This window comes from Hesperophylax consimilis, chromosome 16 (genome assembly GCF_061612785.1).
Source record: "Hesperophylax consimilis isolate HC1 chromosome 16, BYU_Hcon_1.0, whole genome shotgun sequence".
Lineage (NCBI taxonomy): Eukaryota > Metazoa > Arthropoda > Insecta > Trichoptera > Limnephilidae > Hesperophylax > Hesperophylax consimilis.
Genome location: NC_142851.1, coordinates 5,968,751 through 6,455,767, shown reverse-complemented (window position 1 = coordinate 6,455,767; position 487,017 = coordinate 5,968,751). Strand labels below are relative to the sequence as shown.

Genomic DNA, 487,017 nt, shown 5'->3' with positions numbered 1-487,017 from the left:
CATTTCGTATGCGGAAGCATCCAAAATGTTCAATAAGGCTGTCATTTCTTATTCTGAAACTGCATCCAAAAATATTTCCTCCCCTCATCAATCTTCTTCTTCATCAACGAAGAAAACAGTTTTAAAGTTCAGTAAACCCCGAGTTCTCCCAAAAAAGAATGCCACTAGTCACGAATCCTTGTTATGGTTCCCCAATGGACAACTCCCTCCCAACTCTGATAGAACAATACCCAAGTCACCTGTCAACGCAGACCCACATAACATTAACGATCTTAATTCTACACTTATCACGTCATTTTTACACATCCTTCAGACTTTAAATAAAAACAATATACAAATACCGTCCCACGTTGCCAAACAGATTGTACAGATTATAAATACCTCTAGAAATGGCCCCTCTGACGAGGATTCTTCAGTGGAATTGCCATAGTCTCCGAAACAAATCAGTAGACATCTTACACACATTAAACTCACTCTCCATTGCAGTAGCTGCCGTCTCTGAGACGTGGCTTGAACCGGATTCTCATTTCAGAGTTCGAGGATTCCACTGTCTTCGTGACGACCGCCAAGATGGGAAGGGTGGCTCCGCTCTTCTCATTAAAACATCCTTACCCTTTTCCCCAGTAGATGTTAAGCCAGCCGGTTGCCCTTTTCAGGTGACGGCCGCTAAGGTTTTTGGCACTACAATCCTTTCCCTGTATATATCCCCTTCTAATAAACCCTCTAAATCATTTCTTCAAGCAATGCTTTCTAAGATAGAACCACCTTTCCTTGTTCTGGGTGACTTTAATGCTCACCACGGATTATGGGGCTCTGTGTCTTGCGACAGATTGGGCAGAGACATTGTTGACCTTCTTGACGATCTTGATCTTTGCATTATGAATGACGGTTCCCCTACCCGTGTTCAGGTACCAGGTCAACGACCCAGCGTGGTCGACCTTACCATTTGCAACTCAAACATAGCCGGATCCTTGTTCTGGAAAGTTCTGGAGGACCCGCACGGGAGTGATCACTATCCAATCCTCATAGAATCCTCCAACATGCTCCATACCAACAAGGCTTTCACGTTTCGTAATCGTAAACCGAGATTTGTAACCTCGAAGGCCAACTGGACTGATTTTTCAAAGCTCATAAAGCTCTCCATGCTTAGTCTGCCCTCTCCGACTAAAGATAATGTCACGGAATGTTACGAGTTGCTAGTTTCATCAATCATCGCGGCTGCAGAGACATGCATTCCTATCAAATTACCTGGCAATAAAGGAAAACCTCCCCCAGCCCCGTGGTGGGATAATGAATGTGCAGACGCAATAGATTCCAGGAAGAGGTATGCTAAAATATATTCTTTGAACATGACCCTTGATAATTTCCTGAACTTCAAAAAGATTGAAGCTAAGACCAAGCGATTGCTCAAAAATAAAAAAAGGCAAGGATGGAAAAACTTTTGTTCTTCCTTATCTCCCGATACCCCACTCTCAGCTGTTTGGAATTCAATCCGCCGATTCAGAGGTTCTTACGTCCCACCCGTTCCTCATCCACTCTCTTCAGAATGGGTGAAGGAATTTGCCGATAAATTAGCTCCTCCCACTGCGAGTAACTGGAATGAAACGGAATTCACATACTCGTTTCGTACGCAAGGGTGGATAGACTCACACTTCAATATATTTGAACTTAGAGAGGTTTTAAACGACCTTAGAGACTCAGCTCCCGGCGAAGACGGTATTCCGTATAGCCTCATTAAAAACTGTGATGTTGCCCTACATAATTATTTTCTTACACTTTTAAATTTGATGTTTGACACAGGTAAAATTCCAACCTCCTGGAAAACCCAATTAATTATCCCTATTCTGAAACCCCAAAAGGACCCCAGTTCTGGTCTTTCGTACAGACCCATTGCTCTTTCTTCTACTTTAGTTAAAATTGCAGAACATTTGATAAAAAGACGACTAGACTGGTATGTTGAAAGTGAGAAAATTCTTCCCAGCTCACAGTTTGGATTTCGAAAATCAAAAAGTACAACTGAAAGCATTTCAATTCTCACTTCTGATATACAGATGGTCCTAGCTGAAAAAAATATTCTTGTCGGTGTCTGCGTAGATATTACCGGAGCTTTTGACAATGTTTTATTAAACGTTCTACAGAGAAAATTATTACAAATCGGCATCCCCCGTAAGCTTGCCAGTTTCATAATCAACCTTCTTCTTACCAGAAAAATTCAAATCCAGGTTCTGAACTCCCCTTCTCTGTTGAGAACGGTAAACAAGGGTTTGCCTCAGGGTTCCGTCCTTAGTCCTATCCTTTTTAATATTTACACCTCTGACCTGCATCAGAGTATACTCCCATCATGTAAAATTCTTCAGTATGCAGATGATTTTTTTATCTATATATCGGGACGAATTATTGCTTTTCTGGAGGAAATGATCAACCTTAGCATGAAAAATCTTTGCATTTTTCTAAGAAATCACGGCCTGGAAATTTCTCCAACCAAAAGCAATGTCATCGTTTTCTCTAGGAAACGTGTTGCCCCGTGCATTTCAATCCGAATCGATAACATAATCCTCCCCGTCCAGGTTCAGATAAAATTTCTGGGGGTCATTCTAGACTCTAAGCTAACGTGGAACTCTTACGTAAATCTCATTATTAACAAAAGTCAAGCTGGCCTTAACGCCCTGCGCGCCGTGTCAAGGGTCTGGTGGGGAAGCCATCCATGCTCGCAAAAATTGTTTTATAATGCTTATGTTAGAAGCCATTTGGATTACGCGTCATTCCTTATTGAGCCCACTTCTAAAAAAAACCTTTCAAGGTTAGACCGTATCCAATCTCAAAGCCTAAGATTAATTATCGGAGCCATGCGATCTTCCCCAATTAACGCTTTGCAGGTGGAGGCTGTTGACCCTCCTCTCCATTTCAGAAGACAGTTCTTGGCAGACAAGTTCTTATTCAAATGTTTCAGACTGTCTAATCACCCACTGATGGACAAAATTGCTTCTCTCTCTGCTCAAGTTAGATCACTTTCATATTGGAGGAACAAAACAATCCCACTTCTCGTCAAAAGCCTCCATACTTACAATGCTTATAAACCTATTTTAAATCCCCATGACAGACTTCCATTATATTTAAATTCCTTTCAAATTCATTCGCGCAAACCTAATATTATTTTTTCACTTGGCTTTCCTGGCAACCACGAAGCCCCAAGTAAATTTATCCATATTTTAAACTCGAAATGGACCGGCTGGAAAACTATTTATACAGATGGTTCTAAATCTTCCTTATCTAACCATGTGGGAGCGGCGTTCCACTGCCCAAGAGACCAAATTAGTAAAAAAATAAAACTTCATAAAGAAGCCTCAATTTTCACAGCTGAATGCATAGCAATTTTAGAATCCTTAAAATACATTGAAAGTATTCAAATTGAAAATTTTTTAATTCTCTCCGATTCCCTGAGTGCTCTTCAAAAACTAAACTCCTCCCCTTTCCACTACCCGGAAGATGATTTGTGTATTGGAATCCGCTCCTTATTACATACGTTAGCTATCTCTGGCAGAGAGATCGCGTTGGCTTGGATTCCTAGCCACTGCGGTATCCCTGGTAATGAAAAGGCAGATTTATTGGCGAAAGATGCCATCGACACCGGAGAGTTTTTGTATAATTTCTTAAACCCCGACGACCTTCTAGTCAAACTGAAAGAAAACATGATCTCCACATGGCAGAATCATTGGAATGAGTCGAGTAAAACAAAGGGTAATCATTTTTACAAATTACAGCCTACGATTCCTTCAAAACCGTGGTTTTCTGGGCTCTCTTTGAACAAATTTTCAACTTCTTCCATTTGCCGTATGCGAATAGGACATTGCTGCCACAATGTTCACCTGACAAGAATTCAGGTTAAGAATTCTGCCATGTGTGAGTGTCGTCTTGAAGAGGAGGACCTCAACCATATTTTTTTCAGTTGCCCTTTAAATAATAATTATAAAAATTTCATACCTGATCTGATCAATACAGGTATATTGCCCCCCTACGACATTGCATTTTTGTTATCTTCCATTGACAAACGAGTATATAAAATCATTTCTTATTTTATTAAAGTTAATGGCATCAACTTGTAAATTTACTTACCGAATTATTCATACGTGTATATATATATATGTATATGTATGTATGTGTGTATGTATGTGCGTATATTTGTATGAATATATGTGTGTATATATAATGTATGTATATATACACACATATATTCATTATATGTGTGTATATATGATATATATATATATATCTTTTTATTATTATTATTTATTTATATTTAGTGTGTTTAGTGAACTGTATATTATATATTTATGTTGTGTATTTGTAATTCTTTGGTAAATAAATATTAACCTACACATACACAAATACAAATACTCCGCACACTCTCTACTTGACACTGGCCAGAACACTCCACTGGGGTGAAAAGCCATTTAAAAAAAAGAAGAAGAAGAACAGTTTTGAATTTGAACTGACCATGTACTCAGGTTAGGAAACTTTACGAACAGAGTCTTTATGCTAACTTTACACCATCATTTTTTTAAATACCAATCCCGTATCTGGACCATATGCAAAATCTTCGCGTTACACGATCATTATTTTAATACCTACGATGTCATACAGATAGTTGCCATTATAGTAGAAATAATATTTTGGGACATTACTGAATTGTCAAAAAAACACTTTGATCACACTGTCATTTTTCGAGCTGTGTAACGTGCTTGATAGTTATCTAATCGATGTTTTTGTTTACCCGTTCGTCATTTGTACCTTTATCACAATGATTTTTGTAGGTACCTACGCCTTAGTTAAATTGCCTGCCTGATCACCGTATCTTGATCGATACGATAATCGTAATATATATGAGGTGAAACACCAAAACACGGCAGCGCAGATGCCAACGCGATAGCTGTCACAACACTGTATCTATTCAATAATTAATAAAAGCACTTTACATTAAGTTAACACACACAGATATTATTTTTTTCTAGGAGTTAACAGTACGTACGTAGAGTTCTGGTATATTATTTTCTAAAAATAAAACATACACGTGAAATTCATAAAACCTAACAGTAATTCACATTCACAATCAGTAATAAATTCATATTGAAGTCTTTAACTATTGTTTAAAATATAAAGCTGAATGAAGATGTAATATTTTCACGTAATATAGTTACGTAAAACAATGACATATGTCAAATAATGTCGGCCATCTTAAACCGTACGAAAATCGGTACCAACATAGGTCAACATACCACTCACGGTAACTACCAAAATAGAACACTAGAGTCTTTTTTTTCATCCCGATTCGATACGAAAAAAATAATGGTGTATAGCAGTTTTTACTTTGAACGGCGAACTTGTTAACGATTGTCTAAGGCCGTGGTGATAAATTATCCATCTATGCATCATCTATGCACCATATGTCAAAAGTTTACAGTACTGTCAAAAACTTTTATTTGACGGTTAGATTATGTTGAAAAATAGTACGATATGGAATTTTCTGCTCGGGGGTTCACTTTATAATGTCTGAAAATACTGTGTGTCCTCTCCCACCTCCTTTACCGACTTTTAATCCTGTTATCGCAGGATCTGGCGAGCGGGAAAACATCGGTACTACCAAAAAAATATTTCCTGTTATAAATAGCCATAATTTAGCTTGCCCGTGGTCCTCAAAGCAGGGGCATTTAACTAAGCTTTGGCCTCGAAACTCATTTGAAACCGCCACGCCCACCTCAAAATTCTTATAGAAAACGAATAATATGGCTAAAAGCTCAGATCTCATTGGTGAGAACAGAAGGATTGGTTTGATCTCTCGCTCTCTACCATAATGACTCGTGTAACAGAAAGAGATGACGGAATTTTGACAGTTTCAAATCATTCAAACAAAATGACAGTGGTTTATTTATACACGCGGGTTGTCATTTTCTGCCGAAATACTATCATTTCCGTCGAAAATATTGCGTGTTAAAGTTGTTCGTGATAAAAATACAATATAAGCCAGTGTAGTGTTAGCGAGTTACAAACATATTATATTCAACCTACCTACGTAAGTTCAAGTTTAAAGTGAATTAACAGTTTTAGGTTATTCGTTCGGTTTTTTGAACAATGCTTCATACTTGACATTATGTCTTCCTCCACAACGTATAAATGTTATTTATTATATCGATAAACTTATTCATGTTATTGATTAGTGTTATCCTGTATTATCTTATTGTTTTGGTGAAATTAAAGATTTTTAAACATATGTAACCATGAGTTCATGAGGCTGAAAAATGTCGGAATTCTTCGTCATACTGTCGGACAATCATGTTTTGGAAATTTTCTTCGGTGTTTTTGCAAATTTCTTGTCATTTTGGGTTTCTTCTTCTCAGATTTACAAGTTTCATCTCAAGGAAATGCACTGTAAAAGTTTATTTTCTTAGTCAGATGAACCTTGCCCCTTGGAAAACATTTCGACATTTTTCTGCTTCAAGGACATTTTTATTTTTAAAATATTTTTTTTGGGCTAGTGAATGAATGGAGTAGGCCGAGAGCAATTATATTGTCTATGGTTGCATCTTACTTTTAGATGACCTTGAGTTTTTTCTATCTTGTCTACTGCTCTTTTCCGCACGGTAGGTACTGCTTGTATATCTGTGGTTAAGTACTGTATAATTCTGTTGTATACAAAAAGCCCGAAGATATCGATCTAGAGAGTGGTATATTTATGCCTCAAAGTATCCCGAGCTACAGAAAACTTGCCAAAGATATGCATTTTGTGCCAAAAATCAACCCTTTAATTATACCTACAAACATTTTGAGTCACAGTTGCAAGTGGGGCCGACTTGCGGACTTGTTGCCATTTCAATGTTGCTCCAGAAAAAGATTTCGGCTTTAGAATTACTGGAAAGAGCCAGAGAACAAAAGTACTCAAATAATGGAGAGCTTTTTAGTGTGAAGTCTGCGCACTCTTTATTAAAATCTACTTTGACTGATTTAGGAGGTTTGAGTATACAGACAGAGATCGTCCAAGCAAATCTTTTCTCACCAGATGTGATATCATCCCTATTGGCTGGCTGCGTAGCTCTGGTGCCGTATCCTTTAAAATGATCTCATCTTATAGAATCAAGTCATCAAGCCATAGGATAGCTGGATCTCACAGACAAGGGCTATCTACCTATTTGCTATATTGTTAAATATGTGTACAAATTATTGTAAAAATTCAAAAGAATGAGGAATGTGATTTCTGGTGCACCATCCAGTAAATATTATGGTACGGTGGACATCCAATAACCACACATTATTTTAACCCTTCAGGCCTCTGGCATATTGACTGTTACATTTCTTAAATATGCTGTCAGTGAATTTGTGTGTATTTCTGCTTCTCAATAAAATCCAAATAAATGGGATATTTCTGAATGTATCCGAAAATTAATAACAGTTTTTCAAAGGTGATGAAATATATCTTCAAATTTTATTATTAGTAATAAACATAATTTTTTACATATTAAAATTTTGAAATAAAACATAAAAAGATTTTAAAATGGCTCACCTTACGTTTTTTCATCTAAACACTAATCTAAAATTACTGAAACAAAATACAAATTTTACTAGACAAATGTATTATAAACACTAGTTGTACCCCGCCACTCGTTGCTGTGGCTTAGTCTGTGCAGATAGAGAAACAATAGCACGTGTTTCTTTTATATCTGTTGGTGCTGTTTTTCAAAAAAGCATGTGTCTACATAAAGATAATAGAATGTTTACCTGCCACAGGTGACATCTATATAATACAGGCATATAAAAACACGACCCGCATATTCCAATGCAACATTGTGTCAAAATTTCAAAGCAATCAGTGAAGAATTTTCCGAGATTTAAGATTTTGAACAAACAAACATTTAAATTTTACCATTTTTAAAAAAATTACCATTTTTGCAAATTAGCAATAAGATATTTTTCCCATAAAAAACAAATAGTAGGTACTGATAGATAAAAAATATTGAAGAATATTCAATTGAAAATCAAAATAATTTATTAACCGCTTCTGTGCCAAGAGCGAGTTAACTCGCATTCTTGGCCTGCTGTGCACAGCTACACTTCTACCTACTGGCATTTAAAAGGTTAATATCTATGTAACAGAAACCATTAATTTTACATACATTTTCATAGGCATCACATTACACAAAAATGCGAAAAATCACAGGATAGCTTAACATTTTTTCTCAAGGAAATTCCTTTTATTCATAGTTCCGGAAGTAGATTTGATTTGACAGCCTCCATGGTCGAGGGGTAAGGCTCTCGACTATCAATCAGTAGGTTGCGGTTTCCAATCCCACAATTTATTAATTAATAATATTTAGTATCTATATTTGAAACCCAGCTACAAAAGTTTTTTTGAACCCTTTTGTTGAAATGCTTAGAACGAAAATAAAAAGTTTTTTTGAGTTCTGAATGAAAATGAAAGAATTTGATGTAGATTCTCGCTTGTACGAGTTTCCGAACACAGCGTGTATATAGACAACAACAATCCATATCTGAGGGAGGCAAATACAAAAATGTTTCAGTTATTTTAAATCCATTTGCTTTCTTAACAATTTCGACTCAGCTATGACTCTGACCGCAACCATTCTCCGTGCCTGAAAAGCGGGCACAAGGCTCATTGGGCTCTCGTCACTGGCATCATCTTGGTGGACCAACCTGACAGTGAAAACAAGTACCACCCCGACAGCGTCTACGTGACGGTCAAACACGGCAAGTCTCTGCACGTGGCCCTGTGGAGGCTCCAGGATTTGCAAGATAGCAACAAGAATCTAACGGAGTTCTCTCCAGATAGAGAGTGTGACGCTCATCTGGAGTATATTGTGCCTGAAGGAGGTCTTGGAGGAGAACAAGGACTTAAAGGACAGTTTATATTGATACATCCGTTTGAATAATAAAATTAACAAGACTCCTTTTGTGAATGCCCCACTTTGATTTTGCCCTCCTGAAAAGTTTGGTGCATGCCGCGTAATGTGTAATTTAAAGATATATATTATCAAACAACTAACTTAAAAATAAATAATATTTTTTTTAATTTTTTTATTATTTTAATATACATCATATGGGTTACATTAATACATACATATTTTGCAAAATATAATATTAAGGTTCATATTATATGGTCATGTATACCTTATCAGAAAAGAGGAGCTCTTGTGCCTGATAAGGGAACATCATTATTTATTGTATTGTCAAATTCTAGTCACAAAATAAAATAAATTTGTATGTTATGTGTTTATTGAGAGAATAAAGATTTGTATTAACTATTTTATTTGTACATAAAGATTAATTGTTGTTATTAGTACCTTCTCATTAAATCCATTTGGCTAATTTCACTAGCACTACATTAGCAGAACGACTAACCAGTGACTTGGTAATTCCCGGACTCCCAGGAAAAGATTTAAGACCATTATTTTTTTCATAAATACTTACTTTTGTCTTTGAAATATTTTATTAATGGTAGTTCTGTGAACATCAGATTGTTGATTACTCCAACAGTGACATCTTGACAGGATTGACCAGGAACACATAAACAAATTTACAGAAAGACTAAAAAGCAAAGTGATGGAGTCAATACGGGACTTTGCTACCCTCAGTCAATTACTTATTGAACTATGAGTCTGTTTATTTGTTATTTATTTATCAACTAAATAAATATGTAGTTTTGTATGTATTGCTGTTGTGGGAGAATGAATTCAATAATGACATATTGTGATTTAATACATTTATTCACATTTTAAATATTTGGATAAAGATATAATATTATTATCCTATAGTCTAGTACGCCAAGCTATTACTCCATAATTGGGGTTGTATTGTTTTCTTCAGAATAGCTATCAATCAGTCTATAAATGCAATAATTATGAAAAGAAATGGCCTACAAGGAGAGAGGGTACATTTTTGTTTCTTTAACTTGACTGGGTTCTAATGGAATAAAGTTAACTTTATATCTATTTAAAATGGATTCTAGAAATACATATAAAATATTGGACACTTAAAAAATTTTCTACTTACAAGCTCTAACGTCGGAAACTCTGCTATTAATGATAATTTGTGCTTTTTTTTATTAGCTGTCTGATGATATTGAATACTCAAGATTCCAAGGGTTCTTTTATAATTCCCACGGCAACGGCAGTTCATTTCTTTAAGTGTGAGGGAGATGTAAAAGAATGATTACATGTTTCATGTGGGGGGAACAAACATAGGTACATCGTTTCTCATTTTCAACAGCTCCTTCTCATACACTATTATGTAGTTGGTAAAAAGAGCTGAAGCGTTATTGTGATAACGAACCTAAATTTTTGTTTTATTTATGTTGTTGCTGTACTGTAACCGTAGGAGTTATAAAAGCCGCCTATGTGATGGTTCTGGTAAACTGCAAGTTAATTAAAAGTCCACCTTATTATATAAATGCCTAGACACTGACTGTGATTCCAGGAACAGATTGCATAGACATTTTATTCATAATACATATATTTGAATTTCTTTTTGCATTTTTACCATTCATTTTCTCTTGGGAACTTGGGTAAATAAATAAACCTCCGCCGTGTATTAAATTATGATTGAACAAGATGGACAGTCATCTTGGCTGTCTGTTTCTGGGCCTTTATGAAGAAAGGTGTTGATTAAATGCAGATGTTTCCAACTGTTTACTGGTGAAGTCAATAGTACATACTGCTTTGGTAGAATTAAATTCAGACTGGTTAAGTCCTACGTAAACATTATGCATGAAATCGCCACCTATTCCAGAGGCGCTCAATATGTAATCTCTGCATTACTTGCTAATTTATTATTCAATTGACAGTTAAAATCATCCAAGTGGTCAGTTAAAAATGTTTAAAACATTGATTTTAAAAAGTAATTTAACAAACGGTTTTTGTCTTGTAAGTTTTTAGATTCTCACGGCCAAAAGCATTTTTGTTGTTTGTTTTTGGGGTGTTATGCCGTGTTGCGCTAACTCCTTCTTTAGCCGACGTTTCGGACAGCGTTGCAGTGTCCATCATCAGGGCAGATCCGGTAGATCCGAAGATGTGGCACATCAACAATGCAACACGGCATAACACCCCAAAAACAAACAACAAAAAAGGTTTTTGTCTTTTCCGAAAGTCTTCAAATGCGATATTGTAGAGATGGATTCGCATTGTAGAATCTTTTAAGTTTAGTTATAGAGTGGAGACACATTACGCAATAAGCATCAAGTTGTTTTATGTAACACCATATCGCTCGCCACACAATCCCATACAGACCTGTCACACCTGACAGATGATATCAATTTACGGAGCGTCGTATTCCGCGGGAGTTCCTAAATTGATCCGACTACCTCTCCTGAGGAAGATTATAGCGTAGTGTGACACCTCATCATATAATCTGCATAAGCCACTCCCTAATAAGCGTTGATGCGTATAACGTAATGTGCCTTAGGCTTTAATTGATACCATTAATCGACGTCAAAATGAACAAGAAAAATGTATTCCTTTTTATGTATACATATAAACACAGTCGGATGATGAATCTCAATTTGATACACATTACACAATATATTTTTCCTCCATATTAAAGTACGTAAACAGTAACCTACGATATTTATATTGCATTTTCCATTTATTGAAATGTTTATGATTTCACTAACACCAAGATCAAACTTATAGTAGATATAGCACTTGCCCAAAATTCAACATTTAAAAAATGAAGTCCAAACATTTTCTTAAATTTGAAACCATCACACTTATAACTTCAAGTGTGCTAATATTAATACATAATACAGGCTGAGTATTGAGTTTTTACATATTGAAATTTGTTCTGAAATATTTAGTTTTTTATGACAATTTAGAAATAAATGTACCAATAATATAATGTTTGGTTTGGATTATTGAGAAGATTGATTTATCTTTGTTGGCTTATTTCCAGTGTCAGTTTTAAAGTGATAAAGACATATTTAGAGAAGAAAATGCAAATAAAGCATAGTCCATTGTAATCAGACAGATTTAACGGCAGCGTCTAAAATACATTATTATTATTTGTCCTAAAATTCTCTGCCATATTATGAAACAATTAAAACCCTTACAATATTTTACCTTCAATAAATTGATTACAGCGATGCTTTCTATAGAAATTTATAAAAATTATTTTATTTTTAAGTTGACCTGAAGAAATGTGTTAGGAAGACATTTCAGTTATGAATATTATTCAGTAATTATAATAACAACCATGGCTTATAACTAATTATTATTATTGAATATATATTGTATTATAGGAGACGTTAAATGTTTTGGAATTTTTAGCAGACTACAATCATTAACCAACAAACTTTACATTTATTTACCAAAGTATTATTGAATTTCAATCCATTTAAACATTTGTAACACATTGTATATTATTCTTGAAGAATTATTTTATTTTTATTATTTTATTTAAAATAAACACATATCATTTTTTTACGTAAAAAAAACAGAATATTCGCAAATGACGCATAACTACATATTTGGCAATTTTATTGCGAAAAAAGACTAAACATTTATTATTTTCATAATACATCTGTTGAATGTGTGGCTTTATTTCCTTCTAAGCTTTTAATTAGAAAACTTACTTTTATTTTCATAAAAAACATTTAATTTATACTTTCTGGCTTTTTGGGAACTTATCAAATACTATTGTTACACACAAAGGGAAGATATACAAATGAACCTAAATGAAGGAAAATAAACATTATGACGTAGACGCAGAAATCTGGTGATTATATTATAACAAAACACAAAATGTCTATTTTTTCTCGGAAGATAGCTAGAAATAATCACATAATGTTAATTAATAAGTTTTGCAAGTATTTTTTATTATTGTGACAGCTGTTTCGGTTGGGTTTTTTGTGGTTAGGCTCATAGAAACGATTGAGATGATTTAATTTTATGATTCTATTTAACCCCACCCAATTTCAATTTTTATGATGTCTATGTAATTGGGCGGGGAAAAATAGAATCATCCAAATAAGTCGTCTCAACGTGGCTTACCTACAGTTTGAAAATGGCCTTGATGCCGAAACAGCTGTCACAATATTAAAATACTTGCAGAACTTAATAATAACATTATTAAATTTGATTTACATTAAATTAAACAAATAAAATAAATGAGTTCTACGAATTAAAAACGAAAAGAATTAAATCACATTTGACAGTTTTCTGTTTATCGATAAGAATTCAAAGATTATGCATTTAAGTATCTTCTTGCAGGTCAGTACTATAAAGAATTGGTCCATAGATAGAAGAACAACGTGTCGATGATTGTAATCTAAGTGCCAACCTTTATAGTAATCAACCAACGGGCAATGTATCTTACATTGTATTTTAATACTAACAAAGTGAGACTGCAACTACTATCAGTCAAATACAATATTCAAAAAATGATAATATACTATGTAAATAATGTTTTGACTGTTGGAAGATTGACCCATACAATATTGCCAACTGAAGCTTGCATAGAGACAGACCTATTTTTGGATGAATTCATCTAAATATTCACTTCAGACCACGAGTCAGAGATCATTTTATGTTCCTTTGGTATATAAACAAAAAAATGTAATTATTAGACATTTTAAATTCAAAGAAAGATTTTTTAATTCTTTTTTTCAACCCCTCAGGCTAATAATTTGTTCGCTTTTGGAAACAGCTCATTTGTATTCTCTTCCAAAGAGGAAATACTTCGACCTTCTGACAGAATATGCCAGAGGCCTGAGGGGTCAAGTTTGTAAAAAATATTTGTTACCAATTAATTGGTCAGTGGGGTTTGAATGTTTTTAATCACTATGCATCGCAGATACATAATACAATTAAATACATCGATGTCAATTTCTTGATTTCAACATGTAGAATTATGCTATGTAAAGCATATAATATGTATTGTGAAATCTTCTATTTTAATAATTTATTTCAAAAGTCAGTTGGGCTCTATTCTGAGCAGTAAAATGGTACTAGAAGTATCGTATAAGTATTCTGTATTGGAAATTAAATAATGTTATGATCGAAGACAGAACGAACATAGATAATTTTTATATAAATACGATAAAAACTATTTTTGGCAGCGAGAGCACTACCGTTAACAGCTATTATTATTGAAAGTAAAATAGTGCAGTTATAATAAAATAGTACTTTAACGCATAAGAAATTACTTATTTAACTCTAGGATATTGATTTAACATGCTAATAAATACTTCACGGATTATATCACATCAGATCCAATTAGGTATGATATTGCCATCCTATAACATTCCTCGTCTGCACTCTCCGCTCTCCGCTCTCCGCTCTCCGCTCTCCACTCTCCACTCTCCACACCATCTCCCAACTTCTACAAACAATCTCAGCCAATCTGACTTATAACAACACACTATGCCGAAATTAAGTAAAATTATCTATAAAATTAAAATTACATTCCGCGCAATCGTCAATAGTTTAATTTACAAAAAGGAATAAAATTTTGGATATGATGCATAGTGGCATAATAAATAAAGACCCATAACTGCGATGGGCGCACTGAGATTCCAATGCTCTTTTAGTAAAGATAAATATATATATTTTTAAATAATATATTAATATATGGGAAAATAAAATTTCATTTAATTATATAAATTTACACATCGAATTCATGCTTTACAATAAAAAATTATTACACATAGCTCTATTAAGAAACCGAATATGATACAACGCTCCGTCTTTTAAAATTAAATAACGCACATTCACACTGCTAAATCTACAACACGGCTATAATATAAACGAAACGATAATAAATACAAGTTTTTAGTATGTTGATTAATATTATTCTAGAATCTTCTCGGCTAGCAGACGCAGAGGTTCGACGAGATCGGACAAACCACCGAGATACGATATGACTGGAATTGCCGTTTACCTTCTAATCTCACAGCACGATGGCACTAATAGTAATGGTGAGCGGGTGGCCGCCTACTGAAGTGGGGTAATCCTGTGGTCTGTGCGGGGCCTTAGGTCAGCTCCTGAGGGGCGAGGGGTGCCCCCAGGAGGGCGATGGGGAAGTTCTTGACGTGAGTCTGCCACTGGATGGACAGCTGGAAGAACTTCACGCTGCTCCATTCGGCGCCATCAATGTACACTGGAATTTCAAATGCGTACAGATTTAATAAGTGCAAATTAAAAATATACATAATCTGATTACGAGCTGCAGCATTCAGGTGAACATTGCCTTGATGATAGCCGACCTTTGATTGGAGAGGGCAGCAGATGAAGAAGATATATTGTGATACCTCATGAGGTCCAACTGTATGGAGCCAGTGAAACAATGGCATCCCAATTTGGAGATTTGATAAAATTTCCATACTTCGATTATTTCTTAATTTATACAAATTATTTCAATAACTTAATCACTGACGTAAATAGTTGTTTCTTGTATAATTAAGTTGAAACAAAATGTCATTTCAATCATTTGGGCGTATTTACAAGCGGAGTGTAGATATTTTACCGGAAATTTTGTGAGGCTGAAAGAAGTGGGAAAGGGGAAGGAGAAAAAGAGGAAGGTCGTGAAGTACCTGGATATCCAGATCTAGTCACTGAACAAATTATAATAAATTCAATGAAAGCAATGTTTTGAACCCACATTATTTAAGGTGTCTTACTTAATCCTACTGGCTTCCGGTAGTTTTTTTTTCGGTCGTGATTTTTATGCATTTTTACATTAAAACATTTCATTCTGTGTTACTTTATGCATAAATAACACTATTAATAATACGGTTCCATGATATTTCATCACAATGAAAATTCAACACACCTCCAAAAGTGATATAGAGTCAAAAAAATGAAAAGTGATGAAACAAAAACTAGGTTAAATAGGTGACTATTACCTAGTTTTTGTTTCATCACTTTTAATGACTCTATATCACTTTTTGGAGGTGTGTTGAATTGTCATTTTGATGACATACCTGGTCACCTTTTAAAAGTCATAGTACTATAAGTATTTATTTAAGGGAAAACCTCATATGACTTATTTTTATTGTGAAGAACGCTTACTTAGCTGGAAAATATAATAAAACTCAAAGAATATTTTCGTATTTTTTTGTTATATATATTTTTAACAGCATAGGGAGAAAAACATTTCTCTGAACATAAATACAGGGTTTTCCAATAAGAGGTGTTATTTTGATATTCAATCGTAAAAGATCAATGGTTTCGTTGCTTGTGTGGCACGTAGCGCCGTCTTGTTGAAAGTAAATGTTGTCCAGATCAATACTATCCAATTCCGGCCACAAAAAATCATTAATCATCTCTCGATAGCGCAATCCATTCACTGTAACTGTTGCTCCAGCATCATTTTCGAAAAAGTAAGGTCCAATGACTCCGTTGGACCATAAACCGCACCAAACACTCATACGTTGAGGATTGAGAGGCTTTTCAACAATAACTCTTGTGTTTTCCGAGCCCTAGATGCAACAATTTTGCTTGTTGACGAAGACACCGAGGTGGAAATGGGCCTCATCACTCAAGATGATTTGCATTTGATTCACTCAAGTGAATTTTAATAATTTCAATGCGTTGTTGAAGCCTGTGTCGTTCCATTTTTATTAAAAGCGTAGTTTCTACTTGTCAAATGTCAAAAAATGACAGCTTCAAAAGTAACACATACCGAAATAACGGGCTATTCAAAATAACACCTCTTATTGGAAAACCCTGTAGTTTTCATGGGAAACTGTATAGGATAGATATATATACGATTTTTATAAATATACTGGAGGCCCAGGCAGACGTTGTCCTGCACAGAAGGAAGTTCTATGTAGGGAAAAAATTTGGTGTTGTAAATATATTTTTTTTAGATCGGGTCGAAAACTATCCTATCCGTCAAACTGAAACCAACCATACAAATTCATAAAATTTCATTGCAATCGGTTGGGCGGTTTCGGAGATTATTAGCATGTATGAACACAGTGACAAGTGATTTCTATATATTAAGGGTAAGTTGGTAAAATTTATAAGAACATTTAGCAAAAAAAAAACAAGTAAGTTATTATGAAAATGGTGACATTCGGCACTTGGCGGGCTGCTCACTAAGAATATTAAGGTACTTAAAAAAAAAATCATACAAGGAGACTAAAATCTTACCCTTCAATGGCACATTGTGTGAAGACTTGGCGGAGCAGATGAGCCGCGAGACATTGTCTAAAGTCTGACTTCTGCCGGTCTCCGTATCCTTGTCCTTCTCCTTCTTCTTGCCCAGACGCATAACTGGAACAAACAGATTATTAATAATATTAGTAACGGCAGTTTAACTCGTCTATAATATGGAATAATTCAGCATATAAATAAGAAAAGAAATCTTTTTGGCTCAGCATTCTTTCATTGATCTTATATCATTCTGATCCTCGAAATGTGGTGCTGGAGAAGAAAGCTCAGGATATCATGAACAGCCAGAAGCACAAAGAATCAAAAATAGGTGATTAATTATCATAGTGTCTGAAGCTCTCTAAGGACGGGTTGTTTCGGAGAATTTGAACAATTCATCAAATTTCAATGTTGATTTCCGGGTTATGTGAAAGCCTATTCAAGTTCTGTTATTATATCAGCATAGGCTATTTGCTTGACAGAACTGAAATAAAAACAGAACTTGAAAAAATCTTTCACAGAACTTGAAAATTAACTTTGAAATTTGAAGAATTGTTCAAATTCTCCGAAACAACCCGTCCTAAGACTCATTTGTTTCGCAGAAATTCACTTGTGACAAAATCATCAAATGGCCATTCAGCAACATTTTGTTTTTTTTGACAGTTTTTGAAAGGTTCCCGTTAAATACGTCCGTTTCAGTTTTTGAACAAATTATGATCAGTAGAAGAGGACAACTATAGCTTGTCAGTTTATTACGATTTGATAGAAAGCTGATACGCACCTAGAATAGGCGTTTAAAATGGACCTTCCAGATGTCAATAAACAAAAAAAATGGTGCTGAATGGCCATTTGATGACAATGTTACATTTTAATTTCTGCAAAACAACTGGACCTCAGTAGCCTATAATGCATGAGGAGTGGAGAAGCTTGGTTCATCAGGGCAGTTAGAGTGGGAGGTCATGGTCATGATCCCCAGCAACGAGGCAACGACACAGCATAAATTCTGATAACCAAAATTTCAAATTAGTTTGTTAGTTAGGTACGTCAACTTACTTTTCTGCTTCTTCTCCTTAGTAGCGTAGGTTATATGGAACCCTGGCGCGGCGTGGGGGTCCACCCCCGGAGTGAGACGGGCGGCCTGCAGGCAGCGGAAGGTGGACTTGAGGGAGGAGCGCGAGGAGGGGGGTGCGGGGCCTGAGGGGGTTGGGGGGGGACCACCAGTGCCTGCGGTGCCCCCCACCGCCCCCTTCAGGTGCGTTTCCAGCCGGCGGCGTGCGGAGCTCTCCTCGTTCTTGGAAGACGACTCTTGTTTGATGATCTGAAAGAATTAAAAATATTTAAAAGATCAACCAACTGTCAACTGAGCGTAATCAGCATCATAATCGTAATAGGCATAATGTTAGCGGTGTCCCTCAAAGATCACTTCTGGGTCTAGTTATGTTTATTTCATACATTACAGATGATACAAAATTCTTTGCGGCTTTTGTATGGCTTAAATTAAATATATTAGTGGACAAAGAATTGGCTTCTAAAATCCAATGTTGAAAAAAGCACTGTCCTACATATTGGAATAAATAACCTTAAGCTTGCATACAAACTTAGTGGAATACTTCTACAAGCAGTGACGTTACAACAAGGCCCAGGAGGGTAAAAAAATTTGACAAAATGCCTTTCGCACTACTAGGAAACGCTTTCTTGCAAGCAGAGTAGTGGAAGCATGGAAAGAACTTTCGCAACAAGTCATCGATGCTACAAATACAAATCAATTTAAAGCTCAATTGGATTCTCAATTGTGAAGGAGAAAGAATTAACTTATTGTGCAATTATATATGAGCGCGTCAGCAGAATGCTGCCTGCTTATTAACAAATAATAATAATATAAGTATCTTTCCCTCGTTACTGTTAGATTTGTGGAGGGCTGGTATACCTGACGATGTCTGAATGTACTAACCTGCCAATAGTCCAGCTGCAGCTCCATGGGCTCCCAGTTGGGTTGTGGGGTGAGAGGGGTTAGGGGGACCGAGTCCCCTAGCAGGCTGCCCGAGCTAGGCGTGTTGTGGAGGGGCGGCGCGGGGGTAGCAGGCGGGGAGGGGCGTGGGGCGGCCGGGGGGGAGCCCCCCTCCTCTAGATCAACCGAGTGCTGCGAGTTCTCCGCTGAGGCTATCCTCACATCCTGGAAATATAACATTTCATCGTAAGAAACAAAAACAGGGCTAACTAGATAAGATCAAAAATACTATCTAATATCTCGAGAATCATCATCATCATCACTTTTGGCTCTACAACCCCTGGTGGGTCTTGGTCTCCTCAAGAGTCTTCCTCCACTCATCTCGGTCCCGCGCCAGCTCTCTCCAGTTTCGAAGCTCCAAGGCAGACAAATCTTTGAGGACGTTGTCGCTCCATCTTAACCTTGGCCTTCCCAGGCTCCTTCTCCCTATCGGTCTTGAGCTCAGCAGGGACTTTGGTTCTTGATGCTCGGTCATTCTCTCCACATGACCTAGCCACCTTCTCGAGAATATATGTATTTAATAATAACTTTAGATTAGGAAGTGCCACAACGAGAAGAAGGCTTGTATTCCTTGGTAGCTACCTATTAGAAATAGAAAATATTGCTAAACACTCAAAGACAACACTGATGAACTTTATTTAAGAGATTGGGCACTACTATCAAAAGAATAAGTTGAAATTAAGAGGCAGAACAATGGGCACAAATATAGATTAAGATAAGTTACTCACATTAACAAATGGCACAAATATCTGACTAGAATCTTCATCGCAGGAGCGCTCCCGGTAAGCCACCATGGCCTCGGCGATGGGCAGCTGGATGGTGGGGCCGGAACCGTTGACATAGCGGTTGATGCGGCTGGACATCTCTGACGCGTCGCCGATGGACCCGTCGGCCACGCGCTCGCACAGCGTCTGCCAGCCATCGCCCCCGAACAGGAGGGAATACCCTGCGTCCACCGATGATAGGTAGCGCGATATGTTGTTGACGCCTGGAAGAATTATGAATATGTAAGTATGTAGTTAGAAAATGGGAAAGAAGAATATTGAAACTGAAAGAAGTGTACCTATTTAAATGAACCAATAATCAATCTCTGTCCCCAAAAGGTATCAATATTTTTTTATAAAACTGTTAATAACAAGATTGGGGAGGACATATAGCAAGGATGGAAGATTAAAGAAGAAGCCGACTACTAAAGAGGCTACTCTTTCACAATCCTGCACGCCAAAGGCATGTTGGGAGGCCTAAACACAAGTGGCTAGACGTTGTGGATATCAACTCCACATAATATATTATAATAAAACAAATAAAAAACTTTATTCCACTTAATTTTATTTTGACCGTAACCGGTTTCAGCTCGTCAGAGCCATCTTCAGACTGGTCAGGTGACCAGACTGACAGATCACCAGTCTGAAGACGGCTCTGACGAGCTTAAACCGGTTTCAGCTCGTCAGAGCCATCTTCAGACTGGTCAGGTGACCAGACTGACAGATCACCAGTCTGAAGATGGCTCTGATGAGCTGAAACCGGTTACGGTCAAAATAAAATTAAGTGGAATAAAGTTTTTTATTTGTTTTATTATAATATATTATAATGGAATTCCACCACGAATTATCGGTCTCAAAAATAGAAATATTCAACTCCACATCTTTAGGGACCAGGAACTGGAAGGAGACACTCTCAGAGGAAATATATTATAGGAGACAAGACTCCAATGGAAGACAAGATTAAACACAAGTGGCTGGACGATGTGGATATCAACTCCACATCTTTAGGCAACAGGAACTGGAAGGAGACAGCCTCGGAAGAAATATACAATAGGAGACAAGACTCCAATGGAAGACAAGACTAAACACAAGTGGCTGGACGATATGGATATCAACTCCACAGCTTTAGGCACTAGGAACTGGAAGGAGTAGCCTCGGAGGAAATATATTATAGGAGACAAGACTCCAATGGAAGACAAGATTAAACACAAGTGGCTGGACGATGTGGATATCAACTCCACATCTTTAGGCAACAGGAACTGGAAGGAGACAGCCTCGGAAGAAATATACAATAGGAGACAAGACTCCAATGGAAGACAAGACTAAACACAAGTGGCTGGACGATATGGATATCAACTCCACAGCTTTAGGCACTAGGAACTGGAAGGAGTAGCCTCGGAGGAAATATATTATAGGAGACAAGACTCCAATGGAAGACAAGATTAAACACAAGTGGCTGGACGATGTGGATATCAACTCCACATCTTTAGGCAACAGGAACTGGAAGGAGACAGCCTCGGAAGAAATATACAATAGGAGACAAGACTCCAATGGAAGACAAGACTAAACACAAGTGGCTGGACGATATGGATATCAACTCCACAGCTTTAGGCACTAGGAACTGGAAGGAGTAGCCTCGGAGGAAATATATTATAGGAGACAAGACTCCAATGAAAATGATTGTGAGTTTCTTCACACTCAATATTATCCCCATTTTTTTAACATTGTCTCCACACAGGAGGTCGGGATGGAAATAATTTCCCTAAGGCCTGTCATCTTTTGGGATGCTGTGTGGAGGGTATTCTGCGCCGCAGTAACGCAGTAACTGGCTGGAGAGATCAGAGGGTCTCCCTCAACCGGCCGCTACCGATCCGGCCCGCCACTTAGCTGGTGGACAAATGCATCTGCCACCGAGACCTCAATAAACTCTGCTAATTCACCAAACTAGCTTGCTACTTGAGGTGACTTATGGCAGAGGTGTTGCTTATCCAATAAGTGGTTCCCCATGCGGCGGTACCCATACCCACTTCCCGAATTGTAAAACATACAAATACAAAAGGATCTAACACAGAATTAATAATATCTGTTGCGTGAAAAGAAACAGTACAATAGAAAGTACTGCAGAGCACGGACAAATAATGCAGCAAATAATACATTGAGCGTATAACCAGATACGAAATGGAATAATCTTAATATATGTATCTTGTCGTGCCCTCTCCTATCGGAGTTTGGCTTTCATCAGTAAAAACTTCATCATGCAGGCTGCAACCCGGAACAACCCTGCACTCGGTCAACAGACCTTTCATTAATAAAATTAAAGAATACTAACCGAGCGGTATGATGTAGAAGCGAACATGCGCCCCCCAATCCGGGGGCCTCAGTGCCCAGAGGTCTACGTAGGAGCGCAGGGCTCCACTGACCAGCGCATCTGGTCCCACGAGCACCAGGCGAACTGCCTGCATGGGTTTGGCTGACGTGTTGCAACTGAAAGAATGATTTTCTGAATTAAAGACAGGGTAAGAAAAAAATATACATTTTTTAATTTGGATACCGGTAATATCAGGTATGACACGTCCCAGTAAACGACAAAATCAAAAATTTAGATACATTGAACTCAATCCCATTCCTTTTACTCCAGTCAACAATTCTATCTATATCTGACTGGAGTCGATTTTAGTCGTCAATAAATGATATTTCTAAGAATAGTTTTTGGTTATCAGCAAAGAGAAGAAACCTAGAGTACAGAATAGCATCTGAAATATCATTAATAAATAAGAAGTGGGCCAAAATTAGAGCCTTGGGTTACTCCTGATCATACAAAAAATGGGAAAGATTGGAATAGTCCATAAGAAAAAAACTGTTTCCTGTCTGCAAGATGGCTAGCAAAAAAGGTGAGTAGTCTTATAGAGAATTGTATTACAGCCAGTTTATCAAGTTAAGACGATTATTAACAGTATCAAAGGACTTTGAAAAGTCATTATATGAACAGTCTACTTGATGGCCTTAATCCAACGATTTTGATACTTAATCAGTAAAAACCAATAGGTTGGTTTCTGTTGATAGATCTTTTCTAATCCATGTTGTTACGAAATTAAGAATTGCTCCACTTGTGGTAGGGTAATGTGCATATATGAAGAATCGGATCAAAAAATTTTGCAGGTGCAGACAGTATTGCTGCTGGTCTAAAATTTTCCATCTCTCGTGAATATAATAATTTTTGTTTCCCAAATACACAAACTCCAGTATTCATTGTCCATAATTAATGTATTGCAGGGTATCTTACTCACTCTTTACAAATATTTTCAATTATGTCTTTGCTTCTATTCACTAGATTGATTTGAATAACACTCACTGCTTGCATATTTTGTTGAGCAGCGCCTGCATGATGGCGCGCACCTCGGGCGCATTATGAGGGATCAGGGGGGCAATGGGCGCAGGCAGATGGGGCGCCAGGCGGGCAGCCAGCGCAGCGGCTGTGGGGCCCTCGCGTGGCGGCAGCACTAGCCACAGGCAGTCGGGCGGAGGCCCGGAGCCCTCCTCGCCGCCCAGCACGCGCCACGTCATCTCCAGGAGGCTACGGCGCGGCTGGTATGGATAATAACGTTAGAAGATGGTGGACGAATGATGCATGTTAGGAGACAATAAAGTTGTCGCTTTGACTTCTGCAGTGTTGGGGTGAGATGGCAACAGACAAAGGTTTATATAGGGAGTGGTAGTATATTGCATATTAGTCTAGTCTATATAAGAGCACCTACTCGTCACACTAGGCATATGAACCTATTTCAATGTCCCCGTTCACAAACAAATTCACCAATTCCTCGCCTACATAGTTCAACAAACGAATATGTAAAAAATATCGACATTTTTAATATAACAAATTAATTGTTTAAAGCATACCATTTTTTGATGTCAAAATATTATTTCTGAAAATTTTAGAGCATAATTTTTATTTTTTTATTTTAAGCTTTATGCAATTGTAATAATATACAACCATTGTTTATTACCAACTCTTGTGTTAAAATTATATCCATTTCATTTACCCAATGTAAAAGTCGCACATTATAAAAGAGTAAATAAATTATAGTAAATCTGTTGAGTACAGCAGACTTTTAATAATTCCTACTAAATACAAAGACAGTAAGTTGTTGGTGATAATAATCTTAATCAAGGGTCCATGTAAAACAGATGACTTTTTATATTAATGCTGCACAAGATTTTTACTGTCCGAAGGAAGTCAGTGTGAACGTAGCATCCTTATTTGAGGCTGACTGGTCAGTGGCCGAGTTGGCATCGCGTTTCAAGTCCTCGGCTGGCTAAGTCCTCCATCACAACATAGGCAACATTTTCCGCTTATTGAGGTGGTAGTAGTGTATGTAATGTGTCTTTTTTATTAAAAAAAAATAGTAAGACTGAAGGGAGTGGGGAGGAGAAGGAGATGTAGAGGGGAAGGTTGGTAAGTACCTGGCTATTTAGATCTGAACATCAAACAGAGCTAAAGCCATTTCAAGAATTTTTTCGATTCTGAATGGTTTTCTTCTTTGATTTTATGGTAAATAATGCAATTAAATCAAATTTAATTTCTCATGTCACAGAGTATTTTAACCGGTTGGTCACAGAGGTCATCATATAATGAGGTCAAATAAAAACAAAACAAGAATTCTCAGACAATAACACTTCGGAGTTCAATCAGATTCCAGATATTTCAGATCACTCGGTCTCACACTCACCTCAGTGTTGGTGGGACTCTGCGCCGAATGGTCTGCTCCCTGCGGCCGAGGCCCCTGCTCGGCGGGGATGGACAGCGAGTGTTGCTTCTTGCGCCCGCCGCCCCCGCTACTCCCCCCACCGGGCCCCGCCGAGCTCACCGCCGAGCGGAACAGCAGACGGGAACGCTTCTCATCCTAAAGAGAAAATGTTTGCATGATAGATAAATTTAAAAGAAGCTTAACCTTTACAAAGCTGACCTTTTTATCCATCGATCCTATCACGTGGGACAATTTAACACAATGTATGCGACAACTGAGTTGATTAAGTTAAACGTCACATCATAGAAGTAAGTACATTAGGAATCAGATAAAATTCTTAAAAAACACTCCATCGGAAAACCATTTAACACATTTCTGGTGGGTATTTTTTACGCTGGCGCTATGCTGTCTCCGGGCGAAAATAAAGGTCCTGCGCGAATCCTACCTATCGGTATTTACCCATACCTACTTTCTTTAAATATGCCTGACATCTCTCGCTCGCTTGCACATAGTAGTTGAGTGGGCGGAACAGAGATAGAGATTCGAATGGAGATTGCAGGAATTGAATTATTACAATAAAAAGTAATATACTATCCTTTTGTTGAAATACCGATGTAAACGAAAGGCACAAAGATAAATATAAAAAGAAGACTTGCATTACGATTCGATAACTATGCACATAAAGTTTTGCGGCACCTTTACAAAGAGATTGGTATGTGTAATTATTAACCTTTTCTCTGGGCGGTGACCCAGAAAGTTGATCATTGTTCATGTGTTCCCTTTGTGGATCCAGGTTATCATCTTGGTCCAGGTAGGGGAGCATGGAGCCGTCAGGCCCCCCTGTTCCCCGATCCCCCGCCCTGCCACGCCAGATGTCACTCTCTGTTTAAAATAACAACAATACACTTATTAATACCATTTCGTGGAATCCTTCAACTCTTGTTCCTCTTCCATTATGCGCCACCAACACTACAAAAAGAAGGGTGGAGATGGACGAATCGTCGATGACTTTCGTTGATTTATGCATTCAATGGTAATGCCGTTGTTTATAAATCACGGATTACATTTATACATTCAAAGGTGGACCAGAGCTGGTCTTAAGAGCTCCTTATTAGGTGTTACATATTGGCACCTTGAAACCTTGGCTCCTTGGCAAGTCGGCACCTGGAGCGGACTGCTCCAATTACGCCTGCACAGGGCCGGCACTGACCATCACCAAAGAGAAAGGCTGGAAATTTAATATCTCTAATAAATTTGATGGATACGTTTCATTTGCTTGCACTAAAAGTGTGACCCCTACCTATAAATTTATTTGTAGAATACATGTTATAGTACGCGCCCTTGAGGTGATTTTGCACAAAAACGGTGCTATACAAATCATTAAAATATTAGTATTATTGAATGCTTCCGAAATTGATTTGTTTAAATAACAGATTTTTTTTTAAATGACTTTTATTTATTTTTTATTTCATTTTACGCCCAGCTGGATTTTGGAAGATGCAGTGTAAAGGTCAATAGAATTACAGGCTAGTCAAATTATATGAAACACAGTAAAATTATTAGATGCTAACAGTTATAACATGTAGTTTTTATACTTCTAAAGTTTAATTTCAAGATGTTTTCATGTTTCAACTATACAAACACATACAACATATCAGAACGAAAGTAAAGTGCAATAAAAAGCCAAACAAACAGAAAGCATTACTTTACAAAGCAAGACAGATAAAGCTTAGAGAAAGATGCCCCTGAAACAGTCAAATATTAATTAAGGAAAGAAGAATGATTAGGATGACATACATTATAAGATATAAGAAACATAATAAAGAAGTGTGGAAAGTTATTCAGATAGCGAAGAGACAACAGTTATTGTTATTAGTTACTATCTAAAGTCTAAAATTCTTAAGACCGAGTCCTGCACATTACCTTTTGCTTTCTATAATAATTGTGTACACTACATAGTGCATTATTATCTTTAAGTATTAAAACATTGTACGAGGATGTCACACCAGTTGGGTTGCGAGTGTTCGTGGCCGGTAACACTTGTCTTGTGAACATGTATCAATGAATGAATGCCACATGCAAGTGCAACTCTCATCGAAACGTTGCGTGTTTAAAGAGTTAATAAGCTATATACGGAGTCAAGCCCACCCGACAAGGTCAGATGTTTTATGGAGTACATTGTACGAACTATCCTTTCCAAACATAACATTTTCAATACACAAATACTGTGAGACAAGTGTTATGCAAAGGCAACAAAGCCCTATGTGTAGTGGTCAATATGTAGGCCCCTCTAGGGCCTTTTATAAATGTAATGGTACGTATGCATCTGCGAAGCGAAATGCGAACCGAGCCACGAATTACGAGAAAGGAACGAAGCAACTGCAAGTGGCGTTTCGCGCCATTTGTTCCTTTCCCATAAGTTGAGGTTCAGTTCGTCAGTTCAGCTCGCGTATGTATACGTAGCATAATATTAGACTTATGTTTAACAAACTCTAGCGTACAGCATAGTAACCGTGATGCAAGTGAATTCCCTTCAATTGATGGAATTAAATACCATCACTTCTAAGGGATCGCCTTCACTGGCTTCGATGCCCTGAAAGAATAGAGTTTAAGATCTGCTTAATGACCCTCAAAGCATTGCAAGGAATGGCGTCAGCCTATATATCGGAACTATGTGTCCGACAAAACTAAAGCGATAGAGCACTCTAAGGTCAGCAGATCTAGATGTTAGTAATCGTCTAATCGAACTTTCTAGGTCAAATCGAGCCGTTTACTACGATCACTCTTTTAGTGTAACAGGCCCGCTCATTTGGAATAAACTTCCCTCAGCTCTTACTAATGGGCTTTAAAAACAAAATTATTTAAAAAATCGAATCTTAACTTCTTTTCCATATTTTCAAACTTCCGGTAATTGTTTGGTTTCGGTTGCCTCCTTATTGTACCTTTTTTGAATGTCTGCTCAGAAGATTCTCATTTCTGAGCACAAGCTGCCTCCTGTTTTATGTTTTATATTCTCGTTTTGTCCTGTCCTGCTGTTATTGTTGTTCTTTGTTTTGTCATTGCTTGGTATAAACTGTATATTTAGTGTTATAATATTAGATCTGTATTGGGTAAGGCACACCATAGGAATAATTTTAAGAACATGACCACTAATACTAAATTACCGTTTTAAGTTTGTTATAGTAAAGCGCACTTGAAGTGAAATGACACTGAACTGCGTATATAAATGCTGTGTTATTATTATTATTATCATTTGACAATGCACCCAGAGGTCAATACTGCAATTGCAGTGTTTCGTATAGTGCTTGGGCACATTTCTTCAAGACTGCTATTGCAGAGGTCTGGCCCCTGGGGGTTAAAAAGTTAGAGTACCAAGCCTATTCGAAAAATATTGAAGAATCCACAAGTAAAATAATTTGCAAAATGGTAATTTAAAATTATAAATATGAAATTTTTAATAGAAAGGAAAAGACAGAAGAAAGATATTGGTGCAATAATTAAAAGAGTGCTTGATTTTTAAATAAACTAGATTGAAGACCATTAACTGACATCAAAAAAGACTGCACGAATTTATAAATTTGGCAGATTTGTTTTCTTGATTTAACAAATTTAATAAATAGACTTTATGATGAATAACTTATTTTTACAATTATGCTGGGAATTTTTTGTTCAATGAGACACTCTGTAAAATCCTGCAGAATTCAAGCAACAAAAGGTTTACGCTTAAGTTACACACAGATTATTAATAAGACTTTATTTTAACAGTTACTACAAGAAACAACAATTTACGTCAGGGAGTTGAAAAAATATGCATTTAAATTCTATGTAACTTGATACAATAAATGTATCCATATTACAATTTGGGAATGATTGACACCCACAACATAACATACTGTAATTAAGTGGGTATAAAATGTGCTAGAACCCCCATCAATCATTTATAATAATTAATTTATCTTTCAGGATTATTACCGAATGCTTCATTCGATACATTATCATCTACACTGACCTCCCGATCCTACGGCAGCCGCCCTGAGTTTGTCCTTTGTCTGCAATACTGTATCCTGGGGTGGGGGAGCTGCGGCCGACAAGATCCTGTCCTGCGTCACCTGTCCCGTGACGGCAGCAACGGCGGGAGTGGCCGGGACCGCTGGACGTGCGGCTAATGTTCGGAGCGTAAAGTAAGCACACAGATACAGACACAAGCGGCACACGCACACACACATATACACACACACCCGCACGCACGCAAAGCAAATGATAATAATTTATAATATTTCACCGTCGTATTATTGTTGCTACATTAAAACCGCTCATGTGAAAAATAATCCAATGCTTTTGAGTTCGCTAAAATGCGTGAGAAAAGAATCTATTTCATTCTCTCTCAATCTATCTATACACTCGGTATCACAAAAGTTAAAAAAATATTGGGCATATACTCTTTACAGGTGCAACAACTTTTGTCATCTTCCTGGGCTATAAAGAAGCAGTTTCAGTCATATGTAGGTTCACTATCCGAACGTTGAAGAGGACACACGTCAATAATTAGCGCTAGAAAACAACTCCTTAAAATGGACACTGTTGACGAAGCCGCTCAGGTGGTGGCGCTACTACAATCAGGGATACGACAGTGTGATTTTGCTCGGCAACTAAACCGTTTTACCGTTCAACGGGTTTTCCAACAGTTTCAAGAGCCTGGTGGCTTAATCCAGAGGTGTGGATCAGGGCGACGACGCCGGACATCTGAAGAGACAATCGCTTTATTGTCTCATAACATTTTGCAATGGGTGCGATTTTTGTGACGCCGAGTGTATAAAGAAAAGTGTCTGTGGCAAGCAGGCGTTGTGCATTCGATTTTTATACAAATCTACAGTTTTATTCTGAGATTGATGAAATTTTGCACACTTGACACTCAAAATAAGATGAAAATTACTGTCTACATCTGATTTCGAAAAACCCTGTGTATGGCCCGGGCAATGGCGGGAACTTCAGTTAGTTAAGGATAAATTCGACTACCCTTTTCGAGAGCTATAGTAATCACATCCTATCGAGAGATTTTATAGTAGCAATAAAGATACGTAGGTGAAGCAAATGATAAAACTAAATTTCTATAGTTAAATGATGTTTTTAAATGTGAATGAAGTGACAGCATTTTGGACAGGCATTGAATGGAACCATTTATAATGCAGTGTTTTATTCCAATACAAACATATTTCAATCAACAAGCTTTTATGTCCCGGAGATGCAAAATATTGTGATTTTAATCAAGAAATTCAAGAGTTAGTACAGGTTTTTTCACAGAATTTGAACAATTCATCTAATTTCGAAGTTAATTTTCAAATTCTGTAAAGGTTCTTTTCAAGATCTGTTATTATACATATCATAATTGGCCAGTTGTTTCAAATAACTGATATAATAATAGAACATGAATAGGACTTTCACAGAACATGAAAATTAATGAATTGTTCAAATTCTTTGAAACAACTCATCCATAGAATTCAATGCGCTTTATTTTTTTGTCATCATAAAAAAACTAAATCATTATTTTAACATATTCTCAAATAATGTAATTTACACTAATTCTAATATAAAAAAATTAAATTGTATTTTATATATAGCTATTCCTTACTGGCCTTTACAAAAAATTAAAAATCTATTGCTTTTTTCATAGTATATAACATCACTTTGCTAAAAGTGTTTAAATTATCTCATGCACCAATTTCCTCAATTCAAAATACTGCAAAAAGCCCAAAAATTTGAGCAAAATATAATCCAGAAATTAAATATGTACGCTAATAAAATAATATAAAAATTTAAATTCACTGGTCACTAAAGCTGTAAAACGATACAATCAATGTCAATTGTTAATATTATCATCAATACTTTGTCCAGGTGCGATGAACGACCTGGACAAGTGAAAAAAGTATCAAGCAATTGTTGCACACTAATAAAAATATCCGAACACATTATTAATAGTCACAAATGATTTCATACGATTTACTTTGACCTTTTAACGGCTTAATTATTTATTTGCTAGTTGGGAATTGCGTTTTTGGACGATCTGGATGAAAGATCAGTTCGATCAGCTCGTGGACACAAGCTATGTACATATTTGATTACAAATTACCAATTTCTTGCCTTACATTTTATTTTTTTTAATCGCAAAAGGTTGGTTCCAGACTATTTTAAAATATTTCTGAATCTCTCTTCTCCATGCAACCAAGCAAAGGCGGCCAGTGCAGGGACCAGTTTGTGCAAAGACAATCATTGATAAAAAAGTGGTTCTAATAATTGGTCTATCAATAATATTTCGAAGTTCATCACGATCGCTATGCTTGACAGCGTTCAGAGAATCAGCATTTGACGAGAATGTTTAAATGTCAAAAAATTTATATGGCGCTGATCGTCTAGTCACCAAATGTAATGGAGTTTTGAATATTCCAATCAAAAAGAAGATTAAAGTATTAACAGCATTCGAAACGTTAATTTATTAATCTGTGATATCATAAGAATCACCAGTCATCCCGGTTCCATGAAATAACAGAACAGTGACAGAACAAAGCGATGAAATACTAACGAAAGTGATGAAAATGAATTAAAAAAAAACCAATTTGACCTAGCCCTCTATTTTATTATGTTCTGTTTGTCCAGTTACATTTTCCTCCGCATAGTCTAGTTGCGTGCAAGATGCGTACCTGCAGGCGGCGTGTGTGAGTTCTCGTGGTGGGCTAGGCTCCGGGAACTGGCGAAGAAGGGACGCAAGGACGGCTTCGGGGTAGAGCTGATGCTGATGGTGTCCAGCTCGGGGCCCGAGTCTTCGCCGCAAGACAGGGAATCCAACTCCTGAGGAGTTACATTATTTATTTTATTTATTTATTTATTTTGTAGAGAGACAAACAGCTTTAACAGAGCAAATATAAATATATATATATGTTAATTATAGTCAAGCCAAAAAAAGTCTCCTATATTAGAATTGATTGGAGATGGAGTTTTATTGCATAAAAAAAAAATATATATTATAAGTGAGGAGGGGAGGAATAGGAATTAAGGATGAGGATAGGAGATGCTCTGGATACATTCCATACTATTGTATTAATTTTCGATCGTACGAGTTACTTCTAATCGATATTTGTGAAGTGTATTGCTAAAAATGTCTATGTTTTGAAATTTAGTATTATATTGGGCACATATACGTGGAATGGGTGAATTTTTTCTAAAGTTAGTTCTATATGTAGGTAAATGAAACAAATGGGATTGCCGTGTTGATCTTGTTGGAATATGAATATTTGTTAAATTGGTTAGCTCTGGTGAGTCGAGACCATTATTATGATATTATTGAATGATATTAAAGTACGGGTAAAAAGATTATATCCTCATTTATGCCCCTTTAGCCACAGTTGACAGGAAGAGGAAAAAACAATCTTCTCTGGCATTATTACAATACGATTTAGAATGTTGTAGAAGGTTATTTTGAGATTCAATAATTTTTCAAGACCAGGCTAAGTAATTTTTTTTATTCCAAATAAAAAAAAATTAAGCTGTACCAAATGATTTCTTTTTACTATAATACATCTATTTTTATAATAAATAAATTTAAATTTTTTTGTTTTTTTTGCTTTGACTGAGGATTGAATTTTACTCCTCAGGGACTAGAGTCAACCGCGCTAACAACTGAGACAAATGCCGATTGGGTAGGATTGACATTTATTTCGTACATTAACTGATGAATATCATCCGATTTTAGAGATTGCCACCAAAAGTTGATGGAATGTATTGTCATCGACAACAAGTATATTTGCTGAGTTTCAGCTAGATCGGATGTTGGAAAGTGGGTTAATTTCTGCTTCAAAGATTTGCATAAATTCATTACCGAAACAAAAGTGAAATTCAAATAGATGTATTTAATAGATTTATTGTACAAATGATTGCTTCATATTAATTATATACAACGGGGAAGTCATGGAGATGCAAAGAAAATTAAGCCAAAAATTACCTGGAAGAGCTCGTCAATTTCCCTATCTCCCTCTAGTGTGTTGGAGTTCCGATTGCCCCCTGGCTCCAACTCTTCAGGCACCCTGAACCTCTTCAGTAGAGCCACAAACTTCTGCTTCAAATTCCTTTGCTGTTTACAAAAATAAACAAAATATTAGACAGAGAAGATGGTGCAACAAAAAAAAACACATAGGGTGGAAAAACAACCAATTTTGGAAAAAGTATGAAATGCTAAAAATTAATCAAAGTGTTTTTGTATTGACTATGTACACACACTACAGACAAAAAAATATTAGGCTGATCATAAAAAATAATTGGTTATAACAAGCCAAACTAATAAAAAAGCAAATTAAAATTATTAGCCCATTTATGGAACACTTGTAAAATCACTACGTGCATTTTGAATTTTTAATATTTAAATCAGTTCATAAATTGTAAGCGAAAACGGAACATACATGAGTTCATAGATGGCGCTAATTTAATTATTTTACAAAAAACCACTTGGTGCAAGTTTTGCTTGAAAATATTCATATGAATTATTTGTTTAAAATGTTGAGATGACTTATTTGCTTAAAATATTAAGATGAATTATTTGTTTAAAATATTGAGATGAATTATTTGTTTAAAATATTAAGATGAATTATTTGTTTAAAATATTAAGATGAATTATTTGTTTAAAATATTGAGATGAATTAGGCCCCTTAGAGTCAAAAAAACGTAACTCAATTTTTATCGATTTTGAGTTACGGATGGTAAAATGAATTACTATTTTATATTTAAAAGATGGTTCAGAAGCACAAAATACCATCCTTTAACTAAATGAGAAGAAATTATTAATATGTTTCGTTTGTTTAAAAGTATACAACACTGATTAATTGAGAACTATGTTTTCTTGCTCTCCTGTAAAGTAGAGAAAAAATGAGATACGTTTTTTTGACCCTAAGGGGCCGAATTATCTGTTTGTATGTACACTGCACATACAAATCATTCATCTTAATATTTTAAAGCAAGGCTGCCCAACCTTTTTAACAGTTGGGCGAAATTGACGATTTAAAAATCACTGGCGGGCTACTGAATACTGACGGTTCCTATTTCCATGGGGGGGGGGGGGGTTGTTAGAGAATTTCTATAAAACATAATTCCCCACAAAAAAAATTCAAAATGAGTGCTCCCCACAACAATTTTTCGAATTCCATGGGGGGGGGGGGGGGTGGCTACAAGATGCCTGGGGTTGGGCAGCCTTGTTTTAAAGCATAACTTGCAAAAAGTGTTTTTTTTGTAAAATAATTAAATTAGCGCCATCTATGAATGTGTAGATTACAATGTATGTTGCGTTTAACCTTAAGCAAAGTTCTTTCAGATATAAAATTATCGTTAAAATATTTTTTTTGATAAGCCCGAAAAAATTATTTTTTGTCAATCAAAATTATTACACTTAGTGAGTTTTAACCTTAATTTATTTTTTAGTACAAAGTGAAAGAAACAATAAAATGTAGGTAGATATTGTAAAGGGGTGTTGGGTTGTTTGCTTTCTGTTTGCTGGCAGGATCTAAACATGAAGTAGTACGACCTGGTGTAAATACAAAGGGGTGCAACGGGGTATGAAAAAACAAAAAAAATTGCAAAGGATTAATTCGAAAGCAACTATGCGTCATATCTTTCAATTGGTGAAATAAGCTATGCATTTTCAATATGAGCTGTGCAGACTTATTTCATTGTGTCATAAAATATGTAATTTTTTCAAATTATTATATATGGTACTTAATAAAATATATTGAAAGATGTCATAGAAGAGAATTTCAATGGCAAAAAAATAAATCATGTGAAGATAGTATCTGAACATCGGCCTCCGTGGTAGAGGGGTAAGGCTCTCGACTAGCAAGCTGGAGGTGGCGGGTTCAAATCCCGGCGTGTGCAAGTAAATTTGTAATTATTCACAAATTACTCATTTAAAATAATATATAGTATATTTGCGGCACGTTCCAGAGTGGAACTCAGTATCCCCCTAGTGGAAGACAACCATTCAGAATTGAAATGTTGCTTGAAATGGCTTTAGCCATGTTTGGTGATCAGATCTGATAAGCCAGATTCTTCTCCACCTTCCTCTTACTCATCTTTTCCCCCTCGCCACAACCTTCGGCCTCACAACATACCCCAATTGGGGATGCCATAGTCTCACTGGCTCCAGATGGTTAGGAGCAATGAAGGGGAAAAATAAAAACATACTCCAAATATGTCTGAATCATGTAATATGCTATCAATTTTGGTAATATTCTATTAATTTTTGGTAGGATTCCATCAATTTTGGTAGAATTCTATCAATTTTGATAAAATTCTGGCAATTGTGGATAAATGGTGCCAATTTTGGTACAAACTGCAATGAAAGAAGATAGATGGCTTGGTGGTTGAAAACCCCTGCTGCTTTACTTGCCATCTCTCAATAGTTCACTTATTGATTAATTACCATTTTCAAGTCTCCCCCGTAAGGGCATTTTAAACAATAAAAAAACTGTTGAGAATATATACTATGTTCACATAAACGTATTTTATTTGCTTGTAAATGTCACCTGTATTACATCCTTTATAATTTTTAATGAAGTACCAGTCAACTTGTGTAGTTTAATAATTGGTTAAGTTAGGTGCTCTAGGTTTAGTTGGTGACTTTTGGCACATAGTTGCTTTTGGGATGAGCGCTCTGCAATTAGCAAAATGTATCTACATACAGCCATCTTCCCCCTGCTTCCCCCCTTCCTCTTGCTGAGCCTGTTTTCAAATTCACTATCGCTGTCTCTCTCCGCACCCTTAGTCCCTATATAACCGTCCCTCTCCATATTCGAGTAGCCCATATCTCTGTCATGGTCCAGCTGAAAAGAAACATCTCAATATAGACCCCTGTTTGTCCATACAGTCCCGAACATTGGGCCTCCTCACCTGACGACAGATCAACAGACGACCAATCTTTCCAAAATTCCTTCCTCAGAGGCTTAAATATTACACAAATCGGCAGATGGTCAATTCTAAAAATCCTATTTATTCATTAGAAATTCATGATATGCCCTAATTTGCAAAATACTGGTGTGCTAAATGGTTATTTTACAGGAGCGATAACATACTTAATTTTTTTCCATCGATTTTTCTTAGATTATCCTACTAATTTATGATCAAACCACGATTATTTTTCCATTAAGTTTGCTCTTGTAAAGTGACAGATTTGCACATAGTGAATTATACCTAGAGCACATAGAAATATTCTTAATTACGATTTTTACGGGAATATTAGTATGTCGAATTCATGCAAATAAAATTTCAACTAAAGGCAGCAGTATAACATCACCTCTACAAATGATTATTCTGATAGCTTGCTGAAAATTTTCTAATAAGTAATTCACTACAAGCTAACAATGAAAAGGATTTTATTAGATTGCTTGGTAAGTACAGCTAAGATTTGTGGCAAAATTTATTACATATTTACATTATTTTATTGGTCGGTAAATTTTGTATGTTATAATAGAATGTAGAATGGCGGGCGGCATACCTTTGTATAAGAGAGATCTCTTTTATTGTAGGCCATGGCTCTGTTATGCCGGTTGGAGGTGTAAGAGCTCATGATGCCCTCGTCTCCGTCTTCCACTGAACTGAATTCAGCTTCCTCTTCTTCATCTGAGTAGCCCCGATCTAAATTAATAAAAATTTATTTAAAAGAAATAATCATGCGTTTGTCCAGTTCATTAGTCAGACAAATCCAAAAATACCATAGTAAATATCCAGTTGTATATAAAAGTGTACCCTATATCTTGTTCTTTATACTCATAAACGTCTCCAAACAATTTATAATGCCGATAAATTATAAAATAATTTTCGGGTTAGTTTGACAATTATAATTAGTATTTGGTACAGTTTTAGATTCAAGATGGTCAGTTTTCAGTTCTTACTCAATTATACATGTCTTATTTTGAAGTTATTAAAACAACCCCAACTTTCACAGTGTGGATTAGGATTGCATTATACTACAGAATGACTGGTTTCCGTGATCTGCAGTCCTAAATGCATTTTTTTTCTTAAATACTGATAAAATAAACATACAAATATTTTTAGACACATAAGTAGAATGTTTTTTAATTACTTGTAACCTCTCTCTATAGCCATACATTTAGGTGAACAAAATCAGAAAAAATCCTTTCCTGGACAATTTACAATTTGTCGTTTTGGACAGATTTATTTACTAGCTCGAAGTAAGTGAAGCAAGTATTGTGTGGCAGTCTATCCTCTCTCTATCCCTGCGGAGAAACAGTGTGATGGTTATTAATTATTATGAAATGTTAGTTTTAACTGACCTGCGATCAGAAGAGTATTATTATTCTTGGTGTCATGATCCACTGGCGTGGAGCTCAGCTGGTGAACGGCCAGTCGGGCGATGGGCACCGTGCCCGCGCCTCCCCCGCCACCCCCACTGCCCCCACGCTCGCCACCCTTGTCCCCCTTGTCCCCCTTGCCGCCCCCGCTGCTCTCGGAACACAGCTCCAGCTCCATGTCCATGGAGCGCTGCAGCACCTGATGGATATAACAAATTAGATGGTAAGTTACGATGGGAACTACTGCATTGAATCAGAGATGTTGTGAAGTTGGTGGAGATAGAACAGTTATGATGGGAGCTATTGCATTGAATCAGGGGTGTTGTTGGTGGATATGTAACAATTATGATGGGAGCTACTGCATTGAATCAGGGAAGTTGTGAAGTTGGTGGAGACAACATAGTTATGATGGGAGCTATTGCAATGAATCAGGGGTGTTGTTGGTGGAGATTTAACAGTTATGATGGGAGCTACTGCGTTGAATCAGGGATGTTGTGAAGTTGGTGGAGACAACATAGTTATGATGGGAGCTATTGCAATGAATCAGGGGTGTTGTTGGTGGAGATTTAACAGTTATGATGGGAGCTACTGCATTGAATCAGGGAAGTTGTGAAGTTGGTGGAAATAACATAGTTATGATGGGAGCTACTGCATTGAATCAGGGATGTTGTGAAGTTGGTGGAGACAACATAGTTATGATGGGAGCTATTGCAATGAATCAGGGGTGTTGTTGGTGGAGATTTAACAGTTATGATGGGAGCTACTGCATTGAATCAGGGAAGTTGTGAAGTTGGTGGAAATAACATAGTTATGATGGGAGCTACTGCATTGAATCAGGGATGTTGTGAAGTTGGTGGAGACAACATAGTTATGATGGGAGCTATTGCAATGAATCAGGGGTGTTGTTGGTGGAGATTTAACAGTTATGATGGGAGCTACTGCATTGAATCAGGGAAGTTGTGAAGTTGGTGGAGACAACATAGTTATGATGGGAGCTATTGCAATGAATCAGGGGTGTTGTTGGTGGAGATTTAACAGTTATGATGGGAGCTACTGCGTTGAATCAGGGATGTTGTGAAGTTGGTGGAGACAACATAGTTATGATGGGAGCTATTGCAATGAATCAGGGGTGTTGTTGGTGGAGATTTAACAGTTATGATGGGAGCTACTGCATTGAATCAGGGAAGTTGTGAAGTTGGTGGAAATAACATAGTTATGATGGGAGCTACTGCATTGAATCAGGGATGTTGTGAAGTTGGTGGAGACAACATAGTTATGATGGGAGCTATTGCAATGAATCAGGGGTGTTGTTGGTGGAGATTTAACAGTTATGATGGGAGCTACTGCATTGAATCAGGGAAGTTGTGAAGTTGGTGGAGATAACATAGTTATGATGGGAGCTACTGCATTGAATCAGGGAAGTTGTGAAGTTGGTGGAGACAACATAGTTATGATGGGAGCTATTGCAATGAATCAGGGGTGTTGTTGGTGGAGATTTAACAGTTATGATGGGAGCTACTGCGTTGAATCAGGGATGTTGTGAAGTTGGTGGAGATAGAACAGTTATGATGGGAGCTATTGCATTGAATAAGGGGTGTTGTTGGCGGAGATGTAACAGTTATGATGGGAGCTACTGCATTGAATCAGGGAAGTTGTGAAGTTGGTGGAAATAACATAGTTATGATGGGAGCTACTGCATTGATTCGGGGAATTTATGAAGTTGGTGAAGATATAACAGCTATGGTGGTTGTTACTGTATTGAAACAGGGATGTCGTAGAAGAAGTCAGAAGAGTTTCACTAAGGTTAAACGCGACTCGTTATATTCTATGTTCTCATAGATGGCTTTAATTAATTTATTTTATTAAAATACGTTTTTGCAAGGTATTGCTTTACAATATTAAAACAAATTATTTGTAATTAAGTACTTATATACGTAAGGAATTAATTATAAACCATGTAATATTTTGCGTAACATTTTTAAAATTTTAAATAAGCAATTACACAATTTGTCTAAAGATACTTGTCTAAGAAAATTGAATGAAATGTTCTAAAGAAAAGAAAAAAGTCACTATCTCAATGACAATTATTTTTTTAAACTTTCTTCAGGCAGGTATGTACTATAATGCATATTGAAAAGCTTAGGACGGGTTGTTTCGGAGAATTTGAACAATTCTTCAAATTTCAAAGTTAATTTTCAAGTTCTGTGAAAGATTTTTCCAAGTTCTGTTATTATTTCAGTTCTGTCAAGCAACCAGTCTACAATGATATAGTAACAGAACTTAAGTAGGACTTTCACAAAGCCGGAAAATGAACGTTGAAATTTGATGAATTGTTCAAATTCTCCGAAACAACCCGTCCTTAGTCAAAGTAAGGCTTGCTTGAATAAAAAAAAACGGGTGCAGCAGATTTTCCAAACTGGAAACGGAACATACAAACAAATTTACAGACAGATGAAATGCAAAATGATCAAGTTAAAACAGAACTTCAACTCATTAAATAAAATGGCAATTTTAATAAATTACGGAAAAAAATAGGTTTATGAAAAAGGGCTCCAAACAGTTGGAAGGAACTGATTAAAAAATGACGCGTACTAAAATTAGAAATGCTTACCCGTAATATTATTATAAATAATTTAAATCAATAATAGTTGGCGTCAAATTATTTATCAAATAATATGCCATATTTGGACTTGTTTAGAAAGTCATTCATTCTGAAACAAGTTCCTGTCTATGCACCTAAAATGTCTTCACAGGAAAGGAATCATTTACATATCCAAACGAGTAAAATAGGAACAGATTGCGTTGCTGAATAATAAAATTTTTGGATCATTTTTAAAACCACATTATTATGATCTGAAAAGAATGCAAGGCGAAAGTTTACGGTTAAGGCGATGCACTACGTCGTCTAATATTTTAAATTGAGCCGCTATCAATAACAACCCTTACGTAAATGGCGACAAGGTTTAAATACCCGCTTAACACCATCCGCCTGTTTTGATTTATGCGAGAAAAAAACATGGCCAAAACTGCCTTTTATTTTATGTTGTGGATGTTCAGGCATAAATATTTAATTTTTTTTCAATCATTTTATAAATAACTTAATTTGCCACATTATACAATAAAATTATAACCGAAAATGGGTTCGTAAGTAGGAGATTTTGAACATTAAAGCAGTTTTCATAGGCTTTTACGTAATTTTTTTCTGGGCTTATAAAAAGACTTCTAAAAAATACTCGATTATTTCAAAGGCCAAGATGTATTCTACTCGCAGTATTTAATTAAAGCATGTGAAACATTTCTAGGCGACCAAATTTTCAAACCAAAAACACATGATTTTGCATTACCACGTATGGCATCGCCTTAATGCTTTGAACAGAAATGAGAGTTGATAGAAGAAAGAGTTGGGGTTGTCATGGCATGATTAAGTGAATTGAATCAGTGGTACAAAGCATCATACCTAGGAATGGCGGGTTCAATCCTCTACAAGCCAAATCCTTCATCATCGCATTAACGCCCCCGCATACCCAATTTCTACCGAAACAAGTTTCTCGTTAACTCTCTTAAGTTTTTATGTTGTTTATGCCGAAACGTTAATTATATGAAATTACCTCGATAGAAAAAAGTCGTAAAGTAAGCTCTGAAAATTATTAAAAACATGTTTTGTTCCGTTACATGTAATAAGCATGAAAAAATTCACAGTGTATCTTTAAATGCAACTAAAGCATTTGTTCAGAGATTTTTGCTCTATTTCAAATGAGTTGTGTTTATTAAATATTTTCACCATTTTCGCTTAATTATTATCGTTTTTTTAATATGAGCACGCTCCCTCTAACATTCGTATTTACGGTGACCGGGTAAATCATCAAAATGATAATTCATCACATCTTTAAAAAGTTATATAAAGTCATCGAAAGTGATGAAACAAAAACTTTATTAACTGGGTTAAGTAGGTTAGGTTAGGTTAGGTTAGGTTTAAATTTTTTTTTCATTGTTTTTAATGACTTTATATGAGTGTTGAGTTATCATGGAACCGTATTTACATATCTCCATTTCAAACCATCTTTGAAAACTTACTACAGGGTCTTTAAATGACAGTAGTAAATCAAATATTTTTAGATCATCTGTAATCAGGGAATGTTTGTTGAAAAAAAAAAAATTGTCTAATCGGATTTCAATAGTCAGAAAAACATGAGACAAAGAATGTATGTATGTGAGTAAAGCAAAGAATATATGACAGGACAAAATAAAGCTAAAGCAAAAGGGACGATGTTCATTATCCTTGTATATATTAGCATGTGTAGTGTATTTACCTGGTCCATTCGAATAATGCCTTCGGCGATGGTTTTGTAGCCAAGAATGGTGCGGTTCTTGTATTTTTTCCTTCTCTGCAGCAAGATTTGAAGTCTGAAAATAAACAAATAATAACAATTATTATAACCATTTACCATAATGTTCTAATAAAGTAGATTAATTTAAAGCCCCATTCAGCAAATATTATGGGTACGGCCGCCCGGGAACCATTCATTGGATGACCAACACATCTGCCAAAGAGTTTATGTATACTATTAGGTATATATCGACCGTTCCCAGCCAGAAGGGAGTAAATGACAAAACGTCATTTTTCAGGAGTTCGAACCCCACTGATGCTTGGGTTCATGGGGTGAGGTTTGTTGAAGTCTTGGAGGGTGGACCTGATCGTGAGAGGCCGGTTGAAGGAGACTCCTTCACCTCTCCAGACTCTCACGATCTATTGTCTTATCTGTCACTCCCGAACACACTGACCCCCAAATTCATACCCACCCCTCATAGCCTTTTCCTTTCCAGAAACTAATTTCCTTCATTTCCTTAAAAGCCCTCCCCACAGCATCCCCAAAGATGACATAGGCCCTGAGGGAAACTATTTGCCTCTGGGCTTCATATGTGGAGCTAATGTAAAAAAATAATGCTTCACACTGAAGAAGGAAACAGAATTGGTGCAGAGAGGAAGAAGAGTAAAAAGTCAAAAGAATAAAAAATCGTAAAGCCCAGCTACACTACTCGCGAAGTTGATCGAAGTTGACCGAATACGATAGTGTGGGCACGAAGTTCACTTCGCTTCGGGCAACTTCGCTTCGCTTCGCACGACTTCCGATTGTTGTCGGTAAATGCGCCCGAGTCAAAGGACTGGACTAAGTTACTCGCGAAGTTGCACGAGTGTGGGCACGCACTTCGAACTTCGGCTAACTTCGTCGAGGACTTCGTCGAAGCGTCGAAGCGAGTAGTGTAGCTGACGCTGTACAAAATGACGGTGGCAACATAGACTAAAATACATCAATGGGTGGCAAGGATTGCGTGGCATTAAAATATTAATTTTGTGAAAAGATTCAAAATCATTTATTTACCACTCAATAATTAACCACGGTTTTTTGTTAACAATGATCAATTATTTATTTTGCATTGAATAAAGCATCATAAAAATCTAATCTTCATTAGGTGGAAAGATAAAAAATGTCACACAATAAATAAAAAATTATATTTATTCACAACAATATTATTGTATATTGAAATTGATTGAAACATAAAGAAGGTATTACAAACCAGTGTCATTTAAATAAAGTTACGAATTACAAATACAATTCTATAGACAAAATAACAATATCATATTCCTCCCTCATATCCATGATCGTGATCACAAATGCTTCATTTCAAACACCTCATGGTACGTATACATTTGCGAACCGAACCACGAATTACCGGAAAGGAACGAAGCAACTGCAAGCGGCCGTTAGCGTTGTTTGTTCCTTTCCCATAAGTTGAGGTTCAGTTCAGCAGTTTGGCTCGCGTATGTATACGGAGAATTAGGGTGCGCATAAACAGCGGCGTTTTGCGCCGTTTGCAGTTGCTTCGTTCCTTTCCAATAATTCGCGGCTCGGCTCATGGAATAATTTTTTTTTTTTTAAGACACAATCATTCCCGGGTTACGAATAAATTGACAATATATTTAAATCTCCTACTACCACCACAGTAAGCGGAAAATGTTGCTTGTGTTGTGATGGAGGACTTAGCCAGCCGAGGAATTGAACACACCACGCCTGGGTGGGACCCAAACGCGATGCCAACTCGGCCACTGACCGGTCATTTTGTCCTGTTTATACGTAGCAAATGAAGCCTGCCGAAAATATATTTAGGTAGACATTTTTAAAGTTAATCTCTGGAACTATACTTAATCCACCTATGTTGAAAAAATTAACTTATATGCGCCTAATATTACGTATACACACGCGAACCGAACTACCGAGCTGAACCTCAACTGGTGAGAAAGGAACAAAGCAACTGCAAAGTGCGCGAAACGTCGCTTGCAGTTGCTTCGTTTGTTTCTCGTAATTCGTGGCTCCGTTCGCAAATGTATACGTACCATAACAAGTATACTTTTTTATGATCCGAAAGCGAGTAATTCTGCCTATCAGAACTCGCCAATCAACAGAGTTTAACGATTCTGCATTGACTATCGACAATGTCACTTAAAGACAGTTCAGAAACTATCCTTTCACTAAACAGTAAAACTGCCCCAATGACCTTTTTATACTTGTACCTTCAATTTGCAATCTTTTCCGTAATACATTGGTGCATAACCGTTTTATGGAGAACTGGGTTAAATCTCTAAATATTATAAAACAAAGCCGCTATCCGCGTCTGTCTGTTTGTGCATTTAGTTCTTCTAAGGGTTTTGATAGGGTTTTCAATATCATTGAGAGAATTTCTTCCGGGGGGTTTATATATGTAATACATGCATATTATATTTATAGAAAGTAGAGAAAAGGCTCCGAACACGCAATAATTAATTAACTAATAGTATTAAGCTGGTAGTGTAACAGACCTTGAGTCGGGAGATTGCGGATTCGATTCCCGAAACGAATTAGGCTGAATTGTTACAAACTCCTTCAAAATCGTTATGCTTCACAGCTAATCATTGATCAAAAGCTAAAACGGGTCGAGAATCGGCGTTTAGCGGGGACCGGTCAAATTTTAAAAAGTCATTAATCGTCGAAATGATCGTCATTCAAAAGTGACGCATTTGAAATACCCCAACCTACAATATAGACTGTATCCGGAAACTACTGGGTACAGACAAAAAAAAAATCACAAATAAAATTCCAGCTTCGGACTTGAATTACCCGAAAATGAAACTTCATATCAAAAAAAACTTATACCACAAAATCGACTAAAAATATGATGTAGATTAACCAGTTTTCCGCTTATTCCACTAGTTTCTGGACACCGTTTATAAAGGTTAGAAAATTCTGACAATAATAAAAAAGTCACTGTTACGAGAGTCGCAAATGTTTCTTCGTTAAAAATGAATAGAATAGTTTTGCTTTAAATTCTACAGGATTGACTTCAGCAATAATTTGAAGAAATATGTTTAGAAACGCAACCATTTGGGTTACTACATAAAAGGTCAACATTAATATTCGAATGTGATTCATTGATAATGGCTGTATAAAACGATTCTAAATTTAAAATATGTCAATTTATTCGGCGGGAAAATGTTTATATTCAGAACGCGCGCATTATTCGTCAAAGACGCAAAGTCGATTCCATTTTCAAACGGAATATTTTGAGGTAATTCATGCAAAATCGAAATAACTTTTCTGTCTCGTAGACGGAAATCTAGAAACGAATGCAAAACTATCTTTCGAAGTTGGTTTTTCGTACAACCAACCCTCAAAGTACGCGATATACAATTACGCCGTTAAAATAAATTTAATAACTATTGCTCGATACACGGAAAAACGGACCGAAAATCAGGTAAAATTATATGTATTCCTGTTAAAAAAGGGACTGCAGACCAAAAAATGACAAATTTCCTAAGAAACTATCAGTAAAACACGAATATGAATGTGAATAAATAGTTTTGTTCCGTATAAAATCTCAATTCTTTCATGAAAGGCATACACACATACAATATTGTATCGGTGATTCAATCCAATCTTGTATTTGCATGACATTCTTGAAACAATTGGGTTTATACACGGAAAAAATACTATTTATTCATATAAATATTACGTTAATTCATTATTATTAAGGTTAAAAAATAATTATAAGCAATAATTAGTCGCCTGAAATATCCATAGAAATCGAAAATATCTCCCGAGTAAAAATAAATGCCGCCGACGGGAATTGAACACGCACCTTCTGATGTCCGGTCAGATGCACTGGACCACTGAGCTTCATCGGCTTATTTCCGACACGCCAAATAATTCAATATGTACTAATACTTCAATCAACAATTACTGCTTATTATATGTTTTCCTCCTACCAATAAGGTTTGTAAGATATCTCAGTTATCTTCGTTAAGGTGTTTTTATCTTTTTTTCTGTATGCAGACTATAACGTACTTTACATTTACCCTTATCATTTGACTGGAAATATTTCGATTAAATCAATCCGACCGACAAAAGATATTTCCGCTGTCATCAGAAAAGGCGGTGCACCTAATGCGGCGTCCACCCGACATGGAAAGATGGGACGGATCCAATTTGGAGTCAATATAATAATAATAATAATATATTCCCCAAAAGGCAGCAAATTTAAAATTCTAATCCGCCAACATTCCAGCCGATCGCGGCGCATTTGTTACACCGCGGGCCTTATACAGGGTCCTTCAAAACGTATCGAAGCATCTAAATATTACAAAAATGATACGAGAAATGAAATTACAATCCAAGATGATACAGAAAGTCAATGATCTGACAATCTTAAGATCACTGGTTCCAAACACGGAGTGGGCAACTTTTTTTTTAAAGAAAGACCAACATTCCCGGGTTACGAATAACCTAACAATATTATTTTTTAATGATAAACTAATGTTTATAAGACGAGGTTTTTATGCATAGCACAAAGGATAATAAATAAACAATAATTAGTCGCAGTTTAATTAAAAAATATAATAAGCAGTAATTGTTGATTGAAGTATTAGTACATATTGAAATATTTGACGGGTTGGAAATAAGCCGACGTGGCTCAGAGCGTCTGACCGGACATCAGAAGGCGCGCGGGTTCAATTCCCGTTAGCGAGAGATATTTTCAATTTGTATTGATATTACAGGCGACTAATTATTGCTTATAATAATTTATTAACCTAACAATAATTTGAAAATCTCCTGCTACCACGTATTGCTTGTGTAGGGATTGAGGACTTAGCCAGCCGAGGAATTGAACTCACGAAGCCTGGGTGGGACCATCATCACTCAATTGAGAAGGCAGGCTGATGTTTGCTGGGTCCACGGTGTCAAGCACAGTGAAATCGATGAATTTACGATAACAGTTCGATAGGCGTAACTATCGATGATTTTATAGCGATTTACCGAGCCTGGTCGCGCCGTTGATAGCCAGACCGATATTCAGGTGGCTCTGGGCGCCGAATTGCCAAGGAGCCAAATCACACATAACACTTAACAGTCCAACACATAACTCTTGAAATTATTTTTCATAAAAACAACGCTACCCAAAATTCCAAATCATCGGAATATTATTGATTACAGCGATTACCTACCTAGGCGGCTACTGGTTTTGACAAGGGGCGCCAAGATTTTAATCGCGCCAGACGCCGTTTGGCTCTGGGCCGGCCCTGCCGATAATGATAAAGAAATAAATCGGACATCGATACACGCTGGCAACACTGGCGCATCTCTCTATGCATTGACATTTCTAGACGTCAGACGGCTAAGTAAAAGTTAAAAATACTAATAAATTGATAATGTCGAATTGAAGTAATAACTTTAATATACGTTGACAGTCCGCATGTACTTTTTGACACTAAAAAGCGATTTAATTAGTTCATGAGGTCTTAAGTAATTCATAACTAACAACTTTTGTTTCTTCGAGTTTGAACGGAATCAATTCATCGCGTCTTACACGAATTAATTAAGTCTATGGATCGTGTATACGATTTCTTTCAATACTGAGAACTTAGCTAGTTCACCTTCATTCATTAATAAGCCAGTTATTTTGCATAAGGAACGACATTATCCAAAACATTGTGCATATTGCCAGCTTGTGACACCTTGAAAGCAGCGGCTTTTGTCTACCGACTGTTGGAATCATATTCTGACCGTGCTCGCAAATATCGCTCACTGACCAAAGATGACGGATTTCGTTAATTTCATGTTGATAAAGGGTTTCATCGATCTACCGATGCTAGATACCCCAGTCGGTGTCGAGCGCGCCATGCGGGGGCAGGGTGAACTCGTTGCTGCGCAGCGTGCGGCGCTACGAGTGGATGCGCGCAGAAGGAACCAAAGGTGCGTTATCTTCAGCTGGTTAGTTAGTTAGTTGTTTGGTTACCTGTTCCCGTCCCGCTTGACGAAGTGCGGATACTGCAGGCTGAAGTTGAGGTCCAGGTCGGTGTCGAGCGCGCCGTTCGGGGGCAGGGTGATCTCGTTGCTGCGCAGCGTGCGGCGCTACGAGTGGATGCGCGCAGAAGGAACCAAAGGTGCGTTATCTTCAGCTGGTTAGTTAGTTAGTTGTTTGGTTACCTGTTCCCGTCCCGCTTGACGAAGTGCGGATACTGCAGGCTGAAGTTGAGGTCCAGGTCGGTGTCGAGCGCGCCATGCGGGGGCAGGGTGAACTCGTTGCTGCGCAGCGTGCGGCGCTACGAGTGGATGCGCGCAGAAGGAACCAAAGGTGCGTTATCTTCAGCTGGTTAGTTAGTTAGTTGTTTGGTTACCTGTTCCCGTCCCGCTTGACGAAGTGCGGATACTGCAGGCTGAAGTTGAGGTCCAGGTCGGTGTCGAGCGCGCCATGCGGGGGCAGGGTGAACTCGTTGCTGCGCAGCGTGCGGCGCTACGAGTGGATGCGCGCAGAAGGAACCAAAGGTGCGTTATCTTCAGCTGGTTAGTTAGTTAGTTGTTTGGTTACCTGTTCCCGTCCCGCTTGACGAAGTGCGGATACTGCAGGCTGAAGTTGAGGTCCAGGTCGGTGTCGAGCGCGCCGTTCGGGGGCAGGGTGATCTCGTTGCTGCGCAGCGTGCGGCGCTACGAGTGGATGCGCGCAGAAGGAACCAAAGGTGCGTTATCTTCAGCTGGTTAGTTAGTTAGTTGTTTGGTTACCTGTTCCCGTCCCGCTTGACGAAGTGCGGGTACTGCAGGCTGAAGTTGAGGTCCAGGTCGGTGTCGAGCGCGCCGTTCGGGGGCAGGGTGATCTCGTTGCTGCGCAGCGTGCGGCGCTACGAGTGGATGCGCGCAGAAGGAACCAAAGGTGCGTTATCTTCAGCTGGTTAGTTAGTTAGTTGTTTGGTTACCTGTTCCCGTCCCGCTTGACGAAGTGCGGATACTGCAGGCTGAAGTTGAGGTCCAGGTCGGTGTCGAGCGCGCCATGCGGGGGCAGGGTGAACTCGTTGCTGCGCAGCGTGCGGCGCTACGAGTGGATGCGCGCAGAAGGAACCAAAGGTGCGTTATCTTCAGCTGGTTAGTTAGTTAGTTGTTTGGTTACCTGTTCCCGTCCCGCTTGACGAAGTGCGGATACTGCAGGCTGAAGTTGAGGTCCAGGTCGGTGTCGAGCGCGCCGTTCGGGGGCAGGGTGATCTCGTTGCTGCGCAGCGTGCGGCGCGACGAGTGCATGCGCGCTGCCAGCGACACGGAGGACAGCCCGGCAGGCAGCGGCGCGCACACCGTCAGGTGCGTTATCGTCAGCGTGCATAGCCTGGACACACAAAACAAAGGGGAGAGTTAGCTTTGCAGTCAAGCCAAGAACATGGTTTTGTTAATACAGTTGAGGGGAAAATGGACGTAAGTAATGAGGAGTAATTTTTTCAATTCAGTGCCGGCAACCCGGGCGTTTATTTATTTATTTTATTAATTGGAATGCTATGCGTGAATCTTAAATTATTAAGGTGAAGCTTAGTGCTAAATCAATATTTTGATTAATCTTTATGACGAATTGGTGTACACTATGAATACCAAAAATGCTTTAGATAAACTGAAGGTTTTCCTGTCGTTTCGCTTTAGTACAATACAAATAAAATAATAAATTACTCAATAAAAAATATAAATACTACTATTTTTTTTAATAGAAATGTATGAACGCGTAAAGGAAACAACTTTAAAATAATACAGTATTATAGCTAAGGTTATCTGTGACAGTTTCACTTGATTAACTTTTTTGCTTTTTTATAAAATTATTTACAAAATAAATAAAAAACAGTTTTGTGCTTGAAATCGAACGTTTCTGGACTCCGTTTGTCAAGCGATTTTATTGCATATTACCTACAATATAAGGTATACCAAGAATATACACATTTTTGGCTGGTAGCTTCCTCTAAATTTCAACATCAGCCCGCTCCATTCATTCCCCGGCGAGTTGGTGAGGACCACAGGGGGACTCCTGAGGCTCTAGAGTCTAAACTGACTCGCAGACCTAGACATCCCATCTGACCCCCTCAAACGAAAGAAGGATAAGATATCAACATCTAAAGCCATTGCCATCAGCATCTTAACTATTTTCGTGCTTTTTAATACATGGTAAATCAATAGCAGAAGAGTATTTTTGTGTTATTTACGGCACAAACTGAGACGGTCGTTTCTCCTTTTGTATTACTGTGAGATATATGATTTAAGCAGTGTTAGAAAGTAGCAACACCACGCTTTTTATTTTGTATTTAAAAGTTTACCATAAACATTTCCAAATAATTGCAACATATTACCAAAAGTCGTCAATCTCCATTGCTTGCAAGGTTGCGAAAAATTTGTCAAAGTGAGTGAATTATTAATTAATTTCTTCAATAGTTTTAAAATTACCTTATGGCGTAATTTTGATTTCAGATAAATGTTATATTAAACTAATTATTTTTATGTGAAACGAAAAAAATAAGACAATAACCTTTACATTATGTTTGCGTAATTACATATGTTTTTTCGATTCGTATAAAGTGGTATTTTTACAGTTTACAAGAAAAGAAAAACAATCGTAAAGCGATAAAACCATCGTAAAAAGTTCAGATAGGTATAATTTTTTTTTTATATTTTCAATTACCTGTGTCCGTTTGTACGTTTGTTTGTTTGTTATTTAAATCTGAAAGAGTATTTCATCTGCTTTCAAAAACAGTATTTCCTTTTTGGACACGTTCAAAAAGAGCGAATGTATTGGAAAATTAAAGTCAACCGGGAATATTTATAAATAAAATCATTTAAAATATTGACGACTAAATCTCAGAATAGCCCAGGGGTCAAGTGATTGATATCAACGTCACTACTTTATGCGTCACATTCATGTTAGCATCTTAAATTACAGAAATCAGTTTATCAAACAACTGACATCAGGTTGATTCTTACCTTAAACTATTGATTCAACTATTCAGTTTGCAAGTACCAAATAATACCAGGTGAAAATAATTAGCAAGCCATAGAGAAGGGGCGGAAAGTAACGTGGGTGGTGGGGATTGAGAGTGGGTAGGGGGGGTTCCTAATCCCCTCTTGCCCCGCATCCACAATACGGAATATTCCGTCATCTAGCCTAGCTCGAATATATCGTAAATGTTTATAAATATTTTTCCGTAGGGTGTCAATAATTATTTATTTCTAAGAAACAAACAGCTTTTACAAAATATACAAGTGAACTGAAGTCAAGCCACAGAAGTTTCTTATGCTAAATTTCATTGGAAATGAAGTTTTATTATCTTAAAATTAATTTTGGGTTATAGGAAGGTGAGAGAAAGAGGAATATAGGAAGAGAATAAGAGATGCTCCCGATACATTCCGTACTCTAATATAAATAATCGATCGTACAAATTACTTCATATCGATATTTCTTTAGGTTATTACTAAAAATGTCAATGCTGTGAAATTTTGTATTATGCACTAACACGAGGAATTGGGGATTTTTTTTAATATTTGTTCTACACGAGGGTAAATAAAATAAATCAGATTATCGGGTTGATCTTGACGGAATATAAAAATTTATTAACGTTTATTTATTTTAGTCCAGACCATTATTTAGGATTTTAAACAATAGGATTTGATCTAAAGACGTAATAATGGCATAGAACAAGATAAAATATGATAGTATTTTATAATTATTCTGGTGCACGTTTTTCTATTACAGCATTTGTTAATTGTTTCTATGCACCGTAACACTAAAGGGAATGTTAGCACCCCTACTAAATTTTCGATTTGGTATTTTAGTTTAAAGTCTTGCATAATAAAATTGACAGCCCTGATTTACTCCAGCTCATAAACTTCCATATACCGGCCAGAAATACAAGACTATCATTAAAGTAGTATTGTAACATTGTAACAATACTTCGACGGCCGCACAATTTACAAATTGAACTCAAAACATGGGTAATATGTATGCACACATTGCAGATGTATGGAATATATCGCCGATACAATACAGACAAGAACTCGTAACTCATTTATCTACGGTATATCTGAGGAAGTTCTTCTGTCAATTAAACTACATAAATATTTATTGTTATTAAGTTTAATTTGTAGAACTCCATTTTAATTTTAATTTTTTATATATTCAATAATATTGTTATTGGGTTTATAAAAACAGTTTATTTTTAAACAAGTTCTGCTGTGTAATTATTATTATGCTTGCATATTTTTTTAGGCTTACTAACATACCACTCGACAAGAAAGCATATGAGAAGGGAAAAAATACAATCTAACTATTGCTAAAAATAACGGCTTCAAGGGTAGAGACATTGAAAAATTAATTAATAATAACAAACACAAAAATAACCTTAAATTAATTAACCCAGCGACTAATAATAAGACGAAAAATGAATTCGGGTGTTTAGAATTCATCGGACCGACATCTAATAAAATTGCCAAAGTCCTCAAAAAGTGTGGCTTAGATATTGCCTTCCGCACAAATAACAACTTAGGATCATCTCATAAAAACTCGAAAGTAAAGTACTCAAATTACAAAATAGCGGCATTTATAAACTCCAGTGTGACGAATGCAACGCTGTTTATGTTGGACAAACTGGCCGGTCCTTTAATACTAGGTTCAAAGAACATATAAGATCTTTTAAAAATAATAATAAAATACAATCACAATTTGCCAAACATCTCCTAGATGAAAATCACTCACTTAGTGATAATAATAAACCAACTCCGTTACACGTACAAAATAGAGGCCGTAAACTGAATCTTTTAGAGCAGTTAGAAATTAACAAAAACTCTAGTAATCCGAAAGCTATTCTAATTAATGAACAAACAAATATAATTCGTTCACCCCTACTAGATATCTTCAAACCTAGTGCAAATATGAGTGCACTATGAAGTACTTAATTATGCTATTAAAATTACCCTATGAGTCATCGTTTGGGAATAACTAACGTAAAGACATTCAGTCAAATTTAAACATTACAGTAATTGGGGAAACTTTATTGGGGTAATAACCATTAATAATTTCTAACATTTTACTCAGAAATCAATTGAAAAATCAGTAAATGAAATTAAAATACCGATCTACAAATAATATAAATGTATCGTCTGTAAGTGGGCTACCCACAGTTTGATAATGCCTTCAGAGGGCGAAACAGCTGTCACGCATAATAATAATTACACAGGAGAGCTTGTTTTAAAAAAAAACTGTTTTTATACTAACTATTGTAATAATGTATTTAGTAATTAAATGTATGCGTGAATAAATAAATTGTATAATGATATAATGACAGAACTTGAATAGGACTTTCACAGAACCCGAAAATTAACGTTAAAATTTGATGAATTGTTCAAATTCTATGAAACAACCCGTCCTTAGTATAGTACGAACGTATTATCACGATGTCGGAACACGTGTTCATAAAAATAATAAGATTTCCGCATTTCGTCATTGTATATCATCAATGCAAGTAATTATGTTAGGAATTAACTAAAAGTTTATCAGGAAACGGCCTGAAATCCCGTTCGAATTGGTGTACATTATGAATACCAAAAAATATGCTTTAGATACATTGAAGGTTTTCCTATCTTTTCGCTTGAGTAGAATAAAAATAAAAAATAAATTACTCAATCAAAAATATAAATGTAAACTTCTAAAAAAAATATTTTTTCAATAGAAATGTATGAATGCGTAAAGGAAACAACTTTAAAAAATACAGTATTATAGCTAAGATGATCTGTGACAGTTTCACTAGATTAACTTTTTTGCTTTCATATAAAATTATTTAGAAAATAAATAAAAACCAGTTTTGTGCTTGAAATCGAACGTTTCTAGACTCCGTTTGTGAAGCGATTTTAATGTCTATTACCTACAGTATAAGGTATATCAAGAATATACACATTTTTGGCTTGTAGCTTCCTCTTAATAAATCCTTGCGACTTTACACATTTGATAAAACGATTCCATTGTTCCGAGTTTTATTATTTTAAATGTGCGACCTCCATGCATCTAACATCTGTCGGGATTAGATCTCACTGGTCCTTGATCTTGCATAAGCAATAATCCTCCTTGTGTCATACTATACTAGGTACTATAGCGTTGGACAACAGCCAAGCACCGGGGACCATCGGAGTTTAGGTCGAGGACAGAGAGATTAGGGCGGCATGGCACGACACTGCGCCAGATGCTAACCTCGCCATATATGCGGGATGAGAACTGAATGGAGATATTTCACGTTTTCACGGTCGCCGTTTTTTTAATTTATTTTTCGAATTGGAATAATTAATAAAAAGGACACTTTAAAGCAGTGGCGGCAAATGACTCTTTTCAATTATTTTTGAATGATAAACTAACGTTTATAAGACAAGGTTTTATGCATAGCATAAAGGATAACAAATAATTATAAGCAATAATTAGTCATACGAAATAGTAATTAGTAATTAGTAATTAAATAAATAATTAATAATAACAAACACAAAAATAACCTTAAATTAATTTACCCAGCGACTAATAATAAGACGAATAATAAATTCGGGTGTTTAGAATTCATCGAACCGACATCTAATAAAATTGCCAAAGTCCTCAAAAAGTGTGGCTTAGATATTGCCTTCCGCACAAATAACAACTTAGGATCATCTCTTAAAAACTCAGAAAGTAAAGTACGTGTGTGTAAGTCAGTGTGACGAATGCAACGCTGTTTATGTTGGACAAACTGGCCGGTCCTTTAATACTAGGTTCAAAGAACATATAAGATCTTTTAAAAATAATAATAAAATACAATCACAATTTGCAAAACATCTCCTAGATGAAAATCACTCACTTAGTGATAATAATAAACCAACTCCGTTACACGTACAAAATAAAGGCCGTAAACTGAATCTTTTAGAGCAGTTAGAAATTAACAAAAACTCTAATAATCCGAAAGCTATTCTAATTAATGAACAAACAAATATAATAAGTCATACGAAATACTAATTAGTATTTCTGATGACTAATTATCTTATAAACGTTAGTTTATCATTAAAAAATAATAATATTTGACAAGTCAAAATTATTTCACCAATAAATTAAGATATCATAATATATGTCTCGACGCCATCTAGTGAGAAATTTAGCACTAACAAAGCCTTTCCTACAAAAATAAAGTTGGTTGTTTACAGGTGAAAAAATAGAATAAGCAGTAATTGTTGATTGAGGTACTATTACATATTGAATCATTTGGCGAGTTGAAAATAAGCCGACATAGCTCAGTGGATACAAAGCACCTGACCGGACATCAGAAGGCACGGGTTCAATTCCCGTTGGCGGCATTTATTTTTACTCGGGAGATATTTTCAATTTGTATTAGTATTTCGGATGACTAATTATTGCTTATAATTTTTTGTTGGACTCTTTTCAAGTTTTTTTACCTAATAGTTCTGTGAACATTAGATCTGTTAGGACGGGTTGTTTCGGAGAATTTGAACAATTCATTAAATTTCAACGTTCATTTACGGGTTCTGTGAAAGTCCTATTCAAATTCTGTTATTAAATCATTATAGGCTAGTTGCTTGACAGAACTGAAATAAAAACAGAACTTATCTTTATCAGAAAAATATCTTTCACAGAACTTGAAAATTAACTTTGAAATTTGAAGAATTGTTCAAGTTCTCCGAAACAACCCGTCCTTAGTAAGTGGGTACTTAATTAAAAACCGTTAGATATGGGTATATCGATATATTTTCATTTAACATTTTTTTTTTTAAATAAGGAATTCAACAATTTGTCCAAAGAAACCTTATTATCTTAGTGGCAATTCTTTTTTCAAACATTCTTCAGGCAGGTAGGTAGGTAGGTACTATCATATTGAAAAGCTCAGTCAAAGTTAGCCATCCTGTCAATATAAGGATTGCTTGATTAATAATTTGGATGCAGCAGATTTTCGGAAACGGAACGCAAAAACAAATTTACAGACATATGAAATGCCAAATGGTCGAGTTAAATAATAAATTCACTACGCTTAGTAAAAATTGACATAATAATGATTAAGTTGGCATAAAATATTTGTGAAAATATTAATAGAAAATATCAAAATAACGACTTCTTTCGGATAAACTATAAATTTCTATTTCAGCCGAAAAATCAGTGCGAGATGAAAGTTCTCCGAAAGTAGAGTGGTTAGTGTTTTTTCGAAATTCCAGATCGAATTTTTCGGAATATCTTTACCAATTTTTATTTCAGTGTGTGTAGAAAAATAGAATGCTGATTCCGTTGATTCCAAACAACAAACGGCTTTAACATGAAATGTTGGTGTCGGTTTCGAAAAATCACAAAAATGAGAAAAAAAAACCGCTGCACGCCTCTGTACTAGTCTGCCACGTTAATTTCAGTCGCACAAATTACAATATTACACGTATCAGCAAATTGCAACAGTCGACATTGAACAATAATAACTCTGTAAAAAATAAGTCATTGTTGTGATAATTACCACTAACTACTATATTGGAAGTCATGTGCATCAAATTGTACGCCATTGAAACAAATTGACACAGATTTGTATCAAAATATGTGCATAATAAAACGAAAAGCCGTGTATTGTGACTAAACTGGTTTGGGATTTACCGACATATTGTTAAAACAGCGGATTCTTGTAACGGAAGGCGGATAAATGGTGAATAATTAGAGAGGTAGGATGCGACGGGGCTGCTTAAATTAGCATTTATACTATATATGTTTATATAAAGTTATCACTGATTTTAAGTCCATAGATTGTATGAGAACCCTCTATATTTCATTAGTCAGAAGTCAATTGGAGTATAATTCACCTATTTGGTCCCCTTTATATAAAGTTCACTTCAATAATATAGAAAGTGTTCAGCACAAATTTCTTAAGTGCGTAAATTATAAGCTCAGAATTCCTATTGATTGCATTAATTAGTCAGTTTGATGAATCAATTGCTTCTAATAACACTGTCTGACAGGATAATTATTTCAGACCTGGTTGTGTTACACAGAGTCATTAAGAACTTAATTGATAGTCCTGCCATCTTTGCCACTATTAAATTCCACGTGCCGACTAGGAATACAAGACAAAATATAACATTCTTCTGCAATACATACACGACCAACTATCAGACACACTCACTGACCAATAGGATGCATGATCTGGGCAACAAGTATGGGGATGCTATTGATTTATTTATTGACTCCATTTATAGAATTAAGCATAATCTATACCAACATTTTTTGTCGAATCCTACAAATTAGAGTAGCGTTGGTAAATTAGTTTTAATGATTTGTCTTATATGTAGTGTTGTTGTAATTTCTTTTTAACTTTATGTTACTCTTACGTTTTGCTAATATTGCTTCACATTTAGTTTTTTTTTAGTTTTTATTATTTCTTAATATTTTCTCATTATACTTGTAATCGCAATTTTACAATTGTGTATTTTGCACCTACTTTACAATGGATTACATCTATTTACTGTCAGTATCTCCTGTATAATACAGATATTCTCCTATGTACACTGCATCATGTATCACTTTTATATAAAAGCCATTTTAGGCATATATAAATAAATAAATATCACTAATACGGGCAATAACCATTCCGTTTAATTGGAACAAATTCCGAACTGAAGTCGATGTAAAACGTGTGTCCGTGAAGGGCGGGCGTGCGCCGCACAACGAGAGTTCAGAGTTCATTCTGCAGTAATTATATTATTCTCCATTCTATTTTCAATATTAAGGACGGGTTGTTTCGGAGAATTTGAACAAGTTCTGTAAATATATCATTATAAGCTAGTTGCTTGAGTTGCTAGTTGTTAAATTAAGTTTAAAATTTGAACTATTCTTTAAATTTCAAAGTTCTGTGAAAGGTCTTTTTAAGTTCTGTTATTATTTCGGTTGTGTCAAGTAACTGGCCTATAATTTTATAATAACAGAACTTGAATAGGACTTTCACAGAACCCGAAAATGAACGTTGAAAGTTGAAGAAATGTTCAAATTCTCAGAAACAACCCGTCCTTAATCATGTACTCGTGTCTCTTATGGTTTGGAATTTTTTAATGAAGGACGGGTTGTTTCAGAGAATTTGAACAATTCTTCGAATTTCAAAGATATTTTTAAGTTCAGTTAAATATTTTTTCAAGTTTTGTTATTATTTCAGTTCTGCCAATCAACTAGCCTTTAATGATATATAATAACAGAATTTTAAAAGGACTTTCACAGAGCCCGGAAGTGAATGTTTAAATTTGATGAATTATTAAAATTTTGTGAAACCCAAGAATTTAAAAAAATATTTTTGATGTGATAATTTTTTTAACTCACTAATATTCTTGACTTCCAACTGTCAACCATTAACAGTTGTAAGTCACTATTTATAACTCCCATTAGTTAGTTGCTAGCTATGAGTGTTAGTTGTAAGTCACTAGTTATAAGTACCATTAATTAGTTGCTAGCTATAAATCTTAGTTGTAAGCCATTATATATTTATTTGTAAGTACTGAGTCCTTTATCACAAAAACAGTGCTATAAAAAGCATAAAAAAATATTATTATAATTATGTCGTTGACTTCAAGTGAAAACCTCCTAAACTAATGCCATCAACAAAAAACAGGTTTTCTCGTATGTTTATAGATAGCATTTTTTGGCGATTAAACTGTGGTTTTTGATGGGATGGTATGAAAACTGTTTTACTGATCTTACGCATTAAATAAATTAACATTTTAAAATAAATTTTGTAAATGGAGTTTGTCAGTTTAACTTCGTTACCCTAACGCAAATCTAAAAATAATTAATAATTTTTAAAGTTTCATTTCGTAAGCAAGATGAACAAGTTGAGTAGTGTCATCCATTATATTCTGACATCTGTATAAAGGATAATATATTTAAGTAGCTGGTCGCAACAATCGATACTCGTCACTGAAGAAAATTGAAAACTCGCGACGAAAACATGTTTTTGAGAGTAAATTTTAATGACTTTTGGCAACATGCTATATTGCCTGGACTAAATTACATTTTTGAGAAACTAAAGACATACGTAACCTAAATCTGTCAACTAAGTGAAATTATTAAACCTAATTAGCATCTCAGTATCGCCCTGATGAAAGGTCACCATTCAGAATGAAATGTTGCGTGAAATGACTTTAACCGAGTTTAGTTGCCAGATCTCAATACGCAGGTATTTTCTAACCATCCCCCCATCTCCTTACCCTCCCCACTCCCTTAGACCTCACAACATACCGCAATCGGAGATGCCATAGTACCACCGGCTTTGGGCAATCGGGACTCTTATGCCGTATTGGCATTAAAAAAATTGGTTGACATTTTTGACATGCAATAAATCTAGAAATATTCGGTTCACACTGGGAGTAAAAAAAAAACACGTGAATAACAACTGTCGTAGCAACTATGGCAACAACTGGTGAAACTTTTATGAAGATGTCATTGGGCGCTTTTAAAATTCTTACGGCGACGGCACAAAAAAGCATAAAACGTACGTTCTTTGTAATGCTCATTTCACAATAATGCTGCAGCTCTTTTTTACACACTAAATAATAGTGAGATAAACGATGTAAGTATGTCTGCTTCCCCAGAACTAAAAATGTAATCATTATCATACACTCTCCCTCACACGTATTAAAAAATGAAACACCGTTGCCGTCGCCGTGTCGTTGCTGTGGAAATTTTATAAGCGTCCATTGGCCAGAAAAAGACGCCAGAAGCTTAAGAATTCCGTTTTGGTCTATTTCAAATCAAAATGACTAGGAACACAAGACAAAATGTAACATTCTTCTGCAATACTTACACAACCAACTATCTTCTGCAATACATACACACTCACTAACCAATACAGTTGCTGTTGAAATTTTAAAAGCGTCCATTGGCCAGAGAAAGACGCCAGAAGCTTATGAATTCTGTTTTGGACTATTTCAAATCAAAATGACTAGGAACACAAGACAAAATGTAACATTATTCTGCAATACATACACACTCACTAACCAATACAACGCACGATCTGGGCAACAGATTTGGGGGTAGGTACTATTGATATATTTATAGAATTAAGCATAATCTATACCAGCACTTTGTTGAATCATACAAATTACAGTAGCGTTGGTAATGTACTTTTAGTGATTTGTCTTATATGCTGTAGTTTCGATTTTATTTTAATGTTATTTCACATTTTGTGTATAATTTTGAATCTTCTAGAAGCCCAGCTGGGCGTAACACCAAAAATAAAATATGTTTATTAGTTCTTACTATGTCAAATCCCTACGAATACGTGTGAATAATCAACAGTTGTACGGAAATGGGCCATAATGCTATTTTCGCCGCATTAGCTACCGACAGCTTCTCATTTCCTGATAATCAATGATTCAAGTTTTTCAAGGAAATCCACGCCAAACAATCCGTGCTGACTAACCGAAGTACTGTTTTCAGTTAGTCGTGGATCTAATCTTATACAAATCGTGACAAATAATGTTTGTATTTCTACACAAATGAAGAGAAGTTTGAGTTTGGTGTAGGAAGTAAAAAGTAATATCATAGAGTGTATAATAACAGTGGTTACATAACTAACGAACTAACCATCACACCGTTTCGCCGCAGGGGTAGGCAGAGAGGACGGACCGCCAAACAACTCGGTCTTGGCACACACTTCTTGCCTCATTCACATTCATACATACTCTTCTATTCTGACTCTTGACATGGCCCGAATCAAGTACCTGATTCACTTGATCGTGCCATGTCTTCCTCGGGGGTCTCCGACTTCTACGACCATTCGCATTACACTTCTTTCTTTGCGCATTCGCTCTACATGCCCAAACCATCTAAGCGTCCCTTTCTGAATCTTACTCATCACGCTTACATCAGCCTTGCATTCTTTGCAGATCTCCACACTTCACACAGATCATACATTGTTTTATCACACACACGCCTCAGAGATCTCATTTCAACAGTATTCAGTCTAATTTCATTCTTTCTTTGCCAGTTGCATGCCTCACTTCCGTACATCAGGGTAGGTACCAGCACACCATTGTGGACTGCTAACTTCGCTTCTTTGGACATTTTTTTGCTAGCGCCTACTGCGTTCAGTCCTCCATTAATGGAGTTACCTACATTTACTCTTCTTTCAATATCTCTGTCAGCCTTCCCATCTCTCGTAAACATACTTCCTAAATACACAAACTCATCCACCTGCTTCAAGTATTTATTCCTCATTCACAACTATATAGCACGATGTTGTCTCATTCAAACAACATTACTTTAGACTTACTTACATTCATCATTAACTCATTCTTCATACATACTTCGTTCATCCTAGACACGAGAGACTGTATATCTTCCACACTATTAGCAATCAGCACCGCATCATCAGCATACAATAAATATGTTTCGAAATGAAGTCACTGCATTTTGTTAATGTTTTCAGTTATTGATTGGGAGATACTTCAATACCTACCTACTTAATAATAAACCATATAATTTTTTTTATTTCAAATAAGGAATTATATAATTTATCCAAAGAAACGTCATTATTATGATGAAAATTCTTTTTTCAAACGTTCTTTAGGCAGGTATTATGTACCATAATATTGAAACGCGACGAATTCACATTTAACAAAAAAATCTTTACTGTAGCATTAAGAAGGCCACCATCTTGAACCGGAAACGAGACGTACAAACGTACGGACACAAGACGAAATGCAAAACGGTCGGTTCGCTACGCCCAGTCAATTATGTCAAACTTTTTTATTGTCATACCTTAGCCGATTGAATTACGCAAATATTTTGGATTACTTTAGGTAGGGTAGAGGTAATAAGAAATTAGAACATTGAAATTGAATTTAGAGTAAGAAGCCTTTTAGTTTATTTTTCTATTATACAGGGTTTTCCAATAAGAGGTGTTATTTTGAATAGCCCGCTATTTCGGTAGATGTTACTTTTGAAGCTGTCATTTTTTGACATTTGACAAGTAGAAACTACGCCATTAATAAAAATGGAACGATGAACGCTTCAACAACGCATTGAAATTATTAAAATTCACTTGAGTGAATCAAATGCAAATCATCTTGAGTGATCAGGCCCATTTCCACCTCGGTGGCTTCGTCAACAAGCAAAATTGTCGCATCTGGGGCTCGGAAAACCCAAGAGTTATTGTTGAAAAGCCTCTCTATCCTCAACGTGTGACTGTTTGGTGCGGTTTATGGTCCGGCGGCGTCATTGGACCTTACTTTTTCGAAAATGAGGCTGGAGCAACAGTTACGGTGAATGGATTGCGCTATCGAGAGATGATTAATGATTTTTTATGGCCGGAATTGGACGGCGCTACGTTGCACACAAGCAACGAAACCATTGATCTTTTACGATTGAATATCAAAATAACACCTCTTATTGGAAAACCCTGTATTTGTTGCAAGTATGAAGGGCGTTAAGATTTTTCCCTTCACGGTGTAGCAGGATTATAAGACGAGAAAGTCTTGGGCTATGCAACAAAAATGTAACTTTCAGTAATAAGTGCGCATATTGCGAAGTTGTTTTTTCAGGGAAATTCAGACAACTGTGCACTGGATATAATTATCTAACAATTATTCACACACATTACGAGATGATAATAATATTATGAACGGAAGCGGATGGTACCGAATAATAATAAACGTGTCAACCAACTTGGCACCTTTTAGCGATAAGTGATAATTTCAAAACAAACAACAATACAGCAACTGTTCGTTCGCTGCCGCAAAGATTAAAATAATAATGAGCAAGTGTTTTTTTTTGCGCCATGCGGACATTGAGACAATTACAAAACAATATATTTATTCAGATTTAAGACAGTTGACAGTTGAACAGCTGGCGATAAAAAAATGGTATTTCGATATTAAAATCAGAAGCAAGTCCATAGCCCGTGTAATATATTTAAGAGGCTACGTAGGCCTAGTGATTTCCCCGACCTAATATTATAAATTCCCCAAAGTCGGGAATTTATTTATTTATTAAGAACTAGCTGACGTGTACCCGGCGTTGCTCAGGGTTATCCTTAGGACATATACAACCGTGGACTTTTCTGTTTACATTTTCAAGATATACATTCCGTAGTACATTGTTTTAAGGTATCTCATAAGGTTTAGCCAGCGTTAGCAATTTAAGCGTCCGAAAATATTTTTTTTACGACTTGATTACAAAACATCGATTTTATCTACTTTCTATTAATATAATATGCATGACTTATATATACAAACCTTCCGGAAGAAATTCTCTAAATGATAGTGAAAACCCTATCAATATCGGGTAAGTTTTTAGATTCTCACGGCCAAAAGCATTTTTGTTGTTTGTTTTTGGGGTGTTATGCCATGTTGCGCTAACTCCTTCTTTAGCCGACGTTTCGGACAGCGTTGCAGTGTCCATCATCAGGGCAGATCCGGTTTCGCACTTGGACGGGCCCCAGGCTAACATAAATACTGTGCTTTCAGAATTCGCCACAAGATGTCGCCACTTCCGTTGGAATTTCGCACTTGGACGGGCCCAGGCCACAAACAAATAAGCACAAACTCGACAACCAAAATTTACACATCTTCGGATCTACCGGATCTGCCCTGATGATGGACACTGCAACGCTGTCCGAAACTTCGGCTAAAGAAGGAGTTAGCGCAACACGGCCTATCAATATCGGTTGCGTAGTTTCGATAAACTAAGCGCACAAACAGACAGACAGACACGGAGAGCGAATCTATTTTATACTATTTAGAGAAGTTATTCTCGATGGGGTTCTCCTGTTGTATTTTGATGCAAACTGAGTTGGCTGTGTAAAAAACCTCCTTTGAAAAATCAATAAAATATACTTTTTCATTTAACATTCGCAAAGTGAATGTTTATGTTTGCCATTGGAAGAGAGTATTATATACACCCGTCGTAAACCAACCCATTTTCCCGATGGCGACGTTTTATCGTCACCAAATTTCACCCTGTGGCGTTTTAATTTACCATCATCACATTCAGAGAAATGGATGCTCTGTCTAGATATCCAGAGTCATCCAATTAAGACATCAATTCCAATTCATCCCGAGCCCAGTTCGCCCTCCCCCCCCCCCCGTGACCTCAAGACGCCCCTCCCCCCACCACGTTTAGCCACCCTCCACCGCCCCCTCTCTCGCCGCCCCGCCCGACAAGCTGACAGGTACCACAAATCAAAGCACTTACTTTTTAAGGGTAGTGACAGATACAGATTAAACTAGAGGCCAATCTAGCTAGCAATAAAATATTGATAGTGGTTTCGTGACTAATTAACCCCTCAGGTTAATTTGTTCACATTTGTGAACAAACAGCCATTATCCTTTAAGTCAATTTTTTCGCTTTTGTGAACAGCTCACACAGTCTAATAGAAATCGTTGTGTCTCCCTTACTTTCATGATGAGAATTATGATTTAAACGGTGTCACAAACAGAAAACACCACGCTTTATATTCAAATCTAGAAGCTAACCACAAAATGATAAAAATGTACAAATGCACACCTCTTTTTTAATTAATTGTTTTTATATGAAACGACAAAAAATGAGATAAGATTCAACGGATTACGTTGGTACTAATTATCCACCTGGCAAAGTCAAATACGCCGTATTTGTACACGTGAGCAGTATTAAATAAAATTCTATGCCTTCGGGACGGCATTTTGCTATGACAAACAACGCGCTGCTTCAACCCGTCGGGTCTCGTCTGGATTGCTCTGCGGTTCCCCGTTCAGCATCATCCCCCCGATGGAAGTTCTGTCGGACCGGCTCGATTTCTTGAGGAAGAAGTCGCTCTCCATCCATCAAATTCTGGGAACCACACATACCCCGACGTTCAGTATTTAACCCGTTTAGATAGATTAGTTATGCAATTTACGATCCCTGGGGGTGAGTCTTCTCGATAATCTTGTTCTTATGATCTACTTTAAAATATAATTAATCATTAACTTCACAATTAAACTACTCTTCTATTTACACCCATCATAAGTAAAACATGTACATCTGAGTATGCCCTCGCCCATGAAAAGAGTTCATGCTCTACCCCATCACGGACATAACTCGAGGTGATCTTGAGTTTTGGCACGCAGTTCTACTGCAAAGTTCGTGGTGGAAATCAAGAGGTAATCTAGCAATCCTTAATGTTATAATACATTTGTCTAATAAAATATGTGTTTTTTTGTTGTTGTTATCAGTAACTAGCTGTACCCCGCCACGCGTTGCACTGGCTCAGTCTGTCTGTGCATACAGTTTCATGAACTTGCAACTTGAACAATAACTTTGAAGTTTGATGAATTTTTCAAATTCTGTGAAACTACCCGTCCTAACTATTTGAAAATATGATTAATTATCTGGAATTACAATTATAATTAATAAAAAAAAATTCTCGCAATAGCCAATCTAGTAATTCCCATGTACATGCATGAGCGTTGGTTGTATTCCGCTATGGGGGGGAGGGAGGACGGTGATTTACCGCCCGACTTTATCAAAACACTACGACACGTCCAGAACACTTTGAATTATGCGGACATATACAATACGAAACTGGTGCGTATTTCCGCCACCCTTTGTCGCACATTTTTCAATGAAATGTTACAGTTTTTAGCAATACCTACATACATGTTTGTAAATGGCAGAAGATTTATTACGCCCGATTTTTTAAATGACTTTTTTTGAATGGAGAATCTGTACTACTGCCCGGGCTCCCGCGGAATTGTACCGTTTCGCCGACATACCAAAATATCTACAACTTGTATTCTATTTTTTTAATGTTCATCCCAGTCACATCGCACAAGAGTATTTCTTAGGATTTTTGACAATTCATCAAATTTCGATTGATTTTGAAGTTCTGTGAAAGTCTTGTTCAAGTTCTGTGAAGCACCTAGCCCATAATAATAAATGAAATGTTCAAATTCTGTGAAACTTATTAAAGTAATTCAGTGATTGACGATCCGTTGTTAACAGACCAATTGCCATCTCTAATGCGTAGAAGCAAAGTAGAGAATGTCGTAAAAAAAATTCGGAACCGGGTCTACGCTTTAACACATTTAAAAATAAATGTATGAGCTGATATTAATCTTTAAAAGTTTTATTCGTTTTCCTGTTAAAAAAGCGAAACTGGAGGCCTATAACGAATGATTAGACAAATTTCATAACAAACTATCTATAGGGTTTTCCAATAAGAGGTGTTATTTTGATATTCAAAGAAAAATGTCATTTTTTAATATAAATAATCGAATGTTTATTTCATTATAAAGAGGAAGGTATGCCGTTAATAGTGAAACATAACATCAGTCAAATGACCACCAAGACCACGCCACAGGACCATATCCTTTTCATGAAATTTTCCATAACCAAATCGCAAAGTGGCTGCCTTATGTCCTCGATAGCCTCACGAATTCCATCTTTGAGGTCTTGAATCGACGCTGGGCTGTTGGCGTAGACCTTGTCTTTCACGTGGCCCCAAAGGAAGAAGTCGCAACGTGTTAAATCACATGATCTCGGTGGCCAATTGTGATCACCTCTTCGAGAGATAACACGGTCCGGAAACTTTTCCCGTAAAAGATCAATGGTTTCGTTGCTAGTGTGGCACGTAGCGCCGTCTTGTTGAAAGTAAACGTTGTCCATAAAATTCCGGCCATAAAAAATCATTTTATGGCCGGAATTAAATACACATAACACCTCTTATTGGAAAACCCTATACTATGAATATGTTATGAGGAAGTCAGAACACGTGTTCTTCAAAATAATAATAATATCTTATCTCGTCCAGTAAGTTTTTTTCGATAAGGCCACCTGCCTGAACACACTTTTTATATACATTCTGAATGACTAATATTTTATTAGGAAATGGTCATGCAGTCATATTTTTAACAGTATCCTGGCACCACGAGTTTCCGGACACCGTGTACATCGCACGTGCCGTTGTTCACAACATCACAATGCTCAAAAATAAATTACTGTCCGTTTCAACCAATGAGGTATATAGATAGAATCAGCTTTGGCGTTCGAAGTATGGGCCACGCATATCGGTTCATTGTCCACTGTGAGATATCACGGACGACAGTCACGTTACAAGGGCTCGCGGGGCGCAGGTCTCCAGCGATAACTTCAAAATGCCCACACGCTCATTAAGATATTGTACTAGTCGTACTGGAAAATATAGGGAAAGCAATGGTATAATCTTTCACCGATAAGTAGGGTTTTACCATAATCAGTATAGCGCCGTTTTTCTGCATATCACCTCAAGGGCGCTGTACAAATTTATAATACATTTCTACAGTGATCTATGTTATTACTAACTATTTATGGAGATAATATACAGTACAATACTTACCTGGTAGGTCACTTGAGATTAACACTTAATTAAAATTATCTAATTGTTTATTAGCGAAATTTAGATACAGGATTTTTTTTTTTTTTTTTTTTTATTAAGGAGAAAAAACAGATACAGATATCAATTGACAAAAATATTTACGAAACATCAACTAGAGAATTCACCTGCATCCAAACTATTTCTCACGAATTAACTAAATTTAGATTTAGATTTAGGATATAATTAGAAAATTGGATATAACTGAACTTTCTCCCAGGAGTGGTATATTTAATTTAAGGGTATGACAGCTAAAAAAGGTAAGTTTTTAGTTTAGACCTGAATTCTGTTGGACTTGTTATGGATCTTAGTTCCGGAGGGAGTTTATTCCAAGCCTTCGGCCCAGATACTCCGAAAGCGCGATCACCAAACTTAGTATTTGGCTTGCGCATAGGTTCTATCAGTCTGCCTACAGCTGATGATGTTGCTGATCTAAGAGTTGACTGCCTCAGACCAGTGTTTTTCGGGACGCATAGTTCAGAGATATAGGGTGGGGCCATGTAGACGGTACCTACCAGCGACCTACCAGCGAACAGCACAAAATAATTATTAAGTTAATTTCCGTATTATGGCAACATTCTGTGTCCAAGACAACGGTCTGTCAGTCCACCGACCGAATGATTCTTGATTTCCCTTTTGTCTCGACTGGTTGTGCCCTTTTAGAAGACCGTCTACATTCTAGAATCGTCCATGTAAAATTTATTGTCGCGTATAACAATGTGTTCAAATAAACTCAGTGAATTTCAATATTCTTTCATTAAAAACAACCTTCTGATGTTGAGAGTCCTTTAGGATCTGTTTTACCCAAAACACATAAGTAATCCTAAAGCCATTTCATTGATGGATACACCATCCACCACAGTTTGTACTGGATTCTTTCAGGGCACTTGAGCCAGTGAAGGTTACGAAGGTGTTCTGAAATGTGCCAATATTTTGAAACCCCGTTTATGTGTGCTGCTGCATTAAACACTGATTGAAGATTGTCAATTTGATATTTTGGAAGGCTGGCATAAATGCCGTTGCAGTAATCGAGACGTGAGACTATGTAAGAGTTGATAAGTAGTTTTGTTGCTTCTGTAGGAAGGATTCGGGCGACATCGACAGTCGCCACACCCCCCTTCGTACTTTCCGCACGGGAACAATATTTCACACTGATATTACAAGGAACGTAGACTATATTTATATATAACTCAATGGTTTCAACTCAATATTGTTATAATAATATGGCTGGTGCGACTACTTAGACCGTCTGGCAAGGAGTATTACATCTATTTTTAAATTCGATTCTTTTTTCTCGTGACACGAAGGTTCAACAACACCGACATTACCTGTTGAAATGGCCTTATTATATATATTATCAAGCATAACCTTTAGACGTCATAAGTGGTAATATTCGTAGCGAAACAACCGAAATAACTCTCACAGAAAAAATAGGTTTTAACATAAATTTGACGTCAAAAAAACTAGAGTTTATTATTTATTTTACTAGGTTAAGCCCATCCTAGGACATGTCAAAACTAGAATGTTTCGCATTAATTTATTTCAAGATTCATATGAAATTAGCAAATAATAACTTACGTACTAACCTAACTTACTTCTATTTATATAAAGGAGAGTGAGTGTCTGTAAGTTTGTGGCGAGGCTTAGGATGGTCCTGCCACAGCCGCTATGCCCATATGATGCACAAGTTAAAGAGTCGGCAACGTGTGAATGCGGTGCGGTGCAGACCACCTAACATGTGGTCTAATAATGCAAGCTGCATTCACTCCCCGGCGGGATTTAAGAGGCCCACAGGGCGACGCCTGGGGCCCTAGACTGGCTTACTACGAAAGAAGAAGTTTGTGGCGGGCAGCATGGATTTAATTTATAAACAAATCCACAGTTTTATTCCCAAATTGATAAAATTTTGCACGCTTGACCTTCAAAACATTAAATATAAATTATAAAGATAAATTATTTTAAAAATTTCTTACGAAAACCGCAATTCGTTAATTTCTCTTACACTTTTCAGTGGAAGGACACAAACACTAGCTTTGAATTATATTAGGAAAAAATATGATATTGAATTATTGTAATAATGCATTTTAAGAATATCTCCTGATCATGAAAATGCCGAAGATAATATCCGTGACCTAGAATACAGAAATCCGGATATGTTGCAAATATTCAAATCGGCGAAACAAATTCCTTGCATTTTATATTTTAGTGTGATTTTTATGTGGTTTTTATGTTCGAAATTCGAACCGAATGAACTGAGTGATTCAGAAGCGAAGTATTTTCAATAAGTGAATCGAAGTGACGAATCGGTGTTATTTTAAACTCCAATTTTATGTACTCATTGGAAAAGCGAACGAAACAATTAAAAGTTTTCTATAGAAATGTCGGCAGCGCAATCAATTACCTAATAATATCATCGATAGCTTAGAGAACAGATATTGAATCTCCCTTATTTTTAAAGAGTTGACTTTTAAAGTTTACATCTCAGAAACTCTATAACTCTCTTCCAGATTAATCCAAAAATTCAAAGAATATTTTATAAAAACATATATAAAAGCAAATACGTGATTCTTGTCGTGTTGTACTTTGATTTGTTTCTTTCTATCTCCTTTTCTATCCCCTGTATTTTTAATTGAGCATCTATTTTTAGTGGGTAAGTACCTTCTTCTAAATTCCTACCTTGGCTCTGTGCTTATGTGTATATTGTCTGTCTGTTTGTATTTTTTCTTTCCCTGTCTGTTTCCTTTTAAGCTTCTTCTACTCAACTTCCCTTTTTTCTATTTGTGTACTGTTTTGTATGTGACACTTATAATTGTCATATTTTTCTATTTTTGTACTGTTTCGAATGTGAAACTTATAATTTTCATATCAAAATACCAATGTAAAATTGTACCTATTAACTCCCGCTTATGTATTGTAAGTTCCTCTCGTCCTACAATGAGTTTTGTAACTCCGTATTGCTCTAGCAAGAAATAAAAATAATAAAAAATATATATATGTATTAACATTATTAAAACAAAATGTATGGAAATGGGCAACAAAACGCATAACACAGACGTAAAATTGACAATTAATGATGAAAAAATTGAAAAGTAAATGAAATTAAGTACCAAGGTGTAATACTCGATTCAAAACTCTCTTTCACAGCAAATTTTGAATATGTGCTAAAGAAGGTATCAAAAAAGTCTTAGAAGATTAAAAAAATTTCGTAGAAGATTAAAAAAATAACTAAAACTGGAAACACTACAGAACTCATTTATAAAACTATAGTTGCTCCACATTTAGATTATTGCTCTACTATGTTATATTTGAATGAAGGAAATTTGAACAAACTAGATGTTATACAGAATAGAGGTATGAGATGTATACTGGGAAAAGGCAAATACGCAAGCATTAATCAAATGAGAGAGCAGCTAAATTGGAATAAAAAAAATACAGTGTGTGTCAAGCCTACGCACGACGGAAGTGAAACTTTTAGTATTCTTCTCTCTCTATTTTTATTTCATATTATTATTATTCAGAATGCTGTACATTATAGTTTTAAAAAGCATTAATTTATTTATAGGCGTGTTGTTAACAAATGAACGTTTAACTAGATTCATAATATTGACATATTTATAAGTAGCATGTGAAAAAAAAAATTAAAAGTTATAAAAATATGGGATTCGAACCCGGGTCCTGCATAACGAGTGTCGAACGCTCTGCCTCTAGACCGCGAGGAGAGGTATCTCGCGCGACGAGAACCGCGTATACAACGTGTACTCCTCTTTTTCGTTTTCGTTTTCAAACACGGCAAGTGAATAATATCACATAACGTCTCGTTAACGCTTTATATAGGGTCGAATCGAAGATATATCGGCAGTGTGAAGTCATATCTGTCGTTTTTCAAAATATTTCCGTATATTTGTCCGTTTTGGAAAAGATCTATCGTGTTTTAACAGTCTCATACCCGTATGGAGTCTGAATTTGAAAAACATTTCTAAATTTTGAAAAACTCACTTACGGCTATGTTTTCTACTAAAAAAAACTTGTCACGCACGTCTGCGAGGGTAATTAGTCGCGTTATCGGCCTTGATTAGTAATTTTAATGATGCAAAATAAAAATAATTAGTCAAAATACCGAGCGACTCTACCGGCTCGATTTGTAAGCTATATTTCGACCAAAATATCTAAAAGTCGCAGCACGAGAGCATTTTATCACTTTTCCTCGTATTAAAAAAATCACAAAAAGAAAAAAAAATTGGTTAAAGCGGGGATCGAACCTCGGTTCTTCACGACCACAGTCGGGCGCTCTGCCTTTAGACCGCGAAGCTGAGTTTGGAGAGTGACCTAAACTAGGTATATAATATTAGCTAGGCTCCTATAGCGAAATGATCACGGTTTTTCGTGACGGTCGTGAGTCGGTTTTACTCCGGTCCCCGAAATTGCATGACGCGCGTAAAGAAGTTTCACTTCAAAAGAGACTGCTATTTAATGTGTTAATTTTTGTGCATAAAGTTATGAACAACCAAATGCCAAAATGTTTTAAGGATGAAATTGTTTTTAATAGAGAGATGTTCATAATTATGAAACCAGAAATGTAAATAGAATTAGATTGCCACATATGAAGAAATCAAAATCACAGAGCTTCCTAATGTACAAAGGACTAAAGATGTATGATGAAACGCCTGAAAGTCTGAAGAATGAATATATTTAAAAAGAAATTTTATGTTTATTGTAAAAATATTTGAAGTTACAAAATGAAATATTACCTTGTTTATATTTAAATGTTGTATAAACTAACTCAATAAATAATAAAAAATAAATCAGATAATAAGTAGGTTCCTTTCAAATTTCATTTTCTCCAAAAAGCGGAGATATTTATAATGTTTCATTTATTGTTATTTTACTAACGGAAATAAATAAACAATTCAAACATTTTCAGTAATTGCGAATTCACTTTGCGGTTTAATTTTAATTAAATGAAAATAATAAATGATTGTTTTAACCATCATTTAATAGAGGAGAAGTACCGAATATGGGATAGCTTAGCTAAAAAATATCCCATTAATTATAATTAAATCGTTTATTGAGTATTACACATTGAATTTTTTGGAAATATAGTTATGTAACTTAAAATGTTTACGAAATATTAAAATAAACTCAAAAAGGTCTTCATTTTGGACGAAAAGTAAAACAATAGAAAAAACAGGTTTCGAAAAAAGTGCTCCTATTATGGGATGCACGGATTTTGTTAATTTTGCAAGCAATAATCACAAATAAAATCAATATTTTCGGCTCCCGAACACTCAATGTGGCACCAATGGCGGCAGGCTATACATTGTATCCACTCTTCGCCTCTGATATCATGGCTGTATAGTCCTGAACAATAAGCACAAACCGCATCGGACTCAACATCACGAGGTTGGATTGCTGTCGAAATGTCTTCAGAAGAATGGGATGACAGCGACATATGTGACATCTCAGAAGAAGACGTAGAGTCGTATCGTAGCCTTCTGATGGGTTTCTTCAAGACTTCTTTTTTCACTTGGACCCCACTAGTGGAGGGCTGATCGCATATTTCCGTGCCTTTTTTCACAATGCCCCTTTTCTTCTGCATGCCTTCCAGCTCAATTTTATAAGGAGACGACGAAATTATGCAAGTTTTTCCTGCTTTTCTTCCTCTAGTGGAAACTGTCTTTTTCTTATTTGGGTAGGGTGCAATTATATTTGGGCTTACGAGGACAGGCTTGGGATCAGCAGATGGAAGAGACGTGCTAGTTGAAATACTGATTGAGTTGGGACAATCATTTTCTTGATCCTCATTTTCTAGGAAGTCCTGCTCGCTGAAGATATTCCGGTTGATGGGGTAAATTCCAGTAGCTTTGAAACCGTTCACGGCTAAAGCTGCACATTGTATTTTCAGGTATGCTTTTCCAAAAAGTTCCACGATATCAAAGACTGACAAAGGCCTCTGATTCATCAGAAGCCATTGCCGAATTTCTTCACTGTAATACGTCTTTAAAGCTCCCATCACTGTCTTGTCGAGGGGCTGCAATTTGTGGGTAGAATGTGGAGGTATGCACAGAATGGTGACATGATTCTCTCGAGCTTTATCTATAAGATCAATGTTGCGTGTGTGACTATAATGTCCATCAAGGATTAACAGAATCGGATTTTCCTCAGTTGGTTTCGTATGTTCGATGAAGTGCTGGAACCAGTCCGTAAATAGTTCTGTTTGGATCCACCCTGATGGATGACATCCTCCGATGGATCCTGCCGGTGCTCCTTTCATAAGTAAAGCGTTCATTTTTTTCCGGGGAAAGATTATCATTGGCGGAACGAAATCTCCGGCGGCATTCATGCTGAGACAAATCGTTATAAGTGATCCTCTTTCCGCAGAGGTGATGGCACCGACTTGTTTTTTCCCCCTCATAACTACAACTTTTGGAAGTTTGGACTGCACCACCGATAGGCCTGATTCGTCGACGTTATAAATTCGGTATGGGGGAAAGGATTTCTTCTCATATTCCTTCTCTAAAAGGTCGAAAAATGAACGAACATTATTTTCAGTAAATCCCTTAACGCGAGCAAACGATGTGCCTGTTGGCTTACGAAGAGAAATAATTTCCTTGTGGCGATTTAAATATCCTTTTAACCATTTTCTCCCAGCTGTTTCGTTTTTAAATGGGTGCTGTAGATTATTGCGAACTGCTAGTTGATATGCAAGTCTTTTGATATCTTTCCTTGTCAGTCCGTAATACCGCTTTTCCATTTCTAATAGGTAATTCCGCAACTGTCCCTCTAAAACTGGTCCCAAGACTGACTTTCGTCCCAGCGCAGCTTCAACAGCATCTTCTTCAGCGCTCGGCTTGCATAATCTGAATAAAGTGCTTCGAGAAACCTCGTAAAGAATAGCGGCTTTCTGATAACCCATGGTCTTCGTCTTTACAGCTTCCATAGCCTTAACCATTTTTTCTTTATCCCACGTCTTCCGCTGTTTTGTCTTCGACATTTTGAGGTTAGTGTATGCCAAAATAGATAAACCTGGAATATCAAAAAAGAAATTTAGTTCTACTAGAATTCCATATTGGAAACACTGTTCCTAATATGAGATTGTATTCCATATTAGGGACATCAAAAATACCATATTTGGAACAAGATCAATTCAAACAAATATATTTATAGAACAAAATCTACTTGAATTTAACTTCAAAACATTTTTAAAACATAAAATTTAAATAATAATTTGGTCGATCAGTGAAAGATTGTCAATTTTGTGGAGAAAATCTTTTGAGAAAGAATAAAGTGAAACTTACATAAATATTATACCGGTGTGGCACAAAAACTTGATCACTCTGTCAGGCGCGTGTGTTGTGGCCGGCGTCCGAACGAGTACTGACATGTTCAAGATCGTTCGGTGGGGAATAGGGAACGCTGGGTTATAGAAGCTGTTCTCGCATACATTTTGAGAAACATGACCATCTCATATTAGGGACGTATGCCATATTCGGTACATCTCCTCTAATCAATCAGGTTTCTTCATCAAAGTGCAATTCCGATTGTACTTAAGGATAAGGAATTGTCATAAACTTAAAATTAACGACTTTTTCGATAACTAGGGGCGTATCCGGTTCTACATAAGGATACGTAATTTTTCTTAAGGCGATGCACTACGTAGTAATGCAAAATCATGTGTTTTTGGTTTGAAAATTTGGTCGCCTAGAAATGGTTCAGATGCTTTAAATAAATACCGCGAGTATAATACATCTTGGCCTTTGAAATATTCGAGTATTTTTTACATAAGTCTTTTTATAAGCCCAGAAAAAAATCATTTATAAGGCCTCTGAAAACTGCTTAAAAATTCAAAATTTCCTACTTACGAACCCATTTTCGGTTATGGTTTTATTGTATAATGTGGCAAATTAAGTTATTTATAAAATGATCGGAAAACATTTAAATATTTATGCCTGAACATCCACAAAATAAAATAAAAGGCACTTTTTGGCCATGTTTTTTTCTTGCCAAAATCAAAACAGCTGGATGGTGTTAAGCGAAAATTTAAGCCTTATCGCCATCTACGTAAGGAGTGTTATTGATGGCGGCTCGATTCAAAATATTACACGACGTAGTGCATCGTCTTAACCTTAAAATTAACACATATACACTATTATCAAGGATACTACAGATTTAGAGATAATTTATAGCTTAGTCTTCTTATATTAAATCCTAGATTTCGCAACGCTTTTACAAGAATTTGGTCCCTACATCGCTAGTTTTAGGGGCCCTTAATGTTTTCTTTATTTAAAAAGAAAAATTACGAATTATAACCTCAAAATCTTTGAAAAACACCCACTACTGTAATTACAGTAGGACTTAGCCGGCATAGGAACTGAACTTATTGAACCTATAGATTGATAACTTCGGGTTTTGTGTATGAAACAAATTGGACCTAAAAAGTATAGCTATGCAAATACATAGACAGTAAAATTGTCATTCGGAGCCTACTTATTATACTATACACCAATGAAAAACTTTGATAGTTTATTCCATAGATATTCAGAGTTTTTCATTGGTGGATATAATTAGGCAAACAAATGACGTCACAATATTTCGGTTCAAATTTTCGATCGGAGTTATACCCCCTGCGTCTGGATGGCAACTACTTACCGGTATAATATCTTCTGAAATTCACGTCACAATTCAAAAAAAGACAGCATAGCAACCGTTGTTAATAACAGAAAAAATGATATTCGTGCGCGTGCGGTCGGTCTCAAAATGATCCAAAGAATCAAAATTGATGCTTTAAAAGCAAATTATCAAATCATTGGCGACGTTACAGAAGTGGACGTTAACAATTAGCGTCAATTCAGCATCATTGCATCACTTTCGTCAAAAATCATCCATCAAACTGAATGTGGCGTTTTGACGTTTTTACGCGCTGTGTTTGGACTGTCAAGTAGTGTTGATGCATGCCACTGAATTGATGAACCGATAGAAATGTATTTTGCCGAAATCTGAAGAAAGCTCATTTGTTTTTCCTTACTTCTGGTGAAATTGATTTTTCAAATATCGAAATTCTTTCTTGAACAGATAGGTATTGGAATGGCAATCAGAGTTCACCAGAACAGCACGCTTCAAATTTATTATTTGACTTCACAAAAAAATAATATCAAACATACTGGGTACGAATTTCGGTTGTCCCAGTGAAAATCTGGTTCAAGAACTCAAATTTGGTGTAACAGTGTCATTTTCAAAATTGTAATTAGTTGTTATAAGAATTCAGACAAGCGAAAAAGTACCTACCGTCCAATTTTCCGATTTTATGTCCGGGTTAAATCTTCCCCATAGGAAAAACTAAACCCTTCCACACACTTTTCCACAAATGATCATCTAGTCAATCAACATTATGCAAAAGCATTATATAAGCAAAATAAATACAAAACAATACAAGAACAACACGTCAACTCACCAGAGATCAAATGGGAAAATAATTCACCGACTCCAGTTATTTTCATATCAGAGGGTTCGGCTCGGTAGAACTCCTAACAGAGCCTATAAATCCTACTGATCCCTCAACATAAATATTTAAAAAATCTTTCGTAATCCTACATGTATTTAAAATGACTGATTTTTGCATTTTTACATATAAATTTTTTGATAGATATAATACGCCTAAATTTTTAATGAGAGGCTAGGTATAATGCCAGTACCCGAAATAACAAATGGTTATATTTTTATAGTCTGAGAATGTCAAATTCTTTTTATCTCATTTCCTAAATCAAATATAATATTTAGAAAGATATATAAATTGCTTATCCCGCCAAAGAGGGTTGTTTATGTATTGTATAAACTTGAAATAATAATTTATCATCGAATTACAGGATATTTTGAAGGTATATTAAATGGGACTTATATTTTTTCTTTTCAAAAAAATTAAAAATACAAAGACAAAATTATCGTTCAGATTTTAGTATTTGAAATATACTTTAATAATTATAAATTGGAATATTTTAATTTTAAATACGAAAAAGGTTGAAAACACATAATTTTACTCCAAACGTCGAAAAATTGTAGAAAATACGAAATTTTAAAAACACATTCCTTTTATTTAGGGAATCTGGAAGAAAAATGTGTCATAGTTTTTTTTTTAAATTTAAACAATAAAAAAATTATTCAAAAATATTACTGTAATTCCCGAAATTCAAAAAAAATACATTTTGGATTCATTGTTAGCGCAATAAAAACGTTGTTTTCTTGTAGATTTCTCAATAATACATAGAAACCTAAGTTTGTTGGGTCAACTCTAAATGCGCAATCTAAAAATCCGTTTTCAACCGGATTATCAAAAATTTGAAGAGTTTCTTGATACATTATAAATACTAATTTTTCTTCGCGCCGGAGTCGAAAGGTCTTATGTAAATTGGCGACTTAAGTTTTCTTTTAAATCGGTCAAGATTAATAACACTTCCATGGATTGTTTGTTCAGTGTTGTGCAGTGTTGGTAGGTTATGTTGACGCTTCAGAAATAATTAAAACGGTTCCGTTTGATAACATGACTAGCTGCCGGCACTAATTGAACAATTAAAATTCATTGTTTGGCTGTGGTTCGAAACATGTTAAGCATTAAAAAAATCAGTTTGAACAAAATGCTGTTTGAAAATTCAAAAATTGGGTTTTAATTTAAAATATCCAATCAGCAATTTTGAATGGGATATTTTTCCTTTTATCTGAATGCAACTTAAATGCAAACACTCATTCGCAGCCTGTTGTCACACGGAGAAAAATGACTATTGCCAATTTATTAAGAATCTCTTTAAATTATAGGTAATACGAATGAATAGTAAATTACGAATATATCATCATGGAGTATCACGGAACACGTGTAAAAAACCGAATATGTTTGCCGAATATGAACATTATTTGTATCGTCAAGGAAAATCGATAAAACAATCAATTGATGTTTTATTAACAAGGCCTGTTAATTTATCGGTAGGGCATCGATTTCTTTCCGACTTCCAGTGCTAGATAGAGCACGTTGTTTTAACGAAATTGCTAACAAATCTTTAATTGTTTTATCATGAAACGTAATTTTACAGTTGACTGAAAGCAGACTCTGTTAAAAAAAATGTTTGTTTAAACGGCTAAGGACGGGTTGTTTCACAGAATTCATGAAATTTCTAAGTTGATTATCGAGTTCTATTTTTGTGCTGTTTTTATATCGCAAAATTAATTTTGATATAAAATTATTCGAGAAACAAAATTCGTGAAAAGCAAGTTGAAGACCATTTTCAATTATAGTTCGGGCTCTTTTCGCGGGAGATTCCATAATTCAGGGCACGCCTCGGTGCGGCGGTGTGCGGTCTTCTTGCAATTCCGACCCTAATTTGAAAGCAATCAACATTTAAAGTGAGAAAACACCCGAGCCCCAAAATAATACGTACGAGGGAATTTGCGCCGTGGGCGCTATTTTATAAAAAGGCGATAAAATATATAACACCGGTGATAAAATGTAAGGTGTTTTTTTGGTTGAAGTTAAATACTTATTTATAAATCGGATACATTTATATTACTGCGTGTTAATAGTTATACAAGGATATTTTACCCGGTAATAATACATTTATATTACTGCGTGTTAATAGTTATACAAGGATATTTTATCCGGTAATAATACATTTATAATATTACTGCGTGTTAATAGTTTTACAAGGTATTAAAATAGAAAATAAAACATTTATAAACATTTATAAAGTTTTACAAGGATATTTTATCCGGTAATAATACATTTATATTACTGCGTGTTAATAGTTATATAAGGATATTTTATCCGGTAATAATACATTTATATTACTGCGTGTTAATACTTATACAAGGATATTTTATCCGGTAATAATACTTTTATATTACTGCGTGGTAATAGTTATACAAGGATATTTTGATTGAAATAATAATTCCAATGCTCTTCCTCTTTTTTGTTATCCTCAAATATTTTTATATGAAATCTACGATTTATTCGTATCCAGTTGAGACGTGCATAAAATATAATCCGTAATATTACAACTTATGAATAATCTGTTTTATATTAAACCAACTAAAGTCCCTATAGTTGCCCGGACTTTATGTAAGGAATTTCGATACTTCTTGATGAAATTTTGCCCACTTGATGTTAAAAAATAACGGGAAAATTACCACCAAAATTACCAGTCAATACCTGCTTTCGAAAAAATTCTGCTTAAAAAAAGCCCGGGCAACATCGGCGACTTCAGCTAGGAAAAAAGATTATTTATAGAAGATTCGGATAGATTGTTTAATTTATTTCATTAGCTACAAATTTAATTTAAATGATTGTGGGCACAGTAAGAAGATCATTATTAGGTAGGTACTGTAAGGAATGTTGATTCATAATTAACTTGTTGAGACGCTCAGAGTTCAGATATGATTTACGGACAACAAATTAATTAAACATCACACATTCTTTAGAATCGTTGGATCAAGCAAGTCACAGAATATTATGTTGTCCCTTCTGCGCAATAGATTTGAAACCTGAAATTCCGCTAACGGAATCACTCGTTTCAATCTTGTGCCCCCTAACAAATGGACGGAAATAGATTTTCCGGCGAAACGGAACGGTTTTCACAGTTTCCCCGCTTTTCCAATTTTACATCTGCCATCCTATCCTTCCCTACCCTTACCCAGCTTACCCTTATACAACAATACCTACTAGATATTGCTTTACAAGTTTCACGCTGCGGAGCTACGTGGCAGGACCTTGGAGAATATATTACCGTGGAAGAATTGCGCGAGGGAAACAGTTTTGTGTTTCAAACAAGTTTCTGAAATATGAATACTTAAATACCGCGAAAAACGCGAATACAAGGTATTTTGAAATTTCAGAAGAATGTTTAATAACAACATTTGAAAAATAAGAATATCATCGAATGCGAAAAACATCCCGCTATCTATCGCCACTTTTTATCACGAACTAATACTGTTTCTACGACAAGCTTGTTGTCTGTCACTGTAATGCTGAAATTTACACTTACGCTAACGATTTTTTATCAAGGGATTTTTAAACATACGAAGAATTATAGTGCCACGTTGATATATAAGGAAAGTATAAAACTTCTCCCATTTGTATTCAAGTCGTGCCGCTTTGCGCCACCTGCAAACTTTGTCTAAAAAAACCAACTTGCCAACTCGCTCCGCCAATACGTAGTAAAAATGCCAAAACTTTTCCCAATTCGGTTAGATCATTATGGATTCAACATTTGCCTCAAGGTACAACAACAGTCCTCAACAAAAATATATAAACATTGATAAAGCAAAAGATCGACCAACCTATCCTTGCCGATGTTTGTACAGCTCAATGTACTAATGTAGGCACATCCTCCGCAATGATGAAATAAGTATTTACATTAAAATACGTATACACTCCAAAATAGCAGCATTTCGAGTTGAAACATTTCTAAGCTAAACACGTACGAGTATTGCCGTTTTCTGCTAAATTCTCTCATTTCGCCCCCATTCTAGAGTGAAAACATGTAAATTTCAGTATAATAACCAAAAGCATGAGTTGGTACTACATTTTAATATTAATTCCAAATTTGTAGGGGTGGGCTATAATGGTATTACGGGGAAGGGGAAAAATTCAATTTAAAGTATTTAAAAAATTTATCTCTAATTAATGTTAAAAAGTACAAATGTACTGTACTAACAACCTCCATTGACATCAGTGGTAGATATGTAAGCTCCATAAATATTTGACACAAAAATGGAGGCTGCACATCCCAGTTTATAACAAAACAAAAAAATGCCTAGAGACAAGCTAACCAACCATCACGCCGTTCCATTTATCAAGTAGGAAGAGAGAACGGACCGTCAAACAACCAAATATTGGCACACCCTCTTCGCTTCATTTACATTCGTGCATCGTCTCATAATACCCTTTTGTTATTCTGACTCTTGACATGGCCTGGCTCAAGTATTTGGTTCACTCGATCGTACCATGTTACCTTGCATTCTTTCAGAATCTCCACATTTTTCACACGGTCATAGATGGTTTTATCGCACGTACGCCTTAGTATCTCATTTCTACAGCATGCAGTATACTTTCATCTTTCCTCTAACAATTCCATGTCTCAATGTCATACACCAAGGTTGATCTCATTTCTACAGCGTACATTATACTTTCATCCTTCCTCTGCCAGTTTTATGTCTCACTGCCATACACCAAGGTTGATCTCATTTCTGCAGCATACAGTATACTTTCATCCTTCCTCTGCCAGCTCCATGTCTCACTTCCATACACCAAGGTTGATCTCATTTCTACAGCATACAGTATACTTTCATCCTTCCTCTGCCAGTTCCCAGTCTCACTGCCATACACCAAGGTTGATCTCATTTATGCAGCATACAGTATACTTTCATCCTTCCTCTGCCAGCTCCATGTCTCACTTCCATACACCAAGGTTGATCTCATTTCTGCAGCATACAGTATACTTTCATCCTTCCTCTGCCAGTTCCCAGTCTCACTGCCATACACCAAGGTTGATATCACCCCTAATCTCATTTAGAGTAATTATTTTTATTCGTGTTTATATGTATCTAGACCAAATAAATTATAGAATAATAATAACTGCTTACCGTTTTATGAATGCTTTAAAGATATAACAACAATGTTGGTTAAGACATAACACCTGTGCCAATTTCCTTCAGAAACGAAGATGAAGCTCACCTGAAAACAAAGAAAAAGAAACATTTAAGTAACAGACGTGGAAATACAAAAAGCAGAATACAGAAAACTGAAAACAAAGAAAAAGAAACATTTAAGTAACAGACGTGGAAATACAAAAAGCAGAATACAGAAAACAGTCAAATAATCTAAATATATTAATCGATATAGATTTCATTGTATCAAGAATTTTCAACAATGTGTACAACTTGAATAATATCGGGAGTGCTGGGTATATGCAGTCTTAGTTCCAGGAGGAATGTCGCATTACTGCTGATAGCTGAAAAGCTTCTGAACGGTTTATTCTGATATTCCGGCTAAAAAGGATTCTATATTCCCGATGATTTCAAGCGAGGCCGCTAACACACGCTTCTGATACTTATATGCATAGTTCAGGTGCAGAACTAACTGGGCAATTTTGGTGCCCCTGGGAAGACTTATTAGGTTAATTAAGGCGACACAATACCCTGATAACGGGGATTTGCCCCGACGCTCACATTTTATTTATTTCTGATGAGCTTATTACTAAAATCTTAAATGTTTCTAGAGGGATTCGAAGGGATGCAAGTTATTTATATTTAAGATTAATAAAAACAGGACCTTACAATTAAATATATTATGTAAAACGATAAGTACATTTAATTAAATGTAAAATGTTGTAAGATAAGCGGCAAGTACCAGATTTTATTTTTCTAGACGATGAATTAGTAACTTCCCGACGACTCCCTCACAAAAGATTAGAGATTTTATTAATGTATTCATAAGAATTAAGTAAAATAAAAACACTCGCGAAAATCCAATTTCTGGCCAGATACACGAAAAACGACCGCCAGTACTTCAAAACTCTCTATTGTGCGTAGTATATTTGTGTGCGGGTTGACAAGGAGTTACTACGTATTGATTCAGACGCCGCGAAAGTTCCGGCCTGTAAGGTTGTGTCACCCGGCCCGTCGCTTCGGTCATTTCTTTTACGTATTTTTTTATTTAATCAAACGATTACTTTGAAATCTATTAGTGAAATTTTCTGTTTTTTATAATTTAACTTCTTCCTCAAGTGAGTAAAGGTTTTTTATATAAATAATAAATATAAATATAAATAATAACCAATACAAAAGAATACATTGTTAAATGCGTAAATGTGTAGGCACTTGAGAAAAAAGATGACACTAAAGTATTGTCGTTATGTTATTATATATCATTTCTAGCCCAAGTAGACTTTTTTACTATTAATCTTTTTTTCACGCGACGCGGCTGTCTGTCCGGTTGTCACAACCAGCGGCACAGAATGTTATAGAGTGCCCCTTCACTAGAATCGTTTTCCTAGTTTTATTTATTTACGCCCTACTGGGCTTTTACATTAATTTCTAATTATACAGTCATGTTAGTTGTTACAATGGAATATCTAATAAATTATGGTAAAATAAAAGGAGTTTTTTTACTAAGGAGTGGTATTCTCTTATATTTCAATAAAGTGTTTGTGAAGAGTTCGTTTCATTACTAATACTCCAGGGCAATTACCGATTCGCGATCGTAATTATTCCGGTAGTCCCAATTTTTTTATATGTTTTATAAACTGGTCCCCTGATGTAAAATCTGAGTTTCCGACCTTGGCACACCTGTGCTCGCGCCGCCATTTTGAAAAAAACCGGCCGAAATCGCTCCAAAATCTAGTTTTTCCAAAATATCTCATTCCCAATGCAAATTTCGGCTAAATTAGCTAAACAATTAAAGTAGAACATACAATTACTTACTACTTTTGTGTAAACAATTTTCTTCAATCTCTAATAGGTACCGAGGTAGAAAGTCGTAAAGGTGCGTATATTTTTGAAAAAAACTAGTTTTTTGCGCGACTAGCTTTTGTTTTTTGTAAATATCTCGTTTCCAGTACAATTTTGTGAAAAAATTATTGATACTAATTTTGTAGAAAATAAAATTTCATAAAATAAATAGGTATTTAATTTATGTGTTTTAACTCTAATATGTATCCAAGCTCTTATCCACCAAAACCAGTTAAATTACCCAACAACAAATTTTTGAAATTCGAAAGTTTTTTTCCATAAAACAAAAACTCTACATCGAAATTTTTTCTCCATACAGACAATTAGACATATGTCACCTATAAAGTACCTAAAGTCATTCGAATATTAAAAAGAGTCATTAATCTTTTAAGTTTAGATTGTTAGATCATTTGTTGTAGATAGAATTGTGCAATTATCGACCGTCGACCTGTCAGTGGTTGAGTGGGCATAGCGCTTGGGTCTCACCCGAGCGTCGCGTGTTCGATTCCTCGGCTGGCTAAGTCCTCCATCACAACACAAGCAACATTTTCGGCTTTCTGTGGTGGTAGTAGGAGATTTTCAAACATTGTTGGGTTATTCGTAACCTGGGAATGTTTGTCTTTCTTTAAAAAAAAAAAAAAATAATAAAAAATCTCCCTAAGTTACTGCACTTACTTACGTTGAAATGATTTTAAAATTTAAGGTAAAATTGAACCAATTTATAATAAATCTCTTGGCTAATATATACTTACGTTTCAGTTAAATATGGGAAAACAGAAGACAAAAGGAGTTTTATCCCGAACAAAATTACGGCACCAAGGAAAATGTTTAACGGAATGGAGAAGGTACTACTTAAATACACACATAAAAATAGATCTTTGAGATACGTTTTTTACAGAACATAATTGTACAATGTCAGCTTAAATAATTTTATATATGTAGATATATACATATATACGCAGTCGATAAACTTCTGAGCATATTGAATTTGGAATATAAGAAGTAAATTAATTTTGATTTCCGGTGACATATTTTTATTTTTACCGAAATGCATTTTTTACACCAAATAAGCTCAGGAATTGTTGGTGAAAGTTTGTCGGGCATGTCTTAATACATCTCTAAATAATTAGGGAATAGAGACAGTATAAATAATTAACAATATTTCTCATTTTAGGAAAAATTCCGCAAGACTTCATCCAGATAATATTGCAAATAATAAAGAAAATACGAGTATTGTGTTAAACACTATACCGACACTCAACATGGTAATTTTTTCACAATTTCTGTAAATATAAAGTAAATAATATTAATTTTATATGATTAAATAAGCGCTCTAAAAAAATTAACAAAAACTGACATTATTTTTCAGCACGGACCAGAGATGAATGAACCTGAAAAGTTTTCACTATTTGCTGGCTCTAGTTCTTATGACACTAACGTGCATGCCGTTTCCAGCCCCTTATAGCTAGGTCTGACGCAGGCATGACGATTGTTGTCAACTGATATGTTCTTACAACAATAATTGTTGAAGAAAAATAAAATTAAGGAATGAAATTTAAAACACTTTACCTCTGTTTCAATTTTTGGCCTGGTTTTGGTGGATTAGAGCTTGGATACGTATTAGAATTAAAACACATAAATTATATACCTATTTATTTTATGAAATTTTATTTTCTACAAAATTAGTATCAATAATTTTTACACAAAATTGTACTGGAAACGAGATATTTACAAAAAATCAAAGCTAGTCGCGCAAAAAACTTGTTTTTTTCAAAAATATACGCACCTTTACGACTTTCTACCTCGGTACCTATTAGAGATTGAAGAAAATTGTTTTCACAAAAGTTGTAGGTAATTTTATGTTTTACTTTAATTATCTAGCCAATTTAGCCAAAATTTGCATTGAGAATGAGATATTTTGGAAAAACTAGATTTTGGCGCGATTACAGCCGGTTTTTTTTTAAATGGTGGCGCGAGCACAGGTGCGCCATGGTCGGAAATTCAGATTATACATCATGGGATCAGTTTATAAAACATATAAAAAAATTGGGACTACCGGAATAATTACGATCGCAACCCCCTTTTTGGCGCTATGTGTACTGGCCTATAATACGGAATCCCCAAATATATCGACCATTCTCACATTTATAACCCAGATAACATGTAGGTACGTTTATAATCAACAAATCAATACAAAAACCGACCAATATCATATAACAACAAAGGCAAAGGCATATGGCAACAAAGAAAAAAAGAACAGGTATCCGCTAGTAAGCAGGGTGAAAAAAATCAAAGGCAGAATAAAGAACACAGAAAAAATGTGCAATTAATGCTTGCTTCTAGACTCTATCTATATTACAGCAGGCAATTTATACACTTGTATATACCCGTCTATACGTACTTATACGCTCGTGTGTATAATTCCAAAATTTGATTGAAAAGTGAATTAACATAATGTTTCTAATATTGTTTTTATTTAATCACGAAAATACTTAATATATCAATAATCCGATGCCGAAAGGACCGATTTCACCGGAGAAAAATTCTGATTTAAACATATAATTTTATTATGAACGTATTGAAGACGTAAAAAATTTTCAAATACATATTTCCCATACATATTGTTTTCAATTATATATCCGTAATAGAAATTTTAAACCGTTAAATATTTATGTTATAAACAGAAAGCCTACCTCAAACATTAACGAATTCTTAATGTATCATGAATCTATTTTAAATAACTGTATAGATGATACCCTTATCTTTGGTGATTTCAACATTGACATTCTTCAAAAAAATAATACATCTCTTAAATACATCAACACGCTAGACTCATACAACTGTTTCATATGTAACACATCCTATCCTACACGAGTAACAGATACCTCTACTTCTCTAATAGACCATATCATCTCAAACAGACAAAATATTTCCTCAACTACTGCAAATATAGATGCCTACCTAAGTGATCATAACATTTTGATATTAGATTACCAAAACAGCTTGAAACATCACACTAATAATAGAATACATTCTTTTTCAAACAACACCAAAACCGATAAAAACATGTTAAAAACATATGTAGAATCCCACAACTTTCCACACGAAACCACCAGTAATGCCAATGAAATCTATAATAATTTTAATGAATACATCAAAACAGCAATAAAATCATCCCAACATAAATCTGAGTTACGCATAGGAGACCAACGGAGGGGTAATACTCCATGGTTTGATGCAAAATTAAATGCACTTATCAAACAGCGCAACAATGCGTTTAAAATCTGGAAAAAAAATCAGCAAAGTGATATATTCACAGCACTGAGAAATAAAACAAGAAATCAAGTTACCAACTATAGAAGATATGCTAAAACCAAATACTACACGACTATATTTAAAGAAAACCTGCGTAATCCGCGACAGACATGGAAAATAATAAATGCAATTCTAACAAATAGCTCGACACCCCAGAAAGATGAAATTGAATGTCTTCTCATTAAGAATGAAGAAATAACATGCCCAACACAGATAGCTTCAACTTTTCACAACTTCTTTATATCAGTTGGGGAAAACTTAGCAGCTACAATTGCATCATATCCAGATGATTCTATCACTATAAACACGGATCAAAAAGCAATCCAGTCCTTATACATGGCCAAAACAAATAAAACAGAAGTTCTCAGTATCATCTCTCAACTAAAGTCTAATGCATCTCCAGGTTTAGATGGAATTACACCAGTGTACCTGAACTTTTGCAAAGATATATTAGCTGACCACCTTGTTTTTCTTATTAATCAATCCTTGAATAGTGGAATCTTCCCAGATCAACTAAAGATAGCAAAAATAATTCCGATTTACAAAGATGATTGCAAAAAAAATCCTTCTAATTACCGTCCTATATCCATCCTCTTTGTCGTCTCTAAAGTTTTTGAAAAGGTTATTAAGCTTAGGCTCACTAAATATCTCCTATCAAACAATTTACTCGCATCCCAACAGTATGGATTCAGAAACCAATCTAACACAAAATGTGCTGCCTTCGATTTTGTATACGCCCTCCAAAAGCATATAGACCAGGGTAAGCATGCTGCAGGCTTATTTATAGATTTAAAAAAGGCTTTCGATACGGTTGACCATGGGATACTACTAAAGAAGCTAGAACACCTAGGCATAGTAGGCACTCCCCTGAAGTTACTGTGTAGCTACCTCTCTAACCGACACTCTCAGACCTTTGTTGGAAAGGGGACAAGCAGCATGGGAACGATAAAATGTGGCGTGCCTCAGGGCTCCGTACTTGGACCATTACTATTTTTAATATATATAAATGATATTGCTAAATGGGGACTTAAGGGTACAATACAACTCTATGCAGATGATACAGTGATTCTTTATCACAATAATGATTTAAACGAACTTGAAAAGGAAATGGAAAGTGATGTAGCTTGCCTGGCAAACTGGCTGCGATTAAACAAACTTAGCCTAAACATAAAAAAAACACATTACATACTGTTTGAAAATAAAAAAATGTATGTCTTAATATAAGTCTTGATAATAACCGCCTTGAAAGGGCTGATGTTACAAAATATCTTGGCCTTTTCATTGATTCACAACTCACATGGAATCACCAATTTAAACATGTTCTATCCAAAATTACTCATATAACTGGTGTTTTATATAGACTTCGCGGGTTACTTCCTCCCTCTCTATTAAAATCGATTTACCATGCTATGATTCACTCACATCTAATATATCTCGCCGGAATCTGGGGATTTGCTACAAAAAAAATGATTTCAGAAGTCCAAGTCGTCCAAAATAGAGCCCTGCGAAATATTTTCAGTTTACCTTGGGACACACATGTCAAAGACATCTACAGAAACACCCAAATACTTCATTTTAATACCATTCCCACTTTTGAAATAACGAAAACTATATTAAAAGTAATTCAACACTCGGCACATTCCAACACTACACTCTATTACAATTACGACGTACACCAACACAACACAAGAAATCACAACAAACTACATATACCAAAAATCAAATCAACAAAATATGGACTAAGATCCCTGGAATACATAGCTCACACAAAATATAATCAACTACCCAACGAGATCAAATGTGCAAGTCAATGTAAAAAGACCCAAACTAACATGCTCAAACTTCATCTTATTAATGACTATCTGAAATAATAATGTTGTGTATGTCCCATCATATGTCCATTTAATACATACAGCTATATGTTTCATGTAATGCGTATCATTCCCGCAATGAGTTTATTAACTCCTGGGAGTACAATGCTTTATATAATATACTATATTCTGTATTGTATACTTTTAATAAAAAAAATTAAAAAAATAAAAAAAATTGACGTAAATAAAGTAAAAGTTTTGTTTACACAGGAAGAGAAGAAACCCGTTATTCTGGAAGGAAGGAGAATAGAAGACATATTTTTTCTTTAACTGTATTAAATAGAATTTCGCAGCACGACTCTTTTTATGATTGTAATTATCTAACTTAGAGATAGTTGAGCGTATACTTCGAGATGACAAGTTCTGGGAAGAAAAAATGCTTATTAAATTAACTAATTTTTAAATGGATTGCATTCTTGTCGAGCTTATCGATCCTGGAGTCACAAGGTCTATGAATGTTCGTGATCCTCCACATATCTTAGATATTGTATGTAAAGAACGTCAATTTGGAAATCGTCGTTTAGATTTCGACGAAATGCTATTTATTGAATAATTATTTTCGTTTTTTATATAAAATTATTTTTACTATTTCTAACTTATATTATAATAAATGATGGCCTTTATACAAAAAAAGTTGCATCTTATGCTTTTTACATTACATAATTATTTGTTTCATGTAACTTTTTGTAAACGATAATAATAAATATTGAAAATGACTGATATTTTATTTATCTTGTCAATATATTCAGATATAATTATGATCAGATATTATGAAAATGATTCGTGATTGAATACCGTATTGCTTTGACATCTGTCAATGAAGAACACGTCGGTTACGAGTCATAAGTTACTGCCTACCGTCTAGCAGTATGGTTACAGAAATCTGATAAGAATCATAAAATCATGAGCTCCTTCTGCAATAGGTAACGTTTCTATCGAAATTTGCCTAAAACATGCACATTCAACTTAATATTACTATTCACATAGTTTGAAAGACGCCCATTATTAAGCATTTCATGTTCAAACCTTACTCATGGGTACCATCTAGTGCAACGATACTCAACCTGCGGCCCGCGGGCCGCATGCGGCCCGCCGAGCTATTTTGTGCGGCCCTCCATACATTTAATATCAGGAACATGATTTACAAAATCTGGCATTCTATATCACGTTAATTTGAGATTAATTGCGACTTTGACGTACAGACGTTGAAACTCGAAGAGGATAGTATAAGTATAATATACTATCTATATAATATAATATTCTATAAGAGTGTTGCTACTACACACCATAACTGCACACGCTAGATCTATCTCTAAAAAACAAAAAATTGACAGACAAATATGCGCGCAAATAATTTTGCCCGTGGCAACACATAAAATTTTGACAGTTCTAAAGTTAAATGGTTACCAGTGTTACTACCAACGAAGAATATAATATGATATAATATTTTTCGCGGCCGGAAATTTTCGAAAATGGAATTCCGTAGCTACCCCCCCCCCCCCCATGGATTTCGAAAAATTGTTGTTGGGAATTACATATGATGTTTTTGGGGAATTATTATGTTTTACAGAAATTCTCTAACAACCCCCCCCCCCCCATGGATTTCGAATAGTAAAAGGGGGAATCAAGCTCACACCGTTGGCAACACTGACCAGTATAGTGTTGCGGCCCGCGTAGCTTTACAAACATATGAATGTGGCCCGCAGAAGAAAAAGGTTGAGTATCACTGATCTAGTGGATTTCATCGCTGCTCTGACTTCGAACTGTTCGTGGTGTCGGGTGTTCCCCATTGCAACGTACTTCATTCATCTGCACCCCGAAATATTATAATATTTAATTCGAGCGGAGCGCGTGTGAAACTAATTTGCTTCGCCCACTTAAATCGCGTTCACGCCCATAACTGATATTTTTTTAGGATCTTATTTCGTCTTAACTGCCTCGCAGGAATGTGGATATTTCCACGTATCCTTCAACAAATTTAAGCACGAAGTACTCTCGAACTTTTAATCAATGTACCTACATGTAAACTTTTAATTTCTCCTACATTATCTATACTGACTACACTTTTTTGTACTGTATTTTGCAAATTTAAAAAAAAAAATACTAGTGGACCCCGCAATACTTCGCTATTGATAATGCCTTTCTCGTCCACCTCTGACTTCTTTCACTATTTTCTACTGTATACCACAATATTACTGTTAAAAAAACTACAGTACGTCGACTTTAATTCCACTCCGTATCTCATTCCGGTGCAGAGATATTGCATTAAGTATTCCTCGGGCGTCCCCGACTTCTTATACCATTCTAACTACTCTATAAACACTCCTGGCACTAATAAGAACAACAAACTTTGATTTTCAGATTTTCAGCGATATCGGTCGACTACTTTTCGAGTTTTGCGAGCACAAACACATACACAGGCTGAATTTTTATATAATAAGATATTCTCAATTTGTTTAGAAAGTTCTTTCATTTACAGGAATACCAACCTTCGAGTATGTTACTGTTTACAGGAATACCAACTTTCGAGTATGTTACTGTTGCATATTACTGTTTACAGGAATACCAACTTTCGAGTATGTTACTGTTGCATATTACTGTTTACAGGAATACCAACTTTCGAGTACTTTACTGTTGCATATTACTGTTTACAGGAATACCAACTTTCGAGTACTTTACTGTTGCATATTACTGTTTACAGGAATACCAACTTTCGAGTATATTACTGTTGCATATTACTGTTTACAGGAATACCAACTTTCGAGTACTTTACTGTTGCATATTACTGTTTACAGGAATACCAACTTTCGAGTACTTTACTGTTGCATATTACTGTTTACAGGAATACCAACTTTCGAGTATGTTACTGTTGCATATTACTGTTTACAGGAATACCAACTTTCGAGTACTTTACTGTTGCATATTACTGTTTACAGGAATACCAACTTTCGAGTATGTTACTGTTGCATATTACTGTTTACAGGAATACCAACTTTCGAGTATGTTACTGTTGCATATTACTGTTTACAGGAATTCCAACTTTCGAGTACTTTACTGTTGCATATTACTGTTTACAGGAATACCAACTTTCGAGTACTTTACTGTTGCATATTACTGTTTACAGGAATACCAACTTTCGAGTATGTTACTGTTGCATATTACTGTTTACAGGAATACCAACTTTCGAGTATGTTACTGTTTACAGGAATACCAACTTTCGAGTATGTTACTGTTGCATATATTTTGTGTACCGACAAAATAAATACATTTCGTGACATGTCGCGGCAAAGTAAATATCAAACATCAATCAAATCTCTGCGCAGTAACGGAGGGGCTCCAATTCAATAATACCCCGGAAACACGAACGTGAAAATATGATACAACCATTGAAGTAGAATATACGAGGGACGTATTTTGCCTTTAAAGTATTATCAGTATTACCAATAAATAAAACGATACCATCAAGCCTCGGTTATTATGGATCGAAACGATTATTTTTAAATATCAAATTATTTTATTGAAGAAGATAATACTAATAAATCTAACCGAAACATGAAACAGAACAAGACACAGAAAAATGCAAAAAGGGAATCGAACTCAGGGTCATTTTTGTCGATCTCATATTTGAGGGAGGTGGGCATGGTTACCGTCCTCCCGGGAACCATTTTTTAGATAACCATCACCCCTGTCATAGATCACCCCAAGTAGTTCAATACGTTTGGTGACTTGGCAGGGGTGCCCGGGTTCACGGGGTGAGTTTTGTTTATGTATTGGCGGCCGAACCTACTGCGTGGCGGATAAAATCGAGAGAATAGTTGAGGGAGATCTTTTGACCTCTCCAACCGGACTCTCTCGTCCCATCGCCTTGCACCACAGTGGGAGGGATGAATTAATACGTCCGTCACTCTTGGATCACATTGAGCCCTAGATTCCTACACACACCTTTCCTTTTTCACACCATTTTCCTTCCCAGAACTTCCTCTTCTTCCTTTCCATAAAAAGACCGTCCACACAGCATCCCCAAAGATGACAGGCTCTGAGGAAATATTTTTCCTCAAGGCCTCCTGTGTGGAGCTAATGTATGAAAAATATATTTCAAATTTAGAATTAACAATATTATCAACAATATAAGTAATTTATCCCATATTTCATAAATTAAATTATTTGTTTATTTCTTCAATAATTGCAAAATTACACTGAACTTTGTTCATTAAAGCAAAAGTTTCTTCTTCAAGATATGTGTAACCTGACGAGGAATACTTTGGTTTAAACATATTTTTATTTAAATGCAAATGCAGGTGCACGAACACGTGTTCCGATATATTTATAATTTGTTAAAAAATTATCGTGAAACTTCCTGCAATCCCTTTTTTAACCGGATTATCAATAACTTTTTTAAAATTTTTTGATTAATTAGAAATACTCATATTTCTCCATGTAGGTGGAAGTACCTGATGCGAACTTTATCACTGGACGAAATGGAATATTCGAAGCCAGGAATACGCCTTTGTCATCATCAGACCGCGTGCCGTGGCTTCGCATGAATAAGTAAATGTCGTTCGGAATTTTCCGAAAGCCTTCGAAAGACGAGCGAGGCAAGTCTTGGGACAAGGAATCCCTAAGAAAACCGAACAAACTATACCCAACACATATTGAACATATGTTACCCGTGAAAGCGCCGTAAAAGAAACACCGGAAGAAAAACAAAAAAATGTATTAACGTTTCTTTTTGTCTGAAACGGAATATTTTTGACAAAAAAGATTTCTACGAAAATAATAATATATTATTGTAAATATTGGGCATCAAAACATTCTTGCAGCGAAATAACTGAAAGTTTCTGTCTATCGGAACCAAGATTCAAGATCGGAACAGTACTTAATCAAGCACTGAATAAGAAGTCCCAGAAAAAGGTCGTACGTTATCGTAAGAGGACGATCGTCGATGACGTCCGTACGATCTCTCTCTGGGACTACTTATAAAATTTAATCATTTTAAATAAATTCATGCTACGTTGTGGTTTACTGTATCGTAAGACTACTGCAGGGTAAGAGGATTTCTATAATTGAAAAAATATGTATATATATTTCAAAACACGATGCCAAAAAAAATAAAAATTACAACCAATTCCAACCGGTTTCGGCACACCCGTGGCTTTATCAAGGAAGACAGGAAGTTAATTTTTATATTTAACATGTATCAGTTCTGGCGAGGCCATAGTTGCTCAGAAACCGGTTGGCACGTTGTTATAAAATAAAGTGATGCACACAAAGCCATATTTCATATTTATTTAACAATACATAATATATAATTAATTTACTCTCACTTTCGTTTTCGAGAGTTCATTTTTAAATATTGCTTTGAGACTGTAAAGTTTAGCTACAAAAGAAAAACTACACGGAGAAAACTTACCGATATAAAATATCGTTAATTTATTAAAAATCTGGTTAAATTATTCGTTTTCCTTTTAAAAACGGGATTGCAGGTCTTTAACGAATCAATTGACAGATTTCATGATAAACTATCAGTAAAGCACGAATACGTTATGAGGAAGTCGGAACACGTGTTCTTAAAAATTATAGTGTTTTTGCATTTCATCCATTATATATATTGGGACAAGGCCACCTGCGTGAACTCGTGTTCAGATATATTTTGGAAGACTAATATTTTATTAGGAAAAAAACCTGTACCCTTCCATGCGTTGCTTGTGCAGATAGAGAAACGATAGCGCGTGTTGCTTTTACGTCTAACAGATGGCTCTGTTTTAAAAAAACATGTTTTTACAGGTGACATCTTTACAATATGGGTATATAAAACACACGCGTATTCGAGTGTGTTTTATATACAATATGGGTATATAAAACACACGCGTATTCGAGTGCAACGTTATGACAAAATTTCAAAGCAATTTATGACGAACTTTCGGAGATTTAAGATTTTGATCAAACGAACATTGATATTTTTATTTACATAGATAGATATTTTTATTTACATAGATAGATATTTTTATTTACATAGATGGGCATGCAGTCACATTTTTAACAGTATTTTTTTAAACCATCCGTAATCATTTTTCTCCGTGTAACGTTCATTCATTTTATTTCAGATACCCATTTCGGAAATATATCCGAAGAGTAAAGGATTTATGAGTGAAGTTTACGTGTTCCTTAGCATTAGGAGCTCGGTGGTAATCTTAACATTGGAATGGAGGATTTAGGGGGACTTAAGATAAGCGGATGATCCGAAAGTAATTGGACGTCGTTCCGTACAAAAAAATCGGTTTATAATGCTACAAAAACATGACCTAAGATATCGAATGCATCACCAAACCATAGTTTATCGGGACTCTTTGCCTTATATTTGTAAAGTGTATAAAAATAACTTTAAAGTTTCTGATTCATCACTTTTCATGACTTTATAACACTTTTTAAATGTGTGTTGAATTGTCATTTTGTAATCCGGTCACCCTATAAACGTAAGAGTACTTCATTCTAGGCATCACAAAGCCATTCAATAAACCTTTTACACTATATACTATACAGGATGTCCGGAGTTAAAGGGCGCTAACTTCGGGGGGTGATTATACATGTTAACAAAGGAAAAAAAGTAAAATAACCTTTTTCGAAATTCCAACGTTTGAAGGTAGTTTTCAGGTAAACGAGTTGAATTATTTGTATGGGAAAATAAACGTTGAAATTTCACAAGGTTAATTATCCCTTTTACTTCTACCATCATCTAGAATCACTTCCCGAAGTTAGCGCACTTTACCCCCGGACACCCTGTGTAATAAAATAATAATAATATTTGTACGATTCGTACATCGCCATTTTTGTGAAAATCACCTCAAGGGCGCTGTGGCATATGTGATATCTCATCTCGTACTCCAGGGTCTAGATATTATTACATTCGATCAAGAATCTAATAGAAAATGAAAATATACCTATAAAGCAATAACCGAAATCCTTCAGATTCATTCATTCATTCATTCCTTTTCATAAGGTGATGTTTCCATTTCGTCATTTTATTACTGAACCGCACGTGATAGGTTTTCACCCCTTTAGGTTGAGATCGCGTGATGAAAAATACATATTCGCCAATTCACATGTTTAAAAATTCCTGAAAACCATTCGTATATGTTTGGGCATTCATCAGCGATACGGAGAAAGGTAAGAAATTATTACGGAATGGAATTTCAAAGGGAGAAAATAAAGGGTCCTGGGTTCATATCCTAGATGAGAGCGTGCGTATCTCTTTCTGATTTTTCTGTTTCAAAATTTCGTTTAGGAATCGTAAATATTGTCTTCGATAATTAAATATTACAATTTAAGGTTTTACTCATTAAGCTATTAAAAATTTCTCACAGAAAAAGTCAATAGATGTCGAACATTAAAATAAGATATATTTATCTAAGACACTGTCTAAATTGCAATTAGTTCGGGTTGAATCTTACGATCATACATAAAGATAGGAGCCAATAAAAAATTGCGGTTAGAAAATGAACACAATGTTGGTAGTTCTTATTCGAAGTATGATACAGTTAAATATGATTGAAGGAGATAGGGTCCCATTAGCTCAGTTGGTAGAGCGTGCCGCGGAAAGGAAAGGGTCCTGGGTTTTGACCTAGATGAGACCGTATCTCTTTCTGATTTTTCTGTTCCAAATTTTCGTTTAGGAACTAATATTGTGTCTTCAATAAATAACACTTAAGAAACACTATCAAATTATTTGTGGAACTTTACAAAAGTTGTTATGTATTTGACATATTAGATATACATAATATTACGTGAAAACACGGTTCACAGATTATTTTTGGGTTACAAATATATATTTTTAAACTCTTTCCCATTTATTTTTAACGCCTCTGGTCTGGGCCATATTTTGACAGAAGGTTGGAGTATTTCTGCTTATAATAAAATCCAAATTAATTATTTATAAACGTATCCGAAAACTATTAAAAACTGTTTTTGAAAATTAATGCAAAATTAATGTCTTTCAAATATTATTATTAGGAATAAAAAAAATCTTTTACCTATTCAATAATATTTAATTAATTTATATATATTTTTTTTAAATATATTTCTATAATATAATTACTTGCAATGAAAATCAAATAACATAAATTGATCGTCTGTAAGTGGCCTCACAACAGTTTGATAATGCCTTCAGAAGGCGAAACAGCTGTCACACGCAATAGTAATTACACAGCAGTTTGTTTATAATGATAATATTGTTGAACCTATAAAAAAATGTTGAAATTAAAACGGAGTTCCAGAAATTAAACTTGATAACTATATATAAATTGTAAATACTTAATTAGGACAAAGAAAATTGGACCGATGAAACTTAGAAAAAGAAATGTAGAGAATTTTGTTTAGTAAAAAATATTTATAGTTTCTTTTTAAAACATCTAATGAGAAGTTAAACTGCTGCTAAACAAATCGAATTTGCTAATTCTAGTTTGGTTTTATTCATGTCTTTGGCCTCCAACAAGCAACATTTTTTTTTTGTGTAACAAATAGATATAATGATATCCTCACTGGGATCTCCCGTGCTGAGGATTTCATTTACTTATGTATAATTTAATTATAAGAAAATTAATATTACATCAAAGTTACAAATAAATTTAATTATGAACAAATATCATGAAATATATACCTATATATATTTTTTTTATAATTTTAAAATAAGTAAGATGTTTTTTTATATATATTAATATATGAAGTGTTTTTTGGTATAGTTATATATATGAAATGTTTTTTGGTATAGTTCAGTTGATTCTGTTTTAGTCTGTGTTTGATTTCAGTAAATTTTCTATTTCAGATCTTCCTATGTTAAGTATCCAGCTTTTTATTTCAGATTTAAATGTTAAAATGTTAAAGTGGTTTTTGAGTGTGAGTGGTATTTTGTTGTAGAGTTTAATACTATGATATAAGAAGCTTGTTTGCCCAAAAGTTGTATTAGTAATTATTTGTTGGATTAGTTTTTGATCATAAGATCTAGTGTTTCTATTGTACGTGTTTGTTGTTATTTCTTGTGTTTTGTGCTTATGAATGTAAATGAGTATAGTTTTAGAATATATTTGTTTAAGTGACATCATGTTAAGATTGGTGAAGATTTCGTTAGTGCTAGTTCTTACAGGAACTTTCAGTATAATTTTCATTATGGCTTTTTGAGATTTAATAAGTGGATTTAGTATGTTTTTATTTGCACTGCCCCATCCGAACAAATCCAAAAATCAAAACATCCCCATTACAGCGAAGCAATATGAAGTAATGCAAAATCATGAGTTTTTGAAAATTCGATTGATTACAAACATTTTAGATGCTTTTATTAAATACTATTAGTAGAACACATCTTGGCCTTTGAAATAATCAGGCCTATAAAAACTGCTTTAAAGTTCAAAATCTCCTACTTACGAACCCCTTTTCGGATATGGTTTCACTAGCTATACCCCGCCACGCGTTAATGTGTCTCAAACAATAGTGTTGCTTATACGTCCAACAGATGGCGCTGTTTTTAAAAATAAGCATGTTTTTGCCTGTCACAGGTAACATATATATAATATAGGTATATAAAATCACATGCGAAAGCAACGTTGTGTCAAAGTTTCAAAGCAATCGGTGAAGAATTTTCAGAGATTTAAGATTTTTTATTTATACAGGGTGTATCGGCACTAACCCGACAAACTTTAACCAGCTATTCCTTAGCACATTTGGAGTAAAAAATGTTATGGGCACTTTGCTGTCCGGTAGCATTTTTTTTTCAATTAAAAACCAAAAAAATTAAAATTTCCACACTACATCACTGTCATCGGCATTGCGTTTCGTGTTCAACAGCTGTTATAAGCAAGTATGTCAAAAAGCGTCTTCGTTTTTTCGCACACACTAAATAATAATAGTTAAAAATGAGACGAATGGTGCCGTGCCATTTCGTTGTGATTGTAAAAGTGCGCCAATATAGGTACACACGTGCATTATTCAATGGAATTCGAATAAAATATTTGCCAGATGGGTTTTCAAACTTTGACAAAGGATAAAACAGTGGTGACATGTGGTGAAAATATGAATAATAATTTTTTTATTAAAAAAAAACGTTACCGGACAGCAAAGTGCACATAAGATTTTTTACTCCAAATATGCTAAGGAATAGCTGGTTAAAGTTTGTCGGGTACGTGCCGATACACCCTGTATAGATAGAAGATAGATTGTATACTGTGGCAAATTAAGTTCTTTAGAATATAATCGTAAAACATTTATATATTTGTGCACGAACTTTAGCTAAATAAAAAATGATTTTTTCTTGCACATATCAAAACATTCAGCTGTTGTTTAGCGGGAATTTAAACCTTATCGCTATCTACATAAGGAGTGTTATTGTTTGCGGCCCGATTCCAAATGTTACACCACGTGGTGCGTCATCTTAATTAATTATCATAAAAACATATTAATGATATAATTATTATTTAAAGCACACCAAAAATACGAATGGATATTTTACTAGAAGGAACAGAAACGTTAACTAGGCAAGGATTAAACTCGGGTTTTAAAGAACAATTTCACACCGATTCGAGAAAATAAAGGAAAAACTTATAACCTTGAAACTTTTTGATTTGGCATCAGAGCCACTGAAAACACGTGCGATTCACTTGGCACTCCGCAACCTACTGACTAATTCAAGCGGTACCTACCCAAAGAGGAAAATATATTTGAGAGGTAATCGGTCCATCTTTTGGCAGATATTCAGAATAAAAAAATAATAATATGTGCCTTGTACCAGATGACGTAGGAACGCTGTGCTTATTCGGCAGGCTTTATCGAGGAGAAAGGAAAAAGGATGGTCGACTGATTAATAGTCTGAATTTTGGTTTGGTCATAATACATCTACCCACAACGCAGTTACTCAGCGAAGGTATATGAACGCGGGGGGTAAGCTTTGTTATACAGATTGGAAGAGGAATTTAGCTTTAGACGTTAACCTTGAAGTTGTGAGATGGTTTTTTCGCCTGTCACGTCAGTAACTCGGTGTTGGTTAAGCACTTCAAATTTGCTAGAGGAACTGAATCTAAATACAAGGACTGTTAAGTAACCACCGTTTAACTTTAAATTAAAAAAAAACCGCATAAATATTAATATTACATTACTCAAAATTACAGTTTTCCACTATTTATCAACATAGTCGCACGGAGAAAATCACTGAAATAAAATATTGCTAATTTATTAGGACTCTCTTCAAATTATGCGTAAAACGGTTAAAACGGGATTGCAGGCCTTTAACAGATGAATTGACTGGTTTCCTGGTAAACTTTCAGTAACACACGAACGTGTTCATTTAACATTTTCGCATTATATCATATCAGGACAATCGCAGGTGCATGAACACATTTTCCGTTTTATTATGAATTTACTAAAAGTTGATTAGAAAACGGTCTCTTCCCGTTTTTAACAGGATTTGAAAAAAACATCAATACTGATTTTTAAATTCGAGCATTTGTCATAGCGTTTCACCAATTTCCAAATTCCTTCTGTATGTAATAACTCGGCCGCGTGGGAATTTAGCTAACTTCTTTTAAAATCATGAACTATTACATTGACAGCCCATACATACCTCCTGGAATGCTATAAATTGTTTGTACCAAACAACTACCGTCAGGGTCGACGCCACGACTTGCTCTGTATTCCACAGTGAAGAACGGACGTTATGGCCCAGCTTATAGCATTACAAGAGGTATGGTGCTGCTAAATGATACCTCTAGGTCTCTTGACATTTTCAACATTGGCCTTGAAGATTTCAAAAGTTATTTTAGGCAAGAACTCTAAAATATCGGTTATTGTAAAATATTTCATTTAAAGCTTTGTATATTTTTGTTATATTTTGTATATTATTCATCAATTTGGAATGCACAAAAAAAAACTTGATAAAGCATTTTGAAGATTTTCATCATCATTAAAGTGATCAGTCTCAAGCTATGTGAGTGAACTGTTGGAAATCACCCCCGTCCCCGGCACAGCCTGAACTTGGCTCCACCTGATTGAAGTGTTGAATTTAAAAGGCGACTATGTTGAAAAATAATGGAAGCAGTTGTATGAGGCACGTAATTAAATATTTGTATAGATGCGGTTTTTTTATTTACAGTCAAATGGTGGTTACTTTTCGAACAGCCCTCGCATAACATAATATATTTCAATTAAATAAACCAACCGTTAGGTTTCTTCTGGCCCATATCTAGGCTAGACTGTTGTGGGGTGGGATGAAAACTTAGATTTAATATTATCGAATGAATCGCAGAGAAGAAAATCTAATCGATGACGAGATACATTCAAAGAAATAGGTTACATTATAAAAAAATAGGTCACATTAAAATAAATAACTTTTACAGTACGGTGGAAAGCAAGGAGAATGTAGAATAATCTGAATTCCAGATTTATTTATTTTATGTGAATACCGCACTCCGGTATGTTTATTTTTATAGTATATTTTATTTAGTTATAAAATTTAAAAATTTATATATAGTGTACATCATAGTCGCACGGACTCTAAAACTACTATAAAATATTATAGTACCTACGTACTAGTATTTAGACTTCACAAAATTCTGACATAACCCACGAAAAGCTGCAAGACTTTTGGCTTCCATAACATTTAAAGGGAGTTCGTTGAACATTTTGAAACCTTTATAATAAACATTGTTTTGTGTTGCCGATAAATTTGTCTTAGGAAGCCTAAAATCGTTACAGCTTTTCGTAGGATAGACATGGACTACTATTAATAAACTTTTTAACATATAATCTGGTAACATGTTTTTATTTTTTGACATGCATATAAATACTAGGGTATTATAGACCAAACGTTGCCACACACTTTGGATTTATTTAAATGAATCATTACAAACCATTTTCATTGCCGTTGAATTGGGACTGGCAGACGAAGCAGGAAAATAGACTGAATGCTATAGAAATTAGATTCCTGAGACGCATTTGTGACGATACCACGTATAACCGAACAACGAATAAGAAAATAATAAGCAAAGACAAATAAGAGCGCAACGAAATAGGTTATCATAGTATTATGAATCATTATCATCATAGCAAGAATCGGTATAATCAAAGTAAGAATTGGTACCATCAAAGTAAGAATTGGTATCATCAAAGTAAGAATCGGCACCAAAAAAGTAAGAATTGGTTTCATCAAAGTAAGAATCGGCATCATCAAAGTAAGAATCGGCACCATAAAAGTAAGAATTGGTATCATCAAAGTAAGAATCGGCATCATCAAGGTAAGAATCGATATCATCAAAGTAAGAATTGGTATCATCAAAGTACGAATTGGTATTATCAAAGTAAGAATCGGCACCATAAAAGTAAGAATTGGTATCATCAAAGTAAGAATCGACATCATCAACGTAAGAATCGGTATCATCAAAGTAAGAATTTTTATCATCAAAGTAAGAATCGGTATCATAAAATGAAGAATATGTATCAACAGTAAGAATCGTTAGATGTAAGCGTAGTTAAAAAGATTAGAAAATTGTCTACTTCTGGGGCCTCTTATCGGAGGTTGGCTATCATCAGGGCAATCTTCACCCTGCCGGCTGCAGTCCGAAACTGCACTCGTACAACTCACCTCGATTACGAAACCGTGAAGTGAGGCGTCTTTCGAATAAATCCGGGTTAATTTCGAATAATTAATTTAACGAAGACGTTGCATTCTTCTCCTTTTCATAGCTAAGATCGTGTGTATTGGCTCTCTAAGAATCATCCGCTTAATAGTTAGCCTTCATTTTTGTTTTCGTTCCACAAATATCAGATTCGCCGACGAACGCTGCATTTCCAGAGTTCCTATAGTTCCTAGACCAGGAGTCGGAAGGCTTTCAAGTGTGAAGAGCCAAGTTGCCAAAGAAACAGGATAACAAATGTATCAAAGAGCCATATAATAGAGCCTCAGGACAAAGATTTCAACACAGAAATAACCGGTTACTGAGAGAATTTCTTTTGAATTGACATTTTACGTGAATGCGGTCTGTTTATAATAATAATAATAATATTTTTTATTCCAGGATGTGGGGAGGTTTGTGCAATCCCACACGTCCCATATAGATATACATTTTTTTTTTGTACAATAGATATAATAAATTATCAAATAAGGAAAACTATGCAGGGTGTGGTCTTGAGTGCGCTTGGGCCCAGCGCTCACTCAGGAGTGGCGCTTGGTGCTGGTAGGCTGCGGTCACCAACGTGTTGGCGGAGGCCATTAGCCGCATCCTGGCTCCAGTGACCCGGTGTCTCATCAGGCCGGCAAATCCATTCAGTCCTAGTTCCGTGAACATTGTCGATGCGCTGCTGTATCTTCGGTATCCAAATATTATTCTACAGGCGTCATTATATTGAATTCGGAGTCGTTCCATCGAGCAAGTTCGGTAGTGACACCATGTCTCACAAGTATACAGGCCAGTACAGAATGCGTTGAACAGTATTTTTTTAACGGTAAATATCTTTAAAACTCTAGCCTCGTTCGGCGGCTCCATCTCACAAGGCTGGTTGGTGGGGGGTGAAATTGGACTTGATGTCCGAAGAGCCGCAAACACATATGCAAAGAGCCGCAGTCTACCGACCCCAGGCCCTGCCCTAGACTGACTGAAGACTGAATCCCTGGCTGACTGAATAACTGACTGAATGCCCGACCATCGGCAAACATAAACAATCCAACATGATAATGCTTCCTCGAGGCAAACACCAACCTCAGTGGTTACATCCGACGGTTCAGCGCATTTCCCGTTAAGGAAGTTGAGTCCATTTTTTAAAATTTTTTTTATCAATGTTCGCATTCAAACTTAAATACGAGTATTTTTTTTTTTTTTTTTAAAGTTTGTTTTCATAGTTAAATTAATTCTCAAAGTTTGAATTTTATTAAGCCCGCCAAAACGAGCGGAATCCGAGCGGTAATAGGCGGGGTGTGGTGTGACGTCATTCAAACTGTAAGAACCACGTCGCTAAAAAATTTTGTATGGAAAAAAATTTAATTCTTCAACAAGGAATTCCAGTAATTTTTTTAACAATGTTAACTGTCTATTAGAATTGATGTTATTTAAAAAAAAAAGAAAATTGATTAAGATTTCATAGTTAAATTAATATTTTAAGTTAGAATATTTGCTTTTCCCGCCCGGTACGGTATTTGTTGACGTGCCCCGCGCGAATTCAGGACCACCGCGCAGAAAAGTAAAGACCAAAAGTAAAATAACGGTTTACAGCCCAGTTCACTGTGAAACTTTTCTGGGCGGCCGGCGGCCTGAAGTGTATCACATGTTATGTGACATGTATAATAATAAAAACTTCTAAGTTATGCAATAAACAACATATTATTATAAAGCACTATACGAATATGTATCTTTAGAAATCCATTTCATATAATAATAACAACAAATACGTACATATATTTGACAACCCCAAATAAACGTTTGGCCTATACACCTCTCTCATCTAAACCGACCATCTCTCATGTAATAGAAAGAGATGCACCATAGGTGATCCGTTGTACGTACGAGTCACGACACATGTGACGTCAGAATTCTTTCGACCAATCGTGGAGCGTATATATTCTATTGCTATTGAATGCTTTTTCAAGAACGTTTAACTAATTCTAAGAATAATAATATAGAAATATATTTATATATTTAGAATCGATATTTTTTGATCTAAATGAACATATTTTTTATAAGTCAAAATATTTTTCACTCAACTTCCTTATTGCGGACGAGTCAGATTTGTTTACACTGTGCAACTATTTGCCAAGTAAACATCCTATTGCGGTTTCATGCTAATGCATATAAATTTACCTAATGAAATTGCGGGTTTATCTAACGAAAAAGCAGGAATAATAACCAATGTACAATCGATGTAATGTTAATTCAATGCATGCCACACTTCAACCGGTCGGTGTCTTGACTTGACGAATTCGTGGGTTCAATTATTTTACTGGCTAAGTCCACCATCATTACACAATAAACATCTTCCGTTTATAAGATACCCCCCCACTCGACTCCTCATAGAGTATAAGGTCTTAAACATACGACAACTCCACCTAAAATTTCCGCTAATACATTTCCTGTTCAAATATTAAAAAAAACTCTCTTACAACACAACTACACCACCAGAACAATAACCAACGTTCACTACATACCACGTCAGCTCAAAGACAATTTTTCTTCCTAGCTCCTTAACCTTATCCTTAACCCCATTCCTTTACAAAACAAATTACGAAATGGATCCTTACACACGGAAAACATTACAACTACAATACCCATTCATTCTACACTCTATCAATTTAATCACCTTTCAGACAAAACATAACATATCCTTATTCCCTAACTTAGCGGTATAGTATGAGAATAATTAATTAGTGTGATCTATTTACTAATAATTTCTCTTTATCTTCTTATAATTCTCTAACTTCTCCATCCACTTCTTGCAACCCAAACTAGCTGTACATCATTTTTCTTATTTCTCTATTTTATATTATAGTAATTTATAGATTCTATGTCCACAAACTGTAAAATTCACCCGCCATAACACAGGGTCATCCCTATCATGGACGGTGAAATATCACAAAAAACCTTATGTAATCTAATCATGTATCAATAAAATAAAATAAATAAAAATAATAATGGTAGGTAATAGGAGTTTTAAAAATATTATGAGATTATTTATAACCGGGTATGTTTTGAATTATTTTAAAAATATTAAAAACAGAGCTCTGTACTTAAATTTTGCATAATTATAGATTTTATAAGAGCTCCAAACCAAAAAAGATTTATGGAAGTGAAGGCCCTTTCCATAAGCATAACTCGTGTTGAATTGAAATGTACCTTGCTAGCTAAGCGTTGTAAGTTAGCTAATTAGTCATAAAAATACGTTTTAAGCATGATTCAAAATTTCATTATTAATTTATTACAAGTTGTTTGTACTCATATAATAAAGAGTAACTCTAGAAGTGCCTTCCATACAAATAAGAATGGAAAAAATGTTCCTTTTAAAACAATGGCCCAGGGCTCCGTATCACTTAAGCTCGTCTGACATCGTAGATCTCCATCCCATTTCAATGTCGTTAAAAACAGTTTTAACTGTATTGGAAACACAATATGCCTTTAAAATTGGGAAAAGATTTGGACACGAAACACGCTCACAAGGCACTTCTTGTGCTATTCTTTATTCTATGTCTGTACTCGTTTAATTTGTACACCCTAGATTATTGCAACGGAATATATGCAAGTCTCCCTAAATGTCGAATCAACAAATTACAATCCGTTTTCAACGCCGCGGCAAGGCTTATCACCGGAGTATCTAAATACTCCCACATTTCAGAGCATCTCAAAAATCTGCACTGGCTCCAATGTCCTGAAAGAATCCAGTTCAAGGTATGCTGGATGGTATTTAAGTCACTTAACGGAATGGCTCCGGCTTATTTATCAGAATTGTGTATTCCAGAAGATTCCAATTCCCGACTGTCAACCCTTAGGTTAGCAACGTCATCAGCTATCGGAAGGTTGAAGGAACCAAAGCGCACACCAGATACTAAGTTCGGTGAGCGTGCTTTCGCCGTGTCAGGACCTAAAGCCTGTAATGGACTGCCACATGATTTGAGAATGATCGCAGACTCGACAGAATTTAAGTCTAAACTTAAAACGCACCTTTTCAGACAGTCGTATCCATAATTTCAGAAACCCCCACTTTCACAGTTGACGGCAATTTAAATTAACAAAATGTAAAAAATGCTAAAAATAAAATAAAATAAATAAAAATAATAATTAAAAATAAATAAATAAAAATGATAACAACTAACAATTTGTAGGCTTTTAAGACAGTTAAAATACATTTAAATTAAAATAAAAACTATAGCAGACTTAAGATCATGCGACGACCAGTGTTTTTTGATATAGTGTCCTCTGCGTGCAGTTCTATCTTTTATAAGCATAAACTTTTTAATATAAGTGTGTCGGAAGTGACTTGCCAGGTAAGTATGTTTTGGTATCTTTTCTAAATAACAAATGTAGATCCTAGGAAATAAATTGTACAGCGCCCTTGAGGTGATTTTTCACAAAAACGGCGCTCTACAAATTATCCAATTATTATTATTATTATTATTATTAGTTAAACGATGTACGAAAAAATATTAAAAATAAATAACTCGTAGTTATAGTATCTTATCCACTTGAGCGATTTTTGGCAAATTATGCCAAGTTTGCAAAAAGTTTTGAGCGAACGTTTGCCATAATGTGTCAAATTTATAGCACCTAAAAACAGTTAAATCTAGGGATTCATGAACTTTTACTGCAGTAAGTAGTTTTATACGTGTCCATATTAATATTTTGAGAGATGGTTTGATTAAATCATATGGTAAATGTAAATATAAAACACCAATCCCTCGAGTGTGCTGATTATTGCAGTTTACATTCCACAAATATAACATATTAGTAGATCCCACAATGCATCGCTATTGCTAATTCAGCGATATCAGGCGACTACTTTTCGAGTTTTGCGAGCACAAGCATACGCAGTATTAAGATTTATTAATAAACTAAGGTAGAATAACGAGGCAATGGGTTGAGATTTTGAGAAATGAGTTTCCTCATAAACCTATGACATTTCAATTGAAATCTACTGAATAAGCTTGTGCAGTAGAACCAATGGCTTTATAGGAAATAATGCTTTCAGGCGTGGGGAAGTTGAAAATAGACGTACGACATTTACAGCCAGTCACGCCATAACATATTATCAACAAATCGGGTCAATGGGGAAAGAAAAGTGAAACAAATTCAACAAAGAAAGATGCCTTAATTCTACCGTAGCAATAAGCACTAAAAATAGATAACAAGAAGGTGGTAAAAAATACTGAAAATAACTAACAAGGAAGTGAAAATAAAACCGATCAGTCTTGTTGTAACCTTTATTGAAACAACGGTAATACATCGTGTAAGCTAAAAATAATCCAGATTACTTGGCAAGTGAAACACGAAATGCCAGTATGCTATTTTTCGGTTACCTGTTGTTGTTGGTCGGCGAGGGTTCAACGATAAAGTAAAACAACCCCCAGCCCCTAGCCCCAAGGGGTGGCCACATGAAGACATGCCATTTGATCAATAATTGGACTGATGAAATCAGATACCAGGTTTATAGTGCCCATTCTGGGTGTGTCCTAAAAGCTTTCTTTGTCGATATTTTACTTGATAAGACTCGTAAATGCCAAATATACTGACGTACCCAAGTGAATTATTTGAAAAAAAATAATCTAGGTACGAGAAAACGTATTTCCAAGTAAAAACAGTGTGCTCTCACAAACAATTCGCACTTATTATTATTTATTAATTTATTAACGCTTTGTTAGATTTTACACAAAATATTAAAAGAAACAGTTGTAAGAAGTAGAATGAATTTTCGTTACTTTCAAATATTTTGGATTTTTTTCTCAAAATTTGAAACAACGAAAGGTTTTCATTGTAAGCCCGATTTAAAAAAACATGTGTTTTTAGCACTGAAAGAACTGCCGCACTTCTAAAAAAATTCCTACAATGAATTCTAGCTTTGATGGTTTCAGGAATACGTGCACTAGGTAGATGACGTTTACCACCTTATCAGAAATTCTGCAGAATGTAATTTAAGAGGAAAAACAACAAAACAAAAGAGTTTCCCGTACAGAAAAATATGAAAGCCGTTTTACCTACTCTTTGTATGAAATAATGAAAAACACGAGTCTCGTTTTTTCGCCCTGTAGCGCGAAAGCCTTTGTTCCAGAAGTCGAGCTCCTTTCAACGTAGCTCTGGAAGCGACGCCGACGCCTTTCGGCGCGATAATTCTATCTGTTCAAGGGGGAGGCCGTAAAAGGTCCAATATCCAGGGACATTATATTTACAAACCCTTCGGACCCGCCCTAGGGAGCTTATTTGGTATCGATTCGAATGATTTCCAGGTCGACCAGGTTCTTGAGCCCTTCGTAGTTTTGTTAAGTAATAATAATAATACGCGTGTTGTACACTAAACCTACAAAATAGATACTATATATTTAATTGACATAGGGCCGAAATTTTAGATGCTTTTTTCAGAAATCTTGCTCGGCTAGAGAGATATTTAAATTTGAGAAGATGCTCGCTGGCACACGCAGAAAAATTACTATTGGCAAATTATTGAAAATCTTTCAAATTATTGATTATCCTGATAAACTTTTAGTAAAAAAATTCCTAATATATCGGAACACTTTTTAATGCACCTGCATTTGCCTCGACAGTATACAATGACGAAATGCGAAAATATTACATTTTTTATGAACAGGTGTTGCGACATCGTGATAATACATTAGTATTTTACCAAAAGACACAAAGTACTTTCAACTTTAAGGAAATACACCAACATTGCGATAACAAACACTTCCCTCTTCCGTAATTATAAAGGAGAGTGTTTCATCAATATCAATTAATTTGAAGAGCCCGTGGAAGCCACAATATTCTGGAAACCCAAACAAAGGACTCTCTTCCAAGGACGATTTATAATAACTTTCAGCCTTTGACGTCACGAATCGGAAATGTCAGAGATGAATTCTCAAAAATATAAACGACGTAATAGAGCTGTCAGCTTTATTCCGTACTGTTGATGGTAACAGCAAGGGCAGGAAAATCAGTGGCGTGCCACGACTTCCCTTACGTGTTTCCAAAAAATAATATTTTTGTTATTTTATTACGGCAGAAAAATATTGTTTTTGTTCAATAAATCAAACTTTACACATGCAAAATTGTCAAGAAATAACTTAATTAGAAATTCATGCATTGTCGGCGCCACAACCCTTGGAATCTCCCGATCTGGTGGTATTTACCGAAGTCCATTTTGGAAACTTTCCGGGAGAAAAACAGAACAGTATATTTTTTAATTACATTGTTTGCTTTAAAAAAATTGATATACATCTAGGAACTGCACAGTATATCTTTTACCCATGTAGTAAAAGTTCTGTTTTGTTGATGAAAAAAGTAAAATATTTAAATATAAATCTCTAATGATATCTCAACTGTTTTTATTTAAAGTATGAACAATTCTAAGATTCAATGGAAGTTAAGTTAAAATCGCAAATAAATGGAAAGCGAAGCAATTTCTTCGTAACAAAACTATTTTTTCAAAAGGATGACTTTTTTAAATTTCTTACTTTATTTATTACTACCAGACCCCGCAATGCTTCGCTCTTGCTAATGTCTTTGTCGGGCGTCTCCGAGCTCTCCCACTATTCATCACTGTATACCACAATGTTAATATTAAAAAAACTACATTACATCGATTCCGTATCTCAGTCTGGTGCAGAGATATTGCGTTAAGTATTCCTCGGGCGTCCCCGACTTCTTCTACCATTCTAACTACTCTATAAACACTCCTGGCACTAATAAGAATAAACTTCATTTTGTAAGTTTTTAGATTCTCACGGCCAAAAGCGTTTTTGTTGTTTGTTTTTGGGGTGTTATGCCGTGTTGCGCTAACTCCTTCTTTAGCCGACGTTTCGGACAGCGTTGCAGTGTCCATCATCAGGGCAGATCCGGTAGATCAGAAGATGTGTAAATTTTGGCTGTCGAGTTTGTGCTTATTTGTTTGTGGCCTGGGCCTGTCCAAGTGCGAAATGCCAACGGAAGTGGCGACATCTTGTGGCGAATTCTGAAAGCACAGTATTTATGTTAGCCTGGGGCCCGTCCTTTCATGAAGAACATTCGGAGATTTAATATTTTTATTTATATGGTTTGATGTTTGATTTAACTTGATTTCTTTCTAACTTAAAATTGTCAGAAATTTCACGTGGTTTTCGAAGTAATATGCATGTAAATAAAAAGCGAAAATGTAGCATTCAAATCTCGATTTGTGAAAAAAAGGAATTACGTAAATTACTATGGTAATCATATCGGTGTTCATTTTTAATTGTCGATAAAAAATAGACTTACGTAAAATATTTGTTAATTTATTTTATCTATTATAAAAAAAAAGTATATCTATATGGGACGTGTGGGATTGCACTAACCTACCAGCATTCTGGATAAAAAAAATAAAAAAATAACTATGGTAACGATATCTGTATTCATTTTTAATTCTTATGCTACATGTCGATAAAAAATTGACTTACGTAAATTACTATGGTAATGATATCCGTATTCATTTTTTATTCTTACATGTCGATAAAAAAAATTGATTAAAACTTTTTGTTTTGCATACCCAATGTAATGAGACTAATGAGTAATATCTAAGACAAAAACAGACATGGCACGCCTCTGGTAGGATTTACCCTTCTGTCCGTAAGACCCTATTGAAACGTTTACCGCTCGATGTAAAAGAAGGATTTTTAATTGAATGAGAAAATAATATTACGTGACAGAAGTAAAAAGGAGGGCGTGGAGATGTTTTTATTCCCCGAGAGAAAAATGCACGGAAATGCCTTTACAATTCTATATAATGATGGTAAAAATAAAAATATATATGGCATAATTAAGACGTAATAAGGTAACATAATTATTGATACATACACGGAGTTACAATATTAAGCGTGTGTAACCACAAAAATGAACTATTTTTAAGGTACCTAAATTGTCCCTCTTTTAGATCAGACGTTTTGTTTTAAGGAGAAAACACAGATGCAGATAGTAATTATTAACAAGACAATTTAAAACATTGACCGGAGAATTCGCCTGCATCCTAACTATTTCTAACAGATTAGCAATGAAGACTGCCAAGATAATCATTTAACTTGCTCAAGAATATAGCGGGATAATTGCTGTTACAACGGAGAAAATTTACTAAGAAATAGTGTTAATAATTTATTAAAAGGCTGTTCGAGTTATTCTTCCTGTTAAAAACGGGACTGCAGGTCTAAAACGAATGAATTTACAGCAATAAGTCACGAATATGTTATGAGGAAGTGTGAACACGCGATCAGATATATTCTGAATGACTAATATTTTATTACGAAATGGTCATGCAGTCACAACTTTAACAGTATCTAGATAAAAAAGCCGTACTAATTTTTCTCCGTGTACATAAAATTACCTTAACGACTTAGTTCTGATCTTCAACGCGTATCATTCCACAATTCAAATCGTAACTAGTAATTCTTTTATTAATTCTTGTTAAAACAGTCGCTTAATTTTAATCTCCCTGATTGCATGACCAACCCTGTCAGATGTTTCACAGAACTTGAACAATTCATCAAATTTCAGAGGTAAATATTCAAGTTTTTAAAAAGTTATATTCAAATTCTGTTATTATTCATATTCTGTGAAACAACTGACCCAAAATGGAATAATAACAGAATTGTTTGATTGTTGATAGCATGGAGAAAAAATAACAGGCCTTATTAATAAAACATGTTTTATCGATTTGCCTAGACAGTATATCAGACAAAGATTTTTCGTTGAAATGAACATATATATTTGGATGTTAATGAACACGTGTTCCGACATCGTGATAATATATCCGTAATTAACTAAAAGTTTATCAAGAAATCCGTTAATTCATTCGTAAATTCTGCAATTCCGTTTTTAACCGGAATTATCAATAATTTTAAGAAATTCTTAATAAATTAGTAATGGTCATTTTTCTCCGTGTAAGCACAGAGAAAACTGTTAGAGATGTCTTTGAATATAAACCACATAAACATCTCCGATGTTTAAACCTATAGTACGGTATTTAGGTTAAATTCGACAGAAATTCACGATAATTAGAAGACTCGGTGATTTAATATATAACTAACGATGAAAATATTCAAATAATCCCCTTACCACCCGACATGCTCGGGGGACCTAATAAGTAACCTCGTCCTGGCAAGTCTTGTTTACGTGCCTGCTACGAATGTGAGCTACGGTGCTACGGACTACGGGCTACGGTGGGAGGCTGAAGCTACGAACCAAGACTAAGGCCTCGAGCCACTGAACAAATTAATAATCTCTACAAATGTGATCTATACCGATTTGGAAGAAAACTGGTGTAACCAAAAGAACATGACAATTAAATCGACTTTACTCGTGTGTCGGTTATCAAATAACCGACTAAAATTATTTGATAACCGACACACGAGTGAAGAGATATAGTCCGTCCAAATCAAGAATGGCGAATGCAATTGCAAACAATTAATAGTAAGGTTATGTCTGTGGCTAGCAATCCGTTGAAGAATTTCTATATTTTGCAGATATTCTTCAATTTCAAGTACAACAATGAGCTAAAGACAATTCTATCGGTTTATCTCTTCAGTGTCTGTAGCAGTATTCAGGGGTAGTGGGTGGAAGCACCGACGCGGAAGAAAGGCACTTACTCCTTGTTGTAAAACGACGCCTCTGATTTATGGAAATGGCGAAGGAAATTGGCGAAAATGGGACTGAAAGGGGATATGGAGACGACTCGACTCGCCTTGAGTTTTTGAGTCGCGAATTCGAAAAATCGCATTAAATGAAAAAAATCGCTGCGAACCGGGAACGCGTAGGACTAATAATATGTATTTCCCGTTGACTTTACGGTCGCAGAAGATTTTCCGAGAAAAATTATTCGTGATTCATTGATTTTTTGGTACAAGTTTGTATGGCAAATTCAAAATGATTTCATTATTTTTACGAGGGAAATAAGTAATACGTGATTACAAATTAAATTATGTAAAAAAAAACTAAGGGCACAAAGTGGTAAATACTCTCAGTATCGCCCAGGTGAAAGAGCATTCTGAATTGAAAGCTTGAAATGGTTTAGTTGTCTTTAGTGTCATGATATGATTTTTTTAACATTAACTCCACACAGTAGGCCCTGCCATCTCTGTATCGCCCAGGTGAAAGAGCATTCTGAATTGAAAGCTTGAAATGGTTTAGTTGTCTTTAGTGTCATGATATGATTTTTTTAACATTAACTCCACACAGTAGGCCCTGCCATCTCTGGGAATGCTGTGTGGGGGGTCTTTTTGAGGAGAGAAGGAGTGAACATGGACCTTGAAGAGACTCATGTTGTAGGAGGGAGGAAACACATAGGCCAACAAATCGTTCCACATTCTAGCTGTTGAACTCGAGAACGGGTCGCCTCTGCGACAATATGACAAATGTCAACGGTATATATATATATACATAATATAGCCAGGCACTTCCCAAACTTCCTCTTCCACAAATTCTTTACCCTTCCCGCTCCCTCCATCCACACAATATACCAAAATCAGTGATGCCGTAGACCCACTGCTTCCGAGCAGTGTGGACTACTGTTATTTATTTACATAAATACATTACACAACTTACCAAATACAAGAGGTCCATAAAATAATATTTCTCTGATGGTTTGTGAATAATGTTTATGTCTCTATTGTTTATATCTCTATTATGATTTGATTTATACCTTCAACCTCTCTCCATGGCTATTAATGTTTTGTTTTGTAGATTTTTCGTTTTATATAATCTTTTGTTTCGTATAAATGTTTTAATTCATATTCCTTTCTCACAAATTTAAATAACTTATTCCATATTATGCTGTCTCAGTTGAAGTCACAAGAAGGAAATCCATAATTGGTTTTATTTTACTATGTAATACTTATGTTCAAACTGATTAAATGTAAACTGTCGATTTCCCGAAAATGAATAAATTAATAAAAATAATGACTAATCATAATATAACTATAATAAATTATTATTAAAAATATATTTTTTTTAAATACCACTATATATTAATAAAATAATAACTTTTAAAGCCGGATTTGAACCCGCGATCTTCGAATTTGTAGAGAGACGTAACCACTCAACAAAGGAGGCTGTCAAAATGATAAATGTCAACATAAAAACACAAATTAAAGCTGGTTTGACCCACTTCATAGAAATAACTGGCGTTCCCTGAAATTATTTCAACTTTCTCCGCATAAATCTCGGAAGAAAATAATAAAATCCGTTCCATAAATAGATTTCGATTTGATAGTCTATTATTTGTGGAGCAGAGTGACAGATAGAGGACTAATACGAGTGAGAAACGTGTCTGAAAGCTAAGGAAATAAATAGCAGGATCATCGAGAGGGATAGAAAAAGAAAAGGGAGCAAGGCCAAATAAGTGAAAAACCAGCAATTCATCACTAGACTTGGCGTCACCCACATCAATAATCACATTGGCAACAAACAACTCATGGATTTTAGAAAGAAAATGGCAGCTTTCCTACAAATTTGCATCTTTATTTTTGACTAACAGTGTTCATCTAATCTAATCCAGTAAATAATAAACAGTGTTAATCTAATAAAATCTAATCCAGTAAATAATAAACAGTGTTAATCTAATATAACCTAATCCGGTATATAATAAATAGTGTTAATCTAATATAATCAAATCCAGTAAATAATAAACGGTGTTAATCTCAAGTAGCTTACCAGGTAAGTATGGTGCTGTATATTATCTGCCTGTATAAAATGTAAATAAGTAATAATAATAACATATGTACATTCTAGCATCACGTTTATCAATCAAATGCATTGTACATATAGCTTTGTATTAGTGATCGACAAACCGGTGGATGCAATCTGTAAGCCATAAATTGATAATATTTTGACTCGTCTGTAGTTAGTAATAAGATAGATAATTAGTAATAAGTTAATTAGTAAAAACGTAGAAATGTGTCATATATGTGTACAGCGCCCTTGAGGTGATTTTACACAAAAACGGCGCTATAAAAATCATCCAAACATTATTAATATTATTATTTAACAGTTTGGAATGCCTTTTCACAACTTATAAATAAGCAGAGATAGAATCTTCCCTCTTGCTCTTGATCAAAATCAATACATATTTTTAATAAGAAATCCCGTCAATTCTGTTCCATGAAAATCAATGTCTACTAAGATATCTCGAAACTTTTCATATTGCTTTATAAAAAACCAACTTAACCTTTTCACAATCTCTTGTGCGAACGTCGACTATTATAACATCCACTGTAGTAGCAAGTTTCTCGACAATTTTAGCGATAGCTATCAGAACTTTACAAAACTTCTCGTTTTCACTTGACTTAACTTGACCCAAACTTTATTGAATCTTGTTTTTGTTGTTTTACATACTTATTGCTTTATCCGTATAACCGTTATTGTACGGTTGGTATTTATTATTTCTTTGTATTTATTTATGTTAACCCTGTCTGTTGTGTAGTAACATTATAATAATAATAAACTGTAAAATATTGTAGAGTGTTGTCCGCGTAGTGCGAACACAATATGCATACATAAGTTCACAAACACCGACATTTAACAGATATTGCAATTCGTAAAGAAAATTTGATTGTCATTTTTTTCCTCTATGAATATCGCAAAACGCACGAGAGCCCCAACTGCCCACAGCCAGTGGAACTATGGAATCCCCATTAGGGTTAATTTGTTTTTTTTTTTCACAATAATTAGGTAATATTAAACAAAATTATTAAATAAGAAATAGTTACCTATAGATTTCTAAGCAACAGACTTAGAAATAAGATATCAGATATAAGATACATGGATACCTATTCAAGGTATTCAAGACATTCTATAAAAGCAAACCCACCATAACCCCACTGATTTATGTTACTAATCTAATTTCGATATTATTTCAATTCGGCGTAATAATCCACCATCAAAAACTTTCAACACTTCTATCAATAGATTCATTATTTGGATCATCTATCTCCTTGCTGGTGGATTTACTTATCGGAATTATTATTTTAAGGAGATCAAGAAGAAAAAAAATCAGCCAAAATACAAAACCCTTCCCAACAGCAAACATTTTTATATTTGTTAAAATTGTTTTATTCGGCAGATGTATTAGAATATCTTTAAAACTTCACACAGTTTGACAGCTCCTCAAAGCGTCAATAGTCAGTCATCTTTATCGAAATACAATTTACGCTGACTTGTAGTTTGTTTTAACCCTTTAAATGCGGAAAAAAAAGAAAAAATACTCTGGTTCTCTCTGTGATGTAGATTCACACATTTCCCGCATGTACCGTTAAGTTTCCGGACACCGCGTATAACAATATTTATTTATTTTAAAGCCTTTTTTTTAATAAAATTATAATTTTTCAAATTAACTTACTAACAATCAAGTTGTTTCTCCGAAAGGATGGGCAGAAAGGAAGGACCACAAGACAAGACTGTTATGGTACACGCCCTTTTATTCACACAAAGGTCACTTCCGTTGCTTTTTAAAATTTCTTCTTGTTTGAAATGCAAAGAATGGTCAGACTTTTGGATCACAAAACTACATGGCATTTCTTTATTCTACGGTGGCACAGTTTTATTTTGCAACAACTCTCATTCTGAAATCTTTGTTTTATGTATTCGCTGTTCGTGCACGACAATTGATTGAATTACTGAACCGTTCTGCCGATATTATTGTACCGTGGCGTCCACTGAACAGGTAATCTCTAGAAGTGTTTTATGGGCGTACCCGTGTGCCAAGAGTAAACTCAATTTTTCCTCACAAAAAAACTTTTCAAATATAAGAACTTCATCTTGAACAAATAAGGAATTTCAATGAATTGTTTGAGGGCAAGGAGTCGAAAAAAGTCTGATGTGTAAATTGACGACATAAATTAATTTAAAAATAAAAAGTCTTTATTCTGGTATGTGGGGAGGTTAGTGCAGTCCCACACATTCCATTTTGAGATACAAAAAAATATATGATCAAAAACAAAAAGATAGAACAGAACAAAAACAGAATAAATTGAAAATAAAATAGAATAAAATGATAAAATAAATAGAATAATAGAAAGTTGAAGCCTTTAGGGAGCCGTGACTATATTATGCTCTATTTATTTATTTAATATTAACGGTATGCTTACACCATAAACAATGATTGCATGTCACAGTATACGAGCATCATCAAATATTAGATTTTCTTAAAAAAATACAATTAACTGTGGAATTTGATCATAATATGAAGACAGAAAATATATAATTAATAAAAGCTTTAGAAGGATATAAAAGTAAGAGATACATATATATAAACAAAATATAATATGCAAGTAAAAGTAGACTTAGGTCAAATTAATATTGATGGTATAGCCTTCTTGTACCTACCTTCCGTACAGTTCAATAGATCCGCCCATCTGCGTATCTAACTTTATGTAATCTAGGTACAAGCGAGTGTTTGGAATACTCAGTCTTGGTATTTTTTACATTTAAACAGGATTTTGGAACGAGTAACTCTCTTCGGTACCTATATGAAATTCAATGAGTTTAAGTTAATCCTGGCTGTAATATTCCCATTTTCAATTTTGAGCATAAAAATTAAGTAAACATGAAATAATTTTACATGAATATTAAATAATTTTCTTTAAGATTGGTATAGATCACATGGTTTCTATGGTTTATCGGTTCGGTGGTCGCGTCGCTATGTTCGGCAGTAGGTACTAGCGTATAAGTAACGGCAATGAAATCTTTATAGGTGGAATTCTAAAATGTTTTCTTCGCATTCTTGATTGGCTGATGTTTAAAAATAGCTAAATATTATTGGTCCCGAGCAATGGGTTCGTTAACATTCAACGAAATACGTTCAAGGTTATGATAATGAAAATTTTATTGTCCCCAAATGAATATCACATGGTATCGACGAGAAAAGATTGTACTTGCCTTCTGATTAGTTTGCCGGTCTCCAGATCGTATAATTTACTACGAGTCGGGAGTATACGAGTTCGATGTACGACGCAGCGTGCAGTAAGAAACCATCATTCTTAGTCGTACCTGAAATGGCTTCAACCATGTACGGCTTGTTTGATGAAACATTCTGATTTTTTTATTTCAATATCGCACGAGTCCCGATTGGGGATACGGTATCCCAAATTGGGGCATGTTGTGATATTGGAAGGATTGGGAAGCGGAAGGAGATGGGGAGAGAAAATAAAGTTACTTGCTATTCAGCTCTGTTCACTTAACACGGCTAAAGTAATTTCAAGCAACGTTTTGATTCTGAATGGTGGTCTTTCACAACGGCGATACTAACGGTAACTACCACTATTTGTATCGCGAACATAAGTGGACCAAGAATAGATCCCTGAGGAATGATAAATTTTTAAGAATAGTCAGATATTTCCAATCATTCTCTTACCAGCCAACCGTCCAATTAACTCGGGGCGGTTGGATCTAATAAAAAATGACCGATATGACATTAAAAGAATTAAGACTTTACCTTGGACCCCAGGCGGCTGCTTAGGCGGTAGCTACGCCACTGATAATATTAATAATGTATCCCTAAATTTTAATTGCTTTCTTCCACGAAAAACCTCGCCTTTAACAAAGAGGACACAATATTAACCCGCCATGACGCATGGCTTCGGTTGAGTCATAGGATATCCACCTAAATTAAGGTAGACAATAAAATGTAATGGCTTGCAGACAAGAGCTTTAGGAAGCTTACATTGTTGATATTTTATTGCCACTGTGTAAAATGATCAATCCTCAAAGATCTGGCAGCTATTCCGACGCAGGGTAGTAATTTGTCGGAAAAACCAGTAAATTATTACAACTGGGTAACAAAATGTGTAAACACAGAAATAGAATGGAAAACATTGCAAGATTGCATCAAATACCGCAGTAGTATTATTTAATTCAATTTCGAATAATATTATTCTCCGTTCTATCTCCATCCACGCGGCATTTACTTTATGAAACAATTGCAATAAGATGATTCTAAATACACATCACAATGTAAATAAATCAAAATTTGTTACAAGGTTGGAATTAAAAACTTTTTTTCGGGATTAAAACTGTTGCCAGAGGTTCGATTCAACAAATGAAACAGGAATATCACGGCGTAATAATTTAATGCAAAAAATTCTAGTTTGATAGACTAGAGGATTTCATGTATCTTCAGTTCACAGCACAAATAAAACAACCGATATGTTCGCGAGCAATACACACTTCATCAGGGTTTATTTAAACCTAAATTATAAATAAAGACAAATATGTAATGGGATGAAGGAAAAGGGGAGAGGGGGATTACAGTGGAAACAAATTTAGCAGAGGAACATTAAAAAATGTTTTCTGATTATTGATAATCCTTATTATTTGAAGTGTTCACTATTTTTAAAATGGTGTCATGTAATAAGTTTGCTGTGTTTTAAGAAATAATTATATATGATTTGTAAGTGGAATAAGTCAGGGATGCCCCAGGAAGGCAAGGCGCGATCTAATGTTGGCCATGTCGAGAAACGATGTGTGAAAGCAGATGAAGCAAGGACTGTGTATGGGACAGATTTAATATGCCTTCCTTCTCTTCGCCACAGCCTTGCAGGGAAATTGCGTGATGGTTAGCTTCATATTATCGAGTTCGATTACCTTCAAAACACGAAGATTTTTTAAAATTCCTTCTACTTTCATCATAATAACAAGAAAACGTTGTTTGCGTAACGATTGAAGAAATAGTTAGAAGACGAACGCTTTGGACCACTTAGCTACAAACCGGAATTTTATTTTACTTTAGCACTTACGTATAGCACTATGTATATACATATTGGTTCCATGATAACTCAACACAGTGACTATTCAACACGCTTTTAAAAAGTCATTAAAAACCTAACCTAACCTAACCTACTTAACCCAGTTAATAAAGTTTTTGTTTCATCACTTTCCATGACTTTATATAACTTTATAAAGATGTGATGATTTATCCGGTCACCATATACAGGGTGTATCGGCACGTACCCGACAAACTTTAACCAGCTATTCCTTAGCATATTTGGAGTAAAAAATCTTATGTGCACTTTGCTGTCCGGTAACGTTTTTTTTTAATAAAAAATTAACTATTCATATTTTCACCACATGTCACCACTGTTTTATCCTTTGTCAAAGTTTGAAAACCCATCTGGCAAATATTTTATTCGAATTCCGTTGAATAATGCACGTGTGTACCTATATTTGCGCACTTTTACAATCACAACGAAATGGCACGGCACCATTCGTCTCATTTTTAACTATTATTATTTAGTGTATGCGAAAGAGCGAAGACGCTTTTTGACATACTTGCTTATAACAGCTGTTGAACACGAAACGTGAATGCCAATGACAGTGATGTAGTGTGGAAATTTTTTTTTTTTTTGTTTTTAATTGAAAAAAAAATGCTACCGGACAGCAAAGTGCCCATAACATTTTTTACTCCAAATGTGCTAAGGAATAGCTGGTTAAAGTTTGTCGGGTTAGTGCCGATACACCCTGTATATTCTATCAGAAAACATTTCAAAAGAGTCTACAGAAAAATGTCAAAAATAACATATTTAGGTATTCCTCTACCCGAAAGCTTTTAATTTGATTAACACATGGAAGTTCTTGTCCTCAAAGCATCACACGAAATTTCTGTATTTCAAACATTCTCGTACATCTGGTATTTTGGGTATTTTCTACATTCTGGCATAGCAACAGAGCCTACGTCTTGTTCAGAAGATTATGTGACCCATAAACCCGGGACGCAGACAGCTGTAGAGGTAAGGGTGTACGATCCGCCCCTCAATCAACTAAGTATACATTCCACTGAAGCACACTCCACGTACATTGGCTACAAGGAGACACTTCCTCGTTTTTATTTCCGTACGAGAGCAACTAGGCACTAGGTAATACTCCAGTATTCTTCTGCAAACTTTATTTTCAAGAGTGCTGAAAAAAGAGAACCTGTTAGTAAAGGAATTTTATGGTATTTTAATTGCTTGGTTTATACAATTTCACCGACTGTAATGTTTAGTTCTTATTTATTTATTTACAATCTTGTGGGCTTTTACATGATATAAATGTAAATATCTTATACAGTTGTTTAGTTCTTATTTATTTACACTCTTGTGGGCTTTTACATGATGTAAATGTAAATATGTTATACAGTTGTTGTGTTAACTAGGTATTTGTTGTACATTGGAACAATGGTAAAGCAAGTACATGGGATCTTTTTATAAAATAAGTAAAGTTACAAAACATAACGCATGAGTTAAGTACATTTGATTTAATTTAGAAAACTCACTGCTTAAAAATAAGATCAAAAAATTAAATTAAATAGTGGAAAGTATAAAAAATTAAATATATTTAAAGAAAAAAAAAACATGAATAAACATAGAACATAATGTATATTCAATACGGCGCACAGTGGACGGAATGAAGAAAAAACACGAATTAATTGTTTGCTGGCTAAATATTAGTGCAATATTTTTTTTTTTAATCTTATTAATGAATTATAACTATTTTTAAGTAAAAATATTAATATACTCTTATGTAGAAATTTCTTCATTAATTGTAGTGAAAAATTCTTAATGTTTTTGTAAAATGTAGGGCTCAAAATGTTAGAACCTGCCGCTATGTGGTATTTTTGTGTTACGTAATTAATTAAAAACTCTTTTGATTTCACAGAAGTGGCATTTAATATACCCCGTTCTTTTAATGCTTCGAATAATTCTCTTCGGAGAATGAATATAGGCCTTCCTGAAAATAACAAAATTGTTCAAGGAAGGACAAAAGATGATCACAATTTATATATGACATTAAAGGTGAGACTTTAGTCTACAATACTTAAATATTCATAAATGGGAACAAACGATGTTTTGTTTCTAAATGCTAATTGAAATATGCATTTTAACAGCAAAAAAATTCAAAAATAGTGTAAAATTAGATGTTAGTTCAAATCTCACACACATGATATATTGATATATAGTTTAGTAAATTAAATTAAAAATACCTTGAGAAATGTCAGCCATAACAAACTTTTGTAAATATATCCAAACGTCACTTATTACACAACCGTCTCTGCTCACGCGTAGGAGTGAACTGAAAAACGCGATGCCGAACATCCAACTTACGACACACTTTGCAGCGTTGCCAAACTTCCATCAAGCCTTATTGACATATTTAAATTAACACATAAAATGCAGAAACTATTGTTCTACACTAAAAAAAATATAAATATTAAAAAAATTAACATTTGCAAAAACCACTTAATTCGCGTTTTTTTTCAATTCCGTCCAAAGTGCGGCGTGTGTAAACTAGTACCTACATTTCAGAAGAGTATTTATGAAGTTTTTGTTTCATCACTAATACGGAATCTTTAAACATGTCCACAGCATTTCTAAATCTATTAACAAAATTATAGGAATGTGATCGTGATAATTTGTTTTAAAATTGTCACAGAAAAGATAGCATTTTGTCTCAAATTTCTGGCCGTTCGTATAATTTTATTTAGCGATAATTTTAGCGCTGTCAATATGATCATTAATAAATGATATTATTAGTAATAAAATTTAGTTGTTTTAATAGAAGGATATCATATATAAAAAAATAGCCTGTGTATGTTTGCGATCGCAAAACTCCAAAAGCAGTCAACCGATATCGCTTAAAATTTCAAAGTTTGTTGTTATTAGTGCCAGGAATGTTTAGAGAGTTTAAATGGCAGAAGAAGTCGGAGTCACCCGAGGAATACTTAACGCAATATCTGTCTTTCCACGAAAGTATACAACCGGCTTAGTATGGAGTGAGGAGAATTTGTAAAACACTTATGATTCCCTTAGATTAATACGCCGCCGCTGCAGCGCTGGTGAAGAGGCCCGTATACATACATATTTTTTTTAGACTGGCACCATATTGTTTCAAACCTCAAAAACACGGTCATTTCTCGCATTTCGCGTTTAGTTGTTAACTTCACGTTTTTTCAGATGACATTTGCGTTGTTATTGACCTGGTCAATATGGAGATATTTCCGTGGTTTTAAAGCATCTTCAATATAAACTTACTTCTAATTTTATTATGCATATTCCCGCAGATACGATTGTACCACCCAAGCCAAGAGAACTCCTGTCCCGGTGCGACCATTATCCAGGGGGCACTGTTTTGTTAGGACTTGGAACACGTGCTCTCAGGATTGGAAGGAGGTTGGAGTTCAATTGACCGGTATACATGGAAACTTAATAAGCCAATATTTGAATTAAGGAAGAGTAGGAATAAAGGAATTGATTGAGCATTGGTTTTTGTTTCTCGCTCTTGTTTCTCGTTGCTTCGAGTTTCTAATATATTCTTGCCATTTTCTTGCCTCTTCTGGTTTCTTCTTGCGTATTATATTTCTTAAACTTTCTTGCTTCTTCTTAGTTCTTCTTGCTTCTTTTTGGCTGGTGATCTTGCCTCATCATGGCTTGTCTTGCGTATTCAAGGCTGTTCTAGTCTCCTCTAGCAACTTATTGGCCCTTGTTGCCTATTCTAGTATCTTCTTTTATTTTGTTGTTATTTTTTTCCCTTATTGTCTCTTTTTGCTTCTCCTCCCTCTTCTTGTATGCATATGCGTATTCCCGCAGTAGAAGATAAAGTTTAATTGACGTGATGTCGTTTGATCTCTGACATTCATTATTGTCCACGGAAACTAAGGTAGGTATGGCAAGCCTCGAATGCCTTGAGCGCGAATACAACAGCGAAACTCTCCTTATCGGGAATTCGGAATTAATTAAGACACTCGAACGTCGCATTGTTTATGTTTCAAGATATCCTACTGCGACGCATTTACTTGTACGCCGACCTTTAATCAAAAGCTTATTTGTAAGCATCAGAAGGAACAATACAAAGAAATCCTTGAAACCTTCATTTATACTTATGTGTTGTTTATAAGAAGAAGCAACGGGGTTCCAACACCAAACCTGGTTTATTGAAGCTTTGCACGGAACTGACAGAGGAAGATCTTAAGTGCAGTAGTAATGAGATCCTTTGCCATATGTGGTTAACAACTGAACATAAAATCCAAAGAAGTAAAATCGATTTGAAATAAAACTATTGTAGCCAAATTACATTAGCCCTTTCGATTTCCAGGTCTCAGATAGTCGATGCATATGATAATCAGTTCAGTAAATAAATTTATAAATCAATTCGAAAGTTTGATCGAATTCATCCGAAGATTAATTATTGACCTCCGGCACATCAGACATGCCTGGAATGTCGCTTTATATCTTCAGCGGGTTAAATCGAATTACGAATGAGAAAGAGATTGTAAGACCGATGTAATGAACAAATTTCGGAAAAAAAATGTTAAGATTTATTGAAAAAAGAATGGATGAACGGAGAAAGGAGTATCAGGAGAATATTATAAATGGAAGAAGAATAAAATTTTATTATCAAATGTGAAAAATGTTGTCAAAAACGTTAACCACATTTTTATTTAATTTTTTAGTACAATCGTAGAAAAATTGTGAGAACTCGGAATTACGAAAACATAACCGTTTGTGAAATTTGTAAGTAAACTGTAACTTCACTTTTTTCTCGTTAAATTAAATTTTAAAATTAAACAGATTTTTACGATAGCGGCGCGTAATACGAATTATTAATTTTGGCTATTTTTAGGATTTTATTAATGGCATCCAGGATAAATATTTGAGGTAAACTGGAAAGAATTATTATTTCTCTTTTTAATGTCAAAACAGTTGCGAAAAACAGCATGATAGAAAAATATATAAAAATACTTGACCTAAATATACTAAAATATGGACGCCTGGTCATATATGACCCTAAAATGCTGGAGGGGTTGGTTAAGCCATCATAAAATCAAACATCTCAGGTATTTCCCCCTTCTTTATTCTACATCGTTCAAACTTTCTTCAGTCTGAACACAGCATTCACCAAAACTTGGGCATGATATTTCACCGAATAAGAAACAAGAAAAAGAAACTTAAAAACTACGTCTATAAATAACTAGCTAAATTGAAAGGGTGCGTGCACCCACAATACATTATATTCCTATTTCTATCTAGCCTGAACTTTTCAGTCCTCGGCGTTTGAATCTGCGCATGTTTATTTCCAATAACATAACGTGTGGGAGAGAGTTAGGCGTGTGGCGCCGAGATGTCTGCGATACCGAAATAGAGGAACCGGGTAGGTTGCCGCTACCCCCTACCCCTGCTGGCCCTACCCTTCTACCCCTAATACCTGCCTGCCAGGATAAGACACGCAGGATAAAGAAAACGAAAGCGACATGCGACAGTGCCACTAGGGGTGGACTTTCAAAACTAGTTATATCGGTATTTGACAGGCGGCATGAAAGCCTAACTTAGTTTTATTTCCTTACTAATGTTAATATTATTGCATCTCAATATAGCTTTGCTAATAATACGCATGTCGGAATTTCTGAGAAAACGGCTGCGACAAATAAAAAAGAATAGGCATGCAACAGTGCCTGAAGGGGGTGGTTTCTAAAATAAGCAATGGATTACTTCAAATATGATTTACGATTTTCACGGCCAAAAATATTTTTGTTATTTGTTTTTGGGGTGTTATGCCGTGTTGCGCTAACTCCTTCTTTAGTCAACGTTTCGAACAACGTTACAGCGTCCATCATCAGGGCACATCTGCCTTCGCTTTGATTTGACGACCTTCGTGTTCGAGCGGTTAAACTACTTGCATTTGAGAGGTCGCAGATTCGAAACTCGGCGTGCACCAAAAATTATACTTAACAGGTATATTCGCGTTTTTTTTCTCGAATTTCTTACCCATGTCATGTTCCAGTGTGCTATACTGGAAAAGACAACCATTTGGGAACAAAACGTGGCTTGAAATGGCATTTATCATGTATTGTGTTGTCACTGTTCTGTTATGTCTGGTTACCGTATAAAATTACTGTAACTGCTATCAAATTAAAAAAGAAGGAATTTGTTTTGAAAATGATTCCTTCTGCGTGAATAAAGTAAAGGAGCTCACTCTTTATTATAAATCATTTCAATACATAGTATCACGTGAACTACTTTAGAATCAGTAATTAATCAATAATCAATAAAACCCCGATAAGCTCTGCCTAAGATGTTTATTCAGTAAACAAACACTGAGCTCATTCTAAAATAATCCAAATCAGTGCTTCCCAAAATGTGATACCTATATAGTTTTTGAACGTTTTATTAAGACGAACATACCCTAAAAAAAGTCGGAATCATAACGACGTAAGTGAAGAAGGCGTCTTCAAAAATAAGCGACACGCCGCAACCTTGTATTGGACGGACCTACAGTCGAATTTGCACTAACAGGTCTAGAAAATTGATCTTTCCGCGGGGTTTATTTGAATTATTTCAGATAAACGTAATACCAATATTTCAGATGTTTCTAAATGAATAATACCTTGGGAAGTTACTAATGGTCTAGAAAAATAAAATCTGTTACTTACTAATTTTATATTTGATAAAACGTAACATAAAATTTTCGAACCGTTTTAGGTAAAATATTTTGAAAGTTAAGTACTCTTATTTTTAATCTTAAATATAAATAACTTAAATCCGTAGGGATCCCTCTACAAACATTTGAGATGTTAGTACCTACGCGATGGTCGACCGACACCCGACATATCACCCGATGGTCTGAAAAAAGGTATTATAGTTTAGAATATATATTTATTATAGAATTCGTCGGAATTAATTGAAATGTGAGCCTCGAGCAAAACCTCTTTATTAGAATCTTGGGTCGCTTTAACGTTTTTTTTTAAAGATAATTATTTATATTTTTGTTGTTTATCCTCACTTTGAGCTCCTGTGCTGAGGCGGACTACGTTATATTTCAATACTGTTTGTTTCAGATCGGATCACGTTTTTTTCTCAAAAAGTTGTGTCTTTGATTTCTAGGAAAAGCCAGGTTTTAATTTGCTTTTAGAAATCATTTGCATTATCCGTTTTCATCATTGTTGTTGAAAGTTGATTACAAAGTTTAGTAGAGAGTTATTTGTAGTTCCTTTGTCCAAAAGCAAGTTTAAATTTGGGTATACATATTCATAATGTCATTCAGGTTAGCTCTTGTATAATGGAAGTGCTTTCTTCGTGTTTTTTCTATTGATTTTTTGAAATGATAGGTTAAAATATTCTTAGCTTATATATTTGGAATGTTTGGGACTGCAAAAGACTTGGAAGTTTATTTTGTCGGCGTCCTTGTGGGAACTTTTAGGATGATCTTATCCCTTTCATATAATGCTTTTGTATCGTAATCTATTTTGTAGGAAGTATAAGAAAATTGACTAGTAAAATTCCACATAAAAAATTAAGCCAATTTCATTATACCAGAGCTCACCATTCTCGAATGAGCTCTTGAGCTTTTGTGGCTTCAGACAGATGTATTAAATCACTAAAAATAATGTAATAATATTTGGTATAAGTACGATAGTAAACATGTGTCTCAAAAGATCTAAGACTGTGTATCTAAGTTTGGAAAACGCTGATCTAAAGAATACGCATATGTTTGAATATATATAAACGTGGATAGTGTTTAACGTACAGCGACACAGTAGTGCCAGAGTGGTGAGGAAAGTAAACATCCCGTGCCTGTGACCAGACAATGTACACAACACACTGTAGGTACTAACTCAGTGCTCGCTAAGTCGTCGCCTAGTCTTGTACAGTAGGCTGCCGAACATACATGGACACAAATTTCTATCTAGTGGTCGACAGCCTCAGTTATCACCCGCATTGTTATATGAAAAAAAGGTATTGTGTTGTAGTAAAAAGTGTACCCAAAACACACATTATTATTTAAGCTTCGACAATTCTCAACTCAGAAAACTGGAAACATCGTAACCTGACCAGTGAAACGGAGTTTGGGAGATAAATAATTGAAAACGTCGTTTACATGAAAATCTATTATTTGATTTAATCAATTAAATGTGGTGTAAACAATATGCTTTAATTACTTAACTGATGACGATATATTAAGAAACCCAAAAGACCGAATTTCACTGATAATACTAACTGCGGTTCCAGAGGTAAGATGTCCAGTGGTCCGTCCCAAACACTGATATCTGAAAAACCAACTGCAAAAGGGAAAACTATTAACTCGTAGAAAATATTCGGTTTATTTAGTAAAACGTTTTCACGCGATCTGGGATTTTGAATTACGGTAAAGTGCGGCGAGGAATTCGCCCACAATTGTAAAAAGGGGCGGCTGTTCGTAAGCAGATTTCATTATCTCTAACTGCAATACGAGTTGCCTGCAGACTGTCGGATTCATTTTGTCGCAAATAATTGAGGGGCAGACGCCCACGACCACGCAATGCTCTGCTCATGTTCGCTGGAACGCGCAAGTATCCTGGTGTGGTGATGACAAACATGATCTTGCCAGTGTCTAAAATTAACATTTCCTACAGGCTACTGTTTCTTTGATTGTAGTCCCAAGTAAAGTTAGGCGAAATAACGCCAGTGTGAGGAGATGCTGCCCGGCCAGAATAGGACAAGGGGATGATGCTGAGATAAGAACTTATAAAATAAGTATAGATTGGATAAAGTATGACGTCGACGACTTAAAACTTTATATTTTTCAACGAGCAGAAAGTATTGCAGCTGAATGTTGTAGATACACCGGTGTCCAGACCGATGAGTTCATTATTCGAGTGGTGTGCTCAAAGCTCCAGTTAAGAAAACAAACCGCCATCGAGATTGATCGGCGTACGGCGGACCAACCAACGGTCGTTAACGGGGTGGGATGGAAAAATGGCCATCGGCGATTTGTGTTAGAAAAACATTCATTTAATTTTGTTGATAAATTGATAAACAGAACAGGGCCATCAGGTCACATGCAAAATGGTGAATGATGATTATAGGTTTTTGAATTTAGAAATGAATGCTAAAGAAACAGATTTTAAAGAGTTTTTTCCACAGCTTTTTTGACGAAATCGTTGAAAAAATTGACGCCACTGTGCCATAAATTTTAGATGTGCGTTAACCCTTTCAGGCAAAAAACAATAAAATTTTCGAAAAATTGAAAATTAGGAAGCAAGTAATGGTATTATAAGAATTCTCCGACATATCCAGTCTGTGGCCATCCACATATTATGACTAAAGGAGAAATTGACAGTAATTAGTAAATAAGTGCGGTTATAAGAGTAAATGCAATTAAATATGAATTAAAAATATAAAAAAATGCGTTTTTTGGGTCGGAATTTATAATTTATTTACGACAAATTTGTTTTCCAACGTAAATCAATAGTTTAAATTAAATTTAAAACCATCAAAATAGTTTTTTAATAATTAATATTTTATTATATTTGAATAGAGAAATGCAAGATTATTTAGTTTAATAATTACCATTAAATTACAAATAATTTGCAACTTGCCTCTAAAACTGTGAAAAATGGATTTCCACAGTCGACTATATTTTATAACTTGAAACACAAAAAAAAATTAAGTAGCGCATATCCGTACTAGATTTTTGCTACACCATTTCATTAAATTTTTTTTTAAAATTATTTTCGTTGAATTCAAATTTAAGTTTTGGATGAAAAAGACCGCGCAGTCGTTCCCTTTAATGCCCGAGATCTAAAACTCGCTGCAGACTAAACAGTAAACACTCTATATTGGCTATAAGCGTTAAAAATTCGACAACAGACAAGCAGCTGAATGTCAAATAAAATATTATTAATTTGATTATAACACAATATATAAAATGTTTATGTTATTTTCTTCTAAATCTTTCACCCGTCTCCACTGTTTGAAAATAAATTTAAGCAGGATTAGGTTGACAGTTTTAATTACAAACACGGTCGTATCTCCTTTGTTTATAAAATATTCGCAAAAGCAATGAAGCAAAATGCGGCAGAAAGGACCTATTAAAAACCAAAACACCGAAGCTTTAAGCTTGTACTTCGCCCACTAGTGTCAATAATAAAAGTCCAGAAGTTAATATTGACCATTAAACCAGGATTTATGACATGATGGAGGACGCCAATCTAGACTAGACCATCAATTTATACATTAAACTCCCACAACTATACCGCAATAAGTCAATTTATACATTAAACTCCCACAACTATACCGCAATAAGTCAATTTATACATTAAACTCCCACAACTCTACCGCAATAAGTCAATTTACACATTAAACTCCCACAACTATACCGCAATAAGTCAATTTATACATTAAACTCCCACAACTATACCGCAATAAGTCAATTTATACATTAAACTCCCACAACTATACCGCAATAAGTCAATTTATACATTAAACTCCCACAACTATACCGCAATAAGCTATTTCTTCTAATTTCCGTTTTTTAGTTAAAGAACACCCAGCTAAAATGTCGATGAATTGTCATCGTTTCCAACGACTAATTAGTGGTCCACGTCTACTAAATTGTTACGCTTGTTAGCTGATCACACTTTGATCAAAAGCTAAAACAATATTATTGATTATTAAATATAAATAAAAATGTTAATTTTCGTTTGTTAAAAATCTTAAATCTCCGAAAGTTCTTCAGCGATTGCTTTGCAAATTTTGACACAACGTTGCATACGAAAACGCACGTGTTTTTATATACCTATATTTTATAAATGTCTCCTGTAACAGGTGAAAGCATGCTTTTTTAAAAACAGCGCCACCTGTTAATCGTAAAAGCAACACCCGCTATTCTTTCTCTATCTGCACAGACAGACTGTTGTACAGCTAGTTATTAAATAAATGGACAATTTTAGCGGTGAACACAAACGGACAGGTTACATCTGCATCATTCGTCCCAAAGGAACGTAGTATGTTCCCTTCCCTTTGTTCTATAAAAAAGATTTCAGCAATATTTTCTCACTCTGGCTTGGCTGATCTCCGAAGCAGACGATTAACAAAGCATCTCTTTGATCTTGTATCAGACCTGCCAGAGGTTGCTGAAGTTAGGTATAAACTGAACTTAACTTTATCGGTCATCACATCAGTGTCAGCAGAGCGACGGATGAAAAACTACCCAATAGCATCCCTCGGCCTAATTAGTAAGAGACGAAGCGATGCGGGAATGAGAAAGTATTAGAGATCGAAGAACTAATCAATATGCGCTCGAAATTAGCATAATAGATGGTTTGTTGTAGTATATGTTTTTTTATGAAAAAAATATATATCATCGGACAGCAAAATGAAATCCTTAATCCTAACTCTAAAACATTGCTCAGGAATCGCTGGCTAAAATCCTTCGGGTAAGTTTTGATTCAACCTATAAACATGAGTCAAGATTTGTTTACTTGTATGTTGATGTTTATATAAATATAATACAAAAGACGTATCTCAGTTTGACATAGTATTATTTTGGCAATGTGAGCGTGAAAGGAACATTCATTATAAATAAATACTCGTATCCAATATATCACGTGTATAAGCCAATGATATTGTATCTATTGATTTTCCTAAAATAAAATAAATAAATTATCAATGGCTCTATTGCCGCAGACTAGTTCCGTATTGCTTCAATGTTTCACCCACAGCCGATGAACGGCGAAACCAAATAATATAATCATATCGACGATTTGGCTTCGGTATCAAAATAATCCAGAATCAAGAGGAAAGAGAATTAAAAGAGGATTCGTAATGCAAACGCAACTACACGAATGAGAGAAGAATAGAACGAATCGAGAGAATAGTTTGGAAATAAAAGTATAAACGTTTTAATAAAACGTACAAATATCTCTTTAGAATGAGGTTGAATCCTACACGGGACTTACGTATTTTACAACACAACGCGGCATTGGTCGTGTCCCATCAAACCCTCAGGCTAATTTGTTTGCTTTTGGGAACAGCTATAAGGACTTATAGCAATTGTTGTCTCCCTTACTTTCATGGTGATAAATATGATCTAAACGGTGTCAGAAAGAGAAAACACCACGCTTTATATTCAAATCTAGAAGTTAACCTCATAAGAATTATAATGTACACCTATATGAAACCAAAGATTCCTAACGCAATTTGAAAAAAAAATTAAATGATTTTTTTTAATACGAAAAGACAAAAATAAGGTAAAAATAAAATTTGTAAACATTTCTAATAAAATACGTCGTTTTTTTTCATTATCAGTAATTTCAATTACAAAAACCGTAATGTGAGCAATTTTTAAAACTATTTCATGTTTAATAATAATAATAATAACGTTTGGCTAATTTATATAGCGCCGTTTTCGTGAGAAATCACCTCAAGGGCGCTGTACAAATATATTCCTTAAATAGTTAACACTAGAACTACTGACTTAAAACTAGTGACTTACGTCCGAGACTTATATCTAGAGACTTACGACTAAGGCCTATAACTACTATCTTAATAAAATATATATTTACATATGTAGAAACTTATAACTAAAATTAACATTAACAATCTAATTTTACAAGCGCCAGAAGAAGGAGAAAGTTCTATTATATTAAGGTGTTTATAAAATTAGTTTTAATTATTAGCTGGAGATATATCTTAGATTGATGAATGAAATTAATCGTCGATAACGCATTTAAATGATTCATCTGCCGATTAAACCGATTGACTTGTTATGTTCCCGCTGATATTGTCCATTGTCCATTGGTAGGCAATTCAATAGCATTTTTACTTTATAATAAGTAGTTTGAATTCAAAATTTTAATATTTGAAAAATCATACATCATCGTTTATTTCCAATAATAAAATTAAAATGCGTATTTCATCACCTTTCTAAAACAGTTTTTAGTTTTCGGATACGTTCAGAAATGTTCCGTCTGACAGAATAAGCCAGAGACTTGAGGAGATCCAATTTGGAACAATAGAATACAGTATTCGTTTTTTAAATATTCCACGAGCATAATCACTATGATAAAATTAGTGAATGTTTTAGATTACCCACTGTACCAGATATATCATCATTATGGATTGGCGTGTTTCAGAGGCACAGCGACGTTATCATTATGAAAGGAAGTACATAAATATGTAGTCCCGTGGATGCCCGGCAGACCCATAAATCGCCTGTATTATTGCACGCGTCAAAACACGAACGCACGCGAACAGAGTTCAGTAGAGCACTGTCCCCGCTAAACTGTCCAACCAACCATCCGTAGTCTTCATTCATCTGGCCGCATGAACTGGTGCCGTAATCAATGGACATCCATAGACAAACTTGGCATCAAATAATATTTACGGTAGACCGCACATTGTTGCCTTGCATCGGCTTAAAATGAAAAGGGGCAATTACAATGTCGTTATAATTCATCTAAACTTGCTTTGCCTCAGAAACTCGAGTTAAAATGTGGCAAGTAAGAAACACTGTTGTTTCCAGTAAATTCTTAATTCAAACGCTGTTATGTATGACAAAGATATAAAGAATATGTATGAAAGAAATAAACGATAGCGGGCGGCGTTTTAGTATTTTTGTGGAATACTACAATGCTCATGTTCTATGTTAATCAAAAAAAAATTATAATTATAAGCAATAATTAGTCGCCTGAAATATCAATACAAATTGAAAATATCTCCCGAGTAAAAATAAAAAAAAATAAAGTTGGTTGTTTACAGGTGAAAAAATATAGTAAGCAGTAATTGTTGATTGAGGTAATGGTACATATTCAATTATTTGGCGGGTTGGAAGAAAGCCGACATAACTCAGTGGTTCAGAGCACCTGACCGAACATCAGAAGGTACGGGTTCAAGTCCCGTTGGCGGCATTTATTTTTACTCGGGAGATATTTTCAATTTGTATTGATATTTCAGGCGAATAATTATTGCTTATAATTATCTGTTATCCTTTATGCTATGCATAAATTATTGTATTATAAACATCAGTTTATCATTAAAAATGAAAAAAATTTACTTGCGCACGCTAGGATTTAAACACTTGACCTTCGGATTGTTAGTCGACAGTATTACCCCCGACCACGGGTCTGCGCTAATACACACATAAAAGTTTGTGAACTTTTGATGTGGTACATTTTGAAAAAGTTTGTGAACTTTTGATGTGGTACATTTTGAAAAAGTTTGTGAACTTTTGAAGTGGTACATTTTGAAAAAGTTTGTGAACATTTGATGTGGTACATTTTGAAAAATTTGTGAACTTTCGATGTGATACATTTTGAAAAAGTTTGTGAACGTTTGATGTGGTACATTTTGAAAAAGTTTGTGAACATTTGATGTGGTACATTTTGAAAAAGTTTGTGAACTTTTGATGTGGTACATTTTGAAAAAGTTTGTGAACTTTCGATGTGATACATTTTGAAAAATTTTGTGAACGGTTGATGTGGTACATTTTGAAAAAGTTTGTGAACATTTGATGTGGTACATTTTGAAAAAAGTTTGTGAACTTTTGATGTGGTACATTTTGAAAAAGTTTGTGAACATTTGATGTGGTACATTTTGAAAAAGTTTGTGAACTTTTGATGTGGTACATTTTGAAAAAGTTTGTGAACTTTCGATGTGGTACATTTTGAAAAAGTTTTGCAGACTCTGGACTGCCGCATGGAGGCAGGATGAGGTCCGTTATCCAATAGAGACACACAACAGCCGGTCTGCACTCGAACCACTGCAAAGCTTCCTCGTGAAATGTGAATGGAGCTAAATGAACGGGGAATGACAACATGCTCTCATGTTGGCTCTGATTACTGTCGCGATGTTGTAAAGGTTACGAAATTAATAGGCTAGTATCTACCGCCAGCGTGCTTCCGTCTGTTAACGCATGAGGTACAATCCATATTGGCATAGTATAGAATAAAAAGATGGAAATATATCAACATTATACAACAAATAAAATTAAAAAAGGTATCCCTCAAAAAATGTAATCTTAATTTATAAAACAAATTATTATAAGCAATAAATATTCACAGTGTGAGAAATGTGGAGATTCGCAAAGATTGCAATGCTGATGTAAGCGTAAAATTTCACAAATTGTATACTTTATACCAAAAATATAACTATTTTTTGTAACTTAAATCCATAAAATAAACAGCGCGCAAAGCCAGTTAGTTACACCAGCAATTAAAAAACTAAAACTGTCAACATTAATTCGCTCTAGTGAGGAAGTAAGCAAGGAAAAATCTGGAAACAACGTTTTTATAATATACACAGTTCTGAAAGAGTTAATTCATTTGAAAGGGCAGAGAGATCATAATAAAATAACAATAAATCATAATTAATGATGATAACTTTTCAGCATAATAAAACGAATGTAGAACAAGGCGATTAATGCTCATCCATGGATAAACCAGACCAAGGTTAATGATAGGTATAATGATAATAATAACTGCTTACCGCTTTATTACTGTTTTATAGCCATTACAAACAATTTTGGTTAGGACATAATATCTCTGCCAGTTTCCTTCAGAGGAGTTAGTAGCTGAAGCTTACCTGAAAACAAAGAAAAAAGTATTAAAGTAAAAGAATTATTATAGAAGTCATTTATGTATCGAGCGGGTTCAGACTCTTCAATTTTAGTTGATCAACTTGACACTTGAAAGCATATTGACAAGTGTGAATATTCTTTCAACAAAGTTCATCGAGTTTTTAGTTAGAAATCTTGTCGTTCAATAAAAGTTGATCAACTAAAATAGAAACGTCTGAAACCGGGATAAATCACAATCGTTAATTTTTGTTGTTTGTTTTTGGGGTGTTATGCCGTGTTAAAACTTACCTCACAATCGTTAAGGTTATAGAGGGGCGATTCCGGCTCTACGAATATGGTATTTTCAATTTTTTTTTTGTTTAATTGTCGAAAAACATACGATAATGAAGGTATTTTTATGTTGACGAATTAATTTATCTATTACGATTTGAAATGTGTCATTTTCGGTTTTTTATTCGTGAATTCTGTGGCGGCTTCACGCTGGGCGACATTGGTGACATTCGTTTTACCAGACATTGGCGTTTTCCATGTTATAATGATGTTGTAGCCAGTTGGAACCATTTCGGAGTGTGCGGTTTGAAATATTGTTAAAAATTACACGTTTTTAGTACAACGATCAGAAACAAAAAAAAATAACTTTAAATCTTCCACACATTTTTAATGGTATTCATAGTTTGCGAAATACCCCACTGTCCTTAACCTTGAAATGAACCACTTATAACATTGAGAACTAAATAAAATAGCACATTTATTGTGATTAATTTTTGGGTTATTATGCCGTGTCGAGCTTCCTCCCTTAGTCAACGTTTCTGAAAGCGTTACAGTGTCCGTCATCACGGCAGATTTGCAGAATGTGGTACTTTTTAAGGCCGGTATTACAGTATGATAATTAGTTAAATTAATGCCGTTTTCGGCGTTTAGTTTTGGTGTAGCCGTCAAATACATGATTCTAAGAAATCGTATATCTTAGCCCCGTCGTCTCAATTAATATCAATGATGTTTTTGTGGGTTTCAATTAGGCGTGCTCGATGCGTTTTGAGTATTCCCAGGGCTTCAGGAACAAATTCGAATGGCCGGTTTCAGTTAATTGCTCGGGCATTGCCGATTTGTCCGGATGGCCGAGATTTTGGAGATGGTGTCTGGCCTACATAGCACGGCGTGATAATCTAAAAATTAATCACGATAGTATATTCTAGAAATATACTAGATTATCCTGGCTTTTCTATGAAGAGCTTCCACATGACTCGGACAGTATAAGGTTAGTGCGGAGTTAAAGAGACGTTGCGTTGTTTACTTTTGACGGTAAAGTAATGCGACTGTACATAACAATGTTATGACGCATTAAACGATAAGGCTTGACATTATATTGTCTAGTGGAAAATGGTCCGGACTTCTTTATGCATCGTAAATACTTAATAATAGTTACTTAGTCGTGATTACTTTACTTCTTGTACGACTCATCAAACTAATATCGAATGGACGGGTCGTTATGTGGCGAGTATATTAGGAAGTCACGAATTATGTTATGATTATTATTACCACGTTCCAGATTATTGTTTTGTGGGCTGAATATAAGAAAAAAGTGCAAATCGTGGAAGCGGAAATTAACAGACTTGCCGACATCCGATCGAACTGAAACTCGGCAGATAGAGTCGTTGTCGACGACAATGCAGTCTATTTACTTTTGGTGGCAATCGTGTATACGCATCAAACCAAAAAAAATAATCTTTGAAATTGGCTACTAGCCGGCAACTAAGTCGAAAATTGAAAATAGATGTTTTGTATATTTTTTTTAATGTTTTTTTTTCGGTTTCATTTTTCGTGTTAACATAAATAAATCATTTTTTAGACGATTTTTTAAGAACTCTAAAAACCGTTTGAAAAAAACTTTTGACAGATTCGTGAATAAAATGTGATAGTTGTATCAATTATGATTAAAATAAGGAGCCGTTGGAAGATCAATTTCAATATAGCATATTATTAATTATTATTAATTTATATATAATATGAAATTATTATTAATTTCATATTATTTCAATAATTCGACGGCCGGCATAGTCCAGTGGTAACGCATTGGACTGCCATTCCGAAGGTCGCGGGTTCGAACCCGGCGTGCGCAAATAAATTTTATTTGATTAATTTGTGTTATTTCACAATTAATTAATTAAAATAATATATAATATATAGTATATTTGCGGCACGTTCCAGAGTGGAAGATACTACCAGTATCGCCCTGGTGTAAGACCACCATTCAGAATTGAAACGTTGCTCCAAATGGCTTTAGCCGTGTTTAGTGACTAGATCTGAATAGCCAGGTACTTCCCCACCTTCCTCTTTCCCTTCCCCACTTACCTTCAGCCTCACAACATCCCCCAATTGGAGATGCCATAGTCTCACTGGCTCCAGACGGGAGCAGTTGGGACTCTTGTGAGGTATTCACTATAAAAATAAAAAATTTAAAAAAATAGCATGGCGTCTTTGGTTGGCTAAGAGACAGAGCACTAAATATAAGTAGTTTTAACTATTTTCCCCATTGTCTGGAGCCTGTGGGACTACAGCATCCATAATTGAGGATGAAGGGAATGGGGAGGAGAAGGAGATAGGAAAAATGAAGATTGGGAATATAGGCCCATACATAAAACTGTATAATTTCAATGATTAGATCTTATAGAACACTGAATCGAATTTAATTTTAAACGAATGCTAAAATCAGAGATAGAAAAAAATATGGCTGGTTGAATTTCGTTTTTCGTTCAATAGGGAAGGAAGAAAATACTTAACCAGTTCATGCAAAGCATTAAATAATGATTCATTATAAAACTCATTTATTCAAGATCGAGACAAAAGCATTCTTAGCATATCAAAACAATAACACAACTCGTAAACAATCGATGATAGTGCACTGCATTCCAGGAGGCACGTGAGTGTATTCCAGTCATGAAAATAAACATTGCAAAAAGAATCATTAACCTTACATCATTTGCTAACTTTAAAAAAAAGTTTGTGGGGTCGTTTTGTACCATGTGTGGGTGTATTCCAGTCATGAAAATAAACATTGCAAAAAGAATCATTAACCTTACATCATTTGCTAACTTAAAAAAAAGTTTGTGGGGTCGTTTTGTACCATGTAGTATTTTAGATTCTTAGCTAGGAGTCCAATATCTTGGTCATACTCATATGTACAAGTTCAAGATTACCCAATAATTGATAATAAAGCTAACAAAAATATATGACAGACTTAGTAGAAGAAGACGCTGAACTTAATGGTTTCGAAAGCAATGTGTGTAGTACGACTGCTGTTTCAGTTCTTGTGGACTGCATCATGCAGGGTAAAGATTTCCCTGGCAAATTCAAGCAGGTATTCAAAGTAGTGTCTGTTTGTACATGTTTTAGGATGGGTTACACTAAAAAACCTGATGATTGTTCAAATAAAAAATGCGCTTAGTCTAAACCAGCGGTTTCCGAATTTTGTCAGGCACAGAACCCAGAAAAATTGACGGAATCCGAGTTCATACAATTTTTTTTGTGGATGTCTCCCTCCAATCCAATAATTTGGCAGGAGATTAGTTATATATTTTTTAGTTCAAATTTCTCGAAGTCAGTGGGACCATGGCATGCAAAACGGGTATGCTTTGAGGCTGAATAGGGGGCATGAATTATAATCTCCACAAAGACACGTAAGAAAGCGCCGCAGGCAAATGTTTTGCTTGGATTAAGATGGATCCAACAAAAATATTACCGATTTTTATCAATCTCAAAATATTTTAGGAATTTTTAAAATATGTCAAACAACGAATTCAACAGTATGCCCCGCAGGCGAACACATTTATACGTTTAGAAAATATTAACGTGTGCCCTGCGTTAATAAACACTGAATTAAGCAAAGGCATGAGTGCTGCACTCGAGCATCTTAGGAACTACAATACCATTTATCCTCCGTGGGTACACATCTACCCCACTTGTAACATTTAGGGTTAATTAAATACGGACGTGTGACGAGAATTAATCATTTGAGAGAGAAAATAAAAACTGTCACTACACATTTTAATTCTTGGAAATTCATTCAATTAGATGAATTATTCATGTGAACGTATTTTAATTATATAGGGCAGTATGAGTAAAATTGTAGTAGCCGTGGGTGAATAATAGATTCCTCAGAACTGTGGATAACATAATCTATTTTGAACTGTACTGTTGTGTGTGTAACCACAACAAGACTGCCCACGTCCAGGATTGAAAAAAATATGTTCTACTTTTATATCTATGAATTCTAAAACATAAAAATCGCATTATTATTATGGAATTATATCGAAAAAGGTGACTGTGTTCGATGAATTGTTTACTGATAAGAAGCAACATCAACAGCTTATTTTCTTACTATTTATTTATTTCACGCCTATTAAGGCTTTTACATATATATATATAAAAAATATTAACGATTTTATATATGAAAATAGCGCAGGCGACTATTTAAAACAATTTCAGAAAAATAACTATAAAGTCAAAATATCACTGAACTTGATCACACAGCATGCAGTCACAAAACATAAAAAATCCAAAATATTTTTTTCTGTTTCAGTTTACAAAATTATTATGTGTTAGTCAAATCAAATAAAATACCTTTATTAAAATATTTCACTACTCGATGAAAAAAACTTCAATAGGGTATGCTTATATATTGAAATTGATGTACTAAATATATCAACAACATCGTAGTATTTGTTTCCTTACTGTTGAATCCGTCGCATAGGAGTGTGATATTGGGACGTTGAAATAGAATTGCTACAATAATATGGTAGGTACTGTCTTGTAACCGACGTGCTTGGAGTATGAAAAGAGATTACATATTTACAAGGCCTCTTAAGATGTAATAAAACTACATAATAATTTCGTTACTATATATACTAGTATCAGTGCTGTGATTTTACCTGAACATGTTGTCGTTCGGAAATAGTTTGAAACATAACACTAATTTTGGTTCTTGGTGTGTCCTGCAAACTCTAGTTTAATAAACTCAAAATTACTTTGAATTTAAGTGTCATTTTTTTTACATTAGAACTGATTTTGTGAAGAATTCAGAGTAGGTAGGTACCTACGTACCGATTCATAACTGAAAATTATTTTATCTGTTATTTTCAAAAATGGGACTGATTTTTCAAGAAATCAGTCTACCCGTGATTTCCACGGGTTAGCTTACCACTAATTTTAGAACATTTTCAGTGGAAGATGATTAAAATTAAAAATTTCACCAAAATTACGCTGAGAAATACTTCTTCTTTTCTCTAACCCTCTCACAAAACAGATCCCCTTATAATCGCGGTGTAAATATAACGCGGTGCATAAGGTTGGAACAGGGAAAAACTTCACTTATTCCCACCGGCCAGCTTTACCATATGAACTTTGAACCGGCGTACAAGAATCGAGACGGTCCACAGCGGGATGAAATTATGTAAATTAGGAACTGTTGTAAAGATATGAAAGGGAAATGTGATTCCAAAAAAAATGAAACATTCAACTTCAAAAATTCTATGAGCACCCCAAGAATAATTCTTGAGTTAGATATGAACACCTCAAATGCAATGTCATGCCATGTTCTCAACAATAACAACCAAATGGAAGCTAGTAACTTGAAACATCCGTGCTAATTATGCGTGGCACGTGTAATTACTGTCTTATTCGGGTAACGAATAACCAACAACGGTGATCAAAATGATTTTTTTCAGACTGAATCTAGAGATATTTATGTAAAGATATTTTGAAGAAGAACACAAGGAAGATAGAATATTAAGCCAACATTCATCTCCCACTGTGTCGAGAATCGAATGTCGAGAAGTGACCACAACATCACTGAGCATAGACAGATCCACATCTCCACATTTCGTCAAAAATGTGACCTAGCCGACATGCACCCCAACGTGATGCATACAACAATACAACTGTCTACGTAATAAACACACTGATATATACATTTTTTCATTGTCCTACGGTTACCTACAAAAGGATGGATGATGTCAAGGAGTAAACTAACATCCAATTGACTGGCTGAATATCTCTGAGCGTTACCAAGAATGTAACCGAAAGTGCACCATTTCAACTGAAATCGAACAGTCAAAGAGCCAAAGCTGTCAGTCACAAGACTCGGGGTGGGCGTAATTATTTCATAAGCTGCAGTTTGATAAATATGTTGCAAGGACACCACAACAGAGCTCTGCGACTTGGTGCAGTTAAATCAATTAACGGTATGAATTAAATCAATACCGAGGAGAACCAACAAAACATGTCGTTGGGACGGGGGAGCAGGCAACGTAAAACCATCGAATTGGGACACCTAGATGGGATGAATGCACTAAAACTACGTTAGTGAAGTCAGGAACATTATTAGACCCTAAAGTAAATTTCTTCACTTCTGGTAACATATAATGGTCTCATAGAAATAGTTGTGTCTCACTTACTATCATGATGAGTAATATGATCTAAGTGGTATTAGAAAGAGAAAATAGCACGCTTTATATTAAAATCTAGAAGTTAACCACAGAAGAATTGAAATGTACAGCTCTATGAAACTAAATGTTCCGACAAGATATTTTTTTATATGAAACAAAAAGTGATTTTTTGGTTTTTGTTATTGCTACAGCTGTTTCAGCTTTCAAGGTCATTTTCAAACTGTGGTTTTAACCACGTTTAGACGACTTTTTTAATATACTTATTAAATTTCAATGTAATTAAATTTAAAAAAAAATGGAGTTCTACGAATTAAACACAAAAAAAAAATAACAAAAAGTGAGGTGACAATGAATGACGTTTATAATACATTCAGTTAAAACGTAAAGTGAGCCATTTTTCTTAACTTATTAATGTTTGCATTAAAAAAAAAAAATTATAAAATATACGTTTTCGGACACGTACAGAAATATTCAATTTATTATGATTTTATTTCAAAGCGGAAACACTCCGACCTCCTGACAGAATATGCCGGTGGTCCGTGGGGTTAAGTATTAAGGGGTCACAACGTCTAACGCCGTTCTAACTAGTCAAACGCCGACTTCTAAGAATGTGCATGTGGTAATTTAAAAGTATAGGTATATTGCTTAATATAGATTTAAATACCCGTCCATAATAAAAAATACCTTAAGCAAGCCAAAACTTTATTTAACCAAGCTTACCTGATCTAAATTGTATCCGAAAGAAATATGTGGACCAGATCTATAGATCAAATTAGCGTGTTTTATGTAATGCAAGTTTTGCAAAAATTGAATAATATAGGATAACGTTAATTTCCATGTATTATACCGATATTCAAAATTCTCCAGGGCGACCACAAGAAAGATATATTAAAATTCCTCGCAAGTTAAAGATGTATACAGTGAGGATGCACTTATGATTTTAATATCAATGGCATAGAAAAAAACAAACTGCATCAGTAGGTCTTCCGTGCAGGGAAAACATTTAATGATACCTGTGGATAATTTACCCATTACTCATTATGTGACACGAATCAATTAGGGGAGAAATTTTCAGAGAAACAATCGTTATCAAGTAATTATCGAAATCCCCCGTCGCCAAGTAAGAAAAAACCTTCAGAGACATCAGTAAAACTATTAAGCAATTTGAGAGACTTCAGTAAAACAATCAGTAAGATATCGAATGAAATTAGGCGTAGGAACTGATCTATTTACCAATTTAAGAGACTTCAGTAAAACAATCAAAGATGAAGAATTTAGTCAATATCAAGGCTTTATCAATCGTCCGTGCTGGTCCTCCTGAAGGCAGAGTTTTGGGGGCTAACACCTACTTTGAGGATGATATAAGATGCAAGAATTCAACTTATAACCATTACAGGAATTTAGGATAGAAGGAGATCAAGGGATGGATTAAGCATTTAACGATTTTCCGTTTTACACTTCTCCTCTTTATTTCGATTCTTCAAATAATTGATGAATTCGAAATTGAACTCGGTACTGTGTAACTCTACGTAGCATTAATTATTCATCATCCAACGACATTAATTTATTGTGGCAACAACGATTTGCTAAACTCATTTGGTTGTGTCTAGAATAGCCATAAATCATGACGGAGAAGAAATAGGTACACAGGTTGATTAACAAATAAATTAAACTCAGGGACAATCATATTATGTGACGTGGTTACAGGCAACCTAATTTAATCATGATTTGAATCTAAATGTGTAATTAATATTTGTGCTGGCTCATCCACAGGATGTTTGTTCATTAATTAATATACAAGAAAACAAACAATGTGGTTGTTTTTATTAACTATTGTGTAGATAAAAAAAACATGCAAACTGATGCGGTAAGTTCTTATCAAGTGCTTTGGATAAATCAATATTCACATTGTAGGATTTTTAGAGCATTGCTAAATAGACAACTAAAGAGCTTTCATTTCACTCAGCTTCAAGATTTATTTAATTCGTTTGGAGCCTTTTCGAAATTCACACGCAAAACAATGCATCACGTCGTGTAAGTTTTGGAATCAGGTCACTAACAATAATACTCCTAATGTAGATAAGTTTAAAATTCCCGCTTTTGAATTACGCAAGAAAAAATTACCGCCACAAAGTTTGTTTTATTTTATTTTGTAAAGTTCAAACACAAATTGTAAAATGTTTTCAGATCATTATTTAAAGAACTAAATTTGTCACATTATAAAATTAAATCATATCCGAAAAGGGAATCGTAAGCAGTGGAGGCTAGCGTTAAGAAGCGACGGAGCAACTCAGTCTCTAAATTTTTAATAATTAATAATTATCAACCAATACCACCAAAAATCAAATAAATGCAATACTACAAAAGTATTAAGTTAAATTCAACCGATTCGAATTTTCGTTCTTTGTGTTACGTGTCACAAGTCACGTGGTGCGAACGGATTACATTTCGGTCATTGAGAAATGTCACATGAGAAGATCAATATATATCTATCTATACGCGCAGAGCGGGGATGTTGAACACGACATTGAAATTTTTTCGAAACAGGAACGGCGCTCCGAACTCTTCGGCGAGGCGGAAATACCCGAAGATAATACATTTATTTGTCGCGCCGAGATGGCACCACTTTAATTCACAGTTCGCATACCGATAATTCAAGCAGATCGGTATAAGCTTCAAAATTGCTAATATTCTTTACATAACCTCGCGTCAGGCGTAGCGGATAGAATGACAATATTTTTAGCGCACCACCCATTTTAGGGAGTGCTAGCCACCAATGTTCGTAAGTAGGAGATTTTACACTTGAAATCAGTTTTTATAGGCCTGATATATACATTTTTAGGGCCAAGGCCAAGATGTGTTTTACTTGCAGTATTTAATTAAAGCACCTATAATATTTCTAAGCGATCAAATTTTCAAACTAAAAACACATGATTTTGCATTACTTCGCACCGCCTTAATGAGTAAACAGCCTTGGAAGCCGTAGGTCGAAGCTTCACCTTTCGTTCCTGATAGAATCACACTGTATAACACAAGTACGTGTGATGCGGGCACATAATGACTGTCCAGTACCATTACGGAGGGAACTTTGCACGAACGCTCGAACATGGCGAGTAATCAGGAAATTATTGTTTTTGCGCTGGTTATATCCATGAAATTGGGATGCTATTGTTTAACCAGAGTATTCAAGGCGCTAAATGAGACGTGGACATGCCTGTTTTTGACAGCTTCCGTGGTTGAGTGGTTACTATCCTCGACTACGGATCCGCGCGTTCAAATCCCGGCGTATGCAAGTAAATTTAGTGTTAATCCACAATTTATTCATTCAAAATAATATATTTTATATTTGCGGCACGTTTCAGGGTGGTTGGACAAAGATATGGACCTGGTAACCCATATCATTTGGTCAGATCTGCGGAGCCAGGTGTTTCGCAACCTTTCTCTTTGTCTCACCACTACTTTCAGCCACACAACATACCCCAATCGTAAATTTTCTACTACGAACTGTCAAATTGGAATAATCAATATTATAGTACCTACCGGCAGGAAGAATATTTGAAAGAATTGTCATTAAAATGGTAACATTTCTTTGGACTAACTAACTAACCATTTCGCCGTTTCCCCGCAGGGGTGGGCAGAGAGAACAGACCGCCAAACAACTCGGTCTTGGCACACACTCCTTGCCTCATTAACATTCATACATCGTCTCATACATACTCTTCTATTATTCTGACTCTTGTATCTGATTCACTTGATCGAGCCATGTCTTCCTCGGGCGTCCCCGACTACTGCTACCGTTCAGATTTGCGTCATACAATCTCCTTACACTCCTTTCTTCGCTCATTCGCTCCACATGCCCAAACGCTGTCCAAGAATGCTGTCCCTTAGGGTCACGATACTTCATATATATACCACATGTAGGTTTAAAGCCTAAATATTATATTTTATTTTTTACCGCATCCCCGATAAACAGTTTTATTCAATTTAAAACAGGTGAACAGTGAACAGGTGTGAACGAGAAAGGTCGGGTACGAGTGAGCACCCATCAAGAGCCACGATTTCTTCTCCGCAATCTGAGAGGCCGGGGTGTGAGAGGGGGATAGAGTGATAACGAGTGGCGGTGAGTGGTTAGGGGCGTGGTAGCTCACGTGGGCGACGTGAAAATGGAAAATACTTCCCTCAACTCTATAAGAGGATCGATTTTCATATCGGTTCAATAAATTCTACAGGCTACGAGTTCATATCGGAATGAAATGCCACCTTTCTCTGAATAGTTCTTCTTATAATAATTTAATACATTCCTTCTTCGATTCTTTTGCCGATTTGGGTTTGCCCCTCCCCCTATCCTCTGTCCCTTTCCTAATCTAAATTTAACTTTAGGATACAACTCATCCTGACGAAGAGACGGTTTTTCTCAAAACATGGAACAAATATGCCAAGTAGTAAACAAAATTAGAAAATTAATATATATATTTTTAAGAATTATAAACTTTCTGTCGATAAAAAATCTATATTTAATTTACTATGCCTTAGTTCAATCCACTTTACAATACGCTATTATTAGTTGGGGATCCGCGTATAAATGTAACCTTCTTCCAATTGAAATTATACAAAGAACAATTATTAAAATTATATTTAAAAAATCCTTTGACTACCCAACAGAACGCCTGTTTGAAGAATTTCAAGTACCTACATTTAAAGACCTATATATTAAAAACTCATTAATCCAAATTATAAAAGAAAAAGATAAATATCAATTTTTAAATGAAAACAGAACGCGACTTAGACATGTTTTTCTATGCCCAAAACTAAATACGTCTTTTGCACAACATCATTATACTTACCAAGGAAGAACTTTTTTCAATCGTCTACCAGAAGAAATCAGAAGCATTAATGATAAAACCCGAATACTGCTCTCTGTCAAGAGACACTTTAAAAATATTCTGAAAAAAAAACTACTGTCACTTAATTAATCTCACAAATATCCTTAGTTTTCCATAACTTCCTTTCTTTTTTAAATTTATTGTATTAATATATTATCCTTCACTACTATCAAAAAAAAAATACTACAGCAAACATACATTTATGTACAATGAATTATTTTAAGTACCTACTAACTAACAACAACATTTATGTACACTCCCCTTCCATACACAAGCAAATGCTTTCAATGGAAGAGTAGTAAAAAGACCCAAGATGTAAAATGAATTATGTACCATGTAAACATATTATTAAAAATAGAAAATAATTTATAAAAAAAAAAAAAAATGTATCATAAATAGATTAAAAAAACTCATTTACATTTTTATTAGTCTAAGAAATGTATTTAACTTGGAAATTCTTAAATATATTCACTATGCCCATTCAATAATACAGTATGGTATCGTTGCATGGGAGGAGCTTACAAATCATCAGTATCATCACTTTTACCACTGGAAATCACTCAAAGGCTAATAATAAAATTTTTAATAAATAAAACCATCAGGCTACCCAACCTCACGACTTTTCGAAGTATACAAAACGTACGCTGCTTCAAATCCACAAAGATCTGTATAAGAAGTCACACCATGCCACGGTTCGTGTTGAGTCCACTAATGCACACCAGTTTTGCACAACACAACTACACTTACAGTGGAGTGGTGTGGTTTAATCAATTAAGGCGATGCCATACGTGGTAATGCAAAATTATGTGTTTTTGGTTTGAAAATTTGGTCGCCTAGAAATGTTTCCGATGCTTTAGAATACATCTTGGCCTTTGAAATAATCGAGTATTTTTTAGATAAGTCTTTTTATAAGCCCAGAAAAAAATAATGTATAAGGCCTATGAAAACTGCTTTAAAGTTCAAAATCTCCTACTTACGAACCCATTTTCGGTTATGATTTTATTGTATAATGTGGCAAATTAAGTTATTTATAAAATGATCGAAAAAAAATTAAATATTTATGCCTGAACATCCACAAAATAAAATAAAAGGCACTTTTTGGCCATATTTTTTTCTCGCACAAATCAAAACAGGCGGATGGTGTTAAGCGGGAATTTAAACCTTATCGCCATCTACGTAAGGGTTGTTATTGATAGCGGCTCAATTTAAAATATTAGACGACGTAGTGCATCGCCTTAACGACAGAGATGAGGTTGGAACCGGACTATAATAAATTTAAAAATAAAAATTTACTTCCTTTAATAATTTGGCTAATTAGAATCACGATGACGTCTCATTATATTATTTTATTATATTGTTATATGAAAAAAAAATCTCTTGACTTTATATGTTTTTATGATTTTTTTTTCTTATATATACATCTGTATGTCAAGTTTTAATATTTATTTTTTTCCCTTTACAAACGTGTGTAAGACTCTCGTAAAGGTAAACTTGTTTAATTATTATTTGAAATATGTTCTTATTATGTAAATAATTATATTGTATTTTATAAAATAAATAAATTTAAAAAAATGTAGGCCCACATTATCATAATATAATGGTTGAAAATACATAATATAAATAAATAAATATAAAGTTAAAGATTTCGTATCCAATAGAGTGGTATAAAAAAAATATATAATTTCATAATACACGTGTGCCAAAAATATTCTAGTGAAACTATTAAAATACGGTATCCTCTACTAGACGGCGTATCCATTACAATTTACATCGAATCAAAATGACATAAAAAACATTCCAAGTTATAAAACCGCATTCGGACAAAGAAACTACATTTATTTTCCAACAAAACTCCACAACATCCTTCCCCCAGATATAAAACATTAGAAAGTAGAAAAAGATTTTTTTTTTTTTTCTTGCTAGAGCAATCTCGATGAGTTACAAAACATAGGTGGGAGTTAATGGGTACAATTTTACATTGGTATTTTGATATCAAAATTATATGTTTCACATACAAAACAGTACACAAATAGAAAAAAACAGACAGGGATATACACATAAGGACAGAGCCAAGGTAGGAATGTTGAAGAAATTACTTACCCACTAAATACATGGGTAAAAATAGATAATGCTCGATTAAAAATATAGGTGATAGAAAATGAGAGAGAGAGAGAGAGTAACAAAACAAAGTACAAAACGACAAGAAGTATTGTCGTTTTCATATGTTTTCTTTTTCTATTTCCCCCAAACAGAAAGGTTTAATGAGTTTCATCAAGAAAGAGGTCATTGAAAAAACAACAAAAACTACAACTAAAAATACCATTACTAAACTGTGTATGTACAAGGTTTTATCAGTCGCTAAAAAATAATAAATAAATAAATGATGTTGACAATTTACATAAGACATATCTCGATTCCCAGGTTCCCCAGACAGGCTAATGAAATTATTCCCAGTTTCTTCCGTCAAATTTAGCAATACCAAAGTAAGCGAAAATAAACAAAGACTTTTAAAAATATAATGCCAAAGTTCTAGTTTTCCGCCTTGTCTTATAATTTCCAGACAGCGTGTATTAAGTTAAACTTGAAAGCTCCCTTGAAACTTTCAATTATTTGTTCGTATCGAACAATAAAGAAAGATGGAAGACAAACTGAAGATAAAAAAAGTTTCCAACTTTTAATTATCAACAGCCCGATCTTCGCTCGAGATATAACATAATTAAAAGCTCAACAAACTTGTAGCAGCTTTAATCAGCTCGTAAAAAAGCGGCCGACAGCTTCCTCGGGACTTTGATTAAAAATATAAAACAAAAAACTTAATGATGCCTCGGAGAAAAAAGGCTCACTTAAGTTTTCACAACAGGACGCGAAAATAATACATAGTGAAGAAAGTCCACCGAGATAATGGAGAATCCCATTGGAATAGAATTCGCAAGATTATTCATGATGTCAAAAATATGACATAATATCATCAAGATGGCAAATACTATACTCCAACCATCGCCGTGGTGGAAGACAGCAATTCATAATCGAAAAGTGGCTCGAAATGGCTTTATCGTTGTTTGGTGACCAGATCCGAATAGACAGGTAGTTCCTAATCTTCGTCTCTTCCTTTCCCATTCCGCCTAACTAAGTAACCATCTCACCGTTTCACTGCAGCTGTATGCAGAGAGGACATACCGTCAAACAACTCGGTTTAGGCACACACCCCTTTCCTCATTCACATTCATACATCGTTTAATATACGTATGTTATTCTGACTCTTTACATGACCCGATTCGAGTATTTGGTTCACTTGATCGTGCCATCTCTTTCTCGGGCGTCCCCGACTTCTTCTAGCATTCACATTTGGGTTATATATTCCCCTTACACTCCTTTCATCGTCAATTCGCTCTACATGCCCAAACCATCTAAGCGTCCCTATCTTAAACTTGCTCATTTTTTGCGAATTCCTGCATTTTTAAAAGATCATAAATGGTTTTACCACACATACGCCCCAGGGATATCATTTCCACAGCATTCAGTCTACTTTCATCCTTATTCTGCCAATTCCATGCCTCACTGCATCAGGGTAGGTACCATCACTCCATTGAAGACTGCTAGCTTCCTTTGGGCAATTTTCGCTAGCGCCAAACGTGTTCCGTCTTCCATTCGAATTACCTGCATTTACCCTTCTTTCAATTTCAGCCTTTCCATCTCTCGTGAACATACTTCCCAAACACATAAACTCATTCGCCTGCTCCAAGAATGAATTATTCACGTGTATATTGAACACTTTTTGCTTACAGCATATACCATAATTATTGGAGATGCCGTAGTCCCACTGATTACGGACAGTTGGGAGCATTTGTAAACAGAAAATTCTTTACTGTGATTTGTAATGTCAATGACAATAAATTTTAGTTAAGTTATAGGTTACATACTTTTAAGGTCCTGCTTAGTGAACCCAAATCGGAAGTGAGAATTTCAGGCCGATTTCTCACTGACAAGTTTTCTATAGTTGCCTTTATCAGAAGGTGAAAGAAAATTAATGCTTTCTCTATACCTACACACGGAGAAACCTTAATAGCATACCAAATATGGCGGAGATTTTAAACTTTAAAGCAGATTTTATAGGCAGGATATTTTTTTTGGCTTTTTAAAAATACTTTTAAAAATGCTCTATTATTCTAAAAAACATTTTTCACTTTTTTGTTATTGTGGCATTCACTATGTATTTTTGTAGCAATATTATAAATTGCAATGTTTTATTTGTTATGTATTTTAAAATAATAAATTATGAAAATACTTTTACGAAATAAAAAAAAAAATAAAAATTCAAAGGCCAACATATGATCTACTCGCGGTATTTAATGAAACAATCTAAATATTTCTACGCAATAAAATTTTAAACCAAAAACATGTGATTTTGCGTTACTTCGTAGTGCTTCGCCTTGTCCTATTTAATAGGGCTGATCTTTGGTTCTCCATATCAATGGAGTTGGCAAAATAGGAACTCGTTAATTCTGTGATGACTTTTTCTAATGAGAAATTGTTCCTTTCACAATATGAAAACGCCTGGTGAATTTAGAAAAGAAAACTGAAATAAAGAGGAAGACACAATATAATTAATATATTTAGCAATGTTATTTTGTTTCAAGAACACAGAAATAAGTTTGAATTGTCTGAGACTTGTTTTAATAACGCCTCGACAAAGGAACTCCAAGTAAGATTGACAACAGACACAACACAAAAATATTGTTATAAAAACGTCATCGCAGATAAAAAAGCTACATTTGGTTAATTATTTTGGCCTCAAATCTGAATTTAAGTTTTGTGTGAAAAAGACCACGCAGCCGTTCTTGTCAGACAGTGTTTTATTATTATTATTATTTATTGGATGATTTGTATAGCGCCGCTTTTGTGAGATATCACCTCAGGGGCGCTTTATATTGTCATTATGATAAGCCCCAAAGTAAAAATACTTTTGACTACGATATGATGTTTTTATACGGAAAATAAAACAAACCCTAATTTTAATAACGTGTACCGTTCCTGCGTTTTCATGTAAACGGTAATTTTTATTATAGTTGCCTAGCGAGCCTTAAAACGATAATAAAATGTCACTGTAAAATAAGGTAGTTTTCTGTTTTATTTGAAAGCGAAATTTTTTTTAAATCTCAATTATTTTTATACAGTTTATACACAGAGATGATTGTCAAAAGCTGTTTCTTTAGTTAAGCTCAAAATATAATAACTAAATTATGTATTACAAATGTTTGATACGAACCTTCGCTGTTTCACCGTAGGCGAGAAAAAATACACGTTCATGTTCACCACTTAACAACACGGAACAAAGATAAAGGAACACACAACATTGAATTTCAAAGTATCACGTATTAAGGATTTGCAAACCCATTGACTTTCACAACACAGAACTGAAAGGAACCACGTACAAACAAGATGGAAAAAACCACAACCCACTAAAAGGGACAAACAACGCAGAACTAATAACACAAATAAAACTGAAGTTTAAAATAACCACTTTCAACTTTTTTTAACACAGTAAAGAGACTCTTCACAACACAGAGAATGAACCACGTATAATCAACACGGAAATAAAAACGATCACGTAAGATAATGTATATTTTAAAACTTTGATACCATAACGTTGAACTAGCAAAAATATTGTTTTCCGGTTCGAATAATGCAATGCTAAATAAAGTGAAACAAATTCAAACTAAGAACACAGCGAAACATTAATGGAATTTAAAATACGAACACAGCGAAATTGTAATGAAATTTAAATTATTACGAACAAAGTGAAACATTAATGAAATTTAAAATAAGAACACAACGAAACATTAATGAAATTTAAACTATTTTCTAATACAAAAAAAAACACTAATAAAATTTAAACTACCCACGATGACAATGACTACCATTGACAAGTCCCGGCATCGACTACCGACTTAAGCTTTGGCTTCGATCTGTCAACCGATGAAACAATGTTTTCTGATAATTAAATGTTTTGAATATATAAATACGAAATTAATACGCACAAGCATCCTTCATCACGCCACGAATTTGTAATTTGAAAAATCGAATTGCGATGTGAATTATTTTAATTAAAACAGTATTTATATGGTTTGCTTTGGATGTGAGGAAAATATTGATATTATGGAACACATAATATACATACGTAAATAAATTAGATTTGATTTGGCACGTTTAAGGACTAGGTATAACTTTTAAGGAGGATGTCAAAAGCACCGGAGTCCAATACGGAAGTATGTATGTGCATCGTGTCAAGAATATTTAACGAGATAATGACAATCATTCGTTGTGACAAGATGCTGAAATTACCATGTGAAATGCATGCATTTACAAAGAAATTTTATGATCAGAGAAAAACAAACCATTAAAAGAAATAACGAATTGGTAAGTTATTTTTTATGTCACCTATATCCTCCTTGGACACACAGATATTGTGTGGAACGTCAATAAGCTATACCGGCAATACTCTGTTCTGAATCTTGACAGGATCTGATCCAAGTATTAGAATCACTTGACAGTGCCATGTCATTCTGGGGCGTCCCCGACAACAGGCAAAGGACACACTGGGCCCATGTACGCAACATGTGCGTTACTACGTTCCCAGGCAAACGTGAACACTTACCCTACACGCGTAACGCTAATTTGAATAGCAGTATCGCGATATTCAATGGATTTTACAATATAACTGCGTAACGACTTACTAAACTATTTGTTGTTCAGCTTCCATTTTAAGAACAAAACCACCAACAAACGTCAGTAAATGCCAAACAAAGAAAACTTTAACCGTCAAATCAACTCGTTGGAAGACCTAAAGGCGATGCACTACGTCGTGTAATATTTTAAATTGAGCCGCAATCAATAACAACCCTTACGTAGATGACGATAAGGTTTAAATTCCCGCTTAACACCATCCGCCTGTTTTGATTTATGCAAGAAAAAAACATGGCCAAAAAGTGCCTTTTATTTTATTTTGTGGATGTTCAGACATAAATATTTTTATTTCGATATCTTTATAAATAACTTAATTTTCAACATTATACAATAAAATCATAACCGGAAATGGGTTCGTAAGAAGGAGATTTTGAACTTTAAAGCAGTTTTCATATGCATTATACATTATTTTTTTCTGGGCTTATAAAAAGACTTATCTAAAAAAAATACTTGATTATTTCAAAGGCCGAGATGTATTCTACTCGCAGTATTTAATTAAAGCATCTGAAACATTTCTAGGCGACCAAATTTTCAAACCAAAAACACGTGATTTTGCATTACTACGTATGGCATCGCCTTAACGCCATTTTTCTTTCACACGTCCTACATCGATCTGGAAAGCGCAAATCAGTTGCGTGGGGAATGTAAGATTACGTTGCGTGTGGCAAGTGTGTTTCTGAATAATTTCATAGAAAATGTAAGCTGTCCAGCTATCTTAATGCGTTGCGTGCATTGCGTACGTGGGTCTAGTGTGCACTTACCTCACTTCTTCCATACGCTTGCGCGTCACATATCTTCCTGACATGTAATCTTTGAATTATGATAATAATATAACATCCTTTCTGCATGCATGTACGCCATCGTGACGCACGAGAGTTATAATTCATCCAGGGGTGATCCGGGATTATCACTCCATCGCAGTGCTGACAGCAGATCAGCATAGTTAATTCCACGCCAGCAAATACGGAAACAGGGGGAGCATTAAGTCCATTAATCGTGAGCATAACGACTCATGGTCTGAAATTCAAGATGATCTAGTGGTTGAAGTAGATCTACATTTTACAGCTATTAGCACTACACTTGTTTCAAGCCCTCAGCCTAAATTGTTCGCTTTTGGGAACAGCTCATATGGTCTCATAGACGTTGTGTCTCCCTCAGTGTCATGGTGAGAAATATGATCTAAACGGTGTTGGAAAGAGAAAACACCACACTTTATATTTAAATCTAGAACTCTATAAAACCAAGGGTTCCGACTGCAATTTGAGATAAATTTATGAAATCGTTTATTAATTATTTTTATATGAAACGACAAAAAAGGGAAGTGACAATAATGTTTATAATACACTTGTCTAATAAAATATGTGTAAGATTTTTTTTTGTAATCGGTAATTTCAGCACAGTGTTCCGACGAAAAAAGCTAAGGTGAGTCATTTAAAAAAAATTATGTTTACATTCAAAATTAGAATTTTACAAAAATTAAAAGTTTATTTCTAGTAATAAAAATTGAAAGTGTATTTCATAATCTTTCGAAAACAGTTTTTGGTTTACGGATACGTTCAGAAATATTCCATTTATTTGGATCTTATTGCAAAGCAACACTTTTACCTTAACTAAGAAAATTGTTAATGCGTGGGTGCCTCAGTGGAAGCGACCCAGAGGCAGACCGAGAAAGAGGCTGATGGTCTGTGTGAAAGAGGACTGGAGCAGACCGGGAAGGATGGGGGACTCGAGGCGAATGACGAGGGACTTCAGTCAGTTGAGGGGGACAAAACCCACCCTGGGATGAATCGCCATAATTATAACCAAAACACGTGGGAAATAAGTAATACGATAACATGACACGTTTCAAATAATTGTGAATTCGATAATCTCACAATTTGGCAACCCAATCAGATATCGAAGCCATCATTGCTCTCGGTGGTGAGCCAAATGGGTGAACTATGCTATAATCCTCTGAAATATCTGGCAAAATTTCAGAAACATACATATTTTGTATTACAATATAGATACATGTGTGGTAGAGAGGAGAAACGCATTGAAATCGTATTAAAAGTTTAACTTCAAAGAAAGACAACCGTCTGAATAATTATATTCTTACACGCTTGTTCACCGTTAGTGTGGAAAAGCCGACCTTAAGCCTGGTTTAGGGACGGTTTAGCTATACAAATGCCGTGGTGATTAGTCAAGTTTTTCACCGTCCCGACCTTACGCGCGGCGTTATTGATTGAGCGTACCAAAGTACTGTTTTAAATCTATCACTTTGTATTTCGTCTATCTGTAAATTTGTTAGTGTGTTCCGTGTACGGTCAATCCTGTCAAGATGGTAGCAGTGTTTGATAGTACCTTTTAATTCCGACAGAGCGCATGAGCGTTGCGACTGTTGCGGGCTGTCAAGTCGGGATAATCAAGATTACGCTACATTACGTCCACTGTTCACTGAACTACATGGAGAAAAATTATCAATATATAAATTATTCGTATTCCTGTTAAAATCGGGACTGCAGGCCCTTAGCGAATGAATTGAATGGTTTTCTGACAAACTGTCCCTAAACACGATATGGGGATGTCGGAACCCGTGTTTATAAAAAATCTGATTTACTTCTTGATATTTATTAGGATAAGCGCAGCTGCTTGAACACGTGTTCATATGTACTCTCAATGTACTGATAGTTTGTTAGGAAATGGCGTGCCATCACGTTTTTAACAGGAATTTAATAAATCAGCTATACTCATTTATTTCCGTGTACTATTATTTACACTGCGTTTATAAATAAGAAGACAAAGTTTCATAAAAGCGTGCAATATTCAGGGGTAGAAAAGAAATAAAAAATAATATTGGGCAATAAATAAAAGGTTTTTGTTGCATCTAGGTACATTGCAAAAATTTAATGACAATCATTTTCTGGCCAACAAGCCGCGTGGATACAAAAATAAAAAAGCACTGGCGCCTGTGAGACTATCTTTACTTCAAGTGATTGGCAAAAAAATCTCACTTCAATCACTAAACTCAGCCAAAAATTTGACCTTCTATAGATTTAGTTCGTTCAAAGTTTACATTTTAAAAAGCTCATATCCAAATCCGTAACTTTAGCATTTCGCATTAAGAAAGTCTTTATTTAAGTAATAATATATTACAAAATAATAACAATAATATTTATAATCCATTATTCGGAATGAATTTAGCAAATACAGGAATTTCACGAAAGACAAAATTCTGCAATTACAAGGAAATTATTTTTACATAAGAATACGAATTTAAAGGGGAATGATTTTAAAGTAGACCAGTCAGACTTTATACAGTTAATTTAAAAATATTTCATAAATACACTAAGAAAGATATACAGAAGTTAGGAGAGAGTTCCAAAAAAAGATTAAGTCACTTAATAAAGTTGCTGAAAATATATACTTTACGAGCTTTTGCCAATGTTTTTTTGGTTGTTATTGGAAGTTTTAGTTTACTAGGTGGCAACGCGTTGTATTGCGTTATTAGGAGTTAATTCAACATTTTGTCTCGTAAGTAGATGACAAAGTGTATTTCATTTTGTGCTCGTGTTTTAATTATATTTTATATTTATCTAAGTTATCCCTAGACAAGTTGTTTCAAAGAATTTGAACAATTAATCAAATTTCAAAGTTGATTTTCAAGTTCTGTGAAGGTTCTATTCAAGTTCTGTTACTAAATCATTAATGTCCAGATGTTTCACAAAACTAAAATAATGACAGATTTGGAATAAGACTTTTCTTGAACTGTTTAAAGAAATTTTCTTTAAATAAAATCGGCAAAAAAGAATGTACATATGCATTTCGATTTGTGCGCAATAAAATACGTTATTCATTACGGTATGAAGCAATTCGACATGGGCTCGATAAATAATAAAATAAAATAAAACAATATTAAATATCAAATTCCAAGATAACATTTGCTCAGAATTTTTCTTATCTCTGTATTGTTAAGTACGACATGCAAATTTGCACTTGTACACAGAGATTGAGTTCATTGTTTGATTCCACAAAGACCAGAAATATAGCAACAAATAGTTCAAGCGGCACTATTATTTTAACGTTTGTGTTAAATTACTACATCTAGGGGGTGATCCTTAGGAGACATATGCCATTGAGGACTTTTCTGTAGGCCTTTTTAAGAAATACAATTCCGTAGTACTTGATAGATATTATTAGTTGATTTATCTCATAAGGTTTAGCCAGCGTTAGCAATATAAAAAAAAAAATTACGACTTTATTACAAAATATGTATCAGCGTTTCTCTACTTTCCATTAATACAATATGCATGTACCTATTATGTGAATAAACCTTCTGGAAGAAATTAATAAATAACAGTGAAAACCCTATCAAAATCCGTTTCATATTTTAGAAGAACTAAGCGCACAAACAGATAGACGCAGATAGCGACGTTATTTTATACTATATAGAGATTATACAGGGTGTATCGGCAAGTACCCGACAAACTTTAACCAGCTATTCCTCAGCACGCCTACGAGAGCGGACGTGTTTTAACCGCTCCAGTTTGTTTAATCCTTTCAGAAGGTTTCCCTTGTTAAGAGATCGCTGAAAAATGTTCAGCATCCGTGTTTTATATAGTGCTTACCTTCTTATTTCACGAAATGCGCGTAACTTCTACCGTTTTTGCCGGAATTTGCAATTATTATAGCATTTTAAACCGATTAAATTTTGAATGTGAACCTAGAACAAAGATTCTCAGTGCAGTCGAAGATTTTATACCTGACTCAAGTGTCAAGTGGTGTCGGGATTTACGGGACCTTTTCAACCGAGGATGTCTGCTTGGAGGACAGATAAGCCATATTTTGTTTAAAGTTTTTGTTTTTATTTTCTGTTTTTGTTTATGTATTTTGTTACAGATGACACACATAAACTTCACTTTGACTTTGGTTCAAGATTTTGTTTATGATAGCCTGCGATAAGCGAGCCTTAAGGGTCTGAGACAGAGGTGTGAAATCGTCGGATCACGACAATAGAAAGAATTTTATTTTTTTATTTTTTTTGCTGGATTTTATTTAGTTATTGGAGCCAGGAAGGAGTCTGAAAGGGTCGAGAGGATGCACTAGGTGGCATGAAAGGCTGTGAGGTGACTGGAGAGACTAGGGTAGACTAGGATGAGGTGATTTTGCACAGCGGTGCTGCCAAGGTCTTTTATCTATGTGAGGATGTTGTGTCGGCGCTCTTTATTGGCAGCAGACACATGTCAGCGCTATATTAGCGGCGGACACATGCCTGAGCGGATGACGAGCCTCGTGCTGGCACAGTTGGTGGACGGGGTAGTCTCTCTCCCTGCAGCAGCTGGTACAGTTCCTTCGCTACCTAGGACTCTTGCAGCAGAGTCTCCATCTTCTGTCTTTGTCGAGCGTCACAGCGGTGCTGCCAAGGTTTGTCGTCTATGTGAGAATGTTGTGTCGGCGCTCTTTATTGGCAGCAGACACATGTCAGCGCTATATTGGCGGCAGACACATACCTGAACGGATGACGAACCTCGTGCTGGCACAGTTGGTCTAAATAACAAATGTAGATCCTAGGAAATAAACTGTACAGCGCCCTTGAGGTGATTTTTCACAAAAACGGCGCTCTACAAATTATCCAATTATTATTATTATTATTATTATTATTTGGAGTAAAAAATGTTATGGGCGCTTTGTTGTCCGGTAACATTTTTTTTCCATTAAAAACAATAAATAAATAAAAAATCCACACTCCGTCACTGTCATTTGCATTGTTTCTCGTGTTCAACAGCTGTTATTAGCAAGTGTGTCAAAAAGTGTCCTCGCTCTTTCGTACACACTAAATAATAATAGCTAAAAATGAGACGAATGGTGCAGTGCCATTTCGTTGTGATTGTAAAAGCGCGCCAACGGTAGGTACGTACGTACATTATTCAACGAAACTCGAACAAAATATTGCCAGATGGGTTTTCAAACTTTGACTAAGGATAAAACATTGGTGACATGTGGTGAAAATATGAATAGTAAATTATTTATTAAAAAAAATGTTACCGGACAGCAAAGTGCCCATAACATTTTTTACTCCAAATGTGCTAAGGAATAGCCATTGTTTCTCTATCTGCATAGACAGACTGAGTCACAAAAACGCGTAATTCCGTAACAACGGTAACTACGTAATTAGTTTTATATGTTTTTATATAACTCTGATGAAGGTTTATATTTAATTTTATACCGAAAGCGGTTGGTTTTATACATTAGAGATATTTACTATAAAAGTGGTATTCAAACTAAGTTATCTTATTAATTATTTATACCTACCCAAAAAATCTACATGTGAAAAATTAATAATATTTTCATCAATATTTTAATATTTAAACAACAAATTTTTTCACATAACAAAGTTACCTATGTAAAACAATGACCACAAATTTCAAATAACGTCCGCCATCTTAAACTGTAAGAAAATCGGTACCAAAATAGAAAACTTTTTTTTTTAAATCGCGAATCCATATGAAAAGTGAACCCATATGGAAATATGACTATAAAAGCTTCGTGTATAACGACCATAAAACTTAACTTAATCAGCCAATACTAAATATTGAAAATTAAAGTAGCTATGACAATGAAATTCACATTTTGTTGTTTAGTACACAGCTTATTTTACATAGTTATGATAATATTAAACTTACCCGCTCTTAACTGTATTCCTTTCAAAATAATTGTGTATAAAAGAGTAGACTTAATTAATAAAGTTGATATAAATCTAGCTACATCATTACCCGCCCTACTTTGGAAGGTTTGACCTAAAACCTTTTCCATTATCTAAAAATCTCCATGTAACAAATTGCGAAAACTTTCAAGACCCTAATTGCTAATAACCGGATGCTCCAGTTTTGGTTTACTCACAAATACCACCCCAACCCTCTGCTTGAATTAAATAGGCCGGAACCAAAGGGAAAAAAATTATAGGACGTAATTTCTTCAATCTTTTATATGCTTTCATTTAATTTTAATGATCGTCTCGTTCGTCCTTTCATGTAAGAGAAGAAAATAATGCGTAAGTATTATGAAAACGAAGTTCTAATGACGCATCTAAACTATAAACCTATGTATATAAGCTTTAAACCTACGCGTCTAAACCTAAGCTATATACCTATTAATCTAAGCAGTAAACCTACACATCTTATCTACATACCTTTGAATCTAAGATATAATCTTACACATCGAAGTTATAAAAATACGCATCTAAGCATAAAACCTATGAAACTAAGCTACAAACCTATAAACCTAAGCGTCTGAACTATAAACCCAAGCATCTAAGCTATAAACCTATGCATTAAGATATAAACATACGAATCTAAGCTATTTACCAATGAATCTAAGCTATATACCTACGCACTTAAGCTATAAACCTAAGCATCTGAACTATAAGACCACGCGCATCTAAGCTATAAACCTAAGCGTTTAAGCTATATACCTATGAATCTGAGCTATAAACCTAGGCATCTAAGCTATAAACCTACACATCTAAGTTGTAAACCTTCGCATCTAAGTTGTTAACCTACGCATCTAAGTTGTTAACCAACGCATCTAAACTAAAATTATATGATCTAAATGTATTACCAAGTTATCTAGGTATACTTATTGTGTGGCAGCTGTTTCGCCTTTTGCATGAAAACAAATCAAAGTAAATTTCTTTAGTATAACATAACGTTTAAAAATTACAGTGAAATTTTATTATATTAACATTTAAAAACAACAGCAAAAAGTAGACTAAAATGTACAGATTTTTTTTTTTAAATCTGGAAAGAATACAAATTACATCTGTAAGTAATGCGAGCAGTAATCCGGCGCAAATAAATTGGGCCCTACATCCTTGAGGGGCTGAAATTCGGCAGAGTAACTTTTAATGGTGTAACTTTCAAAGAATTTGCCCCAATTTGAAACAAATGTCCGCAGCAAACATTACTCTTCAACCAACATTTTGGTTATATTTCAAAATTAACATTGTTGGAGAAAAGAAACCTCATTAATTTGAATCATGAAAACAAAGTTGTAGACATCATTTTTATATATAATGCACCTACATACCTTTATATATTACTTTTTTAAAGAAAGACTAACTTTCCAAGGTTACGAATAACTGACAGGGTAACTCATTAAAATGACAAATCAACACCCCTTAAAAGTGATGAAACAAAAATCAAGTAAAATAGGTTAGTTTTTTTCATCGCTTTTAGTGCCATCACTGTTTAAAGGTGTGATGAATTGTAACTGTGTTGAGTTGTCATGGAACATAGGGGAACTGAAACCACGACGCCTGGGTTGTAACCAGACGCATTTTTCAACTTAGCCACTAACCGGTAATTCATTACAAAACGTTTTTTTACACAGCAAACTAACTAACTCACCATCACGCTGTTTAACCGCAGGGGTAGGCAGAGAGGAAAGATCGCCAAACAACTCGGTCTTGGCACACACTTCTTGCCGCATTCACATTCAGACATACTCATCTGTTATTCTGATTATTTACATGGCCCGAATCATGTATCATGTCTTCCTCGGGCGTCCCCGACTTACTATACTACCATTCAAATTCTCGTCATATACTCTCCATTCTTCGTTCATTCGCTCTACACGCCCAAACCATCAAAGCGTCCCTTTTCAAAAAATTGAATAACATTTAAAAAAAATCATTATTCCTTCACCAATGTGAATATTAACTAAAATAAATAAACTGCGACATCGTTCCACATTATTATAGTTTTTTCAATGTTTTTTAAAAATGTGATAAATATGTCGTTAAAGCTGACCTTCAAGAGCATTTAAGATTAAAGTCTGCCGGCAAAAAGTTGGTGTGTTTTTCGTGTACACAGTATTATTTGTCGAGTAAATAAATATAATTCTAACTAAAAAAAATCAATACGTCTAATATAAAATGTCTTTAAAACATAAAAAAAAACTTTCCTTCCCACACAGGAACTAGAGTCGACAGTTCTACCAACTTAGAGATAAATGCCGATCGGGTAGGACCGACATTTATTTCGTATTTTAACTGCTGTAATGTCATACGATTTCATAGAAACGCGTATTTGTCTGCGAGCGTGTTGTGATTTACACCAAAAATGCGTTGTCATCGACAACGAGTCAATCTGCCGAGTTTCAGCTCGATCGGATGTCGGGAAGTGGGTTAAATTCCACATCCCAGACTTGCATTAATTCGCGACAGCAAAATTCAAATATTTAAATATAAGCAAACCGGCAGTGTTTAAAGCAACATTGTAACAACACGACGGCCTGCGTGGGTGAGTGGTAACGATACTCGGCTAAGAACCCGGAGGTCGCGCATTCATAAACCGGCGTGCGCATGCGAAGTTTATTTGATAAATTTGTGTTATTTCACAATTTATTATTACAAAATAAAATCTCTATAATTATCCTCTATGGATCGCACGCCACTGCTATTAATCACCCTTTCAAACAATGAAAATAAGGGTGTAATAGACGCAATGGCTCTGGGCTATTGACGGCTAACAACAAAAATTGCTTAGGACCATATTACTATATTACATTAATAAAAATGGAACGATACACGCTTCAACAACGCATTGTTAAAATTCACTCATTCAATTATTAAAATTCACTTGAGTGAATCAAATGCAAATCATCTTGAGTGATGAGGCCCATTTCCACCTCGGTGGCTTCGTCAACAAGCAAAATTGTCGCATCTGGGGCTCGGAAAACCCAAGAGTTATTGTTGAAAAGCCTCTCTATCCTCAATGTGTGACTGTTTGGTGCGGTTTATGGTCCGGCGGAGTCATTGGACCTTTTTTTTCGAAAATGAGGCTGGAGCAACAGTTACGGTGAATGGATCGCTATCGAGAGATGATTAATGATTTTGTATGGCCGGAATTGGATGGTATTGACCTGGACAACGTTTATTTTCAACAAGATGGCGCTACGTGCCACACAAGCAACGGAACCATTGATCTTTTACGATTGAATATCAAAATAACACCTCTTGTTGGAAAACCCCTATATCCAAGAACACAACGCGAATTCTTTGGACGGAACATTACATTTTCGTATTGCCGGCCAAACGACGAATTCGCGTTGCATTGCATGATGCATTGTATGTTGCGTTGCGTCTGTTTGCGGCTAATACGTATCGAAAACATACAATAGTCTCGTTGAATCCAGTTTCAAAAACACAAAAAATCTACCAATTTCGCGTGAAAATACGTGTCAAATAATAATAATTCAAGACATGGAAATAAAATTATTAGCATTTGAATGTGAACAAATCATGATAGTTTGTTGACATTTGGATGCTAATTTTAATCGTCATCATATAATACATTGTAAACATTAATACGGAATCGCAAGAACCTGCTTTCGACTAGGTCAGCGAACTAGAAATGACTGGTTTCCTGATGTTTCTGCCAATTCCGCGAAAAGTTCGCCAAAATGGTGTCACAGCCTTGCTCTTGACAGCTGTCAGTTATTCTTTAAACCAGTAGAAATAATACAGGGTGTATCGGCACGAATCGTACAGACTTTTTCACCAGGAATTTAAATTTTATTAATATTTTTTACATTAACTGCACACACAGAGAGATAGATAACTTGATGCTAAAAAATATTGCTAATTTATTAAAAATCTCTTCAAATTATTCGTTATCCGGATAAAAACGGGACGGCAGGCGCTTAAAGAATGAATTGAAATCCTGCTAAACTATTAGTAAAATACCAACAAATTTTCCGATGTCGGAAAACGCGTTCATAAAAATACTAACATTTTCAAATTTCGTCATTATATTTTAAGAAAAACGCAGGTGCATGAACAAGCGTTCCGATATTATTACGAATTTACTAAAGGTTTATCAGGAAGCGGCCTGCAGTCCCGTTTTTAACAGAATTTACAATAATTCAGAGACAATTTAAAAACTTGGATCAAAACACTTGGCTGTCGAAAGTACATACATTGGTCAAAATTCTTATTCTCGAGTCTCACCAAAAGTACATACTTATGTACGCCAAACGTCAAAAGTAATTCCACTCAAACAACGAGTGGGTCGTACCACAAGTTGTTCGAGACTCAAGATTAAGAATGTCGACCAATTAAAGTACTTTTGACGGCGATTGCGAGCGGCCTGGCCTGCGATTCTGGAGACGATCAATCGTTTTCGTATGCGCCGTCTTCGAGTGAAAAACTACTAGTCGTCGCGACTAACTTTTTCGAATGTTTCAATTTTACGTATTCTTGAGCGTCGAACGGTCGAAGTTGGTAGAAGAGATGATTATATTGGCACCCCTGTGAATATTGTCTATGTTCCTGATGTTTTTGGGATTTCTATGGTGTGACAAAACAGAAATGGCTGCGGGACATATTACAAATTGCCAAAAGCAACTCTTAGTTGAGCTTGTAAGCTCCGATAAAGACTTAGTAAGTGGGAAATTTTCACCCACTTTTACATTTGCGGAATCCGCGCGGTAAAACAAAAATTGACAGCTAGAGTAGATTTTGACAGCCAATTCCATAGAAACGCCAACAACCTACCACTCGCTGCCCTGTTTCTACTGGTTATACCCAGTAGATGTTGTGTGGAATGACTTTTGACGTTTGGCGTCGAAGTATGTACCTTCGACCAATTTCGGGAAAAGCAACGACGACCAACTTACGTACTTTCGACGGCGATTACGAGCGCCCTCGATTCAGGAATAGAGCCCCTGGATTGGAGAATCGATATCTTAGCCCTCACTGTGGAGTGTCTCCGTAAACCTAATTTTTAACTCCAAATAAGCCGAGGAATCGTTGATTAAAATTTGTCGAGTACTTCCTAGTACACCCTGTATATTATTTATGTTCAAAATTCCACTTCATCAAATGTTTAAAATTCAGACGACATCATTAAAAATAACTGACGGTATAATATTATTTATTTTATGTCTACCGTGAGTGTTTTTGGCTGTTTCCGATGAAATTATTATTTAAATAAATACAGTTGGTCACAGCTGGTATTGTGATTTTATGTTTCGATTCACGGTAGATATGATTTTCACGGTCATTCATTGACAGTGATCGCTTAAGCCTAAGCTTAAGTCACGAACATCGAGAGATTGGCGTTAATCTAGTAATTATAATTAGATTATTAACCGATTATTTACCTGGTACTAAACCCGTTAAAAAACCGCAATTTAATTTTTTATTTACATGCCATAAAGGCTTTTACATAAAAGTGAAATTACAAGTAGGTATACATTCCTATAAAACAATGTCAAGTGATACAATTGTATTACAAGTACAATGAGAATACAATGAAAAATAATAAAATATAATTAAAATACGATAGAAATACGTACTCATTTAATAGTAAAATAATTATCATGGAACCACAGACATAGGAATTAATAGACGAGAAGATAATGGCGAGGGGTAAAATCAACTGTTGAAGAACGAAGGGAGTGAAGCTGACTGTGATTCGTCAATAAATCAATCTGACAGTAAATAGGCATCTCGCATTATAATATCACCATTTACTTCTTAAAAGTAAAATCTGCTTTTGAATGAATAGACATTTTTACATGGGAGCGCAAATTACTCGCCACGTTATGAACAAATTTGCGAAGTCCAAATTCGGCAAAAAAATTCGGTTCTATTTTCAGAGTCGAATATTTCGTTTAAGTATTTAGTTAAGACACTTTTATAAATGTTCATAATTTACTTCCCAAGCTTTGTGTTTCGCGTCCAGACGTTTCTCGATGTGATAGTAACAACTGATTCATATTATACGATGTGAATATGCTTAAAATAAAGTAAAATAATGCTTATATATGGAATGTAATACGACAATTGGGTTTATTCTCTTTTTCACATCTATTTTTACAAGTTTTCATAGTACAAGTCAACATTTTGCCGTGTTATTTCGTAAAATGAACCGATGATGCCTCGACCATAGTTCGCACAAGAATGATGACGTCACGTTTTCAAATTTCACTTGAGGCCATACGCGAGCACAGCCGGCTCAAATGGAACCGGTATGGGGAGTGGGGATAATACGCTTTTAATCACTTAGGGCAGGTCTACTAATATTCATATGTCTATGATTATTACCAATGATATCTTTTCATCGTTTCCGCAAGGGTAGGCAGTGAGGATGGACTGCCGCACATTTCTGCCTTTGCAAACACTTTCTTATTTTACATTCATACATTATTACTCTTTTGTTAATCCGACTCTTGACAATACATATAATAATCACTTGATCGCGTCATGTCTTCCTAGGGCGTCCCGACTTCATCTACTTCGTTGTTATCGTCGTAGTGATACTCGATACTTTCTGGGTATATTCGCTCTACATATCCAAACAATGTAAGAATCCATAATTAAAATTAAATTTCATGTACATTGGTCGCTGTAAGCTCCTATATTAGTTAAACTTACGAACAACGAAGCGAGTATTCATTATCATAAGTTGGACGATTTTATAAACATATTTGAAAGTAACTTCTCAGAGTTGTAAATTCAACTTACGAGTGTGAGTAAAGCTAGCCTACAAGTAGCAAATACATTAAAGCATTGCCTCATTACCGTAAGCAAACTAATGCTGATTGTAGCTATGCGATGCCGTGGTGACAGCCGTCTTCCCAGACATTGGCGTTTTCTATGTCATAATCACGTTGTGGCCAATTGGAACCAGTCGGTTTTAAAATCAATGATTATGAATCAAAATATTAAAATTACATATTTTTAGTACGATAATCATAATCAAAAAAATAAACTTTAAAATGTGAAAATAACCCATTCGATAATTTATGCATTTTTAATAAATGTTCACTAAATTGAAATAAATTAACTCATTGCTTGTTACTTATTGCTCATATTCTCACCCATTTGTTGATTTATGCATGTATAATGAAAACTCACAGAATAGAAATAAATTAATTCATCTTCTCATTGCGTTGATGTTATGACAAGGAACGACCAAATTTGTTTTATCCCAGCAAAGGAAACTATGAGATAATAAACGACATGCGATAATACTAAATCATGAATATTATGACCAACGCACACCATCATAATATTATTTAACATGTGTTGGTATGAGCATAAAACGAATATGAAAGTATTACATTTGGCGCCAGTATAATGCTATGATCCAATAATAATTATTGTCGCGTGACATTTGACATGACTGTATATAATGTCCAAGCGCTCTCTCAACTTCCATGTTCATTATCGTAGAACACTTTAGTAGAACGCTTACCATTAAACTCGAATTGTACATTAAATTTATTCATGTTTTATGGTTTGTTTGGGAAGCAGACATAGTTGACTGAACGTAGTGAAGTCCTGTTAATTCGACTCGATTTTTTCTGTCCGTAGTTTGTTTGTACGTTCCGTTACCTCTTCAAGATGGTGGCCGTTTTAATGGTTCGATAAAGATTACTATCAAATGTAAAATCGTCGTGTTAATTTGAACTTTTTCATTACGGTAACTTTCAATATTACGGTATGTGCCCCGCCTGAAGGAAATTTTAATAATGAATTGTCATTGAGATAGTGATGTTTCTTTGAACAAACTGTTACTTATTTGAAAAAAAAGTTACAAAAATTCATGGTTTTTAATTAAGTACGTAGGTAAGTACCTACTTACAAAATCTTACGATTTCAAAAGAAATTTTGATTTATTTTTATTAAAAAAAATTACGATGGCCTGGCGCACACATGTGTTAAGCGCAATTTGAATATTCAATTAATAAGAATATTCTAGTTTAATCATAAGATGTAAAGCAACACAATTAATATGAATATCCGCAATTTATTCATTCTAAATGAAATAAGTAATGTAAATTTCCCACGGAACGTCTGTTTACAAAGTGATTAATCTTGATAAATGCTTTACAAAACACGTAATTGTTTTTACTGAAAACTGCACTTAACACATGTGGGCGCTAGGCTATAGATTAGAAATATACATTTTGCACACGAAGTCTTCGGTTCAGAGAACTACAAGTATAAGTTTCTAACTAGATAATTTTAGCTAGAGTTCATAGTATAATTCATATTACAATCACTCGATACAAAAATGAGGGAAACAAAAAAACATTTCAGATACAAAATTAAAATATGGCTTAAAGAACAAAAAAGGATATATTTAGAAAAAATTATGACAAATAATAAAACATGTATACATACCATTACAATACGGTGACCGGATAAATCATCACAATGATAATAAGGAAGTTGAGTGAAAAATATTTTGACTTATAAAAAATATGTTCATGTAGATCAAAAAATATCGATTCTAAATATATAAATATATTTCTATATTATTATTCTTACAATTAGTTAAACGTTCTTGAAAAAGCATTCAATAGCAATATACTGTATACGCTCCACGATTGGTCGAAAGAATTCTGTCGTCACATGTGTCGTGACTTGTACGTACAACGGAACACCTATGGTGCATCTCTTTCTATTACATGAGAGATGGTCGATTTAGATGAGAGAGGTGTATAGGCCAAAGGTTTATTTGGGTTTGTCAAATATATGTACGTATTTGTTATTATTATTATATGAAATGGATTTCTAAAGATACATATTCGTATAGTGCTTTATAATAATATGTTGTTTATTGCATAACTTAGATGTTTTTATTATTATACATGTCACAAAGCATGTGATACACTTCAGGCCGCCGGCCGCTCAGAAAAGTCTCACAGTGAACTGGGCTGTAAACCGTTATTTTACTTTTGGTCTTTACTTTTCTGCGCGGTGGTCCTGAATTCGCGCGGGGAACGTCAACAAGTAGCGACGGCGATACCGTACAAGTACCGTATCGGGCGTGAAAAGCAAATATTCTAACTTAAAATATTAATTTAACTATGAAATCTTAATCAATTTTCTTTTTTTTTAATAACATCAATTATAATAGACGGTTAACATTGGTAAAAAAATTACTGGAATTCCTTGTTGAAGAATTAATTTTTTTTCCATACATAATGCTTAAGCGACGTGGTTTTCACAGTTCTAATGACGTCACACTACACCCCGCCTGTTACCGCTCGGATTCCGCTCGTTTTGGCGGGCTTAATAAAATTTAAACTTTGAGAATTAATTTAACTATGAAAACAAACTTTAAAAAAAAAAAAAAAATACCAGTATTTAAGTTTGAATGCGAACATTGATAAAAAAAAATTAAAAAAATGGACTCAACTTCCTTATTCATCACATCACATCAGCAGGCGTAAATGGGTTAAAAAAAATTATATAAAGTCACGGAAAGTGATGAAAAAAAACTTTATTAACTGGGTTAAGTAGGTTACGTTAGGTTAGGTTAGGTTAAAAACAATTTTTTTTCATCGTTTCTTTTGACTTTATATCACTTTTTAAAAGTGTGTTAAATTGTCACTGTGTTGAGTTATCATGGAACCTACAATACACACATATATATATATATATGCTCACTAAATACCTAACTATCACGCATTATCCCACAGGGGTAGGCAGGGAGGACGGACCGCCAAACAACTCGGTCTTGGCACACACTCCTTGCCTCATTCAGATTCGTACATCGTCTCATACATACTTTTCTTTTATGCTGATTCTTGACATGGCCCGACTCAAGTATATGATTCAAATGATCGTGCCATGTCTTCCTCGGGCGTCCCCAACTTCTGCTATCATTCGCATTTGCGTCATATATTCTCCTTACACTCCTTTCTTCGTTCATTTGCATGCCAAAACCATCTAATCCTTTTCTTAATCTTACTCATTACGCATCAGCCTTGCATTCTTTGCGGAACTTCACAATTCTCACACGATCATACGTGGTTTTACCACACATCTTATGCTACGTATACATGCTCGAGCCGAACCGCCGAGCTGAACCTGAACTCATAAGTTAAGGTTCAGCTCGGCAGTTTCAGCATTACTCCATTCTTTCCCATAGGAAAAGAATGGAGTAACTGCAAATGGCGCAAAACGCCGCTTGCAGTAGCTTCGTTCCTTTCCTGTAATTCGTGGCTCAGTTCGCGTTTCGGTTCGCAAATGTATACGTATCATTAGATATAGTAATGTAAATCTAATTAGTAATAATTTTAACAAGAATTTGGTCGCTAGGGCCGAGGGCTGTTAATACTAAAAAAATGTAACTAATTAAAATTAATGATGGTTTCCAGTGCGCAAACGGAATGTTGTATTTACCTGTGTTTTATCAGTTGTGTTATCGTTTATTTCATTATGCGACAACTTTACTTACTCACTTTAAATATCTCCGATAATAATTCTACCTGCCTATTTTGCGGAAGTGTCCATCAGTAAACATAAAATATTAACAAATTATTATAAGCAATAATAATTCTCCTGAATACACACACAAATGGAAAATATCTCCCGAGTAAAAATAATAAATAAATGTAATAAGCAATAATTGTAGAATGAAAAACTAGTAGGTACGTACTGAATTATTTGGCGGGTTGGGAATAAGCCCACGTAGCTTAGTGGTCTAGAGCATCTGAACGGCAATCGGAAGGGTGCGGGTTCAATTCCCGTCGACGGCATTTATTTTCACTCGGGAGATATTTTCAATTTATATATACAGGGTGTATCGGCACGTACCCGACAAACTTAACCTAGCTATTCCTTAGCACATTTGGAGTAAAAAATGTTATGGGCACTTTGCTGTCCGGTAGCATTTTTTTTCAATTAAAAACACTGTCATTGGCATTGCTTTTCGTGTTCAACAGCTGTTATAAGCAAGTATGTCGAAAAGCGTCTTCGCTCTTTCGCACACACTAAATAATAATAGTTAAAAATGAAACGAATGGTGCCGTGCCATTTCGTTGTGATTGTAAAAGCGCGCCAATATAGGTACACACGTACATTATTCAACGGAATTCGAATAAAATATTGCCAAATGGGTTTTCAAACTTTGCAAAGGATAAAACAGTGGTGACATGTGGTGAAAATATGAATAATAATTTTTTTATTAAAAAAAAAAACGTTACCGGACAGCAAAGTGCAAATAAGATTTTTTTTACTACAAATATGCTAAGGAATAGCTGGTTAAAGTTTGTCGGGTACGTGCCGATACACCCTGTATACTTTGTGCTATGCATAAAAAACTAGTCTTACAAACATTAGTTATCCTGTTAAAGAGGTGATAGCAGGCCATTTCTTGATAAACTATTAATTCTTTCATAATATATCGAATATCGATCGTCCTGTTATTTCATAATGACGAAATGCGAAAATATTACATTTTTTAAGAACACGAACTGATAGTTTATTAGGGCATCTGTGAATTCATTCGTTAGAGGCAGTCGTATTTTTAACAGGAATAAGAATAATTTGAACAGATTTTACATAAATTAGCAATATTTTATATCATACAATAAAATCTAACTAATTATAATTCATCATGGTTTCCAGTGCGCAAAAGGAATGTTGCATTTAGCTGTGTGTTACCGTTGTTTTATCGTTTATTTCCGAAGCACACTATGCGACAATTTTCTTATCTACTATAAAAATCTCCGATAATAATTCTACCTGCCTATTTTGCGGAAGCGTCCGTCAGTAAACAAATAAAATACTGTAAGTGTTATCAGTTTTTTCATTGTAAAATGTCAGTGTTTTTTTTTTCAAAATATTCGTTTTACTCTCTTTCAATATTTATATTGTGTCTGACACAGACCTCGTCTTTATTTACTTGTCGGTGTGAATTCTCCGAACTAGAAGATAAGATTGTGTCTGACACTTAAATCTAGTTTAATTCTTCTTAGGAATGCGTTGCAAAATATTTCGGAAGATTTACGATAGGCATATACAATATTATCGTAAATCCGCATAGATGTTTCTCTTGAACATTAAATCGACGTGTATCATAATAATTTATGAATGTCATCTAATCTGGCCGTGAATTGGTGAAATTGTTCAATTTTGGCAGAAACTTTTGGCTCGCTTTGAAATAGCATTCTCTTCCTCCCGGGGCGGAGATCCTATTGTTCGCGTTACGTAAAGAGGGTAACACAGGTATATCTGTTTGCAGCGAGATTAAAGATACATTGTTACTACGACTAAAAAAAACAGCACAGTTCATGGAAGACTAAATGCGACATGACATACTGGAAATGCGAGTTACAAATTGTGACAACTTCAATAAATTGACATCTGTCCAAAGACGAGAATTATGTACGAAAATAGTAATAAGACTTGGACATAAGCTGCCTCACTAGGTGAACTTGTATTGAGGCAGAAATTTTAGCAAATTATGGAATGCAACTTTGTCTATGTTTAATCTCTAAATACAGCACATACATAAAAATTAACAATACATTATTTTAGTTTACCAACATTGTTTGCAAGCATACAATACCATATAACCACAACACAAGATTTTACTGTGTTTTACACAATACCAATACTGTCTATGACAGAGCGTTTAGGTGATAGCGTATACTTTAATGGCTAGTTGCAAATTTGCGAAACTTCATAAGATGCAAGTGTATGCTGTATTAAACTTAACCGCGCGAACATAATATGGCGTGAAATTGAAACGCTAGTTATAAATTTGTGGCTACTCCAATAATGATAGCTGTCTATGTGACATAAGTCATTAATATAAATTAAGAACAGGAATGGACCCAGAATACTTCCTTGAGGAACTGCGAATTTGACATCAATAAAATTAAAATATAAAAAAATTTCGTATAGTGTGTTGATTTAGAGAACACTAATATAAGTTTTTATATAATTTTATCGAAGCTAACACTGAAAACAACTGGGCGCTCTTATTAACACGAGAAAAACAAGACACATTCAATATTTCTGCAATAAGCGCGCACGGAATCCATACATTTCATGTTCTCTGTGTAAACAAAATATCTGAATGTGAAATGATTGATTAGTTGATAGATTGCGCGTTACTTCAAAGTTGCTATTGTATGACGGGCGCTAGTTATAGAATAGAAGGATTGACGTGAAATAATAACACGTAGGTAATGATACAAAAATGCGAATCATTCATGTTATTGTTGTACTAGATGAGATACGCCATGATAAGAATAGATAATGTATTATTATTAGCATTAGAGGGCTTACCCAATAGATGTGATTTATCATTAGGGTAATCTATAGAAATGATTTATTAGTTTTTTTTAATCAAAAGGGAGATTTACTTTTCTTGGTTAGTGGTATTCTGTTTATTTATTTTTTATTGCAGCAGCTATGAGGGTACGATGATCTTTGGTTTTTCGCTTTGAATTTTCAATAGGTGGTATGTCATGACTTTTTTCTATATTTCTTTTAAAAAAATTATTGGTTGGTATTTTTAAGGTTCCAAAGTTTTTTTTATTTAACAGCAACGTTTTTAAAGGGTTCGAAAATAGTTAAAAAGATCACGCCGTTCGAAATATTAAAAAAACCTGTATTTAATTTTTTATTTTTAAATATATCAGGGAGATTTGTATTACCATCGTATGTCATAAGAGTTAGGTGGCACGGGTAGAACACATTATGTATTTTAATGACCAGATCTTTATTTGTATAAATAATAATGTAAATGTTCGTTTGTTCAAAATCCTTAATCTCCGAAAGTTCTTTACTGATTGCATTGAAATTTTGACACAGGGTTGCATTTGAATACGCGTGTATTTTGTATATTTCATAGATGTCACCTGTGACAGGTAAAATCATGTTTTTTTTAAAGAACAGCGCCATCTGTTGGACGTAAAAGCAACACGCCCTATTGTTTCTCTATCTACGCAGACACACTGAGCCACAGCAACGCGTGGAGGGATACAGCTGGTATATAATATAATGATGATGGAAACATTTTTTTATTTTTTTTTATTAACAAAATTTTTGATACATATACAATTCAGGTACATACATAGTAATATAGAATGAATAAGTAACAAAAAAATCCCACAAAGGCGAAGCCTGAGCGTGGGTATTATAGTGTAAGGATAAAACAGTGGTGTTTAAAATATATTTTTTTTAAACTTGTTAAATTTATCTATAGAGATCAATGTGATTGGTTTTTTTTTTTTTTTTAGAGAAGTTTTTATTTTTTCTTCTTTTTTTTAAATTTACAAACATATACACACACACACACAGACACACACACAGACACACGCACGCACACACACTCACGCACACACACACACACACACCCACACACACACATAAGACATAGATGCATGTATATATTTCTTTGATTTAAAGAAATTAATCTTTAATTTACAGAAAGACATGTGGTTGTTTAGTTATTTAGAAACAGATGGCTTAAATTATAGAAAAAAGTTACTCGCTTCGAAATTATTTCTTATCCAACTTTTAACATTTTTCTTATATAAGTTCAGGTTTTGACACATGTTGATGGAATTGGGTAAAGAATTGAACAATTTTGGGGCAATATAGTTGATGTGCCTTTGGCCCAGCCTAGTTTTGCAGTGAGGGACTGTGAACACGCATGTAGTATGTCTCTGGCTCGAGCGATTTGTGTTTTTGGTGAAATTGATAGGACGCGTAAATATAAATTTGAGACATTGAATACAATAGATCCGTCTTAGTTCCATGATTTCTGTTTCTTGAAATAACTGGTTGGTGGGATATGTCTTGGTCCTTTGGTACATTATTTTAATGATAGATTTCTGAGCGATTTCTAAGGGTTTTATGTGATTATTGTAAGTTCCTCCCCAGGCAATTATTCCATAGGAAATAGATGAAAGCACTAACGCGTCATAAACAAGTTTCATGGTTCTTATATTGACAATGTTGCTCATTCGTTTGAAAATGTAACTTAGGTATCTCAGTTTATTGACCGTCTTTTCTATATGGTAAGTCCATTTGTGTTGGCAGTCTATAGTAACTCCTAAATACTTGATATATTGTCCGACACAATGTAACATATTTCAGCATTTGAAATTCAAGCAAATGGTTGTCAGACTTTTGCATCACAAAACACGCCCACATCGCATTTCTTGTGTTCTTCTTTATTCTAAGTAAAAATGCACTATATTAAGGATTTTCATAATTAGGTAATATTAAATGTATTAATAATGAAAAAATATGTGGGGCCGAAGTTTGAAAAATCCGGTCTACCTCTTGTGACGATGGTAATATATATGATAGCGATTCAAGCGCGTGCTAAACGGTACTACTGTGAAAAATCTCAGCAAACTCTGTGTAACCACCATAAACTTCCAACCACAAATAAGAAGATATAAAAGTTTTCGTAATTTCATTTAATTCTCGACGTTAAATTACGCAGTTAAAAAAGCCCAAATAAGAAAATTCACACAATCCAACATTCTAGAAAGGATTTAAAAAAACTCGTTCCAATTACGAAATTTCTCACCCGCTGTCATTTACGAAAATGAAATTGGCCCGGACACTCCTCGGCAGAAGGCAATTTGGTCCTGCCAGTTGGTTCAGTGCGGTTCGCAATTCCCCGCTCGGCTTCTGCGGTAATTCTTCATTTGGCACACGTACCGCAGCCTCCCCGCAAGTAATAATAGCCCGCAATTTAGATTTGGATTTATACCTCCTGCCGCTTCGTGCGACCCTGGTATTTTTAATGCAATTAATGCCTGTTCATAATAATTAATAATGATATAAATTATATATGAAATAAGCCCTAATCAATGACACCACTATGACCGTCTCACCCATACCTCTGGCCTCATCGTGCAACTCTGATATTTTTAATGGTCATATTTTTCTATATATACATAGCCACATATCTATGAAATTCTATCATCGCGCCCTTTTAGTTTTAATTTTGATATTGATTTCTGCTGGACCACCGATTATACTTATATACAAAGGCATAGAAGAGAGGCATTTAATATCATGCCTGGTTTTACTTTTAATATGTAAGGTTACAAAAAAACGGAAGACCTAAGTAAGCAATATTTATGTGCACTCGCCATTTTCGTTCTACAAAAAAGCATCCATTTTTTACTCCCAGGTGACACCCCTCGCTTTGGAAAACCCAGATCTAAAATAACGTACTTACATAATATACGACGAAGGCATCATATTAAATTTTACGTGGAAATAATAGCTTCGTGAGGTGTAAGGTTTGCGTAGATGACAGTGCGCGTCATCATCTGCAGGAACGCGAATAATAATTATTGTCGTATTTCTGCAGCTATAATAATTCGTTACAGGTAATTTAATCACTAGAATTGTATTGCATACTACGTTGACACGACTGTTGCTATTGAGACTTTGTATGAAAAGTCTTGCTGAAGGTTACAGGTGAAGCTGACACTTAAACATCGGGGATTTAAAAAAATAATTTAACAATAATTATGAACATAAAATAAAACGACTGATGATAATTTATAAAAATAATACGAAGTTCGGTAATATTGTACATTTCTTAAGAAGTTGTCTAAGTGCTAATAGCTTGTGGCATAGACGCGTACCCCAGGGATCATATTTAGGTCCAATTTTAATTCCTTACGATAGCTATTGGAGGGAACCCACCCTTTCCCAACGGCTGTGTGAGGAAACTGATTGTTTAACCTTCTTAGCCGCACACGTCAGGATGTAATTTTTGTGTAAAAAGAAGCTACATTTATTTTAAAAACGATTCTATACCCTCATATGTTCCTGCATGCATGATTTTTAATACGAAACAATGTATGCATACTTCATAGTAACTAAAAATAAGGACATATCAGAGATGTGCGCCTGATGGTTTAGCATCTACAGTGAAATAATAAAGAAAGAAAACAATATTTACAGTGTAAGTATGATTAAAACAAGAAAATATACAAGCCGCGTATCAAGGGCAGCTTACCCCACTATCACGGGGCAGTCCCTTGCGATAGTTGTAGAATCAGGTTTTTGTAAGGCCCAAACTTAGCAGGGTCCTTTTGTTGAATCTCACTACACAGCATTACCAAAGATGACATGGGCCTTCATTCAGGGCTCCTGAATGCAGTTAATACTTTTATTAAATTATGAGAAATTCATGTTTGCGCGGTGCAGAACCTGCACCATTTTGATATTTAAAATCTCTAATACATATGATATGGTAGTCAAACATATATGTTTGTGATTATTAAGACATTTTACAAATATTTAACAACTCGGTGGTTTGAAATATCAAAATAAAATAGTAGCAGTGCAGCATTATAATGATAAGTATGAATATCTCCGTTAAAGGGCATTCCAAATGAACACCGGTACTAGGCACTTAATGGGCTGACGTTGGAATGTAAAACGGAACATAATTGCTAACTAGTATCACAAATGCTGACAATGATGGAAGAATAAATAGAAGAGTGTGTTACATTTATCTTAAATAAGTAAATATTATAACTCAAGAGCGTGTTTTGCATGAAAACAAAAAAGACAAAATACCCAAATGTCGAATGTTTCTTATCAAATACGAGTAGAAAGCCAAAAGTCTTGCAGTTTTTCGTGGGTTATGTCTCAATGTTGTGAAGTCCAAATAGTAATACGTAGATAATAGAATATTTTTAAAGTAGTTTTAGAATAGATGTACTATAAAATACACTTAAATTTTTTTTTAAGAACTTACGTTATTTCTGAATAGTACACTTATAGTAACTTACGAACGATCACAGTACTCAAATCACTCGAGAGAATTCAGAGCTAAACTTACGAGTAAACCTAACCTTTTAGACAGTTTATATACTCGTATAAAAAGTGAGAAACCTTTCACAGTCCGCGACATTGTAAATAACTAAATATGTAAAAAATGTTAACAACTAAGAATTTGTAAGCTTTTTAAGGTCATTTCATAAAAAAATCAGTCCTAAATTCTCCAGTCTTTTACAGTAAATATCAACTTTACTTTTGCCGCTAATCTTCTAATAAATGTAATATTTCACATACAGTAATGGAGGGTAAAATAGAAAACGTTAAATCATGTCCAGTGTTTTTACTATAGTGTCCTCTGTGTGCAAACTTACCTGCCAGGTAAGTATGTTTTTCTGTATCTGTTTGTAAATAATAAAATTAGATAGAGCCTAGGAACATATACTAAATTGTACAGCGCTCTTGAGGTGATTGGTCACAAAAACGGCGCTATGTAAATTAACCAATTATTATTTTCATTACACTCATCCTGTAGAACAAAACAGTTCGATTAAGCTGCGACATACGATACGCACATGGAACTTACGACCGATATATCACGAGTTCTATTAAGTACTAAGTGGTTCATAAGCGTACAGCTATTGATGCAATAATTACAATCACATTGAAACTATCCGATTATTGGTAATCGTTATTTATTTATTCATAAATCGATATCATCAAAGAAAGAATCGTTGCACCACCAATCAAGATATAAATGTAGTGGTTATCTAATTTCATTGCATATCTGCGCCCCGTTGTCACACTGACATAGACAGTCTCCGAGTGCTGCACGCCATAATGCCATTAGCAAACGGTTAGTGACCCCTGATACGATTACGTGACGAGATGATTCAACAATCAATATTGACGACTTCACAAGAGGCAAGGCTGCGAACGGAGGCACAATCAACGCTGATTTCAATAGCAAATATTTATATATGTGAATTAGAACAGTGTTCACTTTGAACTTATTTACATAGGAATAAAGATTTCATACTAATAATGGTTTATGGCACATTTCTTTTGTTATACTGGGTGTCCGGGGGTAAAGTGCATCAAATTCGGGAGGTGATTCTGCATAGCAAGTAAAGTAAAGTAAAAAAAAGATTAATGACTTTTTTCGAAACTCCAACTTATAGTGGTAATTTTGAGGTGAAATTGGTTCGCCGTGTGCGGCAGGCATTATTATTTTGCTTTGTTGCCAAATCTACCGTCGCGCTTCAAGCAGTGTTGAATTCGAATACAACGTCACTTGCCGTGCGTCGTGTCAATAACTTTTTTTTTTGTATTAGGCATTTCACCCTAATCAATAACTTTTATATCATTCGTAAAGTAAGATCTGATAAATTAATGGATTTGATTTAAGCAGTGTTTGACTTTAAAAACTAGATTGTTATAATCAAAACATGCTGGGTGTCTTTATCTAGTGTGTATTTATTAAGGTTTACTTAAAAGAATCTCTATTAAATGCGTGTTTTCTCCAAAGACTTACTTTGTTATTTTAGAGCAGTTTTGTTTAAAACATACAATTATCTAGCACATGTAAAACTTTCGGATTTATGTTATTGTTTACATGCGGTTTCCGTGGATGCGGGCCAATCACAAATACGCAACGTTGCCATACCCTTTTTCAGCAAGATCACAGAATACTGGGGTATGTTTGTACCTCACAGTAACGATTTTTAATAGTTGTGTTTTTTGTATGGGATAATTCGGAATTTGGAACAAAACTAATTAAATACATCTTTTAACTCCTACAAATACTAAATCATGTAGAATCCCCCCCCGAAGTTATTGAACTATACCCCCGGACATCCTGTATTATATTTGCTTGGGCCACTGAGCGGTTTCGTGACTGGGTTTGCCACTGGTGAAATAGGATTGTTTTTAGATATTGAAGGTAAACAAAAGACTTACCGAACCGTAGATACCGTTTCTTGTCTACGGTTTCCTACAATAATTTATTATTATTTTTAGTTTACGTCGCAGTAACCGCACAAATCAATCGTGTTGTTTTCTGGAACTTACCTGGAAAAGAAAAAAAAAAGTTAGGCACTGATTATAATTTCTAAGGAAAAAAGGACATCGTTATTTATGAAAGGATCAAGAAATAATAATACAATAATTGTTATCGATGTTTTTTTAATGGTCACTGTAATATCCTAAATATTTGTGTAAGAGCTCACCCATGGATGCAGTTTAGCTGTCGAGTATTGTACTGAGAGACCGAGGGTATAATAAATTAGGTGGTAACTTCAAGGTCGGGGTCCAGATTATTCCAACCGCCTGCTAAATAATATATCAGAGCCCACTGTCAATCTATCACATTAAAAGTGCAATTGTTTTGTTAAGCGGAGTTTTATTTTAAAAGAAAGATTGTGAGAAAACCCAGAGAAGAAACCCACAAACTGGCGCAGCCGGTAGGATACGAACCTACGCTCCCATACCTACTGAATGGAACACTGAATAGAAGGTATGTTGGTTTTCGATGGAAAACTGTGTAAAATCAATAATTAACAACAAAACAAATTAATGCGATCAGCAATAATGAAACATCAACAAAAACAAGATATGTTGTTTTGACTGTTATATCTAAATTGAGAATTTTGTAAATATTATGAACGGTCAGTGGCTGAGTTGGCAACGGGTCGGGTTCCCACCAAGACTTCGTACAATTCTCCGGCAGGCGAAGTCTTCCATAACGATACAAGCAACATTTCCGCTTAGTATAATGGTAGACGGAGAAGGGATAATGAATGGAGGGACAATAATGAATAATGACTAATGCCAAATAGGTCAAAGTATTTTCAGAGGCTGATGTTTGACAAATTGTGTTTTTCTTCAATTTAATGCTATCCAAGCGACAAATCTCTCAACCGTTACGATGAATTTCAACAAACTGTTTTTCTTGGGGTAAAAAAACTTCGTCTAAAACAACAGGCTTCAATAACGGCTTAGCACTAACAGAAATGCATTAAGAGCGGTAAATTAAACGCAAGCCTTAATTATGAAACAATATGAATGTCATTAATACTGTTTCAATAATAAGACTTTAAGTTATTTGGATACGAATGGAAACTGCACATAAGATCTCTTCTCGATAGTCGTAGAGGAGTAAAGGATATGAAGGGAGGGAATTCAATCTTTAAAAAATGAGATTTGACGCTCGGCAATAAACGAAGCTGATCAACGAAGATTTCTTTTGTCAAAAAGCAAATTACTGCTATTAATTAACCCTTGGAATGCCATCTTCTAGCGAACTACTTAGTTCTTAGTGTGCCATGGGGCATGCTCCGCATACACAATTTCTACCGATTTATAACAAGTTTCTCGTTAACTTTTAAGTTTTTAAGTTCCAAATTACTTTTGAAGATAATATTTGTTATGCCGAAACGTTAATTATATTAAATTCCCTCGATAGAAAAAAAGTTGAAATTATTAAAAACATATTTGATTCTGTTATTTAATATGTTATAGGCATAAAAGAATTTCCGAGAATGCAGAGTTTCTTTAAATGCAACTAAAGCATTTGTCGAGAGATTTTTTGTATTAAATATTTTCAAGATTTTCGCTTAAATGTTATCCTTTTTAATACTAGCGCGCTCCCTCTAACATTCGTATTTACATATCTTCCTTTCAAACAATGTTTGAACGCTTACTATGGGGCCTTAAATGCCAATCGCCCACCGTGCGGAGGCCGACAATATTTTTGTATTAACTAGTTTTTTTGCAAAATTATGTTTTTGTCAATAGTACCGTCTTACCATATAATGTGTTTATATATTTATAAAAATTGTATACATCTATCCAATGTAGTTTCCCAGGGATAGCTGCTTATATTGAGAGAAATGTTTTATTCTCTCTAATGTCATAAAAATATATAATATAATGAAGACAAATGAAAAAGGTTTTGAGTTTTATTATATTTTCCCGCTAAAAAGACGTTATTCACAATAAAAAATAAGATATGAGGGTTTCCTGCAAATAAATAGATTACTATGACTGTTTACGCAAGTATGAATATTCCACTAACAAATTTACGTTCCTGCATTACCTTACCCAATTACCTGTTCCTGTCTTGACAGTTGGATTACTTACCTGAACGACAATTTTCAACATTTTATCGATACCTCATCATGGTAGTAAGAAAGCCTGTGCAGTGTACACGTTAAGTGACCCTCAGAGTGTATATAATATCGAGACTGCTAAGAGAACCAGAAAATTTTACATGTGCTTTCACAAGACAGTTCCCAATTCTAACTAAATGTTAACCAGCTTCCCCAGTAGTTGTGTCAATTTGAAAGGTTAAGAAAACATTCATTAAGTCCACCATAAAAAATGATTCGCATGTAATGTGCGACCAATGACTTTCGAAAAACGAAATTATTACATATGACATGGAATTTTGCGACAAGCTTTTTCACAGATAAAATAAACATATTTGCAAGTGACGAAAACACAAGGTAGAATAGTATTTCCTTGCTAACCGAATAAAATATATTTGAGTATGCTAGGAGCATTTTTTGAGGTTCCAAATACCATAAAATCAAGTGCAGTGGGCTACTGGCAAATCCACGGTGGATTTCTTGGCACACTAGAGGTTAATGGCGACAGAATATGCGGTCTAGCGATTTCGAGAATACCTAAGAAATGGGGTCAGGATGGTATAAACATTCAAATAAACAAAATACCCTTTACAAGAATCTTTTTCTAGTCTAGGAGGATACATTTTATCACGCTACAAAAAACAAATATATTATCATGTGACGAAGGTTTTGACAGGCGGACTAAAACGTGTTTTGAATCATTTTAACTTTGTATTTGGGCTACGTTTTAAGGAACGGTTAATGGTTAAGAATGGTAAATGAGTAAAAAAGTAGAATAAAATAATAACATATAATACTAGTTGAAGTCTCTCCGGCGTTGCCCGGGCTTCATGCCGAGTTTTTTGCAATTGCATATACATAAACCAACTACAATTGATTTCTCTAATAATAATAAATAATAGAAATCAGATGAAGACAGAGAAAGAAAGTGTGCGAAATTTCATCAGGAAGCATCAAAATACTGTTAAGGGGTGGGAAAAGGGGAGAGGAGTAATCTCATGTAGACAGTGGTCGAAGGGTAAGGCACTCGACAGGCAATCCGAAGGTCGTGGGTTCAAATCCCGGCGTGCGCAAATAATATTTTTTGATAAATTTGTTATTTCACAAATTTATTCATTAAAAATAATATATATAGTATTACACGTTCCAGAGTGAAAGATACTCTCAGTATCGCTCGGGTGTAAGACAACCATTCAGAATTGAAACGTTGCTTAAAATTGCTTTTAACCTGATTTGAACAGCTAGGTACTCCCCATCTTCCTCTTCCTCATCTCTTCCTACCCCCCCTACATCTAACCTCACAACATTCGCCAGTTGGGGATGCCATAACCTCACTGGCTCCAGATGGTTGGGAGTAGTTGGAACCTTTGTGTGGTATTCACATGAAAAAAATCCTCTTGTTTTGAAGGTCAAGTCTGCAAAATGTTATCAACCTACAAATAAAACTGTAGATAAATTTGTAAAAAAAATCAAATCCACGCAGACCGCCACACACACTATTCTTTACATAAATAGACTATTATTTAATTTATTTGAATGTTATTTTGTTATTCTTTGAAGGTTATTCCCATCAATGTATATTTAATCTCGGTTCAACTTAAAAACTCGTTAAGTTGTGGACCAACAGCAATAATTACTCGAGCGTGAACCCAATCCCATTCCCAGGGTCGGTCGATGTTACCAGGAGAGCAGAACGAAGAGGGGTGAGTTATTTTGTTTGTATCCCAGTCAGTACAAAGGGCTCTATTCAATTTGTGTGTAGGATTCCTTGTATCAAGCGGAGCATGCGTCAAAGGAATTACGAATGGATTTGTGGAAGGGTGATCCAATATGTGGGCAAATGTAGAACAAGTACGAGAATTATTATTATTATTCGTGAAATGTCTTCGTGAGATCGTTCAAACGCGAAATTTGAAAGACGAATAGGGTTCCATGATACTTCATGAAAATGAAAATTCAGCACACCTTTAAAAAGTGATATCTTACATAGATACCTATTTATTTATTATTTTTTATAATATAATATTGATTAAATTTTATGATTTTGACTGTCCAACTAGGAAGGATTCCCGTTTCAGGACAGTCAAATTTACAGGTTTCAAGTTATCCTAGACAGGATTTAAGACTAGCTAAAATAAGTATGTTAAAACGAAGATACATAAATAAAAAAGATACATAGAGGCGTTCGTGATTTCAAATTACATTTTTAGTATCATTTCGGAATCAGTCCTGCCTAGATCCAACAAACATTTTGTCACTCTTGGACCGAAGGATGACAATTCACACAGTTTCAGCTAAGAGGGGATTTTATTATATATTTTAGGACCGATATATGAGAATATTTTTTGATAAGCCGCTCTGTTGCTTGTTGGAACGGAAAGTTACTATGTAACCTATTTAAACTAGTTTTTGTTTCATCACTTTTCATGACTTAATTTTTTTCATCACTTTTTGGAGGTGTATTGAATTGTCATTTTGATGACATACCGGGTCACCATTAAGATGATTTCACCCAGCAAAATAGATCTCCATATATTCTTATTTATCAAGGTTTTTTTTAGTAAGATGGAGTGGTTAACTTTTGCAAAAGCTTTTTGGAAATCATTATAAAATTCATCTACTTGTAAACATTCATTAAAAGAATTACACACATAATTACAAAATATTTGAATTGATAGATCTACGATGAACAAACCCTCGTTGCCTGGCGCAGAGAAAGGGTTCAAATTGTGAAAATATATTTTTATATATCAGAGATTCAAAAACCTCGGCAAGATATATCCCTTATCAGGCACAAAAACTCCTCTTTTCTAATAAGGTATACATAACCAATGATGATCTAAAATATAATATTGTTAAATATATTTACGTATCTATATTCCTTATATTATAATAAAATAAAAATTTAAAAAAATATGATAGTATACTAATTGGTCTGTAATATTTTTTATTTATTAAAGATTGGTCACCTGATTTAAAAACTGGTTCCACATGTCCAAGAGTCAAGGAACTGAGGTATTTTATCAGTCCCAGGACCTCTACCGATCTCTATTTTACTGAAAAAACATTTTATTTCATCTGCACTAATATGTATTTTACCCAGATTGCTTTGGTTGTGTTCAGTTATGTTTGGAATTGAATCATTAGTAGGTGATTCCGACATGACCGGTGAAAAATATTTAGAGAATATCTTTAGCGGAAATATCATCATAAATAGAAATATAATCGCTGAAATATAAAATTATCTAAACACCTGTGGACCCCACAATGCTTCGCTATTGTTAATGTCTTTCTCAGGCGTCTCCAACTTTTTCCACCATTCACTACTGTATACCACAGTGTTACTATCAAATACATAAATTACATCGATTTTAATTCGACTCGATACGCGTTAAGTATTCCTCGGGCGTCCCCGACTTCTTCTACAACTCAAACCACTCTATAAGCACTCCTGGCACTATTAAGAACAAACTTTGAAATTTTCAGAGATATCGGTCGATTACTTTCGAGGTATCAGATGCACAAACATACGGTGGCTGAATTTTTATATATCAAGATTGTAACCAATTATTGTAACTAATTAACCTTTGTTAGAGGCCCTAAAAAGTCTGTATGAGTAGGTAACTCGCGGAAGTTCTAATGAAAGCGATAAAGACACTAACTTATCGGCAGTGATTTATGTAGTGGGCCATTTAGCGAAACAATAAGCCGATGTAAACAGTCATTACCCCTATATATACACACAAGGCAATAAAGGCAATCTCTAACGGTGTCTTCTTATTCCTCTCTCCTGGTTTGTAGGCGATAAAACGGTCTTACAGGCATACGATAAGACATGATACTAGACTGTAGGTACAGGTACTAGGTTAGTCCACAATCAGAATCCGCTGAAAGCTCCGGTGCTACTCCTGTGTCTGATAAACAATGATTGCAAAAATAATATCTTTCATTACATCGGTTTACAATTAGATAAAATAAAATAATAATTTCACTATTAATTGTAAACCGAAATCATCAGAAATAATATCTTGACATAAAAAAGGCGTAGCACTAAGTAGTAATTGAAAATTACGTGTTTTTGGTTTGAAAATTTTATCACTCAACTATATTTTAGATGTTGTAATTAAATACTGCGCGAGTAGAACACATCTTGGTCTTTGAAATAATCGAGCATTTTTTTGTTAAGTCTTTTCATGGGCCCACAAAACATGAAGTATCAGGTATATAAAAACTGCTTTAATGTTCAAAATCTCCAACTTACGACCCATTTTCGGTTATGGTTTTAATGTATAAAGTGGCAAATTAAGTTCTTTACAAAATTATCGTTAAAAATTGAAATGTTTGTGTCTGATGGCGATGTTTTTTCTTGCGTAAATCAAAACAGGCGGCTGATGTTAAGAGGAAGCTACAAGCCAAAAATATGTATGTTCCTCCTCTGGCTAAGTCCTCCATCTTTAGACAAGCTAAATCGCCTGCTTATAATGATGGTTGCAAGAGATTTAAAAATATTGTCAGGTTATTCGTAACCCGCATTCTCATTTCTGATGCATATTTATGAGAAAGAGGGAGATATTACTTCAAATGTACGAAATCTAAAATTAGTTGACCTCGTCTCTACTCGTAATAAATATTTAAATTTAAATTTGAGCCAATGCACGATGATTAAAAATAATCATTTCCGTATACCTTTGAAGATTAAAGGTTTTAAAATAGGCTATTAATAAGTTGAAGGAATGTTATTATTATAAAACAGGAATTCCATTAAAACTAACCCATTTGTTTGGGAAGTATATTTTAGTATAAACAATAAGGCGCATGGAAATAAACACCGCCATATTTACATCAACAATGGTCGCTTTCTAAAGCTTGTGAGCTAGGAGCCTAGCCCAGCCAGGAGTACTCTTGTCCCGGTACGACCGTGCACCGATTATAAGGACTTATAACACTTGCTCTGACGATAGGAAGGAGGTTAAGTGTAATCAGCCGGTGTACAGGCAATCTACAGCTTGATAGAAAAGCCTTAGATGGTAGAAATTCTCAATATATAGCCCTGGTGCAAGACCACCATACAGAATCGAAACGTTGTTTGAAATGGATTAAGCCGTGTTCAGTGTCCAGATCTGATCAGCCAGGAGCAACCAAGCAATTCTCTTCCACATCTCCTTCCGAATCCACCCCAAAATATATTTGAAAATTCTTGTCATTTGAAATCTTATGTTTTAAAAAGTGTTAACTAATAGTCAACAATTGTTAAATACCGGGTTTTCCAATAAGAGGTGTTATTTTGATATTCAAAATAAAAAATCAATGGTTTCGTTGCTTTCGTTGCACGTAGCGCCGTCTTGTTGAAAGTAAACGTTGTCCAGATCAATACCATCCAATTCCGGCCATAAAAAATCATTAATCATTTCTCGATAGCGCAATCCATTCACCGTGACTGTTGCTCCAGCCTCATTTTAGAAAAAGTAAGGTCCAATGACTCCGCCGGACCATAAACCGCACCAAACAGTCACACGTTGAGGATAGAGAGGGTTTTCAACAATAACTCTTGGGTTTTCCAAGCCCCAGATGCGACAATTTTGCTTGTTGACGAAGCCACTGAGGCGGAAATGGGCCTCATCACTCAAGATGATTTGCATTTGATTCACTCAAGTAAATTTTAATAATTTCAATGGGTTGTTGAAGCGTGTATCGTTCCATTTTTATTAATGGCGTAGTTTCTACTTGTCAAATGTCAAAAAATGAATGACAGCTTCAAAAGTAACATCTACCGAAATAGCGGGCTATTCAAAATAACACCTCTTATTGGCAAACCCTGTATTATGATAAGTAATGTGATGTAATTAAAGAGTTTTAATGAAGTAGGTATAACTTATCAGATTTATAAAGCACTCAAGGAAGAGAACTCTCATGTAAACGACCAAAGGGAGCAATAACAACGAACAATCCGACTATCAAACCATATTTTGATTTAGCGAGCTGATAGAAAAACAAGATAACACAATATTACATAATAAAAAGTACAATTGATCTGGCGTCAGCTATGGACATAAGAATTATCCGATAATATAATGATAGTAGTTCTGCGCGAGCAGATAGACCTAGCGACCAAAAAAATATGCATCTAATTTTAAATATATTTAATGAATAAAACAAAAATTCTTTGAAATCATAAGATTTGGAAGTAAATAGGTATTTAAATACCTACCCACTTAATTATAATCCGAATATTTGTTGAAATTTTTTTTTTCAAATAAAGAATTATACAATTTATCCGAAGAAACGTCACTCAATCACAATGAAAATTCTTTTTTTCAAAACTTTCTTCAGATAGGTAAACACAATCGTTTATTTTTTTTAAATTGTTCATCAAATCAAGTTTAATTTGCGAACTCCATAAGTTTGTTTGTTATATATTCAATAATATTTTTAATCAATTTAAAAAAAAAACAGTTTATTTATAAACAAGTTCTGCTGTTTAATTATTGCGATTGACAGCTGTTTCGCCTTCTGAAGGCATTACAGTTTGATAATTCTATAATTTCTCATTTAAAAATAAACTTTACTAAACCATAGTCAAAGATAGCTTGCTTGAATAATAAAGTGGATGCAGCAGATTTTCGAAAACGGAGACGGAACACACAAACAAATATACATACAGATGAAACGCCAAACGGTCGATTTAAAAACAGGACTTTGCTACGCGCTTAGTATAAAATAACAAAATCTAATTTTTCGTAATAATAGCTTGAACTCTAAGGGACGTACAACTATAACAACCATGGACGTATCGTAAACGGTTGTTTAACAGTTGTGTAACATGAACAATTTAAAACATGTTTATTAGTAAAGGGGCCAGAAAATAAACAGAAAGAAGATGATTACAAACACGATAATTAAGTGTCTATCTCTAGTCTCTGTCCAATATAATGAATTTTTAAAATGGATTCTTTAATTTATTATTTATTAGTTTTATTACGGATCATCGATCATTAATGAATATTCAGATCTGGTAACTAAACACGGCTAAAGTCATTTTATGCTTCGGTTCTGAATGGTGGTCATTCATCGGGGGGATGAGAGTAACACACTGGTATAATTTGATTAAAAAACATTTCATGACTATACAACTCGTTCACGATATGATCTACTAGGTCGGCATCATCTTACAAAGCACACTACTCATTAAAAATAATGAAAAAAATCGTGTGCATTCAACCACACATTTCTCCAACGCAATTCCAGTTCCCATTTCAAATCCCCACGTTACGAGTCACACTGCATTTAACATACTGCAAAGCAAATGGTTTTAAACACGTTATCGAATCTTAACCCTTGGAACGCCAGGGGTAATGACAATCGTCCGCCGTACCAATCGCCGGCTGACACTATTTTTGTAACAACTTACTTTTTTTTTTCAAATGATGTTTTTGTAAATATAACCGTCTTGCCAGATAGTGTGTTCATGTATTTAAAAAAATATATATCTATCAGGTTTATTTTTCTTTCTCGTAATGTTATTTAGTTACATTATATTTTGTTAGTTACATTATATTTTACAAGTTGTTTGTAATACTGAACTATTGCTAAACCTTAATTAAAACATTTTAAGAAACTTTTAATCTTTATGTTTAAATCTATTTTAATTCTATCTCTACTTTATATGTATATTTATTTAAATTGTTCTAAAATGGGAATTTCTCCTAGTTGGACTGACAAAACACTATTTCAAATGTATATAATAAAACAGCGAAAAAGTAAACAACAAAAACATAAAATGAAATGTGAACAGGAACAAAGAATGAAAAAAAACCTAATAGATCACGCCAACGTATATTACCCATCGCATAAACAGTACCAAATTTGATTTAATCCGGTTCTGATATTCAATTTAACAAAAATAGTAGAAGATATATAGTAGATAGGTCTATTTGTGTCTGGAAATAACAAAGTAATAGAATAAACAACATCTATATTGAAATCTATAGTGAAATATATCTCCCAGGTCAGAATATTTCTTTCCGAGACAGTGACGTAAAACGTACAAAAATATTCCCGAGTTTTATTACATTTACCCGATAAATAAGCGTTTTTCACCATAAAAGTAAGTCACAGGAGGCTTTCCAGTACATACATACAGAACTATGACTTTTGACACTGCGAACTTTTACGACGAGCTTTTTAAAAGATAAAAAATCAATGCGTGCAAGGGAGGAAATAACAAGATAGAATAATATTAAGATTCATTGTTTCATTGCCAGGCGAATAAAATATATTTTAGTATGCTAGGAGCATTTTTATAGTTCAAAATACCATAAAATCGAGGATAATGCGGGGAGCTACTAGCAAAAAAATCCATCGAAGATTTCTTGCCACTCTAGGGGTTAATGCATATTCCGCTGAAAGGTCTACTCAATGAAAGAAGTCCGTTGTAACTAGTAAGTACTGAATCAACTTTTCCCACACGAAAATAGAACTTGAGGCGGACCACTCAAGAATTATTTTGGGGGTAAATGAATCGTATGCTGCGTGAAAGAGAACATCTTATCACAGTCATAATCATTGTCGGTTTTCTCTAAAGTGCGTTTGTGCAGTGCACTCCCATAAAGTTATAAGGAAATAAGACAAACTTGTATTATAATTTTACTAAACTTTAAACTGCCCGCCATTCAAATTCAGTGCTAAAATATCCACCGAGTGATACTCGTACTGCCTAAGAACGAGTCCTAAATGAATACCATATCCCAGGTGCGTTATGAATATCAGCACCCATGGGACCTTCCGTCATATTTCTTAGGTTCATACAAAACATACTAGTGGCGCCAGAGCGGTAGACATGAAAACTTTGGAAATCTACTAGCTGCCTTAGTACGCAGCACCTATGAAATTTGTCAACACCAAATTAGTACGGAATTGTTTTTATTTCTGTGATTATTATGTTTTAAGTTGTAATTAAATAGTTAAGATGTTTATATATAAAAAATATCATCAGTTTATTGTGTAAATTGTTGTCATTGTCGTATTTAAAATTATTTGTTTGTAAACCACGACATTATATTATTTAGCTACAGACAATTTTCATGAATCGCCGAATTGTATAAAATTTTTAAAAAGCCTTGTCACTAACCTCCACTACGACTTGTAAAACAAGCGGGAAAATAATTTTTACCTAAATTTATTGTGTTTTAAAATTAAATTAAATTTCTGTGAATATGTATTTTCTCTCTCCACACATGTGGAGATATCTGCACTATGTCTGTAACAAGCAATGCAAACTGCAAAACGTTATTATTCTCGGATCTGCGAATTTAAACATTTTAGCCGATTAGTATTCCAGTCATGTCAACATAACGTGCACAGCGCGGTGTACCGTAACCGGACGTTGTTTTGTATCCTACAGAAGATCGTTAGTAGCATTCACAATACGTCATTCTGCAGAGATTTAGCCAGCCAGCGTCAGTTTAGGAACGTGTAAGTGATTCGTCATATTTATAGATACTTGTAAGGTTTAATATCTACAACCTGATGTTTGCATTCTTCGAAGATATTTACATTTAGTAAAAGAGTAGCTTGTGCAAAGCGCTGTAAACTTTCCCTGAAAAGTTAAGAATAAAATAAATTTTAATAACAAGATTTGACATATATTAATTCGGATTCCTCCCTGATTAGATAGTCCAGATTCATAAGCTTTCGTATTCCACAACGTAATACTAGAAGTCGGGATTTATTTCAGTGCAGAAATTCTGGTACTAACTACCATATGTATTCATCATTTCAATTTTGTAAATTTAACTTAAATTTAAACGTAAATTCGAGTTGTAGAGTGCTTTGAACCAGAGTTACAGAATGAAAAAACGATTTTTTTGTTTGTATGTGAAGAATTATAATATTTTTTAACACTGTCGCTAGGGCAAAAGACACGCCGCGATGTCCTTTTACCTCACAATATATTAAAGTTTTACTGTCGTATTGCACGCCGCAAGAATTCCTATGATAGAAGAGAGCCACTTTTTTTTTTTTTTAACCTTCAAGTTATGTATTCAAATAATTGAAGCACAAAATCAAGAAAGTGAAGTCGTGTTGGTGTAAGTAGGCAAGGTAGGATATCCTACAAGCAAACGAAAAGGAAATCTGTCTCACCGACTGACCTAGAACACCATATTAGTTTAACTTGCTTCACACTGCAGTTTTCCCATTGACAGAGGAGGCATAATATATTCTAATACTTTTCTTGGGATATCCACCCCATTATCATTACCAAGAAAATTTCGGTATTTTAAAACTTATAACCACTAAATGTTGTCCAAAACGGATTCTTAAAGTAATGTCCTACACAGTTACTTTATAAGAAATTTAATGCCATGAATTTAAAAAAAACCATTTATCACACAAACGCTTTGCAGATTTTTTAACAATATTAGTATTGCGAAAAGAACACAGCAATTTCGTACTACAAGAATTGGCTCTTATAATGTTAAATTATTTGCTCTTATATGTTTTAATCCTTGTCCTTTTATAATATAATTATTTTTTTTCTTCTCCTTGGTATTTAAAAAAACAATAATAGTTTTTTTTTTACAGTAAAATAATAATGTATATCATGGTCACCCTACATTTTTACTACATTGTACTGTAATGAATTGGCTGGAATTAGCTTAATAGGTACCATGTAAGTACCCAATTTGTAGAAACATTAATGTAACAATATTGTTCTTTCAATATATAATCTTTGTGTTATTTTTATTATGTTGTAAAATTATTACCTTCAACACAGGTCCTAGTGTGGTTAAAAATTCTGAAGAAAAAAGATACAATGTAAAAAAAAAGCAATAAACAATTTCTAAAAATAGGGGAAAATCGTGCTTACTCTAGGCAAATGGACAAGTCGTTGACTCAATTCAGTGAAAAAGATGCATAAAATAAAGCCGCACTAGAAGTGGTAGTCATTAAAACAATATTTACAAGAACGTTAATTATTTGTCAAAGTTATTGGTATTATAGATTTCCAGTGCCTCATTAACTAAATAATTAACCAAACAGCTATTAACAATAAAAATAATTATATTTTGAATATTGTATCGCCTGGTCAGTTCGAAGCCCGGCTAATCCGATAATCTCGGATAATGCGCACCCAAATAATCGTTATTTCAGTATTATTTTAATCGTACTGGGGTGTTAAATTCACAATATATATCCAAATTACAATTAAATTTTCAACAAATTTAAAAAGTCGTTACTAATTAATCGTTGGTAGTTGTTTTTTTGTCATTGCTATTTTCTTTAAATTGTTTCATAATGGTTTTAACAAGTTCTAATACCACCATCATTACCACATAACCTTTTTTTAATCAAATGGAAAACAAGCAAAATAAAACGGGGTCAGGATGGAAAATTCCTTTAGTACTATTTCAGTAGGTAACTCGTTCCCTTGGGACAACAAGGTTCTATCTGACGTTTGGGAGAATTACATACATTAGAATACATTTTTTTCTCTTTAAAACCTTATCTAAAATATGTCCAACTTTTATGTAAGCAACAATGTCTAATTTTCAAATAATTTACATTTATTTTTTGAACAAAAAGGTTCCATTTGAAATTTTGGAGCAACATAGTTACAACATAGCAACAAAAAAATATATTATTGGAGCAAGGTTCCATTTGAATTTTTTTGAGGACAACTTATTTTTGGAGCAACATGCTTACACTTTTATCATGTTTGAGTTTATTCGCTTGGGACAATAAGGTTCTATCTGGCAATTGCGTGTAACTGAGAAAATAATTGAATAATGATATTTATGAAAAAAAAATTATTGCAATTGAATTATCTTTTGGTTTAAGAATATTCTGAGCAAAAAACATAGTATTTGGTAAAAAAAAAAAAACTATTAAAAATAATCAGATAGAATCCTGTTGCTCTGAGTTTAGCTCATTTTCAAGCAACTTTTTCATAAAATCAAGTGATACTATTATATTCGGAATTCAAATTTTGAACCTCAATATCTCAGTTTTATACCAATGGCAGGTAGAACCTTGTTGTTCTAAGAGAACGAGTTGTCGATAACAATGAAGTGGGTAGTCAGTCCACTAGCAACACGAGCCCAATAAAGCCAATGTCGTCTGTTCGTCCATTGGTAGTGATTTGTTCTACAGAAAGCCCTCCCGGAGTTAATTGACGGAATTGCCCCCCGAGATTATAGTGCTCTAGTAGATCTACTCTAATCATGGACGTCGGAAGGAGGGTGGTTGCCCTTTATGGTATATCGTGGAGAAAGCAGAATATTCTGGATAATGTGATTCCTGTCAAAATAATAAAAAAATCTACAACTAAAACAAATACAAACGTACAATTCGTACATTAAATATATTTATGAAAAAAAATACATGTGTATCGATGAGTGTATAATATTATGAAAAATGTGCATTACTAAGTACAGTTGGAATAAAACCAAACCAAATTTTATTTCAAACGACAGTAAGACCTACGTAAAAAAAACAACTGAATAAAAATATTTAAAAAAATAATGGAGAGTTTGAATGGAATAAAGTTATATTCTACATAAGAACAAAAAAAGCAGTTTTAAATTGAATTTTCCCGACCTACGTACGCTAGAATTAAAAAGAAACACAGTATCATAGCAAGATTTATAAATGTACTAAAAGTGTATCAGGACACAGCATGCTATCCCGTTTTTAACAGGATTTTAATATAATAAATCGGCAATACTCATTTTTATCCTAACAGTCTTAGATACTGGCTTGTACGTAGATCGAATGCAGTTGGCAATACTTTCGCAGAAATTGTAGATGTGTTCTGTGACTGCACGGAATATAGTTACAAGAAGGCTATGATAACATACCTCAGTAATAATACTAATAAAAAATCTGTTAATGAAAAAATAAGAAAATACACAGATCAAGGAAATGAGATAAAAATAATTTGGCATTCTCAAACTATAAAAATATTACCATTTGTTATTTCGGCTACTGGCATTATACCTAGCTCTCTCATTAAAAGTTTAGGCGTATTAGATCTACCAAAAAAATAATATATAAAAATGCAAAAATCAGTCATTTTAAATACATGTAGGATAACGAAAGATTTTTTAAATATTTATGTTGAGGGATCAGTAGGATTTATAGGTCCTATTAGGAGTCAGTGAATTATTTTCCAATTTGATCTCTGGTGAGTTGACGTGTTATTCTTGTATTATTTTGTATTTATTTTGCTTATACACGGTGTCCGGAAACTCGTAGTACAAGCGGGAAACTGGAGAATCTACACCACATGGGGAACCCAAAAAAACATAAAGTTTTTTGATTTGAGCATTTTCAAAAAAAAAAAAAAACCAAAAAAAAATATTTTTCGGCTATTTTAGGGTTAAAGTTTTTTCTGGTGTTTAGGGTTGAATAACAGATGTTTTAACCCTGCAGAGCAGAAATATTTTATGATTACACCGGGTTAAATGAAGGCTGATTTCAAAATAATGCTTCAAATCCGAGTTTCTTCATTTGTTTTACTTTCAAATAGTTTTAATTAGTTGGGTACTTTGATCTTCAGTAATAATTTATAAGAATTTGATTAAAAAAAAAAAAAAAAATCAACTTCAAACTCGATTTACTCGATAACGAAAGCTCAAATAAAAAAAAAATATAATACAAAATCGACTCCAAATGTGATGTAGATTCACCAGTTTCCCGCTTGTACTACGAGTTTCCGGACACCCTGTATAATGCACTTGCATAATGTTGATTAACTAGATGATCATTTGTGGAAAAGTGTGTGGAAGGGTTTAGTTTTTCCTATGGGGAAGATTTAACCGGGACATAAAATCGGAAAAATAGATTATCGTAAATCTACTGTGCAGCATATAGTTAAAACTAGCACCATCCGCGGCGACACAACACCAGGTCATATTCTGAATTGAAAGCATCTGGGAATACTCCACATTCTTCTTCACTGAGTGAACAACAGATTCGTCACTCTCACTACAACAAAGTTTACGAACCGTTTGACTTACAACACAAAACTAAACATATCTACAGATTCGGCATTTAAAGTATCTACATTAACCCCATTCCAAATTCCTCTACTTATCCAAACACACTTTACGTGTTGGATATCCGGACTAAATTACAACGTACAAAAAATCCAGACAATTTGTTTAGTGTGTGAAACATGCTATGCTATTATTGATGGCATGTTTCACATTAAAATATCGCCGTGGGATATTTTAGAGGACATTTCAACAGCGTGACGATAAATACCAATTATGTAAATCTATTTGATTGGATAATCCACGGATAATATAGGACGATCCCAAATGAATTAATCACATAATATTAAAGAAAGCAAATCTACGACAGGCTATCATCATAAATATTTTATTTTAACGTACCGAGTACCAAATCGTAACACGAGACTTCCCGAGTTGTTCTTTGTTCATTCGTCTAAAACATACTATTTTATTCATTCCCCAGTCCAAAGGTTACGTAGGCTTAGAAATAAATTCAGTTCCGTTGATATTTTCATTTATTTTTTATTAAAATCAGAAATTTCTAACATTATTATATATCTGTAACTTACCTTTTTATGTAAATATTTACCATACACCTTAATGTGGATTTTTGCTAATTACTCTACACCTTTTTTCTCTCCTCTCTTCTTATATTTGTTGTACTTACTGCCACTGTCAATATGGATATATTGAGTTGCTATACTGCCAATATGGATATATTGAGTTGCTATACTGCCAATATGGATATATTGAGTTGCTATACTGCCAATATGCGTATAATGAGTTGCTATACTGCCAATATGGATATATTGAGTTGATATACTGCTAATGTGGATATATTGAATTGCTATACTGCCAATATGGATATATTGAATTGCTATACTGCCAATATGCGCATAATGAGTTGCTATACTGCCAATACGGATATATTGAATTGCAAATCCCATTCATTCAGCACGAAATAAAAGCATTATTATTTATTTTATTATTATGTTAATTTGAATGCACTATGTAATGTAATTAATTAATACATGTTTTATGCAAAAGCCCGAAAGGAGCAAATAAATTATTATTGAAGAAGATGATACTCATAAATCTGAACGAAACATGAAAAAGAACAAGACACAGAAAAATAAAAAGATAACGGTCTCAACTGGGAATCGAACCCAGGATATCTGTCTTACCGAGACAACGTCTCTAACCACTAGACCGTTGGGATATAATTATTATACAGAGATCCAGGGTTCGATTCCCGGTTGAGACCGTTACCATTATTATTTAAATCCACTATCAACAATTTGTCACGGCGAGACTGCTCCTCAAAGCAACAAACACGGAAGAAACACATGTGTCCATTGTGGCGGTGAATCACCACAGTGAGGTCGGGCGTACACGCAGTACACCTGCGCATTATTTAACGTGATCACGTTTTCATCTCAAGATTGAATTATGTGCTGGGAACAAGATGATCAGATTAAAAGTTTGTGCTCTGAGTTTAGCTCATTTTCAAGCAACTTTTTCATAAAATCAAGTGATACTATTATATTCGGAATTCAAATTTTGAACCTCAATATCTCAGTTTTATACCAATGGCAGGTAGAACCTTGTTGTTCTAAGAGAACGAGTTGTCGATAACAATGAAGTGGGTAGTCAGTCCACTAGCAACACGAGCCCAATAAAGCCAATGTCGTCTGTTCGTCCATTGGTAGTGATTTGTTCTACAGAAAGCCCTCCCGGAGTTAATTGACGGAATTGCCCCCCGAGATTATAGTGCTCTAGTAGATCTACTCTAATCATGGACGTCGGAAGGAGGGTGGTTGCCCTTTATGGTATATCGTGGAGAAAGCAGAATATTCTGGATAATGTGATTCCTGTCGAAATAATAAAAAAATCTACAACTAAAACAAATACAAACGTACAATTCGTACATTAAATATATTTATGAAAAAAAATACATGTGTATCGATGAGTGTATAATATTATGAAAAATGTGCATTACTAAGTACAGTTGGAATAAAACCAAACCAAATTTTATTTCAAACGACAGTAAGACCTACGTAAAAAAAACAACTGAATAAAAATATTTAAAAAAATAATGGAGAGTTTGAATGGAATAAAGTTATATTCTACATAAGAACAAAAAAAGCAGTTTTAAATTGAATTTTCCCGACCTACGTACGCTAGAATTAAAAAGAAACACAGTATCATAGCAAGATTTATAAATGTACTAAAAGTGTATCAGGACACAGCATGCTATCCCGTTTTTAACAGGATTTTAATATAATAAATCGGCAATACTCATTTTTATCCTAACAGTCTTAGATACTGGCTTGTACGTAGATCGAATGCAGTTGGCAATACTTTCGCAGAAATTGTAGATGTGTTCTGTGACTGCACGGAATATAGTTACAAGAAGGCTATGATAACATACCTCAGTAATAATACTAATAAAAAATCTGTTAATGAAAAAATAAGAAAATACACAGATCAAGGAAATGAGATAAAAATAATTTGGCATTCTCAAACTATAAAAATATTACCATTTGTTATTTCGGCTACTGGCATTATACCTAGCTCTCTCATTAAAAGTTTAGGCGTATTAGATCTACCAAAAAAATAATATATAAAAATGCAAAAATCAGTCATTTTAAATACATGTAGGATAACGAAAGATTTTTTAAATATTTATGTTGAGGGATCAGTAGGATTTATAGGTCCTATTAGGAGTCAGTGAATTATTTTCCAATTTGATCTCTGGTGAGTTGACGTGTTATTCTTGTATTATTTTGTATTTATTTTGCTTATACACGGTGTCCGGAAACTCGTAGTACAAGCGGGAAACTGGAGAATCTACACCACATGGGGAACCCAAAAAAACATAAAGTTTTTTGATTTGAGCATTTTCAAAAAAAAAAAAAACCAAAAAAAAATATTTTTCGGCTATTTTAGGGTTAAAGTTTTTTCTGGTGTTTAGGGTTGAATAACAGATGTTTTAACCCTGCAGAGCAGAAATATTTTATGATTACACCGGGTTAAATGAAGGCTGATTTCAAAATAATGCTTCAAATCCGAGTTTCTTCATTTGTTTTACTTTCAAATAGTTTTAATTAGTTGGGTACTTTGATCTTCAGTAATAATTTATAAGAATTTGATTAAAAAAAAAAAAAAAAATCAACTTCAAACTCGATTTACTCGATAACGAAAGCTCAAATAAAAAAAAAATATAATACAAAATCGACTCCAAATGTGATGTAGATTCACCAGTTTCCCGCTTGTACTACGAGTTTCCGGACACCCTGTATAATGCACTTGCATAATGTTGATTAACTAGATGATCATTTGTGGAAAAGTGTGTGGAAGGGTTTAGTTTTTCCTATGGGGAAGATTTAACCGGGACATAAAATCGGAAAAATAGATTAGCGTAAATCTACTGTGCAGCATATAGTTAAAACTAGCACCATCCGCGGCGACACAACACCAGGTCATATTCTGAATTGAAAGCATCTGGGAATACTCCACATTCTTCTTCACTGAGTGAACAACAGATTCGTCACTCTCACTACAACAAAGTTTACGAACCGTTTGACTTACAACACAAAACTAAACATATCTACAGATTCGGCATTTAAAGTATCTACATTAACCCCATTCCAAATTCCTCTACTTATCCAAACACACTTTACGTGTTGGATATCCGGACTAAATTACAACGTACAAAAAATCCAGACAATTTGTTTAGTGTGTGAAACATGCTATGCTATTATTGATGGCATGTTTCACATTAAAATATCGCCGTGGGATATTTTAGAGGACATTTCAACAGCGTGACGATAAATACCAATTATGTAAATCTATTTGATTGGATAATCCACGGATAATATAGGACGATCCCAAATGAATTAATCACATAATATTAAAGAAAGCAAATCTACGACAGGCTATCATCATAAATATTTTATTTTAACGTACCGAGTACCAAATCGTAACACGAGACTTCCCGAGTTGTTCTTTGTTCATTCGTCTAAAACATACTATTTTATTCATTCCCCAGTCCAAAGGTTACGTAGGCTTAGAAATAAATTCAGTTCCGTTGATATTTTCATTTATTTTTTATTAAAATCAGAAATTTCTAACATTATTATATATCTGTAACTTACCTTTTTATGTAAATATTTACCATACACCTTAATGTGGATTTTTGCTAATTACTCTACACCTTTTTTCTCTCCTCTCTTCTTATATTTGTTGTACTTACTGCCACTGTCAATATGGATATATTGAGTTGCTATACTGCCAATATGGATATATTGAGTTGCTATACTGCCAATATGGATATATTGAGTTGCTATACTGCCAATATGCGTATAATGAGTTGCTATACTGCCAATATGGATATATTGAGTTGATATACTGCTAATGTGGATATATTGAATTGCTATACTGCCAATATGGATATATTGAATTGCTATACTGCCAATATGCGCATAATGAGTTGCTATACTGCCAATACGGATATATTGAATTGCAAATCCCATTCATTCAGCACGAAATAAAAGCATTATTATTTATTTTATTATTATGTTAATTTGAATGCACTATGTAATGTAATTAATTAATACATGTTTTATGCAAAAGCCCGAAAGGAGCAAATAAATTATTATTGAAGAAGATGATACTCATAAATCTGAACGAAACATGAAAAAGAACAAGACACAGAAAAATAAAAAGATAACGGTCTCAACTGGGAATCGAACCCAGGATATCTGTCTTACCGAGACAACGTCTCTAACCACTAGACCGTTGGGATATAATTATTATACAGAGATCCAGGGTTCGATTCCCGGTTGAGACCGTTACCATTATTATTTAAATCCACTATCAACAATTTGTCACGGCGAGACTGCTCCTCAAAGCAACAAACACGGAAGAAACACATGTGTCCATTGTGGCGGTGAATCACCACAGTGAGGTCGGGCGTACACGCAGTACACCTGCGCATTATTTAACGTGATCACGTTTTCATCTCAAGATTGAATTATGTGCTGGGAACAAGATGATCAGATTAAAATATATATATATATATATATATATATATATATATATATATATATATATATATATATATTAGACGTACGCCCGTGGGATGATGTGTATAAATTATATAAATAACATGGCGTCAAGAAAATCAAAAGTGAATCCTCTGCACACAAACTGTTAACTGCCAAAAAATGTTTTGATAGGAGGCCGAAATAATAATCTCCGGAAAATGTTTATTTCCACGGAATCTCAAAGTGGATATTACAAAGCAACCATAAATCACCTGTCGCCATTGACATGCAATACAATAGATAGAGGATGGGCGAAAATCCAATGCGAGATTGTTGGAAGCAGCGCGAATATTCAGTAAAAAATCAACCTGTAAATTTAAAAAAAACTTTTTTTTTGGCTGAGGATTGTATTTTTCTTCGAAGGACTGGAGTAATTTATTTCGTATATTAACTGCTGTAATGTCATCCGATTTCAGAGAATTGCGTAAATGTAAGCGCGTGTGTACGTGGTTGACAGTATTGACACCAAGAGTTGATAGAATGCAATGTCATCGACAACGAGCCAATCTGCCAAGTTTCAGATCGATCGGATGTCGGGAACCGGGTTTATTTCGGCTTCCAAGAATTCCATTAATTCATTACCGAAAACAAAATCAAAATTCAAATAGATGTATAAAAAACGTATTCATAATGGGAAAGAGATGTAATTTTAAAAAAAAACTACGCTTAGCTTTTATAGCAGCGTTTCGCGCCATTTGCGGTTGCTTCGTTACTTTCCCATAGTTCGAGGCTTGGCTCGCGAAAATATGTCCTGTTTATACGCACCCTAAGATGTTCGTTATAAGGAATTTATCGCACTATGAACATAAAACAAAGAAATCATTCAAGATTGAAGTTCAGAAAATGTAATATTCCATAAAATAATTAGTTACTATTGACAACTTTATCCGTAGAAAATGTTGGAATTTATAGAAAAAAAATATTATTTGGTTATAATAAATAAAAAAAACTACCCTAATAGCAGTAAAAAGAGTTTGGAAAACTAAACGCGGATTGTTGTTAAAAGAACTTCATACCAGGACGTGCCAGACATTTTCACAATAAAAAGACTGATCAACATAGGGTCATTTTAGATTCGGAAACAACAACCTAATCAAGTGTACTTCAATGACGACCGCAAAACGTATTATTTTCTTTCCAACAAGACTCGGCCAGATTAGAGAAACTCCCACGGTCATGATTGCCATTGAGTCATACTTTCGACAATATCGGCACAAACAAGGAGATATTCACGCGTGTGGAAGCATATACAGAAGACAATCACATACAAGACGGAGGATATAATATAAACACTGGGAAGAATTAAATATTTACTAACTAACCAACACATCACGCCGTTTACTGCAGGGGTGGGCAGAGATGACAAACAACAAACAACTCAAAGGTCCGATATATTGAAATGAAAAAATCTCACTATTTCCTTGTACAAAGTCACTCTATAATGAGTAGAAACCATAGATAAGGAAGAGAGATATGGCGTGGAAGGTTTCCGACTATCGCTGACCTACGATTAAACTGCACGGACTATCAAGGCGGCTATACAATGAAAGTTGTGTTTGGTGTAAAAGGATAAGAAAAAAGTCGGGATTTTCAGTAGTAGGGAGAATTGGCGACATGGCGACACTGCGCGTGGTTTTCTATTATCTATGGTAGCAATTAGCAACCGTGTAATGTTAAAAAAGGGCATGCAGGTGCGACGACCTACGACCAAACTGCACGCACTATCAAAGCTGCTATGCAACGAAAGTTGTGTGTTTGGTGTAAAAGGATTTTCAGTAGTAAGGGAAAAGTACGCTGGCGACATTGCACGTGGTTTTGTATTATCTATGGTAGCAACTAGCAACCATGTAATATCTCACCCATTAGGATTTATTACTCTGGTAGTTAGTGTGAAAAGTTGTAGCTGCGCACATTTTTAACTGAATCCATCCAGCGTGCACGCATTATAATTGTTATCCAGAACGCGGCCCGAATACTTCCAGGGTTCCAGGAGATGAAAGGGACTGTGCGAGTCGGGTGCGGCGAATCTGTCGGCACTCTTCCGAACGTAAACCGCAAATCGCCTCGAATACCTCCGCCCGCCATTCTCAACAATCTCATCACGCGCCGCGATAACTGCGGTAACGGGTGCTGCTTTATTGTTTTAATCATTCCACATTCTCAACTATTCTCATACTGGGTGGCCGCAGAAAACAAAAGATATTTAAATTTTATTTTATTTTATTCTGACCTATTTAGGTTCTTTCTTTGTGGCGTCATGTTTCTATTTTAGTCGAATAAAGAAAATGTTTACAATTTGTCCATGATTTTCCGTTCCAGAAATTGTAGATAGCAGTGGCGTTCTGCAATTTCTGTAGTGCGTGCATTGCTCTATAGTCAAAGATAGGCTGTGAGTAGATTTTATATTAGATCTGTGTACCAATTGTGCACTGAATATTTGAAGATAGTAATTATTTTGGTATCATCTTCTCCGCTGATTGTTATGGTCAACTGAATAAATAATGAGCGTAAAAAAATATTTATGAAAAAAAAAATTTCATCAGATATTTGACGCTTTTTAAAATTTTATCCCAGCCTTTTTGACTACACCCCTATTGGTACCAGTCATAGAGCTACAATTAGAGTCGATATTACATACTTAATAGCCCAGTCAATGAAGGTTTTGTGTCGGAACTAATTCCCCGGAAGCTGAATTTTTCACAGATGTTAGAAGACCTTTAAACATGTATTTTTACAAAAGTCCCCGACTTTCCCCCTTGTGCTTCCTTCCCCACCCCCTCTTGAATATATTTTTCAAAGCCTTTCGGAATACGCTAATATCTCCTTAATGGTTTTATTAAATCAGATGATTTTTTTTTTGTTTAGTTTTTAATTAGTTGTTCTATAAAATTGTATTCTTTCATTTTTGCGAGAAAAGCTATACAATCTCTACAATTTATTAGTAAAGGAAAAATATCAGTTTTTAAAATAGTATTTCAGAATATATTTGCACATAACTTTTTTCTGAGCCTGTTAACGAAAAAAAATAAATCAACAAAACTTGTAGACAATATTTTTAGCTATAAAATAATGTATATAATGATGGGTTTTAATTTATAATAGGGCACGTAGGCTGAATAAGGAGCACGGCGCGCGGCAGCGGCTCGAACGCGCAGCGGTTCGCGGCGCAGCGAGAAATTACAAAAACCTAAGTAAAGTAATGATTAATTCATGTGTTTGCTTTATTTTTATAACAAATTCATCTAACGTTGAAGAGTTTTATTGTTATTTACCAGTTTTAGTTCGGAGGGGGGGGGGAATATAAATATTTTCCCCTACCCAATGAAGCGCTTTCATTATCCACCAACCGCCGTGCCCCGGTCTGGATAAACAGTCGTATTATGTTGTATGATTGTAACTTATTATTTAAATAAAGTTATGTGAAAGAAGCCAAAAATACCTAAGACAGCGTGGGATTACCCTTTCATCACACTAAAATATTGCAGACTTATGTTATGGCGAAGTTCTAAAAAATCTTTTGTGGAAATTCTCACTTGTTTTATTATGTGCACTTATCAACAATAAAATACCGAAACAACAAATCACTTAAAATAGTGCATAGATCTAAAATGGTTTACTTTCAAACAAGCTTCATAAAATATTATAATGACAAAACGGTTTGTAAATTATATACTTATCAATATTATCTATGACAAAATTAGGCAAATATTCAAATAATTTTCTAGTCAAGGGAGTCTTCCATTTCTTCGTCATACTGGGGTGTGTTCAGACATGATAATCCGTTACAGTTGTCGCACATGGCAGAGTAGGTAAATCCAGATTTTCTGCAGCCACAGTAATTTCCACATCCAGACTTGCAGGAACAGGACACCAAAGAAAGAAGGTCATCAGGAGCAAATGGTTTCATAAATTTCTTCTTTCCACCATTTTCATTTACATTTTCATACCTCCATCCCCAGTTTATAGGGTTTAGTTTGTTTCCTAACCAAAACTGTACTTGCAAATAAACTCTCAACAAATTTTGATGACACTATTCTGAAGTCGGTGGTAGTTTTGCCAAGTCAAATTTAGATTTAAAAGCTGATTTTGTCGTTAGTCTGGTAAACTTATAGTATCGAGCTTCGTTTAAATTAGAGAAGCTACCAAGACCATACATGGCGAGAGCGAATTTTTCTCCATTTTGCAACAAGTTCTCTTCAGTTGCATCTTTTTTCCAGAAATGCCTCAGCTGCGCGTTTTGCTTCGGGATTGTTTTTCATCATGTCAATAGCTTTTAGCTTTCCTAACCCATATAAAGGTGAGGTCGTATCACAGCCCGTAATAGTGCGTAAATAGCATGTGATTTAGAATATATTCATGCATCATTAAAGGTTTCTTTATGATGTAGAAAGTTCTTGAAGGGGCCTTTCCACCAACATCTTTACAGAAAAAAATAGATTTTCCTTCAGGAGCAAGACTTAAAAATAATACCAAAAGATCACTATCCGTGCCAACAACAATCACTTTTGAGAAGATGTTGAGTTTTTTGATGCCGGTTAGTACAGTGTCAATATCGGCATCACCTGCGGCCGTGACTGTTTTCAAAACAGATTCACTAAATTCATGACACAGTACTTCAATCATTATTTTTGTTGTTATTAGATAAGAAAGCTTCCTTCTTAGTCAAACAACGTGTAGTGAAGTTTAATCCAATATCGCACGATGAGTTGTTAGCCGACCTTCGTCTTTGCTCTTCATATTTTACAGTTGGTTCTTCAGGGTATCCATCGAAAACGACAATAGAATATTTGCCAAATATAGTATGGACGAAACGTGAGTATGATTTAATGATGTCTCCGTAAGAAGTTTCAGTTTCCCAAACAACAGAGTGTAGGAGGTATCCCCCATCGATGACTATTGCAGTATTTTCCAAATTAACTTCGTCATGAATACTTTCGCCATACATGATTTTGTTCCTTTACGAAGGAAGACTTCATCAAAAATAGACGGGGGTCTTGAAGCCAATTCATATCCTAAGTAGGTCTAAAGCTTGCTAGGACTATCACTAATGCACAGTATTCTGTTAAATAACTGCTGGGGGTTTACTGCAACTCTTCTCGTCCTAACACTTGCGGATTTGAATCTTGCTAGGTAGTCACCATGTCTTTCCTTTTCAGTCTTATATATCCAAAATTACATCCTTTCATTTTTTGAACAGCTGCCAGGCCCACCTCATAAGCATTATCACAATTGACACTATTATCTGAAATAAACCCTAAAGATAAAGACATCAACTCCCCTGAGAGCTTGGCGAACGGGCTGTGCTGTCTTAGCCATGATGTATATTTTCCTATATCTAGCTCACCCCTTTTCTTCCGTGATTCGCGCAGCTCAACATGCTGTTCACTAAAATCAAATTCTATACCTATGAATTCTTCAATGCTCTCTTGCACTTTCACGCAGTAAGTGATTCCAAGTTTCCACTTTGAAAAAGCGCTGTCAGTGATTCCGCGCCCATGTGTCAAACCGCCAACTGACTTCATTGGTCGCATGATACACTGCTCGATGATGATGTCCGTCCACGTACCGGACCAATATCTGTCGCTTCTTCTTATTATAAAGTACCCATTTTTAGTGAATAGTTTATATTATTCTTTGGTTATTCTTGATTCGAGTTGCAACATACTTTGAACGTACATATGTGCTGATTTTGCGTATGGTAAATGTCCTGCCGAGTTGAAAAATGGAAGCATATCAACAATAGTATTTAGGTGCATTTTCCGATTCCCGGACTTCTCTGCAAATATAAATCTAAGCATGAGGTCGATGCAATGTAGAAGGTAAAGCCACAACTTGGCAGTCCTACTCGATGATTCCTTAATCCTGTCTTCACTTGCTTCAGTATATGGAATCGTCTCTTTTAGATTGTCATCATTATTAAACTCCTCCATATCTTTTTTCCGCGTAACTAAATCTTGATACATATTTCTATTTGTCTTAATTTACCATCAATATCTTGCTATTCTTCTCTCATTACGTGGAAAAGAGACGCTGCTGTTTAAGTGTAGGCTCTGTTTGCCCGAGAATATTCATGACCCTGGAGCATGTACCCACATGCTCCAGGGACTTGTGAGGACGCGTAAACTGATTCTCAAAAATTTCCCACATACTTTTATTTAAATAATAAGTTACAAACAATCATACAACATAATATGACTGTTTAGCCAGACCAGGGCACGGCGGTTGGTGGATAATGAAAGCGCTTCATTGGGTAGGGGAAAATATTTATATTCCCCCCCCCCTCCGAACTAAAACTGGTAAATAACAATAAAACTCTTCAACGTTAGATGAATTTGTTATAAAAATAAAGCAAACACATGAATTAATCATTACTTTACTTAGGTTTTTGTAATTTCTCGCTGCGCCGCGAACCGCTGCGCGTTCGAGCCGCTGCCGCGCGCCGTGCTCCTTATTCAGCCTACGTGCCTTATTATAAATTAAAACCCATCATTATATACATTATTTTATAGCTAAAAATATTGTCTACAAGTTTTGTTGATTTATTTTTTTTCGTTAACAGGCTCAGAAAAAAGTTATGTGCAAATATATTCTGAAATACTATTTTAAAAACTGATATTTTTCCTTTACTAATAAATTGTAGAGATTGTATAGCTTTTCTCGCAAAAATGAAAGAATACAATTTTATAGAACAACTAATTAAGAACTAAAAAAAAAAAAAAATAATCTGATTTAATAAAACCATTAAGGAGATATTAGCGTATTCCGAAAGGCTTTGAAAAATATATTCAAGAGGGGGTGGGGAAGGAAGCACAAGGGGGAAAGTCGGGGACTTTTGTAAAAATACATGTTTAAAGGTCTTCTAACATCTGTGAGAAATTCAGCTTCCGGGGAATTAGTTCCGACATTGGGTCTTTTTTTCCCTTCATTGACTGGGCTATAATATCTCGTCGAAACTTGTTCAACTATTAGAACGCGATAAGCAGTGCGCATAGACCTCGGATTCGGTAGTTTTAGTTAGAGCGTTGAGATAGTTGGAGGTCAGGTAAAAAAGTGGAACCTATTTTTTCGCTTCATGTCTCATCTACATATAATAAATACATCAATGGTACAAGTAAAATCTGCACAATTTGAATATTATAATCATATTGAATATTGTGAAGCCTACTAAAAAAAAATTAAAAAATGGATCATTAATCTACCTAAAATAATTGAAATAAATAAATAAAAAAACATGTTGCAAATCAAAAGGTCAATAGTGGGAAGCTAGATTCCTGGGCCAAGTGGTTGGTTACAAGCAGGGTTATATTATATGTACACAGAATATGATTATCAACACGCGCAGTTACTTACCAATCCATTTTCAATCAGATCAAGTATGCAAGTACAGCAAAACAATGCATGATCCAAATTAATGAGCGTGCGTAGAAATTCGTGTGGCTTACCTGAAACAAGAAAAAAACAACGTAAGTACCAAAAAAAAAACAGCAAGATAATAATAATCAATATACATAGTAACAATAATTTTATGAGCGTAGCGAAATTGTGTTTTAATCGACCACTTTGCATTTCGTCTATAAATTGTAATTGTTCTGGGTCCGGACATTTCTGTCAAGATGGTAGCCGTGTTTGAAAGTACATTTGTATTCCACCAGAGCGCGCTCGTGCGGTCTCAAATGTAAAATTGAAATAATCAACATTACACTAAGTCAAATGTTCACAGAACTACTAGTAATAATAAAGTTAGTTGATGCACAAAACCCAACGTAATTTTACAATTTAGGAGGTGGGTATGGGTACAGGTATGGGTTCATATTCATACCCTTTTCCTTCCCAGGACTTCCTCTCTCTCATTTCCATAAAAAAACCCTAAACACAGCATTTCCCAAAGATGTTAAAAAGCTAATGTAAAAAAAAACATGAAGTTAGTATTGATAGTTTAGGTATATTTTCCAGATGTTGCGCGTCGTAGTCTTCATACTTTGTTCTCAGTGAACAGTATAATATTGGGTTCACAGCTGTCGTGGAAGACATTGATAAAGATCCATTAGCATTTCGTCCACGAAGGGGGCATTGAAATGAAATACCCAAGGGGGGTTTAAATGAGGCCACCCATAGAATGAATGTCGATTAACAAACACCCTGTGACGAAATATTGAAAGTAAAATTTGAGATTGTTTCCGAATCAAAAAAATACATCAAACAGATTAATAAATAAATCCCGTTTTTAGGGTCTTGTCGCGTTGTAACAAAGGAAAGCGTCGAGATACAGAAATATCGTTTTCAGAAAGCCAAACATCGAAGATCGAAACGACTTTCATGCAACTTTCAACTGTAAAAATATTTCATATTAAATTATTTTACTTCTCAGGTCTCGGCCATTTTCTATCAGGCGGTCGGAGTAATCCGCTTTGCAGAAAAATCCAAATAAATTGAATATTTCTAAACGTATTAAAAAACTGTTTTTGAAAGGTGGTAAAATACACTCCAATTTTATTATTAGAAAGAAACATATATTTTTTTTAAATTTTCAAATTTTTAGAGCTAACAAAAAATAACTGACAAAGAAAAAATATATAAAAACACACTTATTTTATTAGACGAATGTAGAACTTAGACCTCACTTTTTTGTCGTTTTTTATAAATATATTTAATAAAAAAAGTCTAGTAAGTTTTTTTTTTAAAGTACACCTTTGATTTCATAAAAGTGCCCATTTAATACTTCTGTGGTTAAATCCTAGATTGTAATGTTCTCTTTCTAACACCGTTTAGATCACATTTCTCACCACAGCAGTAAGGAAGACACTACGATTTCTGTGAGACATATGAGTAGTTTTGAAAAACGAAAAAATTTGCCTGAAGGGTTAAAAAAACTACATGATTTTAACTAATCAGAGATATCATCAATAAATCGTTATCGTGTGATTTACATTCGTATTCAATTCAGGCCATCCAACGTATCGATATAAAACGTGTTCCCGGCATCGATCAATGAACGGAAGCACATCTGGCTAGATTTCTAAGCACATTAATCAGCCGCAGCATTCGCTTCTCAGATGGAATAATGGTGCATCATACAAGTCATATTGATCGGTCTCCGGGAAACGCCAAGATACACGACACATGAAGATACGCCCCACCGGATTCGTCTCTCGTGCCTAGAGCAGAGAGAGAGAGCCAGACGTCCGTAAACTTTTCTTGTAATTAATCTGTTAGAAAAAAAATGTCTCCATGACAAAGAAAGATGAAGAAAAAGAACAAATCTAAACTAACCTTACATATTTTATTTTGTAACTGCTACCAAAAGAGAAAACAAAGATTTGCGTTCCTGCTATTAAAAAAATGTGTCCCATATATTAATAAACTTAAATAGTGTTTTCATCGAATGAGCTTTCGAAAATCCTTTAGTACGAATAAAAAAGATTCGTAAACCTGTCCTTCCTATAAAATCATTTCGAAAATATTGTACAGGACGTAACAACACGTACAAAAATGAGTATTGCTTATTTACTATGAATCCTTTAAGAAGAAGATGATAATGTGATATATGATAATAAGTTGAATATTTAAGCGATTGATGGCGCTAGTCATAAAGTTTACTCTAAAGTGTAACAATTACTTGTGAGATGAGATTGACAGAGAACAAGCCTCTCAAACCAGAGAATTACCAACCCTCGGGTAATTAACAGTGTAGCTAAATCCAGACCTATTTATTGTAACGTAAATAAACACAATTATATGTAGAACCTTTTACTTTTTAACAAAGAGTTCCCAACGCTTAAATCTGCAAAGTAAGACAGATATAAAACTTATAAATCTAAACAAAACATGAAACAGAACAAGACGCAGAAAAATAAAAAAGATAACGGTCATAACTAGGAATCGAACACAGTATCTCTTGTCTTACCGATACAGGCGTCTTAAACCATTCGACCACTGGGACCTATTTATTAAGCATCGTATTTGAAATTCAGAATTAACAATATCATATTGCAACTAATTTTTCCCATATTTTTGGCATCTACCTTTTTAAATGGAGACAAAGTTCCTAATTAAATTGGTTTGTAGCCTAGCTAGTATCTCGGATAAACATAAACTCGATTTATATGGGATACCTTGAATTTTTAAAAGTTTAAATGAATATTCAGGAAAAACTTTTCTTTTTAACTTATTTTGAAGGTTATCATCCATCAATGTAATATATAATTGAAGAAGAAGAAGATAATACCAATAAATCTAAAAAAAAGAAAGATCCTGGGTTTGATTCCTAGTTGTGAACTTATTTGTTTATTGTTCTGTGTCTTGTACTGTTTCATGTTGATTCTCTGTTTCAGTTTCTGTATCATTGTTGAAAAAGTTGTTCCTCAAAATTCATCAAATTTCAACGTTCAACGGGTTCTGTGAAAGTCCTATTCAAGTTCTGTTATTATTTCAGTTCTGTAAAGCAGCTAGCGGCTAGCTGCTTGACAGAACTGAAATAATAACAGAACTTGAAAAAATCTTTCACATAACTTGAAAATGAACTGAACTGTTCAAATTCTCGGCAACAACCCGTCTTAATAAAATACTAATGTATTGACACGAACACGTGTTCACAAAAATCCTAATATTTTCGCATTTCGCCATTATATATTATGCGGGTGCATGAACACGTGTTTCGATATAATAGGAATATACTAAAATTTTATCAGGAAATGGCCAGCAATCAAGTTTTTAACCGAAGAGATTCTTAATAACCCACTTTTCTGCGTGCAGAAATTACTTTTTTCGGCCAAGCAATAAAGTATCGGTCGCCACAGATGATCAATCCCTGACACAGGCTCATGTATGGCGGTTTCATTACTGAAATGACAGACCCAGTATTGAGATATATCACCGCTCCGAGTATTTATTTTCTCAGAATTGGCACACGGCCGACGGGACGCCAAGGAATATTTTTAGGACCACTTGATGTAATTTCAAGAATATTTCAAAGTTTAGAAAATACTTATTATCAGGCATAGAGACATAATTAAATTCCTGCACGTGAATTTATAAATAGTTCTCCGTGACACAACTGTGTACCAAAAAAGTAGTTACTAATTTTTTTTATTATTTAAAACATGAAAACTAAAATTTCCTTTGAAATCATGAGATTTGTAGGTAGGTACTTAAATACCTACCTACTTAATAAACCGTAAATAACCGGGTAACCGGGCAACACAGGAGAGTGGCAATTCAACGCACTCTTGAAAAGTGATATAAAGTCATGAAAAGTGAAAAAATAAATTAAATAGGTTAGATATGATTTAAGATTTTCACGGCCAAAAGTATTTTTGTTATTTGTTTTTGGGGTGTTATGCCGTGTTGCGCTAACTCCTTATTTAGCCAACGTTTCGTACAGCATTGCAGTGTCCATTATCAGATGGGCAGATATGTTGATGTGGCAGTGTCCCCGATGATGGACACTGCAATGCTGTCCGAAACGTTGGCTAAAGAAGGAGTTAGCGCAACACGGCATAACACCCCAAAAACAAATAACAAAAATTAAATAGGTTAGGTGTATAGGACAGTTTTTTTCCATCACTTTTAATGACTTTACATCACTGTTCAAAGTGTGTTGAATTGCCACTGTCCTGAATCTATGTACATATTTCCATGGAATCCATTTTAAATAACATTTAAAAAATATATATATTTCTAACTAGCTGTACCCCGCTACGCGTTGCTGTGGCTTAGTCTGTCTGTGCAAAGAGAAAAACAATAGCGCGTGTTGCTTTTACGTCCAACAGATAGCGCTGTTTAAAAAAAAAAGCACGTTTATCCAACAGATTACGATGCTTTTCACAAAAAGCATGTTTTTACCTGTCACAGGTGACAAAAAAGCATGTTTTTACCTGTCATAGGTGAAATTTATAATATAGGTATATAAAAACACACGCGTATTCGAATGCGACGTTTTGTAAAAATTTCAAAGCAATCTGTGAAGAACTTTGGGAGATTTAAGATTTTGAACAAACGAACATTTACATTTTTATTTATATAGAAGACAGAAGTAATAAATTACACAATTTGTCCAAAGAAACATCACTATCTCATTGAACATTATTTTTTCGGGAAGGTAGGTAGGTAGGTAGATCTAAGTCAAAATAAACATCATTTATTTATTCAAATTTTTAATCCAGCAGTACTAGGAGGGTAGTGCAATCCCAGTCTGCCATATTACATGATATATAAAATATATATATAAATATTTTTATATACTATATATATAAAGTATACCATTAAAATAGCCGCTATCTTTAAAAGCAGACGGAACCTACAAAGAAATTTACACACAGACGAAATGCAAAACGATCAAGTTAAAGCAGGGCGTCGCACAGTGGGCTGAAAATCGACTTTCATAGATATAGAGACTTGAATTTTCAAGAGTATTTTTTTGGCTAGAAATGGATTCTGCTGATCATTACTATGCTATAAAATTTCGTACGAAGCAATTGCGTGTACAAATGAAGGAGTTATCATTTTTTTAAGAAAAATTTGTATGGCACTGACATTAAAAATGAGGCTATCTCTGGAATCATAAGGTTGGCCATTCTATCCTTACACACAGATATACTACTATTTATTTGTATTTTTTGACATACCTACTTCGTATTGTGGCGCAACTTGCGATTTTTTTTAAATCGTTTAAGTTGAAAAAAACACCTTTTAATGTTGATCATTAATCAGCAGAATCCATTTCTAGCCAAAAAAAATACCCTTGAAAATTCAAGTCTCTATGTCTATGAAAGGCGATTTTCAGCCCACTGTGCGTCGCTAAACTCAGTCGATAATATACTATTATAGCGACCTTGCAACTATACTTGACAGGCGATCGCGAAGGTTAAGTAACATTGGTAGAAATGGGTGAAAAATGTGTAAAAAAAAAGTGAAAATGAGTCTATCGACATCAGTTGACTGTGTCGCATTGCCGTTATCAAATTCAACACACCCTTAAAAAGCGATATAGAGTCATTAATTGTGTTCGGTGACCGGGTATATCATCAAAATGACATTTCAACACACCTACAAAAAGGGGTATAAAGTCATGAAAAGTGATGAAACAAAAACTAAGTTCAATAGTTACCTGTGTAACTTATTTAACCTATTACTAAGGGAAAAGGAACATATCTAAAATGTGACTGTAAGATAATATTTTTTGTTATTTGATAATGGACTCACTATTATTACGGGATTTTTTTCATTTCTAAGTTATCTAATTATTATTAATGAGACACTTTAAAGTTCTTTGATTCTAATATCGAAATTGCGAGTTGTTTTCCGGATGTAAAATGAGGATTAATAAAATTTATTGTCTACCATAATACAATGTTCCAGAACTTGTATTAATTGAAATAATAAACACATAACACTTCAAGTAAACAACGAGCGTCTAAAAGTAGATTTTCATGCATATAAGTATACAAAAATTGGAAAATGCCTGTTATCGCTAGCAAATAATAATAAAGCGAATTGGTACAATTCATTTTTATCAGATGATTCGTAATTCCTGATAATCTTTTTTACAGCACTGATTGTCGCATGAATAAAGTCATTCCTAGCGTTTGTTCGATATCAACAAACTCCCGATCAAACACAGAAAATCCTTGGGACTACTCTTATTTATGATGTTATTCGACTTTTTGGGTTTTGAGTCATGTTGCGCATTCTTCTCTACGGTGGATCAACATTTCAGCCTCGAAGTGTCCATGGTCAGACCAGGCAGGTGGTTTTGATCTTATCTATTCTTGCTTGAATGAACAATTAACATGCATCGCATTTGGAATGAACTGCCACTAATGTAAGGGTTACTCTCTCAAATGTCACAGTCGTGGCTAAATACGATGTTAATTCTATTCTCACCAGAATAGTTATTTATTTCCACGTACTTTCCTTCCTTACAATGTTAGGGTTACTCTCTCAAATGTCACAGTCAAGGCTAAATACGAGGTTATTTATATTCTCACCAGAATAATGCATTCTTTCCGCGTACTCTCCTTCCTTACAATGGTAGGGTTACTCTCTCAAATGTCACAGTCAAGGCTAAATACGAGGTTATTTATATTCTCACCAGAATAATGCTTTATTTCCACGTACTTTCCTTCCTAACTATGTTAGGGTTACTCTCTCAAATGTCACAGTCAAGGCTAAATACGAGATTATTTCTATTCCAACCAGAATAGTGTTACTTTATTTCCACATAATTTCCATTCTTACTCCGCATTAAAATGAATTACTGTTCTTCATTACATTCACACCATGCGGGAACTGCGCACTTAGAATCTGGGTTAGTATAAATAAATTAGTAACTGGCAATTAGCCCACCTTTATATTACTTTTTGTTAAAATAATATAAAGTGTTAATAAAAAAACCGACTGTCCCAACGAACAATGTTGGATGTGTAAATTGGTAAGTTTGCATTACAGCTGTTGCTGTAATGCTTGGTCCACACCGAAGCCAACCTTCCAACTTCAAACGTTTGGACGATCGTGTGGAGGGGTAGTTCGTGCGTTGGAAGTTCGGGTTGGAAGGTTGGTGTTTGAGTTGGCCTGGGATCGCCTTCGAGGCGATCGCTACGGCCAACTCTATGGCCAACTAAGGCCAACCCGCACGAACCGGCCGTCCGAGCTGTCCACACATCTCTGCGAACGCCAGGCAATCATAACAAAAGTGACATTTGCGTTTAAGTGACGTTTACGTATTATCTTTTTCGCGCCAATCCGTTAACACATAATGGCAGAGTGGAGTAACGATTTAATATTGTCGGACTCGGATTCGTTCAAACGTTCGGAGTTGGAGGGTTGGCAGCAGTTTCTCTAGGTGGCCACCACACGATCGGCCAACCTTCCAACTCCGAACTAAGTTGGGAGTTGGAAGGTTGGCGTTGGTGTGGAAGAGCCATAATAGATTTTTCAAATGAAATAAATAGGTGTTTATGCAAAATATCAAAACAACACAATTCTTTATCTTATAAACAATAGGAATGTAGGCAGGGAAACACGTGCTACATTAAACACTTAGAAAATAAAACATTTCAATGCAAACTTAGCAATTTGCACAACCTAAATTGTTCGTTGGGAGTTGGTACAGTCGAAATATACAGGAATTTTTGGCATGCAAATCAGGGCAGATGAAGACCATTAAAATGCTATCCGAAACGTTGTTATGTAAAAGAAGATGAAGGGAAATTCACCACGGCTCGATAGCCCAACTCAAAGAACATAATACTATTGGCCCTGGGAATCTTGAATCATGTACGCTTTATTTTTTTGTAACTGTTGCATGCTGACACAAACAATTAGATTGGAAGTAGATTTAGTATTGAAGTGGCGATTTTTCCGCGATACGACATGACCTTTATACCACCTTACCATTTCGAGACATTCAACAAGATACTCTACAAGGACTATCGATTGCCAAATCGAGAAGGCGCGGCCATCATAGTTTTTCTGTCAGGTCTGCGGAAATTCGTATGAAATATTTAAAAAAAATGTACAACGCAAGATCTGGAGAAGCTAAAAGGTTCCGTAAGCAAAATTTCTCAAGCAGAACTTCGAATTTGTCCTTTAGTAATCCGAAAGTAATGGAGATAGCGTAATAAATAAAGTCTGCCTCTGAATATGATCAAGGAATAATTAATGTAGTCTTAATTATAAATACACAGCTTTTCTGTCACGAATTTCTACACGGAGAAAAATGAGTATTGCTTATTTATTAAAATCCTGTTAAAATGCTGTTTCATAGTAAACTTTTAGTACATTCATAACATATCGGAAGACGTGTTCCGGCATCGCTAAAACACATTCGTGTTTTACTGATAGTTTATTAGGACACCTGTCAATTCATTTGTTAAATGCCTGCAGTCCCGCTTTTAGCCGGAATATGAATAATTTGAAGAGATTCTTGATAAATGAGCAGTATTTTATATCAGTAAGATTTTTCCGATTACAGATATACATATTTTAGCTTACTTACAGAAATATTGACTGATTGAAAAAAGAGAATAGTTACGCCAAGCCGTTGGTTTCGTGTTTTGCAATAAGAAAAAAGAGAGTAAACCGTGGGAGAAGTCGGGAAGTACCAACTAGTAATATCATATTGATATTGAAAGAAAATGGGTACCTAAATAAAGAAACTGATTGAGAAATGATTTGGATTTTTTTTCGTCTGGGTTCATCTCATTCAAAGCAAGTCCAGAAGGGAATCCGCTGTAGGATTATTGGAACGAAAAGGGCGTAGGGGAGACCGGGCAAAGTGAGTAAGTTAAGGTTTGATGGATGAAAAGACATACGAAGCAATGAAAAACATGTTATTTTGTTAAATTATACTTTTTCTGACTTAGGTATACATGTGTGAATTGATAGAAGCCTGGAGAAAATTTTACGAGAACAGTTTACGTGTTTCTGCCCTCGGATAAAGTGAGCCAAGTAACTTTACTAATCATCTAATTTCATTGCCGGCAATCCAAGCGCTAATTAACTAACTAACTAAAAAATTAACTAACTAACTAAGAGATAATTTTTTTTAACTAACTAACAAAAATTACGCCGTTTCTCTGCATGAGTAGGCAGAGAGGACGGACCGCCAAACAACTCGGTCTTAGCACACACTCCTTGCCTCATTCACATTCATACATCGTCTCATACATACTCTTCTATTATTTTAACTCTTGACATGGCCCGACTCAAGTATATGATTCACTTGATCATATCATGTCTTCCTCGGGCGTCCCCGACTGCTACTATTCACATTTGCGTCATATATTCTCTTTATATTAATTAGGGGCTAATTATTTTATTGCAAACAGAAATAATTATCATAAAATGACCCATGATATCAGGTGCACAATTCAAAGCTCCACTGTTGGCACTCTTAATGAATTGGCAAAGCGGGTAGGCTATCCCGACTAGATATTACATTAAATTAAAGGCATCTTCGCGTCTACCACGTATCACGTCCTTTTTTTTGTTATCAAAACCTTGAATGTTTTTTTCTTCTTTAAATAAAATAAAAATACGTAAAAGCCCACCAGGGCGTTGAAAAGAAATGTATTACAATATTCAATTGGGGCAAACAATGTGTTCGTCTAGGATGTCTTAAAATAAAAAGTAAAAGTCACTGTCCGGGGTACTACATTTGCCCGGCTATCCCTAATTCTCCGGGTGGGTAGGTGTAGGTCAACGGTTGGGAGAGGGGAGGGGAGGACAGAGGGATATAAAGAATCAAGGGGGAAGTGGGTGCAAAGGTCTGCTGAATGACTGGACGTAAAATATAAACGCAAACACGGACCGAAAAGGGAGCAGAATCGCTCGTAAATCTCAAAGGCGCTGAAGAAATCGATTTGGTCGTGACAGGAACAAAGACGATGGGAGTCATGGTCTGCGAAGTTTCTCAGATTAATTCAATATCGATCGATGAGGGCCGGGAACAATGTGATTCTCGCAATAGCACTTGTCGTTTCTTGTTCATATTATTTATTCAACAACCTTTGTTGACTTAAAAAATATATTAAACAGAAATCAGATTGATTGAAACAGCAAAAATTCTCAGTGAGATCTGTCAGTGTGAAATTTACACAGCTTTTCTGTTAGGATTTTTTAGGCACACGTTAACAGCGTATTTTAAAACACGAACTACGGAGCTTTGAAAATATATTAATTTACGTGTCAAAAAATAAGATATTTATTCAAGTTATATTGGAAGAACTTTTCTTTAACTTTTGAAAGTTATAACCATCAATGTATATTGAAAAAGAAGATAATAATAACATATCGAAACAAAACATGAAACAGAACAAGACACAGAAAAAAAGATAACGGTCTCAACTGGGAATTGAATGATCGAGTGGATAGAGACGTTGTACCGGTAATACAAAGATCCTGGGTTCGATTCCCCGTTGAGACAGTTACATTTTTATTTTCTGTGTTTTCATGTTTCGTTTACATTTTGTAGTATTATTTTTGTATTCAATAATTTATAACTGTTCAATCAGAAAAATGATCGCGAAAGAAAAGTGTTCAATTCAAATCTCGGGCGATGCCGGAGAGTAACTAATAGATAATGCATTTTTTTGCACATTTTGTGTAGTGCCGATGAACCTTCGATACAATTTTAAACATACACTTATGAATAATAACCGTATTTTTCAAAACATTATAACTTATTCTACGATTTTAGGTTCAGACCTGTTTTACGCTCAGCTATGAGTATTAAGCAACAGTGTAACTAAACCTGTTGTTATTGTAAGCACAGCAGAAAATCTAATAAATGAAAATCGATATTATTGTGCAAGTAAGATCTGGCAATATTTCTACGCCAGGTGAGAACGGAAATTACCGATGAAACTAGGTTAGATTAGGATAATATAGGTAAGAGAGAATTATAGAAGTTATGTTCACAGAATTCGTTTCGTAATTTTTATGTGTAAACTTCTACGAATATTACTTAATTTTCTCGGTCGCTAAAATAAAGTTACTGCATGACGCTGTGCTCACCATAAAAAAATATTTATGACATTTCGTCGTGATACGTAATATAATACTGGTCCGGTTTTTTGTTTTCACTAAAGTTTTGGTAAATTATCATCTAAATAATCTTTTTATTTGTGTTAACAATCGTTATCTCTGTAGTCTGTTCGCTAACACCAACAAGTACTTCTGAAGAGTAAAAAATATGCCAAGAAGATAAGAAATGTCAACAAATATAAGACGAACGCACTAAGAATATCAGACGAATTTATTTAGAATATAAAACAAATGCCCTACAAACAAAAGAAATTTAAATTCTATGCTACGAAATCATACTATGCTCTACCAAATCAAACAAAAAATAACGGAAATTTATATATAAAAAAAATTAAAAACATGGCTGAGAGAACAAAGCGATATTCAACTTATAAACATTATGAAGACGATGTTTTTTTTTTATTATTTTGTTTTTATTATCAATATTTTTAGTTAGTTAGTTTTTTTACAGGTTTTTTTTCGATGTCTGTCTCACTAGGATAAACCTGTGTCGAGACAGACGTATTTAATACATAAATTAATGTTTACATATTGTTTGATACACATATTATTTCATTACATTAAATGACATTGTGAAAATGATAAAAAATAATGAATAATAATAATAAATTGGTTAATCAGCATCTAGTTAGAGTACATACTTATCATGTAAAGACAACTTGAAATTAAATACAAAAGTTTAAAAACTACAGGCCACCTCAGAACAGGAAACAGAACAGTGAGGCGTATACTTTATGCCTACATCATGTACAAATTTTACAATTGAAACTAATATATATATATAGTATATATATATATATATATATATTTTTAAACATCTAAGTATGTTAGTCAAATGCTCTAGCACTACGACTAAAAGATGAATTCACTATTAATATACGATAAATGTCCAATGAATATAATACAAACGTAAGATAAATGCCACATTAATAGACGAATGCCCTAAGAATGTATAATGCTGGGTATACATACGCGAGCCGAACTGCCGAGCTGAACATCAACTTATGGGAAAGGATCGAAGCAACCGTAAATGGCGCGAAACGCAGCTTGCAGTAGCTTCGTCTCTTTCCCATAATTCGTGGCTCGGTTCGCAAATGTATACGTACAATAAGACGAATGTTCTAATAATGTAAGTCGAATGTTCTAAGATTGTTAGTTGATTTTTTTAGCATTACCTTCACACAGGAGACTCTGAGGAAAATAGTTTTCCCTCAGGGTACATGTCATCTCTGGGCATGCTGTGTGGAAGGTCGCTTTGAGGAGAGGATGGAGTGAACATGGGCTTTAAAGAGAGCCATGTTGTACGAGGGAGGAAACATAGAGGCCGGAAAATAATTCCACAGCTGAGCTGTTGAACTCAAAACCGAGTCGCAGAAGAGCAACCCGTGCTCAAGTGAAAAATATCAACCGTGTACATATGTTGGGCACGCGTTTGGGCGTGTTTCCCGATGAGATGAATGTTCTTATAATATAAGTGGAATGTTCTAATAATGTAGGTCGAATGTTCTAATAATATAAGTGAAATGTTCTAATAATGTAAGTCGAATGTTCTAATAATACAAGTGGAATGTTCTAATAATTTAAGTCGAATGTTCTAATAATTTAAGTCGAATGTTCTAATAATGTAAGTCGAATGTTCTATGAACATAAGTTGAATGCTCTACGAATATAGGACGAGTGCATAAAGGCACGACAAAATTTGAGCATTTTACGATATCGGTATTTTCTTACGAATCAAAAATAAATGCATGAAAAAATAATCATGTTTGTGTCTACCATTCCAACCCATAATAATTAGGTTCCCGCTATCACAATGAAAACCATAACAATTACGGCAATAAGGTATTATGAATTTCTTAAAAAAGTTGTTAGGTATGTGATCGATATTGGTCGGACAAGAATAACCTGGTCATTCATTTCACACTCGGGAAAGTATGACATGAAAATATGATTCACGAATAAATAACAATGATATTCATGAAAAACTACGAAGTACAAAGAACCAATAAGCATCAAAAAAAATAATCAAAGCAATCGGAACCAAATTATATAACGCCGTAGATTAGTGACGCCACTTCAAGAGCGCCATTATTGTTTTATTCGATTTCGTGTATAATTTGCAGAAGCTTATATTTTACGATTCAATATAAAATTAAATAAATATCGTCATAAATATTACAATCACTTGTTGATATAATTACAGAGAGTCCATTTCCGGAAAATACCTTAGATAACACAATTTATATCATAGACACGTATTATGTACGCATCGAAAAGGCATTAGGTATCAAAGGCCTTTGAACAGCTATCACTTTAATATAAACCAAAGTAATTTCAGATAAATTTGGTAAAAAGTATTGTAATTTAAATGGGTTTTCACCATAAGAGGTATGTGTTAATTTTTGATTTATTTAATCATTGAAGAATAAGATACATGAAATAGAACAAGACACAGAAACTAAAAAGGTGACGGTCCCAACTGGGAACACGGTCCATGAAATACTTATCAAAAACTATGCACCCTGGAATGGAATAAGCTTCCTTATAAAGTTCAGGGGGAGTTAAAGCTGTTTCAAGTTTGTTTTTAGAAGTATATAGGCACCGAAGATGTCTAAACTCTAAATTATACCTTGAAATAGGATTCTAGGGGTAAGAGTTTCATAGAACAACGTCTAAACTGTAAGGTTTAGAGCAAGGCTGCCCAACCCCAGGCCCGCGGGCCACAATGTGGCCCGAATTATAAGTGGCCCGCGTGAACCATTTTCTTAAAACCCGCCAATCCGCCAATTTGAAAAAGTGTCGCGGGCCCGCGGTAAAACAAACAATGCAGGCGATTTATCGCTATTTAGGCTACTCAGAACGTTTTACTCAGAACGAACAGAAATATTTTTTGCGTCCGAAATGGAATCTTGTAGCCACCCCCCATGGAATTCGAAAAATTGTTGTGGGAATCACATATGATGTTTTCGGGTGCGCGGAATTTTTTCTCAGCGAATTTCCGTAACAACCCCCCCCCCCGATGGATTTCAAATATTTTGTGGGGAGCACTCATTTTGATTTTTTTTTTGTGGGGATTTATGTTTTATAGAAATTCTCTAACAACCCCCTCCCCCCCCCATGGAAATAGGAACCGTCAGGTATTCAGTGGCCCGCCAGTGATTCAAAATCGTCAATTTCGCCCAACTGTTAAAAAGGTTGGGCAGCCTTGGTTTAGAGTCTAAACTTTAGAGCGTCAAACTTTGTACAGTCATGAAACTAAGCCTAAGTTACATCAAACTATGTGCAGAACAAGAACGTCGACAAACCCTTTATTAAATGTAAAGCAATGGAGAAATGGGTCAAAAACATGATGACTTGGAGAAGAATACTAAACAACAATAAAAAAATCGTTATTAAAGAAATAATACTACAAAAAAGAACACTAACTAGTAATGATATGAAAAAATAGGTTTACAAAATAATTTAATAAGAAATCCTAATTATAGTATTAAATTCAATGAAAAATAGACCAATAAAATAAAGATGTATTGAAACATGAACATGTAGAAAACCAGTATAATGAACTAGCTAACGTGTACCCGACGTTAATCTACTTTCTATAAGTATCATATGCATGTATTATATATATAAACCTTCCGGAAGAAATTCTATAAACGAAAGAGAGAAAAAACCCTATCAAAATCCGTTGCGTAGTTTAGAAAAACTAAGCGCACGAACAGATAACGCGGATAGCGACTTTGTTTTATACTATTTAGAGATGCATTGGAAACGGAGTTTCAAAAAAAAAAAAAACTTAATAAGAAAGAAAACCAGGAAACCCCATTCGAGTTTATGAAATTACTAAAAGAGATCATGAAGAAACTCTACAATTAGCTAGTAATGCAATAAGAAAACAGCTCAATAAAATAACAATCCTAATAAGAACATAATCAGCAACTGGGTCATTCCGCCGTTTCGTTCAAATCGCATGTTCTTGCAAAAAAGTCATATGAAAAATAATGTTTTTCAAGAAAGTTTTATTGGAAAATGTAGTTATTTAAAAAAGGAAAAAGTAGTATTTACCGGATTAGGCATTTGTTACTTAATAACTTTATGGTATACAAAAAACATGCTAAAATCTCATTACCTTCCCCGTGTAAATGAGGGACCGGTAAATTGATCAATAAATAAGAACATTTTACACTAGTAAAATCACTACATTCATTAATCGACCTGAATGTACAACTAATTTTGCATATTTATTGGTGTTTAATTTATTTTTAAAGTTACTGTATCATATAAAGAATTGAGATTTTGTTTTTGTCCAGAAAAAATCGCTGTCGTCTTCCGCCAAAGCGGTAATTAAAATTGTGACCGTGTTTGTCACTGTTCGTCAGCTGTACCCCACCCCGCGCCTCCGTTACTAATCAGTGTACCGCTATATCTGGACGGGGGAGGACGTGCGTCGCTGAATAAAGAAATATCTGCGATCTCCGTGCTCGAAAACGACTTTGTCACCGACCAGGCAAAATTACCTTCCAGCATTTTTTAAAGTAAGTACATGTTTTAAAAATTCGAATCATGAACCTATAAACTATAATTAGTCGGACTATTTTTTATTGAAACATAAAGATATGTAATGTCATTATTAAGCGAGTTATTAAGGAAAGATTGTCAAAACCTCATTACCCTCCGTCTCATTACCTTCCGTATCGTAAAATTTTTTGCCGGATGGTAATTTAGAGGTGTGGAGGGTAATGATAAATTTGTAAGGGTTATTTTTACGTGCATCTGGGACCATGTTTGGGGGTTCATAAAAGTTAATATTATCAATAAAAGCAGTTTCTTGCGTTCTAGCGTCGGACAATTTCAGTTTTGGTGAAATACATATTTTAGTTTTATCTATTTACTGATATGGAAAAACAATCTGTTAAAATTTACCCTGCGAATTTTTATTTGAAAATCGATTTTTTTATTCAATGATATAATTATAATTATTCAAATTTAAACGAATAATATATTAAACAAATGGTTTAACTATTCCCCTACAGTCACAATTATTTTCATTACTTATCTTCATTACTTCAGTTGTCTATTAAAACAGATGAATTTTTACAAAATTTCAAGTTTCTAAACAAATCCAGATTTGAACAAAAATCTATATAAAGGGCATTATTAAGAGTCCAACGCAAATTTCTTGATTAAAAAACCATATCATTACTGTTAGATTTTAAATCATTTAGGGAAAAAAATATTAAACAAAGATATAAAAGTAGTGTAACAATTTTTGGGCTCTCCTGTAAAAGTAACGAAATTGAAATTATCCATATTTGTTATTAAACTTCTCACTTGATCCGATACTTATGATAATTTTTCTTTATTATTTGTTACAGGCTAAACACCATAATCCACAATGGCAAAGTTAAATAAAAAACTGAAAAAAGAAGAAAAGTTATCCAAGGACAGGCTGCGTAAGCAACAAAAATATGCTGAGATTAAAAACAATCCGGAACTGTACAGTCTTCAGAAAGCGAAAGAAAAAAAAAGATACTTAATGCGAAAAGCGCAAAAAAAGATTTGCAGCATTGAAGATATGAGTGAAAGAGCCCAGAGAGAGCAAAGACGAAGATGGCGAAAGAACTCTGTAAATTATTGGAAGAAAAAAGAGGAGCAGCGTAAAATAGAAACGATTACAGTAGAAAATATGCCTCCAATTCATGAAAATGTCAAGGAAGTACCCAATAATGTGCAAAATACTCTAGATCCTGACCCTCTCGCAGTCGAGAATGAACAACAAATCATTAAAAAAAATGTGCGTGGTCTAACGAATGTTAGAAAATTGAGGTATAGATCATTGAAAATCATTAAGACGTTACAGGACCAGATAAGCAAACTCAGGAACGAGAAAAGAAACGAACAAAAGAAATTGAAGGCGTTGCAGCTACAAAACGTAAATAGACCAATCGAAGATACAGTAGAGAAAAAAGTAAACGACATAGTTAAATACATCCCAATGAATAAAGTCGAAGATGTAAAAAAGAAATTGTTGTTCAGTGAATCGCTGTCTCGAGGATTAAATGAAAAATACAAGGCTTTAAAAAAAACAGAGAAAAGACAGTTTGCGAATGAAATACTGAGAGACAAGAACAAGCTAAAGAAATATAAAGTACTCAGTAAAGTTCCCTTTCAAATCAGAAAGACTTAAGCTGAAAACAAGAATAACAAAACAAATGAAATAAAACGGAAGATACAAGATTTTTTTGAAGAAGATGTAAATAGCCGGGTAGCTCCCGGAAAAAAAGAATTTGTGAAACGCAAAGGTTTAAAAAAACAGAAAAGATATATTACAGATAACTTCAAAAACCTCCACGACAAATTCTGCAAAGAACAACAAAAAATCAGCTATTCAACTTTTTGTAAATATAGACCCTACTGGACTGTTTTCCCCAAAAAAGAACGAGACACTTGCCAATGCAAACTTCACTGTAACGTTGATCTTCTCATTAAAGCTCTGAAGAAAGCAAAGATAATTGTAGAAGGATCAGCGACAGAAGTATTGAAAAGCCTGTGTTGCGATACTAATAATAAAGAATGTCTAGAAAGATCATGTAGTTCATGCAAAAATAAAACATTGAATTACGGAGAATTTAATAACAGCACAAACATTAACTACTATGAGTGGACAATAGAAAAACAAACCTACAGGGGAAAGGATGGAATCCAGAAAATGAAAACCATAACAACTAAAAAGAAGCTCGAGGACAACCCTCGTAAAATAATCGAAAAGTTAGATGCCACCATGGATGTTTTCTTAAAACACACACGAAACATCGTAATGCAGTACTCCGCTATCAGAGAATTGAAAGATAATCTGACAGACACGGAGGTTCTCATACATGTTGATTTTAGCGAGAACTATTGGTTGAAATACCATGAAGAAATTCAGTCCTTTCATTTTGGTGGCAGCCGAGGACAAGTCTCTCTTCATACAGGAGTACTTTACTATGTAGACAGCCAGACGGGTCTTCCTTCAACCAAATCATTTTGCACGATGAGTCGGTGCCTCAATCATGATGCTTCAGCTATATGGGCACATCTAGTACCTGTTCTGAATATGGCGCAGGATTTGGTTCCATCGCTTGCAACGATTCACTTCTTATCTGATTCGCCATCTAGTCAATATAGGAACCGCTACATTTTCTATATGATAACGAAGTTAATAGATCAAGTTCCTAATATCGAGAGGGTCACATGGAACTACCAAGAGGCGGGACATGGTAAGGGGGCCCCAGATGGCATCGGAGCGGTTGTGAAGAGATCTGCAGACAACTACGTGAAATTTGGCGGAGACATCGGTTCCTTTGAAGAGTTTGCTGAAGTTGTCCGTCAAAATGTTCAAAACGTCGAATTGACTGTCATTGCAGAAGACGAAATATATCGGAATAAATTTCCAGAAAAACTTCCCGGATTTAAAGGAACAATCAAAGTACATCAGGTGATTTGGTCTTCGTCGTTGCCATACAGTGTTGTTTTAAGAAGCCTCAGCTGTTTCAGTTGCCAACACAGCAATCTGTTATGTAAGCACAGCAAACATCTGGGAGTACTGAATGTAGAAAATGACGAAGCCTGTATAGATGTCACAGTTGACATGAATATTGAAAACTTAAGCCTACAAATTGACTCGCCTACTATTTTCAATAATATTGATGACAATATGCTATTGAGCGAATTCGACGGCTCCATGTTTTTGGACGATACTATTGTTTCAACGCCAGAGCCTGCTAAAACTATAGAAAAGAAATGTAAAGTGAAAATACTCTCAAACGTCCCGTTCGACTATCAGCATTATTCCCTTTATAAAAATAGTACGCAAGAATTCAATCCTTTCGATCAATGTGAGTTCGAGAAGTTCATCCGATCCCTAAGAGTAGAATATCCTGATTTCGATGAATCAAAACAGCAGTCCCCCAAAACTGTGGAACTCCCACACATGGACATTGACGAGGAAACCAACAAAGAGGATAAGGAGGCGCCATTCAAATACTACTTAGATGACTGGATAATGGTTCAATATAAAATAACTAACACGACACATCATTTCATTGGGAAAATTATTGGAAAACATGAGTACACACTAGAGTACAAAGTAATTTTTTTGAAAAAAGCTCAAGGGAATTCCAAAAAATTTGTCTGGCCAACAATTAGTGACGACGATTTCATTTTGGAATCACAAATTCTTCAGCGCTTGCAAGATCCAGATGAGAATGAAAGAGGACAATTCACTTTCAAAAATTTGCCGAACTTTGATTTGAAATAGTTTTCCAGCAAAAACTTTCACAAGAATGATCTCAAGTTCCTTAAATATTATGTTCCTATTTAGATGTAAGACCTTTATCTTGTACTTATTAGTTACATATGTTGTGTTTGTTTTAAGTATCTCTGATTTTATTTTAAACTGCATTTCAATTGACTTCTGATTTTTTCTTATTTTTAATTATTATTTCTATTTTTCAAATATTACAATGTTTGCTTAGGAATGTGAAAATTTTGTATTTCTTGTGTACAAACCTACTTATAAAACGTAATTATAAAGAATTTGACTATTCCTTATAATTTCTGGGTAAGTAGTATAATAGGAAAATTTTAGTTGTGTTGGGTTTGATGTTCCAGCTGCCTTTTCTTAATTTGTATTTTGATATTTTTTTCCATTATTTTTTAACAATTCATACAGATATTGCAAAAGCATAAGTAAGCAGAACTGATTACGTATGAAAAAATGTATTTCTTGTCTCCAATGTTCAAAAGTCTGAATAAAGCATTTAGTTTTTCACTATAATAGGTTTTTCTTCTTTTTCCTAATCCGCTCACCACGTCAAATGATACTTAGCATGATTTGAAATCTATTTTATTATTCAATTTCTATTCAAATTTTATTATTCACAGACATTTTAAGAACCTTAAACATGTTCACTACCATCTATTAATATTTCATTACCAAACTTCATTACCATCCAAATTTTTAAATTACCATCCAACAGTTTTTCATTACCATCCACACCTTCATTACCTTCCATCAATTTTCTTCGAATCCAAGTGTCGCACAAAGGTGCCCTTTTCACTTTTATACATCTGATAGGTACGGGAACCCATTTCTATAAAAATATATAGTAAAAAGGCAAAAAAAAAAAAAATCCGCGGAAACAGGCAAATTTGAACGAAACGGCGGAATGACCCAACTACTCACCTAGAATCTCCGACATCCGAAGACCTTCTTCTCTCCAACATAACCAGAAATAACTTATGAACACTCGGTATGAACTAATAACAAGCAATCACCACATATAACTTACAATATCTCAGAATAAGATCAAACAAGTTGAAAAAGATAAGAACTTGGTACCGGAACTTCTCACTACTGCTCGATTCGAATCGAAGACAGGTAAAAAATATAATAGGAACACTTCAAAATAATCGATTGTATTCGCTTTTATGACAGTTCTTCACGGAGTCCAACAGCGAAGTGGTTATCGTGTATCGTGTTGGCCGCTGTGAAGATGGAAGGTACTGATAAGTAGGTACTTGGTGATAAGACGGTGATATAAGCTAAGCACTGACATAAAATGACAAAGATTGCGAGGTTTGCTTTTGCAGGGTTGGCACTCAACGAAAACTTTATAATATTATAAAAGCCTGGATACGAACAACTAAAATGGTAACCGATATTGCTGAATAAAATTTTAGGAAGTTCATTAGTTCAGGAGGTCATTAGTCATAACTAAACTTTTGTTTATCGAAGCTGGAACGGAATCAAATGGTCGCGTCTTGATGAATTAATCAAGTCTATGGATCGTGTATGTGATTTCTTTCAGTTTAGTTAGTTTACCCCCATTTATTATAAAACCAGATATTTTGCGTTAAGAATGACACTATCCAAAAAAAAGCGTGTATACTGACAGCTTATCCAACACCTTGGAGACTGTCATAATCATATTCTAACCGTGCCCGCAAATATCGCTTGTTGGTTGCTAATTGACCATAGGTGGCAGATTTCGTCAATATCGTATCGATATAGGGTTTTATCGATCGTCCGTGCAAGACTACTAATTTTCCACGATAAAGATCTTACAGCATATGACATATTAATACTTAATATTAACTAGGTATACGATATATTATTTGTACGTAATCATAATAAAAATATGAGAATTTGTGAATACGGATAATATTTTCATGAGTTGTTGTAACAAATTTATTCACATCGTGGTTCGATATATTATTTTTAACTTGATTGTGCAAGTCCACAACTCTGTATGACATGCAATAATAAATAATTCGCGATCTATGTTTTCGCTTCAATTTGGTCACCGATGGTAAAGAACTGAAGAATGTAAAACCGTAAAAAAACATTTTTTTCAGCGTGGGATCTACGAACATTTGACATTTCCTGCTTTATAACAGATAATTTTGCGAAGGTTAAAAACGTAACATACGTTGTAATCTACGGCATCTATGAAGATGGCGTAAATATAATTACTATATGAAAAAAAAAACTTTTTGCAAGTTATGCATTAAAATATTAAGACGAATTATTTGTTTGCGCCCGTACATACGTAATGTGAAAATGAATAAATAGTTTGGTTCGCATAAAAACCTAATTTTTTCAAGAAAAATCGGTGATATAATGTACGCTTTTCTTGGAAGAATTAGGTTTTTATACTAATTAGAAACTATTTTTTCATATTAAGTAGCGCCAACAAATAATTATTACTTTCCGGCACATAAATAGATAGTGAAGCATCTTCACGTTACGGTGATTTTATGTCCATACAAAAACCCCGTATCTGCATACCTAATCTTCAAAGCCAACCCATAGAAAGATTCCTAAAATTCTCAGGTTGTTTCATAATCATATTGGCATTGTTTGTTTATGTAATGAATGCTGACATAAAATGCGGTGCTACATCCTTTCGGTGGTTTTTTTCTTATAGTCAGGGCAACGTTCACCTTGTAGACTGCAGCCCGGAACTACTCTGCGAAACTGCATTCGGACACGTAGACAGTCGTCTCACCAGCTCGGTAACGGTAAGGAATGGACAAAAATCGTGCGCAGAAAAGTCCCACAATTGAGGCGCTGCAAACCATAGCAAACTTTGCTTTTCTTACCATTACCGAGCCAGTGGGAGGAACAACGGGCGTAGGTTTCAAAGCAAAAAGTACGACGTGTTTCTGCGTTAAATCTTTTATCAATCTTTCTCTGGATTATCAATTGGGTTATGTCATCCAAATTGATAAACTAGCCCATCATAGAAAGGGGAACAAACCAAGTAGCGCATTGCGTAGAGAGGGCGTGACCGTATCCCTTTCTATAATTTTTCAATAAATTTATCTGAACGTATACAGGCAAATCACACTGTAAATACCACCAAGTAGACCTCGGAAATTAAATTTATTATTATTTTCGTTTCACACATTTATTTATTTATTGCATCTTGCTATACATAAATCATGTTTTTTCTCATAAAAATAAACATCACTAGGACTAAGCCTGTAAGCTATTATTACAAATATATAGATAAACTTAAAAAACAACAATATTTTTTTGGAACTAAAAAACTTTAAGTGTTCAAATAAATATGTTATAAATTGGTAGAAATTTGGAATTATACCAAACCCTCTTATCTGAAAATGATCCATTTACTCATTAAATATTCTGATAATTTTTTTCACCCCCCAAAACTGTACACCTACCTTATAATCAATCAATCATCTTGTTCGATATATTATAATCAATCACCGATCAATCCACTGTCAGATTTTCATCATAAAAAGCTACTAGACTAAAGCATAGATAAAATACGATAAAAATTAGTTATTTTTTATACAATCTAATTAGTTTTATAGAAGTACTGTAAGCACACAATCTATGGTAATCAGTGTGCTGTTGACAGCATTGTGTAAACCATATTTTCATTATAAAAATAAAGACATACATTCCCTGCTTGTAAATACTGAAAATTTCACTTGAACAATGATGACGGCCTCCGTGGTAGAGGGTAAGGCCAGCGCCACACTTGACGGAAATTCCGTCACGGATCTTTCGCGACGGAACGCCAATACATGTGATTGCATATAAATAACAAATAGCGGGGACACTACGCGGAACATCGGTCGTTCCGTCGCGGACGATCGGTCACTCCGTGGCGGACCGCCGACTCTCGCGTCTGCTCCGTCCTCCGCGCACCGATCATCCGTCGGCGGAAGATCGGCAACGTCGCATTCCAAGTATTTGTATGCATCGCGCCACATTCGGCGGATAACACGCGGCGACGACGAACGCACAGGATGTTCGACACTGAAAGATTTATTATCGAAGTTCAAAATAGAGTTTGCCTTTGGGAGAGATATAGCCGTTCTAAGTTTTGTATTTTGATTGGTAATATAGTCCTTCGTTAAATTCAGCAATACATCAAATGATTGTATGGAGATTCGATAATATTCGAATACTTTATCTGGATAATTTCTTAGTTGCATATACAAGGTATGAAATTGCCCAATTTCTAGTCGAAGAGTATTTATGGGATGAACCCAATATTTACGCTTTCTTTTTCTTCCTTCTTCTAATGCCTCATAAATAGCTATCACTTCTATCGGATCCATTACGACCACGCTGTATAAGCGTTGGCAGTCGACTGATAATCCGCCACTGAATATTCAGTGTGGCTGCAACGTATGGTAACGGATTGACTCCAGCGGAAGATACGCGACGGAATTTCCGTCAAGTGTGGCGCTAGCCTAAGTGCACTTTGTTCTTCTAAATTACGCAACAGATTTTGATAGGGTTTTCACTATAATTTAGAGAATTTATTCCGGAAGGTTTGTAAATATAATATATTATATACATATTATATTCATAGAAAGTAGAGAAAAGTCGATGATTTTCCTAGAATTCACAACCTCAAAAGTTTACTCCAAATCATTCACAAACCCCGAGGATCGCCGGATATACAATACAAACTAGAAGTTCTATGGGTTATGTAGGTTAGGTTAAAAAAATTTTTTTTTCATCGTTTCTAATGACTTTATATCACTTTTTAAAAGTGTGCTGAATTGTCACTGTGTTGAGTTATCATTGAACCCGAGTATGCTCTATCGCAATAAAAATGTACTATGACTGGATTGACCGGACTCGGAACACACAAACAAATTTACAGAGAGACGAAATGTAAAGTGGTCGAGTTGAAAAAAGGAATTCGCTGCGCTCAGTCAATAAACATTTAAATCAAAAAGAGACTATAGTTCCGCTTCCCATCGATCGGAAATAAGCTGTAATATAAATAATAAACATAATTATGGTCGGAAAATGCAGTTATTGCATTGCAGGCTACAAGGGAAATGATTGATTGCAATTCGCTTGCCTGTGCAGCGTCGCCCTCTCTAATTATTTATTAACCTTTGCGTTCTACTCTTCAATTGTTTATGAAACGTTTCGTGCTTTTGATTTACGACAGTCGAATCAATCAGAATTACTGAATGAGCTTCGCAATGTAGCACTTTGCATTAATATTGATTTATAATTAAATTACGCAAGAATAAATTAAAATAGATGAACTCCGTGGTCGAGGAGTAAGGTCCTCCAACTGCAATCCGGTGGTCGCGGGTTCCAATCCAGTAAATTTGATTGAATTACATTGTGTTATTACATTATTAATTTTTATTAAATAATATGCAGTTTACTTGTGGCACATTCCTGAGTGTTAGATACTCTCAGTATCGCCCTGGTGAATAACCACCATTCAGAATCGAAACGTACTGCTAACATAGTATCAATTATGAATTACTAGTACACGTGTACCCGGCGTTGCTGTGGGTTATCCAGGAGATAGACATATACCATCGCAGACTTTTCTGTAGGCCTTTTTGAGTTATGCAATTCCGTGGTACATTATTTTGATGTATCGCGCACGGTTTAGACCACAGACATAGGAATTAATAGACGAGAAGATAATGGCGAGGGGTAAAATCAACTGTTGAAGAACGAAGGGGGTAAAGCTGACTGTGATTCGTCAATAAATCAATCTGACAGTAAATAGGCATCTCGCATTATAATATCACCATTTAGTTCTTAAAAGTAAAATCTGCTTTTGAATGAATAGACATTTTTACATGGGAGCGCAAATTACTCGCCACGTTATGAACTAATTTGCGAAGTCCAAATTCAGCAAAAAAATTTCTTCTATTTTCAGAGTCGAATATTTCGTTTAAGAATTTAGTTAAGACACTTTTATAAATGTTCATAATTTACTTCCCAGCAACCAACCAACTTTGTGTTTCGCGTCCAGACGTTTCTCGATGTGATAGTATATGTTTCTACAACTGATTCATATTATACGATGTGAATATGCTTAAAATAAAGTAAAATAATGCTTATATATGGAATGTAATACGACAATTGGGTTTATTCTCTTTTTCACATCTATTTTTACAAGTTTTCATATCACAAGTCAACATTTTGCCGTGTTATTTCGTAAAATGAACCGATGATGCCTCGACCATAGTTCGCAAAAGAATGATGACGTCACGTTTTCAAATTTCACTTGAGGCCATACGCGAGTACAGCCGGCTCCAATGGAACCGGTATGGGGAGTGGGGATAATACGCTTTTAATCACTTAGGGCAGGTCTACTAATATTCATATGTCTATGGTTTAGACAGAGTTAGCAATGTAAGCGGAGTTAGCAATGTAAGCGCCCAAAAATTTTTTTTTCGACATGATTACAAAACATAGAATTTTCTCTACTTTCTAAAATAAAATACGCATGTAAGATATATTTAATCTCTAAGAAAGAAATTCTCTAAATGACAGTGAAAACCCTATCAAAATTAGTTCGGTAGTTTAGAAGAACTAAGCGCACAGACAGACACGGATAGCGACTTTATTTCATACTGTTTAGAGATTATGGTTCCGGGCAGAAATATTGGCGAGAATATATAATGGTTTTGTAGGAATTTGAAAATCTATGCAAAATTCACATTTTCACAAGCTCAGCAAAAAAAGTTTTTTTTTGCATTTCCACCGTCGAGATTACGCCAAGAAAATTCCCAAAATTAAAACATCGGAATAAAAACTGGGTTCCTGGGTTAAAAGATGGTTTATTTACGTGGTATTTTCTGTTCTAACGATGTGACACTGAGTAGCAGTATTAATACTGGAAAAACACAGCTTTATAATTCCACTCCGTTATCTTTATTATTCTTTTCAATGCCTCCGGAAAAACACCGTAGATTTTTTTTATGGAAAAATTTTCTCGGCATATATGACTGTGTTGAACGTAACCGAAGAGGAACGGCTACGCGGCCTTTTTTGTACCAACCTTAAATTTGGATTTATTTATTTATTAACGGACATCGTCCAAATTACAAGATAATAACACGAATACAATAAAATGAAAAATACAGGATTAGACAAAGGTACATGAAAGCAAAGACATAAGGCAGATATAATATAAGAAAATAAAGTGACAAGTCAAGTCAAGACTACGCCGTGGGTCAGGACCACGGGACACTTATAATATTCCGTCACTTGTTTAGCGACCGGCAAAAATCATTCAGACTTATTCAAAAGAAGTTAAGGTTTTGACTTGAGTTGACCAGTCTACACATTCTGGACAATGGTGAATAATATCCAAAATTTGTCGAATGATGGTTGAGGAAGAGCAGTTCATTATTTCTGAGTCTGTGCGAGGGGATATTGAAGGGAATGAGTTGAAGTAGAGTAGGTGAATCAATAATACCATTTATAATTTTGAAGAAGCAAATGAGGTGATTTCTTTCCCGACGGACTTCCAAAGGAGAGAGGTTTAGAGTTAGTTCAATTTCATCATATGAGTATTTGCCTTTTTCTAATCCTAGCCTCTTGGATTTGAGGCTAAAATACAATAAACTAAATAATATATGTTTTAATCAAAAGCATATGTCTAGTACGGGTATGTGATATTTATTTATGCTTCAAATTATAAAATACAGTCCATCAAACAATTTAATTTTTGGTGAATTTAAAAGCAACTTTGGCTCATTATTTGTGAGTTAACACCTTAGGCTTCAGGCCTATTTTGTTAGAAGCTCGGAGTTTTACGCTTTGCAATAAAATCCAATAAATGAAATGTTTTAAAACGTACCCGAAAACTAAAAAATAGGCTTTTTTTACGTTTTTGGAACAAAAATTACTCATAAGGAAAAACAACATAAAAACTTACTTTTTGTTGTTTCATATAAAAATATGTTAAATTTTTAAATTGTGGTCGGAACCTTTGGTTTCATTGAGGTGCACATTTTAGTTGTACTGTGGTTGTACTTCTAGATTTGTGGTTGTACTGTGGTTGTACTTCTAGATTTGTGGTTGTACTGTGGTTGTACTTCTAGATTTGTGGTTGTACTTCTAGATTTGAAAGCATTGTATTTTCTGTTTCTAACCATAACAGTAAGTGAGACACAACGATTTATGTGAGACCATTTGAGTTGTTTCGAAAAGGGAACAAATTAGCCTCGATAATTATTTACTAATTAACTAGAGTCAGAAGATTTCGGGTTGAATCTCAGTCGCGTCGCAAAAATATTAGTAGGTTTCCTGAAAGGCTGTGGTCATAAATATAAATGTTTACTTGGTTATCTGAATAACTTTACTTAAGGATCAAAAGCATTGCAGTTTGAGGTTTTTTTGTCCACAAATTTCATGAAATAATATAAATGAAATTGGACTACCAGAGGTGACTTCTAGTCATACTTCAGAGGGAAACTTAGTATACATAGAATTCTTTGTTATTATTATTATTTATTGGTCAATAGGTAAGCACTTCCGATGTTAATACTACAAACTTGTATACATTCATAATGCAAAGTACAAAACAAACAAATTACTTAGAAGTAGCAAGCGACCGAAGCATAGTTAATTATTCACAAGTGGTAATTTGGAAGAGTCAACACAGAAACAGCGGGTTATCGCAATAAAAATCTATGTAAGAATGTTTAGATTTCTAAAATAAACGTTATTGATTCGATCACATACATGACTTTGCGCAATAGGCGAACAAAAATAACTGGGCTGGGAATAAAAGGTCTTTGATTAGATTTTTATATGAAATAAACTCGAAAATATCGTAACAGGCTTAAAATTAAAATTTTTAGAAAAAAATATATTTTTCAGAATTTATTCAATGTTATCCCACAGTTAAATTACTTTTCGTTTTAAAATTTCTATTAATTGTAAACACTAAACATGATGAAATGGCGTTACTTTCTTTATTTAAATATGTTTATAAAAAAATATGCTTACATCATCTACATACAAAATATGTTACAATGTATATGGTAATCATTTCACATAATGTTATACAGGGTGTTCGGGGGTAAAGTGCGCTAACTTCAGGAGGTGGTTCTACGTGATGCTGTAAATAAAAAGGGTAAATAATTTTTTTCGAAATACAACCTCTTCTTCCCGTACCAATATATTTTTTTTTCCGTAGAAGAATATTTATTTTCCAATAAAAACAATTTAACTTTTTTACCTAAAAACTACCCTAAAACGTTGGAATTTCGAAAAGAATTTTTAAATCATCCCCCGAAGTTAGCGTACTTTACCCATGGACACCCTGTCTATAAGATGTAACACCATGGGGGATATGTCATTATGTTAAATTATTCAGAGTAGAAGATACTGTCAGTATCGCCCTGGTGTAAAACCGCCATTCAGAATTGAAACGTTGCTTGAAATGGCTTCAGCTGTGTTTGTTGACCAGATCTGAATAGCCAAGTACTCCCCCAGATTCCTCTTCCCAATCTCCTTCCCCTTCCCGCGACCTTTAGCATTATAATATACCCCAATTGGGGATGCCATAGTCTCACTGGCTCCACACAGTTGGGAGCAGTTTTATTTAGAATATTATATTTGTAAATTTGTAATGTTGTAAGGTAAAACTATAATGAATTTAGTTTTCTGACTTTAAATTCTTTATACAGAAGTTTTGATGAATATGCCGATGGTTTAAGGCCCCGTAGTAAGCGTTCGAAGATGGTTTGATAGGTGGATATATAAATACGAATGTTAGAGGGAGGGCGCTAATATTAAAAAACCACAATAATTAAGCGAAAATGGTGAATATATTTTAAATAACATGACTCGTTTTAAATATATCAAAAATCTCTCAACAAATACTTTAGTTGCATTACACTGTGAATTTTTTCATGCCGTTTTTAATGCCTGTAGAATCATATTTGCATACCGAAGATACAGCAGCGCATCGACAATGTTCACGGAATTAGGACTAAATGGATTTGCCGGCCTGATGAGACACCGGGTCACTGGAGCCAGGGTACGTTTAATGGCCTCCGCCAACACTTTGGTGACCGCAGCCTACCAGCACCAAACGCCACTACTGAGTGAGCGCTGGGCCAAAGCTCACTCAAGACCACGCCCTGCATAGTTGTATTCTGTTGTTAATTTATTTTCTTCATATATTTTTTTTATTTTTCACATACCTATTATACAAAAAATATGTATGTATACATGGGATTGCACTAACCTCCCCACATCCTGGAATATAAATTATTATTATTATTATTTAACATATTAAATAACAGAACAAAACGTGTTTTTTTATCATTTTCGGAGCTTACTTACTTATCGATTTTTTTCTATCGAGGGTATTTCATATAGTTAACATTTCGGCATAACAAATGTATAGATATTATCTTAAAAAATAACATTTTTTTGGAACTTAACAACTGAAAGAAGTAACGAGAACTTGTTATAAATCGGTAGAAATTGGGTATGGCAGTGCTTAAATTCAAATGATTTTAATATTAATTTTTGTGCTATGTAAATTGGTTGTCTGTGTTTTTTTATTAGCTCTACCCTATCTTATAATCCCATGTTGTATTATTGATTGGCAGAAGGCAAATTGCGTCATTCTCAGTAAATCGTTTTTTAGGATATGATGTATGTTGGTTTCCTCACTCTGTCTTTGAATATAATTTATGTATGTGGACCACTTTAGGCATTGGTCTACTGTAATGTCTAGGTATTTTATTTCGGTTAAACACGAGATGTGTATTTGTCCTAGAGTGGATTACAATTTATATTGCTTTAGGTGTTTCTTGTTTTTTATGCTACATGGCATATTATAAATTTTTTAAATCTTGTGTTAGTAAGTTTATGTACCTAGTTAACCTTTGAGATTTTAGAAAGAAAAAGCTGTACGAATTTCATCATTATTCGAGGGTTCCTTCGCTTCATAAAATAGATATTCGTTTCATAATGTAACACGAACAAAAGATGAAGATGGATGGTATCTCATAATATTACCAACTTATAATATTATCACGAATACCCGGCGTTGCTAGGAGACTTATATTTTTATTTCGAAGAATATTTCTACTGAAAGCTTTTCACTTTGTGATGGGATTATTTATTTTATTAAAACACATATAACTTTGTTTAGATCGTTTTATTGTATTCAACCACTACAATGAAATCCCCTAAAATGAGTTCTGTAACTCATCGGGATTGCTCTAGCAAGAAATAAACACAATAAAAAAAAAAAAAAGCCGGTACCATAAATGAGTACATTTCAGGGGAAATTCACATGTTTCGTGAACCCAGTTCACCTCATCAGGAGTAAGTATACACTATAATATAAGTATACACTATACTTTAGTGTATACTTACTCCTGATGAGGTGAACTTCGTTCACGAAACATGTAGAGAAAAGTAAAAAAAGTGATGTAAACAAACAATAGTGTATACTTACACTATAGTATATACTTATACTAAACATGTAGAGGTTGTATATTTAAAAAAAGTGATGTAAACAAACAAATAATAGTGTATACTTACACTGTAGTGTATACTTATACTAAGCATGTAGAGGTTGTATATAATAAAGTGATGTATATAATAAATATACATGGTTGTAAATAATAAATATACATTAAACAAATACAAGATACACACAAATTCAAATCGTTACTAAACACTTTCCTTGTTAATAAATGTCACTACACGTTGAGTGAATACCTCACGAAAATGAAACGCCTATTTTTATTGGTATATATATGTATTTGTATTTTATTTTATTTTTTTCATTGGTATATTGTTATTTTATCTGTATAAACTTTGTAATTATTATAATAAAACAAATAATATTATATAAACATTGTAATTAAATAAATGTGGTTAGCTGGAAGAAATGGGGTCTAACCATAAGCTACACCTTTTGTAATTTTTATTTTACAATAAATAATTTTTGATTTGATTTGATTTGATGTAAACAAAGTTATTTGTGTTTTAATAAGACTTATAAATGGTTTGGGTAAAGTTGTGAGGTTGTGAGGCATTAATATATACAATTCCGTAGTACATTACTTTTAAGTATCTCATAAGGTTTAGCCACCGTTAGCAATGGAATCACCCGAATATATATTTTTACGGTTTGATTACAAAACATCGACTAGTCTCTACTCTCTCTATATATAATGTGCATGTATTGTATATATATATAAACCTTCCGGGAGAAGTTTTCTAAAATATAGTGAAACCCCTATTAAAATCCGATGCGTAGTTTAGAAGATCTAAGCGCACAGACTGTTTGTTTGTTTGGTTGAAAGATTTTTTTTATACTATTTACAGATTACATTGTACATATGTACGTATTTATATTATTGTGAATCATATTATGATGTATTATTTTCTCCAAATAGCTAGCACAACTTCAAATACATCTATTTGAATTTCACATTGGTTTTTGGTAATGAGTTAATGTATATCTTGGAAGCGGAAATTAACCAACTTCCCGACATACAATCGAGCTGAAACTCTGCAGATAGACTCGTTGTTAGACCATTGTTTCAGAGCCTGTCCGTTGTAATATTAAAAAAAAACATTGGAATACGACAAATATATGTTTATAAATGTTTGGTAGGATAATTTGAATTTTTTCATGGTCCCAGAAAGATCGCATGTTGAAACAGGGTTATATGATGTCTGTATTTGTGAATTGACGTTTTTGATTGTCGATTTTGAAAGTAAAATGATAAATAACATTGTAGTGAAGTGTCAATTCCGTCAGAAATAAGAATTAGGCCGACGCATATTATTTGTGATCTCTGATTCTAATTGAAAACCGCAAAACAACTAACCGGAATTGAAACTTTGCTTGAAATGGCTTCAGCTATGTTTGGTGAGCAGTATCTGAATAGAACCCCATCTCCATCTCGTCAGCCTCACAACACAACCCAATTTAACTGCACGGAATATAGTTACAAGAAGGCTATAATAAAATATCTCAGACATAAATACAATTATGTTTAGTATAATATTTTTCTTCTGCATGGGTTCAATATACCTACTTAAAAAAAACTTGATTTCTGTTCCACTGAATTATTTTGTAAGCCATAGTCTTTGGGCAGTTGGGCTCTGGGGAGGTAAGACGGCCACCACAACACTAGCAATCCGAAGATCGTAGGTTCAAATCCCGGTACGCGCAAGTAAATTTTATTTGACGAATTTGTGTTATTTCACAATTTTATTAATTAAAAATAATATACAAAATACCTGTGGCACGTTCCAGAGTTGGAGATACTCTCAGTGTCGTCCTTGTGTAAGACAAGCATTCAGAATTGAAACATTGCCTGAAATGGCTTTGAACGTGCTTGGTGACCAGATCACAATAGCCAGGTACGTCTACACATTTCACTTCCACCTCTCCTTCTTCTCCCCACTTTCAGCCTCATAACCTACCCCAATTGGGGATGCCATAGTCTGACCAGCTCCAGACCGTTGGGAGCAGTTGGTAGTCTGTCAGGGAACTAGTAGTCTAACTAACTAACCATCACGCCGTAGGTAGAGAGGACGGACCGCCAAACAAGTCGGTCTTGGCACACACTTCTTGCCTCATTCACATTTTACATCGTCTCATACATACTCTTCGAAAGGTTTAAATACTTCTAGTTATGTTCTCTGATCGGCAGCACGTTTGGCTTTAGTTATATTACGATGACCCACATACCAAATAAAGGATGTTAATCATGATCCGAGAGGCCACCGGCACCGGCCACCAGATGATGTCCTCACTCGTTAATAATAATACGGACCCTAATTCACGGTCCATATGAGGACACAGCCTGCCGCTGACCGACCGTGAAAATCACCATTTTAGATAGCACGCGAAGTTTCACATTACATCCGTAGATGGTAGATTAATTGAAGAGATAAATAATAATTACGATAGACTTTGTTACAAATTCAGTGAATTAATAGGACGACCCTTCAGAAAATAGAAACAAGGGAGTTAGACAATGAACAATTCTTATCAATATGGAACCGGGCGCACTAAAGTTTTGCCTACATCGTCCACCCACAACACGGAGAAAAATTACTAATATTGATAATTTACTAAGAATCTCTTCAAATTATTCGTAATCGAGTTAAAAACTTAATTGCAGGCCCTTGATGGATGAATTGATAGGTTTACTAATAAACCTTTAGTAAAATACGAATGTGTCATCACGAACACGTGTTCATAAAAATCCTAATATTTCCGAATTTTGGTTATTGCAAAATTATCAAGGCAAATGCAGGTACATGAACACATGAAATCCTGTTTTTAACCGGATTACCATTCATTTGAAGAGATGTTCAATAAATTATCAATAACATTTTTCTCCGTGTGTGTGTGGTCTAACTTTCAGAATTTCTCTAGATTTTGTGCTTTTCCACATTCCCTAAAAGTTTTCTCCCCTAGATGTAGGGAAATTTCTCTAGATATCACATATCACTGTCGTCTTAATGGTTTTTTTTTTACAGTGACTATAGGTATCGCGGTACAAAATGCGCAAACACGAGATAGAAAATTAATTTAAATTAAATACAAAATTTATGTTTTTATCATAATTACTTGTAGTTTTTCAATAATGTGTAAGGAAAATGGGAGTTTAAAAATTTTTTAGTCCGTAAATAAATAGACAAATATAAAGATTTTCGCCACAAAACACGTGCTACGATTTTTTAAATGATTTTATCTTCTATATAAATAAAAATGTAATTGTTCAAAATCTTAAATCTCCTAAAGTTCTTCACCGATTGCTTTCAAACTTTGACACAATATTGCATTCGAATACGCGTGTGTCTTTGTATACCTATATTATACAGGGTGTATCGGCACGTACCCGACAAACTTTAACCAGCTTTTCCTTAGCACATTTGGAGTAAAAAATGTTATGGGCACTTTGCTGTCCGGTAACATTTTTTTTCAATTAAAAACAAAAAATGATAAAAAAAAATCCACACTCCGTCACTGTCATTGGCATTGTTTCTCGTGTTCAACAGCTGTTATTAGCAAGTGTGTCAAAAAGCGTGTTCGCTCTTTCATACACACTAAATAATAATAGCTAAAAATGAGACGAATGGTGCCGTGCCATTTCGTTGTGATCGTAAAAGCGCGCTAATGTAGGTACGTACGTATATTATTAAACGAAACTCGAATAAAATATTGCCAGGTGGGTTTTCAAACTTTGAAAAAGGATAAAACAGTGGTGACATGTGGTGAAAATATGAATAGTAATTTTTTTATTAAAAAAAATGTTACCGGACAGCAAAGTGCCAATGACATTTTTTATTCCAAATGTGCTAAGGAATAGCTGGTTAAAGTTTGTCGGGTACGTGCCGATACACCCTGTATATATATGTCACCTGGGACAAACATGATTTTTTTGGACATAAAAGAAACACGCGTTATTGTTTCTCTATCTGCACAGACAGTTTGAGCCATAGCAACGCGTGGCGGGGTAAGGCTAGTTTGAAATAAATTTTAATTTCTGAAAAGTAGGTTTATTAGATAATTTATTGATTTTGTAATAGTGTTTGATTATATTAATTAAAATATGGGTTGTATAATACAACATTTCGTTTATAATACAATATTGTTACAAAGTCTGTGAATTTAGTGGAAAGGCCACACTGAAAATAGAAACAAGGGGGATGAGCCATAAAGCATTATCAACATAGAACCGAGCGCTGAAAATTTTGGCCAACATCGTTCAACCATCCCACTGCGAATCGGATCTACACACCAAACGCATAACCTTTATTGGCTCCGCCGCTTTAATAGTAAGTGCAGTTTGGTCGTAGTTCAGCTATTTTTAAGGGAAATTTTCCATTTTTACAAAGTAAAGCGAATTTCGCAACTTTGATCAAATAACGCGAATTATTGTATTTTTCACGCGATATGCACGTACGTTAAAATAAAAAAAATATTTACACATTTTATATATTTCTATGTCTATGGTTTTAGCCAGCTTAAATAGCCATAAAATACAGCTAATTACCGTCGAAACCACCGCGTACTTTTCATTTTTCCCAAAATTATAACGAGAATTTAGCCAAAAATAACGCGTAATATTTAGGTCCTTGGTAATGTGCAGTGACTACTTACAAAAATGTGCCAGTTTCATTCAGAGTAGACGATGAAGCTTACCTGAAAACAAAGAAAAAAACATTTAAGAATAATAATAAAAGTTTGCGTAGAACTGCAAACAACAGAACATAGACAAATATGTGTGCTAAAGCAGCAACAACTATCGAACGGTGAGCTCTGGCGTCAATAAATTAACATATTTAATGTCTTGAATTACAAGGCCAAAATGACGCCATGTTGTTTCTGTACGTTTTCATCTGTTCAGTTGAAACCGGTTAACAAAGTAAAAAAATCTATTAATATAATTAGATATCTACTGATTTTGTCACAATTACAAATGCACATAAGAAAAAACGAGTTCTAACACCGTTTTGTTTACAGTACATGATATTGAAAATATGATCTACTTTTAAAAACACGGTGATTAATTGGACACATTAAATCACGAGCAGGTGTTAATATTGTACATCTCCGCAGTAGTGAATTAGACGCCGCTGCCGTGTGATTTGCAATGGATATATATGATTATTTTTAACTATTTATTTACGCGGGATTTGGCATTGATAATATCAATATTATCTCAAATGATACACATTATTATCTATCTATCATACCGAAGAAGTCGTAAAAATATTAGCATAGTGTAAACTTGTAAACTATGTGTACAAGTAAACAAACAGTGCAACAAGTAGACTAATCGGTTTTTTTAAGTCATGGATAAATACATGTTTTTCGTGTTTTATAACAACAAATTAACATTATAATCAGTCTGTATAAATGTATAACGTCTTTCCAGACACAAGATCTCTCCCCAGTGATGCAGACATAGCAGAAACCAAAGTAGTAAATAAAGAAGATTGATTTAAATACATTACGAAGATATAATTTATTTATTTGCGCCCTTGGGATTCTTACGCCGAAACCGGTCACGGTCAAAAAATGAAATAATTGAATTTTTTTAAGAATATATCATAATGACGGAATTCGATAAGGTCGAATTAGCTCAATGGTGAGAGCGATACCCCGGCAAGGCAGAATTCTGGCTTCAATTCCAATTTTCAAACGGATTAATTTTCTGTTTTTTCTGATAGACATTTTTTTTTGTTTTGAGAGGGGTTTATATAGTCTTCAATGGTTAAATATAAAAATAAATTTGTTTCATAGATTCCTATTGTTCAAAAAAACAACATGTTAAAAACCGCTATCGAACAGCATTTACTGAAATAAAATAAATTCTAAGACGAAACCGAGTAGTAAAACAAGGACACAATTTAAAATACAAATACATTAATTAGTAAATGCATATAGATACGCGCTTGGCAGAATATATACGTGGGGGAAACAATATACACCTAACCGTGGTAGATATTACAGGGCAAGTTGCCGTGCAAACTAAAATAGAGTTTAAAATTCCATAGAATTATTCCAAGAACTGACCAACTTAAACAAATTATAGAATTAGGTAATAATTATGATAAATGAGTTTTAAGTAAAATCCTTGGAAATTTTCCAACCGAGGAGTTGTGATATCGTGGATGTAGCTGAATTAAAAATTAATTTTCGTTTTATTTTGATTATATTTATATGTCGGGAAATGGACCTGCGAAATCTGCGTCTATATCAGGGATCTTTCCGCTCTGATCGTAGCAGGTATAATATAGGCCCTGTATATCAGTCAGTACGTATTCTCGCTATGTGCGACATTCCTCGATCAAATTTAAGCGGGCTAAATCGGTCGCTTAACTAGGCATTATGGCTTAAGAGGAAGCTACAAGCCAAAAATGTGTATATTCTTGGTATACTTATATTGCAGGTAATAGGCATTAAAATCGCTTGACAAACGGAGTCTAGAAAGTTCGATTTCAAGCAGAAAACTGGTTTTTATTTATTTTGTAATTAATTTTAGAAGAAAACAAAAAAGTTAATCAAGTGAAACTGTCACAGACAAAAAAAGTTTAGTTTTTTAAAAGTTGTTTCCTTTACGCGTTCATACATTTGTATTGAAAAAAAATAATTTGGTAGTTTACATTTATATTTTTATTGAGTTATTTTTTTAAAATTTGTATTCTACTCAAGCGAAACGATAGGAAAACCTTCAATTTATCTAAAGCATATTTTTTGGTATTCATAATGTACACCAATTCGTTATAAAGATTAATCAAAATGGTGATTTAGCATTAAGCTTCGCCTTAACGGCTTTACACAAGTCGCAGAATAGTTCCCTTTTGACGTTTACGTGAATAATTACATACTTCAACCTCATCGAAATATACGTTAATTGCATACTTTTATCAATATGGACTGTTAAAATCAACTGATATATCGGGCCATAATAACACACCAAACAAGAGTGTATGTTAGGTGTCATTTTATTTCGACATTAATTATATGTTGACATCAAATGAAACAATGACGCTTTCGCTTTGGCGCTATGATAGTAAAAGTTAAAATAAAAGTAAAAAGTAAACATTTAACGACATTTCGTTTGCCACATGAATACAAAATTGAACAACGAAATTAACGTCGTGTTACTAGATGTACCTAGAGTGTAAAACAATGGACGTGTGACAATGTACACGTATACAATGCACGAATAATAATTCAAAGTTCACCGCTTTCATAAATAAAGATTAACGAAAATTGGAATTGAAAAAATGTCAAAAAAAGTATTATTAAAGTCATTTGTAATCATTTCAGATATCCTCCCAAGCAACGTACACTTTTTTTCTTATTGAACTTGTAGTCTTAGTTTTTACAAAACGTTTTCTTTTGGTATTCGAAAGACAACTCCGTGGCTACAAAACGGGGGGTCGCGGGTTCGAATATCAGCGTACGCAAGTAAATTTTATTGATTCATTAAAAATGCCATACGGTCAGTATCGCCTAGGTGAAAGACAACCATTCATAATTCGAAATGTCTTTAGTCATGTTTGGTGACCAAATCCGAATAGCCAGGTACTTGCACATCTTCCTCTTACCCATGGAATTCCCTTCCCCACTACCCTCACAATATACCCCAATTAGGGATGACATAGTCTCACCGGCTCAAGAAGGTTGGGAGCACTTGCGGCAGGAGCAGTCTTCTGCGGTACTCGCATAAAACAAGAAAGAAACATTCCCAGGTTACCAATATTTTTTTTATTATTTATATTTACTCCACACAGGAGGCCCTGAAGAAAATAATTTCCCTCAGGGCCTATGTCATCTTTGGGGATGCTGTGTGGAGGGTCTTTTTGTGGAGAGGAAGGAGTGAACATGGGTCTTGAAGAGTCCCATGTTGTAGGAGGGAGGAAACACAGAGGCCGGCAGTTCGTTCCACAGCCGAGCTGTTGAACTTAAGAACGAATCATAGAAGCGACCCGTTCTCATGTGACAAGTGTCAACTGTGTACAAATGTTGGGCGCGCGTTTGGCGTGTATCCCGACTACGCACCGGTGCCGAAGGGATCAATGACGCTAGTTCCTCAGAGCATCTTCCATTGTAATACCGATAGAACAAGGACAGCATACCTACCTGACGCCTGTGCTCTAAAGATTGCAGTCCGTTTGTTAAGATTGGGGAATCTATCAAACGGACCGCCCGTTTCTGCACAGAGTCAAGGGTTTTTTTCAGGTATTTTGGGGCTCCAGACCAGAGATGGCTGCCAAATTCGACAGTAGGGCGCACTTGCGATTTGTACAGGGTGAGCAGTTGTGTACTATTAAAGTATCTGCGGGCCCTGTACAGTACGCCCAGCTTCTGAGAGGCCAACTTTACTCTAGCTTCGATGGAGCCCCCGTACCTGAGCTGGTCACTTATAGTTACACCAAGCATATCAATGGAAGGCCTGTTCGGAAGATTGCTTCCGTTGAAGGAGACTAGATTATCATTTGGATCCCTTTTAGACGTAATCAGACAGGATTGGGTCTTTGAAACATTAAATTCGACGAGATTATTTTTACCCCAGGAGGAAATACTCTCGAGATAACCGTCCATTCTCTGCTTCAAAGCCCTCCGAGCCGTTGGAGTTTGTGTGCCCTTTGGGGGCTTGTCAAACAAAAAGCTATCATGAACTGTACTGTCATCCGCGTAACAATGAATCGGTGCACATGTCAAAAGGTCATTGATGTGCAACAAAAACAAAGTCGGAGACAGAACCGATCCCTGTGGGACGCCAGCATTTATGGAGTGCGAGGAAGAGGTGAAACCGTCAGCAACCGCCTGAATCGACCTATCCCTTAAAAAGTCAGCAATCCACGTACACAGGGATGCGGGAAGTCCGTAAGAATGCAATTTGTTGACAAGTCCTCGGTGCCAGACCCGGTCAAAGGCCTTGGATATGTCTAGTGCGACCGTTTGGGTCTCACCGTGACGTTCCAGGCACCGCCCCCAAACATGCGTCACATACGCGAGAAGATCTGATAACCTGACAATATTGGAAATTCTCATCCAACCACTATAATAAGCAGCAAATGTTGGCTTTGCAATGAAGAAGATGATAAGCTAGCAGAGTATTTCATATTATTTCAATCGATTTAAGAGAAGTAAAATTAAAGAAGGGTTTCCTATTTAATCAATGAATGATTCGATGCACAATATTAACATTAGCGACGCGCGACGGCCCCGAATGCATACATACTTCATTCAATGTTGAAAGAGGTTAACTACAAGCCAAAATGTGTACATTCTTGGTATACCTTATATTGTAGGTAATAGGCATTAAAATTGCTTGACAAACGGAGTCTAGAAACCTTCAATTTCAAGCAAAAAAACTGGTTTTTATATATTTTGTAAATAATTTTAAAAGAAAGCAAAAAAATTAATCAAGTTAAAATGTCACTGACAATCTTAGCTATAATACTGTATTTTTTAAAGTTGTTTCCTTTACGCGTTTATACATTTGAATTGAAAAAATTTTTTTTTAGTAGTTTGAATTTATATTTTTTATTGAGTAATTTATTTTTTTATTTGTATTCTACTCAAGCGAAGCGACAGGAAAACCTTCAATTTATCTAAAGCATATTTTTTGGTATTCATAATGTACACAAATTCGTTATAAAGATTAATCAAAATAGTGATTTGGCATTAAGCTTCGCCTTAACTTATATATTGTGCCTACTGGTATACTCGTGGAAGAATCCGTGCACCCTTTTATGCTCCGAAAACGAAGATTTCTGCCTATCAGAACGCGCCAATCTACAGAGCGACCCAACGGCCTAACGATTCTGCATTGACCATCGACATTTTCACCGTCACTTACGCATGTCACGATATAGTAAAATTGCCCCCATGACATTTTTATTATTACAGGTACCTCGAATTTATAACCTTCTCCGTGATATATTGCTGATAACCGTTTTACGTACAAGATTAAAAATAAATAAATATAATTTTGCGGATCGAATATAAAAAAATACTACTTCAATAATTTGCAAACACTTCATCAAGTAGGTACCTATGTTTATGAATTTATCTCGATGAAGTAAACTTTGGTTTTGGAACACTATGCTTTAACCCTTCAGTACTTTCAACACATTTTTCAGTTTGAAATGTTTTCTATGTATTTCAAATGCTCTATATACATCTTATTTTTTAATTTTCCGTAAAACAAATGCTGTTTTAGAAACAAGATAAAATTATCTCTCAGGTGTACGCATTTAAAATCAACATTACTATTTCTAAATAATAAAATTTTAATATCAAATGTGAAAAATGTCGCCAAAAACGCTAACCATATTTTTACTTATTTTTTCACTCAAATCGTAGAAGAATTGAGAGAACTAGATATTTCAAAAACACGTTCGTTTTGTTTGAAGAATTTTGTAAGACAATTAACTTCACTTTTATCTCGTTCATATCATAAAAAAATAAGAAATATTTTTAAAACCGATTTTTACGATAGCGGCGATAGATGCGAAATATGAATTATAATTGACCATAATAATCCAGTATAAATATTTGAGGCAAACTGGAAAGAATTATTATTTCTCTTTATAAAGTCCAAAATATTACTCATTTCAGCATGACAGAAAAAAAAGATGAAAATACTTTTTTTTAAATATGGCCGCCCGGTCATATATGACCGTAAAACGCTGGAGGGGTTAAACAATGTGAATTATTTTCATTTAAAAAATAAATAAAAATCAGGAACTCGGTGCTCAGCTACATATAAATATTTTTATCAGATGATTGAAATATTTTCAATCATGCATTAAATGGAAGTAATAAATCACAGTACTATATCGATTCACGCCTTCGTTGACGCCATTTCCTACACTACAATACAACACTGAGCATTATGAAATCAAAACCTGCCTTGTAAGTTCATGTTACGCATTTCCACGTATTTAATTCCCACGTTTTCAGAGCAACAATGGTCGATATATCTAACTATATTTTATATTCATTACAGTGATTGCTTCGAATTGATATATGACTCAAATTTTTCCGGGAGAGGATGACGAATTATTGTTCATTCGATTTATTGAAATGCAAATCCAAAAAAACATGTTCTAATAAGTTATCGAAACAGTGATTCATTTTTTTAGTTTATGTAGTTTTAAGATATCTTTTAAGAGAGGATGACTAATTATTATTTGATTCGATTTATTGACATGTAAATCCAAAAAATATGTTCTAATAAGCTATCGAAACAGTGATTAATTTTATTGATTATTGTAGTGTTGATAAATAGTTGTAGTTTCAACACCGCTCTAGATTTATCGTTTAGAGTGTGTTAATGTAGTTTTAAGATATCTCCTCCATAGGTGGCAGTTGTAACGCCACATGACAGAGACAACATGTCGGTCATACCCGATCTTCAGGCCTGCAGTTCAGTACGTCAGTATTCAGTTCCTTCCCGCCACAGAATAACTTAGAGCCTACTATAGGACGGATGTAGGTCCTGTTAGATATTCATGGTAAATATTTCACAATAATAAAACATACCCGTAATCTTAGACAAACAGAATTAATTATTTAAAGTCTCCCGATCATCAAGTATATTGCTAATTAAGAAAAGAATTAACAGTACACCACAGTTTTATTTAGTTTTTTTTTACTTTGTTTATTCTCATTTCTTCTTTACACGTATAATACATAATAAAAAATAGTATAAACAAGAAATGAAAACCCACTAAGGCACTGCCTGAGTGTGGGTAATATAAAAATGCATACTATATTTCCATGTACCTAAAGTATTAAATTAGTAGAATAAGTGAAAAAGTTTTTGTTTTTGTTTTTAGTTATTATAAAAAGTAAAGAGAAAACATAACGTACTACGGTTTAGAAAGTTACAGCAAGTGAGTTGTAGAAGGATAGATAAATTTATAGAAAAAGCGTTATCCCTCTTTCTTTAGTCACGGACAACAAAACCTACAGACGTAGATCATTTTCTTCTAATACAGTTGGTGAAAAAAAATCTCAAAAATTGGTTCGATTTTGGAGAAGAAAACCTAGGAACACAAAACCTTGATTTCGACGATTTTATTTAGGTATAATCAGCCTGAGGTGCATTCGCTCAGTATTCGGGGGACAAGGGAGACGGCAACAGTTTTGTAATATACATATTCTTCAAATCTATTGGCGCAAGCGTTACTGCTCAACATCAAGAAAAAATCGTTTCCCATGGTCCATTTAAGCCCCCGCATTCCGAATTTCCACCGATTTATAACATTACTCTTGAACACCAAGTTTTTAAGTTCCTAAAAATTTACGTTATTTTTTAAGATAATATCTTTACATTTGTAGAGCCTAAACGGTAATTATATGAAATCATCTCGATAGAAAAAAATCGCATTTTCGCAAAAATCACAAATCTATATTTTAAACGAGTAGTGTTTTATTAAATATTTTCACAATTTTTTTAATATTAGCGCGCTCCCTCTAACATTCTTATTCACATATCTCCCTTTCAGACCATCTTCTGCTTCTATTTGAACGCTTACTACGGAGTCTTATTGTCGCATCGTGATATCACTAGGTGTCTTTGTTTCGGACAGCGTTACAGTTCAGGGCAGATGTAAATCAAGTAGTCACCAATCAAGTAGTCTATAATTTTCAACGAGTTCTCATCGAAATTGTAGAAAAAGTATTTGCTTCGCCAAACTTGACTTGTCGATTTTCACGGTTCGATCGACATAAAATGAATAACCGTTGTAGAAAAACAAAACAAAGTGTTGTGGACGTTGTGGTCATTGTCATTTTGAGGTGTGGTTAAAGTCTTCTAAGTTGTTTATTATTCAGGTTAAAAACCCGTTACGATTTATCTGTTTGCAAACTCGTTTGAAATTATTACGTAATCCTGAAAAAAAGACTTATTTCTTGGCTATCGAATGATCCAGCTCCATAATGGATTATTATTAGGACTTATTAACTCTACGCCTACCACTTTTAGTCTGGCAATTACGGAGAATTTTGTGCAAGTGCTGAATTATTCATCTCCCAATACTGCTAGGCAAATTGATGCAGTTTTGTGGTTATGACTGTTGATAATTACTACGTTTGGTGCGTCATGCACGTACATAATGCAGCAGTACACTGACTGTTTTCTTCTTATGTTATAATACTACACGGAGAACTAAAACAACAACAACTAACTGATAGAAAATATTGCTAATTTATTAAAAATCTAGTCAAATTATTCGTATTCCGGATGAAAACGGGACTGCAGGCCTTTGACGAATGAATTGACAGGCTTCTTAACAAACTACCAGTAAAACACGAATGTGTTATGGGGATGACAAAACACGTGTTCATAAAATTTCTATTATTTTCGCATTTCGTCGTTACATTTATTACGATAAACGCAGCTACATAAACAAGTGTTCCGATATATTATGAATGCACTAATAGTTTGTTAGGAAATGGCCTGGATCACGTTTTTAACAGGATTTTAATAAATCAGCAATATTCATTTTTCTCCGTGTAGAGGAGCAGACCCGTGAAAAATCATTAGTAGAGGTATCGCTTGTGTGAATTCTCTACACGAACACTTTCAATTTTAATAATGAAACTTATATTCAAAGCAAATCCAAGTTCTAGAGTTCATTAAACCGGAGATACAAAACCGAGACACATTGGGAATAATCATCAAAAATAATTATTTCGGTTGTTTGATGCGTTAATTCTGAGTGTAATCTGGTTCAATGAACTCAAATTTGCGATGAATTTAAGTGTCATTTTAAAAATTGGAACTGATGTGCGAAGAATCCAGACAATGCAAATGCAATTAATTTTGACATAATAATACATTACGTGAGACAAATTGCATTGAAATCAAAGCTAGATTCATTGAGAGAGTCCGATATAACATTATTATAAAATCATATTGGATGACTGCCGCATTATGCAAAAACACAAATGCATCATAATAAATTGCAGTAATTTCATAAAGATAGTTAAATTATGCATCAGCGGGTCTCCTCCGGGTAGTGAATCATATTAAATGTCCATTGAGAATTGTGATGACGATCATGATTCATTAGTAGAAGTCTTATTGTCTTCATTGACAGACCTTTGAGTTACAATACATGAGACTCGCATTGTTAAAAAAACGAATATATTAAAATATCTTTTAAAACTAAAAATAAATATGTAAACAATTTTTTTTTGTTTGGATGTGGATTTAATTTTCCTTCCCAGGGACAGAAGTCAACCGCGCTACTGACCTTGCCAGATGCTGATGATCTAGGACTGACATTTCTTTCGGATATTAACTGCCGTAATATCGTCAAATTTCAGAGAAATGCGTATATATCCACGGGTTAATTGACAACGAATCTATCTGCCGGGTTTCAGCACGATTGGATGTCGGTAAGTTTCCATTCATTCTCTATCGAAAACAAAAGTGAAATTCAAATGATATAGGTACTTAAATATTTGCTGAAGCAGAAATAACTCTCGAGCGGTGAGCTGAGAGGATAAGGAATTGTCCTTAACATTAAAACTAACGACTTCTTCGTTAAATAGGAGCGATTCCGGTTCAACTTAACCTCAAAATTAAATAATTTTCTTTAAATAGGGGCGATTCCGGTTCTATTTTGGGGATAATAAATTGTCCTTAACCTTAAAATATTTAATAAAAAGGTTTTAAAATATTTAATTAACTTCCTTTAAATGTGAAGGCAACTAAAAGTTTTGAAGGTTTTCGTGGGTTATGTCTCAATGTTATTTAAGTCCAAATTTCAGTATGCAGGTAATATAAAATTATTATATTAGTTTAAGAATATTAGCTAAATTAAATATAATTCAAATAAATGCGATGCCACTTATTTTCGTTAACAGCGAAAAAGTCGTTAATTTTAAGGTTAAGGACAATTTATTCCTTATCCTTAAGTAAAAACCGGAATCTTTCCTTTCATGAATTTTGAATATTAAATATATGGGACAAGTATCTTTAGCTTGAAACATAATTTTAATCTATAGAGCTTTGAAATGTGAAAATAAATTTCAGAAGATGACAAGACAATACCATTTATTTAAATTGTTTGATTATAAAATAAAGTGCTCGAAGTTGGAACTAGGTGAAGACCGGCAAAATATATTTTAAAATGCAATGCAATGATTTTATATTACAAAATTATATCATTTTAGAGCTCTGGATACATAGGATCATATATATACGTAAAGTCGTATGAAACAAATTCGGAGATATTAACAAATACGTAAAAAAAATTAAACATATAAAAAAGTGTTTCCGACAGCAAAATTAACATAAACCGAGATCTATCAGCAATACAACGTGATTAATAATAAAACAAGGCATTGTTCTTCGCCACAAGAAGCTTCTAATTAGGGAAGTATAAACCGGGTAAAAAAAAAACAAATACCTGCCCAAAATAATTTTCGTGTGAACGTCAAAGTCGACTGAGCAAACCTTAGAACGGATTTTTTCACAGAATTTGAAAGATTAATCAAATTTCAAAGTTGATTGTTAAGTTCTTTTAAGGTTCTATTCAAATTAAGTTATTATTAGTAATTCAAATTAATCTAAGTCAATAATGATATAATAACAAAAGTTGAATAGAACCTTCACAGAAGTTGAATATCAACTTTGAAATTTGATGAGTTGTTTAAATTCTGTGAAATAACCCGTCCTTAATATTTATTATAGAAATGAAGAAGCAGAACTAGCGAACAGGTCATGCAACTGAACACAGCTCTCGCAAGACAAATAGAAAATAATTAAAGGTAAGTTATAATCTACGTGTTCATAGATGGCGGTAATTTAATTATTTTAAAATACACTTTTTGCAAATTATGCGTTACGAAATTTATTATATAAGACGAATTATTTATTATGAATAAATAGTTTAGTCCGTGTAAAAGCTCAATTCTTTCAAGAAAGGCAAACAAATAAAATATTGTATCGGTGATTCAATCCAATATTGTAGTTATATGCCTTTCTTGAATGAATTGAGTTTTATCCGGACAAATCTATTTATTCACATTAAATATCATTAAAGGCAATTAACAATTAATATTATGGTACCTAGCCGCCTGAAGAAAGTTACAAAGAGAAATTTAATTGAGATGGTGAAATTTCTTTGGGAAGTTGGACTTGAAATTTCAAAAAAAAAGTAAAATATGAAAGGTTTATAATTTATTAAAAACGATACGATTGCACCACCCCAGCAAGGAGCAATGAACGGTACAGCAGGGGGCACTCTTTTATATAGGGGAATACATGGAATAAGCCATGCGTTTAGGATGGACAGGAATGAAGGAATTGATTGAGCCTTATTTTTCTTCTTTATATATTCCTTCTTCTTGCATCTTCTTAAATTTCGATTATAAAGAGAAAATTATAGACGTACATATTGGACGCGAGGTCTACTCTCTCCACAGAAGCACTAGTTCCTCGTGAGTTACTCAGCAGTTCTGAATCCTACGCCAAAAAGCTCGGCGTGTCGCATGGGATTTTTTTAACTCCCTATCTGAACGAGGCCACGGCGTGGGATCTTCCTTGCAATGGCAAGGTGTCAGACCTTGGCATTAGATGTAAGGTAATCACGAAGACGTCATAAAAACAATAAAAAATCAACACTAAAAAATCTAATTACGCATTTCATTATCAATTATTTGCGCACGCAACAGTGGCATTTTCATGATGTATCTCAATCACAAATTAACAGTAGTTGGGTGCATAGTAAATAGACAAACAAGAACACTAAAAACAATTTTGCTTAATATTTTAAGTTTTTTTTATGTCTGCATCTACAGAAGAATTAATTGCGTGTAACAAAATAACTATGTTTTTAAAATTATTCGCTAAAAAACAATAGACACGCGACGACGGTAATAATGCCTGTTTTAGACCGCTTTCCATACAAATTTTGTCAAAACCTAATCTGTATGGTCCCGTGTATCTAAATTTATTATAATAGCAAATAATCTATTTTGAAAACAGTTTACTAGCAAATAATCTATTTGAAAATAGTTTATTAGCAAATAATCCATTTTGAAAATAGTTTACTAGCAAATAATCTATTTGAAAATAGTTCATTAGCAAATAATCGATTTTGAAAATAGTTTACTAGCAAATAATCTATTTTGAAAATAGTAAAAATAAATTACTGTTAAATCTTTAAACACCAATGGCGTGCATGCACGCCAGCACTTGATGAACGTGAGATACCAAGACGTGCATGCACGCCATCACTTGATAAACCTCAGATACCAAGACGTGCATGCACGCCACCAATTGATAATCGTCAGATACCAAGAAGTGCATCCCCGCAAATAATTATATTTTTAGAATAAGTAAATGAGTAACATTGAAAAATTTATGGGGTCCTGGGTTCAATTCCTAGACGCGACCAAATATTTGTCTGTTTCACATTTTTCGTTGGAGAGTCGTTAATATTGTTTTCGTGATTAATTATAAGATATAATAAAAACACATAAATTTGTTTTTGACCACGATAGTTTTATTTTCACTCTACCGGTTTCGGAAGATCCCTTCCTTCGTCAGGAGAATATTTAAAACTAATCTACTACACAAAATATTGACACATAAATACAAAAATGTTAAGTGTTTGAGAGAGATGTCGACAAAGTGGAAGGGGTAATTACGGGAATTCCAGGATTTTTGTATTTATGTGTCAATATTTTGTGTAGTAGATTAGTTTTAAATATTCTCCTGACGAAGGAAGGGATCTTCCGAAACCGGTAGAGTGAAAATAAAACTATCGTGGTCAAAAACAAATTTATGTGTTTTTATTATAAATTATGATGAGCCACAAAGTGAATGCTTTTTACAATTACGTAATTATAAGATAGTTTAAATAAAAATAAAGTACTTTGTAGGCACCACTATTTTACCAAAATAATCGACGTATATTAAAACCAATGGTTTCTTCGTCAGGAAGCCTGTGACAGACCACGCTATATTTTCGCGGCTTGGCCTATTTCAGCAAATCGCGCGCCATACATTCCCTTTGGTAGTGTATGGCGAGCGATATGCTAAAATAGCCTAAACCACTATGCGTATCGCGTAATGTGTCGCCTACCTAATGAAAATTAACAAATTTAAGAATAGACAAACAAGTATAGACAAATAAGTACCTAAAGACAAAAATATTACAGTGAGCTTTTTTTTATTTTTATATTTACTCCACACAGGAGGCCCTGAAGAAAATAATTTCCCTCAGGGCCTATGTCATCTCTGGGGATGCTGTGTGGAGGGTCTTTTTGTGGAGAGGAAGGAGTGAACATGGGTCTTGAAGAGTCCCATGTTGTAGGAGGGAGGAAACACAGAGGCCGGCAGTTCGTTCCACAGCCGAGCTGTTGAACTTAAGAACGAATCGTAGAAGCGACCCGTTCTCATGTGACAAGTGTCAACTGTGTACAAATGTTGGGCGCGCGTTTGGCGTGTATCCCGACTACGCACCGGTGCCGAAGGGATCAATGACGCTAGTTCTTCAGAGCATCTTCCATTGTAATACCGATAGAACAAGGACAGCATACCTACCTGACGCCTGTGCTCTAAAGATTGCAGTCCGTTTGTTAAGATTGGGGAATCTATCAAACGGACCGCCCGTTTCTGCACAGAGTCAAGGGTTTTTTCAGGTATTTTGGGGCTCCAGACCAGAGATGGCTGCCAAATTCGACAGTAGGGCGCACTTGCGATTTGTACAGGGTGAGCAGTTGTGTACTATTAAAGTATCTGCGGGCCCTGTACAGTACGCCCAGCTTCTGAGAGGCCAACTTTACTCTAGCTTCGATGGAGCCCCCGTACCTGAGCTGGTCACTTATAGTTACACCAAGCGTATCAATGGAAGGCCTGTTCGGAAGATTGCTTCCGTTGAAGGAGACTAGATTATCATTTGGATCCCTTTTAGACGTAATCAGACAGGATTGGGTCTTTGAAACATTAAATTCGACGAGATTATTTTTACCCCAGGAGGAAATACTCTCGAGATAACCGTCAATTCTCTGCTTCAAAGCCCTCCGAGCCGTTGGAGTTTGTGTGCCCTTTGGGGGCTTGTCAAACAAAAAGCTATCATGAACTGTACTGTCATCCGCGTAACAATGAATCGGTGCACATGTCAAAAGGTCATTGATGTGCAACAAAAACAAAGTTGGAGACAGAACCGATCCCTGTGGGACGCCAGCATTTATGGAGTGCGAGGAAGAGGTGAAACCGTCAGCAACCGCCTGAATCGACCTATCCCTTAAAAAGTCAGCAATCCACGTACACAGGGATGCGGGAAGTCCGTAAGAATGCAATTTGTTGACAAGTCCTCGGTGCCAGACCCGGTCAAAGGCCTTGGATATGTCTAGTGCGACCGTTTGGGTCTCACCGTGACGTTCCAGGCACCGCCCCCAAACATGCGTCACATACGCGAGAAGATCACCGCACGAGCGGTTCCGCCGGAATCCGTATTGACGGTCGTTGATAATTTTGTTCTTCTCGAGGTATGTGAGCAGTTTGTCGTTGATCACACGTTCCATCACTTTGGACAGAACTGATGTGATCGCTATGGGGCGGTAGTTGGCCGGGTTGGAGCGGTCACCTTTCTTGGGAATAGGGTGAATTACCGCTTTTTTCCAACCAGAGGGCACAGTGCCACACTTCAGGGACATTTTGAAGAGCTTTGTCAAAACTGGAACTATTTCCGCAGCACACCTCTGCAATACCAGGGCAGGTATTCCATCAGGTCCACTAGCTTTGTTAACATCGAGCCCCCGTATGACGTGGAGTACATCCCGATGCCGGATCCTCAGCTTTTTCATATAGAAGCCGCAGTGAGGAACCGACGGCGGAACAGCACCCCCGTCGTCGAGGGTCGAGTTTTCCGCAAACATTTTCCCTAAAAGGTTTGCCTTTTCGGTGGCGGTGTTTGCTAGTGAGCCGTCAGGTCTGGTAAGAGGTGGCAAACTGGGTTTGCAAAAATTTCGACCTATTGAGCCCGCAAGCGACCAGAATGCTCTGCTGCCATGCGGGCAGGCAGCCAGCTTTTTGCTGATCTGCAGGTCGTGTTCGCTGGGCACATCTTGAAGGGTCCGAAGTCCGAAAACAAACAGCTGACCACGGAAAAGCATTGAAATGGGCCCGCATACCGAACCAATCTGCTGACCTATAGTGCCACACTTTTCTCCTCAGCCTCTCATTGGTTGGTCTGAGGCTAACGGGGATTGATGTCGTCACTAGGCAGTGGTCAGATGATCCCAGAGGCGCTGTGACGTCAATCTTATAACCGTGTGGCACAGTAGTTAAGAATAGGTCTAACAGATTGGAGCGGTGAGTCTGGACATCAGGAACCCTTGTAGGCTCCTGAACCAATTGCTCTAATCCGTAGCAAATGGCAAAGGATTCCGCCTGTCGGCCAGCCGAGTCCGTTGGGCCTGAGAACTTCAACCATGGTTCGTTATGAACGTTGAAGTCCCCCAGAACAACAAACTCGGCCGAAGGGTAGCGGGGCAAGAGATCATCAATAGTATCGCTCAAATGTTTGAAGAGCTCGGAAGTGTCTGATTCGCTATGGTTCGGTGAGCGGTATAGACATGCGTAGAATCTTGCCGTACTGGCAAGATTGACGCGCACCCACATTACGTCGAATCTGGAGTTTTCCAGACTCAATAGTCGCACACAGTTGACGTCAGCTCGACTATAGAGGCAGACTCCTCCTTTCAGTCGGAATTTGCTTGCGAGGGTAAAGCCCGGGCAGCCCAGATAGGAGGAGTCTGGCGGCTCGGCTATCTGAGTTTCGGATAGGAAAAGAAGGTTGGGACGTTGGGACAAAAGATGGTGATGGACGGAATTTAAATTTGTGTGCAGGCCGCGAATGTTGGCAAAATTTACCAACAGTTTTGGCCCGCACCGGGGACGCCTGCTACTCGCCGCTGTAAAGATGTTAAGTTTGTTTTTATGTATATTCATGATTTTAATTTTTTTTTTTTTTTTTTTGTTTTTTGTTTTTGTTTTTAAGGGTATGAAGTGAAAGGAAGGTCTGGAATGGAAAGGTATGAGGGGTGGGTAGGAATATGGGGTTCAGGCTGTCCAGGAGTGATGAGCGTTTGGTTCCAGCCCACCCACTGCGGTGCTAGGCGATAGGCTGGGAGAGTCCGGCTGGAGAGGGCATCCAATGCGCCCCAAACGCTGCTGCTGGGTCCCCTCCGGTCACGAACCGGCACAACAGCAGTGGCGGGGTTTTTTCACTCGCTGATGGGGCAGCCCACCCTTAGTCGTGAGCCTGAGGGTCGGGCCCCTGTACTATCGAGCGGCCCGGACAGCGGTAACCGGTTGTAAAGGGTCTCCCTCAACCAGCATCTCCCAACCGGCCCGCCACGCAGAAGGTGGGCCGACGCACCCGCCACCAAGACCTGGGCAAACCTTAACCCATGAACCCGGGCACCCCTGCTAAGTCACCAAACGTAGCGAACCACTTGGGGTGACCTGTGGCAGAGGTGTTGGTCATCCAATAAATGGTTCCCAGGGCGGCGGTACCCATTCCCGCCTACCAAATTGAAGTAATATTTAATAATTTTATTTTTGTAATTTACCGCATATTGTGATATTTTTTTCTATAGGTACCTACTTATTTGTCTATAATATCCTGACGAAAAAACCACTGGTTTTGAAACATGTCGATTATTTTTATTAAATTAAAATGACGCAAAAAAAATAATTTGGAATTATTGAAGTATTATGTAGTAACCAACTAATGCGTGAATCAGTGGTTGTATGATATTTCATCAAAATGACAATTAAACACACCTTTTAGGTAAATTTTAGGTTAAATAGGTTTCATAGTTACCGATATAACCTAGTTTTTGTTTCATAACTTTCCATGACTTTATATCACTTTTTGTATGTGTGTTAAACTGTCATTTTGATGAGATATCCGATCACCGTGAACCAATACATGACTAGTAGGCTAATAAAACAGACTAATTATTATAAACTGGGCAAAGATTCTGAACAATGCAAGAAGATACTGTCCTGTATAATTTGGGATTTAGGTAATGTTTTCTACATTAACTCGTAAAGTTATTGAAGGTCACCAACATTATGCAATGATGCGTCGATGTACTGGGTTACGTGTTGAAGGTAACCTCTGCCTGAAAACATTCAAATATGTGATTTTCACAAAAACGGCGATATAAAAATTATCCAATTATTATTATATTTATCCGGTCTCCTTCCGTTACATAAGCAACTTAAATTAAAACAATTAAAATTAAAATCATTAAAAAAATGTAAACAATCATCTTTGGAATATTTTCTCACCATAATATAATTAACTTCCCCCACTCCACTCCTTTGTTACTTCTTTTGTCGATTTGAGTGTACCCTCACCCACTCACTCCTGGTTAGGATAGCAGCGCTGTATTTTCAGTGTTTTTTTTGCTACGTATCCTTATCTAGTTATCTAGGTATAGCTTGGATTCATAGATCTTCCATTAGGCATTAGTGCAAAGGCTCGTAAAGAGCAATCTCATTTCCCCTTGCACTAATTTCAATTTGCAAGCCAAGCGATGCAGTCATGCAAATCAAATCCAATCAGAAAATTAAACTGCGTTGATACAAATTGCTTGTGTAAATTGGAGTATTACCAAAATTACAAATGACACTTCACCTAACTTGTATCTCTAAAGCGTCAGCTACACTACTCGCTTCGACGAAGTCCTCGACGAAGTTAGCCGAAGTTCGAAGTGCGTGCCCACACTCGTGCAACTTCGCGAGTAACTCTCAGTCCAGTCCTTTGACTCGGGCGCATTTACCGACAACAATCGGAAGTCGGGCGAAGCGAAGCGAAGTTGCCCGAAGCGAAGTGAACTTCGTGCCCACACTATCGTATTCGGTCAACTTCGATCAACTTCGCGAGTAGTGTAGCTGGGCTTCAACGCAATATGGCAAGAACTCAACAGAGCCAAAGATGACTTAGGCCCGGAGGAAAATGATTTTCAAAGGTATTTTAATATTTGTTTGTCAGCAGACACGTAGTTCTCACAAATCTTTTTTTCTTTTATGATGAACTACTTATGTAGTTTGATTGTCGTATTAACTCTTGGAATGCCAATCGCCGGGTGCCGGATTGCCGGCTGACACTATTTTCTTAACCTGTCTTTCGCAAAATTATATTTTCGTAAATTGTACAGTCTTACCATATAACGTGTTTATACATTATATATCATTTATAATTTTCCCAGGAGAGCTACTTAAATTCAGAGAAATATTTTTCTCCCTAGGCCCTAGGGTAAATAATATTGAAAAATATAATACGCTGAAGACGTACGAAATATATTCTTCATTTTTATTATTTTTTCCAGCTAAAGCGTTCTTTACACTAAAAAATAAGGATTTCCTGCAAATAAATACAGTACTATTACTCTTGAAAATCGGAATTATGACATTTGACGTGGAAATTTGCGTTGCGCTTTTTCATAGACAAAATAAACTTATTTGCAAGTAAAGAAACGACAAGCTAGAATGATATCAAGATACATTGTTTCCTTGCCAAGCGAATAAAATATATTTCAGAATGCTAGGAGCTTTTTTTAAGATTCAAAATACCATAAAATCGAAGTGCGGTGAGTTACTATCAAATCCACGGTGGATTTTTTGGCACTCTAGGGGTTAATGGCGGCTTCGGAAGCAAGCTGTTGCCAAACGTATCGTTTTTCTTCTGTATTGTGACTAAGTATGTCAATAGCTCCGTCCTGACACTGCGAAGCGTGCGATGCATGACCTAAACAAGAGCAAGCTACATAGTGTCAAGCAAAAGTTGAACATTAATACAAAGGCCCGAAATATTATTACGACCACAATGGATTTCGTATGCCCTTTTGACTGCTATTTTTTTTTGTTGGTTGAGAACTGTCTCAAATAATTTAGGTTGCATAATGCTCATTGCTCGAGCAGCTAATCATCAATAATAATTATTAAGAGGAAACCCGGGCGCTGAGAAATTTGAACAATAGGTATTTTAAAAATCACTTGCTATTTCACTCTGCTCAGCGAGCGCGCTATCGATGTGTAGGTAAGAGTGTGTGCATGTTACGCTCGCCCTCCCGCCCCGCATCTCCCGTATTCCGTCCTTTGTCATGTAGGTATATCTAGTGTTTGTGGTTATTTTTCCGACTTATTTCTCCGTTACTGTTTTTGTCTCGGCATATAATGTTTTTGTTTACTGGGCACTTACTGGGTCTTAATAAAATCTCTAAATAGTATCGAACAAAGTATCAGCGTCTGTCTGTTTGTGTGCTTAGTTTTTGTTTTCTTCTAAACTACGAAATGGATTTTGATAGTATTTTCACTATCATTTAAAGATTTTCTTCCGAAAGGTTTACACACGTAATTTATAAATATGTATTATATTTATAAAAAGTAGAGGAAAGTCATTGTGTAATCAAGTGATTTAAAATATATTTTCGGGCGCTTAAATTGCTAACGCTGGCTAAACCTTGTGAGATACATCAACATAATGTACTACTAATTAATTGTATTGCTCTTACTTACTTGACCGGTCAGTGGCTGAGTGGGCATCGCGTTTGGGTCCCACCCGGGCGTCCCATGTTCGATTCCTCGGCTGGCTAAGTTCTCCATCACAACACAAGCAATACCTTCCGCTTAGTGTGATGGTAGTAGGAGTTTTTCAAATGTTAGGTTATTCGTAACCAGGGAATGTTTGTCTTTCTTTTAAAAATTAAAAAAAATCTTACTACCCATATAGGTACACCTACTAAAATATGTAGGTGCGTACATTTGAACTGCCTCCGTGGTTGAAGGGTAAGGCTCTTGGCTACGAATCCACAGGTCGCGGCGTGCGCAAGTAAATTTTATTAAATTAATTTGTGTCGTTTTGCTAAATTAATCAATTAAATATAATATAAAAAACTTGTTTGGACAGATAGTTATCTTTTTTGTTTATCAAAACTTAACTAAACCATTAAAGTTGTTTGAGACAGGGAAAAGTATTAAAATAAAATATTTATTTTTTATTTTAGTAAAATTCCTGAAATCAACAGGTTTTAATTCCCTTGCGATGTTTATTTGGCCAAAATGACCAATTTTTACCACATAAACATCGCAAGTGACCAATTTTCGATATAATATTGCAATTTTTTGTTCACCATTTTGTTTTACGAATCTTATTATTGTGTTTTGTTAATAGAGCCAATGCCATTCGTTGAAAATTTGAAAATGACATGAAAGCCATAACACCCTTGCCAATCACCACACTGCAAATCGGATGGCGTGGAGGAAACCTCCATTTTTTTCCACTCTACCTCCAGACATATCGGGGTTCTGAAAATCGGATCATGAGTAAAAATGAACTAGTATTTAAATATCCATGTAACTCGAAAATAATAGAAAATGTCATGACTAAACGGCGCAACTTTTCCTTCTGTGTTTTGTTATAACAGATCACCACGCAAATGGCATCTTTTTAAAAATATATATTTAAAAAAAAATCTTTATTCATTGTAAGTTGAGGATTTTTTGACTTTCATGCTAGCTACATGTCCGTGTTACGACCAAATTCTGTATCGGGTTGCTACAGGGTTTTGTTATAATACTCGTCCAAATAAGTCGCGTCTCAACTTGAGCGCGCACATACAATAGTCAGGTGGCTTCCCGATCCGGCCTGCCACGCAACTAGCGGACCGATGCATATATCGCCAAGACCCGGACAATCCTCACCCCCATGAACCCGGGCACCCTTGCTCAAGTCACCAAACGTAGCGAACCATTTGGGGTGACATATGACAGAGATTATCCAATAAATGGTTCCCGGGGCGGCGGTACCCATAACCACCTCCCAAATTGAAAATTATTATAGTACTTGACGTATACAAATTGAATTTGGTCCAATTTTAGTAAGATCGGCAAGTATGGTATACTCGAAATAAGACACTAAACCAAAAAAAAAACTAATAAAATATATCAATAACTCGGGAAAAGACAACACTAGTGCACCGACACAATTCGATATACTACGCTACATTACTTTGCTGTATATTTATTTGTCGAAATATAAGTTAAATAAATAAAATAACAATATACATTATAGGTTATTGAAGAATTATAATATTATGCTAGTTACCCAAAAGTTATTTTAAAAAAAAATATCCATTTGAGTGTTTTGTATCCATATTGGCAATACGGAACGAAATCACCTCGGAGTCGGTCTCGCCGTAACGGATGTTTTTTTTACAGATATTATTTTACGTAAACATATGAAATAAAAGTAAGAATATCGGAATACTTTACCAAACAAACACAAAAGTGACCAAACGGAAAAAAATAATAAAAAAACATCGATTACTCGGGACAACACAACACTAGAATATGGAATATCGATTTATGACTACGTGACATCACTTCGCACAAATACATACGTATTTATCTAAACCCTGTCCCCCCGACCCTTACCTCCCGAATACTGAGCGAAAGGGACACATGCAGCTCGCTCTACTAATACCTAAATGAAATCTTCAAAATCGAGGTTTTGTATTCCCCATTTTTCTCCTCCAAAAGTTTTTACCAACTACAAAAGAAGAAACTATTCTATGTCGAACCGTTTTGCTTTTTTTCAAAATATATTGTCTAGTTTGTAGACTGAACGTCTTTTGACTGCGTTTAAATCAGGCAATTTTATTGATTTTTGGAAGGTCATAACTTCTATAAGAAGCAATTTATCAAAAAAAACAAAACGTACCGACACGCAAGTCGCCGATATATATTTTATGTTAAAAAAATATTTGCTCTAGGGTTAAAATCCAGAAAGATAAATGGGGACTACGTTTGTATGGAAAAATCAACGCCCGGTTACGTCTTAAGATGTGAAAAATTCAAACATCCGACTCGAAGTAATGATAATATTTGATAGATAACGACGTATTTGGTATGAATGTCAAAGGTTATGACTGAGTCTGTTTAAAATCATATTTTTTATGAATTGGTTGTACAACTGATAACCCGAGTACAGTACCTATAATGAATCTTACAAATTAACTAACTATCACGCGGGTTCTCCGTACGGGTAAGCAGAGAGCGTTTCTCTTGTCTTCATTTTTATAATACATCATAATTAGTAATAATTAACAATACTTCACTTGAACTTATCAACCAACAAACAGTCTGGAATTTAATTAAATACATCTGCAAAATTGCCTCGTACCAGTCACAAACCACTGTTTGAAACGTCAAGAAACCGCATCGAAAACCAAGATAATATATGTTTAAATTGAAACAGTAAAATTATGGCCAATTTCGACACAACTTGCGCTTTTAGCTCTCGCGCGCTCATAATTAGCTGCTCTGGCGAATACCAGGTGCCCGGAGCGCAGAAGTACCGAGGAGGTAACATACATTATGTATGTAAACAGGTTCGTAGTTGGTAGGGTTAGGTGATTATTCCGAACACGAATATTGTGCACTGATTATCCCGCACATGGAATATTCCACACATATTATTTCGCACACTCCGGACCCAGATTATTGCTTACACTGAAACTCTGAACACGGATAACTCCACAAAATTTCTTTATACTGTTTTTAATATTAAAAATTGGATTGTTGAATTATCATTGGCCGAGAGCAATAACATGAAAGTAATTGTTTAAAATTATTCAAAAGTCGATCTCAATACAAAAAAAAAGTAAAAATTGAATTTATATTTTGAATGTTGAAAATTTACCAATCTAAATTTTAACACGTAAAAAAATAAAATTATAATTACCTATTTTTGTGTGGAATAATCTGTGTCCGGAGTTTTCAATATGAACAAAAATGTGTGTTCCAAAGTTTTGCCATGTGCGGAATAGTCTGTGTTCGGTGTTTTCAATGTGTGCAAAAACGTGTGTTCGGAATTTATCATGCGCGGAATAATCGGTGCGCAATATTATTTTTTCGGAATATTCATATAATATCGCAATAATCCTCGCACCGTTGGAAGTAGGCACTGCTGACTTGTTCTCGCTAGTTTCTCGTGACGGTGAGCGAGTTTCCCGAATGACGGAATGATGAAAGCGTCACCGGAGCGCGGATAGACTGAACACTCAACTGGCACAGGGAGAAAGTGATCTCACATTTATCTCGAATGACTGCAGTCTAACATAAATTATACTCAAATTGTGGCTCAAGGTAAACGGTGTGGGGGGCAGATGGTGAGACGAGCGCATTGTAAATAGTAATGTATCCGTTGTAAAACTTCCAACATAACCGGAGCATACCATGACCGTGTTATGACCGAGCTATGAATTACGGGAGAGGAACAAATCAAACGAATTTCGCGCCGTTTGCGGTTGCTTCGTACCTTTCCTATAATTCGCGGCTCGGTCATAGCACGGTCATGGTATGCTCCGGTTATGTGGGCAGACTTCTTAATCATGAAATTGTCTGCAGACTTCTTGCTAATGATTCAATCCGAATCAAAGCATTACTAACTAAAGGCGTTTTGATAGAATATGTAGATCTCCCTCCAACCAGTTCACATGGACCACGGGGGTATGCAGTGTTATGATGTTAGGCTCTCCTAATCTTCTAGCAGGTGGCGATATGAGTTTTAAGAAATAAATATGTTTCGTTATTAATTGATTTTAAAAAATCACCTTAACAACCTCTCGAGCGATGGGGGTTATCGATTTGGCCATCCGATTTCATGAATCATTTTTCAAAATATTAATATGGAAACATATGAATTGCTCATGGTAGTTTAAGGCCAATTAATACAATCATATTTTTAATAATAATTTCTATTCTAATGACCAATTCACTATTTTATTAATATAATTCAATGCATTTACTATTATTTGTGTCAGTTTTAATCCATTAATAATGTCATATTGTGAATAATATCGTTTCATCTTATCGGAAATAGCGAGATTATTTCCTACTTATTATTTTTTAATTGAATTTTACGCGTGAATTTATTTAAACTTCCATCTACGTGATGTTGCATGATAAACTTTTTTGAACCTTTTCTTTATCATTTGAGTATAGGACATCTTCAGTTTCCCATATTATAGCAAACGTTCGCGCAAGACGTTTTGCAAACACGCCATAAATGCCAAAAATCGTTCTAGTGGTTAACTCTACATAAACTAAGGAATTGCTGGTTAGTTTGTCGGATACGTCCTGCATTGTATTTTTTGGTGTCAAAAAAAAACTCATCTGATAAAAAGTAGTATGCTTTTCAGAGACAACTTTACACAAAATAAACTAAGTATGCCCTTTCATTCACAAATTGATATATAATATATAACTATAATTAACAGTCAATAAAAAGTCAGTAATGTAATGGCTCCAGAAAGGACCACGGTGGGTCCACATTAGCGCCAATAAAAAATGTACTCACATTAAATTGGGCCCTTGCAACAACAATTGATTGACCGATGGTGTCACGTTTATACTAGTGGAACCAAAGATTTTTTGGGTGTGACCTATACAGGTTTATTTATATATTTAAGGAGAAAACACAGATACAGACAGTAATTAAAACATAATTTTGTAAAACAATAACTTGAGAATTTGCCTGCATCCTAACTATTTCTCACAGATTGACTGGTAGATAATAATTTTAAATATTTTTTTACATGTAAATAAGGAAAAAGTGTCACTCAGTGTCAAATAAAAGTGTACAAATATTTTATAGGTTATATCGAGTAGTCACATTACGCTATAATCTTCTTCTCCCTACGGCAGGAGAGGCGGTAAGATCAATTGGGGAGCTGCCGCGGAATATCATTTCTTTGTTCGGGATATGTTACCTTGACAGCTGACAGCTGCGGAATCACGGCAGCTTCCTAAATTGAACATTTTCAAATATCGCCTGGCTAGCAGATCACGGCATATCATCATCGCTATGCCCACACTTATAGCACATCATCTGTCAGGTGTGATAGGTCTGTATGAGATTGTATGACGAGCGATATGGTGATATAGGCCATGCCCAAAAACGCTCTGTTGCGTTTACTGTAATGTGTGTCAGCACCATTAAATTCGTAATAAATCGACGGTTAGCGCAATTTTAAATAGGATTGACAGTTGAAGTGTTTAAGGGAACGGGAAGGGTTTAGTTTTGGATTTGAGGCTAAAATACATGACCAAACTGAATTTTTTAATCAAAAGGTGACCGACTGAAACACCACTATTCAGAATCGAAACGTGTTCGTTCAAATGGCATTGGTCGTTTTGTCACCAGATCTTCATTAGGTACTTCCAAACCTTCCTCTTCACTGTCTCCTTCCCCTCTACAATCCATTCAGCCTAACAACATATCTCAAATGAGGATGATAGTTACTTGAGATGGCTTTAGCCGTGTTTAAAGTCAGATACTTCCCAACCTCTTTTCTCAACTTCATTCGATCTAACATACCCCAATTAGTGTTTCTACAGGTGTTTGAAATCGGTTTAGTCGTGTTTAGTGATCAGATCTGAATAACCAGGTACATGCCATTTCCCTATTTCCCCACTCCTTACATCCCCACAATATACCCCAATAATTGGTTACCCCGTAGTTCGCCTTTTCAGTGGTTTCGTCTAGAATATTCTTCAAAGTACCACTGTAGATGAAATTACTCAATCCTCGAATTTATCATATTTATAAATAGAAATGAAATATTTACATCAAAATGATGAAAAAGAAATAGTCACTTTTTATCGTCTCCTGAAAAAAAATGGTTTTGTGGCTTGAAGGTTTTTACCAAACCATAGTCGATATGTATGTTTTACCAAGTATAAAATCTATCCGGAACTAAGATGCATAACAAGCCCAACAGAATTCAGGTCCAAACTAAAAACTTTTTAGGCTCTCATACCTCATATACTAAATATACCTGCCCATACTTTTCTTATTGGATTTACATTACTTGAAGCCTATTTATACTTCTCAATCTGTATCATACAAAGAGACGAATCACATTTGGGAAGATAAATTCTAATCAAATCTTTGAACTTTTGTACCGCCCAACATAAGATTTCCTTTCCTAAACCAAAACCTACTATATCACAAGGCCGACACTGAATCAAATCAGCCTTCTAACTTGTATGAAGTTGTATGGGAACCTCCAAAAATGTATTTTTATTATTTTTTTTTTAAATAACTAAAACACTTTAAAACGTTCTAATAAATAAGATAAATTGAATAAAAAAAATTAAAACTTTTTTTTAGCAAAATCTCATACAAGTTAGGAGGCTGCTTTGAATAAGTGTCCCGGCCTTGTGGTCTAGGAGGTTTTGCCTAAACACGCTCATTAAATAATATAAATTAATAAAATTAATACCAGAATTAATAATGGCATTTACAATTACACGAGTTCCAATTATGTCCTATGCGTGCGAACTCTATATAAATTTCTGTAAAAAACAATGAACAGTGATAATCTCAAGTGATAACGCAGGTAAGTAGGGGAGACCGGGGCTAGTTGTCCCACTTTTCACTTCGTGATTTAAAAAAAAAAATGAAGGCATGGACTGTTAATCCAATAATGTAACATATACATTTGACTATGTGATCAGTTGATAAAACAAGTTAAAACATCCACCTACAGGTCAGCAATTATGTTTACAAAAAAACCCTCCCACTGAGTCAACAAACCCCGGGTGTGGGGCTATTCGACTCATAGTAGTGGGTTAGTTGACTCAAATGAGTCAATATCGACTTGAAAAAGAATACAGTCAAAATTTACACATGAAAATTTATTACACATTATAAACATTACATATCGTCATCTGAATTACAGTTGATGCATTGGTAGTAGGTAGCGTTGCCAGATAAACATTTTTTGTGAGTCCATAATTGGCAGATCATACACTTCACCCATTCTTCCCCCGGAACATTACATGTGTAGGGCTCATCGTAAATCAGGCATGAAGTTTCATCTTCAGAATCCTCGTCGTCACCAGTAAAGAAAGTTTTGGTAACCATTGTTAATTTAGTAGTGTTGGATTTCTTTTTTTGTTAGTTTTTCCAGATTGCTTCTCTTTTTTTACTTGTATCGCAAGTTTTCCCCTTATCGGTTTTTCTTTTGTATTTTCTCATTGCGAATATCTATCGAAATGAAAAGTTCTCTGTTAAAATTATACGTATACTAGCGACTTACAATTGGATTACTATGGATTACATAAATAAAATATTAAGTAAATATGCAAATAAATTCAACGCGTTGGGGTTAGTCGACTCAGCGAGTCGACTAACCCCAACGCCACTGAGTCGACTAGCCCAAGTAGCCATTTTTAATTTTAAAGCATTATTTCCAGTAAACGACCAGTCCCACAAAAAACACAACTCTCGCTATTCACTCACAAAAGAAGCACAATTAGCACCCAGTTTATGTTTATATGATCTTGATTAATTAGGGCACAGCATAATAACATAAATTGCAATAAAAAAGTTACTCACCAAAGCAAAATATCGAAAATCAGAACTATATAAACCGACACGTGCGTAGGGATCCAAAGGAACACAAATACTAATCCGCACCGGCTATTTAAATGATGGAAAGGACTTACAGTGCCCTCTCTTGAGAACCGTTCAAGTTATCACCGCTGAGTCTACTAAGGCCTATAGTCAACTAACCCCGGTCTCCCCCACGGTCCAGTATCTAATATTATCTGCCTGTATGGAATTTAAATAAATTGGAATATATGTCCATTAGCAGCATCACGTTCGTTGGTCAAATGCATTATATATATAGTTGGGTATTAGTGATCGACGAATTGGTGGATGCAATCTGTTAGCCATAAGTTAATAATAGTCTAGTCTATGGTTAGTGGTGAGATCATTGTAAAAATATATTATATTGGTACAGCGCCCTTGACGTGATTTTTCACAAAAACGGCGCTATACAAATCATCTAAATATTATTATTATACAGATGGTATCTTTATTGTGTGTTGGTTTCTACGAGGCAGATACAGAGATGGCGATAACAGTTTCATTCGTTGCCAAAATGTCCGATCTGTCCATTTTCTAGTTAAGGAAATGTATTGTTACTGGTAATGGTTAATGCTCGCAGCGGTGGCCACAGACTTGAAGGGCCTTGGCATTTTCCCGGGTATATTGGAGCACCGGTCGACCAAGCCTCCGCTGAACAAACAATTCGTAGAAGGTAAAAAAGCATAAAAACAAACACCATATTAACAGCAGTTCTAAATGTATGTATTATATACAAATGTAAATATTTGGTAGACACTGTAATGTATAGAAATAATATATAATAATAATAAGGGTGATCTACACCGAATGGAAATAAAAAGATTGTCGCCAATTTAGATGAGAAATATCGATCATTAGGACTCCAATGAAATTGATCATTTGTTCAAGAAAGTGTGTCAAAATTTTAATATGTTATCAATTTTGCCAGAAATACGATTGCACCATCTGTCACGAGTACTCCTGTCCCGGTGCGATCGGTATTTCAGAGGGCGTACTGTTTCATTAGGGATAGTAACACGTGCTCTGAGGATGGAACTTAATCAGCCAGTAAACAGGAAATTGCGTTAATATAGGGATGTAGAATGGGTAGTGATTAGGGGTTGAATTAAGCACGATTTGAATTACCAACTTCTCAAAATTTTCTCCTTATCCATTCTGCTTCTAGCTTCTTCCTTCTGTCCTCGTCGTATTTATTATAACTAGGCCTGGGTTAAGCTGTTCTTTGCGATATCGCCTAATACTGATATATTTGTCTATGTCTATGATATATTTGTCTATGCATATCGAATTGTATAGGAACACTAATATCTATGGATCCCGTATCGATATATCTGATATCTGGCGGTATCATAATATTTTAACTGTTACGAATATATTAGACCCGGGCCTAGTAACGATTCACTCTTTTGGAATTTGTTTCATTCATGCAACATATTTTGTTTTTGTTTTAAGAGTTTTTCTTTGTCTTAAGATTAATTCCTTCCATTGGAAAAATTGAAGCACTATTTCCAAGAAAAAATGAGCTTACTTCGAGCAGACGGACACGCCCATAACACACCTCTATGTGTTTATCTGAGTGCAAAACTACTATTACAGCAGCACGACTATCTGCCAGCGGCCAGCGGCTAGCGTGAGGAGGCTTGAGAGGTGTTTGTAGTGCGGGTAACGGCGGAGCCTTTTCAGTTCAACGCGACCAATACAACTAAAGGTTAAGGAAATGTACTATCCGATAACTTATAGCTTATAGAAACAACGAGAGTGTATTTTATAACACTTATAGATAAGTTTGAAAGTGCAACACTAACCTTTAACATTTCAATTTCGAAATGTTGCACAAGGCTCTCTCGCTGGTAAGCGAACAACTTTTTACGACAATTTCTTGTCGGCAAGGTATTTCCGTATTGTCGGTAGAGATTGCGCAAGATTGTCGTGTATTGCCTATTCATGTTGACGTATTGTCCAGTCTTTGCGGTGAGTTCGTTCGGTTACCGATATTACGACTATATTCATTTGCATTATCAGGGTTCACTACTTGTGACAATTATACTACGGTTTCAGGCCAAAATTATGTTATAAATAGATTACACACCATTGGTATCTCTTATGCTATGTTAGCTTATGTTTTTAATATGCTTCTATTAATGTATAAAGCTGTGCTAATTAAAAAAAATCGCAGTGCATATTTTAACGAGGTCACTGCATAATTATTTTTGTTTCTTCTCCATTTCTTTCATGACCTTTATACTAATGTAATTTTCTATTTTTTTTTTTTATTCTTTCTATATTATATTATACTATATTGTATAAAAGCTATCATGTATGCAAATCGCACTTGGGCCGTTAATTCTAAATAAACAAAAATATATTGCTGGGCCAAATCTATTTCCTTCTCGTTTACATATTATGTGCGTCTCTGTTCGCCACATACCTGCTACCAAAACTGTCATAATTTCAAACGCGATTTGATATGTATTAATTAGTAAATAATTTTGCGATATTTTTAATTCATCTATGTTTTGTGGAGTTATTGCAGGAGGTAGTTTTTATGTGTGTAAAATTGTCTTTTAATATACGTTAGGACAATCTCGATGGGACCCGACAATATTGATGGCCAACAAACAGCTTGCCCGACAAGACTGTTGACAGTTGAAAAGTGATAAGGCTGAGGCCAAACGAGCGTAATTTTGAGAGCTGCGTTTTTGGGTCGGCATACAACTCATTTTGCGTCGCCGCACAGTGGGCTGAAAATCGCTTTTCATAGACATAGAGACTTGAATTTTCAAGAGTATTTTTTTTGGCTAGAACTTTTTTATGTTGATTTTTTAAAACTTTTTCAAAAACTTTTTTATGTTGATGATTCATTTTAATGCTTTACATATGAGTATGCTTTGTCTAGTTTAAGCCAAAACAGTTTAAAAAACAGACCCTTGAAAATTCAAGTCTCTATGTCTATGGAAGGAGATTTTCAGCCCACTGTGCGCCGTGTGGCACAAACCGCACTTTTATATGAAACCGAAAGCAGCGTAAATTACGCTACTCGCAACATTACGCATGTTTGGCTTTAACCTAATTTCGTGATTTTTTTAAAGTTTAAGGGCCCGGATACATACGCGAGACGAACTGCCGAGCTGAACCACAACTCATGGGAAAGGTACGAAGCAACCGCAATGGCGCGAAACGCCGCTTGCGGCTGCTTCGTTCCTTTCCCGTAATTCGTGGCTCGATTCGCGTTTCGGTTCGCAAATGTATACGTACTGTTAGAAAAATTACAAAAATATCACGACAATTTCCGTTGAAGAAGAACTAACTCTAGTTATATTTGTTTTGTCACCTTTGCAGAAAATTTTAATAAATACTTGTGCCAGACGTAATGTGTGACACACAAGACTGTAAACAGGGCGTCGATCCCAATCCGTGGAGGCGTGTGATGCCTTCCTTCAGTGGCGTGGAGGGGTAGAACGGGGCGTCTCTGTAGCCGTTGTAGCTGGTCCGATGCTAGTACTCGTCCTTGCTGTAGAGTCCGGGTCTTTCGTAGGGGCAGAGAGGTCCGGGGTGAGGCGAGGGTCAGAAGAAGAAGAGAAGGCGAGTAGAGTCAGAAGTCGGAGCGAGGTAGAAGGCAGAGCAGAGAGAAGTGTAGAGCTGGTGGAGGTTGCTGGATATCTAATTTTTCAAGGGACTGTTGCCCGTTTTATAGGACCCCGGCGGCCTTCGCTGGCTGAGCGACGCTCACACGGGCCCGCTTTCTCTTTGATTCCTGGAATCGAAGTCCGTGTTTGTGGCGCGCCCGCGGCTCGCCGCCGGGTTGGCTACCGCCTCTCGGCCGGTAATTTTGGGCTCGTGGTCGAACGCGACCACGGCCTCTCTTTGTTCAGACACGATCTTCAGAATCGCGCTTGGGGAACGTTCTGACGGCGAAGCACCTCGCACGCCACGACGGCGCACGGCCCCTTGCTTCGGGCCGGGGCCGAACGTTCCCTCTCGTATAAGCACGACTCTAATAATCGTGCCCGAATTAAATGATCTCATGATTGTACCAGCTCTAACAATACTTCTCTGCCCGTATACCTCTATCCAAGCTCCGACGTTTCATTTATTGATAACATTTTCATTTTACATTGCTTCATACATTTACATCTTTACATTATTACATACATTTTATACAATTTTATTTCTTTAGGACAGTTAGGATTCATTCAATTTTATTCCACAATTTTATATTTATCTTATTATCCTAATCGTGGGTGACCGCGGCCGAGCCCGGAGCAGTACGTCCGTCACACTCCCCCCGTGGAGCTCGGCTACACCCATTTTAGCGGGAGGCGTGCTGCGACTTGGTGCGGCGTGGTCCCCGGCGTCCAGTCCCCCTGAGGTGGCGAGTTCGTCGGGGCGGCGTCTGGACAGGTCCTTTGTATGTGTCCTTGGAGGCGGGATCACAGGCCGGCAGGAGGACCGCGATCTTAACTGCCGGTCTGACATAGGTCCCCGTGCTGGTTTTGACCTTCACGGTCCTGACCTGTCCGTCCGGGGCTGGAGTGGCCTCGAGGATCCGTCCCCGTGGCCAGCTGTTGCGGGGCAGCGCCGGGTCCGCAATCAGCACCAGGTCGTCCTTTTGTAGGGGCTGCACTGGCTGCTGCCACTGCTTCCTGGCGGCGAGAGTAGGCAGATACTCGCGGACCCAACGCCTCCAAAACATGTCCGCGAGCTGTTGGCCGATCCTCCACTGCTTCCTGAGGCAGACCTCTTCCTCGGCCGCCCCGTACATGGCCAGGTGGGGCCGCCTCCCCGTTGAGCCCATGAGGAAGTGATTGGGCGTCAGCGGTTCCTCGTCTCTGGGGTCGACCGATAGGTGGGTGAGCGGTCGGGAGTTAACGGTGTACTCCGCTTCAGCCAGCGCCGTTAGGAGGGTCTCCTCTCTTGGCGCTCTCGCTTTGAGCGTAGCTGAGAGCGCCCGCTTAACAGAGCGTACGAGCCGCTCCCAAGCTCCCCCCATGTGGGGACTGCGGGGCGGGATGAAGCTCCACTCCATCCCTTGGGTGGTCGCATAGTTTTGGACCCTTGGGTCCCGACAGATGTCTTCCACGGCGTCCCTCAGTTCCTTGTCCGCGCCGTGGAAGTTGGTTCCGTTGTCGGACATCAGGGTCGCCGGCTGGCCTCGCCTTGCCGACATTCTTTGAATTGCCATTATGGCAGAGTCGGCACTTAGTGCGGTGGCCAACTCCAGATGCACCGCCCTCGTCGATAGGCACGTGAAGAGGGCGACGTATCGCTTTTCCTTCCGGCGCCCGATGGTTACCTCTAGGGGCCCAAAGTAGTCCATCCCACAGTTGGTGAAGGGCCGCACATGCCGTGCAAGCCGGGATGCTGGTAGGGGTGCCATCATCGGGGGAGACGGCTTGCCCCGCCGCATTTTACAAGCGGGGCACATGTGTTTTATGCGGCGGAGAACTGAGCGCAGCTTTAAGATGTGGAAGCTGGTGCGCAGTTCGGCCATCGTCGTCTCCACACTCGCATGATCGGCTCGGGTGTGGTATTGTTGCACAAGCAGCCGGGTGTAGCTGTCACCACCGTCCAGGATTATGGGTGACTCGGGTACTCCCTTCACTCCCTTGACTCTCGAGCCCATTCTGAGCACCCCGTTGTGGATGTGGGGTGCGAGGGAGACGAGGCGACTGCTGCTGGGCACGGCCTGCCCCGAGTGGAGCTGGCGTAGCTCTGCTCCAAAGGTTGCTCCCTGGGAGTGCCTTATCCACCGCCATTCTGCGGCCCGGAGCTCCTGCAGGACTAGGGGGCCCTCGGCTGGCCTAGCGGGTCCCTGGCGGCATCGCCGAATGAACCGCAGCATCCATGCTGTGGCCCGGATCAATCGGTTCCAGGACGAGAACCGCAGGATGGAGGGCAGCCCATCCTCCACGGCGAGAGTAAGGCCCACGAAATTTGGCCGCCTTTCCAAATTCTCGTCACCCGGCTGTTGGCTCTGCCGTTCCTGGGGCCATTGGTTACTCGGCGCTGTCAGGAAGGAAGGGCCGGTGAACCACCTTCCACTCTGGGTGAGGTCCGGTTCCTCCAGGTCCCGGGTTCCGATGTCGGCTGGGTTCAGCTTGGTAGGGACCCAGCGCCAGCTGGCGATGTCGCACAGCTCGTCAATCTCCCCCAACCTGTTTGCCACAAAGGTGGAGTAGCTGCGGGGGTCCGTACGGAGCCAGCACAGCACCGTGGTGGAGTCAGTCCAGTACGAGGTGGAGGTGATAGGAGCCTGGCATTCCCTTCGAAGAGTGTCAGCCAGGCGGGCAGCCATGAGCGCAGCCTGCAGCTCGAGGCGGGGAATGGAGAGCGGTTTCAGCGGTGCCACCTTGCACTTGCTGGACAAAAATGTGGCGGTGCTGCTTCCCTCTCCCGTAGTCTCCACTAGATAGGCCACGGTACAGCAGGCTGCCTCAGACGCATCGCAGAAGAGGTGTAGAGCGAAGGAGTGGGCCTTGCTCAGCAGGCAACGCCGCGGTATGCGGATGCTCAGGCCTTGGAGCATTTTGATCCACTCGGCCCACCTTGCTGCGTGCGCCTCGTGGATGCGCTCATCCCAGCCGACGCTGGACCTCCAGACATCCTGCAGGAGAATTTTTGACCGCACCGTGAGGCAGGCCACGAAGCCCACGGGGTCAAACACCCTCATGACCGTGCTCAGCAGCTGCCTCTTGGTTGGGTGCCGGATGAGCTCGGCCTTCTCCGTCTCCTTGAACTCATACATGAATGTATCGTTGACGGGATCCCACGACAGGCCGAGCACCTTCTCGGTTTCACAGGCGCCGCTGCTGATGGCTATGGCCGCCTTGGCCCTCTTCTCTGCCGGCACGCTTTGGATTGCAGCGGGTGCGTTGGAGGCCCAGCTTGCCAGGTGGAAGCCTCCCCGGGATAGGAGGGTGCTGACGCCTTGTACCAGCGCCGCAGCCTCGCTCACGGAATCGGCGGCGTCCAGGTAGCCGTCCATGTAGAATTTAGAACGCACCGCTGCGGCGGCGGCGGGGAATTCTGCGGCGCCTTGGTCGGCCACCCTGTTGCGGACATATTGCGCGCTGCTGGGAGAGCAAGTGGCCCCAAACATCATTGAGGACAGCTTGTATGTGGTCGCTGCCTCTAGTGGACCGGCTCGCCATAAGAAGTATTGCGCTATTTGGTCCTCCGCTTTTATTTTGATGCGGAGGAACATCTCCTCTATGTCGGCGGCTATGGCGATCTTGCCCTCCCGGAACCTCAACAGGTTGCCCAACAGGGATGACAGCAGGTCGGGCCCGGTTAACAGCCGGTCGTTCAAGGAGGTTCCCCGGCAGCGGCTGGCGGCGTCAAAAACAACTCGCAATTTCCCGGGGCTGTTCGGGTTGGTGACCGCGAAGTGGGGCAGGTACCACCTCCGCCGTGACGGTACGCTAGCCTCGGCGTCGGGTACCTTTACTGCGTACCCGCGCTCTATCAGGTGCGAAATTTTGGCCGCGTACGCTGCCGCCAGTGCGGGGTCGCTTTTCAAGCGCTTCTCGAGGGCGTTGAGGCGGTTTACGGCGCACTGCCGGTTGTCGGGCAGCCACACGTCGTCCTCTCTCCACAGCAGCCCGGTCTCCCACCGACCCGAGTCCAGCGGGCGCGTTGTTTGTTCCATTATGCGCTCGGCGCGGCGTATGTCGGCGGACACCCGGCTCACTGCGGTCACGCCCAGCGAGTCAACGGAAAAGTGCCTTCGTATGAGCTCGCTGATTTCGCCCATTTCAGCCGTCTCGCCGATCACGTTTAGCGTGGTACCGCTATCCACGTCCCGCCGGGTGCCCCCATGTTGAATCCAGCCGAGCGCCGTCCGTGACGTCATGCGGCCGCCATCCTCTTCTTGGACCTCCCGTGACACGATCAAATGAACATTGTCCTGGCCGATTAATAGCCGTGGTTTCACTTGCCGGCGGCCGGCCACTGTTTGTCGCGGGAGGTCTAGGTCGGACACTGTGTGAGCCACCATCGCGTATTCACAGCCGTCACCGCGCACTGACAACTTGACCCGCTGCGACTTGGCATCCGACGAACACATGCCGTTGGCGCCGTGAATGCGCAGGCCGCGGATCGGCCCCGCGGCCCCAACAATGTCTGCCACTTCGGCGTCAACGAGGGTCACCGTCGAGCCCTCGTCGAGCAGCGCGTGCACGGTCACTTGGCCCCCGGGGCCGCACAATGTCACAGGTAACACTTTAAGCAGCACCTTTCCCGATTGGTCCCAGGTGTTTGTCACTGTCTGCGCCTCGGGGCCGCGAGCGTAAGCGGCGTCGTGCAGTAGGCGATGGTGGGGAACCCGGCACGTTCCCACCCCGCAGTTGACACGGTATTTACACGTTTTAGTTTGGTGCACACCGTCCAAGCACTTAAAACATATCCGGGCCCCTTTCACCAACTCCCATCGCGCACCCACTGTTTCACTCGCGAACTTGGGGCACCGGAATAACTTGTGCGTAGCGTCTTTGCACAGTGTGCACTTCACTTCACTGCGGGGTTCCGGCCGCTCGTCGGTAACGAAAACGTTGTCGCGGTGCGGGCGGGCGGCCCGCGGATGCTCGGCCATGCTCGGACGCGCTGCTCGGCCGCTATCGGTGAGGCCCGACCGAGGCACCGCGTTGGTCAGCCGCTTCAGGAACCCGGCGAGCTGCACCACGGTGGCGGCCTGGGCCTGGTCGGCCACCCTGTCCAACCATGAGAGGCGGAGGGCGAGAGGCATCTTCGACGCGATCTCGCTGAGTAGGGCCGGGTTGGAGAGGTAGTCGCTCCTCAGATTTCCCAGTGAGGCGACCACGTTCTGTACCGCCCCGGAGAACTCTACCAGGGCTTCGGTAGACGCATCCTCCGGCAGCCGAGTGAGCCGCCTTATTTTGTCAAACATGACAGTGGCGATGGAGTGCGCGCCCCCAAAGCGGTGCTCCAGGACGTCCATGATTTCCGGCACCTGCGCCGGGTCCAGTAGGAGAGGGCTGACGGCTTCGCGCGCCTTTCCCTTCAAGGCACGCTGCAGCCGCATCAAATTCTCGGCCGCCGTCATCCCGCAGGTAGCCGTCGACTGCAGGAACTGTGCCTTCCAGGCCTGCCACTCTATGGCGTCGCCCGCGTAAGGCGGCAGGTCCTTGGCGCTGGACTGCCGGGCGATGAGCGACGCCATCCGCTCATCCTCGGGGTGGGAGCGGGGTGTACCGCCGGCCTGGGACTGCCGGAGGGCGTCGGCAAACATGGCCGTCACCTGGGCAAGAGGGACACTCCCCTGGTTCACCCAGTCCCGCGTCTGCCTTGCTGCCTCGTCTGCGCGGTTGAACGCCCCGTATCCGTCCATGTGGGGCTGCGGTGGCGAGTCTGCACTCGGGGGAAATGCTGGGAACTGGGCGGGCCCGCGGGTCACACCGGGATAGCCATACTGCGGCTCTGGCCCACCTCGCAGCGTCGCGACGCCTGGGGAAGCGCCGTCCGTGAGTGGATGCGCCGCCTGGTTGTCCGTCCCGGTTTGAGCCCTCACTGCATGGCCAGTGGTTTGCGCCTCCGCTGAGTAGCCAGGACGCGGCGCAGTGGTGTGCGTCTCCGCTGAGTAGCCAGGACGCGGCGCAGTGGTGTGCGTCTCCGCTGAGTAGCCAGGACGCGGCGCAGTGGTGTGTGTCTCCGCTGAGTAGCCAGGACGCGGCGCGGCGGTGTGTGTCTCCGCTGAGTAGCCAGGGCGCGGCACAGTGGTGTGCGCCTCCGCTGAGTAGCCAGGACGCGGCGCAGCGGTGTGTGTCTCCGCTGAGTAGCCAGGGCGCGGCGCAGTGGTGTGCGCCTCCGCTGAGTAGCCAGGACGCGGCGCAGTGGTGTGCGCCTCCGCTGAGTAGCCAGGACGCGGCGCAGCGGTGTGCGTCTCCGCTGAGTAGCCAGGGCGCGGCGCAGTGGTGTGCGCCTCCGCTGAGTAGCCAGGACGCGGCGCAGCGGTGTGTGTCTCCGCTGAGTAGCCCAGGTTCCGCCCGAGGCCGCTAGATGGCGCCGCCGTCGGTGGGTACTCTGCCCGTGGAGCTGTGGCGCGCGTCTCCGCTGCGTGGTCCGGGTCTCGCCCGAAGCCGCTAGATGGCGCCGCCGTCGTCCGGTACTCCGCCCGTGGAGCTGGGGCGCGCGTCTCCGCTGCGTAGTCCGGATCTCGCCCGAAGTCGCTAGATGGCGCCGCCGTCATCGGGTACTCCGCCCGTGGAGCTGGGGCGTGCGTCTCCGGTTGCCAGGCTGCAGGGGAAGCGGTCCGCGGGAGGCCCTTCAGCGTGGCGATCAATTCGGCAATCTGTCGGGCGCTGTCCTCCTGCAGCTTCTGGTTGCGCCGCCTCTCAGCTCGTAGCTCGAGCTGCACCTGCCGGAGCGTGTCCTCGCTCGAAGCTTCGCTTCTCGACGAGGCGTCGGCCATGGCAGGGGGCGTCTGTGGTGGTGACGCGTCGGAGGGGCCAGCCAGAAGTTCCGCTTGGGGGTCAGAGGGGGCCAGGGGGGCGGTAGGCCGGAGTCCGGGGGGCGCGGCTGCGGCCGCCCCGGTTGGTGTGGGATCATCGCTTCCTTGCGATGAGTCCCCGTCAGCGCTGTTCTTCCCAGAGCGCAGTGAAGGTGACATCTTCCACGGAGAGATCCGGCGGCGAAGGACCACTTATGTGCCAGACGTAATGTGTGACACACAAGACTGTAAACAGGGCGTCGATCCCAATCCGTGGAGGCGTGTGATGCCTTCCTTCAGTGGCGTGGAGGGGTAGAACGGGGCGTCTCTGTAGCCGTTGTAGCTGGTCCGATGCTAGTACTCGTCCTTGCTGTAGAGTCCGGGTCTTTCGTAGGGGCAGAGAGGTCCGGGGTGAGGCGAGGGTCAGAAGAAGAAGAGAAGGCGAGTAGAGTCAGAAGTCGGAGCGAGGTAGAAGGCAGAGCAGAGAGAAGTGTAGAGCTGGTGGAGGTTGCTGGATATCTAATTTTTCAAGGGACTGTTGCCCGTTTTATAGGACCCCGGCGGCCTTCGCTGGCTGAGCGACGCTCACACGGGCCCGCTTTCTCTTTGATTCCTGGAATCGAAGTCCGTGTTTGTGGCGCGCCCGCGGCTCGCCGCCGGGTTGGCTACCGCCTCTCGGCCGGTAATTTTGGGCTCGTGGTCGAACGCGACCACGGCCTCTCTTTGTTCAGACACGATCTTCAGAATCGCGCTTGGGGAACGTTCTGACGGCGAAGCACCTCGCACGCCACGACGGCGCACGGCCCCTTGCTTCGGGCCGGGGCCGAACGTTCCCTCTCGTATAAGCACGACTCTAATAATCGTGCCCGAATTAAATGATCTCATGATTGTACCAGCTTTAACAATACTTCTCTGCCCGTATACCTCTATCCAAGCTCCGACGTTTCATTTATTGATAACATTTTCATTTTACATTGCTTCATACATTTACATCTTTACATTATTACATACATTTTATACAATTTTATTTCTTTAGGACAGTTAGGATTCATTCAATTTTATTCCACAATTCTATATTTATCTTATTATCCTAATCGTGGGTGACCGCGGCCGAGCCCGGAGCAGTACGTCCGTCACAATACTGCTTTTAAAATATTTCATTGTCGTGTCGGTGTTCATAGTTTGACTTCTGAATGCATTATTTTAACATGACATGTACTTTATTGTATATGCCCATTCATCGGTTGATTTTCCGGAAATGTGTTTTAATATTTTTTACAACTTTGATTTTGTGTACCTGACCTTGAACGGTGCTATTGTTTAATGTTATTATTTTATTTGTCAGCAATTTCAATAGTATACCTACGAGGAAAAATGAACAAGATAAAATAGGAAGAACACAAGTAATAATAATAATAATAATAATCTTTTTATGTAACAAATACAGAAAATAATATCCTCATTTGATTTAATTTGATTTTATTCAAAATTTGAAAAATACGAAGTAATTATAAATACACTATTTAGCGTTTTTTTCTGAAACAATTATAAATTATTCCGTCAGTATATTTTCTATTTCTGATATCTCTATGTTTTGTATCCAGCTTTTTATTTGAGATTTAAATGTTCGAATATTGACGTGAGTTTCGAATGAGAGCAGGACTTATAGTATTACCACCAATTTTCGCCCGAGAAAAATACAAAATTTTTTGTTTTACTTATTTTTTCGAATGCCATGGCTCATGATGGAAATGGTTTCGAGCTGAAAATGCTAACGTCGACCCAAAATTTTTAAGACTGAAAACATGTTTTCACCGTTTAAAAGATTTTCTCCTTTTTTATATACTCTTTCTTTACATACACATCGATATTTCAATTTGGGAGGTGGGTTTGGGTACCGCCGCCCCGAGAACCATTTAATGGATAACGAACATCTCTGCGATGGATCACCCCAAGTGGTTCTACGCTTGGTGATTTAGCAGGGGTGTCCGGAATGTGTGTTCCGGTGAGGTGTGTTCAGGATGCGCATGCGCACCAGCTGCGTGGCATACCAGATCGGGAGAGACTAGTTTGGGGCGACCCTTTGACTTCTCCAACTGGTCTCTCGACCCCTCATACCTTTTTCCTTTCCGGAACTTACTTTCATTAAAAAATCCCCCTCCACACAGCATCCCCAAAGATGATATAGGCCTTGAGGGAAATTATTTTCCCCAAGGCCCCCTCGCTGTCCGGAGTTAATGTAAAAAAAATAATAAATATATATACAAGATTCAATAATAATTGCATTAAAGACCTTGAAACGTTGACGAAGAGATATTTAGAATCATTAAATGTTACATTGTAAGATTGAAGATAAATATTTTATGTCCAATAATATAAGAATTATGTAAATTAAATAACTCGTTTACAATATTTTCCTAATAAGTGTCTGAGAATTAAAAATTGTTTGAATTGATAGCGAATATAAATGATCTATACATCATTATTTAATTAATATAATTTCGTGTTTGTAAGTAACATACCAAAATTCAAAAATACATACTTCTCATGTTCACGTTAGTATATGACAGGAAGACATTCGACATTCTGGCATCTTCGGTCGTATATGATAGGAAGACATTTGACATTCTAGCATCTTCGGTCGTATATGATAGGAAGACATTCGAAATTCGAGCATCTTCAGTCGTATATGATAGGAAGACATTCGACATTCGAGCACCTTCAGTCGTATATGATAGGAAGACATTCGAGCATCTTCGGTCGTATATGATAGGAAGACATTGGATATTCGAGCATCTTCAGTCGTATATGATAGGAAGACATTCGACATTCGAGCACCTTCAGTCGTATATGATAGGAAGACATTCGAGCATCTTCGGTCGTATATGATAGGAAGACATTGGATATTCGAGCATCTTCAGTCGTATATGATAGGAAGACATTCGACATTCGAGCATCTTCAGTCGTATATATAGGAAGACATTAGACATTCTAGCATCTTCGGTCTTATATGATAGGAAGACATTCGACATTCTAGCATTTTGTGTATTTTCATACAAGACGTGTGAGAAAGAAGATTTTCATGAACGGCTTTTAGTACGATCGTCGATGTGTATACGATCTCTGCCTGGGACTAGCGAAGAACAACTTTCATCTCATAATCGTTTTGATATTACGTCCAGTTATACCATATCGTTTCTGCATTTTTTATCTATGGTATACGGAAAACAAACAATCAAAAACCCTTAGTTCTAACTGCGGAAAAAGCTGTCCATCCCGGTCGGGAAATAATAATTTAACTTATGTAATAACAATACCCGACAAACGGTAAGCCACGATTAGCCTGTTTATATTAAGCACAAGGGGTACCTGTACCTATCTAAACAATGATGAGGTTGTCGCTGCGATTGAGCGCGCGTACGTTGTCAGATACTATATCGTAGAAACACAGGTGATAGGACAACAGATAAGGGCGACTGATGATTACACGATTACGAGTACTGATAAAAAAAGTATTGACGATAAGTACTATTAAGCCCCAATCGCACAAGTGGTTTTTTTATGCAACGGGTGCAATGGATTCTGATGCCGCAAGTGTCGTAGTCCAAAGATTTATCATAAATTATTTTAAAACAACAATAACAAAAAAAACTATACAGATTTTTTTTATTTATTTAACGGCAATATAAAGTAAAGTAATAAAGATACAATATTAAGTAAAATAAAAATATAAAGTGATGTAGTTTGTTCTCAGTCCTCCCCACTAGGTATTCCTGTTCCGAGGCGGACTGTAGGTTGTTGTATGTGTGTTGATCATGATTTTCTCATCTTCTAATTTGTTGGTTCCCACAAAATATAAAATAAATTAAGCAAAAAGTATTTATGTTTGTTGTTTGTAGGTTGCGTTGGGTTACTTCATAAATTTAATGATTTCCTCATCTTCATGCATCATTAGCCATAATTTGATGTCTTTTTTAAACTTTTCTATATCCATGGTGTTTTTAATTTCAATAGGAAAGGCATTATATAATTTTATAGCATGGAAATAGTGGTTTTTCTCGCCGAAAGATGTATTTAATTTTGGAATGTTTAGTAGATTTGAGGATTTCTTCCTCGTAGTGTAGGTGTGTTGTTCAGCAAGGTACTAATATTTTTCTTTAAAATTGAGTAGTGCATTTTTTGAGTACAGTACAATTCATCACATCTTTAAAAAGTTATATAAAGTCATGGAAAGTGATGAAACAAAAACTTTATTAATTGGGTTACGTAGGTTAGGTTAAAAAAAATTGTTTTCATCGTTGCTAACGACTTTATATCACTTTTTAAAAGTGTGTTGAATTGTCACTGTGTTGAATTGTCACTGTGTTGAATTGTCACTGTGTTGAGTTATCATGGAACCGGCGCCTACATGTGTGTTTCCTGCGTTACTAGGCAGACATGAAACAAGAAATCCACTGTCACAAGGATAAAAAACAGTATTGCAAATTATCTTAAAATTATTGATAATCCGGTTAAAAAGGGATTGCAGGCCTGTAACGAATGAATAAACAGGTTTCCTGAGTAAATTTAGAATGTATTATCACGACTTCATCGGCATATTATGACATCGTATAGGAAATTCAGATCTAAATAACCAGATAATTTTCAATCTTAACCGTCCCCTCCTACTCCCTTTAGACCGATAATATACCTCAATAATTGGTAATATACCTTTATTTGATTGATATTATACCTTATAATATCGATAATATACCTTATAATATTGATAATATACCTTATAATATTGATAATATTATACATTATAATATTGATAATATACCTCAATAATTGGTAATATACCTCAATTGATTGATAATATACCTTATAATATTGATAATATACCTCAATAATGTCACAATCCAACTTGCTCTGAGCAAGCTACAAGCTAAACAACCTCCGAATACATATTAAAATCTAACAACTGAAGCACCACGGAGACTGTGTAACTATGTCGTCAATTCTTTTATCAGCGCCGATTATCATTATATCCTTTATCGCATTTTTCCAAAGATAATACATGACCTTCCAATTTTTATGTTGGCTAGAATAATTTATCGCTTTATCCAATTGAACCAGATTCATTTTATTTCAGAACATCCGACTGCCATAAAACGGGCATGAGCCTAGTATAGCAGTTGAGAAAGTCACCAAAATTGTAGTTTTTAATATTTAAAAAAAATTCGAACTAACTAATCTTCACGCCATTTCCCCCAAGATGTGGACAGACAGGGTGGGATGGCACACTACTCTTTCTAGCCATCTTTCCATTACTTTCTACTCCATCTCATAATTCACCATGCAGAATCTTCCATTTTGACCAGAACCAAAATCAATATCGATCACTGTCTACTAAGAAACACCGAAACTTTCGATAACGTAAGTTATAATCTATGCGTTCGTAGACGGTGTTAATTTAATTATTTTATGAAAATACCCTTTCTTTCAAGAAAGGCATACAAATTCTTATATTTTACCTATGTAAGAAGTCGACTTGAGTACAATTCTCATGTCTGGAATCCTGTCAGTGCGGAAATTCTGGGACTAACTACCTTATGTATTCCTCTTTGCCCAGAATACTAATGGAGGGAAACAATTAAACCAAGTCAGTGGACATCTCCAATTCATCATTAAACAAATATAAAATGTTGTTAACGAAGCAATTCAGTTACGTACAATAAATAATGTATATTTCTTAATATTCATATGTAAAAGCCCCAAAAAACGGCGTTAATTAAAAAATTAAATATTGTACCGGTGATTCAATCCAATATTGTAATTGTATGCCTTTTTTGAAAGAATTGAGTTTTTATACGGAAAAAAACTATTTATTCCTATTCATATTGCGTATGTACGGGCGCAAACAAATAATTCGTTTTAATATTTTAATATAATAATAACTTGCAAAAAGTGTATTTTCATAAAATAATTAAATTAACGCCATCTATGAACGCGTAAATTATAACGTACGTTACGTTTTCCCTATTTAAGGAATATGGAGAGTTTCGGGGGAAATTTTGATTCAGAGGGAAGATTCTCAATTCTACAAGAAGAAATCATGGTAATAAGCTGATAGGCAAGGATTTATCTCTACGCTAATAGGTAAATCTCATTCACATAATATCATTTTAGCATTCGTTTGAATTGTGCTTGTATACTATTGAAATGATAATAATACTCGTCAGATTCTAAAATTATTTCTAACTCACGCATACTCTTCTGACATTCCGACTCTTGAAATGGTCCGACTCAAGTATGTGGATCATTTGATCGTAACCATTTCTTCCTCGGATGTCCTCGACTTCTGCTACCATTCCCATTCGCGTCATATATATATACTCCTTACACTCATTTATTCGTTCATTCGCTCTAAAAATGACCAAACCATCTAAGCGTCCTTTTCTTACTCTATACGCTTACATCAGCGTTGCATTATTTGCGAATCTTAATATTTCACCACATACGCCTCCTCAGGGATCTCATTTCTAGAGCATTCAGTCTACATTCATCCTTCCCCTGCCAGTTCCATGTCTGACTACCATACATCAGGGTAGGTACCAGCACTCCATTGTGGACTGCTAGCTTCGCATTTGATGTCGGCGAATTGCACGAGCATGATCCATTGGCGGGAAGTTGTTGTCTGATGGGTCCATATTTTGGGCATCGCAGCCCACCTGCTCGATCGACCCTTTTAAACGATCTACGTTGTGTTTTATAGTCACAGTGGATATTTTGAAAATTATGTTTTTTTTTTTAGATAATTATCTGTCTAATTGTAGAGAGCGAAACATTTGCTTATTATGCATTCTATAACATCAATATGAAATTTATTATTCGGAGTGTTCGGTGCTAATGTAAACACGAAAACGAAATGGCGAAGAGTTTTTTTCATTACAATATCAATTACATGTTTTACAATAAACATGTAAAACAAATAAATATGTAAAACAAACATAGCAAAATTTGACATTTAACATAGCTCTTTGTTATAAACATACACAATAATATAACGATTAATTTAAAAGCACAAAACAACACTATGACAATAGTAATTGTTGAGTAAGTACGTACTTCGTTATAGTCATGTAATTAGATATAAAATTTCATTTTTACAGTACCGATTTACGATAATAAATAAAGATTAATGCAACGCTGTTATTTGTGTAGTAAATATTATGTCCAAACCGACAAAATTCGGGTAAATTACCAGCGATAGACAAACAGAAACAGATGCAGCTTATCTTCTTCTGGCACTGATTACGCCTTGACCTTCCTATGTGAGTGGATGTGATAGTCTGGTTCACAGCTCACTCGACTGAAGATACCCCAAATACCGACAGATCGGTAAATAAAAAGAAACGGAGGGCCGTCTCCATTGTATACAAACAATGTGGCGCAATTAATAGCCAGGTTTTATCACAGGGTGACGCCTCACAGAAAGTCAATGAACCGACGGACGTTTTCAATGTTTTATAACACGAACTTGAACGCTGCATTAATTCAAGACCTAGAACCTGATATTACAACACTTATTAAGTTGTATGTTTACCTGGGAACGCAGTTTGACGGTGTCCTGTCCACTTCCCAAGCGGCAAAAAGTTTCATGGGAACGGGCTTGCTGACATTAGTCATCTTTTCTGATTTCACTTTTTCCGTCATTTTGAAAGAACACTATGTTTTCGGGCACTGAACACTGAGAATGGGTCGCACTTGAACACAGCACACGGTAAATTCACCTATTTCACTACCATTTTGAAGAAATACAAATTTTCAAAGCTCATCATCGCGAACAAACGAGAACGCGAGAACGTTTGACAGGTCACTTCTCGCCACTCACGACTAGAAACAAAGTGGCTGCTTTTCGGCAAATCCGCCAGGGGGACGCGCTGCGTGTTTGCTGTTGCTGTTGGCTCCCTGTTTCGGCCAATGGGGAGCTGCGCGCATTCCGCATTGTTTGGAGCGCCAGAATGGACCGATTTGTTTGTATTTTCATCGGTTTGGAACCGCCAACTGTCAAACATGAAACGTCAACATTGTTTACAGAATTAGAAAAGGAAAAGATGACTTTTCTTTGATGATCGGTAGTGAATTATATTTTATTTTAAATGATTAGTTAAGTATCCAGCTGAAAACGGAAGCATTTACTCGAAATTTGAAGAGCAGGGCCAATTCTCAAAACTTTTGGGAAACGTGATAATTTCAATAACTTATTTGTGACCCGTATTGGGCATTAGCACAGCTTTCTGTTACTAGTTTTAAATATGACTTTCTGGTAGGATGACCATTGACTTGTAGCGAAGGGAAAATATACCATAATCATGTATTAATTTAATTTAATAACCTGATTTGTAAAGCTAGGTATTCCATGCTCCCTCTGACCCTCTCAGTGCCCCATTTCGTTTTTTTGAACTCTATTTGGTTTTCTATATGTATTTTTTCCACTATAATAAAATATTATTTATTGATTAAAGAAACATAGTGCAAATTGATTGATTTTTGTATTGTAAAACATACACGAGAGATATAACATTGTTTTATATGTGGGCTTACCCTATTTCAGCATATCGCTTCTTAACGGGAATGTATGGCGAGCGATATGGTGATATAGGCCAAGTCCACTTATAGTATTATTTATTTATTTATTTATTAATCTTAAGTTAGCTCACATCTTCGTGTGTGCTAATAGTTTTATAAACATGTACATTGTTTGGCAAACATAATCTTTCTTTAAATATTTCAATAAAGTCACAAAAAAGAAACATTAATAATTGAGATAGACATATTTTCTTAATTCATTTTTTAATGTAATTATGAGTGAGTTACCATCTCTTGTGTGAGATGATAACTCTTGTGTCTACATTCTTTATTTTCATTGTAACTCGGGGAGCATAGGTGCCTTTTGGAATACAGTTAGAAACTCTAATAACTAACACCAAATATAAATATATACCCTATAATATTAATAATACCTCCAACTTCTGACATTTCCCATACACTCTGATGGCAGTGTGCTACACTAGCGCCTTCTAGCGGCATGAGTTGTGCGCCTCGGTTTTTTCACACACTTTAATCGATTTTATGTGATATATCATATCCCTTATTTTACGCTAATAAATTATATAATAATCGGTAAAATTAGGCAATCTACATACGACCTTACTGCTTTTTTTGCTTATACATAAAAAAATATTAAAGCGGCTGTTTACTCTGTCTTTGATTCAGAAAGTTAAAAAAAATAATTACATAATAGTGAGAAATTTTAAAAGTATTATATATCACTATATTCAATAATTCGTAAATGTGTTTTGAATAACAATTGACAATTATTTATAACATCAACATGAACACAGAATGCTACAAGTATCTAACACAGCTGTGCGGAATAAAATTTTTACAATTATATTTTTCGTGGCATAATCCATTTACAAATCCCTTTTACGTAATTAAGAACATTTTGTTTGCTAGGATTTAACGACCTTATATTATACAGGGTGTATCGGCACGTACCCGACAAACTTTGACCAGCTATTCCTTAGCATATTTGGAGTAAAAAATCTTATTTATTTATTTATTTTCACATATACGGCACAACATGTGCCATTCACATACTAAATTACAGAGAATAGTACAGCAACATAAGGAATGCATCAATATAAATGTAAGTATAACGGTATAATCAGTAAATAGTAGTAAGGTTAAAAGTATGAAAAAAAGAGATATAAATAAAATATAAGTAGCAATCTGTAGTATAGTATTAAGTCAAAGTAAGAAATTATATGTAATAATATACAATAAAGTAGTATAAGCAAGAATGAAGTGCTTATAAAATGTTTGAAAGGCAATAAGAGTTTGTAAAAAATAAAATAAAAATTTTTAGAAAGGTATATACTATTAGAAAATGAAAAGAATAAAATATATACTATTATAATATGAAAAGGAAACAAAAGTAATAAATGGGAGAATCGCGTGTATAATAATAATGTGCGACACTGCTTGACAGTCCGATAAAGTTTTACATAGTACCTATGATGACTATGATATATAATGCACTGATATCAGCTTCTACCTATCGAGTACTAGTAGTTTTTAATCTGAAGTACATAAACATTATGATGGTATGGTATTATTCGACAATTTTTGTTTTATGCATCTTTTATATGATAATAGACAATCAGCGTGATCGATGTTGGAATATTCATTGCCTAATCTGTGCAAGCGATGGATTATTGAATTTTGTTCTGCGTTAGTTCCAGTATTGTTGCAATAATAAGGTGACTTGAGTCTAGTTGGTCTACAGGGAACATGGTAGTTTATCAACGAAGTTAATTCAGGGGAGTCAAACCGGTGATTGATTATTTTAAATAAAAAAATTAGATCATTAAGTATTCTTCTATGTTTTAAAAATAAGAGATGCATTAATTGTAATAATGAATCGTAATCAATGTCGTCAGAGGGAATTCCTAATTTGAAGTTAATTGTTCTGAGGAATTTATGTTGGATTCTTTCAATGGAGTTTGCATAGGAAGGGTTTTGTAGGAAGGGTTCCATATAGACGAATTATATTCTAATTGACTTCTGACTAGAATTGTAAAAAGTAATTTTAATGTATGGATATTTTTTAAATCTTTAGATATTCTAGTAATGAAGCCCAACATTTTCATTGCTTTACTAGTAATGACATTTATGTGATTATTAAATGATAATTTACTATCAAAGATTATACCGAGGTCCCTAATTTCAGGTACAGATAATAAAATGTGGTTGTTCAGTGTATAAATTATATTTGATGGGGTTTTTTATTCTGAAAAAACTCATAATTTGACATTTTTTAATATCTTATGTGCACTTTGCTGTCCGGTAACGTTTTTTTTTAATAAAAAATTTACTATTCATATTTTCACCACATGTCACCACTGTTTTATCCTTTGTCAAAGTTTGAAAACCCATCTGGCAATATTTTATTCGAATTCCGTTGAATAATGTACGTGTGTACCTATATTGGCGCGCTTTTACAATCACAACGAAATGGTACGGCACCATTCGTCTCATTTTTAACTATTATTATTTAGTGTGTGCGAAAGAGCGAAGACGCTCTTCGACATACTTGCTTATAACAGCTGTTGAACACGAAAAGCAATGCCAATGACAGTGATGTAGTGTGGAAATTATTATTTTTTTTGTTTTTAATTGAAAAAAAATGCTACCGGACAGCAAAGTGCCCATAACATTTTTTACTCCAAATGTGCTAAGGAATAGCTGGTTAAAGTTTGTCGGGTACGTGCCGATACACCCTGTATTTCACCAACTAACCTGTCAACGTCATTTGGTATTCTGAAAATGGAGTGTTTTGTCCAAAAACTGCACACACCTGAAAATAACCTTAAACTGAGCCTAATTTTTACTTACTTACTTTTTGGAACTTTTTTTTTATCAAATACAAATTAGAAGGCGCAACCGCCACCAAGTACTAAATAAATTCAATTTGCCGCCATTGAAGGAAATGTCAACGTCGATAAGCTACACTAACGCCTCTAACGGCCACCATTGTCGATATTGCCAAAATTTTACTGGAGTTGGTCGTATTATTAATATTACAGGGGATTTGTTGCCACAGCAACCATTTTTTCTGACATTTTGTAAACATGGGGGTAGAGCTATCAGCTCCTTGAATCTGGACCTGTATTTTGAATAGATTTTTCACATGAAGAACAAAAATATTATATATTTGCACCTCAATACAAAGCGGAAGAAACTCGCATGTTTAGTAACCAGATCTGAATAAGCACTCACTTTCAACTTCCTTCAGTCTAACAAAATATCATAGTTATATATATTCTACTGCAACTCATTCCCTTCAATATCCCCTCGCAAAGACTCAGAAATAATGAACTGCTCTTCCTCAACCATCATTCGAAAAATTATGGATATTATTCACCATTGTCCAGAATGTGTAGACTGGTCAACTCTAGTCAAAACCTTAACTTTTTTGGGATAAGTCTGAATGATTTTTGCCAGTCGCTAAACAAGTGACGGAATATTATAAGTGTCCTGTGGTCCTGACCCACGGCGTATTCTTGACTTGATTCGACTTGTCACTTTATTTTCTTATATTATATCTACCATATGTCTTTGCTTTCATGTACCTTTGTCTACTCCTGTATTTTTCATTTTACTTTATTCGTGTTATTATTTTGTAATTTGGACGATGTCCGTTAATAAATAAATAGTTTCACAGATTGCAACAGATATATCTCAAGGCTCCAGCCCAGAGGTGGTTGCAAAATTCAAGAATAGTTGGTATGTAATGGGCTAAAAAGAAATTTTCAAGTTAGTAAAAAACCATATCTGCTCTTAAGAATAGTATTATTTATTTACATAAATTCTTACACATTATTTCAGAGCACTTCATCATAAAATTAAAAACATTTCAATAAAGACACCATAAACAATTTGTACATTTTAATATTTAGAGACAAAACAATATGCTTGTCTTATCACTACTCACAAAGGAGAAATTCATGCTTCATCTAATAAAAAAAACCTACACAAACTATAACTTGACCACCGACAAAAAAAAAGACCCGACTCTTGTTATTATTTTTGATATGGAGACGGTCTGCATATCTCCCGTAAGCACTTAGGATATAGGTCCATTGTGCTACCTTCCATGTCTGCGTTATTTCCAGTAGCCAGTCCCTTTAATAAAGTTCACCAGGTTGTCTTTGGGTATTCAGTGCCTCCTGGTTCCACATTGTATCTTGCCAGGATCTATACCTTTATCTCATTAATCTCTTGGATATTTTTATGCCTTTTAATACACGGTACATCCAGTGTTAGAAAGAGGCAACACCACACTTAATTGTATTATCATTTAAAAGTTTACCATAGACACTTCCAAATAATTGTAATATATTCTGAAAAGTCATCGACCGCCAATGCTTGCATGTAATTAAATGTGTCGCTTGTTTAATTACTTACTTTTTTTTAGTTTCGTACAGTGGTATTTTTAAAGTTTACAAGAAGAAACAATCAGTAATTGGCAAAATAATCGTGAAAAAATTTGTCTATTTTTTAAATCTAAATTTTATATTTCTAATTGCAGTTATCCATTTGTAATATTAAAATCTGAAAGAGTGTTTCATCTGCTTTCAAAGTATTTCATTACGTTCAAAAACATTGAATCTAATGGAAAGTTAATGTCAACCAGAAATATTTATAAATAAATCATGAATCTGACAAGATCATTTAAAGTAGCTTGACGATAAAATCTCAGAATACCTCAGGGGTTAACGGGACATAGGCACCATGCATGAATTAGCGTTTCTTTACAGACCCCATAGCATTGTCCGAAATGAGTAGAGATGAGGGAAACTGGTAGGTAACACACATGACAAGCTTAAAGTGTCACATGTGTTGGTCTAAATTATGTATCAGGTGAATTTGAAAACATACAGAGTCAAAATAAACTGTTAAATTGGGAATCTTATTGAGCACTAAACCAGTTTAAGATTCTGTAGGTCCCAAAGATTGTGATGGACCGCCCATGTGGAAAGAATTTAAGATGACTAGACATCGAAATTCATGACCAAGTGAGAGCCCCAGTTAAAGCAACCTCCTAAGGCCTGGTGCACACGCCTAGTTTTTGGACGCGTGGCTCATTTTGCTGGTGGTCGAGCTATGAAACATTTTTGTACCGATTTCTACAGGCACGGAACACAATAATAGTTAGTACATCCTTTGAACATGGGGTATTTTCACAAACTATGAATATTGATAAAAATGTGTGGAAGATTTGAAGTTTATTTTTCTGATTCTGATCATTGTACTACTAACACCACTAGCTGGTAAGACGGCTGTCACCAACGTCGCCCGGTGTGACATCAACGCCGCCGAATTCACAATTAAAAAGGAACATGTCATTTTGTCGCAAATCAAAAATAACACATTTTTAATTGTTAATAGAAAATTGATTAACATAAAAATACCTTTGATATAGTAATTTCTTTCGAAAATGAAATAACAGTGAAAATACCCTATTAAAGACTAGGGTATGCTATGTATATGAATTAAAGATAATTTTAGTTTGTGTTATTGTTATATTACTTACATAACCAATGGTTGTAAATCTACGTATACATACGCAAGTCGAACTGTCGAGCTGAACCTCGACTTATGGGAAAGGAACGTAGCAACCACAAATGGCGCGAAACACCGCTTGAAGTTGCTTCGTTCCTTTCCCGTAATTTGTGGCTTGGCTCGCGTTCGGTTCGCAAATGTATACATACCATAACATTTTTATAATAAAATCAGACAGACCGCAAGATATCTCGTAATCAGTGGACCAGGAATGTATGAATGTTTTCAATGCATAAAATAAAGCAGATTCAGGACTGGCCATGTGCAGACGCAATTGGAGCAGTCCACTCCAAGGAGCCAAGACGCTGATAATACTTAACACCTAATAGGCCAGCCCTAAGCATGTTTGTTCCATCATTTTAAGTAACTTGGTATTTTTTACCAATCAAATTTGCATATATATTTCTCATAGAATAAAGAAGAACACAAGAATTGTGACGTGGGAATGTTTGGTGATCTAAAAGTCGTACCGATTGCATGTAAATTTCAAATTCAGAAATTTGACAAATTACAAATTCTAAATCAAATGGAATGGTGATATACAATGTCAGGCATACCCAACCTTAATTAAAAAGCGTACAGATATTAGCAACACGACATGCAATACAAGAAAAATTATCATGGTGTGTACGTACGCACAAACTTTCAATCGAACAGGCAAGAAGAATTATGGCAATTTATTGAATAGCATGTTGTGTTGATAGCAAATAACTGTACGCGGCTTAAGGGCAACAGAGTATGCAATGTTGATTGGCTGAATCTATTCTGTTTCCATTCAAATTTATATGGAAGGCGTTTCTATTTGAAGATGCGTGTAATTTATTCAATGAAATATCTATATTATGTAGCCTGAACCGTCATTTAAAACCTTTATTGAGAGAAGCATTCTCAAATTCCCTTTCGCGTGGCACTTTCCCGCTCTTTTTTCAGCACCTTGTGTTGGACAAGTGGTCACCAGATGCTACACAAAAGTAAAGCGTCCCCTATGCGACTTTTGTTTACGGCATTCTTTCTCATTAGCGTTTTAAATTCCGTCGCTGGCGTTGTCGTTGCGAAGTAGCTCCGAATTTATAACGATTTTTCCCGTATATAATTATTTTAAGTATAATTATTTCAAGATAATACCTACATTATATTATAACAGCGAGGCTGTTCGAAGTATTTTTAAAACAGAAATAATTTTTAACTGTTTAAAAAGATAAAACACGTGGTGAACACGACGGAAAAGTTCGTCAGTTCGTCGGCCATTTTGTGTTGTTTGTTTATTTACATTGTGTTTTGTGTACCTTGTGTTTTGTGTTTTGGTTTCTTGTCCAATTTAACAATGAGTGGCTCCGAGATGTCATCATCCGATTCGGTAGAGATGACGGTAGAAGAAGTTAACAAGATCATTTTGCCAAAACAAAATGAGCCGAAACGAAAGTTGCCGAAATCGACCAAATCTACGAAAAAACATCGCATTGATAAACTCACGGCTCAAGTGGAGCACATTAGCTCGTTTATTCAGGATTTTATGGCGGCTAAAACATACGAAGATAGGAGAAACTTGGATTCCGACGAGGACGCATCATCGGAAGATCAAGAGATACACGTGGAGAGAAATTCACGATCTTCGCTAGGGATGGGATTAGTAAATCCTAATCATGAATTCAAGGAATTAAACCTATCGATGGCGGAAACCACGTGTAAGGAACCTACAGTTCCTAAGGCGGACGCAAACCGCGTAAAGAAAATCGAAGATTTACAACACTTCGGTTCGCCTGAATGGAACGAAGTAAGGTATGGGGAGGTCGTAAGAAAATACCTGGCCAACCCCATGTTCAACCAGTTGGAGGTTAATGGAGAGTTTCTGCATTTGAATAAGGCAGAGCAATACGCGGGGTCACTTGACAAATTTTGCGGGTCACTAAGCCATGCCCTGTTGCAGCAAAATGAGTGCCTCAAGAAATCTCTTCAGGAACTGGTAAACTGGAGTGCAGAGGAAGGCAAGGAATTGTCAGCAGGTTCCCTCTTCAAGAAAGTGGAGTCGCTATTTGCCCCGGATACGCAATATCAGACAGTGACCAAAGATGTCCTGCAGATGGTCTGTGGAAGGAGAGCAAATGCGATCCAGCATCGTAGGGATGCAATCCTTAACGAGATAAAGAGCCGCTACGTACGGGAGGCAGTCAAAAATATTACTCCAGCAGCGGGTTATCTTTTTGAACCAATGAAGCTAGAATCCCAGATTCAGCGGATGGGAGGACTGGATAAATGCTTCCCACATTCAAGCTTCGACCCTCAGCCATCAACCAGCTCGCAGATGCCCAAGAAAGTGCCAGTGAGGAAGCCTTTTCGTGAGAGCAGGCCCTTTCGGGAAAGCAGGACGTTTCGGGACAACAAGCCCTTCCGAGACAACAAAGCCCCCCGCGGAGGGCGATCTAATCAAGATGCAAGAGGTGCGGACAAGAGGGGACCAGCCAAACCAAGAAGGAATTTTGGCAACAAGGATAGGCTATGACTATCCGGAGAAGGCGTTTCAGGGGGGGCAATTGCAGCACTTCATAAGCAAATGGGAAGAATTAGAAGCACCACCAGCACTGCTAACCATGTTGCGAGGGTACAAGCTACCCTTTCGGCAGAAACCCCCTCTAAGTATAGTGGCAGACACGGTAAGCTCAACTTATAAAACCCAAATCACAGACGAAATGACACGACAAATAGACAAAATGAAAAAGGAAAAGATATTGGAATCAGCTTCAATATCGCCTTCCTTTCTGTCACGGATGTTTCTCATACCGAAGCAAGACGGGTCATTTAGGCCGGTCTTCAACCTTCGTCGTTTGAACAATTTCTTAGCTATTAGCAAATTCAGACTTATTAATTTTAATAAGGTTGCAACATTTATTCAACCAGGCGACTGGATGGTTAAAGTGGACCTTTCTCAAGCCTACTTTCACCTTCCAATTCATGAGAATCATCGCCGTTTTTTGAGACTGATTTTTAATGGAGAACTGCTTCAAATGACATGTTTGCCTTTTGGACTAGCCTCAGCTCCAAAGGTTTTTGCTTCACTTACCAATTGGATAGCGCAAAAATTAAGAGACAAAGGTCTCAGAATAATTGTTTACCTAGATGATTTTTTGATAGTACATCAAAATGAAAATATATTGAAAATGCATACATTCGAAACTATTTCAATGTTACAAACTCTTGGGTGGATAATACAATTCAGTAAATCCACTCTGTGTCCAGTTCAGAAAATTGAATATTTGGGAATTTCATGGAATTCAAGGGACGGCTTAAAAGGCCTCCCGCAAACTAAAATAGCGAAAATAACAAATTTACTGAAACAATACATTAATCTAGGAAGGTGGTCACTTGAGCAGGCCCAGAGCCTCTTGGGTATTATTCATAGAGGCAGGCTTAACCTTCGCATGTTACAGTGTGCCAGTCGCAAGCTGCCTGCATTCAAACCGAGACGAATCCATCCCATTCCTCGAACAGCGATAGAGGAGCTGAGATGGTGGAGCAGGTCCCTGCAGACGTGGTCACCAATGCATCAAGCAGTGATTCGTCATACCCTCACGACCGACGCCTCGGACTGGGGATGGGGTGCGCAGCTAGACGACCTCAGATTGAGTGGAGCTTGGTCCCAAACACAGCAACCTCTCCACAGCAATGTCAAGGAAATGCTCGCCGTGCTGGCAGCACTTACTCCTCACGGGCCAGAGCTGTCAGACTCGGGTCTCCTGATCCAGTCAGACAACAAATCGGTGGTTGCGTACCTTCGCAACGAAGGCGGCACACGATCCAAGACATTGCTCGAAGCGACTCGTCAAGTCCTTCAGATGACAGACACGTATCGCATTTCACTGTCTGCTCACTACCTACCAGGAAGGTTCAACGAGGTGGCAGATCAACTCTCCAGAAAACGCGAACCTCCGGAGTGGCATCTTTTACCAGCAGCAACAAAATTGATTTTTGCAAAATGGGGGAGACCAACTATAGACCTGTTTGCATCGGAGACAGCTCACGTTGTAGAAGATTATGTGTCCCTAAATGTATTCGACAAAGAGGCAAGTTTTGTCAACGCTTGGACTCGAGAGTGGGATTTTCCTCTAGCTTGGGTGTTCCCCCCTCCGTGCCTCATGCCGAGAGTTCTCGCACACCTCAACCGGGCCAAGGGCCTATACCTGATTGTATCCCCGAGATGGAAGAAAGTATTCTGGAGACCAGACTTGAAAAGTCGAGCGACGAGCCCTCCTTTCACCATAATGAACCTGACAGAAGTGCTGATAGACACCAGAACCTTGAAACCCCCTCCACAAGTAGAGGATTTTATTTTGGAGGTGTGGAAGTGCCGGGGTGGAGTCAGTCATTAACAGATTGGTCGGACAAACAGAAAGAATTTTTAAAGTCAGGTTGGAGAGAATCCACACTTAAAACATATAAACCGGCATGGCTTAGGTGGCAAAAGTGGGCATTAAATCACGGGGTAAACCCGAATGTCCCTACAGGAAGTAACCTGGCAAGATTTTTAACAGATCTTAGTTTAGAAGACAATTTCTCTCCCAGCACAATTCGACTCCATAAATCGGTAGTAACAACTTTCAGTAGCCCGGAAGAAGGAAACCTAAGCTCACACCCTCTAGTCAGACAAGTTCTCAAAGCCGCAGCATTAAAGCATCCTAAACTGTCTAAGCTTCCTATCTGGGATCCCAGAATGGTGTTGACCTGGTTAGAAGCTAACCCACCCAAAAAGTTGAGTCTCTTTGAAGTCTCGAGAAGGGCAGCGACTTTACTTTTGTTAGCTTCGGGACGAAGAGTGCATGACCTGACCTTGTTACAGTGTTCGCCAGACAAACTATTCATAAATGAGGAAGGGGTCTCGTTATGGCCAGTTTTCGGATCCAAAACTGACTCTGCTACATACCAACAGTCAGGTTGGAGGTTGAGAAACGGAAATCAGCCAAATATAGACCCAGCATACTGGATTAAGAAACTGATTGAAACCTCCAAAGAACGGAGGGAAACAAAGCAGAATTTAACAGAACTCTTCATCACTACATCGGGAGCAGTTAAGGCAGCTTCAAGAACAGTCATCGCCCGTTGGGTCAAAACAATTCTAGAAGAAGCTAAGATCACAGCTGCCCCGGGAAGTGTACGGGCAGCAGTGGCGTCACTTAACTGGCTGGATAATTTTAGATTGGATGACATCCTGGCTCGAGGGAACTGGAGGAGCCGGGACACCTTTGCCAAATTCTACAGAAGGGAAGTTAACACTCCCCTAGAGGTAAATAGGGCATTGTCTGTAGCCTCCCTATTCCACCCACTGTAACACGTGAGTAGGTATTCCAGTTTTTTGACGTATTATAATAGATCACATTAGCGTTAGTGGTCACCAGTCGATAACAAACAGATCTCAATAAAGGTTTTAAATGACGGTTCAGGCTACATAATAAAATAGTTTTACCTACCAATAAAACTTATATTATGTACCTAACCTCATTTAAAACCTAGGCAATCACTGCCTGGTGAGAACTAATGAGAAAGAATGCCGTAAACAAAAGTCGCATAGGGGACGCTTTACTTTTGTGTAGCATCTGGTGACCACTTGTCCAACACAAGGTGCTGAAAAAAGAGCGGGAAAGTGCCACGCGAAAGGGAATTTGAGAATGCTTCTCTCAATAAAGGTTTTAAATGAGGTTAGGTACATAATATAAGTTTTATTGGTAGGTAAAACTATTTTATTATGAAATTGAAAATTGTTAAAGTGAAGTGGCATGAAATATTAACACCTTCTCGACAAGAAGTTGTGATAAACATTTTTTCTTTCAATTACTGTCTCTATTTTGTTATGATTTTTTTGTAAATGCCTTTTATAAACTTCCTTGTCAATACTGAATTCAATCGTTGTATTAAACTTAAGTGCGTTTGCTCATAAAAAATACATTCGTACTTTTGTAAATCTTTCATAAATCATCAATTGTTATTTAAATGAGAAGGACCTTGTTTATTGCTTGCTCAAAAAGGACTTACCATACAAAATACTACATTTTATGTAGTTATATGACTACTAAAGTTATAGAAGTCATATTATTAGGTTTTTAAAATCATTCAGTGATCATGATATTGAAAAATATCAATCATAATTATATCAACATGCCCTACGTTAAGTATTCTATCTACAAATATATTTGTTTGTAGCAGCAACCTTAGAAGTCAGCCTTTTTTAAGTACATCTATTTGAATGTAGATTTTGTTTTCGTGAATGAATGCAAATCTTGAAAGTGGAAATTAAACCACTTCTCGACATCCGATCGAGCTGAAACTTAGAAGAAAGACTCATCTTTTGGTGGCAATTATACATACACACGCGGACATACACATTTATCTGAAATTGGATGACGTTACAGCAGAAGAAATAAATGTCAGTCCTACCCAATCGGGATTTGGGTCAGTTGTTAGCGCTGTTGACTCCAGTCCCTGGGGAAGAAGGTTCAATCTTCAGTCAAACCAAAAGATCTATTAATAAAAAGTATTATAGTAAAAAAACATTAAAAACAATATTCGGCATGCGGCCTGGCGTAATGGACGGACCTACAGGCGACTTTGGTCGAGGTTTTCTAGAGGAATTCGTTTGGATGAAAGTTATTTACATTTAAGAAAAAACAGGACCTTACCATTAAAATTATTTATGTAAAACGATTTGAAAATTTTATAAAACGTTTTTCAACTGTAAAATTAACGGAAAGCATTTTATTTTTCAAAATGATGACTTAGTAACTTCCCGAAACATTTGAGATTTTAGTAATACGTTCATCAGAAATAATTAAAATAAACCCCACAGAAAGTTCAATTTACTAGGCCTGCTAGGGCAAAGTCGAGCATAGAGCCATCCATTACGCCGGGCCGCACGCCGATTATTGTTTTTACATGACTTTATCACTTATGTCGTTAAGATTCTCACTTTATTTTAGAGATTTGATAGAGCAAATTCAACCAAAGGTCTGTCCAATACATTGGGCCAGGCGTCCCTTATTTTTGTGCACGGCTTCTCCACTTACGTCGTTAAGATTTCTGACTTTATTTTAGGGTATTGTCTCGTCTTAACACAACGCATGTTTTAGTAAAACTTCATGGATTTTTAAAATTTCATTTGTGACATCCGCGTACAAGGATAGCCGCCGATAGATCACATATGTGACAATCGCGTGGTTAAGGTCAAATATCAATTTTTCATTATAATTTATTACAATGAAAAACTTCAAAGATTGCTCATATAAAATATAACAGATTGCTTTTGTAGGGCACGTTGACATAACATAAACCAAACCTATGAAAAAAGGTCAATTGCTTTAGGCTCTAATTAAAATGTGAAGTTGAGAAACTCCCGTACATTTTATTATTATTAAAATTTGTTAAAATATCATTTAAGATGGTTGGTTGGTGTCCAGAGGAGGTGGCCGGTTGACTGGCATCTGGAGTTGGTCACCGGATGGTGGGTGTTTACTTGGTGGCCTCGGGCGGACAGTCGGGCTGACTGGACGGGTGAGCGGCCCTGAAGGCCGGGTGGTTCTCCAGCTCTCGGTCGATACGGAGAATTATTGGGAATGGACGCAGATCTACGTGGAATCTGAAATAAATAAAAATAACGAATATCATGCATTATTAATGAAGAGTTAAATATTTTAAGGCAATGTACCTCATCGTGTAACATTCGGAATCGGGAGAAATCAAGCACCTCTTATGCAGATGGCGATAAGGTTGAAATTCCTGCAAAAAGAGCCACAATGCAAGTTTTATTTTATTTTGTGAAGTTCAGTTCATATATTGAAATGTTTTCCAATCATAATCTAAAGAGCTTTATTTGATACATTTATCTGTCTTCGCCAACCCTTCGGTGGCGCAAAGAGGAGGAAGGAACTCGAACAATGTCGAATTGGTACGTGGAATATTAGAGGAGGTATGGAAAGAAAGATGAATGAATTGTGTGACACGATGGTTAGCAAATGTTTGGACATACTTTGTGTAACAGAGAGTATGAAAAAAGGGAGCGGTACAATGCAGCATAACGATAGGCTCGTCATTTGGTCTGGGAGACCAGATACAGAGAGGGCGTGTCAGGGTGTTGCAGCACTACTGTCTCCCAGAATGATTGAATGTATGTTGCAGTATGAATGTGTAAGTCCGAGAATAATGTGGATTAGGTTCAAAATCGGTTTGACAAGGGTGTTTCTTGTTGTTTGTTATGCCCCTGTCAATTCTGAGAGTGACGAAGAGAAAGATGATTTTTGGACTGGTGTGAATGATGTGATGAGACTGAAAAATATTAATGAAAGGATTATAATGGCAGGCGATTTGAATGGGTGGGTAGGAATTAGACGTGACGGATTTGAATCGGCCTTAGGTATGTTTGGGGATAAAAGAACGAATGACAACGGGAACAGAATACTTGAAGTATGTTTAGAGTGGAACCTTTTTGTGTCCAATACTTTTTTCGATCATAAAGGTATCCACCAATATACGTGGGAAAGAGGAAATGAGAGGTCAATTATCGATTTTGTAGTAATTGACTCTAGGTTGAGAGCCGTTACCGAGGACACGAGAGTTTTCAGAGGGGCAGAGGTTGAAACTGACCACTTTCTGGTGGTGTCGAGAGTAAACCTCTTTCGCGGTTGGCGCTCTAAAGTGAAAACGGTACTAACTCCAACAAGAATCAAAATAGAAAAACTACAAAACGATAATGAGAGGAGTAAGTATGTGAATTGTGCAGAGATGAGATTGAATGAGAAAAAAATGGATGGTCTAAGCATAGACGAAACATGGAACCACATAAAAGTGAGTCTTTGTGAATCTGCTAGAGAGGTGTGTGGAATAAGTACGCAAGGTAGAAAGAAAGGTGATGCATGGTGGGATGATGATATTAAAGCACTGGTCTCAGAGAAGAAGAAAGCATGGTTATGTCTGATTGCGGCTGGCAGTGCTTCCAGCGAAGAGAAGGATCGAGCGAAAGAAGTATATAAGGAATGTAAGAAAAAAGTAAGAGTTGGAGTGAAAGAACGAAAGAAACGCCTGGAAGAGGAAGAAGGAATGAAAATGACAAACCATTTCCAAGAAAACATTAAGTTGTTTTGGAAGGAAGTCAAAAGGTCCCGGTGTGGCCCTGAAACCGGAAGCATGAAAGTAATAAAATCGAAAGATGGAAAAATGTTGACGAATGAGGAAAAAATAAAAGAGAGATGGATGAAGTATTTCGAGGAAGTCTTTGAAAGCGAAGTGAGTGACAGTGATTCTAGCGGCGAATCAGATATGAACGATGATGGACTGAATGTTACCGAAATTAGCATGGATGAGATAGAAAGATCAATTAAGTATATGAAGAATGGTAAGGCTGTCGGTTTCGACAATATTGCTGCTGAATATTTTAAAGGAGGTAGCCGTATAATTCTCACATGGTTGTGCAATCTTTTTAACCAATGTTTAAAGGAAGGTTACACGCCTTTAGATTGGAGAAGAGCAGTGATCATGCCATTATACAAAGGTAAAGGGTCACGTATGGAATGTGGGAATCATAGGGCTATTAGCCTGCTAAGTTCAGTTGGCAAGCTGTATGGTAGAATTTTGATTGAAAGGGTAAGAAAGGAAACAAAGGATAAAATATGGGATGTGCAAGGTGCTTTTATGAGTGGAAGGGGGTGCATGGACCAGATCTTCTCATTGCGTATGCTCACCGAGAAGTTTCTGGCAAAAAACCAGAAACTTTTCTGTGCCTTTGTAGATCTACAAAAAGCATACGACCGAGTCGACAGGAAAAAGCTATGGAAGGTGTTGTCCAAGTATGGAGTGAATGCGAATCTGACTCAGGCAATTGCGTCTCTATATGAGGGAAGCGTTGCATGTGTTAGGGTGAACGGTGGTTTTACGGAGTGGTTTGATATCACAAAAGGTGTTAAACAAGGCTGCGTAATGTCACCGTGGTTATTCAATCTATACATGGATAATTGTATGCAAGAATTGAAAGATGTGGGATTGGGCGCGAATTTGAGTAATCTGAAAGTATGTTGCCTGTTGTATGCTGATGATGCGGTGCTGATTGCTAATAGTATGGATGATCTGCAGTCTCTCGTGTCTAGGATGAACGAAGTATGCGTGAAGAATGAGTTAATGATGAATGTAAGTAAGTCTAAAGTAATGGTGTTTGAAAGAGAAAGTACGAAAACAGTGTGTAATATAGCTGTGAATGAGGAATACTTGGAGCAGGTGGATGAATTTGTGTATTTAGGAAGCATGTTTACGAGTGATGGGAAGGCTGACAGAGATATTGAAAGAAGAGTAAATGCAGGTAACTCCATTAATGGAGGACTGAACGCAGTTGGCGCTAACAAAAAATTGTCCAAAGAAGCGAAGTTAGCAGTCCACAATGGAGTGCTGGTACCTACCCTGATGTATGGAAGTGAGGCATGGAACTGGCAAAGAAAGGATGAAAGTAGATTGAATGCTGTTGAAATGAGATCCCTGAGGCGTATGTGTGGTAAAACCATGTATGATCGTGTGAGGAATGTGGATATCCGCAAAAAGTGCAAGGCTGATGTAAGCGTAATGAGTAAGATCAAGAAAGGGACGCTTAGATGGTTTGGGCATGTAGAGCGAATGAGCGAAGAAAGGAGTGTAAGGAGAATATACGATGCAAATGTGAATGGTAGCAGAAGTCGGGGGCGCCCGAGGAAGACATGGCACGACCAAGTGAATCAGATACTTGAGTCGGGCCATGTCAAGAGTCAGAACAATAGAAGAGTATGTATGAGACGATGTATGAATGTGAATGAGGCAAGGAGTGTGTGCCAAGACAGAGTTGTTTGGCGGTCCGTCCTCTCTGCCTACCCCTGCGGGGAAACGGCGTGATGGTTAGTTAGTTAGTTAGTTAGTTATAAATAAAAATGTAAATGTTTATTTGTTCAAAATCTTAAATCTCCAAAAGGATTGCTTTGAAATTTTGACAAAACATTGCATTCGAATACGCATGTTTTTCTATATACCTATCAGGCGCGGTCCGTCCATACATGCTGTGGATGCTCCGCATCCCTTGCATTTTAGAGTAAAAAGATATGGACTTCTAGCCGTAAACAGCAATAATTCAATTTAAATATTTTAATATTTCTACAGCGACCTTAATGTGATTTTTTTACAAAAACGGCGCTGTAAAAAAATCATACAAATATTATTATTATAAAACATCATGCATATTATCGTCCCGTTTCTGTGTACGCCCAACGAACAACACGATATAAAGAGCGCTGGCGAGTCTAAATACGCATACATTCTCAAATACTGTGAAACGCGTAAAACACACTGTGGTGTAGAAGCGATCTGTAAACCGTATCCAACAATGCTAGAACGTAAGTTCTTTCCACGCATGCGCACTGAGAACAGCAAGCCAATATCTTCTTCAACTTTATACGATATTAATGACAGCATCCAACGTACAAAAACTGTCTTTAATGCTCATATGTATAATGCACAGAACCGTATACTCTATTACTAATCCATTGGATTGTATGCGCGCGCTGCTTTGACAGTTTGCTTTCAGCTTGAAGCTGAAGTCGAATTCTTATTGAATATTACGATGCGATTTACTATTTTTATCATAATTTAAATAAATAAAAATGAATACCCCAAATAAGATGGATACTTCGCCAACGTGTTCTAAATGATAATAGTGAATTGTGTGAAAAACTGAATACTAGAAATATTGAGTTATGGAGCTTAATGGATTTATGGAGATAATTTTAGACAGTACCTAATTGTATCTTGTTAGTGGGCTAGTGCCAAGATGTGCATATTTGATATCAAGTACGTAGTAAGTATGTGTATAAACATTTGATGTCCAGCATCCCTTCTACAAAAAGTCACCGACTGCCACTGATACCTATATTATATATAGAAGTCACATATGAAAGATAAAACCATTCTTTATTTGAGAAACAGCGCCATCTCTTGGATATAAAAGCAACACACGCTATTGTTTCTCTATCTATATCTGTTTTCGTCAGAAAATCACCTCAATCATCTGCACAGACAGACTGTTTCACAGCAATACGTGGCGGGGTACAGCTAGTTGTACAATAAAAAAAATAATAAGGGTTAAGTAGGAGATCTTGCAAATCAAAGCATTTTTTATAGGCCTGATACTTTATTCTTTTCTAGGCTTGAAAAAATACTTTTACTATAGCAAAGGCCAAGATGCGTTCTACTCGGAGTACTTAATTAAAGCACCTATAATATTTCTAAGCGATCAAATTTTAAATCAAAAACATGTGATTTTGCATTAATTTGCAGTGCATCGTCTTAACCTCTGGAAAACCGTTTGAGTACCAGTGACAAGAATTTTTTCCCGTCGAGAACCGTTCATGCGCTGCTGGCATTGGAATTTCACCCGAGCTGAAATTTTTTGATATGCGATTTAAACCTATATGCTGTCACGAAGAAGTTCTCAAAAGCCCAGCGAATCTAATTAAACGGAGATGGTTGGCAACACTGGCGGCTTGCGCATATCCCAGGGCGCAACCCACGCTAAAACCAACCGCTTCTCAGCCGCCGTTAGCCGCTCCCACTCAGAATCTAGCTTTGGTCCTGACCACATGTGTGGCTGTTTTGCTATAAACCGGTCTCGAACGCGAAGTGCCGGCTACATCATTGAAGTCTGATATGCGCGCGATGGCGCGTATGTACGAGCACTACCATGGTTATTACTCCACCATGACTGTGAGTAACGCCACCAGGGTCTCTCAACTCTTGCATCACCCACGGCTCATGTAAGCATGTTACTTAACCATTGCCCCATTATGTGCCTTCTAATGTCTGCTAAACAAGCTTGCCAGCCAGAACAAAATACGAGAGAGATTGTTCAATTCTAACAGCCAGGAAATAATTTAGGATGTTAACTGTATCCCCATTTGTGTCATACAATGTACCTGTTGCCTGTGAATACAACCATTTATCATCCCCATGGGAGTTTCATTTCACGAGAGAAATGTAGTCTGGATTGTTGATAAGTTCCCCGTGTAAAGGCTTTTGCCGACCCTTCCTGGATAATTGGATTCTCATAACTCTACGCTGAGCTGCCTTCCTAACAATGCCGCCACATGGAGCTATAACGTGGGGAGCTCCATCCCCAACACTGGCGCCCTACGTAATCCCCCCATTTCTAACAATGCCGTGAGAAAGTGTATAAATTTTTTTAAAACAATCGCCTGCACTTGTAACACTTTAGAGTTCATTTTTCTTTTCCCTCAATAAGGGTCTGGTGTTCCAAAGGTTAAAGATCATATCTGATTACGACTAAAAGGGATTGAAATGTTAAACTAGTTATCAACAGAAGCAATCTTCCCAACAAGCTTTTCCGTTTGGCCGGACATCGTCTGCAGACGCCAATCTCCACGATCCGTGGTGCGAATATGCCCGTTCAGCATCACAGTAGTATAGTTAGCTCCTAGGTCCCACACAATGGGGGTGAGTCTTGAACTGTTGACTATTTTGTAATAAGTGTATAAAATGTAATTTGTACCCAGTCAATCTAATACATGTTTGTTTGGCTATTAAATGCAATTTGCTGTTTGATTACTTTACTATAGAACCTAGCCTACCTTCTTATCACGGGGATTGCAATTTAACAGTGCTCATGAGCCCTCGAAATAGAAATCATACTTCTACCATCAGAGGGTGGCATACAGGAAGGGCCCGTGAACATAATTCCATGTCTCATTGGAATTTTGCACCATTACGATACGTAATAAAGTTCACGGGACCTTTCTGGTGATGCTGCCTTCGGCTGAGAACGCCACATATACATATCAGGCCGTGTCGCCGTAACACTCCAAAATACTCACGTAACAAGTAACAAGTATTTTATACTGGTACTAAATATATATTTTTTAATAGGTACTTTTACCAGGTATGATAAATACGCCTCTCCTCTAGTCCCGACCAGTGGCAACTTGTACTCACCAAAATGGGTAATGCGGTAAAAATATTGCCAATAATGCCAATCTATCCCTACGTTAGGTCAGGTAAACCTTCAGCGGCGAAAGATAATAGCAATTAGCAATTTTAAAGCTTATACCGACCCACTGGAATGATTGGTATGCGAATTGTAAACTAAATTGTAAACGTTAAGCGTAGGGAGTGTGGCGAACCCATCGCTCAGGGAGTGGAAACACGACCTGCAATAGCCATCCCAAGCTAAGGTGTGAGCTACCGTGCTCAGGCTGAATGACCTGGGGAACAGTGTCACGAACGGTGCCTCCGAGAAACAGGGTCGCATCTCGGAGTATTTAGACCTTACTCCAGTACTCAGGGCTCTCCTGGAGTAGACCTTCTATTTCCCTAGATACCCGTGGGACGAATATTGGACCATTTGAAAACTCCCTTTTCCCTCGTGAGGCCTTCAAGGAGTGGACTCTTCTGCCATGGGGCCTTCGGGGAACCAAGGAGGAGTGGAGAGGAGAAACGAAGGCCTCTTCCCTATTGGGACCTTAAGGGAACCAAGGAGGAGAGGAGAGAAACGACGAGACCCTCTTCCCTCGTGGGGCCTTCAGGGAACCGAGGGGGAGTGGACTCTTCCGCCATGGGGCCTTCAGTGAACCAATGAAGAGTAAACTCCTCGGTTGCGGGACCTTCGGGGAACCAAGGAGGCGTGGAGAGGAGAGACGAAGTCCTCTCATGGGGCCTTTCGGGAACCAAAGAGGAGTGGAGAGGAGAGATGAGGCTCTCTCCCCTTTTGGGGCCTTCAGGGAACCAAGGGGGATTGGAGAGGAGAAATGAGACCTGGGAATACACATGGTGGAACCAGAAGACATAGCCACATATCCAATAACAATCCTGGTGAACTTTATAAAAGGGAACAGGTGACTGTTAAAGGAATGAGGTAAAATGGGAGATAGCACTATGGGTCTATGATCTAAGTGCTCACGGAAACTATATGTAAACCGTATCCGCTCTATAAAAAAAAAATTGTAAACGCCATCTCACTGAAGAGTTTCCGAGGCATTGGCGAGCACCATTCATGTTTCGGAGAAATTTCAATACTATGGTCGACATCCACTCGGCGTATATAGATAATTGATGTTCCCGGGTGAAGTTTCTCGATGAGCGATATGGAATTCTCTCGCACCATGTGACTTATGACACGTGATACAAAAAATAAAAATTCGAGCCGGTTGAATTTAAGGTAATACTTTTATTTGCTTTTATTTTTCATGATATTATTATCAGTTGATAATTATTACTTTTAGATTGACTGAAATTTCGGGAGAGCGTTGCTCCAATGCTTCTTAGAGCTATCCGTTACTGGTCCAACTGTTTCTAACGAACATGAAAGAGGGCATAGTGGCACTATTGATTGCTTGTAGAGGCAATGCAGACCAGCTCCGTATCAATGGTTAGTTTCCTCTTAGTAGATTAGTAGACAAATGCTTAGGGTTCCCACCCAGGTGACAGGGGTTCAATTACATAGCTCCATCATTGCATAAGCAATATTTGCTAGGAATGAAAGATGCTCTGGGGAACTAGCGTCATTGATCCTTCTACCCAGGTGCATAATAGGAAAATGCGCCAAACGCATGCCCACAGGGTTGAAATTTTTACATGAGAATGAGCCTTTTTACATCCAATTAGACCGATTTGACCCCCAACGCTCTAATGCCGAATGACCAGAAAAAACTGAATCCGGTCTCCGCGCACTGCTACTCGCATAGGTAATATTGATGAGCAAGGAATGGAATTAACAAGCAACTGATTTGTCAAGAATTCAGACTAACCTGTGAGTTTTCACGGGTCTGTGCTAGTAATATTAATATATACATGATTAATTATGTGAAGAAGCCAACCTTCTAGCGTTGAAGACTTGAGGTATCAGACAGCAGTCGGCCAGCGTGAGCTCATCTCCGACGCAGTACTTCCCGGCCGAGGCAGACAGCAGCTTCTCGACAGCGCGGAAGCCGCGGGTGATCCAGTGCTGCGCCCACTCCTTCTTCTTCTCCTCGCCCACATAGATCAGCACCACCAGGTTCTGCAGGGGCTGGATGCCCGATGATATGACCTGGAGCAGGGAGAAGGGGTCAATTACTATTATTTCATATAAACATTCTTCTGTTTCATCCGGGCTATATTCACTCTGCAGGCAATGTCGTATTTAGGCCTAGGCCCCCTAGGCAGCTACCTAAACTGGCAATTTTTAGGGGGGCGGCATTTCGCCCTAACTCTAAAGACTACAGTTTTTTTGATAGTTTCCATGAGCACTCAGGCCATGGGCCCATGTGCTTAGCCCAATTTATCCCAATTTATAACATTCCTTTGAGTTTGTTTCTGGGTTAGGTGGAGGATCCTGAAGCGGTAAGGGTTTTCCCATCGAAGGTCCCCCTCTGTTTGGGTTCCCTGAAGGCCCCACGAGGAAAGAGTGCACAACAGAGTTGTTAAAAAATATGTTGCACTGATTATATTATGTATTACTTGTGTCTCTTACTTTTCTGTATATTTGTGTTTCATATATATGTTTAATTTTGAATTTTTATTTGTTTTATATTTTAATCTTTGTTTACCTATATAGTATATGAAAATTAATGTGTCCTATGGCTGAGTAGATTTTGGTAATTGTTGTACCTATTTGTATATTAACTGAGTTTTTACAACTGGATTGTTCTCATGTAAGTGAGATCGTATGTAAAAACCCAGTATAAATAAATAAATAAACAGAGGTCGTCTCCGCTCTCTTTTCCACTCCCCCTTGGTTCCCCGAGGGCCCCTAGTTTTTTTGCTTGAATTATATTAAATTAGTTTGCATTACATTATAGGAGGCCCTGAGGAAAACTAATTGCCCTCAGGGCCTATGTCATCTTTGGGGTTGCTGTGGGAAGGGTTTTTTTGAGGAGAGGAAGGAGTGAACATGGGTCTCGAAGAGAATTTTTTTTAGTTATTTTTTGGTATTCTAAATGTTTGTCATATTTTAATTTATCATTTATTATGTATTGTGGTTATGGTTTGTAGAGATGTAGCATTCTAGATCCAAAATCCTGTGTATGTCAGCCAACCTGACCACCACAAGAGAAGAATAATAGATTGTATTCAAAAGACAATGTCCCTACCTCACAGATCTCCCTGACCTTTGCCCTCTTGTGGCAGTCCTGTGGCATGAGGGGCCTCTGCGGCCTGGTTTCCTCCAAGTAGTGCATTATGGACAGGGACTCCACCAGGGTGTGGCCATCTGCAAACATTAAACTACTCTTAATATCTCCACACTAACCATTCATAAATCTTAAAATATTATAAGATTTAATTTAGCCGGTTCTGTGCCATAAGTGCATTTACGAGCTCTTCGATTACGGCAGGCCGGCCATTCAAGATTACCGCGTTTACTCGCCCTTCTAAACTCGTTTACGATGTCATTCCACTCGAAAAACTAGTGGTTTGACTCACTCGCTGTTTGAGTGGAATGACTTTTGACGTTGGGCATATGTAAGTATCTGCCTTCAACGAGACTCAAAAATAAGAATGTCCAATGTATTTACTTTCGACGGTGATTGCGAGAGGCCTGGATGGAAGAATCGATACGATGGGATGCCTAAATTCAGCAACAGATAGAATATGGAATGCATCTGTTTAAGTTCCACTTTATGTGATGTAATGTAAACATATATATTTTAATTTACATATTGCTTACTACTAATATTTATTGCATAAATAATGTAACACCTTTCTGGCAACTAAGCTTCACATTTGAATGCCTTTACACAGTAAACAATTTTGTGTTTTTGATTTCTTCATTCTTTTCAGACTAATATTATCTTTTTGTCTTGCGTGGAGCGTGTGAAAGTTGAATGGAGTTTATCTCTAAAGTATATTGATAGTAAATTGTATGTTAAGTATCTTGGTAATAATTGTTAAAATCTTTGCAGATAAAATTTAATACGTTACCGACAATTCTTAGTTATAAGTGCGAATAAACCGTGTCGTCAGTGTTACGCAAACATATACTTTGCATTAATTTTCACGGAAAATGTATGAATTTCACAAAAAGTGCTGCATGCAAATGGTATTTGATAAACATCAGTACTGTAATTGTATTTCACTTATTTGTCCCTTAGAGTTCTACTTTGACTATAGCCCACCACGTTAGTACGGGGTGCGTCCTTGAATGGTGCGATGATGTTATTGCGTACTCTATTTAACCCCACATCACTGATTGTTTTGATATTGTAAGAAAACTGTGAGTGCAACAAAATAATCCAATGCGGGTCCCTTTTGTTCAAAATTTTTATGTAAGCATTTTAGGACAGTGGTCGATGACGTACCGATGATGTAAGATCTCTCTGGGACTAATTTACAAGTAATATATAAACTGGAATTCAAGAGTAAAACTTGAACTACAATAGATTGTGTTGCAGTTCTTCTATTAAGCTTTTTTGAATGACATATCAACAGTATTATGTACATATGTATATAAATAAAAGGCAAGTAACAGAAATTAAAAAGATCAACACATTACCGATCAGCAGGGCCGGCACCTGCTCCATTGGGTTGACATCGCGGTACTCGTTGCAGTGTTGCTCCCCGCCGCCCTTGATAAGGCTGACGGCCTTGATGTCGTACGGGATCTCCTTCAGATTCAGACAGATGCGCACGCGCCACGAGCAAGAACTGCGCCAGTACGAATACAGTACCGGCTGCAAATAACGACACAAAATAAAATAAATGCATATTAGTATCTATTGATATATAGGTGTCCAGATGGCAACCCCAGGCAAAGTTGGAAGAAGCAACTCCAAAGGCAGTGCGAGAAGAAGCTTGGCCTGCTATGGACGGAGGCCGTTGTAGTAGCAAAGGAAAGGGACGTTGGAGAGGCCTTGTCGAGACAATCGGTCTCCCACCAAAGAGGAAGAAGATAGTATCGTTGAGATCAGTGGCAGCTTTTCCTCACAAAAAGGGTGGTTCTCTAAAAATATTATCAGTCTATTCCCTACACCAGTATCTAATTATTTTTTTTAGCCAATTACAGTGAGAACTTAACAACTTTGGCACTTTGTCTTGCCAACCGCAGTAATCTCACTTAATGTTTTTTTTTTACCTGATGCATGCTGCTTTGGGCAAGATGAAGGGATTTAATAATATTGAGAGATAAATGTATGAAGTTCTGCCTAAGTAAACCTTGAATAAAAATATAACTGCAAATGTAATTTCTAGTAAGGAATATTTGTATGAATAAAAGAGATGTTAATTGCTTACATGGTGAGACTATCGAATAGTTATGTATGAAATTACATATTGTTACAGTAATTGTGTTAAAATCAGAAGAATCTATTAAATATAGTAGGAATACATTAGTTGTTAATAGTTCTAAAAATTGTATACAGTCGAGTATTACTTGTATTTATTTCTCTTACTTGCTTTGATTTTGGTGGAATTCTATTTAATTAATTTATATTAGTTTATATATTAATTTATATTAGTTGATAGTAAATATTATTTTTAGATTGACCAAAATTTCGGCGTAGTTGAATTTTTTTCAACTTAATTTAGTGCGTAGCTCTAACGCTCCTTCGCACTAGCCGCCACTGGTTGGGATCCTATGCTTTGATTATGCACTAACAGATGGCACCACTCTACATATTTAGCATCATACTCTTCATACTTCGGCGTCTTCCGCCACATGATCTCGGTTTACTTTTGAATAATAAGAAAATCTATGTTATGGTGTTTTATTAGGTTAAAATAAAGAGGAACTTGAGCTCTCTGAATTGTTTTAATGCCAACAAATTCAAAACACACATAATGCAATTGTTGAAACTCATCGTTGAAGATTGTTCTCTCTACTAGATCTTCAGGGGTGACGGGGTAATTTGTGGCCGGATGCTATGGCTGAAACATCTCAGGTAACCATGTGATATAACCACCATAAACTCTGCATACATACAAAGAATTGTTTTTGAATATTTGTCTAGTTCTTGGGATTTTGTCAAAGAAAACATGATTCTAGTTCTGAATAGTTAAACAATGATAAGGGCTTTGACTCTTGAACTGAGTTATTTGCTCTACTAACTAACCTCCTGGCTAAGGTTAATTTAACGTTTATTAAATAGAAGACTCTTTGCAATATTTGGCTCAGCCCAACACCGATCAAAGAAACAATGTTTGTGGTTTCTCTACAAATGCTAGAATAATCGCACGTCAACTTATAATAATAGAATACACATAAGACATTGAACAGAATTCAAGACATTATGACATTACACTTTAAGTAGATAGACAGTGGGAGCCCAGCACAGGCATTCTTCAGGTCATTGTTTAAATGTCAAATCCGTCTTGTCTGAAGTTGTTTTAACAATTAGGAAAATTAGACACTTAGAAGTATTTGTAAAAATTAAAATAAAAGATGGTAATTATTTACCTCTGTAAGAAACGAAAGTGATTTGGCTTATTGAAAAATAAAATGTGTACAATCTCTTAAAACACACTGCAGATATCCTTTTTATTTTTTAAACACAGCTTCTCGATAAATTACTGCCCTCTGTTATAGCCATTTATAGCTCACCACATTCTAATGATTAATAATGCAATATTTCTGTACCTTTTCATCTGTAGTCACTGCTATTACTTGTGACATGGCTAATTTTGTCAAAAAAGATAACTTTCAACTCAAATACAAACCAAGAACTGAGAGAACGAGTTGCTGCCGGTCAACATAATAATAATAACACCAAGGCTATCAACGAGATTCTTATGCAAATAACGAAGCACTTCACAATAAAATGAAAACATCTTAGTTGTTTCACACCAGAATCCATTTAGAATCCGCGTAAAAAATATTGAATTTTAAATTAATCAAAATCTAACCCCTAACAAAGGAAACTGAGAAATGACAGATGAGAGAATTCAATTATTTTAATATTTTACCTTCGCTAATGCCGACATGCCACCGTTGTACTTGGAGAAATTAATTTTGAAATATTTTCCAAATTCGAGTCAGAATATCGGATGGCAGAATTACCAATTCTTGTTTTTGGAATGCAAAAACAGCTGGCGATTACCGGACGCCAAATAGGAGATGCAATTTTTTTCTCGCTAAACTGCTAACAACCCCGAATTTTCCCGCGCATGCGTGCGTTTGAATACCCACCCTTGATTTGCTAGGCTGATAGAAATATAATTACTCAGCTTGGTAAAAAGATGGTAGGTACCTACTTAACTTACCCAGCAAACAGAACAAAACAAATAGTATAAACCGTTTGGAAGATTCATTATACCTTATTAGTTTTATATAATGTATAAATAGGTAGGTATTTTAAATGCGTTACTTAGTGCATTATTAAAACGTGGTCACCTTTACAATTATTTAGTTATTTAAGAAAACCAACAGTTTTTTTACATCTATAAATAATGGCCTGTGTGGTCAAGGAGTAAAGCTCTCGACTAGCAAGCCAGAGGCCTTGGGTTCGAATCCAGGCGTGAGCAAGTAAATTTTATTTGATTAATTTGTGTTACTTCACAATTTACTAATTTAAAATCACATATAGTATATTTGCGGCACGTTCCAGAGCGGAAGATACTCTTAGTATTGCCCCGATGTAATACCACAATTCGGAATTGAAACGTTGCTTGAAATGGTTTACTGGTTGGTGACTCTTGTGCGGTTTTAGGTTTAAAAAAAAAACAAATAAAATCTAATGACAGATTTTCACATAAATTAAAACAAAATACTAAGGGTCAAGTACCCGAGTGCTAAAATATTTACAAAAATGCATGATAGTAACTCATATTTACAAATAAATAATAAAAAAAGATTTAAGAACACAAATAAATGGCAATAAATAAACACAAATTATCCTCACTACACTAACAACAGAAATAGTCACTAATATATACCTACAGCTAAACTGAACAAATGTTTATAAAATGAATGGGATGCATTTGGTATAGTATTTATACATGGATAAATAAGACCTCATACTGATCGTTTCATTTGAGATAGGTAGGTCTTTTGTCTTATGATCATTCCTTGTATTATTATTTTATTTCTTTGCAAACTATGATCTAGGTAATAACCCCAATAATTACATTATTAGTCGAGGTTCACCTTTACTTAAGTATTTGTGGGCGTGTCTATTTAAAGCTCACTTCTTGTAATGATAATTTGTGGTTAGTATATTTTTACGAAAAATAGGTAGGTACTTAATAATGGCTCAATTACTATAGATGTACGCAGTGGCGTAGCTAGGTAACCAAGGGCCCTGGGGCAAATTAAAAAATGGGGCCCCACTGCTATGTAAACTGATTAGGTTTTATCAAATAAAAATATGAAATATACAAACACTTTAAAAATGCTAAGCTACTTAAGCTCTTTTTTGTGCACTGCAGACTACAGGGCAGGTAATAAAAATATTAAACAGTAACAACATAAATTACAATTAATACTTGGTGTAGGTTTGGCTAATAAAACGAAATAGAGAAGATTCAAGTGTTTATTATATAAAGGTCGTGCCTACCAACTGACTAAATATCAATTATATTTACATTTTTTTCCTAGCTTTAGTTTTCGCAAAAGTATCAATGACCTCGTTTAAATCCAGGCTTGATGCGGTTTTGTTTTCAATTGCTATTAGCGATAAATGTCGGAGTCGAGTTTGGCCCATCTTATTTCTTAAATATTTTTTTATTATTTTTTAAATGACCTTTCAGTTGCTGCAGAAGTGACAGGAATTGTAAAGAATAATAACATTAGCACTCCATATTTGCTCATTATTTCCTTACATAATTGGTGAACAGTCCATGCTTGAGTTAGTTGAGGTAAAACTAGATGGTAAATATTAATAAATTGAAGTGAAAAACTAGGGCCTATTATATCTGAATATTTTCTATGGAATTCGTCACACTTTTGTAATAAAGTTGCTTCATCAACATGTAATAAAAATGTTGGTGTTAGAAAATCGAATATATGACAGACTGCACTCATACCAATAAAACGTGTATCTAATTGAGATATTACTGTGTCTAGTACATTATTGAAAATCTCAATTTTAAATATTTTTTCTCGGTTTGGAAATCGGTGATCAGTAGCTAATTCATCAAAATGTTTTTTAACTTTTCTTTGCCTTTTTTCTTGAAAATGGGTATCAATACCATATTTTTTTTGCAGTTTCACTGGCTTTGCACTTGAATAATTCCAAATCATTTCTATAAATTTGCTACTTTGCTTGGTCTCTGCTAAAACTTTACTCGCCTCGCCCAAATTGATGTCGCATTTTTGTAAAGTTTTGGATGCATAATTGATGTCGTTCAATAAACTGTGCATGAATTCGCAAAGCAACACGAACTCGAAATTTAGCATTTTTGTTTTAACCCCTCCGACTTTTCGCGAACTTGAAGCTAAGATGTCTTTACCGAAATGTCAATTTCACGAAAACGTTGTGTTATTACCGCCTCACAATCAAAGCTCTATAAATGAAACATTACTGAACGGAGCCGAATAGTAAAAACTGTTTTAGAAAGGTTACAAAATAGGCTTTCAAATTGTTGTATCATAAATAAATATTAACATTTGTAAATATTTAAATTTAGAATGGAAACATGAAAAAATTGTAAAAATGACTCACCTGTAATGTTTTATGTAAAAACGATACCAAAATCACGGATAATGTAAAAAAAACACTTATTTCATCGTACAAATGTACAATAAACAATTCTGTCACTTCACTTTTTGACCATTTCATACAAAATATATTTTTAAAAAAATAATTAAACTTGCGAGGCGGGTCGGCACGTCAAACGGCTTTCTTGGCGTCGTTTTACGATTTGGCGGGTAAAATTTGCTTCCACTGAGTAGGTCTTTTTACGGGTTTCTATGGATAACTTTGAATAGAGATGTGAAGCTTCATTCAATACGAATATTCTACTTTTTGTTTTAGGGATGTCACTAGAAGAATAACGGAGTTATGACGATTTTTGTGGAAACACACGCGTTGACGTGTAAACACGCTTATTGTACTTGACTGCTATCGTTATTTTATCGTGTATATCTGCTTACGTTGCTGACCGGTACTCTCTGCTTCACTACGCTCATCTTTATTAGGACTCTTTAGAACTATTTCTGATAATGCTTTGATAATATCAAAATAACGAATTTTTATTGCAGATATCGTATTGACACTACTGGACCATCTAGTCGGATTTAATTTAGAGGTCTGTGGTTCCTCCAAACCCTCCGCTCTTATGTGTGTCATGCAAACATCATTCACGTTCACATAGGAGGCGGAGGTATCTCCAACTGCAATAATTGTCGAATCTTCTTCAGCAGGCTTCTCAACCAACACTGCAGTCACCACATTATTTGAGTCACTATCAATAGAAATATTTTGGCCAGATGTACTTGCAGAAGCCTGACTAAAAAACTTGTCAATTTTGGGCAATTTTTGTTTACTATTTTCTCTTTCTTGGCGTTGTTTGCGTTTAAATGCACCACTGGGTTTCTTCTTTTTATCCATATTTACGCTACAAGTGTCGTTGGGGAATGACGCACATATCACGATCCGTCAAATTGACAACTCTGCCAACCTACAGAAAGAATTTAGGCGAATTCCCTAGACATTACTTTTGAATTTCTCTCAACTGAGTTGTCATGATTAAAGTGGGGTTGCAAGATGCAACCTGTCATATTTATTTTAAAAATGGGAGATATTTCCAAAAGTTCAGTTCGATCGAGATTTCTGGTAAGGATTCGAGGGCCCCCTGAGCTTGAGGGCCCCGGGGCACTGCCCCGCGTAGCCCCTAGGTAGCTACGCCGCTGGATGTACGGTAACTATACATAATTATTAAAGTACTTATATTACTAGATAACGGCTTTACTTTGATTGTCCTTAGTCGGTACGGTATGTATTTACGAGTGGATGTATTATGTCGTAAAAGCACAAAACAATGTTGCGAGTGCAAAGGCCTAAGATGCTATCACGTTGTTTCCTCCTGAAGTACTTAACCAATAAGTCAGCGCCATCTTTATTAATATAGGCCGTGCTGTAGAAAATGAACAGACAGTTTCAGACTTTTGCACTGTGTTTAGAAGGGTATAGTACTAATCCCTGCTACTAACCTATACTAACAACTATACTGCTATATATACTAACTCGATAAAAAAGTACGAAAAGAGGTCTCTTTTTCTGTCAGTTCATCTTCTACAGCACGACATTTATTAATAAACTAACTAACAAATATAATCATAACTTTGTAGCATGCACGGAGAAAAATGATTATTGCTAATTGATTGAGAATCTCTTCCAATAATTGTTAATTCCGATTAAAAACGGGATTGCAAGGCCTTACGAATGAATGAACAGGTTTCATGATAAACTTTTAGAAAATTACGAATATATTATCATGATGATGATCAGAGATGTGCTTTATTTCAAATAAATCCATTTCAAATGGAAATGCAAAATGCAAAATGGGTATTTTCCATTTTGCATTTTAAATGCTTTTCTAAAAACCATTTTGCATTTTGCATTTTAAATGCTTTTCTCAATGCATTTTCCATTTTAAATGCTTTTTTGCAACATTCTTCCTACTATCTCCACTAATCTTTTTTTCATAAGCCCCAAATATCAGTCGGTCCTCAACCTCGCTATGAGAGATAATTTACATTTGTCAAGTTGCTGGTCAAGTCAAGTTTATACCATTACAAAAAATACTGATTCAAATACTGAACTTGGGGCCATGTAATGTTAAATGTTTGATGCAGTTTCTATGTTGTTACGTTTGCAACATTAGTCACGCGCAAATTTTTTGTGGTTTCATAATGTGTAGTCGTGGTGTTTTTGGATTTACCATCATGTAATATGTTTGTTCTACATTGATGTCCATTATTAAATGACAAAATGGTTTAAAAATTCTATAATTATTTTAATTGTTTGACCTGAGAAACCATTTTGCATTTTGAATGCATTTTGAAAATAGGTATTTTGCATTTTGCATTTGAAATGCTTTTCTAAAAACCATTTTGCATTTTGCATTTTCAAATGGAAAAGTTTTGACCCATTTCCATTTTGCATTTCAAATGGTTTTGGGTACCCATTTTGCACATCTCTGATGATGATATATCATCAATGCAAATCGATAAAACATTATTAAATTGATGTTTTTTTTCAATAAGGCTGGTTACTAATAAGACTATATTTTAATTTATCAATGTATTCACATGTACAAATATAAAGTAGCTAAAATTAAAAAATAATAATTGTAATTTCTGTGGCCTAAAAGTGGGAACTCTTTAAACAAATACTATATTTTATGTCAATCCTTATCTAGATTTGCCTCCCCTCCATTCAACATTAATTCTTCCAAGTCTGAACTCCATTACAACATTTTGAAGTGTCTTACCCGTTTAAATAATATGAATGTATAAATTAATATCTTTATAAAACAATAATTTAGTACTTTTGAAACCTTTTCTAAGCGTACCGTTATTTTGAGACCTAGCTTGAGGAATCAGTGGGTTAAATTATAATTCTAGGTTATTAACTTTGCAAGCCTCGTTAAGAATCTTCCCATGCAGATTCTTTGTTAATAAAGAGACCCATTCGTCCCATTCCCACCCTAAGTAAATCTTGATATCATTGATGCCCGCCGTGCTCTATGGCCGTGCATAATAACAGTCCATTATTAAACTATCCATGGAAAAGGTTAAACTTATAAGTGGATCCAATAGTGACGGGAGTCTTTTATAACCGTTCATACGGGCTTCCACACTAGCAAACACATTCTTATAAAACTTTTATAATTTCTAATATTCATTCAAAGCTAAAAATCAATGGTTCCATGACAAAACAGGTACCGCCGCTCCGTGAACCATTTATTAAATAACCCAACACCTCTGCCGTAGGTCACCCCTAATTGATCGCTACGTTTAGTGAATTAGCAGGGGTGCCAGGGTTCTTGGCAACGGACGAGTTTGCCCACCTACTCTACGTGGCGGGCTGGATCGGGGGAGACTGGTTGAGGGAGATCTTTTGTCTTCTACAGCAGAACTCTTTCGACTAATCGCAGTGGGAGTTATGGATCATCTTTCTGTCACTTTTGGATAAACTGACCCCCAGATTCCTACTTCCTAGCCCCTCATACCGTTTTCCTTTTTATAACTTTCATTCCTTTCCTTAAAAATACCCTCCACACAGCATCCCCAAAGATGACATAGACCATGAGGAGTTTTTTCCTCAGAGCCTCCTGTGTGGAGCTAATGTAAAATATGTACATTGCAAAACTGACTAAAACGTCATTTAAATTCAAGCACTTCGTCACTTGTCATAGCGTTTCACCAATTTTTAAATTCCTTCCGCATATAACTCGGTCGCCCGGGAATTAAGCCAACCTTTCACAGAATTTTAAAGATTTTCATCGTCTTCGAAGTTGCGAAGCCAAGCCACTTCGTCACTTGATTATATTTATATTATGAACATATATTATGGAAATCATCCCTGTACCCCGTCCCCCGTACAGCCAGGACTTGGATCTGACGCTGCAAGGACGCGACGCTACGCGCTCGTCACGCTTGGACGTTAAAAAACAGTCCACGTGGGCTACACTGTGTATGGGTAAACCCAAAGATAACTATTATCTTTGGATATACCTAAAGATAACTATTATATTTGAGTATTCTCATTTTGTGGGTCGTACGAAATGGGAATACTCCAATATAATAGTTATTTTTATGTATATCCAAAATTAGTCACATTGTGTATGGATATACCCAAAGATAACTATTATCTTTGAGTATTCCCATTTCGTAAATAAATAAAAACTAAATGTTTGCTGTAATTCTTGAAATCCCTGGCTGAGAATATTTATTTTGTTAATTTATTTTGACCTTGCTCAATGGCCCATGCCCCATATCCTATATTTTGTAATAACGAAATTGAATAACAGATATTAAAATATAGTGAATGCTTCAGATTTTATTTTAAATATGTTTCCCCATGACTGACATCAATAAAGCCACGTTTTTCGATTTACAAAAAATCTACACCTTTGCAGGAATTTCACCTAAATGAAATACCAATGTGATATCAACAAAATACTGAATACCTAAAATAATCCTTCCCGAACCGAAAAAATCACCTAACCGTTAAAAATTTTGACGGTCTCCGTGGTCGCGGGGTAAGGCTCTCGACTGGCAAGACGGAGGTCGCGGGTTCAAATCCCGGCGTGTATATAATATAAGGTATATTTGCAGCACGTTTCAGAGTGGAAGATACTCTCAGTATAGCCCTGGTGTAAGACCACCATTCAGAATTAAAATGTTGCTTGACATATCTTTGGCCGTGTTTGGTGACAACATCTGAATGTCCAAGTACCTACTTCTTTACTATCCTCGTCCCAGCTCTTTCCCCTTCACACTACCTTCAGCCTCACAATATATCCCAATTAAAAATGCCATAGTCTCACTGACTTCAGACGGTTGGGAGCAGTTGGGACTGTGCGATTTCACATAAAAAGGGTGCTTACAAAAACACGAGCCGAACTGCCGAGCTGAACCAAGCGTTATCTTTTTTAGCTGTTTTTTATGACTTTAATAGCTGACGTTTACCCGGCATTGCTCGGGGTTATGAATGGTTTGGAGTTAATTTTTTAGGTTGTGAATTCTCGTGTACCTACCTGAAAACCAGGGCCATTTTTAATGTGTAAATAACATTATTATATAGTAATTAGAAATTGTTTGACTTGAACATGCCATATATTTCTCGGGCATCCTCGGCTTCTCCTGCCATTCACTTCCACGTCACACATTCTCCTTACACCCCTCTCTTTGTTCATCACAAACGCCGCATTTTACCACACATAAGTATTTGATCGTTCCATCCATAAACATATGAATATTAGTAGACCTGCCCTAAGTGATTAAAAGCGTATTATCCCCACTCCCCATACCGGTTCCATTGGAGCCGGCTGTGCTCGCGTATGGCCTCAAGTGAAATTTGAAAACGTGACGTCATCATTCTTGTGCGAACTATGGTCGAGGCGTCATCGGTTCATTTTACGAAATAACACTGCAAAATGTTGACTTGTGATATGAAAACTTGTAAAAATAGATGTGAAAAAGAGAATAAACCCAATTGTCGTATTACATTCCATAAGTAAGCATTATTTTACTTTATTTTAAGCTTATTCACACCGTATTATATGGATCAGTTTTGGAAACATATACTATCACATCACAATGTAGCGATTCTCAAGTGTGCTCATCGTTGTTTACTGGGGTAAGTAAATTATGAAACATTTGTAAAAGTGTCTTAACTAAATACTCTGAAACTAACTACGACTCTGAAAATAGAAGCTGCCTTACTTTGCCGAATTTGGACTTCGCAAATTAGTTCATAACGTGGCGAGTCATTTGCGCTCCCATGTAAAAATGTCTATTCATTCAAAAGCAGATTTTACTTTTAAGAACTAAATGGTGATATTATAATGCGAGATGCCTATTTACTGTCAGATTGATTTATTGACGAATCACAGTCAGCCTTATCCCCTTCGTTCTTCAACAGTTGATTTTACCCCTCGCCATTATCTTCTCGTCTATTAATTCCTATGTCTGTGGTTCCATCTCTTCCTTGGGCGTTCCCGATTTCTTCAACCATTACTTCGATGTCATATATTATTCTTACACCTCTTGCTTCGTTCATTACTCCACATCTCAATTTACCACAAATAATTATTTGATTCATGTCTTCTTCGGGCGTCAACGACTCTTTCTCTTGTTAAGTACTGTTGAATAAACTTTATTATATGGACTACGTATCTCAGTGCAGAGACAATGCGATAAGTCTTCCTCGGAAGACTAACATTTTTTTCTACCATTCTCTACTGTATACCATATTGTTACTATTAAAAAACTACATCGTATCGAATTTGATTTGACTCCGTGTCTCATTCCAGTGCAAAGATAATGTGTTAAGTCTTCTAGGAACGTCCCCGACTTCTTCTACCATTCAAACTAATATCTAAACTCTTCCGACGCTTGCAATAATACAGTGTGATGTTCGTAGGATTTAGAATGTAAGTCAATCGATATAGTTGACATCGAGGGTTATGTCCCTGATGCATTACCTCGGACTAGCTCTTACAAAGGCACGATTTCGACTCTCACTCAAAGCGTAGGGTCAGCTTTGATTGTTATTATTATTTCCTACGATTCAAACCGCTACATAACATACTAATAAACATGGGACAAACAAACAAACATTCATTTTTTTATATATATATAGATGACTCGGAGATCAGTCAGAATCTCAGCTTATTTCATTTCCCAAGAAATCTTGATGAACGGAATATTTGATGGCGGTACTTCCACCTCCATTTTAATATTCCCGGTTACGCCCTGTGCTGCAGTGATATGCAAATTTAGCAATTAAAACGTGGGTTTGACATGAATAAACATCGCAAGATGAAGATATTAGCAATCTTGTAAAACGTTAGTGACGTTATTAAGATAGCTGGAGGCCCTTACATCACGAACGCCCTCGTTTTAATTAGTTTATTCATCAGTAGTTCTTAAGAAGGATGTGAATTTTTTTGAAATGAGTATCTGAAAAATCAAATGACAGAAGCTTTCATTGGATCTATCTTCTTCGATTCTTTTTTGGTGCGTGTTTTGTGTTGTTGTAAAAGGTGCTGTCGGAAAGAAGTAGGTTTCTCTATATTAATTAAAAATGCCTTGATAATGTTATTCATTTTGAATTTGGGAGCCTCTGGTCTGGAGTCTCAAAATACTTGAAATAAAACTCTAAAAGGGCGGTCCGTTTGATAGATTCCCCTAAGCAAGGGTGTCAGGTGGGAATGCCGTCTTAATTCTACCGGTATTTCAATAGAAGATGCTCCGAAGAACTAGTGTCATTAATACCACTGGCACCTGTGCATAGTCGGGAAACACGCAAACACGCGACCAACATTTTGTTACGTAACAGATCTCTCTTAAGCGTACACCAAACCTTTGCCCATTATGTGCCTATTTAAAAGCCTGTCACAGACGTCTGCCAGACGAAACCAAAATGAGAGATAGATTTGTTAAATTCAATCAGTCAGAATTTATTTTGGATGTATATTATGTGCCCCTTTTGTGTTATACTATGTGTGTGCTTGTTTAACTGTAAATACACTCATGAATCATTCCATTGTAGCGTTTCATTTGACGAGAGAGTGGAGTTGAATTGTTGAATCTGTCCCCCGTGTAAAGGCATGATTGCCGACCCCAACTGAGCTAATCCATGAGTCTCCTTATTCTACCACTGAAACTGACTGCCGGCAACATTGGCACCCTACGTGGCTCTCGAAACCCAACAATTTGTACACGGTTGATGAGTCGTAGAAACGACTCGTTCCTGAGTTCAGAACAGCTCGGTTGTGGAACGATTTTCCGACTTTTGTGTTTCCTCTCTCCTACAACATGGGTCTCTTTAAGATCCAGGCTCGCTTCTTCATCTTCTCAAAAAGACGTAGATCTTGAGGGAAATTATTTACCCCAGGGCCCTTGTGTGGAGTTATCTAAAAAAACGATCAAATATTTCTCATGTGTTTTTGTGATTTGTTTTTGGGGTGTTATGTGCGCTAACTCCTTCTTTAGCCAACGTTTCGGACAGCATTGCAGTGTCCATCATCAGGGCAGATGTGTTATTTAAAAAACGTTGTTATTTTTAAGAAACGTTGGCTAAAGAAGGAGTAAGCGCAACACGGCATAACACCCCAAAAACAAATCACAAAAATACTTTTGGCCGTGAAAATCTTAAATCATATTTATTTCTCATGTGGTTTGTTGTTTAGTCTCAGTTGATATATTATATCAAATCTCATGATAGTAATAGCGTTGCGAGCCAAAAATTTCAGACAGAAAGCAATATGCATATTTCCCTATGCAAATTTCAAGATTCCAGAGCTCACCCTTCTAGAGTTTTTGATGAGACAACAAGCATTTTCGGCTTCATGATGGTAGAAGAAGTTATGATTGTCCCGTGAAGACTTGGCATCACTGATGTGTTATAAATAAGTCAATGCAAAGCACAGAAAAATGAGTTTTATTAATTTATTAAAAATCTTTTCAAATTATTGGTAATTCGGTTAAAACAGGATTGCAGGCCGTTTCCTGATAAACTTTAATAAATTCCCAATACGTGTTCCGATACGTTCATGCACCTGACTTTGCCTTGATAAAATACAATAACGAAAAGTATTTTTGCGAACAAGTTTATTAGGAAACCTATCAATTTATTCTTTAAGAACCTGCAATACCGTTTTTAACCGGATTACTAATAATTGAAAAGATCCTTATAGGCCAGTGCAATTAGCGATTCGCGATCGAAGTAATTCCGGTAGTCCCAATTTTTTTTATATGTTATATAAACTGATCCCCTGATGTAAAATCTGAGTTTCCGACCTTGGCGCACCTGTGCTCGCGCCGCCATTTTGAAAAAACTGGCCGAAATCGTGCCAAAATCTAGTTTTTCCCAAATATCTCATTTCCAATGCAAATTTCGGTTAAAATACATAACCAAATATAATAGAACATAAAATAACCTACAACTTTTGTTTAAACAAATTTCTTCTATCTCTAATAGGTACCGAGGTAGAAAGTCGTAAAGGTGCGTATATTTTTGAAAAAACAATTTTTTTGCGCGACTAGGTTTGGTTTTTTATAAATACCTCGTTTCCAGTACAATTTTGTGAAAAATTAATTGATAATAATTTTGTAGAAAATAAAATTTCGTTAAAAAAATAGGCATATAATTTATATTTTTTATCTCTATTACGTATCCAAACTCTAATCCACCAAAACCAGGTCAAAAATTGAAACAAAGGTTAGGTGTTTTAAACTTGGCATTCCTTGATTTTATTTTTCTTTAACAATTATTGTTCTAAGAACATATACGTTGACAACAATCGTCATGCCTGTGTCAGACCTAGCTATAAATATAGTAGATAGACTAGCCAAGCCACTACATTTGTGCTCGCAGCTTGGTCTGACATGCCTATCAACGTAATCACAACATACATTTAAGATTATTAATACAATTAAGATGATAAGGTACATAAAAAAGATAAAAAATTGGTATTTTCGTAAAATTAACATATATTAACATTCTTTTCTTTATTAGTTAAGTTGTCAGCATAACAAAAAATAAAATTAATGGTAGATCAGTTTAGACAAAAGTACGAGCACTTGACTATAGTTTTTTATTTCTGGCCCTGAATAGCTTCTTCATCTGTCTTATAACCCAAATTTGTGGCGACTGGGTCATCATATTCCTCGTCATCGTCATCAACGAAGGCTTCTACAGCATTATACAGGAGTAGCCATTGCAATGAATGCAGAGTAGGGAACATTTCAAACCCGACTTTCTGCAGGTGCACTTTCCAGCGCAACCTTTTTTACATTGACATGATATGAAGTTCAGCAAGGCCTGAGGTGCAGCTTCCTTCAACATTGTAACTGGAGTAAGTAACCTAAGAGCATCCTTTTTCCACCCCCATTCAGTCGGATCTATATCGTTACCAAGCCAAGTCTGCACTTGCAAGTATGTTCTTGAAGTGTGTTGCTGGACTGCATCTTTGGTGGGTGGTAGCCTGGATAAATTGAATTTGTTCTTTTTTTACTCCTTTGACAAAAATGATGTACATTCAATTTTCCAAATTTGATTTCTCGTTGCCGCCATACAAAAGTGCAAATAGTTGTTCGGCAGCCAAAGTGATTTTGTGTTTCTGTCTTTGCTTTTGGGTCTTGAAATACACGAACAAATTCATTCACTGAGTGGTTCTTGAGAAGAATATTACAAAATTTGTGTTTGCCTTGACCGAACGGAGCTCCAGTTGTATCGCAACCACTTATGGGATGAAGGAATAAAATGTTTTCAACTATTTCAATGTGTTTAAAACATTTGTTCGAGTACAACGCGTTAGGTGATTTACCTTTTCCAACTTTTTGGTAATATACGTTGGGAAGTGAGAGAGCTGTGAGGAGTACCAGCAGATCAATATCCTGACCAACGATTATGACTACATCATGTTGAGATGACAACGAATTTGCTGTGTTCACTATGAGAACGTCAGCATCCTCTTCAGCTTGTACTGTCGTTATGTGGGATCGTGCAAATAAAACGAGACTTGTTCTTCTCATTTCCCAGAAACTTTTCCTGTGGCACTTGTGGGTGCATGCTTTCAAAAAACAAAACTTCAGCAGAAGTTGTAACTCTGGCACGCCGTGCTCTTTCCACCCCTTTAGTGCTTTTCTTTTTCATAGAATCTGGGTATCCATCGAATACTACTACTGCATTGGATCCATAATGATTTTGTACATACCTGACGTATTGCTGGAAAATTACTGAAAAAGGTTGAGCACGTCCCCATACAACTTTGTGCAGTAAATATCCTCCATCAATTACGTGTATTTTACTGCTTCCCAGTTCTGTATTATTTGATAGAGGGTTGAATGATGAATAAAATATAGACTAGGCTATACTATACTATAATATATAATAATACTATAATATAGGCTCAAGACGTGACACGCGGCAACTGAAGGGAACCGGAGGGGAGGAGTAGAAGAGTGGGGGGTAGCCCCCCCCCACACCGAAGTGCCCTCTAATAAATTTATAGATGTATGTATTTGAAAATGCAAACAAAAATCTAATAACGTGATAATAAACCGTGATAGATTTTCTGTGCGTACCTACCTAGATTTGTTTATTCTTTATATCGGTAAAAAAAACTATATAAACATGAAAACTGCACAGCCTTTTTTGAAATTTTATGTTCTACATAATTGGTAACAATAAAATTTTCATGAAATTCCACTGGAAACAAGGTATTTATAAAAAACCAAACCTAGTCGCGCAAAAAACTTGTTTTTTCAAAAATATACGCACCTTTACGACTTTCTACCTCGGTACCTATTAGAGATAGAAGAAATTTATTTGAACAAAAGTTGTAGGTTATTTTATGTTATATTATACTTGTTAAGACATTTTAGCCGAAATTTGCATTTGAAATGAGATATTTGGGAAAAACTAGATTTTGGCCCAATTTCAGCCAGTTTTTTCAAAATGGCGGCGCGAGCACAGGTGCCCCAAGGTCGGAAACTCAGATTTTACATCAGAGGATCAGTTTATATAACATATAAAAAATTGGGACTACCGGAATTACTTCGATCGCGACCCCCTTTTTGGCGCTAATTGCACTGGCCTATTAATAAATTAGCAATATCAAGTAAGTTTTCTCTGGAGGAGTCGGCGACAAAAAACTTACTGATATCAAATACAGTTAATTTATTAATAATCTGGTCAAATTATTCGTTTTCCTGTTGAAAATGGGACTGCGGGCCTCTCAACGAATTAATTGAAAGAGTTCCTAACAAATTATCAGTGAAAAATCAAAGGTTTTATGAGGACGGCGGAACACGTGTTTATTCCAATACTGATATTGAGATTGACATATTGATATTGTCGCATTCCTTCATGATGTCTATTAGGTAAAGAACACGTGTTCTCGATATATTCTGAATGACTAATATTTTATCAGCAAGTTGGTGTTTGCTGTCACTTTTTTAACAGGATCATTTTTCTCCGAGCGTGAAGACACTTAGGTATCTGTGAATTAAATAATTCAGGCGACTCATGTGAAGAGTTGGAATGTCATAAAAGTGTGAATAAATATAGATGAAGTAATTAATCTATGCCCAAAGGTACGTAACGTTCAATCCTTTCAGCCTACCCCTCCCGAGAAATGGCGAGGCGGTTAGTGAGCATGTTTTCCCAGTTATTTACGTTAAATAAATCATTTCAAAATGTAAAAGATCCAGTAGACCATTGATCGCCTAATTTGCATAAAATATTATCGAACCAATGAACTCATAATGTCAAGAAGTGTGATCAGTACCGACTGATTTTAACGAAAACTTACAGAAAACTGTTTGTCTTCTGAAGGCATTATCAAACTGTGACTATGCCACTTACAGACGATGTATTTATGTATAGGTAGGAATTTAAAAAAATATTGTTTTTTTTAAGTTTTATCCCGTTAAACTACAATGAAGCAGTTTGTCAACAGGATGTACATGTTCAATTACAATGTAAATATTTATTGTTGTTACTAATGAGATATTCAGATTATTATTATGGGTACACATAGTCTACAATAACACTAAATCTACATGCTAATAAATGACAACTATTGATTGATAGTGACGATTAGTATAAAATATTTCTACTTATGAGCCATGTTTTTACCATATATCTGAATCTACTTGGGAATTTACAATTTTTTATGTTATTTGGCAATATGTTGAACATTTTGGGCACGTTGCCTCGCCGCCCTCTCCGAAGTATACGGGTGGCAGAGCCTATTGTATAAATATATGGGTACAGTTTTCAGAGATCCCCTCACTAATTCTGTGGCTGCCAGTAGTTTTTATATTTTTCTATTTAGTATCTAGTTGTCTTTTGTCTTCATAATGTTGGCAACAAACGACCATTATTTTACAGAATTTGAAATATATTCATTTCTGTTATTTTTTTATTTGATTTGATAGAGCATTAGGCATATAGTTTTGTAGCTTGAGATTGACAAATTATATAAGATCTTTCGATACCAGCCCCGGACTGACCAACCAAACTAAATATCTGTTGAAAGAATTTAGAAATCTGCTCGATATTTTTTATTCTTTTTTCACAAAAAGTATACCAATAAGATGTATAAAAAAATATTTTTTACGAATGCAAGAATAGTAACTAAGCATACATTATTGTTTTCATTTTCGTTACTGGATAATTGATAATCATTTATGTTTGGCATAATTGACAAATAAGTCATGTATTTATTTTTTATTTATTGGAAAATTTGTATAGCGCCGCTTTTGTGAGATATCACCTCAGGGGCGCTTTACAGTTGATGCAGGTATTACAAAAATATAAATATTACAAAAATAAAGTGAAGTCAAGTTAAGTAACAATATTTTATTTTTCTTACCTTTTGTACTTTTTTTATAATTTATTCTTTATAATTAACTTTATATTTAATTTTAGACTGTACACCGTAAATTATACTTGACACTTTATAATTAACACTTTATATTTAACCTTCACACTTTATACCGTATATTATACTTAAACTTTATGCTGTATACTTTACACATTGTATATTTTTATATTTATGTTAATGGAACATGTCGTGCCGTTTGTATTTAAATAAATAAGAAGTGAAAAAAGCTGCTTTGGGCACGCGGATTCGCCCACAACACACTTCTACCCGTTTCTCTCTTCAGTGTATTAGGAAAACTCGTTTTCTGAAATAATTATCGTTAAAAATAGTAATATCGAAGTTCAAAGGTTACTTGTGTTATAAATCAATAATCGAGGAATTGATTCCGAATCGATGGTTTTGCGGCCATTTACGCTAAATTGACTGTGAAGGCACCTGGCATATATTTTTCTAACTAACGTGTTCACAAAAAATAATAAATTAAAAATTTAGGTAGGTACCTACCTACCATATCTAACGCATGGCACGTTTACAAAAAACGTTTTATTTTTATTTATTATAAAAAAAATATTTATAAAAAATATACTATTACTGTAGATATTTTTATTCCACACGCATATATAGATTGTAGGTATTAAATATTTGAGAATATTGTGATTTTTTAAAGAAATACAAGTAAATCTGAAAATTCATAGAAATAAACTATAATTATGTGAATACAGCAATTTTTAAGAAATACAAATAAAACTCAAAATAAACAATGATGAAGTAAATACTTTATACGTTTTTATTTATTTCTTGATTCTCACTGTACATAAATTATAATTTTTCACACATCATTTCACTTCGTTAGGACTAAGCCTGTATCGAAGTTGAATGTGTATTTGTATAGTAGATACAAAGAAGTATAAAAGTTCATTAATTATTATTTAGGTATTGATATCCAGTAGACATTGATGATGAATCTATGACATCAAATTTGAAGCTCAAAATGTAAAATTCTAAGTTCAAAGTTCATAGCTCAAAGCTTAAATCTCAAATCTCAAATCGGAAATCTGATAGCTCAAAGCTCAAATCTAAAATTCAAAATTCAAATTTCAAAGCTCAAAGTTCAAAGTTTGAAGCTTAAAGTTCAAAGTACAAACTCAAAGCTCAAATCTCACAGCTCAAAGTTCAAAGTACAAACTCAAAGCTCAAATCTCACAGCTCAAAGCTCAAAAGCCATTTAATAAATATGCTTTCTGCACCGGGCACATATGGTTGTAGGTTCCTCTCTCCAATTATTTATTGTAAAGTGATAAACAGTTTACTGATAAGTGAGAATAATTAATTGGTAAACACTTCATTGATTCAATATTCTCGTGAAATACTTGAGATTATTTGCAATTCGTTTGAAAAACTCGCCTCTGCTAACCGAATAAACTTTCAAGTAGGTATTAATTGGTACCCGTTAAAAAAACCTGACGTTCAATTAGTAACGAACAAGCGAAATGTTATTACAAATTGTAATTCGTTGTTAACTAATTAAAGTAACACTATTTATAATAGGCCACTCGCTAAACATTATCGACTCTATTCGTACATTTGAAATATTTATCGATACTTGCTTGTTTATGGTCATAAATCAAAACGGAATCGGTAAAACCCATTAGTTGATACAAATAAGTAGTAGGTTTTCCAGTATTATGAATTTTATTGCCTCTGGTAAGGTGTTCCCAATATAATATTTCAGTAAGTAATTAATTATAGTTGATTATTTTATAATGAGGTTATCATAGAATACCATCAATGGAGGTTATATAATGTGAAAGGTTGTTGAATTCTCATATATTTTCATTTTATGTTTAATTGATTAAGTATTTTTTTATTGTAACAACTATTCTTTTTAATTATTGAAGACATTCCTAAATTCGATTCTTAATCGATTCCTAAATCTGAAACAGAAAAATCAGAAAAAGATTCGGTCACATCTGGGACTCGAACAGTGTCTTTAGATATATTACAATTTGAGGTTTTACTCACTAAGTTATTCCAAAAAATAAATTTTCATCCTAGACAGAAAAGTCAATAAATGTCACACATTAAAATAAAAATATCTAAATACACTGTCTAGATTGCATTTAGTTCGGGTTGAATCTTGCGATCATACATAAAGATGGTTGCCAATAAAAATGTGCGGTGAGAAAAATGAAGGTCTTGTTGGTAGTTCTTTTTCGAAGTATGATACAGTTAAATATTACCGAAGGAGATAGGGTCCCATTAGCTCAGTCGGTAGAGCGGTGTCCCGGCAAGGCAAGGGTCCTGAGTTTGAGTCCTAGATATGACGGGATCTTTTTCTGATTTTTCTGTTTCAGATTTTCGTTTGGAAATCGCTAATATGGTCGTCAATAATTAAATATTATAATTTGAGGTTTTTCTCACTAAGTTATCCAAAAAAATAAACTTTTCTAATAATAAGTTTTGAAGGTTATACTTATCAATGTAATATATCATTGAAGAAGAAGATAATACTAACAAATCTGAACGAAACATGAAACAGAACAAGACACAGAAACATAAAAAGATAACGGTCTCAACTGGGATCGAACCCAGGATCCCTGTATTACCGGGACAACGTCTTTAACCAATCAACCACTGGGAAATTATAATTATACGTAATTTCTGTCGATCTCATATTTCAAATTCAAAATTAACAATATTATCTTGCTTTTTAACTAGTTTTTCTCTAATTTTTAAATGTGATATGTTTATATTTTTAAATTTATTTATATGTTATTTTGATATATTTATCCGAGACACTATCTAGGTTACAAACCAATTATTCAGAAAGCTGCCAAACTATCTTCTTCTTCAACGATAAAGTAAAACTTACATTTTATTGCTGACTTCAATATCAATATTAAAATCTCTGTAAAGAATACTACAGTTAACTAAAACAAAGAACAAGCCAATAAAGATTATTTCACGGTTTTGATTCCTGGAAAAGCGGTCAGCAAAAGAATGAAGGTAGGTGTACCAGTGGCGCACCGCACTTTTTTAATCAACTTTTTTGATTTAGCGGAACAATGTGAAAAAGCAAGTTTTTGATTATTATTTTTATTGCCGACATAAAATTTTAAGAAATGGACTGGTTCGTCGTTATATTTTATTTATTTTTCTGTGTGGTATGACAACCTGGACATTAAATCAAAAAATTACATGAAAGATGGACTTTTGAAACGTGAATCTACGTAATATTACGAGGATATATACATCCTTTTAATCCTAATTATATATAAATAATTGATCAATGTAGATGTTTTTTTAGTGTAATATAGAAAAATGGCAAAAATTGTAAAAGATATAAATAATATCGCTACTATTTCCTGTTTATATTATAGGGTTATCAGATTCAGAAATAGTCACCAGCTGCTAACAATTGAATTTAGGAGCCACATCTGGGCTGGAGCACAACATTTTTTTTTTCGAAGCATGCAAACACTTCTATTCTATTTGTATCTCTTTCACTCATTGTTTTATTTTCTTATATATATGTCTCTGTATGTAATTATCTTTAGTTAGTATAATAATTCCTGACGAAGCTTTAGAAAAGCGAAACCATGTTTGCTGTCTTTATTAACCCAAACAAAAAGTGGTGTATTGTAAAGTGTGTTTTTTCAGTTAATAACAAAATTACTTGATAAACCTACTTGATTTAAGGCGGTTCATCAGATTGATAATCCGTTGTAAACAGACCGATTTCCATCTCTAATGTACATGGCGAAATGTAGGCATGCTGAGTCTGTTATATAGGTATTTCATGAAGCTTGCTCTAAGGATCTAGCAGCATTGATCCCCTGTGCACTGGTGCACGTACGCGAAACTCGACGGAAACGAGCGGAATACTCAAGTATATAATTAGTAAGTAAATATTTGTTACCGAAACTATTATTTAGAACAATTATTTTTATAAGCAATAATTATTAGCCTGAAACACTCATCCACATTGAAAAATCTCCTGATAAAAGATACATGACGCCAACGGGACATGAACCCGTGTATCCCATGTATCTTTTATCAGGAGATTTTTCAATGTGTATGAGTGTTTCAGGCTAATAATTATTGCTTATAAAAATAATTGTTACCCTTTGTGCTATGCATAAAAAATCTTGTCTTAAACATTAGTTTACCAAAAAAATAATAATTATTTAGAATTTTATTATTCGATTGGTACTTGCTTTAAATACCGTCTGGGAAAAGATTTAAGGAAAAGGACTTTAATCTGAAGAGAAATGAGCATTGCATTCTGTAATATTGGGAACGACGTAGTTGGGGTTTTTCGGTGTGGTCCTCACATAAACAAGAGGATATGTAACAAATTAAATATTAATTATAAGAATTACTAATGTGATAATCCCAACGCTATCAAAGCTTCCAGCAGTTAATCGGTGCAGGACCTTTAGATGTGTAGATTGCTTTTCCCTGGTTAACGCGATCAAAACCATAACTTTTAAGCCTTTAATCGCTTTACCGCCTCATTTACATTAACATAAATTGAATGTTCAAGCGAATCGGGTACGTGCTAAAAACCCGCGGAGCTATGACACCATGGAGGCTGTTATTATTACTTAGCTTCTTGGGTCTGGACGCAGAGGTCGCGGGTTCAAAAATGGGTATTTATGAAATCTACTTGTGTTTTTTTCAAATATAAATAAATTGTACCCATATATTTGCACCACGTTCCAGAGTGAAAGATATCTCAGAATCATAATGTAAAACGATTTTAAAGATCGCGTAAAATCGTTTGGCTACGCACGCAAAAGGTCAGTTGTTTCATTTGGAATTTGGACAATTCATCAAATTCGAAAGTAAATACTTCAAGTTCAGTGAAAGTGATATTCAAGTTCTGTGAAACAACTGGCCCTAAGCCACGAACTAACACAGAAGAAAAAATCTTTGGAGACGAACTAGAATCACATTCTAAGACAATTTTAAATAGATCAATGACTTTACAGTACATACAGTATACAGTGTATCCGGTGGTAAAGTGCACTAACTTCGGAAAGTGATTCAAGCAAAAAAGAGAACTAAATAACTATTTCGAAATGCCAATGTTTATTTTACCATTCAAAATTATTTTCCCATATGTATTTACCCAAATAATTCAACTTTTTAACCTAAAAACTACCCGCGTTAGAATTGCGAAAAAAGTTTTTGTTTTGTTTTTACTTGTACTATCATTTATTTATGTATTTATTTATTGGATGATTTGTATAGCGCTGCTTTTGTGAGATATCACCTCAGGGGCGCTTTACAGTTAATGCAGATATTACAAAAAATATAAATATTACAAATTGAAATTGAAATTAAGTTAAATAAAATGAAGTACAGAAACAGGTGACACGAAGATGGAGAATCTGCTGCAAGAATCCTAGGTGGTGAGGAAACTGGACCAGCTGCTGCAGCGAGAGAGTGCACCGCGTCCACCAACAGTGGTTCAGTGGTCCCAGCACGAGGTTCGTCATCCGTCCAGGTATGTGTCGGGTAAGTTAGCGCACTTAACCCCCGGACGTCCCTTATTGTAACGTCATTGATGTAGATCCTTTTTTTAAATTATTTAATGCTTTGTAAGAAAATTTGAATACGAAAAGGCAATGATGTATATTTTTTGTATTTCTCAAATTTATGATTCGAAATAGTCATAATTATTTTTAATAATGTTAATTCAAAATTTAATTCACAGATTAAAATTAAAAATTTAAAAACGATAAACAAAATTGGGTTATTTTGTTTCCCTCGTTTATTTAAAACGATCTGTCAAATTCGAATGTGAAGAAATTCGAATGTGAAGAAATTTGAATATGTAGAACATATTTCAAAGACAAAATGAGCAGTTTAGTGTTGCCATAGCAATTAAATTTTAAAATACCGATTGAATAAAAAAACTGGAATGTTACACCAAGTTGTGCCTTATGGATCTGAATAATCAGATACTTCTCAACCACATTATACGCTACTGACGGAAAAATGCCCTTACGATAATATGGTAGGTAGGTACCTATACCTATTATAATATACTATCTACTTGTACGAGTAGTTACATATCATTTTCTTACATCACTCTCATTATCTACACACGTTTTACTGATCTTACTGCTTTTACAAAGTAGGAACTAACATTATGCTAAATATCCGAAGTGCGGGATTCGAACGAACTGGAACGCAAAATTCATTACTTCTTTGTTATCTTTCCAGGATGATGCTGTCATCAATCGAGATGTTGTCATCGCTCAGAATGAGACGAATAATTGGCTAAAAATGCTTTTCCTTTGATTCCAACCCGAGATGATTCTGAGATTCCAACTGTACACAATGTTAGTTATAATTTCGTACTTCCTATTTTTAATGATTTAAGTTATGCAGCTGACATAGTCGGGTGACACCATCAATAACACCGCTGCATGTTTTGCTGAAGATTTGTGAAGAATTTGCACAAGAAACAAATAGACTGTACAACCTTTAAAGCCGATAAAAGAACAATGTTGGTCCATCATTATACAGACAGGGATTGAAGTGCGTTTCTTGGACTATGATGGCATTTAATGTTTGAACACCATCATCACCAGTCGTGAAATTATAAGTGAGGCGGGGTTCCATGATAACTCAACACAGTGACAATTCAACACACTTTTAAAAAGTGATATAAAGTCATTAGAAACGATGAATTTTTTTTAACGTAACCTAATCTAACCTAACCTAACCTAACCAACTTAACCCAGTTGATAAAGTTTTTGTTTCATCACTTTCCATGACTTTATATAACTTTTTAAAGATGTGATGAATTATCAATGTGATGATTTATCCGGTCACCGTGAGGCGGGTATGGGCACCGTTGCTCCGGGAACGTTACTTTTGGTAACTTAGTAGAGGTGCTCGAGTTCATGGGGTGATGTTTATCCTGGTCTTGGCGGCGAATGCATCTGCCCACCAAACTACGTGGCGGGCAGGATCGGGAGAGGCCGGTTGAGGGAGATCCTTTCACCTCTTCAAACGATCTCTCTCGACCCATCACTTTTCACCGCAGTGGGAGCGATGGATTCATACGTCACTCCTGGATATACTGACTCCCAGATTTCTACCCACCTCTCATAAATTTTTCCTTCCCATAACTTTATCTCCTACCTTTCCTACCTAATATACCATCCACACTGAGGGAAATTAAAATAAATATAGATTTGTGACAACCATTCTGAATTTAAACGTTACGATACTTGAAATAGCAGCCGTAAGCCATATTTGCATTCAATTCCCTCTTTTTAGTACAAGTTATGCTTACTGAAGAAGTCTGTAGGTTGTATAAATCTTATATGACGAGACGTTCTATAGAATTGAACAATTCATATATTTAAGAGTAAAAGTTCAAGCTCTGAAAATTCAAACTGTGAAATTTTATAAATCATTCAAATTCTGTGAAACAATCCGTCTTTATGTTTAGGTAAAGCTTTTTTGTAAAACTAAAATAAATAATGCATGTCTTGGTCACATTATAAGAAGCAAGATTAACTAAATGATAATCCAGGGAAATTTGTAATATGATGATTACAGAGGAATTTGCCGAGCTTCGTGTCTTCGAAATCTACGTTACTGGTACGAGTGCAGTTGAGTAGAGTTGTTTCGACTTGCAGCTTGCAGGATAAAGATTGCCCTGACGATCAGATCTGAACTCAAAAATTGCACCAACCTCACAACTTTCCACAAAATTGAGGGTTTCACGAAATCACTGCTTTCTGCTAACTGGGACTTAACTTTTACCCACTCGAGCCACGCTGTGTTAATGACACGACCTCATAAAACTCGTCCTATCTCGTTTTCTATTATGGTTATACATATAAAATAAACAGATTTAGAAAGAAAAAACTTCAAGATTTCTCATTACATATAAAACCTTTTGAATAATAACTATAAATCTAGTAACCAAATAATTGGAAATTCAGCTGAAAAACACCACAAAAGAATTTTACCACCAGAAAAGCAACAAAGATCAGAAAATCAATTGTAATAAAATCATTGTATATCATCCCTGTGAACCCCCACCCCTCCTCCAAATGTGTATGTAAACCACAGGAATAATTGTTCCAGTCTATAGACGGCTATAATAAGCTGAAAACGGTAACGGTCAAAAAATAAAATAAGTGGAATATTTTTTAATGTATCATTATAAAAAAAAATATTTAAATAAAATAAAATACTTTTTGTTTTAAAACCACGAGTTTTTAATAATTTTTAGAACCGACCGGTTTCGCTTTACTCAAGCATCTTCAGGGTACAAATTATTACTAGACAAGAAGTAAAAAGTGTGAGTTTATATATAACAAAAAATTAGAGGGAGAAAACATGATATAAATATAACAAACACAGAGAAAGCATACAATACATACACAAGTAAAAAAGACATGGGAAAAACCGAAAGATAATTATGTAGACTAATGGATTATAATAATATATCTGGAGAAACAATGCATCAACTGACATATGTGATAAGGAGAAATTTTTTAAGGGTTTATTGGAAACAAAAAGTATTTTATTTTATTAAATATGTCAAACCACAAAGTGATTGCTTTCTACAATAACAAATATTTAAAACTTTGGATAACATTGTCAGCACACAGACTATGATATGTTATTTTTAATTTTATTTCAACAACCAATATAATTGATCTAAAATGGGTGCATGAATGTTGACTCTGTTATTTTTGACAAGAATTACACCCACGCATATAAAAAGTACAGTTACCAGCCCAAATCATGGGTTCCGAGTTCCAAGGTGCATGTTGACTGTTGACTTTCGACAAAATGCAATTAACATTAAGGTTCCAATTAATTAACTCAAATTGACAACAACAAGCAAAATTAACATATTTTTGTAATTACCTGAACTTAGAGATTCGTATTATTATTGGATGGGTGGCTTCGTGCATGGAGAAAAACTTTTTTCTAATTTAATACGAATCTCTTTAAATTAGTTGTAATCCGGTTAAAACGGGACTGCAGGCTCTTAACGAATTAATTGATAGGTTTCCTGTTAGACTTGTAGTAAAAGAGAAATGTATTATGGCGATGTCGCATTTTGCATTTTGTCATTATATACTATCAAGGGATGGTGCATGAACACGTGTTCCGATATATTAGGAATGTACTAAAAGTTTAACAGGATACGGCCTGCAATCCTGTTATTGACCGTATTACGAATAATTTGAAGAAATATTGAATAAATCAGCAATTCCTACTCATTTCTCTCCGTGTAAGCCAAAATATTTTTTGTCCGCATTTTTTTATCAACATAAACCTCACCATTAGGACTTCACCATTCGTCGTACACTACCCATTGTACTGACAATACTCAATTAAAAATCCTTCCATGAAAATCGAAATAAAGGCGTTCAGTTCAAATGGTATCCTTTTGACCAACTACAAAAAAGGTATGTGGGAGATCCAATTATTACGCTGATAGTCTCTAACATTCGGAGTACATAAATATGACGTAGGTATAAATGTTTTATAGTTTTCTGATTAACAGCAAAATTGGTGCAATAACAATGAACTCTTAATCAACTAAAATATGATATATTTAATTCGATTCTTAATACATAAGTTATCGTTGCATATAGCTTGTTATTTGAAAAATTATTCAAAACCAACAAATCGTCCCGATGTGCGATGACGTCATTCGAACCCAATCGCAGTTCAAATGTGGAGCATTTTAGAGAGATTGACAACTATTATGACGTTATTTGATTTAAAATCTTGTACGTAGGTACTCTTTACACTTTTAAGGATTTTTTTATTTTTATTTTACTGAGGATTAAACACTTTCCTCCCCAGGGACTGGCTCTTAGACTACTTTGAACTATAAAAAGTGTTTTAAGATTAATAATAAAAAAAAACTGAGGATTGAACCTTCCTCCCCAAGGACTGGAGTCAGTAGCGCTAACAACTGCACCAAATCCCAATTGGGTAGAACCGACATTTATTTCGTATATTAACTGTTGTAATGTCCTTCAATTTGAGAGAATTGAGTATAAGTTCGCGTCGGCGTGTGTATGCGTGATTGCCACCAAAAGTTAATAGAATGTATTGTCATCGAAAACGAGGCACTCTGCCGAGTTTCAGCTTAATCAGATGTTGTGAAGTGGGAACAAAAGTATTAATGTTGAGGTGAGTTCCTCATTCGTGAAACTAATGATTACCTTTGTATGTACCTATACAATATTATTCTAAAATTCATCTTAAGAACCAATCATCTCAAAATAAATCGTTACAAAATTGTTACACAGAATCACCTCGATAGATATGGTCCAATTAATTAGGAAATGAATAATGTGGTGTCCGTATCAATAACCATACTAAATGGAGGGACAGTTCCTAACACCAACTAAAAACAGGTAATAATAATTAAGAATCTAGTCCTAAATATTCGATTAAATCTTTCCTGTTATTCAAATTGACTGATCGTCTATTTTAGAGGCCTATCATTATAAACAAATGAATGAATTATTATAAGGTTCAGCCTTAGGCCTGCTTTACACAACACTTTTTTTACATACCTATCCCCATATTGGGACCCATATGAAGAATGTTCGCTTTACACGATAATTATTTTCATACTTACGATTTCGTACAAATAGTTGCCATTAGAGAAAAAAAAATATTTTGGGACGGTACTTAATTGTCAAAAATGGCAACAACTTGAACATAACCATATAACACAATCATGAAAGCATCTGTCACTGTCATTTGCGAGCTTTGTCGTTTTCCAATAGATGTTTTTGTTCACCCGTTCGTCGTTTGAAACTTTATTAATTTTATTATTTTTGGCAAAATTGCCTACCTGATTACCGTATCTTGATCAATACGATATTCGAATAAAATATAGGGTGAAATCACCAAAACAGGGTTGCGCAGATGTCAAAACAATAGCTGTTGCAACCCTGTCTGTAGTCATTAATCAATAAAAGTATTTTTTTTATTGATAAACTAATTTTTATAAGACAAGGTTTTTTATGCATAGCACAAAGGATAAAAAATTATTATAAGCAATAATTAGTCGCCTGAAATATTCATACAAATTGAAAATATCTCCCGAATAAAAATAAATGCCACCGACTTATTTTTACTCGGGAGAATTGTATTTCAATTTGTATGGATATTTCAGGCGACTAATTATTGCTTATAATAATAAACGTATGTTACAATATGAAGTTAACATACATAGATATTATTTATTCCATTATTTAATAGTACATTATGTAAAGTTTTGATTTCCACAAAACAAAATGTTAAATCATCAAACTTACACGCGAAATTCACAATACCTAACAGTAATACAGTAATACAATTCAGTAATAAATTCAAATTATACTATTTTTATACATATTTAAAATATGAAACTGAATAAAAATGCAACAGTTTACGTAATACAGTTACGTAAAACAACGAGATATGATAAATGTCAAATAATGTCCGCCATCTTAAGCTGTATAAAAATTGGTACCAACATAGATATACCACTCACGGTACCAACTACCAAAACAGAACATGTCCTTTTTTCATACAGAATCGCTAGGAATAGAGAAACTGGATGAAAAAAGGATGGTGTAAAGCAGTCATTATTACGACCGACGCGACGTGTTAAGGCGGGTATTTGGTTTTAAAAAAAGAACCTCCGGTATGCTATAGAGAAATTTCGTGGCCAGAGATAATCATTATTTTTTTTTAACACGTCCTGTTGCGCTTATTAATTTCAAATTGATGGGTTGGATGCGTAGGTACCTAGTAATTTTCTTTGAAAGGTTTCGTATCTTTTTTAAAGTGTGAAGTTGTTTAGTCATATTGTGATGTAGATTTTGACGAGTAGTAGTTGCCTCCTAATACAAAGGTATACGATTTAAACCTCGCCATTTTAAGGATATAACAATTTAACCCTTTCGTTTTGTTCAACTCAGATTGGGAAATTTAAACCCCACTCACATTTGAGTGATGGTCAAATTGACGATCAGCGCCATTTTGATATTTGTGTTTCGAAGGACAATTTCATTCAAACTAAAGAGAATACACATTTCCACAAAAATAAAATTAAATAAAATCAAAATAAAAACTTTTTTATATGAAACCAGAATGACAAAACCTGCGCTCTGCGAAAGACCCTCGACTAGCAATTCTAAGATCGCGGGTACAAATACCAGCGTGCGCAAGTAAATTTTATTTGATTAATTTGTGTTATTTCACAATTTACTCATTACAAATAATATAAGGTATATAGTATCGCCCTGGTGTAAGACCACCATTCAGAATTGAAACGTTGCTATATATGTTGCTACATAGTTTTTGCTGTGTTAGGTAACAAGATCTGAACAGCCAGGTACTTCCCTACCATTTCTTGTTACCTCTTTCCCCTCCCCAACACCTTCAGCCTCACAACATACCCCAATTGTTGGGAATAAATGTGCGCTAATCGTTCAAAAAAGTTATTGTCATTCAAACATCCCAACCTTACTGTCAAAAATGTTACAATCATTCAAACATCCCAACCTTACTGTCATTCAAACATCAGGGATCAATGGTACTAGTACCTCGGAGCATCTTCCATTGTAATACCGGTAAAACAAGGACAGCATACCTACCTGATACAATGTATGAACATGTCATGTTCTCTAAAGATTGAAATCTGTTAAGATAGAGGAATATATCAAACGGACCGCCCGTTTCTGCAGAGTCAAGGGTTTTTTCAGATATTTTGGGGCTCCAGACTAGAGGTGGCTGCCAAATTCAACAGTGGGGCGCACTTGCGATTTGTACAGGGTAAGCAGTTGTGCTATTAAAGTATCTGCGGGCCCTGTACAGTACGCCCAACTTCTGAGATGCTAACTTCGAAATTAGAGAGTCTTAAACATTTTTTCATGCGTTTTGTAGTTGTCATTTCTGGAACACAAGCATGTTAACTGAATTATGAATATTATTACTGTGTGCATAAAGTAGGATTAACAGATTCGCAGAATTAACACACAATGCTGCATGCTGATGAATTTAGCATTTTTCATACTAAACGTGACTCCTCCAATATTGAAAGCGTTAGATACGATCTCTCGGTGGAACAGCGTCCACAAACAATGGGCCGCTTGCATATGGTAAGCTTTTAAAATTGTGTTTTCAAAACAATGTCAATGAAATAATTTAATTTTGAAATTGACTCATTTTTGTATTAGGGCAAGCTATTAACTAACCAACAAATTACATAAATGAAATCGGGTAATATATATTTTTATGTGTAGATAAACATTTGTTTATTATTTATTCATGTTCTCCATAAAAACGGTTATACACCAATAGATTACGGAGAAGCTTACATTTTTTAGGCACATCTCTAAATAGTATAAAATAAAGTCGATATTCGCGTCTGTCTGTTTGGGCGTTTAGTTCTTCCAAACTACGAAATGGATTTTGATAGGGTTTTCACATCATTTCGAGAATTTCTTCCGGAAGGTTTATATATATATATATATATATATATAAATCACAGACATAGGAATTAATAGACGAGAAGATAATGGCGAGGGGTAAAATCAACTGTTGAAGAACGAAGGGAGTGAAGCTGACTGTGATTCGTCAATAAATCAATCGGACAGTAAATAGGCATCTCGCATTATAATATCACCATTTACTTCTTAAAAGTAAAATCTGCTTTCGAATGAATAGACATTTTTACATGGGAGCGCAAATTACTCGCCACGTTATGAACAAATTTGCGAAGTCCAAATTCGGCAAAAAAATTCGGTTACATTTTCAGAGTCGAATATTTCGTTTAAGTATTTAGTTAAGACACTTTTATAAATGTTCATAATTTACTTCCCAGCAACCAACCAGCTTTGTGTTTCGCGTCCAGACGTTTCTCGATGTGATAGTAACAACTGATTCATATTATACGATGTGAATATGCTTAAAATAAAGTAAAATAATGCTTATATATGGAATGTAATACGACAATTGGGTTTATTCTATTTTTCAAATCTATTTTTACAAGTTTTCATAGTACAAGTCAACATTTTGCCGTGTTATTTCGTAAAATGAACCGATGATGCCTCGACCATAGTTCGCACAAGAATGATGACGTCACGTTTTCAAATTTCACTTGAGGCCATACGCGAGCACAGCCGGCTCCAATGGAACCGGTATGGGGAGTGGGGATAATACGCTTTTAATCACTTAGGGCAGATCTACTAATATTCATATGTCTATGATATAAATGCATATTATATTTAGAAAGTAGCCAAAAGTCGAGCAACGCCGGGTACATGTCAGCTAGTGGTAAGTATAAAAGGTCATGGGGGCAATTTTACTATTTTGTTACAAAACGTCAACAAATAGTTGCTGAACTGTCTGTAAGTGATGTTAAAAATTTAATGTTCTAATAGGTAGAAGTCTTCGCTTTCGGTTATAAAAAAATGCACGGGATCTCCCACGAGTATACTTGCTGGTCACATATAAGTTAACCTCTTTCAATATACATAAGTGGATTAAGTATAGTTCCAGATATTATTTTAAAAATATATTCGGCGTGCTTCTAAGGTGTTGAAATCAAGCACAAGGAAGGATAGTACTTACGTAGTAAATTCTCTCATGTACAGTTAACGCATAAACCTTTTGGTATTTTTTCTAATGATTTTAGAATTAAATCAAATAATTACAGATTAGTTTGTCATTTTCTTAAAAAAACGTTAAAAATTGGTCTGTTTTTTATCAATCCCTTCTAGATTTTAATATTAGTATTAAGCTTAGATGAATATTAACGGGGTGCAGATACTGACACAACGCGCATGATTTCAATGAACTAGGTCCAGTGGACACACTAAGGCGGGCCGTACATTAGCCATTTCAATATGTACATACATATTCTTTGAGTAACTATCGTTTTCATAAGCGGTGCTGTATTTTTTCTTCGATAATATAGTATTAATATAACGTTATTGATATTATTTATTATTTAGTTAAAATCGGAAAACCTTTCAGTATTAAAATGCTAATCGTAAAAACTAAATCTTCTTTACCATATGTAACAAGAAGGAAAATTTTTATATGATGCTTCACGACTTTACGATATAAAAACATGTATCTTATGTTTAATTTATTTAAAAAAATAATTGTTGCGCAAAGGCAGTAAAAATGAGTTACAAGAGGCTCATTGCCGTGGCCCGAGCGCAAGCATTCTGGCTTATTGTGCTGTGTCATTTAAACACTCGGGGTCATGATCAAAAGAAAACCAACAGGGAAGTAAACAGAGCCGGATTAAAACAAATGTTTTTATCGCTCAAGAGTCAAAAACTGCTTTTTGGTATTTTTTAGCCTTAGGAGAGGAGGTTAGGAATATTTGTTTCAAGGAGGGGAGAGATATCATTATATTTTAAGGTAATTATTTTTGTGAATGAATTTAAAAAATATATATTAATGGAGCATGATCATGGTAATATTTTTTATTTTTCTTTATCCTTTATAACCTCTTCTCTTCCCTCTTCTGTATCTGTAAATCTAATGAATACTTTTAATTATCAAGAAACCATGACAATCATGAGATATACTAGTACCGGCAAGAGATCGTACGTTACGTCATCCTTCTAGTATCTTCTGTCTTTTTCGTTTTCAAACAAGACGAGTGAGGAAGAGGACGAACTTCTACGACGTCCGAAACAATAGGAAAATATGTTATGAGAAATATTAAAAAGCAATAGAATAATAAATATTAGGCGACACGTACCTTACCATTAAAATATTTAACGCAAAACGGTTTGAAAAATTATGAAACATTAAAATTAGCGAAAAGAACCAGATTTTATTTGAAATTATGAATTAGTACCTTTCCAAGGGATTCAATTACAAACATCTGAGATTTTTGTAATACGTTTGTCAGAATTAATTAAAATAAATTCCGAGGAAAGATCAATGTTCTAAGCCTGCTAAGGTTAATTCGACCGTAGGTCCGTCCAATAGGCTGGGCCGCGCGCCGAATATTTTTGAACACGCCTTCTTCACTTACGTCGTTAAGTTTCCCACTTTATATTAGAGTATTTACTAGGGTAATAGTAGTCTGTAGGTCCGACCAATACGCTGGAGTACATGGGGTACAATACGCAGGGACAGTACACGGGGTACGGGGTACAATATGCAAGGATTTTTTTCACACCTTCTTCACTCACGTCGTTAAGATAAAATGTTTCGCAAATTAAATACTGCATTAAAGAATTAAAAATATATATATTACATAAAAATATATATCATTTGGACACCATGCCATGTTTTGTCACCAGTGAAAAATATTATATAATTTGGACATCATACCATATTTTGTCACCTGTGAAAAAATATCAGGCTCAATATGTGGTTAGGTTGGGGTTGTCATTATTTGCTGATCAATCTTTGTACGAAACAATATACCTTCCGTACAATAACTGTAGATACGAAGGTAGCTGGGTACACCTTTTGGCGTTTTCAGTCTTGGTAGATGTTGTAGAGGTTTTGTAATAGAGTTTAAAGCCACGATCAGAGAGGAATTTATTTCCAGATCCGAACTGACGAAAAGAATTTAATACTGGCAAAAACTGAATTTACTACTGAATAAAACACTTGAAAATATTTCTTGAGACTTTTGGAGACTTGGAGATGGTTTTTCAGGAGAGAGGATTCCCTCTCAGAGGTAGATGTTGAACTGACTTTGCATGGAATTTGGTTCTCTATTTATAGAACGTTTTCAAATCGAACCCTCTCGGAGGCGTTCTATCCTCTTTCGTGAGGAGTAAAGTGGTTAGGTATTTTTCCTCTCTGCAATTATCTTGTTGAGAGGAAAGTTATATTTTAATATGATACCTTTCACCAAGTCAGTTCAATCCACCAAAACCATCTCCCGCAGTCCCGTTTATTTATTTTATAAATAATTAATAATTATACAAGTTTTCATATTGGGTTTGAAGTTAAATATCTTTGGTTAGAACATTTCCCAAAGGGTAACAAATATAGTTAGATATAATTATTCATGTTATTATATTAGTATATAATCATTTCTTGATGTTGATATTTATTTCGTAGTTATATCTTGCATCTTTTTCCCGTAAATCCAGTCTGATGATATCACAATTAATCACATTTGAATCTGTTATCAGTGTTTGATAAGAAAGTCAAGGTGACATGCTGGGCTGTGATTGGTTGGAGACGGCGGCCATCATGGAATTCCATCCGGGGAGTAGTGGAGGGGGTCCTACGTAAATACTGAGTAGCCTTCCTAGCCATGGTCACTTCGTGGGTTAGTGTGTCCGAGGGAGGTGCTGGATGATTATTTTCAGATGTATTTCAGGTTCTGCTATTATATTGCTATGTAATTATCTTGATTAATCACATATAACACATCATTTGATTGAGTTATTTTGATGTAAAGCTTTCCAAATGTGTCGGCGACACGGTATCAAGCGGTTTCGGGGTTCGAGTGTTTAGTGTCCAGATTTAGCCTTAGTCAGTGAGGAGCAACGGCTCCGAGAGGAGATTGGAGATAGGATAGATAGATTGATCGGAGACTTTTTTGTGGTTTGTGACACAACCACAGAAGCGTTTTTGTCTGGCTTGTGTACTCAGCCAGGCCCCGCTACTTTTGCCGGCCGGAGGAATCCCGCCGGCCCCCTGAGCAGGCGCTCGCGCCCCCAACTGCCTTTCTTAAGGCAAAGCTTTTTTAGCGCAAATACTCAATACTACGCAGATTTACGCTGGCCCCCACAAACCGCCCGCAAGCACCCGAGAAGTGCTCCCTTTTTAAGAGGAGGCACCGACTTCCACAAATCAAGATGTTCCCGACGAGGATGCTCCCCGCTGACCACGAGGACTCCCCGGTCGTGGTACCGCCCGGCGCTCACCAAATATCGCATCGCACTAAGACCGGGACCGTGCGCCTTACGATCCCCGCACCACAGCCCCGCCCCGAGGACCCAAGGACCCGGAGACCATCCACCACCACGGCTTCCACGACGCCCGACGCAGTCCTGCCCCCACGCGCCCACCGATAGGCCCAGCGTCGGCCTACGTGGCGCCCCCGAGACCGCAGCAGCCGATGGAGACGGCTGCCCCCCAGGATGGAGGCTGGACGAGGCCGTCCAACCCCGTGTAGAGGCCCATGTCCCCACGGGGACCACAACCGCTCCAGTGTGGCAACCGTTTTGAAGAGTTGCCCGAGGTAAGCGAAGGCGCTGGCGCGCCGCGTATAAAGCGTGCCAATACTAATACATCTTTCTCTCCCGCAGGTACCGGCAGGAGAGACCGCGTTCCCCCGGTTGTGATGACCCTGGGGAACATGACACACGCGCAGATCACAGCTGCGGTGCAAGGACATCTGGGGGCTGGTAAGCTCTTTACCTTTAAATACAACAGGGGCGGCACGGCTAACATCTTCGTGCGCACGATGGAGGACCACCGCGCCCTTACCAACGGGCTGCGAGCGGAGGCTCGCGGCTTCCACACGTTCACGGCCGAAGCGTAAAAAATGAAAAAGGCCGTTATCAAGGGCCTGCCGCTCGTTGAAGTGGAAGAAATCAAGGCAGATCTGGAATCACAAGGATTCCCAGCAGTGAAGGTGGTCAAGATGACCGCCTCAATTGAGTATCCCCTATACTTAGCACACTTCAATAAGGAAGTCAACATGGGACAGCTGCGCGCGGCCGTCAAATATCTGTGCCACTGCCGCATTCGCCTCCAGAAGCACAGGAGCAACCACTTACAGCACGGCACCCAGTGCTACAGATGCCAAGACTTCGGGCATGGGTCCCGAAACTGCTCGCACACAGCAAGGTGCGTAAAATGCTTACTGGAGCATGCTTCGGCAGAATGCCCCAAGAAGACAAGAGATGAGCCCGCCGCATGCTGCAACTGCTCAGGCCCGCATCCCGCCAACTACAGAGGCTGCCCCAAGCGGGTAGCGTACGTTGCCTCCATACAGCAGCGACCTGCCAGAAGGGCCCAACGCCCACCGGCAGAACAGAACCCGAGCAGGCCACCTCCTCAGCCGAGGACGGATGGACGCACATGGGCCAACGTAGCCGGAGGCACCGCCTCCGCCCAACAGCAGCGCGAGCCCGTGCCGCCCCCACAGCCCCGCCCCCAGCCCCGCCCACAGCAGGAGTACGTGCGCGCGCCCGACTCCTCAGAGGACAACCTGGATTTGATGGCCCTGCTCCAAGGACTCCTGAGGATGCGATCACAGCTCGCCCGCTGCACAACAAGAGCAGACAAGCTCGTCATCCTGATAGAGCTCCTAGACACCCTCGATGCCTAATACCGAGACGGTGAAAGTCCTCGTATGGAACGCATTTAGCGTGCGCAACAAGACAGACGAACTGCTCGCTTTGGCAAACGAATTACACACCGACATTATTCTCCTATCAGAATCTCACTTGAATCCAAGCGTACCGCTGAGAGTGCAAGGTTTCGAGATTTATCGTGACGACCGACAAGGAAGATCAGGCGGAGGAACCGCAATATTCGTTCGGCAATCTATGACGTCCACAAGAATCCCCACTCCGAAGTTGAAGTACGCCGAAGCCACGATTATCGAAGTCACCATAGAGGGTAGAGCGCACACCATCATCTCCGTATACTGCACCCAACGTAACCTAGTGAGAGAAGATCTCAATAAATTGCTCAATCTGGGACCGATTGTTGTGATGGGAGGCGATTTGAACGCCAAACACAACTATTGGAATAACTACAGAGGAAATGCGAACGGAAATACGCTCTTTACACACATGCAGACAAATACCTATTCGATAATGGCGCCCGACAGACCTACGTACTACTCGCAACTATCTAGATATCCGAGTACACTGGATATAGTACTCGAGAAAAATGTCAAGACAATATCTCCACTGCGCACATTAGACGAACTGTCATCGGACCACCTACCCGTGAGCTTTACTATAGGCGGCACAACTTCAAGGACCCCCAGAAAACAGCGCAATTACAAGGATGCGAACTGGGAAGGATTCAAAAAAGAAGTCAACGAACGAATTCATCTCACTTCGGGAACTCTGCGCTCGCCACAAGAGATCGACGCAGCTACAAGCACTCTCACAGAGATTCTTCAAACAGCACAAGATACACACATTCCTCTAAAAGAAATACACCCATACACGATCAAGCTTCCCCAGTACGTTCTATCGCTCATCAAGAAGAAAAATCGCCTGCGACGCATGTTTCACCGCACACGCGACGAATATTTCAAGACAGCGTATAACTGCCTGCAGAGGGAAATCAAGACCGAAATCGCAGAACTCAAGCGCGAACTTTGGGACAAAAAAGTCGCATCACTCACGCCGAAGGATAATTCCCTATGGAAAATGGCCAGCGCGCTTTGACATAAAGATTTCACAATCCCCCCGCTACAGAAATTGAACGGCCCCGGGACGGCGCTTTCGCTACAAGAAAAAGCTGAAACACTCGCCGACGGGTTCGAGAGAGCCTACGCCGCTACAGACGGCCTTTCCGACCCGGCTACAGACCGGATCGTAGCTGACTGTTTCGATAGCTCTTAAAAAACTTAAGCGTCTGTGTCGGGTGCAAATTGATCGATATGGGAAAAATAACGGGAATGGGAATTTGAGGATGCCATCAGAATTAAAGGAAAGTCCTACCTTGTACTGGTATCTCCTTACAGCTTCCGTGATGGCACCAATCTCACACAGTATTAATCTATTTCCGTCACTAGGTATCGACCACGAAAGAAATGTCCATTGAAATGTGACCCGAGACGCGTATCCGTAGGTGGTAGAAATTGTACTAGCGAGCGCCGGGGACCAAATCCCTATATCCCGATGGCAAGGTGGGAACAATAGGATGTAGGTAATAAATAATTATAATTTCTTTGCGTTATGCCCGAACATATACCGCCCGCCAAAATTAACAATTTTTCAATACCCATCGAAACTGGTCGAACCCGAAAAAAAAAATAAAAACAAATAAGCTACATGAAAACAGTAGGTATATGAAAAGAAACTTAATCCTAACAGTTAGTCTATTACTTACAAACTAGATGCACGCGAAACTAAAAATACACGTGCAAAATACAAAAAAAAGTATATACGAACGTTACTATTTAGTCTATGGGTAAAAGGCAAAGCTTTGTCACAGGCCGTAGATATACCCCGTCGTTGGTTTGCACTGAGGCTACTCTAACGACCCCGTCCGAACCTGGTTTCACCTCCTTTATCCTGCCGAGCGGCCATTTTAAAGGAGGACTCCTGGTATCCCTAATGACTACCAGGTCATTTACTTGGAGGTTACGTGTAGCCTTGTACCATTTAACGCGATTTTGTAACTCTTGTAAGTACTCGGTATTCCAGCGCTGCCAAAAATGTTGCGTGATTTTCTGCAAGTGTTCCCAGCGATTGAGTCGGTTGGTCTTAACCTCGGAATAATTATATTCGGGAATTGAAATTAGCGGTTCACCTATTAAGAAATGACCTGGAGTGAGAGCTTGAATGTCTTCAGGGTCTGATGATAAGGAACACAGCGGTCGCGAGTTTAGTATGGCCTCAATCTTGGTTAAAATAGTAGTAAACTCCTCGTACGTTAACGAACTATCTCCTAATACCCTCTTTAAATGATTCTTTACCACTCTTATGTTACCTTCCCATAGTCCCCCGAAGTGGGGACTGGAAGGAGGATTAAAATTCCATACTATTCCCCTTTCCGAACATGTGCGCATTATAAGTTCATCATCACGACATTTATTTAAGAATTTTTGTGCTCCAATCAAATGGCGTTTAGCCCCAACGAAATTTGTACCACAATCAGAATAAATGGCTTGACAGATACCCCGTCTTGAAACGAATCTATTAAGTGTAGCGATAAAGGCCTCAGACGAAAGATCCGAGAGTACCTCGAGATGTATCGCCTTCGTTGACATGCAAACAAAAATCGCAAAGTAAGCCTTGTATGTTTTAGCACCTCTGCGTTTTCCTTCCTTTATGCTATATGGGCCCGCTAAATCCACCCCTACACAACTGAATACGCGACTCGGTGTGACACGAGCTTCTGGCAGACTGGCCATGAGAGGAGTTGCTGGTAAGGCTCGCAATCTTGCGCATCTCACACATTTTGAGACTAAATTCTTTATTTTATTGCGGGCAAATATAATCCAGTAATTTTGCTGAATCAGGAACTGCAAGGTTCGTGATCCGGCATGCAAATATATATTATGGTAATATAATATTAGAAGCTCAGCTATTTTACTATTCTTCGCAAGGATTATTGGAAACTTAGTATTGTAATTTAAACGAGAATTGCAGAGCCGCCCGCCAACGCGAAGTAAATTCTCGTTGTCAATGAAAACATTTAATTTTTGAAAAGCCACTGTGGTCACCCCATCTCCTTTGAGCTTTCGGAATTCAGCAGGAAAATGAAACTGTTGATCGCATTTTAACAAGACCATAGTCGCGTGTTTTATTTCTGAGCAGGTTAGAATTCCACGCTTACAACCGCTCTTGCTCTGTTGCCTAGCATTGTTTATGAATCTGAGGGACCAAGCAACCACATTCACGAGACGTGTCCAAGATGAAAACCGGAAAAATCCTAGGCCCTTAAAATAGTCATGCGGCTCATAAACCGTTGAGACGTGAGACTTTACCTCTGGCAATTGTTCAACCCTTAATGTTTCCGGTAAAGCTAACGGCCACTTCTGTAACGACTGAACTAGCCACGGAGGGCCTTGAAACCATAATTCATTATCTATTATTTGAGGCGGATATAAACCGCGAGAAGCTAAATCTGCTGGATTCTCCTTTGAAACAACGTGATACCACCTTGCGTCCTCGACTTGATCGAGTATTTTAATTACGCGGTTCGCGACAAATGTTTTTAAGGTATGAGGAGGTGCCTTAATCCATGATAAAACAATTGTAGAATCCGAAAATAATATTATATCTGTAATTGGTATAAGAGTTTCAATCGACGATTTCGTCATTTTTATCAGTTTCGAAAGCAGATGAGCTCCCAGGAGCTCAAGGCGCGGTATTGACAATGTCTTCAGTGGCGCAACTTTAGATTTACTAGTAAGTAATGTCACTTTAGGGTGTGCTTCCTTCGTAACCAAATATACACAAGCAGCATAACCCAACTCACTAGCATCTGAAAATCCTACTAAAATACAGTTTGACTGTTTAATTGTATTGCAATGTCTAGGTATTTGTAAAAAACGTAACGATGGTAATCCATTTAAGAAATTTTGCCACAAAATGACAATATTTTCAGGGAGCGAGTCATCCCAACCTATCTTGATTTTCCATATTTCTTGCAAAAGGCATTTTACTTTGAAAACCACAGGGGTTATTAATCCAATAGGATCGAATATGCGAGCAACACAGCTTAGTATTGCACGCTTTGAAAATACCGTTAACTTTTCTTCCACGGAGTATGAAAAGGTATCCTTTTCTGGATCCCAAATTAAGCCTAAAATTTTTAACGAACCAGATGTTTCATCATTAAATACGACCTGACCACTTGAGTGGATCCGATGTTCACTCGGGATGTCCTTTAATACCGGCAGCGAATTACTCATCCATTTTCTTAATTGAAAGCCTCCTTTCGCAAGTAGTTCTTTCAGCTCCCTCTGAAGCTGAAAGGCGCTGTCTGGCTCCCAATCACCAGTAACAATATCGTCTACGTATGTATCCGACAACAGTGCCTTGGAAGCTTTTGGGAATTGTGCACCCTCATCCTGCACTAGCTGATGTAAAGTTCTGATTGCCAAATAGGGCGAAGAAGTCACACCAAATGTGACTGTGCTAAGTGTGTATTGCCCTACCGGCTGCAAAGGAGAAAAACGCCAAAGAATCCTTTGATAGCTAGTGTCTTCTTCTCTTATTCGAATTTGCAAAAACATTTTTTGAATATCCGTAGTAAATACTACCGGGTATATACGAAACTTTAGTAAAATTTGTCCTATCTCATTTTGTAATTTGGGACCTGAATATAAACAATCGTTTAAAGAAATTTGTCGGTCTGATTTACAGGAAGCGTCAAAAACCACTCGAATTTTAATATCATTACTAATTTTTTGCACGACCGGATGATGGGGAATGTAATTGGTATTCCGTATCTCAGTCGATTGGGTAACTCTTGACATGAAGCCTTGATCTATAAAATCCTTCATATATTTACGATAATGTTCCGCTAAGGTTGGATTTAACGACAAACGTTTTTCCAAATTATATAATCTCTTAAGAGCGATATCATATGTACTTCCTAAATTTACTTCCGATTTATTTTTAAAAGGTAGCGCTACTACATATCTGCCACAAATATCCCGTTTAACCGTTGCCTTAAATATCTTTTCGCATTCACTATCATCTTTATTGTGAATAATTTCGTTAGAAATCTCTTCGACTTCCCAGAAACGTCTTACCGCGTAATTTAAGTCGTTGTTTTCGACTGCAGTTAAAGCTGACGTCACAAAAGCCTGTGTGTCATCTTTCATTTGTGCTACACATGAACCCATGACTACGTATCCGAATATTGTATTCACGGCCAGCAAATTACATTTACGGCTTGAAATACATCCTGGTCTCCATATTTTTGATATCAAGTCAGTTCCCACTAAGAAGTCGATATCGCCTGGAAATTGAAAATCTGGATCCGCCAGCTTCAACTGTTTGAATTCTTCAAACGGTTCATGCATATTAACGGGCGGAAGCTTGGACGTAATATTTGAAATAACTATCGCTTGTCCTGACACAAAAGAATGATTCTGAATGGGATATATTTTACAAGTAACTAAACCTTGCACATTGTTGACTATTGCATTATTGACCCCAGTGACAGTACCTAACCATTTCTTCGATTTTAATCCCAAAGCATTATATAATTTTTCAGACATGAACGAAATTTCACTGCCCGAGTCAATTAATATCCTGGCGCGTTTTCTGCGTCCTGAAATGTCAAGGAATTCTGCCAGCGCGGTAGGTAAAATAGAGCGTTTTGTCACTGTGTACGCAGCATTACAGTTTGCTGAGTTTTCGTTTTCAGAATCGCGGTTCGGTGAAGGTGACCTTTCGTCACTATGTAAAAGGGTATTGTGTGACTTGTTACAACTTCTACATCGAAATTTAGAACGGCAATTTTTAATTAGATGTGGATTTAAACAATTGAAACATAATCTTTCTCTTTTGACGAAGTCCCTCCTACTGTCTACTTGTAATCCAAGAAATATTTTACATTTTGTAATGTGGTGATCGGCTTTGCAATGATTGCAAATAATTTTCTTCGTGTAATCGTTTTTAACAAATAAAACCCGTTTAGACTTACGATTTTCTTTTAAATCTGAAAGCATATTTACGCGGTTTTGCGTTGCCAAGAAATCAATTAATTTTTCGACATTCGGAATTTCATCCTTATCAATCCTAGATTCAAAGGATCGCCGCGTATTCAAATCTATTTTTTGTAAAACAAAATGGCAAATAAATTCCTCGAATAATTTGTGTCGTTTTAGTTCGTATAGACCGGAAAGATTTTCACGTAAACCATTTAATATCTCCACATTGCTAGTGAAATCGCAATTTAAAATAGAGTTTGCATAGTGTATAAATAATGCTCTCGACTCCGAAAATTGATTTAATAATGTTTCCCAGGCTAATTCATAGTTTTCTCGTATTATTGGAATTGTTTTAACCAGGGATAATGCTGTGCCCTTCAAAGAACTTAGTAGGTAGTGAAATTTTTCAATATTAGTGAGAACTGTATTTTCGTGAACGAGACTCCTAAATAAATTAAAAAACGGAGGCCAATCTCTAATGTGGCCACTGAAAGATGGTATTTTTATTTCTGGGGCCAGAAAACTTCGTCCCGGGCGCTGTAATTCCTCGCCTGATGAGTCATTATGACCATTCTTATTCGCCTCGAGAGTGTCACGCGCCGACGTGACCTCGAAGTACAGTTCATCAAACACACGGGAAACTTCCAAAATATCATTTTTTGACTCAAATTCGGGAAGTGAAACCAGGTCCGCCAGTTCGCATTGTATGCTTTGAAATTCCTCATATGTCGACTCGATTTTATCCATCCTAGCCTTGAATTGACATAACTTTGAACTTATACTTAAATCTTTAATAAGATCATATGCGGCTTGTATACGCCCAAATAATCTTTGCCTTTTTAACTTTAAAGAACCAATCTTGGATTCATTCTTGTCCATTTTGAAATATGTACTGAAATTACTACCCACCTATGAAATGCAACCGCGGCGCGCGGTAAGAAATAATTACTACTTGAAATAATCTTTTAATCGTACGATTATTGAACCATTTACTATTTGAATACAATTCCTACGCAAATCTTATCCGGCTCGAAGGACCAATGTTTCGATAGCTCTTAAAAAACTTAAGCGTCTGTGTCGGGTGCAAATTGATCGATATGGGAAAAATAACGGGAATGGGAATTTGAGGATGCCATCAGAATTAAAGGAAAGTCCTACCTTGTACTGGTATCTCCTTACAGCTTCCGTGATGGCACCAATCTCACACAGTATTAATCTATTTCCGTCACTAGGTATCGACCACGAAAGAAATGTCCATTGAAATGTGACCCGAGACGCGTATCCGTAGGTGGTAGAAATTGTACTAGCGAGCGCCGGGGACCAAATCCCTATATCCCGATGGCAAGGTGGGAACAATAGGATGTAGGTAATAAATAATTATAATTTCTTTGCGTTATGCCCGAACACTGACTCTCTACGAGACTTGAGGGAAGCAGAGCAGACAAACGCTGAAGATATTCACTTTGCTACGCCAAGCGAGATTGCTGTCACAATCAGGCGATTGAGAACAAACAAGGCGCCGGGAAGCGATCAAATTCATAACATTTTACTCAAACATCTCCCTCAAAAAGCCATCATCTACACAACAAAATTGTTCAATGCCTGCCTCATGACCGGGCATTTCCCCCAGATTTGGAAATCGGCGACCGTGCTGCCTTTCGCAAAGCCGAATAAAGATAGAACGCAGCTGACAAGTTACCGGCCGATTAGCCTATTATCTACGCTGAGCAAGGTATTTGAACAAATTATACTCAACAGGCTTGTACCACACCACGACGACAACAAAACGTTGCCAGACGAGCAGTTCGGCTTCAGAAAGAGGCACTCCACGACCCATCAACTCACCAGAGTAGCGGAATACATCGCAAGAAAATTTAACGAACATCGCTTCACCGCTGCTGCGCTCATCGACCTAGAGAAGGCATTCGACACCGTATGGATAGACGGGCTCGTGCATAAACTGCACCGCACTAACACGCCCATATACCTAACGAGACTGATACAGGAATACCTAAAGAATAGATCGTTCAGAGTGTTCATAAGGAACGTGCTATCTTCAATGCGTGAGATTCCAAAAGGCGTGCCGCAAGGAAGTTTACTTGGACCATTTCTCTTCATTCTGTTCACCTACGACATCCCCCGAGACGAGAGATGCAATTTGTCTATCTACGCAGATGACGTCAAACTATACGTTTCCTCGCTGAAAGCGAATATGGCCGCTATTTACCTACAGAGGGCGCTCGACGCGCTCGTAGAATACTACAAAAAATGGCGCCTGAAACTGAACGAGGCGAAAACTGAAGCCATCATGTTCACGAGAAAACGTGTAAACAGAACACCTGACTTTAACATCGAAATGGGAGGACACAGCATAGAATGGAAAGATGAAGTGACATATCTGGGCCTGACCATGGACTCCCGCCTCAACTGGAAATCTCACCAAGCGAAGATGCACACGCGCACGCGACAAGCGATCGGCATGATGAAGCCAATTTTCAATAGACGGAGTCCGCTACTTCCCAAAACCAAACTCCTCGTCTACTACTCGCTCATTCGTCCAGTACTCTCTTATGCGATTCCCGTATGGAGCAGCATCTCACACACAGACCACAAGAATCTACAGACACTTCAAAATCTCTGCATTAAAATCACATACAACACGAGACTCAGAACAAACCTGAAGAGATTACACGAACGAGAACAAATTCCAACTCTATACGAATTCACACACAGACTGACTGAACGCTTTTACAAATCACTCACACTTAGTAAAAATCCACTAATACGAGACATAGGACAATACAATGCTCCGAGCGACCTGACATTCAGATACACACACAGACTACCTAAACACATCCTCATGGACCATGACCACATATGGCACATACCAGAACTAGACGCGGACGAATAGCGAGCAGTAGGTATTTCCTAAACTCCCGACCTTCTTCCCAAATATATAATGTTTATATATCTATTTATATATTTATATAATATTTTATAATTTGTATGTTTATTTTCTATCTTCCCATAAGTATATATTAACATAAAAACAGACACACACACACACACATCTCAAAAATGCAGGACATCATATACCGATGTTACTGAAGGCCGCAAACGTTTCAAGTTGACGTACGGCCGCTCCTTCCTGGGTAAGGTTTTCTGCGATTTTCCTTACTCCCAACGGCAAATGCGGAAGGACTCCAACAAAAGGGCGCAGCCGAAATTTCCTCCCCCCATTCCCAACACAACACAAACAGACACGTATGTAGTATATGGCCGCTGTAGGTCGCCGCTGGTGCTGATGCTGGATGATGATACATGCAATTTTAGTAGGGTTTTTAGGTAACAAATTTTTTCCCTACCGAGAAAATACAAGGCCTCTAAGTCTATAAAAGCCAGGTAATATTTGAATAAACCCATATGAGGTAAAAATTGTGAGGCGCATATGACGCCGTTCTATTTGTATAAAGAACATTAACTTTAAATTCAGTAAATTTAAATGATTCACCACTTCATGGAATATAAGAATCTAGAAAAAAAAAAAAAAAAAGCAACGGCTCCACAATGGCAGCACCATCCGGGGTCAGCAGGAGAGGTGGATTCGATTTTGCCATGTCAGTGAGGGATAGTCGCTCAGTGCCAGCGCCATCGAGAGGGGGTGCTGTCCAGATTTAGCCTTAGTCAGTGAGGAGTAACGGCTCCACAATGGCAGCACCATCCGGGGTCAGCAGGAGAGGTGGATTCGATTTTGTCATGTCAGTGAGGGATAGCCGCTCAGTGCCAGCGCCATCGAGAGGGGGTGCTGTCCAGATTTAGCCTTAGTCAGTGAGGAGTAACGGCTCCACAATGGCAGCACCATCCGGGGTCAGCAGGAGAGGTGGATTCGATTTTGTCATGTCAGTGAGGGATAGCCGCTCAGTGCCAGCGCCATCGAGAGGGGGTGCTTTTAACCCTTTCAACACCACACTTTTGTTTCCACCATACAAATTTAAACATATAATTTTAATTTAATTTTTTAAATATTTGGTTATTATTATTTTTAGGCCTCAAAGGGTTATTTTTCATTGGCAAGAAAAAAATTCTAGCGTACAAACCATTATTTAACTTTTTAAAATACTAATTTACAGTGTACATGCATAAATATAAAGGTAACATAAAAATTTAAATGGCTCCCAGTCCGAGCCGAACGTGATTTACTGTATTTGTCGACGGAATAAGGATTTCAACGTAGCTAAAAAAATGGCCGCAGTGAGGAACATCCTTCACAAGCGATGCGCATAATACGTATCAATGTCTTTCACAAAATCAAGAGATATCATTTTTTTCTTCTGTTATTGAGGAAGAACTACGGTGTTGAAAGGGTTAAATGAAATTTCAAACCTCCATACAACAACTTTTGGTGGAAATTTTCATAAAATACTCTTCAAAAAGATATAACAAGTTTAAGACGAATCAATACACCTAACATTAAGCCAGAATGTCAACGACGTAAGTAAATCAGACGTGCACAAAAATATGCGAATCGCGGCCCTGGTGTATTGACAGACCTTCGGTTGAATTTGCCCTATCACATCTCAAAAATAAAGTGGGAGTCTTAACGACATAAGTGATGGAAGTCGAAAACAAACAATATTCGGCGCGCGGCCCGGTGTAATGGACGGACCTACAGTCGACTTTGCTTTAGCAGGCCTAGAAAATTGACCTTTCCCTGCGGTTAATTTTAATTATTTATGATGAACGTATTACTAAAATCACAAATGTTTCTAAAGGGATCACTTGGGAAGTTACTAATTCATCGTTTAGACAAATAAAATTTGGTGCTTATAGCTAATTTTATGGTTGAAAAACGTTTTATAAAATTTTCAAACCGTTTTACATAAAATATGTTAATGGTAAGGTCCTGTTTTTATTAATCTTAAATATAAATATATTAAATCCGTAGGGATCACTGTAGAAACATTTGAGAATTTAGTAAAACGTTCATCAGGAATAATTAAAATGTAAGCGTTAGGCTAACTCCTGTTATTATGACCCCTTAAAAGATAATTTTCATTCAACCTCTTAGAAGTTGACGAAATCCGGACACAGCCATCATAATTATTAAAGTCACTACATAAACACAATATTATCGATTTGCAAAGTGATTATGAATAATGAGACATTGATGTTAACATTTACGCAGTTAGGTAAGTCCATTTGCAAACATTTTGTTGTATTACCTATAGCATCGTATATCTTATTCCTAGGAATGTTGTTCGATAGAACCAATCAAAGGGTCAAGTTATAATACTGTTAACTGTTGTAATGTCAAAACGTCATTCATTTCGAAAAAAAAATGTGGACAAATAATAATAAATTTTGTTACATCTACAATGCATCATTGTGCTAAATCCGTTGTCGTGCTGTTGTGATGATTATTATCAATGGCTCAAAAATGCAAAAGGAAATGCTTCAAAAACATAAATTAATATTTATTTTTTAGTAGTTTAGATTTTGCAGTACAAGCCTTTCCAAGAAGCACAACTATTTTACTTCGGTGTTGGAAGGAGTGACAAAAGTATGGAACTTTGGACAAAAAACAACCAATTTGAACTTTCCCCTATAGCCAGATTTCGAAGTTTTGGAAAATCTACTAAAATTGGCATTTACTAAAAAAGATGTTGTGTACCGCAAAAAAGTTCTAACTTTTAAAATTGTGATAAAATTATGTTCAAAGCGCTGTAGAAATCTCAAAGTGGCAAGTCAAAAGCAAGACAATTGTATTGCTTTCGATTTTGTAGTTTTAGTACTAAATTGCCACGCGTTGTGTAAGTTCTTGTGCTACCTCCAAGAAAATTGCATTTAAGTAGTGCAAAAATACCCTCGTGTGTAATGAGAAAATGTTTTCATTACTCGGTAAACACTAATAAAAGCCAAGAAATAAGATTTCATTCGTAATTACACGCAAATCATTTAATTATTAGAAAAATACAATTATTTCGATGGTTTCTCGATTCTTGTTAGCGCCATTAGAGATAGCGAAAGATGCAACACATAAGTATTTTTTATTTATTTATAGAATACATGATAATACAATAATACATTTTCTTACATGTGATACATTAAATCACCACACTAGGCGACTGCCTGTCTCGTGGCGACCAATGGTATATAGTTAGTATGTGAGGTCTAGTGTTAACATATGAATTAAATATTTATACATGTTTAAAGTATGAAAGATTATATTAGAATGAATTATAATGGAAATAGAAAATATAAAAATGTTAAAGTAGAAAGCAGAAGACAAAAAGAAAAAAAAAAGAATAAAGAAGAAATAAAAATAAAAGAAAAACAAAAAAAAATTAGAAGTCTAAGACATGCTATTATGCAGGAAAAGATCAAATACATAACTCTCTTTTCTGGTTGTGTAAGTGTACATGCATATATGAGCGCGTAAATACGCGTGTACACGCATACATCCACACACACACTTATTCATATTTATAGATGCATACATATTCATACAAAGATATACAAATATATACAAATATTTATGTATACATACATACATACACATATATATATATGTATGCATACATACATACACACATATACACATGCCTACTTGTACATAGTTGTTTATTCACTATCTGAGAATGAGAAACAAGTGATTAACACTGTCACAATCATTAATCAAAAAGTCATCAAGCGCCTTTTTGAAAGTGAGATATTTGGTTATTGACTTTATTTCAATTGATAAATTGTTAAATATTTTAGGGGCAAGAAAGTTAAACTGGGACTGTGCCATTGAAGTTTTTGTTGCCGGAATAATATAGTTGTATTGGTTTGAGTATCTTGTGTTATAATTTGAATCGGATATATATTTTTATGTAAATTTGAATTTAAAATAAGAGGTAACATTTTTTACATATAAGGATTTTATATTAAGAACTTTAAAGTCTTTAAATAAGTCCTTCGTGGGTTGTATATAATGTACTTTGTAGATAGTCCGTATTTAATCCGTATCAATTTTTGGGCTTTTATTAGTGGATCTAGTACAGTTTTAGAGCATCCTCCCCAGACAATTATACCGTACGATAAAATTGATTGACACAGGGAAAAGTATACTGTTTTTAGTGTGTTTTTGTTTAGTATATTTCGCAATGCTCTGAAAATATATGCCAGTTTCCTTATACGGCTCGTGGCATTAATTACATGATCTTCCCATCGAAGTTTATTGTCGATTATTACGCCCAAGTATCTAATTGAATCTACTCGTTCCAGTGCGTTGCATAGACAGCTAGATATATCCCTACAGGAATGTATTTTTAGTACATGATTAATTGAGGGTTGATTTGGATTATTTGTGCTAAATGTTAGGTATTTTGTTTTACTTATATTTAATGTGAGTAAATTATTATCCAGCCATTGTTTAGTAATTTTCAAGATTAGTTCTGCTCTATGAAAAGTTTCTTCCCATGTTTTACTTTTTATTACTAAGGCAGTATCATCGGCAAAAGTGATTATATTGCCATCAATTTGTAATCTACATAAGTCATTAATGTATATGAGAAAAAGTATAGGTCCGAGTACGCTGCCCTGTGGAACACCAAAATTAATTCTGGTAGGTTGAGACGATTTTTGTGATGGTAGCTTAATACATTGCTTTTTGTCTGTCAGGTATGATTTGAACCATTCAAATGCCTTATTCTTTATTCCGATTTTCTGTAGTTTAGCTAGAAGGATTGGACGAGAGACTGTGTCAAATGCCTTAGCTAAGTCCAGAAATATTGCCAGACATTTATCACCTTTATCTAGGGCTTGTGTTATGTGTGATGTTAATTCTAGAATAGCTGAGTCTGTGCTTAGCCCTTCTCTGAATCCATGCTGGTTTGGCGAGAGAATGTTGTATTTTGTAAGATGGTCGATAAGTCTTTTTTTTACAATTTTTTCTATAATTTTGGACAGTGATGATAAAATGGAGATAGGTCTATAGTTTGAAATATCAGTTGGAGTTCCAGCCTTAAAAATTGGTTGAACCAGAGCAAGTTTGAGTTTATTCGGAAATACGCCTTTATTGAGACTGAGGTTAATGATATGTACTAGTGGTTGATTTATAAAAGGTTCAATAATTTTGAGTATGTTTGAGGATATTTTGTCATGATTACATGAATGGGAGGGCTTTAATTGTTTGATAGTTTGCGTAATTTCAGTAGAGTTAGTGGGGTTAAGTGTGAGTGAATTATTTGTTTCACAAGCAGAGTTTTTGATTTTGACGGCAAGAGAATTTTCATCGGTTGATGTCTTATTTAAGATTTGTGATGCTAAATTTTTTCCGATATTACAAAAATATTCATTTATATGATTGGTCACAGTGTCAGGGTCGTCTTTTAGGGAGGTGTCTAGTCCGTTGATATTTAATTTATTGATTGGTGGTATTGATTGGTTAGTGTCAGATATTTCTTTAATAATTTGCCAAATTTTTTTATTGTTATTGCCGGCTCTGAACAATTTTTGTTTATAATAGTTTTCTTTAGTGATTTTAATGAGATTGTTACATATGTTTCTGTATTTTTTATAAAATATTTGAGCTTGTGTATCTGGATTTTTAAGTAAATTTTTGTGGAGCTTGTCCCGTTTTTTAATACAAAAAATTAGGCCATCTGTGATCCATGGTTTCAGTTTTTTATTATTTAAGTTATTCAAAAGTATAAGAAGGAGAACCTACTAAATATATTTTAATTTTTTTTAAAAAGAAAGACAAACATTCCCGGATTACGAATAACCTTGTCAGGTTTGAAAATCTTCTACTACCACCACAGTAAGCTGAAAATGTTGCTTGTGTTGTGATGGAGGACTTAGCCAGCCGAGGAATTGAACACACTACGCCTGGGTGGGACCCAAACGCGATGTCAACTCGGCCACCGACCGCAGTAGATTGTCTCATACAGTATTCCGTGTTCGTCTTATAGTGTAAGCGAGTATGCGTATCTTGTTATCTCAGTCACACCCATAATATAGAATATAGTATTCGACGAAAATACGAAAACGGAGCCCGCTATCGTTTATTTCATATCTTTGTCATACATTAACAATGTTTGAATTAAGAATTAACTAGAAACACGAAAGTGGTTTTGCTTGCCACATTTTATCTTTTGTGAGACATTAACGATTTTGAAAGTGATAGATCCATATCTGTACACAGGTGAAAAAAAAATACCTGCTTTTACGCCAACGAATTTACGAACTACTAGCTATTTGTAAACTAAATTTAGAAACTACTAGCTATTTGTAAACTAAATTTAGAAACTACTAGCTATTTGTAAACTAAATTTTGGAACTACTAGCTATTTATAACCTAAATTTTTCATTCAATTATTTATACAGTGTTGATTTTCTGAAGAGTTACACATTATAGTTTTTACGAATTGTGATAAACCATGTTTTTTGTCATCGAAGAAGTGGCTGAGATAACAATTCCTCTTGCAAGAATCATTTTATTCATTTACTATTAATCAGCTGTCACTAGGTGAAATATGATCTTGTCGCTTGTTCCAATAGGAAGATCGGATCATTGTTGTTGTATTGTTAATTATTTGCATCCTCTATAAATCGTGGCCTCAGGGCTACCAGAAAAGCCAATTTTATGTAAGTATCTTGCATTGAAATAAAATATTGAGATTGGCTAGTGCCAATAAGAACATAACATTTGTATGGCGCTGTTTTGTGCTATTTCACTTCGGGTGCGCTCTACTATAATAAACTTAAAAATAATAATGAATTCATAGTACTGTGGTCACACTCTTAACCCTTTAGGCCAATTTGTTCGCTTTTGGGAACAACTTATATTGGCTCACAGAAATGGTTGTCTCTTCCTTACTGTTGTGGTGCAAAATATGATGTGGTGTTAGAAAGAGAAAATAACACGCTTTATATTCAAATCTAGAAGTTAACCACAAAATAATTAATATGTGCACCTTTATGAAACCAAAGGTACCGACCGCAAGAGAAAATATTATATTATTAAATATTTTTGTATGCAACGACAAAAAAGTGAGGTGAAGGTATCGTTTGAAATACACTTATCTAATAAATGAAGTGTGTTTTATATTTTTTTTTCATTCTCAGTAATTCTAGTTACAAAAAAACGTAAAGTGAGCCATTTTCATTTTTTTTTTGAAAATTTTTTCAAAATTTTAATTGAAATAATGTTTATTTTTAATAATAAAATATGGGAGCATCTTTCATCCTTTTTCAAACACAGTTTTTTTTAAAATTTGATTTATTTTTAATCATTTAATATTTGTATTTTAACAATAAATGATTACATGTATTTATTTTACAGTATTATAATATAAAACAAAAAAATTGCCTTTCCTCACCATAAAGAGACAAGGCTCTTATGTTTGGTGAGGGAATCAAATAGGCAATTAATAAAATAATGTAAATAATAGAAAAAATATAAGTAATAAAAACGCAAAAATTTATCAATAAATAGATTTTAAAGTTTAAAAAAAAAATTTACAGATATGAGGACTCTTATGGTAGTCTAATTATTATTTTAATTTCTGTTGAAATATTCCATTTATCTGGATTTTATTGCAAAGCGGAATATGGCTGAGGCCAAAGGAGTTAAAATTAATGGCACAGTGCTCCTTACATAAAATTGACCGAATCACATGACATAAAACATACAACAAAGCTGTAAGTGAACGGTAAAGGTGATTGGAGCAGGGAACGAAGACTGGCGGCGAATGGCGAGAGATCAGAGCCAGCATGTGTGGAGAAGGCCAAATCCAGCCCAACAAACTGCTGCTTTACTTCGAGTAATTTTTTGTACATCGAAGACCAATCTTTGTTTTTTTAATTCGGTGTGATCTTTTTACGCAATTTTTTTAGGATGCTCCATTCATTGATATTATATTGACGATGTGGGAGGCATTACATAAAAAAATGGCGACACTAACTAGAAACAAAACGTGACTTGCTGATCGTCGAACGAAATACGAACAATTCTGACAAAGGGTTGCATTTTTGGTGCAGAGCTTTCAGCAATTTATTTGCATCTCAGTATCGCGCTTGATCTAACTTTGTCAGTTGGATCCCAAACCTTTTCATACTTTAACATTATGCGAAAATAATGCTGCGGAATTTAATTACTGGGATTTCAGTAAAATGTACCAGTGACATTGCCCATTTGCTCTATTGTATTTAGAGATCTAATTTGAGTAGCCAGTCATTGGCTCCATACCTTTCTTGATACTACGATACTATCTGAAAAAAATATAAATATGCTTAAATTATTTATCAGATTTTCAGAAGGATTTTCAGTGACTTGATATTTCTATATAAATTCAAAATGATGCATTTGATAGTCTAGAATTGCATGTATTGTAAGCTTTCGGATTTCGCTACGTAATACTAGAAGTTGTGATTTATTTCAGTGCAGAGATTCTGGGACTAACTACCATATTATTGCTCGTTGCCTAGAATACTAATGGAGGGAAATGATTAAACCGAGTCGGTGGATATCATCAATTTTTCATTAAACAAATATAAAAAACAGTTAATGACGCAGTCCAGTAATGTATAATACAAACTGTATAATTATTACTACTCGTATGTAAAAACCCCTAAAATGGGCGTATAAATAAAATGCTTCGTCTGTTTTGCTGGTATTTCGTGAAATATGTTCTAATTAACTAACATCGTTGGACCCTTTGACGAATGAGACATGGAACTGGCAGAGGTAGGATGGAAGTAGATTTAATTCTGTAGAAATGGCATCCCTGATGCGATATGTGGTGTAACATTTAACATTACTTGCTGTTGCATCCGAAACTGCCAACGAATTACAGCTTCAGTTGAACGTTAAAGTGGACTATAAATAATTTAAACGAGACGAAATGAATTGAGGTTTGCTGGAATTGGGTGATGTATGAGTAGGAATGAACATGATAAGTAGGGAAAACAGGATGACCAATCACATACCCCTGTATCTCTGCGAAGGAGCACACAACACAATCACAATATAGTGAGTTCCCTCGCGATACCTCGAGGTAATTATCGTCACAACCAAACCAATGAGTACTTAAAACGATATTATACACTTTCAAGCTAGTTAAATTCCTTGTTTATGCTTTCAACAAGATTATATACAAGAAAAACGCCAACAACTTCCAAGGTAGTCCCAAAAACCTTCTTCTGTTTTTTCAAAACAAATAAACTCGAATTTGCACTATTTTTTTGCCATTGTTCCAAATTTCAAACAATTTCAGCAAAATTATGATAAGGGAGAGGTAGGAACGGAATAAATGACATCCCGGTAGGAACTAAGCATATTCTCATTTCAAAACTAAAAAACTGCCATTATTAAAATAAATTTAAACCATAATGTAACATACTGTACTTAAAACATGAGATAAGTCAGCAAAACATTGTTTGTTTTGATTATGAAAAGCCCACGAGACTTTCGATATCGTAACATGGTACCATCGTTACATTGTTGCCTTTGTTCGCATGATTGGTGACCACACTTGTTGCAGTAATGAGAGATGCCCGCGGGACATAATTTGTTAAAAATTAGTATCGGCGTTATTCAATTTATCGTAAAAGCCTTGTCCGCAAATTGTTAACCTTTTCAGTACCGAGGGATTTAAGTTCTTGAAACGATGATTGGTTGAGGAGTCAAGATTGTAAATAAAAATCGAATGGGCTACATACAACTTCTTTTCATTTGTTGTAATTTTAATTGAAATGTTATTTAATTTTATCCTGTCACCATTAGAACCCTGTTGTTTATTAGAAATGTTATTAATTGGATAACCGACACCTCCGCCATAAGTAACCCCAAGTGGTTCGCCATGTTTGTTAACTTGCAGAGGTGCTTGGGTTAATGCGGCTAAGGTTTATCCAGGTTCCAAGAGAGGAGGACAGTTGAGGAATTAGACCTCTCCAGCCAGACGACTCTCTCAACCCCTTAAACCTTCCTCCTTTTATCCAAAGATGATAGAGGCCCCGAGGGAAATTATTTTCCTCATGGTCTCCTGTGTGGAGTTGATGTGAAAACCTTATTTTTGAAATGGTGATGGACTTATCTAGCAGAGGATTAAACCCGCTAACCCTGGATGAGAACCCAACGCTTTGGACCGCTCGACCAACTACACGCTTATTGATGTACGGCCGATATTTAATATTCATGTTCATATAATAATGTGACAGGTATAAGTAGAAAGCTGGACTTCCTACATTAATTTCGCCAATGTTCAGTAGATACCTTCGTTTTTCCAATATTATAATTGTTTTTTTTTTATTACCGTGGCGATACCGAAAACTCTTACATATTATACCGGAATAATAGAGGAATTAATTTTTTTTTTAAATCAATGCAAGTTGCCCATTAATTTGTTATTGCCATTTGTCAATAACTTTGTCATAATACATTTCAATTCAAAGACGAAGATAAAATTGGGAGAAGTTAAGATCACGAAATGGATACCTACGTAGTTTATTAAATAAAGTCATTTAATTTAAAATATCTATAATTTTAATAGATTTATTATAAATTTTAATATTTCTGCAGTTGTTCTACATATAAATGATGGCACAATAAAATGGCAAAAAACGTTTAAATATGGTGAAGTTACGAGTTATTGCTGACGAACTACTGAAAACTTGTTAAAATATGATTAAATAAACGTTTTTTTTGTTTATTTTATTTTTTACTCATTTTATAAAAAAAAAAAATATTATATTATTTATTTGAAGGGAAGGTAAACATAAATTTAAAAAAATTAAGGGTTTTGTTTTGATGATATGGCATCACTATAAATATTTTTTGCTACAAAATGTAGACAGACCAATAATTTGAATAGAAGCAAAAAACAAATTTGGTTGTTCAAGGTTTTGAAATAAAGAAAGAAAAGTCGCTTATTTAATCATCATTTAACTAACTAACTAACCATCGCGTCTTTTCCCCGCAGGGGTAGGCAAATAGAATGGACTACCAAATAACACGATCTTGGCACACACTCCTTGCACTCATTCACATTTATACATCGTCTCATACATACCTACTCAAAAACAGTATAAGCAAAATGTAGAAAGAAAAAATAAAAATAAAAAATGTTTAAATAAAGGAACGATAAGTATACAGAGGCATGAAAAACAAATTTTAAACACACAAAAGTACATAAATAATAAAATAAGTGTGTTTAAAAATGTTGAAATTTAATTTTTTTAAATGTTTCTTTATCAGTTGTGTAAAATTTAAAACACGTGTATTAGTAAAGGGGCTCCTGTGTTATAATGTAAAAAATCAAAAAAATTATCATTTTTCAGCCCTTTAAAATTTGTAGAAAATTATACTCGTACTACAGAGCACATCGTCGCTAAAGTACCTCTCTACAAGAAAATTAACTTTCTATTTAATATGTTATCAATTTTATGCTAATTTCTTATGAAATGAATACAGGGTGGCTGGCACTTGATGGGAAATATTCAAGCACATACCTTTATGCGAATACTCGTATGAAGTCAATTCTTTACAACGACAATATGTGTTAAAATCGATTTAATTTTTTTAAAATTTCAAATACTCTAGATAACGGAACAAACCTTCTGTATTGCTGTGGAAGCAGAGATGTTGGAAATGTCTTCAGCATGTATCCTAAGTTTTCTTTAATAATGTTTCCTTAGGTACACTTCTATGAAGTTATCTGAACAAGATTGTAAGCATGCAGGAGTCGAATTCAGGCATAGAAGGCGTAGGCTGAGTTGTTGAATGGAGGGGAAGCAATATTAAAAAGGGTTGATAGAAGAGATGATATTTGTTTAGAGAGGGAAAACCAAAAAATATGATCTAATGTACTATCTTAGTAGTCAAGCACACATAAGGAATGCAATAATGTCCGTGTATAAAACTGTTAACAATATTTCAAAGCCGATTTATTGACACTTAAAAAATGAAACTGACTAGTGAGCTGTCGAAAATTACTTTTTTTTCTAAAAAATAGATATTTTTTACATTTATTAACTATCAACTGCCTGATGGGCTTTTACATATTTTAATATTTTACATTTAGTGCATGATACAGAGATAAAAAATAAATAAAGTTTTAGACAATTTATAAATAAATTAACATAATTTATTTATTTCATTTAAACGCCCATAGGGCTTTTACATACAATGCAATTATGTTTTTTAAATACAATAACAGTAAAGAGTTTACAAATATATAAGAATATACAGATTACATAAAATATAAGATTTAACAATGCATAGGTTAACAAAATATAGGTAACATGAAACAAGAGTTTACGAAACTTAGGTAACATGAAATTTAAGTAAATGAAATAAAAATATATGATCTGCCAATATCCTCCAAATCAATTGAATAAAAAAGGATGAAATTGTTGTTCACATTAGCCTATAAACTATGTAACTCTAATTAACAATCTCTATTACGCAAGATTAGGATAAGAATCGACAAAAAGTCTAATAGAAAAACATTTAGTTAAGTATTACAATATTAAACCAAGTATCACAATATTAAGTCAAGTATCACAACATTAAACCAAGCATTATAATATTAAACTAAGTATTACAATATTAAGTTAAGTATCATAATACTAAACAAAGTACTATAATATTAAGTTAAGTACTATAATATTAAACCAAGTATTATAATATTTATTTATTTAAACGTATTTTGTAGAGTAGTAGAAATAGTTCGTACATACTCCGTTTAATGTTTGCCAAGTTCATATTTGACTTACAGATTTAATAATAATGTGTTTATAGGCTGATAGACATTCAGTACCGTTAGTGTTCACGCAATATTTATTCCCTGCACTGTAATAATAATACAAGGACTGAATGAAGGTGCATTTAAGTGTATATTATAATATAAAAGAGAAGAGTAACAAAAAAACATCTTTAAAATCGCAACTAGTATAAAATTAATCATAAAATTTTGGTTTATAGTACAAAATATTTCACAATTTACATAACATGATAGACATAAGAAAAGGGAGAAAGAATATAAACCGTTTTTTGCTTGTATTCATCTCCACTATTACGTCATTAAATATTTCACATCATGTACCAGCCACCTTGTAGATCCATCTTTCTGGCACCAAATTAATTAACACGCGAGGAAAGTGATTGTTCATACATTAAATTCGGTAGTAGGAAAAAAGGTTCGTGGATGATGTAACCGTTAATAAATAAATAAGCTGTCCGTCAATAGTGTCATGTCTCCATTAACGTATTAACGTACCAACGTGCACCTGCCCGCCTCCGTCCACGTCGGAAGATACCGATGATTAATTAATGAGCACAACAGATTCCGTCGGGTCGGAGAAGTGGTCTAACCCGTGAGAACCATTTTGTTTGTTGATATTGTATAAACGAGTGCATGGGCGAAGATACAGTGAATCTTATGCAGGGGTCGGCAGACTTTCTAGTCAGAATTCTAAAATTTTCATTTTGCTAAAACAGTACGTAACCGATCTGCGAATGATAGGAAAGGAACGAAGCAATCGCAAACGGCCCGAAACGCTTTGCCTTTGCTTTGTTCCTTTCCCGTAATTCGTAAATCAGCTTTGAGAAATTTTTGCCCTATTTATAAGCACACTAATATTACGGCGTCGTATTGTGTTGAATAATACTCGTACTGTTAGGACCGGTTGCTTCAGAGAATTTTAACAATTCATCAAATTTCAAAGTTAAAATTCAAGTATTGTGAAAGATCTTTTCTAGTTCTATTATTATATCATTATAGGCCTGTTGCTTCAAAGAACTGAAATAATAACAGAACTTGAATAAAACTTTCACAGAACTTGAAAATTAATTTAGAAATTTGATGTGTTTTTCAAAATTTTGTGGAACAACCGGCCCTTGATCTATTTATCTACCTATATCTTCTATCCATTTATATAAAGAAGAGAGTCTGTGGCTGTGGCGTGGATTGTTTTGTATACAATAATTTTATTCCGAGACTGACGAAATTTTGAAGAGGATGTTTAGTGTCTAGATGAGATTTATAAAAACCAACCTACCCCCTTTTCCACCCCCTTAAGCACAATCTTTATACTTTTCACGTCTACATCTGATTTCGGCTTCAGCTAGTATATATATCATACTTAGAAGTGTCTGTGGCGAGCGGAATTTCGCACATTTTACGTCCAAAATAAGAGAAACATTACTGTTGTCATCTGATTTTAAAAACACACGCAAATAGAGAGTATGCATTGCGATCGTACCGTTTGGGATCGTTTGGCGATCGTGTATCATGCTCTTCTTTAGAGGCTGTGGAGTTGAGGTGAAGCTGGTGTTGAAGAGTTATGAAAACCAATGTTAGCCGACACCTGGGCTACGGTATGTAGATTGTTGTCATAGCGACAAATGTGGCAACTTTAAATGGATACAACGTGCTAATGGCCAAATATGTTTACTTTGCATTTTAAATTCAACCGAATGTGGAGAGTTTTATCAAACTATACGTCCGTTATCCCTGGATACTCTGACCTTCAGATTCATACCCACTCATCATACCCTTTTCCTTACCAGAACTTCCTCTCTAATCTTTATAAAATTAATTAAAAAGCAGAAATCTTATGGTACGAAGCAACAAAAACTGTGAACTCTTGTCTCGAAATTTGTACAGTTTTTCTGTTTAGAATTCCTTTCTTTACGCGACTATTTACAGTGTATAAAAAACCAAAAAGATTAAAAAAACACTATTGAAACTTTCCCATTTGAGTTGATCTCAGGAATCCCAATTTTAAATCGGTCGGATAAGTCCTGTTATATCCTGTGTACAGTGGTTTTTTTTCATGTGATGCATATAATTCCATATATTTATCATAATATCCACATCCTATTGGACGCCGATGGACGTTAACGTTATACATTGGATTGTTTAGTTCGAAGAACATTACAAAATGGATTTACAGAACAAATAAAGTATTGAACTTTAAAAATATTTTAAAAACATTTTAATTTCCATTTAATTGGTAGGTACTTTGTTAAAAGATATCCAAATTATACTAACGTTCCTTCGTATCATCTAAAACCCAACACCTGTCACTTTATGTCTGTTTCTACGTTTGATCATTTGCAATGCCTGAGTTTTTTTGCGTTTCAATTAGTCACGTCAAAAATTGCCAAATTGAATATTTGAAATACATCGGGCTCTAGTGTGAGAAGAAACACTGTTTGCATTTGCAATTTTTTGTCTATATTAGTCAAAACCTGAATACTAACTAGTTACAATTGTGATTGGTACTATTAAGGCTGATTTTCACTAATGGAAGTTCTTCCAATGTTGTTCTCTGTCTGTAAAGAAGTTTAAACAAGCCTTTACTAATGGCCAATCACGTGAGGAAACCATTCCACAGATTCAGATCCGTTTGATGTAGCGATGGGTCATGACTCATTCGAAACAATCGACTCAGTTGAACAACGGCTCAATTGAACGGGAGCCGTGAGTTCAGAGCAATGATGATACTTAGCTCGCCCGATACGGCTCCCCCGCTACGGCTCCCCCTATACGGCTCCCAGCTCCCAGCTCCCGGCGTAAGCGTATAAATGATCTTACGCTTCGTACCACAAGACAAATAAGACGCTAGGTAGTTAGTAGGTGTAGGTACATGTGTTCAAGTCCAAATGTCGTACTCTCAGACGCCGCTCGCCTCTCACTTCTCTGAGTATGTAATAACGAGTAATACTTGGATAATTTTAATTACGCCATTTTTCTAAAATATCTCCTGATGAAAAAACGATTAATTGAGCCGTGGTACGGTTTACCGGGAGTTGTAAGAATAAGGCTCATCAAAAAGAGCTAGCTATGTAAATTGTTCGGCTCGTTCATGAACAACTCTTCGCTAGTTTGATGGCCAACGGCAATTAATAGAGTCATCAAGTTACCAACTGATGACCTGATGATCTCACCACATCCAATAGCCACCGTAATCACCCGCTTTCGTCATTTGTCAAACACTTCGCGGGGATAAAAACCAAAATCAAATTCCATTGCCGACAGAGGCGGCATAATGTCTTAAGTCGCTTCGGCTAATAACTTCTAAAGTAGGTAGGATTTTTTTATTTATTTTATTTGAAGTTTTTATTCATCGAAATATTTGGGCTTAACAATCACTCAGACTTTTGTAATATGTGAAGCTGGACTCCAAATAACATTATGTAAATATGTGTAAGCAAATAACTATTTGAAGATAAGATTGATTGTTTTGAAGAACCGAGGCTGAATTATTTAGATTACACACATTAAAACAAAACAATCTGTTGCTTTTTTGAGGTGATGATCTCACTAAAGACCCAAATTTCCTGTTCCAGTGGGTGTATGCATTGAACCCGCAATCCCTATAAATAATTTTGTTGGGTACTAGCTACTAGCTGAAGTCCCCGGTGTTGCCCCGGCTATACGCAGAGTTTATTTTCGAAATTATGTATGAACTTTCTCTTGCTCTGAAGGTCAACTGTGCCAAATTTCATCAATACTTGGATAAAACTGTATATTTGTGTAAAAATCACATCCACGCCGTCCGCCCGGTGTCAGACAAGCGTAAGCCCGCTATAGACACTATTCTTCATATAAATAATTAATAATTTCAATGCGTTGTTGAAGCGTGTATCGTTCCATTTTTATTAATGGCGTAGTTTTTACTTGTAAAATGTCAAAAAATGACAGCTTCAAAAGTAATATTAATGTATCTTATTTTATTATATGCTTTTGTTGTAACATTTAATATTTTTTCGTTGTATTATGTTTCCTTTATTGTTATAATTTTGTAGAATTTATAATAACTGTGATACTCAACTATTAAACTTTGTAGTGTGTAAAAGCCCATTAGGGCGTGTAATAATAAATAAATAAATAGAAGATAGATAGGTCACTTTAAAAATAAAAAAATGTACTATGATTTGTAAACTATTATTTTAAACAAATGAGCTATGATTTGTGAACTATTATATTATTTTAACCCATGAACTATGATTTGTAAACAAATATTTTAAGCAAATGAACTATGATTTGTAAACAAATTGGAAGAATATGAAGTTAATAAACTTACATCAAACTACAGGGTATTCCAATAAGAGGTGTTATATTGAATAGCTCGATATTTCGGTAGATGTTATTTTTGAAGCTGTCATTTTTTGACATTTTGCAAGTAAAAACTACGCCATTGATAACAATGGAACGATACACACTTCAACAACGCATTGAAATTATTAATATTCACTTGAGTGAATCAAATGCAAATCATCTTGAGTGATGAGGCCCATTTCCACCTCGGTGGCTTCGTCAACAAGCAAAATTGTCGCATCTGGGATTCGGAAAACCGAAGAGTTATTATTGAAAAGCCTCTTTATCCTCAACGTGTGACTGTTTGGTGCGGTTTATGGTCCGGCGGAGTAATTGGACCTTACTTTTTCGAAAATGAGGCTGGAACAACAGTTACGGTGAATCTGAATGAGAGATGATTAATGATTTTGTATGGCCGGAATTGGATGGTATTGATCTGGACAACGTTTAATTTCAACAAGACGGCGCTACGTGCCACACAAGCAACGAAACCATTGATCTTTTACGATTGAATATCAAAATGACACCTCTTATTGGAAAATCCTGTACAAGATATGTTAAATTGGAGTAAAGTTGGTTTGAGACTGATCCTGTGCTTGTCAGGATTTATGAATGTTGTTGTTGAATTCTAGCATCACGTTCATCAATCAAATGCATTGTACATATAGCTTTGTATTAGTGATCGACGATCCGGTGGATGCAATCTGTTAGACATAAATTGATCATAGTTTGACTAGTCTATAGTTAGTAATAGCATAGATTATTGTAGAAATGTATTATATATTTGTACAGCGCCCTTGAGGCGATTTTGCACAAAATCGATGCTATACAAATCATTCAAATATTATTATTGCAATTGTTGCAAGTCCCAAATGTGTATCTACGGGAATTTCAGGGGGGGGAAAAGAAATGTTGAAAAAACCTGGCCCTTCGGTTCCAGTAATTAAATTTAGCTTAAACTTACTGATTGTTTCTGGGGGGTCGGTTCAGATTTACAAAGATGAAGAATTATCAACATTAACCTTAAAATTAACGACTTCTTCGCTATCATCCCAGAGAACCGCAAGGAGATTCCGGTTAGACTTTAGGATAAGGAATTGTCTTTAACATTAAAATTAAGTACTCTCCGTTAACAGGATTTCCAGTCTCTTATATGACAGCAGAAATGTCATTAACATTAAAATTAACGACTTTTCGTTAACGAATTGCGATTCCAGTTCTCCCGGAAGAGAAATTAAAGTATTTTATTTTAAGATTAAGGCCTATTACTTTTCCTTTAGTAGAACCAGAATCGTCCCTCTGGAATCACAATTAACGAAAAAAACGTTAATTTTTAGGTTAAAGACAATTCCTTATGTAGATCTGGAATCGCCCCTAGTTGACGAAAAAATCGTTATTTTTTAGGTTAAGGAGAATTCCTTATGTAGGACTGCAATCGCCCCTAGTTGACGAAAAAGTAGTTAATTTTTAGGTTAAGGATAATTCCTTATCGCCACTTTGGGAATTACATCGTAGTGTATACCACTCTGAATCGGAATGCGATGTGGATCGCACACATAAATAATTATTACGTACTAAGTGCCCCATATTTATCTATCAATAATTCAGATTTCCAGCGATTACCTATTCATGCCTTGACTTCAACGAATGTTGATTTCCTTCGTGCTCGTTTGAGAAGAGTACTCGTAGTCGCCCCATTGCTATACCCATCATCAAATTAATGTGACCAATCGCTTAACTGGAAGACATACCAATTTCCAGTTTATCATGATACTTAAAACTTTCATTTTTGAATAAAACCAATCGAAACAAATTGGAAGAATAAAATGAATTATTGATTTATTTTAAAACAATTAACCTGTACAAACCATTTTTTTCTACAATACATCTATGTAAAAATGTCTTTTAAAACTTAAAAAAAACCTTCCTTCCCAGGGACTGGAATCAGCCGGGCTAACAACCTCGTCAAATGACGATCGTGAAGGACCGACACTAACTTCGAATATTAACAGCGGTAAAATCACCCAATTTCAGAGAAATGCTTGTATGTCCGCGTGTGTGTACGTGGTTGCACACCAATAATATGATAGAATGCTTTGTCACAAACAACGAGTCTATCTGCTGAGTTTCGGCTCGATCTGATGTCGGGAAGTGGGTTAATTTCAGCTAGCACGCTTTCGGGTAGCACTCCCGCACACACACGTGCACACATGCATTTCTCTGAAATTGGATGCATTATAAAACTTTACTGCAGTTAATATACGAAATAAATCTCGATACCATCCAATTAGAATTTGCCTTAAGTGATTCATTAATTTTAGTTAGTCCCTTTTGAGAAAGGTTCAATCCTCAGATAAACTTTTTTTTTTTTTTGAAATTTTTTAATTCACAGCAGTTAAGGGCCAGTCGCTGGGTAGGAAAGAAAACCAAAAAGAAATGTTTTTAAATACATATACGTATTAACAAAAAATCTATGTATTATTTAATTGTTGCTTATTTTTTTAAATATTTTTTACTTGCATACATATTTTTTTATTTCACTGGGAAATAAGTTGTAAATTTGAATGCCTTTATAGAGTCGATACAGTATTTATATAGAACAAAATTTTGTGTTTTTAATTTTTTGCTATAAAATTTTATTTGTTTTTTATAAAATAATATACATGTACAAAATACACATCGAATTCATCAGTTTCGTAGTTTCAACTTTGTGCCTGGAGAAAGAGGAACATAAATTCCAGTAACACGCTCGAATGACGACAAAATGTGTTGTTAAAATATGTGGTGTTCGGTTTTTATGTACAATTTATTCAATACGACCTTATTTATCATTTCCACCTGACTACAAAAATCATCAATACAATTTTTCAGTAGACACAATATACATATTTATAAAGGGCAAGCGTTACTTCAATGACTTAATCGTTAAGACCTAATGACTTCCTGAATCGAGAATATGAAATGAACAAAAAATGTATCACAGTCTTCTTTCAAAGAAACCGATTAGCCCAATATGATTAGCTAAAGGACCATAGAATCTACGAATAAAGGACTTAGACTTCACAAATTACCTTTTCAAAGCTGGTAGCTGAATAGATTCAGTCAATCTAAGGGAAACGCGAACCGTACTACGAATTACGGAAAAGGAACGAACCAACTGCAAGCGGCGCACAGCGGTCCCAAATCCCGATCTAGCTAGACAAAAATATTTTTTTAACATAATATAAGAACAAAACCGAATGACATTTTTTGTTAATGAACTACTGGCCGAGTCGCTATCATCACTCTTATTGAATGCTAATGTTCCAACAGTGGCTTTGTTAACAGACTTCTGTATTTTCTTCGCTGGAACCGAATTATATTATCGATTTGGAATATTTTGTTGATATTTTGGCAGCATCCCGTTTTCCATGTCACCTCAAGCTGATTTGAGTGGCATGAGATAGTTCTTGTGGACTTCGAAAGTTCAGAAGACATTTATTTTTTCTTGTTTTGCTTTTTGACGAGCATAAACCAAATTCTTTTTTCTAGGATACCACGTAGTCCTTTGTCACGCGTCACTACATGAAGAATAAAAACTGTGTTAAGCCATTTTGCGTGTTTAAAGTACTTCTTCCGACTTCAAACAATTTTATATGAAATATTAATAGAAACGAAGCGAATTTTTTCTTAAGTAAACTATCCTCGAGACTTTTAAAACTGTTTTTCCTCAATAAATATTTTGCATATTCATAAACATACTGCCTTATTGCAGCATATTTCAACTTTGAGGTGCCTTTTACTTCTAGAATCTCCAAAATATCCAAACGATAGATTGTAGGTACAGGCTCTGTAAATGACAAAAGAGCAAGTTTGAGCAAACAAATTTTAGAAGATATTATACATAAAGAATGGTTTTATATGAAACTAGTTTTGTTTGGTGGTACAAATCGGTACACGATTTTGAAAGTTTAATTAAACTTTGGCAAATAATTGTAAATATTGATACTTTTTTCACGATTTTTAATTAATAATTAAAGTAATGCTGAATAGGCAAATTATAAAAAAATTAAATTAGTTTGAAAGAAAATACCATAGACTTCAATTTCTGCTGTAGGGTAATTTCTCTCCGATTTCAAATAACAACACTAACGATCGAACAGGGTGCACACCCGAAAGCGACCGACCGCTGGGCGAACGATTGGCACATCCAAAGTGTCGTGTTTACAACGTTGCCACGTATCGCGCGTATTGCTTTAAATTTTTTATCGATGTGAACATAATACTATGAACATTTTTCAATGTTGCGAGAATATTTTTGTACATAAATAAAAACATCATTGAAATCTTTTTGTCTAGCTAGTTTCCTCAAAGGGGACCATAGTGCGGCGTTTCGCGCCATTTACGAGTGTTTCTTTTCCATAAGTTGAGGTTCAATTCGGCAGTTTGGCTCGCGGATGTAGACGTAGCATAACAATCTATGTACCACATTGTGAAGATTTACGTATAAAATGTTAAAACAATTATTAATTTTGTACGCTTACCCGGGTATATCAATAAAAGGCACGGTAGATCAATAAAACCCTATATCAACACCATATTGGCAAAACTCCTCATATAGGGTCAGTCAGCGATATTTGCGAGCACAGTCAGAACATGATTCCTACAGTCAGTAGACAAAAGCCGCAGCTTTTAGAGCTGCCTCCAAGGTGTCACATAGGCGTTCGATATACACAACTTTTTGAATAATGTCGTTCGTCACGCAAAATAACTGACTTATTACTGAATGGAGGTGAACTAACGAAGCTCTTAGATATGAAAAAAATCTTAAACACTATCGATATACTTAATTCATTCATCTTTGACACGATAAGTGAGTTTGTTCCCACTAAGAGAAACAGAAGGTGTAAGTTATGACTAAGAGCCTCATGCACTAATTAACTCCTTTTTAGTGTCAAAAGTACATGCAGACTGCCAATGTATATTAAAGTTATTAATTCAATTCGAAATTATCGATTTATTTGTATTTTTAACTTTTACGTTGCCGTCTGATGTTATTCAATTGAATGTCAATTCATAACAAATGCGAAAGTGTTGCCAGCGTATATCGATTTCTTATTTTTTGCATTATCATTATCAATTTGGCTATCAACAGCGCGACCGTGTTCGGAAAATCGGTATAAAATGATGGGTAGTTACGCCTATCGATCCAATATTGTAAAGCTATTGATTTTACTATGCTTTGACCATCTTGAACCGTTTCGGAGCGTGCGGTTTAGTTCGTTTTTAGAATCAATAATATGAATGTAAATATTAAAGTGTTCGTGATGATTATATTATTAATATTTTAAAGTAGCCACACCGCGATATCGTAGCTCTGTGTTCTAATGTCCACTCGTCTAATAAACATATCAATCACTCTGACGGGACCATTTCATGAACACAGTAAAAAAAACTAATTGCAAACGCAAATATTTTCATGCAGTCACTTATTACCGGTGCTCAGTACCTTCAATGAGATAACATCGCTTTGACTTCATTATAAAACATATTACTAGATGGAAGGTACCTATCTACCTTCTGAGAACTAGAATAAAAATGATTTAAGACGTATATTTTATTAAGTTAATGAACATATTTTGAATAATGTTGTGAGAAGTACGCTCTTAACGGTCCTCCACACTAGGGATAATTTTTTTAAAAGTATTTTATTTATTTATTTATTAACGAACATCGTCCAAATTACAAAATAATAGAGAAAAATGAAAAATACAGTAGTAGACAAAGGTACATGAAAGCAAAGACAAAAGGCAGATATAATAAAAGAAAATAAAGTGACAAGTCGAATCAAGTCAAGACTACGCCGTGGGTCAGAACCACGGGACACTTATAATATTCCGTCACTTGTTTAACGACCAGCAAAAATCATTCAGACTTATCCCAAAAAGTTAACGTTTTGACTTGAGTTGACCAGTCTACACATTCTGGACTTCGGTGAATAATATCCAAAATTTGTCGAATGATGTTTGAGGAAGAGCAGTCCATTATTTCTGAGTCTGTGCGAGGGGATATTGAAGGGAATGAGTTGCAGTAGAGTAGGTGAATCAATAATACCATTTATAATTTTGAAGAAGCAAATGAGGTCATTTCTTTCCCGACGGACTTCCAAAGGAGAGAGGTTTAGAGTAGTTCAATTTCATCATATGAGTATTTGCCTTTTTCTAATCCTAGCCTCCTAGCAATCCCTCTTAAGAACCGATGTTGAACAGATTCAATGCGTCGAATGTGGACAGCATAAAAAGGAGACCAAATAACACAAGCATATTCAAGATGGGGGCGAACCAAGGAGCAGTAAAGAGTTCTAAGGGTATTTACGTTTTTGAAGTCCGAAGTGATTCTAGTGATGAAACAAAGTAGTTTGAGGGATTTATTAACGATTGCAGTTATGTGATCCCGAAAAGAAAGCTTGCTATCAAGAGAGACACCAAGGTCTTTAATAGATGTAACAGTTGTCAAGCAAATATTATTAAGTTTGTATTCGAAGACAATCGGTTTTTTTATCTATAGAAGGACATAATTTTGCATTTACGACATTTATTTTTATTATTATTGCGAAATTATGAAAACTATGTCTCCATGAACCTTAAGTCTTGATCAACGCAGAGATATTAGAAACCTAGTAATGCTTTATTAGATAATTCACAATTTTATTCATTACCCGTACCTACTAATAAAATATTAATTTCAGATGTCCATTAAGAGTTACTCAATCTCCAGATACATATTACGTTCATAAGAGCAATACTAATTATCTTGAAAATGTATTTATAACATGGACTTAATGTCTATGCTTTATAAGAAGACGCTGTAGCACGTTTAATAGCTTACGTACAGACATCGATTTGTTTACTAAATTCATAACATTCTTTAAAAAAATTACATTCGGTCGAATATATCAGAAAACTTATTATTTTATTGATTTTTTCATGACATTTACTTATTATTTCCTGTTCTGCTTTCAGTTTGAATTGAATAAAATATATTTGAAAAACAGCATACTTGAATTGAATAAACATCACTTTCTTTCATTGTTTTTATTGATAATTCCATGTTTAAATTTAAACTTAGAAAATATTTCAAAAAACACCTTTATACCATTAAGTAGGTAAACTTAAAACAGAAATGCTTGTATGATGTATTTATTGGACAATTTGTACAGCGCCGTTTTTGTGAGATATCACCTCAGGGGCGCTTTACAGTTGATGCAGATATTAAAAAAAAAATTAAATTAAGTTAAATAAAATGAAGTACATTCGAGGATCCCACCACTTACCCGCCCCGGTATAGGTAACTTATGGTTACCCCTTCAGGGCTCTTGCAAGGACGCTAATTTTTTGTTAAGAACGACTCTACATTTAATAAGAACGAAGCTAAACCTCGAATGTCCCCGCATACGTTGTTAGGGAAGCAGTCTGCGAGTGCTTACTGTGTACAATGTTAGTTTGTTAGTAGAGTACTTGCCTCTGTTTCTATGTTAGTAGAAGGGGAGAAAAATAAATACAAAAATAAAAACACTGGTGTAGACTGTTTGTCTACATAGTATGTGCATAGTAATTTAGAGAAAACAAAAGTATAAACGAAAAACATCTGGTGCTGGTCCGGAGAGGAATAATCCACATTCTTCTCGGCGGTCCCGAGGCGAGTCAGTTGGTGATTGGGTTGATCGGTTACGAAGTCAGGGGACCGCTCCCCTTAGCCGATTTCTCGGTGGTGCCCTGAAGAAAGTGTGACTGGGAGCAGGGGGAGTGGATATCCGAAGACCCTAGGGAGAGATGCGTCGAGTCGTCGGAGGCGGGGAGGAAGATCCCCTAAGGTCGGCCGACCATCCCTCAAACCTGCTACTGTCCTCGGGGGAGGCGCGGTAGGTTTGTGGATATCCTGTTTCCGGGGTCTGTCCGTTGGCCGTATGAGGGGACGAGGTTTATCCACCCCCTTGTGGGGAAAATGGAAATTGACAGAACATTGATGTTCAGTTTCATCCCGGACTCGTGTTGCCCCTAAAGGTGTCTTTTATATGGGTGTATAACCTGAATAACAAAATATAAGAAAAGAAAGCAGAAGAGAAATGTGAGGAAACTATAAAGAAAATTATGAAGCAAAAATAAAACAAAAGTATGAAAGAACGGAGAATTGGTAGAAGCTATAGTAAATAAAAAATAAAAAAATATTATTCCAAGGTATCCATAAAGATGGGAGCTGCTGCTCCTGGGTCTGGTGTTTATCATCTGAGCTGGGTGAAGAAAAATTATCAGCAAAATCTGGCGAGGGTGTAAAAGAGTATACAAATCATGGTCAAGGAAGTCAGGAGCAAGTACACCAGGTTATGATTGATTTTACTCTAGTCAGCGACTCTCAAAGCTGGCCATCTCTCAACCCATGACTTAACATACTTCCTTAGACATTCGAAATTTATCTTGTTCGAAACGAGATCGGCGTTCCAAACCAGTCTCGTGATTACATCTAGACCTCTCAGTAATTCATCCCTCGCATCCGTCATCAGTGTTGCCAAGTTAGCATATTATATGCTAAATTTGGCATAATTACTCCATGTTTAGCATAACTATTATGCTTTTAGCATATAGCATATTTATTTGGCTTATTTTTACAGAAAAATGAAAATAACAAAAACCAATTTTTTAACTAACAAAAATGATATCGATTGAAAAACTGGTGTCTCAATGGAGAAACATAGTTCACATTAAATGGGAATCCTTGACTTCCACTGTAGAGTTTTGGAATGAAGTCATGCAATATAAAGATGCAGCTAATAATAACCCCTTCGGTGATTTATGTCAGTTTGCAATGTCTATTTTAACATTGCCTCATTCAAATGCGGACATTGAACGTGTATTTAGCCAAATGAGTCTGGTCAAAACAAAACTCCGAAATCGTTTGGCGGTGAGAACCCTGAATGCCATTTTGTACGTGAGATTTGGCCTAAAGAGAGCAGGAAAGTGCTGTTATTCTTACACTGTTCCTGACGAAGTACTACGCTGCATTGGGACCAAAGAAAGTTACGACTACGTCTCTCAGCCTTCCACATCAGCTGCTGTTAATGAAGAAGAATAAGATGAAGATATTGATATTTTATTTCACTGATTTTATTTCTAAGTTAAATTTATGTTAGCTTTTTTTTGGTATTTTTTAAAGTAATTTAGCATTTTTCTGGCATATTTTTTCCATCACTCTATTTCTCAATAAATACTAGGTTAAATTTATGTTGGCTTTTTTTTGCCATTTTTTAAAGGAATTTAGCATATTTCTGGCATATTTTTCCCATCACTCTAGCATATTTTGAAGCAGTTGAGTTGGCAACACTGTCCGTCATTATCTTGCAGTGCCACAGAATGTGCTCGGCGGTTTGGTCCGTATTGCCACAGGCGCAGTTGGGATGGGGTGACAGGGAGAGTCTGTGAAGTCTCCCCCTGAATTCCCCATGTCCGGACAACAGTTGAACCATATAGTGGTCTGGTTTGATGAAAGCCCCTTCCATTCTGAGTTTAATTGATGGGAAGGAGGAGAAGGTCCATCTTCCCATATTCGACCTATCCCACTGAGATTGCCACTCATTGAGTGACAGCTCTCGCATTTGTTTAAGTCGACTGGGTAGGGTCCCGGCACCGCCTGGTGTAATAATTACACAGAGGTGGTTGGCCGGAAGGCCCCTAGTCAGCTTTTTCTTTGTAAGCACTTCCCTAATCTCTAGATCGATTGGTAGGACACCTGCCAACACTGGAAGTGCGTCCGAAGCGACTGTTATATAGGCTCCAGAAAGTGCCAACAAGGGAGTTCGCTGGCCCCTCTTGAGAGCCAAGAGTATAAGGGCATTATCCCGACGATGTTCCCAGACGCAGGCGGCGTAAGTGACTTGCGCCACAAAAACCCCCCTGTATAGGAGACGGATCGCTGGTGTCCTCAATCCCCATTCCGTAGTGGAGATTCTCCTCAGCTTCAGAAAAAAGGCCTGGGCCTCGGTGGAGACTTTTTTAACGTGGGCTAAGAAGGAGGACGATCGATCTAGAGTAACTCCAAGATATTTTGCTGTCTCTACGAACTTGATTTTGGAGTCTCCCATTTTGATGATTGGGTTTCTCTCTCTGCTGAGAAAACCTTTCATCAGGAGACCCATGGTTTTTTGGGGAGCGAAGTTCAGTCTATTACTCTCCCCATTGGAGGATCATGTATAAACCTTCACCTGCCTTTCGTTCAAGCTCTCTCCTACTGTTCCCCGCAACCAAGAAAAACTTGTCATCAGCGTAGTCGACCGTGATGCATCCCGCAGGCAAGGGTAACCTGGAGGAGTCATCAAACTTTATGTTCCAAAATTCAGGGGCCAGAACTGATCCCTGTGGGCAACCCATGTCCAACTCACGTTCGATGACAAAGTCCCCAAAGGTGAAGATTATGGTTCTATTATTTAAAAAGTCTGAGCAAATTTTAAAAAGCCACGGAGGGCAGCTTCTACTTTTGAGTTTGTTGAGCATCATCGGCCACCACGCATGATCGAAGGCACCTGTGATATCAAGAAAGATCCCCACGACATGCTTCTCAGGTCGAACCTTCACCCATTCAAGCGCATGCATAAGGGCATGCTCTGTAGATTTACCGGGAACAAAACCGAACTGACACGGGGTGGGAGGGGTGAGTGTTCGGCGCAGGCGTTCTCTGATTATTTTTTCCAGTACCTTACCCATTATCGGCAGCAGTGTTATCGGACGGTACGCCTTGACATCAGAGCGTGGTTTGTCAGATCCCTTTGGTATAATCTTGAGCATACCCCTCTTCCATACCGAAGGGAAAATTCCTCTTCGCAAACACGTCTCCATGAACTACAGGAACTCCCCCTGGGCATAGAGCCATACTTTCTTCACGATTATACCGTTGATTCTGTCATGCCCAGGTGCCTTCTTAGGACCCAAACCCTTAATTATAGTATCCATCTCTTCTCTAGTTATTCGCATCTTATCCTCCTGGGAGAGGGTTCTCGGTGGAATCCTTGACAGATTTCTTATCTGTTTATGGTGGTCGCTTTCCCCAATTACTGAGTCTAATGGGACTAACTTTCCCAGAAGTGTATTGAGAGTGGTTGCCACGTCCACTGTCTCAACGTCCCTTCCCTCAAAATTTGAAATTACACTCGAAAGATACCGTTCAGAGCCGTGGATTTCCCACGGGTTGGCGTTTCCTATATCTTTAACCCAATTATGCCAATTAGCTCGTTTTGCTGAGAGGACTGCCAATTTGAAGGTTCTACGTGCAGCCCTGAGGCGCTCCATGCGAGCAGCGATCTCCTCCTCCGTAAAGCTGCCTCGTTTGGTAGCGCCCAAGGCCCTGTAGGCCTTCTTGTGGGCCCCCTTCAGCAGAGTCAGCTCAGGCGACCACCAAGGATTCCTTGTGGACCTCCTTGGGTTTGCTCTTACCAAAGAGGACTCAGCAGCTGACACTACGGCTGCATTGAAAAAGTTCCCCAAGTTTTCCGGATCTCTTGCTGCTACATCATAGAATCCCCTTAAAGTGAAATTAAAGAAATTCCAGGAGGATCTCGGAGTTCCGGTCTTTTTGACACCCACAGTAAAAGTAATGAGCCTATGATCGGAGGCTATTGCGCATTCATGTACCTTCCAATGCGATATCTTGGCCGCAACAGATCCAGAACAAAGAGTTAGATCTATGTTGCTCTCCCCGAGGGTATTCGAAAAAGTGTATAGTGAGTTAGGCTCATTTAATATAATAAGACCTTGCGCCGCAATTAGATCTTCTACGGCGTCTGATCATTCCGTCCTATAGCTTACAGCATGATCGAACCATATCGGGGAGCGAGCGTTAAAGTCTCCTCCTATAACTATGTTACGACCTTTAAGCGCGTGAAGAGCGCGCGTCAGGCTCAAGATATGCGGTTCAACCGGGTGCCCATACTTAAAGTATACAGAGATCAAGAAGATCTCAGTTTCGCCAAATCTAATAGATACGCAGGTCTGGTACTCGTTCGACAGTCCCACCAGAAGGAGGGGGCTGATCACAGAAGAGTTAACCAGGATACCCGCCCCTGGAGAGGTGCCTACTTCGAGCACCAGACCTGGTGGATTTATCGGTGTCTTACCAAACCAGGTGTATTGCTCCTGAATAAGCAAAATGTCGATTTTTAGGTCAGACATTGTCTGCAGTGACTCCAGTGTGGCGGCTCTGGACCTCTGCAGGTTGATCTGACCTATTTGGAGTAGGAGGTTACAGGCCATAGTCCGTGATTTTTACTTGAGTCTGCACTGCAGCCCGTAGGGCTGGGCAGGATCTGTCACCAGTGGGATGATTTGCCGGCTTTTTGAATTTGGTACATGTTGCACAGGTACCGGGTGCTGTTTTTTTGGGGCAGTTCTCAAAGTCGTGTCCAGGTTGGGCACAGTGACGGCAAGTGATAGATTCCTGGGAACAGGATTTACTAATGTGCCCATATAAGTGGCATTTGTAGCAACGCGTGGCTCCTAGGTAGTCCCGGACACGACAACCATTCCACCCCAAGAAGCAGTATCCACTGTCAATAAGGGCCTTCCGTACCTCGGGATGGCAAGTTACCACCATATTCATGGTGCCTGTATCCTTTTTTCCAAATAATGAAACTCTGCGCATTGTGCGCACGTGGTCATCCTGTGAAACGGTGGCTTTGCCGTCTATGTTATTAATAAAGATTTCTTTAAAAAGAGCCGGGTCAGCAGACGGTTCACCTCTCGGGACATCGTAGATTACTGTTTTGGGAAGGCGGCCCTGAGGAGCAACAATTTTTATACCCTTCTCCGCACTGCTTTAAAATGGCCAAAGGCAAAATTGAGGCACCAAAACACAGATCAAACGATAGGGACTGCCCCTACCGTACCATAATGATGTCACGCACAATGGAGAGAGTTGACTATGGCTAACTCAACTGTAACTACAGCATCCGGGACCCAGGCCAGTATAAATGAATACAAATATGAGAAAATTGAAGACTATAAGCCAATAAAAAATAGCCTTCGAATAATGTATCTTAACGCGAGAAGTATCAGAAATAAAATTGACGAGATTGAAGAAACTTTAAAGAGCATCAAACCCACTGTACACGTACTTGCAATATCCGAAACCTGGTTGGAAGATGGTGAGGAGTGCTTCTTCAACATCGACGGCTACCAAAGTACATTTGCGTCTCGCACCAATGAAAGAGGAGGAGGGGTGATTCTCTACACACACCATTCACTAAATGCTACAACTATCGAAAAACATTGTAGTGAAAATTCTTTCTTAGGAATTAATATCCGTAATAGAAATTTTAAACCGTTAAATATTTATGTTATATACAGAAAGCCTACCTCAAACATTAACGAATTCTTAATGTATCTTGAATCTATTTTAAATAACTGTAGAAATGATACCCTTATCTTTGGTGACTTCAACATTGACATTCTCCAAAAAAATAATACATCTCTTAAGTACATCAACACGCTAGACTCATACAACTGTTTCATATGTAACACATCCTATCCTACACGAGTAACAGATACCTCTACTTCTCTAATAGACCATATCATCTCAAACAGACAAAATATTTCCTCAACTACTGCAAATATAGATGCCTACCTAAGTGATCATAACATTTTGATATTAGATTACCAAAACAGCTTGAAACATCACACTAATAATAGAATACATTCTTTTTCAAACAACTCCAAAACCGATAAAAACATGTTAAAAACATATTTAGAATCCCACAACTTTCCACACGAAACCACCAGTAATGCCAATGAAAACTATAATAATTTTAATGAATACATCAAAACAGCAATAAAATCATCCCAACATAAATCTGAGTTACGCATAGGAGACCAACGGAGGGGTAATACTCCATGGTTTGATGCAAAATTAAATGCACTTATCAAACAGCGCAACAATGCGTTTAAACTCTGGAAAAAAAATCAGCAAAGTGATATATTCACAGCAATGAGAAATAAAACAAGAAATCAAGTTACCAACTATAGAAGATATGCTAAAACCAAATACTACACGACTATATTTAAAGAAAACCTGCGTTATCCGCGACAGACATGGAAAATAATAAATGCAATTCTAACAAATAGCTCGACACCCCAGAAAGATGAAATTGAATGTCTTCTCATTAAGAATGAAGAAATAACATGCCCAACACAGATAGCTTCAACTTTTAACAACTTCTTTATATCAGTTGAGGAAAACTTAGCAGCCACAATTGCATCATATCCAGATGATTCTATCACTATAAACACGGATCAAAAAGCAATCCAGTCCTTATACATGGCCAAAACAAATAAAACAGAAGTTCTCAGTATCATCTCTCAACTAAAGTCTAATGCATCTCCAGGTTTAGATGGAATTACACCAGTGTACCTGAACTTTTGCAAAGATATATTAGCTGACCACCTTGTTTTTCTTATAAATCAATCCCTGGATAGTGGAATCTTCCCAGATCAACTAAAGATAGCAAAAATAATTCCGATTTACAAAGATGATTGCAAAAAAAATCCTTCTAATTATCGTCCTATATCCATCCTCTCTGTTGTTTCTAAAGTTTTTGAAAAGGTTATTAAGCTTAGGCTCACTAAATATCTCTTATCAAACAATTTACTCGCATCCCAACAGTATGGATTCAGAAACCAATCTAACACAAAATGTGCTGCCTTCAATTTTGTATACGCCCTCCAAAAGCATAAAGACCAGGGTAAGCATGCTGCAGGCTTATTTATAGATTTAAAAAAGGCATTCGATACGGTTGACCATGGGATACTACTAAAGAAGCTAGAACACCTAGGCATAGTAGGCACTCCCCTGAAGTTACTGTGTAGCTACCTCTCTAACCGACACTGTCAGACCTTTGTTGGAAAAGGGACAAGCAGCATGGGAACAATAAAATGTGGCGTGCCTCAGGGCTCCGTACTTGGACCATTACTATTTTTAATATACATAAATGATATTGCTAAATGGGGACTTAAGGGTACAATACAACTCTATGCAGATGACACAGTGATTCTTTATCACAATAATGATTTAAACGAACTTGAAAAGGAAATGGAAAGGGATATAGCTTGCCTGGCAAACTGGCTGCGATTAAACAAACTTAGCCTAAACATAAAAAAAACACATTACATATTGTTTGCAAATAAAAAAATGTAAGTCTTAATATAAGTCTTGATAATAACCGCCTTGAAAGGGCTGATGTTACAAAATATCTTGGCCTTTTCATCGATTCACAACTCACATGGAATCACCAATTTAAACATGTTCTATCCAAAATTACTCCTATAACGGGTGTTTTATATAGACTTCGCGGGTTACTTCCTCCCTCTCTATTAAAATCGATTTACCATGCTATGATTCACTCACATCTAATATATCTCGCCGGAATCTGGGGATTTGCTACAAAAAAAATGATTTCAGAAGTCCAAGTCGTCCAAAATAGAGCCCTGCGAAATATTTTCAGTTTACCTTGGGACACACATGTCAAAGACATCTACAGAAACACCCAAATACTTCCTTTTAATACCATTCCCACTTTTGAAATAACGAAAACTATATTACAAGTAATTCAACACTCGGCACATTCCAACACTACACTCTATTACAATTGCGACGTACACCAACACAACACAAGAAATCACAACAAACTTCATATACCAAAAATCAAATCAACAAAATATGGACTAAGATCCCTAGAATACATAGCTCACACAAAATATAATCAACTACCCAACGAGATCAAATGTGCAAGTCAATGTAAAAAGACCCAAACTAACATGCTCAAACTTCAACTTATTAATGACTATCTGAAATAATAATGTTGTGTATGTCCCATTATATGTCCATTTAATACATACAACTATATGTTTCATGTAATGCGTATAATTCCCGCAATGAGTTTATTAACTCCTGGGAGTACAATGCTTTATATAATATACTATATTCTGTATTGTATACTTTTAATAAATAAAAAAATAATAAAATAAGTTTCTCCTCGACCTTTTTGATGTTGATTATCCCTTCTGGAGAAGTGGTTTGAACCGCTACCCCGGCTCCTCTGATCTTACGGGTGCGTACTACTTGGAAACCATCCTTGCGTGGGACAAGGATGGTAGTCAAATTCTTTTGAAGTTCCTCGGATGTTTTACCCTCTGGTGCTGTGTGGTAGAACAGGGGCCCTATTCCTGAATCGAGGGCGCTCGTAATCGCCGTCGAAAGTACGTACGTTGGTCGTCGTTGCTATTCCCGAAATTGGTCGAAGGTACATACTTTGACGCCAAACGTCAAAAGTCATTCCACACAACATCTACTGGGTGCAACCAGTAGAAACAGGGCAGCGAGTGGTAGGTTGTTGGCGTTTCTATGGAATTGGCTGTCGAAATCTAGTCTAGCTGTCAATTTTTGTTTTACCGCGCGGATTCCGCAAATGTAAAAGTGGGTGAAAATTTACCACTTACTAAGTCTTTATCGGAGCTTACAAGCTTAATTAAGAGTTGCTTTTGGCAATTTGTAATATGTCCCGCAGCCATTTCTGTTTTGAATAACGAATAACTGTTGTCTGTTTGACAGTCACATCATAGAAATCCCAAAAACATCAGGAACATAGACAATATTCACAGGGGTGCCAATATAATCATCTCTTCTACCAACTTCGACCGTTCGACGCTCAAGAATACGTAAAATTGAAACATTCGAAAAAGTTAGTCGCGGCGACTAGTAGTTTTTCACTCGAAGACGGCGCATACGAAAACGATTGATCGTTTAACTCCAGAATCGCAGGCCAGTACTGTTGGCTGCCTTGGAGGGACCGGTCTTTCCATTCCGTCGACTGTGATAGTTTTGGAGGGGGGCACACTGGAAGCTGCACCAGCATAAGATCTCTTTGGGGGGGGGGGGGGGTAGAGGGATGACGGAAGGGGTGTGTGAGGTGGCAGTCACTGTCTTAGTCAGTAGTTTGTCAAGTTTCTCCGAGATAGTTTTGTTATTTTTATCGATCACATATTCAAACGCTTTCGCTCTGGAGACTGCTCGAGTGTGTTCTAGCATGATTTTGTCGAGATTCTTTTTGATTTCATCAATGGAGGCGCTGATGACGGTCCTGTCGACTTTATTTGCTTTATTTTTACCCTCTGAGATAATTTTAAAAATATTTTCAAGGTGTGACGAAATAGGTTCAATTTTGTCGGAATTTATGTCCTCCAACTCTTCCGTAGCAAGGTTGTCACTGTTTATTGACTCATCAGCTCTGGCGCGCTTCCTATTCGCCTGATTAGGAGATTTACACTTGGGTGCACTCTCAACATTTGAGTGGCTTGTACTTGGTGCAATCAGAGCAGCGGGTTGGTTTGGCTGAGGTGGAGCAGTCATTACATCTGGAGGGTTTGTTCTCGGTGCATTCTGTACGTCGGGCTGGTTTAGCGACGTTAGCCGTTCACTTTGGATGCTTCTGTATAGTGATTCAGATCTCATAGTATGTTTGTATCCTGTTTTAGATTTGAGTGTGAGATCGTCAATTTCTCTCTGCTGGCGTTTAAGCAGTTTTTTAAGCTTACTTGAGGTAGATGCATGCGCTTCTGACGAGTCGGAACATGGTTCTTCCTCAGTTGAAGAATCCATACTTACATAGGCGATTTGTAAATCGAGATTTTGTATTGAAAAGCTTTTTGTAGTTTAGGTATGTGCTGACGGATGTTAATGATTTTGGTTTTAAATGATGGACATCTATAAATTCTTGCAGTTTGTGAAAGAATTACCCGTCTATTATGAATATCTATGGAGATATATTAAAGACAAGATCAGTCTGCACAATTTTGCACAATTTCTGCGCAATGCTCCAAGTTGTCTATGGTCACTGAATTTTGACAGGTAGCATTTTTTATGAGTTTTTTAATGTTATTAAGTACACAAGAGATTAAACAATGGTAAGGCATTCAAAAAGGGGATAAAAATCACCCCTGTGAGTGTTATTTCACTAATTGAAAACACGTAAAATATGAAAATTTCACTTTCCGTAAAATGTTGGTTTGGAATGAACTAAAAACTAAAATGAGTCTTTTCTCAGTAAAAAGGAAGAATCTCACCTTGCGAATACTTGTACACGTCACGGGGACGGTCCGAAGTAGATTAGCGCGGTTATTTTGTTATTTTTAGTAGTTTTATATTTAATAGGGAGTAAATGATTGCGGAGCAAAATTGATAGATGTTGTCCATAGACAAAACTGAACTGAAAAAATGAAGTACAGGAATAGGTGATGAAGTACAGAAACAGGTGGCACGAAGATGGAGACTCTGCAGAAAGAATCCTAGGTGGTGAGGAAACTGGACCAGCTGCTGCAGCGAGAGAGTGCACCGCGTCCACCAATAGTGCCAGCACGAGGTTCGTCATCCGTCCAGGTATGTGTCTGCTGTTTTTCAAAGCCCACTAAAACGATCAAAATCTGACGGGATACGCGTGATGTCATACGTACCTCAGTTTTGTGGGTTAACAGTAAGGTCAACCTCACTCGGGTCGGTAAGAAAACCAAAAAAGCATTTTAAATATTTAGAAATATTTCCAAAAAGAATGAATTCTTTTGAAATAATTTGTAAAACCCATTACTCGTGTGCGAGTACATGCAGCGCAACTCGGCACAAAATTCTACGCATTCGTAATGCACGCAATCGGCCAACCCGTGAGGTAGCGTAGTGCTGTAGTGCTGTCAGTACCCCCCGACCAATCACAGGACGTTTGAGGGTCTCGCGGTTTTAAAACGTTTTTAAATCACGATTTATTCCTTATTCTACGGTGTATATATAAGTTTTAATATATAACTTATATATTTGGAATCAGCGTTTATTGACCTATACGAATACACGTGTATTAAGCCATAAAATTGTCGTGTCTGTGCCCCATCCCCATCTTTATAATTTTTTAATACCCACTCTGTTATAAATTGATAGAGCGTGGCAGAGTCCTGTTTTAACTCGACCATTTAGCATTCCATCTGCATGTACATTTATTGGTTACGTTCAGGAGGTCACGTTGAATACCATCTTTTTATTCCGCCAGAGTTCGCATGATCATGGTTTCTACTACGAGTTGTCAAATTCAATAGTCAATATTATGTTAAAAAATTATAAAAGAATTGTCACTGAGATGGTGACATTTCTTTGCACAAATTGCAGAATAGCTTATTTGAAATAATTTCCATCATCTTAAAATCACCATAGAAATATGTTTGGATTTCTTTGTTGGATTTTTTTTTGTTTTTAAAAAAAAAATATTTTTTTGTTTTTATTTTTTATTTTTACTTTATTGTGATTACCCTTTTTTATAACTGTTAAAATGTAAGAATTAATTTAAATAAAAATTAATAAAATAAAATATGTATGACCGATGGTTCTCGTACGCACCGCGTGGCACTATAGCTCTTCATTCTTTCCCATATATGAACTACATATTTCTGAAAGCGACTGACGTACGCGTTGCACTATTGCAGTCTAAATAAGATAAAAATAGATAACATACTTTTTTAGTGTATGACTCATTTTTGACACATAGTTTGTGCTGAAAAAGTCCTACCGTTTGCAGTTCTTACACCATTCAATTTATTGATAAATTAATTATGTTAAATTGATGTTTTCTTACGTGAATATCCATTACCTACTTGTCCATAACAGGTTTTAATTGCTGATGGTTTACAGAATTCCATTAACCTCATCCATCAAGTATTGAAAAATTAAATATAAATTGATAATATACATTGCAAGATTCCACGAAGCAAATATTGTATTATTTATTTCACAGAAGCCAGGAGAGGTTAACATGGAGATGATGTTCAATAAATCATATCTTCTAGAGAAACGGTTGCAGTAACCAGTAAATCAACACTGAACAAATAAATTCTGTATTGACCACGCCCAAAAAACGCTTTGATAGTAAAACTTTGTGTGACACAACCACAAGGAGAAAAATGACTATTGCTAATTTATTAAGATCTCTTTAAATTATTGGAAACTCTGATTGAAATAGTAGATAGTACCTATCAACTCCCAAGACAATGTAAGGAAAATAAAATTGTTCAAGAAAGAATTCCGATATTTGAAAATATTTGTTGAATTTCACCAGAAGGAAAAAAATGCTTACCTTCGACATACGGTCACGCCCACTGCACACTTATTTTGGTTTATCTCTTCAGGGTAAATCAAGAAGTCTTATCTCGTATGAAATTATTTAGAATATGATTACAAGGTTTCGCAGAATGTGACTAATAATAAGAAATAACTTTTCAAAATTACAATTCAAAACACCTCTAAAAAGTGATATAAAGTCATGAAAAGTGATAAAACCAAAACCAGGTGAAATAGGTTAGGTTAATATATTAGTTTTTTCATGGCTTTTAATGATTTTAAATTACTTTTAAAAGGTTTGTTGAATTGTCACTGTGTTGAGTTATCATGGAACTAGCATAATACAAACAATATTAGAGATTAGAAAAAGTGTTGATAATATGAATAACACAAGAGTCCCAATTGCTCCGAGTCGTCTTCTGGAGCAAGTGAGACTATGGCATCCAAATTAATTTTAGGGGTATAATATGTGAGGCTGAAGGTTGTGCGGATGTGAAGGAGATGGAGCAGAGGAATGTGGGGAAGTACCTCGCAATTCAGATCTGGTCACCAAACACGGTTTCCAAGCAATGTTTTAATTCTGAATGGTTGTATACTGAGAGTATAGTTCACTCTGGCACTCGTCAAAAATATATCATATATTATTTTAAATGAATAAGTTGTGAAATAACACACTCAAATAAAATTAACAGTTTACTAAATAAATTACTAATTTACTTGTGCACGCCTCGACCTCCGGATTGCTAGTCGGGTGCCTTACCCCTCGACTACGGAGGCCGACAATACAATATGGCGTCCGTTAAATAAAACGATTTTAGATGACAGTTGTTATGGGTTAACATGATTATAATTTCAAATAAATAAAATCTCCTAAAAATAATACTTAATTAAAAATGCACACAATTATTGCTTTCTCGAAATATTAATAACATAAAAATGGCTTATCGCCAATAACCACAGGAGGGGAATTTCGATTAGAAAAATTTCGAAGAAGAGAGATAAGATGATCAAAACTCACGGTAGACCAGTATAAAATGGTTTTTTTTTTAATGATGCACTTTTAATACAATTTAATTATGAATTACACAATAGGCACCTACTTATTAAATTGGCTCGTCTGCTAAAATGGTGATAAGAACAGAAAATAAGTTTAGTGATACATTTGTTTGACTATACATTTTTATATTTTTTACATTAACCCCATACAGGGGGCCCTGAGGAGAATAATGCCCCTCAAGGCCCCTGTCATCTTTGGGGTTGCTGTGTGGAGGGTCTTTTTAAGCCCCTGCATTCCAAATTTATACGGATTCATAACAAGTTTCCCTTTAATTCTTTAAGTTCCATATATTATCCATACATTTGTTATGTCGAAACGGTAATTATATGAATTCCCTCGACAAAAAAAAATTATTAAAAAAACACAATTTTCACAATTTACGCTTAAGGCGATGCACTACGTCGTGTTATATTTTAAATTGAGCCGCTATCAATAACAACCCTTACGTAGATGGCGATAAGGTTTAAATTCCCGCTTAACACCATCCGCCTGTTTTGATTTATGCAAGAGAAAAACATGGCCAAAAAGTGCCTTTTATTTTATTTTGTGGATGTTCAGTCATAAATATTTAATTTTTTTCGATCATTTTATAAATAACTTAATTTGCCACATTATACAATAAAATCATAACCGAAAATGGGTTCGTAAGTAGGAAATTTTGAACTTTAAAGCAGTTTTCATAGGCCTTATACATTATTTTTTTCTGAGCTTATAAAAAGACTTATCAAAAAATACTCGATTATTTCAAAGGCCAAGATGTATCCTACTCGCAGTATTTAATTAAAGCATCTGAAACATTTCCTGGCGACCAAATTTTCAAACCAAAAACATATGATTTTGCATTACCTTCATCGGCATCGCCTTCATTGCTATCGTTTTTCAACATTAGCGCCCTCCCTCTAACATAGTATTTACATATCTTCCTTTCAAATCATCTTTGAACGTTTACTACAGGGCCTTAAGGAAAGAAAGTTCTTGGAAGGAAAAAGATATGAGGGATAGGAATCTAGGGATCCAGGAGTGACGGGCGTATGTATATATCCCTCGACAGACCAGTTGGAGAGGTCAAAGGGACTCCCCAAACCAATCTCTCCCAATCTGGCACGCCATTCCTCACCCGGTGAACCCCGGCACCCCTGCTAAATAACTAAAGTAGCGAACCACTTCAGGTGACATATGGTAGAGGTGTTAGTTACCCAATAAATGATTCCCGGGGCGGCGGTACGCAAACCCGCCTCCTAAATTGAAAAAATATCAATTAATGTTATGGTCGGGTCGCAGTCGATAATGCCTTACAAGAATTTCAACAAAATAAAATGGGTCGAAAATCGAAAATGACATTCTCTTTGCTCTTCGATAATTTTGATCTTCGTCCCGTCTGGAACCAGTGAAAATACACCATCCCCAGTTGGGGTATGTCTCGATGTTGAATGCAGGAGGGAAGGGAAGGAGACGATGGAGAGGAAGGTTGGAAAGTATTTGGCTATTCAGATATCTTCACTATACTGAGAGTTTCTCCCACTGTGGAATGTGATTTAATTAATAAATCATTTCAATAAAATGTACTTGCGCACGCCGATCGGATCATCGGATCAAACAAGGATCGTAACCACTCAACCAATTCTCCAGAATTCGTAATACTTCATACGGTAATTTGGTGTCCAAAGTGTTCTGGGCTGTTAGAACAATGAGGCACACATATATTTTAAATATCGGGGATTCAAACAATGAAAATGTATACACGAGGAACATCTCTGGCAATGAATGATCTCCTGTAACCTACCATAGGGAACAAAGTCGGGATTTTTTGGATTTGCATTGATATTGGATAGGCATTCTTACTTAATCTTCAATCGGCTCATTTTCACAATATACTTGCAGTAATGATTAACTCTTTCTTGATTGTTTTTTATTTAAATTATTTTTATCTTCGATGAGGGTCTTCGAACCAGCCAGGCTAACCAGGGTTGATTAAATGAGGCGATGAAATTATTTGTAAATTGTGCACGATGCTCGAGTAATCATCTCGCAGATTGATAAATGGTTTTGATTGTAATCTGCAATTAGTAATTGATTAATTTCTCGTCTTAGGGCGTATCTCTTGTGCTTAGTGCCTGCCTGTCTACCATATGCGTAACTCACGATGTAACTTTTTGCGTGTATTCTCACATCAGCGGCCTTCGGTCGTATTTTGTAATTTCAATTAGCAAAACAGCGTAAAACTTTGTTAGGATAGGCATTTGAACCTTGACCAATTAATTATTTTAGTGATTTGCAAATTATTGCAAATATGATACCGACTTTTTCTGAGATTTTTTTTACCCAAATTTTTTAGACTACGCTTACCTTCTTCTTCTTCTTCTTCAATGGCGCTACAGCCCATTTCGAGCCTTGGCCTCCTTTAACATGAGCCTCCACCGCCCTCTGTCCTCGGCCGTCGTCTTCCAATCTGCAACATGGAGTAGTCCTCTGGCATCTTTCCTGACATCGTCCTCCCATCTCAGCCTAGGTCTGCCCGCCTTTCGTTTGCCTCCCGGGTGTCCTGTTAGAACCTTCTTTGGTACACGTGTGCTTGGCATTCGGTGCACATGTCCGGCCCATCTTACCGCTTACCTATACAATGTATTTGTGTATTGCTTATTGCCTGGTGGTAAATTCTAATGTAATAATGGTAGTTTTTCCTATGTAGTTAATAGTAGGTAGGTAATATATAGGTAGTTTTTCCTAAGTAGTTAATAGTAGGTAGGTAATATAAGTAGTATTTCCGCACGATGTCAATGTGAAAAAAAATCGTGTCTGACTGGGAAATAGATTTATTTTTCTCGAACTTCAAATTGGCTTTTAAATCGTCAGAAATAATCTAAAAAAATATTATAAAAAAAATACTGCTAACGGAATTCATCGTGGTCTGAATTCTGAAAGAGCAGTTTTTTTATCGATCTTTTTGTTTGGTTCAAATGCAAATGCTTTGAATTTATGGTCCTCCTTCCTGTTCCTGTTTTCTTGTTCGTAAAACGCTGTAAAAGTTTAGCCTGAGCATAACCAAATAAAATCAAAAAGTTTTTTTTGTTTCATTCGAGACATGATGCACGTACAGAAATAAGTATTGCTTATTTATTAAGAAACTCTTCAAATTACTGGAAATCCGGTTAAAAGCGGGATTGCAGGCCTTAAACGAATGAATTAACATATTTCCTGATAAAATTTAAAACACGTGTTCATTGTTATAATATATTCGAAATGTACTAAAAGTTTATCAGGAAACCTTTTTATTTATTCGTTAAAGTCCTGCAATCCCGTTTTTAACCGATTTACCAATAATTTGAAGAGATTTTTAATAAATTAGCAAAACTCATATTTCTCAGTGTGACATCTATTATTATGAAGATTTTGTGATCACTCCCGAATTTCAAATTCAATTTAGAAATTCGACCGCCATATTTTGCCACAATTTAACACAAAAACCATTAAAAATATAAAAAATAAAAATGTTAAGATAAAAAAAAAAATGAATAAAAGAGTCAGGAATTTCTCACATTTGGGCCCTGGCCGATAATCCTTCGGGTATCACGACTTACCATTTGAGATCTGCACAGTTCATCAAAGATGATGGAAACCTTCCAGAGGATAATATATCAAGGATGCAAATATTATTCTGTCAAATATTCCTTAGCTTATTACTCCCAAACCACATTATGATTTGAAATAATAGCTTTTCCCATCGAGATATGATATAACGCTTTTCATATGCATTCCAGGATTCCGCTTAAAAACTAACTTTGTTAAAAAATTACTCTAAAACAAACCTCTGCATATTGTGAACGAAATACTTTATTTTAAAATTTTTTATACGTGAAACCGCACAAGAGTTCCAACTGCTTCAGTGGGACCTGTGGCATCCTTAATTTGGGTATGTTATGAGGCTGAAGGTAGTGGGAAGGGGAAGGAGATGGGGAAGAGAAAGGTGGGGAAGTACCTGGGTATTTTTTTTATTACATTTTGTATTTTTTCGAGAGCCTCACCCTTTGACTGCGGAGATTGTTAAAAATAAAAAAAGAAATGTTTATGTTGATTTTCAACGTTATACTTTGAGATAACCCATTTCCATAAATATAATAACAAATTTTTCTTATATTTATTTAAGAGAACACAAAGATACATACAGTAATTAACATTTCCGATCAACGTTTCCTGAGCATATTTGGAGTAAAAAATGTAGACGTAATTTGGTTGTGCGATGACATTTTGTTTTCAATTAAAAAATTCCATCACACGTCGCAACTGAGTAGTTGGGTACAGTCAGCACGTGTCACGTGACAGTCTCCCTCTCGTTCCAGCGGCACGGTAACAGAGGAGAGAGAGAGAGCGAGAATTAGTGATCAGGGGCGATGCGTGATGGAAACATGTTTTTTTTAAATGAAAGAAATTTATAATCGGACTTCGGTTGTTCACACCAAATATGGCCAGGAATCGCAGGTTAAATCCATTTAAAACGGATTGTAGATATAGAATTAGGTATCAACTATTGAATGTGCAAGAGATAAAGATATTGGTTTTATTTTTTTTTAAGAAAATATAAAATTAAAAAGGTTTCGTGTATTTATAATAATATCTTAAACGATGATAGTTGTGACAAAATTTGCGAACCTTTCTTTTAAAAATTACTGATTATATTGGCAGGTAAGTGATGTTCATAGGCACCTGTGTCCTGTAGGGGTAGCTGCTAGGAAAGCAGTGAGGAACCTAAGTAGCAGCAGCGAGATCAAACTGAATCAAAATGACTAGAAATGTGACCGTTGATCCGAATATCTGAAAAAGTTTAAATTGACACTAATAATAACAATAATAATAAGTCCCGCACATACTTGGGTTTGAAAATAATAGGGTGAATAAGGCCCGGTATATCAGTCAGTCCATATCCTCGCTATGTACGACATTCCTCGCTCAACTTTAAGCGGGCTAAATCGGCCGCTCAACCTTTGATGAGCCACATAATAGTTCCCATTTTAGTCGCAAGTCGCAAACTTGCATACTTACATCTCACCAAATTCACATAAATTGCTCAACATTATCAACATGGACTCATATATTATAATCATCGAGAGATGTTATTAATTGATAATCATAATTTCTGGAAGAGTGCACTGACTCCAATAAAACAAATACTACTCGCATATAGCATCATACTGATTGAAATAGGGAAGCTTATTAAAAATCAATTCAATATCAGATAAATGTCTATCGTTGACATTTTGAAAGCTCGCAATGACTGTAGAAAGTATAAATATACCACTAATTTGGATTTACAAAGAAATAATAAACAACTTCCTCTATTAAATTCATTGACAATACGTGTAATATTGGTGATATCTAGGCTTACGACCTCTATACGGATTATCTTCAAGGCCGGGATAAGCTCTACATTCCAACCAAACCGAGCTTAACGTCAACTGATATAGAGGGCTTAAAATACACAGAGACATGAAACACAAACATATCGTACAAAATACGATTCTGATAGTCGGTCGCGATCTACAGTCGGTGTCTGTCTTTTGTCTAAAAGCCGCTGCTTTTATCGCGGCCTTCAAGGTGTTGGATAGGTTATTAGTATGCACAACTTTTTGTATAATGTCGTTCGTTATGCAAATATCAGGCTTATTAATTAAGGAAGGTGAACTAACTAAATTCTTAGAATTGAAAGAAATCGTATGCACGAAACATGGACTTAAGTAATTCCTCTAAGACGCGATGAATTCATTCCAACTTGTAGAAACAAAAGTTGTTAGTTGTGTATGGCTAAATACCCCATGAACTAATTAAATCCCCTCTGAGTGCCAAAAAGTACATGCGGAATACTATTGTTTATTTAAGTTATTATTTCAATTAGATATTCTCAATTTAGAACTTTTAACTTTTATGTAACCGTCCGAAATTAATGAATGTCTATTCATAGACAGATGCGCCAATGTTGCCAGCGTATGATTTCTTAATTATTGCATTATCAATATCGGTCTAGCTATCAACCGCATGACCGTGCTCGGGAAATCGGAATAAAATCATCGGTAGCTATTCGATCTGATATTTTAAAGTTATCGATTTCACTGTACTAGGCCCCTGGTTTCGGTAGAAGAATTCGTCCGTTAGTGTAAATTAAACAAATATACGCACCCTTGATAAAAGTTGCTTATCGAGGTTAAAAAAACCAGCAGCGGTTAGCTCTCGGGGTAGTTCCATTATTTGCAGGGTGAAAAGTCTGATCTGTGGGGAATATTTGTATAGATTTAATCGTTACCATGGCGTTTTACAAACCTTTTTCCCAAAGAATAAAAAAGATCACAAGAAATGAGAAAAAATCAAAAAAATCAGTAAAAAAAATAAATAATGAACGGAATGGTGATATACGATGTCAGGCAATGGAATGAGACAGAGTGCGCAATTTAGATTGGTTGCCTTGATGTAATAGTCAGAACGTACTATGTCAGTGATGAAATTGTATTGGATTCTTTCAAATCCACAAGGAAGGCATTTTCTATTTGAAGGCGAAGCTTAGTGATAAATCACTATTTTGATTTATTTTTATAACGAATTGGTATACATTATGAATACCAAAATAATGTGCATTAGATAAATTGAAGGTTTTCCTATCGTTTAGCTTGGGTAGAATACAATTAAAAATAATAAATTATTCAATAAAATATATAAAACCACAATTTTTTTTTTTTTTTAAATAGAAATGTATGAACGCGCAAAGGAAACAACTTAAAAAAATACAGTATTATAGCTAAGATTATCTGTGACAGTTTCACTTGATTAACTTTTTTGCTTTCTTATAAAATTATTTACAAAATATATAAAAACCAGTTTTGTGCTTGAAATCGAACGATTTTAGACTCCGTTTGTCAAGCGATTTTAATGCATATTACGTACAGTATAAGGTATACCAAGAACATACACATTTTTGGCTTCTAGCTTCCTCTTAATTCTATTTAGTAATTTTGCCAGATTCAAAGCTCGATCTACTCGTACTAGACCATTTTTTCTAAATAATATAGAGACGAATAATCTTGGTATACAAAGCCATATCTTTTTGATTTTTGTACCATTTTTTTTACAAATCCCACATTTTCATAATGTCGAAATTTTTTACAATAACCTTTGGAAATATCGAATCGAAATATTGCATAATATATGATCATAAATTAATGCATAAGCAGGTATAGAATGTATCCAGAGCCTCTAATATCCTCCATTAATCCTATTCCCTTTCTATCTTATTAGTTTTAGGGCAAAATAAAATCCATTTTCCTAACCAACATAAGAATCACAAGAAACTTTTTGGCTTAACCTTATTTAACCTCGCATATTTATCTTTGTATTAAAAAGCTGTTTGTTTCATTAAACAAATAAATAATATGCTGTCTTTATTAATGAATGAAACACAATAAGTCTTGAAGAACTTACCACATTTGTCATGTTGGAATAGTTGTTGATTCTGAATAGAATTAAAGCTGAGCGCTTGGCCTGAAAAATGTGCAATAATAATTAATCATGTTAAAATTATTAGAATCGTAAAACCATTAAAGAAGAAGTAATGTGAAAAGGGTAGATAATATTTACTTCTGCGGTGCAAGCATCACATATAAAGGCCAAACCAACGATGAACGCAATCATCAGAACCATGACCATTGTGGTATGAAGTGTGGATAGAGTGCTAAAACCAACTAAACCCTTCTCTCGGATCTCAGTAAACCAGTAAAACCTGAAATTAGAAATTAAGATCATTAATTATCAGGAGGCTCCATGTCTTATAATCAACGTGCAAAACACAATCTGGAAATACAATATCTCATGGTAGTGGTAATCATTATATTGTGCAGTGAGCATTGACGATAATAATTTATTTTCTATATTGTGAAAAACAGGATATTTAATAACATTTCACAAAAAAAAAATCTTGAAGTCACTTAAGTTTAACTTAAAAATGTCTACTTCAGAAGAAATGTGATTTAAGGGTGTAGTCATTCTCCCCAAAGCCATCATCATTGGTAGGTTGGTATTGAAAAATAAAAAGCCTTTGCTGTCTGACTCTCGTGAAGTTATCAGGGATATAAGAGTAATATATTCCTGAACATCAACTAACACCATCCCAATTTTTCTGCCATAGTCTAGCTAGAAATCATAGTCTAGCAAATAGCATAGTCTAGCTAAAAAAAAATATTGACCAGTTAAAAGAAGAAAACTTACAATTGAGTGAATACGGTGCAGTAAGAAATTCCAAGAGTGAACAGGATCGGAATGGAGTACAAGGAATTGATCAATTGTAGCAGTAGACACAGTTTGTAGTGGATATCCTTTGCTTCCATTATAGTTTCCTGAAAACTGTCTCTGTAATTGTTATTATTACTGTTAAATATATTTATTTATTAATAACCCTAACATTAATGTAAGAAAAACGGTTGTTTTAACTATTTGCTGTAGGTACATAGTAACAATGGTAGAACAAGTATATGGTATTGATTTATATAATAATTTTATATAAAGTTACAAAGCATAACGAATGGGTTAAGAACGTGTGAAATAATATAAAAACACACAAATAATAAATAAACTAAATATAAAATTAGTGTAAAGCATAAATTAAATTATGTAACGAAATTTAAAAAAAAATAGAGAAACATTTAAAAATATGTAATTTGTCCCGAGGTGAGATCCTTGGAGAACCCCACTTATGGCTTAGAAAATGTAAGATTCCACAGAATTTATTTTAACACGAAGCTCTCTTTTACTTAGATAACTGTTTATCCAACTTAGGACGTGTTGTTTCACGGAATTTGAACAATTCATCAAATTTCAAAGTTAATTTTTAGGTTCCATAAAAGTTCTATTGAAGTTTTGTTGCTATTATTTAACATAACTGAAATAATAACAGAACTTGAATAGAACTTTCACCAAACGTTGAAAATTGAAGAATTTTTCAAATTCTGTGAAACAACCCGTCCTTAATAAAGTACCCTAAATAACTTAGTTCAACTAACCAATTTAGTTTGCATATACGAATATGTTGCCCAACTTCATCAAAAGCTTTGGAAAATTCAGTGTATACCGAGTCCACCTGACGCTGCAAGGCACCAGTTTTATTTACTAAATATTTATGATTAATTACCCATTAGTCTTACCTTGTATCACTACGTTGTAAAAAGAAGTCATTTGAAAATTTTCGTTTTTGTATGTCTAATATGGATTGCAGAATGCGGTCATTGATTATTGAAAATCTCTGCTTGACGAGTGCGATGTTGGTGCAGAAAATGCAGGTCACAGCTGAGTGAACAACAATTGGTATAACGAATAAGAGCGTGAACTGAGCTCTATACGATGACATACGACTGGTCCAATAAGCAGCGTAGTCTAGTATAGCAATGCCAAAAGAAACTACGTAAAATACAATCACTAAAATGATAACTCTTTTTCGTGATTCATTGTAAGGAATTTCAATTCCCATTTTTAGTAAAGCTAAGTCGATCTTTTTCAGGGTCTCTATGATTAGAGAAATTTTACTTTGCACCCTGATTTCGTTCAGGTAAATCCATAGAGTGGAAATGAAGCCCAAATATATTCTTACGCGAATTGTTATCTGTAATGAAATGGGAACGGTTTTAATACATTATCACACATTGGTCAATATAATTTATAATACATTGTCACACATTGATCAATATAATTTATAATACATGGTCACACATTGGTCAGTATAATTATATTATAAATTTATAATACATTGTCACACATTGGTCAATTTAATTTATAATACATTGTCACACATTGGTCGATATAATTTATAATAAAGTTGCTACAATGATCAACGCCAGAATTGCAAAGAAGCATTTTTACTGTGAGAGGTTATTCTACGTCCGACCTCTTCCCGTGAACTAGCTCCTTCATATTTCTCCATTCTGTACTCAAAAATCTGCGAGGAACCTCTGTTAATAACTACGCTCGTCTTCAAAGTTAATTTGACAAATTCTTCGCCTCCAAAACTCCAAACCATAGCATTTCTCTGAAGGAGAACTCCTTTTGCCACTTGGATATAAGTGCCCGAATGTTGAAAGTCAATCGTATATAATGCAAAAGAAAACTAAACATATTATTAATAATTTACGTGTCTTACCCTGACAATGATATTGGCAGACTCAAAGAAGAAGAACGTGATGACCCTCATAGTATTGCAGAAGAAGAACACAGCAGCACAAAGAGTTGGTAAAGAGCCTAAGATCGACCTAGCAAAGCCATTCCTCGTTTTGCGGTACGGACTTAAGCCAAGGACCTTGGTGGCATAGTACAGTGGTAAAAGCATCCTTATTATAGACCTCGCAGTATGGTTTTGCACGGACATTCTTGGTTTAGAGTTTTGCTGGATCAAGTCAATATGCTTTTCATGCATTGTGCTGTGGAAACAATGTACACTTTTTGTCGAATTCATTAGTTATGCCAGTTGGATGGAAGTCGTGCCAACTATATTTTAAAGTTAGATATAACTCATTGACTATATTTAATTTAAATCAAAAAAGAAGTTACTATAATAATAATAATATTTGGCTAATTTATATAGCGCCGTTTTCGTGAGAAATCACCTCAAGGGCGCTGTACAAATTTATTTCTTAAATAGTTAATACTAGAACTACTGACTTATCTCTAAGACTTATATCTAGTGACTTACGACTAAGGCCTATAACTACTATCTTAACGTCATATATACGAGTATTTACATATTTAGCAACTTACAAATAAAATTAATATTAACAATCTAATCTTACTAACGCCAGAAGAAGAAGGAAGTTCTATTATATTAGGGTGTTTTTATTGTTAGCTGGATATATATGTTAAATGAATGAAATTAATGAATAAAATCAATCGTCAATCTTAAACGCATTTAGATGATTCATCTGCCAACAATTAAACCGATTGACTTGTTATGTTCCCGCTGATATTGTCCATTGTTCATTGGTAGGCAAGTCAATAGCAACATTGAATGAATGGAATCGCTAGATAATGGAACAATTACCGTATAAAAAAAAAGAAAAAAAAATAAATATTTGGATAGAATGACGGATTTATGGAAATGAGTGTCTGAAAAAGTGAGTTTTTAGTTTGGATCTAAATTCTGTTGGGCTGGTTATACATCTCAATTCCATAGGAAGTTTATTCCAAGCCTTAGGGCCGGATACTCCGAATGCACGATCACCAAACTTAGTGTTCGGATTTCGCTTAGGCTCTTTCAACCTTCCAATTGCAGATGATGTCGCTGATCTAAGGGTTGACTGCCTTAGACCGGTATTTTCCGGTATGCATAGCTCAGTAATATACGGTGGCGCCATTTCGTTGATGGCTTTAAACACCATCCAGCATAGCTTGTACTGGATCCTTTCAGGACACTTCAGCCAGTGAAGATTTCGGAGGTGTTCCGAAATGTGCGAAAACTTGGGTACCCCGGTGATAAGCCTTGCTGCGGCGTTGAACACTGATTGTAGTTTATCAGTTTCACATTTAGGAAGATTTGCATAAATGCCGTTGCAATAGTCAAGGCGTGATACTATATATGAATTCACAAGTAATTTAGTTGCCTCTGTTGAAAGATTCCTACGAACTGACTTAAGTACTATGTGCAAATATATACGTAAACTAATATAACTCTGGGTATAAATGGTGACGAACTATTTTAAGAACTTTGAGTTCTGGATATTAAACAATAATTTATTATGTGTGAGAAAAATAATAGTTATAATAAAATTTTAAATAATATCAATCGTTCACTCTCATCTTTCACACATCTCTCGGGCAAAGACAGTTTTTATTTTAAGTTCTAAAATTATTCAACGCGAAACTTATTACTTGGAAAACAAAACGTGCAGTCGTTCTTCATAAATTGGTTAGAAACATTTTAGATTTTAGTAATACGTTCATCAGAAATAATTACAACGGAAAATCGATTTTCTAAGCCTGCTAGGGCAAAGTCGACCGTATGTCTGTCGATTACGCCGAGCAGCACGCCGAACATTGTTTTTACACGACTTCATCTATCAATTACGTCGTTAAGATTCCTCACTTTATTTTAGAGATTTAATAGAGCAAATTCAGCCTGACGTCTGTCCAATACACAAGGGCCGCGCGTCGAGTATTTGTGTGCACGACTGCTTCGCTTACGTCGTTAAGATTCTGGCTTTATTTTAGGGTATTGTCTCGTCTTAACTATCACAAATACACATATACATCTAGTACAATATCTTTATCGTATAGAAGGTGTTGAGAAATAATTTAACTAGTGATTTTTGAAATATTTGGAGTAAAAAATGTATATGAAATTTTGGTCTCCGGTGTCATTTTTTGTTGACGACAAAATACGTTAATTTAGGTAATGGTTCGCCTTCTTCCTGTATGTTGTTCTAAAATATATCTTACCTTAATTTTGCAGTTATCTTGATGAACTTTAATTTATGTTTGTAAAATATAGGTATTATTGACGAGTGAGTTAGGGTCTGCTACGTGCACTTGTGCAGTTCTGTGTTCTGTGCAATATCATAATGAGAGAATGATATCCAGATACGAAATAATATCATCGATCAGAACAATTCATTTAGTAGAGTGCTTGATTACATATTCATCAAATTTAAGTGATTGTGAATATAATATTTTTTGTAATAACTTACTAACTAACCATCATCTAACTATTTTTGTAGTAACTAACTAACTAACCCCTCTCTACTACCTTCAACCTTACAACAATTTGAGATGACATAGTCTCACTGGCTCCATACGGTTGGGAGCAGTTGGGACTCCTGTGCGGTATTCATATTTAAATAATAATAATACAAATATCGTAATTAATGGCCTTTTACGAGATGTTTTTTTCATTAACATAAAAATAATACAAATATCGTAATTAATGGCCTTTTACGAGATATTTTTTTCATTAACATAAAAATAATACAAATACCCTAATAAGTGACATTATATAAGATGTTTTTTTATTAGCTTCAGAAATAATACAAATTGCCCAATAAGTGGCATTTTACAAGATGTTTTTTTTCAATAACTTCAGAAAAAATACAAACACCCCAATAAGTGGCATTTTACAAGATGTTTTTTTCATTAACTTCAGAAATAATACAAATAGCCCAATAAGTGGCATTTTACAAGATGTTTTATTCATTAACTTCAGAAATAATACAAATAGCCCAATAAGTGGCATTATACAAGATGTTTTTTTTATTAACTTCAGAAATAATACAAATAGCCCAATAAGAAGCATTTTACAAGATGTTTTATTCATTAACTTCAGAAATAATACAATTAGCCCAATAAGTGGCATTTTACAAGATGTTTTATTCATTAACTTCAGAAATAATACAAATACCCTAATAAGTGACATTATATAAGATGTTTTTTTATTAGCTTCAGAAATAATACAAATAGCCCAATAAGTGGCATTTTACAAGATGTTTTTTCTCAATAACTTCAGAAATAATACAAATACCCCAATAAGTGGCATTTTAGAAGATGTTTTTTTCATTAACTTCAGAAATAATACAAATAGACCAATAAGTGGCATTTTACAAGATGTTTTATTCATTAAATTCAGAAATAATACAAATAGCCCAATAAGTGGCATTTTACAAGATGTTTTTTTCATTGACTTCAGAAATAATACAAATAGCCTAATAATTGGCATTTTACCAGATGTTTTATTCATTAACTTCAGAAATAATACAAATAGCCCAATAAGTGGCATTTTAGAAGATGTTTTATTCATTAACTTCAGAAATAATACAAATACCCTAATAAGTGGCATTATACAAGATGTTTTTTTTATTAGCTTCAGAAATAATACAAATAGCCCAATAAGTGGCATTTAACAAGATGTTTTTTTTTCAATAACTTCAGAAATAATACAAATGGCCTCACAAGTGGTATTTTACAACATGCTTTTTTTCGTTCAGTTATTATACATATAGTTGAACGGCCTGGTACATGATAGTTTTCTGGGAGCTTGATTTGTTGATTTGTGTTGGCAATCTAATTTGTTTTGCATCCGTGTATCATAATGATTGTAATTTATTTTTATTTTGATTTCGTTACGTAAATTTTGTGTGCAAAAATATTATCCAAATATTAGGTATATAGTTTGCTTCAATGTCATAAAAATTTGCTCTTAAAACGTGTTCCTTATCGGTTATTATTATATAATATTTTTAATGTTGCGCGTTTTATATCGTTTACCTCTTATTTTGTTGTTTACTTTACTTATCAAAATGTTAAGTTATGAACTCGATTACCGTTACTGAGCCAATATTAATTGAATGTCAATAATATGTAATCTTGGGTTTTTCCTCCTCAAAAGCTCTGTTACTCAGCAGATGCTTGTATGCCACGAGTATTATTTTTGTGTACATATATTTATAATAAATATTATACTATATGATTACGTAAATCATTGTAATTCAAGTCGTTGGATTTTCACTCGCATTCTCCCACATCTCTCACTACACTAGGGTCCATTACGGCGTGAACTTCATTTAGTCTAACGCTAATAATGTGTGTGTAGAAGCGGTACCTCAAAATAAGTTTAAAACTTTAAAAAAGAAGGTTTTTAACTGTAATACATCGATTTAAAACGTCTTTCAAAACTTAAAAAAATAAAAATTGGTTCGACTGACGATTGAAACTTCCTACCTAGGAACCGGATTCGACATCTCTACCAACCTCGCCAAATGCCGATCGGTTAGGACCGACATTTATCTGCTGTAATGTCATACGATTTCAGAGAAGTGCGTATATTTATATCAGCGCCTGTTGATGGAATGTTTTAATTGTAATAATAATAATATAAGTTTTAATAATAAATTTGTGAAAATCTGAGAGAATGCATTCTCATCGACAACCAGTGTAGTGATGTCGTGAAGTGAGTTACTATCCGATTCCAAGATTTGCGATTATTCATTGAAAAAGTAACAAAGTTCTAAAGAATTGGTTTGTAACCTAGATACTGTCTCGGATAAATATATATTATATTAATAGGAACAACCTACAAAAGTTATTAAATTAACAATTAATCCAATAACAATGTAAAACTTCAATAATTTAATATTTATTTATTTTATATTATAGAAACAGTACATTGGTTACAGTGATGAAACCATTTACAGACTTTAAATGTTTCAAGGTACCTACGACCGTGTAATGTCTTATATGTGGTATGTATATTCAGTAATTACCGTGGGACGTGTGTAGTGCATAGGTGTGTATGTGTATGTGTTTGTGTGTGTGCAGAGTTTATACGTATGCGCATTGAACAGTTTATGATATTATTGACATAAAGCCACTTTTAAATTTGGGCAGTGAATCCGAAAAATGTCGATGTTATGTTTCTAATATGTTATGATGATTCTTGAATCCTGACGATCTTGATTTTTTTATTTAAGGTCAACTACTACATAAATTAAGTGTTTTTATTATAAATATTAACATGGCCCGATTCAAGTGTTTAATTCACATGATCATGCAGTATCTCTCTCTGGCATCCTCAGCTTCTTCTTTATTTATTTATTTGGTATTTTCATAATCTTACGGTGTTTGTTTTGTAATATTGTGTCTTTAGTGTATCGTTACATCAAAACATGGGAAAAAATTAATAGTTTCATGCTTTATTCTATGTGGTCACTAGTTCCGTAAATCTGTTTCATCTGTGTATGCATATTAATAAAGGCAGATGTTAATTACGTTAAAAATGTGTACCTACATAGATATAAATTAAAAGCAACATAACAAATCATTACGCTGTCTGCATTATTGCAATTGATTTAATTTCATGTTCTTAATAGAGTCACGCGAACTAAAAATATATTTCTCTGCAACAATAACGTGAATTGTATTTATGTCAATGAAAACCATTGATTTATTCATCGAAGATCAATTCCAATTCGTTTATATGCTCTATAATAATACGCTTAGGTAACCATTGTACAAAAGCAATAGATATTTTTTATAGCACCTAAAGACTAACTATGTAACTAATCATCAACTGTTTTATAAAAAAATACATTGTGAATGTGTGGGTGGTGCAGTCAATGGGACACGGAGAAAAATGGGTATTACTAATTTATTGAAAATTCCCTAAAATTATTGGTATTCCGGTTAAAAACAGGAATGCAGGCCCATAATGAATGAATTAAAAGGTTTCCTGATAAACTTTTAGTAAAATTCGATTCTATTATCACGATATTGGAACACGTGTTCATAAAAATCCTAATATTTTCGCATTTCGACATTATATATTATCAAGGCAAATGCAGGTGCATGAACACGTTTTCAAATATATTAGGAATTTACAGAAAGTTTATCAGTAAACGGCCTGCAATCCCATTTGTAACGATAGATTAGCAATACTCATTTTTCTCCGTGCATCAGCCATATGAAGTGAAGATTTTTAATTGAGTAATTTTATCTTGAATATTTAAATTACGCAACAGTTTGCCTTAAAATAAAAATTAATATGTTTTCCCAAAATAATTAAAACGATCATTGATTGGCGTATAGAACGCGATTGTCGAATCGTACCCAGATTTATAAAAAAAAAATCATTTTCAAGACCGCAAATAATGTTTGATGGATCGAATCGCTGATTGTAAACATTTTTAACCTAAAAAAAATTAGAGAAAAAAATGAATGCCACCAACCTAAAATTTTTTTCTCGGAATTTTTTTTCAGTTTTTATTTGTGTTCCAGACTAATAATTATTTTTGTTATTTGTTTTTGGGGTATTATGCCGTGTTGCGCTAACTCCTTCTTTAACGGCCGTGAAAACGGCTAACGGCCGTGAAAATCTTAAAACTAATAATTATTGCTTATAATAATATGTTATCATTTGCGTTTTGCATTAAAAAAACCTTGTCTTGTTAACATAAGTCTATCTTTAATTAAAAATAAATGTAATATTTTATAGTCATTAACATTTTGAAATCAATCATAAAATGTTTTAAAAATGGCTCACCTTACGTTTTTCGTCTAAACGCCGATAACGAAAAAAATACATATTTTATTAGACAAATGTATTATAAACATTACTGCCACCTCACTTTTTGGCGTTCCAAAGATAAATAATTAGTTAAAATTCACAAAGTTTCATAAATTTCTCTCAAATTGCGGTCGAAACCTTTGGTTTCATAGAGGTGTAGGTACATTTTAATTATTCTGTGGTTAACTTCTATATTTTAATGTAAAGCTTTTATTTTAACTTTCTAACAGCGTTCAGTTCATATTACTAACTATAACGGTAAGGGAGAAATAACGATTTCTATAAGACCATATGAGCTGTTATGAAAAGCGAACAATGAAGGCCCCGTGACGGAAGAGTCCACTACCACTTGGTTCACTGAAGATCCCACGAGGAAAGAGGGCGTCATCTCTCCTCTCCACTCCCCCTTGGTTCCTCACAAGGGAAGAGTACAAGAGTGGCCTCGGTTCTCCTATCCACTCCTCTTTTGTTCATTGAAGGCCCCACGATGGAGGAGTCCACTCCCCTTGGTTCCCTGAAGACCCCACTAGGTGAGAGGGAATTTTATAATAGTCTAATTTTCATCCCACGAGTATTTAGGGGAATACTCCTAAGTCCACTCCTAAGTCCTCCGAGTTCTGAGATAAGGTCATTTCACTTCCCGAGTTCGCCACACTCTCGCGCTCCATACTATTACTAGCATTGAGAAATTATTTAGATTACAAATATGAAGCTTTCGTAAAATGATCATAGCAAGTAACAACCAGTAACCCACCCTATTTTTGATAAGCCCAGCTGTCTTCTACACGTTTTATTATCAACGACATTATCGGGGAAAAACAGGAATATTTGTTGATGTATCATTCTTTTCCCACAGATAAGACTAACTAGCCCTATAAATAGTGACAGATCAATCGAAATAAATTTATTACTCAACGAAGTGCAATACCTGCCTGACGTATTTCCATTTTTCATTTTGGATTGAAGAAAAATTTGCACTCCCAATGTCTCACCTTGTAAGTATCATTTAATTGTACCTATTTCTTAATAAAAATATTTGGTGAGGTTATTTAAAGCTTTTTTTATAAAACTCTTTTTTTAACTTACCTAAAAATCACATTTATTCACTCACTTCTTTTCACAATGCCAACCATTTTTACGAGTTTTATTTATTTAAAGTATATCCACCTACAATAATGTCATTATTAAGTTCTTTAAGATTTAGTTTTATTTTATTTCTTATTTAAAACATTGATATTTATAGAATAATAATATTTTCAAAAAAGTAGTTACTGTGTGCTGCCACTAGGCGGGTTTTCTGTAGGTTAATCATTTTGTTAGGACATTTATTTCAATTTAATTTGACGACAATGTCTACGTGTAATGCACTGGTCTCTCCTTCTGATTGTAGCTGCTTCCTTTATCAAGTTTCCACTATTCCGATTCTTCCCCCAGTTTAGGATTTGGGAACATTTTAAATGTGATTTAAGATTTTCACGGCCAAAAGTATTTTTGTATTATATCTGCCCTGATGTTGGACACTGTAACGTTGTCCGAAAAGTTGGCTAAAGAAGGAGTTAGCGCAACACGGCATAACACCCCAAAAACAAATAACAAAAATGGGAACATTTTGTTGATATCTCAAATTCAAACATACTTGGGCGAGTCCATTTTTATGGATTTTTTAATTCCTCCGAGTCTCAGTTTGGTAAATTTTGAATCTCGAATTCAAACAAAACAATCGGACGAGTCCTTTTTGACAATGACATCCTCAGAGAAAAAATTTAAACAAGATTTAAATAATTTAACATGGGAAATCATTACTTGGGTGATGTTGACATATTCAATACCAACTTGGCAAGTTTTGTGGATCATTTAAAACATTTATTTCAACAATACTCCTAAACACATCATGTAAACCAACAAATAGCTGTAATTTTCTGTTTTTGTTTCTTGTGTTTGTATAACTTGTTACATAGCTTTTATCAAATGTAATTTTATTCTTATTTTTTATGTTTGAAAGTATTTGTCAAATTAAAATTATACTACCAACCATGTAAAAGCCCTCTGGGCGTTAAATAAATAAATAAATAAATAAATAAAATAAATAAATTTAAGGCAATTCCCGATAAGATGCCTTATTTTAGTATATTTAACTAATAACATTTGTATTGCTTTAAATTGAAATAATTAAAGGTAATTCCCGATAGATGCCTTATTTTAGTATATTTAACTAATAACATTTGAATTGCTTTAAATTTAAATAATTAAAGGTAACTCCCGATAGATGCCTTATTTTAGTATATTTAACTAATAACATTTGTATTGCTTTAAATTTAAATAATTTAAGGCAATTCCCGATAAGATGCCTTATTTTAGTATATTTAACTAATAACATTTGTATTGCTTTAATTTTAAATAATTTAAGACAATTCCCGATAAGATGCCATATTTTAGTATATTTAACTAATAACATTTGTATTGAATTAAATTTAACAAATATATATTTTACAAAAGCTGTTTAAGGAATTAAACACTGTGCGGTTCATGCCCCGGCTGACACTATTTATATTTTTAAATGTGAAAACCGCACCCATCTGCCCGGAACCAGTGAGACTAAGGCATTCTCAATTGGCGTATGTTGTGAGGCTGAAGGTAGCGAGGAGGGGATGGAAATGGGAAAGACGAAGCTTACGAATTAACGGGCTATTCAAATCTGGTCACTAAACACTGCTAAATCTATTTCAACCAACGTTTCAATTCTGATTGGTGGTCTTAAAATTATCTTCTAAGTATCTCAAAAGTATCTTCCACACTGGAACGTGTCGCAAATATACTAAATTCGTAATAAATTGTTTTTTTTTTTAATTATGCCGTCTTACTAGATAATGTGTATATATATATTAATAAAAATTGCATATATCTATCCAATCTAGTTTTCCCAAAATGTCTACTTTTGTTCAGAGAAATGTGTTTTTTTTCTCTCTAATGTTATAAAAATATATAGTTTAATGAAGATATTCGACAAATATTCTTAAGTTTTATTGTACTTTCTAGTTAAATTATCATATTTCACAATAAAAATAAGTCACATGAGGCTTCTCTGTAAATAAATTCAGTACTCTTTTTTTTTTGTTTTTTACAGATAAAAAATCAATGTTTGCAAGTGCCGAAACGATAAGCGAAAATACATTATTTCCTTGTCAAGCCAATAAATTTTATGTTGTATGCTAGGAACACTTATTTAGGTTCAAAATACATCAAAATCCACGGTGGATTCGCTGGCATTCCAAGGGTTAAGGATATTTTTCATGAACCCGTACATTTTAAATGGATATTCAACAAAAAGCTCTTCACAATCCTTGCATGTTGAAAGTTAATTTACATTAAAAAAGAAACTTAAGCTAATTACTCATAACTCATAATCAAAAACAAAACAGTGATAAAATGGAACGTGGCAAAAGGTGAAATAATAGGTTAGGTAAAGATAAACAAATTTTCTTCACTTTTTCTTCATTTTCCTTTGTTCTGTTTTATCATGGAACCGATAAAAACATTGCTACATTTGACATTTGAATAAAGCGTGAATATTTCATTTTTACAGCCTAATGTTTATATGGGACCCATTCCTGGTGGAGTCCGATGCGGTACAACCATCACACTGGAAGGAACGGTGAACTGCGGTACTGACAGGTTCGTTATATTAAATACCCTTGAGTAATAATAATACAACCAACTCCAGTAAAATGTTGGTATAATTTATCAAAAACTTATGAAATAAATACTAACATAATATTTATTAACATAGGTAAACAAATTAGAAAAATAGTTTTTTAAAGACAATTTAAATAATATATCTTTTTACAGATTAAGTAAGCGTAAGAAAATTACGGTTACAATATATCATTATCACTAAATACAAGCCATTCGTTTTGAATCTATTGCTTATGCTATCTGAGGGGTGAATTTTATCTATAAAATATTTTTTATAAATTTGATATAAGGCGATTCTCTTATACAATTATGTGATAGATGTTACATTAAATTCCCGAAATATCTATAAAGTAGGGAAGTCGTATGCTTTCCTAAGGATGATTTTTACAATAATTCTTTGAATTGTAATTATGGGCTGTAAGGAAGCTTTAAAAGCCCCTCCCCACCCAATAATTCCATACTGCAATAAGGACTGAATTAATAAAAAATTTTGATAGTTTTCTTATTTAAAATGTTTCTTTTATTATAGAAAACATAGATAAGTATTCTTAGTCTTTCCGCAGTGAGATTGATATGGTCTTTCCATTTAACATTTATATCTAATAAGATTCCAAGATATTTTATACTAGATTTATGATTAAGTTTCGCGCTGTCCGTATTACATGTACCGTCATTTACACAACTTTTAGAATGAATTATTATGTCAATTAGGTTATTTGGCTCATCTTCTTGTAGAGTGAAAGGAATACAATATGTTTTTTCCGTGTTGAGTGATAATAATTGCCATCGAACCAATTTTTTATAACCTTCATGTCTTGATTGGCTGCATTGGTAATTTCGTTCCATGTCTTTTTTTCGATAATTATTGCAGTGTACCGTCAGCAAAAGATATAAGTTTATCATTAAGTGTTTATTTAAACATGTGGTTAACGTAAATTATAAATTAAATTGGTCCAATAACAGTCCCCTGGGGAATTCCAAATTCTAAAGTTTCATCCACACTTAGTGAGTTATCTAATTTTAGTGTTTGGCTTCTTTGAATTAGATACGTATATTTATATAACTTACTTAAATATGCATATTTAAGTAAGTTATTTGCATAGACATATGAATATTAGTAGACCTGCCCTAAGTGATTAAAAGCGTATTATTACCCACTCCCCATACCGGTTCCATTGGAGCCGGCTGGGCTCGCGTATGGCTTCCGTGAATCTTGAGAATGTGACGTCATCATTCTTGTTCGAACTAGCGTCGAGCTATGGTCGAGGCATTTTACGAAATAACACGGCAAAATGGTGGCTTAGCTATGAAAACTTGTAAAAATAGACGTGAAAAAGAGAATAAACCCAATTTTCGTATTACATTCCATATGTAAGCATTATTTTAAGCGTAATTACATCGTATAATATGGATCAGTTTGTAGAAACATATACTATCACATCGAGATATATCTGTACGCATCGTTGGTTACTGGGAACTAAATTATGAACACTTATAAAAGTGTCTTAACTAAATACGTAAACAAAATATTCGACTCTGAAAATAGAAGTTTTTTTTTTGCCGAATTTGGACTTCGCAAATTTGTTCCGTGGCGAGTAATTTGCGCTCCCATGTAAAAATGTCTATTCATTCAAAAGCAGATTTTACTTTTAAGAACTAAATGGTGATATTATAATGCGAGATGCCTATATACTGTCAGATTGATTTATTGACGAATCACAGTCAGCTTTACCCCCTTCGTTCTTCAACAGTTGATTTTACCCCTCACCTTTAATTTCTAGTCTATATATTCATATGTCTGTGGTTATTTGTATTTGAGATTAATAAAAACAGTACTTTGCCATTTACATATTTTATGTTAAACAGTTTGAAAATTTTATAACACAACAATAAAATTAGCATTAGCAATTAAAATTAGTAATTTATCGAGTTGTTTCTCTAAAACACACGAGATTTTAGTAATACGTTCATGCTAGAGCAATTCATGCTAGAGCAACATTGCTAGAGCAATTTCAACTGAAGATCCAATACACTAGGGCCGCGCGACGCATATTTTTGTACATGGCTTCTTCACTTGCGTCGTTATGATTCCAACTTTATTTTAGGATAATGTCCATGTAATGATAATGTCAATGGACGAGAAAAAAGAGAGATATACGCAAAGGAACATTATTATTGCAATTAAAATAACTTTGTTGGAGGTAGGTACGATTCACATTAAATATTTCTCAAGGTCAATCGTATCAAAGAAAATCAAGTTCGACAACTTCCCAAATGCTAGGTAAAATAAATCGCTTTGATAAGCGAATATCGCGCTACTATTTGCTTAATACTTTTTGGGAATCCTGAAAAGTAGACAGACAGACACACATTCACTGATAAAATAGTAGGTATATTTGTTAACAAAAAAAACGTCTCCCTAAAAACGTTTTAAGTACACACGGAAAAACTAACTTTCATATATATAATATTTACTAAACATCTGGTCAAATTAATAGTATTCCTATTAAGGCGAAGCTTGATGCTAAATCACTATTTTGATTTATCTTTATAACGAATTGGTGTACATTATGAATACCAAAAATATGCTTTAGATAAATTGAAGGTTTTCCTATAGTTTCGCTTGAGTAGAATACAAATAAAATAAAAATTACTCAATAAAAATATAAATGCAAGCTATTAAATTTTTTTCAATAGATATGTGTGAACACGTAAAGGAAACTACTTTAAAAATATACAGTATTATAGCTAAGATTATCTGTGACAGTTTCACTTGATTAACTTTTTTTCTTTCTTATAAAATTATTTAAAAAATAAATAAAAACCAGTTTTGTGATTGACTCCGATTGTCAAGCGATTTTAATGCCTTCCTATTAAAAACGGGACTGCAGGCCTTTAACGAATAAATTGACAGATTTTCTAACAAACTCTCAGTAAATCACGAATGTGTTATGAGGATCTATGAATAAGAAGTCATAAAAATTCTAATAATAATAATAATAATAATTTTATTCCAGAATGTGGGGAGGTTAGTGCAATCCTACGCGTCCCATATAGATATACCTACATTTAATATTTATCAGGATAAGCGTAGTTTTAGCTAACTTTAATAATATTGGTATTTAATCGAGTAGAAGTTATCTATTTTAACATGTCAATGCTACTTTCCTGCGTTTATTTCTGCCTTTGTCTTCGCTTATAATACTTGCGTATAATCTTCATTCTTCTACTACCCAATTAAGTGTTACTTATTTTGTAAATTGGACGTAAATAGGACGCGAGTAAGATAGATAATTGGATTGGATAAATAATACATAATACAGTAAATAAATTATAAATAAATACAAATGAAACATAGAGTTATACTATTAGAGTCGCTATTACGTAGTAATATCATGTTGAAGCGTGTTTCACTAGCGATAATCGGTGCGCACTGCGCGCAACTGGAATTTGTAGTTTCTTGCATTGAGGTACAAAGAGAGAGCTAACATTGGCGTTCGAAATATGAGCAACAAACATCGGTTGATTGTCCGCTCTGAGATACTATGGACTTCAGTCGGTTACAAGCTCTCACCGAGCAAATGTCTTCAGCAAAAACTTGCTGACATGCTGAGATATTGTACAAGTTGTACTGGAAAAGATAAATATGTTTCAATGATAAATAGGGTTTTACCATAATCAGTAGTTAGTACTGTTAGTAGTGTAAATTTAATTTTAAATATTAAAAACTTAAGGAGCACTTGAAGTTGGCGCGTCGGTAACCCAAATCCTCCGGGCCGTGGCTCCGTTCGTTGTGTTCGTTCGAGGTCCGAAGGATTCGGGTGACATCGACAGCCGCCACATCTGCCTTCCTACTTCCCGCACGGGAACAATATTTTACACTGATTTTGCAAGGAATACAGACTTATTTAACTCCACGGTTTTATGGTGATTGAATATAATTACTGACGCCACATTTCATCTGCATCTTTAACATGGTATTCATATTTTATCTCACCGTACTCATATTGAATCATTCCAGATTCGACATCGAGCTGAAGAGCAGTCAGTGTGGCGGCGATATCCCGCTCCACTCCAGCTTTCGCTTCAACGAGGGTTGCGTGGTGAGGAACCATTGCCAGCCCACCATTGCGTGGGGCTGCGAGGAGAGGGGGGGCGGCATGCCTCTATGCCCCGGACAAAACTTCACTATTCAATTGAAAATCCAATCCAACGACATTGTTGTAAGTACACTTTTAGTTCGACGGACTGAGCGCACGGAGGAAGAATGTAAAAGAAAATGGATATCATGAAAGAATGACAAATGGTTAGAAATCTGAGCCGGTGGAAAACATTTTTGAAGGAGGTCAAATCACACCTGTTGAGAGAACTATTCATTTTAAGAGGGTATTCTAGGTAATCTAGAAAATAAGGTTATACCATTTACGTAGGATCGTAAAATGCCTGAATTTAATTGAAATTCACAGGATACTTCCAAAATAATACTAATATTATTCTACGCAATCGCCGTCAAGATCGAGACATTGCACCAAAAATTGGATGCAAGTGTTGTAGACCTCCGCCACCAGTTCTCTCGGCTACTTCTTAACAGGATCGTCGTAAGTGTTGACGTCGGTCTTATCCAGTCGGAATTTGGCTCTGAAATTATGATGCCTGTTGTATGCTGATGATGTTGTGCCAATTTCTAACAGTATGGAAGATCTACAGTCTCTCGTGTCTAGGATTAACGAAGTACCTTCGATGAACGAAGTTCCTCCTTCCAATCATATTAAAATAAACCCAACAGATCGCTTATTCGAAGAATTTCCAGTACCTTCATTTAAAGATCTGTATATGAACATACATTAAGATGATTCGGGTACCCTTGGAGTGCTCTACCTCTGGACACTTGTTTGGGACACCCTGTATATAATAAAACCTACGTATTAAAAATCAACTTTAGTTGATCCATATGGTTCTGGTTTTATATTCATATGGATAAACAAAAGCTGATCCTGAATATATAAGTTTTATTATAATTATATAATATTATGTTTTAAAGCCGTAATATTATTCACTGCTAGTTCCTTCTTCTTTTTATAATATACATTTTTATGCTTCTTCTAAGCTCACACCAGGTAAGTACATTTTGGAATCCTATGGACAATGAATTTAAATAAAATAATTATTACAAAAACAAGACATATTACAACTCAATTCAATATTTCAATAACCTAAATAAAATGAATTCCTCAGAACAGGCTTTATGTATACAAAAAATCGACTTTTCTCTACTTTCTATAAAAGTAATATGCATGTGTCAAATATATTAACTTTCCAGAAGAACATTTCTAAATGATAGTGAAAACCCCATCCAAATCCGTTTTTTTTTATTTTTATATTAACTCCACACAGGAGGCCCTGAAGAAAATAATTTCCCTCAGGGCCTATGTCATCTTTGGGGATGCTGTGTGGAGGTTCTTTTTGTGGAGAGGAAGGAGTGAACATGGGTCTTGAAGAGTCCCATGTTGTAGGAGGGAGGAAACACAGAGGCAGGCAGTTCGTTCCACAGCCGAGCTGTTGAAATTAAGAACGAATCGTAGAAGCGACCCGTTCTCATGTGACAAATGTCAACCGTGTACAAATGTTGGGCGCGCGTTTGGCGTGTATCCCGACTACGCACCGGTGCCGAAGGGATCAATGACGCTAGTTCCTCAGAGCATCTTCCATTGTAATACCGATAGAACAAGGACAGCATACCTACCTGACGCCTGTGCTCTAAAGATTGCAGTCCGTTTGTTAAGATTCTATCAACCGACCGCCCGTTTCTGCACAGAGTCAAGGGTTTTTTTCAGGTATTTAGGGGCTCCGGACCAGAGATGGCTGCCAAATTCGACAGTAGGGCGCACTTGCAATTTGTTTAGTTTAGAAGAGCTAAGTGCACAAACAGACAGAGGCGGATGGCGACTACTATTACTATTTAGAGATTAACTTTGTATTATGTAAAATGTTGTATCTAAAAAAAAAAAAAAATTAAATGCATCTGCACATTTCCTTTTCTTGTAACATAACAATTTGATTGTTTTATTTTTTTAGGTGAGTGTTAACGGTTGTCACTTCTACAGCTTCAATCATCGCCTCCCAATGTGCTCCATATCCTATGTGGCCGTCTTCGGAGGAGCCTGCATAACCTGCGCTAGATTCTGTTGATGAAATTTACCAGTATATCAACTTTCCTGTGGAAAGATCCTAAAAACTACATTTATATAGACACACTAAATTAGCGGTTTTTGTTTATTATAAACTTTTCTGTAACCAATCACTTTCTGTCTTTTAATTTCAATTTTATCTTTTATGTGACACCTCATAAGGGCTATCCGCTGTGTGTACAATTTAAAAATAGGAGAACTGTGCAGTCACCCAGTTGGGCAGCGTTGTGAGGCAGGTTGAGCCACGGGCTGTAGGAAGGGATTTATTAATGCGGGTCTTGAAGAGGCCCGGATTATATGAAGGAGAAAAAAAAGATGCCAGTAGCTCGTTCCACATACGAGCAGACTTACACGTATTACAAGTATTGTGAGACTGCAGCCCATAGGTGGCTCCCACAATAAATAGTTAGGCGAACTTGAGATTTGTACAGGGTTAGTCCATTATATTCATTTGTACAAGGCCACCCGCTTTAACACGTATTCAAATATATTCTGAATGACTAATATTTTTCTAGGAAATTGTCATGAAGTCACATTTTTGGAAGATCATTAAATCTAAACCAATGTTTCATCAAAATTGAAGCCATAGAAAAAAGCATAAAAGAATTAGGTAGAAATAAATCTGCTGGACCGGATGGTATTCCTTCTATATTTTTAATAAATTTTGATAGTACTCTGATATATCTTTTACATAAACTCTGTAACAAGTCTTTATCTTCTGGGCCTTTTCCGGCTCGAAAAGAGTTATTTAACAAAAAGCGATAAAAGCGAAATATCAATCTACAGACCAATTTGAATAACGTCTGCTTACCGAAACTTTTTGAGAATTTAGTGCTAGATATTATTGTTAGACCTATCCTAACCAACATGGCTTCATCACAGGTCGGTCTACTTTAAGAAATTTAATGATTTATGAAAATTACATACCGGAATCCTTTGGTCTCAAACAACAAGTAGACTGTATATACACTTATTTATTTATTGTTTCTTTACATTGTATTTGGTTTTACGTTAAAATTTTCACTGGTCACTGATTATAATAAAGCTTTTAATAAGGTTCGACATCATATATCACAAGTAAATTATTGAGTTGGATTGTTAATCACGTTGAAAATATAGTGCTTAGCGTAAAGATTAATTCTGTACAATCTTAAATATTTGAGGCCACAACTGGGGTTCCTCAGGGATCCTATCTCGGCCCAGTATTTTTCTTATTATTCCTCAATGACATTGTTAACCAATTTAAAGATGTAGCAGTCCTACTATTTGCTGACGACTTAAAATATATAGAAGAACATAAAATGCATAACGATTGCTAAATTTTACAGACTCACTTCAAGTTCATCAATGGTGTGAACAAAATGGTTTATTTTTGAACATTCAGAAATGCCAATAAATACATTTTGCAAAACTCATAATATCATACATGAATATATACATTAAAAACTAATAAATTAACACCAGTGTCACAAATTCGTGACTTGGGTGTAATATCCAATGGAAATATGACATTCATTGCACACATTAACGATATAACTAATAATGTTTGGCTTCCTTTGCAGAACTTCAACTTATTTTAAGTCCTTATAGAATATATGAGAACCCTATATATTTAATTAGTCCGAAGTCAAGTGGAATATAATTCATCTATTTTGTATAATGTTCACTCTAAATACAATTTAAGCTCAAAATTCTAATTGAATACATTAATCATGTAGGTAATTGTAATTATTATTTTTAACATCTGAACTTTTTGTTTAAAAATAGATCAAATAAATAAAATAGATAATGTATGGTAAAACAGAAATCAAAAAATAAGGAGTACGTTACGCGGGTACACCGAAAAAAATATTCTACGTCTTACACTATATATGTTATGGTTATTAATGTTTTTATCACGACTATATATATATTATTTTTTATTGTAGAAAACACGGACAAAGATGGTAATAAACATGACAGTAAACAAAACATTAGTTGGTGAATTCGCTTGCATCCTAACTATTTTTCGCAGATTAATAGCTAAACAGCCAAAAAAAAATAATAAGCCTTTACAAATATAAAATGTATTACAAAGTAAGTTAGACGGCCGGCATAGTCCAGTGGTAACGCATTGGACTGCCATTCCGAAGGTCGCGGGTTCGAACCCGGCGTGCGCAAATAAATTTTATTTGATTAATTTGTGTTATTTCACAATTAATTAATTAAAATAATATATAGTATATTTGCGGCACGTTCCAGAGTGGAAGATACTACCAGTATCGCCCTGGTGTAAGACCACCATTCAGAATTGAAACGTTGCTCCAAATGGCTTTAGCCGTGTTTAGTGACTAGATCTGAATAGCCAGGTACTTCCCCACCTTCCTCTTTCCCTTCCCCACTTACCTTCAGCCTCACAACATCCCCCAATTGGGGATGCCATAGTCTCACTGGCTCCAGACGGGAGCAGTTGGGACTCTTGTGAGGTATTCACTATAAAAAAAAAGTAATTTTAACAAGTGTTAATTAAAAAAAGGAGAATAATTTTTAGAGAATAGAGGGTAAATCAATTAATTCGAAAATGTTTCTTTATGGGGAAACGCTTTGATCAAATACTGCGAGTCAATCACGTATCGGCCAGAAATAATCGAATATTTTTTAGTCATCAATCTTTTTAAGCCCAGGTAAAAACATAGTATTAGACCTGTAAAAACTACCTAAAAATGCAAAAACTTCTACTTACGAACCCCCTTTTGGATAGGTATGGTTTTACTGTATAAAACGGCAAAATAAGTTTTGTAGTAGGTACTTCACAAAATAAAATAAATCATGTTTTTGAGGCATAGACTAAATATTATACATCAATGTTTTGGGGGATGTTTTTTTTAAGTAACCAGCATACTGGAGGTCGCGGGTTCCAATTCTGGCGTGCGCAAGTAAACATGGTGCTGGTGTTAAGCGGGAATTCCAACTTTATCGCCATATTTTGAAGGTCTCCGTGGTCGAGGGGTAAGGCTCTACACCAGCAAGCTGGACGTCGCGGGTTCCAATCCTGGCGTGCGCAAGTAAACATGGTGCTGGTGTTAAGCGAGAATTCCAAACTTATCGCCATCTTTTGAAGGCCAAATGAATCTTTACCACTATAAAAAGATTTCGTTTTTAAATTACCATAATATTAACAGAAAGATTTTTTTTTTTTCCATTAATTATTTTAAATGGTTTGACACCACTGAAACGTTTCATGTAATTTAGGATCGCTTCAGTACTTGTTAAGAACAATTTTGTGACAATAATTTTTTCACTCTAGTATTATTAGCCGGAGTTCAAACAAGAATCTAGACTTCAAAGAAGAATGTCACTGTAACTCTCACATACTTTTCAACTGTTTACCATATTTTTACATTTTCTTACCTAGTAATACATACTCATTTTGATGCTGTAGGTATATAATTTCAATAACTTCTGATACATATATGTTTTTTCATTTCTCCTTTAAATTCTTTACTTTTTACTATGTCGTATATTCTAAACTATTTTTAAATATTCTATTATATTGGAATATTTTGATACATTCTTTCAAATTATTTTAATATATTTCATATAATAGATTAAACTAAATACTCTTTATTTTATTTTGAATTGTATACTTTTTATACTTATTTTAATTTCGTCTATATTTCATATTTGATTTATTATTTTTTTGTACTGTATCAACAAATGTAATCAACCACCACAACACGGGCATGTGCCTAGCTTGGTGGTTTTAACACACCTAAAAACTGTAAAAACCAATAAAAACCCTAAATAAAGAAAAAAATTCTTTAAAGGCCCCCGTGGTCGAGGGGTAAGGCTCTCGACCAGCAAGCTGGAGGTAGCGGGTTCCAATCCTGGAGTGAGCAAGTAAATTTTTTTTATTAATTTGCGTTTCAATTCCAGAAATGACTTATTTAAAATAGTATGTAGTGTATTTGCGCCACGTTCCGTTCTGGAAGACTCTCTCAGTGTCACACTGATGAAAGACCACCATTCAGAAATGTAACTTTGCTTGAAATGGCTTTGGCCGTGTTTGGTAACTACCCTCCTCCCCATCTCCTCCTTCCTCCACTACCTTCAGCCTCACAACATACGCCAATTGGGGATGCTTCAGTCACACTGACTCTTCTCTTGCGGTTTCACATAAGAAAAATCTCCATAAGGAGTGTTTGTTAGCGGCCCTATTCCAAATGTTACACGACGCGGTGCTTCGCCTTAACTGGAATAATTTAATTTCGCCCGATTCACCGCGGATTTTCCCTTTTCCCACGTCACTCATGAAGATACAAATGAGAATATTAAAGGAAAGCACACATTTCAATTGAACTATTTGTAAACACTAATTAAAACAACGAAAATATAAACATAAATGAAAAAAAGTAAGCAACAATAACATAAAATCAAATGAAAAACATCGGTAAAAATGTGAACAGAAACTAAGATTAAAAATGAAATCACTCAGGATGTCACACTTTACTCATATATCTACGAGTATATAGTTTAATTTCATCCGAGGAAAATTTACTCCAAATTGTGATAGTTTTCTATTTTTATTCTTATGATAAATATTTTTTCGATTTTTGCTGTTAATTTCTCCAAAAATGAGTACATTTTTTTTACTCCGCATCATCTATGTTTTATTATCTACGACTTAAGATTAGAGAATAACCTAAAATAAAGCCAGAATCTACGTAAGTGAAGAAGCTGAAGAAGAAGAATATGTGACACGCGGCCCTGGTGTATTGAACAGACCCAAGGTTGAATTTCCCCTGGCAAATAAAGTGGGAATCTTAACGACATAAATGATGAAATCGTGTAACAACAATATTCAGCGCGTGGCCCGGCATAGGCTAAGGACTCACGGAGCGATTTTTACCCGCGCCCGCTGCGGTGGCGGAATGGAGTTTTATTTTCAAAACTCACGAGACCGCTCTTTTTTGCGGTGACGCAGCCGCCGCGGTTGCGGTTATCGCCCGCAATCTTGGCGGTTGATTATCGCAAGACGGGCGGTTGCAAGACTTGAGTTCCACTAACTCGCCCGCCAACCGATCGCAGAGCGCGCAGGAGCAACCCGCCGCGGCTGCGGGACCGCGCCCGCACCCGCCGGTACAAGATAACCGCCGGTGCAGCGGGCCCCGCAAACAATCGCACACGCTGCGGGCGTAAAACGCGTCGTGAAATGTGCTTTAATTTTTTACATAAATATCTGCATTCTACAAAGGCTGCGGGCCCGCAACCGCGGCGGGCGCGGGTAAAAATCGCTCCGTGAGTCCTTAGCCTTAATGGACAGACCTACGGTCGACTTTAGCCTAGCAGGCCTAGAAAATTTATCTTTCCGTGGGGTTCATTCCAGAGGAACGTGTTACTAAAATCTCAAATGTTTCTAGAGGGATCTCCCGAGAAGTTACTAATTCAACGTCTAGAAAAATAAAATCTGATTATAATTTATAATGTTTTATAAAATTTTCAAACCGTTTTACATAAAATATTTTATGTTATATATACAGTCCTGTTTTAATTAACATAAGATTACTTATTCAAATAACTTACGCCCGTAAGGATCCCTATAAAAACATTTGTGATTTTAGTAATACGTTCATCAGAAATAATTAAAATGTGAGCGTCAAGTAAAACCCCGTTATTAGTTTTATGTTGCCTTAAAGCAAGCAATATATTATTTTTATCGGTTAAAAACATGATGCATTATTATCATTGCAGTAAATCTACTTACTTTCTATCAGATAAGACCAAATAATCTTTTTTACTGAAGTCTGACTGATTTTAGTATTCAGTGAGGTTTAGCATATGCCTTACGTATTTCCTTATTCCTTTGTTTTAGACAGAAGATAAGTTTACATTCATTATGTCTAACCTTGTAAGTATCATTTCACTTTATTCCACTAAATAAGTTAGGTCAGATTTATGTCTTTGTTCTGTTTTGTTGTGGAACCGAAAAAATATTATTGCATTTGTCTAAAACACGAATTTGTGTTTTTTTTCAGCCTAATGTTTATATGGGGCAGATTCCCAGAGGAGCCAAAATCGGCACCACCATTACACTGCAGGGAAAGGTGGACAGTGGCTCTAACAGGTTCGTGTTATTAATACTATTAAGGAAACGTATACGAGCTTCGTACTTGAAACTCCATTTTTAGCCAAAAATTCCACCACATTTTTAATCCGCAGCAAATCATTTATTATCTGATAAACTAGTGGACACTACATTAGAATCTTTCTAACATTATAATTTCGAATGGTATTGAGATTTGGACAATCCATGTTAAGCGCCCTTAATTAAAACCATAAAAACTAACACCAGGAAACTGAATCACACTGACCAATGTTTTACTGTAGTTGTATAAGGTATGTAATGATCCGCCCTTTCTACTTCAAACTTTTCCTTCTCTTCTTTCTACGATAATTTTTCCTTTAAGTCCCATAGGTAACTTTTCCATAAGGCTTTGGTTATGTATATATCCGGGGTAGGAAGGTCCTCCCTGCCGTCTTTCAATCCCTTGCCTCTCTCTTTATTACACACCCCTTCAAGTGTGTACATCCTAGTTTGTCTACGTGACGTACGACCTTGAACGTACTCATTTCACGTGACGGATCAGTATAAAAAGGCTTCACCGAACGTTGTGTTGGTTTTTTGTTTCTCGGTTTAGAAACCTAGTTATCTATGTATGTGTGGTATCCCTTGGTTCTTTTGAGATAGAGTGAGTTGAATCCATTACCGCTGTGTTTTAAAACCATTTTATAAACCTTATCTTCTAAGTCGCCTGCTCCTCCCCCCACTAGCTACTCGATTCTACCTATCGTAGGGTAATGTGAATATAATAAAGTGTTAGATTTTATATATGTGATATACATACGATAAATTTATGGTGTTAGTTGTCGGCGCCATCCAGGTATATATTTTAGGAGGGGAAGGAGAGGAAAGGAAATGAATTTTTTTCATGCTAAGATTGACTCCTCCTCTTACCAAACAAAACTGATGGATGTTAATTTGAGCAAGGCGATCGATATCTGCGTGTCTGGATGTCACAACCGGCCGGGTCTCCCCTTGTTCCAAATCGGCAACCGTCACGCCAGAATAAAGAAAACCAGGTCTCATCACCAATTTCAGAATTGCCCCAATCTCATACACCTCCAGGAAAATCTACTTTACTGAGTGTAGAAGGGGAAAACCATGACATCCCTTGTCACGAATCTAGTCGCGAAAATGTGACACGCAAGGTCCTAAGTTACGTGCCACCTCTAGAAAACGTTGTAACTCCCTCGCCGTCGGGGATTTACATCCCTTTCTAGGTCAATACATAGATAACACACGACGATCTTGTCGACATTTAGCCTGCTTTTTAACGATAGGTTGTGTGCCTACCCATTCAGCCAATTATCATGTGAGATATATGTAAGGTCTACTCGAAATGCCAAATTTAGGATGAGGACTGTCTGTATTTTAATATTCGGTTCTAGTAATTATTTTATGAGGTTACTAGCATCCTCGTGTATTAGGTATGGGTAACTCCTACTGAATACCTATCCTCTCAGGTAGGTATAAACGGATAATTGGTTTGATTTTTGCATTTAATTTAAAGAGGCTGCCTACCTCTCGAAAGGTACCTGTTGAGAAAAGTTGTTCGGTTGGTAGTTTTATCTCGGAGATTACCATCTCCCTCTTTCGACTTTAGATTTGTTTTTGTGCATCCCAATTCGTAACTTAGAAAGTCAAACAATAGATGAAAAGTAATAAATTAGAAAGTCAAATAACAGAAGAAAAGTATTCATTCTGTTTTGTCTGGTTGCATCCGATCGCTTTCTATTTGGGCGGTCATACGCTAGCAAAACTTCCCCTTTGACTGACTGTACCTGCGTCTTGTCCTATATATGAAAAGGTCATCGGCCCGTCTCCCTTTTCCAGCTGGTAGATAGTCTGATTGACACATTCCCTTTCGAACCATTATTTGGACGACAGGGGTTGTAAACTTGGATGCTGTATCCGTCCTTTAAAGGGACTTCTGTTGTTTAATAAATAATATAAAAAAAACCCTGCTAGTCACCTCCAAATCCTAGTGTGAAGCTTACCTGGTTACACACTATATAGCTAAATCAGTTTAAATTTCGGTCTCCTCCCTACCGGCATTCCATTACATTAATCATTTTCTCCTTTTAAGTCCTTGTAATTTGTTCCATTTTGATCCCCTCCCTATGACTTTAAAAGGGTAATTAAATATTCCTGTAAATAAAATTGTACCTCCCTAATCTGTCAGGATTCGAACCCACAGTTAATGATATATTTGTTTCTCTGGTTTTCGGTCTCCGTGGATAAATGCCATCTCGCCAAATCAATAACCTAGCCCGATTAAACACTTCCCGCCTTTAAGTACGTTCACTCTGTTTTAAAAACGCAATCATTATTTTTATTATTTTCATGTTTTTAAGACAAGCAATCTAGTTCGAACTGTATACGAAATCACGTTTAAATCAACACAACTTTATAACACAATCGCGATTGCACAACACCTGGCGCCCCTGAGGTGGGTTTTTACAAAACGGCGCTCTACAAATTATCCAATTATTATTATTGTCATTATTATTAATTGTTTTCTCACTGAGTCCAACCACTTTCACTTCACACAAAAACCGTTCCAATAATATTTCACTTTAATTCAAAAACCAACAAAGCTTTCTAACGCCATCTGAATTCACTAATTCACTGCAATTTCAAACAACACTTCTCATTTGTATCGATTTCACGGAGCTGTCAACGTACTCAAGTTCAAAACCTCACTGACTGTACCTGCGCCCTGTCCCGTGTGAATGTGTTTACTCCAGGCCTGTCTGTCAATAAATCTTCCGTCGTTGTCTAAACAAAAATTTTTTTTTGAGCACGTTCGTTTATTATTTATCGTTTATTTATTTTCGTGATTATTCAAACCATCACAGGTATAAGGATGCTACGACCCTCGATTGAGGAGGCAGTAAAATAATATTAACTCTCACACCGCGAGCAGTTCTTTCCTTAGCAGGGTAGTATTGTATGGTGAAGAAGATCAGAGTTGTAACTGCAAATGTGATGAAATCGGGATCTTCAGATGTAAATTTATTTTATTTTATTTTTTGTTTACTGCAGAAACAAACAGTACATAATTACATAGATGACAATAGTTACAAAGTTATAAAAGTTAGTACAATAATTGGTTCCAATGTCGCTGACATATATACATATGAGGTATATTATACATTTTACGGTTAAGTTACATTTTTAAGTTAAGTTAATTAGTATGCTGGGGAAGGAGAGAGGTGTGTATGAGTATTTGTGTGTGTGTACGTGTGCATGTGTGTCTGTGTGTGGTTGTATGTGTTATGTGGGCGAATTCAGTGTGCTTAAAAAAGTTTTTCTTAAATAGAGGGAGAGAATCGAAAAATATATCGGTATTTGTGCGTGTTTGAATTGAGTTGAATGTTTGAAGGATGCGAGAAATAGGGAAATTGGCTGCAGCATTTGTATTATTACTAGTTGTGTAAAAAAGTTTGGTGTGTCGAGTTCTTTTAGATGGGGTGTTAAAATTTATTTGGGATAGAAGTTCTGAGCAGTCTATTTCGTTGTATTATTTTATGGAGAAATGTCATGTCAGCTACCGTTCGCCTGGATTTCAGGGATTGGAGAGTGCAGATATAATTATTGTTGTATTTATAACCTAGGTACTTAATAAATTTATTTTGTATGCGCTCTATATTATTGACATAGTAAGTGTATTTGGGATTCCAGACAGGCGATGCATATTCCAGTGTACTTCTGACTAGTGAGGAATAAAGCATTACTAGCGTACGTGAATTTTTAAATAATTTACTCATACGCAGTATGAAGTAAATAAATGATAGAGGTGTTGAGTCTTGAGATAATGTTGGTAGTTCCGTTGAAAAACTTTAACCGGCATTGGATTTAAAGCAAATGGCAGGGATTATAACAAGGAATTAATACATAACCGAATAAATTCAGTGCACAGTATTCAAGGGCTCTTGAAGTTATTTGAGGAGAAATAATAAAAATACAGATAAATACAACGGATAAACGAAACAACATTATTAGAACCAACATTATTACCAAAAAAACCGTGTAGTTAGTGTAAGAATACAACATTATAATATCAATAGCGATAGCCGTACAACCATTTAGAAAAAATATTTAAAAAAACGAAAATGCTTTCCTAACAGTAAACTAAACTAAGAAATGTATTAGTTTTATTATAATAACATTCGAAAAGTTTTCACTTTAAACAATACCCCCCCCCCAGTTTTTGGCAGGAATAAATATTTACGGATATTTCTGATGGTTTTTTTATAACAAAAAACAATATTCCTAAAAAATATTACGATAAAATAATTTTTTTGATAAGCGGATATCGCGGCTACTCTTTATCTACTAGATATATGGGAAGAGATATAAAAATGAATGTCGCAATCGATATCAGCTTCAATATTAGGGATCGGAATAAAAAGCATAACGAAACAACAAACAACCGAACTTTGATGACTTATCAGAATAATCAAGGGCGTGAGTGCTGAATGCAACGAAGAATCCGAAGAAATTTCATGGACGAAATTATTAGTCAAAATCAGGACAAAAATATTGAACGCTCATAGTAAAAAAAAAATAAGAAGAGGGATAAATTATGCAATACCATCGTCGAAACTAGTGCACAAGTACGAATAGAATTAATCGAGACACATCACATAAATATATGTAGGCTTCGTGAGGGTCCACGTCGAGATCTGCTACCATCTGATGCACTGCTACCACCGTCTCAGTTTTTGTCACACCTTCATCAAATGCCTCGACAGAAAGAACAAACCAAAATGCACGCATTGCAGCGAAGATCACTCATATAAGGATTGCGGGAAAAAGGACAAAATCCACAATTGTTTCGACTGTGTCAAAACCAACATGATGTACAAAACAAAAGTAGCAACATACCATAAAGCCAACAACGATAAATGTACGCATAATGTACGTAAAAATAAATATAAACTCTGCTTTACATATACGACAAAATTAAAGACTTCATAAGCACACAACGGGAAAGCAGCTTCAAAATCAATTCTAAAATCAACACGGATGTATTCACTGATATAAAAATACTCCACCTTAATATACGGAGCCTTTAAAAATATATAGAAGAATTTATTCTCAATATAAATAATCTTCGAGTAAAGCCGGGCGTTATAGTGTTGACGAAACGTATACAAATAGTGACTCGGCGAATTATAATTTATGTGATTACTCTTATATCCATAGAGCCAACGAGATTATGGCATCCCCAATTGGGGTATGTTGTAAGGCTGAAGGCGTTGGAGGCAGTGATGAGGTGGGAAAGAGGAAGGTGAAGAAGTACCCGGCTATTCAGATCTGGTCATCAAAACGGTCCAAGCCATTTCAAGCAATGTATAATTCTGAACGGTGTTCTTACATCAGGGCGATACTGAGAGTATCATCAACCTCATCTAATGATCTATAAATCAGAAATATTAACGTTTTGAGACTGAAAAGACGAAAATAGGCGTTGTCGTGGCGTAGATCAGCTAGCAATGTGTGGTCACACCCCTGTATCAAACCACTAAGTTATCGTGGCCGTACAGCATCGTGCGCAGCTTTCTGTGGCGGGCTTTATGTACAAAATTGTAAACATTTCATCTAACTTAATGTAAATGCCCAATGGACTTTAAAAAACAGTAAATATAATAATATTATTATAATGTTTTCATTATCATTATTTTCTGAATTTCACAATTTCAATGATAAAGAATATTTGATTCACAATCTTCCGATAAACGTTTTACGTAGACTTGGAATAATATCGGATAAGGTACAGTGAACAAGGGAAAATATAATATAAAATATATATATTAGGAGATATTTAAAATGCCTTTTGTAACGATTTTAGTGTAACCATTTTTTCGTAATTAATTTACATATTTGTCTCTACAAAAATCCAGGAACCTCGTAGCATAGTGAATCTTTCCTCTTTTGGAGCGCTATATTACTAGGAACCTGCACAAAATACTGCCATAACCTTTTTACATATTTGATCGCTTCAAGTTCATATTTACAATTTTATTTTACAAACATTTCTTATTTTTTGTCTTATCTTAACAAACTAAAAATCTAGTTGTCAAGATACAAATTGTTATAACTACTATGTAATTGTAATACAGGCGAGCTTGCAAAATCTTTGCCAAGTCTCAATTTTAAGCGTCCGCCTTTAGCAAACCCATCGACAAAATGAATGTGCAACATTTTGGGGTGGCTTATGTACTCTCATGTAGCGTGGGTAAAATCCCCACCCCTTTTCGGTCGACAGCCAAATGTCGGCTGAGAGTCGACCTTATAGGATATAAGCAGCGACAATAAAATTAAATCAGTTCATCTTTACCATCAAAACAAGTGTTTTAGTTACACGTGACTCCTACTCTTCACCTGCCTCACCTTGCCTAGTCTTCTGCTCCAAATCTTCTGGTGTTTACCTCTTCAAGACCAGCCGGCCCTGCTAGGAAAACCGCGAAACGCCAGAAGCGAGCAGAGACGACAGCACCCCCAGTGCCCAACATTCACCGAGCACCGGGTGCGGGAGGCAGATTGCCATAAACTTTACAACTATCATCATCATCGGCCGTAAAGGAGCATTCTCATCGGTTGAAGACACGGTTTGCACCCGGCGCCCAAATCTACAGTCTTGTGCGGACTCCTGTCCAGTACACACAATAAACTGACTACCAGAACGTCTCGTAATAATATAACAATTAAAAATTTAATTTCGAGAAACTAACTTCTAAAATTAAATTAGAAAATTGGCACCCCTCTTTAAATTCCAACGATGTAGACGTTGCTTTTCTAATATCCTTCTGCAACATATTGAGGATGTCACCGAAGAATCCCGTTTGAATAATTCAAAAAATAAAAAAATTAAACCATGGATCACAGATGGCCTATTTTTTTGTATTAAAAAACGGGACAAGCTCCACAAAAACCTACTCAATAATATGGACACTCAAGCCAAAATATTTTATAAAAAATACAGAAATATATGTAAAAATACAGAAATGTATGTTAAAACCACAAAAGAAAACTACTACAAAGAAAAACTGTACAGAGCCAGTAATAATAACAAAAAAATCTGGCATATTATCAAAGAAATATCTAATACCGATCAAATAATCATCTCTAAACGACCATCCAGACATTGTAACCAGTCACATAAACGAATACTTTTGTAATATCGGCAAAAAACTAGTCACAATCACAAATTTTAAATAAGGCATCAACAAGGCATCAATAAGGCATCAATAAGGCATCATTTTAAATATGGCATAGTCTTATTAAAGGCATCAACCGATGAAAATGCTCTTGCTGACATAATCAATCAGTCTACCAGTGAAATAATAATAATAATAATAATAGCGCCGTTTTTGTGCAAAATCACCTCAAGGGCGCTGTACAAACTTATAATACATCTCTACAGTGATCTATGTTATTACTTAACTATTTATGGAGATAATATACAGTACAATAGGTACAATAAGTACTGGTAGGTCACTTGAGATTAACACTTAATTTACATTATATAATTGTTTATTGGCGAAATTTAGATACAGGATTTAGGACAAAATTGAAAAATTGAATATAACTGGACTTTCTCTTAGGAATCGTATATTTAATTTAAGGGTACGACAGCTTAAAAAGGTAAGTTTTTAGTTTAGACAGATAATATTCTCACACTAGACCAGAAAGAGTGCAGAAATTTCACAAACTATGAAACAATTAAAACTCTCCCATTCGTGCAATCATGACATCAACCATTAGTACATATCATTAACCTCAGTCTTATTAAAGGTATATTCCCTAAAAAACTCAAACTTGCACTAGTTCAACCAATTTTTAAGACCGGAACCCAACTGACATAAAAAACTACAGACCTATTTCTATATCGTCATCACGTCATCAAAAATTATTGAAAAAATAGTAAAAAAAAGACTTATCGACTATCTTATAAAATATAATATTCTCTCGTCAAACTGGCTTCAGAGAAGGGCTAAATACAGATTCAGCTCTTCTAGAACTTACATCACATATAACAAAAGCCCTCGACAAAGGTGATATGTAAATGTTTGGCAATATTTATAGATTTAGCTAAGGCATTTGACGTAGTCTCTCATCAAATCCTTCTGGCTAAGTCCATAAAATTGGAATAAAGAATACGGCATTTGATTGGTTCAAATCATGCCTAATAGATGGACAAAAGCGCGCACTCTCGCGTGACTTCTTCTTTATCCAACGTGTTTAGTATTACTATTTAGTTCTGTGAATAATTCCTACTCAATGTACTACCAAAATGTTCGTGGCCTAAACACAAAACTGAACATCATTCGCTGTAACGTCAGTGTGTGTCAATATGACTTTATATTTTTTACTGAAACATGGCTCTCCGATAATATCTCATCTGCTGAGTTGGGATTTTTTGACTATAACATTTTTCGTAGTGACCGTTCTACTTCTTCTGCGAAATGTAAAGGTGGTGGAGTGATGATATGTGTAAACAAGAAATACCATTGCTATATTCTAGAGTCATCTAACAATGTGTCTGATCAATTGTTTCTATGTGTTCTATTAGGTAACAAAAAACTTGTACTCGGTTGTGTTTACATTCCTCCATCCTCTTCGATAGAAGTCTATAAGTCACATACTGCTTTAACTGAACATGTTTCTAGAAACGCTGATTCCTTATTTATTTGTGGCGATTATAATTTACCTAAAATATTGTGGCTGAACGACAACCAAGGTGTCAAAACTCCTACTAGTAATCTTTCCCCACAAGCTACTGAAATTGTAAATTTTTTTGCCTACTTGAATCTGTTTCAAATAAAGCCAGTCACTAACTATCTAGGTTCTTGCCTAGATTTAATTTTTTCTAGCATACCAAATATCATAGTAAGTGAAGCTGATGTCTCTTTGTTACCTATAGATAAATATCATCCACCTCTCTCTATTAACATCACTAATTTCTTCCAATTAGATTCTTTGAAACCAAGTGCCTCTTATCACTACAAATATCTTAATGGTGACTACTCTAATATGAACAAATTTCTTTCCCAGATTAATTGGTCAGTACTATTTTTAAAATCTGATATTAATGACGCTGTATTTAAATTTAATGAATGCGTCTCACGCGCTATAGATTTGTTTGTTCCTAAGGGATGTTACTATCAACCCAAGTTTCCAAATTGGTTTAGCTCAAAACTCAAACAGTTAATAATTGAAAAAAAGAAAACTCATAAGCTATTTAAAGACACTGGCAACTTAAACTTGTATCGAAAATTTTCTCATTTAAGGGAACTGTCCAAAATCGAATCAGCCAAATGCTATAAATCTTATGTAGAAGTTACTGAGTCAAAATTACTGCAAAACCCTAAACAATTTTGGCAATTTGTTGCGCAAAAGCGTACTGATAATGATCTTCCTTCTAGTATGCACTATAATGAAACTCATGCTACTAACGGTCTTGACATCGCCAACCTTTTTGCTAAACACTTCTCCTCTGTATATTCTGGTGCCTCATGCAACATCCCTCCACTCAACTATGACTACAACATTGACTTGAATGATTGCCAAATCTCACTTGTAGAGGTTTACCAATCTTTAAGTAAACTTTCTAACAAAAAAAGTACCGGACCTGATGGCATTCCAGAAATCTTGCTAAAAGAATGTAAATATTCATTATCTAACCCAATTTGTATGTTGTACAACTTATCACTCTCATCTGGAACATTTGCTGATTCATGGAAAATTTCATATATTCGACCCATTTTTAAGTCCGGGAACAAGTCAAACATTGAAAATTACAGACCAATATCAATTATATCTTGTATTCCAAAAATATTTGAGTCGATAATTACAAAGAAAATCACTCCTATATTCAAAAATGTTCTGATTGATGAACAGCATGGATTTAGATCGGCGAAATCTACAACAACTAATTTATTGTCCTTTACAAATACCATTGTTAAAGCCTTGGAAGACAACACTCAGGTTGACGTACTCTATACTGATTTCTCCAAAGCCTTTGATAAAGTAAATCACTCGATTCTCATGGCCAAACTTTATGCTATAGGCATTAGAAACCCGTTGTTATCATTCTTTCGCTCTTACTTGAGCGATAGAAAACAAAGGGTTAAAATAAACAACTTTGAATCCTTTAACATTGACGTAACGTCCGGCGTTCCCCAAGGAGCTCATTTGGCCCCGCTTCTCTTCAACCTTTTTATTAACGATATCACCAAAGTTTTTTCTCATACACGCTTCTGGCTTTTTGCGGATGATAATAAGATTCTTCAGACAATTAAATCCTACCTTGACTGCTTACATTTTCAACGTGATATTGACTCGTTTAATAATTGGTGCAAAATAAACTGCATGGAACTTAATGTTGATAAATGTAAAATTTTGTCCTTTTATAGAACCAAAAAACCTATTCAGTTTGATTATAAATTAAACAATGTTTGTTTATCTACTGTAACATCTATCAAGGATCTTGGGGTCACTCTAGACTGCAAACTTTCTTTCCGTGAGCACATTAACAACATTGTTAACAAATCACTTAAACTACTTGGCTTCGTTCATAGAATAACCTCTGACTTTAAACATATAAGTACCCTTAAAACTCTTTACTGCTCGTTAGATCGCCCTCACCTTGAATACGCTAGTGTTATTTGGTCTCCTTTCTATGCTGTCCACATCTGTCACATAGAATCCGTACAACATCGCTTCCTACGAGGAATCGCTTGGAGGTTGGGTCTTGAAAGAGGAGAGTACTCATATGATGAAGTTGAACAAACTTTAAACATTTCTTCTTTGGAGAAACGTAGAAGGGACACTGATCTGATTTGCATATTCAAGATTATCAATGGTATTACAGACTCACCTGCTTTGTTGCAACTTATCCAATTCAACATCCCTTCCCGTAGACTCCGAAATAATGAATTGCTGTTCGTCAATCAACATTCTACCAATTATGGATACCATTCTCCTTTGTCCAGAATGTCGAGACTTGTCAACTCACTGTCAAGTCAAAGCATTGAATTTTGTGGTATATGCCTAAATGACTTTCGACAGTCAATACGCAATGTCTAATTTCTAATGCCCTTTGAACCATCTTCATGCTTTGACTTATTATTATCTCCCATTCTTACTTTTATATTATTATTGTCATTGTTATTGTCTTCGCTCCTCATTTATATATGCTCTCCTTTCACTGTCATCTCTGTTTATAAAACTTATTCGTGTAATTAATATGTTGTTAATGGACTATTTGTCCGTAAATAAATAAATAAATAAATAAATAAATAAATTACAGGAAGATCGGGGAGCATTTCAAAATAATATTATTATTAAATACACTCAATATAGGTCGGTCATTGAACGTTGATACTTACATGATTTGCGTTCAATAATATTAACTTATTTGTTATATTTTGGAGGTGAGTCCGAAAAAATTCAGGTGTGATTGTTAAATATTTGTATGAAATTTTTTTGTGTGTTTCAAGAGTGAGCTTTATACGATAATAACGTCATCAAATCATCATAGAAAACTTACCTTTTCAGACAATCACGTCCAAAAAATAATATATCAGGCGGCATTACATTTATCGGGCGATTAATTTCATTTGTTATTGTTGATTGAGGAGCAGCAGCCAGTGAATGCAATTAGTGTATCAAGTAGTTCATCAATCGTTAACGAGATTATTATTTATAATTGTAAAACGCCTTAAAGGTGATTTTACACTAAAATTCCAAAAACTCGCTCGGAATGTTGTTTGATTTTGGTGGACTTTGAAAACACATTAAAAATATATTTTTAATTCTTTTTCACTTAATAATAATAATATTTGGCTAATTTATATAGCGCCGTTTTCGTGAGAAATCACCTCAAGGGCGCTGTACAAATATATATCTTAAATAGTTGTAAATAGTAGTGCTAAGGAATGCATTATCAGTAGCATCTTTAAATTTGACCGGTCGATGGCCGAGTTAACATCGCGTTTGGGTCCCACCCAGGCGTAGTGTATTCAATTCCTCGGCTGGCTAAGTCCTCCATCACAACACAAGCAACATTTTCAGCTTACTGTGGTGGTAGTAGGAGATTTTCAAATATTGTCAGTTTATTCGTAACCCGGGAATGTTTGTCTTTCTTTTAAAAACAAAAAAAAAATACTTAGGGAATTTTTTTCGAGCACTTACCGTCTACCATTGACTGACTGACCTTGGATTGAGGACGCCAAATGGTCATGAATGTTATTTTTTTAAATAATACGGTACAAAGCCAAACTCTTTGGATGGGGTAGTTCTGCAGATACGGCATTATTAATATCAGAAGCTATATACAACTTATCCTGGCTGCAAAGTATAAATACACCATGTAGATGAGGGAGTCCTCTTTTTTGCTTTTCAATTCAATTGTACAAAGCCAAAAATTACCTTTCCAAAAACATGTTTCTCAGTCATATCATGAATAAAATCCTTGACTTTTAGATGGAAAACCTTTGCCACTAAATTGGGCCTGTCCGCGGCCGATTGATAATGTTCCAATTCCGGTTGTATATCTGGCCATTTGGGATTGCATGTAAAAGTGATGGAATAGATAAGGACGACCAAATTTACACCTGATGAAAATAATGGTGGGAAAACCATGAGATCTCAATGCTTTGATAAAGTTGCCACCCTTTGAAGTCCTTCAACATTTTTAGGATAAACAGCGATATCTATACCCGATGATAAATTCCCGTGTCTCTCTGCTACGTATACCATGGCGATATCGTGAGGACTGGTTGGAGTATTGTAGCTCCGTTGGACATCAACCGACGAACGTGTAAATAATAGACGAATATCTCGCACTTGCCCACCGTCAGCAGCAATTCGTAATTCTTCTTCATCGATAGCTTCTTTTAGTTTCTTATACTGATGGACATAAAGGCTTATTTGGCGTATTTTACGATCAATTATTTGCATTATATTTTGATAGCAATCGGCATTTGATGGATGACTCATACGCACTCTAACAGCCTCATCGGAATCATATGCATTAAGCTGAACATAGGAAGGTATTTAATCTTCAACTTATATACTTCTGGAAGTCAGATGATATACCTCACCAGAATTTTTTAAACAATATGGACCATTAACTGGGATATTAGATAGTTGCGCTTCAAATGAGGCAAATTAATTAGCACTGTTGTATTGACGAATAAAATTCCTAAGGTTCTTAGATTGACTACAATCTAGGATAAGCTGAAACTTGTGCTGTTACTTTTCCATTGTGACAGCAAGAATGTAAAAGTTTACCTTTTTCAACTGCAAAATGAACCGCTTTGCAATGCTCGACTGTACAATCTTTTGACATGGCGCCGAAATGATTCTGTTCTGGAAGCACAAAATAAGGATTATTGATAAGAGCACACTTCAAGAATACACTCCTTCTATTTGCTGTGGAAATCCGCCTTCTGGAATTATTATGTTCAATTTGGTCATCTGTCATATAATCTATACGTCTTCTGGCACTCCGATCAATTGGTAAATTTCCTTCCTTCATTCGAACATTCCGAAATTTGATCAATTCTGGTAAAATATCGTCCACATTCCTTTTAGCCATAGTTATTAAATTGAAATATATATTTATATGACAACAATATATTTCTTTTAACCGATTCACAGGTAGTTTTTAAAACAAATTTCTGGGTTATTAATTACGTCAATAATGCAAAATTATCAAGATATTTAACAGTATAGCGCATGGGGTCGTTATTGTGACATCACAAAATAATTAATTATGTATGTATCGAGCGGAATTGGTTATTTTTGCTGCCGGCTTTATAATGGTGGATTTATAATGATATATTATATTTGAATCCTATAATTTCTATACCCGCTATATCCGATTTTTTGACAAAATGATCTGAGTATGACATCTTGTTCACATTTTTGCGAGCAACAAGAGGAGCCTAAAATTGAGTTTGAAAGTTACTATCAAAACCCGCTATATCAGATTCAACCAATCACAAGCAGTTATGTTGCCAAAATACAATATGGCCGCCGCTCTGACGCCACGCTCGTGTGTCAAAATGATCTACGCGTGTGTTTCTAAACCCGCCATGTCGGCTCAGTTGACTTTCAAAATCACGAAGTGAGTATCAAAATCCGCTTTATCCATTTTATTTATCGAAATTACTTAATTATTGCTAGACATATATAGAAAAATAAATGCTTTTCGAAATTTTATTACTCCAATTCATTATATAAAAAAAAGTGGGTGTGTCAAGCCTACGCAAGACAGAAGTGAAACTTCTTTTGTTAAACCGTATGAACCACAATCAATTACGTATTTCACTCGTATTACACTCACGACGCAGTATACTAACCAAGCAGCTGATGCTTGGCGTGGCGCAGTTCGCTGGTGTCTGAGAGAGAGGAAAGAAGAGAAGAGAGAGAACGTTCGTGAGCGGCTCCCCCACCTCAACAAGCGCATATGGTGAGAGAGGGACAGTGAACGGTGAGCGGTGGTGGGGGTACCCGCATTTTCGTGTCGATCCTGACTCGGTTTTACTCCGTCCCCGAATTACGCGCCTAAAGAAGTTTCACTTCAATATAATATATTTTTAAAAATAATGTACAATGTACAGAAATAGAATCCCACACAAGATCGCGTAGTGCGCTCTAGCGAACGGATATTTTATCAGAGGGAGATAGTTTTAATTTTTTTTTCTGTAAATTATTACATATTATCAAAATAAATAAATTAATTAAATAAATGTAATACAATTATCATAATATACGGATTAGATAATAATTTTAATCCAACACAATAACGCAAAGCGCGCTCTAGCGGAGTAATGTTTTATCACAGTGAGATAAGTGTTTTTATTATTTTGCAATATTATTTTCTTTTAAAAAATGTTCTGACCTACTAAAAAATAAGATATTGAATGAAAAAGGCGTTAAAAACAAAAAAATAATGTGCGATGGCCGAGAATCGAACTCGGATCAACTGCTTGGAAGGCAACTATGCTGACCATTACACCACCAACGCCAGTTGTCGGGATGAGCTAAGAAGCATTTATATGTTACTTCAAAACTTTGAAAATTATTACATATTATCAAAATAAATAAATTAATTAAATAAATGTAATACAATTATCATAATATACGGATTAGATAATAATTTTAATCCAACACAATAACGCAAAGCGCGCTCTAGCGGAGTAATGTTTTATCACAGTGAGATAAGTGTTTTTATTATTTTGCAATATTATTTTCTTTTAAAAAATGTTCTGACCTACTAAAAAATAAGATATTGAATGAAAAAGGCGTTAAAAACAAAAAAATAATGTGCGATGGCCGAGAATCGAACTCGGATCAACTGCTTGGAAGGCAACTATGCTGACCATTACACCACCAACGCCAGTTGTCGGGATGAGCTAAGAAGCATTTATATGTTACTTCAAAACTTTGACTAGATCAAATGAACTTTAATCGGTGGTGGGGGTACCCGCATTTTCGTTTCGATCGTGACTCGGTTTTACTCCGTCCCCGAAAATTCATTACGCGCCTAAAGAAGTTTCACTTCAAAAAATTGTAATGCAATTACTTATGTACGCTAAAGATGTGACAGTTTTTTGCGGTTTTCTCCAAATCAATGAAAGTTGATATAGCGGGTATAGAAATTACACGACTCATTTAGATATTATTTACAATTATACATTTGTATATATTTTTAGCATAAATATTGATAAAAAGGTCACTGCTCATTGAACCAACCAAACAGTGTTTTCAGCAGTGCCTCCAATCAATATTTGCTCAAATCGATATATGCTGGTAACACCGACGAATCTGTCTGTCGCGTGATTCTTTTCACACGTCAAATATTTAACACTTAATTGTGAATAATTTTTACTGAAATGTAATTAATCCAATGGATTATTAACTTTCTAAAACATATTATCCAAAAATTATATGAGAAGAAATGATTTTTTTGAAGAAATCTCGTATTACATGAGGCGATTCAAAAAACAGCACATTTTCTAACGGCACGACGGCAAAAAAATAAAACAAATTTTAATTATGTTTTTGGAACGAAAATTTCCTTGTTAAAACTTACTTTTTTTACTGGCGAACCTGCCGCTTGGAAATATAACTACGACGGATTTTTTTCGGTGAGTTATGAAAGGTTCAAGTTTTGATCGCCTTGAGATCGCAAGTAAATTTTGTAACGGTATTTCAGTATGAAATCGGGTCTTAGTTTTCAAGTCTTAATTTTTTGGGTGCAGTCGCCTGCAAACCGAAATGAATCTTACGGACGTTTAAAATTGAGCGACAGAGTGGTCGTTTTTTGCTTGCAGACACCCAATTTATTTTTTTAATCTGAAATTTACCCGAAACATACGATTTGAATTCGACCAATCAGAGGGCCGAAACCGCCCGGACGCTAGCGTAATAATACTATTCTTTGATTCATTGATGTATTATACCAATATATCACTATACAATTTCAGGGAGTTAATTTGCTTTTTGAATAGTTTCCGTTAACTTTATTTCGTTTTTGGAAAGTAATATGTTGTACCGTTTCACACTTAAATACAAATGGTGAGCCGTGGTCGTTCTTAGCATTGGGATTATGCGTATTAGGTTTTAAACTTTTATGATTTTGTTAATTGAGTGGCAGCTGTCTTTATTAAAACACGAGTATTGATTTAATCCAGCAAAACGTATTACAACCTTATTAAAAATACTTTTATAATACAGGCAAAAGGGATAATATCCTGTTTCTTCCAAAACCATTGTGATGTGCGGATGGTAAATTGCTAACACTGCCGTTCATCACAATATTCGAACTCCTTAACCCTTCATAAATTTGGCATATTGATCTTTGCATTAAATTTCTTAAAGATGCTGTCAGAAAGTCAGAGAATTTGTTTGTATTTCCGCTCCTCAATGATAAATAAAGGGAATATTTCCGAAAACTATTTCAAATTTTATTATTAGTAATAAACTTTTATTATCAGAATAATTTTTGGAATATAACAATTAGGAAATCAAATATAATAATTTAATATATTAATATATAAAAATGGCCCATATTACGTTTTTTGGACTAAACACTGAACTATAATCACTGATAACAAAAAATACATGTTTCATTAGAAAAATCTATTATAAACATTACTGTTACCTCGCTTTTTATCGTTTCATATAAAAAATTCATAAAAACTCTCAAATTGCCATCGTGACCTTTGGTTTCATAGAGATTTACATTTGAATTATTTTGTGGTTATCTTCTGTATTTTAATGTAAAGCTTGGTATTTTTTTTCTTTCAAATACCGTTTAGTTCATATTTGTAACTACAACAGTAAGGGAGACTTTAACATTATATTTATACCTATATTGAACATTCCAGATTTGACATCGAGCTGAAGAAAAGTAATTCCGGCGGCGATGTCCCTCTCCACTCCAGCTTTCGCTTCGGTGAGGGTTGCGTGGTGAGGAATCACTTCCAACCCCCCATCACGTGGGGCCACGAGGAAAGGGAGGGTGGCATGCCTCTGTGCCGAGGAGACGACTTCATCATCGTAATCAAAATCAATTCCAACCACATTGCTGTAAGTACACATTTAGATTGGTACGGAATGATAGTGCCTAATAGGGAGAAAGATAGTTAAGAAGTCTGTGAAGTCTTGCCCAAACAAGCAATGCGCTCAAGACCCCATACCGACCTGGCTCTTAAAAAAATGTTACCCGGATATAGCACCTGTAATTACCAAAAATATCCAGAAGTCTCTAGTAAATTCACTTGTACCGGGATCACTTAAAAAATCAATTATAACTCCAATACTAAAAAAACAAAATTTAATACTGATAATTACAGGCCAATATCCAACCTACCATTCCTATCAAAACTGCTTGAGAAAATCGTTGCCAAACAATTAGTGGGGTACCTACTTGAACTCCGCTGGTCTGTTTGCCAAAAATCAATCCGCTTATCGACGGTTTCATTCAACGGAAACTGTTCTTTTGCGGGTTGTTTCAGACTTGATCATCGGGATGGAAGCAGGTAAGTTGGGTTTGATATCTGTTCTTGACATGAGTGCGGCATTTGACACAGTAGATCATAGTATTTTACTAAATGTGCTTGAAACCAAATTTGGCGTTCGAGGTGATGCACTCCAATGGATGACATCGTACCTGTCTAGACGAGTAGCCTCAGTAACTTTCAATAAACGTACATCACCTGAAACTCCTATAGAATTTGGAGTTCCCCAGGGTTCTGTACTAGGCCCCATTCTCTTCATTCTCTATACGAATCGTCTTGAACGACTAATTCACTCAGCTTTCTTTGAATCACAAGGCTACGCAGATGATCGTTTGATTTTCAAGTTTTGTTCTTCGGATGAAAAAGACGTCCTTAAAAACGAGGTGGTTAGCCTCATCAACACAATCTCAAGTTGAATGTCTGTCAATAAACTTAAACTAAATCCCACAAAGACAGAATTTATGTGGATAGCTTCCCCTGGAAGGCAAGCTCTCATTGACTTCAGTCCAATCCGTATTCAGGATACAGATATAATCCCTTCTCCAAAAAATTTCTGGGTTTTACTATGGACAATATTCTTTTTCTTGAATCGCAAATTTCAAAAGCAGTAAGTTTTCCATTTAAGGCAGATAAAATCAATCAGGAGATGCCTTCCCTCTGATGGAGCAAAGTCACTCATAAATTCGTTCGTCGTCTCACGTATGGACTATTGCAATAGTGCATATGCCGGCCTTCCTCAGAATAAAATCAATAGAATCCAGTCAGTTTTTAATGCTGCGGCAAGAATGATTTTTGGTGAATCTAAGTATTGCCGTATAACCCCACTTCTAAGGGATCGCCTTCACTGGCTTCGATGCCCTGAAAGAATAGAGTTTAAGATCTGGGAATGGCGCCAGCCTATATATCGGAACTATGTATCCGACAAAACTTAAGCAATAGACAGCTTACTCTAAGGTCAGCAGATCTAGATGTTATTAATCGTCTAATTGAACTTTCTAGGTCAAATCGAGCTGTTTACTATGATCGTTCTTTTAGTGTAACAGGCCCTCTCATCTGGAATAGACTTCTGACAGAATTTTGCTGAATTTAAACGGGCTTTAAAAACAAAATTATTTAAAAAATCTTACCATTCATACATTTTAACTTCTTTTCAATATTTAATAATAAGCCATATTCTAAAACTTCCGGTAATTGTTTGGTTTCGGTTGTCTCCTTATTGTACCTTTTTAAAGTATCTGCTCAGAAATTTCTCATTTCTGAGCATCTCCTGTTTTATATAATGTTTTAGTTTTAATATTCGTTTTTTTCCTGTCCTGCTGTTATTGTTATTCTAAGTTTTGTCCTCACTTTTTATAAACAGTGTATTTAATTTTATAATATTAGATCTGTATTTGGGTAAGGCACACTGTAGGAATAATTTTAAGAACCACTAATACTGAATTACCATTTCTTAAAGTTTGTTATACGAGTAGTTAAGAAGTGAAATGACACTAAACTGCGCTATATAAATGCCATGTTATTATTATTATTATTATCAAGAACCTGAGCCGGTGGATATCCTTTGCGCAGAAGTTTAAATCACACCCTGGGGTTGTAGCGCAGTGCTAGTAATGATGGACATTCATCGTGTACACTTACACCTGTATACTTACCAAATAGTATTCTCTTGAATAGTGTGTGCACTGTAGGATTGGTTTTAATTATATAAAATAACACCGATTCCATTCTTCTGCAGAATGATCTTGATTCTTGAAATACATTTTGTTTTTGTTACGAGTATAATTAAGATGAGACGCAAGTTATAGTAATCAGTCATTAGAACAAAAAAATGATTACATTCCCAAAAATTGAGCTATTAAAGTAACGATAGGGTTAGTTAACCTGTAAAAACGTTGAAATGTTCTAGAACATAAGCAGTACAAACGTAGTAGGTAAAACTACTCGTGCTCCAATATTCAACAATTTTATAATATTGATCGATACTGCTGTCTTTGTTAATCATTGGCGACTGTAATATGCCCGATAGCGAATGGAATAATTTACAAAATCGACCAACAGAGAACAATGTTCACAAGCAATTTACCTAATAAATATTGATGAATTTTGGACTTCTATAGATGGATCGCAACATATGTCAGTAAGGACTTATGATTCCATCCCTCCCACTGCAGTGCAAAACGATGGGGCGAGAGAGTGTCTGGTTGGTGAGATCAAAAGGACTCCCTCAACCACCTCTCCCGATCCGACCCACCTCTGGTCGAATTGGGAGAGACTGGTTGAGGGAGACCTTTTGACCTCACCAGCCAGACGCTCTCTCGACCCATCGCCTTGCACTGCAGTTGGAGGGATGGAATCATTATCACGGTTGTTAATGGTTTCGTATCTTGCGCAATGAAAAAACCTCAGGTGTGCCCCAGGGGTCGCATCTCGGACCAATCTTATTTAATATTTACATAAATGAAATTTATGTATGCTTTCAAAAAAGTTACTGCGTTTTATAAGCGAATGATATGGAAATTTTTAAACCTATACAATCCTTATCCTATTATACGGAATTACAAACCGATCTTGATCATTTATGCGCGTACTGTGAATCAAACTTATTGTCCTTTTCACATCTAAGTGTCACTCTATTACGTTTACCATAAATAAAATAATAAATGTATCCATCCTTACAACTTGAACAATAAACTTCTACAATCTATGTTTACTTAGACAGCAAATTAATGTTTGATCAGTACATCGAACCAATTTAACTTGTAGTAAAATGTCCTGTGAATGTTCAAATAAACAAATATACAATTTACATTCAAATCATTATTATTTCACAGGGAAGGGGAGAATTTGTAAAAAAAACAACCCTGGTTGTTCGGCCAATAGCAAAATACCGTTTCTTAATGTTTGGATTGAAGGGATGTGGGCGCAGCGAGTGCGCAAACCACCAATGAGCTATAGCTAATACGAATAAACCACGACCTTTCTGCGCATTGCAAGAGACATGCGTCTGCACATCTTCTTTTGCTTGCGGTTCTACCTATATCTATATAAACGTAACAATGTGATTGTTTTATTTTTTAGGTGACTGTTAATGGTTGTCACTTCTACAACTTCAATCATCGCCTTCCAATGCGCTCCATCTCTCATGTTGCAGTCTTCGGAGGAGCTCGCGTAACAAACGCTAGATTTTGTTGAAGAAATTCATCAGTTCACCAACTTCCCCGTGAAAATGATTTAAAAATAACATTTATATACTATATGCCTGTCTAATAATTTAGAAGCACTCGAAATAAAAAACCCTAAAAATAAATAAAACCAATTTATTAAATAAACAATTAGACTTATAAAATAGCCCCATTTTACACATATTCCACCTCCCCACTCCTACTTTTACCCCATCTCTCTTCCCTACCTCCAACTCGCCTCTCCACCAAAGTCGATATTCTCTCTCCCTCTTCTATCTTGCCTGTAAATACACTGTAACTCTCTTATTAATTTAAGTTGTTTTTTATATAAACCCTGATAGAGGTTCAGGATGAACCGAGACCTGTTGGTTGTATATGTTAAAAATATACACAATAAAGTGGTATTAAGAACGAAGTTATTAAATGAAAATTATTATATTTATGTATTATATATAAATGTACCTTCTTAAAACATACTTCATTAGTAAATTACTAATATTTTTACCATAAAGTATTTTGTAAATATTCTCTTTTAATGATAGGTATTTGAAAATGACAACCACCAGACTAGTTGATTGTTGTTTCAGTTTGATTACGCCAGAAGATGTTTTAAAATGCTGTTTGCAGGTTAGTAGACATGTTTGGAGTTTGGCCAATTATAAAGTTGAATGTAAAAGCGACGAAGTAACTATTAGCAATACGTAGTTTGAAAGCCTAAACCTATAAGAAAGCTGAAATTTCCCATCAAAATGGCCATAACTCAAATAAGCATTAATTAAAATCACCTGAGATACTTAGAAATTACACATTCCTAACAAGCTTTTATAACCGTAATACTCGTAGGTACATTAAAATAAAAATTATTTGTTTCTGCATTATTGTGTTGGTTCTCGGTCAACAGGGTATGGATTCTCCAATCTAGGCCGCTCACAATTGCCGTCAAAAGTACATACATTGGTCGACTTTTTATTCTTGAGCCTCGTTGACGATACATAATTACATACGCCAAATGTCAAAAGTAATTCCACTCGAACAACGAGGGCGTCTTGTACACATATACAAGAGCCCAGTTTCTTGGAAGTCAGATTTACTCGGGACTCTATGGCGTCCCGATACTTGAACCGGCTTGAAATACTAACTCTAACCAATTCAATGGGAGTGTTTATTTGGGAGGGTGCTTCCATCAAATTGCACCAGACCTAAATTAAACGCTTGGTTTTTTAATGGGAAGTTTTTGGAATTTACAACCACCTGACAATTTTTGTTGCAGTTGGATTACGACAGAAGATTTCTGATAGTCCCTTGGAGGTGGTTTTTACCGAAATACGGCGCTATCCAATTGTTATTTTTTGTTTTTTTTTAAAAGCTGTTTTCAGGTAAATAGATATGTTTGGAAGTTTGCCAATTATAAAAAAAACTGTAAGACTGTAAAAGAGACGTGGTGACAAACTTAAAGTTGTAATTTCACATCAAAAGGGTCATAACTCAATGTGCCTTAATTTTGACTTAATGAAAATCACCAGAGATACCTAGAAATTAAAGATTAGTAATAAGCTTTAATAACCATATTAGGTACTTCCGGATGAAAATGATTTTGTTTATTTTCGGTTCCTCAAAAGCCTTAAAATATTAACAATTCAACGGTAACAACAGATTACATTTATTTTTAATACCTACAGACGGTAAGCCCAGGGAGTCCCAAAATGGACGAGAATTAACCATCAATTACATCGACATTCTGATGATATTTCTATTTATTTTTCAAGTCCTAATAAGAACCCATCCCGGGGTTGTCCTGAGCCAAACGGCTGCTGGCGCTAGTGAAAACCTCAAGGGCGCTGCGTTATGTGTCATGTATGATCAGCGCCTTGGCTCCATAGTTACTGGGGCCTTGGCAAGTGGACTGCTCTAATAGCGCCTGTACAGGGGCGGCCCTGCACCTACCCTAGCCTAAAGACAAACAGGAAATATTTTGAGAACATTTTCATACCATAGTAACACGGAACCAAGTCACGACTATTTATTATTATCATTATACAACAATATAATGTCACTGCTCCCAGAATATTATTCATATTTAATGCAGCTGCGATGCAAAAAAACATTGACATTTCATACAAAACGATAACATGAAGGTTGTTTCTTACCCACCGTGAGAATTCCCGTTACACGCAAAATACATTATGTGTGATACTAAAACCGGGCACTCGGTGCCCAAACAATGCTTGTTTTCACGGCTAAATTTCAAATTTACTTTTAATTAATGACCATTTTAAAAATACAAAGTAAAGTAGTTTATTTACAGTAGTCTATAACATAGTCTAAGGTATTCCTGTTCCGAGGTGGACTGTAGGATGTTCACGGAGAAAAAGTTTTCACGGTTTTCCTGTTAAAAACGAGATTGGCGGCCTATAAAGAATGAATTGACAAATTTCATAACAAACTATCAGTAAAAAAAAGGTTTTCGCATCTCGTCCATTATATTTATTCAGACAAGGCCACCTGCGTGAATACGTGTTCAGATATATTCTGAAGGAATAATATTTTATTGGGAAATAGTCATGCAGTCACAGTTATCACAGTATCCGTGTTATGTTGTCTTTTTTGTGCTTTTGATTTGAATCCGAGTTTGAAGTTGGAATGTAATGTGGTCAAATTCGGGCGTTACGGGGTTACTATCACCTGTTGATTGTGTTTTAAATTGACCCGAAACATAGTCCAGGATCAAATATTTTTTTAAACCTTTAGCTGTCGAAAAAAAAGAAAACGTAAACCAAAATCGAAATCGAAAGATTTTTTGGGGTTTCGAGTGATGTGTATGCACCAGTTTACCGGTTGTACCACTAGTTTCCAGCTACGGTGTAAACCCTAAAAAATTCAGTTTATATGAAAAGGGGGACAAAGCTTTTATGTTCAGATATCATTTTCAATATAAATTACTCAAAAACTATTTTTTACATTACTGAATAAAAAAAATAATATTTCTACACGGATAAACATGACAATTGCTAATATATTAATAATCTCTTCAAATTATTGGTAATTCGGGTTAAAAAATGGGATATGCAGGCCTCCGAATGAATTAACAGGTTTTCTGATAAACTTTTAGTAAATTACGAATAAATTATCATGATGTCAGAACATACGTTATGGAATGTCGGAATCATGAATCCGAATAATCATGATGTCGGAACACATGTTATGAAAATCCGAATTTTTTAACAATTCTAATAGAAAAAAAATTATGTCGTCATGATTTATTATCGTTATTATATTTATATATTATTCTTAAAATGACGTTTTATTAATAAAGATTTATCGTGATGGTAAAATTCGATTATTATCCGTGTAATTAACGCTTCACTATATATAGGGACATACTACCCGGAGAAAAATTAGTGCAGATGATTAATTGAAATCCTGGTAAAAACAGTAATATCAGAATATATCGGAACACGTGTTCTTGCATCTGCAATAATTATAATAATAAATATCACGACGAAATGTGAAAACATTATATTTTTTATGAACACTTATTCTGACTTCCTCATAATACATTCGTGGTTCACTGATTGTTTTTTAGGAAATCTGACAATTCATTCGAAATAATATCAATTATAAACGGTATGCAAGGAGGTTCTGCCCCGGGTTTTGATGGAATAACAGTTAATATTTTTAAAAATATTAAAAATCATATTTCTAAACCGTTAAAACACATAATAAATGTAAGTTTCCAAAGCGGAGTGTTTCCATCAATCTACAAACAAACTACCATTACTCCAATATTTAAATCTGGTAACCCTGAAGAAGTTAGCAATTACCGACCCATATCAGTAATCTCGAACATAGCAAAAATTTTTGAAAAGATAGTTAAAAAAAGGATAAATCAATTTGTAAAATGTAATCAATTAATTAATGAAAATCAGTTCGGTTTTATGGAAGGTAGAAGCACTCAGGATGCAATTGCAAAATTAACTAGTCTTGTTCATAATTCATAAGATAAATCATTAAAATGCATTGGAATTTTCATAGATCTTAAAAAGCTTTTGATAGCATATCACACGACAAACTTATAAGTAAATTAAGAAACATTGGATTAAGTGGTACAGCTATAGAATGGATAAAAAGCTACCTTTTCAAACGCCCTCAAGTCGTAAAAATCAACGATGTACTTAGTCAACAAAAAACAAGTCACTTCGGCATACCTCAAGGTACAGTCCTGGGACCGTTACTGTTTATCATTTATGTAAATGACATATTCAATCAAAGATTAAATGGAAAAATAATATCTTATGCTGATGACACTGTCATAATAATTGAAGGTACTGATTAGAATAATGTTAATAACTTAGCAAATACTGATATAAATATATTGAAAAATTGGTTCGATAAAAACCTCCTCTCATTAAATACTGAAAAAACAAAATGTATCCCATTCTCTATCAACAAATTTAAATCAATACCAGAATTAAAAATTATAATACATCAACTTAAATGTAACAGAACTAATTGCAATCAAGAATGTTCTATACTTAGGACGGGTTGTTTCGGAGAATTTGAACAATTCATCAAATTTCAACGTTCATTTACGGGTTCTGTGAAAGTCCTATTCAAATTCTGTTATTATATCATTATAGGCTAGTTGCTTGACAGAACTGAAATAAAAACAGAACTTAAAAATATCTTTCACAGAACTTGAAAATTAACCTTGAAATTTGAAGAATTGTTCAAGTTCTCCGAAACAACCCGTCCTAAGTCTAACTTCTGAAATTAAATATCTTGGTATATATATAGATCAACATTTTAAATGGAAAAAACAAATTTGTGAACTTGTCAAAAGAATTAGAAAATGTATTTATATATTTGTAAGACTTAGAAATATTCTTAGACTAGAAAACCTAAAAAGAGTGTACTATGCAATTGTACAATCTATATTACAATATGGTATTATTGGCTGGGGAGGAACTTATAACAATATATTAAATCCACTTAAAATAGTTCAAAGATTGATAATCAAAGTAATATTGAAAAAACCATCCAAATTTTCTACTGAGATTCTCTTTTCAATATTCAATGTACCCACAATAGACAATATATATAAAAAATATTCAATTCTACAAATTTATAAAGAAATACAGTTAAATAACTTACAATTCAATTCATCAGTAAGATATCAAAAAACTATCAAAATCCCAAAACTTAATACAAAGCACACACAAATTACCTATCTCTATCTAGGTATAACATATTTTAACATCCTTCCATTATATCCAAAAAATATTGAAGATATTCAGGAATTTAAAATAAAATTAAAAAATTACCTAAAACTACTATAAAAGTCCATATCTTACTCTTATTATTATTTCCTTCAAATCTTGAAACTGTATTATTGATAAATCTTGCCCATTTCTTACTTATCCCTTTGGTTTTGCAAATATATTATTTACTTACTTACATGATTCCATATAATTGAGCTAGGATTCACTCACCAAACACAAGAGCCTTGTCTCTTTATGGTGAGGAAAAGCTATTATTATTTACCTTGATAACACTGTATAATATGTATAATTGTATATTTATTGTAAAAAACATACAAATATTAAATAAAAAAAATAAAAAAAATCATTCGTTAAAGGCCTGCAGACCCCTTCACAACAGGAATAGGAATAATTTTACCAGATTTCAAATAAATTAGCAGTATATATAATACATCAGTAAGTTTACCCCGTGTACATACATGTAAATCATCAGTTCCATATTTCTACTTTCTAAACCCAGAAACCTTTGTGTACCACGAAACTTGCTTTCCTGAATTAATTGACTACATAAATTAATTAATCTTAAAAATTTTATAAAAACATTTTTATGGTTTAATCCACGTTTTTCGTATTCAAAAACATTTTATTTGTCAGGAATTAACAAAATCATTTCACCAACGTGTCAAATCTGTCAACGTTTTTTGCCATCTTGAAAAACGTCTAGTGTTTTTGCTGTTTAATCGTAAACTGAACAACGGAACCAGCTTTTTTTAATTTTCAATATATTTTTTTAATCAAAATACAAATTAGAAAGCGCAAAACACCGCCACCAAATACTAAATAAATTCAGTTTACCGCCATTGTAAGGAATTTCATTTCAACATGCAATTCAATTTCAAGTCAACATTCTACTCTAGCGGTTAGATTGGTTGGAATTGCAGCTATTTCACTGGAGTTGGATGTATCATAGTCTTTTCTTTTATTAACCTGAGCCAGTAATATATTTAAAAGAATTACATTACATTTTTGCTCGATGTCAAACTCTTTGAGTGTTCGATTTGATTTTTTTGTAAAGCATCAAAATACTTCATAGATACAATGGCGTCATTCTTCGTCAGATTTCAGGCAGATAATAGTCAAGTAGAGTCAAGGTGAGAGAGATTATTGATGGGGCTCAATTGTCATTGCTGACACCAAATGATAAGTTAATGGTGCCCCAGTGTGCTCACGAATTATTAGAAGTTGTGGAATTTCCAGGGGCGAATAGGACATAATAGTATGATTGGATAATGGAAGTTTCACACTCTACCTTCTCCCCACAAAACCCTGCATAGATGCAAGGAGAAAAATTACTAATATTGAAAGTTACTTATTTATTAAGTCTTTTCAGATTACTCGTAATCCGGTTAAAAATTGGATTGTAGGCCTTAACGAATGAATTAATAGGTTTCTTGATAAACTTTTAATAAATGACGAATATATTATCACGATATCGGAATAAAGTTCATAAAAATCCTAATATTTATGCATTTCGTCATTGTATATTATCAAGATAAGTGCAGGTGAATGAACACGTATTCCGATATGTTAGAAATTTAATAATAATCAGAAAATTACCTAATATCCTGTTTTTAACCAGAATGCCAATAATTTTAAGAGATTTTTAATAAAATAGCAGTAAATATTTTGCTCCGTGTGAGATGACATTATTTTCTATATTTATTTATACTGGGTTTTTACAGATATTCTCTCGTAAGTGAAAAATATCCAGTTATAAAATAAACTCAGTTAATACACATAAATTTGCAAAAAGTTATTCAGATAAAGGATACATTAATTTGCTTATATCTAAATAAAGATTCAAAAACAAATAAACATACAAAATTAAGAAAATATGTAAAAGCTCACCTAAATGACAATACAGTGAGAGGCAAGATACATACATAGAAACACAAAATATAATTGTAATTAGCGCAACTTACTTTTTAGCAACAGCAGAACATTTTTTTCTGAATCCGTATAAACTGTCGAAGAAAATGTCTACTTCAGCACACTCACTATCATATAGGTAGTCGACACATTTGGGTCAGAGGGCTCACGTAAACACATCTCGGCCTTTGAAATACTAATCCAGGAAAAAATAAAGGGTTATGTTTATGAAAATTGCTTAAAAGTGCAAAATCTTCTACCTACGAGCCCCTTTCCGGATAGGTGTGGTTTTTTGTGTAATGTTGCAAAATGAGTTTCGTAGAAAATAATCGGAAAGTTTAATTGTTTGTACATGACCTTCACAAAATCAAAAAATTCGAAAGGTGTTAGGCGGGAATTTCAACCTTATCTACATAAGGACTGCGTGATTTCGCCCGATTTCGAATCTACCACGCTGCGGTGCATACGGCCAAAACCAACATTTTTCATGGCACTCATAAAGGTATTTAAATGAAAGCATAAACTCCAATTTCGAAACAATATAAATTACTAGTATAAATTAATAATATCTACTTGGAAAGCTTATTAACAGAAGTTTTTTTAATTGCCGACCCGCCCCTGGATGCTGGGGTATTCCCTTCCTCTAATGGGAATGGCATCTCATCAAATGTACCACAGGATGTGGTCTGAGGTGAATGTTGTATGCAACTGTGAACCAATCGTACTAAAGGAAAAAGATTTAAATGACCTTCTGATTACCGTTCATCTTTTTAACGACGCGATTGGATAGTTAGTGAGTGAGTTATATTAGTGAGTATATTGAGTGTGATGGGCTACGGAAGTTCATAATATGTATTTAAATATTAACATCATCAGTCGCTCTTAGTTAACAGCAATATGAAGACTCTTCAAAATGATTCCAACATGGAAAATCTTATAAATACGTTTTTTTCAAATTTAAATTATTGTACGACAGATTAATCAAAGATAGGAAGACATACGAAAAAGTTTACAGGACATTATTAAAGAGTAATTAAATATATCCACTGTTTCACACATTTTATACAATATCACCGTTCTTTTTGTCATGCTACGCTGTGCTAGAACATCTGTTCTTCCGTGTGGTCGATCAAATCGACTACGGATGAAGTTTTGGCACGTCTAAGCCGTATACCCGTAGCCGGGCTATCAATAGAAACCAGACGTTGTGCAAATTTTCATGGTTTCTAGGCTAAATCTATTCATTGTCTCAGTCCACAAGGCATAATAAGTTCCATGCGGCCATATCTTGATACCATTTTTTTGTGTATTTGTTTCGGCATTTCTATATTTTTAATTTGGTACGGAATGCTGTTTTTAACATTAGCCAGAAACAGGAGGCCCGGAGGAAAATAAATCCCCTCGGGACCTATGTCATCTTTGGGGTTGTTGTTTGGAGGGTCTTTATAAGGAAAAGAAGGAGATGATGTTATGGGATGGAAAAAGGTACAAAGGGTGTGTAGTAATCTGGGGGTTAGTGAGTTCAGTAGTGACAGACGTATGAATACATTCCTCCCACTGGTGCAAGGCGATGTTCCGAGAGAGTCCTGTTGGAGAGGTCAAAAACAGAACAGACACATCCGCCGCCAAAATCTGGATAAACCTCACCCCATGAACCGGGCACCCCTGCTAAGTCACCAAACGTAGCGAACCACTTGTGGTGACCTATGGCAGAGGTGTTGGTTATCCAATAAATGGTTCCCGGGGCAGCGGTACCCATACTCGCCTCCCAAATTATAAAGCCATCATAATTGCTTCAGGGTCATTTAACTGTTAAGTTAACTTAAAAAATAATAATGTACAGGAGGGTGACATTCACAAGGTCCTTCCGGAATTGTTGGTTAGTGAGTATATATGCAAGGGTGGCAATCACCTGGAACCATACTATAACCATATGGTGCCCTCTTCTATTGGAGATTACATACCATCGCCAATCTTCAACTTTACTACGTCCTCTTCTGTCTTGTCTTCCATCCAGTTGCGGTTTTCCCTGTGAGGTTAGTTTCTGCAGTGAACCCCCATAAGAAAATAAGATAAACCTGTATTATTATTATTATTAATTAACACAAACAGTACATTAAAATTTCGTGTTAAAAAATCCGTTCGCCCGAATTATATTGCCCAAGAGCGAGTACGAAAAGAATCCCATTTGTGATTTATGAATCAGCGACTATGGGACTTTCTGCTCTAAGACATAAAAAACAACCTTTTTACAGTTGGAAAAAAGAGCCAAGTGTATATAACTAAAATAAAATTCCTCGTCCGGCTCAGCGATTTGTTACTCGTTAATCACTTACAATAACTTGGAATTAAGGACATTTGAATTTCAAACAAGAATTATTACGAATCAATGGCGCCTAATTGTAATCCTTTATCCTTTAATTAAGGGCTTGCTTGACCTTTGATTTCATACTGTTATTTAAATGCTAGCAAGTTACTCGATGTCCACTTGAAACGCGAGCTCACAATGGGCTTAATAAACAAGCTTTACTGTAGGCACAGATCGGTGGTTCTAAGAAGTTGACCATTTAATCAATTCTTAAAATTATTATCAATTATTCAAAAAGACTAGTAGTTCTGTGAACAGTAGACCTCTAACTGTAACCTCTGTACTATCCAATTAGAATTTGGCTCAGGTTTTAGCGTTTTTGTCTCTAGTCCCCTAGGAGGAAGGTGAAACAAAAACAAAAAAATCCTTTTAAACAAAGCACTGTGAAGTAAAGCAAAATCGTGTGTTTGTTGAAAATATGATCGCTTAGAAATATTTTAGATGCTTTGATTAAATACTGCGAATAGATTTGCCCTTTGAAATGATGAGAATTTTGTTATATAAAAATACAAATAACTTTGTTTACATCACTTTAATATATATAACCTCTACATGTTTCATGAAAAAAGTTCACCTCATCAGGAGCAGTACTCGTATATACTTCATCATGAGCAAGTATATACTTGCTCCTGATGAGGTGAACTTTATTCATGAAACATGTAGAGGTTGTATATATTAAAGTGATGTAAAAAAAGTTATGTGTGTTCAATATAATAAATAATGACATCACAAAGTGATAAGTTTTCAGAATTAAGTTTAGAAAAAATAAAGTATCAGGCCTGTAAAAACTGTTTTAAAGTTCAAAATCTCCTACTTACTAACCCCTTTTGGGTTATAGTTTTATTGTATAATGTGACAAATAAAGTTTTTTTAGAAAATTATTTAAAAAAAATTAAATATAAGTACCTGAACTTCGCAAAATAAAATATAACACACTATTTGCGATGTATTTTTCTTGGATAAATTTGGACCGGAGTTAAGCAGGATTTTAAACCTTATCGCCATCTACATAAGGAGTGTTATAGTTAGCGGCCCGAACCTAAATGTTACACGACGTGTCAATTTAAAAAGATGCATTTAAATAAATAAAAAAAAGTTTCAAAAAACTTCGTTTTTACGGGTTAATTTTTTACTTACCTACCGGACCCATTATAAATAGAATTATTACTGGTTTCCAATATCATTCTTTACAAGCAATTCTAATAATAATATTTGTTCTCGCTACAACATTGTATACAACGGCGATGATAAAAACGAAAAGTCGATCATAAATCCATTTACAATATGGCGACCACCAGGAAAGGTGGTAGGTAGGTACTGGGCTGGAGGTCGGAAGGGCCGTATGTTTTTGTTGTTTTTTAGTTATTGTTATTCATGATGAATCGCAGCGAAGACATTAACAGTTGTAGCTGTACCTACCTTCCTACATGACTTAAAAGAAGGAAGGTTCAGTCAACATATTGTAAATATATTTTTTCTTTTTTTTTTAAACCGTGGTTTACGTGTGGTATTTAGATAATTCGCAATGTAGCTAGTGACGGAAATAACGTTACAAGCTGAACAGAAATTACAGACAGAATAGATGTTCAAATTGTAACTAATTACTCAATAAAGTAATTTTATGAAATTCCCAGGATGAACAATTATAAAAAACGTATCTCCTTCTGTTATGTAATCATTTTGCTAGGTATGAAAAATATCAAGGTGTTTCTTTTAATGCTACATAATATTTTTTACAATATATATATCTATATATATATTTTTTTTCGGCAGTGTCATGAAGGAAAATAATAACAGCGTTTCCTCACCTTCAGATGTCGAGAGATTTTTACATTGTTTTAAATAAGTCGTATTTTATTAAATTGTTGTTAAATACCTATTAATTTTAATAATTTTCTTTAAATATCAGCGCGCTCCCTATATCATTTATATTTACATTACTTCCATTAAAAAACGATTTTCAGTAATTTTTTTATAGTTTTTGAACGCTTCTAATAGAGTCTTAAGCGAAATGGCTGTGCGGCCCTTTTCATACAAACTTACATTTGAATTTTAGGCCAAAACCAAACTGAATGTTTTTTTTATTAATCCAAAGGTATAGCAAATACCTAGTACGAATATATATTTTAGCTCTGAATTATTTATTTGTGTTTCAAATTATTAAATAAAGACAGTTAAAAAATTAGTTTTTCACGATTTTAGCGGCAACTTTGGCAATTATTTGTGAGATAATCATAATTATTAAAAAAATAAATTTTGCTCTATTTACAGTATAATAATGACGAAATATAAAAAAAAAATTAGAATAAAAAACATTTTGATGGATGTAAACATAAATTAGTCCAATTTGCATTGGAACACAAATTAGTCTCATGTAAATTAAAATTTCTACATAAAAAAATGCATTTTTATAGTGTTTTTTAAAATCGAATTTTTCATTAAAATATATTATTTTAATAATAATTATAATAAGCTCATAAAAAAAATCCAAACTTGCCTCCTAAAATTATGCAAAATTGAATTTTTAATGGACTACATATCATAATTTAAAAAAATAAAATAGCACATATCCGTACTAGATACTTTTTATATTTTTTTAATTGACGGCCGGCATAGTCCAGTGGTAACGCATTGGACTGCCATTCCGAAGGTCGCGGGTTCGAACCCGGCGTGCGCAAATAAATTTTATTTGATTAATTTGTGTTATTTCACAATTAATTAATTAAAATAATATATAGTATATTTGCGGCACGTTCCAGAGTGGAAGATACTACCAGTATCGCCCTGGTGTAAGACCACCATTCAGAATTGAAACGTTGCTCCAAATGGCTTTAGCCGTGTTTAGTGACTAGATCTGAATAGCCAGGTACTTCCCACCTTCCTCTTTCCCTTCCCCACTTACCTTCAGCCTCACAACATTCCCCAATTGGGGATGCCATAGTCTCACTGGCTCCAGACGGGAGCAGTTGGGACTCTTGTGAGGTATTCACTATAAAAAAAATAAAAAAAATTAAAAGATAATTATTCAGTTTGGTTAAGGATTTTGGCTTAAAATCTGAATTTAAGTTTTGTATGAAAAAGGACGAGCAGCCGTTCTTCTTAAGGCTTTGAAACTCTTAATTTAATCGGCGATCAGTGCCATTCTCAAATATTGATATTGTTTGAAATTTGAACGTCCATTTATTCTCGAACCGAATTGTGATCAACTGTCAAACATAATGATCATGCTTCCATTACGAAAATGTTAACTGAGTTCCTCATAACTTGAAATAATTGTATTGTAGGTTTCAAATTAATGCCTACAAACATATATAAATGCATCGATTAATAATATAAATTCATTGATTTGATCTATTGAGTTTAATCCCACGAAACCCTGAGCAGATGTATGTATATTTTTGAGAAAAGTCTTTGTTAGTGTTGAACTGCCCTGCGCTTGTAAGACAAATGCGTTAACGCTTTGGCATTTGTTCTGTATGCCATTGTAATCGATCTGAGATATAAATGCATACAAATCAGGTTTCATATTGTTTAATTTATTGTTTATCGCTTCGGTAGTTATGGGCTTGAAGAAAAGCCACAGGTAGAAGGTATAAGTATAAGGTACTAACTAAATTCTACTATAAACCTTCATTGAGGTAGTTAAACTCCCGTAGTTAGTAAGTTTTACGATAAAATAACCGTTTTATGCGATGTGAAAAGATAAACATTGTCCCCTTGATCAAAATTATAAAGCCACGGTACTTTAATTCCTTTCTTTTGATTTTTAAAAGTTTCTCTCTTCTAATGACGGATTGTTTCAGAAAATTTGAACAATTCATCAAATTTTACAGTTAATTCAAGTTCTGTGAAAGTCCTATTAAAGTTTTGTTATTATATCAACATAGGCCAGTTACTTCACAGAACTGAAATAATAACAGAACTTGGATAGAACTTTCACAGACCTTGAAAATGAACTGTGAAATTTTATGAATTGTTCTAATTTATTGAAACAACCCGTCCCAAGTGTTGCTTTTGAACACCCTCGAAGAAGGTTCTCTATTTACTATCCGATTACAATATGAAACAGATATACGACATACACGTGTCAAAAGCGCATGTTCGGGCATATAAGCGATTATAATTTAACATTTTAATTTAAACCATACCTACCTGTCCTATTCTTTTTGTCACCGGGAGAAGGAGATTAGGCCTGATCGATACCCTTTATATAGCGCAACCAAAAACGTTAAGTTTAAATCCATGTTGCATGCAAGTCGCCGTGGAGTTACTGTCCTTCGAGGGAACAAAGTGGAGACCATCACGTAGACCACCTGTAAGGTATGACTTTTCAATATTCTGATGGCGTCCTCTCGCAGTACCATTTCTGTTCCCTTTTCCCATTCATTTTCGTCCTCTAGAAACTCGCGGCCCTAGATAACATGTCCAAGAGCTATCGAAACAGTGCATATTTGTGAAATAGGAGCAAGTAATATAAAGAGCAAGTAATCATATCCAATAAAGAGCAAGTAATCATATCCTGCCCAAAAAAAAATTATACCAACACTCTTACGGAGTAAATTAAAAAACTCAATTATAACTTAGAAATAAATGAAATAAAAAAGAAAAAACCCAAATTAATTTTGAAAGGACTCAAATCGAACTTGACGGAAGAGGAAATAGTAAATGGGATACTCACACAAAACGAAGGGATTCAAGACATTGTAACGAAAAACGAAGAAAATAAAATAAATTTGATTACTGAAATAAAATACAAACATTCTAAGAAATACCAACGTGGTACTCGGGATCAAGAAGATGAAGAACAAAACAAATTCTCGAACTATATCGTGGAAACCAGCGGTACAACACGAAAAAATTTGCTATCCTTAGAAAAGATAAATATCCAGTACCAAAGGGTTAACATAGTGGATTGTGATCCTTTAACCCAGTGCTACCACTGCTGCAAATTCATGCACACAGCCGCCAGATGCCTAAATCGAATGAATCCATCGGTGTGCCCGCATTGCACGGGTGATCATACTTTTGCTAAATGCCCTGAAAGAGAAAAAACACCGGTTTGTGCAAATTGCACATCGCAAAATAAGAAATATGGCGAGAAAAATAAAACAGACCACACAGCTTTCAGTAACTTATGTCCGTACAAAAATAAAATGCTGAAAGTAGCAAGAGACAGAATAGACTTCGAAGAAAAATGACAGAATTTTTATATAACGCACTAGACGAAAAAAATAATATTGACTAAAAAACATACATATAGACGGCCGGCATAGTCCAGTGGTAAAGCATTGGACTGCCATTCCGAAGGTCGCGGGTTCGAACCCGGCGTGCGCAAATAAATTTTATTTGATTAATTTGTGTTATTTCACAATTAATTAATTAAAATAATATATAGTATATTTGCGGCACGTTCCAGAGTGGAAGATACTACCAGTATCGCCCTGGTGTAAGACCACCATTCAGAATTGAAACGTTGCTCCAAATGGCTTTAGCCGTGTTTAGTGACTAGATCTGAATAGCCAGGTACTTCCCCACCTTCCTCTTTCCCTTCCCCACTTACCTTCAGCCTCACAACATCCCCCAATTGGGGATGCCATAGTCTCACTGGCTCCAGACGGGAGCAGTTGGGACTCTTGTGAGGTATTCACTATAAAAAATAATAAAAATATAGCAGCTATCAAGAATATCGTACCCACCAAAACGATCTCAATCTCAGTCCTTTAATTCTACACATGAATATAAGAAGTTTGGAACGAAACATGGATGAATTTTTGACAACAGTAAATAATGATCTCAGGAAGCCCGCTTGCATTGTGTTAACGGAAACACATTCAAGTGGCGAAGTGGCGTACTATATACCGGGATATACCTGTGTATCTACTACCAACCGAATTAACAAAAACAGTGGAATCGTTATGTTCCTACAAAATAATTGTGACATATTGTGCGAGGAAGAAATTAATGTGAATGGAACAAACTGCTTACACGTACAAATGAAGTGTTATAACAAAAAAATTGATATTATCTCTCTATACAGAACGCACTCGTCTACTGTAGGTTTGTTTATAGAAGAATTAAGACATGTGTTATTAAACTACAGAAACGCGAATACAATAGTTTTAGGTGCCATTAATTTAAATATATCGCACGATTATACATCGAACGATAAAGATAATTACTTAAATATGATGGCGGAATTGAATTATGTGTCGTGTATTAACTCTTACACCAGAAACGTCAATGGGCAACGTCCATCATGCATTGATCACATTTTCACAAATATCAAGGATATAAATAATTTAAACTCGGGAATTATAAAAACCTCAATTACCGACCATTACATGACTTTGCTACATTACAATTCAATAATACCTCAGGCGATAAACCAACATTGCGGACAAACTGCTAATAATAAGAAAGAAATATCTATTGTTAATATCGAATCTTTGAAAAATAAATTGTCATCGGAATTATGGTTAGATATTCTCCGAAGTGAAAACGTCAACGAGTGCTGTAAAATATTTGAAAATAGATTAACAAACTTTATAAATGATTCAAAACAAATTATTCCAAAAGGAAATACAGCAAAATTGCGTAAAATCAAACCGTGGATAACACATGGGCTTGTTGTGTCCATAAGACACAAAGAATGGCTTTATAAAGAAACAAAAAAAAACCACTAGACATTAAATTAAATGTTCATTTTAGAGAATACAAAAATAAATTAACCACGCTCATAAAAACACGAAAGAAATTTATTATAAAAACAAACTTGATGATTCTGAAAATGACAGTAAGAAAGTTTGGAATATAATCAATGAAATCATGGAAAATAAACAAAAAACCAAAAGTAATACTATTAAGAGTGTAATACAAAACAATAACATAATTAACTGTATTGAAGAACCTAAAAAAGGAGCAAACGCTTTTAATGATTTCTTTGCAAATATAGGAAAGAGTCTAGCAGAAAAAATTACCGTGAAAAAAATAAATAATATGTACATTGAAAATATTCCGAATATAGAAACTAAACTTGAACTCTTCGAACCAACCAATCCGTCTGAAATTGTACAAATTATATCAAAAATGCGAGGTGGTTCTGCTCCGGGATTTGACGGTCTCACCGTAAAAACACTAAAAATCATTAAAAATTATGTTTCTACACCAATCTCTCATATTATAAACAATAGCTTTAAGACAGGAGTTTTCCCGAGCACGTATAAGAAAACCATAATCTCTCCAATATTTAAGTCCGGTAGCCCGGAGGACATTTCTAATTATAGACCCATTTCACTCTTATCTAATATATCGAAAATTTTTGAAAAAATTGCTAAAAAAAGACTAACTGCATTCTTAAATAAAAACAAAATTATAAATGAAAATCAATTCGGTTTCACAGAGGGAAAAAGTACCCAAGATGCCATTGCAAAAATTTCATCTAGTATTCAGAGTACCCTGGACAAATCAAATAAATGTATAGGAATTTTTATTGACTTAAAGAAAGCATTTGACAGCATTTCCCATGAAAAACTTATATTAAAATTAAAACAAAATGGCATTGACCACTTAGCCCTTAAATGGATAGAAAGCTACTTAACAGAGAGACCTCAAATTGTAAAATTAAACCAAACTTTTAGTACACCACTAACAAGTACATTTGGCATTCCTCAAGGCACGGTCCTCGGACCATTACTATTTTTAATGTATGTAAATGACATTTTCCAACAGAAAATCAAAGGTGAATTAATCTCTTATGCTGATGATACTGTTTTATTAATAAAAGGTCAAACATGGGAACTAGTTAACAAACTTGCAAATGAATGTATTAATATCTTAAAATCATGGTTTGATAATAACCTACTCACACTTAATGCTAAAAAAACAACATATGTATTATTTTCACTACAAAAAATACCTAAACACGAAGTAAATATCATAATCCATGATGAAAATTGTGACAATATCAACTGTCAACTACTTAATCCTATGTGTACTGTAATCAACTCTTCTTCTGAAATCAAATATCTTGGTGTGATCATCGATGAAAATCTGAAATGGAAAAGCCATATTAGGGAGTTAGTAAAGAGAATAAGGAAATGTATATATATATTTGTTAGGTTAAGAAATATTTTAAATGTGAAAATACTAAAAAATGTATATTATGCTCTTGTCCACTCCCTGCTTATTTACGGAATCATAGGTTGGGGAGGATCTTATAAAAACAACCTAAACTCAGTAAAAGTCTCGCAAAAAATTATTATAAAAGTAATACTTAAAAAAAACTCTACTTTCCCAACAAAATTGCTTTTTAAATTGTTTCCAGTACCAAATATTGATGATATATTTAAGCAAACTTCCATTATAAAAATGTGTAAAGAAAAAAATAACACGGAATATCAAGAATTTTATAAACTCATGAGAAATGGAAATCAATTTATTACGCCAATCTTTAAAACAACTCAAATGCAAAACCATTATATTTACCAAGCCATAAAAAACTACAATAATCTCCCTTCCGAATTGCGCGGTATTACGAACCAACAAGAACAAATAAATAAAATCAAACTTTTTTTCCAAAAAAACTTATATTAAACAAAAATATATATATATATTATTATTATAATAAATATTATTATATTATTATTATTATATCTCATTATGAATTATGAATCTAAGTAAGAATCGTGGCTCCCTTATCAGGCACAAGAGCTCCTCTTTTCTGATAAGGTATACATGACCATATATGAACCTTAATATTATATTTTGCAAAATATGTATGTATTAATGTAACCCATATGATGTATATTAAAAAAAAAAAAAAGGTAAATCACCATCTATAATTACATGAATATGTTCAAATTGTCAGACAGAAGAATTTTCACTGACTTGGTATTTCAACATAAAATTCTAAATGATTTAGTTAATAGTCCGGTATTTCTAGAATTGATAAGCTTCCGGATTCCACAACGTAATACTAGAAGTCAGGATTTATTTCAGTGCAGAAGTTCTGGGACTAACTACCATATGTATTCCTCTTTGCCCAGAATACTAATGGAGGGAAACAATTATTCCAAGTCAGTGGGTGGACATCTTCAATGTATCTTTAAACAAATATAAAAAATTGTTAATGTATCAATTCAGTTATGTATTCATATGTAAAAGCCTTGAAAAGGGGCGTTAATAAATAAATGTTTTCCGTTCTAGGCCCAAGTAAAAGAGTTTTTCTGACTATAGAAAAGTCAGTAGAATTTCTGAGAAATTGTGGTACATTCTAGCTCTGAGCCCTCACATCTACTGGCTATGACTATTTGAACAGAATAATAAGCATTTGCAGTTCAGCACATCACTCTGTTTCACAATGGTAACGGTGACCGGAATCCAGTTTTCGGCCTCTTATGTTTAGTGTTAAAAAAATTGACGAAACGATACAAAATATGGTATTCACTTGGCTATTAGGCTAACCTCTATTACCATCATTATTAACACATTTATCTGGTTTAGAGATCGTAAACATATCAGTAATATTCGTACCGTTGCGTATCTTGGAGTTACGTAAGATTAAGATTGTTGCCGTAAAAGCGTCTTCAACGACTAATCATAATATTGTTAAAAAATAATCCACACACCCCATTACTTGCCCTCTTCCAAAGATTGTGATCAAAGAAAAATATTATCCTAGGCTATGACAAAAAACCATTTAAAATTTTAGGAAAGGTTTTATTACTCTCACTTTCGTCAACTCAATACAGGAAATTCATAATATCAAAGTAAGTTTCACCATCGAACATCTTTCAATCAACATATACAAGGAAGGGATTAATTGGACGTTCATCACCACTTATTACGAGCGTACTTTAACAAACTATAATCACGCACTTGAAAACCTACAAAAGAACGTTAAACACCTTCGCAACCGAAGAAGGGACTTGATGGAATAGAGATTAGAGGAATACATAATAACTAGGTGGCACCAATGTACGAAACGTTTGAATGTGAGGTTATGTAAATTAAACTGGGCCCCACAATATTTAGTGATAATTAAATTCAAAATAATAACAATAATATTTTGAATACAATGAGTTTAGTGAAACTCATTTCAGGAAAGACAACATTAAACAAAAATTAAAAGGAAATAATTATTACATAAGAATACAGATTTAAAAAGGAGTTCAATGAAGAATAATAATAATAATAATAATTTTATTCCAGAATGTGGGGATGTTAGTGCAATCCCACACGTATGAATGTACGTGTATTTTAACTATTATAGACTAGAGTGACAGACTTAATAATGCATTTAACTGGAATCTTTCATAAATACATTAAGAAAGTTATACAGAAGTTATAAGAGAAAGAAAGAAAGATTGTGTCGCTGGTTAATAAAGCAGCTGAGAAATTTTTTTTTCAAAGATCTTTTGCCGTTTGTTTGTTTCTTTGTTGTTGGAAGTGACACCAAAAGTTGAATGCGTTGTCATCGACAACGAGTCAATCTGCCGAGTTTCATCTCGATCGGATGTCGGATAGTGGGTTAATTTCCGCTTCCAAGATTTGCATTAATTCACTATCGAAAACAAAACCCAGTATTGTGTTACCCAGTACCGTTTTATCCTTTGCCTACATCCACCAAGATTATATTTACCTCTCAATGTTTCAAATAATCGGCAATATAGATTACATTCGGTTAGGCTAGGATTTCATTTAGCCAATATGAAATAAACCACAAAATTTTTATTTGTGTCAACAAATCCGAATTTGCGTAATTTTTACTTGGGTTCAATTGATTTAGTGACATAAACATAGCAACGGAAAATCTTTACAATGTAGAAAGTAGAAAATCTGTAATTTGTGTCTGCCTAACCAGTATCGGGCGTGCCTATCATAAAAATCTAACATGGGAACTTCTAATATTTAGCCCAGTAATTAAAGTTTAGGTTTTTTGTGGCCAAAAGAAAAATGATTAACAATATTTGCATAATAATAATTAGTCTGTAAGAATTTGTTTAAAATAATATTGATACGATCTTTATCGTTGCAGTTAAAAATTCGATTCAAATTACGAAACTGTTTTGAAAGCGTATTTTCGAATAGATCGTCTCACAACATAGGCAGACATTTTCACGCTAACATCGACTTATTTATAATCACTATAATTTGGTAAACGTACAATATTTCTGTAAATAATAATGTGTCTGTAATAACAGGACACCTACAACAACCCGAATCACGAAGTGGTTAAGTGCATAGTTTCGAAAATCCTCCTCTTTTGCCATAAAAACCACAGACCTTATTGGCTTTGCAAATCGATTTAATTTCTGAAATATATCAGATCAATAAAAATGAAATCACCACGGAGCTATTGAATAATGGAGGTCACAGCGCGCACCGAAAATAATCGTGGTTTAATTTTGTGTTGACTGAGTGTAGCGACACACAATAATAATAATAATAATAATAATAATAATATTTGGCTAATTTATATAGCGCCGTTTTCGTGAGAAATCACCTCAAGGGCGCTGTACAAATATATTTCTTAAATAGTTAATACTAGTAGAACTACTGACTTATCTCTAAGACTTATATCTAGTGACTTACGACTAAGGCCTATAACTACTATCTTAACGACATATATACGAGTATTTACATATTTAGCAACTTACAACTAAAATTAATATTAACAATCTAATCTTACTAACGCCAGAAGAAGAAGGAAGTTCCAAATATATTAGGGTGTTTTATGGTTAGCTGGATATATATGTTAAATGAATGAAATTAGTGAATAAAATCAATCTTCAATCTTAAACGCATTTAGATGATTCATCTGCCAACAATTTAACCGATTGACTTGTTATGTTCCCGCTGATATTGTCCATTGTCCATTGGTAGGCAAGTTAATAGAAACATTGAATAAACGGAATCGCTAGATAATGTAACAATTACAGTATAAAAAATGAAAAAAAAAATATATTTGGATAGAATGACGGATTTATGGAAATGAGTGTCTGAAAAAGTGAGTTTTTAGTTTGGATCTAAATTCTGTTGGGCTGGTTATACATCTCAATTCCATAGGAAAGTGGGCTCCACAGTGGGCTGAAAATCGCCTTTCATAGACATAGAGACTTGAATTTTCAAGGGTATTTTTTTTTGGCTAAAAATGGATTCTGCTGATCATTACTATGCTATAAAATTTCGTACGAAGCAAGTGCGTGTACAAATGAAGGAGTTACCAATTTTTTAAGAAAAAAATGTTTGGCACTGACATTAAAAATGAGGCTATCTCTGGAATCATAAGGTTGGCCATTCTATCCTTACACACAGATATACTACTATTTATTTGTAATTTTTTGACACACTTCGTATTGTGGCGCAACGTGCGATTTTTTTTTTTTAAATCCTCAAGTTGAAAAAAAAACTTTTTTATGTTGATGATTCATTTTAATGCTTAAATGCATCTTGTATGCTTTGTCTAGTTAACAATACTTTAACACTGCAAGCCTACTCATATGTAAATCAAAAATCTCTTCACAAATGCTTTAGTTGCATTTAAAGATACACTATGAATCTTGTCATGCCTATAACATATCAAATAACAGAATAAAACGTATTTTTAATAATATTCGGAGCTTATTTTGCGATTTTTTTCTAACGAGGGAATTTCATATAATGAATGTTTCGGCATAACAAATGTTTAGATATTATAATAAACATTGACATATATATTTTTTTAAAGCCAAAAATTTAAAGAGTTAACGAGAAACTTGTTATAAATCGGTAGAAATCGGGTACGAACCGCTCGGTGTTTGTTTGCACGTTCCGTTTCCTGTTTTTAAAATCTGCTGCATCCACTTTTCTATTCAAGCAAGCCTAACAAGCGAGTCAAGCTTTGACTAGATTGCTAACTTTGGCTGAGCATTTCAGTATTATAGTACCTACCGGCCTGAGTAAATTTGAAAAATATTAATTGTTGAGATAGCGACGATTCTTTCCGCAAATTTGTTTCTACATATTCTGCTTATTAATAAAATAGATTGTCCCAAATGCTATCCGTCATTGGTTTTAATGTTCCAATGAGGCGTACCGAACACTTATCAAACACTTGCTTCACAACACTGAAATAGTAACAGAACTTGGATAGAACTTTCAAAGAACTTGAAAATCAACTTTCGAATTTGATGAATTGTTAAAAATTTTAAGTTGATTTTCAAGTTCTGTGAAGGTTCTATACAAGTTCTGTTATTATATCATTTTTTTAAATTTGTTTCACAAAACAGAAATAAAAACAGAACTTGAATAAAACCTTCACAGAACTTGAAAATCAACTTTGATATTTGATTTAGTAATAGGTATACATTAAACTATGCATAATTTAATATTTAGTACTTTATAACTTGTGGTAAAATGTACTGTGAATGTCCAAATCAAAAAATAATTGTTAACAAAAATTACATTTTTGAAATAATTTTTTTTTACATAATAGTATATTAAAGTATAAGTGGATAAACAGGTCTTTAAAACACGCGCGATTTTTAAAGCACGACGGCGTAGCCGAGTGCTCGAAATAAAGCAAGTGTTTTAAAGACCAGTTATCCACGAATACTTTACGCTATTTTTTTTATTGGAACACTTTGAAAACATAAATATTGATATTATTATTAAAAATTTGGAAATAAGAACTATTAATGAATTCGTGATGTGACATCACAATATCTTGTTGTCATGGAAATGAAAAACACAAACATTAATTTAAAATATTCCTGTCAGATTTATAGTTAAAAGTTGACATTTTAGACTTCACCTTTTGTTGATTTGTTGATGTTGCCATGGTAACTTTAAAAAACGCGCGTTCCATAAAGTGCGATTTAAACACGCTAGAGCGTACTTTAAATGAGTAAAAAAGGGCACCAATAAAAAAAATATTAAAAAGTGTGATAGAATTTATTGTTAGTTTTTTATTAAAAATGTACATTTTTTACTCCAAATATGCTCAGGAACCAGCTGGTTAAAATCCTTCGGGTATGTGCTGTTACGCTGTGTATATATTTTTTTGGGTTTCCGGATAGCATCGGAAACTAGCTGGACAGCACTGATAAACCATGATCTAAAGGCATCCACTTTTACTACGTCTACGAAATGCACCCACGGGTCGCGATCGGATCGGTTCGTCCCTTAGAGCCAAACGTAGGTGCAGTATGTAAATTTTATTTATTATTTCCAGGGCCGTCACGGAAAACAATTTTCAAGTCGTGAATAAAGACGTCAAACAACTGGATGATGAACGTTACTGGACTATTTCGCCAACGGCCAAATACGAAAAAATAATCCAGTGGCGGAGATGTTCAAATAAAACCATTTCTCAATAACAATATATTTATTACAAACAATAAATTTTAGAATGGTAGTTCGATTTGCTTTGATAATATACGAAGAATTTTCATTTTTTGATAATATGCAAAGAAAACAACAATAAAAAGATTTTTCGCTGAAATGCAAAAATATTCGGATTTTCAAGAACATGCGTTCCTACATCATGATAAAAATATTCGTAATGGACCAAAAGTTTATCAGGAAACCTGTTTATTCATTCGTAAGGCCTGCAATCCCGTTTTTACTTGGAAATGCCAATGTTTTGAAGAGGTTCTTGATAAATTAGCACCAGTCGTTTTTCTCCGAGTAAACATACATTTTTATTTACAAATTGCTTATTTGTAATATTTAAGACATACGTTTATATTTTTTACACCTTTCTTTAAATATGCCTTCTGTGTAGGTAGGTACATTTTGTATTTCACTGGTAATTAAGCTATAAATTTTGGTAAAATTTCGATCGCGCTGGCCTCGCTTATTATGAATATTTTTTAGATAAAACCTTTAGATTCACCTTGATTACTGTACGACACAACTTTTTGCATTCGGGGCGGTGGAAAATATTGCAATAAAAATTTCAATTACGTAAAATTAAAATTAGCTTTCGTTTTGTAAAACGAGACCGTCCATTTTCAAACTTTATTGTCAAATGTCATTTTGTTTTGTTGGTATTTCTATTACTATAGGACGAAGAACGGCTAGAAGTGGCTAGAGACATAATCGCGCGGGCGTTTTTTTTAATGTTAAAAAATTCCGTCAAATTAGTATTTACCTAATATGCATGCATTGTGTGCGTTGTGATTGAAATTTATTAGCTGGATTTTATTTTTTTACGTTCAAATTTTATTTAAGTTAACTATTTCTGCGATGTTGAGCGGCTACGCTAAGTTTGTGTAACATGGTTTATGATGAAAAATAAAATGCCCCCTTTATACCGCCTGCTCGCGTCAAGGCAAGAAAAACATCCCAGTTTTCAATTAGTTTAGCGGCTACGCTAGGTTTGTGTAACATGGTTTGTGATTCAAAAGAAAGTGTCCCTTTTATACCGCCTGCTCGCGTCAAGGCAAGAAAAACATCCCAGTTTTCAAATAGTTTAGCGGCTACATATATATATATACCATGTTACACAAACCTAGCGTAGCCGCTAAACTACTTGAAAACTGGGATGTTTTTCTTGCCTTGACGCGAGCAGGCGCTATAAAGGGGGCACTTTCTTTTGTTTTACAAACTTAGCGTAGCCACTCAACATCGCAGAAATAGTTAACTTAAATAAAATTTGAACGTAAAAAAATAAAATCCAGCTAATAAATTTCAATCACAACGCACACAATGCATGCATATTAGGTAAATACTAATTTGACGGAATTTTTTAACATTAAAAAAACACCCGCGCGATTATGTCTCTATCCACTTCTAGCCGTTCGTTTCGTCCTATAGTAACAGAAATACCAACAAAACAAAATGACATTTGACAATAAAGTTTGAAAATGGACGGTCTCGTTTCACAAAACGAAAGCTAATTTTAATTTTACGTAATTGAAATTTTTATTGCAATATTTTCCACCGCCCCGAATGCAAAAAGTTGTGTCGTACAGTAATTAAGGTGAATCTAAAGGTTTTATCTAAAAAATATTCATAATAAGCGAGGCCAGCGCGATCGAAATTTTACCTAAATTTTAATGCCTTCACACAGTAATCAATTTTGTGTTGTGATTTTGTTCATTCTTTTTAATCAAATATTTTCTTTCCGTCTTATAGATCTGTTTTCTGAAACAAAACAAAAAACCTGTTGAGATGGTCTGCGAAAAAAATGGTCACGTCTTGGTCTGAATTTAAAAGGACAAATAATGAGGTTATGAACCCAACCTCAGATCACAGAATACAGATGATATGAGGACGCAACGCAAAGAATCGCTATAAAGCTTGCTGATCTACATTTCGTCACCTCACCTCAATTGGCTAAGGTTTTAAAAACTTCATTTTAATACAAAACCTTTTCTTTGGTTCATTTCCATAACCAACATAAATTTCAAAGCCATCGATGTTCTATTTCCGTAGATACTTGTATGAAAAAGATCTAACTTCAAGTTTTTAAAGATTCCATTTATTTATAAGGTACTAATATCAGTTTGAACTTTTTGCAATTGAAATTTTATTTGTATCTCACAGTTGATAATTTTCAACGCGCAGCGTAATTCGTCACTTTAGTTGGATAGAATTCTAACTTCACCTTACCAATATTTTGATTTTGAGGTTTTTGATCAGTACTGTTTGAGTATTTTAGTTTAACATATTTTAATAAGGGAAATATTTAATTAGAACGTGGCCCTATCTTGGAATGGTATTAGCTAAATGTAGTTAGAACCTTATGCAATGAATTATTATGCCCTAGCTGGATTGTATATGGTTATATCTGCATTTTTAGGTATCTCCTAAAATGGTACATCCTATTTAAATATTTTTCTTTAAAATATGTTAAACTAAAATGATTTACAGAAGATTAAACCTCAAAAACAGAACTCTTCTTTGAATACTTTGACACACAACTCAGAACAAGGTAAAGTGAAGTTAGTTACTGTCTAACTGATGTGACGATTTAACTGTCCATTATTGACCATCCATTTGGTTTGACGCCGGAGACTGTCTTTGAAATCTTTAAAAGAAAACAAAACATATCTGTTTAAAAGGGGCTACTGACTTTAACAAAATGTAAAGCGCCCTTGAGGTGATTTTTTTCACTAAACGTCTCACGACGACCATGACTATATTTTATGAACAAAAACACATTTGGTTTCAAAATGTCGATACGATCTTTGATCACCGCGTCACTGGGTGCAAACCCCGATCTCGAACCAAACGATTTCTCTCCAAAAACGATAGGAGTTGAAACTTCTAATAACAGGGCGGCAGTAAGAAGCAAGAGTAAACTCCACCTCGACATGCAACTGTATCAAGTGGGTATCGGTTCCTCCCATTTCTCCCACACACCTCCTCGCCTACCATCCATTCCTCTTATCCGATCTCGCCGGATAAGGACCCATGAATCTTTACACTTAGGTTTTGATTCAGCCAAACCTATATTTACCGAAAGAGTTGATTAAGATCTAATCACATATTTGGCAGGTGGCGGACTAGATTGCACCGCCCTTGCATTTGGTATGCCTACGCAGAAAATATTTGATGAAAATTGCCGAGCAATTTATTTGTCGATAATCGAATGATTTTTGGTGCAATTCTTTGAACTGAATGCTGATTGTAATATTCGTAAACTGATTGTAATATTCGTAAATTGCTGATTGTAATACTTCGTAAACACCACCATATAATCAAAAGGGATCGACATGTTTCAAAGCCAGTGGTTTATTTGTCAGGATAAACGTATAGTGAAAATTAATAAATTTGAAATTAGTCAAACAAGTGTAGACAATTAAGTAGCTGTTAATTAATAGACAATATTTCAATAAACGGTGATTAATTGGCTATTATTATTTTTTTAAATATATAGAAAATTACTGACCGGTCGGTGGTTGAGTTGACATCGCGTTTGGGTCCCACCCATTCGTAGTGTGTTTAATTCCTCGGCTGGCTATTAAGTCCTCCACCACAACACAAGCAACATTGGAAGTAGGAATTTATCAAATATTGTCAGGTTATTCATAAACCCGGGAATGTTAATCTTTCTTAAAAATAAAAATAAATTGAATTATTATAAACAGATAATTATTGCATTTTTATGTACATAGCAAAAAGTTTATTTAAAAGAAAATATTTGTTATAAATAATATTAATGTTTAATTTATAAATTTCCATGTTATCTAATTTTTAACCCATTTTATTAGTATATAAACATGTTATCCAATTATTTACATGATTTTTTTCCAAAATATGGTTGGCAATAAATATATTTCTTTGGTCAACTATAAGTGGATTAACATAAGATCTAATAAAGAAATTTATTTGGTCAACTATGGATGGATTAACATAAGATCTAATAAACATAGTTATTTTGTCAACTATGGGTGGATTAACATAAGATCTAATAAAGAAAGTTATTTGGTCAACTATGGATGGATTTACATAAGATCTAATAAACATAGTTATTTTGTCAACTATGGGTGGATTAACATAAGATCTAATAAAGAAAGTTATTTGGTCAACTATGGATGGATTAACATAAGATCTAATAAACATAGTTATTTTGTCAACTATGGGTGGATTAACATAAGATCTAATAAACAAAGTTATTTGGTCAACTATGGATGGATTAACATAAGATCTAATAAACATAGTTATTTGGTCAACCATGGATGGATTAACATAAGATCTAATAAACTATTTGACGCATATTTAAATGTAGATCAGCGCCATTTTGAATTTTGACTGGCCCGTTATTACATTATGATCGGCTGACAATCATACAAATATGACCGATACAATTGACAGTTGATGACAATATGATTAAATGACGAAATGGGCCGAGAATCGACCTTTAACGGAAACCATTCACATGTCAAAAATTAAACATTGCACTGTTCGTTAATTGTCATGCATTTGATGTAAATGTGATTGAGTTTGAAATGTCCCATTTCTTCAAAGCCAACAAAAACTGTAAAAAATAGCTAACTTTATTCAATCAAAAATATTTTTTTACAGTAGTAGGTCTATCCATCCAATATGGTGATGACTTATTCACTGCGTACATTCCGTACATCATCTTCAGGTTTGGCGGTATCAGAGTCGTTAAACTTATCACGTATGATGTCAACTTTGCATATTAAATTAAAACGATTGGTCATTAGGGGACTTAATGAAGTTGATCTATGAGCTACTGAAGTCTATGAAATAGAAGTAAAATCAGTGATAGAAAAACTTTTTCGAATGTGTGAAAAAGAAGAAAAATAAGATTAGGGAAGACGATTTAAACGGGAAATAATATGATAATTTGATAAATGATCCAAATCGATATGCGTAAGCAACTGTTGTAAAAATATTAAATAATACGTCTTATTTAATCTTTTTTTAAAGAAACACTGTTCACACCTTTTAAGTAACCAACCAGAGCTGTTTTTTTTTAAATAATTTTCGGAGAATACTTTTCTATCCGAGGAATTACTTTTCAACTGTACTGAATAGAGATTATCTTAAAAATAATATGTTTTTAGGAAAGCTTAAAAATTTAAGTTTTTAAATAAAGTTTTTTACCATGTAGGTAGAAAATTGGAAAGCGAGGTCTTACATACGCCTAGATTTGTCAGTATATTTTTGGGCTAAAATGAGAATTGAATCCGCAGCCTCTGGCTTCAAAGTAAAATGTGTAGACCATTTCGCTATTTTAAGGTATATAAGAATATTACATGGACTCTCGCCTCCTATGCGTCTATACATTTTAGTATTTGAAAAGAAATTAGTTCACATGAAAAACGTGTATTAATGTATCGCAAATATCCATTAAATACCGCAGTCAAGTGCTATTTTTATTATTTTATTCAATATTCAACATTATTCGTGTATAAAGTTATAGTTCCCTCAAACAGCAAATAATTAATGCAACAATTATTGTTTTAATGAATAACACTCAAAAGTCGTCCACACTGCATACCGATTGCAAAAGATTGTCCATACTGCATACCGATTGTAAATGATTGTCCACACCGAATACCGATTGCAAAAGATTGTCCATACTGCATACCGATTGCAAAAGATTGTCTATATTGCATACAGATTGTAAATGGTTGTCCACACTCCATACCGATTGCAAAAGATTGTATATATTGCATACCGATTGTAAATGGTTGTCCACACTGAATACCGATTGCAAAAGATTGTCCATACTGCATACCAAGGAACTAGTATCCATACTCTTTGCTGCATACCGATTGTAAATGATTGTCCACACCGCATACCGATTGCAAAAGATTGTCGATACTGCTTACCGATTGTAAATGGTTGTCCATACTGCATATACACACAGAATATTTCAAATTTATATTAAATGAACGTCGTGACTGATAACCATGTGGAATCTTCCTTCTTGTACAAAATCCAAATCAATTTCAATCACCGTCTAGTTCCTCTTTCCATATTGCTCTCCAAAGAACAAAATATATAGCGATTCCGGACATAATATTAAGCGATAAGCTGCCAGAACTTCACAAAATTTCTTGAATCTCTTGTTTTCACTTGACTTCACTCTTGACCATAACTTCATTGTCTCCTGATTTTTTGTTGTTGTTGTTTTTATGTACTAATTGTTTTATTATTACACATTTTGTACACCGTTATTGAACGGTTGGTATTCATTCTTTTTTATTTCTTTATAACTTTTTAAAGTTAACTATCTGTCCGCTGTGTGCATAATAAATAAAAACCCCTAATCTATTTTTTTTTTAAAAGATGTGGTATTCTTAGTAGTTATAGATAAATTTTCATCGTGATGTTGAATACTTCTTCAGTTCTGCAATCCTCAACTTGAAACCAGTTAGGATGAAACATAAAAAGATAAGGTAATTTCGGTGTTTGGGTTTATAGCAAACGTGTTAATTAAAAATTCATTTTGAGATTTGTGGTTTTTTACTGTAAATAAAAACACTCTGAATGTATAAAATAGTAACCAGTACGTTATTTAGTGAAATTATTTACATGTTCAAATCAAGTTTATCTTGAAAAGGAATTATAAAATGTGTTAAAACTTCACGTATCTACGTGGCTAAACTATACAGAAATAACAAAACAACAATAAAAACAGTAACATCAATTTCAAAAATAGCAACACTAGTAACTATAGCAACAATAACGTAATAACAACAGTAGAAACGATAACAAGATTAAAAACAATAACAAAAAAAGCAAAAATAACAGCAATACTAACAATAACAACAATAACAACAATAGCAAGAATAACAACACAAACAATAATAACAACAATATAAATTACATCTATCAAAAAATTTATTTATAAAGATGCAAAAGTCGGTCATTTTGAATAAATGTAGGATAACAAAAGATTTTTTAAATATTCAAGTTGAGGGATCAGTAGGATTTATAGGCCCTGTTATAAGTTCTCTGATATGAAAATATCTGGAGTCGGTGAATTATTTTCCCATTTGATCTCTGGTGAGTTGACGTGTTGTTCTTGTATTGTTTTGTATTTATTTTGCTTATATAATGCACTTACACAATGTTGATTGACTAGATGATCATTTGTGGAAAAGTGTGTGGAAGGGTTTAGTTTTTCCTATGGGGAAGATTTAGCCCGGACAAGAAAATCGGAAGTTAAAAAAAAAAAAAAACAATAACAACAGTAACAAAAATCAGAAAAATAACAAAAATAACAACAACAATAACAATAATAACAACAAGAATAAAAACTGTTATTATATCAATTAAGTCAAACTCCCTTACACCATGCATTATATATAAATATATTGAATCAAAGGAGAACTTATTTTGGACACAGTCGTGGCTTTTCATGTCAACAGTTAAATAAGAAATTAATAAATATTATCACTACATATAAATTTTAATTAAAATATTATATATAGAAATATAAGTTATAATTTTGTAAATGCCATATCAATATATTCTCTAATACAGTGAAAGAGACGGAAGCAAGAGCAGAAATGGAGATATGTAACGAAAGGGAAGAAGTTGATTTAATTAATAGGTAATAATTTGAATTAATTAATAATGATTAAACCAGCATTTTAGTTGGGTTTCTTAATTACAAATATTTTCAGGATAATTAATTAGAAATTTTGCTTTAATTTGTAATTTGAAATTCAATCCCCGTGTATTTGCCAATTATTTTGCTTCTTTTGATTAGTAAATTCAGGGAAACTATTAGTTCGTAGGGCTATCAAGTTCTTATTGATTCTAGTAGATTCTAAATTCAGGATTGTTTTACTTGAACGAACGACAATCTGTACTTTTTGTTGTTTTATATTCTGCTGAAATTACTTACTTAATTAGCTTTATTTTCAGTATTATGTTTCCCTAAATTATTATTATTTGGAGAAACATTTTCAGTAGTTCAAACTTCAAAATACTCACTCTTCAGGCAGAGGAATAAAAAAATAAAAAAATAAATAAGCACATATTTGTGACCAGCTCTTTTACTATAAATACAACAAAATCCCAACCAGCATTTTATTGCAAAAACAACATCAGGATTTAGGTACTTGGTTGTACGAGATTGCACGCAGTTCAACTGTTCAACTGCACGGAATATAGTTACAAGAAGTCTATAATAACATACCTCATTAATAATAATAATAATTAAGGTTAGCATAAAGCTATTCTTCCGGGTTCTTTATAATTTTAACA

At 35.5% G+C, this 487,017-nt stretch overlaps 5 protein-coding genes and 1 long non-coding RNA gene across 10 annotated transcripts; 4 read left to right on the top strand and 2 right to left on the bottom strand.

Moving 5' to 3' along the window:
- Positions 1-6,742: 6,742 nt before the first annotated feature.
- Positions 6,743-12,347, top strand: LOC149416599 (actin maturation protease). The gene is made up of 3 exons (XM_089641417.1): positions 6,743-7,094; positions 8,609-10,914; positions 11,129-12,347. Exons 1-2 carry the CDS (start codon positions 6,868-6,870, stop codon positions 8,934-8,936), a joined length of 555 nt encoding a protein of 184 aa, XP_089497543.1. The 5' UTR covers positions 6,743-6,867; the 3' UTR covers positions 8,937-10,914; positions 11,129-12,347.
- Positions 12,348-12,560: 213 nt separating this feature from the next.
- Positions 12,561-290,497, bottom strand: KrT95D (phosphofurin acidic cluster sorting protein KrT95D). Of its 4 annotated transcripts, XM_089640830.1 has the most exons (18): positions 290,213-290,497; positions 48,484-48,693; positions 41,322-41,415; positions 36,994-37,210; positions 36,195-36,334; positions 35,383-35,523; positions 32,661-32,789; positions 31,363-31,510; positions 28,677-28,829; positions 25,398-25,549; positions 24,650-24,823; positions 23,275-23,507; positions 22,252-22,406; positions 19,887-20,146; positions 19,102-19,323; positions 18,204-18,468; positions 17,151-17,273; positions 12,561-15,153 (listed from the first exon to the last, which is right to left on the bottom strand). In XM_089640830.1, the coding sequence occupies exons 1-18, from the start codon at positions 290,320-290,322 to the stop codon at positions 15,026-15,028; spliced, it is 3,054 nt and encodes a 1,017-aa protein (XP_089496956.1). In that variant the 5' UTR covers positions 290,323-290,497; the 3' UTR covers positions 12,561-15,025. The 4 variants fall into 4 exon arrangements, with proteins under 4 accessions (XP_089496956.1, XP_089496953.1, XP_089496955.1 ...); XM_089640827.1 differs by lacking the exons at positions 48,484-48,693; positions 290,213-290,497 and adding an exon at positions 47,338-47,471; XM_089640829.1 differs by lacking the exons at positions 28,677-28,829; positions 48,484-48,693; positions 290,213-290,497 and adding an exon at positions 47,338-47,471.
- A 9,718-nt stretch (positions 290,498-300,215) lies between these two features.
- LOC149416597 (uncharacterized) lies at positions 300,216-301,163 on the top strand. Its single transcript, XM_089641281.1, has one exon. It carries the CDS (start codon positions 300,216-300,218, stop codon positions 301,161-301,163), a length of 948 nt encoding a protein of 315 aa, XP_089497407.1.
- A 1,347-nt stretch (positions 301,164-302,510) lies between these two features.
- On the bottom strand, positions 302,511-317,900 carry LOC149416596 (putative maleylacetoacetate isomerase 2). 2 transcript variants are annotated; one of them, XM_089640826.1, is made up of 5 exons: positions 317,728-317,900; positions 315,323-315,500; positions 313,923-314,041; positions 312,669-312,880; positions 302,511-304,417 (listed from the first exon to the last, which is right to left on the bottom strand). In XM_089640826.1, the coding sequence occupies exons 1-5, from the start codon at positions 317,743-317,745 to the stop codon at positions 304,291-304,293; spliced, it is 654 nt and encodes a 217-aa protein (XP_089496952.1). In that variant the 5' UTR covers positions 317,746-317,900; the 3' UTR covers positions 302,511-304,290. The 2 variants fall into 2 exon arrangements, with proteins under 2 accessions (XP_089496952.1, XP_089496951.1); XM_089640825.1 differs by lacking the exon at positions 317,728-317,900 and adding an exon at positions 317,402-317,564.
- A 100,593-nt stretch (positions 317,901-418,493) lies between these two features.
- On the top strand, positions 418,494-427,559 carry LOC149416595 (uncharacterized). Its single transcript, XR_016303432.1, has 3 exons — positions 418,494-418,567; positions 425,287-425,488; positions 427,341-427,559. It is a non-coding gene; the product is annotated as an uncharacterized LOC149416595 (long non-coding RNA).
- A 5,659-nt stretch (positions 427,560-433,218) lies between these two features.
- LOC149416594 (32 kDa beta-galactoside-binding lectin lec-3-like) lies at positions 433,219-455,134 on the top strand. The gene is made up of 4 exons (XM_089641416.1): positions 433,219-433,340; positions 433,468-433,556; positions 450,965-451,166; positions 454,676-455,134. The coding sequence occupies exons 1-4, from the start codon at positions 433,329-433,331 to the stop codon at positions 454,787-454,789; spliced, it is 417 nt and encodes a 138-aa protein (XP_089497542.1). The 5' UTR covers positions 433,219-433,328; the 3' UTR covers positions 454,790-455,134.
- Positions 455,135-487,017: the final 31,883 nt, after the last annotated feature.

Coding starts and splice junctions, on each gene's coding strand:
- LOC149416599 (XM_089641417.1), top strand. CDS start 6,868: ATGTTGCTCCAGAAAAAGATTTCGGCTTTAGAATTACTGGAAAGAGCC. Junction 7,095..8,608: donor GGCTGCGTAGCTCTGGTGCC/GTATCCTTTAAA, acceptor ATTTCGACTCAG/CTATGACTCTGACCGCAACC.
- KrT95D (XM_089640830.1), bottom strand. CDS start 290,322: ATGACGGAAAAAGTGAAATCAGAAAAGATGACTAATGTCAGCAAGCCC. Junction 41,416..48,483: donor GTCAAGCGGGACGGGAACAG/GTAACCAAACAA, acceptor GTTTATTTTCAG/ACTTCAAATCTTGCTGCAGA. Junction 35,524..36,194: donor GAGATCTCTCTTATACAAAG/GTATGCCGCCCG, acceptor GTTTCTTTTCAG/CTGGACCATGACAGAGATAT.
- LOC149416597 (XM_089641281.1), top strand. CDS start 300,216: ATGTTACAGTGTGCCAGTCGCAAGCTGCCTGCATTCAAACCGAGACGA.
- LOC149416596 (XM_089640825.1), bottom strand. CDS start 317,437: ATGTCACAAGTAATAGCAGTGACTACAGATGAAAAG. Junction 312,881..313,922: donor AGGTCAGGGAGATCTGTGAG/GTAGGGACATTG, acceptor TCCCTGCTCCAG/GTCATATCATCGGGCATCCA. Junction 304,418..312,668: donor CAAGTCTTCAACGCTAGAAG/GTTGGCTTCTTC, acceptor TATTTATTTCAG/ATTCCACGTAGATCTGCGTC.
- LOC149416594 (XM_089641416.1), top strand. Junction 433,557..450,964: donor GTGGACAGTGGCTCTAACAG/GTTCGTGTTATT, acceptor TGAACATTCCAG/ATTTGACATCGAGCTGAAGA. Junction 451,167..454,675: donor TCAATTCCAACCACATTGCT/GTAAGTACACAT, acceptor TTTATTTTTTAG/GTGACTGTTAATGGTTGTCA.